Here is a 576,716-nt window from a genome sequence, read left to right as displayed (position 1 = left end):
GCATACCCGCTCTAGCTTTAATCGAGCTAGCATGGCTAAAAAAAAATACTCTGGCGCAGGCTGTACAAGCCTGCCTAGAATCTGTCTGCCAAGCTAGCTAGTTTAAAGCTAGCAGGAATGTACCTACCTGAGCTCCAATATTGCCTCCCCTTGCAAAGTAGATGACCCCTTAGGTACACAGTTGCAACTCTCATTGAAATTCTGTGCCTAAGCACACAGAAATTAGATCGTGGTGTCTAAGGGAAGACTGGTGCACAGGAGATTTATACTTGAGGGGGGTTGAAATTAGAGCTGGTCAAAAAATTTCTGTAAAATGGTATTGCTGGGTTTTGACCAGCTCACAGATTAGCTGAAATTTTTTCAATACTTGAAATTTTGATCATTTAAATTACTCACATTTTTTCTGCATGGATTTTATCCCTAAAATATCTTTTCTACATATGAATCATCTCAACATTTTTTTGAAATTATATTTTTAAGTCTTTCTACCTAGTTGTAAACGTAACAAAAGTTTTTCTAAGAGCTTGATTATGGAACCTTTATTCATATAAAGAAAAGGAGTATTTGTGGCACCTTAGAAACTAACAAATTTATTTATTTGATGCATCCAATGAAGTGAGCTGTAGCTCACAAAAGCTTATGCTCAAATAAATTTGTTAGTCTCTAAGGTGCCACAAGTACTCCTTTTCTTTTCTTGAATACAGACCAACACGGCTGCTACTCTGAAACTTGTCCTTATTCATATAGTCCCCTTGAGGACAATAACTAGATCATTATTCAGAGAAGTCGGGGCCAATGTCCTCCCAGTAGCTCAGACTCGCAAGAAATAAAAATACTTTGAAATTTCACACTTATGCCTTCACATCACACGTATGCTCACAAATCATTGAAATCCTTCTCCAGCATATTTCTACCATGGTTTTGTTTACAAATAGTGATCCTGATTCCGCAGTCTTTATACTGGCAAAGCTCCCATTGAAGTGCCACATGGGGTCTTCTGCTAAGTACTGGTACTGATTGAAGTATGTTTATGAGGTACAAAGCAAGGTCCTAATACTGCAAACATTTAAGCACAGAATTCGACTGCGACCTATTGATTTCAATGGGACTACTTAACTTTACGCACATGAAGTACATCGATAAACGTTTGCAGGATCAGGGCCGTCACTATGTTACCATTGCAAAAACCCTGGGTAAAAGCAACAGCAGTTCTACAGAAAATCTTGGTAAGGATACCTGGGATTGTGCCAAAGCATACAGGGATTTTCAGCTTAATCATGAAAGTGCACAGCATTAGAATTAACAGTGCCATGCATTGTTGCCAGATTACAATATTCCAGAACTTTGTTGCCCAGATTCGATATGTGATTATGTTAATACTTGACTTTCTGATTAAGATCATTGAAAAGGGGATTGAAAATGGCTTTAAAATGCTGTTAAGTGGCAATTAGATATTAATAGCTTATTTCTGTCCCAAAGGTACTGAGCACTCACAACTCCTGTTGAAATCAATGCAGGCTACAAGCACTCAGCACCTTTGAAAAATCAGGGCATAAACACATTTCACTAACAAATGTCTGGAAGGGGAAAGCAATTCCTTATAAAGTAAAACAAATAAAGGGCAGTACAGCCTTGATAATCTGAGTGATGCATGGACATTTTGAATAGAGCTGGATAATTTATGTTGTTTAGTTGTAACCCAAAACTCCAGAAAACTACCAACCAGTAAATAAAAATCAGAGCCCAACAATATCCTACCTCACCCATATATTATCAGCCCTCATCACATCCTTCCTTTCATGAAAGCCTCGTAAAATAAGATGGGCTGTGCAGTTTATTCTGGGCTATTTCAGGCCAGCTGGGACTTCAGATTCTAAAGCTGAGAGCCCCTTGCAGAGAATCCCCCACCAGCAGCCCCCTCTTTGTTAATGTGAGGATGCTCCTACTTGAGCCCCTATGCTGAGTTCAATGGCAACAATGTCACAAAGGAAGAGTGGTGCTCTCTAGGGTAGGCAGGTGCTAAGTCATGAATCCTACAATCAAAGCTAGCACCTAAGGCCTACCAATAGGCAGCCAGATCTAATCAAGGAGCTCTTGTGCAACATGCCCATGGTGAGAGGTCTTAATCAAGAAGGCTGTCGCATTCTATACCAGTTTCAGTGTTCAAATTTATCTGAGGCATAGTTCCACATACTCTGCAGTGGTTCAGTCTAAAGGTAACAAAAGCATGGATGATGGATCCACACACTAGAGGAATGATTGCAACCACCAAGCTAGATGGAGAAAAGCAGTCTTGGCTCCTGCTGCTATTTGGTCATTTTAGGGTATGTCTACACCAGAAATTAAGATATATTTGGAATGTGTTAGACATAACAATGCTATCTTTAATCTAGCTAGTGTGGGTAACAATAGCAGTGAAGACATGGTGCCTAGGACGCCAGCATCGACCAGCAATCTGAGTATATACCCTGACTCCCTGGTGGGCTTGTACTGGGGCAGCTAACCCATGAGGTCACATCATCATTACCACTGTTACCTGCACCAGCTAGATTAAAACTAGTGCAGGTATGCACTTGAAGTACAGATGTACCCTTTAAGAGTAGCTGGGGAATCTAACCAAAACTGCAAACTGAGTTAACGACTGAGAAAAGACAGACACACACTCTCATCACCAGGGCAGCTATAATCCTTACCCTATCCACCGTTTGCTTCCCCAAATCCAAAAGCATCATTTCTGTCATATCTCAAGTAACCATTATACTCCTGGGCAAATTCTGTGCCAGAAAATTAAAAAATTCTGCACACAATATTTTAATATTCTGCATATTTTATTTGTCAAAATAACACAATAAAATCATGCCAATTTCAATTATTTTGGTAATTTATTTCAAAATACTTGTCAGCATATATGTCTGTAACAATACAGATAAAAAGATACAGGGAATGTTTTTTTTGACAAATAGATTCCTTAATAGGCATATTAATACAGAGCTAGCTAGCCCTCATTCATAGTAATGCAGATTGCTATATATTGAAGATCAGACTAGATTATCATAATGGCCCCTTCTGGCCTTAAAATGTATGCATAATCAATAGAAATTCAATATGATTAATAGATCTTGAAGAAATGACACTGATGGGGATAAATGAGATTTGAATATTCAATGCCAAATTGTATTGTAAATATTTCAGTGTTCTTATGGTATATAGTTATGTTCTTCAGTTTTATAAGCTTTGCTGTATTTCTTGCCTGATCCAAAACAAGAGATTAAACCTGTTAAGACAATTCATTTTTCATATTTCCTACAGTTAGAGAACATGTACCAGTAAGAATATTACTCTCATTTTTCAGCTTGATAAAGTGTTTTCCCTGGTGCATTTTGGAGCACTTTAACATTAGTGCTAACTGAATGCACTTGGTAGATTTGAATGCTCCAAAAATTGCATATTTTGTGTGTTCTCATTTCAAGCCCTGCTCATAAAAAGTAAAGAAAACATCAACGTGAAATCTACAGTATTTATACAGCAAGACACCAAATTTATTTGTCATACCTTTATCACTTTGATAAAGTCAGGAATATAATTCTCAAACGGGTTTTGCTGATTTTTTTAAAACACTAAAAAGATTTAGTTTGTGAGGTTTATCTCCCATGTAGTTCAAAATATAGTGAAACCGATGATGACTGTAAATCCAATCATATAGCTTAAAATGCCTACATTTAAATTCCACATTTTCTGCCTTTTATACATATTATAAAATAAAACTTCATTGTTTAGAAGTCATTTCAGTAGGTCAATAAGGGCACCAGTCCTGCATGAACAATAAAAAAGTAATAAGATTCCTGCAACAAGACACACAAAAGTTACACATGAACAATCAGATGCCGATCTATAATAGAACTGGGCTGGGCTTTATATATAGATAGCTATTCTGGTTTGCCTCCCACTTATCTACAGTAATGTATAAACAGCATAAAGATCTGAATCAACAATCACCCTCAGTCAGGCACACTAACTCAAATATTCATGCCAAGACCAATACATTTTTTTAAATTAGTGGTAATTTGCCATAACCTCTTAAGAGGTGGGCGGGTCCAAACTTCCTGGTTCCACCCAGATCCAAGCCAGTACAACCTTCCTAAGATATTTTAAGTAATCTAAGGGTTTCTAACATAAAAGCTCTATTGGTTTTTTAAAGAGACGTGAACAGTAGCTCTTCCTCTCATGAAATGTCCATGGATCAGCTGGCTGAATTCCTTGAATCCTGGCTCCCTGGCAAGGATCTCACAAGCTCTGCATCTGTAACTGTGGAGTCGTATAGGTCTGTAAATCACAGCTCTCTCTTTCCCAGAGAGGACAAATGCCAGGCACACTTCATCTGACTTATACCTTAACTCTCAAAATCTCTCAGGAAAGTAATAAGCATCCACAAAACCACCCACAGAAGTTGTGTGTGAATGTTATGTAAAAATTGGGGCCAGATCCTTGCCTCAATAGAGCCCCTTTGTGCTACTCTAGTGATGCAAAATGGTCGCAAAGTTAGCTTAATCAGCTTCCAGGATAATGCTTGTGTGTAGGGGAATCTCCCAGGTGGCATAAATGGATCGATACATAACATTAAAATGTAGTGTGTGAACAGAGAAGAAAATATTAAACCAACTATCATGGGAGACAGCTTGATTCAGCAGATGAGGTACAGAATCAGGACACCTGGGCTCTCTTCGTGGGTTTGCCACTGAATTGCTATGCAGTCTTGGGCCAGTTACTTAAACTCTCCCTGCCTCTGGTTTCCCATCTGTCCACTCCCTGATTAGCTGCCTTTGTAATACAACTACTTTGTAAGGTCTATGAATTTAAAGGTGCTATATAAGTAATATAGGTAATAATTATTGATGCAAATGAGAAACAAAGACAATCCAACCCAACAATTTATTGTACAAACACCAGCGACTGTCACAATGTTTATTAATAGCTATAAGATGGTTTTTTTCTTCGAATCCACACAAATTGAAAATGTTGACAAGAATCCCTGTGAAGCAAAATTGCTCTATTTCACAGCGCCTTAGCACTGGCTGTATTCTACCAATTAGAGACAAGCCAGCCACAGAACCACAGACTCAAACACCCTTAGTTTGGATTCAAACCCAACTTCTGTAGCAGGCCTTTGCTATTCAGTTCTGTGAGGGAGTTCTCCGAGTGAAGGAGGAGCGATTATGTGATCCTCTGGGAAAGGCTGTTTGTAGTGTGTATGTTTGTGGTGTGCTTGCTGCTTGACTGAAATACACCATGTGGTCTGTTTGGGAGACCATGGGCTGAGCCTAGTGGCCTGCTAGGCAAGGCTGAGAGCTTCTTAATGAGGCTTTGAGCCCTAAGCCCTTTAACACTCATCAACCCTTAACCAGGGGGCAGGGCTACTCAGGAAGACCAGGGCTTTAAAAAGCCCACTCTTAAGTGATCAGAGGAGCTAGCAAATGGGAGTAGGTAACAGAGGAGTTCTGCAAGGGAGTTTGGAGAGGGAGTGTGAGGGGAGGGCTAGATACACTTTATATTTTTAAACTTAAAGCCAAAACCACCCCCTGATAAAAACAAAAACAACAACAAAGGAACAAGCTGCAGGAGTAAAAAGAGAATGCAGGCAGAATTCCAGCAACAGAGTGGGGGCTATCCAGTTTATTGCACCCAATACAGCATGTATGATTACCTGCCCTATGGGCAGGTGGTATAAGTGTGCATTCAGTGCAAGGAGCTCCTGGCCCTCAGAGACCAGGTACAGGCTTTGGAGCCCAGAGTGGCTGAACTGGAGGAGCTAAAGAAGACAGAAAAGTACATAGATAAGACTTTCCGGGACACAGTAAAATGAACCCAACCCTGGTCCAACAGGCTCTGTTCTGTTGAGGAGGATGAACATCTCAGGGAAGGAGAACATCCAACTAGAGCAGGTGGAAACAATCCCATAGTTGGGATCTTCCTTCCAGATGTCGTGGTATCCTCTCGCACTGAGGATACCTCCCCAGGGGAGGGAACTCCAGTTATTAGGAAGAGACAGGTATTAGTAATGGGCGATTCAATTGTTAGAAACACAGATAGCTGGGTTTGCGATGACGAGGAGAACCTCATGGTAACTTGCCTGCCTCGTGCAAAGGTTGCGGATCTCATAAGACATCTAGATAGACTTATGTGTAGTGCTGGAGAGCAGCCAATAGTCATGGTACATGTCGGTAGGAAAGGATTAGAGAGAGGTCCTGGAAGCCAAATTTAGGCTGCTAGGTAAGAGATTGAAGTCCAGGACCTCCATATTAGCATTCTCTGAAATGCTTCCAGTTCCATGCGCAGGGCCACTTAGACAGGCAGACCTGCAGGGTCTCACTGCATAGATGAGAAGATGGTGTAGAGAGGAGGAGTTTACTTTATTAGGAACTGGGGAAAACTTTTGAGAAAGGAGGAGCCTATACAGGAAGGATGGGCTCCACCAAAACCAAAATGGAAACAGATTGCTGGCACTTAAAATTAAAAAGCTCGCTGGGCAGTTTTTAAACTAAGGACTGGGGGAAAGCCAACAGGTGGGGAGGAGCACATGGTTCAGACAGAGACATCCCTTAGGGGAGGATCTATTAATTGAGATCCTCTATGTCCTAGTAAGGAGGAGAGGATGGAAGATAATAAAATAGGGGTAGGATCTGATGGGAAACAGTCAAATGAAAAAGAGTCCCATTCAATTACATCATGTAATTGCAGACAACTAAAAAGTGAAAAGTTTTTAAAGTGCTTACATACAAATGCTAGAAGTCTAAATAATAAGATGGGTGAACTAGAGTGCCTTGTATTAAATGAGGATATTGACATAATAGGCATCACAGAAACTTGGTGGAATGAGGATAATCAGTGGGACACAGTAATACCAGGGTACAAAATATATCGGAAGGACAGAACAGATCGTGCTGGTGGGGGAATAGCACTATATGTAAAAGAAGGAGTAGAATCAAATGAAGTAAAAATCTTAAATGAACCAAACTGTACCATAGAATCTCTATGGATAGTAATTCCATGCTCTAATAATAAGAATATGGCAGTAGGGATAGATTACTGACCAACTGACCAGGATGGTAATAGTGACTGTGAAATGTTTAGGGAGATTAGAGGGGCCATAAAAATAAAAAACTCAATAATAAGGGGGGATTTCAACTATCCCCATATTGACTGGGTACATATCACATCAGGACGGGATGCAGAGATAAAGTTTCTCGACACCTTAAATGAGTGCTTCTTGGAGCAGCTAGTCCTGGAACCAACAAGAGGAGAGGCAATTCTTGATTTAGTCCTAAGCAATGTTCCCTCTAATTTTTGACAGGCCGTGTGCACAAAAAATTTCTTCTGTGCAAATGTTTGTGCTTCTGTGCAAATTTTGTGCGTGCGGTGTTTCGCCGTGTGTGTGGGGTTTAGGATCTGTGTTTATGCACACATGCTCACAGCTTAGAGGGAACAGTGGTCCTAGGTGGAGCACAGGATCTGGTCCAAAGAGGTGAATATAGCTGGACCGCTTGGTAATAGTGACCATAATATAATTAAATTTAACATCTCTGTGGCGGGGAAAACACCACAGCAGCTCAACTTTCTAGTATTTAATTTCAGAAAGGGGAACTATTCAAAAATGAGGAAGTTAGTTAAGCTGAAATTAAAAGGTACAGCACAAAAAGTGAAATCCCTGCAAGCTGCATGGAAACTTTTTAAAGACACCATAATAAAAGCTCAACTTAAATATATACCCCAAATTAAAAAACATAGTAAGAGAACCAAAAAAGTGCCACCCTGGCTAATCAACAAAGTAAAAGAAGCAGTAAGAGACAAAAAGGCATCCTTTAAAAAGTGGAAGTTAAATCCTAGTGAGGAAAGTGGAAAGGTGCATAAATTCTGGCAAATGAAGTGTAAAAATATAATTAGGAAGGCCAAAAAAGAATTTGAAGAACAGCTAGCCAAAGACTCAAAAAGGAATAGCAAAAAAAAAAAAAAAAATTTAAGTACATCAGAAGCAGGAAGCCTCCTAAACAACCAGTGGGGCCACTGGACGATTGAGACGCTAAAGGAGCACTCAAGGACGACAAGGCCATTGTGGAGAAACTAAATTAATTCTTTGCATTGGTCTTCATGGCTGAGGATATCAGAGAGATTCAGAAATCTGAGCCGTTCTTTTTATGTGACAAATCTGAGGAACTGTCCCAGATTGAGGTGTCAATAGAGGAGGTTTTGGAACAAACTGATAAACTAAGCAGTAATAAGTCACCAGGACCAGATGCTATTCACCCAAGAGTTATAAAGGAACTCAAATGTAAAATTGCAGAACTATTAACTGTAGTTTGTAACCTATCATTTAAATCTGCTTCTGTACCAGATGACTAGAGGATAGCTAATGTGACCCAATTTTTAAAAAGGGCTCCAGAGGTGATCCCGGCAATTACAGGCTGGGACACCTAACTTCAGTACCAGGCAAATGGGTTGAAATGATAGTAATGAACAGAATTATTACGATGCATAGTTGAACACAATTTGTTGGGGAAGAGTCAACATGGTTTTTGTAAAGGGAAATCATGCCTCACCAATCTACTATAATTCGTGGGGGCGGGAGAGGGAGAGTCAACAAGCATGTGCACAAGGGAGATCCAGTGGATATAGTGTACTTAGATTTTCAGAAAGCCTTTGACAAGGTCCCTCACCAAAGGCTCTTAAGCAAAGTAAGCTGTCATGGGATAAGAGGGAAGGTCCTCTCATGGATTGGTAACTGGCTGAAAGATAGGAAACAAAGGGTAGGAATAACCTGTCAGTTTTCAGAATGGAGGGAGGTAAATAGTGGTGTCCCCCAGGGGTCTGTACTGGGACCAGTGCTATTCAACATATTAATAAATGATCTAGAAAAAGGGGTAAACAGTGAGGTGGCAAAATTTGCAGATGATACAAAACTACTCAAGATAGTTAAGTACCAATCAGACTGTGAAGAGCTACAAAAGGATCTCACAAAACTGGGTGACTGGGCAACAAAATGGCGGATGAAATTCAATGTTGATAAATGTAAAGCAATGCACATTGGAAAACATAATCCCAATTATACATATAAAATGATCGGGTCTAAATTAGCTGTTACCCTTCAAGAAAGAGATCTTGGAATCATTGTGGATAGTTCTCTGAAAACATCCACTCAATGTGCAGCAGCAGTCAAAAAAGCGATCAGAATATTGGGAATCATTAAGAAAGGGATCGATAATAAGACAGAAAAATATCATATTGCCTCTATGTAAATCCATGATATGCCCACATCTTGAACACTGTGTGCAGGTGTGGTCGCCTCATTTCAAGAAAGATATATTGGAATTGGAAAAGATTCAGAAAAGGGCAACAAAAATGATTAGGGGTATGGAACGGCCACCATATGAGGAAAGATTAATAAAACAGGGACTTTTCAGCTTGGAAAAGAGATAACTAAAGGGGGAATATGATAGAGGTCTATAAAATCATGACTGGTGTGGAGAAAGTAAATAAGGAAGTGTTATTTATGCCTTTTCATAACACAAGAACTAGGGGTCTCCAAATGAAATTAATAGGCAGCAGGTTTAAAACAAACAAAAGGAAGTATTTTTTCACACAACGCACAGTCAATCTGTGGAACTCCTTGCCAGAGGATGTTGTGAAGGCCAAGTCTATAACAGGGTTCAAAAAAGAACTAGATAAATTCATGGAGGATAGGTCCATCAATGGCTATTAGCCAGGATGGGCAGGGATGGTGCCCCTAGCCTCTGTTTGCCAGAAGCTGTGAATGAGCGACAGGGGATGGATCACTTGATGAGTACCTGTTCTGTTCATTCCCTCTGGGGCACCTGGCACTGGCCACTGTCGGAAGACAGGATGCTGGGCTAGATGGAACTTTGGTCTGACCCAAAATGGCCGTTCTTATGAATGGCAAATGAACTTTCTACATAAAAGGGACAGTGTCCTAATTTAATATAAAAACCCATTTAAAGAGATTCAGTGCACACTACTCACCTTGTGTGTCTTATCTCTATTTTTTTAATCCTGTGATTTTTTCTATGTTAGGATCTTAATAACCTACTTCTTAGCTAGCTTAGCTAACCATATTATTTTAAATAACATGCCAATCCCCAGAGTGGCTTACAGGCGCCACTACAACTGCTCGGCTGTTACTGAATAAGCTATTTCACAAAGCAAATACTGAGTCAACAAGTTGTATTTTTGCTTACAGTACTTCCATTCAAAATTTTGTGAAGCTTCTATTCAGCCTAACATTTAGCAGGCCTTTTGTAAGCACAGCAATATTCTCGTTCTGCTTCTAAAAGCTATAGGGCACATAGTACACGTAAAACCACTCAACTGGCATGCAGCCATCACATTTCTTTTACATTTCCCTCAAACGCTCTTTCACAATATCATTGGCATATGGAACAAATAGGAATCTGCAGGACAAGCCACCAAATGCAAAGGATGCCAAGTTAAAAAGCATTTGGCTGAATTGCAAACAAGCTGAGAAGACTATTAAAAAAGTGGAGAACTAAAATGAATCATGTGCCCAAGTCTCCTAGTTTTCCAGGAATGTCCTAGTTTTAGGTCTTCTGACTTTCCAGTAGGGAGAGCAAAAAAGAGTATGTTTTATTTTGTTTTGCAGTTTTTGCTAAACCCTAGCTGGCCTGAGATAATAGTTATTTGCCCACCGTGCCTACCCACTTCCCCTGCCTCCTCTGGCTCTGCTGTCACACAGCTGCCCTCTGAGTGACTGCAGTGCAGCTTCTGCCCTCTGCCAAGGGTTGTCAGCAGGCAGGGAGTGAAGAGCAGATGTGCTGTCAGATAAGCGTCTCCTCATCCCGCTTCCAGGGCCAACTTAAGGCCAACACTTCAAAAGGTATGTGTTTAGGGCCCCAGAGCTCATCTCATCCTGTTATGTTGAGAGGGGCTTGGATCACAAACCTCTGTGAGATTGGGCCAGTGGGAACACACACGTCAATTAACAAGTTAATCAGAAGCCCTCCACAAATAAGACAAAAGGGAGTTGTGACGCCACCCAGGAGCTTGGACTGAGTGGTTGTGTTGAGTATTGTTCTCTGTTTATGTGTTTGAGGGAAGGCAAAAGATTAGAAAAAAGAAAAGGAGTACTTGTGGCACCTTAGAGACTAACCAATTTATTTGAGCATGAGCTTTCGTGAGCTACAGCTCACTTCATCGGATGCATACCGTGGAAACTGCAGAAGACATTATATACACACGAAGACAGAACACACAACAGAGAACAGACAAGAACAGAGAGAGAGAGAGAGAGAGAGGCAGAAAGCAAGAAAGCCAAGCAGCAGCCTGTGAGTACTCTATCACCTTGGTAAAAGACAGAGAGAGAGATTTGGGGCCTGGCCTCTGGTGCTAGTTAAAAAGAGGCTTGAGGCTGTTAGCAAAGAAACTGCTCCTTTTGTTCTTGTTTTTTTCCTGCTTTTGGAGAAGCAGGACTTTGTACATTCCTTGTAAATAAACAAGATTGCATCAATTTCCACTTCCAACTGGCACATTGCCAGGGCCCTGAAATTTGACTAGCTGCTTGGGTTGAAAAGGGGGAACAATACCACCAGTAGGAGATCATCATTCACATGCTTGGAGGCAGTATTGCCATACCCAAGCACTTAAAAGGGCAGACTCCCCAAAAGCATGAGATTATTATTTAAAAAAAAATAAATTTTTAAAGCCAAATTTTGTATTTGCTTCTAGCTTTGGAGACATAGCATGCTTGTCTTCAAACTTTTCTCCACAGCCATGAGCGGTAGAATGTTACTCTTGTTTTAAAATGAAAGTCTCACATACTGACACAGTCTACATGCTTCAAGAACCACCAAATATTGTGAGAGTTACCAGCACTGCAGCAGGGAGCAGACTGTCACCACAAAGCCATCTGCTCCACAAGACAGGCAGAGACAGCAGCTGCAACTTCACCCACAGCTGCTAGAGTAGAGGAGGAGGAAAGAAACTGCCCAGACCAAATACCTCCATGTTGCCCTGCCATATAACACTACAAGCCCTGTCCCAATTAGCCCAATTTGCTAGAGCAAATTGGCCAAACAATCACAGCCAGGCAGAGCTGGGGTAAGGGGCCTCTTACCTATTGTGCCTTTGCTCTTCAAGGAGCTGGTGTGTGTGTGTGTGTGGAGGGAACTGATAAGGCCTCCTCTGCTCAGCTGCTACACAGTGCTTTATTTGTAATGAAACAGGTGCCAGGGCTGATGCAATTTTTTTTTTTTACTTTCATAACTGATGTGGCAAGCCCAGAGGCATGAACTGCCAAGCCAAGGGGTGCTGGGGCTCAGCCCTGGCAAGCCCTAGCACAAATTAAAAACTGCAGCTACAGATTGTCTTTTGGGTAGCAGATGCATGGGCTGGGGCCACCTGACCACCACAGCTGCTCCCGATGGACCATTTGCTTGGACAGCAGGGAGCTTCCAGCTGCTACTGTTGCTCCTGCTCCAGCAGGCAGGCTGGGATTTCTTCCATTCTGGCGCACCAGAGCCAGGGCAACTGCTAGTATTGCTCTGTGGCAAGCTGAGGTGGAGGGTTTGACTTGTGCTGTTCCTGGTCTTTGGGACAAACCCCAGCCCGTGGTGCAGAGGGCTCTGCATGTGGGAGAAGGATCTCCTGGCACCCCAGCAGACAGTTCTGATCACCTGACACCACCGCAGCAGAGCGCTCTCTGAGAAGGGCTTGGTGGGGCATCACTCACAGACTCCTGTGAGGAATGGCAGAGTCTGAGGCTTCCCTTCTCCCAGGCTAGAGACTAGCCAACCTGAAGAAAGGAGAGGGGGCTGAGGAGGAAAGAAACCCCACCAACCTAAAGACCACCAGTGCATGACACCTGCCTGCCACCCCAGCAATAGACGGGTCCTGAGTGGGAGTTTCCAACACATCACACCCCCCACCTCCAGGCAGAGGATACCATGTTTGAAAGAGGTGCTTCTTTCTCTGTTATCCCAGCAACCTCCCCTGCTGGGATGACAGGAACCACCCCCCAAGTCCTCAGTTCTCACTGAACTCAGTGAGAGCTGGGGAGCGAATGCCTTCCAAGGCACACTCATCACTGCACAGGAGAGAACAAAGTGAAATAAAAAGCAGGTTTGAGTTCCTGGTGAAAAAAAATTGTGACTCAGAGTCTCATTCTGGTTTAGGACACACTAAAGATAATTCTAGGCCATTATCAGAAAAATGAATGGTTTGCTATTGAAAGCTTATTTTCTTTTTTCTATTTATTTTTAAGATAGCGATCAGCATTGAAGAATGCTCTTTGCATTCTTATTTCAAGTGAAGTAGTGTTTAACCATGGGCCATCTGCCCACTGAAGATTAGAAAAATGTAAAGACTTGAAGCATAAATTGCAATGTAAAGGGGTATTCTCCTTTTCTGCAAAGTATTGATTGGGAGACTCCTATATTTGGTATAAAGTAGAACAATTTGGCCAGAACGGCAGGCAGTCCAGAGTCAACGACATGAACAAGAAGTCATTGTTATATTAGAATTTGAATTAAAAATGTTTTGTCCTACAGTAGAGCAGTCCGCTTTTGTGATGCGTGTTCTTCTTCTAAGCTGTGCTGCGAGCTTAGATAAAAGTGACCTGTAAACAGATGCAAAGCAATGTCATTATATAAACAGGACAAGGCAAGGCAGTAAATCATTTTACCTGTTTGATTTCCTGTCCTGGAAGACAAGGTATATTTAAAAAAAATCTGCAGAACTGACACATTAATTTGTTTTACAGGTAAATGGATACAAGCACTCATATAATAGATTCAAATAAAAATATGCTGGTGAAGGTGTATATATAATTTAATGAGTTCAAGTCACGTCCTTGATCGCTTTAAATTTGGTAGACTTCACAGCAGCATTGGATAATACAGTCACGGTATTCTTTGACATGATATTTTTGAGACCATAAGCTGCATTTTTAGGGTGAAGCAGATGATACCTTAAATGTCTTCCTGCCGTCCTCAGAATATCTAAAATGTCACAGACATCTATGGCACTATGGGCCTGGTTTTCAAAAGTGCTGAGTGGACATCGGATGAAGTGAGCTGTAGCTCACGAAAGCTTATGCTCAAATAAATTGGTTAGTCTCTAAGGTGCCACAAGTACTCCTTTTCTTTTTGCGAATACAGACTAACACGGCTGCTACTCTGAAACCTGTGTAATTACAGTAGGTGCACATCCTTTGGAGGGTCCCTCTAGCTGTGACAAGTTGAGAGAGACATGAGGGCTTAAAAAAAGCTGCACTTTTTAACACTGTGGTAACTAACACAAACGAGCGATCCTGAGGCAAAAACATAGTGAAGAGCAGGCACTGCAGTTTTACAAGATAAACTCACTGAGGGCAGCCCTATATCCCTCCTTGGGGTTGACCCTGGCAAGCTTACCTCATGGTAAAATTTAAGTGCCCTGAGGTAAAAAACAAAACAAAACAAAACAACCCCAAACACAAAACCCATTTTTCCCTTTTTTAGCAGTGAAACCAAACCTTGAACAGTAACAGCTCAATAACTCTAGGAGCGGAGGTTTAACTTTTTGAATTTCCTTTCTACTTGTTCCAAAGTGATACCGTCAAGCTTGACATTAGTGATATCTTCACTGCAAAAGGTTTGTTTTTACATCAAGCTAGCTACTTTAATGTAAAATCCCAGTGAAGCAAGGCTATGTACTCGTCACCTACGGGTAGCTAGTTAAAATCAATCTTGTAGCTCATACACACACGCTCCTGGGGTTTACCCCATAACTACAACAGGGCCTTGCCTCCGCCGCTGGATTTTACAGTGTGACAGATATCTGGTGAATTACTTATAATAAAGTTTTAAACCAATTTTAGGTGCTACAACTGCCAATGTTAAACGTTTATTGTTCCCTATCCAGGCTTCCCCAGGATCATCCCTTTTTTTAAGCAGCTGTCCCCGGAAATATAGAAGGGTGCTCAGTCCACACTGCCAGCTGTCCAGTTTTCTAGGCTCAAGATCATCCAGGATGGCCTGATTTTTTTGTACCTTAGAGATGGCAACCCTATCCTGAGCGCAGAGACCTCGTGACAGGCATGTTGCATACATTGAACCCATGACAGATCTTGGAGATAGGATATGCTATAGGGCTAGGCAAACTGACCCCAGGCAAACAGAGCCAGCATGGGCTGTTACCTCCTGCTGCCCTGGGTTTGCCTTCTTTATTCTCCTAAGAACAATCCAAATCTCTCCCAGCACAGCTTCAGGGGCTCCAGGGTGCTGAGTTGTAGCCCCAAGGCTGGCCTTGCCCTGTTTGTGCACTCAGGGCTTGCTGCGCTCACTGCCCACAGCTTCTAAACAGGAGTTTGGTGCCAGCTACTTTTTCGCTGTTGAAACAGTTAGAGACTGGAAGGAGGAGTCTAGGCCCCAGACACACGGAAGCACAAACTATTCTCCATCCAGTGCATTACCTACCCCCATCCGCGCTGGGGCTGAGGGCCAGGGCACCCAGTACAACATCTCTCCTCACCCCCAGCCCGTGCTGGGGCTTCAAGCCAGGGCTCTCCATCCTCCTCCCAGCCCAATTCATGCTGAGGCTGGGACTAGGGTGAGGCAGGTATCTGGTTTTTGACCAGAACACCGGGACACAGGGTGGATAAAAATCCATGATTTAAAAAATAATAATAAAAAATAGGATTTTTTTTAAATTTAAATTGGATTTTTTTTTTATAAAATGCTTTTTGAGGGAAAAAACCTATTAAAAGATAGTTTTAATTAAGATACATTATAGCTCAAAGATATCTTATCATGGAATAGGGATTAAAAATTCTAATTCTATAGTATGAGACAATATATTCATGTAATGTTTAAGGAAAGTTTTGTAAATGAGTTCCAATAGTTCATGGATTAGGGACCCAATCTTATGGGATTCCACAGGCTTCTGTAGAAAGATTAACTTAAATAATCTATATCTACCCAATGGGACTCAGTGCTAACTCTAAAAGATAACATCAGAGATGTTTAGTTTTGCAGTTCTCAAACTGTGCATTTGTGTCTCCAGAGCTAACATACTTGTTAACAGCAAAAATGTTTTAAAATAAATACATAAATAATATATAGCGGTGAGAAATAACAGACCTCAGCCCTATTGTCCCTCTGCAAATTTGTGTACATAGAGTCAATCCCTTACCAATCTATAAAAGTGCAAAGTTTCAAAAAGTTCAATGAATAGAAGATTGTTGGGGGCAGAATAAACCTGGACAAGGAGAAGAAGCCTGGAGATGAATGTGAGAAGGGAGGGACAAGAAGTAGAAACAAAAGTGAAACTGTTTTTGAGCAGCATATTCCAGAAGTCTTGAGGTCTTTCTGAGTGTAGCCTTCATTGATTTCATAGAATCATAGAATATCAGGGTTGGAAGGGACCCCAGAAGGTCATCTAGTCCAACCCCCTGCTCGAAGCAGGACCAATTCCCAGTTAAATCATCCCAGCCAGGGCTTTGTCAAGCCTGACCTTAAAAACCTCTAAGGAAGGAGATTCTACCACCTCCCTAGGTAACGCATTCCAGTGTTTCACCACCCTCTTAGTGAAAAAGTTTTTCCTAATATCCAACCTAAACCTCCCCCACTGCAACTTGAGACCATTACTCCTCGTTCTGTCATCTGCTACCATTGAGAACAGTCTAGAGCCATCCTCTTTGGAACCCCCTTTCAGGTAGTTGAAAGCAGCTATCAAATCCCCCCTCATTCTTCTCTTCTGCAGGCTAAACAATCCCAGCTCCCTCAGCCTCTCCTCATAACTCATGTGTTCCAGACCCCTAATCATTTTTGTTGCCCTTCGCTGGACTCTCTCCAATTTATCCACATCCTTCTTGTAGTGTGGGGCCCAAAACTGGACACAGTACTCCAGATGAGGCCTCACCAATGTCGAATAGAGGGGAATGATCACGTCCCTCGATCTGCTCGCTATGCCCCTACTTATACATCCCAAAATGCCATTGGCCTTCTTGGCAACAAGGGCAGACTGCTGACTCATATCCAGCTTCTCGTCCACTGTCACCCCTAGGTCCTTTTCTGCAGAACTGCTGCCTAGCCATTCGGTCCCTAGTCTGTAGCTGTGCATTGGGTTCTTCCGTCCTAAGTGCAGGACCCTGCACTTATCCTTATTGAACCTCATCAGATTTCTTTTGGCCCAATCCTCCAATTTGTCTAGGTCCTTCTGTATCCTATCCCTCCCCTCCAGCGTATCTACCACTCCTCCCAGTTTAGTATCATCCGCAAATTTGCCAAGAGTGCAATCCACACCATCCTCCAGATCATTTATGAAGATATTGAACAAAACCGGCCCCAGGACCGACCCTTGGGGCACTCCACTTGATACCAGCTGCCAACTAGACATGGAGCCATTGATCACTACCCGTTGAGCCCGACAATCTAGCCAGCTTTCTACCCACCTTATAGTGCATTCATCCAGCCCATACTTCCTTAACTTGCTGACAAGAATACTGTGGGAGACCGTGTCAAAAGCTTTTCTAAAGTCAAGAAACAATATATCCACTGCTTTCCCTTCATCCACAGAACCAGTAATCTCATCATAAAAGGCGATTAGATTAGTCAGGCATGACCTTCCCTTGGTGAATCCATGCTGGCTGTTCCTGATCACTTTCCTCTCATGCAAGTGCTTCAGGATTGATTCGAGGACCTGCTCCATGATTTTTCCAGAGACTGAGGTGAGGCTGACTGGCCTGTAGTTCCCAGGATCCTCCTTCTTCCCTTTTTTAAAGATTGGCACTACATTAGCCTTTTTCCAGTCATCTGGGACTTCCCCGGTTCGCCACGAGTTTTCAAAGATAATGGCCAATGGCTCTGCAATCACAGCCGCCAATTCCTTCAGCACTCTCGGATGCAACTCGTCCGGCCCCATGGACTTGTGCACGTCCAGCTTTTCTAAATAGTTCCTAACCACCTCTATCTCCAGAGGGCTGGCCATCTCTTCCCCATTTTGTGATGCCCAGCGCAGCAGTCTGGGAGCTGACCTTGTTAGTGAAAACAGAGGCAAAAAAAGCATTGAGTACATTAGCTTTTTCCACATCCTCTGTCACTAGGTTGCCTCCCTCATTCAGTATGGGGCCCACACTTTCCTTGGCTTTCTTCTTGTTGCCAACATACCTGAAGAAACCCTTCTTGTTACTCTTGACATCTCTGGCTAGCTGCAGCTCCAGGTGCGATTTGGCCCTCCTGATATCATTCCTACATGCCCGAGCAATATTTTTATACTCTTCCCTGCTCATATGTCCAACCTTCCACTTCTTGTAAGCTTCTTTTTTATGTTTAAGATCCACTAGGATTTCACCATTAAGCCAAGCTGGTCGCCTGCCATATTTACTATTCTTTCGACTCATCGGGATGGTTTGTCCCTGTAACCTCAACAGGGATTTGAGGTCTACCATACCATGCTCATTTGATGCACCTTCTAGCCAAAGACTTCAGTGTTCCAGAAATAAAGGCTAATGTTGTTGAACTTGCAAAATACTTCCGTAACAACCACTTTGCAGCAGCTGCTCTGAAAAATGTGAGAGGACCCAAGCTAACTCTCCCACAAGTGCGATGGAACTCAGGAGTGGACTGTTTTGAGCACTAGATCAAGAACTGGCCTAATCTGATGACACCTTGTGAACAAAATTGTGAAAAAACAGATGGCACCATCACAGCCAAAGTTCTCACCACTGGGCTTAAGAGAAATGTTGAACACATGCTGAGTACCCTGAAGCCTATTTCTATAACCTTGAACAAAATGCAGGGAAATAGCTGTTTTATTGCTGACGCTGTTGAAATTTAGAAGGAACTGAGTGAGATCTTAAAAAGAGAAATGTGCAATGATAGAGTTAAATGATAAACATTAAAAAATGAATGGGACAAGCACTTTCTCAATACTCAGTACCGGGGTCAAACCTTAACTGCTGAAGAAGAGGAGTTGGCTATGACATGGACATCCGGCAATCATCCCTCCATAATGCCAACTATAATAAACTTCAGAGCTAAGGGTGAACCATTCAAGAAATAGATGTTTGCTGATGATGTTTTAAAGAAAGTCACACCAGTGAATTGGTGGAAGTCACTTAAGCACTTGGATTCAGAGATCGTTGAAGTGATAATCTCACTTTTAACAGCAGTAGCTTCCCCTGCCAGTATAGAAAGAATATTTTCTTCCTTTGGACTAATTCATTCCAAATTGAGAAATCGTTTGGGACCTGAAAAAGCAGGAAAGCTTGTTTTTTCTTTTCCAGATTATGAACAAACAGGAAAATGAAGGTGAAGATGACTGAGTTAGCTGCAGAAGCCAATATTTAAAGTTTCTCATGTTGACCTGGCTGACATAGTCGATTTAATTTTTGTTGTTTTTTAAAAAATATTTCATTTAACTATTTTAGCTAAAAACAATTTTAACAAAAACAAACCTGATTTAAAAAAAGTTTGAATGTTTAACTAAATTCAAAAATTCATACTTGTTTTGTTAAAATATTATATGTTTGCTGTTGAAGAAAAAAATCCAGAATACATAACGTTATTGTCTTAGTTAAATAAAACAATTTAAATGTCTGTCTGGTGATGTTCTCCTAATACAGCATGGCAAGAAAATCCTCCAAATATTAATGATTAACCTATTGAATTGGAGCTAGTTCACCTCCCAATGACTTCATAAATATCTGCTTCAATTACCTTTAGTAAATGAAATAACCAAACCACCATTCATTTTCTGATATAACTGTAAAACTAATCTGAGAATTTTTTTTTTAAAAAAAAAATCACTTAAAAATGTATAGTGTGTACCTTTGTTGCCGGCACAGAGTGCTCGAGGCAAGCAACAGCAGGGTTTGTTGCCCGGTGTGCGTCACGCCAATGACCACAACAGGGTGGAAAAGCAGAGAGATTTATTTGGAGCTTTAAATGGGGCGCAAGGAGACTGAGCTGTTTTAAATTCTGCAGCAGTGCAGCAGATTTTAGTATATATTTTATATTTTTGTTAATTTTATTATATAAGCTTATGCAATTAATTATTTGTTGCCCTGTATAATATTGTAGCCAATTAGCTAAAGCAGCCAGTTGTGGTTTGTTTTTTTTTTTAAGTAGCATTGCTTGAGCCTTACCTTATTTGGTTTTATTTGTTATTGGTTTTTGTTAAATATTTTTGCTTTATTTATTTGTTTTTTAGGCTGAAGCTGGCTTTGGTTGGCGAGCCGTGTGCAAACCTGTTTGTTTGTGTGCTAGCTTTTTTAGTGTTATGCAGGATTATAGACGGTTTAAGGAGCAAAGGGGCTTTGGTTTATTTGGGCTTAGAGCAGGGCTTTTTTGGTATTTGTGGTTTTTTATTTTTTTGAGTTATTTAGTGTAGTGTTTAGTGTTTTTAATAATTTTTTGGGGAATATTTAATAAGTTTGTAGCTGAATTTTTTTTATATTTTTTGAATAATAAGTGATTTAGCGCTGAGGAGTTAGAATTTTTAACAAGAGGATATAATGGGGTTTTTGTGGAGCGGGAGGCACATATTTTGTATATGACTGCTTTACAACAGGCAAGCAAGAGGAGAATTATAATACACAACACGACACCTGTGAACAGGAGACAAACAATGCTTTTTTTTTTTAGGTTGGGCAGCCATTTTTAGAGTGAGTTAAAGATAGTGGGCTTTTTCTGGGGGGCTTTTTATTGGTTAAGGGCCTGTTTGGCTGACAGGAAGTGCTTGTTAATGTTTTGTGAATTTTTTGGGACATACATATAGCATTTATTTTTAATTAGGGCATACACCTTGCTTTGTGCAGCCAAAAGGTAAATATCTGCTTCAATTACCTTTGGTAAATGAAATAACCAATCAACCATTCATTTTCTGATGTAGCTGTAAAACTAATCTGAAAAGTATATTTTTAAAAAAAATCACTTAAAATGTATAGTGTGTACCTTCTACAAATGAAACCTACATCTATCTCTGAGTTGTGAAGAATATGTATTAAGGGTATACCAACCAACAAGAATGCACTTTTATGTAGAAATCCATGATTAAATCAAATCTTCCTGACTAGTGATTTAAATCAATCATGATTTAAATCAAATCCACCCTGGGACTAATATGTAATGCTTAGGTAATCAAAAAAGGCAAGCATTTTCTACCACATTTCTTATGAACAAGTATAGATCTGTTACAAAATTTCAAGAATCCCATCTTTTCTCTGTATAATTTTAGGTATCCTTCCCAACATCCTTTTTTGACCTAGACACTTGTTTAGCTGAATGTTACTTACAGCCAGTATTCCTGTAATCCTATAATCTTGGCACAATGAGACCGGCTAAGAATCTGATGGGAGAAAATGGAGATTTAACTAATATAGTTTCATCCAAATAAGAAAATCAGCATGTTTGTGAGTCCTTGCTGTAGAAAATTTTTTGCTATTGATTTCCAAGCTCTTTACAATCATTAATCAATGCTCAGCACAATCTCATCATTTTACAGATGTGGAGATTAAGATTTTTAAAGGTATTTGCGTGCCTAAAGATGCAAACAGGCATCTAGTGGGATTTTCATGGGAGTTATGCACTTAAATGAAATCCACCCTCCCAGTCGAAAAGGGATCCTGGCGGCTCTGGTCAGCACAGGGAATGTCTGGTTTGCGGCACGCAGAGTGGGGCTGGCAGGCTGGCCTCCGCTCCGCGGGGCTCCCAAAACGTAGCGGCCAATGGGAGCTGTGAGGGAGGCGCCTGCGGATGGGGCAGCGTGCAGAGCTGCCTGGCCGCACCTCCACGTACAAGCAGGAGGGAGGACAAGTAGCTGCTTCTGGAGCTGATGGAGGTAAGCGCTGCCTGGATCCTGCACCCCTAACCCCCTCCCGTCCTCCGAACCCCTCAATTCCAGCCTGGAGTACCCTCCTGCACCCCAAATCCCTCATCCCCGAGCCCACACCCCCAGCTGGAGTTCTCACTGCCCCCAACCCCCTGCCCCAGCCCTGATTCCCCTCCCACCCTCTAAACCCCTCAGTCCCGGCCCGGAACACCCCACTGCACTCCAAACCCCTCATCCCCCTGCCCCAGCCCAGAGCCCATACCCCCAGCCGGAGTTCTCACTCCCCCCACCCCAACCCCCTGCCCAGCCCTGATCCCCCTCCAAACCCCTCAGTCCCATCCCAGAGACTGGACCCCCATCCCAGCCAGAGTCCTCATCCCCCTGCCCCAGCCCACACCCCCAGCGAGAGTTCTCACCCCCCCCATTGCCCCAACCCCCTGCACCAGCCCTGATCCCCCTCCCACGCTCCAAACCCCTCAGTCCTAGCCCCGAGTGCCCTCCTGCACGCCAAATCCCTCATCCCCACCCCAGAGCCTGGATCCCCGCCCCAGCCGGAGCCCTCATCCCCCCTGTCCCAGCCCAGCAGCGAAAGTGAGTGAGGCTGGGTCGGGGAGAAGGAGCGACAAAGGGAGGGGCATGGAGTGGCGGGCCGAGGGTGTTCCTTTTGTGCCAGGAAAGTTGGCAACCCTAGCTGGGAGGGGAGCCCTTAGGGCTCTCCAGTGCAACATCCTCGCCCCAGTCCCTGCCCGGGCTGAGAGCCGGGATTCCCCAATGCCAGCCCCCGGAGGCTGTGCCGGGGCCCCCCCAGGGCCACACCCGCTCCCCCCCCCCAGGCTGTGCCGGGGCCCCCCCAGGGCCACACCCGCTCCCGCCCCCCCCCAGGCTGTGCCGGGGCCCCTCCCGCCCCCGCCCCCCCCCCAGGCTGTGCCGGGGGCCCCCCCCGGGCCACACCCACTCCCGCCCCCGGGGGCTGTGCCGGGCCCCCCCCCCGGGCCACACCCGCCCCCCCCCCGAGGCTGTGCCGGGGCCCCCCCCGGGCCACACCCGCCCCCCCCGAGGCTGTGCCGGGCCCCCCCCCGGGCCACACCCGCCCCCCCCCGAGGCTGTGCCGGGGCCCCCCCCCGAGCCACACCCGCCCCCCCCCCCGAGGCTGTGCCGGGGCCCCCCCCCGAGCCACACCCGCCCCCCCCCCCGAGGCTGTGCCGGGCCCCCCCCCCCGAGCCACACCCGCCCCCCCCCCGAGGCTGTGCCGGGCCCCCCCCCGGGCCACACCCGCCCCCCCCAGGCTGTGCCGGGGCCCCCCCCCGGGCCACACCCGCCCCCCCCGAGGCTGTGCCGGGGCCCCCCCCCGGGCCACACCCCGCCCAGCAATGCCGGGGGCCCCGCTGCTCCCCGCTCCCGTTCCGGATTTGCAGCGTGGCTCCCCGCCCCAGCTGGGCTCGGGCTGGCCCCGCGGCGCCTGCCAGCGGAAGGGAAGGGAAGGGAAGAAGGGAAGGGAGGCGCCCCCGGCCAGAGCGCGGCGCCATGGAGGCGCTGCTGGCCGCGGCCCACTGGAGCACGCTGCTCGTGTGCACGGTGATCAAGCTGCCGCAGCTGGCGGCCGTGCTGGCGGCCCGCTCCGCGCGCGGCGTCAGCCTGGAGAGCCTGGTGCTGGAGCTGAGCGGGTAAGAGACCGGGGCAGGGGGGCCGTGGCCAGGCCTTGCCTTTGCTCCCGGCCTGGGGCCGCGGGACTTCTTGGCACGGGGAGCTCGCCCCGCTTTGCCCGCTCTCCGTGGGCCCGGCCGGCTTCACACGCGAGCCCAGGGCTGAGGACGAGTTGTTCCCCCGGCTGAAGTTTGCTGAGGGCGGGTCCTGACTGTGAGTGGAAGGAGGGACGCGCGCCCCGCTCCTGAATCCTTATGGAAAAGGCGGCGTCTCCCTGTAGCCCACCGAGAACTTGCAAAGCTCCCGCCAGCTTCAACGTGCAGCAACTTCCCAGCCCCCCTGGGCAGCCAGCCGGGGATTCCCCGCGCTGCATCTTCACCACCACCAGTATCAGCGCAGCGGGGAGACCTGGGCTTTAGTCCAACCGAACAGGCTGGTACCTCATGTACTTTCAGCAAATCTTTTATAAGTTTCTGTCAAGGTTCCTCCCCCACTCTGAACTCTAGGGTACAGATGTGGGGACCTGAAAGACCCCTTAAGCTTATTCTTACCAGCTTAGGTTAAAAACTTCACCAAGGTAGAAACTTTTTGTGTTGACCTTAAACAGTACGCTGCCACCACCAAGCGATTTAAACAAAGAACAGGGAAAGAGCCCACTTGGAGATGTCTTCCCCCAAAACCTCGCCCCAAGTCCTACACCCCCTTTCCTGGGGAAGGCTTGATAACAATCCTCACCAAGTTGTACAGGTGAACACAGACCCAAACCCTGGATCTTCAGAACAATGAAAAATCAATCAGGTTCTTACAAGAAGAATTTTAATTAAAGAAAAGGTAAAAGAATCACCTCTGTAAAATCAGAATAGAAAATACTTTATAGGGTATTTAGATTCAAAACATAGAGGATCCCCTTCTGGGCAAAACCTTAAAGTTACAGAAAACAGGAATAAATATCCCTCTTAACACCAGGAATAGTCACATAAAACAAAAGATAAACTAATCCGCCTTTCCCGGTTTACCTATGCTGGTTGCAATATTGGAGACTTGGATTAGGATGGGTTGGAGAAGATGGATTTCTGTCTGGCTCTCTCAGTCCCAAGAGAGAACAAACACATAAACAAAGAGCACAAACTAAAGCCTCCCCCCCCAAGATTTGAAAGTATCTTGTTCCCTTATTGGTCCTTTGGGTCAGGTGCCAGCCAGGTTAGCTAAGCTTCTTAACCCTTTACAGGTAACAGGATGTTGCTCTGGCCAGGAGGGATTTTATAACACTGTATACAGAAAGGTGGTTACCCTTCCCTTTATACTTATGACAGTTTCCATTCCCCAGAAAGCATGTTTTAAGTGAAATGGGATAATCCTTTACCTTGGTTTCATTCTTAAAGCAGGCCCCAGCCCAGGGGGCTGGCTACGCTAAGCTTGCCTGACTTCAATTGGAAATGGAATGCTGTTTTAAATTAAAAATCCTTACAATTACCCTCTTATGAAATACCCTATTTGCTCTAACAAAGAGATCCTGTAGATGTGTGCTTAAAAGTAAACCCATTTTGGCCCAGGCTCATATGACTTACCTTAAACGTTAGTCAACAGTTAGCGCTCAGGGGCAGTAGTTTTGAACTCCTGGTAATGCCACAATTCCCCAGGGAATGGTAACCAATCAAGGCTTATTTTAAAAAGCCTTGACTTGAAAACCTATTTATTTATGGAGTTAGTCTGTGTAACTTGACCTTCCTACTGTTGTCAGCTTCATCCACTACCCCCCACCCACTCAATTATCTTTCTTGGCAGCTGGTGCATCCTGTCTTAATTTAGACTGTAAATTCTTTGGAGCAGAAACTGTCTTTTTGATTTGTGTTTACACAGCACAATGAGGCCCCCAATCCTGACTGGCACCTCTAGGTGCTACTGTCATACAAATAAGAAGCAGAGAATTGTATGCTCCATTTTTGCAATAAGTTTGCTCAACTTTGTAAAGTGCACGCAACTGCTCTGGTGCTATTCTCATCACAAGCACTTGCAAGAAGTAATAATGATTCCTAAGCTGACAGACTCAGTCAGACAGGTGGTGCTGCGCTTTATTGGCAATGCTTTATATAGAAGGAGCAGATGCACTGATGTTTAAATCTGTTGAACTGGAGTCACAACTTTTGGATTATGTTTGAGAGTAAAGTCATTGGTAAACTGCAACCTACATAAACCTCTGAACCAAGCCTCCACCTTCAATCCAATCACCCTTCTGCTATGAAGCCTACAATAAGCTAATTTATTACTATTATAAAAGTTCGGAGTAGGGCTTGAGTGCTCAGCATCTCTTAAACTGGGGTCTTAAAAAGCTGATTTTATATGTGACTCTGCCCACTGCACCCTATTCTATTTCTGTGGTGTCTGAACTCTGGATTGTGAATTCCTTGTGGCAGGATCTGTCTCTCTCTTATGTGAGGCATCAGCCCCAGCTGCAGTTGCACCACAAATAATAAAGGACATTATTTGCCTCCTTAGCAGTTTAGACCTGTCCACACTGTGGCCTCAATTGTCTCCTGAACTGGCCACTTTGTGTGTCTTAGATAGCACCAATTTGCAGCATCTGTCTCTAAGTGTCTAGCTGAGAATCCCATAATACAATAACTGTTATTTGGATGTAAATTATAAAGACAGCATTCAGTACAATATTTACCAGCAAGTGTAGGCTTGAATGGAAGGATGGTGCAGTTATTAAGACACGAGACCACAGTTCAGTTCATTGCTTTCCCCTTGGCTTCATCTGTAGCTTTTTTGCAACCTAATTTCTCTCCTCAGTTTTCTCATCTAGATCGGGGATAAAATTCCTTACCTACCTCACAGGAGCATGCTCAAGAAGTTTGTAAAGCATCCTTTTAAAGAGTTATATAGAAGGAGCTGAGGGAATGCAAAGTATTATGCAGTTGCAGCTATTAAAACAAAATATAATTAAAAAACTAAAACCCAATTTTAAATATGTTGAATAAAAAGAAACTAACTGGAGTACCACATTTCAAATATTCAAAACACTGGTTTGTACAATGCACACTTTTAGAACTGACAGTGGTATTGTATCCTACCTTGCAGTTGATTAACTAAATGAACCCAACTATAACTAAATGAACCCAAAAAGAAAAGGAGTACTTTTGGCACCTTAGAGACTAACACATTTATTTGAGCATAAGCTTTCGTGAGCTACAGCTCACTTCATCGGATGCATCACGATTGAGCATTGAGCATCACAACAACTTATGCTCAAATAAATTGGTTAGTCTCTAAGGTGCCACAAGTACTCCTTTTCTTTATGTAAAAATGGCATCTTTTCTCGTCACACATCTTGGTCTGTTCAGGGTCGTAGCTGCTGACTGTGGCCCAGTTTTGCAAAGATGTAAGTACACATGGAACTTTATGCACTTGCACAGTCCTTGTTGACTTCATGCTACACCAGGGGTGGGCAAAATTTTTGGCCTGAGGGCTGCATCGGGTTTCTGAAATTGTATGGAGAGCCGGTTAGGGGAGGCTGTGCCACCCCAAACAGTCAGGCGTGGCCCGGCCCCTGACCACTATCTGATCCCCCTGCTTCTCGCCCCCTGATGGCCCTCCTGGGACTCCTGCCACATCCAACACCCCCTCCTTCCCTGATGGCCCCCCGGGCACCCCTGCCCCATCCAGCCCCCCTGCTCCCGGTCCCCTGACCGGCCCTGGACCTCCCGCCGCCCCATCCAACCCCCCCTCCTTCCTGACTGCCCCCCACCCCCAGGACCCCTGCCCCATTCCACCCCCCTGCTCCCTGTCCCCTCACTTCCTTCTCCTAGCATATGACTGAGAGATTGTTTGACCTACAGAATTATTACTTATGCATGAATTATATGGAAATAGCTGCTCCCTGTCCCCTCACTTCCTTCTCCTAGCATATGACTGAGAGATTGTTTGACCTACAGAATTATTACTTATGCATGAATTATATGGAAATAGCCTATCTATCAAGCCCTGGGTGAGTAAGCAGTACTGGCAGTTACAAAATATCATTTATTTGTGAACTGAGCAGATATGATCAGCAAGTCAGAAACACACACAGAGCTACACAATGCCATCTTACAACGTTACTTTTCAGAATAGAACCTTGTATTAGAGGTGTCTATACCAATGAGAAGGTGGTGTCAAAATTTAAGACTTTGTTGATGCATACAAGGAATACCTGATGTTGTGTTTCAGAGTAACAGCCGTGTTAGTCTGTATTCACAAAAAGAAAAGGAGTACTTGTGGCACCTTAGAGACTAACCAATTTATTTGAGCATGAGCTTTCGTGAGTTACAGCTCACTTCATCGGATGCATACCGTGGAAACTGCAGAAGACATTATATACACACAGAGACCATGAAACAATACCTCCTCCCACCCCACTGTCCTGCTGGTAATAGCTTATCTAAAGTGATCATCAAGTTGGGCCATTTCCAGCACAAATCCAGGTTTTCTCACCCCCCCCCCCAAACTCACTCTCCTGCTGGTAATAGCCCATCCAAAGTGACAACTCTCCCTACAATGTGTATGATAATCAAGGTGGGCCATTTCCTGCACAAATCCAGGCTTTCTCACCCCCCCCCCCGCCCCCTTCCCGGACACACACACACAAACTCACTCTCCTGCTGGCAATAGCTCATCCAAACTGACCACTCTCCAAATTTAAACCCAAGTTTAACCAGAACGTCTTGGGGGGGTGGGGGTGTAGGAAAAAACAAGGGGAAATAGGCTACCTTGCATAATGACTTAGCCACTCCCAGTCTCTATTTAAGCCTAAATTAATAGTATCCAATTTGCAAATGAATTCCAATTCAGCAGTTTCTCGCTGGAGTCTGGATTTGAAGTTTTTTTGTTTTAAGATAGCGACCTTCCATGTCTGTGATTGCGTGACCAGAGAGATTGAAGTGTTCTCCGACTGGTTTATGAACGTTATAATTCTTGACATCTGATTTGTGTCCATTTATTCTTTTACGTAGAGACTGTCCAGTCTGACCAATGCAAACGGCAGAGGGGCATCGCCGGCACACGACGGCACACATCACACTGGTGGATGTGCAGGCGAACGAGCCCCCGACAGTGTGGCCGATGTCACCAGGCCCTGCGATGGTGTCTCCCGAACAGACACGTGGGCACAGCTGGCAACGGGCCCCGCTGCAAGGATAAGTTCCTGGGCCAGTGGCCCTGCCATGCGGCACGTGGTTGCCGGTGAGCATCCGCTTCAGGCCGCGGGGCGGTCCGCAGGCAAGGACCGGCCCGCCCCCAAAGACCCGCGAGAGTGCTGGGCCATCCCCCAGGACAGGCTGCAGATCCCCAACAATGCATTGGAGGGGTCCCAGTTGGGGGCCGAAGGTGACGGCCAGTGGCGCTCTGCCACTTCCTTTGCTAGGCCTGTCCTGCAGTAGGCGACCTCCGGGAACTCCTCTGGCTCCACCAGCCTGCCTCTTCACCTCCGCAGGTGGGCACTGCAGTTGCAAGAAAGCTTGACAGAGATCTTGCAGGTGCCTGTCTCCGCCTGAGGGGCCGGAGCAAACGCGGCTGCATCGCAGAGCCCGGCTGCAGACGATGGACCGTGCGGTGCGGCCAGGGTGAAAGCCGGAGGCATGCAGGCAGGAACAGCGGTCAGCAGGCCTCCGGTATAGGGTGGTGTTTATGTGACCATTGTTTATTAGCACTGTAGTGTCCAGGAAGTGGATCTCTTGTGTGGACTGGACCAGGCTGAGGTCGATGGTGGGATGGAAATTGTTGAAATCATGGTGGAATTCCTCAAGGGCTTCCCCTCCATGGGTCCAGATGAAGATGTCATCAATATAGTGCAAGTAGAGCAGGGGCTTTAGGGGACGAGAGCTGAGGAAGCGCTGCCCCAAACCAGCCATAAAAATGTTGGCACACTCTGGGGCCATGCGGGCACCCACAGCAGCGCTGCCGATCCGAAGGTATACATTGTCCCCAAATGTAAAATAGTTATGGGTAAGGACAAAGTCATAAAGTTCACCCACCAGGTTAGCCGTGACATTATCGGGGATAGTGTTCTTGACGGCTTGTAGTCCATCTTTGTGTGGAATGTTGGTGTAGAGGGCTTCTACATCCATAGTGGCCAGGATGGTGTTATCAGGAAGATCACCGATGGATTGAAGTTTCCTCAGGAAGTCAGTGGTGCCTCGAAGGTAGCTGGGAGTGCTGGTAGCGTAGGGCCTGAGGAGGGAGTCTACATAGCCAGACAATCCTGCTGTCAGGGTGCCAATGCCTGAGATGATGGGGCGCCCAGGATTACCAGGTTTATGGATCTTGGGTAGTAGATAGAATATCTCAGGTCGGGGTTCCAGGGGTGTGTCTGTGCGGATTTGATGTTGTGCTTTTTCAGGAAGTTTCTTGAGCAAATGCTGTAGTTGCTTTTGGTAACTCTCAGTGGGATCATAGGGTAATGGCTTGTAGAAAGTGGTGTTGGAGAGCTGCCGAGCAGCCTCTTGTTCATATTCCGACCTATCCAGCACTCCCAGCTACCTTCAAGACATGGACCCATGGAGGGGAAGCCCTTGAGGAATTCAACAATTTCCATCCCACCATCGACCTCAGCCTGGTCCAGTCCACACAAGAGATCCACTTCCTGGACACTACAGTGCTAATAAACAATGGTCACATAAACACCACCCTATACCGGAGGCCTGCTGACCGCTGTTCCTGCCTGCATGCCTCCGGCTTTCACCCTGGCCGCACCGCACGGTCCATCGTCTGCAGCCGGGCTCTGCGATGCAGCCGCGTTTGCTCCGGCCCCTCAGGCGGAGACAGGCACCTGCAAGATCTCTGTCAAGCTTTCTTGCAACTGCAGTGCCCACCTGCGGAGGTGAAGAGGCAGGTTGGTGGAGCCAGAGGAGTTCCCGGAGGTCGCCTACTGCAGGACAGGCCTAGCAAAGGAAGTGGCAGAGCGCCACTGGCCGTCACCTTCGGCCCCCAACTGGGACCCCTCCAATGCATTGTTGGGGATCTGCAGCCTGTCCTGGGGGATGGCCCAGCACTCTCGCGGGTCTTTGGGGGCGGGCCGGTCCTTGCCTGCGGACCGCCCCGCGGCCTGAAGCGGATGCTCACCGGCAACCACGTGCCGCATGGCAGGGCCACTGGCCCAGGAACTTATCCTTGCAGCGGGGCCCGTTGCCAGCTGTGCCCACGTGTCTGTTCGGGAGACACCATCGCAGGGCCTGGTGACATCGGCCACACTGTCGGGGGCTCGTTCGCCTGCACATCCACCAGTGTGATGTGTGCCGTCGTGTGCCGGCGATGCCCCTCTGCCGTTTGCATTGGTCAGACTGGACAGTCTCTACGTAAAAGAATAAATGGACACAAATCAGATGTCAAGAATTATAACGTTCATAAACCAGTCGGAGAACACTTCAATCTCTCTGGTCACGCAATCACAGACATGGAAGGTCGCTATCTTAAAACAAAAAAACTTCAAATCCAGACTCCAGCGAGAAACTGCTGAATTGGAATTCATTTGCAAATTGGATACTATTAATTTAGGCTTAAATAGAGACTGGGAGTGGCTAAGTCATTATGCAAGGTAGCCTATTTCCCCTTGTTTTTTCCTACACCCCCACCCCCCCCAAGACGTTCTGGTTAAACTTGGGTTTAAATTTGGAGAGTGGTCAGTTTGGATGAGCTATTGCCAGCAGGAGAGTGAGTTTGTGTGTGTGTGTCCGGGAAGGGGGCGGGGGGGGGGGGTGAGAAAGCCTGGATTTGTGCAGGAAATGGCCCACCTTGATTATCATACACATTGTAGGGAGAGTTGTCACTTTGGATGGGCTATTACCAGCAGGAGAGTGAGTTTGGGGGGGGGGGGGTGAGAAAACCTGGATTTGTGCTGGAAATGGCCCAACTTGATGATCACTTTAGATAAGCTATTACCAGCAGGACAGTGGGGTGGGAGGAGGTATTGTTTCATGGTCTCTGTGTGTATATAATGTCTTCTGCAGTTTCCACGGTATGCATCCGATGAAATGAGCTGTAACTCACGAAAGCTCATGCTCAAATAAATTGGTTAGTCTCTAAGGTGCCACAAGTACTCCTTTTCTTTCTGATGTTGTGTGGTATTAAGCTTTAATGGACAACATTTGGGATGGGCCTGGGCTTAAGCCACACGTGCAAGTGAGTTCAAACAAATGCCAATACATTTTATACCACGTACCACCACAACATTGCTCCTTCCATGTGTTTTACAGGAAAATTATTTTGGGAATGTTTTAAAGAGTTTTTTATTTTGAAAGTTCATTGGCACTGTTCCTTGTGTCCTTCCACCTGTAAAGTCACCTGATTTAATTACCTTGACTCCAGTTGTACAGAACTCACCTCAGCACTAGAATACTTAGCAGTTCTCAAACTTTAGTAACCCAAGCCCAGATTGATTTCAAAATTTTTGCAGACCCCCAACCCCACCCCTCAATCCCAGACCCTGCCCCCACTCCATCCCTATCCCAAGGGCCTACTTCTTCTCACCCCCACTCCACCTCCTTTTCCCTCCCCTTCCTTCCCAGCACCTCCTGCACACCACTGAACAGCTGTTCCGTGGCATGCAGGAGGCACTGGAAGGGAGGGGGAGGAGTTGATCAGCGGGGCTGGCGGGCCCTGGAGATGATTCTGCCCCCTCCCACAAGTGCGCCCCATCCCTGCACCTCCTGCAAACTGGGGAACAGCTGTTCTGTGGCATTCAGGAGGCACTGAGAGGGAGGGGGAGGAGTTGATGAGTGGGGCCGGCAGCTCTGGCCACGATTCCGTCCCCTCCTGAGCACGTCCCGTCCCTGCTCCTCCCTCTGTCTCTCAGCGCCTCCTCCATGCCATGGAACAGCTGTTCCCCCCCGGCATGCAGAAGGCGCTGGGAGACAGGGAAGAGTTGAGGGAGGGAGGGGGAAGAGTTGATCAGCAGGGCCCACGGACCCCCTGGAGTACACTTGCAGACCCCCAGGGGTCCGCAGACCCCAGTTTGAGATATGCTGCTCTAGCTATATGTGAGGCCTCTCTGTAGACCAGACTCTCTGAGTGCCATATCATGCAAGAAGATAGGACACAAATACTCCAGAAAGTTGCACTAGTGTACATACTGCTACATTTGAGACCAGTAGGTATTTAAGCTGGAGCTCTGTCCTACAGTTCCTCTTAATTCTACATGTGGACTCCTTGCCTATGGCATTTGGTTTCTTCTGGGTGGGCCAGAGCTTAAATTTTTACAGGATGCCAGGGGGTTAATATGATATTTTTTGTGAAAGTTTAACCTGGTGTCGGAAAGCTTTCTGACAAAGATCTGTTATGGTATGGCGTAGTCTCACAAGGGAAGTCGTAGAAGCACTATTGCTTGGGACATTTAAAACTAGATTTTTCACCACACTAGTAAAGATCCACTAGGAAATGAAATGCACAATCCTGCACCCACAGTGGGAGGCTCTGGATGGTTTAGTAGGTATTTTCCACTTCAAGGTACTAGGATTCTGCAATTATTCAGCGTTTTAAAACAATTTTATTACCTCATTTTTAATTTGGAACATCATAGGTAGGATTATTATAATAAATTGAGAAATCAGAATTATTCCCAAGGCAGGTCAAAGAAGATTTCTCATAGGTTATGATTGGGGTTTAAAGACCTGAAAGCTTCTTTTCCTTCTCTTGTAAATAGCAGTTGTTTGAACTAAACCTTTCAGACACTATCACTGAGACCTTTGTGTGGAAGTGATGGCCAATCTGTACAGCTTGTCAGTTCACGTTGTGACAGGGTCGGCCCGGATGGCTACAGGAGAGTAACAGAAGGCAGATATATTAGCCTCAGGTTAAGTAGGTCTTTTCTACCCCCAAATGCTCTCCAAAAAGATGACTATGGGCCAGACTTAATACAGCATTCTGGTTTGGTGTCAGATCAGTGGATATCCTGATCTGCTCCTGCATGTTATTTCCCTGGATCGGGGTCTCTTGGGCCACTACACACGCCTCTCGTTGGTGCCAAGGCTTTAAGAGGTTAATGTGATAAATTTGTTCTTGTTTCCGGCGTCCTGGCTGCCACACCTTGTAGGTTACTTCCCCCACGGGTTCAACCACCTGATAGGGCCCCTGCCATTGGGCCAAAAGCTTGCTTTCTGCCATGGGTACCAACACCATCACCTGATCCCCTGGTTGGAACTGTCGGACTTTAGCCTGGCGATTGTAATGGGTTCGCTGGGCCTCCTGTGCCTTTTCCAAATGTTCCCGTACATTAGGGGTGACCCGGGCTATCCGTTCTTGCATGTGCAACACATGGTCAATTATATTTCTCCTCTCATTGGGTGCCTCTTCCCTCTCAGTGCTCCAACTCTTTGTGGCTTCTGGTGGGCCTTCAGCCCCTCTCTTTTTCTACCTGGGCTCTCCTGGTGGCCCAGTCACCTGCGTTCTAGGGCTTGGTGCTGCTAGTTTAACCCAGGGAACTGGGCAGACCCGTGCTCCCTAATCCACCTTGTGGGGGGGGTCTCACTAACCCCACATATGTACACCAGACCAGTGAAGCTAAATGGGGTAGAGACCACAGCACTGGTCGATTCGGGGAGTGCTATCACGCTTGTCTCGGGGAAGCTCGTGAAGCGTAGTCAGCTGCTGTGGGCTAAGCGTACGGCGATAACATGCGTCCATGGGACAGTTGGTTATTACCCCACCATCCCAGTAAAAATCGAGATTCAGGGGAACACTACTGAGGTAGCAGCAGGTGTAGTCCCTAAACTCCCGTACCCGGTGCTCATAGGGAGGGACTTCCCAGGGTTTGAAGAATTACTCCCAGTAGGGGAATTGGAGAAAGGGGGAAGCCCTGAAAGTAGTGAGGCATCCACAGTAGACTGTCAACTCTCAGCCTTCTACTGTCAACTCTCAGCCTTCTCTGAAATAGCCCCAGATTTGTTCTCCATTCCCAGACAGCATAGAAAGACGAAAAGGGAAAGAAGGGCAGCTAAGGCCTTGGGAACCCGAATACTGGCCCAAAGCCAGAGGTCGCTCTCCTAGGTAGGCAGACCCGAGCAGCTGAAAAGGAGGCCACCCAGGAGGGAGAAGCACCCGAGTCTGACCCTAACGCCTCTGAACCAGTAGAGGCAACAGAGACTGGCCCCCGAGATCTTGGGCAGATTAGCCCCGGGAGAGGAAATTTTGGACGGGATCAGGCCAAAGACCCAAGGTACGACAGCATTAGGAAGGAGGTGACCAAAATAGATGGGGTCCCCGTGGAAGGGAAAACCCAGGGACCAGGATCCTACTTCATAACGAAGAAGAATCTCTTTTATACCGGGTTGCTCCAGTACAGGGGCAGAAGGTACAGCAGATCCTAGTACCTCAAAAACACTGGAATGCAAGGGTGACCAGATGGTTTCTGTCCCTACAACCTTTCCAATTCACCATACAACACTGGGCTGGAAGCCACCACGGCAATGCAGATGGCTTGTCACGAGTACACTGCCTGATGTCCCAAGTTTCCCAACCCCATAGTGTTGAGCAGAGGGGGGGATATGTGACAGGGTCGGGCCAGATGGCTACAGGAGAGTAATTTTTTTTTGAAGCAAAAGATGTTTTTTTTATTTGCATAACACACTTACAAAGTAAAAACAGCAGCATATGCAATGTGTAACACAGCAACCAATCACAATTGTTTTCGCATTAGCTTCAGGGGAGGGAAGTGTTCAAGCTTGCCTGGGCCCAGAGCGGGAGGCTTCCTCGACTCTCGTGGTCTTCCACCCTTCCGAGTTACCTGGTGGCCCAGAGCGAGGGGGCTTCCTCGACTCTCGTGGTCTTCCACCCCCTTGAGTTACCTGGCGCCACGCCCAAGTGTCACCAACAATTCCCTCCTCTGAAAGCACCCAACAAGAGGGGCAGGCTGTGGGGTGGACAAGCGGGGTGGGAGGATGGACAATCGGGGTGGGGGGGTGCACGTGCACCCACGTGTGAAAGGACCCCTCCTAGATGGTGTCCGCAGCAGCAATGGCTGGGGCTGGGGTCCTTTACTCTCTCCCCCAATCAAAGGGTCAAACAAAGGGACCCGGATGGGGACACCGAGCAGAGAACCTCAGACAGCGCCCACCGCTCCTCTAAAGCATCAAGGGAGTCGGTGGACGCTGCCCAGAGGAACTTCACCCGGATACGTGAACGGACAGAGGATCGGAAAACGGCCCCACAGTCAAAGGAAACTCCATCGGCCAACCTCCTCTCTCTGGTTTTATAGGTGGCCATTTTAGCCAAGGCCAGGAGGAGGTTAACTAGGAGATCCCGCGACTTTGTGAGGCCACAGATGGGGAGTGCATAAATAAAAAGGTGAGGGGAAAAATGCAACCAAAAACATAATAGGAGATTTGTGAGGAGCTGGAACAGGGGCTGCAGCCTGGCACACTCCAAATATATGTGCGCCAGGGTTTCCCTCACTCCACAAAAGGGACAAGTATCTGGGACGGGGGTGAACTGCGCCAAGTATGTGCCTGTGCTCACAGCTCCATGAAGGAGCCGCCAACTGATATCCCCGATGGGCCTCGGAACCAAGGTGGACTATAGGCTGGTCCACCGGGGCTGCTCACCCTCCAAAGGTGGCAGAAGGTCTCGCCACTTTGTGTCAGGGCGTGACACTAGGGTGAGGGCGTGAAGGGTGTGGAGCATGAGCGTGTATAGATGTTTCCTTGGCGCGGTTTGGAAGCGTACCGGCTGCAGTTCATGCAGCCGGCTTGCAGTGAAGGGGTGAGGGGGTTGATTGGGTCTGCGGGACAGGGGTCCAATTAAAAGGTCCGGCGGGCCTAGGATAGAGGGTGGGCAGGGCATGCCCTTGAGCAGGACCCGGTCAAGGTAAGCTCAAGCAGCGGGCGGCAAAGCGGCCTTTGCCTCCTGAAGTACGCGCTGGGGGGGCAAGGTCTGGAGAGCCCCATGTGCCGGGCGAGTGTCAGGGGATCCAGCCAGTCTCCCTGGTCGTAGTCCAGGAGGTCTCCGACTCTCGTGACTTCTGCCAGGATTCAGCTCTGGCGTACCGAGAAGGACTCCACCACCTGCACACAGAGCTGGGGGTTGTGTAGAAGGGGCTCCGCGAGGAGATCTACCCCCTCGGCGGCCGCCACAGACCTGGTCATTAAAAACAGTTTCCAAGTCCGGAGGAGGTCCTGGTAGAAGACTGGCAGCCCGGAGAGGTCTCGCGGAAGTCCTCCCGGACGGAGATAAAAGAGCTGCCGGTCATATCGGAGCCCTCGGATGCGGCGCAGGATGGCGTGCGCCAGTGTGCTCCACGCCGAACTGCCTGCACGATAGAGGAGCCTCTGTAGGGCCTGGAGGCGGAAGACACGGACCTGAGTGTATAGACACTTCAGGCCCTGTCCTCCTTCCTTCAGGGGTAGATGAAGAACCCCTACAGGGGCTCAGTGCGTTCCTGACCAAAAAAACCCAGAATCGATGTCCGGAGGTCGGTCAGGAAACCTGGGGCCAGGACCAGAGTGTTGAGCTGGTACCAGAGCATGGACAGGACAAGTTAATTAAGCACCAGCGCTCTCCCTCGGAGGGAGAGACATCAGAGTAATCCCGTCCATTTCCAGAGCTGCTCTATCACCCCGCCCTCTAAATTTTCCCAGTTTTCCGGCGGAGAGGGATGCGTGGTAGAAAGGTAAACGCCGAGGTAGAGCAGCGGACCCGCGCTCCACCGGATGGTCTGAAGTGCGGGTGGGAGGGAGCCCACCTGCCGCCAGTCTCCTACCGCCAAGCCAGAGCTCTTGACCCAGTTGACCCGGGTGGAGGAGGCTGCCGAATAGATGGCCTGGCAAGCCTCCACCCGCATCAAGTTGCCAGGGTCCTGGATCATGAGGAGCACGTCATCTGCATACGCCAACAGGACCAGCTGCAGCTCCAGCTCCCGCAGCACCAACCCTTTCAACCTTCTGTGCAGGAGACAGAGGAAGGGTTCGATCGCCAGAGTGTACAGTTGGCCCGAGAGGGGGCACCCCTGCCGTACTCCTCGCCCGAAGCTGACCGGTTCGGTCAGGGTCCAGTTGAGCTTAACCAGACACTCTGCAGAAGTGTACAGCACCCGGAGAAAACCCACACACTCGGGTCCGAAGCCAAATGCCTGCAGAGTGCTCAGGAGGGTACCCATGGTCCACCCTATTGAACGCCTTCTCCTGATCTAGGGACAGGAGGGCGAACGACAGACCGTCTCTCCGCCCGAGTTCCAAAAGGTCTCGGACTAAAAAGAGGTTGTCAAAAATGCTGCGACCCGGGACAGTATAGGTCTGGTCTGGGTGGATCACGTCCGCCATCACGGACCCTAGCCGCAGCGAGATTGCTTTCGCTACGATTTTATAATCCGTGCTAAGGAGTGAGAGGGGACGCCAGTTTCATAAATCGCGGAGGTCCCCCTTCTTCGGCAGCAAGGCGAGCACCGCTCGCCTGCACGACAGAGGGAGGACCCCGCCCTGCAAGGACTCAGCCCAGACAGTGACTAGGTCTGGGCCAAGGATGTCCCAAAACGCGCGGTAAAACTCCACGGTCAGCCCGTCCATGCCCGGAGATTTATTGGTGGGCATGCGACGGAGGGCTTCCGAGAACTCGGCCAGGGTGAGAGGCAGCTCTAGTCGGTCTCGGTCGCCCACGCTGACCGTGGGGAGTTCCTCCCAGAGCACCTCGCAAGCGTCAGGATCGGTCGGGTCCGGGGAGAAAAGGTTTGCGTAGAAGTCACGGGCCCTCCCACACATCTCCTCCGGACCCGTGAGGGGGGTGCTGTCTTCCGCAAGAAGGCAGGTGACGTGTTTCTTAGCCCCCCTCGTTTTCTCCAGGGCATAGAAGAAGCGGGAGCCGCGATCCATCTCCCGAAGGAGGCGGATGCGGGATCAAACAAAGGCGCCCCGGGCCCGATGGTCCTTGAGGGCCTGGAGCGCCTCCCGCTTCTCCTGGCACGCTCTGCAGAGGAGCGGGTCTTCGGGGCTGGTGGCCAAACGCCTCTCCAGCTCTAAGACCTCCCATTCCAACTGCTCTATCGCCGCATTTCTCCATTGGCTGGTGCCCCGGGTGTAGTCACGGCAGAAAAGCCGGGCGCGCACCTTCCCCAGGTCCCACCATCGCTGCGCCAAGGGAAAGGCACGCCGCTGCCCTCGCCAGGCCAGCCAGAATTCCTGGAAGGATGTCACGAAGCCTTCATCCTCCAACAGGCTGTTAAAATGCCAATAGGCCAGCCCCGGCCTCTCCGTGCAGAGGGAGGCTGTCACGGTGGCTAGGTAATGGTCAGAAAATGGGGCCAGCCGCATGCTGGAGGAATGGGCTCGTGAGAGATGGAAGCGTGATAAATAAATGCGGTCCAACCGGGAGTGGCTCGACCGATGGGCTTCCATCCGGACAAAGGTAAACGTGGAAGTGTCATCCGGGAGGTGGTCACGCCAGATGTCCACTAGGGAGTGATGTTCAACTATCTCCTGGAGGGTGTCCGCGGCGGCCAGGCTCTGCTCGGTCCCCGAGCGGTCTCGCCCCTAGAGGGTGGTAGTAAAATTCCCTCCCAGGACCAGGCACTCGTGAGAATCTAAGGTGCCGAGGAAGGCGGATGCCTGCTGATAAAATTGCAGCCGCTCCGGGCCTGGTGTCGGGGCATAGACGTTAACGAGGTTAACCACGAGCCCCTCTATACGGACCCGGAGATGCAGCAGGCGACCCGGCACTGTCTCGGCGACCCCTAGCACCTCAGGCCGTAGGTCGGGGGAGAACAGGGTCACCACTCCAGCCTGCCGAATCTTGGAATGGCTAAAGTAGACCCTGTCCCCCCACTCCAGCCCCCAACTGTCTTCGGCAGTCGGATCCGTATGGGTCTCCTGCAGGAAAATCACAGAGTAACCTCCCTCCCGAAGGAAGGGGAGTACCTGGGACCTGCAGAGAGCCACCCTACAACCCCGGGTGTTCAACGTTGCGATGGTGAGAGGTGTCATGGGGAGGGCCAGGGGGGATCCTCACTGGCAGGGACGCTCGCATCCCCCAGCGGGCCGCGCAACAGTCCTTGACCCATTCCGTAGGTGAGTAATTGGTCACGGAAGACGCGGACCCGCCAGTAGGCCGTGGCATCCTGCTTCCCCATCCCTTTACCTTCCCCCATGAGGGCCCTTGTGGCCCGGAGGATTTGAAAAAAATCCCCCCATCGCTGGAGAGCAAGCTGTACCTTGTTGCGGGAGCCACGGACATCCTCTAAAAACTTCCGCAGCTCTCCTCGCAGCTCATGGGGGGGTGGGGTTACAGTTTTCCGGTTGTTCCCCAGTGGGGCCCTTGGTGCAGCCCCATGGTCCACTAAAACGGACAAGCAGGGTGCGGACCCCCGACGGGGTGCCTGATGGGCTGGAGCTTCTAGGCCCGCCTCAAGCTCTGGGGCGATAGGGGACGGTGGAGGGAAGATAGCAGCTCCTAATGGGTCCGGGCAGGAGAACACAAAGGCTGCTCCCTGGGGGTCATCAGTTGGGAAAGGGAAGGAGACAGCCCCAGTGGCAGCAATAACATTGCAGGAGGTAAATTGGATAGGGGCAGGGGCGAGATTCTAGGTTTCGGGAGGCAAGCAGCTGGATGGTGGCGCCTCCCGATCAGACTCGAGGGTTAAGGGGGTGGGGAGGGAGCTCTCAGTGATACTGGGCGCGGGCTCTATGGTGGATTTAGCGGCCACAGCATCAGGAGGTGGATTATCTTCTGTTGGGACCCCGCCCGGGAAGGAAATCGATTGCTCTGCACCAACGGGGGTGCCCCTGGCGACTCGTGTCCCGGCCGCGTGGCGCCGGCTGTCACCTGAGCAGGCTCGGTGGTCGTCAGCGGGGCGCCATCAGCGGCCGGGTCGATGGAGGAGTCCAGGGGCTCCTCGGAGGTGGGAGCAGAAGCAGCAGTTGGGGGGGGGGAGCATGGGGAAAAGAGGGGTGGAGTGAGGTCACCCAAATCGAGGTTTGCTGACAAAAGGTCGTCCTCCCCCTGGGCGACCGGGGTCAGATCTAGGGCCTCGATCTCCTCGAAGATGGAGGAGAGGACACTTTCCGTCGCCCCGGGGTTCTCCCCGCTGGCACTCGCCACAACTGTTGCCTCAGGGTTCACGGGGGCGTCGGGTAGTGTCATGACAGAAGGGGCTTCCTCGAGGGTCTCGGAGGGGAGGGTCTCCCGTGGAGGGGAGACACTATCTTCTGGTGCTACCACGTCTTTCCCGGCTGACGCCGGTGGATGTGACGCACTCGTGGGCAGAGCGGAAGGTTCGGCATCAGTGACCCCCTTCCTGGTCTTCCGGGGGGCCTGCGCCTCGGGTAGATGAGGCGGAGCTCGAGCCTTCCGCTTGCCTCGCTTCCCCTGGACTAGGGCCCAGCCCTCTATGGCCTCATCTGGGGGCTGGTTAGCAGGGGTTGTGTCAGGGGGTAAAGGCGATGGCTCAGGGACTTGGGGTGGGGGGGGAAGGTGGGGCAGCATAAGGGAGGGAGGATTCTCCCTGGGGCAGGCTCTCTCCCATGCCTGGTGGTATCTCTGCCACACCCTCCTCCATAGGCCCCGCCAGATGGTCAGCGGAGAGGGCGGGTCTCTCCCGCTCGTCTGGGCGTTGTAGGGGAGGTGCCCCTTGGGCCTGAGCAGGAGAAGTGGTGGTCCGAAGAGGGGGGGGGGGGTGGGTTCGGGTATCGAGCGGCCAGGGGCGTCGGCAATGACGGGGCCGATGTCCTACCGGGTCTCGGGGATCCCAGATGCCCCTCCTTGCTGGGCTAACGGGCAGTCCCTCCGGACATGCCCTGACGCCCGGCAGAGGTAGCACCGAGCTTCCACCGTGGAGAAATACACCCGGTAACGGGCCCCCTGGTGGGGGACTAGGAAGGACCCCTCGAGCACCTCTCCGCATGCGCCACCGACGGCAGTAGAAGCTGCACTTGCCGGCGGAAGGAAAAGATGTGACGGAGGGTGGGGTCCTTGCAGCCCAGCGGGAGAGGGCTGATGACAGAAACAGGTTTCCCCAGCGTGGAAAGGGCAGGTAACAGGGCAGCATTGGGGAGAAAAGGAGGGACAGAGGTCAGGACCAGGCAGACGCCCAGGTCCTCTAGCAGCTCTAGGGGGACAAACACCCCCCCCCCCCCCCACTGCCAGGCCCCTCTCCACCGCCTCCTGGGTGGCAGCCTCCGATGCTGAAAAGAAGACGACCTTCCCATACATTTTGGAGGCCGCCACAATGGCCGAGGGCCCCACCACCCTCGCCAACGCCCGCACGTAGGTCTCCATGTGGGGCGAGGCGGGCACCAGGAGGCATTGGACACCGTGCTTCCTTGTCATGATGGGGAAGGGGCCCCGGCCGCTGTTGATGGTGGCAGAAGCAGTGGGCAGGAGAGATGACGAGGTGGCGGGGGGGGGGGGGCTGCTGCCGCCCAGGCATACATCATGGGGGGTAAGGGAGGGACACCCGCAGAGCTGGTGAAGGGGGCAGCGGGGAGGGACGCCGTGGTCAGTGGCGGGGCCGCAGCAGTGTGGGTAGCCCCTGCCACGGAGGGCCTGGTGGTTTTAGCGGGGCCCTTCCCCTTCTTCTTGCCCTGGCTTTTCCCGCCGGCTGGGGACTCCCCTAGAGTCTGGGGAGATGGTGGGCATGGCCGTGGCAGAGGTCACCCCGGTGCCGTCCATTGCTGATGCTCCAGTGGGGGCGGTGGCAGGTGATTAACAGGAGTTGGGGTCAGGTAAAAAGGGACAGGCTGTGGGATGGGCAGTTCGGGGGGGGGGGGGGCACATGAACCACTGTACACTTGTCCAGAGAGTCCTGTTTGGTTGGCTGGTGCTTCTGGCCCACATGGTGGAATCAGGGTGAGCAGCTAAGTCCAGAGGCAGATGTTAAACAGCCAGCAATGACGATGGAGGAGGCAGTTGTGAAGATGGTAGTGTGGGGGTTGGGAGGACACAGATGGATCGGGGGGGCAGCTCCGTGCCACACCCCCTGTGTCCCTACAAACACAGTTACGACACAGTCAAGGCCTCCCCCCACACAAGAGCACAGTTCGAAAGTTACTCAGTCTTGGGCCCCCTCCACGGCGATTTGTAAGTTCCCTGGGTGGTGTTCCTCTGGTAGATGGCTGTTTCTCTGTCTGTTCCAGGTTTTCTTTTTTGCACTCCAGAAATGCCAGAGCAAGTGATAAGATTCCTTTCAACCAGAGACAGTCCGCAGACAAACAGCAAGCAGCTGGGTCTGGGGGTTGGGTCCTTCCACTCTCCCCCTCCAGGGAAGTGGGCCGGCAGGACCGCCTTTCTCGGGCAGGGGGGGAGGGGGTTCAGCTGGAGCGGCAGCAGCATCCAAGGGTGGGTGGGGGGTGGCTAACAGCCGGCCGGCACTCTGGCAACAACGGAAAAAGAAAAAAAAACAACAAAGGAAATGAAAGGGAGGAGAGCGTCTGGCCCGGGCGGGGGCGGGGGGGGAAGCTGAAAGCAGGGGCAAAAAGCAAGGAAAGCCCAGGCCAGAGGGCAGCAGCAGAAGAGCAGGCTAAGTAGGTCCCTTTTCCCTGGGTAAGGTAACAAGGAAGGTTTCAGAACAATCAGGAACCTTCTGGAGACAAGACAGGCTGATTAGAACACCTGGAGCCAATCAAGAAGCTGCTAGAATCAATTAAGGCAGGCTAATCAGGGCACCTGGGTTTAAAAAGGAGCTCACTTCAGTTTGTGCATTTGAGGAGCTGGGAGCAAGAGGTACTAGGAGCTGAGAGCGCAGATTGTTGGAGGCCTGAGGTGTACAAGCATTATCAGACAACAGGAGGAAGGTCCTGTGGTGAGGATAAAGAAGGGGTTGGGAGGAGGCCATGGGGAAGTAGCCCAGGGAGTTGTAGCTGTCACGCAGCTGTTACAAGAGGCACTCTAGAGAGCTGCATTCCACAGGGCCCTGGGCTGGAACCCGGAGTAGAGGGTGGGCCCGGGTTCCTCCCAACTCCTGGTCAGACACAGGAGGAGTTAACCTGGACTGTGGGTTCACAAAAACGGCCAAACTGAGGGCTGCTGTGAAGCTCCAAGGCGAGCAAATCCGCCAATAAGCGCAAGACCCACCAAGGTAGAGGAGGAACTTTGTCACAACATATATATATTGAAACAGACTGCAAGATCTTCAGGTCTAGGACTTTGTCTTCCTGAATGTACAGTTTGCACAATGGGAGCTGGATTCCGCTTGTGGCGTTTAGGCACTCCCACAACAGACAGGTTTTTAAAATGAAATTGTCAATGAACCTATATTATTATAGTCTCTGTGCGCAAACAAACTGTTCAATTATTTTCTCTTTAGCTTCCTTGTGTTTCTAAGGTACCAGAGTTACTACAGTTACCCCCTAGAGACTTACCTGGAATACCCCATCCTAATTGCACAAGGTAATACTTTTTTCTTGTTTTATATTTTACCTTTTCCCTGATTTCCTATCTGTAATGACTGATCTTTTCTTTCAGATGTCATTCTCCTGCTCTTTCTGCATTACAGTGGCAACATGAAGCAAGCTTTGCCTTACATAGTCATGTATCCTTTGACATCTACTCATTTCCATTTACACAGCACTTCTGGCAGCTCTTTGACAGAAGACTGAGCATTTTATCTCCTAGTACCAGTGAAAACCATATTCAGCCACCTTTTAATGTGCATTTCGTATTTGCATGCAACTTTCTTAGATCCCAATAAAACCCTGTATACAGCAAACCCTATGTCAGTAACTGATTTTACTGGACCCACAACTGAGGAGGAATGGGAGTAATTAATAATTTACATTTGTGTCAGATATGCACAATGGAAAATATGAAGCTTCTTGTAACTCTTTTACACAATTACATCAACTGTGGCTCATACACACAGTGACTTTTTTAGATGCTCCGTTGAAAAGATATACAGCTTTGGGTTTCCATTTGGCACTGGACGCTTTGGAGCGGGGCTTGATAAATTTATCAGACACCAACCAGAGATAATGTGAAAAATGCGGGTGAGGGAACCACCAGCAACATCTGGGGTAGTGACTGCTGAGAAAGTGACCACCCTGCCATTCCTGCTGCTGCTGAAGGGGAGAGGGCTGGGATTTACACCAGCATACTGTCTTTGGGCTCTGTTTTGGGGCTCCATCTTTCCTAACAGCTTCAACCTGCAGGTATGTGTTAAATGTGAAACTCCACCCCCTCTATTTCCTGGAGGGCAGAAAGAGAGGTTGTTGGGTCCTGGGTTTTTATTATCTTCCATGCCAAGAGCTCCAAATCTTCTGGCTGCTGCTGTTGGGGATGCTCTGTAGTACTTCTCCCTCAGAGTCTCCTGGCTCCTGCAGGGCAGTGGGTGGGTGGGTTTCTGCTACCCTGCACCTCCCATCTTCTGTTGTTTGGCTCCTCTTCATACTTGGGTAACCAGTGCTGCCACTTGCTGCTGCTTTAAGGATGGACATTATTCTTGACAATTTCACTACTACTCCTAGGGTTTTGAATAGCAGCAGTAAAACAGTATTGTTAATTTCACTTTGCCACTGCCTGCAGACTTGTGCTATTGCCACATTAGATTAAAATTTGTAATAAATAAATTACAACGCAGTGGGTTGTTAAAATGCTGCTACTGATAGAACATCTTATTTGCAGTTTACAAAACTGCTCTAAAAATATTCAGAATTATGGTCCTGAACCTTAACCAGGTATGTGACTTTATTCACATGAATAGCCCGATTGATTTCAGCAGGCCTACCAATGTGTTTAAAGTTAAGTATGTGCCTAAATGTTTGCAGAATCAAAGTTCCAGGTTTGTGATGGAAGTAATTATTCCAGCATAGAGTGACTTTTATTCCAGAGTAATGTCCACACACACAGCTGTTCTACAATTGCTATTACAGACTAGTTTATTCTTAAATAGCTATTCCAGTCACTTTCCTAGAGTAGACAAGGCCTTGGTGAAAGTCCAGCCCTCAGTTCCAACATCCCCCAGGGAAGGGGAGTGTATGAGGACTGGTCTGTTGTCCCCAGGACCCTGCCACAGGCGTATTAGCCTGTTGTAGTAGCCTCTGGGAGGTACAGTGATTGCTAGTAAAGTGGTGATATGTTTCATACCTCTACTTACTTCTAGAGCCATCCTGGGACCAGTGTTAATCTGATTAAAACTGTTTTGAGTAAAACAAGGTTACAACACATTTTCTCTATAGAAACCGTTTCAGCAAGAGTATTTTCAGTGAGATTAGGAAAACATAACTAATATCCTGACCTACAGATTTTTAAGTGTTCAGGTGCCCACATAACTATGAGCATTATGAAACTTAACCCAAGGGAAGATTTGTGGGAGGATGGTACTTTCTAACTCTGCAGAAATGGATAATAGACCTGGCCATGGTAAGTAGTAACTCTTAAGTTGAAAGTGTCCCCATATAGATGTCATCCCTTTCATAGCTCCATTTATCAGTGAAAAACCATTTTAATCACTTTTTATAACAGTAGAATCATCTTTATCTGAGCCGCCTTTATCCGGCTCTCTATATTAACCAAACCCACCAGTGCACACAGGGGAATATGGGAAATTGACGCTTTAGCCTGGGTGGCAGGGCTCAGGCTGACAGCTTGTTAAAAACTCTCATTGGTTTTCCTGTTAATAAATGAACAAAACATTGTTTGCAAGAAATAAGGGTTTGTGTATTTTGTAAGCAGATAAGATGCTTTTCCCAGAGGGGTCAGCTAGTTTAAAAGCAACTCTGCATCTTAAAAAAAAAAAAAAAAAAAAAAAAAAAGGATAGAAAGCTCTTTGCCCATTCTCCTGATTATCTGTATCTGACCTGGCCCTGGTTCCACTTAGAGGGTAAATGGGGTTTCACTGTATTTTATAACTTATTCTAGAAGGTGTTCTGAAAATGAACTCTTCTGAGCTGTTAATGAGCAGTTTTCAAGTACTGATTTGTCTCTCATCTCTATTAATACAGTCACCAACTGCTGTAATTGTTACAGTTCATGTTTTAGATTTCTCTTAGAGCCTGTACCACAAAACTAGGCCAATTGGTTTCTGGTCAGTTTCACTTTGTTTCATAGTTTCTTAGTAAGATTCTGTAACATTTGGGATGCAACCAATGAAGGAATTTTTTTAAATGTCAAAAGTATTTCTACTTTTAAAAAAATGGCAAAGCATACATTTTAGGCCTACGCTAAATACTTTATTCGAACTAGAAACAGGGTTGTTTTTTTTTGTTTTGGTATCCTTTTCTGCAGAATTTGTGTACGTTAATCAGTGCAGCAAGTAAATTTGCTCAGCTGCGGTATCTGTGGCAGACAAGAGATTCCGGACAAGTGAGCGCCCTGACCTGGAGTATGTCTGCATACACATGTGCAAGTAAGCAACATGCAAAAGCATTGGGTTTTGTATAATAAAGCGACCACCCCAAAGCCATTACTGTTCCTAATGTATCTACAGCAAGAGGCCTTGTCAAACCCATAGTAAATCTGAATCTTCCCCAGGGTAGCTTTCTGTATTATTGTCTAAAAGTAAGGGTGAAATCCTGACCCTGTCGAAGCCAATGGGAGTTTTGCCATTGACTTCAGCCTGTTCAGGACATTGCCCTAAGTTTAATAATTTGACCATATTTGAATGTTTTTCTTTGAGAGCAGGATTTTTTTTATGCATGATATTTCATCTGTTACTTTTATGCAGAAAGGGTCTGTCCTTTATTATTTTTTAAAAAAATAATGAAAATCCAGGCTAGAAAAATAACAAAATTTGCAGCTCTGATGTGCATTGCAACTGTCTTCCTATTTTGTCCTCACAAATTAACATCCTAGGACTTTCCATTAGTTAATTACTATAATACCAGACAATTGACAATATTGGAACATCACTGATCAAACATAATATGGAGCCATATAATCATAGAGCCAAAAATCATATTTTTCTTCATTTAAATAAATGATTTATACATAATTCTGTATTTCATTAGAAAAAAAGCTCTCCTGTCTTAAAGGATCAAATGAAAGGATCTCAAGCCATTTTCCAGCAATAATTTTAAAGACATAGCACTAATTCAGGAAAACTTTTAGAAACATTTGCTAAACATTAAGTCATGTCATGAAAGGAATGAACTTAAGCATGTTCCTAAATCCAGGCAATAACTTGTATAGGGTTCTGGTGTATAGGTTAGTTATCCTTGCCAACTCCTGGTAGCAGTTCATACAAAAGGGCCTGCTACAACTGTTAGTTAGAAATGTCTTGTGCAATTATGTCTTAGCTTCTGATCTTTACACAATTTCTTTTTAAATTACTAAAATGTTTTATAATAGGGATAGTGTCAGATCACTCGCATTGTGAGACATGATCTTGATCCGGAGATTAAGGCCAGAAGGGACCATTATGTTCATCTAGTCTGACCTCAAGCATTATACAGGCCCATGGAATTTCACTCAAATTCCTGCAGTGAAAGGAATTATTCTTGTGTATAGCATAAGTGAGATATATGGGCTTATATAAATTCCCCAATACAGTAAACTGGTGAAATTTTGCTATAGTTTTTAACTGGCAATTTGATATAGAAACTCATAGCCATCTGACAGACTGAGATCAGCCACCAAAAGAGAAGAAAATGGTAAATATGGAAGTAAGAAGCAATAAGCTTTTGCCACGGCTTACCTGGTGGTAAAATTTTTCCATTTGAAAATTTAGGAAAGTTCCAGCTCTATCAGCATTTTGTTTTATTACTTTCAAATGAACTCTTGAAAGAAAGCGAGCTCATGGTTGGGACTTCATTTTTGAGGCTACAATAAGCGGAGGTTACATTTAAGATGTGGATATTTGTATGGGTTGGGTGTGTGTGGTGTGTTTGTTTTTTTTTTTGCTTGATTTTTCTCAACTGCAAAGCAGAAGTTTCATTGTTTTTAGTAGTTGGATGCATCAGCAGATCCTCTCTGGCATACTAATGACAATTCCTTTAATTTACAGCAAGAATAGTTACAACTTTAATGACCACAAATGATCTTATGGGTGAGTAATATATGAAATTGCCTTCATTTCTTCACTGCCTCGCTATCCAAAGAGAACAGCATCCAGTTCTCAATAGAATAAACTATGTAGCTGAGTGGCTTATTCCAGCAAGAGAACTGGATTACTGCTGAGAAAACAGCACAGGGCTATTATTATGGCGAGGCGTTTAACACCCATGGGGAAGACTATGGGAAGAAAAATCTATTTGTGTTCATCATAGGAAATGTTGGCAGTTTAAAAGGCAGCTCTACTCTTAGAGAAAAATAGATTAAAAATTTTGCTTAATTATGGAAAGGCTTGCATAAAGTAAAAACAAAACCCCCTCTTTCTGTTGGAACACATGGTAATTCAGTAGTGACTTTTCCCAAATGGATAAGATGTCAAAAACAGCTGCTTCTCTCTCACTGGTAGACTTGTGTAGTTAAAAAGAAAACACCACCTCTATTCAAGAACTGTAAACATATTGAAATTATTTGTACTAGTTTAAAATGTGAAGGAAGTACATGAATAATGAAACTTACATTTGGCCGAAAGTAACGTAGATTGCTGTGATGCTGTCACCAACAAGTGCAGTGAAGTAAGAGAGAGAGAATAAATTCATTATAAAACTAAGGGATGTTTAAAATCAGCCATTTACTTGGGGTGGGGGCAGGAGGGGGGACAGACAAAATACAGTGCATTTGAGAAAGTGACCCTGCCTATTTTTGGCATTTCAACTGCTCAAACTAGTACAATCAAAAATGTCATTTTTAGTGGAAAATGGCTAAATTTTCACGTGGCAGAAAGCAGTTTTAGACAATGGAAATAAGTCAGTATTTTTGATGTTTTATCAGATGAGCTAAAGAAAACTGCTCCATTGTACTACAGAGAGTAAATTTTAAAAGGACATTAGTACCCATAAACTGCATCAAAATGTAGCACAATGAAAAACAGATGGGAGCAGTGACATTTGGACTTTAAACACAAATGTGGCCTGTCAACTGTTTGAGGGTTGAGAGCTCACACTATTTTCCCCTTCATTGTTCTTGGTTACTCCATGTCTGGTGGTTATGCAGCATAGTGTATTTATAAATATCACCAGCTCTTAGAAAAGTTTGTTTTTGTATATTTCAGTATATTATTTACTTCCTAAAATGGAACAAATGGGATAAAGACACATGTGTAGTGTCAGGTGAACAGAGAAACTGCTTCTTTGATTTTTCAAATAAATTTTGTAGCCTTGCCTAAAAAAAATACACTGAGCAAATCTCATTGTTTCTTTCAAGTTTGTGTCAGATTTTTGCATATTAAACTCTAGCAATTACCAATAAATGTTTACTGTTAGAAAAAACAAACCACCTCACAAGCCTGAACTTAGTAGACAGAGTAATTTAAATAGAACATTACATATGTTTATATACTCCTGTAAGATGCAGGTGATGGAAAAACAGGTATTGTGTGAATTTAAACCAGATTTATTGAACTTGCCATACATGGCAAGTTCATTTTTAATGTCAAAGTGATTCAAAGAAGCAGATTTACATTAAGGAATCTAGATGTATTTATTTTTTAAATAGTTCTGGGTATTACTTAACAAATCACTATTCATCAGGTGAGAATACATCTGCCTAGTTCATTTTTCCCCCCCTCAAACAAAAAATGAATCTGGAAATTATTTTCAGAATTTTTGATGTCTGACATATGGGTTCCTTAACACAGTATTTTGAGGCAGTCCATTAAGGAGTTGTGGAAGGTGAACTGTTCAGAATGTACACTAGTAAAACTTTGTGCACAAGTTATTGTATCCTGTGGAAACGGCAGCAGGTAATGTTAGCATTCATGCTTATAACATTTTATTAATTGAATGTTTTTCTCCTTCTTAGTTCTAGTCCGTTTCATAATCATGCTGGTTCTTAACATATGGGTCACAGCCACAATACTGCATTACAGGAAGACTGAAAAGACTGATTAGATGACAGCTTCTCCCCAGCTTCAACATATATCAAACAGTTTGGACCAAAAAAATACAGTGAAACCTGAACAAGAGATCTCCATGTCCAGGCAGCCTTCTGTATGCCACCTGCCTCATCTTATCCCTTAAAACATTAACTACAATGTTGCCTATGTTTTATTACAATTAATACTACTTAATGAAGCATATTTTATTAGAAGAAAATTTTATTGGTCATTTAAGACAGGTTTCAGTGGTACCTGACATTTTCTCTGCAATTTTTTTTCTTCATATTTTGTACTATGTAGATTCCTTGGTTTTCTTACTCTTGGGGGAATTTTGCACCAAAAATTTAAGTTATGTGCACAATATTTTCAAATTCTGCATATTTTGTTAAAATAACCCGATATAATCATGCCGGGTTCAATTTTTTTGGTAATTTATTTCAAAATACCTGTCAGCAACTATGTCTGTACCAATACAGCTGACAAAAAAGATTCCCCTGGGAGTAGAGAGTTAAAGAAACCCCTGTAACAACCCCGTTTCTGTTTCTCTGCCCCCTCCCCCATCCAGAGCTGAGCCACAGGGCCAGACACCTGTACATCTCTCCCCGGAGTCCAGTCGCAGGGCCCCCAATCCAGAGGGAGAAACAGCTTGATGCTAGGTTCCAGACTCGTACAAGAAACTCCATACACCACCCTTTCTTCAGGGTGTGCTGGGAACTGCAACTGCTAAGAACCCTCCAGCTCTGTCCCTGTCCCTCTGGCAGTGTCTTCTATTTGTGAGCTGGGCTCTGCTGGGTCCAATGGGGCTCTGCGATGATAATTCTGCACAAATTCTGCATTGGCCCAGAATTCCCCTGGAAGAAGTTCTTGTAACACTCCAGTTCTTTTCAGATTAAGGGTCATCTTTTCAGCAGTTTTCTTCATTTATATAGGCACAGTTTTGTACCTCCAAATTATTTTGATTTTTCTTTTGCAACTGTATGACCACAACTCATTAGTAGGTTCCTCTGTCTTTTTTGTAAACAGATCTGTAATTAGATATCTGACTACCTATGGAGTCTGCAAAGAAGGAAGCCAATTGAAAATCTGGCCCTAAATTTGTAATTCAGCTGTAGTATCACAGAACAAGCTAGGTTTGCCGCACCCATAATGAATATATCAAATGCTCCTTTCATCCAATTAAAAAGCTTATATCATACAAAACACCTGTAAGTCAGCTGTTTTGTCTAACCCATCTTTACTGGGATAAAAGCAAAAGTGCACCTATTAACCTTTTAGGGATCTTTCAATCCTACAACTCTAACCCATACCACATCCATTTGGTGGATGTTCAGCTGCCCTCTAGTAATGGCTAGGCCACAGAGAGGTTAATGTGTAAAAAGACAGTTCATCCTGGGATGCCCCCTCATGGCTAGAAGTGGCCCTGAAGGTGCCCCAGCATCAGCTTCTCCATCCTAAGGTTCCTCAAACTCTACCTTCACTCTTTAGTCCAATAATACCCTCATTGTGATCTAATTTATTAGTGTAAATGCTTCAAAATGACCCCCAAAGTCAAAGTACAGTCCATCATAATACAAAAGCCAGGCTGTTCTTTGGCCTCCCTCTTTGATCACAGCAGGGGGTGCTCAGTGTTCTCCCCAGTGTCAACCCTCTTCTTCCCCCCCCCCCCCCCCAAATGAACAGTGTCCACCTGCCCTTGGCTTAATGGAAGTGCAAGATAATTAAGGGCCACCCATCCTGGGCTTAAATTCTGAGTCCCGCCCTGGATTCCCCCAGGATTAGTCCCTTGTATCTTCCTCCTCAGCGACCTCTAAGAGTCAGCAAGCAAACTTCCTTCCACTGCTCTCCTGGCCCAGAGCTTTCCTAGCTCCTTGTCTGGAACACTGGCCTGTCTGGATTTACCTTCTCTCTTGGCTCAAAGTCAGCAGGGTAAACTCTTTTCTGTTGCTCTCTAGCCCTGAGGTTTTTTTCCAGCTCTCTTCCTTCATCAGCTCTCCACGACTGCTTCCGTGGGGAACTCCAGCAGCTCACTCTCACTGCAGGAACCTTCTACCAGATCCCAGCTGCCTCCTATTGCCTTCTTTTCCAAACTTCTGCCAGACCCATTTTATAGGCCAGGTGTCTCCTCTGCATTCCCATTAGAAAGCAGCTACCCAGGCACAGGTGGACTAGGCCTGCTCCCTTTTAAAGGGCAAGTACTCCAGCTCAATGAGCCTGCTACAGTCTTAGCGAGCAAACAGCTCAGGCAGTAGAGGTTTTTGCTTTAAGATCCCAGTGATGCCAGGTTCGCTCTCCACTGCTGATGCCTCACCTCAGTGCAGGACATTACACAGCCACAGGCAAACTCTCTCTCCTATGGGCTCACCTACTTTCTAATAGAATCTGACGTAACTCCTTCTACTATATGGTTCTGCAAGTTCTCTGAGTTGTAAGATGCAAATATGTACTTGAGGTTTTACTTTTACATTCCACTCATAACATGCTTTGTAGTAGAGCAAAATATCAGGTTTATTAAAAGAGATAGGTTTGCATAATTACTAGCAGTGACTTTTGACATTTGTCTGTGGGGAATGAATACTACAATGTTTCCAACCAGCAATTGTTATATATTATTCTGGTGTGTAGCATGCCTTGTTTTCTCCCAGAATTACATTTTTCAAGTAGAAAAGCATCTTCTTTTTAAAAGAGCTTCTATACCGCTATTGATTTAGTCTATTGATCACTAAGGGGTTAAAGTCTGGTCCCATGGCAAAACTGCCATTTAATTCAACAGAATCAGGATTTCAACCCAGTGTGTGAGATCATAGGCACTAATCCAGCAATTAGAGCCACAGAAGTGGACCCTGTGTACCTGTGCAGAGCTCCATTACTTCAATGTGAGCCTAAGGGTCTGCTTGCACAGAAAAGATTGCAGGATCAGGACCTCCAGTACCAGAAATCACAGTAACTTCATAATAAAATATTTTTTGCCAACCGTACAGGTATTTTTAATGCCTTTCATTGTATTTCAAAATCAGTTACTTGGTATTGAATTAATGGAGCGAATGCAAGGGTAGATTTTTAGCTTTAGACAGTCTGTACAAATTTTCAAAAGTTTCTGTATTGGCTGTGCAAAGTGTGACTATTTAAAAAAGCATTTAAAAATATTTTCCTACTGGGTAAAAACTGTATAAAACACACTTAAATGGATAAATCAGCACCAGTTTTTCTGTTCTGTAGTTACACATGAATAATGTCATTTTCAGCTATTTTTGTTAATATATTAGATATCTTACACTGGATTTTTAATAAATCCCATTTCTGCAATAAAAAAAGCAACTTTTATGACATTTGTCTTGATCTTGCCATCATACACAGAGGGAAAACTGAATGTTTATTATACATACATATTTATCTACGTATTTAACACCTTAGTGTTGGAAGCATCATGCTGTTTAATAAACTATAAATAGTTTATTTCTGGAGCATCATCCCTCAACAGTGGTGCATTAGAGAGCTCCCACAATCAGATCTCTTGGAACATCCACCACTAGTTCACTATGATATGGGATGATTTGGGGATTAGAAATGGATTATTTGTAGAGGCATTTGTTTTTCTGGGGAACAACTTCCTCCACCTCCATAATGAAAAAAAGTGTCTCCTAGTTCAGTGTGGGTCACGAGTCCCCCTTAGGGAGCTACAAAGGGTTCATCGAGCCGTGAGTGTTTGGAAGGAAAAATGTAATCAATATGCCTGTTTTTGGTTTTTCTAATTAAAGAGACTACACTAGTCTCTTATCTCTGTGCCCTCCGCTCTCACAGAGGTACCTTCAGCAGAGAGAGAATCCCTGCTATGGAAATCATTCATCAGGAAGTCTCTCAGCTAAGTGGGAGGTAAAGAGGCTCCCAATGTCAGCAGGAGCCCCAGCTCTAGCAGATAGGGGAAAGTGGGTGAGGGAGAGACAGGTGCATCTCATCTTTATAATGGAATGATTTTTACCAAGTGCTAAGCCTATGTTCCAAATAAATATCTCAGCTCGAGAAAATCTTAGAGTTGTGAAGTCATCACATGCCAAAGGCTAAGTCTGCAAATATACCAAACCAGGAATTCTGTTTCTGTTAAAGACATGTATGAAGAACTCCCTGATGAAGCTATGAAAGTGCTGCTTTCATACACTTCCAGTTACCTGGGCAAGTCTGGGTTTTCAGCAATGATTTCTGTGAAAACTAATCACCAAAATGGTTTTAACTTGGAAAATGACTCACATCTGGCACTATCAGAGATTCAGAAACATTGAGCAACTCTGCAGTTCAAAACAGGCCCATTCTGCTCACAAAAATCTTAGGCTGTTTCCAAACATGCCAAAGAATCCATATTTTCAAATTATAGTCTTAAAAACCCAATTTAGATTGGATTATATAATTAAACTCTGTAGATGAACAAGGTCACAAAACCATCCAAACTCTAATGTCCTTGAGCCACAAAATGACTGAAGATGTCTTCTCCTTCCCCAACCACCATGGCAATAGTGACTGCTGAGTACTGAGACTCTTCAAAACGGGGAGATGAGCTCTAAAGATAGAAAAAAGCATTCCAACAGGACAGGCTTTCCGCAGGATATCACAGATTCACATGAGGAATTTCACCTGATAAAACTTACTTATCCACTGTTAAGATAAACTCCTAGGTTCTTTGATACATTACAATCAGTCCAGTATTTGAAAAAGTTCCAGAGCTGGATGTGACCGCAAGTTGAGAGGAGCCTCCATTTAACTAGTCCTCTACACAAGGCGTGATTGCTATCCCCTTCTATCCAGTCACCCTTCCTGCCAAAGCACATGGAGCTAAAGAAAAAAAATGTATTGAAGATTTGGAGCCACTAGACTGAATGTCACTTACTACTTGTGAAGGACCATGAAGATATGGAGGTCAGTGGAAGAGAGGTAGTCTCCCAGCCCCACTGTTATGCTTGCTATGCTGGTGACTGCCATTTTAATTATTTTCTTTGTTACGTGCTGTTCCATCTCCTCCCAGCTTCTTGAGTGCTACATGTAACAACAAATTCCTGTAAATCTAAGCAGGTGAACTGGAATTTGCAGCTTTAATCTCTAAAGTCTTATCTACACGTTGTGGCAGAGCACGCCTGAGGGGTGTTTTTTGTAGAATACTCTAATGTGTTGCCCTAATTACCCAGTGTAGACCACATTATGTTAATGTGAACTAGGTATCTGTTAGAATGCTCCAACTCCCTCATGTAAATCCTGCTAGCGTGCTCTACCTATCACACTCCTCTATAGCACTTTGCTGTACTGTGTAGACAAGCCCTAGCAGGTGACAAACTGTTGATAATCCCCCCACTTTTGTCCCCAGGGACACTGAACTTTCGACTGCAAAGAGGTAGCTCCGAATATATGAAGCACCTCCATAAATTGGACGTATCTAGAGAGTTCACCAAGATAATCAGTGTGACAGGCTGACATTCCTGCAATATACTGAATTAAGTTGCCCTTTATGTATTGCGCTTTAATACTTTTGGGGCTCATTGTATTAAAAATGCAATTGAATATGTGTTATTGTGGAATTTTATGTATTTTAACTTCTATAGGAGACTGACTAATGCAATCTCAGGCAGGTATTAGGAATTTCCAAGGGCGTTTTGAAATAATACATGTGAAGCAGATTTCCTAGGAAAACCTGAGTGTAAGGGAATGTAAATGACCCACTTTGAATCCACTCTTTTGAAACTGTGCCCTGAGGATGAAAATTAATTACCTGGTCCTCGAAACTCCAGATCAAAAGTCTCCTGAACAGTATAAAGGGTGGACAAAACTTATGAGTGTGCTTGTTCTGAGCTGAAGCTGTGATGAACTTGTGATCACAAAAGAAACCCCTTAGGTGAGGTTTGGAAGGACTGCTCCAGCAAGAGCCCATGTTAGGGTGGGGCTGATCTCTGGTAAGAGTAGTAGCATGTCTGTAGGTTCTTTTACTGTGTACTTCGTAGTGCTTTTACCTTAAAGAATCAAATAAAAGTTATTTTGTGGTAATTTATAATTGCTGACAATCTCTCTATCATCAGTCTCAAGAGAAAGCAAGAAGGTGCACTTGGGCAGCCTGCTGGGATTAACACAGTGAAATCCAGGAATGGTGCATCCTAGAAATACCCCAGTCAGAAGGGAGAGACACGCAGGTCTCCACCCAAGAGAGGCAATGACCAGGGTGTTAGGAGCCTGAAAGTGGGTGCGCTTGCTGGACCATTGAGGGAATATACAGGTGCTGTTGCCCTGAATTGTGACAATCAGGACTCCCTGTAATTTGTAGACTGTTGGCCTCCAGTATTTACCCAAGGGCCAAAAGAAACATTTCCAGAAAACCTGCCAATTACTTGCCTCTGCTCAGTCAGGAAGAACAATACCCAGCCCCTGGAGCTCACACAGGGAATCTGAGGATACATATAGACTGCAGTTACTAGGCCTGATTGCAGTTTGAGCCAATGTACCCAAAATAGCTGTAATCTAACTAACCGAGGTCCTGGAGCAGCGAAGCTATAGCAGTACAAACTACAGTGTGGGCTAGCCCTATGAGAAATTACCAGGGTTATAAATGGGTTTGTGGACCCTGCACATACTGCTGCGACTTCACTCTTCTGGGACCTGAACTAGCTAGATTAACATTAGCTCAGCTATGTTGGCTGGAGCTGCAGTCAGACCCTGTGATTACAGTACAGACATACCCTCAGTGGGACTGGGCTTTAATTTCACAGATTACCAAGGTTCTTTTATTCCCAGCGATGTTCTTGAGAGCCTGATGTAGGGGTTCACCAGAAAGAATTTAAACAATGGCAAAACAAACTTTCTAAACAAATAATGTGAACAAATATAACCCTCCATAGCTCTTCTGTACATTATGCCAATGGCAGTAGCCTTTATTAAATTAATAAGAGACTGCTGTATGTTGTGTCTTAATCACTTAATCTTGTTCATAGGGAAATGCTTTTAAAAGTTAAGTTTGCAATGACGGTCAGAATTAGTAGAACAAACAACATGCTCTTGGCAAGTATTTCTGAAACTGACTAAAGAATGAGCTTGCCCAATTCTGAATAAAACAGACCCTACATGGGCTATGGGGAAGTGTGACTGTGAACAGAATGTAATCAGATCAATAGGTTAAGGTAATGTTTTATACAAAGCGAGGTAAATGGGAAGAGCTGAATATGAGGAAAAGGAAGCTGATATGCAGGTATGTCTACAGTGATTGTAATTAAAATCTTGATAATTTTGCATTCCAGATTACCTTTTTAGCAGGCATCCTAGTTTTCCATGATAAAAAACCAAAATCCTCCAATAAGAAAAAACCCCAAATCTATATTTTTTTGCAATTAAAATGAAACGCTGAACTTCAGTTTCCCTAGCCACAATAAATATGGGTAGCAGTTTAACATGTTTTATTGATATACAGTAGAACCCTGTTTATCCAAAACTCCACTACCCACCTGTCCATATTAACCAAATCACCAGCCGCCCGGTGTTGTCAGCCCCTGGTGGTTCTGTTAATACAGAGAGCTGGATAATGGAGGCTTAGATAAATGGAGTTCACTCCGTGTATGTTTTTATATTTTTCACAAAATGTAAAAAATAAAGAGTCTCTGTAAAAATGCAAATTCCACGTTTTTTCGCGGCAAACAGATTTCTAGGATCCCTGATTATTAATGTTATTCCTCAGTACAGGGAATAATTAGGGAGTTCCACAGTAACATTAGTTACTTGCAAGGGCAAAACTAAGTACAATTTACTGTTTGTACAAACACACACACATACATCTCAAAGATGAGGCTGGTAAACACAGTATATTCTCTCTTTGGAGGGTGGATATTTCACAATGATTTTTAAGGTTAAACTTGGTTATAAAAATGCTAGCTATCAGAGGCCATATTATCCCCTCCCATATGAAAAGCCACATGAAGGAACTTCTTATGAGGAAATCCCCAGGATGATTTCTTTGTGGAGATTCCCTGTAACATGATGCTTGGAGTGGGGTGTTTCTTCCACAGAAAAGCCACCCCAAATTTGGCAGATCCCTAGAGATCCTTGGGAGGTTAGGGCCTTCCATGTGGAGACACTGCAGTGGCTCTGGCCCCAAGCAGCTCCTGGGCCTTGCTTACCATGTTGTCATTGGATCTGTGCTGCCAGGGTCCTCCTTCTGGCCTTAGTTAGATTTCTTTACACCTTCCCCTTAAATGACAGATTTCATTTTCACACAATCATGACAATTGCTGCCTTTTATATATAAATATTTCAATTAATTACCAGTTTTGTCAACATCAGGAACTATTTTACCTTACTCAGATAGCTTTTTTTTTTATATATATATATGTATGTATATTCTCCAATTCAGAATAGGATAGAACTTCCCACAATGTAACAAAATATTTTATATAAAATATGCATGCTTTCAGTGAATGGAAACAGTTTTATTGAATACATTTTTAAAATTTTGTTTTGTCTGCAAATAAGCATTACCTAAAACCTGTTTCATTTCAGTAAATCACAACAAGCAGGGAAAGGATACACAGCTTTTACTGTGCATTGGGCCAATACTTGAACCTTTTAGTTTTAAGTTGAAGAATACCCAAACATTTTAGGTTGAGAATGCATAACTATAAAACTGAGCACAGACTGGGAAAGTTACATTGTATTAGCGGTAATAAAATGTAACTATATCCATTTTCAGTACTCCTGTGGTCCTAAGTTCACTCTCCATGATAGTGTTATACAAGTCATGGTCCTATCCTTTAAACATCTCAACACTGTTCCCAAAGAAAAGATCAAGTGAAATGTCTTCCTTCCTTGAAACGTTCAATAATATTTTTAATGATCACACTACCAAAAATTATATAAATATATATATATATATAAAAAAAGAGACCAAGTAGGAGGTTACATTTTTTTTTTTTTTTTTACTGTCGATATGTTTAACATAGCATCCTGTAGTTGTATAAAACATGCATTTTTTGGGGATAATTATGAACACAGCATGAACGAGCCCACATAAATTATATTTTTGTACAAGTCCAAGTTAAAAAAAAAAAAATCAGATTAAGTGCCTCTGAGGCCCTTTATTCCCAGCTATAAGTTCTCAAAACACACTACTGAAATATTTTTCTACGCCTACAGCTATGTGCTAGAGAACTAAATTCAAAAATTTAAAATACATCTACAGTCTGTTTTAGTTTTCTTCAAAGTTTGTGACAGTCCTTTGATATTGTACTGTGAAAATGTAAAAATAGTCAGACTTTTTTTCCAGAAATAAAAACACATCTAGGAGAATACGCAAAACAAGGCAAAATGAAGTTTCATAGCACTTAATAAGGGTAATATAAAGTCAATGACTAATATTGAGGTTTGTAAAAAGGACTGGATGAAAAGTTACATGTACACATGAAAGTTATATTAGTTTCAATACTATCAATTATTGTTTCTGTAACCAAAACTCCCTCCCCACCCCAAAACCAATCAATATACATTCAAAATAGGCTGACATTGATATAATTGTGTGTAAAAATAGTGCACTATTTTTTCTGCCACAAAGCAAATTTGTATCCTAAGAGCTGGTAAACATTCTTTTATCCTTAAATACAGAGAATGGGCATAGACCTTGAAAAAATTAAATTAAGGCATTCAGATAGGTAAAATAGGACTGCCCATTATGAAATAATTGAAATGAGTATGTACTTCAAACGTCTCATTATACTAGCTGCTCAACAATGACATGCAGCTTTTGATAAACATGTATGAATGATATTAACTTCAACATTATGGCTTTACACAAGTGCATAGTTGCAACTGCAGTAAGTAATGGTATCTGATTAATATGCATAAAAAAATAAAGTGGAAAGTTTTTTTAAAACCCTCTTGCAGTATTACAGTACAATATATATACACAGTATAATGGTCACTTCTTAAAGATGCAGTCTATACCACTGTGGTGGATCTTTCCCGCCTACTTTTCTGGCAAACATGCTGGTGGCATCTCTCTATCAAAGTTGAAAGATGGATTTCTTCAGTTTTAATTTTCACTCTTCTCAATTCTTTTGTGAAATGTAGTGTGTGTGTGTCTTGCCAAGATAAACTTTTTTGGAACAAGACTCCAAAAGGTTAGCTAAAGTATCCTTATACTATTACCAACAGTCCTCATTTGATCAGTTACCCCAAGGGATTACAAAACAGCCCTCAGAGATTAGTAATTTATATTGCAGCAAAAATTGTAAACCTCTGATATATATAGTACAGTCTCTCAGGAAAATATATATTTTAATAAATTTTGGGACATCGTGTTTCAGTCTTGTTTTAGTGGGAAGAAAATTATCACCTTGAATAGTGACTGCATTCACAGAAGGCAGTTAGCTGAAAAAGAAGAAAGGTTTGATCAGTAAATGCAATGCACATCCCTCTGCTGAAAAGAGAAATTTGCTCCAATTTTTTATTTTAAATATGCACTTCTGCACTCTTGCAACAAATGCTACTTATTTGCATTAAATAGCATTATGTTATTTTAAAACACTGTATCCTATGCACCACAATTTCAAACTTATTCTGAGATTAAGACAATTATATTTTATTGATACTAATAACTCAGTTCATTGGGCATTCTCCTGAGGGAATTCTGCGCCAAAAAATACAAATTCTGTGCAAAATATTTTAAAATTCTGCACATATTATTTGTCAATAAATAATCATAATCAGCATGGCAGCGGAGAGCGCATGGCAGCAGAGAGCACAGGCCACTGGCTGCATGGAGGTGGGAGGTTGCCCTGCAGCTCCCCTCCCCCTCCAGGACACATTTGGCAGTGAGGCTGCACCTGACCGTTACACAGCACAAGGGCTGGACCTGCTCCAGAAACACCTTGGAGCCCTGCCCCGCCATGCCAGGCACACTAGGTGTGGGCAAGCAGGCTCAGACCAGCAGGATCCAAGTGTGGAGGGGCTTTGTGTGTGTGTGGGGGGGGGAATCAAAGTGTGGAGTTGAGAGGATTTGGTGTGGGGCAATCTAGGTGAGGATGGCTCAATGGTGGGGTCCAGGTACAATCTGAATAAACAGGAGCTCTTTGGGGAGAAGGGTTCCAAGTGCAGGGACAATGGGACTCTGCAGGAGGGGTCCAGGTGAAGGCAGCTGGGGCTCAGCAGGGGGAGTCTGGTGCTCATTGGGAGGGGTCTGGGTGTAGGGAGCTCACTGGGGGGTCTGGGTGTTGAGGGAGTGGAGCTTGGTGGGATGGGGGTCTGGATGGCTCATAGGGATGGTCCAGGTGCATACAGGGTGGGGCTTTCAAGCATGTAGGGCTCAGCAGGGAGTGGTCTGGGTTTAGGGGTGGGGATCTGGATGCACAGGGGTGGGACTTAGTGGGGGAGTCCAGGTGTGTGTGTGTGGAGGATGTGAGGTTCAGAAGGGGGTCTGGGTATAGGGGGGAAGTCCAGATGCATGGGGGTTGGGTGGACAGGGGAGCAGCTCCGTATACAGTGACCCCTCCCTCCATGGTTGAGGAGCAATGGGGGCAGGAAGCAGGGCAGAGGAATGTGCGGAGCCAGGGGAGATTTGCAAACTAATTAGATCATTTTCAGTTAAACTAGTTTTAGTTAATTATAAATAGAACTGCTTTACATTTACAATAGCATTCAAGGAATTCAGCTCACTGCATTAGCAATGCAATTTTACTTAGAATTTTTTCAAGTGCACTGTTAGAAACCCAAAAAGCACAACACTACAGAGAAAAGCCAAGTCATAAATCTGTATTTCATAGCAATATTAGGAAATGCACAATGCAAAGCTCTTGTTTCAAGTTTGCTAGCCATAGACAAGTCACTTTACACTTTAAAAAGGCATTTTTACTGCAAACTGACATATCTTCAGTGTGTCAAATAAAGATTAAAACGTGACAATTTTTATTTTTACATCTCAAAAATGGTTTGTTTATAGAGGTTAGCAGTACTACTGCTATAAGTATATTCTCTGACAGTAGCAGTTATCTCCTTTTCCACTCAACTGGGACAGATAGACATGAATTCTGAACAGAAAACTATAATTAAAATCACATATGTAAAAGGCAAATACTCATTTTTAGTTAAAGTGACTCCTCTGAAAATTGATCTTTTTCAAACTGAATGAAATCTCATTTTGAATGCATAATATTAAAAATGAGATTTCTCATACTTTTTCTGCTTTGAAAAACAAAACCCAACTAGCATGCTCTATTCAAAAGTCAAACAATGCATTCCTCACTACTTTGATTTACCCTTTTACATCTTCAGAAATCAAAAACATCATCATCACCATCAATATCATCAGCAACATCATCAAATGACCAATCCCAGTCTTTAAATGCCAAATCAAGCAATCTGCAATAGGAGGTTTTGATGTTTAAAATGGACTACTCTTTATTAAAATATTCCAAAGTCCAATGTTATTAAAATTATCACTATCTATTACAATACTGCCTTGTGTACACAGTCTTCTGATTTAACATTTCATGACATGTGGCATAACAAAAAGCAGGTTATAAATGAGGATTAATCTTTACATATGTTTTCATTTCTCTATACAAAGTCCATGGCCATGCTAAATGCATATATATAATTTGTTTTAATAAACTAGATGAATTTAGTGCTCATGTAGATCAATATATTTTATACACTGGAAATTTGACACATAAATCACTAAATGTAATGTAGATTCCATTTAACTAATTCATATGACTCTTTCAGACTAAAGTCAGGAATCCTATTTTTGTAACATTTAGTAAAGTTGTTTAAAAAACAACAACTCTAAAGCTTCATAAGGGCTAACTGCCGTCTTGTCTTGATGTTGCAGTTCTTCTTGGCTGAGCTGCAATTTTATGCTCATCTGCTAAACCTTCCATGAAAAAATATGTGAGCCATGAACAATTGTTTCAGCTCATCTAAAGAGCTAATATTTTATGCAAGTTAAGATTAATACATACTAAAGCATCTGAATACTCTAAAGGGGTTGGTCGGTCTGGATTTGCAAACAAATTAATGTAAATTTTACCATCCAGCATTTAGGACTTCATCGGAAGCCCAATAAAGTCAATAGGGGTCTTTCCATTGACTTCAATGGATTTTGCATCAGGCCTTTAAACATGACAAAGCGAGGATGGAGGAAAAACACTGACCTAAATAAAGTGCGTAAATGAACCTCCTCTAGCATAGTGTTTAAAATAAAGCATGTATTTATGATAATTAGTTTACATGTATTAAATATGATGGGCTTTGAGTTTTGTTTTTAATTTCTTTAACTTTCAAAAAATGATGAATCACTGAAGTTTTGATATTTATTTATTCTATGAGCTGTAAGTGTTGTCATTCCTCATACAGTGGTAGCAGATATTAGATATCAAAAGAAGTTGTCATTCATGTGGGGAAGCGAAGGTTAAACTTCTGCCACGATTTAGTGCCGCAATGAAACTGATAATCAGAAACTACACATAGTGTATGTGGAAACTGGTTTGCCTTTTAAATTATTAAAAAGAACAGCTGCGAAAAACTTAAAGAAACAGTCAGGACATTCAAGTCTTATGAGGGAAAATCCTCATTATTAATGAGGTATAGAAAAGAAAAATATACATTCCATATTGTAAACCCTTGCAGTAAGAACCTTTACAGAAACAAGTCAAACACAAACTAGCCATAGCATTCACACTAATTCACAAAAAAATATGTCGACTATTTGATGAACACACCAAAAAAAAATCTTAATTGAATTGATTTGACAAAGAAGCTCGCAATAGTAAGATGGATGTGATGACCTCACAGGCCTTTTCCATCTATAACTCCTATGATTTTACAACATAATTCAATATTAAATACATTAACAAAAAGCCATAATCTGGACAGGTTTCATAGAATCAGCAAAAACAACGAGGAGTCCTTGTGGCACCTTAGAGACTAACAAATTTATCTGGACATAAACTTTCATGGGCTAGAACCCAGTGCAGTTGCAGGAATAAAATGTGTAAAAGCAAAAAGATACAGCAGAATACATTTTTTGTTGTTACTCTGACATACTTCAGATTTCCCACAGTATATTTAATTACAATATCCTGGGGCAAATTCGTCCCCGGTGCAGCTCTGCTGAAGGTAGAGTTGCATCAAGGATTAATCTGAGCTATTATGCAGTTATCTTAGGTGAAAATAGTATCAGACTTTAATTTTTTAACAATCCCATCCGTATTAGGATACAGAAACAGAGTATATGGGTTATGAAGGAGAAAGATTTAAAACAGCAATACACAAGCAATATACAAAATCCAAAAATGACAAATACGTTTAACATACTTATGTGAATTTGTTCTTTTTTTTTCAAAAACTAGATTACTAAATGTGATTGACTGATAGATATAAATATATAACTTTCAAAATATTGTCATTTACAGATTTTAAGTGAGTTCTCATGGTTAGTATGGTCAGCATGCTCACAGGATGAGACACAGGTCCCTATTACTTACTGTTGCTATGGCAAAATATACAGTATAGAAAAAAAATCAGTGAAGAATGATTCGAAGGAGAGGGCCAGAGCTAAAAAAAAATTAGTAATAAAATGTAGAAGTAAATCTTACATGTACTATGTTACATGAACATTTTGTTAAAAAAAATCATGAGGATGAAAGTAGACTGTTACATACAAGGTGAAAATCTTAATTGAAAATTGCTGTTGACAAGTCAGAGTCTATGATTTGCTTCTTCAGAGGTCAGTAATACAGCCTGGAATAAAAAACGGTTACCTACCTTTATCTATTGTTCTTCGAGATGTGTTGCTCATGTCAATTCCAAGACGGTGTGTGTGTGCCGCGTGCATGATCTTTGGAAGGTTTTCTCCTAGTGGTACCCGTCGGGTTGGCTGTGGAGCCCGCTGCATTGGTGCCCTTATGCTGGTATGAATACAGGTCCCTGATGACCTGCTGACCCTTCAGTTTCTTCTTGCTGGATACTCCGACAAAGGAGAGGCGAGTGGGCCTTGGAATGAATATGAGCAACACATCTCAAAGAACAACAGTTACGAAAGGTAGGTAACCGTTTTTTCTTCAAGTGATTGCTCATGTCCATTCCAAGTAGGTGACACTCAAGCAGTACCCTGGAGGAGGGGTCGGAGTTCACCGAGCTGCTGACTGTAGCATGGCTCTACCAAATACAGCATCATTTCTAGCCTGTTGAGTGATGGTGTAGTGCGACGTAAACGTGTGAACAGACGACCCCGTCTCTGCCCTGCAGGTGTCCTGAATGGGGACCTGTACCAGGAATGCTGCAGATGAAGCCTGTGCTCTTGTGGAGTGCACTGTCAATACCGGGGCCAGAATCTTTGCTAGGTCATAGCATGTTCTGATGCTGGCCGTGAAAGAAGAGATTCACTGAGATGAAATAGGGAGACCCTTCATTCTTTTGGCAATAGTGATGAAGAGCTGCGTTGACTTCCTATATGGCTTTGTTCGCTCGATGTAAAAGGCTAATGCCAGTCTAACATCCAGGGAATGGAGCATGCATTCCCTGTCGTTGGTGTACGGCTTAGGATAGAACACCGGCACGTGAAATTGTGAAACTTCCTTTGGGAGGAAAGCTGGGTGCAGCCGCAATTGTACCTTGTCCTTATAAAACATGGTATAAGGGGGCTTGGACGTCAAAGCCTTGAGCTCAGACTGGCTGATGTGATAGTCACTAGGAACACCACCTTTCCAGTACAGGTAGAGAAGGGAGCACGTTGCTAGGAGCTCAAAGAGAGGGCCCATGAGCCTTGAGAGCACCAGATTAAGACCCCATGGAGGGATTGGTTGTTTTATTTGGGGGTACAGTCTGTCCAGCCCTTGAGGAAACGACCCACCATAGGGATAGGAAACACTGAGTGTCCCATTGAGCTGGGATGGGAAAGCAAAGATTGCCACCACATGCACCTTTACTGATGAAAATGCCAGCCCCTGTTGCTTCAGGTGAAGCAAGTAATCCAGGATAAAGGGAATCAAGGACTGCAACAGAGTACCACCTTTCTGGAGGGACCAAATGGAAAATCTCTTACACTTTGCCACATAAGCGGCATGAGTGGAAGTCTTCCTGTTGCTGAGGAGACCCTCTCTAACTGAGTCTGGGCAGGAAGTTCTAGCGGAGTCAGCCATGGAGTTTCCATCCTGTGCGATGGAGAGACTCTAGGTTGGGGTGCTGGAATGGCAGTGGTCCTGTGTGATCAAGTCTGGAACCAAGGGCAAAGTCATGGGCGTATCCACTGACAGGTCCAGCAGTGCTGATGTGGCCATGCTGGTAGGAGGCCTCCAACTGTATTGAGTGCACAGCTTGAGGGCTTCCTGGCACATGGGAGAGGAGCAAGCACCACCTTCTCTGTTTATATAAAACACTGCTGTGGTATTGTCTTTCAGTACGGATACACATCTGCCCTGTAGATGGGTTTGAAACGTCGAGCAAGAGAGGTGAACCGTCCACAGCTCCCTGACGTTGATATGCAGTGGAAGTTCCACCTGAGACCAGAGGCCTTGTGTCCTGAGTTTGTCCAGGTGTGCCCCCCATTCTCTCGCTGATGCATCTGTGACTGGAGACAGCGACGGCTGAGGCATGGAGAATGGCATTTCCACACATACTGCTTGTGGGTTGAGCCACCATGGGAGAGATTTGAGAACCCTAGGAGTAAGAGTGACTAGTCTATGTGGTCTCGGTTTGGCCTGTAAACTCAGGCTAGCCACACCTGAAGAGGATGTAGCTGCAACCTGGCACACTGTACCACATACGTGCAGGCAGCCATATGCCCGAGCAACTTCAGACAAGTTCATGCTGTCATAGTGGGGAAATCTCTTGAGATCCTCTATGATGGCATGCATGGCAAGGAAACAAGCTCCTGGGAGAAAAGCCCTGGCCTAGGTCGAGTCCACGAGGGCTCCGATGAACTCTATCCTCTGTGTAGAGGTTACAGTAGAACTTTTCACGTTTAGAAAGAGACCGAGCCTGAGGAATTCACCAGAATGCACCAGAGTCACATAGTCCTCCACTTGGGCCCAAGATCGACCCTTGATCAGTCAGTTGTCCAGGTACAAGAAAACTTGCACCTGTCACTTTCGCAGGAAGGCCACCACAACTGTCATACATTTGATGAACACCCGAGGGGCTGACAAAAGGCCAAATGGGAGGACCGTGAACTGACAGTGGGTGTCGTTGACCACAAATAAAATGAAACGTCTGTGGGACAGGATTATGGACACATGGAAGTACGCATCCTTCATATCAAGAATGGCTTACCAGTCCCCTGGATCCACAGAGGGAATGATGGAAGCCAAGAAGACCATGCGAAACTTCAGCTTCTTCATGAATCTGTTAAGGTTTCACAGGTCAAGAATAGGCCGGAGCCCACCCTTGGCCTTGGGGATTAGGAAGTAACGGGAATAGAATCCCCTGCCCCTGAACTCCATAGGAACCTCTTTTACTGCCCCGATTTGTAGGAGCATTTGCACCTCCTGCACTAGAAGTTGCTTGTGAGAAGGTTCCCTGAAGAGTGACAGGGAAGGTGGGTCAGAGGATACAGAATTGGAGAGAATATACCAAGCCTACTATGCTCAAGACCTAGACATCTGATGTTATTTGGGCCCAAGCATGGTAGAAATAGGATAGACTGTTCACAAAAGGAGGGGAAATATCAGGGATTGGACTGGTGTGATGCCCCTGGGCGCATCTTCAAAAGTTTTTCTTAGGAGCTGGCAACTGTCTCACTGAGCCATGGCTCCGGGTAGAGGATGACTGCGGAGGCCTTCCCCTAGTATTCCTACCTCGTCTCCTGTTATAGTCTTGTCTCGGCTGAGAGGGGTAGAAGCAAGGCGGTGGCTGAGGCTTAAAATGCTTTCTTTGCGGGGCTGGCGTATGACGCCCCAAGGACTTTAAGGTCGCTCTAGAGTGCTTGAAACTGTGGACCCTAGAGTCCGTCTGCTCAGCAAAGAGACTCGTACCATCGAAGGGCAGGTCCTGAAAAGTCTGTTGGACCTCCAGGGGGAGGTCCAAGACTTGAGCCACAAGCTGCACCGTATTACAATGGCCGTGGACATTGTACGGGTGGCCGAGTCCGCTGAGTCTAATGCAGCCTGCAAGGAAGTCCTTGCAATGGTCTTCCCTTCCTCCAGGGCCACCCCAAAGTCAGAGCAGGAGTCAGATGGAAGCAGCTCCTTAAAGTTGGACAGGTAGTTCCAAGAGTTAAAACTCTAGTGCCTAAGAAACTGCCTATTGATTGGTGATTCGAAGCTGGAACCCCGGTGGAACAGACCTTATGGTCAAAGAGGTCCAGCTTCGTTGCCTCTTTAGACTTTGGACTGGGGCCCTGGTGACCCTGCCTTTCTTTGGCATTGGCTGCATCCATGACTAGCATGCCCGGCTGACGGTGGGTGAAAAGGTATTAGTATTCTTTAGAGGGTACAAAGTACTTCCTTTCCACCCCTTTAGCCGTGGATAAAATGGAAGCAGGAGTGTGCCAGAGGGTCTTGGTAGTATTGTGGATGGTCTTGATCAATGGCAAGGCCATGCTGGAAGGACCTTCTGGTGTCAGAATGTCCACCATAGGGTCAATTTCTTCTGACACCTCCTCCGCTTGCAGGCCCAGATTTTGGGCTACTCTTCTCAGCAGCTCCTGATGGGCTCTATTGTCCAAAGCCGGTAAGGAGGCAGATGAGCCCGCTACTGCTTCGCACAGGGAGGAGGATGAAGAAGCCCTCATAGGCACAGGGTCCTCCTGACCTTCCAACTCACAGAGGTCCTCCCTTGCAGGAGCTTCCTGTGCAGTGGCGGATGTGAATTTGGAGTTGGGTCTGGTGCTGGGCTTGGAACCCCTTGGAGGTTCCCTCACCATGGAGGCAGGTGGAGGTCCCCGTCTGTCAGACGTGACTAAAAGGGACCTGAGGCTTGGCCTCAGGGCTCTATGATATGCCCATTGGGTTCAAAACAGCCACTGAGCAGGTGCCTGCCACTGTGGTGGCCAGAGCATCATTGGAAGTTGCTGCGTCTCGTTATGCCTGGAGTGACGAGACCAGTGCCGGCTGCGTCTGGAAACACCTGACTCCAGCTCTGACTCTGAGCACGAGTCTGATCTTGGGCTCCAAGGCAGTGCCGTGTGGGACGGTACTGGTGATTGGTGCCAAGGTGAGGACGACCGGTGCCGTAGCATGCCCTGTTTGCCCTTAGACAGTCCAGCCACCCTGCGCCATGCTGGAGCTGCTGATGCTGTCGGCTCTGCCAGCTCCGGGGAGTGCTGGGTTGCCATCTCTATGAGGTTCCTAGCAGTCTTGAAAGTGTCAGGAATGGACGGCATGTCCAACTCCCCAGTTTGGCTCTCCCATCCCGGGGAGTCCAACGGGACTGGACTCAACAGTTCCCCCTGGGTGGCCAGAATTAACAGTACCAGCTGTCCCTGAGCAGGAGCTGGGTGTCCCAATGTGGGATGCACTCCATGGGCAACCTTGTGTTCCACTGCTCGGACTGTCAGCGAGCGCCCTTTTTCAGCTCTTCTCCATTTCTTATGCGGCACTTGGAAGTGAGATCGGTGCCAAGAAATCAACAAACTTGTCTTCAGTGCCAGAGCGTCAGTGCTGTAGGTCTCTGGACCCTGAGTTCTTCACAGGCACCACAGCCTCCCTTACTGAGGCCGATGCGTGCTGCACTGAAGCACTGGGCTTGGATCCGGATGCAGTCTGAGCCAGCTGGGGACAGAGATCTGACTCCATAAGGAGAAGCTTAAGTCTAAAGTCTCTCTCCTTCTTCGTCCTTGGGCAGAAGCTCCTGCAGTTCTTGCATTTGTCGGTCTGGTGGGTTTCCCCCAAGCACTTTAAGCATGAGTCATGAGGATGCCCCGGTCCCCAGAGGGAAGTAAGAAAACAGGGAATGGGGAGAACTTCCACCAACAGAAACTTATCTACGAACTAACTAACTAAAACACTAGAAAAAACTACACTAAGTAGAACTATATAAAAGAACAACTGTTCGCTAGAAGAGCTTGCCCGAGGCAAGAGAACAAAGAAGCTCCAACAACCGTCACTGGCGGTAAGAAGGAACTGAAGAGGTGGCGGGTCGGCAGGGACCTATATTCACTGCCATAAGGGCACCACTCCAGGAGGCTCCACAGATCGACCCGACGATCGAGCATGTGGTGCGCATACACCTACTTGGAACTGATATGAGCAATCATTTGAAGAAGAATGTTAACTAGACTGCAATTAATGTGCAAGTGAATGCATCCCACTTTGCTCCTGAACAGTCAGAAGACAGTACTGGCAGGATTCATGATTCAATCTGATTACAAACTTCCGCTTCCTGATTGGTTCAGGATGATTATTTCTTTTTAACTTCTATCTTTGTCTACCATTTAGAATGTAAATTTAAATACCACGGAATTTATTTCATGACTACGATGGAAAGCTTTCTAGATATTCTGAAAGTATGCAAGAATGTAAGGAAATCTTCCTGGGGTGAACATCAAGATTTATTGCCCCTCAAATTATATATCATTTTAAGCTTCACCTGAGTCAATAAAGCTTGATGTTCACTTCAACATAGTCAATATCAGTTTAATAAATTGGGCAAATATGGACTAGACATGACCATCAGAAAGCTACTAAAATGTTCAGGTTTAGTGAAGGATTTTTGAGCATAGTTTTCTGACTGTTAGCTTTAAGGATTTAGGAGGAAAATTCATTTACAAATGTTTTACTAGAGATGTACAAGTATTCAACAGATTATAAATACATGAAAATCCTACTGACGTCCACTTTGGAAAAGCTAGTGCTTTAGCAAAGATATTCTTCCAATAGACTTTTCTCTATTAGGATAATTCCTTAGTGGATGGCTGGCAACTGACTTACTCTGCGTATTTCGCTGATATACTCAACCAGTTTGACTGGCTTTGCAATAATAAATACAAATTTAACTCTGAAATAGGACTACTAGAGCTTACCTTTTGTATCATCACTGATAGGTCTAAAAGGAAATTATTTACAAGTTGTTACCATGGTTACAATTTTGTTGTTTTGGGGTGCAAGAATGGTCCTGGCACCACATTCAGCCAAAGTACTGAGAAGCAAGTCAGTGACCATTCATTTAAAAGAGACAAACTGGTTGAGAGTGGGGGAACTCAGTTACTGCAAGCACAGGTAAGGTTTAATCCTCTGATAGCCATTACCATAAAAGTTTTTTTGGGGACTATAAGACTTTTAACAAATTTTGTCCCTTCTCTTTTTACAAGTATCAATGTCTCTGTCACAAATGCATGTGCTGTATATGGACACACATCATGATTTTCCTCCCCATATTATACAAGTATAATTTAATGTGAACTTTTCATATAAATAATGTATAGCAGAGAGAATCCCATACAACAGGCTACAAGATGGTACACAGAGTTGTCTAGGATTGTAAGGTAAACCCGTGTTTCAGAAATACAGTGTGATCTGTAAATAAAGATCACTGTAGTGCACACACAAAAAAGGGCAGAGTTAAGAGTGAACATTTAACTTTTATATTTCCTGACTTAAGTGTTTTATTTTCAACCTTCTATTCAACCTTAATCTTCTATTAACACAGGAGTTTCGTGTACAGTATTAGATACAAGTCAGTCCCAGAAGCTTTTTCTCCGAATATAATTTGCATATCAGTAATGTAAAGCTGAAGAGAACGAATATGGGTATATCACCCAATCAGACAGGGCAGCTCTCACTCTACTGGCTCCTATCAGAGGACAGTCTGTGTAATTGGGAATTGTTGTTTTCGGAGAAACAAACACTTTTGTTAGTACACATCAAAAATACATCACAATTATTCAACTGTGATGACCGGGAGAACCACATGGTGACTTGCCTGCCTGGAGTGAAGGTTGTGGATGTCTCAAGACATCCAGATAGGCTTATGTGTAGTGCTGGGGAGGAGTCGGTGGTTGTGATATATGTAGGTATCAATGACAAAGGGAAGGATAGGAGGGAAGTCCTGGAGGCCCAATTTAAGCTGCTAGGTAAGAGACTGAAGTCTAGGACCTCCATGATAGCATTCTCTAAAATGCTTCCAGTCCCACGTACAGGGCCAGTTAGCCAGGCAGAACTGCAGGGTCTCAGTGCATGGATGAGATGATGGTGTAGGGAGGAGGGGTTTATATTTACTAGGAACTGGGGGAACTTTTGGGAAAGGGGGAGCCTGTACAACAAAAATGGGCTCCACCTAAACCAAAATGAAACCATATTGCTGGCACTTAAAATTAAAAGGCTTGTTGAGAAGTTTTTAAACTAAGGGCTGGGGAAAAGCTGACAGGTGCGGAGGAGCACATGGTTCAGACATCCCTTAGGAGAGGATCTATAAATGGAGTTTCCCTATGTCCTAATAAGGAGGAGAGGATGGAAGATGATAAAATACAGGTAGGATTTGATGAGAACCAGTCAAATGAAAAAAAGTTCCTTTCAATTACGTCGTGTAATGGCAGGCAGCTAAACAGTGACAAGTTTTTAAAGTGCTTATATACAAATGCTAGAAGTCTAAATAATAAGATGGGTGAACTAGAGTGCCTTGTATTAAATGAGGATATTGACATAATAGGCATCACAGAAACTTGGTGGAATGAGGATAATCAATGGGACACAGTAATACTATGGTACAAAATATATCGGAAGGACAGAACAGATCGTGCTGGTGGGGGAGTGGCACTATATGTGAAAGAAAGCGTAGAATCAAACCAAGTAAAAATCTTAAATGAACCAAATTGTACCACAGAATCTCTATGGATAGTAATTCCATGCTCTAATAGTAAGAATATAGCAGTAGCGATATATTACAGACCACCTGACCAGGATGGTGATAGTGACTGTGAAATGCTCAGGGAAATTAGAGAAGCTATGAAAATAAAAAACTCAGTAATAATGGGGGATTTCAATTACCCCCATATTGACTGGGTACATATCAAATCAGGACAGGATGCAGAGATAAAATTTCTTGACATCTTAAATGACTGCTTCTTGGAGCAGCTAGTCCTGGAACCCACAAGAGGAAAGGCAATTCGTGATTTAGTCCTGGAGCATAGGATCATAGAATCATAGAATATCAGGGTTGGAAGGGACTTCAAGAGGACATCTAGTCCAACCCTCTGTTCAAAGCAGGACCAATCCCCAACTAAATCATCCCAGCCAGGGCTTTGTCAAGTCTGACCTTAAAAACCTCTAAGGAAGGAGATTCCACCACCTCCCTAGGTAACCCATTCTAGTGCTTCACTTCCCTCCTAGTGAAAAAGTTTTTCCTAACATCCAACCTAAACCTCCCCCATTGCAACTTGAGACCATTACTCCTTGTTCTGTCATCTGCTACCACTGAGAACAGTCTAGATCCATCCTCTTTGGAACCCCCTTTCAGGTAGTTGAAAGCAGTTATCAAATCCCTCCTCATTCTTCTCTTCCGCAGACTAAACAATCCCAGTTCCCTCAGCCTCTCCTCAAGTCTTGTGCTCCAGTCCCCTAATCATTTTTGTTGCCCTCCACTGGACTCTTCCCAATTTTTCTACATCCTTCTTGTAGCGTGGAGCCCAAAAACTGGACACAGTACTCCAGATGAGGCCCCACGAATGTCGAATAGAGGGGAATGATCACGTCCCTCGATCTGCTGGCAATGCCCCTACTTATACAGCCCAAAATGCCATTAGCCTTCTTGGCAACAAGAGCACACTGTTGACTCATATCCAGCTTCTCGTCCACTGTAACCCCTAGGTCCTTTTCTGCAGAACTGCTGCCTAGCCATTTGGTCCCTAGGATCTAGTCCAAAAGGTGAATATAGCTGGACCTCTTGGTAATAGTGACCATAATATAATTAAATTTAACATCCCTGTGGCAGGGAAAACACCACAGCAGCCCAACCCTGTAGTATTTAATTTCAGAAAGGGGAACTACACAAAAATGAGAAAGTTAGTTAAACAGAAATTAAAAGGTATAGCACCATAAGTGAAATTCCTGCAAGCTACACAGAAACTGTTTGAAGACAACATAATAGAGGCTCATGTTAAATGTATACTCCAAATTAAGAAACATATAGAACCAAAAAAGAGCCACTTTGGCTAAACAACAAAATGAAAGAAGCAGCGAGAGGCAAAAAGGCATCCTTTAAAAAGTGGAAGTTAAATTCTAACAGGGAAAACAGAAAGGAGCATAAACTCTGGCAAATGAAGTATAAAAATATAATTAGGAAGGCCGAAAAAGTATCTGAACAACAGCTAGCAAAGACTCAAAAAGTAGTAGCAAAAAATGTTTTAAGTACATCAGAAGCAGTGGGGCCACTGGATGATTGAGATGCTAAATGAGCACTCCAGGATAATAAGGCCATTGCGGAGAAACTAAATGAATTCTTTGCATAGGTATTCATGGTTGAGGATATGAGGGAGATTCCCAGACCTGAGCCATTCTTTTTAGGTGACAAATCTGAGGAACTGTCCCAGATTGAGGTGTCACTGGAGGATAGCTAATGTGATACCAATTTTTAAAAAGGGCTCCCTGGCAAATACAGGCCGGTAAGCCTGACTTCAGTACTGGGCAAATGGGTTGCCTACAGTAATTAACAAAACTGTCAGACAATGAATGAATGAATGATGAACATAATTTGTTGGGGAAGAGTCAACATGGTTTTTGTAAAGGGAAATCGTGCCTCATCGATCTACCAGAATTCTTTGAGGAGGTCAACAAGCATGTGGAGGGATCCAGTGGATATAGTGTATTTAGATTTTCAGAAACCCTTTGACAAGGTCCCTCACCAAAGGCTCTTAAGCAAAGTAAGAAGTCATGGGATGAGAAAGAAGGTTCTCTCATGGATTGGTAACTGGCTGAAAGATAGGAAACAAAGGGTAGGAATAACCTGTCAGTTTTCAGAATGGAGAGAGGTAAATAGTGGTGTCCCCCAGGGGTCTGTACTGGGAGTAGTCCTATTCAACATATTCATAAATGATCTGGAAAAAGGGGTAAACAGTGAGGTGGCAAAATTTGCAGAAGATACAAAACTACTCAAGATAGTTAAGTCCCAGACAGACTGTGAAGAGCTACAAAAGGATCTCTCAAAACTGGGTGAATGGGCAACAAATTGGCAGATGAAATTCAATGTTGATAAATGCAAAGTAATGCACATTGGAAAATATAATCCCAATTATACATATAAAATGATGCAGTCTAAATTAGCTGTTACCACTCAAGAAAGATCTTGGAGTCATTGTGGATAGTTCTCTGAAAACATCCACTCAGTGTGCAGTGGCAGTCAAAAAAGCAAAGAAAATGTTGGGAATCATTAAGAAAGGAATAGATATTAAGACAGAAAATATCATATTGCCTCTATATAAATCCATGATATACCCACATCTTGAATACTGCAAGCAGCTGTGGTGGCCCATCTCAAAAAAGATATATTGGAATTGGAAAAGGTTCAGAAAAAGGCAACAAAAATGATTAAGGGTATGGAACGGCTGCCATATGAGGAGAGATTAATAAAACAGGGACTTTTCAGCTTGGAAAAGAGATAACTAAGGGGGGAATATGATAGAGGTCTATAAAACCATGACTGGTGTGGAGAAAGTAAATAAGGAAGTGTTGTTTACTCCTTCTCATAACACAAGAACTAGGGGCCACCAAATGAAATTAATAGGCAGCAGGTTTAAAACCAACAAAAGGAAATACTTTTTCCACACAACACACTGTCAAACTGTGGAACTCCTTGCCAGAGGATGTTGTGAAGGCCAAGACTATAACAGGGTTCAAAAAAAGAACTAGATAAATTCATGGAGGATAGATCCATCAATGGCTATTAGCCAGGATGGGCAGGGATGGTATCCCTAGCCTCTGTTTGCCAGAAGCTGGGAATGGGCAACAGTGGGATGGATCACTTGATGATTACCTGTTCTGTTCATTCCCTCTGGGGTACCTGGCATTGGCCACTGTCAGAAGACAGGATACTGGGCTAGATGGACCTTTGGTCTGACCCAGTATAACCATTCTTATGTTCTTATGCTAGTGAAAAATGGCATTAAAAATTGAATTGTATTAAAATTAACCTATAACCTGATTAGGTTTGAAATCTGAGATAATTTAAAACTGGTATAGCACACAGGGAAAATCAGTCTGTGGTTGATTTGATTTAATTATTTAGCTCTCCCATTCCAGCCCTAAAATTCAAGGGGTTAAATTAAAACAATTATACTGTGTTGTCTCATCACGTTCCAAAATACAATGGGGCCAATTAAAGTTATATATTCGCATTTCATTACCTATCTTCTTAAGGCAATTCTTGCAGTTCTGTATGCTTGCTCAGCTGCTGATTTTACAAGTTACATAGATGATAACACACATCTGAGATAAGAAAAGGGCCCAACAGTTCAGGCTTTCCTTAGTGTTCTGTAACATCTGCTACCAAGCAAAGAGGATTATGGACATTAGAAGTATAATAATTGTATTGTTATTGCATGGCATCACTAAAGGGTAGAGAAGTTAAGGTGGTTTGTGTGCTTGAACTATGTATTTTTATTGTTTAAAATATCTGGATTCCTTTTAAGTGTAACCTTGATGCTGAATTTTGCATTTGTAATGCTTGATTTTGTGATAATTGCAACATCTCTCTAATGTTTTTTACTCTTAAATTACTATATATAATCTCCAACTTTAACTCCATTTTAAACATTTTTTTAAACTGGGAAGAAATGTAAGGCCTGACCCAAAGCCCAATGAAGTAAATGGAAAGATACCAATGGAGCAGCTTCTCTTAAACATGTAATTTACCTACATTTACCTGCAGCCCAGCTCAACACACACAAAATGTTAAGTGTAAGAATTGGGTTTTCAGTAGAAATACCAGACAGGCAGTAAGATGCCTGCACTTTTCTACTAAGTCCTTCAATATTTTGGTACAGCTGAAGTTCTAAATCACATATGATCTAACTATATGAAGTTCCATTTCTAGAAGGTTTGGGGTGGAGTGGAATCTCATCTTCCAAGACAAGTAACTGTACTGCTGGAGCATTCTTTAGTCCAGGAAAACTGCTAATTAGAATGTGATTCTAATAAGCTATTGGATAGCAAAGTAGTCAGTACTTACCTAAAAGAATATTAAAAATGAGATCAGTTTATTGTTTTGCTTTTGGAGTAAATTTATCTTTAGTGTCATTCAGCATTAAAAAGTAAGAGAGACAGAAGGAAATATGGCTTTTCCTGTCTCTACACTGGATTTCAGCAGGTAACTCCTACAAGCTGCAACTAATAGACTTCTCCATCTCCCTCAAAGAAAGATGGGGTAGAGAGAGAAAGCATGTGTACACATTCTTATCTGTTAATCTGGGTGCTTGTGACAGAAACAAAGAGACCAACAGAAAGAGGCTAAAACAACAGTGAAAGAAGAATTGGTACCTAACTTTAGCTACTCCTTTTCTCAGAGTCCCCATTTAAGATTTCAATAGTCTCTCTATTTTAAATCAACCATATTAATCCTGACTTGGCAAAAATGTAAAGAATTAAATGATATATGAGATAGAGAAGGCAACAACTTATACCATCTCTACGTATTAGGTTCTGAAAAGAACCAATTAAATTTAATTGTTTTTTTGTTTCATTTTTGGGGGGAGGGAGGGTGTTTTCTAATTAGCTCTAATATTAGCAAAGTCATCTAGGTTTGTATGCTGGCACACATAATGGAGTATACATGGAGACTCCCTTTCAATAAACTAGCCTGAGTTTTCCCTCCATTAACAACAATCCGACACTGTGAGAGGATGATTTAGGATATCAGAAGAGGAACTTCTCTAAAAAAGTGCTATGATCACTGCTTGGTAGTGACAACTAGCCCATAGTATTGTGCATCATTGAGAACGTTACCCCTCACAACTAAACAATTTCTCTTGATGAAGTTTGAGCAGACATCAGTGTTCTTGCTGATCCTCTCCTCTGACAGACTGCTGCACTAAGCACAACCCTTTCAAAAATATCAATGGTCTAGATAAAGTTAGAGCCCTCTTCTCCTGATTATAAACCAAAGACTAGGCAGAAGTAAGCTAATCATCTAGATAAATTTTCAAGTACATTTTCCTCTGTTTTAAGATAACAGAATCCGCTATCAAGACCTTTGGAAAAAATTGAGGGGAAGAGAAATGAAAACCTGATGTGGAGATGAGAATTAAAAATTGTCTTTGTCAACAGCAAATCTCAAGAATTTCCAGTGGAGATTAGCTATGGGAATATGAAAGACTGAATCTTAAAGGCCTAGGCAGGGACACATGCACCCTGGAGATGAATGTATGGCTGCAAAGATGGTATTGATCAGAGGACGTGGGCTTCCTCAACCATGGGATGCCATTCGGGAGGGAGGACTATTGGTAAGAGACGGAGTCCACCTGACCAAGAAGAGGAGCATCCTTGGACACTGACTAGACAAACTATGAGGAAGGCTTTAAAATAGGTTCAAAGGGAGCAGAAGAAAAATGCCCACAGGTTGGTATATAAAAAAAGTGACCTTCACAAAGGGCGAGATGCTAGGGGGATAGGGGAGGGAAAATGGACAATTACAATAGTTTCAAAGAAGCAATAAGACGGAAAAACTGTGGATGTCTATACACAAATGTAAGGAATATGGGGAATAAACAAGAAGAACTGGAAGAATTAGTACACAACAGTTAAGTCTTAATTTAGGTTATCACTGAAACTTGGTGGGATAAATCTCATGATGGGAGTACAGGTATGGAGGGCTATATCTTATTCAGGAAGGAGAGACAGGGGAAAAAGGGAGGAGGTGTTGTTGTATACATCAAAAATGTATACACTTGTTCTGGACTTGTTTATAGACCTAATGGGGGTCAAAGTGGACTTTCTGTGGTTGACTAATTACCTGAGAAGATAGCAGATGGTAGAGGAATTGGGTTGCTAACTGGACTTCCTTGAATTATCTGTCTGTAAGAAACCAGTCATCAAGCTATGGGAAGACAGTAAACCCATTTCTTCTCATCCAAGCTGCCACCACTGAAAAGACCTTTGTAAAGATCCTGGGTGCCATAGCTAGTCTCAGTGGAAGGATTCTGAATAGTTAATGGTCATGAGCAAGGAGGAACCTGAGGAACCTTCTGTGAGCTGGGTGAATGTCTATATGAAAGTATACGTCTTTCAAGTCTAGAGCCACGAACCACACGGCTTTGTCCAGAGAGGGAATTACTGATACCAATATAAAAAAAAGGAGTACTTGTGGCACCTTAGAGACTAACAAATTTATCTGAGCATAAGCTTTTGTGAGCTACAGCTCACTTCATCAGATGCATGAATAAATGTGTTCGTCTCTAAGGTGCCACAAGTACTTGTTTTCTTTTGGCGGATACAGACTAACACAGCTGCTACTCTGAAACCTGATACCAATATGACCATGCAGAATTTTAATTTTTGTATAAATACATTTAGTCAGTGTAAGCTAAGAATCAATCTCCATTCCCCATTCTTTTTGGGGACTAAGAAGTAAGGGGAATAGAATGCTTTCCTTTGATGTTGAGGTGGAACTCTTTCTATGGCTCTCCAGTGGAGAAATGAGTCCACTTCTTGACACAGAATTTGGTCATGAGATTTGTCCCAGAAAAGGAACCATAAAGAGGTTTTATGGGCTGGGGTTGACAGAAGCTCGATCAAATAGCCATAGTGAATAATTTCCAGCACTCGTTTGTCTGTTGTTAAAGCTCTCCAGTTGTGGGTCTCCAAAAATACTGAGGGGCAATGGGTCTTGACAGTCCCATCAAAAGAAATTCGTTGTCTGTGGGTTAGCGTGAAGTGTGGCAATGGATGTTGCAGGAGCTGTGTACTTAGGCCTTTGTACCTTTTGTTGTTTGAGTGGTGGTTCCTGGAAGCACTGGTGGTAAAATGGTTAAAGAGGTAGTCTTGCTCTGTACTCCTGCTTATGATGTTTTCTCTTAGGAGCAGGAGTATAGATACTCAGAAAACAAAGCATGGTCTTTGAGTCCTTGAAAGAGTGAAGAGAAGCATCCTCTTTTCACAGAGTAATTTAATTGAATCAAAGGGCAGATCTTGAATTGTATTCTGCACCTCTCTAGGAATACCTGAGGATTGTAACCCAGAATCCCCCCTCATGGGAATGGCCATAGCGTGCACAGGATCTACTGCAGTCTGGAGATAGGTTTTGGCCACTAGTTTGCCTTCATAAATTATGGACTGCAACTGAGGTCTATCTTCCTGAGAGAGCTTATCCTTAAAATCCAACAACAAGCATGATTAATGAAGTTGTATTTAGTTAGAAGGGCGGGATAATTTGACATTCCAAATTGGAGAGAGGGGGAAGAGATTTTTCTCCTTAGGAAGCTGAGCTGTTTAACACCCTTGTCCAAGGATATAGTTTTGAGATGTTGCAGTCTGGATCTTTTGGTGGCTGCTTGTACCACCAGAGTTGGGCCGGGTGCAAGAGAATAGAAACTCTGCCCCCTTACATGGAATGAAGTAGCATATCTCAGCTCTCTTTGCATTGGAAGTGCGAGAAGAGGGAGTGTGCCACACTGTTCTAGCTGTATTCATGATGCCCCCATTTATCGTGAAGGCCTCTCAACAGGTACTTGAGGGTTACAAGATGTCCAGAAATCTATGTTAGGGCTCCTGAATCTCTTCAAGCTGTATCTGGAGCTCAGACACCACCCTTTGTAGGAACTCCTGATATTGCTTGTGGTCATCTGGCAGAGATGGTAAAGATGGGGGTAACTGCCTCATTTGGGGAAGATCATGAAATTGCTCCCGAATCATCAGAAATGTCAGATCCAGTTCAACTTCATCTTCCTCATACACTGATGGGGCCAGTTCTTGTTGGCCAGGAGATGGTAAATAAGGCTCACATACTGCTCCCAGGAGCATAAAGTAGGCATCCCAGGGGCCCCAAGGACCCCAGTATGAGGAATCAAGTGGCTGAGAAGGACCCCATGGCACAAGGTGACACCTGTGTCTTGGAAAGTCATATCTGGTTGGAGAATGAAACCCAATCTCTGAGGACCAGTTTCTAAATAATAAGATTAGGGCCCTTCTGGAACTTCTGACTCAACGAATGAAAAAGCCGGATCCTGAACTACCAGTGTGATTGGGTGATTGGGTATTCAGGCTTGTGGGTGGCAGAGGAGAGCAGATTTGTATCCTTGGAATAACTTCCTTCTCTGGAGTAACTATGTCTCTGAATAAAGAGGGACACAAAGGGGGAGGATGATGATAGGGGAGAGCAAAAATATCCTTTGGAAAGACATAGGTCTCGAACCACCCTAGGGTTTGGCGGGAGTTGGTGGAACTGTTGGATCTGATGATTCCCTGGTCACAGTGGAAGTTGGATCCAGCCACAGCTGTGACTGTATCAGTATCAGTCTATCAGTACAGGGTCTGATCTGGATGTCGAAGGGATGTCTGCCTTTCAGTTTACACATTGGAACCAATATCAGAACTTAAGTATCTGTGCTCCTTTGCACCACTTCCTCCTCCTGAGGTGGTTTACTTGGGTCTAAATCTTCAGACCCATGCACAAAGACTCTCCCAACTTTGAAGAATGCAGACAGGGAGGGATCTCTTGTCTTCAGGGAAGCTTTGGAAAAAGATTTGTTTCTATGCTTGTGAAAAGCCCCTTGTTCTCATGAGAAGCCTTCTTCTTAGGCTTGGAAATCTTAGCTTTGACTCCTGAGCTTGTGCTCAGAGGAGCACTCCCTGTTGACTGAGGCCAGTGTACTGGGGTGGGGGTGGGGCAAAGAGGGAGGCATGGTGTGTGTCTCCATGGCCCAGATCTGATCGGGGTCTCATGGTCTTCTCCATCAGATATTTTCTAAACCTTAGCTCTCAACTTTCATGAGTTCTGAGAAGGAAGGAGAGGCCAATACTGTACTTAGATGAGATGTGAATCCCACCTAGGCACTAAAGCCAACGTTGGTGTTCGTCACTCACTGAAAAGGAGTGGCAGCAGAAAATGCAATTCTTGAACCCTGGGACACTGGACATAATCCTAAGTTCCCTGGGAGGATTTCCAGGAGGCAGGTAAAAATAACTAACTACACTAGTAGTTAACGCTAAAAGAATAAAATACCAAAACTATTCACAATATGTTTACAGATTGAAGGAGTCAAGGGAAGAAGCTGGACACAGAAGATTCTGCCTTAGGCCATGCAGTGGTAAGAAGGAACTAGAGAGGTGCCAGTCTGTGCTGCCCCTTATGCCCTCTGTTCAGAACACGAAAAGAACTGCGCATGTGCAGACCAATGGACACAGTTTACTAAAAATCTCCAGACTCAGGTGCATGGTGCACATGTGTACCCACATTTGGAATATACATAGGGACCATTCATTTGAAGAAATACTAATGGGTCTCACAATGTAATTATAAATGGAGAATCATCATCGAGCAGGCGTGTTTCTAGTAGAGTCCCACAAGAATCTCCTTCTTGGCCCTATGCCATTTAACATTTTATCAGTGATCTGGAAAAACAAAATCCTCACTGATGAAGTTTGCAGATAACACAAAAATTGAAGAAGTGGTAAATAATAAAGAGGAGAGATCACTGATACACAGCAATCTGGATCACTTGGTAAACTGGGTACATGCAAACAATATGAGTTTTAATATGCCTAAATATAAATGTATACATCTAGGAACAAAGAACGTAGGCTACACTTACAAGCTAGGGGGACTTTATCCTGGGAAGCAGATTCTGAAGAAGATTTTGGGGTGGAAGATAGTCAGCTGAACATGAGCTCCCAGTACAATACCACAGCCAAAATGGTTTAATGAAATTCTTAGATGCATAAACAGGGGAATCTAGAGTAGGCATAGAGAGGTTATTTTACTTCTGTAATTGGCACTGTTGCAACTGTTGTTGGACCATTGTGTCCAGTTCTGCTGTCCTCAATTCAGACAGAGGTTGATAAACTGAAGATGGTTCAGAGAAGAGTCACGAGAACATGTAAACAATTAGAAAACATATGTTATGGTGACAGACTCAAGGAGTTCAATCTATTTAGCTTAACAAAGAGAAGGTTAAGGGGTGATCTGATCAGTCTATAAGTACGTACAGGGGGAACAAATATTTAACAATGGGCTCTTCAATGTAGCAGAGAAAACATGATTCAATGTTTGGAAGTTGAAGCTAGACAAATTCAGATTGGAAATCATGCTCAACTAATTATTTTGGGGAAGTTCTATTGCCCTGTGTTACCCAGGAGGTCAGAGTAGATCATCACAATGGTCCCTTCTGGCCTATAAATCTATGAACAGTCTTCAAATATATTAAGGCTGTTATAAAGAGAATGGTGATCAATTGTTCTCTATGTCCACTGAAGATAGGACAAAGAGTAATCAGCTTAATCTAAAGCAAGGGAGATTTAGGTTAGATATTAGGAGAAAATTTCTAATTATAAGGATAGTTAAGCACTGGAATATGCTTCTGTGGGAGGTTGTGGAATTTCTGTCATTGGAGGTTTTTAAGAAGAGGTTAGACCAACAACTGTCAGGGATGGTCTAGGCATACTTGATTCCTGCCTCAGCACAGAGGGTTGCACTAGATGACCTCTTGAGGTCCATTTCATAGCTCTATGATTCCATAAGCCATTAGTGACTTTCTGGCATCTGTGTTCTACCATCACTATGCTGCTTAGCAGGGTCTTTTATTCTGAAAAGCACATTTGTTGAAAACACCTCTCTGTTACCTACGTTGGCTATCAATTGATGAAAAAAAGGATGGAGAGTCCTGCTGTTTATCAGAAGTTTATCAGAAACTTTTCTTTGTTACCACAGAGAACTCTGAGAGCTTGGCTGAGTTCTGTGCTCTTTCAGTCAGAAGCATCTTTTATATTTACATCAGCCCTTGTGTTCTGGAGAGGGACAATAAAAGAAAGTACAGTCCCTATTGAAGAGTATGTTCTCTTGTTCTCTGGAAGGAACATTTCTGAAGTGTCAAGACTCCAAGTTTTTCAGCAATTAGACGCTAGAGTGAAAAGACCATCCCTTTAAGTGGGACTCCTTTCTCAGGGCACTGAAGATGCAGGAGACTGGCTCTTGCAGTGCTATATCTGGGGGAGAGGGAACTGTGGTGGGAAACAGCTTGACAGCTCCATTTATTCTGCACTAAGAGTGATATAAAGGCTAAGGAATATAGAAATTTGTCCATGCAACTATCCAATGGATTAGCTGACACAGCGGGTGGGAAATGGACCAACTAGCACCTTTGAATCCTAAAGATTCATTGCCTCCAAACTGTGGCAAAACTTTAGGGTGGTTGGGGGTGGGTGGGTAAGTAAATAGTACTCGTGCCTGGAAACACAGACTGAAAAGTAAGCTAAAGAGAAATATCTTCTGTGTCCTGTATGAAGTTAGGTAAGATTGACACAGAGTTCTGAGGACAGGAATAGTCCTGATGTCAATTTTTCCTCACATGTAGATGGACAATAGAGAAGGTAGAAGTAGCCTATTTACTTAAACACTGGGTGAGCTTTAACAGGAATACCTGACACTTAGACTTTACATGTTCAAAGGGCTCTTGTAATAGTATGTACACATTACTTGCAAACACACACACACAGAACACATTATTAAGGTTGCAACGTCAAGCACCCAAAAGTTAGGCAATTCCGGAATTAAGGTTGCCTTAATTCAGCCCTCTTGTGAATATGCATTATTATAGGGACTTGAATTACACGAATACATGCTCTTTCTTCCACAGAACTCCTGCCTCATTCAGTGCACAGACAATGAATCAGTGTTGTGTAATGAATAAGGTTGTTGTCTGTCAGACACTTACTTCATTTTTTGCAGAAATTGGAATGTGTGTGGTGAATGAGGCAGATGACTGCAAGAAGAGAAAGGATGGTTTCATGGTGAAGGCAGCTGAACGCTGCCCTGGGGAAAATGGATTCTATCCTTGCCTCTGCCACAATGTTCCTACGGGTATATCTATACTACCCGCCGGATTGGCAGGCAGTAATCGATCCAGCGGGGCTCGATTTATCGCATCTAGTCTAGATGCGATAAATCGACCCCCGAGCGCTCTCCCATCGTGTCCTGTACTCCACCGCCGCAAGAGGCGCAGGCAGAGTCGACGGGGGAGCGGCAGCAGTCGACTCACCGCAGAGAAGGCACCACGGTGAGTAGGTCTAAGTACGTCAACTTCAGCTACATTATTCACTAGTGTAGACGAGGCCTATGTGATGGCGGGCAAGTCACTTATACCAAACTTTTCACAGATGATCATTAATTGCGTGTTCCTCATTTTCTAGCTCCCCAACCTGAAACCTTGAGGTATGGTTTGAAGAAGTGCTGACATTGCAACTTTTAAAGTAAGTGTGTCCGTGTGTGTACTGTCCTAGATTTTTCAAAGAAGCGAACTAAAAATATAGAAATTCTATCTGGTGGAATCATATTGACACCCACAAGGGTAATTACCAGAGTTGGAACCTTTAGATCCACTGCACAGATCTCTACCACTTGACCTAACAGACTAACTGATAAGAGTAGTACGTAGTCATCCTCTAGAACTAGAGTACAGGGGGGAGAGAGACTTTTGCCAGTGGGTCTTCACAGATATTTGTAGGCAGCACAGGGATAGTGAGATTCTGAAATCTTGGATTCCATTCCAAGCTCTGCAGAAGAGTGGCTCTAGTGGTCACAGACCCTTCTGCCCCAGTTCCTACTAGCCTCTCTTTGCCCCAGTCTCCTCGCCTTGCCAGTCCCAGTCTCCCCTCCTACTATGCACTGGCATCCCTGTCCCTACCTCTGTTTCCATCCTGGCTCCCAGTGTCTTTCTCTAGCCAGTCCCAGTCTTTCCCACCAGGCTGCCAGTTCGATTTCAGCCCCAGCTATCCCCCATCCTCTTCTTCCCACATAGCTCCTTGCCCTCAGTCTACTCCTTCTACTCCCCCACCTCTCCTCTGAGGTCTGGCTTTTGTCCCCTCTGTATTCAAGTCAGGCTGCTCCTCCTCTACGCTGCCTAGTTTCTGGGTGCCTCCACTGAAGCAATGAGAACACAGAAGAACCACACGGCCTATAGGAGCACCTGCAGGGAAAAAAATCTTACTTAGCATCTGCAGCCCTGAGATGCAGCATGTTCAGTGCACACAGAATCTTCAGACAATTTAGGTGCCAACCGCTAACAAGTCTTTACTGAGCATGTGTGAACTAAGAATTTTCAAAGGTTTGTAAATTTGCCAAATTTGGGTTCCCCCCCGGACAGTAAAAAGCACATTCCGGATACAAAGGCAACCAGCATTGACAGATTTAAATTCCCTGCTCCAAAGCATGGAGGCACTATTACTTCTTAATGAAATACCTGTAAGAAATTTTTAACGTGAGCAAAACAACATATTTTCCCCTAATCTCACGCTCTGAAACAGATGAACTATTTTTGCTGCAATGTTTCCAAGACATTTGGCAGAAGAAATTTCAGCCCAAATGGTTAAAGTTTCACAAAAAGTTATAATCAACTGAAAACAGGATCCTATAATGTGAAGCAAAAAGCACCCTTACACATAGGTGACTGCTACCAGTTCTGCCTATAATATATAACACATACAGTAGATTTAATTCAGAGATAGGCTCATTTAAATAAGGAAATGAAACATGCTTCCTCACACAGCTTTCTTAATATTTTGTATACTGAAATTCACAAACGATGACAGGATGGTCTTGCATTTCATTAGTCACAGTATAAATACAAAAGGAATCAAAACAAAAAAAGATATCTTTGTGAATTGCCCATAACACTTATGTAATGTAATGTATCACAGTGGGAAACTGTTTAAAGTTATTCTTTAATAGCAACTTTTGCGTTACCTTGGTTTGTTTGGAGGAAGCTGTCGGCTTGGCCGTCTCATAGACTGATTTGGCTGTACCTTCATGGAAGTTCTAGGAGAAGATCGAGCAAAGGGGTCAGGTGCTGGAGGCTTTTTTGGAATTTTTTTCACCAATCGGCTCACCCATTTCTGTTGTTCCTCTGTAGAATTAGCTAACAATAGTAGATTCTTTGCAGTTGAAATATCATAATATACTGTAAGAAAAATTTTAAAACAAAATCTCATTATTACATTTTTTACATGAGCTCACCTTAAAGACTAATGGCCAGATCTTTGAGTTCTCATAAATTGCACAGAGTGGAAGTCAAGTGGTGCTATACAAACCCAGTATAAAGCTGTCACTTGGGCTGTTATGATCACAATGCTACTTTGGGTATATAGATTATGCCACAGCACCTTTAACCTTCCCGCCAAAGGAGCCTTTCCAATCTATCCACAGTCTGCACCCTCTTCTGATTTCTTCCATTTGGAGGATAAGGGGATGATTATTCTCCATGTTACTAAGGAAGCAGGTATACAGGGAAACAAACATATGCTGTTACAGCCATCTCATATGCCCATAAGAGATACTGAGCACAGAGAACTGTGGAACTCAGTCCAGAGGGAGCAACTTTTCTGAGTGTCATAATCCTTATTGCCACATACACCGACATCGCTGTCCTATACCAAAATGCGACACAATCCACTGTGTAAGTAGCCTTTTTGGGTAGCCCTTCCCTCGCGATGTTGACAGCACTGAAAGTATGTGGCATACATGCCCCTGTGCTGGCTGAATGTCACTATACTGCAGTGAGCTGATCTTCCCTAACGGAATCCTGATATGCACCCAAGGATCTGTCACTCCAGCAATTACTACCTTGAGCTTATCTGAGATCCCATCATTATGAGAAACCTGTATCTGAATTATTACCTTTAGTTAATTGGCAACCAGGCATTTATTCAATTATTCTCTACTTACCTTTGCAAGGTGCTATAATCTCTTCCTTTTTATCCATGTGATCTTTGTGACATTTGATATGGCAGCGGCGACACTCTAGAGCAGGAGGAGGTTTAAACATGTGCCACAGTGGCTTCATACAAGCCTCACAGTTGGTTGGAAAATGATACAGAGTGGGTATAAACTCATGTCCCTTGTGGCAAATGTAATTTGATTTCTCCCCCATAGGCTCCACAGGAAATTCTGGTTCCTTCTTGCTTTCTCCTTCATTAGCATAAAGAATCTAGAGTTAAAGCAAAATAACCAGAACATTCATACACAATGGGTGTAGGTAAAGGGCAATTATTTAGTTAGCAAAAATTCAGAAATACAAATTAGAGTAGGTTAGAATAGATTTTCTGACAATTTATATGATCTACTTTTCTCACTTGTACTTGTGCCTTCTTTAATAAAAAAGTTAAAATATTTTTGAAGCATCTTGTATTTATTTTCATAAGGAATTTTATCAGTTTGTTTTTCTAAAAAACACTAATTTATAACTACATACCTGGAATATCCTGGGAATCTCTTTGGAATCTGCTCTGTACACATCGGTCTGTGTGACTGGCCGGACATGGAACAATTTGCTGTAGAAGCAGATTTCAAAGAAATAAAATAAAACAAAAAAATACATTTGATATTAGAGTGTTATCTAATTATTAAATGCACTGATTTAAAATATACAATTATGGAATTGTATTGTACCTTAGCTAATAAGGTACATCAGTGTGATGTAAAGTCTGCCAGCAAACAAAATTCTAAATCCACTTTATTCAACTCCTATTTCCAACTCTGCATATCAATCTCCAGCCCTTAAACCACATAGCCACAAGAGCCAAATTAAATCTGAGTATCTGCATTCTGCACTTGTTAAGCAGAATGTTAGGAACCATTAAGAAAGGATTAGATAATAAGACTGAAAATGTCATATCGCCTCTGTATAAATCGACGGTACACCCACACCTAGAATATTGCCCAGTTCTGGTCACCTGGTCTCAAAAAGGATACATTAGAATGGGAAAAGATACTGAGAAGGGCAACAAAAATGATTAGGGGTATGGAACAGTTTCCATATGAGGAGAGATTAAAAACACTGGGACTTTTCAACTTGGAAAAGAGGCGATATGATAGAGGTCTATAAAATCTTGACTGGCATGGAGAAAGAGAATAAGGAAGCGTTATTTACTCCTTCACATTACACAAGAACCAGGGGTCATGCAATGAAACTAATAGGCAGCAGGTTTAAAACAAACAAAAGGAGTATTTCTTCACATAATGCATCCTGTGGAACTCGTTGCCAGCGGATGCGGTGAAGGCCAAAACTATAACAGAGTTCAAAAAAGAAATAGGTAAGTTTATGGAAGATAGGTCCATTAATGGCTATTAGCCAAGATGACCAAGGATGCAACCCTATGCTCGAGTGTTGCTTGCTTCTGTTTGCCAGAAGCTGGGAATGGACAACAAGGGATGGATCAATCACTGATTACCTGTTCTACTCATTCCTTATGAAGCATCTGGCATTGGCCACTGTTGGAAGATAGGATACTGGGCTAGATGGACCATTGGTCTGACCCAGTATGGCCATTCTTATGTTTATGTACTGCACTTGTAACCCACAGCCGAGTGTGTGACACAGTTTCCCCACTCTGTGACAATCTGAGAGGATCTGAGTTGTTACAGCCCCCAGCTATAAAGTTTTGGCTCTTTAGTTCAAGCTATAGCTCCTCAAGCTCCTAGTTCTGGAGGTCTCTAGATCAGTGCCCAGTGTGTCAGCCAAGAGGGCAATCAGACACACACTGACTGACCTCAAACTGTAGTTTAAATAACATATGACAACAGAGTCATTATCAGCTCTCAAAAATATTTTCTAAAGTTGTTTTCTTTTCAAGGTCATCTGCTAATGTTCACCTGAAAGTTAACAAAGTAACGTATACCACAATCTCCTGTAATAATACTTACTCAATATCTAACACCATGTAGGGGTTAGAATGTTCTTTATCTTGTTCACTATCATAGAACAGAATCTTCTTACTGCTTACAATTACATACTGTTAAAAAAGACACAAAGGTATTAACATAGTTCTTGAAATACAGGCTTTATCTCAAGTATTTATTTCTGTCAAGTCAAATACTTTCATAACATTCTTTCATAATTTTATTATTAAATAGTCAATAATAGCATGGTAGTTTGGGTCCACAATTTGAGCACAAAGTAAGTCATACTTTATATCACAATGACATAAAATTATGATAATTTGGTAACAAACGACCTTTATATTTGTAAACATCTATTTTAAAAAAGGTTAAAGAATGGAACCCAATAGAACTGCTAACAGGATACAAAGCTTTTGGTTTCTATGTTACTAGTTTAATTTTGACTCAGATTGGTCCTGTTCACAGTGAACACGCATCCGTCCCCTTCACAAAAATCACCACAGTTAGCACATTTGTTGGTAGTCTCAATAAAGGAGCCAAAGACTGAGTAGATAAGAGAAAACCTCCCACCCTAAAAGTTGTCCAGAATAGGCAGGTTGGTAGACTAGAGGGAGAGAGCTGACACCACCATCACCTATGCTGTAACTGTTCTGTGTTTAAAAAAAAGACATCAGGGAAGCTTGAGATACACCACAGGCTGAAACACCACCAGTTCAGGAAAGACATCCAGTTCTTTATCTCCTACCTATCCTAGTGTGTTGTTGGGTTCAGCACCTAGATGATGAGCAGTTGACTAAAGCTGAACCAAGGCAAAATTGAGGTGATGCTGGTAGGAAGAAGGAAACACCTGAACTCACCTCTTCCTCCCTTATCAAGGGCATCTGCCCTTGGATTATGCCAGTTCACAGACTTAGGATCCTGTTTGGACTCCTCACTGCTAGATAACCAAACAGTAAGCGGCAGGTGCGTAAAAAATGTCTACTCCCATCTGTACCCTAACCTAACAGACTCAGACCTGTCAATGGTGATCTGTGCATGTACTCTCTTCAAGACTGATTAGAGAACTGATTATGTAGGAAAGAAGTCACATCTTTAAAAAGCTGCAACTGATACAAAATCTAGCAAATCTGTTAAGTAGAGGTCAATGATTTATATTTCTCACCTTTTTCACCCATCCAAATTTCTTAGTGTTATTTCGGACAGGTAGTGATAGCCAACCCTCTAATCTTGATTCTGCAAATAAATATTAAAGTAAGTATTTAAACAACACACATCCGAGGCCACCATGCATATGAAATAGCCTTTATTTAGAAAGAATAAGGCAGACATACAAATACCACAATCTGATAAGCAAAATGCCTTGCAACATTTATCACAGCAGATTTTTCAGGGTCAAAAAGCTGTATTGCACAGCCAATACTAGCAAATAATGCCACTCAAAAACTAGTCATTCAGACTAAGAAAAAAGACCCAATGTCTAACTATAAAATTATGCTATCACACATACATTCTCTTTAGTAAAAATAAGACAAAGACATTTATGATTTTAAATGCCTATAATTATTTAACTATCAGCCTCCAGCCACTAAAATTGCTTGTGTGAAGACATTAGTACAGAATACACAACATTCAGTTTTAGGGAAAAAAACACCTTCTAAATATGAATACACATAAGCAAATACATATTTTAAAGCCTGTATATTAAAGTTTATATTTAATGCATACTACATTTATTTATTTATTATACAAGATCAATACATTTCCTCAAATATTAATTTACTGTGGGAGTTGCGGTGGGTTATAAATAAAATTAACTATTTTCCTGAGTAACAGCAATAGCTAAATCACAAGAGTTTTGGCATTATAATTAGAACTCCTTGCTCTACAACCTTTTCCTCAGAACCTGTGTAAATCACCACAGCTTTCTCACCAGTAACAAGAAGTCACCTTTGGCTAACCTTTTTGCCTTTACTGCATTCAGTAAACGCTCACTGAACCACTTAATAAGAAATAGCTTTTGCTGCTAGTTTCACACACTAGGAATATTTTATACCCCCTTTTCTCTGAAGATTTCAAAGTGGCTTCACATACCTTAAGCCTCAACATCTCAACTGTAATTTAATATTTGTTTTGTGGTAGAAGCCAAAGACCAATCAGGATCATGCTCTCACTGTGCTAGGTACTGTATCTACACACAAGATCTCCACGCTCCCGCTTACAAACTACTTGAAGATAAGAATTTACCTCATTTGTGAGGCAAGTAGTATTAGGCAGAACTGCTTACCCATAATAATTGCTTTTTGATTATCTATATCAGAAGAGATCATCATACTCATAGATCTCTGCCGCTGCACAAAAACGCTACATTCAAAGTTCTAACACACTTGATTTTAACAAGAGCATCTTGTTCCAGCAGCCTGTGCGTGGAATGTAACACCCCCTGGCCCTGTCACCACCAGTCCCTTTTAAGCACGTAGTGAAACATTCCTGTGTGTACAAATGGGAATTGAATACAAAGAGATAAACTTTGCAGAACCCTCAACATTGTAGAGAGAAAGGTAGGAGAGAGGTTATCTAGTAGGACGTATACACTATCTTCAGAGTATATTTGTTTGTTTGCAGGTACCCTTAATGAGGATGCACATTTTAATACACACACCAAGTACATGGGCAGCACTGCACATAGATTGTAATGAAACAATTTAAATCTTCATCACAGCATCACATGTGGCTCTTCAGGGTCCAACATATGACTTTTAATGGTCTCAGTGGGTTTGCCTGGAGCTACTCTCACTCTGCCTGATATCAGGCAGAGCAAGAAGAATGCTAATCAAAAGAATGCTCCCCAGTGTGAAAAGAATGTATTCACTAAGAAGAAATATTCACATACTACTCTCCAACCTCTAAGAATTCAGCTTGAGGGGGGACAGAAAGTGAATCCTCCCATTTTACTGCTTCTGGGGGCTATTCTCTACTAAGAGAACAGAAAAAGTGACAGGCAATTGTCCCTTACCTGCTGTCAGTGCAGCTGCATAGTTTAAATACTCTTCATTTGATTTGCTGCTAAAACTGGCTCCACCACAGTAATGGTTAAATGCTCTCCCTCCATAACTTTTCCCACATACAGGGATAAGAGAAAAACCGCTGACGAAAAATATTCAGCCACCTCCAGGAAAAGGAATTGGGAGGAGAAGCTGGGTCCCACGAAGAAATGCTCAAGGGGTTTAAAAAATCTCCGTCAGCGGAGCTGCATACGCATTCACCTGCTTCTGTTGTTGTGTATCCCTATAGCATGTTTCCCAGTATCAGAAATATGAGAATCTAGTCTCTCTCCTCTTAAACTGCATCCTTAGTCTGGGGGCAGGTACAGGATGAGAATCTAGTTTCTCCTCAAACTGCATCCTTAGTCTGGGAGCAGAGACAAGACAGAAGAGAACATATTTCCTAGGAAATCCCCCTCATGGCAGCTTAGATTTGCCTGTATGCTCAATATTGAACCGTGGGGTTTTTTTAATCTCATCAGGGCAATGTCCCAGCCGTGCTTTATTATTGGAAAGGCAACAGATGTGATTCACTGAAGTCAGTATATAATTAAACATTTCTTAAAGACAGCCTAATTTGGCCTGAACTCTGAAAGCCCTACAGATCTAAGAAGGGTCCCAGGATAAAAGTATGGCGGTTATAACAGCAGCTAGAAAGAGAGACCAAAATCTAGTTTGTGTTTCTTTTATAAGGAGCACCAGAACATAAAGAATCTACTTTTTTCCCTACCTCTGTGTGCTGACAATATTCCAAACTTAAATTTATCCCTATGTTGAAAGTTAGTGCATGTTTCAGTTAATCCATAATCAAAGAAATCTTTAGTCAGATATTAGATGTCACTATGGTAAAAAATCCCCTCACTTTAGTACTAGGAGGGTTGATCCATAGAGTATGTGTATATTCACATATAATTAGTTCAAAATACATAATATATGTTTATAAAAAAGAGCTATCTTTCACCACAGCCTTAAATAATTATTTTCTTCTTGCTGCTGGAAAAGTAAATTTTGATAACTTGCTACTGCCTTTTATGCTGACAAGGATCCATAATGAACACACAAATCTTATGTATTAGGGACCAATTTTTCAAAAACAACCTCCAAGTTTTTGGCGTCTTAGTCAGGTAACATCCAACTTTACACAAAGAATTTGGGCAAGCCAAAATTGGATTTGCACAGGCAAGTAGTAGCTGTACTCACAAAAAAAAAAAAAGGAGTACTTGTGGCACCTTAGAGACTAACCAATTTATTTGAGCGTGAGCTTTCGTGAGCTACAGCTCACTTCATCGGATGCATAACCACAGTATGCATCCGATGAAGTGAGCTGTAGCTCACGAAAGCTCACACTCAAATAAATTGGTTAGTCTCTAAGGTGCCACAAGTACTCCTTTTCTTTTTGCGAATACAGACTAACACGGCTGTTACTCTGAAACCTGTACTCACAACGTGAACTGCTAGATATTCAACTGGAGTAGTTAACTGCTCAACCGGAACAAATAGGTAATGTTTTGGATACCCAAAAACTTTGAGGTGCATAAAGTTAGGCACAGACACTGGATAAAGACCACTTTGAACATAGGACAATAAAATCACCTTACAAAAGATTTCTACAAAATGATTGTTTTTAAACTATAGGTCTGATCTGGTTGCAAACACTGAATATTTAGAAAAAAACAGGCCAATTCTTTGTTCATGCAACATTCTCTTTAGTATGTTCTTGATTACAACTCGTACTTCCAGTGCTTTCAAAAATAGCGTATTAATGGTGTTAGTTATAAAAAAGGCCCAAAAGAAAAAGTTAGAACAAAACATAAGTGCACCAAATCGTTTCAGGCATGTCACCTGTGCTGTCAGATTCTGAAGGGATGTGTACACAAGACAATGGTTCTTCCTCTGAGTCAGAATCAGAGTCGAGAAGCATGTGAGAACTGGAAGGCTTAGTGGCAATACTGACAGAGGTAGAAGAACGCTGGTAGGTAAGAGACATGGACTCCATAGTGTGGGATTGAGTGATATGGACTAAACACCCAGCACAAAGGAGGAAAAAGGACAGAAAAGTTAAAACAGAATCACTGAAAAGAGAATATTAGTTTTTACATTTTATCATTTAATACAGTATTTACAAATGAACATATCAATTAAGAGGAAAAATAATTGTTAGTTCGAATGAGATACCGAATGTAATACTTTAATACTTAAACAATTGAAATGAACTTTTTTAAACAACTTCAGAAGAACGAACTACGTATAGTCAAAATAAAGATTGTTTTCAGTTAGTGCATGGATATTAAGTGCTATCAGATTACTGAAAAGGTACAAGGAAGTACAGAAAAAGCAAGGAAGTCATGGAAGCATAAGAATGTCATTTAATGATTTGATGTCCATGATAAAACACTATGACACTGATAAAGATAGGAACATTAATACAAACATCGTACCAGGGAATCCATCATCTGCCTCGGCATCCCCAGGTCCGCTGCCTATGCTGCTGCAGTCTAGGCCAATATGTATTGACTGGAGCTGCGAGCGAAGCTGTTCAATGTCGCTATCCTTGCTGTCAAGCGTCATCTGCAGTTCGATTCGTATCTGGCTCTCCTCTGCTATTTGCTGTGAAAATGATTTGAAAAGGTTTGCCTTTTAGTATTACTGGTGTACTCTATAATTTCTTATTTTTAGTATTTTCTTGGTGGAATGAGGACTTTATAACCAATCTTGAAATATACAACTATTTAATTTCTTTAGCTGAATCATCCCTAAAATATGGAAAATGTACATATAACACATATGACATCTTGGAATAATTTTAAACTCAGATTCAATTTCTTAAACAAATTTAAGAACATTTTTATTGTTATTTATTGCTGCAAATTCACTTCTTACTGCCTGCATTTCATTGATCTCCTTCTGATATTTAATCATCATCTGGGTCAACTTTTCACGTTCAGATTTCAGTTCCATATGCAATTTCCTATTCTCCTTTTCTTTCCTCCGCACATCAGTGTCAGCTCCACGTTTGACTGGATCCTTCCGATTCATGATCTCAGCCAACTTGTTTACAGCCTTAAAACAAAAAACAAAACAAAACACAGAACACATAATAAAGCCCCCATAGGTAAACAATAGATACAAATAATGTCATCTCTCCAACCCATGATTAGCCTCTATTAAAATATTTTACCCATGAATTCAAAAATATTTGTGCATTTCCATCTAAATAAAATGCCAATTTAATTCTGTGGATCAATGAAGTATTGTAAAAATGATAATGACATTTCACTCTGGAACAAAGTACTTTTGTTCTTTTACATACTTTCTTTAGATAGCCCAGTTAGTTGGAAGCCAAATAAAACTTTGAATTGGAATGTCTAATATGCCTCTAGGATGCCCAGAGCACAATGCAGGAGCACAAAATCTGACATGAAGTCTAGTATCCAAACTTTGGCAGAGTTTATTACCAGACGCTTCAGGGAAAGATGAAAACACAGAGGAAGATAATTCAGGGATGCTAACAATATAATTAAATCAAACCATGTCATAAGCAAAATACATGTTAAAACTAGCTTCTCTGAATCAAAATAAAGGATTTACCTGGATTAGGGATTTATACTGGGCTAAATCACACTGGGACAAACTGTTTTATTCAAGTACCATGAATCTACATTACAGGTCTGTACCCAAGATGTGCAAGTTTTCCTTATGTAATCTGGTTTAGTAAAAATCTCTGAGGATATAAAAATTGTGTCCAGGCTTCAATGAGTGCATACAGCTGGTTTAGAACAGAAAGCAATCATTACATTTAAAAATTCTATCTGCTGCCTGAACAATATATTATTCCAATCATCATGATAATCTGCTCATTCTTTTATACTTACCTGGGTTTTCAGTGTTCTCTCAGACAACAACTGCTTCTCAAACTGAGTTTTAATAATTGTTGTATTTGTTTCTTCCTCTTTTAGCCTTGCAATTTCTGCAACAAGGTAATAAGAAATCTGTAATGGCTAATTAGAGCATTAAGTGGTACACTTTTTGAGAACTAAAGCATTTTCAAATCAAATTCAAGTTGTGCAGTGAACACTCACGTTCTTGGACTTCTTTCAGTTTATTATTCAGTTCTTCTTTCTCATTAGCAAGATTAGCCACATCACTAGTTAGTGTCCTATTGGCTTCCTCCAGCTTAAAAAAAAAAAAGTATATATTACCACACAACAAAAAGTAATGCAACAGATTTATCTGATTACTTAAAAGAAGGAAAATACATCAGAATGAGACCAAGGTAAAAGAAAAGAGGATTTGGAGCAGGAAGAGAAATTGGAGGCACAGAGGAGAGAATGACCAAACAAAGATATGTGAGGAACTGGGGGCATGGAGGAGAGAGAGGGGAGCGAAATGAAAAATGTTGTAAAGATTGAGAGATATGGAAAAAAGGAACAGGAAGAGTCTGCCATCAAAATCAAGACACTAACAAGCTCAGGACTTGGCAGAATTCATGAAAAATTACAGCCATCTGGAGGCGATAGACTTCAAAACAGAGAATGTGCAGGTTTAAGTGCTGTATGGAGTTGAGAAAGCTTGGAATTGAAGACAGGGAAAGGAGCTCATTGCAGCAAATATTTAGAATGAAAAGGAACTAAAGGAGAGCCTGCTGAAAGAGAGGGCAGGGATATAAACTGAATCAGAGAAGCACAAGCACAGAGCTGAAGATAATCATATACTGAAGTGAATTTCTTGCAAGACAGAGCAGGCATTCCATAGACAATTGAAGGAAAGGGTTAAGTTTAAGACTGGTAGGGACAGAAGAGCACATGGTTATGAATAATCAGGATTAATTCAGATTTCAGAGATGTGGAGGAGGAGGCAGATTTTAGATAATGATCTGTGAGAGCTGGAGAGAGGTGATAGAACTGAAGTACAGAAGGTTTGTGTAATAAGAAGGGCAGGTGAGGGGAAAAGAGAGACCCACGTGAGGAACACAGTGGAGGTGAAGATCCAGAAGATGTGTGTGGAAGCCAGGGATTGAAAATGAAGAAACATTTCAAGGAAGGAAAAGAGGTAGTGATGCCAGTTAATGATGGAATCAACAGCAGTTGATGGAAAATGCAGACCACATGCCTACTGATTAACAGAGATGAAGTAGGCTCCACATTTTGGGATGTGACTAAGAATTAATGAGACATTGCAAAAAAGTCAGTTCTTAATTGAGAGTGCTGGCAGCTCCAGCTGCTTCTTGCTTTCTAGAGGACCCGAAGGGCAGAGAGGGTGACCTATACCTATATGTTTAGCACATTAGGATCAGTGGATATAGAATTGGCAGGCCTGGATCTTTTCTCTGGAACTAGCTAATAGATCTGAATCCCTCCCAGGCTGTTTACCGCTAAGTTTTAGTCACAGGTATTTTTAGTAAAAGTCATGGACACGTCACAGGCAGTAAACAGAAATTCACAAGTCCATGACTTGTACTATATACCCCTAACAAAAACTTGGACCGGGGGCTGCGGGTGCTCTGGGGGGAAGAGGTGCTGGGGGTAGAGGGAAGGTTGGCGGGGCTGGTAGGCTCCCTTGACCGCTCCAATGGGAGCTGCATGGGCAGTGCCTGCAGGCAGGGGCAGCGCCCCCTGGCCCCTCCACCTAGGAGCTGTAGGGACATGCCGGACGCTTCTGTGGAGCCCTGCCGAGGTAAGCACTGTCCCGCACCCCAACCCCCTGCCACGGTCCTGAGCCCCTCCCACACCCAAACTACTGCTGCTGTGGGGGTGGTGGGAGAGAAACAACACGGTGGCCCAAGAGTGCCCCAGCAGCAGCCCATGCGGCTGGCCCAGGGGCTGTCTGAGCTGCTCAGGCAGCCCTGGAGCTAACCATTGCAGAATCCCTCCAGCCACAAACCCCTTCTAGCCAAAGGAATCAACTCCTAGGATGTCATGTTTCAGAACGACTAGGAATTTTTATGGCCGCACTATACACATCTGAAAAAATATGATTTAGAATGGAAAATGTGACATAACCTTGATTATAGCAACATAAACTATACCATCATACACAGATTTTTATATACAACTGAATATATATACATTCTCAGTTTTGTTTCCATAGATCCAAAGTATGGAAATAACTATTTTTTTCATCCAGATGTGAAAAATATGTAAACAGAAAATGTTTCTCGGTATTTGCAATGATTTCTAAATTTCAATTAAACAATATTAACCATGTAATGGCTTTTAAAATAAGAAATTCATGATCTCATACTGCTTTCCTCTAGTCTACTTTAACAAAAATCCAAAAATCTTTCAAGCTGTGTATTTCTGTAAGCCTCCAAAGGTATCTTTGTTATAATGATTAAAGAACTTATAGCATGCACAAAAATATACCACAGGAGTTATGATGCAGATTACTCACAGATCCTATGGTAGCGTCTTTCTCAGTAAGTTCTTGCTTATGCCTAGCCATCATCTCTTTAATCTCCAATTCTTTCATGATCTTCTCTTTTTCCAAATCAGAGTACTGTTCTTCAGCAATGGAGCGAGCAAGTTGCTCTGAATCAGCTTTTGTCAAAGTTATCTCAAGTTGTGCAGCCAGGGAGTCTCTACAAATTATTGAAAAAATAATTAGTTCAGAAACTATATGAAAACCTTTTCCAACTCAAGTAAATATCCTGATTTTCTGTACATATACAAATAAGCGTCAAACCCTCACCTCTCATCTTGTAACTCCTGTATCTTTTGCTGCATTTCTTTACAAAGTTTGGTCTTTTCTTCACATTCCTCTTTAAGCTCACGAACTTGAGTCTTGTACAAAGTCTAGAATTTGAAACAAAGAAAAGGAAAGAAAAAGGACTTGCATATTCTAGCTGATGGAGTATCTGAATGAAGGAGACAAGACCATGTTAAATCAAAAATCCTTTAATACAGCAAGAGACCAAGCACAACAGTGTCTTGTCTCTTCTAGGCAAGAATACTCCCCAGAACAGTTTCTTTCACCTTCAATGCATGCACCCTCTCAAAGAATCCCCTTCATCTCCACCCTCCTGAAACCCAGCTAGTGGGGAAAAGTGAACCCATTGAAATCCCCTCCAGCCACCCATACATTCCTCCATAAATGTAGTGTGCTGTCCTCACACAATGATTAGAAGTTCGAAAGTATGTATGCAAGTACAATTTATACTCCACACATACACACGTACATGCTTTTTGATGGGTTTTTTTTTTTGTATTGCAACATAACTCATTAAAAATACTTTAGAAATTTGTTTTTAGAGTGATTTGGAAAAAGCAGCCTTTCCAAATCTATAATATTAAGACAGTTCTTCATAAGCTATCACGTCCATTTAACAGAAACATAACTAACAATCAAGAATTATTTATTTGTTCATGTACAAAGTTGATCTCCCACAGAAATACATCTTTTTATAAAGATTATTATTTTAAGCGGGCAAATAAGTCATTGCAAATTAATTACATGACAAATTGAATCCTTTTCTTTCTGTTTATGCATTGCTGTGACAGATCCTGCTTTTGCACAAGTATTTGCAGAGTAGTTTATGAGAACAAATTTCAGACTACATGAACATTTGCAGACTGTTCTTTAAAAAGTATTTGCAAGTCACTATCTGAGATACAACTGTTCATCTAACTTAGATGGTACTGTTTCTGCTCCTTAAAGACTGGATTGGTAAAACAAAAACTACAATACATACTGAGAAATATTGTTCAGCTTCAAGCTGGTCTTGAAGCTCTTTCATTTGTCCATCTGCATCCTGACGTTCTCTGTAAAGTTATAAAACAGTGCTTGTAAGCAAAATTTGTGAAGATATTCCAAACAACTACATAAGCACAGAAGGCTGTGTGCATGCACACACATCTATAAAACTCTCTTATATCTTAGTATCCCCTGATCAAAGTATGGTCATCTATACCAAATCCTGAGGGATCCTCTGTCCCCCAGGTCTCTCCTGTTCTTCCTGGACAGCTACGAATACTGCGCTCTCTTCTGATCCGGAAAGGTTAGTAAACAGCCTTTTAAACTGACAGTACTGTTACATGGACTAGCCAACAAGAGACATTACAAAAGCAAATAGTCATTGGCCTCTTCTCTCATCTCCATGCAGGACATCAATAAAATGACAATCTGAGCTCCAAAACCTCAGGTAGTCAGAGTCGCAAGATGGACCTTGAACATTAATTTACTGCTCTTTATAGTGCAGATTTTTTTAAACACACCCATTATTAAAGCAACTCATTCAATCACTAGTCAGCACTTCTGAATAATAGTAATACTTTGCACTTCTTCCATCAGAGGACCTCAAGAGTGCTTTACCAATGGCAGTGAATTAGACCAGAAGAGCCTCCACAAAACTCATTTTATAGATGGAATAAAAATGAGATCTTTCTAACACCTACATTAGTCTTGACCATTCTTGCTCCAGATAACATACATTGCTAATTACAGAGAGCAACAAATCTCATATGAAACAAACTCCCCTTCCCAATTTGGTTTTTAGAATCATCATAAAAGATTTATTTTAATTAGTGGTAACTGCTTAGTGTTTCAGAGTAACAGCCGTGTTAGTCTGTATTCGCAAAAAGAAAAGGAGGACTTGTGGCACCTTAGAGACTAACCAATTTATTAGAGCATAAGCTTTCGTGAGCTACAGCTCACTTCTTCAGATGCATATCGTGGAAGTGAGCTGTAGCTCACGAAAGCTTATGCTCTAATAAATTGGTTAGTCTCTAAGGTGCCACAAGTCCTCCTTTTCTTTTTGCTTAGTGTTTGTAAGTCACACTGAAGATGAAGTTACTAAGTGCTAAGTCTATTATCTCATTTTTAGCTGCAAATTTAGAGGTGTGCAATCATTTTAGTCTGATTCCAATATAGACTCTTCAGGAAAGCTAATTCTAATCAGCTTGTCATGTCACTCAAATCTTAACATGATCCTTTATGCCTTCACACAATCTATTTTTTGGAAAACAGCATTTCAGAGTAGCTTTCTATTGAATCTACAGGTGTAACTCATGTGGTCAGGAATTTTTTTTCTTTTTTGTAAGCTCTTTGGCGCAGCAACCGTCTCTTAGCATTTGTTTGTACAGAACCTATTACAATAAGGCCCCAATCTCTGCCAGGGCCATTAGATACTACTATAGCATAAACAATGGCAAACAACCATCAGGAGTGTCTATGATATGATTGATTTTTGTATAGTCAGGATTTTATATACATACAGCTCTCAAATTTTGCATAAGTAAGATAAAAATGCAATTGAATTTTTAAAATTAAAGAATTAAATAAAACTGTGATGCAACTCTACTTACTTGCGGAGTTCATTATTTTGCTTTTCCAAACTCAGTTTGATTTCCAGGAGATGGTTATTCTCTTGTTTTAGCTGTTTCTCTGACATTTTCAATGTGTTGACTTGTTGTGTTTGCATCTTCAGGTCATTCTGCGTGAGGCAGCGCTTTTGTGTTTCCTGTTCTATTTTTAATGTCAAGTTTTTAACCTGAAAAACAAATTAATTTTTGTTTTGTTACATCAGAGGAATTTTACAGACCCATACAGTAAGGAACTCTAAAAACAATATTTACACTTGCACTGATTCTCTATTGTTTTTATTGTATTAACTATTGTACAGCTCAAACATGTCTTTTTTGGATATAAAGATTATTCTATAGCTAAAATTATCTCTAAGTAGAATAAGCAAGTTTTTCACCCTAATATTACAGAATTTTACATTCCACATAACAAATTTTTTAAGTCTGTCACAACATTGAAAAACTTCAGAAAATGAAACTTTACACTGTAAGGAAACCTTCCTGCAACCTACAGAAGTGAGTGTGGAGATATACTTACTATTATTTTCATTTGTAAAGATTTACAGATACTGCCCATAATCAGAAAACTTTCATACTTTTAAAACTGGAACAAATTTTACAATATCCAAAAAGTTCCAATTCAGACTACTTATATAATTGCTACTTACATCTTCATTTAGTTTATCCTTTTGTTTAAGGAGCTCATTTATTTTCTGTTGCGACTGTTTGAGATCACAGTCCAACATAGAACACCGCTTTTCAATTTCTAACAAGGAGTTTTCTACTTTTTGCTTTGAAGCTCTCTCCTCCAACAGCTTCTTTTCCATTTCTGTGAAATAAGAGCATTTAAATGTGAAGTCAGTAAGAGTTGTGGGTGCTCAGACCTTCTGAAAATAAGGACACTTATTTAGGTGCCTAGCTGTGGCCAAAATTTTAAACTTGGGTGCCTACAATTTAACATACTTTGGATTCCTGTGGGATGAAAGGTATTAGATGGCATGACAAACTGATGAAAAAATTATGAGACACACAAAGATGAGTGACTTAATATCTTTTACAGGACCAACTTCTGTTGGTGAGAGAGATAAGCTTTTGTGCTTATATGGAGCTCTTCTTCAGGATGTGGGTCTAGGATCCTTAGAAAACAGACAGCCATTTTCCCACCAACAATGCTTCAAAGCCTTGGCAACTTTAACAGAAGGATCCGGAGTTAGAATTGATGAAGAGCTCGACGCCCTGCAACTTTTAGTAAGCAAGCTTCCTGGAGAAAGCCACAGGCACCAAACCTAGTCTCTTAGGCTTTGCATCTGATGGCCACCCAAGAACCAGAGGGTTTAGCAGCTAGAGCTTCCTTAAAGGAAGTACCTGGAGCCTATTCTGCCCATCTTTGAACAGTCTGGGCATGAAAGTCCAGCAAATGAAACACATAGAAGGAGAATGACCTTTCCTCAAGGACTTCAGGCACCTAATATGGTTGCACAACACTGGGAGGACAGATGAGCACAAAGTATGTCTCTTAAATCCAGTTTCTTTTTTTTTTATTCTGCCATAACACGGAATCAAACCTACCAATTCTACAAAACCATCTACACTTATTACTATACTTCAATTACACTACACACTAAAAACAACCACCACAAAAATTACCAAAGGTACGCTCAATGGAGAAAAACCCCTGGATCTGAATGGATCAGAGCAGTTCATTTCCATTTAGCATAGCAGTTGAAAGGAACTGAGGTGGTAGAGGACCCCCAGCATTTCCTTATATGGCCTCGTGCTCAGAATGTTCAAAAACACTGAGGGGAAGTATAGGAGAGGGCGTACAACTGCTCCAATGAATACAGCTTGGAGACGGTTCTACCGTTAGGCACCAACAGGCCTATAAGTGGGAATATGCAGAGTCATTCAAAGAGGTTAATGTACATGACATGGAGTGACTGCCTGTACTAAAATCCTTTTATTTATCCCCAGAATAGCTACCAAGAGGGCAGTGCATGAATCCTTAAATCATTCCACCAATGTACCTTAACCCTAACATGCAGGAGGGTATAATTCAAACAGCATCTGCATTCAAACCCTGACCACTCTTGGGATGGTCAAACAGGGGAGTGCGGGTGGGGGAGAACTATGCCAAATGTAATTACTTTATGTGATCTGAGCAACTCTAGAATTTTTAATTTATATGCAAAACTCTTGAATCAGCTTCCTAACGTGATTCAGAAGTGTATAATCTTATAAATTTCAACTTCACAATTAGCATTATAAAACTTATATTATCTAGATTACATAATTTTAAAATTAAGATTGTATGCATACCTTTCATGGCTTCAGACTTGGCTTCCTCAATAGATTCATAGATTTTATTCTTGTCTGCTAATCGTGCTTTTGTGGCTTTATGTTCAGCTTCTTCTTGTTCCAGGTTCTGCTGCATAACCTTGAGTTTATATGTCATGTCTATTTCCATGTTGCTCTTCTCCTGTTGAAGTTACAGGAAAAAAGGAAATTGACTTATTTGACAAAACAGTTACTCTTGACTGCAAACTAAGGCTAACATAGTTACAAATGGTAGTACTATGAAGCACCACTAAAAGGCAATACACTAACAGAAGAAGACATAGTCCATGCTCCAAGGATCTTACAATTTAAGACATCAGTCCTGCAATTGATTTAGTGTGGGTACAAAGAGGCACTGCATGGTTGCAATGGTACTCCTGTGTGTAGGAAATTATTGGATTGAGGCTTAAAAAGGGAGTACTATGTCAAGTTAAATATGGTTCAAAATTTAGGATTTGTGAAAGCAAGATTTTATAAAACTTAATACCAATAGAAAAGTTTTTCATAGATTTGCTATTAACAGCAGTTTGTTTTCTTTAAAATTTCTGCTTTAAAAGAAATTTGTACGGAACTGTAGCTTTACTTGGCACTTTACAGAGAAAGAAAATAACATGGTTCCTGACTAGCAGACTGTAATCTAAGTGAGAAAAACACAGAACATACACACAGAGAAAAGGTAGCCAATATTAAAGCAAAGAAACGTAGTGCAAATCACTTTCTATAATACAACAAGTAAAAAAGTTCTACACTTCAGCAAGTTCCGATTTTTCAATGGGGACTAAAATAACCTTGTGCACAATACAGCCTACACAATAGAGCATCCCTATAACATCTAATCTGCTATGGGCAATCTTTCAACATGTTGCACAGGGAGCTTTCTAAGCAATCTATGCAACACACCAAGAATAAATTCCTCTAATACACTGGGGTCGGTCCACAGACCATGTCTAAGATTTCCAAAGGGGTCCGCACCTCCATTCAAAAATTTTTAGGGGTCCACAAATGAGAAAAGATTGAAAACCACGGCTCTAAGATATTCCTCTATCTTAAAAATACATTTACTGATTTCCTATACATGCTGAAAATTATTTAAAGAGAAAATTTAGGGAAAAAAGTTACCAATTCATGTAACTACCATGGAGCTTCAATCTGATGCAGTTTAGTTTCTATTAATGCCATCATTTTATATTCTACCTTTTATACTGCAAACCAAGTATATATTCTACTCTAACGTGTGCAGTTACCTTTTCCAAATCTGTGAACCTCTCTTGCAATTGTCGCTTCTCCACTTCTGCTTTGGCTAATGCACTCTTTCCATTTTTTACTTCTTCTTCTAGGCTAGATATTCGACCTAAAAATATTCAAAACAACAACTAGTCAGAAAAAAAACTTAGCAATAAAAAGAAAAAAAAGGTAGCTACAAAAGTTAAAACAAATACATTCACATTTAATAGGTGTTAGCAACATTTTACGTCTACTGATACAATTTTATTAAGGAAAGATACAATTGACTTGGACAATTTATTAAAATTAGTTACAATTCCCAGATCAAATAATTTCACTATACTCTTTTGTATTTCTGAAATGCAAATTAATGTAGACATTTGCTGTAATACCTTGTAGATCGCTGATAATCTCTGACCCATGACTTCGATCTCTTCTTTCAGATTCTAGGGCTGACTGAAGATTGATGAAGTCCTTCTCAAGTTTGAGTTTAGCATTCTCAAGCATGCAGTTTTTATCTTGTAATTCTCGATTATTAGCTTCCAACTGCTGGATTTGCTTTGTACTTTCAGTGTGGTTCTTCCTTAACCTGGCTGCAGTATCAGACTCTGTGCGTAGTAAAGCATTGGCTTCATCCAGCTATTGATTAATAAATGCACATTTTAGACAATTAAAATGAAAAACGACATCTCCATTACAAATTAATCATCAATTTATGGACTGAAGGAAAAGAAAAAATATGGAAATGTTTTCTAACATGACATTAGTAAACCAACATTTCATATTAAAGAGCAACTTCTGTAACTTCTTGCAATTTTCTTCTGCTAAATAGGAAGCCTGAACTTCAGTAGCCCATTATAACAATGGCTTTAAATTAACACTAACACACACACACACACACACACACAGAGAAATACAACTTGCCTGTCTTTGTAGCTGATTGATTTTCTCATTTGATATCTGAGAGTTCTGATTTCTTCTTTTCAAATCTTCCAGCTGGTCTTTCAAACTGTTAACTATAATAAAATAATCATATGTGACCTCCATCACACACTGATTCACAATCTTTAAACAGATCTTACCAACAAAACAACAGTTCTGTTATCTTATGTTAAAATCCCCGTGTACCACGTTTAAGGTTCTGTTCCACATACCATCATTTTCCAAATTGCGTTTTTTATCTGCTTCATGTTCTGCTTTCCGCTGGTATTCTGCATTCTTGTGTTGAAGAAGAGCTTTCTCTCTTTCTAATTGCCTTAATGCAGATTCTACATTCTTCCTTGATGTTACCTGGAGATAATTATAGTTAAGTTCAAATAAAATACACAGAACCATGGTATTACTTTAAAGTTATAAAGGATAGCTCATGGATTCCAATTAACTTACAAATATACAAAAATGTATTCCATCTGCTTGCTGTATACACACACCATAACACTTAACAGCTGTGTTTGTATATAACTGCAGAACAATACACAATTAGCAAATAACTATATAGTTATACAATTCTATTTCTAAGGAATCTGGGTAGTCAGGAGATCAGCAAAGGATGTAAGGCCAGTTCAAATCCACTCCAGACTGGCAGTGCCCTAAAGCTGTTACTGTATGAAGGCTGTTGATAGTCTATGTTAAATGATTGTGCAGGCTTCTGTCTAGTTTCCAGTGAACAAGTATGCAATGAACAAGCAGCATCAGCAAAACTGGCAGACTCAGCAGCAAAACCAATGATTAAATGGGCATGAGAACTAAGCTATATTCATCCCCTCCAGAGGTGGTCCCTGAACATCAGGGTTGAGGCACAAGGATGGGGGCAGTAGAGGGATGCTTGAACTGCTACTACCTGTTACCTGCTCTATGGAGGGAATATTTCAGCCTTCAACAGTATCAACCCTGCATCTTTAACTGGAATTCAATTCACACACGCTATTTCTCTATAAATTATTAACTAAGGCACAGGACATAGTAAACATGATTCTGGAATCAATTAAATAATGCAGGAATCACTCTACCCTTCTCTTGCCAAGATATTGCAATAGTGGCAGCAGATTTATGCTAGGGTATACTGTTAGAACATAAACTCATGTTCTTGTGCCATAGTTCCATTGTTCCTTAAAAGTTAGTGTATCCTGAGAAACGTAAACATACCTAAAACATGTAAGAACACTTAAGCAATAGAAAATACACTGATTTACCTCTTCATCTAGTTCTTTCACAGTCTTCTCTAAACGAGCATTAACAGACCTGAGGAATATGAAAACAATTAGAACAAAAGCAAGCATTGGTTATAATGAAAAACGGAATAACATGGATGTGTCTTGTGAATCCTGCTTTAAGCAACCACATAAGCACCAAGAAAAAAATAATTTGTCCAGTAGAGGTGGTCTTCTCCAAAGACAAAACAAAAAGATGGTCAGGGATGCAACTCCATGCTCCAAGTATCCCTAAACATCCAACTACCAGAAGCTGGGACTGGACTACATGGGATGGATCACTCAATAACTGCCCTCTTTTGTTCCTTACCTCTGAAGCATCTGTCACTGACCACTGTCGGAAGACAGCCTACTGGGCTAGATGGACCACTGGCCATTGACCTGACCCAGTATGGCCACTGTTATGTTCTAAAGGTAGAGGGAATCATATGGGGCTAACAAATTGACTGTTTAAAATGGGATCTCCTTAGTGGAGCTGGGATCCCTTAAGTATGCTTTTAATTGTATTTTAAGTTTTTAAAATGGAAAATTAAAAAAAGTTTGGCATAAATACACCAAATATAAACCGCTAACTCTTACCTGCACTTCTGTTCTAGTTCATCTTTGGCTTGTATTTCATTACTGAGTTGTTCTTCTAACTTGCTCATTTTTTTCTGAAACTGTGCAAACTGTCAGAAAAAGTATGGTCCACATATAAAATACGAACACGTAAAAATGAGTGTAGTTCAGTTAAATAACCAAGACAGATGAGCAATGAAAATCAATATAATCTTACAATTTGATGGGAACAGAACATTATTTCTTAACCAGCCACCACCACTGGATTACTGGGAATTAAAGTTACATCTCTGCAAGATATTAACGCTCATGAAGATTCTTCATGAAGATATCCATAGAAACAAAACTTGTTGCATACAATATTAAAATAAATCTATCCATCACAGTATTATGTGCTGCAGATGGTGAACCACAAAAGCTCCACAGGAATAGAATGTTGTTTTTTGCCCTCTCCTTTATTCTCTCTAACCCCAACTCTTGAGAGCAGATTCTTTGGATTAGTCTCTCCAAAAAAACTATATCGAGCATATGACCAAAATGGATGACATTTTAAGAATGCCTCCGAGCATGCTCAGGTAGAACACATCATGAAAGAAAGTGAGAATTTCTTAGTCTAACACTTGCACAGAACCTAACTTGTCCCCATTACATTTTGGAAAACGCCATATTGCCAATTCCCAACATTCTAAAACCATAAGTCAATACACAAAAATTCATGAGACTGGATTAAAAATCATAAATTTAGGAGTTTTTAATTGCCTTCTGGGCTTCTGAGTCTATAGGGTTCATGTTTTTAAACTTTTTTCTGCAAACATAAGGGGAAGAAACATTTTAAAAAAACCAAAATTTGAGATGGTCACAATTACATGACTATAGGAGCTGGGGCATTAAGAAAAACATGAAATACTGTGATATTCATAATAAAAATGACAAGAGTTGGCAACACAAATATAGCATTTTATCAATCCTTTGTATTTTACTAATCAGAAATATAGAAAAATAGAATATTTGCTATTGAAACATACAATTGAAGGGACTATGTCACATATGCTTGGCTCTAAAACTACTGGAAGAATTCAGCAGACACTGCATGCAATTTTAAAAGGCAATAGCCTTCTTTTAAAGAGCACCACACACTCCTAATCTGCACAGTATGATGGAAAGGCAGTACAGAAGCACAGGGTGTATTTATTTTTATGTTTGCCGATGCATGGCATGAGCTTTTTCCACGGCTGTTTTTAAAGGTTTAAAAATTACCAACCCTCACAATTTTTAATTAATGGAATAATCTCCTTGATTTACTAAGAGAGGGCTAAGATCAATAATGGTTAGTATATTTGTTTATTTTGAGATACACAAAAATCCTATCAGACTTGCTGCCATCTTAGTGAATAAACTCAGTTGGCAAGCCACAAATACTGAATAAACCTTCCTGCTTCAAAACTCACTCATACTGAGGGTCACTTTTATGCTCACAACCATTCCTTCACTAGTACTGTGTGAAAATTTACTTTTCATGCCCTGGACAAATTAGCAATAAATCACTTAGATGTGGAGCCAAAATCTACAACGTTCCCTGGAGCAAAATCTTTTGTGGTGAACAGAGCCTTACACGTTTATTTGCAAAGTAAATTGTGGTTGCCAAATAGGAATTAAAGGTAACTATAGTATAAATCTGAACAAATATTAACCTTATTTCACTTATAACTAACTGTAGGCTCTTTCTTAAAAGCAATTTACAAGTTCTTTTATTCATAAACAAATTAATCTACTGTTAGCAGTTTACTGGGATAAACCCTTAACATCTATTACTTCATGCTGACAAAAACTAACTTAGCTATCTTAATTTCTTTTATGATTCAAAATAATACACCTACCTCTTTGCTGTCCTATAAAAAGAAGAAAACATTTTTTTTAATCATGAGCATTAAAAAGGCAAAGAACAGGAAACATTTCCTACAAATCTTTTTTTTTTTTTTTAAATGGTCTCACCATGCTTAATAAAATTTCAGACTTAGAATATTTTATACTTTGAAGGTCATCTTGGATTCTAATCATGTTTTAATTACAAAATGTTAAAGAATTTACAAATATTTGTTTTATTAGAACTAATATTCTCTACTATAGGGAATACATTTTCAATGGTTGCAGAAATTTATAAAAATGTTAATACACCTTTTTAAATTTCTAAATTAAACTAATACTATATAAACACAATCCTTTCATCTAAAATGTATACTGCACAATTTCATGTAGTAGTTTGACATTTTCATGTTTACAGATGGAATCTGTCAGTAATTATACAGAAATATTCTAACATTAAGCAATACAAATTAACTATTCATAACTGAATATTGTTTAAATCCACTGTGCAAGTCTTAACAGACAGCAAAATAATTTAAACATACATTAATGTTTATTAAAAAAAAGTACTTACCTCATTTTTCCTGGATTGCATGGATTCATTTTCTCTACAAGACTGAGGAGAGTCACTTAGCAACCTGTCGGGAAAAAAAACAACTCTTATTCAAGTTTTCAACAACTCTTTCAACCATGCCAATCAACTCATTTTAATCAATTCTCTCAAGTCTTAACCTCTGCTAGGCTATTCTCCGAATGAAGCCATTTTTATTCAGTATGAGTTTTCATTTGAATGTTCTCTTGGCCAAAGTAAACGTTCAGACTTTTTCAGTTCAACACAAGTTTCTAATGTTTAAATGAATACTTACAATAGTTCTATAATTATTTAGATACAATACACATGACTAATAATGCAAATTCAACATAAATAGTAATGAAAAGAAACAGCCCTAACACAATGTATGTCCTAGTTGTACACTTTTTTCTAAAATTAGCTAATCCAAAAATCCAGTATATATGCTGGAGTACAATATGTAGTAAATTTTATAAATTACTACATAAAAATTAGAAACATCCAAAAATTGGCATATTTTGATAAATCCAATTTAAACTCCACATTTCACATATTCAACAATTTTACAGTGTAAAATTAGATGTGTGTTTAAAGCAAAAGGAGAGGAATGTAATAAAATAATTTTCAACTGTATTTGACAAGATGCACATTAAAATACATCACATACAGATTCTCTCGATAGTAGGTAAATCCTATAAAAGGCAGCTGGTTTCCCACAAAGGCTTTGGGGATTGGAAAGGTTTCCACATCTCCTTTGTCATCCTCAATGTCATCAAAATTACTGCTGTCTATGTCACTGCTAAGCTCAGGTACAACAGGAGCAGCAGCTACAAAGGAAAAAATGGTCAGCTTCATGGTAAGATTCAACATCCTGTTGTGGATATATCAACACACTATATAATGAAAGGTAAATATGGCATACAGTAATTTCATCATTTTATATTATTTATCATATAGCAGATCCATTAATATTTTTGGATTAATAAAATAATTTTCTTTCCACACCCACATCTGACAAAGTAAATGTTTTGAAGTGATCTGTTACCATGCAATACAAAGAAAATCATTTAAATAAATCAGTTTGCCGAAGAAGGCAGTTTTTATTGCATAAAACATACATTTTCTAAAGCATCCAGATTTAGGTCAGATATTTAATCCCAATTTTATCTTAACTATATGAATAAGCTTCAATAAGTGTGTCTGATTACAGAAGTTTTGATCAAATGGTAAACTAAAACAGCTAAATTTTTGCCAGAGGCAATTAAGTTCTATGAACTTAAATGATTCTAAGTGGTAGGTTAGACAGTACTCATACAACTTCAGGAGGTAAGCAAGTTAGGAAAGTACAACTGACTATGTAGCCATTTGTTAAAAAAATAAAAGATCAAACTCTGTTGTTCAAACAAATGCACTCTCTCTATATTTACAGCATGGCAAAAAGAGGAGGGGGGGGATGTTTATGAACCCATAGTGGCATTTCTTTTATTATAAACAAGAACCATAGTAAGAAAAACAGAACTATGTGACACCCCTTGAGACCCAAAAAATTACTGTACAAAACTGTTATGTGAATATTTTAAGTGTTTTACATTTTTAATTCCACACTGTTAAAACAGTAGCTGTTTATGCAAATATTGAACATATTCAAAATATAAACTACAGTTTACTTACTCTCTCGAATGTTATCCCAGTTCCATTGATCACTCTTAAAGAAAGGGTGCTGTTTAATTTCTTCTACACCATTTCTCCCAAGTCGCACCTCTCTAAACATAGTAATTAACCCAATTTCACATTAGAAAAATCAGTACTCCATTTTTGTTAAGTAACTTGTGACTTTGCGCTTAAGTGCACAGAGACTTTAAACAAAATTAAGGTTCAAAGAGTTATGAGCAGTCAATGTAATTCAGGCGAACTTTAATTAAAATCAAATCATCTGTTGTTTCTCATATTAAAAATGCTCCCAGTTTCTTAGCAGGCACTCTCTCTGCACGTACTAAAATGGCTAGAATTCTGAATCTGCCACGTGTGGAGTAAAATATTTTTCCATCTAGATTTTGTGTAGAAAGGGAGCACACAGGCACAAGTTTTAAATAAAAAAAATTAACTGCAAACTTAGAAAGTCTGCCAAACCACATGACAAACCTTAGGACGCAAATGAAAGGAGGTCTGGCTTAGTACACAGAACGGTTATTCAAAATTCCAATGAAATAAATATTTCAAACTTCTATCCTCCTCCCCTGAAAAATAACCCTTACATGCCTTTTGCTTACATTTACAACAAAGACACCATGTGGCAAGTTTTAGATGTGACAACAAACATTCTTTATATAAGACTATCTTTTAACATAGCTCTCAGAACATAAAAATAACTTATGGACTTGAACAGATAAGTCACATGATAGATGCTCATTCCTTCTTGTCACTTTAAGTGCTTCAGTAGTGATTATGTATACAGAAAGAGAGCATCTGTTTTAAATAAATTCCCCAAGCACACATTTAATATAAACAGGAAGATGTACACACGTGGGGGAAGTACTCCTGGACACTTTTATATTATTAAACTCTTCTCATATTTCCTCTCCACCTTTCAGCCATCCTGGGTCTTGAACAAGACAAATCCCTACTAACGCAGCTCTTTCATGAATGGTATTTCTTTAGCTGCATGTAATCTTACTCAACAGACCAGACAGTCCATCTTTGAAATAAAGAACTAGTACATACCACCAGATACATATTTCTTTAAGTTTTTTTAGTTGTTGTTTTTTTTAAATCAATCATTCTACACAGTCAGTTACCGGGCTAGATTCTCTACTGTGGCCAGGCTCTGTTCAGCACTAGGGAGCAGAGGGCACCAGGGAATTAGTTATTCCTCTGATTCTGCACTGTGTAGCTCTTGTGCCCATTGCAGCATCTCCTAGGCTGTGCTAGTGCCTGGCACGGGAGGATAGCAAAACATAGGTGAGAGGGAGGAAGGGAGAGAGAGAGGTGGAGGTGGAGGTGGCTGGGGCAAGAACATGCTACATCAGCTTAATACCAATGAGGAGCTCTATTATACAAGACGAGATCTCATCTAGCAGTTTACATCCAGAATCATTCCTCTTTGTGGGGAAATTAGCTATACTTGTAAATTCTTACCTCAAAAGCAGGTTTTAAAAAGCATATCTAAGAAAATCTCTTCTAAGAAAACTGGAATAACTCTCTGCATAAAATTCTCTATTTTTGATAATGTATCTGTTTTCATTATTATTTACTGGGCGCTGACGACACGCTCAGCGCTAAATGAATGCAAGACAAGTTGGTCCCTGTCTCAAGGAACTCACAATATATTTCAAACATTGTTACTGTATTTTGGACCTTGTTTGCATGGCACTAGGAAAGATTTTCTTTGGGGCAATTTTGAATTCTTAGGAAGAGTGCGGACAATGTAATTATTGCCAGAAGTACTCATGAAAACGTTAGTTTTAGTTAAACATAACATAGAGTTTGCACAACAGCCAGCCACTAGAAAGCAGAAGATACGGTTAATTTCTCACAAAATGAGAATGATTTAGATAGCACAATTAAGGGGAAGGAATCCATTGTTCTAAGATAGAGCAAGTGTGTTTGCACCCACTATAAGAGAGATTGTACAAATGTAGTACACACACGTACCTGTCCGTTAAAAAGTCACAGATGAGGTTCTTTGCATGCTTAGAGATTTCCACATCATCTGGGAAACTTAATGAATTCTTGTGATCCATGATTTTACTATATGTTCCTACCAAGGAGTCTGCATAAAATGGAGTGTCCCCTAAAATAAAACATGCATAAATGTTAAGATTTTTAATTTAAAATTTAAGTATTTTAAGATAAACAGAGAAAAAAGAAAGCAGACCTATAAATTATAAAGTTCAGGCTTATTCTGAAAAGTGGCTCTATAAAAATGGGATTGCTTGATCCATGTTTATTGTATCTCAATTTTTAAAAAAAATCATATGTACTCCGTTTACAACTAAAACTATTTCCCCCCTAAATACCCACACTACAAACTAAGCCTACGCCCAGGGAAATCAAGCTACGATATTTCCACCATCATTACTGAAGTTTCTGCACACCAAAACAGATCTGTCATACTCATACAGTGTCTTTCAATTATGCCCTCAGTAACACCTTTGTAAATCCACTGACTTCAAGGGGCTTGGATAGGAGTAATTGATTGGAACCATTAAACATTTCGGTTGATGCATGTTATGGAATAGAATTCACAATTAACTCTTAGTGGTTTCAGTTCTGCACTTCTAACAAGAACAAACAGCAATCAAAATGTATTTGTCACCAAAGTGATCAGCTAACACTCTGAATATGCAAAAAGAACAGATCCGTTGACCAAGAGGCGGACATTTTTACATAATTCTCTTTCAGAGTTGAAACACACTTTAATGAAAAAAGCCCCTGAGGAATATGTTTACTGACCAAATTACCTATTTTGTCCATCAGAAGGAAAACATTCAGCAGAAAAAGGCATTCTGATTTAACAGATTCGATAAATTATCAGCAATTAGAACATTTTCACCATGTGGAAAGTTTATTAATCTCTACAAACCAATACATAGAAGCCATTTTGCTCTTGAGGAGGATATAAAAGAGAAGAACCAAACACAAATAGGCTCCAAGAAAGAACAAGTTAGCATTTACATTAGTGTCAATTAAACTCCCAGACTCTGCTGTGACCTCCCAACTAGTCCTAGTATGGTTCCTACAGAAATCATCCATTTAGGGTGACCAGACAGCAAGTGTGAAAAATTGGGAGAGGGGGTGGGGGGTAATAGGAGCCTATATAAGAAAAAGACCCAAGAATCGGGACATTTGGTCACCCTACATCCATCAGATGCACAGATTCCATGGTCTACCAATGCTCCCTCCTTCTTCACTCTAAAAGGGTCTTCTCTCCCCTTTTCTCTTCAGCACCATCATAAAAGGCTCCTATCAAAGCCATTCATCACCACCCTAGTATCCCCTCAACTAAGATAATCCCTCTCTTGGCAGCCCAATTCTCTGCTTTCCAACTAATACTTCAGCTTTGTATCTAATGTACAATAAAATGTAATACAATTTCATTCGGTGTAGCACCTTTCATATAAACTGTATCCCAAAATGCTCTACAGCCTTATTTTAAATATAAATTAAAATTGATGAAGTCAGAAGCAGAACTATTAAGAAGTAAAGCCAACAGAGAACAGATATTTTCAGCTGAAATTTGAAATAAGGAAATCAACAAGGCCAAGAAGTTCAACCGCTGTTCCTGACTGCAAGAGCTGCAAAGGATTGTGGTTTTTTTTTTATTAAAAGTGTTCAGAGCTATATTAGCTATATTAGCAGAAGGAATGGAGGGCAATAGAAGGAAGGATTGTTTGAAAAGCTGAAGCAAGTCTACTGCAATGTTCCCTCTAATTTTTCTCACCTATGTGCAGAATTTTGTTATGTGCACCAATATGGAGGTGATGTGTGACACGTCATCTTCATATTGGTGCACATAACATAATTCATATGATAGGGGTGGAGCCGAGGGGTTTGGAGTGTGGGAGGGGGCTCAGGGCTGGGTCTGGGGATAAGAAGCACAGGGCTGGGGCAGAGGGTTGGGGTGCAGGCTCTGGGGTGGAGCCAGGGATGAGGGGTTTGGGGTGTAGGAGAGTGTTCTGGGGCTATGGCAAGGAGAGAGGACTTCCCCCAGCTCTCTCTCCTCCCTGCAGCACCTGGGCTCCCGGAGTGCCTGCACGGCACTAAATAGGCTGCTGCACATCCGCACAGCTTACAGAGAACTTAGGTCTACCAAGGTATTTAAAACTGAAAAGGTAATTTTGAACTGGATCCTAAAATTAATGAGGTGGCATTGGAGTGGTTTTAAGATGGGGATGATATAGCTGAACTTTGTGTGTGTGAGAAGGCAAGCAGCTATAGTCTGCATATCCTTGGTGCATCTAATTAGAAGCATCACAAACAAGATGGGCCATAGGAGAGGAAATGTATACAAACCATGAAGTATCATTAACTCTCCCAAATGAAACCCCAGATTATAGAGAAAACTGAGCTAGTGAGCCCCTCAACGATAAAAACTCAGACTCTCAAAATACTGGTGTTCCCCACATTTGATGATGTACTAGAGGAGAGAAAAGAGGTCCCAACCACAAAACAAAAATGAAAATGAAGCTCTGTCTTGGCACTACAGGACAGACTTCTAACATATTAACTATTAAGGTGCATTGATTAAATTGATCCTGGGATTCAACTTACTAATTAGCCTTCATAAGTCAAATGTGCTTCATCCTCAGAGGCATTAACATTTCAATGACTGCAGACTCGGGAGGAGCTTTCCTGCCCCCAGAACCTTAGAAACGTATCTGTTCCTGCAGTGTTCCCAGAACATGTTGGTATGGATAGTGAGTAATCACGCTCAGTTCCAGACTCCTCACCAATGCTCTGATACTAGACTCTGAGGCTCGTTTACAACCTTGGATGGCTAGGGTCCTCTATAATGGATCTAATATTCATATACATTACATGACCTAATGGTCCAGTGCTTTACATTGGAAAATCCTGACTGGAGAGTACAAGAATTAGCCAAAAGCAGAAGCAGTCACAGGCTGAACTGTCTCGATGCATCCATATGTCTTACTTGTTGCTATATAAGGATAATTGAATCATAAAATATATTTCACTAGGAGAGGGGTGGTGAAGCACTGGAACGGGTTACCTTGGGACCTGGTGGAATCTCCATCCTTAGTGGTTTTAAGGCCCGGCCTGACAAAGCCCTGGCTGGGATTATTTAGTTGGTGTTAGTCCTGCTTTGAGCAGGGGATTGGACTAGATGACCTTCTGAAGTCCCTTCCAACCCCAGTAGTCTATGATTCTATGATAAAAGTTCTTGAATAGAAGTTTCCAGAAGGGGATGGGGGAAAAATTTAATGAACTAAATTATTACTCACCAACAAGCATCTCAAAGAGAAAAACTCCTACGGACCACCAATCACACTCCCGTCCATAGCAGCCATCACCTCCTTGTGACTTCAAGACTTCAGGCGATATGTAGTCAGGCGTTCCAACAGCTGTATCACAGCGCACCATACCAGTCTACGTAATTGCAAAAAATCGCAAGTAATAATCGATTTAATTGAAATAATATAATAAACACAGTGTTTCACCAAAAATAAAATTAACCCATTTATGTTATTTTGAGAAAAACATGTCCCAAAGTAAGTAGTTTGGGAAACATTTAAGGCCTCCAAAAGTTCCTATTCCAGAAGTGGTTTCTGACTGTCATAAATATAAAGGGAAGGGTAAACCACTTTAAAATCCCTCCTGGCCAGAGGAAAAATCCTCTCACCTGTAAAGGGTTAAGAAGCTAAAGGTAACCTCGCTGGCACCTGACCAAAATGACCAATGAGGAGACAAGGTTTCAAAAGCTGGGAGGAGGGAGAGAAACAAAGGGTCTGTGTCTGTCGGTACGCTGCTTTTGCCAGGGATAGACCAGGAATGGAGTCTTAGAACTTTTAGTAAGTAATCTAGCTAGGTATATGTTAGATTATGATTTCTTTAAATGGCTGAGAAAAGAATTGTGCTGAATAGAATGACTATTTCTGTCTGTGTGTCTTTTTTGTAACTTAAGGTTTTGCCTAGAGGGATTCTCTATGTTTTGAAGAGGTATCTACCATCCTGATTTTACAGGGGTGATTCCTTTACTTCTATTTACTTTTATTTCTATTAAAAGTCTTCTTGTAAGAAAACTGAATGCTTTTTCATTGTTCTCAGATCCAAGGGTTTGGGTCTGTGGTCACCTATGCAAATTGGTGAGGATTTTTACCAAACCTCTCCCAGGAAGTGGGGTACAAGGGTTGGGAGGATTTTGGGGGGAAAGACGTGTCCAAACTACGTTTCCCAGTAAACCCAGTTAGAGTTTGGTGATGGCAGTGCATATTCCAAGGACAAAGGATAAAATTAATTTGTACCTTGGGGAAGTTTTAACCTAAGCTGGTAAAAGTAAGCTTAGGAGGTTTTCATGCAGGTCCCCACATCTGTACCCTAGAGTTCAGAGTGGGGGAGGAACCTTGACACTGACAAAATGACTATTCCTGGTAACGCCTCTTATTTCTTTTTTAAAACATATCTTTCGAGATTGAAAAAAAATTAAAAAGGAAATGTGACTTAGCCTAGGTTCCAGTATTAACAAAGCTGAATATGCATACTATGGGCCTGATCCAAAGCGCACTGAAGTCAATGACTCAAATGACTTCAATGGGCTTTGAATTAGGCCCTAAAAGAGCAGACAGATACAGACACAGCTTTTTTTTTTGGTTAGGCACTAAGACCAGTTAGGGGCTGCGTTTTTTGGTCTTGTTTTGTTTTTATTTTAATGCTTGAAAGAACAATTTAAATGAAAGGAAAAGCTATTTTGGAAGAATGGGAAGGTTAAGCTCTACAAGAAAATATAATTTTTAAAGCAAAGCACAGGTTTTATCCTTAAAAACACTTGCTAGTACTTCATTAATTTAGCAACATAAAGGCCCTGACTATCCATACTCCTTGCTCCTAGCTGAACAATCAATAAAAGAAGAGTCAATATCAGGTCTGCTAGCATACTGGTTCAAAGTGATACGAGTTCAACTTCCCTAAATTCAAGCTTCAACTAGGTTTATTCCAGAGAGTCCAGATCGCAACAATGAAAAGAAATCCTGGATAAAGTACAGTATAAGTATCACAAATACTCTTGCACCATTGCTTCTTATCTAATCTCTCCATCCCAAGATACTTGTAAACCACAGAAAGTTTCTCACCTACCTTACCCTCAATTCTGTGAAAGAAAATAAGTAGTAACAGCTGAAAACAGAATTAAAAACAAAACAAAAAACAAAAAACACCAAAACCAAATTTCTGTTTTCTCAAGGAAACGTATTGCTGTCAGAGCTACCATGACAGAGGTCCAGTCTGATATTCTAGACTCCCCATTTAGAGGGTGACTGACAAGTTGTAAAGTAGTATTGGTTTGGTTATCACAAGTAACATAAACCAACATGTGATCTGATTTTTCTTTTAAACCAAAATCACAGACCATAACGATTACAGGGAGAAAATAGGTAAAATTAGGACATGTAAATGGACACTGCAGAGACCCTTAAGGAGCTACAAAAATGACCCCCAGTTAATGCCTGTGCAGTCTACTTCAGAGATTCCATTCTGAATCCGGGGTCCCTAAGAAAAGGCTAACTCTACAATTCCAGGTTGCGGGATAGGCAAGCTACGGCTTTCTGCATTATAAAATAAATAGAGTAGATGATGGCCACTCTGGGATAAGGCAGTAGCTTCTTTTTACAATGGGTGATTAAAAACCCATTGCATTCTCTTCCTTTTAGGACAGGATGAATAAGAAAATGCTATATTTAACTCTACAGAATACCCAGATGCTACAGTATCCATGATTCAAGTGTATATTGTTGATTAGGCATAGGCATGGAATACGTCTTTAAACCTTCTGCCTATGATAGCATTGTGGGCACAGATCTACAGACCTTGTCTGAACTTTGAGTGTCTCTCTCATCCTGATTTTGAACATGAATGAAGTTTCTCCAGTTGAACCTACCTCTCCTGTTTAACGAGGATTGTGGCTGCTAAATAAACTTTGGTATTGTTGGATGCCCCTGGAGGTCTGGAAGCCATACTAGATGGCGGAAATGGGAGACTGCTGAGGGAGATCTGGAGTCTTTGACAGTGATTTGCTGAAGCCACCTGAATTCCTCCCCAAACAAGAATTTTCCTTGAAAGGGGAAAGTTGTCAATCTGGTTTTCAAGGAGTAGTCAGAAGGCCTCGGCTTCAGTCACAGTCTATGCACTCAGACCAGGCTAATCATTGTGATATTTCCCCCCATTCCTTGCACAGCTTTGACTAAAGAAGCCATAAAGTAAGAAGACAGATTCCTAATATTTCTGTAGTATCACACAGTAGAGAGGTCAAACCAAAGTAGGGCAGCGTCTTAGTCAATCTGACTGCTCGTTTCCACAAAATCTCTTGATTTACTTCGTTTTTGCAGTGATCTGATGCTTGCTGAAGGATCTTAGATAATGTAGACTGAAGTTTGCAGAAAAGATCCCAAATATCTCAATGTCCAGCAAATGAAGTTTCCATTTTTCTCTCAAAGGGGATCTTCAGTGCTATTCTGAGCCTTCAGAGGATAGTATTTCTCCTTTTTAACTGGATATAGCTGCATCTTCTCTTGCATTCCACATGAAATTCTCTCAGGAGCAGATCTGAGGACTTTAACATCTCCTTGACGGACTATATACACGAGATTGCTATTTTCCATCATTCATTCGTCAGAGCATGCAAAAAGCTTTGAGGGCTTTGTATGAATATTTAAATACTAGGTACTCTAAGACTAATTGCATCAGCTTTTACACCTCCAATGTTAACATCCGGAAATTAGAAAATGAGGTCCTCTTTATCCCAAGAATAAGGATCAGGAACTCTTTACCAATTCCGTGGATCATCTCCTTCCCAGAGTTAATTGACCTCCATACTCTACTGTCTCAATGGCTGGGTTACAGTGAGATCAGACTGTCAAACAGGACTGCTCCGAAGCTGAAAGCTCAGAGAGCTAAAGGGGGATGTCTTTCTCTGGGCAGAGAGCATCCTATTCTCTTTTCATTAAATCCTAAGCCTGTTTCTCTCTATGTCTCTAGTGCTCTGGCTACCATATTTACCAGAGGAGCTCTGTGACATAATGTCTCTTCTGTTAAGTAAAGGGCCTTTTCTTTCCCTGAGACTGTTATTGCCCTGCTCAGACAGCGCTAGAAGCTTTTCAGAGGTGAAAGATGTAGGAGTTGGGCAGTCTCAGAAGCTGCACCCCGAAAGGAGCTAAGTACTTCCAACTGGGAGGTGAAAGGGTTCCTCCAATAAGATGCAATATGTTTATATCTTAGAAGAATTGGGAACTTTGTGTGCCTTTTCTCTTGGTATCTCACAGAGGTCCCCTATGCTGATCATCTCCCCAAGTCCCTGTGGCTGGGAGTGAGCTGGACTGGCTTCTGCAAATGCTGCAGACAGAATAGTAATAATTATTGAGGTGATGCAGGTCCAGGATGGGGCAAAAGCCAATCTGGGCCTTTGGGATTAGGAAATATCGGGAGTAAAACTTTTTCCCTCTCAATTTTCGAGGTACCTCTTCCACAGCCCCCACCGGTAAGAGGATCTGCAGCTCCTGGACTAGGAGTTGCTTGTGAGAAGGGTCACTGAAGAGGGACGGCGATAAGGGGTGGGAGAGAGGAGTTGCTGAAAACTACAGGATATAACCACCCACCACTGTACTTAGCACCCAGTGGCCCGATGTGATGTGGGACGATGCCGAACTTAAGTGGGAATCAGTCCGAAAACAAACAAAGGATGGCGTTTGTAACCTCTGCCCTTTCGCTTGTACAGGTCCTGTCTCAGTGGTGGAGCCGAGAAGTGGGCTGGCTGTTGAGGCCTGAAGTGCCTCCTTGAAGTGGATGAAGCACAGAGGCCCAGGGATCTGAAGGTAGCCCTTGAGTCCTTCAGGCCATAGTGTGTTGTGTCCATTTGCTCTGAAATAATGAGGAGCCTTTGAAAGGGATGTCCTGGATCGATTGCTGGACCTCCTGAGGTAGCCATGAGGACTGTAGCCAAGAATATCGCCTCATGGACACTGCAGAGGCCATCGTCCTAGCTGCCATGTCAGCAGCATTCAGTGTCGCCTGGAGTGAGGCTCTGACAACATTCTTTCCCCTCCACTAATTGGGCACAGAATTCCTGCCTTGAAGTCCTCAGGCACGGAGACCTTAAAATTGGATAAGGAGTCCTACAAGTTGTAATTATATCTCCCCAGCAGGGTTTGCTGGTTTGAGATTAGTTGTAGACCACCTGTTGAATAAAAACTTTCTTCCCAAACAGATTGAGTTTCCTTGCATCCTTCTGTTTGTGGGTAGCACTTGCTTGGCTCTGTCTACTCCTCTCATTGGCCACCCATACAACTAGGAACCCAGGACGGGGGCTGAGAGTATAGCTACTCATACCCATTGGCTGACACATAATATTTCTTCTCTGCCCTCTTCAAAGTGGGAGGGAGAGAAGACTGGGTCTGCCACAGGGCTCTGACTGGACCCATTACCACCTCGTTAATGGGTAGGGCTGTACGGGGAGATTTCTGCAAACCAGTAAAGTGCCTGATACCACTATTGCTTAAAATTAAAGGCAGCCAAGTCAGCAGACTGCAAATTGGTCATGCAGCAGCCTCACCTTAACAAAGGCAGGAGGGGAGGGGGTTTTGGGTGCCACAAACAGGACAGCTTGACCCCGCGTCCTTCCTGATAAGAATTGTGTTGAAGTTGCTGATACATGCATCTTAGAAGAGCAGGGTGTGCCCTCAGGAATGTGTCTGTTAGAGCCTCAAGACTGCAAACTCTGGGAAAAACTCACACCTGGTTAATCAATAATTAGAAGGAAACCTCTTGCTTGACCGTTGAAACTGCTTGCTTAACAAGTGACATGTCATTGTTTTACTAATGTATAAATAAGGGGGAAAAGTTTGAGGTAGTGGGACTCCTCGGGACTGGACTCTCCTTCTGGATGCAGCTTGTGTTCTCCACTGGCAGACAGGCTGCAGCTGTGCCACTCGAGAGCCACACTCAGCTTCAGTAATTATCGAGGGTTGGGGGTGTTTTACTAACCTGCTGCGGACATGTGTAAGTGCTTGAGACTAAGTAAAGTTTAGCTTTAAGTGAAAGCACTCTTGTGTTGTCCTGTTTGTGCCAGCCATCTATCGGTCGGATGGCCGTGTCTCCCCTGATTTATTTCCTGACACCACCTCGCACAGAGTAAAAGTTACCAAGAGCTTTCGGTTGAAAGAACCCCGGGTATCAGAGCCACCTTAAATGGTGCTGTTGCATCTAGAATGTCAATGAGGGTGAGAGACAATTCCTAGAGCTCCTCAATCTCTAGCTCCAGGTTAACTGCTACCCGCTTCAGAAACTCCTGATGGGCTCTAAAATCACCTTGCGGCAGTGAGCCACTCGGTCCCGAGATGTCCTGGTCTGCGGAGGAGGAAGAAGAGGCCTCTACTGGAAGGTGAGGGCTGTTTTCTCATCTTCAGCTTTAATTACCTCCATGTGGCCCACGTCATGTGCATCAGCACTGGGAGTTGGTGTCCAGTACCGAGCGGAGTGAAGGGGGATGCTGCCCCTCGGAAGCAAACGAGTATGACAGGTGAGAAGACGGACACGGTACTGAGGGAAATGGCATGGGTTCCTGAATGGCCACTGAATAGGCCATTGTCCACCTGACCAGGTACTCGTGGGGCAACCTGCACTGAGGTCCAGCAGCACATAGGACAGTACCAGTGGTGGCTCTTGCACTGGGTGTAGGGCTCCACATAAGATTCAGATGACGAGTCCTCCCGAGGTGACCAAGGGCAGTGGTACTCCTTATTTCCGACGTCTGGTGCCGAAGGTCCAGAGACCAGTGGCTGAAGCAAGAGGAGTTATTCCAGCAACCATCGGGGCGGTAAGAAGGAACTGATTGGGTGTGGGGCCAGTGGCGCACTTTATACCGCCACATGGAGGGTGCTAGAGTCAACCTGATGGATACCACTGAGGGAAAAATCTCCAGCAACAGTCCATGCCATGAGCATGCACCTAACATGGTATGGATATGAGCACGTACTTAAAGAAGAAAAACAAGTTAAGGGTTCATATTAAGCAGATCAAATATTATTTTTACCTTACTTCAATTACAAGTAAAACAAGGCCCATTATCACATTAAGTTTAGTCTCAGACGACTAAACAAATTTGGCTTACAGCAAGCAAAGTGTCAGTCAGGGTTCTGAATATCTATACAGGGAAAGGATCAGAAAATGCGTTCAGAGAATGAGAACCTGGAAAGCCTTATAGAATTTGTACAATGAAAGAAGCAAAGTCTGAAGGCATAAGCCACCTGATATGTAGCCTAATAGTATCAATACAGATAGGGTGGTCCAATCGGACTCTTACAGCTACAAGGTTCACATTATATTTATTTATTTGGATTTAACATTTCAAAGAATACGTATTCAAAAGGACCCTGAAAATAATTAGACTTACAGTAACAACCTGGCAACATATCTATCTAATATAAAAATAAATTAACTCTGCCAGTCAGCAGCCTTGCATAATCAAATTAACTGTACGTAAGCCATGCTGGTCCCAGGATATTAGAGAGATAAGATGGCTGAGGTAATATCTTTTATTGGACCAACTTCAGCAGTTGATCCACTAAAAAGATATTACCTCACTCACTTAACAGAAGTTGGTCCAATAAAAGGTATTACCTCAGCCATCTTGTCTCCCAAATAATCAAATTAAGATAAACAATCTATCTACCTGTGGAACAGAATCACTGTAGCATGAACAAAATGAACTAAATGATGCTAGAAATGAAGGCTATTACATTTCTCAATAAGCTTATAAAATACCATATGAGGAAAAAAAGACATCAGTATTTCAGAGTACATTTGCAATTACTATAAAAGGGTAGTAGTCAAAAATATATTACAAAAAAATACTGGAGAAAAGAAGAAGTGAAATAGGTTGCAAAGGAACAAGAACATATTTTGTATAAGTAATATACACAAATTCTAGCACAACATAGCAGAAGAAAGCACTAAAGTAATATCCTTCAGGCCAAAATATACTCTTAAGTCAAAGCTGACAAAACAAAGGAACACCAATATTAAAATATCAGAAAAACATTTTAAAACTAAAGGTAATCAATGTAACACTTGCACATTCACACAAAGTTCATGATAACTTACGGTGCCTTTGTAGAGTAAAACACAAGGGGTGGGGGAATATGTCTAATTACAGAGTAATTTCACTGTTTACTTTTTACTCCTCACTTAACAAGAACAAAGTGTAAACTGAAAAATACAGAAGATTTTAAAAGTCTGCTTTAAAATGTTGTTAGTAGTCCAAATAAGGCTTTTTTAAAGCCATATGAGTTTATCTTGAAACTAGCACATAAAATGTATTGCCTAATGGACCATGTTCTTTAAATATGTGGGCAATGAAAAAATAGAATATTTTGAATACTAGCAATAAGCAGTCCCAATCAGTGCATCACACTTCATTAGTCACATTACTTTAATCTAAATTTTTAAGTTGAAAACCACTAGGGGGTGCTGTTGGAGCAATTATATATAGTAATGACTATATGGGACTATGTAAATTGTTGCCTCTTCAGTAACAATTTCATTTATACCAAAGTGTTAGCTTATAAACTGCTCCAAGATTACTAATGTTGAAATTAGGAGTTGTCTCATGAGCTGTTCAAACATTTGGCTAAAGAATGAACAAACAGAAATTCATAAACATATATGCTCCCAGAAATAACAAAAAGTAGGTCTCTTTCCTTTGTCGCCATGCCAGAATAGTTTATTATGGACCAATGTTACAAAATACAGAATGTCCCTTCCTCTACTTAAAATTAGACAGGAAGGAATATTCTGCCAATCAAGAAGCTCAATTAGCTGAACATTCCTTTATTCCTTACATCCCTGAGTAATTTACAATAAAATAAAACCTATCTTTGTGGTAGATAAAATATTTAATTGCATACTTACTTCATCCATTTTCATACAGGTGCCAAAATCTGCCAACTTTAGATGCCCATGTTTATCCAAAAGCATATTGTCAGGCTTCACGTCCCTGTGTATCAAGCCCATGGAGTGAATTGCATCCAGAGCAAGGACAACTTCAGCTGTGTAAAACTTGGCCCATTTTTCAGGCACATCATAATTGCTCATAAGGTTTACAAGATCTCCACCCGGCATGTATTCCATTACCATGTACAAGTATCGGTCATCTTGAAAGGCACAAAAGAGCTAAAGCAGAAAAGAAGGAAAATTACTCGAGGGATATTTGAAAAAGCAACCTTCTTTCTATTCTGGTTTCATGAAACTCTGTTCTTAGATAATCAGAGATTTTCAAGATTGTTGTAAGGCAAGTTCAATTTGTTTTTAAAGTTTCGAATAAAGACTTTGGTTAATTTAACAGTAATCTAACATATTCTAAACATTAAAACTACCTTATCTCACAATTTTTAAAAACTACTAATTTCTTATTTATTCCATTTATTAAGTGCATCTCATTCTGTTTCTCAGCATGAAACGGGCATCATTGAAATGTCAGCTCCCTCTGAGATACAAGTACAATTCAGAGTACTGGAAATAGCTAAACAGAGGCTGATGTCTCTGAAATTGCTTTGTAATTTCATTTCTGTATTATGTTATAGCTCCCAAATATTTACATAATTATTATTTGGAACTCATTACTGCTGTTTTCCTCTAACATCACCAAGCAAAAGTAGAAATGATAAATGCAGGTTAATGTGTCTATGAAGTGGAGATGCATGAAGTGATTAACTTTACTAATAATTAAATATAGCTTGGTATATATTACAGTTAATATTTTAGGTTACTGGTCTATTGAAAGTAAGTTCATTTCTTTGCAAATTGTTTTAGAGGGTTTCATTGAATGCACTCCAGGACTTTCACCTCTAGATCCCATCCATTTGAAAACAGCCCAAGTAAGGTCAGGCCATTACTATGTAATTGGTCAGTGGCCAGTATTAAAATGAGATGGCGGTATTTACCTTTTACATACAGAGAATCACATCTACACACTTGAAAATGTTTCAAATTATAACTATTTAATTCTTAAATTACAAGTACCAAGAATTTTTTCCCTGCATTTAGGTTTTCATTGTTACAGATTATTGAGGTACATGGGTGCATAAATAGATACTTTATACTTAAATCCACTTTCCTCCTCCACAATAACACAATGAATTGTTTGTGACCTCATGATTGAGCCATATTACAAACACTAATAAAATTAATCTGGCAGAATAGATTAGTAGAAAAAATTTCAGTTCACTCACATATTTTTGTACTGTAATTGTAATCTGACTCACAATTTTCCCCTCACACAAAAATTATTATAATTTCAAGTAGCGTATTCATTTGAGGCTGTTTTGTAAATTCCATTTCATTTTATACTGCAGCTGAAGTGATCAAGCTAAAAGTTAGCCTATCAATATGGAAAAATATAAACTAACACAAAATCACTGATCCTGATTCATAATTCAGTTACACTGGTGTGACTTCTAAATTGAGATCTGAATCTAACCCATTATTTGAATTTAAATGCATATTCAAAACTGACCCAAAAATTAAATACTTTTAACTTAAATTTAAAAACTAGAGAAAAACACTCCTTACTTGAACCACCCAGGGACTGTTGGCAAAGGCCATGATATCTCTTTCTTCCCAGAAAAAGGCTGAATCCGATCTTTTTATCATTTCAAATTTACTAAGAAGCTTCATTGCATAAACCTTCTGTGATGTTTTATGGCGAACCTGTTGGTTAAGAAGGAGGGAAAAAATTGTGTTTTTAAATAATTATAAAAAACAAAGTAAAACTAATTTCTTACCTGCTAATTGTTTTCTGTGACATGGGAAGTCCCCTACATCAGGTGGTAACCAATCCAGATTTCTATGTCTGCAATTTCTAGGCAGTCAAGAAGTCTGTAACTAGTTGAGAACTTCCAAAGCCAAAAGAAAAAACCTTATAGCTCTACTTAACTTCTAGCCATTCTGCCAGAGTCTGTTAATCAAATAGGGTATTTTAGAGGGTGTCTATACTGGAGTCACTATACGAAAGAAACTAATAGGCAAGAGTAATTTGTTCTTCACTGATATGCTGCCACCTTTATAAACAATGGGTCGGCACAGCAGTGACCTGACCTCACTCAAGAGAGACACTGCCTTTAATGAGACATGCACCAAGCTTGAGATTCAACTGGGAGACTGGCACTGAGAGAGATTTCTTTTGAAACTGCTCCTTGAGTACACAACATCCAAATATTCTAGAGCTCTTAAAAAGAATGGAGACAAGATGGAAGTTAGCGGAAATGCTCCTCCCTCCCAAAAGTCTCACTGGTTAAGGACAGACAACCTCAGGAAGCTGGCATCTAGTCAGATGGATTCCAATGTTAACTGATTGAGACTATCTACTGCAACAAAGCACTTGGAGAGAGGTTCCTGAAATTAGTCTTAGAACTTTGGAATTTCCCAAAATTCAACTGGAACAGTCTATCTACTCTAGCAAGAATGCCTGCTAGCAGGAAAAGGGAATGAAAATGACTGACAGATGACAGAGATATACCCATCATCTATACTAGTGGCAGCCACATCCTTGAATTAGCACTGCACAGATAAAACTTCACAATGCTTTTTGAAAAGGTATCCCGATCTAGAAGAGACTAAAAATAAGATGCAACTACTGAAATATATTTTTACTGCACATTCACACATGTAAATGGTGACAATGAAATAAAGCAATCACTGACGAGCCATTTTCATCCACCCATTTAGAACGCACATGCCCCACACTGAAACAACAAAATAAACCAATATGTGAAAGCCATCAGGGCATGTGGAACAGGGGTAGAGGAAAAACATATTTTTAATCCCTTATACTTTTTTATTCTAACAAGTTTAATTGCAGATTTTAATATTCATAAATGTCTCCTTTTTAATACTATTGAGCTTTTTGTTTCAATAGTACCTGTTGCAGTGAGTTAAAGGCTTAATTATACATTGTTCAAAAAATGTTTTCAGCTGTTTAAAATGTTTTGATTTTTAACTTTATAAGACATCATCTTGTTATTCTCCTACAAGAATAGTAGAAGGTACAAGGTAAATAAGAACACCCAACTGACCTTCTCTATAGGTTTCATTATTTTATATACCCTTATGTCACCGCTTATCTAAACTGTCTCCATATTGCCATGTCTAATCATTTTACATGTCCTTCTAATTCTGCTATATTCTTTTTGAAATGGAACAGCTAGAACAGCATTCAAGCATCTCATCTATCTATAATAGTATGGTAACATTACAGTATTATTCTCTATCCTATTCCTAAAGCAAGCTGGCATTTGTTTGCCCTTTTTTTTTTTTTTTTTAAACCAATGCTGAGGAAATGCTTTCATTGAACTATTCACAGTTACACCCTAAACGTTTTCCTGAGTTGTTGCAACTAATATTTACAAGTAACTCCACTTGTTCCTTCTAGCATGTTACCTTACATTTGTCTACATTTCATTTCACCTACCAGTCTTGCCCAATTGTCTAACTTTGTTAGGATCTTCGGATAGTCTTGACTAGCCTAAAATGTGGCATTTGAAATTTTACTACCTCAATGTTCGCCCTCTTTTCCAGTTCAGTAAAGTATTAAAACAACATGTCTCACTACAAATCCTTCAGGCAATCCACTTTAGCGTCCTTCAATGTTGAAAATTGACCATTTATTCCTATTTGTGTTCCAAATCAGTTCCTCAGTCCATTTAGGCTCTAACTGAATAAATGGTCTAAAACTTGTATGACAGTCTAAATGAGAACTTATATCACAAAATCTGGAGTAGTTCTGGAAAACTCTAAATAGGCAGAGTTTGGACACATAACCCTGTGGAGATATTTGATAATCCCTGTGACATAAAAGACAGACTAACTGGCACTTTAAGGACCCACTAAAGGCTTTTAGTATCCTTGAAGGGATGGGTTCAGACATTATGACAATATAGTATTGAAGTGAAACAAAATTCAAAGGACAGATGTCTGAATTCTCCTAAAGCTTCTTTTGAGGAATAAAACAGATTATGAGTAGAATATGTAATCAGAGGTAAGATACCTGAATCACACAGAAAGAAATTTATTGCATCTCAGATATATGCATGTATCTCCCTTTTTGGTTTTACAAAACGGATTCAGCTTTCTTTTACATAGTAAATAACCTAAATTTGTAAAACCAGAATCAGAAGGTTAGAGGTTTGATTGGTGTATTCCAGGACAGACCATTTAGTAAAATCAACTAGAAAACTATTGCTCAGCTAGCGACCAATTAAGTTATGCAATTAAACGTTTATTTTAAGAATGTATCGATTTGCATAACAGCATATTGTGACAAAGTTCCTCCTCTGCCATGGTGGGTCCTGCGCTTATCGGTGGATTTTCTCGCCTCAGAGGTTCATGGCAGCCCTCAGTTTGGCCACTTTCGTGGCTCAAATCTGCCGTTCACTCAGTTAGCCTCATCACTGGCCAGCATGGGGAAAGGAAGAAGAATAATCCCTGCAGTCTCTGCTGATCCACCTAGTGGATCGGGGAACAGGCCAGAGACCTTCCCCTCTGGTGGAACCCACAGTCCAGTTCAACTCCTCCGGAATCAAGTAGGGGGTTGGGGTGATGGAGGGAACCAGGGCCTGCCCTCTACTCTGGGTTCCAGCCCAAGGCCCTGTAGATTGCAGCTGTCTACAGTGGCTCCTGTAACAGCTGCGTGACAGTTACATCTCCCTGGACTACTTCCCCATGGCTTCCTCCCAACACCTTCTTTATCCTCACCATAGGACCTTCCTCCTGGTGTCTGATAATGCTTGTACACCTCAGTCCTCCAACAGTCCGCGTTCTCACTCTCAGCTCCTAGTGCCTCTTGCTCCCAGCTCCTCACATACACACCACAAACTGAAGTGAGCTCCTTTTTAAAACCCAGGTGCCCTGATTAGCCTGCCTTAATTGATTTTAGCAGCTTCTTGATTGGCTGCAGGTGTTCTAATCAGCCTGTCTGTCTTGTTTCCAGAAAGTTCCTGATTGTTCTGGAACCTTCCCTGTTACCCTACCCAGGGAAAAGGGTCCTACTTAACCTGGGGCTAATATATCTGCCTTCTATCACTCTCCCGTAGCCGTCTGGCCGGACCCTGTCACATGCTCCTATTGATCTCATAGTAAAGTCTTTAAAAATGTGCACAACCTCTTGCCTCCCCTGTAACCATGGAAACCTCAACCAAACACCTCATTCTGAGGAGCTGCCGGCATTACAATTCCTTGAGACAATAAGCACTAGTCGTAGGAGCAGAAAAATAATCAAGGCACAAGATACTTTGGAAAGCAGCCAAAACATGTCTTGAAACATCATTAGGTAGGTGTATACTATGTTCTTGAATACATGAGCTTTGTGCTGCCTAGACAGGTATGCACATTTTAGGGATCAGCCTCTTACACAGCCTGTTACTAGGCTACAACTTTCTAGATGGTTAGTTCATGGGAACTGTAGATTTAAAAAAAATTATCCATATGCTGCAATACCTCTAAAGTATATACAATTTAAGGCATTAAGGAAATGTCCTAACATAAGATTACTTGGAGAACTAATTCCTTTCCTATTCCAATTATCAACATCGTGCACAGAACTGTTGAATACAGTGGAAGCTATATTACATAAACCGGAGCTTCCATAGATCCATTTGCTCAGTTGCAGAAGAAATATTGGCACAGAGGCCCTCAGAGAAAAATCTATTCATCAGAGGCATTGGGATAAAACTGCCTAGGGTCAGCCCTAAGTCATGCCACCAGTTTATGATTCTAAGCGATCAGTCACTACTGGGGGATCAGAGTAGCAGTTTTGGGGTTGGTGTGGCATGCACAGCTGACTTTATGCCAAAGGAAATTTTCCTGCCATTAGAGAAATTCTCCACTGGCCAATTACAGGCAGAAACCAAATCCTATGTAGCACATGTCGAGTGCAAAGCAGTGGGAATGGAGACAAGAATCTGTCCCACTGACTGGGCTGGGGGTGTCAAATTATCAGGTGGCTAAAAACATTTCCTGAGAAAACTACAGGATACATCCACTATCTCGGTCAGCACTGAAAAACAGAAGTACCTCAAGACAAATGAATAACTGTGGCAATGACACATCCACAGATTTGCTCTGTCCTGAGCAGGCCACATGTGTGAAAGGACCTATGGGAGATCTCTCTTGTAGTATCAATATGGCCACCAGTGAAGCAACTAATTTAGAGGCATCTTAGATGGAAGAATTATCAAGCCATTTCCTCAAAGCAGTGTGTATGTGTGAGTGTGTGTATGTATGTATGTTCACTGAGGTGCTAACATTTGTCTAGGCACCCGTGAAATTGTTCTAATGCAGTAAATTGCATCCAACTGCACTGAAAAGAGATGCTGAAGTTGAAAGAAACTTATATCAAAATATAGGGGAAAAATCTGTCAAATTTCCTTCATGTTGCCACCATGCACTAAAGCTAGTTTGATTCATGTATGCTTTCTTAAAGCATCACAGTTACTCTATGGCCTGGTCCCTGCTTCATTAATGAAATGTAAAACAAATTAATGGTGTCTTAAAAGACAAGTCTCCCCAAGACACATTCTGCCACCACATAAGAGGTGCACTGAAGACCCTCCCAATCACTATATCAAAAGGTAATCTGCATATTGAGGAAATGATGCGGCTGTTCTAAATAGTCAGCTTTCTCCATGCATCAAATCTAGTACTGATAATGGTGCCAAGTCTTGTCATGCCAAACTTAAAATCCTAGCACGCAGAAAGGTTTTGAAAATACCTAAAATATCACAAGATGTGCTGCTGATGCAATAAAGAGGTAAACTTAGTTAGGGCTGCTACAGAGATGGAGCCAGAGTTAGTCTCCTAAAGGAGGTGGTTTCAGCTGGTAGAGACAAAAGAAACATCTGCTCCTTTTATATGGGCTAGCATTGAAGCATGCACCCTGTCAGCAGGCAGAGTAGATGCAATAGACAATGCGCTACATGTTTAATGGCAACAATTAAATGGTAGCCCATTTACACACATCTTGACCAGTGTGGTCTTCATGAACTCCATAAGACTGCAGAGATTTAACACTGAAATTGTGTAATACAGATCTCCCAGAGACACTGACTACCCGAAGGTATGGTAAATGGACCTAACACACTCTGCAACTAGGGGTAGGCCTTTCCCTATTGTGTAGGCAGGGAGCTCTTATGGTAAAGGATTATGCTAGTCAGCAATATCACTGGACCATAACCCAGTACTTTGTGATAAGGCACAAGAGAAAAAACACAGGAAACCACTTATATTTGAATTTCAATCAATAAGATTCCCCCCCCCCCCAAGAGAAAACAATATGCAAAACCACATACTGAATACACATTAACCTCCTTCACGTAAACTATTGGCCTTAATCTAAATATACAATATTTGTTTTATGTCTGCCTTAGACACCAGTCACAGCTCCTCACTCAATGCGTAATGAAAGGAATTGGCAGTTGAAGATAGATGCATCCTATTCACCCTCCCACCAGGTGATTTCTACATTCTTAGGTTGCTCATCAGCTATTGGTCTCTCTACACCCAAGGCTAGAATCCAAGAGTGGAGTTTTATTACTTTTGGAGCACCAGAAAATTGTTTTTCCACCAAAGTCAGAGACTGAGCCCAGAGCCAATTGGTCTCCCTCTGCAGGGCTGACATCTGGGGACAGGAGAAGGGTATTTGTTAATCTATGCACAAGACTAAATGCCACAGAATGTGTTGTCCCAAACTGAGTAGGCAGAACACGGAAATCAGGGAAACTAATCTGCATTAGCTCTCCTTTCTTGGGGAGCTGCCACATAGGAGCTGCAAATTTTGGGGGAGCTGGCTTTCACTGCAAGATCACCCTTCCGCTAGATAGGTTAATGTGCCATCTTTTTGGCTTGCTTTAGTGCAGCAATATTTATGATGCAGAACAGTATGCACTGTTCAGAGAAAATGTAAATGTTTTGAATTTTGTTGATTTAATTCAGATCTTCAATCTTATTTTACTCATGGTGGAGAGATTAAAAACACTCTCACTGTTCATCTTGGAAAAGAGATGGCAGAGGGGGAATGAGATAGAGGTCTACAAAATCATGAATGATGTGGAGACAGTGAATAAAGAAGTGTTGTTTACCCCTTCACATAACACAAGAACCAGAAGTCACCCAATGAAATTAATAGGCAACAAGTTTAAAACAAACATAATTTTTCACACAACTCACAGTAAACCTGTGAAACTCATTGACAGGAGATGTTGTGAAGGCCAAAAGTATAACGGAGTTCAAAAAAGAATTAGATAAGTTCATGGAGGACAGGTCCAACAATGGCTATTAGCAAAGATGCTCAGGGATGCAACCCCATGTTCTGGGTGTCCCAAAACCTCTGACTGCTAAAAGCTGGGACTGGATGACAGAACGGATCACTCGATAAACTGCCCTGCTCTGTTTACTCTCTCTGAAGCATCTGGCACAGGCCCCTGTCATAAGACAAGATACTAGACTAGATGAACCACTGGTCTGACCCAGTGTGACCATTCTTATGTTATTATGGTGCCCTCTGTTTTTAGAGCCTGCCAAAGCAAATTCCTATTTTGGTTGTAAACTGAACTATATGTTTTAATTATTGCAAATCATCATCCATGACTGTTTGAAAAGACTTATGATAATATTCTGAATGCAGCAGAAAGTGATAGGGCTTAGAGCTCAACAATTTCAACTTGTATTGAACCTTCTGAAGTCAAAATGTCTATGTATACCCTCATTATGACTAAAGTTAGTACAGCGCCATGAATGGTATTTTTCAGTTCATTGCTATTCTAGATTCAGCAAAATGTTATGGTTTTTATATATTATACAAGGCTAATAACTACAAAATTGAGTGATTTTTAAAAAATTCTATATATAGAATTCATAGAATTTTTGGCAGCTTGTAACACCCTTATAGTAGAGCAAATACTAAGTCTAAATTATATAATTTAAAAATAATTACTTGGGATGTATCATTTTAAGTTGGAATGAAATGTATAAAAAGATCTGTGTAAATCTGAGTGTGTCAAAATTCCCTCCCTCCACCCCCAACAATTATTTTAGGCCTTCTTCTGGTGCATTTGCTGAAACCAATGCCAGGTCAAAAACACATACATTTTAATCTGAACATATTATGAATGTTAACACACATTACAACATTCTTTTCCCTCTTCCTCCTGTCTGATGGAGGAAGGACTGTACTCCACATTAGCCCATTTGCACTCTGGCTTTCTCTGCTAGCCCATGGACCAAGTACATACCTACAGCACCTCTCCTAAGCACTTCCCGTTTCTACGGTCAAGCGAAACAAAAAAAAATCTCTATTAGAAGTATTGCAAAGTAACACTTGATACAGGAATCAGTAGTGGAAGGCGGACAGAAATGAGGCCTACAGGGAAAATTTCCTCCTCACAAAATTATTTGCAGCAGCTCCTCTTCTGTCAAGTGGGGTCCTAAGAAGTAGTTTCTCTTCTTCTACCACTGAGAGCAGACAGATTAAAGATGCACTGTTGGTATTGAGTAAAGCCCTGATGATAGAGAGTAAATCCATGCGATGCCTATATTTTGTGGGCTCTCCGTTAACTCTGCTGCAACCAAGCAAAGCTCACCTAGCGGTACAGTGTGTAAGAGCTGCACTCTTACATTGTCACACAGGGATGACCTTGCCAAAAAATCACTGCTTTTTCACACTGCCCACATGAATCACATCCAAACTTGCAAGTTACTCATGAGTAAGGCTGCGATTTAGTCACGGAGGTTACGGAAGTCACGGAATCCGTGACTTCCAGCAGCCTCCATTACTTCAGCCTGCAGTGGTCAGGAGCTGCAGGGTCCCCCCACCGCCCGCTGGGGCAGGAAGCTGTGGGGTACCCCTCAGCTCCTGGTGGCCGGGAACCCCCATCTCCCTGCCGCCTGGGCCAGCGCAGCGGAGGAATCCCAAGCTCCCAGCAGGTGGCAGCAGGGGAACCCCCGAGCTCCCGGCTGCCAGGTGTGGCAGTGAACCCCAGCCGCCAGAGGTGGCGGACAGCTCTGGGCTGCTGGGGAGGAACCCAAGCTCCTGGCCCCCATGGGTGAGCTCCCAGCCCCTGCGGGCAGCCGGGGATGCCCAGAGCTGCAGGCGACAGGGTACCCTGCAGCTGCCCTGCTTGAAGTAGTGTGAAGATCCGCAGATCCCCATTTTGTCAAGGATATTTTTAGTCAAAGTTAGAGACAGGTCACTGGCTCCGTGAATTTTTCTGTTTTGCCCGTGACCTGTCCATGACTTTTACTAAAAATATCCCTGACAAAACCTTAGCCTTACCCATGAGTCATGCAAATGTTGTTACAGTTGCTATTTTCGGTCTCCCATTTATCTTCCAAACTATTATTTCATTTTGGAAAGCATCTTAGGCATATTTCGCATGTAAGAAACTATCCCAAAAATGTTATTCTATTTAAACTGCGACAATTTTTTTTTGGTTACAGTAATTTTAATGAGGAATCCAGTACCTAATTAAGACAGCAATAAACCTATTACAAAGTATAGGGATAGGGGATGAAAACTTTTTCTAATTATTTTAACTAGGGCAATTTGTATTTACTCGTCAAGACATATCAAATCTACAATATTTCTCTTTGAAAATTAACCCAGCTTGCTGCAGAGGAAACCAGCAATACAAACAACAAAAGTTGTCACGAACCTTATGTGCATGCCCTGTTTTTTCTTCAACATTCTATTTGTTAAAATACTCTGGATAATTTTCTTGGCTCTGTTTTTATTATTTCACCAGCCTTGGGAACTGCTAGCAGTTTTATAAATGGACTATAAGTGTCTAATTTCATTGCAGCTTCTCTAAGTATTTCTACATCCTTTCTTGAAGTGTTATTTTGTAACTACTTACAGCAATGCTTCTTGGCAAAGAGCAAACATTCTTTTTTTCCCCCCTCTTCTTCATAGAAAAAAAACAACTATCACAAAGCTGTGAAATTTATAGGCACTTTCCAACACAGATCCCAGCTGGTCCTACATCTATTATATTTACAACTGTCAAATATAAAGGGAAGGGTAAACCCCTTTGAAATCCCTCCGGGCCAGGGGAAAGCTCCTCTCACCTGTAAAGGGTTAAGAAGCTAAAGGTAACCTCGCTGGCACCTGACCAAAATGACCAATGAGGAGACAAGATACTTTCAAAAGCTGGGAGGAGGGAGAGAAACAAAGGGTCTGTGTGTCTGTCTATATGCTGGTTTTCTGCCGGGGATAGACCAGGAATGGAGTCTTAGAACTTTTAGTAAGTAATCTAGCTAGGCATGTGTTAGATTATGATTTCTTTAAATGGCTGAGAAAAGAATTGTGCTGAATAGAATAACTAATTCTGTCTGTGTATCTTTTTTGTAACTTAAGGTTTTGCCTAGAGGGGTTCTCTATGTTTTTGAATCTAATTACCCTGTAAGATATCTACCATCCTGATTTTACAGGGGGGATTTCTTTTTTCTATTTACTTCTATTTTTATTAAAAGTCTTCTTGTAAGAAAACTGAATGCTTTTTCATTGTTCTCAGATCCAAGGGTTTGGGTCTGTGGTCACCTAGGCAAATTGGTGAGGCTTTTTACCAAACCTTGTCCAGGAAGTGGGGTGCAAGGTTTTGGGAAGTATTTTGGGGGGAAAGACGCGTCCAAACAGCTCTTCCCCAGTAACCAGTATTAGTTTGGTGGTGGTAGCGGCAAGGACAAAGGGTGGAATATTTTGTACCTTGGGGAAGTTTTGACCTAAGCTGGTAAAGATAAGCTTAGGAGGTTTTTCATGCAGGTCCCCACATCTGTACCCTAGAGTTCAGAGTGGGGGAGGAACCTTGACAACAACAAACTTTTAAAATGAGAAGTCGGTGAAAACATATATATAAAATTTAAAGTAGGTATTTTAGAAATATTACACACACACACACTTTTAATTTTAAAATTGTTGATTTATCCTACAACCGCACTTGGGAGCCTTGGACACATCAAAATCAATTGCAAAGGAAACTATGGATGACCCAAATCAGCAGATGGAGTGTTCTCTAATCTCATCTTTATGTAAATTTCTAAATAGGTATTTACATTGGGTAATATACCTTGAAAACAAACTATTTGGATTTTTAAATTAGAAACAAAAATTAAGAAAAGAAATTTGGAATAAAAACCTTGTATGTAAATAGTATTAACTGAATGCATTATAAAACTGTTGTCCCATGTACCAAGAGCAAGAGAGAACTGTGAGGCAAAGCCCTCTTGTTGCACTATTGACACTTTACCAACAAAGGAGGTTTCCTGATACTATTGTGGCCAAGAAAAAAACATACCTGGCACAAGCTAAATACTCTAAAGCTGCCCTAGGTAAGGGAAACAGCTTTTCAGTTCTTTCCCTTGCAACCCACCATTATGGGTAAACTATTTTTGAGGTCTGATTTTATGATCTTCAATACACTACTAAGCTTCAGCACAGGAAAGTGTGTTAAGGATATAATGTGAACATTTAATTCCCTTGGATTTCTTTATGTCACAAAGTTTATATTTAACAAGGAATTTGATACTAAATTACAACAAGCAGAGAATTAAAAAAAATAAATCCATGTTTGAAAATGTGCATACTTTCCATTAAAAGTGTGGCTCTAAGAGTATCTAGTTGGTGCAATAAATCTAGCTGACAAGTAGTAATCAGATGATGAGTAGACATTCTTACCAACTGTACTTCTCCAAAAGCGCCTCTTCCAATCACCTTAACAACATCATAGTCTTCAGCTTTCATTTGTAAAGCTCGAATTTTTTCCACAATTTTCTCATCTAAAACAAGTTTAAAGAATGACGTCATAAAGACAGATCTGTAGCAGTGTGAGAACAGCTCTGGTAATATTTGTCATCCAGACAGTAAAAACAAGCCATTTGAATACAAAAGTTAAAATTTGCAACTAACTCCTACGTTGTTTTTAAACCATTTGCTCAGAATTAAAATCCATAATTGCAGTCTTTTTGGTATTTCTTGGTAAACAGTTGAATGATCATCTCCTCGTAACTGTGAAAACTAATACTATTCTAATTTCAGTTGTAGTCTACCTAATGCCTTAGAAACGTACACTTTTCAAGCCTCCAGACACATTTTAGCCGTTAAGGACCCAACATGACAACCTTGAACTTTTACTCCTCTGCCACCTGCTGTGCTGCCTCCATCCACTAATATTCTTTTGATGAGGGTGTAACGTTAAAGTACCAAGCACATTCAGCAGCATGGCAGGTACAATCTGCCGGGATATACCTGTGAGGTTCAATAGCCATCAAATGGTTAAGCATAATACTGAATATATTTCTTTCACAACAGGACCAGAGAAGAGTCTCTGGTCCAGGAAACATTTGTGGTTCTTTCTTGGGGTTGCCCCTTTCCAGTCCTTCCTTAAGCAGGAATCCCCAGCTTTTCTCTTTAGAATGGGGCTGTACTACTTTCTCCCTACCCAGGAGTCTCCCCAGCTCTCCTCTATGGAGCTGAGTTGTATATTAGCCAACTGGGGGGCCTTTACCAGTTTATGCCCCAGCTAGTCCCCTTTCCTTAATTATCATTCATGTTGCTCAGCAAGGCAGCCTTTCACTGCTGGTATCTCCTGGCATCTGTTCTGCTGTGAGAGGAGGCAACCTTTATGCTAGTCCCTTTCTCCCAGGTCATCCCCAGTTGGTCATGTGAGAGGGGAGCTTTGCCCCACCCTCTCTGCAAAGCTCCCAGCCTTAAGTCCTTAAAGAAACAGTAACGGGATTTCCTTCTGAACGCTTCTTACCCCCAGGACTGCTTCCTCTCTCCCAGTGTCTCCCAAATCCTTGGGTATATAATCAGATCTTTCAATCTCTTAAAGAGCCGTGCCACATAATGGGTTAGGCAGACCATTAGGCCATACTACCCTTAAGGGACAGATAACCAAAGGAATTTTTGCTCCCCAGACCAATGTAAACATTAATGGAATTATGGTTCCTCCTGTTTTTCCCAGGACACTAACATTTGAAAGGAGTGAGTATTCCCTGAATAGTTGCAAATCTCCCCCCCCGCCAAAGTTTGAGTTCTAGTTTAGAAAGCAGTTTTAACTAAGCTAGTTATAAAAACTGCATCAGCTAGCACAGCTTTGTCTATACTGCAGCTCCAATTGGTTTTAAAACAAGACTGAATTTTTGGGAAAATGTTCCTTCCATAGACAACAGCTATGTTTTGAAGTGGTTTAAGAGAGAATCACAGTAAGTTTGTTATTTACATGACAAAGATGCACCTAAAACAAACATTGCAATTAAACAACCATACTTTAAAATCTATTTAAGATGTGGTAGAAGGACTTTTCTGAATTAAAAGTATAGTTTTATTGAAAAATTTACATGACAGTGTATGCCATTTTGAGTAATTACATATTTATTTTCTGCAGATTACAATAGAACCTCACTAACTGCAAGACTTCTGAATTACTGAATTTTGCAATTGGTAGTTAAGCAAAAGATAAAATAAAGTAAGGATAATACATCCTAAAAATACCCATTTGACTAGTACTGTTTTAATTATTGATAATGCTTTAGTATTGATCAGTATACTTTCCAATACATTTGTAAGAGTAATGAAATTTTAGTAATGAAACATCACCATTGCAATGAGATCTCAAGTATCTACTGAGAAGGGAATGCTGTTTTTATAGTGCAAGCTCTGTTTTGTGGTAATTAGCGAAGTACACATAAGTAATGTATAGTATTTCTGCCCATTCAGCTTCCAAGACTGTTATAGTGCAATCATGACAACATCAAGCATATTTAAGTGCAACTTACATCTATTTAAGAAATTATCTATGTTCTTGTTTTTCCTCAGTGCTGGAAAATCCAGATCAAGGACCAAAGAATTCAGGCCATCCTGAAAAGAAATAAAAATAAGTTAATTGTAAACATGTTTCTAGAATTTCAAAATTAACCTCTCTCTTAAAACTATTGTAATAAATATGGTTCTATATTATTCAAGCACAGACTACAATCCCATTATGCAAATACAGTTATCTTAATGAACGAAAAGGATTGCACAGGCGCAAGGGCAGCAACATGTGTTTTAGAATTCTCCCTCACTCAAGGTATCGTTTCACTGGATTTCTGATCTTGAATTCGGACTCCCTAGGACAAGACAAATCAGAACTTCCCTACATCTTAAAACATTTTTGTTCTTTGAGGCACAGTAAGGCAATCCTCATTCTGAAATCAATTGTACAGAATAACTGGTTTCAGTAACTTTTATGAATGGGAAGCAAAGAGCTCCCCAAAAATCTAAGTATAATAAAAGTCCAAAGAATATTTATAGAACGGAAAGAGGCTATTAAAAAAAGTTTAGTTATTGAAAATATTTCTTTCCCTTATCAACACTGAAGGGAAGTGGGACAGGTGAGTGAGAATCTCATCTAGAAAAGGAAAAATGCAAAATTTCTCCTCTAAAGAAAGCATATTAACTGGATTCCTTCTCTTAGAAACCAAAGCTCAAAAGGCTGTCTCCACAAATACATAAATTGTCCAATCATGAAGAAACAAAAACTGTTAAAGGAAGTTTCATGTATTCAGAAGAATCAGAGGTCATCCAAATCCCCCATCCACAGAAGCAGGCTGGAGAGCTGAGGGGAAATACTAATCAGGTGGGAAACAGCCAAAAGGTAGGACCAATATGGTCCTCAAGATGAGCATAATGAAAGACTTTATGTGCGACACATTTGCTACAACAGAGATACAAATACAAAAGAACACATATTCCTTCTCATTAGCATAAATTCACGAGTTAGGCCAGATTTTTGGTCCAGAAAATGTGATTATTAGGGCTGTCAAGTGATTAAAAAATTAATTGTGATTAATCATTGATTAATCATGCTGTTAAACAATAATAGAATACCATTTATTTAAAATACTTTTGGATGTTTTCTACATTTTCAAATATATTGATTTCGCTTACAACACAGAATACAGAGTGCACGGTGCTCACTTTATATTTATTTTTATTACAAATATTTGCACTGTAAAAAACAAAAGAAATAGTATTTTTCAATTCACCTAATACAAGTACTAAAGTGCAATCACTTTATCATGAAAGTTGATCTTACAAATGTAGAATTATGTACAAAATTATGTACACTCCAGAGTAGTGGTGGACAACCTGCGGGCCACACGCGGCCCGTCAGGATAATCCGCTGGCAGGCCACAAGATAGTTTGTTTATATTGACCGTCTGTCTGCAGGCACAGCCGCCTGCAGTTCCCAGTGGTTGTGGTTCGCCACCCACCACTGCTCTGGAGAATACCAGCACCAGAACCACTATCTTGTGGTTAAATGTACTGACGAAAAACTTGTTAAATTCCACAATTTTACCAAACTGGTATTCCTCAAGGAAAAAGGAGTTTGTATACAACCGACCTGCTATGTCAAAAGAACACAGTCAATATAACTCCTTATGCAGGAGATAATGTATTTTTTTTTTCAAAACAAGATAGTTCAGATCATTGGACAGCCTTTATTACATTCATTGTGTTCAATCCTCAATATTGTAAAACATTAATGATACACCCCACCATAGGAAAATACATAGGAAAGTTTAGGCTCTGTGTACGATGATGAATTAGCATCTGTTTAGAAAGGCAAAATGAGTGAAACCTCATGCTGAGGTGCAGACACTGTCAACTCAGGAGGCTAGGATATCACCTTGCAATAATGCGGTACACAATGTTCACTTGGGAACCTCAAATATTCACACACTGCCAATGCAAAGAACTAAGCAGCAGAGGGATTACAAAGCACCTGCGTTTAAGGTTCTCCCACTCCTTAGAAACAAACATCAAGCATTGCAAGAAGCTCACCAAAATACTGTCATACTTCTTAATGCTAATCAACTACTCAGCAAGTCCTTGAAGGCACTAAGAACTGAAGATTTAGAAATGCAGAAATTCAAATAGAGGGATTCAAGTATAGTGGAACAGAGCAAATGTCTGCATGAAACCTTTGAAACATGTAGTCATCCCATAAGGTCTTTTGAAAGGTAGAGACTAATCTCTGGGCTGTTGGATGTCCAGCCTGCAATGCAGCTTCAAGCAGTAGGAATAGCACATTAAGGGTATGTCTACACTGCAAAGATAACCGCAACACTAAGTCTCAAAGCCCAGGTCAACTGACTCGGTCTCACAGGGCTCAGGCTGCATGGCTAAAAATAGCAGTGTAGATGTTCCTGCTCAGGCTGGAGCCCAGGCTCTGAAACTTGGCATGGGTAGAGGGTGAAGAATTGCCTAATCTGTTAATTTGGGTCTTCCTAGATTCTTTTCTACATGCAACATAGGAAAAACTAGACCTGTCACTGGGATCCCAACTAAATCTGTAACAATACTAACAAGATTTCTAAGGCCCAGATCATCCCTCCAATTATGTGTCCACAATTGCCATTGAAGCTAATAGGCATCGCACATACAATTAATTTATCAGCTATGTACATATAAAAGGAATAAAACTTGGATAACAAATTCTATTACTGCGTGCACTATAGACTGAAGTATCTTCCTCTGAAAAGCTGTGTCTGCAGATGAATACATCTATCTTGTACTGTCTGATGATGGTATGAGAGCAAGGCCATATTGCTGCTTGCATCTCTTTTCATAGGAGTCATGAAAATTTTCCACCGACAATGGAACTACTGGCATATTTGATGCTTATATCAGTAGGTTTTTCTTTGCCTTTTGTAAGATTCTAAGATACCTGCCTTAATCCAGTTATCTATGGAGGAATTGGAAGTGTTCTGCATTAGACCGCGTGATGATAATAAGGATCTCGAAGTCCTAAAGTTTTCAGTCTTCTTTTGATAGACATTATGTGTACCACATACATCTAGTTTATGCTAATCTCTCCCTTTGAATTCAAGGCGTTAGATGGAGGAATATAACAATATCATTCTGGTCCATGACTAGGGCTGTCAGGTACTACAGTAATAGTATTTATAGAATTGGGAGTTTTGTTTTGGGATAAAAGGCTAAATCAGCCCTCTGTGGCTCCCCCGACAAATATTCCAACTCTGAAATTCTCTTATGGTCAGATGAGCATTATGAAAAAGGTTGCTGGACACTACACTGGAAAGGAAATATAAATGATACTGAGTTAGGGGTATCAAAAGGAAAGCGATGATACAGCTGAAAATTCCAAGTCCCAGTTGTGACGGGTTCCCCCTGGGGTGCCACTTGGAACTGGGATACCACTGAGCCTTCTGACCCACCAGCCAGGGCTCCCTCTCACACTGTGCTGCTGTGACAAGCTGCAAAGCCCTCCAATCTTGCACTTTCACCAGCATTCACACAGGTAGGGACACACCCAGCTGCAGTTACATACAGGCTCTCTAATCACCAGCCTTCCCAGCCTGGGACCCCAGAGCAGTACCGTCCTGCCCTCGTTAAATCTGGCCAGTATATAGGTTTAACATCCAGTCCGCTTCTCCCTCAGTGTGAAGAGCACCGTGCACACTTCTGATAACCCAGCTGAGATTTTCCCCAGACACCTTAGTCAAATGCACACTGGTCTGGATTAAAAGTGTATTAACTACAAAAGGATAGATTTTAAGTGATTATAAGTGACAGCAACAGATCAAAGCAGATTACCTAGTAAATAAACAAAAACACAAACTGAGTTTAACATACTAGATAGGCAGGATATGAATTAGCAAATTCTCACCCGAGTGATAAACAGGATGGAAGATTCTTAAAGCACAAGCTGCCTTGGCTTTGCAGCATGGGTTTCCCAGGTTTTCATACACAGGCTAGAAATCCCTCTAGCCTGGGACCATCACTTCCCACAGCTGAGTCTTTGTTCCCCGGGTGTTTCCAGGTGTTGTTGTTGTAGGGAGAGTGAGGTACCATCATGATGTAATTTCCCCCTTTTATAACTTCTTCTCACTTGCTAGAAAGCTCTTCTGCTGTGACCTGGGTCAAACAGTTCCCATTGTGTGGTGCTATCTCTGAGAGGTTTCTATCATACATAATTCCTTGTGCTTGTGCGCATTTCCTCAATAAGCCATTAAAGATTTTTTGGCCTTTTTACTGTTGTACCTGAAAGGCTGCTTGTGGGTGTTTTCAACCTCACATGTTTCAGTAACTCATACATAGTCAAACTTCGTAACTTCACATACAATGACAGCACATATAATCCAATGAGATATTAATGTCTGGCAGATCAAGACTTTTAGACTGATACCTCACACGGCATACTTTGTACAAAACATATCCTAATTATATGACAGTGGTGAATAAGGGGGAGCCATGGTGTCACACCAGTATCCCCAAAGGAAGAGGAGAAATAACTCCTGATCCATTTGCTTGCTCGTAACACTGTTTAAAGCTGTCACTGCTAACTTCCAGAAGTTTGACACAATCGTGTACTTTTTGAAGGAACTGCAGACACAACTGAAGCCATAAATATATAATATACCACCACAAACACGCAGATTTCAATTCTGTAATTTCTACCTTTATAAATATGCTACCCTAGGAATTGCTATACCAGATCATACCCATAATACATCTAGTCTAGCATTCTAATAGTGGCCAGTACCAGATGGTTCAAAGGAAGGCACAAGAACCCCTGTAGTTGGCAGCACGTGGAATGTTCACTAAAAATTTAGATAATCCATTTACAGAAGTTTTTCTGAACATTACTGACAAACACCTCACAGACACTATTTGTAATCTGGCACAATAACTCACTTTCTTATATGAATCAACATGAACCATGTACAGAACTATGTGCAATGTAGTTTATAAAACAAACAACCTTAAGCTACTCAGCAAAACAGAAACATAACCAATAAACAGTCAGATTTAAGGCTGTTCAGAATGGGTAATGTGAAAGGGAGACAGGTGAGGTTAAGAAGGGGAACTGATTATCTGAGTGCAGATGGGGACTGTCACTACCATTTAATAGAATCCAGCACAACGGGGCCCCAATTGCAATTGTGTACCACAGTGACTGGCTACTATGGACTACCAACAGTACAAACAATGGGGCTACAATTCCATAAGGTGGTTTTGATGATGCTGGAAACCTCAACTATCATCTGATTTTGTCATTCCTCAAAAGCCCTCAATTGACTATAGATACATAATTGAGCCTGAATTTATCTTAGATACAGATCAGGGATGTTCATTACTAAATGTACCTGCATAGACTCAACAAGAAAACCTGTTCTTTTCCCAAACATCAACAGTCCTCCTAACTCCACTGCTCCCTACATGGACCCATATCTTCTGCTTGCTCTCCATTTATTGTCACTGTCCCAGTTCACCTTAACTGCATTTGTATGTCCCTTCAGTGGCCCACCAAAGGCACCCACTCGCAGGTTTCCACCTCCCCAGTCATTGCCTCTCTTGCGTGGAGATTGGCATCTCATTCCCATTTGACTGGGGTATTCGTAGACTACACTGTTCCCTGACTTCACTGTGTTATTCCCAGCAGAGACAGGCTGGGTTGTCCAAGCCCACCTGCTCACTTTCTCTTCAGAGACAATTAAAACGCTGAATTGCTGTAATTATAAGTTACCGACAAAGCACTTCTTATACAAGCCTATTTTATCCTTAAGGTAAAAGGATGACAGAGAAACAGATCAAGAACAATAAAAGAACCTACACTCATGTTAATAAGCTTACCAGAGAACATCCCAACTCTAACATAGGCTCTGGCAGGAGCAGTCCTTCAAAACTTCACCCAAGGATTTTCCTTTGTGATCACAAGTTCATCACAGCTCCAGCTCAGAACAAGCACACAGTCTTATGCGGCTTCAGTAGCCACAGTCTTTCCATCCTACCCTAAGGATTGGGGCCCTCCGTGGACCAGAGGTCCTGTCCATTTGCTGGATCAGGAAGAAGGCCCTGAGCCACTTTAAAACCAGGCTATTTATCCAAAAATCCTTTCTTTGTCTGTTGGTTCCTGGAGAATGCAGTTTGCACTAGCATATGCGTACCTCTCCAGGGGCTGGCTTCAAAGGGCTGATAACAGAGAAAGTATATTAGCATCCCCCTCCAACTAGAGAAGGTACATATAATTCCATAACATATACACAACTACATTTTTAATACAATGGGCCCCCAAAGATATTAACCCTAATTCAATAAGGTTTAACTTAAGACGTTTCTCTTAATTTGATAAGGTTTATCCAGGATATTGTCAGTCTGTCACAGTCACTGTAATTTGTTTTTTTAAACTACTACTGAGCTGTAGCTCACGAAAGCTTATGCTCAAATAAATTGGTTAGTCTCTAAGGTGCCACAAGTACTCCTTTTCTTTTTACTCCAGAATCTGTACAAGCTGGAAGAGAATTGAAAATTACTTCTGGCTATTTATGACCTGCAAGGTCATTTTGCATTATATTTTGGATGTTTTTTTTTTTTAAATGCATGGATTACTATGTTCAATCTATATCCTAGTTATTGATCCGGGGGGGAAAAGGCATCAAATTATATATTTTAGTGATGCTGTACTAGAGGGTCCATACAATTGTAACAGTTAAATGTAAGTTATCAACATCACACCGTGACATTGTTAAAATGTCTTAGGGTGACGGCGTGTACTAGGCCTTTCAGGTCCTCCAGATGGCCTTGTGCTTCTTCAGCACTCCACCCCAGAAAAAAGGCAGTAGAGCGGGGTCCTCTTCGCTGCCTAAAGAGGTTGCAGGGGAGGCAGCCACTCAGAGCCTAGAAGGCTCAAGGACCCTGTTCCTGACTGAGGAAACCATAGCAGCTGGACAGAGCAGTAGCTGGCTGGGACCAGGAAGAGTGGAAGGCTGGGAGACTCCACAGGTACAGAGACTGCGGAGAAACACTGCCTAAGCAGAGGTAGGACTCTGAAGCTCTCTAGGCACAGAGGCCTGGGAGAAAGAGCCCCGACAAAAAGGGCGAGAAACTTGTTATAAGCTCACCAGGCAAAGGAGCCTGTGAGAAAGAACCCTGAGAGAAGAGGGCAGAGATTGTTACCAACTCTCTAAGCAAGGAGGCCTGGGAGAGACGCTGCTTAAATGAAGAAAAGGCAGAGGACCCAAGAAGCTGATGGGACAGAGTGAGAAGCAACCCAGGCAATGCAGCAATAGACAATAGTGAAGGAAGCACCAGGTGGCTGCTAGTTGTAGGGTCCTAGGGTTGGGACCCAGAGTAATGGGCGGGCCTGGGTCCCCACACAGGCCAAGGAGGCAACAAGTTTTGGTTGGCACTCAAGAAGGGGGCAAGTGCTTAAACAGGCCCAGAGACAGGACTCTGGGGAGGGGCCAACCTTTTGTTGGACTGTGCTACCCTGGAAGGGGTTTGTTTTCCATTTGTTTCACATACAGACTGCGTGTGACTCGGCTGAGTCACTGAAAACCCATCTAAAAAGAGAAACTGCCAGCACAGGGCACCAAAAAAAAAACAAAAAAACCAGGCATGTACCTCGCCAGCAAGAGACGCTCGTGAGTGGCCACACCTTTACACTTATGTCAAGGATCCTTCTCTTCAACCCACCAATTCCTATATTTTATGAAGACTGGAAAATTGTATCACTTTAATTATGCCAAATGTACAATGATTAGCTCTCTCTTCTCCCAGCTTTCCACAAATTCTGTTCATAAAAATTTAAACAGCTTTTACATGTAGCTGCCAATGAACAGTCATAGAAACTGAGATGACAATTATGCCACCTAGATCACTAGAAATCTTCCTAATTTCTGATGTCTATCATCCACAACGTGCAACAACAAAATCAGACCTGGTGAAAACAAGCAGCATTTCGAAGTCTAAAGTTTATCCTTGAAGTTGCATGTTTGTTTTAGGTTATATTTGTAAAAAGTGGGGTTTTTTTCTATAAAAGTAGAAGCTAAAAGCAAACCCAAAGGCCAATATTTCTGTGTTTTTGCTTAATCCTGGGAGAAGTGATAGAAAGTCTTATAAAAATTCTTTCAAAGAAAGCAAATTTTAAGGTTCACAAAAACATTAAACAAATACGAGGCATTTCATATACATGTTAATATTTATTGTATAAAAGACCTCTCTATATTTTAATACTTGACCAACTGATGTTTTAAGCTCTAAACAGTTGCTGAAGGGCATCTTTCACCTAAGAGCATTAAATTTGTATTACATTTATGAACATTGATGAGCATGCCTGGGCCAAAAGATTATACAGTAAAACAGACCATCCAAACTGAAGATAAGTAATCCAGGAAATGACATCCTCTGTTTAGGCCTCATTGATAAGTCATTCCTACCAGGAAATATGTTATTAAAATGATTTCACTGTTCACTTCCTCTTTCTGTTATTACAAAAGGTTTAAAGCCATCAGAACTAAAAATAGCAGGAACCAAACACACACATTGTTGGCAAAAGCAAAGGCAACCCCAGTCCTATCAAAAAAGATCTACTTGTGTAAATTCGCTTAAACACTCTTTATATTGCATTTCTCCAGCGGACAAATCTCAATTAAAAGTTTTTTTCAGCATTCTCCTGAATCAGAAGAGAAGATTTCCCAGAACATAGAATCATAGAATATCAGGGTTGAAAGGGACCCCAGAAGGTCATCTAGTCCAACCCCCTGCTCAAAGCAGGACCAATTCCCAGTTAAATCATCGATCAACAATCAACAATTAGCCACTAGGAATCCACTTTGAAAGTAGCCCTCAATTTTGCCTTCTAAGCAGGCATCCTGTACAGTTTGAAGACCTAAATAAATGGAGGAAAAATTAACTAAGGGAAAGCCTTGGAAACAAGAGAGAGCTAAACGTATGTGTTGTTCACTCTGACAAAGACAACTGGGGAGAAAACAGAAGCCACAAAACAGCCAGTCAAATTCTCTGCTTATATTTCAAGTAATCCCACTGAAATCAGCACAGAATGTGGCCTCACCTGTGTTGGCACTTAATTCTAAAGTTATAATGGCTGGTTGAGTCTGTTTGGGGTTTATGCCTTCATCAACCCTGTTCAGTTGAATGGCCTGGCCTACTCAGATTTAGACCCCGCCATACTATGAGCAAAAATGAGTTGGCAGAATCCAAAACATCTTTTCACAGTACCACCGGGTACAATACCAATTACATTTTTAGTGTTTTCAGTTCATAACTAATCTAGAAAACAAAATCACCTAGGTGATTTAGAAGCACAACTACTGATAATATAAACTCCTAAAAACAGAATATGCACTTTTTAAATGTATGCATACTTGAACTGACAATCCAATGGCTTTTTAACTGATTAAAACATTGTAATATTCCCAGGTATGGATTTACACGAGACCATAACATACCTAAAATACGCTTAAATGGTTTTGGACCTGCTGGAGTGATTACTTCTCTCCATGTTGTTGGAGCTACTATTACTAAATCAGGCTAACAAGCCATATAGCAACAACAGGACAGGAAAGGTGGTTGGATATTTGTGTGAGACCCTGAGCTCTAGAATTAATTTCACAACTTCGCTCACCAAATCCTGACTTTAAATTACTATCAGGACATTTTAGAAGACTCATTTGTTCTTCTAGGACAGGGGTGGGCAAACTATGGCCTGGAGGCTGCATCCGGCCCTTCAGATGTTTTAATCAGGCCCTTGAGCTCCGGCTGGGGAGCGGGGTCAAGGGCTTGCCACGCTGTGCGTGGCTCCCGCAGATCCCATTGGCTGGCAACTGCAGCCAATGGGAGCTGCAGACGCAGCACCTGAGGACAGGACAGTGCGCCGTGCCCCCTGGCTGCGCCTCCGTGTAGGAGCAGGAGGGGGGACATGCCACTGCTTCCAGGAGCTGCTTGAGGTAAGAGCCACCCAGAGCCTGCACCCCCAGCTGGAGCCCTCACCCCCACACCTCAACCCCTGCCCCAGCCCAGAGCCCCCTCCACCACCCTGAACTCCTAATTTCTGGCCCCACTCAAGAGCCCGCACCCCCAGCCGGAGCCCTCACCCCCTCCCGCACCCCAATCCCCAATTTCGTGAGCATTCAGGATCCACCATACAATTTCCATACCCAGATGTGGCCCTCGGGCCAAAAAGTTTGCCCACCCCTGTTCTAAAATGTTCCCAAAGCAAGACAGTAAGTAGAGGTACGTGAAGGAAGTGATGGAGGGGGCTATAATCCCGGCAACATGTACTGTTGGGAGGTTTTATTGTTCTGGAAGACTACTTGAAATTTAATAGTTTTTTTCAGATTACATTATTTGAGTTTAACTGTATGGAATCTCGTAGTTTAGACTTGTGACTAAAAAGAAATGTATTCAAATATATCTGAACGTAGTCGTCATCTACAAGTAAATACATATTTAGACATTTAAACCATGTAACATAGACAATAGGTTTCAGTGAAATGTGGTTCTTCTCACAGATTTTGCACCTGGACAATATTTAAAACAATTTTTCAGGGGTTATTTATTTATTTGACTATTGGGGGGAAAAACATCTTGATTACCATTTATAGTACAGTAGCACATACGGTCACCACTCACATCCTCTTAGGCAGTGTACACAAAGAGATACGGCCTCTGCCCTAAAGAGCTTACAATGTAGTTTAAAATGGAATTTACAGATGAACAAAGTAAACAAACTGGAGGAGAGGGGTGAGAAGAAGGAGCAGCAACAGTATATTCATAACTTACTTGTTGAACACAGGTTTTACAGATAATTCATATTTTCAATATTACAGTGTTATTTAGCAATAAAGACTCTAAAAATATTATATATGGACTTTAGCCAGAAATATTTCAATTAAATATTATTTCCACTTCTATTAAATGTCACCATTTGTCTCCTCCCACAGCTCATCTGCTGCCATTTTTGTCCTTAGATTCCAGCAATATAAAACAAATTCTAGGTCTACTTTTGCTGTGACAGTGCAATCATAGAAGATTCAGTCATCTAGTATAACCTGTCCTGAGCCAAATGTCCCTATATATTTATAAATTCCTTAGTTGGTTTTAATTTTTGATTTGGCATTGCTCTCAAAAGAGCAGACAAGCATAAAAATGCATGGAGTCCTAAATTAAAAATGTTTAATAAATACAGTATTAAGGGTAATTTCTTTCCTGTTAATTTGGCTTCTCCAAGGTTTCCAATAGTGTATTATACAACAGGCTTCAGCAGAAGGACACAGGAAAGCAAAATAATTCCGATTATTACTCTTCCACAAAAGTAACTGGCTGTATCAACTCAGTTGAAGGCTTCCCAAACAACCAAACTGAATTTACACCCAAAAAAAATTAAAACAAAAAATCAAAACTAGAAGTAGAGTTGGAAAAAGAGAAACTAATGTTCAAGGTTCAAGTCATACAAAGTATTCCTTTCCAATGCTGACAAGTCACAAGATATTGATCAAAAATTTTAACTGATCCACCAGTTTAGTAAAGCTTTCTGACAATGGTCCAGAATATAGCAAGTGAATACAGAAAGTTTCAGATCAGACTACAATATAATTTTAATCCCTAGTAATATTGGTCGAACAAGACTAGAGTTTTAAGTGGAACGTTTCTCAGGTAAACGGTATACTTAAGTAAACCATTATGGTCTAAAAAATTAGCTTAGAGTACTATGAATAAATACCCACCAATACATTTTACAAGAAGCGAAAGAGTATAGTTTAAACAAAAGTATATGCTACTACCTGTTTTAAATTAGAAAATTAACAGACTAGCAGCAGCGGGAAATAAAACACACATTTTATTTCTGCACTAACATGGAAGCATTATCAGCTAAGAAGCAGAAAATTCCTTCAATCCTCAGAACTTTACAATAATTATGACACACTTATTGATAGAAACATGCATAAGATTTTGTTTACAAAATTTTAGAAAGGAACTTGGTTTACGAAGTATGTTTTAACAATTCCATTTAAATTAATGTCTCACCTTTTTGGGTAACTTATCAAAAGTAATTACACTGTTCATAAATATAAATCACACTTAATATTTCAAATTTTCTATTTAAAATGGAAACCACATATACCTTGCAAATGTCAAGTGTCAGATTGTAAAAGTGTTTTTTGAAAAGATAAAGTGCATTCACAAAGATTCTCATTTCATACTTAGCATCTACTACATTAGGAATTTAAGAAAAATTAGCTGGGACTACATTACATCCCTCGGTTCAACATGTGTTCAAGAAAGTACCAAACTTCCCTAGGAACCTTAGTACTGCAGTTAGATTCACTGATAATTTTCTCTCCCAAGAAGAAAAAGCATACGTTATTCAAGCACATGCATGTGAATATATGTTTAACAATACATATTCTTATAAATACATATTCAGGCATTTTAAAAAGTTATTTTCTTTTACTAGAGAAGTCTGACAGACATATTTTATATGCCAAACTCTGCTCCAGTTGTAAGTGTAACAGAAACATTCCAGCAGTTGAATCATTCTGACATGTGCTGCAATGTAACATCCTAGGCCTAAGGAACAGAGGAGACCTTCTGCAGAATACTACTCCTGCTCCAGTATGAACGGAGGACACATTTTTGGGGACTGACAATACTGATTCCTGCTTCCTAAGTTAAAACCTGAAGGACTCTGCGAAGAGATAACCTCCAAGGAAGTCAAATTGGCATTTCCAACCGTCAATAGCTTCAGGCAAGGCAATTAAGAGGATACTGGTCCTGACCTTCATCTTCCTGCCTACTGGAATTAGAAATGGAAGAGAACACATCACTTCATATAACAATCCCAATAAAAAAGGGTTCGTTTTCCATGGTCTCCTCTCTGAAGCAAAAAAGATCCAACTTCCTGTTGTTGTTTGAAACAAATCAGTCTGTGGAATCTCCCATTACTGGAACACTGCCTGAGAAGCTCTGCTGTTAAACTCCCACTCCTTCAGAGACAGGATCAGCTATTCATCTTAGACATTAAGTTGCCTTCAATGAGGAAAGCACTGTTAGGGGCCAGTTTTCTACCCAATAAAGGATCCAAAAGGCTGCTTATTCTCAACTGAAAACTGTTCCAGATGCCCTGAGAAGAACTGCTCTCTCTTTATTGTTAAATCTAGTAGAGGAGTGGAATCAACAAAAGAGCTGCTTGCCCTCTATTAATTTCTGTAGGCTTAACTCTGACAACTAGATAAAGCCAGCAGCTTTTCTTTACCCCTTGCTTTAATTATTGCTTTATCCAGTGGCTAACCAAAACTTTTCCCTTTGCATTTGGACGAGTCCATTAGATGCATTGCCCAAAACAGCAGTCAAAGTTGTCTTGAAAATACGGATGTTCCCATACATTTAGCCACAAAGGACAGGGCATGAATGAGACACTGGAAACAAAGGCTGCAGGCAATGGAAGTTAAACATAGGGTAGATTTAAGGTCTTTAACCTTCCCTGAAGGATCCTCCAATTAGAAGCTGGTCCATGCCAAAGAAGTAGAAACCACAGAGGTGCAGAGGGTCACAGAAGATCATTTCTTCTGAGGGAGGCTTCAATTCTTCTATTTGTGGTTGATCTTATAGGGGTGGGTGACCTATTTGTTCACTAAAAAGCCCCAATTTGGAGGAGATTAACAGTCTGCCTTTGACCTGGCTACAGCATAAAACTTCTAGGTTTATTTATTTATTGGGGTGGGGTGGGGTGGGGGTTATGTCTCTTTATAATTGCTGGGTTGCTCCCATTCAGAATTAATTCCATAATTGATCATGGAAGTGGAGAATTTCATATCTTGTCAGATGCATATTTTGCTCAAGATTGTGAAGTTGCTGGAAGTAAAATAGATTTACCTTCTCAAAATCTGCCTCAGGAGAGATTTAGATCCCAGCAGTAGTTATACACCCAACATAACCACAGCAGTGTCAATAGCAAATTATACAGAAGGCACTAATGAGCATTGGTGGAAAGTTTCCTATGAAACACTAAAAGAATTCACAAAGAAGGACAAGAAAAGGAGTGCCAATTAAGGCTGCTTAAGAAAAACCCACAAAAACATAAAAAACAGACTAGAACTTCAAAACACACTTACACACTCACATACCCCTTTCCAATCATAAACTTGAGAGAATTATGTAACCTATAAATAAAAAGTGTATTTGTTCATGCTAAACACATTTGAAACAGTGCTACCTATCCAATCTGGCTTCTGGCTAGCTGCCCTCAATTCTCCTCACACAGGTTGAATCTCCCAACATTCCAATCTGGTTTGGTTGCTACAGTGACTTTGGCCTCTTGCTAAAACATAAAAGAAAACTCCACTCTTTCTGGATAGACCCCAAGTCCAAAACACAAACAAAACAAATGAGTCTTGCACCCCAATGTCAAACTGGGCACAGGCCGTCCCTCCAGACTTGAACTGTGGCTTTGGGAAGGGGGACTGCCTTTTCTATGCTCTTGATGCTCCTTTTGTTGGTGCCCACACAGTATGGAGGAGAAGGAAGCAGCCTGACTCAGATGCAGAGGTGAACCAAGGACAGGCAGGGGGTTAGACACAATAGTGGCCGGGGAGGGGGAGGGGGAGGGAGGGAGAAGAGGAGACAGAAGCAAAAGGGACCGATTGAATGAGAAGAGATATACTACTAAGGGACACGGGCAGAAGATACTCTAACCATTGGAGCATGCTTCCTTCCAGAATATGGACTTGAATTTATGATCACCAAGTGTCAACATTTTTCTGCTAACTATGAAATCATTTGCATAAGTCTCTCTCAACACACAACAGGAACTGATGGAAAGGATAACAGCCTACTGCTGCTATAATTTACTCTGCTAGCTCTAGTTGCAGAGGTCAGAACTGTGGATTTAAGAGTTTCAATGCTACTGATAACCCATGTGAGAGTCAATGTCACTTTACACAACTGAATGTGTTTTTTCAAAGGTTAGGGAAATACATTAAAAATCGTTTAAAAGAACATTAAGGTTTCAAAGTCAGGCACTCAATATTTAGGAAATGACAGATTTAAAGTTTACCTGTGCAATTAAGGAACCCTGTGCATAATGTTTTGTTGTGTAGTCTTTAATTACATGATGTGACAAAGTTCCTCCTCTGCCTTGGTGGGTCCTGCACTTATCAGCGGATTTGCTCGCCTCAGAGATTAATGGCAGCAATCAGTTTGGCCACTTTTGCTAGTGGCTCAAACCTACCGTTCACTCAGCTAACCTCATCACTGGACAGCATGGGGAAAGGGAGGAGAACAATCCCCGCAGTCTCTGCTGACCCACCTAGGCCAGGGACCTTCCCCTCTGGTGGGACTGGGGTGACCAGATGTCCCGATAAAATTGGACTGTCCCGATATTTAACCCTTTGTCCACATCCTGATCAATGTTACGATCAGGACGCCATTTGTCCTGATATTCAGGTAAGGAGGCGAGCAGGAGGGATGTGCTGACCCCGTGGGTGCTCTGGGGCTGGAGCACCCACGGGGAAAAATTGCAGCCAAGCTCCCCACTCCTCGCCTCCTTCTCCCCCCAGCGTGCCGCGTCCCTGCTCCTCCCGCCCAGCGCTTCCCGCCGCCCAACAGCTCCTGGCGGCGCTTAGCGCTTTCCAGGAGGGAGGAGCGGGTACGCGGCAAGTTCAAGGGAGGAGGCGGAGAAGAGGCAGGGCAGGGGCGGGGACTTGGGGAAGGGCGTGGAATGGGGGCGGGGCGAGGGCAGTGCAGAGGCGGGGCATGGGCGAGCTCCATAGGAGTGAGTTGCGGGCCGGTGAAGAGGTGAGTGGCGTGCGAGTAGGCGTTGAGGTGAGCAGTGGGTGGGGGACTGAGGAGGGATGCAGCAAGCCAGCGGCAGGCAGGGGGATGAGGAAGGCTGCGGTGGGAGGGGGGCCAAGTGGGGGCAGAGCCTGGGAGGAGCAGGGGTGGACTGTGGGCAGGGCTGATGGCACCCCAATGTGTTCTGATATTTTAGTGCGGTGATCTGGTCACCCTAGGTGGGACCCACAGTCCAGGTCAACTCCTCTTGTATCAAGTAGGGAGTTGAGGGAGATGGGGCGGAACCCGTGCCTGCCCTCTACTCCGGGTTCCTGTCCAGGGCATTGTGGATCACAGCTGTCAACAGTGTTTCCTGTAACAGCTGCGTGACAACTACAACTCCCTGGGCTACTTCCCCGTGGCCTCCTCCCAATACCTTCTTTATCCTCACTGCAGGACCTTCCTCCTGATGACACTTGTACTCCTCAGTCCTCCAACAGTATGCCTTCTCACTCTCATCTCCTTGCGCACCTCACTAATTGAAGTGAGGTCCTTTTTAAACCAGGTGCCCTCATAAGACTGCCTGTCCTAATTGAGTCTAGTAGCTTCTTAATTGGCTTCAGGTGCTCTAATTAGCGTGCCTGCCATAATTGGTTCCAGCAACTTCCTGATTGTTCTGGAACAGCCCCTTATCTTACTTGGGGAAAGGGACCTGCTTAATCTGGGGCTAATGTATCTACCTTCTATCACTCTCCTGTAGCCCGACCCTGTCACAACGATCAGAAACTGTTCTTTCCACAGCACTCCAGCCTCATTCAGCGCACAGGATAGATAGCGCTCCTCAAATGAATCTGAGTTGTGCAGCAAAATGAGACTGTTGTCTGTTGGATCCCTGCCTTATTTATTGCAGAAACTGAAAGATGCAGTGAATGAGGCAGTCTCATGGTTATCTAGATTCTATTCCTGCCTCTTCCAAAGAGTTCCTGTGTGACACTGGGCAAGTCACTTAAACCAAACTTTTCATGGGACATTCTATGTGAGTTCCTCATTTCTAGATACCACACCAGGGCCTGATTTGAAGATGTGCTGAGCACTCCCAACTGTAACTCAGTGTAAGTCAATGGGAGTTATGCTTTCAACATCTGAAATGCTACATCATGCTAAGTACTTTGACAAAATTAAGCCTTAGACTTCCCAAGCTGGGCACCCAAAATTAACTAACACTTTTTACAGTTTTTGGCCTTAACTCTGGGTCTCAGTTTCTCATCTGTAAAATGGGGGAAATGCCATCATTTTACCTCAGAGGGGTGTTGTGAAATAATTTCATTAATATTCCTGAAATATTCAGATACTATAGTGATAAGCCCCATAGAAAATTCTACGAGGAAATTAATTGTTAGCATCTGATCCCACTTTAGGTTCCTGTAAAATACTGTATGTTGCTGTCCTCTGATATAAAAGACCAGACGAAGACTAATATTTTTACTATGTCAACTTACGTGAACTTTAGGTACCTCATTTAAAAATACTGGGGGTATTTGGATCTAAATTGTTATTATGGAAATAAAACTGCAACTCTACATATGAACCTAGTTGGAGAGAGATTTGTATTGCTCCTTTAATAAGATCACATATAGCAAATGACAGTTAATTATTAACCAGGATCCCTCTGCAATTATCCCCCATTTTTTAAGTGTTAGGTAAACAAATATTTGGTGAACTACTGTTATGACCATTTCAACTTATCATCCCATTGATTTTTTTCTTAAAATGATACCAGCTCAATAAAGTATTGTTTGAGCACAAAAATAATCTTTTAATGAGGCAGAAATGAATAGCAATAAAGACCTTGTAAGTAATGCTGCATTTTTAAGCCAACTGCAATGACTCCAACCTTTATAATATTATACACACAGAAACTCCATTAAAAGAACATTAAGATTGCATACTCAAAATTTAGGAAATGCCAGAATTAAGGTTGCCCATGAAATCGTATTTTGGCCCTCTTGTGCACATGTATTCTGATAGTCTGCAATCATGTAATTAAAGACTATTTTTCCCCATAGGAATCCCCATCCTGTGCTCTGAATGAGGTAGGATGGATGATATCCACTGAAAAAGAGGTTACTTACTTGTATAGTAACTGAAGTTATTCAAGATGCGTTGTCCCTGTATGTATTCCACTGTGGATAAATATGCATTCACTCCATGTACCCAAGAATAGAAGATTTTTGTAAGCGGTGTTCATTGGCCTCGCATGTGCTCTTCTTCTCCTGGTATAAAGGGTAGTGCAGACAGAGACTGGTTCTCCAGTTCCTTCTCTACCATGAACGATGAGTAAAGGATCCAAACCAGAGGAGAAAGAGGAAAGGCAGGGGAATACAGATAGGGATCACACATCTTGAAGAACTCCAGTTACCATACAAGGTAAATAATAAAAAGGAGTACTTGTGGCACCTTAGAAACTAACAAATTTATTTAAGTATAAGCTTTCGTAAGCTACAGCTCACTTCATCGGATGCAGCTCACGAAAGCTTATGCTCAAATAAATTTGTTAGTCTCTCAGGTGCCACAAGTACTCCTTTTCTTTTTGCGACTACAGACTAACATGGCTGCTACTCTGAAAAAAGGTAAATAATGTCTCTTTCTTCTTCATCCCTATGTGAACTCCACCTTGGGTGACGGACAAGCTGTAATCATTGAAGAGGAGGGTGCAAGGACCCAAGCAGTACAGATGAATGAAGGACCACCGATCCAAAAGATGCATCAGTTGCAGAGGCTTGGACCCATGTGCAATGTTTTGTGAATGTACGTACAGAGCTCCACATTGTAGTTTCACAGATGTCAACTAGTGGCATTTCATAAATAGCAGCTACTGAAGCTGCCTTGGCTCTGGTATAATGGTCCTTCACACCTTGCAGAGGAGGGTATCAGCTTACTAATAACAGAGGAGGATACAGCCTGAAATCCAAAGTCTCTGAGCAAAGATTGATTGTCCTTTCATCTGTTCTGCCAATGAAACGTACAGGCTAGTGATTTCCTAAATGACTGTTCTTTGTACGTAGAATGCCAACACTTGGTGAACATCCAGGGAATGGAGTCTCCTCCCCTCATTAGTAGCACATGACTTCAGAAAAAAGACAGGTAGGTATATTGTCTTGTTTATGTGAGAGGCTGAGATTATTTTGGGGGTGAATTTTTGATTTTCTTAAAAAAACCTTATCCTTATGGAAAACTATGTAGGATGGATCACCCATAAGGGCTCCTAGTTATCCAATGCTTCTAGCCAAAGTGACAGTCACTAGAAAGGCGACCTTCACAGACAAATGGAACAGTGAACAGATCACTAACGGTTCACCAAATCATAGAATATCAGGGTTGGAAGGGACCTCAGGAAGTCATCTAGTCCAACCCCTGCTCAAAGCAGGACCAATCCCCAACTAAATCATCCCAGCCAGGGCTTTGTCAAGCCTGACCTTAAAAACCTCAAAGTAAGGAGATTCCACCACCTCCCTAGTAATGCATTCCAGTGCTTCACCACCCTCCTAGTGAAAAAGTTTTTCCTAATAGCCAACCTAAACCTCCCCCACTGCAACTTGAGACCATTATTCCTTGTTCTGTCATCTGCTACCACTGAGATCCATCCTCTTTGGAACCCCCTTTCAGGTAGTTGAAAGCAGCTATCAAATCCCCGTCACTCTTCTCTTCTTCAGACTAAACAATCCCAGTTCCCTCAGCCTCTCCTCATAAGTCATGTGTTCCAGTCCCCTAATCATTTTTGTTGCCCTCCACTGGATGCTTCCCAATTTTTCCACATCCTTCTTGTAGTGTGGGGCCCAAAACTGGACACAGGACTCCAGATGTGGCCTCACCAATGCCAAATAGAGGGGAACGATCACATCCCTCGATCTGCTGGCAATGCCTATACTCATACAAAATGCCATTAGCCTTCTTGGCAACAAGGGCACACTTAACTCATATCCAGCTTCTCATCCACTGTAATCCCTAGGTCCTTTTCTGCAGAACTGCTGCCGAGCCATTCGGTCCCTAGTCTGTAGCAATGCATGGGATTCTTCCGTCCTAACTGTAGGACTCTGCACTTGTCCTTGTTGAACCTCATCAGATTTATTTTGGCCCAATCCTGACTTAGTTAACACTGACAGTACCAAGTTAAGATCCTATGTCAGAGCAGGTTTAGTTACTAGAGAGAAGAGATTCTAACTACACCCTTTAGGAAACATATAGTCACTGGATGGTTGATAATGGAACGGTTGAATAATTGTCAACTGAAGGGTGGAAGATTCTAATCACTTCAATGTGCACTTGTAGGGAGCTACAGGAAAGATCTGCAGTCTTCGAAGTGAATAGAAAGTCTAGAATATAGTGGTAATATTTGACTCTTCTGGGGGCATCTGGAGATGTTGAGCTCAAATAGAAAATCTCTTCCACTTAGCCAAAAAAACAGTTTGTGGTGGATTCCTTCCTACTATTGTTAAGGATGGCTTGAACTACTATTGAATATGTCCACTTTAGATTTGATCCCCATTCAAATACCAAGCTGAGAGGTGGAGGGAGTCAGAATTGGGATGTCTGATCTTGCCCTTTTCCTGTGGTGAGAGGTCTGACAAGACCAGAGATAGATGGATGGATGGGTTGACAGCTGAAGAAGGTTGTAAAATCAAAACTGTCTGGGCCACCTGGGAGCGATGAGGATGATCACCGCCCCATTCTGCTAGATCTTCCTGAGAACTGAAGGTAAGAAAGATATGGGGGGGAAATGCATACAATATTAAGGGTCCCTCCCACAAGATTAGGAGGGCATCCACTTTGGAGTCCTAACAGTGCAATCCTCTGAAGCAGTATATCTTGGAGTTCCTGTTTTCTTGTGATGCAAACAGGTCTCAAGAGGGGAATGCACATTGCCTTTGTATGTTCACGACAGAATCGTGCAGCTCCCATTTGTGGGGAGGGATAGCTCAGTGGTTTGAGTATTGGCCTGCTAAACCCAGGGTTGTGAGTTCAATCCTTGAGGGGGCCATTTAGGAATCTGGGGCAAAAACTAGGGTTTGGTTCTGCTTTGAGCAGAGGGTTGGACTAGATGAGGTCCCTTCCAACCCTTATATTCTAGGTTTGATAATGAAGTGTCTGTTAAGACTGTCCACTAATGTATTGGGTAATCCCAAAATGTGTACTGCTGATAAGGTGACTTTTATGCCTCACTACTAAAAAGTTAAGATTTTTGTCATGGGTATTGTTCGTAAAAGTCACGGACAGGTCGCAGGCAATAAACAAAAAATCATGGAAGCCTGTGACCTTTCTGTGACTTTTATGAAAAATACCTTAGGGGTGAGGGGACATGACTAATAGTGGGAGCCCCGCCAAGGACTGACCACTGGCCCTGGGCCACTTACCCAGCAACAGCGGCCACTGCTTCAGCCCCGGGCCATTGCCCTTGCAATAGGGACTGACCACTGGCCCCGGGCTGCTGCTCTGGCGGTGGAAGACAGGCTGCCTCAGGCTGCCGACAGCTGCTCCAGTTCTACCACTGCAGCAGGCTGAAGCCAAAGAAGTCACAGACATCTGGTAAACTCACAAAATCCGTGACAGATTTGTAACCTTACTCATTATTCTGAATCACTTAAAATCTATCTTTCTGTAGTTATTAAACTTGTTTTATTGTTTTATCTAAACCAGTCTGTGTGTGTGTTTGGGAACCTTCATTTGGGATAACAAGATAGATGTATATCATTTTCTATTAATAAAATGACAAACTTTCTTTGAGCTTGTATTGTCCAGAAGGAAAGAACTGGGCAGTGCAAGACGCACATTTCTGGGACTGAGAATTTGCTGGTGTCACTCTGCAATATAATTCAGGAGTGGTTAGCTAAGAGCACTCATATGCTTGAGGCTGTGTGAGAACAGGCCAGGAGTGGTTGTTCTCACAGTGAAGCAGTGTGAAAGGCACCCAGGTTGAAGAACTGAGGGGACACAGCTGTCCAACAGTCCAGACTGTACCCTGGGTAATGTCACAACAATAGTTACAGGTTGAAGTCAGAGCATCAGCTCTGTGGACACTGGAGGGTCTCAGACCATGTGGCGATAGAAAGTAACTGGAGAGGTCATCGATCTGTACCACCCCTTATGCCCTTGGTCAGGGGCACAAGGTGAGGAGACCAGGTGCAGATCAATGGACACTACTAGTAAAAATTTTCCAGTCTCAGGAACATGGAGTGCATGCATACCCACATTAGAATACACACTGGGACCAGCACTGAAAGAAGAATGGTAATAGCTATACCACGTTATTTTTTTAATCTAAATTGTGTGTGGTACCATGCCTCATTCACTGCAAACAATCCAAACCTTGCACTGAATACAGCATATATTTCTCTTTGGATATTTTGTGAAAGTAGTCCATTTTAGGTAACTCAATGTTCTTGAGCTGATTGAAATCACTGGACGGTGAGCACAAAAACTGCTATCACTGCATTCTCAAATATCATGACGGATCACCAATTTTACATCTGATTAAACCATACTCTCGTTTAAAAAGCTATTTATTGTGATAATACTGTATATAGTAATTCTGAAGCAAAAGTGGGATACTGGATATGTCATTTGCATAACTAATACTCAGGACGCTCTTCCATCCTAATTATTTTTCAGCAGTACTAGGGTCTGAACTCTTGGAACAAATTAAACATTTGGGTGTACTTGTGTATGTACCAAAGTCTTCCCTGTGTGTTTTTAAGCACTGACATTTAAAACAATAGTCGGATAACTGGAGTATTTAATGAAGGTTCAAAATCAAAATAAAATTCCCAGCCTTTTACTGCTCAGGTTGAAAACTGAATAATCTGTTTAACATATTGTTAAAAGAGAAATTCAGACACAAAGAATTGAAATACTCAGTTTCCCTTTTTAAAAATAAAAACATGCACAATACTATTACCTTATCAATTATTATTATTATTAAGGTTAGTTACACAACTTTATCACCTTAGAACTAACTAGCACTGCTTTAGAAGTTTACTAATAAACTCAGATTCTAAATAAGATGGGTCTCTCACCACTTACACAACTTGGACTGTGTTGCTAACATTTATGAAAGCAGAAGTTGTGGGCTGATACCATACTTCTTGCTTCACAGTAAAAAAACATGGTGAAATAGCCTCATACTCAAACCATGTTCCAGAAGCCTCTCCTCCTCCTCCCCCACATGTTGAAAATGAACTGCAAAAAAAGGGGGGGGGAGGGGATTTTCTGTACACACACACACACACACACACACTCTCTCTCTCTCACCCTTCAGCAATATGGGCTGCACGTCCATGTTAAAACCACTTAACTTTTTTCAACAAAAAACAAAAAGAGGGAGAGCGACCACTACGATTTCTGGATCAAACCTGATTTAAAAATATTTTCCCCCATTTGTACTTTTGGGGGAGTAGACATATAAATTTCATCACTTCTTTATTGTCCCAGAAGAAAATCCCAGCTCTTTTATTGCTAACAGCATAAGCAGTAGACTCAGCAGGGGAAGGCTGCTGCAGAAAGCAGCACTCGCTTCCCTCCCGTGACAAATCTGTGACTTAGGAGGTGATGGGGAAATGTTACAGTTTACCTCGAAAGTCACAACCAAAATTTAGAAAAATTTTACCACAGAGCCCACCATTTAAAGATAAAAAGCTAACCTACTACATAGCCAATAAATATAAAGGAGTCATGCCCTACTGTATGCAATAATTCATATTTTGTAAAAGCTTTTTCTAGCTTCTGATATCACCACACTGTCCTACATACTAATGCAATTCTATATTTATGACCACATCTCTTCATCTAGAAAGCCATAACTCTCAGTGGAAATTCTTTTCACTAGATACTCAAAATAGTAGTCATAGAAACATTAATCCATGCTTTAGCTGACTCACTATCTGAAAATACAATTCAAATTTCTTCGAAAGTATACATTTATTTTTCATGCATGCTCAAACACTAGTGTTTCTTAAATCTGTAAAATTAAAAATCCTGACCAAATCAAGGGGTTTTTTTTTAGTAAAAATAATCAAAAATTGTGAACTGATTAAGAATAGTAAGGAATTATATATATTTAAACTTCACTGACCAGAGTGAATCTAATCTCTTATTCTGCCTTCCTTGCAATAGAAATTAATTTATAAACTACAGTACAATCATATTAACTATTGTCATTTCCTTTGCTTCTTGAGAGACTGCGTGATAATCTGGGTTTGATTTGAATAATAAAAGGTCTTTTTAAAAAGGTGTTAAAAATTATGAGAATGCATTACTATTGCCTCTTAACAAAAGGGGTGGGTAAAATAAACCAACAAAACCCTGCTGCAAAAGAGTAAACAAAGGGATTTGATTGGCTGAGAGGAATTACTACTAACCATGCACACAAAACTAGATGGTGTCCAAAGGTAACTCTGAATTTCAGCCAAAGTTCTATGTGAGTAAAACGCTAGCTGTTGGCAGAGTAAACCATTTTGGAGAGTGAAATCCCACAGCAAAGTGCCACCTAAGACCAGGATTTATAGTAAGTGACCAAGGAAAATCAGCTAGAAGAGGAAATGAAAGATGAAAGGACAAAAGGAAAGAGTACGATTAAGTGGGGGAATGCCAAAGGCCACCCCAGAGATGATTTGAGAGAAACTATTATTTGTATTACTATAGTATCTAGGAGCCTTAGTCAAAGACCAGGACCCTGGTAGTGTACAAAGACAGAACTAAAAGATGGTCCTTGCCCCAAATAGTTTAGTCTATGACTACTGTTAACATGGAGATAGATTTGGACTGAGAGATCGGGAAAAACAGAAGCAGCTATCATTTTGATCTTGTATTTTGTGCATCTAACCTAGTCCTCTGGACTTCAGAAAAGCAGACTTTGACTCCCTCAGGGAACTGATGGGCAGGATCCCCAGGGAGAACAACATGAGGGGGAAAGCAGTCCAGGAGAGCTGGCTGTATTTTAAAGAATTCTTATTGAGCTTACAGGGACAAACCATCCTGATGTGTAGAAAGAATAGTAAATATGACATGTGACCAGCTTGGCTTAACAGTGAAATCCTTGCTGACCTTGAACACAAAAAAGAAGCTTACAAGAAGTGGAAGATTCGACAAATGACCAGGGATGAGTATAAAAATATTGCTCGGGCATGCAGGAGTGAAATCAGGAAGGCCAAATCACACTTGGAGTTGCAGCTAGCAAGAGATGAAAAGAGTAACAAGAAGGGTTTCTTCAGGTATGTTAGCAACAAGAAGAAAGTCGAGAAAAGTGTGGGCCCCTCACTGAATGAGGGAGGCAACCTAGTGACAGAGGATGTGGAAAAAGCTAATGTACTCAATGCTTTTTTTGCCTCTGTCTTCACAAACAAGGTCAGCTCCCAGACTACTGCACTGCGCAGCACAGCATGGGGAGGAGGTGACCAGCCCCATGTGGAGAAAGAAGTGGTTCGGGACTATTTAGAAAAGCTGGACGAGCACAAGTCCATGAGGCCGGATGCGTTGCATCCGAGAGTGCTAAAGGAGTTGGCGGATGTGATTGCAGAGCCATTGACCATTATCTTTGAAAACTCATGGCGAACGGGGGAAGTCCCGGATGACTGGAAAAAGGCTAACGTAGTGCCCATCTTTAAAAAAGGAAAGGAGGATCTGGGGAACTACAGGCCAGTCAGCCTCACCTCAGTCCCTGGAAAAATCATGGAGCAGGTCCTCAAGGAATCAATTCTGAAGCACTTAGAGGAGAGGAAAGTTCAGGAACAGTCAGCATGGATTCACCAAGGGCAAGTCATGCCTGACTAATCTAATTGCCTTCTATGACGAGATAACTGGCTCTGTGGATGAGGAGAAAGCAGTGGACGTGTTGTTCCTTGACTTTAGCAAAGCTTTTGACACGGTCTCCCACAGTATTCTTGCCAGCAAGTTAAAGAAGTATGGGCTGGATGAATGGACTATAAGGTGGATAGAAAGTTGGCTAGATTGTTGGGCTCAACAGGTAGTGATCAATGGCTCCATGTTTAGTTGGCAGCCGGTATCAAGTGGAGTGCCCCAAGGGTCAGTCCTCGGGCCGGTTTTGTTCAATATCTTCATAAATGATCAGGAGGATGGTGTGGATTGCACTCTCAGCAAGTTTGCAGAAGACACTAAATTGGGAGGAGAGGTAGATACGCTGGAGGGTAGGGATAGGATACAGAGGGACCTAGACAAATTAGAGGATTGGGCCAAAAGAAATCTGATGAGGTTCAACAAGGACAAGTGCAGAGTCCTGCACTTAGGATGGAAGAATCCCATGCACCGCTACAGACTGGGGACCGAATGGCTCAGCAGCAGTTCTGCAGAAAAGGACCTAGGGGTTACAGTGGACGAGAAGCTGGATATGAGCCAACAGTGTGCCCTTGTTGCCAAGAAGGCCAATGGCATTTTGGGATATATATAGAGGGGCATTGCCAGCAGATCAAGGGATGTGATCATTCTCCTCTAATCGACATTGGTCAGGCCTCATCTGGAGTACTGTGTCCAGTTTTGGGCCCCACGCTACAAGAAGGAGGTGGAAAAATTGGAAAGAGTCCAGCGGAGGGCAACAAAAATTATTAGGGGACTAGAACACATGAGTTATGAGGAGAGGCTGAGGGATTGTTTAGTCTGCAGAAGAGAAGAATGAGGGGGGATTTGATAGCTGCTTTCAACTACCTGAAAGGGGGTTCCAAAGAAGACGGATCTAGACTGTTCTCAGTGGTAGCTGATGACAGAACAAGGAGTAATGGTCTCAAGTTGCAGTGGGGGAGGTTTAGGTTGGATATTAGGAAAAATTTTTTCACTAAGAGTGGTGAAACACTGGAATGCGTTACCTAGGGAGGTGGTGGAATCTCCTTCCTTCGATATTTTTAAGGTCAGGCTTGACAAAGCCCTGGCTGGGATGATTTAGTTGGGGATTGGTCCTGCTTTGAGCAGGGGGTTGGACTAGATGACCTCCTGAGGTCCCTTCCAACCCTGATATTCTATGATTCTATGAAACTTGGGACGCCGCTTGTTCAGGGAAAGCCCCTGGCAGGCCCGGCCAATTTGTCTACCTGCTGCGTCCGCAGGTTCGGCCGATCGCGGCTCCCACTGGCTGCGGTTCACTGGGGGCTGAGGGAAGCAGTGGCCAGTATGTCCCACGCAGCTTCCCGCAGCCCCCATTGGCCAGGCACACTGGGGGGGGGGGGGGGGAAGAGATGGGGCAGGAGTGGGGCCTTGGAGGAAGGGGTGGGGGCAGGGCCTAGGCTTGAACAACTTAAGAAACTAGAAGTCCTTATATGTTAATACCTATGAAAAAGGAATCAGCCTCACTAAGTTTTCAAATCAACAGAAACTACTGTTGAAGTCATTCCAGATTTTTTTAGGACAAATGACTGAGGGTTTTGCTTATTTGGAGAGGAGTCTGATCATGTTAGTTTAGAAATGTGAATTAATTTTTTGAAATTATTTATTTTTTCAGTTTATATATTCATTCAATATAAAACAGTCTATCTTTTGCTCCAGGCATTCCTTGACATTTTAAAAATAGTTATACAAACAACTACTCATGGAGCATAAATCATAACTCAGCAGCTAAATATCTATTTCCAACCCTTATGACCTAGCAACAGAGTCCTACTAGTCTCTCTCAAGTAGGGAAAAGCAAATGTGCTTTGTAGTGTGCTCCAAAAGTCAAAAAGTAGGACTATGTTATATCAGTGGGCTCAAGTTCCAAAACTGAAAATCCAGCAAACAGCACCCCCCACCTACCCCAAACCTTCCCCAATATCCACCCAACCTTAGCTGCCAAAACCAATCAGTGGCCTTTGGTATACATAATTATTTAAAAACAACCAACAACAACAGGATTTTACCAGTCATCAAACAAATACAAGCACAGTCAACATGAAATTTTCTCAATCTTCCACTTGCTGTGTGGCAATAGGTTGAGGAGAAAAGAGAATCTGTCCACCCCTAAGAACTATTGCTACAGTAGTAGTCTACTGTGCTGAATACATGACTAGTTAAAAAAGTGAATTTCTTCATAGTTTTTCATTTCCTGATCATACTTAAACTGAAAAGAGTTACATAAACATTGTCTTCTTATTTTCAGCAGATTATCTGCATCATCCACCCAGTGAGAGCCAGGAACTGTTTTAACATATCCATTATTCTGCAGATATTGTGCAAAATAGAGACCAATACAGACTAATACAATCATCCAGCTGTCTCAGGAAAATTCTTTCTGTCACAGCACTGTCAAAATAGCAAACTACAGGTCAAGAATGGTCAATCTCATGGATTCAAAAAGACCCTTTGTATTGTTGGTACATCATAAACTGTGTTATACAGCCACTTCAGAGTATGATATGAACTTGTGCTTCACCTATAGACCCATCCCCATCATTGGATAGGGAAGTGGGCCAACGCTGATACAATGCGGTTGGGAGGAAGGTGAAAGAAAAAGTGGGATCTGTACCAAAGTACAATTCCCAGGGCTGCTCAGAGGTCAAACAAGGAGTATCCCACTAGCTTATATGAAGGCCATGTGTCCATTGTGCTCCGTTATAAAAAGGAGATTACCAAAATGTTTGAAGTCCACGTGGAAACTTAGCAGTTCCATTCCTTTGTGCTCTCAGGACCTCTAGCTCAACCTCAATATTGAGGTTGCAACATTTTGTATACTTCATTTCAATAATGGCTGCAGAGGATGCAAAGGTCAACAGTGATTAATTTTCATAAACTAAAAGGAGGCAAGAGAATTAATTTATCGTTTATCAAGTAATCAACTCTCTATTGGCTATGGGTTTCAGGCAATAGGTAGATAGCAGGTTACAAGATGGATGGGGAAGAGGCTTCACGCCAGCAGACCTTTCACACCACAATTCAGAGCAATTAATCAGATGGGAGTATCTAAGAAAGTCAACAGAAGTAAAAGTATCAGAAACAATCCAAAACATTCACCAGCCTTGGTTGAAATTTGTCAGCTTAGTCAAGGAGAGAGAGAAAGTTCCTGTGTAGCCTAGATTCATTAGGGACCACAAAACAGAAAATGTCTAAATTTCTTATTCATTAGTATTACATCTATTGCTATGGTAGCTCATTACTTCATTTATAAAAATTAAGATATGGAAATTACATGTTATCTGCAATCGAGGACACACAAAAACTACAGTTACTGGTACTTTTGTTATTAAAGCACTGGAGGCACAAATGTTAGGAATATAACAGGAACTTTCCTAAATTTTAAAAGAACTTGAGCAGGTTCTGATGAATAGCCAAAAAATTTACAGTTTTAGCTGCTGAGCCTCTAAACAGTGACTTTTAAACTAGATCTATTTTGATGCCAGATGAGATCCTGATGTAGAAAGTAAAGGTGGAGAGGAACAGTCCACAGTGGGGATATAGACATGACCACACCCCTGCAAATCTGTGGATATCCGCCGACCATTTTCGCAGCTCGAAGGCAGATACAAGTTTTGTATCTGGGCAGGGCTCTGGAGCACACACTCCCTGAATGAAGCGGCTGTCACCCAGCCATCAGGCTCCAGCTCAGCTTTTTGAATCACATATCAGCGGGCTGTGATATGTGGCAATAGCCCAATGGGCATTCTGGGAGTTGTAGTCCCCCAGGTTGCTCGGATGGAGAAGGTAAACTACAACTCCCATAAGAGAGTAAGCCAAGTGACATTTTGAAAGAGGTGTGGTTATACTTTAAACTAAGGGACAGCACCAGTGGGTTCTGTGAAAAAAGTGGCTGCTGCCGCTGTCTGTCACGGCCAGACGTGTGTGTGGTAGAGCTGCCACGGCTGCTCAGGGGTGTCCGAGCCCCCCACCACTGGGAGGGCAGTGCTGCATAAAAGGACACAGGATTGTAGCCTCCCCACCCAGAGCAGGGAAGGAGGTACGTAGGGATGGAACAGGCGGCGGGGCAGGAGGTCTCTGGGGAGAAGGGGGAGGGAGGGGGGATGGGGGGCTTGTCACAGCCCTGCATCACTGGTGCACAGTGACCTGTGGAGCCGTTAGTAGAGCTTTGCAAATCCGTGGATATCCATGGACAATTTTTGCGGATCACAGATCGGATGCAGATACAAATTTTTGTATCCGTGCAGGTCTAGACATAACTAGAAAACAAAGGAGCCAGTCTCTCCTTGATCAGAAGCCATCTACAATAATGATTTCAACTTGATAGGTCTTTGGTTTTTCTGGGTTACTATAGCCAGGCCCCAGTTCCAGCCCAGTTTGCAAGCCACCAAAGACTCATCTTCAGCACACAAGAGGAAAACCCTTCATCTGCAACAGACTACATTTATTAGGGCGAGACATTTACCTACCTAAATCTAGATAAAGGAGAGACTGGCTGTGTTCTTTCTGTGCTGCCAACTAGACTAAGGAGAAAACCGCTTTGACTTTCAGATGACTGTAAAATCTGCTTCCATTTTTGAATGTGCTTTCAATAGCCAATCATTTAGATATAGTAGAATGCAATTGACCTGAAGCAGACTGATAGTATGAATGCTAAAAACTCCTCCCAGACAAATAATTTTTATAAAGCCTCATCAAATATACTCACTGAAAGACAGATTTAAGAAAGTATTTCTAAAGGAGTAAAAGCCAGATTTTACATTATCTGAACTGAGATGAAAAATAGCATGACTAGGAATTTCAAAAGGAATGCGTGTTATGTTTTTTTGTGTGTCTATGTCAAGATGGAAAAGAAAATTAACTTTTTTCTTTTAAACTTTTTCCTCAATAAACTGGGACCTGGAAAAGCAAAGCAAAGCAATCTGTATTTCAGAATCTGAGCTATAAAGGTTTCAGAGTAACAGCTGTGTTAGTCTGTATTCGCAAAAAGAAAAGGAGTACTAGTGGCACCTTAGAGACTAACCAATTTATTTGTGCATAAGCTTTCATGAGCTACAGCTCACTTCATCGGATGCATACTGTGGAAAGTATAGATCTTTTTATACACACAAAGCATGAAAAAAAATGGGTGTTTACCACTACAAAAGGTTTTCTCTCCCTCCAGCCCACTCTCCTGCCAGTAATAGCTTACCTAAAGTGATCACTCTCCTTACAATGTGTATGATAATCAAGGTGGGCCATTTTCAGCACAAATCCAGGGTTAAACAAGAACGTCTGGGGGAAGGAGGTAGGAAAAAAACAAGGGGAAATAGGTTACCTTTCATAATGACTTAGCCACTCCCAGTCTCTATTCAAGCCTAAGTTAATTGTATCCAATTTGCAAATGAATTCCAATTCAACAGTCTCTCGCTGGAGTCTGGTTTTGAAGTTTTTTTGTTTTAATATCGCAACTTTCATGTCTGTAATTGCGTGACCAGAGAGATTGAAGTGTTCTCCGACTGGTTTATGAATGTTATAATTCTTGACATCTGATTTGTGTCCATTTATTCTTTTACGTAGAGACTGTCCAGTTTGACCAATGTACATGGCAGAGGGGCATTGCTGGCACATGATGGCATATATCACATTGGTTGATGTGCAGGTGAACAAGCCTCTGATAGTGTGGCTGATGTTATTAGGCCCTGTGATGGTGTCCCCTGAATAGATATGTGGGCACAGTTGGCAACGGGCTTTGTTGCAAGGATAGGTTCTTGGGTGCCATCCTGCTAACAACATTAGCCCGAACTGAATAGTTTATGGGACTTAAACACAGTCACCACCATTGATCCAGATAGAGAAAGAATGAGACACATACGGCATAGTTTGGTAAATGGGGAGTCCACAATGTCATTAAAATTATTAACCAATGGGGAACCACTACCCAAACTGCCTGGCAGGGCTGCTCCAGTGTGGATTTCACCAGGGCACCACTGGCCTACGTTCTTCAAACCTGAGGGCATGCATGAGGCAATACCCTCACTACACTCTCAGGCCTGCCCGGGGACCCTGGCTGGATGCCAGAGATCCAACCCATTTCACCATAAGTGCCAACTCCATGGGTGCTCTGGGGCTGGAGCACCCATGGAAAAAAAAAATAGTGAGTGCTCAGCACCCACCAGCCACAGCTGTTCCCTGCTCCTGTTCATCAGCTGATGGAGGGGGCTCTACTGTTTGGTGCCTCAGGGAGGGCGGAGAGCGGCGGGTGGGCAGGGGCCCCAGGAAAGGGGGTGGAGTGGGGGCAGGAAGAGGCGAAGCAAGGGCAGGGCCTTGGGGGAGGGGAACAGAGCAGGGGCAGGAAGAGGCTGAAGGCGGGGCCTGGGGGAAAAGGGCGGAGTTGGGGCAGGGCCTCTGGGCAAACGGGGGCTGAGCACCCCCAGGGAAAAGCAAAAATCAGCACCTGTGCATTCCACTCCTCCACACAGGAGAGATGAGATATGGGGAACTACATACTGCACAAGACAGGGAGGTGCACTCCTCCCCATGCCATATCATACTTAGAGCTCATGCCCAAGCAGGACGCGCAGGGACCTCACACTGGATCCTTTTTAACCCACCAACTATGCTGAAATCCACCACCTTGAGACATGCAATTTAACACCCCCAAAACAGGCCTCTGGGATGCCAGGTGGAAGGTGAATCCTTCCCCATCCCAGTAGTTTGCCAATTCTGGCATATGAGAAAAATCTCTTCCAAATCCCAAACCAAATTTGGCAATTAGCCTAGCCCAACATCATAAGAGATCCAGCATACAACATAAAGTTGGGAAAGGACAGAATTTGGAACAGTTACTCACTAGCAGCCAACAGAAACACTGCCCCCTTGCAGGTGACAGCCAACCATCCTGATGCCTGCTGTTCCATGGCAGCCAAAGTGGGAAGGATAAATGCCAGTACTGTATCTGGATGCCATGAGAGACACCACACCACTTATACAGCATGGGAGGGAGGGAAGAGGAAGACACAAGAAAGCAGCAGCTCCTTCTCCCCATCTCTCTCTCACACACACATACAGAGCAGGCCATTGGCAAGGAAGGGGGAAACCTGGGGGAGTGTGTGTAACTGGTTCAGCCACTCCCACTTGATATATTTCCCTCTCCCTGCTGTGGAGGGGAGGGGTGTCCCCACTGCTCCAAGACCCATCAAATCACACCCTTTGCTAGAGAGGTGAACATTTCCTGAAGTACATGGAAGTTCCTTGGAAATCTTTGTTTGCAAACTCTCCAGGCGTGGAACTATTTCATATGGTTTGAATGGGCCATATAAGGGAGTATTGTGAGGGAGGATTCAATACCCCTAAAGAAAATGGTTACATATCAGATGAATCACTGAATTAAGGGTGTCAAGGTTCCTCCCCCACTCTGAACTCTAGGGTACAGATGTGGGGACCTGCATGAAAACCTCCTAAGTTTACTTTTACCAGCTTAGGTTAAAACTTCCCCAAGGTACAAATTAATTTTATCCATTGTCCTTGGAATAACCACTGCCACCACCAAACGCTAACTGGGTTTACTGGGAAACGTAGTTTGGACATGTCTTTCCCCCAAAAATCCTCCCAACCCTTGCACCCCACTTCCTGGGAAAGGTTTGGTAAAAATCCTCACCAATTTGCATAGGTGACCACAGACCCAAACCCTTGGATCTGAGAACAATGAAAAAGCATTCAGTTTTCTTACAAGAAGACTTTTAATAGAAATAGAAGTAAATAGGAGTAAAGGAATCATAGAATCATAGAATATCAGGGTTGGAAGGGACCCCAGAAGGTCATCTAGTCCAACCCCCTGCTCAAAGCAGGACCAATTCCCAGTTAAATCATCCCAGCCAGGGCTTTGTCAAGCCTGACCTTAAAAACCTCTAAGGAAGGAGATTCTACCACCTCCCTAGGTAACGCATTCCAGTGTTTCACCACCCTCTTAGTGAAAAAGTTTTTCCTAATATCCAATCTAAACCTCCCCCACTGCAACTTGAGACCATTACTCCTCGTTCTGTCATCTGCTACCATTGAGAACAGTCTAGAGCCATCCTCTTTGGAACCCCCTTTCAGGTAGTTGAAAGCAGCTATCAAATCCCCCCTCATTCTTCTCTTCTGCAGGCTAAACAATCCCAGCTCCCTCAGCCTCTCCTCATAACTCATGTGTTCCAGTCCCCTATTCATTTTTGTTGCCCTTCGCTGGACTCTCTCCAATTTATCCACATCCTTCTTGAAGTGTGGGGCCCAAAACTGGACACAGTACTCCAGATGAGGCCTCACCAATGTCGAATAGAGGGGAACGATCACATCCCTCGATCTGCTCACTATGCCCCTACTTATACATCCCAAAATGCCATTGCCATTGGCACACTGCTGACTCATATCCAGCTTCTTGTCCACTGTCACCCCTAGGTCCTTTTCCGCAGAACTGCTGCCTAGCCATTCGGTCCCTAGTCTGTAGCTGTGCATTGGGTTCTTCTGTCCTAAGTGCAGGACCCTGCACTTATCCTTATTGAACCTCATCAGATTTCTTTTGGCCCAATCCTCCAATTTGTCTAGGTCCTTCTGTATCCTATCCCTCCCCTCCAGCGAATCACCCCTGTAAAATCAGGATGGTAGGTACCTTACAGGGTAATTAGATTCAAAACATAGTGAATCCCTCTAGGCAAAACCTTAAGTTACAAAAAAGACACACAGACAGAAATAGTTATTCTATTCAGCACAATTCTTTTCTCAGCCATTTAAAGAAATCATAATCTAACGCATACCTAACTAGATTACTTACTAAAAGTTCTAAGACTCCATTCCTGTTCTATCCCCGGCAAAAGCAGCATATCAACAACACAGACCCTTTGTTTCTCTCCCTCCTCCCAGCTTTTGAAAGTATCTTGTCTCCTCATTGGTCATTTTGGTCAAGTGCCAGCGAGGTTACCTTTAGCTTCTTAACCCTTTACAGGTGAGAGGATTTTTCCTCTGGCCAGGAGGGATTTTAAAGGGGTTTACCCTTCCCTTTACATTTATGACAAAGGGACATAATTAATCTTGTCTCCCTTTGACACTGACACACATGCGTGCACATGCTCATGAAACTTTGCCCACAGTCCTCAACACCTAAGATTACTTTAGCTGGAAGATAAACAGGGAAATTTATCTCTTGCTATATTTTTCAATTTTGACATACTTTTGGCTGTAGTTAGTTTTCCTATTTTCCTCCTGCACAACTAGTAAGCCTCTGATTCAGGAAGGTACCTGATTTTAAAGTATGAGTAGTTCCATTGACTTCCATGGTGTCAAGTATCAGAGGGTAGCCGTGTTAGTCTGTATCCACAAAAACAACAAGGAGTCCAGTGGCACCTTAAAGACTAACAGATTTATTTGGGCATAAGCTTTCGTGGGTAAAAAACCACTTCTTCAGATGGACTCCTTGTTGTTTTCATCAACTTCTATGAAACTGTAAGTGTGCTTACAGTTATGTGCATATGTACTTCCTGAATCACCGTGTAAGTCAATTTCTCCTGTTTGTGTTCCCTAATCTTTCAACAGAGGGAAGAAAACTAAAAAAAAAAAAAAAGTCTCCCCTCAGCCCTCTCCAACAATACGTCCCAAAATCTTCCAACTTTTCCTCCATTCAAAAGAGGACTTGCATAGAAAGTTGCCTTTACCACATCAATAAAATTCTTTCACAGATGCAGAATCCCTACTCTTCTAATATCAAACACAGCCTTGATTTAGGGCTTCGAGAAGAACTGATTTTTCAGTTCCCTGGTAGTTCCAAAAAAAGTAATTGGCTCAGGTTGAAACAAAATTGACATTTTTCACTGAATGAAAAAGTCAGAATTTCATCCCATTTCAAATGAAACTCTTAGTGATCAATCAAAAGACCCTATTGTATTCCTGTGAACTTACTGTCATTTCAAACCATCTCAGTAGCTTAAAAAAATGTTAAAATGGACAATATTAACATCAAGTGTTCGACTGCAATGCTAGATGAAATACATGACTGCAATGCCAAATCAGAGCAGTACACCTCTACAAAATTTTAGCTACGTTATATTAAGTTGACATGTTAGCTTCATTCTATGGAGAGCATCAAATTACATTTTTAATTATCCATGGGTCAGGGTTACCACATTAAGACCATACTCTATTCTTGATCCACATCAGATATCCCGCTGGTTAATATTTTCCCAATATCTTTTTTTTTTTTTTATTAAAGATCACTGGCCTTATTTAGCCAACTGAGCCAACACCCATTTTAGCTATTTTTCACTTTCGTCAATCAACAAAATATCTCAACTTTACTTTCGAAATCTGGTCAGAGAGGCTTGAGGGGGTGAGCGGGAGAATCATCCTTAAAATAAGCATCTTATTTATAGGTTGGTGTCTCTGAAGGTTTTTTTTTTTTTTTTTTAAATAGTTAAGTCTATTTAATGCCTTGGTAATAGGACTGTAACAGTTTTGACAAAGTGCATGATAAACTGGAGAGCCAAACTCTAAAGCAACTTTGTTAATTCTCACATAATGTGCCAGATTTTAAAAATACATTGCTCTGAATGATATTGCTACCTTATTTTGATTTGAAAATATCAAGCTTGTGACGCTAATCTCATTTTCAGTAAGCTTTAAAGACTTTTCTTGTTTCAGTAGCTGAAAAATGAAATTTTTCAAGTAAGCAGCACTGCTGCATGAAATTCAAAGCATAAACACAACTTGCTGAAAGACTCAGTAAATGAATGCATATTTGACAGAAGTTCTATTGAAGACTCTCACAAGGCTCTGCACGTTTGGGGACGGGGAAGAGAAGGGTGCCCCCAGTTGCCCAGGGCAGGGTCGATACACCCTGTCACACAGTCCTTGAGACACTCAGCTGAGCCAGACAATCAGGGACTCTGGCCCCCTAGGCGGGGCAAGGCAGAGCAAACAGTCTATAGGCAGGGTCTCCAGCATGGGGCGGAAGGTAGGGGAATCGGAGTCGACGCTTCTCCACCAGATTCCGACCCAGGAACCTGTGAAGCCAGCAACCCCTTTTTTCGGAATTCGAGTATTGGCTCCCAATACATTCCCTGGGTCACTTACAACTCTTAAGTTCACTTTGGGCCTGTCTTTTCCAGGCAGCAGCCTGGTGTCCCCACAGCCAGTGGGTTCTCCATAGTGTAGTCAGGGATACCCACCTCAGTAGTCTGGAGGGCTGATGGTTCTTCAGCAGGAGCCAGCAGCACACATCCATCCTCCTCCTCAGCCAGCCCAGACTGAGCTGACCCAGCTTCCTTTTATTTGCTCCCTGCACCTGGAGCAGGCGCAGCAGAGACAAAGGGGTAGGGGTTTCTTGGGCCCAAAGTGATTGGTTAACTCCCATTTGCCTGGTGTGGGGTTGATACAGCCCATCTCAAGGATGTTTTACTAACTGTGCTAGATGCCTGTTGGTTAAAAGCTCTTTTACTCTGTTCTTATGGAAACCATGGATATTTGGTGAGCTGAACTGAGAGATGAGATTTTGGAACACTGACGCTTAACAGACGGTGACTGAGCAGCCTTATGTTACATGCAGCTCATTGTGTTTCACTGTTAGTTCCATGGTTTTGGAATTCAGTTCATACGTTGTTTCAGGGATATTTGAATGATTTGGGGGGAGGGGGGAGAGGGAAAAGAGGAGGAGAGAGCCGGGAGGGCCTGGAATTTTATACTGAAAGTTTTATCTGTGTAACTTTGTTTCACCTCTGTAGTTTTTATTTGATAGCATCAGCTCCATACTCAAGGTACCTAGTTATTTTCTTTTAACAAAAGCTTATTTAAAAGATTACATCACTGACATTACTTCTCTGTTATTGCACTCCCTTTTATTGAGAGCTTCAAACTCAAAATACATCCCTCGTGCCTACCCGCACCCATAAAATATTTGGAGCTCCAATACAAACTGCACATAGCACATACTGCACATATTTCAGCTAGACAGGAGGGATAAAATTCGATGATTTTTTTAAAAAAGAATTTCCAGATTTAAATTAAATGTTTTCCTTTTAAAAATAAACCTGTTTAAGAACAAATGGATATCAACTGGTCATCAATAAGTTTAGACAGTAGGGATAAAAAATGGTTTCAAGACTGAAATTGGTAAATTTATGGAGGGGATGATATGATGAGACTGCCTGCAATGACGTGTAATCCATCTGTGACTGCTAGTAGCAAATATCCCCAACAGCTGAAGATGAGACACTAGACAGGGAGGGCACTGAGTTACTACTGAGAATTCTTTCCCAGGTGTCTAATAGGTCTTGCTGACATACTCAGGGTCCAACTGATGGCCATATTTGGGATTAGGAAAGAACTTTCTCCCAGTTCAGATTAGCAGAGACCTTTTTTTGGGGGGGATGGGGGGAGGTTTGCTCTCCTCTGCAGCATGGGTCACTTGCAGGTTTAAACTAGAGTAAATGGTGTAATTTGAAGTCTTTAAAACATGATTTGAGAACTACAGTAACTCAGCCAGAGGAGTGGGTGAGGTTCTGTGGCCTGCAATGTGCACGAGATCAGACTAGCTCATCATGATGGTTCCTTCTGGTCTTAAAGTCTATGAAGCTCTTTAAAATTAAATTTCAAATTAGGACAACCTATAGTAAGGCTTAAAAATTATAATCTATTAAAATCATTTAAATAAAAAAAAAACCAACAACATGCTGAAATTAAGATGAGAAGAATTCAGGACGAGGATAATGAAGTATACCTAAAACTTATAACATGGGTACACAGTGCTCCATTGATGTATCTTTTGGCCACAGACTTAGGCACTCCAGGAATAAAGGACAATGTTGCTGAAATTGCAAAATACTTCAGTAACAACCACTTTTCTTTAGTTTCACTTAAAGAAGGATGATCAAAACTAGTTCTCCCCCAACATATACAACTGAATTCAGTGGCTGATTGTTTTGAGCTATTTATTCAAGACTGGCCTATCCTGATGACAATTTTTGTAGAAAATCATGACAAAATACATGGAATTATCATATCCAAAGCAGTTGACAGTGGACTGAGGAGAAACAGATGACATGCTGAAAATACTGTGACTTATTTCTATAGCTTTGTACAAACTGCAGAAGAAGAAGCTGCTCTACTGCTGATGCTGTTGAAATTTGAAAAGAACCTCAAGAAACACTGGAGAAGTATCCAACGACAAAGTTAAACTGCTGGCAGTGAAGAAGTGGATGGATCAAGCACTTAGTCCACCTCTTTTACTTGTCAATCTTCTCAAAACAAACCACCAGGGTAGACATCTTACTGCTGAAAAGGATACTGTTATGTCATGGACATCAAAACCAAACATCAACCATAATAAATTGCAGGGTTAAAAGGTGAATGATTCAAGCAGGATATGTTTTGCTGCTGAAGTTTTAAAGAAAGTCAAACCATTCAAATGGGGAAAGTCCCTGATTAAGCTCCTGGAACAACTTTTGACAGCAGAAGCCTCTTGTGCAGGTGTTGAGAGAATATTTTCTTCATTTGGACTAGTCTGACATGCTGACACCCCAATACTCAACACCATCATGTTATTAGGATATGTTTTGTACAAAGTATGCCTTGTGAGGTATCAGACTAAAAAAAGACTTGATCTGCTAGACATTAATATCTCATTGGACTGTGTTATCGTCATATGTGAAATTATTAAGTTTGTATGAATGTGTTACTGAAACACATTGCAATGTTGAAAGCACCCACAAGCAGCCTTTTAGGTACATCAGTAAAAAGGCCAAACAATGTTAATGGCATATTGAGGAAATACACACAAGGATTACCCCAGGAACTGTGTACAATAGAAACATCTCAGAGATAACACTACACAATGAGAACTGTTTGACCCAGGTCACAGCAAAAGAGCTTTCCAGCAAGTGGGAAGAAGATATAAAAGGGGGACCTCACTCTCCCTGCAACAACACACCTGGAAACACCAGAGGGGAAAGGACTGAACTGTGGGAAGTGATGGTCCCAGGCTAGAAGGCTATTTAGCCTGTGTATGAAAACCTGGGAAAACCAAGGTAACTTGTGCCTTAAGAGTCTGCCGGCCTGTTTATCACTCGGGGTGAGAATTTGCTAATTTATATCCTACCTATCTAGTGTGTTAAGCTCAGTTTGCAGGTTTTGTTTATTTACTAAGGTAATCTGCTCTGACCTGTTGGCGATCCTTTATAATCTCTTAAAATCTACCTCTGTACTTAATAAACTTGTTTCTGTTTTAAACCCAGTTTTTGTAATTCATAACTGGGGGGCGGGGGAAGCTGTGCATATCTCTCTCCACAGTGAGGGAGAGGGTGAATTTCAATTAGCTTACACTGTACAGTTCTGGTGCAGAGCAAGACCATACAATTTTGTGTTTACTCTCCAGCGGAGGAGTGCTGGGCAATTCCTTAGCTGAAAGCCTTCCTAAGCAGTACTGATTTCAGTGTCTGTCTTTCTGCAGTTGGGTGTATCCCTACCTGTGTGTGCTAGAGGAGGCTTGAGAGCCTGGAACAGCAGGACAGGGTGAGGGAGCCCAGGCTGGTGGAACAGGCAGGCTCAGTGGAACCCCAGTACATCAGGTAGCAGAAACAATTATTTTAATTCATTAACTACAGTTAATAATTCCTTTCTTTTAGAATCTGAATAAATATATGTTAAACTATATAACTACTTAAATGTGTATCCTCTTCATTAACAAGTAGTACCAAATTTATCATAAAGGCTATATTTAGTTACAAATCAACATGTTTAAACAGTTATACCAACCGGTGAGAATGAGTCTCTCCTTTGAAAGATAACTAAGAAGTACAAATGCAAAACAAGGTTAAAATTTATTTAAATAAGATTTCCTTAATGATTTAAATCAATCCACCTTGTAGCTTAAACAGAAAATGATGAGAGGACAGATGGTCTCATCCTTCAAAAAGAGAAGACATTTAAACTTGTCCTTTTGTGAAAAGTCAATTTTTTTTCCTCCTCATGAGAGAATTTTATTTGGATTTAAATGAAGTAGCATAAAACGTTTCTCCCAGGCTCTGGGCACCTTTCCCTTCAATTAAAAAAAGAAAAAAAAAAAGGGCAATACAAAAAAGCCCTACAAAAATCAGAACAGCAGCATATTTTGTCCTCTTCCCTCCTTTCTGCTCTCCCTCCCATCCTGGCAAATGATGACCTGGCCTCAGTTATTCACATCTGTGTCACCTCTTGACTTGTCTACAGCAGTGCAATCTACTTGGAAATGTAGCCTTCAGCTCTTAGGAAACTCCAACTGGTACAGAACATTACAGCACATCTCCTCAGGAATACTAATTACTACTGCAAATACGTCATACTTGTCCTCCACTCCCTACAATGGCTTCTGTCATAAATATAAAGGGAAGGGTAAACCCCTTTGAAATCCCTCCTGGCCAGGGGAAAGCTCCTCTCACCTGTAAAGGGTTAAGAAGCTAAAGGTAACCTCGCTGGCACCTGACCAAAATGACCAATGAGGAGACAAGACACTTTCAAAAGCTGGGAGGAGGGAGAGAAACAAAGGGTCTGTGTCTGTCTGTAGTCGTCTTGGCCGGGGATAGACCAGGAATGGAGTCTTAGAACTTTTAGTAAGTAATCTAGCTAGGTATATGTTAGATGATGATTTCTTTAAATGGCTGAGAAAAGAATTGTGCTGAATAGAATAACTATTTCTGTCTGTGTATCTTTTTTGTAACTTAAGGTTTTGCCTAGAGGGGTTCTCTATGTTTTAGAATCTAATTACCCTGTAAGATATCTACCATCCTGATTTTACAGGGGGGATTTCTTTATTTCTATTTACTTCTATTTTTTATTAAAAGTCTTCTTGTAAAAAACTGAATGCTTTTTATTGTTCTCAGATCCAAGGGTTTGGGTCTGTGGTCACCTATGCAAATTGGTGAGGCTTTTTATCCAACATTTCCCAGGAAAGTGGGGGTGCAAGTGTTGGGAGGATTGTTCATTGTTCTTAAGATCCAAGGGTCTGGGTCTGTAGTCACCTAGGCAAATTGGTGAGGCTTTTTACCAAACCTTGTCCAGGAAGTGGGGTGCAGGGTTTTGGGAAGTATTTTGGGGGGAAAGACGCGTCCAAACAGCTCTTCCCCAGTAACCAGTATTAGTTTGGTGGTGGTAGCGGCCAGTCCAAGGACAACGGGGGGAATATTTTGTACCTTGGGGAAGTTTTGACCTAAGCTGGTAAAGATAAGCTTAGGAGGTTTTTTCATGCAGGTCCCCACATCTGTACCCTAGAGTTCAGAGTGGGGGAGGAACCTTGACAGCTTCTCATAGATTGAATATCAAATCAAGTTGAAGGCCTCAGTCCTCACTTCAAGGTGTTCAATGATCTGAGCCCAGGAAATCTAGGAGATGGACTAAAGCTCCAGGATGAAGACAGTGTTTGACAACTTTGCTCCTCTGGCACAATGGAATTGTCTACACTAAAGGATAAAACTCATCTATGCAGGAGACGGAGCTTTCTCAGGGACAGTCGAAGACTCTGGAACGAACTCCCACAGGAATTAAGGACCACCACAAATGTCACTATCTTTCTCTCCGATGACAAGGCACATTTCTTTGACCTTGCCTTCTCCAACAAAGTTATGGAAACATATTATGAAAGAAAAATTCCTAAATAGGACACTCCACTGCACACCCTTCTCCCATTGGAGACAGGATACGATAACAAGCATGTGATAGCTGGTTGTCACATTGCTTAATGCACTACTCTAGGAGGCACCCAGACAACACAATGATGAGGACAGTATATTAATTTACACAGAACAGAATTCATTGCCCAATATAAAAGGGTGCATCTACCCTTCTGTGCCCCCTGCTGGCCAAACATGGCTCTGCAAAGGCCTGCATTGGTTTCCCCTTCATTCAGGCTCCTCATTAACTTCACAGACACTTGCGTCCAATACCAACATCCCTTTTGGGGGTCCAGCTCGTTAACACAAAATCAACTGAAATATAAAGTCTCTTCTGCCCTGTCTCACACTAGACGCAGCCCCTTATCCATGAGGTCTACCTTTTTAAAGTTCCTTTCATCCCAGTCCCAAGCCGGGCACAGCCCCTCTTCCCTGAGGGTCTGTCTTCCTGTTCTCCCAGCACTTCTTAGAATGGAGTTTGGCCTTGTCTGTTGGCTTCCTTCCTTGCTGGTGTCTTCCCTCTGGTTCACTAAAAAGGCTCCTGCAGGGCCCTGATTCTCTGCGGTATTTGCAAAGCATCTGCCAATACTCAGCACCTTCCATGACTGGGTCACCTGACTCAGTCACATGACTTTCATTCTCCCCACTTGGAGAGGTGAGTTAGCTACGTCATAGGTGGACTGAGGCCCATCTCTTCTTAAGGGGCCAGCTATCCTGGGACACCAAAATTATGAGGTTTGAAAATCTTGATTTTGTGTTCTTTATTTATTTTGTGTTCAAGTTTTCCAGAACACTTACAGAACGTCAACGGGAGTTTGTTGCAATAGGTTACAAGAGGGCAACTTGTCCAGAGTTCCATCTCTACTAGCCAGGCTCTTGAAATGACACCCATTTAGACTGAAGTTTAGTAAAAGGGGGAAAATTAGGAGATTAAAAATTGGTTTTAACTTCAAAATTGACAAACTTTAGGCTTAGATTACTCTTCAAGAACTAGGTTAACCAAAGTAAAGCAGCACAGGTTGAAGCTAGCAAAATGTACACCAAGCTAATTAAAGTATTTTGCTTTCAGAGTTTGATTAAATAAAATGTATCACGTGGAATATTTCTCAACCAATCAAGACTGTGTGCTAAATCTTGCTCAAAATTACTGACTGCAGGAGGAAAGGGATATTATGTCAGGAATACATATACATTACTCTCATTAAGCCTTATTAAATAAAAGTATGAATTACTGTTTTTGGGAAATAAAGTATTAAAAATTGAGGACTAAATCAAAGGGACAGTATTAGTCAAGAGATTACTAATAGAGGTAAAAGACTTTGTAATCTAAATCACCAGTTAGATTCTAGCTGACATCAGCAGTTACCAGAAGTTGTTACTACCAATGCCTCTTCAACGGCCACATACATAAAGGAAGTTTCTGATCAAAATTCAGTTTCCATTGTACAAAATATCCATTTATTTATTTATTTTTAAAAGGCCACAACTTTTATACCAACAAACTCAGAAGAAAGATTAGCAATTAAATGGCATGGCATGGAGATTGACCTATCCCTCTGACTGCTGCAAGTGCTCTTCCAAGAACTGGGTTGAGGCATACGGATGTGGAAGCTTCAATCATCTTTGCCTGCACTGTTCTGATTCTGTGGAAGAAAAGGGTACTTGTCTCCAGTGCACACTTATTACTTTTTTTGTAAAGGGATTATATTTTTAAATGAATTATACTATCCTGCATATATGTGGAGCTCTGATAAATTGATTATTTTAAATCCTAAAGTTGTCACAATAATATTCCACTGTAATATTCTAATTACATTCTAATTCAGATTTCACATCTTGAGTCTGTAAGAAAGTATACAGTACATGCTGGTTATCTGGTGCTGTTTCTGTTTGTCCATTGCAGCCAGTGTATTCTATAAAGCCTAAAACAAGGGCCTCAAACATGTGGCCTGCAGAGATATTTGCTGCGGCCCACCAAGCTCCCCCCCGCGCACACCCCCCCCAGGTTATTTCCTGCAGCCGCCAAGCTTCCCTCCCCCACTGCCCCCCCAGCACGCCTCGTTCCCATTCCTCAACCTACCTCCAGGTGCTTCCCGCCGCCAAACAGCTATTTGGCAGCACTTAGCAGTTTCTAGGAGGGAGGGGGGAGGAGCAGGGAGCCATGTGCTCAGGGGAGGAAGCGAAGAAGAGGCGGGACAGAAGAGGAAATTTGGGAAAGGGATTGGAATAGAGGCAGGGAGGGAGCGGAGTTGGGGTGGGGACTTTGGGGAAGGGGTTGGAATGGGGAAGGGGAAGGGGTGGAGTAGGGGCAAGGCCAGGGACAGCAGGGGGGGCAGTGTCAGTGATGCGGTCCTCGGGCCAATGTATTAGTCTTCATACAGCCCTCCTGGTAATTTGAGTTTGAGATCCCTGGCCTAAAACATGTCTAGTGTAGAACAATTGATTAGCAAATAGAATAGACTATACAATCTAACTGTCACTTTATATTTATTTTGCAAACAAAATAACAGAAGACAGTGTTTTCTGCTGAAAATAAAAGGGAAAGGAATCCTATTAGTATGACTGGAAAATTCACATTTTAAGTGCAAGGCATATAAAAACAAGTGTTATTGCATGACAACGTTTATGTGTAGCTCACGAAAGCTTATGCTCAAATAAATTGGTTAGTCTCTAAGGTGCCACAAGTACTCCTTTTCTTTTTATTTTAAGTACAGCACTGTAATGTATTTCATGTGAAAAAAAACCAGAACAATCCACTTTCTGTACGTGATTTTTCTTTTAGGTCCTTATGGTATCCTAATCTGATCCTTCCTATTCTCCTCAAATCTGCCATTGTCTACATCCCTTCTAGTCTTCCACCTTCTTGTCATTCCTTAACTCTCCCAACCTCATGAAAAATATACTGAATCAGGTAGAAAAGATTAAAGCAATTTGCCTGTTTCTGTTTCCATCCTGCCAGCCAACATACAGCCAACATACTGTCAGAATATCCTCTCTCCATTCTCTAAATGTATCAACATGATAATATGTGAGAGAAGAGATGCTGTCTAGGTAGACCTGTGGTTAGTTGGAACACAGCACCGAAGATAGTTCAATACCTGAATGAAATACCAGAAAACGAGACTTCTGTTACACCAGTGGTGGGCAACCTGCAGCCCACATGCAGCCTGTCAGGGTAATCCACTTGCGGGCCATGAGACAGTTTGTTTACCATTGGCCTTCAACATTGGTTCTCCACTTGTAAGGTAAATTCCCTTCTCTTCATGTGCCAATATATATTTATGCCTGTATCTGTAATTTTCACTCCATGCATCTGAAGAAGTGGGTTTTTTACCCATGAAAGCTTATGCCTAAATAAATTTGTTAGTCTTTAAGGTGTCACCAGACCCCTCACTATTTTTGTGGATACAGACTAACACAGCTACCCCTCTGATATTTGGTACCATGCAAAGCACTGAATTTAGCCGTATGAAGTGGAAATCCATCAACTTCATGAAAAAAACTTTCATAGATACAGACAGACATCATCTTCCTCTCCAAGTGCAAACAGATGGACATCATACCAAATGGACTGAAGGTAAAAAATCCATTGCAATCGACATACTACACTGACTATGGTGAGAGATTGTGCCATACACTCCCAAAGAAACTGAGGAACTACCTGATCAGCATCCTGTACAGCAAAGCAGAGAAGATCAAGAATGAGTTCTCAAAACTGGAGATTCTCATACAAAACCAACCTTCCACACAAACTTCCACATGGCTGGACTTTACAAAAACAAGACAAGCCATTTACAACACACTTTACTTCTCTACAGAGGAAAAAGGACAGTAAACTATCTAAACTCCTACATGCCACAGCGGGCAACAACAGTGGTACCCTTAACTCACCCAACAATATTGTTAATCTATCCAACCACACACTCAGCCCAGCAGAAGAGTCTGTCCTATCTCGGGGACTCTCTTTCTACCCCACCATCCCCATGCACATGACAGTTCTGTGGTGATCTGGAAGCCTACTTTTGCCGTCTCCGACTCAAGGAATATTTTCAACACACCACTGAACAGAGCACTGACCTACAGGAACCCTTCTACCAACACTACAAGAACAAGAATTCTGCATGGACTCCTCCTGATGGTCAAAATGACGGGCTGGACTTCTACATAGAGTGCTTCTGCAGACGTGCACAGGCTGAAACTATGAACAAACAGCATCACTTGTCCCATAATCTCAGCTATACAGAACTTAATGCCATCCACAGCCTCAGAAACAACTCTGACATTATAATCAAAAGGGCTGACAAAGGAGGTGCTGTAGTCATCATGAACAGGTTGGATTATGAACAAGAGGTTGCCAGACAACCCTCCATTACAACATTTCTACAGGCCACTATCCTCTGATCCCACTAAGGAGTACCAAAAGAAACTACACCATCTGCTCAAGAAACTCCCTGCCTCACCACGGGAACAAATCTACACAGACACACCCCTACAGCCCTGACCAGGGGTATTCTATCTGCTACCCAAAAATCCATAAACCTGGAAATCCTGGACACCCCATCATCTCAGGCATTGGCACTCTTACAGCAGGATTGTCTGGCTATTTGGACTCTCGCCTCAGACTCTACGCTACCAGCACTCCTAGCTATCTTCGAGACACCACCAACTTCCTGAGGAAACTACAGTGCATTGGTGATCTTCCTGAAAACACTATTCTGGCCACCATGGATGTAGAGGCTCTTTACACCAATATTCCACATGAGGATGGACTACAAGCTGTCAGAAACAGTATCCCTGATGAGGCCACGGCACACCTGGTGACTGAACTGTGTGACTTTGTCCTCACCCACAACCATTTCAGATTTGGGGACAACTTATACCTTCAAGTCAGCGGCACTGCTATGGGTACCCGCATGGCCCCACAGTATGCCAACATTTTTATGGCTGACTTAGAGCTACACTTCCTCAGCTCTCGTCCCCTAGCGCCCCTCCTCTACTTATGCTACATTGATGACTTCTTCATCGTATGGACTCACAGGAAGGAGGCCCTTGAAGAATTCCACCTGGATTTCAACAATTTCCACCCCCACCGTCAACCTCAGCCTGAACCAGTCCACACAAGAGATCCACTTCCTGGACACTACAGTGCAAATAAGTGATGGTCACATAAACACCACCCTATACCGGAAACCTACTGACTGCAATACTTACCTACATGCCTCCAGCTTCCATCCAGGACACATCACACGATCCATTGTCTACAGCCAAGCTCTACGATACAACCGCATTTGCTCCAATCCCTCAGACAGAGACAAACACTGACAAGATCTCTATCAAGTATTCTTAAAACTAAAATATCCACCTGAGGAAGTGAGGAAACAGACTGACAAAGCAAGACGGATACCAAGAAGTCACCAACTACAGGACAGGCCCAACCAGGAAAATAACAGAACACCACTGGCCATCACGTACAGCCCCCAGCTCAAACCTCTCCAGCACATCATCAACGATCTACAACCTATTCTGTTGTATAGTTGATCCCCCACTCTCACAGCCCTTGGGAGGCAGGCCAATCCTCACTTACAGACAACCCCCCAACCTGAAGCAAATACTCACCAGCAACTACACACCACACCACAGAAACACTAATCAAGGAACCAATCCCTGTAACAAACCCTGTTGCCTTCTCTGTCCCCATATCTACGCTAACACCACCATCATAGGACCCAACCACACCAGCCACACCATCAGAGGCTCATTCACCTGCACCATCAGAGGCTCATTCACCTGTGCAAGCAATGCCGCTCTGCCATGTACGTTGGCCAAACCGGACAGTCTCTACATCAAAGGATAAATGGACACAGATCAGACATCAGGAATGGTAACATAAAAAACCCAGTAGTAGAACACTTCAGTCTCCCATGACACTCACAAGCAGATTTAAAAGTAGCCATTCTTCAACAAAAAACCTTCAAAAACAGACTTCAAAGAGAAACTCCAGAGCTACAATTCATTTGAAAACTTAACACCATCTATTTGGGCTTGAATAGGGACTGGGAGTGGCTGTCTCACTACAAAAGCAATTTTCCCTCTCTTGGTATAGACACCTCCTCATCAATTATTGGGAGTGAACCACATCCACCCTGACTGACTTGGCCTTCAACATTGGCTCTCCACTTGTAAGGTAACTCCCTTCTCTTCATGTGACAATATATATTTATGCCTGTATCTGTAATTTTCACTCCATGCAGAAGTGGGTTTTTTACCCACCAAAGCTTATGCCCAAATAAATCTGTTAGTCTTTAAGGTGCCACCAGACTCCTCATTGTTTTTGTGGATACAGACTAACACAGCTACCCCTCTAATGCTTTGTTTAGCATGACTGTCCACAGGCATGGCTGCCCATAGCAACCAATGGCCATGGCTCACCGTTCCTGGCCAATGGGAGCTGCAGGTGACTGTGCCTACAGACGATCCATATAAACTAACTGTCTCGCGGCCCGCCAGCAGATTACCCTGATGGGCCGCAGATTGCCCACCACTGTGTTACACCCTGGGTCCAGGACATCTGCTCCACCTTTAGTTTTCCCTCACATAGCCTGACATAGATGTACTATAAAGGGATGTAAAAAGTTAAACAGTTAACCGGTAAGCATTAGGTTTACCGTTAACTGGACCTTAACCGTTAACCCTGGCTGGGCTGGCCGGCCAGAGTGACCCCACCCCTGGGCGCGCCCGGCTGGGCAGGCCGGAGCAGCCCCAGCCCCGGTGATACCCCAGCCCCTGCAGCCCCAAGCCAGCGTGCCAGAGGAACCCAAGCCCTAGCCAGGCCAGGCCAGGCCAGGCCAGTTGAAGCGACCTTGGTTAATGGTTAAACAATATAATTTTAATCGTTTAACTGGTTAACTTTTTTAACCGATATTTACATCCCTATACTATATTAATCTTAACTGCAACCAAAAACTGAGAAACAAGGTGAGGAAATCCAGTGAAACAGCACGAATGTTGTCCCAAGGTCTAGAGAAGAAAAATTGTTTATTTCAAAATAGTGATCAGGAAAAGGAGGGATCTGAGAAAACTGACTCTTACACAATTACAAGAAAACAAAATGTCCAAACTTTAAGACCCAAACTTCAGAAAAAACAATTAAAGCATACATACACTTTTATTGGAAAACAGGTCTCAGTTGTTGCTACTCAGCTGTTGCTTAAATTAATCCTTCATACTCTAAAGAGTGGTAAGGAAGATTAAAAAAAACAGAAATTGTATAAAATATCTATTATAAAATGAATAGCTTTTAGAAGTATCACACAAATCAAAAAGATGACATATATCAAAAGGTCACATCTTTGCATATAGTCAACTTTGCCATCAACTGCTGTCTAAATTCCCAATCCTACAAACACACACACAAGCATGTTTCTGACTTTAAGTATATGAGTAGTCCTAATGAAGTAGACAGGACTACTTTCAAGGTTAAAGTTAAGCATATTTGCAAGTGTCTGCAGGATTGGAGCTTAATAAGGATACTTAAACAGGAATTTGTAATGAGAAATATGGTAGAAACCACAGAGAAGCAATGTATGACAGAATGAACCACTTCCTTTTAAAAAAAAAAAAAAAGTTTTTCAAGCTTATATTCTAAAGTGGATAAATAATGGAAGTTTAGGGAAGACACAGAAAGTAGAATAATTTTTATTTTTAATTTGTTCCCATTTTTACATTTATGTTTGTTTTTAAAAGTAACATTTATTAAAAAGATCTTGAACTCCTTGAATTTTCTTAGTATACATATTTCTGAGAATGACTATTTCCTTTGGTATGTCTGACCACAAGATCCTGTATCTATAGACAGTGAAGCTTTGTCATCTCCTGAACTTGAAAAATATTTTGTCTTTGTATTTTTATCTGTGTTTTTTTTTTTTTATTAAAACAGTGCTCAAAATTGCTTAATGCCAAGCTACAAATAGGAAATAAATTAATGTAAAACAGATTGTGGTGAAACTGAAAAAGCTCTCTAATTCCCTCTATACAGCATACTTGACATACTTTTGAAAGATTATTAAAGTGAGGAATTGAGAGTACCAGTTCCACTTTAGCTTTAATAAATGCTTCATTAAATTTCCCACCACCACTGCTTAAAAAGACAAAACATATCACTGAGGTAACCAAGATGTTCCCTTAATAATTTAAATATTCTGTCCACTCAAAATGGACTATTCTTTTACCATCCACAAAAAAGTAATCCAAACACCATATCTAAAAGTGTATTTTCAATAAAACATTGGAAATAGTTATATCAGACTTGGGGTTTTTTGGTATGTGCATCCATCTTTCCCTTTAAGCGCCTAGAAATAGGCTCTCTCATTGTGTCTTTGAATTCTAAATCAGTACTCACTATAATAGCATTGTTGTAGATGGTCCTGAGCTGGCAGGAAGTGGCACTAATACTGGTGCATCCTCGTGCAGTAAAACACCAAAACAAGCTGCAATGGAATTAGCCCTATTTTGTGCTAGTGCAATGTGCCTACATTAGGGGTCTACACTGCTGTAACTGCATCAAGGTAACAACAGTGTGAGCTTCCTTAAGGTAGACTGGGCCTAAGATTAGACACAGCATATCATACAGTGGGGTAGCATTTCAAATTACAATGCCAATGTTTCTACCGTTACTATCATGTTCTTTAAATGTGCACAAGCATCCTTTTTCCATTTCAAATAGACTTTTTACCTGAAACGACTCCATTATTTCCCAACCCACAAATGAAAGACAAATAGTAAGAAGGATGTGTGATGTAAATCCATAGAAGTTGACGGAGATCTTGGGCAAGCAGTAGAGTTTTTTGGGAGATAATGCTGCCCACTTCTTATTTACAATGTCAATGAAAGTGAAAACAGGCTTTCGCATAGCACTTCTGTAGCCAGCATTGCAAGGTATTACATGCCAGCTATGCTAAATATTCGTATGTCCCTTCATGCTTTAGCTTTATGACATTCCAGGGGACATGCTTCCATGCTGATGACACTTATTAAAAAAATAATGCGTTAATTAAATTTGTGACTGAACTTCTTGGGGGAGAATTGTATGTCTCCTGCACTGTGGTTTTACTTGAATTCTGCCATATATTTTGCATTATGGCAGTCTCAGATGACAACCCAGGACATGTTGTTTGATTTAAGAACACTTTCATTATAGTTCTGACGAAAGGCAAAAAAAGTACTAATGTGATATTTCTAAATATAGCTACATCACTCAACCCAAGGTTTAAGAATCTGAAGTGCATTCAAAAATCTGAGAGGGACAAGGTGTGGAACATGCTGTCAGAAGTCTTCAAAGAGCAACACTCCAATGCAGAGACTACATAACCCAAACCACCAAAAAAGAAAATCAACCTTCTGTTGGTGGCATCTGACTCAGATGATGAAAATGAATGTGCATCAGTATGCACTGCTTCAGATTGTTATCGAGCAGAACCCGTCATCAGCATGGAACTATGTCCTCTGGAATGCTGGCCAAAGCATGAAGAGGCATACCTTGTCTGTTTTCAAAGATGTGCGTGCATGACTATACACCCAATCAGATTGACAGTTCTGTTCATCTTCTGGGTTCTATGCCTTTGATTGAATCTATATTGCTTCCTTACGTAGGCTTGGAGATCCTGTGCACACCTTTTTTTTGTATATGACATGGCACATTTTCTGTCCTTCCTAACATGTATTCTTTCCTTTTAGGGTACTGGACATGTTTTAGGACTAGTCCAATTGCTCTCTGTTCCAACTAGTTTATACTGCTTCAGTATTCACTTCTGCTCCACTGTCCCAGAGTCATTTGACACAAGTAAGCTTCTGTCTGCAATTAAACAACCCTTTCTAGTTCTAGGAGTCATCTCTGCAAAAAAGTTTTTATATACTCCTCCACTCTAAGGATGCTCTTAAATCGCATGTTAGTATTTTCATTCATGTCTAGGATCTGGGATAAACTGTTCCAGAGAGATAGCAGGAAATTCTGAAGGTCCTTTGGCTCATATGAAAAGACTGTTATACAAGACAAACATTTTCAGGAACTTCATAAGAAAGTCCACAGGTTTTTCATAGAATTCCAAGGCCAGAAAGGACCATTCTGATTATCTAGTCCAGTAGTTCTGAACCAGTGGCCCACAGGCTGCATGCAACCCAATTAGCACATAGCTGCAGCCCAGCTATGTGTTAAAGGCTGCCGGGCCACGGGGTCCAGGTTCCCGGCTGCCCAGCATGCCTGGCCCAGCTGGGGTCTGGGCTGCCAGCCAGTTCCGCAGGGTCTGGGGCTGCCAGCCAGCCCCACGCAGCGGGATTCCACAGCTGCCAGCTGGCCCCACGGGGTCAAGGTCCGGACTGCCACCCGGCTGCACAACCAGATCCAGGGTCAGGGCTGCTGGCCCCCTGCCCAGGGCTCTGCTCCTGGCCTCACTCTACGGAGGGGTCTCTGGGCAGGAGGCACTGGGCATAGGGGTCTGTGGGGAGAAATGGGGGGAATACACTGTGGTTCTCAACCTGCATCCCACAATGATAAATAGGTTGAGAACCACTGATCTAGTCTGATCTATTGCATAACAAAGGCCATAGTACTTCACCAAAATAATTCCTAGAACATATCTTTTAGAAAAACCATCCCATCTTGATTTTAAAATTCCCAGTGTTGGAGAATCCACCACAACCCTTAGTAAGGTGTTCCAATGGTTAATTACCCTCACGGTTGAAAATTCACACCTTATTTCCAGACTGAATTTGTCTAGCTTCAACTTCCAGCTACTGGATCATTTTACGACTTTGTCTACTATATTGAAGAGCCCACTATCAAATATTTTTACCCCATGTACATACCTACAGATGTGATCATCACCCCTTAAACCTCTTTATTAAGCTAAACAGACTGAGCTTGTTGGAAATGTCCACAATGCAATTAAAAAAAAAACATGGCACTAAGTCTCAGAGACCAGATCAACTGACTTGGGCTCAGGTTGCGGGGCTAAAAATTGTAGTGTACACATTTAGGCTCCAACTGGAGCCTGGGATCTGAGGACCCATCCCCTCATGGGGTTTCAGAGCCCAGGTTCCAGCCCAAACCCAAACATCTACTCTGCAATTTTTAGCCCCACAACTTGAGCTAAAGTCAGCTGACCCAGGCCAGCCACAGCCATGCAATAGGTCTGTTATTGCAGTGTAGATATGGTACTTTGAGTCTATCACTACAAGGCATTTTCTTTAATCCTTTAATCATTTTCATGGCTCATCTCAGAACCCTCTTCAATTTATCAACATCCTTCTTGAATTGTGGACACCAGAACTGGACACAGTATTCAGCACCAGTCACACCAGTGCCAAATACAGAGGTAAAATAACTTTTCTCCTCCTACAGATTCCCCTGTTTATGCATTCAACAATCACATTAACCCTTTTGGCCATAGCATCACTCAGGAAGCTCATGTTCAGCTGATTATCCACCACAATCTTCAAATCTTTTTTCAGAGTCACTGCTTCCCAGGATAAAGTCCCCAATCCTATAAGTATGGCCTACATTCTTTGTTCCTACATCATATACATTTAGCTGTATTAAAATGCATATTGTTTGCTTGCACTCAGTTTACCAAGTGATCCATATCACTCTGTATCAGTGACCTGTCCTCTTCATTATTTACCACTCCCACAATTTTTGGGCCATCTGCAAACTTTATCAGCAATACTTTTATGTTTTCCTAAAGTTCATTGATAAAAACGTTAAACAGCATAGGGCCAAGAACCAATCCCTATGGCATCCCCTTAGAAACAGACCCACTCAGTGATGATTCCCTGTTTACAATTACACATTGAGACCTATCAGTCAACCAACTTTTAATCCATTTAATAAGACATGTTAATTTTATATTGTTCTAGGTTTTTTAATAAAAAAGGCATGCAGTAGCAAGACAAATGCCTTATAGACATCTAACTATATTACATTAACACAATTAACTTTCTCAAACAAACTTGTAATGTCATCAAAAAAGATAGTTGACTGCTATAGTTTAATATATCTTCGATTATCTTTCTTGAGATAAAGATACAACAAAGAGAGGCACTCCAGCACTGCAGGTTGTGAGCTGGGGTGATGTGATTTTTCTTCCATTATAGAACAGAAACAGTTTTGAAGGTTTTAGTACTGGACTGAAGCAACTGTCAACCAAAAGTCATCTTAGTTATTAGATCATTCAGAGAGGGACATGTATGCATGCCTTTAATGGGACACAGTCAAGTTTAAAAAAAAACCAAAATCATACTTCTGTCTAAAATTTACTTTACTTACTGTTATAAGTAATTCCTAAGGTTATCATAACTAAAGGCAAATAAAGAAAACATTTTTTCATTTTGTTTACTTTGTGTTTCTCCCTTCATAGTCAATTTTGTCTGTTGATTTTGTGGGTTTTTCACAAGGAAACAGTAATATAAGGAATATCTATCTTTAAATGGAAAAAAATGTGATTGTAAAAGCAAAAAATAAAAGGCAGGAATGGAGAGACAGATGTAGAACCTGAAACTACTTTAATTGATAAAGAAAAAGGTTTAGATGTCAAGCTGTGTCCCTTTACTTGCAAAATATTAGCATTCCCAGGGAAAAACACAATCACTTCTAAACCTCTTTTCATTTTGGCCATAGCTGCTCCCTAGTAGGCGAAGACTTATTTGCCTGTCCACAGGCAAGCAGTTCCCAAAAGGGCACAGGAATCAATAATTTGTTCAAGTGTGTGGTTGAGTACTAGAGCTCCTATGTTTAAAGAGCAAACTCATTTGCATCAAGTACACTGTGGTTAGTCCATGTGCATCCAACTCGTTATTTAGGGGTATAAGAATGCAGACATGTCTCCTAAAAGAGCACAGCTTAGTCTCCCCTGGACCATCCTTCAGTCCGTCCCAGTTTCTGGGGGGTTTTCCCTCAGCCTCCATTCAGGCTGAGCAACAGGCCAAATCAAGCATACCTGGAGCCCCTTGAAATCATCACTGCTACTATCCCCCTCACCCAATTCCAAGACTCAAAGATTCAGTATGCAACTATCTTTGCTTCACCCACCTCAAAACTTCCCTGTCGTGCCAGAGGTGTGTAAGGTGACCAAAACTGGAGTATTTCTGGAAAGAGTTAAGGCATCAGTGAATGGAGATAACTGGGTTTCCTTTAAAACAAGAGGACACTGTACTCTGTTTCCCCAGAAGACTCAAGTACTGCTACAAAGTTTTCAATTAACTCAAAGGAGCTCATATGCCCATTACAGAGCAATGGAGTATGAGCAGTATCCTAGCATTTCAGGCTCTTCCTGGTGAAGTGATGCCCTCCTTATCTTTGGACTCCCTGCAGATGCATATTCAGCAGCACTGCCTAGCCACCATAGGTTCCTTGTCATAGCAAACAGCAAAAAGCACTATACTACCCTTCATTGACAATGTATACATAATTAGCCAAGTGCACCTCATCATCCCAGGAAGTAGAACTGAGGAGGAATTTAGCAAATAAATAGGACAAGTAGACAATTCATCTTCTTTTCCTTTCATTCAGTGATGCTTCCAAAGTAATTGATATAACAGGCCAGTTCTCAGTTTTGTTTTTGAGACTATGGCTATACTAGAAAGCTTACAATGGTGCAGCTCCAATGTAGCTGCTCTAAGCCGCTGGCAGAGAGCTTTCCCATTGGTTTAACTACTCCAGTCCCCGTGAGCTGCAGTAGCTATGTCAGTGGGAGAAGCTCTCCTGCTGTCATAGCACTGTCCACACCTGCACTTATGTCGGTGTAACTTAAGTTGCTCAGAAGAGCTCTTTATTCACACTCCTGAACAAAATAAGTTATGTCAACATAAGCTGTAGTGTCAGCAAATTTGTCCTCGAGGTAAGGACAAAGAAACCAATTTTATATTTAACCAAAGTAATTCTTTCTGGCAACCAATGAAATGGGGCAATTTGAGGGGTGGGGGTGGTGTCAGATAATAGGAGATCCACACTTAGATTTATTAGGAACTGGGGAAACTTTTGAGAAAGGGGGAGCCTATACAGGAAGGATGGGCTCCATCAAAATCAAAGTGGAACCGGTTTGCTGTCATGTAAAATTAAAAAGGTCGTAGAGCAGTTTTTAAACTAAGGGATGGGCAGGGGGGAAAGCCGACAAGTGCGGAGGAGCAAGTGGTTCAGATAGAGACATCCCTTGGGGAAGATCTATTAATGGAGATTCTCTATATTCTACTAAGGAGGAGAAGATGGAACGTGATAAAATATGGGTAGGATCTGATGAGAAATAGTCAAATGAAAAAGAGTTCCATTCACATAACATTACATATGTTATTACATCACATAATGGCAAACAGCTAAAAAGTGACAATTTTTTATGTGCTTATTATACACAAATGCTAGAAGTTCAAATACTAAGACAGCTGAACCTGAATGCCTCGTATTAAATGAGGATATTGATATTCTAGGCATCACAAAAACTTGGTGGAATGAGGATAATCGATGGGACAGCAAATACCAGGGTACAAAATATATCAGGAGGACAGAATAGGTCATGCTGGTGAAGGAGTGGCACTATATGTGAAAGAAAGCATAGAGTCAAATGAAGTAAAAATCTTAAATGAACCAAACTGTACCACAGAATCTCTATGGATAGTAATGCCATGCTTGAATAGTAAGAATATAGCAGTAGGGATATACTCTCTACCACTTGACCAGGATGGTGATAGTGACTATGAAATGCTCAGAAAGATTAGAGAGGCTATACTAAAAAACACCTTAATAATAATGGGGGATTTCAACTACCCCCATTTTGACTGGGTATATGTCACCTCAGGACGGGATGCAGATAAAGTTTCTTGACACCTTAAATGACTGCTTCTTGGAGCAGTCCCTCTAAGCTGCCCGGCTACACAGCAGGGTTTCAAGGGCCATGCAAGTGGGGAGAGGCACCTCTGCTCCAGAGCTCCCGCAACCGGGGAGAGGTGCCTCTTCCCTGGCCTCGGAGCTTCCCCGGTCCCAAACTGCTGCAGTGAGAGAGGGCTGGGGGGAGTCCTCTCTCCCAGCCACAGCCACTGGATGTTGTGAAGGCCAAGACTACAACAGGGTTAAAAAAAGAAATAGATGAATTCATGGAGGATAGGTCCATCAATGGCTATTAGCCAGGATGGGCAAAGACGCAGAACCATGCTCTGAAGTGTCCCCAGCCTCTGTTTGCCAGAAGCGGGGAAATGGACGACACGTGATGGATCACCTGATGATTGCCTGTTCTGTTTATTCCCTCTGAAGCACCTGGCATTGGCCACTGTCGGAAGACAGGATACTGGGCTAGACATATCATTGGTCTGACCCTGTATGGCCATTCTTATGTTCAGAAATACTTTACATAAAAAGCTTCCTAGTCTTCCTTTTCCGTATCAAAAACTCCTTCTGTTGTCAGGAGATTTCCCTCTCTTTTTTTCAGCCTCTCTCAGCCAGTTAAAACCCAGAAGGTACCATAAGCTAGTTAACTCTTGTTGAAATCCTCTACACTAGCAGTCTGTCAAACTGTGCCATACGTATCACTAGTGGATTGTGAGCTGGCTGAAAGCACAGTATCAGGAGAAGAATCCATCACAATTATACTGATACACCAACTAATTTTGAGTTTTAGACATGGTCCATTAGGTCTTGAACTTTAACAACCACTGTCCTACACTGCAATACATATTTTAAAAACAAAACAAACAAACTCTGGTCCAGACAGCATATTAACATGCATACATATGCATATTAAATCAGCAGAAATCCAGATAAAACAGGTCCACTTCACTGGGATTTTAGGTTGCCTGTTCTTAACTTAAAAATAAACCTCTGGTTCCTATCTCTCTTATACTTATCCACATTCGAACCCACAGCAAAGTCTGGCCTGTTCTGACAGAGCTGATAATCTCATAAAAAACTGACTTAATAGATTGAAAATAAAGCGCAACCCTCCGCTATACCCAAATTGCATTTTTTTTTTAATATTCGAAGACACGTCACTTTCCCCAGTACTTGATATATAATCAACCATATTTTGGAGAGAGAAAAAAAAAAAGTGATCCTCACTGGATCCATCACATACTTCCAATGTCATTGCACGAGGTTCAGTAAAACAATCCCCACAGCATCAAAATTGCTAATGCATTTTCCTCTTCTATAAAACAAACAATGTTAGGGCAGAATCTCCCCAGTATTGTTCAGCTCTAAGAAAAAAAATACAGTAGTAAAAATAATCCTCATTTGATTCTGTACTACAGAAAATTTTCTGTTTCGTATTAAAACACTCAAAGGACAACAGATTTCCCTTGCTCCAAGAAAACAGAGTTGGGGAGAGAGCAATAGCGCACATGAACTTTATTTCTGGATATTTCTGCCCTAGGAATCAGGCTTGGCAGCAAGACAGAAAAAAAATTAGGTGTCACATCCTTGGGTAGAATGCACAAATAAGGCTTTCGGCTTCTCCAATCCTGCACCCCAGCACAGTACTTTATCTTGGAAAGAGTCCAATAGTTCGCATATAATGTAATCTTAAAAGTCAGCATCCTTTCTGTGTAACATGCTGACAGTCAGAAATATAAACTTTATTTGTACATTACTTAATTGGTAGGATGCTCAAGTTTGTTTTTTTTTGTTTTTGTTTTTTAAGTACAGTGGGAACTCACTAATTTGCACTTGTGACTGGAAGACCCATTGTGGATTATCTGATTTCATAAATGAGGATGTTGGAGTGATTTAAATCACTTATTTTAATCATTATTTAAATTAAAGTTTCCTGCTTGCTGATTTAAGTTATCTATTTTAATATTTTGCATTTGTTCTTTTCTGTTGTTTTCCTAAAGAAAGCTTGATTCTCATTGGTTGGTTACCATTAAAACATGTTAATTTGCAACTAAACGTCTACTTTATACTATCTTTGGTTCTTCTTTTTACTAATCAGGGAGATACACTGCCTATATACACATTTATTTAAATCATTATATAGCTTACATACATTTATTGAGATTTTTAATTTCCACATTTTTGTATAAAAAAAATGGTAAATGATGCATACCTTATTTACTAGATAAATTTTTTTACATGTGATGGCAACTGAAATTCAATTTAAAATGCACATAAACAGTATTTTAAAATTGTTCTTTAATTAAATGAAAAATTTTTCTTATGTATCCAGAACATTTCAAAACACGTCTTGCATTTAAAATTATCTGATTTATTAAACAAAAGAAGTATTATCTGTATTTAGAGTATTGAACTGATTGTTTCTGGTCACCATGTCCTGCAAGTTCTTAGAACTAGTATATTTCATTCTCTCCTACCTAGTTTTTATTTCTTTCATTCCTCTTTCAATGTAGGAGTTTAAATAGCAATATGAGTGAACCTGGCTGCTTGGTATTAAGTAAGGATACTGATATAATAGACATCACAGAAACTTGGTGGAACAATGATAATCAATGGGACATGGTAATACCAGGGTACAAAACATACAGGAATGACAGAGTAGGTTGCACTGGTGGCACTATACATGATAGAAAGCATACCGTCAATTACAGTAAAAATCTTAAATGAATCAAAGTGTAACACAATCTCTATGGATAGAAATTTGATGCTTGAATAATAAAAGAGTACAGTAATGGGAATATACTACTGACCACCTGACCAAGATGGTAATGGTGACTGTGAAATCCTCAGGGAGATTAGAAAAGCTACAAAAACAGAAAACTCAATAATAATGGGGGATTTCAACTATCCCCATATTGACTGGGAACATTTCATCTCAGAACAGCATGCAGGGATAATTTCTAGACATCATTAATGACTGATTTTTTGGAGCAACTAGTCTTGGAACCCACAACGGAAGAGGTAATTCTTGATGTAATTATAAGTGGCACACAGGATGGGGTCCAAGAGGTGAATATAGATGAACTGCTCAGTAATAGCTATCATAATGTAATTAAATTTAACATCCTTGCAGGAGGAGAACATACCAAAGAAACTCACCACAGTGGCATTTAACTTCAAAAAGGGGGAAGTGCACAAAAATGAGGAGACTACTTAAATGGAAACTAAAAGGAACAGTTGTCTGAGTGAAATGCCTGCAAACTGCATGGAAGCTATTTAAAAACACCATATAGATGCTCATATTAAAAGTATACCCTAAATTTAAAAAAACCCAGTAGCAGGACCAAAAGAATGCCACCATGACTAAACACTAGAATAAAGGAGACTGTTAGAGGCAAAAAGGCATCTTTTAAAAATTGGAAGTCAAATCTAAAAGGAAAATAGAAAGGAGCATGAATTCTGGCAAGTCAAGTTTATAAGTATAATTATGCAGGCCAAAAAAGCACTGGAAGAGCAATTAGCACAAGATTATAAAAATTAATGTCAGTTTTTGAAATCTAAGTGCATCAGAAGCAGGAAGCCTACTAAACAATCGGGGGGCCACTGGACGACTGAGATGCTAAAAAAAACAACAAGGAGTCCGGTGTTGTTTTTGTGGATACAGACTAACACGGCTACCCTCCTGATACTTGAGATGCTAAAGGAGCTCTCCAAGAAGATAAGGCCATTGTGAAGAAGCTCAATGAATCCTTTGCATCACTCTTCACAGCTGAGTATGTAAGGGAGATTCCCACACTTAAGCCATTCTTTTCAGGTTACAATCTGACTAACTGTCCCATAGTGAGGTGTCAATAGAGGAGCTTTTGGAACAAACTGATGAATTAAACAGTAATAAGTCACCAGGGACCAGATGGTATTCACCCAAGAGTTCTGAAGGAACTCAAATATGAAACTGCAAAACTACTAACTGTGGTATGTAATCTATTAAGTCAGCCGCTGTACCAGATGATTGGAGGATAGCTAATGAGGCACCAATTTTTTAAAAAGGCTCCAGAGGCAATCCTGGCAATTACAAGCCAGTAAGTCTAACTTCAGTACCAGGCAAATTGGCTGAAACTATACTAAAGAATAGAATTGTCAGCCAGATGAACACGTTATGTTGGGGAATAGTCATCATGGCTTTTTTAAAGGGAAATTATGCCTCACCGATCTATTAGAATTCTTTGGGATGAGGGCCTCCAACAAACATGGAGAAGGGTGATCAGGTGAATATAGCATCCTTGGACTTTCCGAAAGCCTTTAACAAGTCCCTCACCAAAGGCTATTATGCAAAGTAGAGAGATAAAGAGGGTGAGGTAATAGCTTTTATTTGACCAACTTCTGTTAGTAAGAGAGAGAAACTTTCGAAGCACACAGAGTTCATCTTCAAGTCTGGGAAAGGAACTCCCAGTGTCACAGCAAAATGAAAGGTGGACACATTGTTTAGCATATTTTAAGGGACCATTCAAGGTACAGTGGCCCATTAACACCCCTGAAGTCATAGGACAAAAAGTGGGGTTAATGGGTTAAAGATTATTGTAATAAACCATAAACTCCAGTATCTCTGTTCCATCCATGATTTTGATATCTAGCAGAATAACAAATTTAACTCCCAGGCTTGTCTTTTTAAAGTACCGTGCAGGTTTCCTTTGAGGATGAGGACTGATAGGTCAGATATAGAGTAATCACCTTGTGATAGAGTGTTTTGTCTTTTATCAATTTCCTGTGTGAGTTTATTCGAGAGAGTAGTTCATTGTAGTCATCAACTGTGATGACTACGTTAAAGAGACAAACCAACAATTCTCTGACACCACCTACTATAAAGAATTCAAAAAATACCCCACATCACAATTTACCCAGTAACTTAAGGATATCATCATATCCTCCCCCAAACCACTCCAAGAGAAAGTCTACAAACTCATCCCCTATGAACCCATCTAAGGACCTCTCTTCATAAGATACATAAACAAGAAAACCCAGGCAGACACATCATATCTGGCCACGGCATTATTAATGAAGAATACTGGGACTCGTAGAAACCATCCTCAAACCACTCACCACACAAACAGCCAGCTTCCTCCAGGACACAAATGATTTCCCTGCCACAAATATAGCAGGTGACAGCTAATATAGACCCCATCATTTTGTATGTCCAGTTGGGATTATGTTTTCCAGTGTGAATTACATTACATTTATCATCTGCCATTCTGTTGCCCAGTCACTCAGTTTTGTGAGACCCCTTTCTAACTCTTTGCAGTGTACTTTGGACTTAATTATCCTGAGTAATTTTGTGTTGCCTGAGAACTTTGCCACCTCACTATTTACACTTTTTTCCAGATTGTTTATGAATATGTTGAACAGCACTGATCTCAGTACAGATCCACAGGAGTTCCTTTCCCAGACCTGAAGAAGCTTAAAAGTTCATCTCTCTCATCAACAGAAGTTGTTCCAATAAAACATTACCTCACCCACCTTTTCTCTCTAATATCCCTAGGAACAACAAGGCTACAACTACTCCGCACTTAAGCAAGCTAAGCACTCATGGGATAAGAGGAAAGGTCCTCTCATGGATCATTAAAAGATAAGAAACAAAGGATAAAAATAAATGATCAGTTTTCACAGTGGAGAGAGGTGAATAGTAAGCTTGGGTTCTGGAAGAAAATTCTGTATGGTTTTTGCAGCAAGTTCAAGGAACGCAGAACACAAAGGCTTTGTGGTTTTACTTTTTCAGGATAATAATTCATAACAATAGTAAATTTAGTCCTGAAGTCTCCTCACAGTAGCACATTGAACCGTTCCTAAGGAGCGGCATGGTAACACTGGCTTTCTAGGAAAATATTATTGGGGTTTGCATATTTTCACTTTGCTAGATAGTAAAGTTCTACCATACAAAAATATGTCATTCTATTTCTAGTTCACCCCCTGGTCTGTTTCAAGTGAATATCACACTGATATGGGCGTTGCTCAAAAATTATTTTTTATAATGGTCTGAGGTTCCAGAGAAGCTATTAACTAAAGAACATTAAAGTTCCACACTAAAGAATTCAAAAGTTTAGACTGTGTATGCAACATTATTCTGCTCCCTTGGATAGAACTGCTATGATATGGTTTTGTATTACACAACCACACATTATTTCTCAGAAATTAGACTTTTAAGAAGCTCAAGTTAAAAGATTATTATTAAAGTTGAAAAGTTAAGCTCTCAAAAGTTAGGGAAAAGGTAAATTTTACATAACATGTACAACTATAACAACCTCATCATCATCATAGGAGGGCGGGTGGAATCCAGCTCTCTTTCCCTCCTGCCAGAGCAGTTGCAGGAGCTCCTTCCCCATGTGGTGCCCCCAGAGATTGGGGGGCGGGGGTGTTCAGGGAAAAGAAGGACCACTAAGGCTATATGCTATGTTTTAGGGGGGGGGAAAGAGTGGTTGGGAAGAGCCTGGCTCAGCTGTCTTCTCCCTTATAGAGAAGATGCCCACTCCCAGGATTCCCATCCCAGTGCAGCGTCTGATGGTGCTGCAGTAGGGGTCCAGGCTTATATTAGAATGTTCACATTCAGTTATTATTCTGGCAACACTACAAGCAACAGAAGAGAAATGGAAATTTTCAGAAGTTTCTCTCTCAGCCAAACCCTGAACAAATTTCAAAGGATTGTTTAAAAAAAAAAAAAAAGGAAATGGTAGAGAATCTCAAATAAAAGTTGCAAGAATCTTTCATAATGGAAAGCATTAGACAACCTAAATATAGTGGGAGCTGGTATTAACCCCCCAAGACTGTCCAAACTGTTTATATTAATGTAGGGTAACTTGAAGATATTGCAATTCTCTGTTTTCCTGTTATGTTAACCAGAGATCATTACACCATCAAGACAACAATAAACTGTCAGTCACCAATTAAACTGGCATAAATCACCTACAAATATATATATATAATAAATATAATAAATTATGTTTTCTGTGTGAAAGAGACACTTGGAGTACAATATAGTAATAGCTATAGCCAAGTCAAAATCAGAATGATTTTCATTTTAGTTACATGCCATTGTATGCAAAAATATTTTGAATGAGTAAACTATTTCTGTAACTGTCACAATAGCACATGAACGTAGAAAGAGTGTGTTAGAGCTGCTCCCAACAAGCACCTGTAATTGAATAAGGCCCTGCCTACACTAGAAAATTTTGTCCAAAATTTCCCAAAATAGCAACAATATTGTTAGTAAAATTGCAGCCATGGTATAAATTGATTAGTGGCCACTGCCATCATTTTAAGCACTGTGTCACATAACCTTGCTCATGGCAGATCTAATAAATATAGTGCTTGGAATAGGGCAAACAGCTGACATCCCATCTACACTAGGACTCCAAACAATGGTGGGAATTTTTTTTTTTTTTTAAACATTTTCCTAGTGTACGGAAGGCCTGACACACAGTACACGTGATTTAGGAACTAAGCACTAACTTCAGTGTTTTGTTTACACAGTTATAGACTAATTAAAAAGGTTTGTTCCTTATAAAGGTTCCCAGAATAAACACAGTACTCTTGTTCTTAACTAAAGCTGTATGCCACTGAAAAAAGTATTTTAAATAAATCAGTTACTAAAAACATTTGGTGGTTTTTGATTACAGCTTAAACAAAGTTTGAGTAGGAATATAAAATTTAATCCATGATTCTTTTTTCTTTATCATGTAATCTATTTCTTAGGACTCAACCATTTACATCCTTAAAATATACAGACAGCTTCTCCATGCAAGTGGTATGGTTACAGTTACTTTCTACAGATGAAACACTGGCAAGCCACAATAGGTATTAAGAGAACAATGGAGATAAGTTTTTTTTTTTAAATGTAAGCAAAGTTTTGAATTTAGTAGATTGGAAACCTTCAGCTAACAATGAGACCAATTATTTATGATACGTATTGTATTAATAATAGGTTAGTAGCTAACAAAAGAATATTCCATTATTCAAAACATGAAGTTATATTTACTATACACAGGTTTTTTTATGAATACATACATTCATCCTCCACTTGGTGGGAGGAAGGTTGAGCATAAGCAAGACACCTTAAATTTATATCAATCTACATTTTTAATATATAAAAAAATGTAGTTAATTCACAGAACTGTATAGTTCATTTTTCCTTAAGGGTGCTAATTAAGGACCCAATCTTGTACACTGATTCATGCTGATCTTTACAGCAGACAGTCCCTGTGCGGAAGTCAATAGGGCTGCACAAGGGCCCACCCACATAGATGAGTTTGCAGCAACAAGACCTAAAGAAGTAGAACTTGTTGGAACGTTTTTGCCAAAATGGAAAGTTTTGTTTCTGTTCCAATGCAGAACAAAAACAGATTTTCAAACCAAGAAAGCTGCAATGAAACAGAATTGTCATCCTCCAGTCAGCTCTACTAGGAAGACTGCCGTTAAGACTGTTTGCAAATGATGAACGAGCAACAAAAGTCAAGCAGTTCTATTGCTATAAAAGCTTATTTTTTTCTGCTACTTTTGCTCCTTAATCAAACTTCTGGAATCATAAAGATTAAAAAAAAAAAGCAGGTGGGGAGGGATTTTGGATCCCTCATGTTGACTAGGGGCTAGTCTACACTAGAAGTGCTACATTAGTGCGACTGCACTGCTGTAGCATGTCTGATGAAGACACTCTATGTAATAATCCACCTCCACAAGAGGCAGTAGAGAGCTTCTCCCGGGGACATAGCACTGTCCACATGGGCACTTAGGTCAGTGTAATTTACGCCGATCGGGGGGGTGGGCTTATTCATACACCTGAGTCATGTAAGTTATACTGAAGTAAGTAGTAGTGTAGACTTGGCCTAATTCTTGCAAGTTCTATTCACTGTCTTACCAAGAACTGCATGAAACAAACGGCCTCTCCACAGACAAACGATTATTTGGTCTTCTCACTAGTTTATTGCCCTAACTCTCCAGATCAGAACTACTGGCATGTTCACTGAGCTCTTCCCGGTGTTTGACTGTGCAAATTAATAAATGATGGACTAATATTACTCATTCAGAATTATGTAGCAGAAAATACATGCCAATCAGACGGCTTTTCTGTTAGAAGAGAAAATGGGAATTGATTCTAAAGTTTTACTTATTAAAGCCCCTCTCCTGCAAACTAATCCATGTGACGCTTATGCATCCGATGAAGTGAGCTGTAGCTCACGAAAGCTTATGCTCAAATAAATAGGTTAGTCTCTAAGGTGCCACAAGTACTCCTTTTCTTTTTGCGAATACAGACTAACACGGCTGCTACTCTGAAACTAAAATATTAGAATGTCATGTGTGCTAAACTGATAGAGTTGAATCAGGGGAGGGACCTAGCTTCAACCCTTCAGTCTACACTGCCTTGTCTGCACTAGATTTTTAGAACATGTTAAGTATTAGCAAACACTTATCAATACACTTTTAAATCCTAATAAAGACAAACCCATTGAGTGATACAACTGTTACATAAATGAAGTGTATAATACTGGCATATAATGAAGCATGAGTTAAACAGATTAAGAACTATCTGACAGATGTAAAAAAGCAGCTATCAATGGGGAATCATCACTGAATAGCGGTATCTCTAGTAGGGTTCTAAAGGGATCAGTACTACACACCTGACACTATTCAACATTTTTATCAATCATCTGGAAGTAAATATATAATCACTTCCAATACATTTGTGAATGACAGACTGACAGAACAGTAAACAATGATGAGACCTACAGAGCAATATGCATCACTTAGTAAGCTGGGCCCATTCAAACAGAACATGTTTTAATACATCCAAACATTAGGTCACGCATCTAAAAGGGAAAAAACGCAGGCCGTACCTATGGAATAGATGACTATGTACTGGGAAACAGTGATTCTGAAAAAGTAGGGGGTCACAGCAGAAAAGCAACTCAACATGAGCTTGCACCTTAAAGACTTATTTATTTCAGCATAAGCTTTCATGGGTAAAAAACCCACTTCTTCAGATTCAGGTTTGTTTACCCACGAAAGCTTATGCTCAAATAAATCCGTTAGTCTTTAAGGTGCAACGGGACTCCTCATTGTTTTTATGTCTGTCTATGGCATCAGTGAGACCAATACTAGAATACTGTGTACATCTCTGGTGTGCATATTTTAAAAAGGACCTTGAAAAATTGGAGAGGGTGCAGACAAGAGGCACAACAATAATTTGATGGCTGGAGAAAATGCCCTAAGCGTGAGACTTAAAGAGCTCAATGTGTTCAGTTTATCATAAAGAAGACAAAGCTGACTTGATTGCAGTATGTAAGTATCTTCACAGGGAAAAAATATAGGGTACTATAGGACTCGTCAGTATTGTAGAGAAAGGCATAACAAAAACCAATGGCTGGAAGCTAAAGCCAGACAAATTAGAAATAAGGCACATTTAACTAACAAAAACAGTGCGGGTGATTAACCATTAGAACAAACTATCAAGGGAAGCGGTGAATTCTCCATCTCTTGATATCTTCAGATCAGACTGGATGTCTTTTTAGAAGATATGCTACCATCAAACAAGATACTGGGCTCAATAAAGAGGTAGCTGGTTGAAATTTAACGGCCTCTGATGTACAGGAGGCCAGACTAGAGGGCCTTAAACGCTATGCATCTACATACTGGGCTCCTTAGGCTCTACTGATCAACATTTAGCCATGTTCCAGACTGCACACTGCAAAAATCTCTTCACTTATAAATTACTGAATAGAATAGCCTGTGCTAAGCAGTGGAACTGATATCTCAAGAAAGATAATCCTTACCTCATCTTTTCAATTCTTTCAAATTTGCACCATGTGCTGCAGATTAAAACTATTATTTTCCCCCTCTCTACAGCTTACAGAAAATAAGATACACACACAAAATGCAGAACAACAGCTGTTTTATGACTTATTAGATGTACAGTATTAGGAAACAGATTCCACTTCAGATTCCATTCTATAGTTTATGTTTTAAACTCTTCCTATTCAGACAATGATCAGTTACCATTTCATCAACCTAAAAATAATGTAACTTTTTTTTTGTAATGTAACTAGTTTCCCCATCCCCAATATCTACCACTGTATTTCCACTTTAAGTACATTTCTACTTTCAGCACAAATCGCCCTAACTAGCTGTTTATAAAGAAACCTTCCTCTCTACTTAAATGTGAGGTTTTCATATGCAGTACATCATATTCAATCTAGGAGAAAACAAGCATGGAACACCAGGCTAACCTTCACAAAGCTACACTATCAAGCTCTAAGAGTAAAAATATCTGTAGGATAATTACTACAGCTTTCACATACTACAACAACAACAACAAAATTCTTTAGTAACTGATTATTTTAGACGTATAAAACAGAGACGATCAAATTTTACTATTTTGCGTATACGCATTATACAATTTTATCCATTGTTATTCATTCCAAACAATATTTAAGTTGTATCTATTCTAGAAAGAGGGAGTGCATGTGACAAAATTATGCCCTTTACTATAAAAAATAAGCACTAATAATCTACTCAATAAACCTCTTACCTTGTTCTGTGATGTCTCATTTATTGCATAAGGTGATCTAACCACAATATACTGGTGTAAGTTTACAAAATGTATAAGCTATGCTAAACTACTGTCAAGCAGACACTGGTCTTAATTTTGCATCATGTGATTTTTATTCAAGATCACATTAACAACTGCACTTTTACAATATCTACCCTCCCAAGCCCAAGGACAAAAAATAATGAGTTTAAAAGCTGAAAATAAAGTGTGAAAAAAAATCAGCCAGCATTAAGTATTAACCTGATGAGTTTTTCAGATCTGCTGTACTATTTTAAACTACTCTTTCTGGCCATAGGTCAAAGTTTTCCGAATGAAATACCGACATGAAAATGCTGGGAGTGAAGCCCAGAGGCAGCTCTCTTTGCTTTGGCCTAGGTTAAACCCTATCAGGGCCCAGCAAAATCAGTAGCACTATTTCCCACCCTCTCCATCAAGTATCACGGGTGACAGTAACCTCTGAGTATCCATGACAGGAATAGCACAACTAGATCCATGAAAAGAACTTAATACACATTACAGGGGATCCCTGCATCCTTCCCCCTCCCCACCCCCCAGCACAGACACACACACACTGTTCAGTCAGTTCCTGCACTTTGGCCAAACAGGACTGAGTCATTTTTGCAAACGACTCCCATGGCCTCTCAGAATAAGTGTCTGCAATGAACAACTCTTGGAACAGAGAAAGAAAAAAAATTCAAACCTTTCACTCAGGCTGCAGGTACTAGGACTTCTCTGCCACAGAACACCGTTCTGACAGAGAAGACCTGATGCCTGGTAAAAGCACTGAGACTCCCCCTACCATCTTTCTAGGGCTTACATCAGAGGTGGGCAAACTCCGGCCCACGGGACCATCCCGCCCGGTCCCTGAGCTCCCAGCCGGGGAAGCTAGCCCCCGGCCCCTCCCCTACTGTTCCCCCTCCCGCACAGCCTCTGCACGACGCCACTCTTGCCAGGCAGTGCAGTGGTGTGGCTGGCTCCGGCATGGTAAGGGGGTGGGCAGTCCTGGGGGGCAGTCAGGGGACAGGGAGCAAGGGGTGGTTGGATAGGGCGGAGGTTTGGGGGGGCAGTTAGGGGACAGGGGACCAGTTGGATAGGCTCGGGAGTCCCAGGAGGCCTGTCAGAGGCAGAGGTGTGGATAGGGGTCAGAGCAGTCAGAGGACAGGAGGGGTTGGATAGGGGTGGGGGGTTCCAGGGGGCGGTTAGGGGTGGGGGGGGTCACGGAAGGGGGCGGTCAGGGCACAAGGAGCAGGGGTGTTGGATGGGTAGGGGGTTCAGAGATGGGCAGTCAGGGGGTGAGAAGTGGGAGAGGGTGGATAGGGGGCAGGGGCCAGGTTGTTTGGGGAGGTACAACCTTCCCTACCCGGCCCTCCATACAATTTTACAACCCCAACGTGGCCCTCAGGCCAAAAAGTTTGCCGACCCCTGGCTTCCATGTTTCAGATGAGGAGATCACACTCCCTTTCCACTCCTTCTTGGAGGCATGGGTTTCCCCGGAAAGAAAACAGCACTTCATACTCAAACAGGAAAAAAATGCTATATTACAAAAGGCAGAGAGAAATCTCTTCACCCCAAGAGGAAATAAGTGTCCCTGTTATATCCCCAAGATACATTTATTTCCTAGACATGTTCTTTTCCTGCAGCGTTTCTACATCATGCTCCGGGCCACAAGTCTCATCTTTAACTTCACAGTAATTGAGTGTGGTTTAATTTGGGGGCCCCAAGAAGGAGGTGGCACACACCTGGACTCTACATAGGAGAAAAACGTATTTGCTTCCAATTCTCAAAATAATCTTAGAGTCCATGCTTGGTAGGAGATTAAGTAAATTAAGTGCAAATAAAGCTAAGGGAAAGGAGCTCTCTGCCCACATCCAAAGGCATTTCCCTCATCATCCAAGAAAGAAGCCCTCTCAGCCAGTCAAGCAGGAAGCACTCCACAGCCCCCCACCCCCAACACAAACACACAAAGTTCACTGGGGGGCGGGTGAGAGTTGTTCTCTACCATCCCGCTCCTGCCCAACGCCAGCCATCAAGAAGAGCACATTTTCACCATCATGGCCTTCCCTCATTATCCCAAAGGGGGATCGCACCAACACCCTCCCAAATTCATTCACAGGGAGAACACTCACCATCCCTTTCAAAGTCATCAAGCGAGAGCTCCCCCCAACCCACCCATCGGGAAGTACTCTCTCTCTCTCTTTTCCCATTCCTTCCCCCACCCACGTACCCACCCACCCACAGAGACACAACCCCTCAGCCAAGGGGGCTGTAGGTATGCACCCGCTGAGGGGGACATCTACCAAAAACCCATCCACGTCTGAGTGAACCGTTGCCCTCCGAACAAGCCAAGGGGAGCGCTGTTTATCACCCCGCCCAGCCAGTCCGTCCGTCCGTCCATCGATCGATCCAGCCCTGGGAGGGGGAAGCTCCAAAGGCCCCTATTGTGCCCGGGGTGGGTCTAACTCACCAGCAAACTTTCCACATTGACTGGGGACCGAGGGTCTCGGATCATGGACTCCAGCTTCCTCTGGCGGCTCGTGGTCACCCCCTCCCCGGGCTCCAGAGGCGCAGGCGGGGGGAGAGCGGACATCTTCGCCGTCTGAAGCTGGCTCATCCTCCCCCTCCCCGCGGGGCTGTGGAGCTGCCGGGCAGGAGGAGATCACTCTGTAGCCGGCCCCGGTGTCCGCTCCGGGGCCTAGCGCTGCGGAGAAGCCGGGGGCTCCCGGCCGGGCCTGGGCCCTGTCTCAGGAGCAGAGGGGACGCTCCCCGACTGGGCGCTGCGGAGGCTGCTCCGCCCCTGGGCACCGCTCAGCTGCAAACGCATGAACAGCCCGGAGCGGCAGCCGGGGCTGGGGGGAGAGAGATTCCCGGGGCGGCCCCGACTCCCCCCCCGCTCAGGGCGGCTCTGGACGGGCACCGAGTCACTGCCGGGTCCCGGGCACCAGCCTGGCCATTGCACCAGCCAAACACCCGCCGCGGCGGAGGGAAAGCGGCGGGCGGCGCTGGAGGCCGGCTCCCCTCCTCCTCCGGCGGCGGCTGGGCGGGAGAAGCGGCTCCCAGCGGCGGCGGGAGGCTCGCTGCTGCCCCTCTCTCGCCGTGTCACTCAGTCCATGGGGCGGCCGCCGCCCGCAGCGAGTCACTGTCCCTGCCGCTGCCTCCCGCCGCCCCCATTCTCCGCTCCCGCCCCTCAGCCTGACACCCAGCAGCCGGCCTCCCTTACCCACAAGCCTCCGCTCCGAGCTGCCGGACACGCCGCCCCGCGCCCTGGGCGCATAGCTCCGCGCTCGCTCATTGCCTAACTATACCCCTCAGCGCAGCTGGCGGGGCGGGGAGTGGCGCCGAGCGGCGGCCCGGGGACCGCGCTGTGTCACCCCCCCCCCCTCCCGGCTGCTGCAGGGACACGCCGTCACCCCCCAAAGCGGGCACTGAGCAGCTTGCCCCGCCGCCTCCGGCTGCCCTCAGCCCGGCCAAAATAGCAGGGTGACCCGCCCTGTCGTTATCGCCTCCTCCTGAGTCAGCGCGTGAAGGAGAGCGGCGAACCCAGCACGTGGAGGGGTCTGTGAGGGGGGCACAAGCTTCCCATCCTCAGTGTTGTATGTATGTATGTACCAACTGGTCCTATAAAGCCCTAGACATGTTGTATAATAATTGGGTGGTGACTCCAAACCAGCCCCCCCCCTTCACTGCAACCCAAGGTGCAGCTCTAGAACCCCCTGTGCACCTGGGGGTTGACCTGGAGCTGAGGGCTTCCAAACTGCATGGATGTTAAGAACCCAAGAGCTGCTGTAGTGGGTTGGACCAAGGGTCCATCTAGCCCAGTATCCTGTTTTCCTACAGTGGCCGGTATCAGATGCTTAAGAGGGGATGAACAGAACAGGCAATCATCAGGTGATCCATCCTCTGTCACCCACTTCCAGTTCCTAGCAAACAGGCTAGGGACACTCAGAGCATGTGGTTGTATCCCTGACCACCTTGACCAGTAACCATTGATGGACCTATCTTCTGTGAACTTATCTGATTCTGTTTCAAACCCATACTTTTGGCCTTCACAGTATCCCATTGTAGCAAGTTCCACAGGCTGACCATGTGTTGTGTGAAGAAGTACTTCCTTGTGTTTGTTTTAAACCTGTTGTCTATTAATTTCATCAGGTGAGCCTTAGTTCTTGTGTTATGTGAAGAGATAAATAATTCTTCCCTATGAATTTGTTCATACCAGTCATGATTTTATAGACCTCTCTCATATCCCCCCTTAGTCATCTCTTTTCTAAGAGCTCTCCCGTCAGCTTAATTACTCCAGTCCCCACAAGTGGCAGTAGCTATGTTGGTGGGAAAAGCTGTCCTGCCAACATAGTGCTGTCCGCACCGGTGCTTAAGTCAGCGTAAGGTATGTCACTCAGTGGGGTGGCTAAGTCACACCCCTGAGCGATATAATTTATCTCGACTTAAGCTGTAGTGTAGCCATAGCCTAAGAGTAAATCTCTTCCATGTCAGAGACAGAACCTTCTCCACAGGTAATCTGAGACTGTGGAATGAACTTCCCTCGGAACTAAGAACTATCACAAACCTCACCACTTTCCACTTCCGTGTGCAAGGCACATTTCTTTTACTTTGCCTTCTCTATTATAAACTCCGAGCAACAGGTATATGTAACCAAAACAAAACAAAACCTTATCAAAACAAGATACTCCTCTCCATACACTTCTTCCACCAGGGAAGGATAAGAGAACAAATGCGACAGATGTGTAATCATGTTGCTTAATGCAGTATTTAAAGGTTCTTACAATAATGAGCATAGTATAAAAATCTAAAGAGAATGTGAGTAGGCTGAGCCAGAATGTGCTGGGAACTGAACAACCACAAACTGGGGGGAAGTTTGGGACTGCTGGCCTACTATTTATTTGTATTGTGTTAGCATCTTGAGGCCACAAATCGAGGATTGTCCCCATTGCACTAGGTAGGCACTGCATACACATAAAATGACAGTCCATGCCCCTGAGAACTTATAATCTATGTATAAGATGAGAGAAAACAGAGAGGGGAGCACAAGATAATAGTAAGATGATTGTGATCAATCATATAAGCAGTGGTCACAGCAGACCAGGTGCCTAATCATTGTCAAATATTTTGTAGTCATCATGGTATAGGTGGGTTTTAAAAGCGGTTGTGGCCTTGCAGATTTTTACAGAGTGCTTCTCCCCATGTATAAGAGTGAGTGTGGGAGAAAGCACGAAGGTGTTCATTGGGAAATTTGACAGATGGGCACTCTGGGTTGGCATCCTGGACATAGCAAAGGCAGGAGTTGTTGTTTCCACAGTGTGTTAGATAAGAGAGTAAAGTAAGGGATGGAATAGTTGGTGAAGAACCTTAAAATTGAAGACCAGTAGCTTGTGTACTATAAGGGGAGGCAATGGATGAGTTCAAAGAGGGGGGTGATGTGGCAAGTGAGAAAGATGATTTTTGCAGCAGCATTTTGTATGAATTTAAGATGGCATTAGACGAGAAAAGAAGAGGTTATAGTCAGGAAGCAAGATAATGAGGGCCTGGCAAAGAGTTTTAGCTATGTGGGTAGAAAGGAAATACTGGATCTTACAGATGATGTGTAGGAAGAAGTGGCAAGATTTAGACGCAGCCTGGATGCATTAGATCTAGAGGAAGGGACAAAATAAAGACTAAACTGATATTACTGTCATGAGTGTCAGTGGTCACAGTGACTGAGAAAGGTCGAAGAACTTAGTGGGGAAAGATCAAAAGTCTAGTTTTGGTCATGCTGAGCTTGGGTTGACAGCTGGGTATCCATGAAATGATGTCAGAAAGACAGGCTAATATTTTAATTTAGACAGGAGACAGGTCCAGAGTGGACGAGTAGATCTGTGAGTCGCTTGCATGGTTTTGAATAAGATCACCCCATACAATATTCTAAGTCAGAGCCCTGGAGCCAAACAATCCCAGATTATGCGGAAGTTCAGATCTGAATTTCACAGCTAGACTCTATAGTAAACTGATCAAAACCCTGAATCTGACACGCACAAAAACCTCTGAACTTTGTGGAAGACCAAAATCCAAATTACATGGTTGAAGCCTGTATGTAATTGTAACACCTTTATAATATTGTGAAAGAGTTCCTTGAGGAAGTGTGTGAAAAAATATTTATTGAAATATGTATTATTATTTTATTATTAATAATATTTTATTATTTAATGATATATTGGAGTAATGCCCACTCCGCATTACCATTGTTCTGGGTACTGTTCAGAAACACGTGAGAAGATATAGACTCTACCTCAAAGAGCTTTAAATCTAATTTGAGACAAGACACAACCAGTAGGTGTGACAAGTAGGACTGAAGGGGTTGGAGGAATAATGGGGTAACTATAATAAGTTACCTAGGTTTAGCTGTTCAATAGCTTGATAGTTCTAAATCACCTGAAAGATTTTTTTAATAAATAAATCGGCTATTCCCAACTACTACACAGCCTAGTCATAATTGGTTGGCTGATTTCCGGTACATCGTATCAGATTTCCATCACATCAGAAATGTATTTTAAGAAGGGATTTAACATTAGTTGAACAAAAGACTAAAAATGTATTGTAGGGAACAAGTCTGTAATAGTTAGTATAGAGCATCAGAAGCCTGATCCAGTGCCCATTAAACTCAATGGGAATATTTCTGTTGACTTCAGTGGCCTTTGAATCATGCCCCAGACTGAGAGTCAAGACCCTGGACTCTCTTCTGAGCATTCATAGGGTATGTCTACACAGCAAGCTGCAGCCCACAGCAGTGAGTCTTAGAGCCTGGGTCTACAGACTCAGGCTTGCAGGGCACACATTATGGCACTAAAAATAACTGTGCACCTGTTCAAGCTCAGGTTGGTTTTTGAAGCCTAACCCCCTTGCTAGGCTTCAGGACCCAAGCCCAAATATCTACACAGATATTTTTAGCCCGTAGTGTCAGCCCAAGTCTGTAGACCCAGGCTGTGAGACTCGCTGCCACAGGCTGCTGCTTGCTATGTAGACATACCCACCTTGACTTCGGGCAAGTTGCATATCTGTGCCTCTGTTTCCTTACACTTATTAATTTTTGTAAAGAACTTTGAGATCTATAGATGAAAAGCACTTTACAAATGCTAAGTCTTCTTATTTTTCACTTTCTCTAACTTTTATGATTCTGTCACATTTAAGGTAACATTTAAACTCATCATAACAAAGAAATTCTTGGCCAAGCATGACAAAGCCTGTTTTGAATATCGTTTAGTTATAGTCTGAAAAGTGACTGTGTAGAAACGGTACCTTCTTGAAGTTCTTACTCAATACATCTGTTCCATCTGCGTTCAGGTCATATCTGTTTACTGACAAAGTAAATTTTACTACCGTTAGAATTGAAGAGTCAGTATAGCAATGGTAGAGTGATCTGAAATCTCTTCTGGCTTATGAATAATCAACAAAAGCATCACCTAAGTTCCAACTGCAGAATCTTTACTGTTGGTTATAAGTGACAGAAAGGACATATTTCAGAGTGGGAGTCATGTTAGTCTGTATCAGCAAAAACAACGAGGAGTCCTTGTGGCACCTTAGAGACTAACAAATTTATTTGGGCATAAGCATTTGTGGGCTAAAACCCACTTTGTCGGATGAAGTCCTGTTCATCAGGACATAGTTTGACTGTCAGATCCCAGCATGAGTTCGCAGGGCTGGCAATCAGAAAAATTTTCTTTAGACATGTAAGTGGAGTAAATTTTATATGAATATAATTAAGAAAAAAGTATATTCTGTTTTTCTACTTTTCTAACTAAAATAATAAGACTTATTAGGTACATAGTGCTTTTCAGCCATAGATCTCAAAATACTTTACAAAGGAGGTAAGTATTATCCCCATTTTAGAGATGGGGAAACTGAGGCACAAGGAGGCAAAGTGACTTGATCACCCAGGTGACAGAGTTGGAAATAGAACCTAGGTTTTCTAAGTTCCAGTCCAGTGCTCTATCCCATTTTAAAAGGACACAGAGGAAAATAATTTGGCCTAACATTTAGATTTTATAAAAACTGACTTTACAAATACTGTAGATACGTTTGTCATGAAACATTTTTTCAAATAGTTAAAAACATTCACCTGCAGTGCTTGAAACCCAAACATTGCAGCACTGAGAAACTGAAAGTGAAACTAGTTGTAACAAAATTGAAACAGACTTCACTAATTTTCATTGTTCACACTAAAATAAATATGAAAAAGTAAACAAAGAGCATAGGGTTAAGTAAATAGACTTTTAAAAGTTATTTTACTTTTACTAATCATAGGTGTTATTAGTAAACTGGAAAAAGATATTTATTTACAATACATTACAAGTCAACAGTGTCCTTTTTAAGTATAGCAACTTATGCAGTCTTGTCATGTCCCACAAAACTGAGTCAATATAGAAACTATATTTTTAATTAATAGTTTGCAATGCATTTTACATAGATACAAAATTATATAAATAATTAAAGAAGAGGGAATGCATCTTCCCAGAACGAAAGAAAGGGAGGGGAAGAAACTGGCAGTGAGAAGAAGAAAGAAGAAGTGAAGGAGAAAGGTGATCCATAGTGTGTTCAGCAAATGCAGAGCATGTAAAGTGGAAGTATGATACAGACATGAATTAGTTATAAAGATGTTATTGTATGATCACGATCTATAATTTCAATTTTTCTCGGCTAGCCGTTCTCAGCATTCCCAACCTAGAATCCCCATGGACACGCACACTGAGCCGCCCATGGAAACAATACATCCACTGCTAACAAAGCCAGGCCTTGTGCTCACTATGCCCTTTCCAATAAGCATGCATACACCTAGCCCTGATTTCCTTAATTTGAGGGCTCAGAAAGGATGGTGTTAAGTGCAGTAATGAATCAGATACCCCTGTGAGTGGAGATACCTAGAGGATCAAATTTTCAGCACTGTTGATAACATTGAGATTAAAAGTGGATTCCACTGGTGTGACAAGTGATGCTGCAGATTTGAACACAGGTTAAGAGAGAGAACATTCTCTGGTCAAAGCTGGAGTCAAGGCTATATGCTAATACCCATATCTTGAGAAATATGCCTGGTCAGAGCCTATGTTTTATCTTTCTTACAAAAATTAACACTTTCAGTGATACAGTGCCCTAAACATCAACTGAATACTCTACTTGCGCTATATTGATGACATCTTCATCATCTGGACCCATGGAAAAGAAGCCCTTGAGGAATTCCACCATGATTTCAACAACTTCCATCCCACCATCAACCTCAGCCTGGTCCAGTCCACACAAGAGATCCACTTCCTGGACACTACAGTGCTAATAAACAATGGTCACATAAACACCACCCTATACCGGAAACCTACTGACTGCTATTCCTACCTACATGCCTCCAGCTTTCACCCTGACCATACCACACGATCCATCGTCTACAGCCAAGCTCTGCGATACAACCGCATTTGCTCCAACCCCTCAGACAGAGACAAACACCTACAAGATCTCTGTCAAGCTTTCTTACAACTACAATACCCACCTGCGGAAGTGAAGAAACAGATTGATAGAGCCAGAAGAGTTCCCAGAAGTTACCTACTACAGGACAGGTCTAACAAAGAAAACAACAGAACGCCACTAGCCGTCACCTTCAGCCCCCAACTGAAACCCCTCCAACGCATTATTAAGGATCTACAACCTATCCTAAAGGATGACCCAACACTCTCACAAATCTTGGGAGACAGGCCAGTCCTTGCCTACAGACAGCCCCGCAACCTGAAGCAAATACTCACCAACAACCACATACCACACAACAGAACCACTAACCCAGGAACTTATCCTTGCAACAAAGCCCGTTGCCAACTGTGCCCACATATCTATTCAGGGGACACCATCACAGGGCCTAATAACATCAGCCACACTATCAGAGGCTCGTTCACCTGCACATCCACCAATGTGATATATGCCATCATGTGCCAGCAATGCCCCTCTGCCATTTACATTGGTCAAACTGGACAGTCTCTACGTAAAAGAATAAATGGACACAAATCAGATGTCAAGAATTATAACATTCATAAACCAGTCGGAGAACACTTCAATCTCTCTGGTCACGCAATCACAGACATGAAGGTCGCTATCTTACAACAAAAAAACTTCAAATCCAGACTCCAGCGAGAAACTGCTGAATTGGAATTCATTTGCAAATTGGATACTATTAATTTAGGCTTAAATAGAGACTGGGAGTGGCTAAGTCATTATGCAAGGTAGCCTATTTCCCCTTGTTTTTTCCTAGCGCCCCCCCCCCCCCAGACGTTCTGGTTAAACTTGGATTTAAACTTGGAGAGTGGTCAGTTTGGATGAGCTATTGCCAGCAGGAGAGTGAGTTTGTGTGTGTGTGTGTGTCCCCGGGAAAAAAAGGGGGGGGTGAGAAAGCCTGGATTTGTGCTGGACATGGCCCACCTTGATTACCATGCACATTGTAGGGAGAGTGGTCACTTTGGATGAGCTATTACCAGCAGGAGAGTGAGTTTGTGTGTGTATGGGGGTGGGGGGTGAGAAAACCTGGATTTGTGCTGGAAATGGCCCACCTTGATTATCATGCACATTGTGTAGAGAGTTGTCACTTTGGATGGGCTATTACCAGCAGGAGAGTGAGTTTGTGTGTGTGTGTGTGGGGGGGAAGGTTGAGAAAACCTGGATTTGTGCTGGAAATGGCCCAACTTGATGATCACTTTAGATAAGCTATTACCAGCAGGACAGTGGGGTGGGAGGAGGTATTGTTTTATGATCTCTGTGTGTATATAAAGTCTGCTGCAGTTTCCACGGTATGCATCCGATGAAGTGAGCTGCAGCTCACGAAAGCTCATGCTCAAATAAATTGGTTAGTCTCTAAGGTGCCACAAGTACTCCTTTTCTTTTTGCGAATACAGACTAACACGGCTGTTACTCTGAAACCTCTCCTTGACCTGTGTCTTAGGTTTTATTGAGGCTGCAAACAATAAAACAATCTTTGCAAGTAATTTGCTTGAGATTTAGAAGAAACATTATTGTTAGTATGAAGTAGAGAATGAACTTTTAACTCTGAAGCCCAGATAGTCAATTTTTTCCATGCAATTTTAAATATTTTTGCAATAGTTTTATTGCAAAATTATATATACATATTATTTGTTTGTTTACATTGATAATACATTGGTAAGGGGGTAGGTAGCCAATCCTTAGCTCAGTAGGGCTTCTTATGTGCATATTTGCAAGATCAGGATCTAAATATGCAGTTGGCAGAACATAGGTTTTTTTATTAGCATACTGCAATTTAATATTGTCAGGTTTCAATCAGTATTATCACACCTCTGTTTTAATTTAATTTTTGCCTAATTGGCAGCTGGTTTTCTCTTTTCTATATAGATCATTAATCAAGTAGCAGTGATCTGTGAATAATTACTGGGAGGTAACCATCTAGGAAAGAACAATTCTGGTGTTATCCTGTGTCTGGCAGTTTTGGAGTCTGATTCACTGCAATTATAGATTAGTTCATTCTTATCACTTTTTGTAGGGTGAAATCCCAGGATTTCAAAGTTCTTTGAAAACATGAATGAATTAAGCTTCACAATACCTCTATGTCGTAGTATTACTATATTTATTTACTATATGGGGAAAACGAGGCACAGAAATGTTAAGTGAGTTGCCCAACATCACAGAGGAAGTCTGAATTAAGACTCCATCCAACACTGAAAAATGAGTAATGGCAATAAATCAAGCACAAACAAGAAAACAAAAAGCTAAACCAAATAAATATTCTTTGTATTATGCCTTGAAAGCTGCCGAACTCAATTCATGTTGGACTACCAAGGCTAATGAAGTCCAAAGCTGAGGGCCCCCTACGCTCCTGGAGAGTTCAGTCCGAGGAACTGACAGCTCTTAAATGCTGTGATGGAGAATAGGGTAAGAGGTGGTTTCTCAGATAACCGGATCCCAGACCATTCGGGGGTTTAAAGATTATTACCAACACTCTATCCAGAAATAAATCATTTAAATTTATTTCATTAGCATAACAGATTATTTTTATTTTTAGATACATAAATACTAAATGTGGAAAAATCAGAAATAACGGTTTGTTTCTTATTTTCCCTTTGTCATATGTTGGTATTTTAATTCATTCTCATGGTTAATGAGTTGCCTTTTCCAAATCTATTTTACACATGCCAGGTAATAAAACCACAAACACATAAAGGAAGGAATATGCTATGGGCCTCCATAGTCTGGATGGTAATAAGGAGCTCAGTATGTTATAATGATTAAGTTAAAAAATCAGCCAAAGTCATAGTAATTGGTCATTTTCCTATTCCAGTGTTAGTTGATTGAATGTTACAGCTGGGTAGGATTTAAAGAAACAATTTCTTGATGCTGTATCATTTCATTAATTTATACAGCATCTGTTGCTTTGCAACAAGGTGCATTAAATACAACATAATTTTCAAAACCCATATATTTCCAAAGCAACCCTCAGTAAGAGTGCCACTACCATATCAATCACTAACACAGGGCAGATATAAAAATATTAAACTACCCAAATCAAAGATGTAATTAAATACAAACCAAAACAACCAACCAAATGTTAAACAAAATAAATTAGCTTTATACTTCAACTATATAGATAAAAGATGACATTGACCTCCAGGATCTGGAACAGGTCCTTTTCTCAGACAGGTATGATGTATTATTATTTCTTCTTACTGTTTCTAGTAGCACCCAAAATACGCTATATGATGTATACATACATATAGGAGGGTACAGTCCCTGCTATGCAAAAGTTTACAGTCTATAAAAGACAAATGCCAAAGGATAGATGAAAGGAGGTACAACACACAAAGTGGTGTAGGTGATGACTGGACATTTCTTGATAATGCAAGGCTTGTTCTGTCTGTGCATTTGATTAGATATATATAATATCCCCCTCAACACTGCCACTGCTGGCTTCTTGGGGGCACTGGGAAGGTAGCAAAAATGTATAATCTGGGTTACTTGAAAACGATCCATGGTGCTAGTCAGTGGCGGATTTAGAGTTAGTGGGGTCCTGTGCATAGCTTCATTTTTGGGCCCCCCCTCGGGACCCACCCAAAAAAAAAGAATATTTTCTCTTATCTGCCCCCCTTTTTCATTCTTTTTTTCTTCATCCTCCTCCTATATAATAAGTAATGGGAAGTAAATGAAAATAAAGTGAGGTACCTTGATTGAGGCAGGGGATTGGGGTGCAGGAGGGAGTGCGGGTGGCAGGCTTTTGGCTGGGGCAGGGGGTTGGAGTGTGCGAGGGGGTGAGGTGTGTGATTTCTGGGAGGAAGTTTGGGTGCGGGGTGCAGGCTTTGGGCTGGGTCAGGAGGTGGCACTTACCTCAGGCGGCAAGGCTCCCAAAGCGACCAGCATATACACCCCTCCAGCAGTGGCTCCTAGATGGGGGGGGGCGGGCAGGGGGTCTCTGCACGCCGCTACCCACAAGCACCACCCCTGCAGCTCCCATTGGCCACAGTTCCCAGCCAATGGGAGCTGCGGAGTCAGCGCTCAGGACGTGAACAGCACGCAGAGACACACACACACACGCACACACACCCAGGGGTCGCAGGGACATGCCGGCTGCTTCCAGGAGTGAAGTGGTGCAGAGGGAGGGAGGCAGAGCTGTCAGGGAGCCGCCTTAGCCCTGCTGCTGGCATGTCTTTGCACACCTCTTGGGGAGCGGGGGGCAGCAGGTCTCCATGTGCGGAGCCACCTCCCCACCACCACCAGGGGCGCACAGAGACGTGCCAGCAGCCAGCCGCTTCCGGGAGCGGCATGGGGCCACCAGCCATGGCATGCAGGCAGCCTGCCTGCCTGAGCCCTGCTGTGCTGCTGGCCAGGACTCGGGGACAGGTTGTCAGATATTTGTCCTGCATTTTGGGGCCCCCCTGTCAGTTTGTTTCATGGTAAATCTGCTCCTGGTACTGGTGTGCCAGATTCTGTGCTGCACCTCTCAGGAGGAAGGCACATCCTGGAGAGTGGGGGCAGGGATAGCTTTAAGTCCTCTTTGCTTCTCCCAGCTTCTAGGACCTATGGAGGTGTGGCATACTATAAAGCTATTCCAGGAGCTGCTCTCATTACAGTAGCTTCCCCACACGTAGGAAGCTTCACAGCCCAGAACAGTTAGAACATAGAGTGCTCCAGCCACTCCAACTCTTGTCCTCACCATGCTCCCTCCCTCTCCTTGGCATGACCCTTTGCCAAGGCTGCACGGGTAGAGGTTAAGAACAACATAAGGCTGCCTATGCCATGACTATGCTATCCTTGTGCTGGGGCCATTTTCTGGAAGCTCTGCCGTCAGCACACTGATGTGTTATCATCTCTTCCAGTTAAGACACACACATGAATGCAATAAACTTCTACTTCATTTAGGAGGTGGCTGCTCTGGACTTAGTCTTGTGTGATATACCGTCACTGGTTTAGAAGGTGAGTATAGGCAAACTACTGGACACCAGTGATCACAGCACAATTAGGTTTGAAATGCCCATAGCAGCTGACTCTCCACAGGGCAATGTAACTAAAGATCTTTATTCCTGCAGTTCTGGCTGCAACTTCAAATCCCCACACCACAATACAGAAATACATCAGAACTAACAGTATCATCCCACATCAAAGGCTGAGTCTTCCCTAGTGTTGTTGGGAAAGCTCAAGCTGGTCTAGCCAACCCAGTGGTATAAACAACCACTTCTCTTATAGCTGCCACTGAGGAAGCTGCAGCGGTGGTGGAACAGGAGAGAGTTCCTGAGAAGTTTGAGTGTTGACATGGCTTTAGAGATAAGAATTTACTCACTGCAGGGAATGATGTCATTTATATTTAAACAGACCAGTCAGACTGCAATTCAAACATTGGACAGAGAGAGAGAGAGAGAGAGAGATGGAATAACCAAGATCCTATTTTTCTTTTTAGGTGGATTTCTGAGTCTGATTTTTTTTTTCAGTTCTCGCTTTCTCTAGTTTTAGAGCTTTCTTTGTTTTGCCTCTTTCTTCCTTCAGAACACTTACGTTTCCCTTACACTGTTCCTATGGTCACAGCCTGAACAATCAATTTTGACAATTGTTACTAAATATGACTGTCAGGAATTTTCTGGCTGAATAGTTTTTGTCAGAAAATGAGAATTCACCTTAAGCTAAATGTTTCACAGAAACATATTGATTTCTATGAACTTCCACTAAACCAAGGGAAGGTTTTCTGCCTGATTTCTTGCCAGCTGGCTGGATGAGCTGTTGGGGATCCCAGGCTTCCAGGCAGCTCTATCATAGCCTTGGCTTTCAGGATCTATGTCCCTGGGGCAATCCCACAATACAGACTGCTCCAGGGTTAGAGCTCTTGGTTCACCATAGTCTGCTAGCCACATCTTAGCTATGAGCCTTGGAGCTTGGGTTCCCAGACTCAATTTCATTTTAAAATTTTGGAAATGAAATGTTTTGATTATTTTGAAATGAAATTATTCAGATTTTCCCTTCCATAGGAAATGTCAAAATTTAGACTTTTCATTCTGAAATGGTACTTTTTTTTTCCTTCAGAATTTTAGAATTTCTCCTGGAACAGAAATTCCAACTTTCAACCAGGTTAAAAAGCTGTTCTTCATCTGAGGTTTCTGGGGGAGAGGGCTGTCTAACCTAAATCATATGTGTTAATCTGTTTGACCCATTAATGTGGGTTTGACCCATCTATGCAGCTGGAACAAACTGTTAAAAACTGTTTAATAAACTCTGCTGTTTTGACTGTATTCACAAGGTCTGTTTTCCCACCCATGATTGATTCCTATTTCCTCCTCAGTGAAGTGCCCCTGCAGCAACCACACCTTTCTCCTGCTCTTTTCAACTGCCTAATTCCAACTGCTTCTCCAAAATGAAACTGAATCTTTCAGGATCTTCTGATTCCAACATTCCTGGCAGCAAATTTAAAACTGATAAAATAAATACTCTTGTCACTCAGTGTATAGTTAACCTGTGGAACTCGCTGCCACAATATATAATTGAGACCAAAAGCTTAGTAGGATTCAGTAAAAGGATTAGACATAGTAGTGTATAGGAATTGGATAATGTCCCTCTAAGTCATTTGTGACCTCTCTGGATACTATCTTCTACGTTTTAAAAGCCACTGGAATCCTGCCAGAGTCCAATGTGTATTTGGACCCAACGGTTTCTTCATATTACATATGTTGTGTAAAGAGCAAAAGACACAACCTATATGTGGTCCTGCCTCAGCACAGGGGACTGGACTTGATGCCTTCCTGAGAAACACTTCCAGCCCTACATTTCTATGATAATCAGAAGAGTTATATTAGATAAGATAGATTTACATGCCTTACAAAACATGTTAAGGATATAAGCCAACCACTAGATAATGGAGGCTAGGAAGAAATTTTTCCAATGGACAATTCATTCTATAATTGTCGACTGCAAGGGTTACTTTCTTCTTAAGTATCAAGTACTATCTGCTAGCAGAAAAAATACTGGTCTAGATGGACCAGTGATCCCATACATGTGGCAATTCCTATGTTCCATAAGGGCACCAAACCAAAATATATATCCAGGACAATACACAAAATGAAGATATCGGGCTAGTTTACAGCAGTGATCAGAAAAGCAAAGAGGAAGTAAATTATATGAAAAGTCTTACAATACAGTATTGTACAAAACAATGGTATGCCCTCATCTGCAGGAATGAGATCATCTTGCCACAAGAAAGATGTACTGGAGCTTCAGAGAAGGGAAGGGAAACTGGTTAGAGCTAATCAAGGTTTACATATAACCAGAGATTATTTAGCCTGGTGAGGAGGAGACAATTTTGAGATTGTTCAAATTATGAGAGTTATACTGAAAATGAATCAGATGCTGCATTGTTCCGGTCTCATATAAGAATGGGGGTCATGAAATGAAACTAAGATAATCAATGTAAAATAAAAAAAAATACATATGTACACAACCTTTGGAATTCACTGCTGCCTAAGGCTATCAACACAAATACTGAAACAGGATTTTTAAAAAACTGAATTACTTTATTAGACAAGGTAATGTCTTTTATTGGACCAACTTCTGTTGGTGAGAGACAAGCTTTGAAACTTACACAGAGCTCTTCTTCACATCTGAGAAACTAACTCAGAGTGTTTGACGTGGAACAAATTGTTTAGCATAAGTATTAACACATATTTCTCTCAATATATAAGTTCCCATTAATAATATCTACAGCTTTGCAAGTTAATTTGGCCAGTCAGGTCTTATGCTTCAAGACATAAGGTATCAGCCACTGCTAGAAGCTTGTTACTCTTTTCTTTGTACCACTGGTCTGTCTTGTGTGCAAGTTCTTACTTTGTACTGTACTTATTATGTTCTAATGTAGTGCTAGTAAAAGACTGAAAAATGGGAGATTGAACTCACTCTTTGTCCAGACAGTGGGCATTGCATAGGCAGCCAAGAAATCTTTCCGGCACTACATATGGCATATCTGCCACTACCTGACCTGAAAGAAGTTCAGAAATTATTTCCAGGGAAAGTAGATGAGGTTTCAGGTTCCTCCACTTACTGGCTTTTCAAATGAGATTGCAAACAAAGATACTAATTTGAATGGTGATTTTTGCGTTTGTTGCACTGGACTTAGATCCCTGGTTCATTTGTTATAGGATGCCATGCACTTGCCAGATGGTAACGATAAGTGAAGACAATAAGGGCTGGTATATGGTCAATCAACACTCTTGGGAGCATTTCAGGTGGTTCCTTGAACAGAATTCTTTCCCTGGGGACCTTGACACCACTCCCAGGCAGACTTGTCATTCCATGGCAGTCTTTTCTTGGGTAGAAATGCACTAATATGCCATCCACCATAGCATTGCCTTCAGGGAGCACACTTGTCATAAATATAAAGGGAAGGGTAAACCCCTTTGAAATCCCTCCTGGCCAGGGGAAAGCTCCTCTCACCTGTAAAGGGTTAAAAAGCTAAAGGTAACCTCGCTGGCACCTGACCAAAATGACCAGTGAGGAGACAAGATACTTTCAAAAGCTGGGAGGAGGGAGAGAAACAAAGGGTCTCTGTCTGTCTGTATGCTGTTTCTGCTGGGGATAGACCAGGAATAGAGTCTTAGAACTTTTAGTAAGTAATCTAGCTAGGTATGCGTTAGATTATGATTTCTTTAAATGGCTGAGAAAAGAATTGTGCTGAATAGAGTAACTATTTCTGTCTGTGTATCTTTTTTGTAACTTAAGGTTTTGCCTAGAGGGGTTCTCTATGTTTTGAATCTAATTACCCTGTAAGGTATCTACCATCCTGATTTTACAGAGGTGATTTCTTTACTTCTATTTCTATTAAAAGTCTTCTTGTAAGAAAACTGAATGCTTTTTCATTGTTCTCAGATCCAAGGGTTTGAGTCTGTGGTCACCTATGCAAATTGGTGAGGCTTTTTATCCAACATTTCCCAGGAAAGGGGGGGTGCAAGTGTTGGGAGGATTGTTCATTGTTCTTAAGATCCAAGGGTCTGGGTCTGTAGTCACCTAGGCAAATTGGTCAGGCTTTTTACCAAACCTTGTCCAGGAAGTGGGGTGCAAGGTTTTGGGAAGTATTTTGGGGGGAAAGGCGTTTCCAAACAGCTCTTCCCCAGTAACCAGTATTTGTTTGGTGGTGGTAGCGGCCAATCCAAGGACAAAGGGTGGAATATTTTGTACCTTGGGGAAGTTTTGACCTAAGCTGGTAAAGATAAGCTTAGGAGGTTTTTCATGCAGGTCCCCACATCTGTACCCTAGCGTTCAGAGTGGGGAAGGAACCTTGACAACACTATTGGGAGTTCTTATACCAGCAGATTCACTTCTGGGAGTCAGGCATAGTACTCTCTCCCCACTTAAAATCACCTTCAGAGGACCCAACACTGGGCTTCCTCTCTAAATGGAGTTGGACTACCTGAACTTTCCTATTCTGGTAACGGAACTGTGAATCTCAGTCTACTCACCACGTTATACAATACCTCCATCATAATTGTATTGCTATTAGCACTTCACCAGAACTCTTTACTGCACGAGAGACAAGACTTTACTGCCCCAAGACAAGACACTAGAGAAAACAAACTCTGTACCAACCGATTTCCAAGTGCCACTCCTAATTCTCCAAATGCCCCTTTCAAATGCCACCCTACTCTTGTTATTCTCAGTACCAATTGCCATTATGATTCAGGCATGCTGCTGAACAGTTATTTCTGATTTAATATTTGGGTTTAGTGAAAGAACATCACTTTTACTGAAACTGAGATAAAAAATATTAATTAAATGCAAACCAGATAACTTGCCCAGCTTGTGATATGAGAGGTTGAAAAAGATGATTTGCTGTTTTATCACATTTTCTTTCGAAAACGTGAAGATAGCTCTGCAGATTTCCCCTCCTTATCCCACATAAATTGCTCCTGCTTTTCAGTGTTAGGCGTAGGGTCTGTTAATTGCTGATGCAGAAGTAGAAGAGGGAGCATAAATGCATGCAGTATTTTCAGCCCAGTCCTATGTAAACAGTTATTGTGGTCTTGTTTTTATTTCCAGGCAACAGATTTCAGAAAAATATATATAGAATATGGAGCACATAAGGACAGCCCCTTTCTCCCATCCTTCAAGATTCTAATAATTTTAAGACACAACAGCATAAATTTGGAGTCTAGACTTTCTCCATATACAATGGTACAGTATTTATAACACTGGACATGAACATTTATTTGGAAGCCTCCAGTAAGTGACCATTTTAATTTTGTGAAATTTTATACATCCACCCACCCACCCACTTTTATAAATCAGAGAAGTGAAATGTTTCAGGAGACTGAATATGCAGTAAATCTCCAATAAAGCATGGGAGACCTTCATAATGGGGGAAACAAAAATATATAATCACTGTTCATTTTTCTTACTTGAAATGTTCTGTACTATTTATTATTTATGCAAGGCCATTGGTGTTCCTGGCACCTTACCGACAAATCAAAAATAGGCCCATGTACTGAGGAGCTTACTACTTAAAGTCCAAATTGGGCAAAGTACAAAGTGCCTTCAGTACCTAATCCTGTTCCACTGAAGTCAATAGGCATTATGGGAATCAAGGTGGTAATTGAAGTCAAAGCCTGGAGGGCACACATCTTGCAGGAGCAGACCCCCAACTTAAATGAAGGGAAGGAAGGGAGGACAAAAAGTCTGATCCTAAGAGGTGTTTTACACCTGTAACTCCCATTGACCTAGGACCAAAATGGGGGTGGGATGGGGAAGGAGGCTGCATTGGAAGGATAAGAATACTGAACTGTATATCCTTTGTAGTTACTGTTGTTTGAATTGGAGTTTAGCACAGTATATCCCTTTGCTGGATACTCAAAGAACAGAGGGAGAACATGTGCTAGTCAGTAGAAGTTATCTGAGTTAATCATAGAGCACAAAGGTACAGAATATTGCATTGTAAAGTCATTACAGAATAGGTTCACGGTTTCATAGATTCCAAAGCCAGAAGGGACCATTGTGATCATCTACCTCCTGCATAACACAGGCCATAGAACTTGCCCAGAAAATTTCCTAGACCATATCTTTTAGAAGAACTTCCGATCTTGATTTAAAAATTCCCAGTGCCAGAGAATCCACCACAACCCTTTTTAAATTATTTTAAAAACTAATTACTCTTACTGTTAAAAAAATTACACATTATTTCTAGTCTGAATTTGTCTAGCTTCAACTTCCAGCCATGGGGACTTGTTATACATTTCTCTGCTACACTGAAGAGCCCATTATCAAACAGTAGTTCCCCCTCTAGGTACTTATAGACAGTAATTAAGTCACCCCTTAATTTTCTCTTTATTAAACTAAATAGATAGATTCGAAGAACTCAATCACTAAGGCATGGTTTATAATTGTTTAATCATCCTCATGGCTCTTCTGTGAACCCGCTCCAGTTTATCAACATCCTTCTTGAATTGTGAGCATCAGAACTGGACACAGTATTCCAGCAGCTGTTGCACCAGTGCCAAATAACCTCTCTAGTCCTACTCTAGCTTCCCTATTTATGCATCCCAGGATTGCATTAGCTCTTTTTGCAACAGTATTACACTGGGAGCTCATGTTCAATTGATTATCCACCACAACAGTCAAATATTTTTTAGAGTCACTGCTTCTGAGGATAGAGTCCCCCATTCCGTAACTGTGGCCTACATTGTGTGTTCCTAGATGTATACATTTCCATTTAGCAGTATTAAACACATATTGTTTGCTTGTACCCAGTTTACCAAGCAATCCAGATTGCTGTGAATCAGTGTTCTGTCCTCTTCAATATTTACAACTTTCCCAATTTTTGTATCATCTGCAAACTTTATCATTTATGATTTTATGTTTTCTTCCAGGTCATTGATATAAATGTTAAATAACATGACCAAGAACTGATCTTGTGGGACACTATGGCAACACACCCGCTTGATAATGAGTCCTTGTTTACCATTACATTTTGAGGTCTATCTTTAATGTGTGCCATGTTAACTTTATATTCTATTTTTTTAGACAAAAAGTACTAAGTCAAATGCCTTTCAGAAGTCACTTACCTCTATCAACCAAACTTGCAATCTCATCAAAAAGATATCAAGTTAGTTTAACAGGCTCCATTTTCCATAAACCCATTTTGATACACAATTATACTACCCTCCTTTAATTCTTTGAGTCCTGTATCAGCTGCTTCATTATCTTGCCCAGGATGGATGTCAGGCTGATGACCTGAGTAATTATAGGTTATCCCATTTACCTTTTTAAAAAAAAAAATTGGCATAAAACCAGCTTTCTTCCAGGCTTCTAGAATTTCCTTAGTGCTCCAAGACTTACTGGAAATCAACGTTAATGGTCTATCCTCTGCCAACTCTTTTAAAACTCTTGGATAAAAGTTATCTGGACCTACTGATTTAAAAATTACTAACTTTAGTAGTTTCTGTTAAACATCCTCCAGAGATACTAATGGAATGGAAAGGGTTATCTTTGCCATGTAGAGACTATATCCTCTTTCCCCTCCTTTCCAAATACAGAACAAATATTAATTGAATACTGCTTCCTTTTCTGCATTACTATTGATAATTCTATGTTTCCCTCTAGTAATGAACCATTACCAGGATTTTTTGTTGATAATATATTAATAAAGTAGATCAGAGCTTCAAACTAAATCATTCTCGTTGTTATAAACTTTCTAATCTAGTCACAGTAAACAATTTATTAGGATTGAGCCTGCCATCCTTAGTAAGATAAACCTCCTGTTGACTTTGAGGGGGATTTTCCTCACCTAGGAACTGCTGGAGTGGGATCATTTTGTTTTACTTCAGAAGTGCTTGTTATAACTTCAGTTGTGCTAAGAATGCACATCTTCAGCTCCAGTAATTTCTCACTTTGAGCACGTTGTATACTTATTCCTGTAGTGAAGCCACAATCGTTTAATGGTTTGAGACATCAGGCACTTGCCTCAAAAGCAATCTCCCGCAGTTGAATGGAGAAACCATGACAGATACGCAGTTTCAGTAGAAATACACCATTATTCCTGTAATTCACAGCTTCAAGGTCAAATCACTGTCAGGCTTATGGAATCTTGCTGCAAATAATTTATTTCTCAGCATGCTTTATTACCACCATTAATTGCAGAGAATTTAACTTGGCATATAGCAATTGTGGTGACTGGCATCAGTGTAAAACTCTAAAATAGAAAGAAAAAAAAAGTCTCTCAGGCTTTAGTTCTATGCATGCTTCTTCAGCAAAGTGGATGGAACTACAGCATGGCTGTTGCAATTTTCTTTTGGTATTGCCTGGAGGCCCACAAAGAGGAAGCGCTGCTAAAACTGATGACTAATGGAAATTTTGGTTCAAGCCTTGAGACTGAGACCTCATGCTGACAGCCAGTTCAATGGTTTGTACAGTGCCTAACACTGTAAACGAGTACTGTCATGGCTTCTGAATGATCAGGAAAGTTTAGTGGAGCATTCCCTTATTGGGAAGTAAATATAAAGAAAAAAATATCCAAAGTCAACTCATTTGCAATATTTACCTGACACTTTTGAATAGATATTAGAAAACAAAGCTAGAGTACAGCTTACAACTCTCAGAACCAGAATTTCAGAAAATAACTGTTTATAGCACAACAGTTCATGTGTCTAACACTAAAACCACTGGTTTTTACATCCCCATCTCTTTCTTAACCCAACGCATTAAATCCTTCTTCATGTCCAGATGCCATTGAAAAATCTCTCTCACTTTTCCAGGATTTGCATGCGTCTAGTAAGATGGTTTATCTTCCAAGGGCTAGAACAGCTCTTTGTATGTGTGTTCTTGGGCTAAAGCTCGCCATATAAGTGAGGAAGGTAGAAGCTAAGGCCCAGATCCTCAAAGATGTTTAGGCTCCTAACTTCCATTGAAGTTAGGAGCCTAAATACCCTTGAGAATCCAGGCCTAAATGCCTACAAAGAAAAGCATTAATACTGTTGCAAATAGCTAACATTTGCCTTTTGCTGGGGCTTTCAGATCCAGGGTTCTTCTGTTCAACTTCTAGTTGCATCTTGGCTGTGCTGGGCCTCAACCAAAACCGCGGATCTTCAGGGAAGTGTATTATGATGTATACTACATTGAAATTTAATAAATAAAAACAAAAATACATTTTGAGTTTAAGCAATACATTTAAATGCTTCCATATCCCAGTTTTCAGTACCTATCCTCACTCACCAGTATTCAAGTGCAACTGAGACCCCACCCACTTAAATATTTAAAGACCCAAATTTCTTCTCTTTTACATAAATGGTTCTTTAAAAAAAAGTATTGAACTATGCCATTTCAGTTTTATTTTCAAAAGGATGTAGCTATTTTTCTCCTGTAAGTTAAAAGTGACAAATATAATTACCTCACTTCAATGCCTTGCAAGTAAAGGGACCTCCTGTTCCATATTTTGATAGTATACACAGTTGAAGGGAGGATTTCTCTTAGAAAGAAGTTTAGAAAAATATGTACACAACATAGAAACTACAGAAAAGTACAGTATCTATACCAAATTGTGTCATTTAGGCCTCAACATATTTTAAAATATATGTATATTATTGTCAGAGACATCAGATGCAAGACCAAAAAGAATAGCAGATCATGGCTTAGGTAACAGTAAATACCTTTTTAACAGCGTCAGATCTGGGCACCTTCATTTCAGATGTAAACAGTTTAAACCTGATTCAAACTACTAAGAAACTGAGACCTTGTTAATACTCAGGATTAGCCACAAATCAACATTTGGCAACTGGCACCCAGCATAACTACACCACTGTAAACTGCAAGTGTAGACTAAGCCATGATTTATACCAGTTGACCTCAACCCTGCTTGTAAATAAACTCCTTGCAAACACAGCTTATTCAAAACGTAGAGCTTGTATCCTTAAAGGGACCTTCCAAAACTCTCTCTCTCCCTACCAAGTCCTATTGGTTTCAACACTTATTCACATTCAAAACTCTGCAGTAGTTATCTTCTCTCTCATTATGCCAAATAAGGTCTGAATTGGCCAGTTATGTGGCTTGCTCTAATTATGGAGTCAGAAGCAGGGCATTTTATAATAATGTGTTCTGGTTATGGCTATCACTGACTAATGCAATTAGAGATGCTCAATCATTCTAATGTAGGCAAGAGTAAAAAAAAATTCATACCTGTTCCTAATGTATTGAAAGCAGAATACCTGGAGACAGTTGAGGGAGGAATATTATACAGGCACACGTTGCAAAATGGTTTATTTTTATATAAAAACAAGAAATTTCAATAACCACTTTACACAAAAAAAAAATCAAATAGATGCACTGTATCATATATACTCACATGAGTAAAGTCTTATCTCCTCTATTAAGGTATCCCATCACATTCACCTTTTATGACAGTTTCTAATACTCAAGCTGAGCATAATTCAACATCTATTCCTACACTGTCAAGTCTAAGCTTATTTAACTAGCTGGCTACTTCCATGATCATCTGAAATATGTTAAGGTCTTCCATTAGCACAACTAGATAAGGTTACAAAGATTCAAGTAACAAAAAGGTACTGCTTAACCATGAATAGAGGGTAGAGTGCACATTTTAAAATATTTAATATGCATTATTAAAGTCAGTATACAGGGATAAGTCTAGTCCATTGTAAAAACAAATTAAGAGTAGTTTCATATTTATATCTGGCCCCAGGCTTCCCTCACAATTTTGTCATTTTACCACTTTTTTTTATGTTTAAATGTTTTTCTCCATCTGTTTCTGTGTGAAAGACCCACACTAAAAGGTGAAAAGAGGAAACTATTTACAAAATGCTGTTAAATGCATGACAAAGAAAAAACTTCCTCAACTTCCCTTTAATAGTGATCTTCAGTGTTACTTGTAACAGGTAAATATATTGACAAGCGTGTTTAAGATGGAGTCCCTTTAATATATGCTATAGCTCATTATTCCACGTTACATGGCTGCACAGTTCAAGACCCTATCCTAATGCACAAAATGTAGGTTTCCTCACTCTTGTGCTAATGAAATCTTAAGTGTTCATTTCACAGTAAACAGTCTATTGTCCAAACTGTTGAAATGATCCTATAAAAGGCTAATTAAATGATTACTGCTTATTCCGTCCAAAAGCAAACAACTCTGCCACCTAGAGGGAGATATGTTTTGTCAGACAGACTAAGGTCTTGCAACTCAGACAATTTAAACTAAGGTCTACTGATCAGGTTCTCGAGAAAGCATGTCTTCCTCCAATGATCTTTCTACTCACAGATGCTTTAGGATTTCTTGCTTGCTCCGGACCCTTTACAAGCTTCTTCCCAGTCCATATTATAACCAAGCCAGCAAGTGTACCTTCATTTTTTCCTAAACTTTAGATGAATCCTAAGTAATGCTTCTATTGAAGCCCATGGTACAGTTCACTGTTCTGAAGGAAGCCAAAGTAGGAAAGATAAGGAGATTCCAATAATGCTGAAGTCCCATTTGGAATTCACTAAGCCATCTCCCTAGATCTGGAAGTTGTTAGATCACATACAAAACATCTGAGTGCTGCTTGAAACAAGTACTGGTCTGCTTAATACTTTGTCCAGTGGGCAAACTATATATAATTGGATTAATTTGGGGTCTTCATTTAGTTGCACTGAAGCTATTTAGAGTCCACTACCCTCTGCTGTTTGTTAACAAAATAAAAGCAGACTTGTTTTAAACAACAGCTGTATAAAACATCAGTATTTAAAAATTCTGATTATCTGAAGTCTCCAATAAGCATTGGCTTTAATGGACTTAACTACAGGAAAGTATTTCAGCAGTTAGAACGTAGTGGTAGTTCTATTTTTGACCTTCCTGTGAATTGAGAAAGTGATTACACTAAGTCTGTCACAGTTGGAAGTTTAAAATTATGCCTGGGTAAATTAAAGAAAAATCTTGATAAGCATACAATCTATACTATAGCAAAACAATAGGGAGTCCCACACTTAAGTTGTTGATATCCCAGATGAACTAACTCATTTGGAAAACTAGTCCCAGAGGGACAGTAGTGTAAAACACTTTGTATCTTGCTAAATATTTTAGAAAAAAAGGGAAACTGCAGCTACAGCTGAGAGAACAGTTCCAAATTAGGCAACTTTTTGCATGGTAAAAATTATGAAAAGGCAGCTCTACTATTTCGAAGCACTGCGTTACAGTTAAGTTCAAGACATATGCAGCAACCATTAATAACAGATTTACACATCAATCACTGGGTATGTAGCACTGTCAAGATGCCTCAATACTACAATGACATACCATCTAATTATAGAAGTTAGTGAGCCGGTACAATACAATGTTTCAATTAGGGCTGGCAAGCGATTAAAAAAAAAAATCACACGATTAATTGCACTGTTAAATAATAGAATACCATTTATTTAAATATTTTTGGATGTGTTCTACATTTTCAAATTTATTGATTTCAAGTGCAACATAGAATACAAAGTGTACAGTACTCGCTTTATAATTTATTTTTGATTACAAAGTATTTGCACTGTAAAAACCAAAAATAGTATTTTTCAATTCACCTAATGCAAGTACTGTAGTGCAATCTCTTTATCATGAAAGTTGAACTTACAAATGTAGAATTATGTAAAAAGAAAACTACATTCATAAATAAAACCATGTAAAATTTTGAAGCTTGCAAGTCCACTCAGTCCTACTTCTTGTTCAGCCAGTCGTCTGTTTACATTTGCAGGAGATAATGCTGCCTGCTTCTTGTTTACAATGTCACCTGAAAGTGAAAACAGGTCTTCTCAAGGCACTGTTGTAACCGGCATTGCAAGATATTTACCTGCCATATGGGCTAAAGATTCATATGTCCCTTCATGCTTCAACCCCCATTCCAGAGGATGCGTGTCCATACGGATGACAGATTCTGCTCGATAACAATCCAAAGCAGTGCAGACAGTCACATGTTCATTTTCATTATCTGAGTCAGATGCCACCAGCAGAAGGTTGATTTTCTTTTTTGCTGGTTTGGGTTCTGTAGTTTCCGCATTGGAGTATTGCTCTTTTAAGACTTCTGAAAGCATGCTCTACACCTCATCCCTCTCAGATTTTGGAAGGCACTTCAGATTCTTAAACCTTGGGTCAAGTACTGTAGCTATCTTTAGAAATCTCACATTGGTATCTTGTGTTTTGTCAAATCTGCAGTGAAAGTGTTCTTAAAACGAACATGTGCTGAGCCATCATCCGAGACTGCTATAACATGAAATATATGGCAGATGCGGGCAAAACAGAGCAGGGGACATACAATTCTCCCCCAAGGAGTTCAGTCACAAATTTAATTAATGCAGTATTTTTTTTAACTAGCATCAGGAGCATGGAAGCATGTCCTCTGGAATGGTGGCCAAAGCATGAAGGGGCATACGAATGTTTAGCATATCTGGTATGTAAAGACTTTGCAATGCTGGCTACAGAAGTGCCATGCGAACACCTGTTCTTACTTTCTGATGACATTGTAAAGAAGAGGACAGGATTATCTCCTCTAAATGTAAACAAACTGGTTTGTCTTAGCGATTGGCTGAACAAATAGGACAGAGTGGACTTGTAGCATCTAAAGTTTTAGATTGTTTTGTTTTTGAGTGCAGTTATGTACAAAAAAAATCTACATTTGTAAGTTGCACTTTCACAACAAAGACTGCACTACAGTACTTGTATGAGGTGAATTGAAAAATAGTATTTCTTTTGTTTATTATTTTTACAGTGCAAATATTTGTAATAAAAGTATACTTTGATTTCAATTACACCACAGAATACAATATATATGAAAATGTAGACATCCAAAATATTTAATAAATTTCAATTGGTATTCTATTGTTTAACAGTGCAATTAAAAACTGCGATGAATCGTGATTATATTCACATAATGAATTTCTACTCTTTAAAGAGAAAGCCAAGATGAAGTTCAACTAAACACCGTTAGACTGACTTTTTATATTTACAGGTTTATTTCAGTTTTTGCTGTACAAAGGCAAAAGTGCAATTCATTTGGTCAATCTCCAGTAGTGACTATCTAAACATGATACAGATATATACACACACATAAGCCATGCCTTTAACTTCATTGTTCGCACTGTGCGGAGTTAGATGCAAACCACATCCACACAGTGCAAGGCATAGCTTCAATTTTTCATGATGTTTACTTGTCATATTCCTTATGGGTAAGAAAAGCCTTCCAATGCTCCAGTTCTCGATTCTTACATTATATTTAACAATCCTGTTTAGTGACAGTGCAGTTTCAGAATTAAAAGTGCTTCTTTATTATCTGTAGTCTTGCAGGACCATATTTTGGTCCAGATGTGGCTTTAAAGAATATTCATTTTTGAAGTAATTTCTTGTCCATATTTATCATCATTCAAATTATTTAATAAAAACGGTAAAAACAAGGCCATTTCCCCCAAACGCTGCAGATTACGCACAAGTGTAGAAACAAAGCTCCTAAAAATGGTTCCTTGAATTACCTTCTTTTAGACTGAAGCAATTGAAGATAATTGCGTGAAAGCACTCAACAACTGAATTATTCCCATTTTAAGTTTGAAAAACATATTCATAGTTCCAAGTAACTCAGGGAATTCTGCAGTGCAGATATTCATGATAATCTGCACCGGACTTGGTGTTCTAATGGTTCTTCACCCTTCATGTTGATTTAGAAGATCTCACTCTAGAAGGGAAGTGAAAAAAGATTACCAAAACATGTATTCTTTTTCAGGGAACATTCATATTTATGAAAGCTGAGGTATGGTAGAATTAAAAAAAAGTACTGCATCTACATGTGATCTTATTGTGCTATACACGGATTTAGAAACTTTACATATATGCCCTTTAAAAATTCAGGTGTAAGAATTCTAGGGTAACAAACGACACTATAAAATGGTTCTATCGCCCCTCACCGTTAAGATCATTCCGCTGATACTGCGAAACAAAAGGGCGGGGAGGTGCTAAGACAGTACCACTTAAACCAGTGAAATTAAAAAAAAAATTAAAAAAAAAAAAAGATATGGTCACGTGACATGAAAGGGAATGTAAATCTTGATAGGCACAAAAACAAGGAAGCGGGGGAAAAACAAACTAGGCAGATACAAGAAGTGTTGTTATTCTTTAAAGCTTATCCTACATTTGAACGGTTTATAGAGACAAGCAGTAGTTACACAAGAAGTGCTAACATGAAGCATGACTGCTTATGCAAGTAAAATAATGAACTAATTCATTATGTGCTTTATAGCTTAAACTGCTAATAGAGGTTTCCCAAACTTTACTGAGATAAATGCTTGACACAGAAAAGAATTTAATATGTCTTATTCAAAGATTTCAAAATATTTAGTCTCATCACCCCAGTTATTATACTCATTTTGCAAGACAGATAAATGGAGGTAGAGATTACATGATTTGCCCAACTTCACATTGAATGTGCAGCAGAGGAGGGAATTAAACCCAGAAATCCTTATTGCTAGTCTTTTTGTTCTAATAGGACAAGTTGCTAAGTATTGCCATGGTTGAAAGCAGAAATGTACTTTAGAATCCTGACTACCTCACTTAAAAAAAATTGGAATGGCTGATTGTTAATAATTTAAGTTACCTTGTAACAGAAATACTCCCCAATTCCTCTTTTCCTTGGCACTCAAAGAAGAAATCCAAGACTAATTTATGTAGGAAGGTACAAGACATGAGAATTCTGAGGGAAGTTAGTGATTTTATTGAGCATTGCTGTGGCAAGTAAACAGGAACAGGTCATCCACAGTTTTATACCCATATTAATGACAGAAATACTGGGCTCCGTTATTTTAAAAAAAATATTTCCACTCCCTATGGAAGACAATTAACATTCTATAACTACATACTGTAAGCTACAAATCTCAGACCTCTTTACACTGACTTTTGCAAAGGGTTAACTCCTCAGTCCTCTAGAATTAGTGCCACTAAACACAGGAGATACTTTATAAGGAAAAACTATTGCGTTAGGATTATGTTAACACAAAGACTGTTGGAAACGGACCAATCACATCACCATGTTGCTATTCCACAAGTGGCACAAAAACAAAAATCTTAGTGGACACCGGGGGAAGGTGTTTCAAATAGCATTGCTGAAAATAAGTCACCTTAACTACTCCCCCCACCTTCCCATCAAACTACGTATCCTGCTTTGTTTACTTCCAGACAGCAGTAACCTGCATATATGACTGGTTATCTTGCATCTCTATTGATGAAAACAGACACATCCGCTCTCACTTGAAGTGAGCTATTGAGTTAGTTGTCAAGTTTTCCTGTTTTGCAAACTCTAAGATTCTGTAGCAAGGTATTATACATCTAATCACAGAACAGCAGGGCACCAGATTATATTATACAATAGTGTTACACAAATCAAAATATGTATAGGTAACAAGTAGAGCAGAGCAAATAACTGATTTTTTCAGTTCACACAGAGTTCTGTAAAAAAAAAAAAATTAGTTTGAGTCAAAATGAATCTAAAGATCCTAAAATGTTTCAGCGAAACAAGAAGTCCGTTCCTGGATGAATAAAACATGTTTGATCCGAAATGCTTTGTTTCCAGCATTATTAAAGGGCTAGATTCACTAAACAACAAGAAGAGGAGGAGCCTTCCTTATAACTTTTAGCCCAGTAGTTAGGGGATTCACACCACCAGGCTATGTTCACTCTCACTCTCTCTCTCCGGCTCAAGTACTTTCTCCTCCTGTTGAAGCTGTTCCACTTTGTATAGAGACTTGACCCAGAACACACCATAGCTTGGTGGTTAGGGGATGATCCTGTGAAGTAGAAGACCCAATCCAAATCCTTGCCCTGTATAAAGAAATGGAGATAACGGAACCCAGGCCTTCCACATCCCTGGTGAGTGCCCTATGCATTGGGCTAAAAGTTATAAGGAGGAACCCACTGCCAGCTGTTTTCTGAATGGGACCTATGTTCCCTTGCAAATCTAGCCCAAAAACTTTTTTTTGGACTAAATTATTCAATTAATGTGTGTCAAATCTGAAAACAGTTTCATGTCAACAAAAACCACATTTTTCAACAAATAAACTATTTATCCAAAAGATTTTGCCCAGCTCTAGTAACAAGGGCTAAAGTTGATTTTGAAATATTTTTCATATGCTGAAAATTTAGCCCACTTTAAAAATTATACAAGTTTCAGGGGGATTAGAAGTGTTTATCATTCTGACAAACCGAGTTGGATACAATACATATTTCATAGTAGTTTGTCTCATGTTGATAAATACCTTTCTTCCATTTAAATTTCTCACATACCTTCATCAAGAGGTACTGGTGATTTAGTTTCTGACGTCAGAGTATCCATATCTTCAAAAGTTTTGGCACCTGGGTTATCTTGCTCCACTTCACATAAATATACATCAATGGGTCCCTTTGTGCTCTTTATACGTACTTCTATACAATCCTGTAAAACAGATTTTATATACACAGAATCAGAAGAAATTTATAGATTAAGCCAAACTAATTTTTACTTCAAGTATTTTGCATCTATTTTAACACAAATAGACATACAAGAACAGGTCCAGATATAGGAGGGACATATTAACTTCAACAGACTTTAATTAAGCCAATTTAAAGGTTCTTTAGTTCTTGGTAAATTGGTAGGGTTACCTATGAACCTGCCATATTGAATGACATCTATTAAATAATGTAATTAAGCAACTGAACACTTCTGTGTGCTAGAAGGGTTTTATTTTGATGAGGGTCCATCCAATGTGAAGAACTACTTTCTTTCGTTGCTCATTTTCAACAGGCCATGTTGATAAATGACTGAATTTTATTACACTGTTATAAACAGAGGTAGCAAAAGTGATGAGTTTAGGGTCAATGTGACAACTGAATAGCTCAAAACAATCAGTGTTGGCACAAATTTTACTGCTAGCACAATCAGTAAGGCAGGACAAATTTAATAAATTGCTATGTCAACACCCCCACTAGATAATATCAGCAATGTAATGGGCTTTCAAGAACCAAAGGCAGAGGACACGAAATTACCCCAAGACATTAATCAAAAAACTGATTTAGGTGTAAACATTATAGGGAAACAAGTTCTAGAACTATTTTTTCCCCAAAGAGACGAATGCATTGTAATAGAAAAAAAATCAAATATGCATGAAAATTTTACAGAATGTTGTACTAGCTTTCTAAACAATTACAGTCAGGGCTGGTAGCACCTCTTAGTAAGGTTGCTTGAAACTATTATAAGCCTCTGTTTTCAGTTGCTTATAAAACTGTGCCTAACCAACCAATTGGGCTGAAAATTTCCATGTTAGGCATCTACCCGAGGAGGAATCATTTCGGAAAATTTAAGTCAGGCAGTTTACAGCTGTTTCCAAGAATGAAAGTATGGAAACCCACTGCCAGAATTTTTTTACTATAGCCAAAGCAATATGTAATTTGAGAAGCTGTCGCTCCCTGATGCTAAGCAAGTTAGCGAAACCAAGCTTGTCAGAGATCATCACTAATTGTGTGTTTTTCTTTTTTGATTGCCTGACTTGACACCCTGGGATCTGATTTGCTTAAGTGCTGCACACTCACAGCTGCAACCGAAGCCAACAGGAGCTGTGCTTTGAACATATAAAGATCTATATAGGGCTAAGTACTCTGAAAAGTCAGGTCTAGGAGTCTCAAATTGGGTAGTAGTGTATGCTTGTAAACTAAGCCCTGATCTACATGGGGGAGAGGGGGGCATCTAAGTTACGCAACTTCAGCTATGTTAATAACGTAGCTGAAGTCGATGTACTTAGACCTACTCACCGCGGTGTCTTCACCATGGTGAGTCGACTGCTGCCGCTCCCCCATTGACTCTGCCTCGCGGCGGTGGAGTACAGGAGTCGACGGGAGAGTGCTCGGGGATCAATTTATTGCATCTAGACTGGACGCGATAAATCAACCCCCGCTGGATCGATTGCTGCCCATGTAGACGTACCCTTAATCTCTGTGCCTCAGTTCTCCATCTTTAAAATGGGGGATGTTAATCATACCGCCTCATCTCAAGGTGTGGTTTTAAATTATATTAATTTGTGAAGCATTCAGGTACTTTAGCAATGAGCACCTTAGCTAAAACACTGTCCCCACACACTTTTACACCAAACATTATTGCAGGTATCTTTGTTTTATGAAAAGTATCAGATAAGAACACCAATATTATATCATACCAATATTAATTTCTGTATGTGAAAAATGAATTGCTCTTCTTGCAAACTCGAATTCTAAAAATGCAGTTGCCTTAGAGTAATGAAAAGCAATACTTACTTCTTTAGGAGCTGGTATTTCTAGTTTTGTTTCTTCTGGAGCTTTGATTGCCATAACAATCTGTTCTTGAAAGGCCTTAATGCTATGAATATCTTGATATGTCACATAAGCTAGTGTACACATAAGTCAAGGATTCTATAAGGAAATCTGTTAACTGTTTTAAGAAAAAGGGACGGCTGTTACTGTGTTATATAATTACTTTCTGATCTCTTTCAAGGAACGGACAAGTTTCACTGGTCATTGTCTGAAAATGAATTTATTTAAGTACCAGACTTTCTTCTAGTTAGCCTTCAGCCTAGAGGCAAGCATAGAATGAGGAATCTTAGGTGATATTCCCAATTTTCATGTTTGGTGTTTAACTCATCTCAATTACAAAACGACTTTTCATTTGTCAAAGCTTGCCTATGAGATAGGACTACTAAATGTAAATATTCATAATTACTTCAGTGATAGTGTTCCTTTAAGACCACACCTTCAACTTTTACCTTCTGCTGTTTATTCTATATAGACACATACCTGCACATATAAGTTTATTTGGGACCAGTAATTCCAAGTACTACTTGCCCTGTACTAAAGCATGAGAAGGAAGGCAATGAATTCCACCTCTTACGCGCTATACTAAATTTCCATCACTAAATGCTTGGTGCCAGTAGCCAAAATAACTGATCCAGCAGTTAAAAGGGTATTTTGTGTTTTCTTTGTCATCCGTTAATTCAAACAACTGGTGAGCACAGTCCTTAATTAATTCATCCAGAGCTTCTTCCATTGCTGATAAATCAGAAAGTTCATCTCTAAGCTTTTGCTGTTCTGATGCCTTTCCAGCAACCTGATCGAGATCAGATCCTCTAAAAGAATATGAAAGTTATCAAGAATATTATTTAAAGCTTATATTTATAAATAAATTCTGTAGTGCAATACAGAACACTTAAACATTTTTTAACTTTTAAAAAAGTGTAGTTAAAATGTTGAAAGCTTTTTGGTCATAAACTATTATTTTTAGTTTCTTGTGGTCAGTTAAAAAAAAAATCTTCACAATTGCTTCATTTCCTGATACTAGAAAGTTAAAAGCATCTTATAATTAGAGACTGTATTAATTACACAGTGTGATTTAAGAGGCTGTACCATCTCATTTATGAAAGTTACTGCAAAACACAAAAGAAGCTAAAACACGTTTTCACAATTAAGTCAAAGTTAGGTCAAACTACATTACACAAAATATCTGTATTATTTTTGCAAATGTAAGTTAGAAATTTCAAAGCCAACTCACACCCACTGGATAAGATTCTTAGATCTTTTCTGAATCAGGTGGATTCCATCCAATACATTGGTGATGTCATATACTCTTCGTTTTCGTACCCCCAGAGTTGTTGCTACTTCATTCAAATCAAGAACACCATCTTGTGCAGTTTTGACAAGATCCATGAATTTTCGGGTCAGGTAAACCAGGGATGCATCAAAACGAGGCTTTGTGACTTTCAGGGTTTCTGTAAAGGTTTGACATTGCATCATTTAGTATTAATCCATGCAGCTCTGTTCAAAGCATTGTCATAATTTTCCAATATACAATGCTTATGAAAAGTGTTATTAGAACAGGAGGTTGAAGTTTTGTTCTATATCAGTACAAGTCATAAAGAAAGCTGTCCATCCAATATGCCTTAATTAATTTGTAGAAGTTACATCTAGAAAGCTAAAAGGTATCTCCATGCCTTTTAAATTCTTGACATTAGACTTCCAACAAGGATATCAACTGTGATATGAACATATGTATAAGCAATTTTACAAACTGGTAGGCTACTAAACAGCCATGATGATATCTTGTGTTTAAAATAGTCCTGTTGCCAATTACAAGCCTGAAACCAAGAAGTAAAAGACTGTCTGAATGCCACCTACCTATGCCATCTGGTCCCTCACTTAAATAACATAAAATTAAAAGTTACTTATTATGTCTGCACATAACTTGTTAAATGGCTTCTAACAAAAGAAAAAGTAAACTAGACCACCCAGTTTTCAAACAGCTGTAATTATAGGAGTATCAATTACCACAATTTACTTCCATTAAATTAAATCACTGGCTAATTTGCTCCTCCATTTCATTTAATCAAAACATCAAGAACAAAATCTTTTTTAAGAACTCCAGCTGCCTTTTGATCTTTCAGAAAGAAGAGAATAATTCAGACGCTGACCACAGGAAACTAATCAACAGAAAGTTTTCTTTATTTTTCTCCCTTGCATTACAACTAATAAAAGGTGCTAATAACTTGTAAGGGGAAGGTACCCCTTTGGGAGAAAGGCAGCATAAAAATACCTCTTCCAGATTTTTTTTTTTTTAGGGGAAGTGGAATTAATTTGGAAATGTTTAGCTTCTGACTGTGAGAAAGGCTGTCTAAACTAAGGTTATGTCTACACTGCAGATGACTATCAGCACAGCTATATTGGTTAGGGATCACACTTCTGACTGACATAGCTATGCCAGCAGAAGTCTGTAGCGTAGATGCAGCCATTCCAGCAAAACTGCACTTTACCAATAAGTAGCACAGCTTTGCTTGTATAGCTGTGTCCACACTAGGAGTGCTTTGCTGGTACAGTATATTAGTACTTCTATACCAGTGAACCACTCCCAGTGTACACCCAGCTTACATAAACTATTAAGATGATTTCTGATACTTGGATAAAGTTTATGGTTTAAAAATAATTCAGTTATTAATCACATAAATGTTTCCGAGCAGTACTTTATTTTACCCTTAAAGTTTTGTTTAGACATCAAAGGTGCAGAGCTCGAGGATATTGCACATGCAGCTATCAAAAGTTTTGAAGACTGACACAGAGAAACTGCTTGGTACCCTTATACTTGGGCCATTTTTCTGCCTTTAATTCCTGAAATTTAACCTGGAAATGTTTTATTCGAACGTGAAATATTAGAGTACATATTCAGTTCAAATACTGCATGTTTTCAACCTCAGGATACATAACACCTTACAAGACAGTGAGAACCAGACAACCAAGGAATCCCAGCCGAAAGCTTGCTATGCTCATCAGAACCGTTCTAATAAACTAAATCCCCAATCCTGTAATTGCATCCATGCAAGAAGACTCTTACTGAGCTCAACAAGAGACACTACAGGTCCAAGAGTCATTTGAGAGTATATGGAATCAAGACCTACCTCTGTCTATCTGTAAAACATTGAAGGTGCTCCACAGGCCTAAGAGGCTCTCATACTGGTTCTCTCTATGGCTCAGAAGTTTCAAATTTTGTACCACTATAGGGTGCACTCCAGTCCAGGTTTTACAATCCAAGAGCACCTGAAATTTGATTTAAAAACACCTATGGGCCAAGTTCTCCACAGCCCACTAACTTCAACTGAGTTGCATGGCATGTAACTCATAGCAAAATTTGTCCCATATATTCCTTAATTTGTACTATTAAACTACCAATTTCTGTCCCTGATTCTGTTAAGACTATGCCTGCTCCAGGTTTGACTTAATAAATCTTAAGATTTTTTTAATTGAAATTTTCCAGTATTAATGAGACACGTGTCCTTAGTTTGCATGACATCTTCACAGTATGTTATTTATTCCATTCCTGTAAGGTTGTGTACTTTATATATCAGAACGGCAGAGATCCAATCACCACATCAAATTAAATACTAACAGCAAATTTTTTTTTTAAGTACACCAGAAGCAGGAAGCCTGCCACACAACCAGGGACTCAAGGGACTCAAGGAAGATAAGGCCATTGTGGAGAAACTAAATGAATTCTTTGCATCAGTCTTCACTGCAGAGGATGTAAGGGAGATTCCCACACTTTCTTTTTAGGTGACAAATCTGAGGAACTGTCCCAGGCTGATGTGTCAACAGAGGAGGTTCTGGAACAAATTGATAAATTAAATGGTAGTAAGCCACCAGGTCCAGATGGCATTCACATAAGAGTTTTGAAGGAACTCAAATCCGGAACTGCAGAACTACTAACTGTGGTATGTAACCTATCACTTAAATCAGCTTCTGCACATGACTGGAGGATAGCTAATGTGACACCAATTTTTAGAAAAGGCTCCAGAGTCAATCCTTGCAATTATAGGCAACTTCAGTACCAGGCAAATTGGTTGAAACTATAGTAAAGAACAGAATGAGGCACATGGACGAACATGATTTGTTGGGGGAAGAGTCAACATGGCTTTGTAAAGGGAAATCACACCTCACCAATCTATTATAATTCTTTGAGGGGAGGTCAACAAACATGTGGACTAGTGTACTTGGACTTTCACAAAGCCTTTGACAAAGTCCCCCACTAAAGGGTCTTAAGGAAATTAAGCAGTCATGGAATAAGAGGGAAGGTCCTCTCATGGATCAGTAACTGGTTAAAAGATAGGAAACAAAGGGTAGGAATAAATGGTCAGTTTTCACAATGAAAACAGGTAGTGGTGTGCACCGGGGATCTGTCTGGGACCAGTCCTGTTCAACATATTCATAAATGATCTGGAAAAAGGAGTAAACAGTGAGGTGGCAAATTTGACAGACAAAATTACTTAAGACAGTTAAGTCCAAAGCAGACTGCAAAGAGTGACAAAGGAATCTCACAAAACTGGGTGACGGGGCAACAAAATGGCAGATGAAATTCAGTGTTGATAAATGCAAAGTAATGCACATTGGAAAACAATCTCAACAATACATACAAAGTGTTACAAGGTTATTGAGGGGGGGAGGGGCATCCACAGTACAGCCACCCTTATTTCTGAGCTGGGCAACCGGAGAGTGACAGCTGTTGGCCAGGCACCCAGCTGTGAAGGCAGCGGCCCGCAAGCAGCAGCACAGAAGTAAGGCTGGCAATACCATACCGTGCCACCCTTACTTCTGTGCTGGTGCCTTCAGAGCTGGGTGGCCAGAAAGTGGGCAGACTGAGGACCCAGCTCTGCAGGCTGCAGCGCAGAGGTAAAGGTGGAAATACCATACCATGCCATGCTTACTTCTACACTGCTGCTGGTGGCGACTGCTTTCAGAGCTGGACTCCCAGCCAGCAGCCACCACTCTCTAGCTACCCAGCTTTGAAGGCAGCACCACCACCAGCAGCAGCGCAGAAGTAGGGTTCAGTACTGCTACCCCTCCCACAATAACCTCGTGATCCCCCCACTACTCCTTTTTGGGTCAGGGCCCCTACAATTACAACACCATGAAATTTCAGATTTAAGTAGCTAAAATCATGAAATTTACGATTTTTAAAATCCTAGGATATTGAAATTAAACAAAATGGACCAGGAATTTGCTAGGGCCCTACTAATAGCCTATCACTATAATGAGATGGAAAGTGAAAAACAAAATGGTCAGTGATGGGCTGATTATTACTGCTTGCTCAACTGCTTGATTTCGCTCTATGCCATCCTTCCCTCTGTTTTATACAGATTATAAACAAATAAGGAGGCAAATATGTATACAGTGCCTGGCATTCTTTGGGTAAATACGTGAACTAAGTTTGTGAAGAGAGCAGCAGTTTATTCAAACTCCTCATCTAACTGCATAAACCTTGAGAAAAAGAAACATCTCTAAATTTGAAGTTCAGAAACTTACTTCTCATTGTCACAAACTGGACCTCATCTTCCATATTAAGGTTGATTTTTGGTGGCTAAAAAAACAAAACAAAACACAAAAAAGGTGAGTTTAGGACATGAAATATACATATGGCAAACAGGAAGCTTTCCTGCATGAAGATTAGCTCCCTTTCTGTAGAATGGAGGCTTTTGTTAAATAAGTTGTCTTAAGTCTTCAGACAGCTTCAGTGTTTTTTCTACTGTTCATAGCTTTGCGTAAGTGTAACCAAGGGAAAATTTAACCGTCTGGTTAGTTTTCACTGCTGGGATTGAAAACTCTGTAGGATGAAACTGAGAACTGAGCTAGTTTTCACTGTGCTCTGGCTCAAACCTTTCCCAACCAGTAGCAGATACAGGCACTTGAGCCAGGAAGGATTAATATAAAGGCTTGTGGAAGGGGTGAATAGCGAAGACACCCCCCCAAACTCAACTTCTATCACAACTGCAGAAATCAGGAGTAATGAAGGACTGGTGATCCACCCAGGTGATTGCTATGAGGCACTCAGGTGGGGGAAAGAATGTTCCTGCTTAGCTGGGCAAGAGGTTCACTCCTCACATAGGCATTGCACAGAAAGCATTAAAGGATGCCTTGATCATCTCTTCCTTCACTTCTTGAAGGCCCATTACATAGATTATATAATTTAGAACACAGGTCGCTATAACTACAATGCAAATAGTTTGACTTCAACTCAAGGGTGTTTTCTGAGCAATAGAATTGCAACAACGATCCTAGAAGGCCTCCCTCTTTTTCTTGCTACTTCTTTTGAAGTAATGCCATGAAACAAGACCGTTTATCAAAGTTTCCAGCTACCAACCCATGAAAAATTCAGAAAAGAAAGGTATCAAGTCAAAATTAGCCCAAGTTTTAGGATTTGTAAAAATACGCTTTAAGAAAATCCACAGCAGTAGAAACAGACCCGGGAACAAAAAAAGCGTCTGAACAGATCCTGTTTTTAAATCACGCTCCCGGGTAACCCACTGCATCGTCGGCGCAGCGGAGCCGGAGAGCGAAGCCGGAGAGAAAGAAGCGGTTTATCCGCAGCAGCGGCCAAGGCGCCCGGAGAGCGGAGCCGCCGTTACATCATTTAACCGCACACCGAAGAAAAGTCTCTTTTCGGGCAACTCTGATGTTTAACGCCGCCACGCCACATCCTTCCTTTCCCAGGGGGGAGGGGCCGGGTCGGGTCACTGGCGGCGCGTGGAGCGAGCCTGCCAGGGCCCCCCTCTCAGGGGCCCCCCTCGCTCTCTGCGCTGCTCAGAGGGTCCGGGGAGCGGGAGAGCGACTGGGCCGGGGCGCCGCGCAGCCACCAGCCGCTTCCCGCCCTCACTCACCCGCAGCGTGTCCGGGTGCAGCGGCCGCAGGCTCTTCCCCTGGGCGGGGGTGGCCATGTTAGCTCGGCTCCCCGCCCAGCGGCCGGCGCCAGGCCTCTCGCGGCCCGGGACGCTGCTCACAGGCCGCCGCCCACCTGGAGCGGCGAGTCCATGTCCGGGCGAGCGCCGCCCCCCGTCACACCTCCGGGAGGAGCGGGCAGGGCCCGGCCGCGTTGCGATCCGCTCCCCAGGCCGGCGGCCGCTGGGCAGGGAAAGCGACTCCCGGCGGCGACAGCGTGAGGCTCGGGCCGTCGCTCCCCAGCCCCTCCCCGCGGCCAGCCGCCCTCACCCACAAGCCTCCGCGAGCGGGTGACAGGCTGCCCCGCCCCCTGGCTGCACAAACCCCGCCCCTTCCGGGCGCCGCTCGAGAGGGGCGGGCCGGCCGGCCGGCCTCGCCCGCCCGGCGGTGGAGACGGTGCCCTGCGGCCGGGGGACGTTACGCGTCCCGCTCCCGTCCTCTGCGCGGTACAGGGCTGGGCCGACGCCCTCGTGAATCTCGGGCCGTTTTCTTAGCTGAAGGGTGAGAGGAGGCAATGGAGGAAAACACCCGTAGCCCAAATCCCCGTCCCGCCCGGGCTAAACCCGGCGGGGTCCATCCCATGGGGGCGCCCTGCAGCCCGACTCCAGCGGTAGAAGCAATTGAAACCGGAGAGGGGTTCTCGAGGCCCCAGGAGCTGTGCTGTGCTCCTCCTCCCCCCCCATCTCACTAAACCTCTGGGCCTGGAGAAAGCCCCTTCCCAGGTGCCACCATTGCCCCTCTATGTGCGAGGCCAAATAAAACCCTTTTCTGTGGGGGCACCATCACCTTCCCTCAGATATTGCCCCCCCATGATTCAGCAGAAAGAGATCTGTGGGGGGATAGGTGGTCGCAGCTCTGACGGCTGAGGCCCAGGAGACTTCCTGTCCCTGGCAAGAGTCCGCAGGTGGTTTCCAGTATGGGTGGTAAGGAGCTCAGCAGGCTCAGAACCATGGAATCATACAAACGTAGGCCCGGAAGGGATCTCGGTAGGTCAGCTAGTCCAGTTCCCTGCACGGAGGCAGGACTAAGTGTTCTCTAGGCCAGTGGTGCCCAACCTTATTACGTAAGAGGGTCACATAAACGTAAGCACAACCTTGTGTGAGCCAAACAGATTCTAGATATTTTAATAAGATTTAAAGTCACATGTATTGATGTATATTTTAACTTCAGCTTGTTTCGTATGTATTTAAATAGGTTTTTTCCTATGTACAGTATTGTCTGTTTACACACTTGTGTAAAGTAAAGTGATGTAAAAGTGATGACAAAGTGCGAATGAATCAGCTGTTAGTATATTGTGTTGAAGTATATGAGCCTTATGAAATGCTCTCATGGGCTGTTCATGGCTTGCAAGCTGTAAGTTGGGCACCCCGATCTAGACCAACCTGGACAGATATTTGTCTAACCTGTTCTTAAAAACCACAAATGAGGGAGATTCTACAACCTCCCCAGGTAATTTTTTCCAGTGCTTAACTACCTTTACAGTTAGGAAGTTTTTCCTAATGTCTACTGTAAATCTCCCTGCTGTAATTTAAGCCCATTACTTCTTGACCTGTCCTCAATGGATAAGGAGCTCAATTTATCACCCTACTATTTATGACAACCTTTTATGCACTTGAAGATTATGTCCCTTCCCACAGTCTTCTCTTCTCCAGACCAAACAAACCTATTTTTTTCAATCTTTCCTTGTAGGTCAGGTTTTCTAGAACTTTAATAATTTTTGTTGCTCTCTTCTGGACTTTCTCCAATTGTCCACATTTTTTCTGAAGTGTGGTGTCCTGAACTGAACACAATACTCCAGCTGAGGCTGAGTAGAGTGGAAGAATTACTTCTTATGCATTCGCAAAAAGAAAAGGAGTACTTGTGGCACCTTAGAGACTAACCAATTTATTTGAGCATGAGCTTTCGTGAGCTACAGCTCACTTCATCAGATGTTTACCGTGGAAACTGCAGCAGACTTTATATACACACAGAAATCATGAAACAATACCTCCTCCCACCCCACTGTCCTGCTGGTAATAGCTTATCTAAAGTGATCAACAGGTGGGCCATTTCCAGCACAAATCCAGGTTTTCTCACCCTCCACCCCCCCACACAAATTCACTCTCCTGCTGGTGCTAGCCCATCCAAAGTGACAACTCTTTACATAATCAAGTCGGGCTATTTCCTGCATAGATCAAGGTTTTCTCACATCCCCCCCACCCCCATACACACACAAACTCACTCTCCTGCTGGTAATAGCTCATCTAAACTGACCATTCTCCAGGTTTAAATCCAAGTTAAACCAGAACATCTGGGGGGGGGGGGTAGGAAAAAACAAGAGGAAACAGGCTACCTTGCATAATGACTTAGCCACTCCCAGTCTCTATTTAAGCCTAAATTAATAGTATCCAATTTGCAAATGAATTCCAATTCAGCAGTTTCTCGCTGGAGTCTGGATTTGAAGTTTTTTTGTTTTAAGATAGCGACCTTCATGTCTGTGATTGCGTGACCAGAGAGATTGAAGTGTTCTCCGACTGGTTTATGAATGTTATAATTCTTGACATCTGATTTGTGTCCATTTATTCTTTTACGTAGAGACTGTCCAGTTTGACCAATGTACATGGCAGAGGGGCATTGCTGGCACATGATGGCATAGATCACATTGGTGGATGTGCAGGTGCGCATTATTAAGGATCTACAACCTATCCTAAAGGATGACCCAACACTCTCACAAGTCTTGGGAGACAGGCCAGTCCTTGCCTACAGACAGCCCCGCAACCTGAAGCAAATACTCACCAACAACCACATACCACACAACAGAACCACTAACCCAGGAACTTATCCTTGCAACAAAGCCCGTTGCCAATTGTGCCCACATATCTATTCAGGGGACACCATCACAGGGCCTAATAACATCAGCCACACTATCAGAGGCTCGTTCACCTGCACATCCACCAATGTGATCTATGCCATCATGTGCCAGCAATGCCCCTCTGCCATGTACATTGGTCAAACTGGACAGTCTCTACGTAAAAGAATAAATGGACACAAATCAGATGTCAAGAATTATAACATTCATAAACCAGTCGGAGAACACTTCAATCTCTCTGGTCACGCAATCACAGACATGAAGGTCGCTATCTTAAAACAAAAAAACTTCAAATCCAGACTCCAGCGAGAAACTGCTGAATTGGAATTCATTTGCAAATTGGATACTATTAATTTAGGCTTAAATAGAGACTGGGAGTGGCTAAGTCATTATGCAAGGTAGCCTGTTTCCTCTTGTTTTTTCCTACCCCCCCCCCCCCAGATGTTCTGGTTTAACTTGGATTTAAACCTGGAGAATGGTCAGTTTAGATGAGCTATTACCAGCAGGAGAGTGAGTTTGTGTGTGTATGGGGGTGGGGGGGATGTGAGAAAACCTTGATCTATGCAGGAAATAGCCCGACTTGATTATGTAAAGAGTTGTCACTTTGGATGGGCTAGCACCAGCAGGAGAGTGAATTTGTGTGGGGGGGTGGAGGGTGAGAAAACCTGGATTTGTGCTGGAAATGGCCCACCTGTTGATCACTTTAGATAAGCTATTACCAGCAGGACAGTGGGGTGGGAGGAGGTATTGTTTCATGATTTCTGTGTGTATATAAAGTCTGCTGCAGTTTCCACGGTAAACATCTGATGAAGTGAGCTGTAGCTCACGAAAGCTCATGCTCAAATAAATTGGTTAGTCTCTAAGGTGCCACAAGTACTCCTTTTCTTTTTGCGAATACAGACTAACACGGCTGTTCCTCTGAAACCTGTTCTTATGCATTGTTTACAACATTCACTCTAAGACATCCCAGAATGATATTTGCTTTTTTTTGCAACAGTGTTGGCCCATATTTGGTTTGTCATCTACTATCCTTTTCTGCAATACTCCCTCCTAGGCAGTCCTTTCCCATTTTGTATTTGTGCAGTTGAGCATTCCTTCCTAAGTGGAGTACTTTGCATTTGTCATTACTGAAAAGCCTCTCTCCCTGTTCCTGAGGTGTGAGTGGGAGGCCCTCCAACAACAGCAGCTTGTGCAGCCTGCCTGTACCTTCCCCACCTACTACAAGAGCTCCTGCCTTTCCTCCCAATCATTTCCCCTCTCATAGCTCCTTTCTCCCATCCCGTTCATCTGACTACTACCATGGGCACTAGCCTGTTTGCACATCTCTTTGCTTTAGCAGGGCCCTCAAAAGGAAAAGTTCAGAGTCACTTCCTGCAATCGAAATGTAAAGTCAAAATATGCCTACTAACTTTTAAATGATGTATAGCTAAAATGCTTATTCATCAGTTAAAATCATTCTGTTCATACTAACTATTTCTGTTGATTGTCACCGCAAGCTTTAAGATAAGGCCACTGATAGGTAATTTGTGGTTGGGTTTCTCTGCACCTCTGAAGTTTCTTCCCTGTATTGGGTCCTGTATGCATTGTGGATAAAATTCATGTTTCTTTCTTTGTGCTGGTATTGTACATAAGTCAGTTTCATCCTGTGTTGTGGTTTGTTTTTTGAACTGCAATGGGCTATAACGGAATATAGCATGAAGGATCAAGTGCTGTTGTTGGGCATGAAGGCCATTCCTCATATTTGATATGCCTTGCCATTCAGGTCAAATAACACTGTTAGACTGATATTTTATTCATTCTTAGTTGTGTTCCGTATCTCTGTAGGAAAGTTAGATGTTCCCTCACAGGAACCTCTGGCACCACTACTTGCTGTACCAGATCTCCTGGTAGATGGTGGCATTTTCTGCATAGCAACCTATTGTTTAGTGTTATACTCTTCAGAGTTTAGATAAAGCTGGTGACCCCTCTCAAGGTACATGGAATTGAGCTAGGCTGTTTTTATGTCCTAATCAATTTACAGCAGTATCATACAAAAGTTCACTGTGAGGCAGCTCTTTCAAGGCCTGATTTTCATGTTACAGCAGATGTGCAAATTTAAGTGTTGGTCATTTGAGGATGCTGACATTGTAGATGCTTGTCTGTGCTCCACATGGCTGCTTCAGACAATTGTGCAGCTGCAGGAGGCTCTCAAGTCCTGGTACACCAGCCCATCAAGGACAGTTTGAAGTATTAGTGACATTTGCTACCTAGATTCATTACTGTGTGGTGCAGTGTGTCACCATAGAATCATAGAATCATAGAATATCAGGGTTGGAAGGGACCCCAGAAGGTCATCTAGTCCAACCCCCTGCTCAAAGCAGGACCAATTCCCAGTTAAATCATCCCAGTCAGGGCTTTGTCAAGCCTGACCTTAAAAACCTCTAAGGAAGGAGATTCTACCACCTCCCTAGGTAACGCATTCCAGTGTTTCACCACCCTCTTAGTGAAAAAGTTTTTCCTAATATCCAATCTAAACCTCCCCCACTGCAACTTGAGACCATTACTCCTCGTTCTGTCATCTGCTACCATTGAGAAGAGTCTAGAGCCATCCTCTTTGGAACCCCCTTTCAGGTTGTTGAAAGCAGCTATCAAATCCCCCCTCATTCTTCTCTTCTGCAGGCTAAACAATCCCAGCTCCCTCAGCCTCTCCTCATAACTCATGTGTTCCAGTCCCCTAATCATTTTTGTTGCCCTTCGCTGGACTCTCTCCAATTTATCCACATCCTTCTTGAAGTGTGGGGCCCAAAACTGGACACAGTACTCCAGATGAGGCCTCACCAATGTCGAATAGAGGGGAACGATCACGTCCCTCGATCTGCTCGCTATGCCCCTACTTATACATCCCAAAATGCCATTGGCCTTCTTGGCAACAAGGGCACACTGCTGACTCATATCCAGCTTCTCGTCCACTGTCACCCCTAGGTCCTTTTCTGCAGAACTGCTGCCTAGCCATTCGGTCCCTAGTCTGTAGCTGTGCATTGGGTTCTTCCGTCCTAAGTGCAGGACCCTGCACTTATCCTTATTGAACCTCATCAGATTCCTTTTGGCCCAATCTTCCAATTGGTCTAGGTCCTTCTGTATCCTATCCCTCCCCTCCAGCGTATCTACCACTCCTCCCAGTTTAGTATCATCCGCAAGTGGGTCACAGCTGAGAATACCAAATTCAGGACAGTCGGCTGAGAAACAGGGCAAATATACCCCAGACTGGTGCCTATTCTATCGTTCGATTTTACCAACCAGTAACACAAGTGAACATCTGTATTACCAAACTAGTTAACAAGAAGTCATAAATGCAGTCTCTTTAGGCATTCCAGCCCCTAGCTCACCACACAGACAACTGGACTTTATAATTAGGAGATTACTGAAAACTAGATCAATCATATGTAAAGTTCTTCCAAACCCAAAGGACCAGCCATTTCACCAGATCACTATATAATTCAGATCTTACCCAAAAAAAATCACACTTGGAGCCAATCCTTTAGTAACTAAAGATTTAATAATATAAAAAGAAAAAAGTTATTGAATGGTTAAAAGACCATATACATTACAGTTGATTTTCAGAGATTGCAGGTAAGGATCGTAACAGCGATGTAAATCTGCTAGCTTGTAAAAGTGCCTCTCTGGATTGCTCAGACTGGTTGTGGGGTCATTCAGTCCCTTTGTTCAAAGCTTCCTTATTAGAAATGCAGTCCACAGATGTGAAGCAGATGATGAAGACAAAGAAGTGATGTCACAGTCTCCCCTTATACCTTCAGCCCAGGTGCATGGAAGGACTCTTAGGTCCCATATCCTCTTCATGTGTCCTTACATGCCATGATGAGTCACTGGGCCTGAGTGCTTTGTGAAACATCTCCTGGCTGTGCACCAGGAAAAGCTCATTGGATGTATTTATTATCTTCGATGGCCCATCAACTCATGGCTGTCTACTCCTGATGTAAATCTGTTTGGTGGTATCACCCAGGAACACAAAACACCTGTTTGAGATACAAATACATAGCTAATTTTCATAACTTCAGATACAAAGATGATGATGCATATAAATAGGATCATCATACTTAGCAAATCATAACTAAGGCTATGAGTTAGTCACAGAGGTCATGGCAGTCATGGATTCTGTGACTTTACCAGACCTCCGTGACTTCTTTGGCTTCAGCTGTCAGCGGCTGAAGCCAGGGCTGGAGGCGGGACAGTGCACCCCTGTCCCACAGCTGGGGCTGGAACCAGACCATGTGTCCTTGCCCTGCAGCTTGTGGCGGGGGCTGCAGCGGGGCCCTGTGCCCCTGCTCCGCAGCTTCCAAGGGCTGTGCCCCCCGGCTGCGGCCAGGGCTGTGCACCTGTGGCTAGGGTTGGAGTCAGGACTGTGTGCCCTTTGCCCTGCAGCTGTGGCCAGTTCCAGAGTGGGAGCTGTGCTCACCCCCAGGGCGGGGGTGGAGGTGAGGGGGCTCGACCTGTAAGTCCACCTCATGGGATCCCAGCTGTCATTCCTCCCCCACATCTAGCCCTGAACCCCAAGTTATTTTTAGTGAAAGTCACAGACCAGTCATAGGCTCCCGTGAATTTTTGTTTATTGCCCAGACCTGTCTGTGACTTTTACTAAAAATAACCATGACAAAATCTTAACCTTAATTATAACTTTTCTGTTGATACTTAGTGCAATTGTGCCATAATGATGATACATTAGCGATTGTAATGGTAGTGATACATTAGTGATTATACATTAGTGTATAGCTGGTGTCATAAATATAAAGGGAAGGGTAAACCCCTTTGAAATCCCTCCTGGCCAGGGGAAAGCTCCTCTCACCTGTAAAGGGTTAAGAAGCTAAAGGTAACCTCGCTGGCACCTGACCAAAATGACCAATGAGGAGACAAGATACTTTCAAAAGCTGGGAGGAGGGAGAGAAACAAAGGGTCTCTGTCTGTCTGTATGCTGCTCTTGCCAGGGACAGAACAGGAATGGAGTCTTAGAACTTTTAGTAAGTAATCTAGCTAGGTATGTGTTAGATTATGATTTCTTTAAATGGCTGAGAAAAGAATTGTGCTGAATAGAATAACTATTTCTGTCTGTGTATCTTTTTTGTAACTTAAGGTTTTGCCTAGAGGGGTTCTCTATGTTTTTGAATCTAATTACCCTGTAAGATATCTACCATCCTGATTTTACAGGGGGGATTTCTTTATTTCTATTTACTTCTATTTTTTATTAAAAGTCTTCTTGTAAAAAACTGAATGCTTTTTCATTGTTCTCAGATCCAAGGGTTTGGGTCTGTGGTCACCTATGCAAATTGGTGAGGCTTTTTATCCAACATTTCCCAGGAAAGGGGGGGTGCAAGTGTTGGGAGGATTGTTCATTGTTCTTAAGATCCAAGGGTCTGGGTCTGTAGTCACCTAGGCAAATTGGTCAGGCTTTTTACCAAACCTTGTCCAGGAAGTGGGGTGCAGGGTTTTGCGAAGTATTTTGGGGGGAAAGACGCGTCCAAACAGCTCTTCCCCAGTAACCAGTATTAGTTTGGTGGTGGTAGCAGCCAGTCCAAGGACAACGGGGGGAATATTTTGTACCTTGGGGAAGTTTTGACCTAAGCTGGTAAAGATAAGCTTAGGAGGTTTTTTCATGCAGGTCCCCACATCTGTACCCTAGAGTTCAGAGTGGGGGAGGAACTTTGACAGCTGGTTATCATGCCTTCTATACAGCATCACACAGTGCATGAGCTGCTTTAGGCTGATCGAGCTATGTGGTGATACCCTTATTCCCTAGCATTCTTCAGTTAGCTCCCTGTCTGCCACAACTTAGCTAGGGAACACCAAAAGATACTTTTTTCCTTTAACACCAAAACCTCTATCCTCTCCTCCTTTAAATACCTCCGTAAACATGCTTGCACACTCCTGCCAGAATGGGACTGACACTCTCCAACTGGGGTAGATGGCTGGGGCACACTAAATGTTGGGGCATTATAGGTGAATGCCCAATAGAAGGGCTTTGCATGTTTGTTTGTTTGTTTGTTTTAAAAATAGAGCTGAGATACTGAGGGGACACCATTAGATTGACTGGCAGGCAGACATTCATAATTTCATAGGTTATCATCTAGTCTAACCTGAATGACACAGGCCGTAGGACTACCCTGAGTTAGAGACTTAGAGTTAGAAGGGACACCAACGGTCATTTAGTCTACCCCCTGCCAAGATACAGGATTTGTTGTGTCTAAACCATCCAAGAAAGATGGCTATCCAGCCTCGTTTTGAAAATCTCCAGTGAAGAAGTTTCCACAACTTCCTGAGGCAGTCTGTTCCATTGTCCTATTCTTCGTACAGTTTTTCCTGAGATTTAATGTAAATCTGCTATGCTGTAGTTTGAACTCATTGCCTCTTGTCCTGCCCTTTGTGGCAAAAGAGAACAACTTTGTTGTCTGAACTAGAGCATTTCTTTTAGAAAAATATCCAATCTTGATTTTAAAATTTCCAATGATGGAGAACCGACAACAACCCTTGGAAAGTTGTTCCTATGGCTAATTATGGTTAATTACCCTCACAGTTTAAAATGTGTGCCTTATTTCTACTCTGAATTTGTCTAGCTTCAGCTTCCGGCTATTGAATCCTGTCATATCTTTGTCTCATAGACTGATGAGCTGTCTTATCAAATTTCTGTTCCCCATGTAGATACTTACATGTCACCCCTTAACCTTCTCTTTGTTAAGCTAAAGAGATTGAACTCCTTGAGTCCATCACTATGAGGCTTGTTTTCCAATTCTTTAATCGTGCTCATGACTGTTCTCTGAACCTCTCCAATTTTTCAAGATCCTTCTTGTTTTGTGGACACCAGAATTGGACAGAGGATTGCACCAGTAGTGGTTGCACAAGAACCAAATACAGAGATAATATAACCTCCTACTCCTATTTAAGGTTTCAGAGTAGCAGCCGTGTTAGTCTGTATTCGCAAAAAGAAAAGGAGTACTTGTGGCACCTTAGAAACTAAATTGGTTAGTCTCTAAGGTGCCACAAGTACTCCTTTTCAAGATTCCCCAGTTTATACATCCAAACATAGCATTAGCCCTTTGGGCCACAGCATCACACCGAGAGCTCATGTTCAGCTGATTATCCACCAGGAACCCCGAAGTCTTTTTCAGAATCACCAGGAAAGAGTCTCCTGTCCTGTAAGTATGGCCTACATTCATTGTTCCTAGATGTATGACTTTACATTTGGAAGTATTTAAACGTTTTTTATTTGCTTGTGCCAGGTTCACTAAGAGATTGCCCTGTATCAGTGACCTGTCCTCTTTATTATTTGCCACTTTCCCAGTCTTTGGGTCATCTGCAAACTTCATCAACTATGATTTTATGTTTTCTTCCAGGTCATTGATAAAGGCATTAAATTGCATAGGACCAAGTACTGACTCCTGTGAGGCCCCCGCTAGAAAACACCCCTACTCAGTGATGATTCCCTGTTAAAAGTTACATTTTGAGATTTACCAGTTAGCAAGTTTTTAATCCATTCAGTGTGTGCCATGTTGATTTTATAGCATTCCAGTTTCTTAATCAAAATGTCATGTGATACCAAGTCAAATGCCTTACAGAAATCAAAATATATTTGTGATGAGGTGTAGTAGGCATTTGCTGCTTCCTGCTGTCTTGGCACACCCTACCTAAAGGTGGTATCCTTTTGGGGGAAAAAGCAGTGAGTTTAGTCTTCCAAGAGCTACCTAGAAAGATCACCCAGGATCAGCTGTGGGCAGAGCCAAGAAGAATTGATCTTCCAGCTGCTAGAAGGGCTAGAAGCAAGCAGAAACCAATCAGGCTCAAGCAGGCAAGGTAACAAGGGCTGGCTGCTTCTTCCAGGATCATGTTTAGGTAAAGCTGGGACAGGGGAGGAATGATTTCCCCGTCTTAATCCAGGAAATCTGGCCTGGTCAGGGGCTTAACTCTGACACATCTTTTGGTTGAACTAGCAAAGGAATGTTAGGGATTTTAAAGCCCAGGTGGCCATCTTGAGTTAAATGTTACCTTAATTTTTCAGCAATAAATTAAGTTTACTTAATGAGATGGTCCTTTGACTCAGAGGAGCCTGTGATAATATTACATCTACTTTTGTACCTTTATCAACCAAACTTGTAATCCCATCAGAAAAAGGTATCAGGACAAATACATTCTACAGCTTCTAAAAGTACCCCAAAACCCTGGCAATACCAGCCATTTGTCCTAAAGCGAGTGGTTTGCTTATATACTTTGAGTCCTTGACTCTCTCCACCAGGGGGCAGTCATTCCATTTAAAAAGTATGATCTGTTAGAATAAATGTATTTTAAAGCAGTAATTTCATCCAATGTTCTTTAAAGGAAATATATCAAAATTAAAATATATTGTACCCAAACTCCCCTCACTTGTATAACTTGTGTGCTTTTAGATTATCAAAACAAATCTTACGTTTTACTATGTTCTATGTTTACTGTTGGATTAGATTCCATGCTTCTCTTAGTTTGGACAATGAAATTAACCTGTTTTGTATAATGTTGTTTTCACTATTGGTTCTAATGCAGTAGTACAATGCTGCAGTGCTTAGGTTGCATGTACTACAGGAGAATGTTTACATTTAAAATGGCTGTATTAACATGTTAAAAGAACTATATTAAAAGCTGTTATGCTGATGTGTTATACTGTTTTAGATTCTTACTAGCATTTATTAGCCATCTAAACCTAAATGTTGGTCTTAAATCACTTGGTCTTCCTTTAAATGCCATTTATTTATTTTACTTATTTGCATTCCAGTAGTTCCATGAGGCCACAATCAAGATCAAAGCCCCATTAAACTCAGAATTGTACAAATATAAGACATTTTGTAGCTAATACGGTCTTCTATTTTATGGCCTTGATCCTGCAACTAGATCCTTGCAGATGAACACTTGTGCCATTGTGGGCTCCGGGTCAGTGCAAAGTTCTGCCTGCAAGGACATGAAAGCAGAATCTGAGCCAATAAAAGTATAGAAGACATTAGCTACAAAATATCTTATAGGAGCTAAAAAATATATTTTTTCAATTGTATGTGCCTAGTCCTGTGAGGTTCTGAGCCTCCCTCAACTCCCATTCAAGGTTTTCAGTACCTCAGTTTGGGCCCAACAACATTAGTATTTAGAAATGTAACACCATTGTGCAACTTTTTCACACTTAATAAGTAATGAATTTGTGTCCTGTATGGCTGTGATGCTCTGCTGAAAGCCACATCATCACTGGAGAAATTTGATACTGCACAGTCACACTGTTCAAGAAACTATGCACTTTCTATGTCCTTGATTTTGTTCTTATTAAATTATGTGCTGAGTTTTAGGACAAGTCATAGTACTAAGAGGGCTCTCTAATAGGAGCAGATTCTGGTAAATTATTTGTAGATTTGAATGATACTTTTAATACAGTTTCTTTTTCGAGCAGTAAAAATTTGTTATATTATTTAGTGCAATATTACCAAGTCCAAGTATTACTTTTTTTGATAAAATAAATGAACCAAATCCTGCAGCCCTTATGCAGCCTTTACTCAGACAAATCTTCTGTTGATGTCACTGGGAATATTGCTTAAGTGAGGCGTGCTGGATTTGACTCTATATATGTAACTCCAAAAAATCAGACTCCAGGCAGTGAGGCTCGGGTTTTGGCTTTGTCCCTGGGTCTCAGCAAGTCTAACGCCAGCCCTGGCAACCCCAACCCACAGTTTGAGACCTGCAGGTCTAGTTGCATGTGGAAGTGAAGCTGCCCTTAATAAAAGTTTGCTGCCACCTCCCACTGTTTTCAGTGAGATTGAAGCCAGGTCAACAGGCAAAGTGGCTGCCATTCTATGGTTCAGGAGGCTAGATGGGACAGTGAGGAGCAGCAGGGACATTGTGAAAAATGGATAGAGAAAGTGAGGGGGAGCAGGAGGCAGAGGTGTTGTAGGAGGATGGGGTGTGGGAGGGAGGTGCAGAGGACAGTGATGGGGCTTTTTGGGGTGGGAGATGGAGGGGATAGAATGGCAGCTCCCTCAGCCAGTAATGGGTAAGGGGAGCCTTCTCTGAGCAGCCAGGGGAAGGTAGTGTTACTAACTCTTTCAAATTGATGGCACGTCATGGGATTTGGCATCTGCAGGAGAAGTTCCTCTGATACTGCAATTTTCAAAGTGGGCGGAGCTCGTGTGAGAGCCTCAGGGCTAAGGAAATAGACCTGCTCTGACTCTGAGCCCTGCCTTCAATATATGGTCCAGCAGAGAGGGTCCTGAGGCAGTAGGGGGAGGATCTGGGGTAAAGCTACTGTTGTCTCCAGGGCCCCGAACGTAGCAGCAATGTTTTCCTCCTCCAGCTGCCTTGGGATTTCTCCACTGGGGATCCAGGCAGAAGACAAAGTGAACTCAGAGTGGAAGTTGGGAAGGTGGTGCTGCTGGGTCCAGGGAAAGGGAGAAGCCCTCAGGGGCACCAGAAGGTGGGGAGGGGGTGTAATCAGGGAGGTGCTCCTGATAGGTCCAGGCAAGGGGAGAATCTTAAGGGAAGAAAGTTGGTGGGAAGGAAGGGGAGTCAAACAGTAATAGGAAATGAATGGCAGTTCCCGTCTTAGGGAGTGAGGAGAGGTAAATGCCAGAGAGAGGCATGCATTGTGTGCATTAAAGGTTGACTTTTCAACCTGAAATTGTCACACAGACATTGGCAGAGGCGCAGAGGGGAGTTAAAAAGTAAAGAGACTGATTAAAAACAATGTTTTGATTATTTTAAAATGTCATGATTTTGGGGGGATCTGACTCATTTTTGATATTGTGAGGTGGTCCAACTTATCATTTTTGATCTCTAGAAGTTAGCAAAACGGATCCTTTTACTGTGCTCAAACATTATATGTGATCAACATTGATCGTCTGTGACCACTCCAAGTTCTTTCTTTCATTCATTATATCCTTAGGTTCCTGGAAAGAGAGTAAAGACTTTTAAATACTGAGAAATCTTGGAGCTGACATGGTACCACCGGTTGGGCACTTACAATCTGCAACAGATTCATCCCACATAAGGCTATTAATATCAGCTGTTAAAGTCTCTAACAGGTTCCCTTGATATTGTCACCAGGAGAGCTATAGCTGTCTATACGGTCAAATGTAGTAATTTTCACCATAGCAGGGAATGTTCAAAGAGATCATGCAGCATCTAGACATAATAAACTGGACAAAGTTTTTGTGAATACTAGCATTTCTATTCAAGATAGTCATTTCTTTCCTCTGATGGCTGGGACAGTCACATGTTTTAAATGGGTGGACATGTGGTTTCTTGTATGGTACATATAGTAATAATGAGTAGTGGTTAGGTTTCATAGACTGTGTATTCCCTGAGACTTCAGTATCTAGTGACTTCTAATATTTAGGATACCAGCGGTTACTTAACTTCAGCTCACCTAGAGCCTGATTCAGCGTCCACTGACATCAGCAAGAGCCTGTCTACTGGCAGGCCCCCTAAAGGAACATTCAAAACAGTTGTTTACTCATTTTGGAATACAGACTTCAGATGTTTGTCATTTTCAGCACATATTTAAATAACCTGATCTTTGCTCTCTCATCATTTTGTTCTGCCAAAATTTCTCTATTTTTGGAAGACACTCAATCATCTTCATTTTTCCACTGTGAAGGATTTGTTGACTAATGTTTCCCACTGCAATCATAGAATTGTAGGTTTGGAAGGGACCTAGAGAGGTCATCTAGTCCAGTTTCCTACACTCATGGCAGGACTAAGTATTATCTGGACCATCCCTAACAGGTATTTGTCTAACCTGCTCTTAAAAATCTCCAATGATGCTGTAGCGAGGCGATGACTCACCGCTGCAGCGCCTCCTGCTGGTCGTCCCAGAAATTAGCTCTTTCCAGCCTTTGGAGCACCCTCTCCAGGCCAGTGTCCCTCCTGCACCCCAGTGCCCTTTACCCTGGGGTTCTACCCCCCAGGGAAACCCCCAACCCTCTAAACCCACTTTGCCTCAGTGGCTACTGCCAGTCATCATCTAACCCCCGCTCACTGGGGCAGACTGCAATGTAATGGACACTCATCATTGGCAAGGTTAGGTTAGGGTTAGGACCAGCTGCCTCTGCCTATTCCCAGGCTGCCCCTCTGCAGCCCCAGTACCTTTCTGGGCTTTTACCAAGGCCTGCAGTCTAGGGGTTTACCAGGCCTGTGCTGTGCTGTGCTCACTCCAGGGCTAGAGTGAGACTCCTCTTTTCCTGGCCTCCAGCCCTCTTATAAGGGCCAGCTGGGCCCTGATTGAGCTGGCCACAGCTGTGGCTGGTACTCCAATCAGCCTAGCTTGGCTGTTTTAACTCCTTTTCCCCAGCCGCAGCCCTCTGCAGGGCTGCTTTAACCCCTTCAGGGCCGAAGCGGGTCTTTAACCCCTTCAGGGCCGCTACAGATACAGATTGCACAACCTCCCTAGGCAATTTATTCCAGTGCTTAACTACGAAAAACTTCTTAACTGTCAGGGTAATGTCCAACCTAAATTACCCTTGCTGCAATTTAAGCCCATTGCTTGTTCTATCCTTAGAGGTTGAGGAGAACAGTTTTTCTTCCTCCTCCTTGTAACAATCTTTTATGTACTTGAAAACTGTGATCATATCCCCTCTCAGTCTTCTCTTCTCCAGACTAAACAAACCCAATTTTTTCAATCTTCCCTCATAGGTCATGTTTTCTAGACTTTTAATAATTTTTGTTGCTCTTCTCTGGACTTTCTCCAATTTGTCCACATCTTTCCTGAAATGTGGCGCCTAGAACTGGACACAATACTCCAGTAGAGTCCATATCAGTGCGGAGTAAAGTGGAAGAATTACTTCTCGTGTCTTGCTTACATCACTCCTGCTTACACATCTGAGAATGATGTTTGCTTTCTTTGCAACAGTGTTACACTGTTGACTCATATTTAGCTTGCGATCCACTATGATCCCCAGATTCCTTTCTGCAGTACTCCTTCCTAGGCAGTTATTTCCCATTTTTAAGTATGCAATTGATTGTTCCTTCCTAAGTGTAGTACTTTGCATTTGTCCTTATTGAATTTCATCCTGTTTACTTCAGACCATTTCTCCAGTTTGTCCAGATCATTTTGAATTTTAATCCTATCTTCCGAAGCACTTGCAAACCCTCCCAGCTTGGTATCGTCTGCAAACTTTACAAGTGTACTCTCTATGCCATTATCAAAACCATTGATGAAGATATCGAACAGAACCAGAACTGATCCCAGCGGGACCCACTTGATATTCCCTTCCAGCTTGATTGTGAACCACTGATAACGATTCTCTGAGAACGGTTTTCCACGTAGTTATGCAGCCAGCTTATGGTAGCTCCATCTAGGTTGTATTTCCCTAGTTTGTTTATGAGAAGGTCATGTGAGACGGTATCAAAACCCTTACTAAAGCCAAGATATACAACATCTACTGCTTCCCCCCTACCCTCAAGGCTTGTTATCCTATCAAAGAAAGCTATTAGGTTTGACATGATTTGTTCTTGATAAATACATGCTGACTGTTACTTATCACCTTATTATCTTCTAGGTATTTGTAAATTGCTTAATTATTTGCTCCATTATCTTTCTGGGTACTGAAGTTAAGATGACTGGTCTGTAATTCCCCGGATTGTCCTTATTTCCCTTTTTTTAGATTGGCACTATATTTTCCCTTTTCTAGTCCTCTGGAATCTCTCCAGTCTTCAATGACTTTCCAAAGATAATTGCTAATGGCTCAGGTATCTCCTCAGTCACTTCCTTGAGTATTCTAGGATGTATTTCATCAGGCACTGGTGACTTGAAGACATATAACTTGTCTAAGTAATTTTTAACTTGTTCTTTCCCTATTTTAGCCTCTGATCCTACCTCATTTTTACTGGCATTCACTATGTTAGACGTTCAGCCGCTACTAACCTTTTTGGTTAAAACTGAAACAAAAAACACATCTAGCACTTCTGCTATTTCCACATTTTCTGTTATTGTTTTTCCCTCCTCGCTGAGTAAAAGGTCTACCCTGTCCTTGGTCTTCCTCTTGCTCCTAATGTATTTGTATATGTTTTTTCTTGTTACCTTTTATGTCTCTAGCTAGTTTAATCTCATTTTGTACATTGGCCTTTCTAATTAAAACATACTTATTTTATTTGTTTATATTCATCCTTTGTAATTTGACCTAGTTTCCACTTTCTGTAGGACTCTCTTTTTGTGTTTCAGATCATTGAAGATTTCCTGGGTAAGCCAGAGTGGTTTCTTGCCACATTTCCTATCTTTCCTACACACTGGAATAGTTTGCTCTTGTACCCTTAATAATGTGTCTCTGAAAAACCGCCAACTCTTTTGAACAGTTTTCCCCTTTAGACTTGCTTCCCAGGGGATCTTACCTACCAGCTCCCTGATTTTGCTGAAGTCTGCCTTCTTACTGTGCTATTTTCCCTCCTACCATTCCTTTGAATTATGAACTCTACCACTTCATGATCACTTTCACCTAAGCTGCCTTCTACTTTCAAATTCTCAACCAGTTCCTCCCTATTTGTCAAAATCAAATGTAGAACAGCCTCTCTCCTAGTAGTTTTCTCCACCTTCTGAAATAAAAAATTGTCTCCAATACATTCCAATAACTTGTTGGATAATCTGTGCCCTGCTGTGTTGTTTTCCCAACAGATGTCTGGGTAGTTGAGTCCTCCATCATCAAGTCCTGTGGTTTGGATGATTTTGTTAGTTGTTTAAAAAAAGCCTCAGCTACTTCTTCCTGCAATCTGTTGATTATATAAATTTATACTACTTCAACCCATGTTTGTAATCTGAATGATATATAGTTCTCTAACTGGTTTATTAAGAGGATTAGGAAATTAAAGGCAATCCCATAAAACTGCAAAACAGATGAAAGGCATTTGGGCTGATTGTTCACTATCAATAATGGAAAATACTGATTCATATAAGAATAGATTAAAAAAAGGCAAGATTTCCCTGTTACTCCAACATTTGAAGCACATGAAAAAATATACATGAACTTTTAGAAAAAAACTGCCCTATCTCTGGGATAGGGCAGGATAGGACTGTGAAGTAGGGAGGCTTTAGACTTGATAAATTATCCTATTCTAACGCTGATGTCTTAGCTGTGTTGCTCAGGTTCCCTGCTGGTGCTGGAGCTGTCAAGGCTAATTGTTCATACAGATGATGATTCATTTGGATTGGCTCAGAATTTCATGGCTGCCATGACAACCAGGGGGCTGTCTTAGGTGGCTGCAAACTCCACTCATAAGCCTGGCACACTTTAGTTCTACTGCTTGAGTTGGGAATGGAAATTACCCCTTCGTCATAGGGTGACCATTGTCATTGTCAGTTTGGGTTTGGGATGTACTTATTCTGATGGGATTTGGAACCCATCTTGATGATCTGACATTGGAAGTTGACAGATCCAACAGGCTTTCAGACAGCCTTGAGGTAAAGTATTATTCATCCCGCTGACAAATCTGTTGATGGTTTGATAGGACTTTTTAATGATCTTTTGTCTTCTACTTTTGATTTGGTGCCCCTCTAAACGTCATATCTATTTGCTATATCCTTGCAAGTCAATATGGTTTACAAATGACCTACAAACAGGTGTTTGCATGGGACTTTTGAAGCCAGCATTGCAAGATATTTACGTGCCAGATATGCTAAACATTCATATGCCCCTTCATGCTTTGGCCACCATTCCAGAGGATATGCTTCCATGTTGATGACGCTCGTTAAAAAAAAATGCATTAATTAAATTTGTGACTGAACTCCTTGGGGGAGAATTATATGACTCTGGTTCTGTTTTACCACATTCTGCCATATATTTCATGTTATAGTAGTCTCGGATGATGACTCAGCACATGTTCATTTTAAGAACACTTTCAAGGCAGATTTGACAAAACACAAAGAAGGTACCAATGTGAGATTTCTAAAGATAGCTACAGCACTTGATTCAAGATTTAAGAATCTGAAGTGCCTTCCAAAATCTGAGAGGGACGAGGTATGGAGCATGCTTTCAAAAGTCTTAAAAGAGCAACACTCCGATGTGGAAATTACAAAACCCAAGATAGCAAAAAAGAAAATCACCCTTCTCCTGGTGGCATCTCACTCAGATGATCTAAATGAACATGTGGTGTTCCGCAGTACTTTGGATTGTTATCAAGCAGAACCCATCATGTCCTCTGGAATGGTGGTTGAAGCATCAAGGGACATATGAATCTTTAGCGCATCTGGCATGTAAATATCTTGCGACGCCAGCTACAACAGTGCCATGAGAACACCTGTTCTCACTTTCAGGTGACACTGTGAACAAGAAGAGGGTAGCATTATCTCCTGCAAATGTAAACAAACTTGTTTGTTTGAGTGATCGGCTGAACAAGAAATAGTACTGAGTGGACTTGTAGGTTCTAAAGTTTTACATTATTTTATTTTTGAATGCAGTTATTTTTTGTACATAATTCTATATTTGTAAGTTCAGCTTTCATGGTAAAGAGATTGCACCACAGTACTTGTATTAAGTGAATTGAAAAATACTATTTATTTTGGTTTTTTTACAGTGCAAATATTTGTAATAAAAATAAATATAAAGTGAGCATTGTACACTTTGTATTCTGTGTTATAATTGAAATCAATATATTTGAAACTGTAGAAAACATCCAAAAATATTTAAATAAATGGTATTCTTCTATTGTTTAACACTGCGATTAATCATGATTAATTTTTTTAATTGCTTGACAGTCCTAATATTAGTGATGTATCCTTCAGGAGGACAGGATACCAGAGGCTTGTAAAGAAGCTACTGCAAGGCCACAGCTGAAGAAACCAACCCTTGAGGCTATCAGATTAGTTACTCGATATCCAGTCTCCCATTTCTGGGGGAAATCATTGAGACAGCTATGATAGGGCAACTGTGGCCATTTCTTCAACTCTGATTTCCTTGACTTTAGTCAATCAGGTTATAGGCCTCAGTATAGAGTAAAAAGTACACTGTTTGTATTAGTTGATGATCTGTTGCCAGCACTGAATGAAGATAAAGAGTTCATGCTGATTTTTTTTTTAAATCTGTCAACAAATTTATGATCTATTTGATAGACTTTATAGACTTGCTCAGAGAGGTGGATGTTGCTATGGCAGGGTGGATGGACTCTCTCTAGAGCGACTCTGGTGTATATTTCTGTGAGGACCCAGAAGGTAGCTGTGAACAATTTTCTCTGCCCCAAGGGCTGTCTTCTGCAGTATGCCATAGAGAGCTCTTCTGTTCAACATGTATATGAGGCCAATGAGAGAGTTATTCAGGAAACATGAGATATCTTCAGTAGTCTGATGACGCATAACTCTACATCTTCATCATGTCTGACTGGAGCAAAGCAGTGAAGGAAATAACCCAATGTTTTTATCCAGATTTTTTTGTAAACCTCACACTGGTCACTTGAAGTAGCTGCCACACATTGAAACTGGGGAAAATGACAACAGGCTGAGAGAGCACATATTCAATGTAGGGACAAGAAATTAGAGGACTTATTACTGCGTTTTCTGGACCTTAAAGCTAGTGCTGAGTGTCAGTAAGAGGACTGTGAATAACTTGTTTCAGAGTAACAGTCGTGTTAGTCTGTATTCGCAAAAAGAAAAGGAGTACTTGTGGCACTTTAGAGATGAACACATTTATTTGAGCATAAGCTTTCGTGAGCTAGAGCTCACTTCATCGGATGCTGTAGCTCACGAAAGCTTATGCTCAAATAAATTTGTTAGTCTCTAAAGTGTCACAAGTACTCCTTTTCTTTTTGTGAATAACTTATGATCTTTAGGAGAAAAAATGAATAACAGGTTTTTAATCTTAGGGAGTTGTTTGCATCCTCAGTTTATATTGGTTTAGATTTTCAAGTCTATCTTTGCAATGAAAAAGGTTAGTAACTTTTTTCAAAAATGGCAAAGGTAAACATACAGCATAAATAATATACAAATTGGATTTGTGTGAAACTAGACGTCCACAGCTCTCGCTCTAAATAGATACCATTTGTATAGAAGTTTGAAAATAATTTCCAAGTGACAAGTTTTGTCTAGTGTGAATGGGATAGATCGCTCTCTCTCTCTCTCTTTCTCTCTCTCTCTCTCTCTCTCACACACACACACACACACACACACACACACACACACACACACACACACACAAATCAGGTCAGAACAAAGGCTGCCAGTTCTTCAGAAGATTTTCTCAAGTCTCTGTTTTCTCTTGCACACCTTCTCCCCCTCATAATTCTTTGCTTCCTGCAGCTGCTAAAATTGCCCAGATCCTAAATCTAAATAAGGCAGGACGAGTTGGGAAGATACCATATGCAGTGGGAAGCAGGGGTGAGGATGCAAGGCACTGGGGAGGGAAGGGGGCTGGCTTGTGCTCTTGAGCCCCAGGGTAGCTGATGGTGAGAGATGGCTTGTTGAGTTGGAGTGCATACAGAGCTTGAGTTTGTGGATGGGAAGGAGGGGGCAGCAGCAGGAGGAGGAGGAGGCTGAGACTGGGAGGGGAGGGGAGGGAAGGGGGGGAGAGAGCAGCATCTCTATCTTTCTCTCCAGTCTACGTTGCTAACAGCAAGGAGAGGCTCAGACTTCCCTAATATCCATCATCCCCTGCTCCCAACGTGGTCACAGAACAGGCAGAGCAACAAAGAAGGTCTCAGAGGTAAGGTCCCCTTCAACTTGCAAATCTTGTACAGTCTGCTCAACAGAAGGGAAAGCAGCAGTAGCAGCACAGGGAAGAGACTAACAGCACCTAGGAATAAGGGTGCAGGGGAGAGTAGCTGGGAGCTCCCTAACAAGAGGAGTGAGGAAGTGTGGGCAGCAGTAACAGAGTAAAGGGGGAGAGGGATTCAGGTAATAAATTAGCAGGAGCTGGGAATATCCAGGATTGAGGACCTTGTCCCAGCCCCCCAAATAGGAGGAGGAGAGATGGTGGGGACAGTTGCACTGTTAGGGCAAATGCTATCTCACCTGAAATACAAGGGACAAATTCGTAAAGCAGGAACCTGAGCTATTGTCAGCTTCTTTGTAGACGGGGCTTGGATGAAGGCAGTGGAAATAAGAGTACCTACATATGGGAGACCTTGTTCCCATTTCCCTTATGCTCTGCCTTGCTTTTTGTTTTGCTTTTTTTCTGGGTGTAAGGCTAAGCTCTTCAGGCAGAGACCATCACTTGTTTGGTGTTTGTACAGAACCTATCACATTGTGGACACTGCTGGAAGCAAGTAATAATAATGTAGGAGTTTGTACAGAAATGTCCTGAATCCTATCAGGAACTAGGCAGTTGCAAGGGAGTCCAGCATTGTTTTGTGTCTTATGAATAAGGTTATTTGGGGATTTTATTTCCATTTTCATTATGAAACACTGCAGTCAGAATAAAAAGGTAGTGAATCTGGAATCTTTGTGCCCCTTGATAGTTCCTCTGCCCCCTCCTCACTCCAAGGTTTTAGGGGAAGGTTGACCAACAAGTGGCCTCATTTTGTAACCCAGGAATGGGAGAAATGTGGCAATTAAAAGGTGGCATAACTGTAGTAGGTTGACTTAGATGCGAGTCTAGGATGATGGAGTCATCACTTTCCCTTGTCTTGCGAAACCTTGGGAGGGTGGTACTGATTCTGATTTCACTTACAGCAATGTAAATCCATTGATAACTGTGTAAGTATAAGTTTCAGGCTTGATGTTGCTTTGTTTCACTGTCAGATCTTTCCTGTAATCTGTGAACACAGAGGCCGGGAGAAAAGACAAGACACATAATTCACAACAATGGGGCTTTTCTTTCACAAGCTTTTATGACTATTAATTGTTATTTCAGGACTCAAAGTTTTATTATCCCTTTAAAACAATAAATATGTGGATGACTTTGGGCTTGATCCTGCTTCATTGAAGTCCGTGGGAGTTTTGCCATTGATTTCACTTGGAGAACAAGATCAGGTCTTTTTTTAAGATACACCTTTTTTTGTTTTTTTGTTTAAAGCCCTCTCTTGTTTTGTGAACAACATTCTGCCTCTTTTCCAGTGTCCAAACCCTTATTAAATAATTTTTTGGAGGTTTAAAAAAGGTGAACTGCTTTTCTAACAAAATAAAAATTGCTGTATACAAAATTGCTTTTAAGTTGATTGCCAGTTAACTACAGCTTGGATTTTTTTAGAAATTGAGTGTCCTGACTTTTGAAGGGTATAACTGTGATACATGCGTAAAAAATGCTAAGATTACATTAAGGACATGTCTTAAACCCGCAACCAACACGTAAGTTCTATCTGTTTTGACTTGGACTTAATGTGACATTACCTAGTTAGACTCAGTTAGCTGTGCAAATTGGCTTTGTGGGAACAGTGCTCCACAAAGATGATTTTATTGATGTTGCAACTCAGATGGACCTGATCCAAAGCTCCTGGAAGTCAGTGGAAGTCATTCCATTGGCTTGGTGTGTTTCAGATCAGGCCTGTGGTAATGAAATCAACCTCTGATGGGAAAGTCCATAAATACGTAAGCAGAATAGAATGCGTTAAGGATGGAATTTTACTCATTTCTCTGGACTTCCTTGCTTTGTGGATTTCAGCTGGAGACAATGTTACCATATGGGTTCATTTGTTTTGCTGTTGTTCAGTTATAAATGCCTGTATTCCATTTATTGTGTAAAGAGTACATACCCTTCTGAAGATTTTTTTTCTTTTAACTTGACCTTAGATCTATTGTCTATTTGTGTGTTTAACGTCTCATTAAGGAAGTTAATTTTTTGACATTCATAATCTTTGAGATATTACAATATTTCATAACAATAAATAATCTTGACTTAATTTTAACACTAGTCATATAATACTATGTGAAAAGTCACCTCTGCTTATTAATTAGCCATTTAAAATTCTTTTGGTGCTGTTGGGTTTCTTTTAAAAATCGGAACATATTCCATAATAGAGGCTAATGGCATAAAAAGGTTTTCATTAAGAAAAGTTTCCAATTATTAGTGCCAAAACACTTCCAAAAACTAGTAAATTACATTTAATTAAATGTTGTTGTTGTTTGCTGTGTGCATGTTTGTGTATGCATACAGTTTAAATACAACCATTTGAAATCCTGAACAGAAAAAAACCTTAGAAAAAAGACTACTGGGATTTTGATATCCCATTTTAGTCCAGAGCAAACTTATCACTGAGTGATGAACTCCCAAAAATGATGCATTCTTATAAAGGAAATACTGAAAAATCCATAAATATAGTAGTGATAGTGAGCATACTTATTTTGGGGGTGGGGGAAAATTCTTTAATTTCTATTGTTTGTGATTCTTCTAGTGAACACAAGTCTGAACAGTGAATGGTATGTGATCTGTCACTCCTTTGTTACCTTAATACAAAATAAAGCATTTGCTTGTTTTTCAGTTGTGCTGTTATTTCCTGTGAATAATCATCACCATCAATATTCATAAAAAGCCTTAGTGTGTGTATATATGTATGTATATATAAAAAAGAATCACAAATTTTACTCAAAATAAAAATTCCTTGCTTTGTCTGTCTTAGATTGTGTTAGACTGTTGCTAACTATTCAAAGCTTCTACTACAAATATTTATTGCGAAATATAGGCTTTTAAAATCTGAAACTGGGTTGGGAGATGCAACCCTTTGCAAAAGAAACTCAAATCTTTGTTAGCCAAAAGTCAGATTTTGCAGTGACCACAGTTCCTATCTACTAACATCCAGAGAAGTTCTGACAAATGTATCTTTTTTTCTTTTTGCTTTGTGTAAACACTGTTCTTCTACCATAAGCATAATACTGTCTTATTGTTTCCATGTTTGTGTTCATGTGCTGAATAAAGAAAGTTAGCAATCTATTTAAGTAGTAACATTACCAATGGCATGTTTTTTTCAAAAAATAATAAGGGGGAACTGGCATTTGGACATGGAGTGTCTTACAGAAAATGTAATATTTAAAAAAAAAACATGAATACTGGCAGAATTTTATATGGTGGCAATACTTTAACCTCTTCAAACTGTATTAACAGTTGTAAAAGCAATCTATGGCAATGTTAGATGCTTTGTGTAATTATACAGTATGTGTAAATGAAGGAAAAATTATATTTATAGACAATATTTGAATGCGTGTTCATAAAACAATGAGTAGTAAGGGAGAATTGTCATCAAGAAGGCCTTCAAAGGTACCAAAGAGTAATTTGAACGTTTTCCTTAAGGAGTTCATCCTTATATTAAAATTCACTTTTAAAAATGGCTACCAGTAAAGTGGCAGATTGTTTTTTATGTTATCCCTGTTGATTTCTAAAGCCCTTTAATAAGAAGATCCTGGTTCTAGGCCAATGCTCTTCCTCTGTTTTGACAAAGAGAGGGGAGCGAAATGTGTGGATTCTGGGTTTTGTGGGAGAAAAAGGAAGTATCAGCTCCACAGCATTTCCCTCCTTTCCCCCTGTGCCTGCAGAACCTCCACGCTCCTAAAGTACGTTTGTCAATAAGAATAATAGGCCAGATTCTGCCATGACGTACATTATGTGCAGATTCAGTGTCTTTAAAGAAGCAGTTAAGTTACAGTCTAGTTTCTATTATACATGTTACTGAACACACCATAATTTATGATTTATTGATATAGTGTCTGATTCAAGGAGTATTCCCATCAACTTCAATGGGATTTGGATGAGGCTCACAGAGAGAGTTTAGAGAGCTGAATCTGACTCTGTCAACTGGAAATCTAGTCTATTTAAAAATAAGTTTAAAGTATCATTTTTGTGATTTGGTGAACATTTTCCTGTGTTATTTTTAAATGTCTCTCCTCCCCCTCTTGCTGTGCACAAAATAAAGGTTAAACTGACCATACACAAAGTGCTATCATATGCATAAGTAAACAATCTGGATAAAAATAAAAATAGATTTAATCTTACATGTTACTTAGGTGTCTTAATCCTAATCATTTTAGGTGTTACTTATAATAACAGCAAATAAAACATTTTCATACATAAGTGTGACTTTAAAATTAAGTTACCTTTGTATTACTGTTGTTTTCACTTGTAGAGACAATGGAAATGTTGTTTATTGTGATTAAAATATGATGTGTGCCCAGCCTTATTTCCAAAGAAAATGTTTGTGGCTAATAAACTGTTTTGAGAAAGATATTTTCATAAAAGGCCTGATCCAAAGCCCACTGATATATTTCTGTTGATGTCACTGGGCTTTGGTTCAGGCCATAAGTGTTTAGATATCACAGAGATGAGTGTTCTTGTGAAGACAGGTAGAGAGACAGATGTAACATGAGGTGTGGTCAGTGCTCCTGCCACCTCTGCAAAGCTACTCACTGTTGCTCCCTCTTGAGGGGACAATGCAGCAAAAATTCTGCAAGTTCAAAAATGCTAAACTCTCCCCAGACTCATTTCTGGTCATTGCTTTTTACAAAATAAAAACAACCACCACCACCAACAAAGGCATATATTGCTATTGCATGGCCTTTCACTGTTGTATCCCTCATTCTGCCATATTCCTATTCTTCGTTTATCATTATTACTTGCTGTGTAAAAGCAGAACATGGTGTTCTCCTTGGCGGGAATTGTGTCCCCAGATCTATATGCAGATCTCCTGTTGTTCCATGGAGACTTGAATGGTGAGAGACTGAGCGAGAAGGTGACAAGCCCAGGAAGGATGTGTGTCATGGTCTGTGAAAATGGATTCAGAGGGACCATGTTTCCTGGAGGGAGTGCTATGGGTGGGACACTGAGATAATAAGTGCAGTTAGGCTGGAACCAGCTCAGGCATGTGGACAGAGCAGTCCACGGGGTTTAATAAAGTTTCACTTGCTCAGCTTAACATGCATTCAGCTTCACTCATTGTGAATGAAATGTGGTGGCAGTACATGAGTTGTGAGTTCTCTGATGTGCAGCAGCTGGCAGTGTGAAGCCATGGATTTGGTCTGAAGCCCCAGATTTTGCACAAACCTAGCCCAACAATGGACCTGGTGGAAGGAGGAGTGTGAGTGTATAGCTCCTGGCCATGCAGGAGGATGACAACTGCAGGAAAGTTAAAACTATTATTTTATCTTATTGGGTACAAAGCAGAGAGGTCTGCACCATTCTAAAGCTCACCACTGCCTCAAGCCCCACAGCAGTCCTAGGACCTGTTGCTCCTAAAAAGCAGAACAAAACTGTGGAACAGTTTTTACTAGATACCAGTCTGAAGGGGAGAGAGATACCCTTGTGTTTCTGCTTATGCACACTGGCTGCTACTTTGGGGACTTGAGAGGGACTATGGGACTTTGGGGACTATGTGCAACTTTGGGGACTTGAGAGACTGCCTAATTTGGAACAGAAACTTATGTAGACTCAACACCCAGCAAGGACCTACAGAGATCCTCACTGAACGGAGAGACAGAACCATCTGGAGGCCAACCCCACAGGAAGGGAGGAGACTTCACAGAGAGACAGTTTGCTAGATTCAGGAGACAGGGAGACAGAGAGTGGTCACTCCCAGTGTGGTTGCCTGTTGAGACCAAACTATCTCAAAGAGAGGCTAGGTAACAGGCTAAGTCAGTGGTAAAGACGAGCCTCCAACTTGACTATGTGCAAGCAACTCTGGCTGAAGGGACGTAGAGTGGACATCTGGTTGTCAATTATTTGTTTTTAATGTTTGTTTGTAAAATTGGGAAGATGTATCGTGATCAATGGAAGTGGAGTCAGCAGGCCTATATTCCCTGGAGGGATTGTTATTGATGGGACACCAAAAAAGCAGGGAATGCAGGGTGTTAGGTTGGAAGTAACCCAGCCACATAGACAGAGCAGTGCACAGAGTTTAATAAAGTTTGTCTTATTTAACTTAACCTGCATTCAGCTTCATTCGTAAATGAAACAGGATACACATTATGCCTCCTGTATCCAATGTAGCGTACAAAGGAAAGGCTCTCCAATAGAGCCCTCTCCTTGAAGAGGCAACCTCAGTGTAGCTGCAGCCATGTGTGAGCCCCTGATAGTGCAGCTTCTTTGAAGACAGGGACTAGGGTCACAGTTTCTGAAGCATGAGGCACAGCACCCATATAGTGCCGTGGTCTTCCACTGATCCCACAGCCTATTCTGTGAGGGCAAACCAGCCCCCATAGTGAACAACCACAGTGGAACTCCATGAGGAAATCAGGCCCATTGTTACCACCATGATTGTAGCTGGAATCAGACTACAAGGTTTGGTGGGCTGGCTGCTTTGGTCTTTATCGTGCTCTTTCTTTAAAATGATACCTAAGGTACTGTTCCTGCAAACAAGCACATCAGTAACTGATCACACAGCTGGCCTTATTGAGTTCAATGGGATTGCTGTATGGGTAAAGTTACTCACGTGTAAGTTTTTGCAGGATCAGGCCCTAAGATTTAGTCATTTTGATAGTTGGATGATATTTTTGCTGCTGGGTTACTGGGGGGCAGGGGGAGAACTTGCTGTGATTGATTAATATGGCTGAATATATGTTAATGCGCTTCCTCCAGATATTAGCTGTTTAGTTTTGTTTATGAACAGGTTCTATGTTTGATCTGAATCTAATGCTGGTTAAGTAGTTCTTGCCCAAATTTTTACAAAATATTAGATATATGACAATTGTACAGTACAGTAACTTGTCTCAGTATGTCATTTATAGAATCTCCAAGCAAAATGATCTCAAACAGAATTTCCACAAACCAAGGACTTGATTCTACAAACCTCGCTCTTGTCTGCAATCTCTTTGAGTTAAATGTGTTTTCTTGTGTGAGTAAAGGTTACTCGCATGAATTAGGATTGCAGCAATGGGCTGTTTGGTCTCAGTCCTACAAAGCTTTATGAACATGCTTAATCTGTGTGCTGGACTTCAGTTGACTTACAGATAAGCATATGCCTAAAACCACAATCTGGGCCCATATAAGTAACTTCATTTACAAGAAGACTAGATACATCAAGCTAAAAAAAAACCCAAAAAACCTTTCCTATCTCATATTTTTTTGATTCGTTGAAGCAAAATTCCATTTTAATATTATTTATACATTTCCATTTTGTATACTTTATGATCCTGATCCTACAACCATTATGGATCTAATTCATTTTGAATTGTATCTTGCTCCATGAATATTCCCACTCCAGTCATTAGAGTGTTTTATGGAGTAAAGTGTTACTTAGTGTGAGTATGGGTTTCAGAATCTGGCTCTTCTTGAATAAAGGTTGTAGGATTGGTCTTTTATGTTTCGTTTTCCCTTTTACTCTGATTATTTTTTATTCTCCCTCTCACACATTGAGGCTTGTGTAGCCATTGAACTGTTTCTGATACTTTCCATTCTAATCGGTAATTGTAACTCCACGTGACCATACCAGCCAGTAGCAAGGGAAAGTTACAAAAACAACTCTGATGGGAAAATCAAAATGTAGTCTTTCCTTCTTGAGTGAAAGTTCATCAGTGCAAGGAATTCTGGCATAGTTTATCTTTCATGAATTAATTCAGGTAATCTCTAGTTATGACTGATAAGATGGCTTCCTTAAATTTGAGATGAATTGATTACACTGTCTGCCAACTGGCTATTTGTTCCTTATCCCAAGACTGTTGTAGGCTTCCATGTCAGTTTTAATATTCAACCTCTGTCCTGATTCTTCTCCCATCTGTGGCCATAGGAATTAAGCTAAGTTTAAGGATGAGGAAGGGTTAGAGAGCTACTCTGGGTAAAAATCTTGTTCCCTGTTTAGTTTCATTTGTTTGTTTGGAGGCAGAATTGGGAGGAAGAGTTATAATCTTCATTATATCACAATTGCCCCAGTGCAAACATAAATCCTCAGCTTGTGTAAATTGTCATATCTCCATTTGAAGTCACTGGAGCTATGACAGTTTACATCAGCTGAGGAGCTGCTGCCCTTCCCCACCATGACAATATTAGACTCCTCCTTTGTTATTGAACCACCTTCTTTGATGCAGATATATTTTCACAATTTAAAAAACAGAATATTCTTTATATTTAGCAAAGTGCACTAATATTAGTCCACTAGTATTAGTAGAGTGGAAGCATTAACAACTTTGAAATAAAATGTACATACATGAACACACATAAGTCACATCCATGTCAGCATCTAAAGGGCAACAGAAATCACTTTATAAATATACATTATCCTAAATTAAAAATGAAACAACCAACTAGAGATCACTAGTGAAATGAAAATATTTTCATTTCATTAGTAAAATAACTTTTAAAGCACTTTATATACATTAGTGAAGGAAGTCCCATGAAACCCCTCTGAAGAACTGTGTTAAGTACTGTCTGCAGTTTGCATATTGGAACATAAGACTGGAAGGGACCTCCTTGGTCACTGACTCCAGTGCCCTGCTTTTGCAGGCAGCCTGACTGGCAAACTGAGACCTTGTCTGTGCAGGAAAGTCCCCACCTCCCCACTTACCTTCTGAATTATTACATCCACACAGCTTTTTCAAAATAAACACACAGCATTCTGGGCAGGTATCCCAAGGTGTAGTGTTCTGCCACTAGGCTCAACACATTATGGGTTATGGTGCATTGTGGGATACCAACTGGAATTCTGTGATTTGGGGTCAATGATTCCTTCCAAAGTATCCCATAATTTGTCTGACTTTTGCTGTCCAGAATAATTTTCAAACTGTTCCAGTTTCAAACAAATGTTTAACAGCTGTCAGGCAGTAGAGAGGAAGAACTACTGAGCACCATGATCCTGGCCATTATTAATATGAATAGAGTGCTCCAGAGGCATTGGAATCAGGCAGGCAAGTGACTATGGAGGAGATGGAAGTTCACTATCATGACCCCACACAGATTCTGCTGTAGGAGAATGAAACCAGTTATTTCTGCATGACTGTTTCCTGGACCAGCTTGACTTAGTGGTGTGCCACTTTTTGATGCAGCAAAGCAGCTCCAACTGGTAGGACAGGATAATGATGCAGACCTGGGATGACCAGCATTGTCTGCAGAACTTTGGGATGTGGAAGGACACTTTCTGGAAACCTGCAGAGAGCTCACCTGGAGGTGTAGCACCACACCACTAACATGAGAGTCCCCCTCAATATGGAGAAGTGTGTGGCTATCACTCTCTGGAAGTTGTCCACCCCGACTGCTGCCAGGCAATAGCTAACCAGTTTGTAAAACAATTGTCAGGGTTGTTGTCATGGAGGTGTGTGCTGCTGTTGAGAGGGTGCTAATGCTCCGGATCATAAAACCTGACAATGAGCAGAAGGTTGCTGATGGCTTTGAATGCTTGGGGTTCCTAAATTGTACAGGAGCCAGTGATGGGACCCGTGTGCCTATTATTTGTCCCCCCCACCCACCAGGGCTTGGTGTACATCAACAAAAATGGGTATTTCTGCATGGTTATGTAAGGCCTGATTGATCACCATGGCAGGTTTATTAATGTGGGGTGATCAGGAAAGGTCTGTGTGGCCAGAATCTTTATAAACTCACATCTGTTTTCTGCAATGAAAAATGGAACTTTTACTCCCCAAACCACTGTGAACATTATTGGTGGTATGGTTTCAACTGCTATTCTGGGAGATCCATCCTAGCTGTTGATTTCCTGGCTTCTGAAGCTTTGTTATAGGGCAGTTGGATAAGGGAAAAGAGCTATTTAAGTGTACCCTGAATAGCTGCAGAAGGAGTGTGCATTTGAAAGATTGAAAGGAAGGTAGAAGTGTCTCATAACAAGACTGGAGGCTTTTGAAGGATATCTGCCTCACGTTATGGCTGTTTGCTGTGTTTTGCACAATATTTGTGAGAGTAAGGCAGACAGCTTCACTAATTGTTGGGAGGCAGAGGTAGAGACACCTTAATGCATATACCTTGAATTGATCTTATTAGGAAAGGATGTTATTAGGGAGAGCTGGACCTTAATGAGTGTAGCTGTAAATAATAAACTTTGATTTGATACACGAGACAGTGCAAATTTGTAAACTAAAACAGTGCTGAAATAGCCAAAGTACAGGCTGACCACACTTTTGTGCAGACAGAATCACCAAAATGTGTGTGTGGGATTGTAGCTGTTTTCTTAATCTGCAAACAAAATGGCAGATGAAATTTAATGTTGATAAATGCAAAGTAATGCCCATTGGAAAACATAATCCCAACTATACATACAAAATGATGGGGACTAAATTAGCTCTTACCACTCAAGAAAGAGATCTTGGAGTCACTATGGATAGCTCTCTGAAAATATCCACTCAATGTGCAGCAGCAGCCATATAAGTGAATAAAATGTTAGGAACCATTAGGAAAGGGATAGATAATAAGACAGAAAATATCATAATTGCTACTGTATAACATAATAATATATCATAATTGCTACTGTATAAGGTACACCATACCTTTAATATTGCATGCAGTTCTGGTGACCCCATCTCAAAAAGGATAATAATAATATCATAATTGCTACTGTATAAGGTACACCATACCTTCAATATTGCATGCAGTTCTGGTGACCCCATCTCAAAAAGGATTTATTAGAATTAGAAAAGGTACAGAGAAGGCCAGCAAAAATGATTAAGGATATGGAACAGCTTCCATATGAGGAGTGATTAAAAAGATTAGGACATTTCAGCTTGGAAAAGAGATGACTAAGAGGTGATACGATAAAATCATGGCTAGTGTGGAGAAAGTGAATAAGGAAGTATTATTTATTCCTTCACATAACACAAGAGCCAGGGGTCACCCAGTAAAATTAATAGGTATCAGGTTTAAAACAAACAAAAGGAAGTACTTCTTCACACAACACACAGTCAATCTGTGGAACTCATTGCCAGGGGATGATGTGAAAGCCAAAACTATAACATTGTTCAAAAAAGAATTAGATAACTTCATGGAGGATAGGTCCATCAGCAGCTATTAGCCAAGATTTTCAGGGTTGTAACCCCAGGCTCTGGGTGTCCCTAGTATCTGATTGCTAGAAGCTGAGAGTGGATGATGGGATGAATCACTTGATGATTGCCTGTTCTGTTCATTCCCTCTGAAGCACCTGGCATGGCCACTGTCAGAAGACAGGATACTGAGCTAAATGGACCATTGGTCTGACCCAATATGGCCATTTTTATGCTCTTTGCCTTGGAGGGTGGAATGGCATGAGAACTCTGTTGCTTGCAATTGGGGAAGTGAAAGGGGTCTGCCCACATCCTGTGTTCTCAATAGACTGCAAGACAGGGGTTAGGTTGGGGTGTTACACATGAGCACAGTGCAAGAATGTTCTGCTAACTTGTCTGCTTTAGCATCGTGTCCAACATTTCTGCATCTCCCTTTCTGTGTCCAGCTGGTCTATACACACTCATTACAGCTTCTTGGCATATTCCTTGTTTTGCAACATGATTCCTTCCCTCTCTTCCTCTGTTGGGAGCCATTCATGAGGTCAGCAAACCTCCCTTGACCTTTCTCCCAGCTCACCCCTCTGTGAACCATACCATGTGCTAGGAGAACAGAGAAGTCAAAGAAGTAGTTACCCTACCAGTATTATAGCCACCATGGAATAATGCAACTATGTCCCTGTTGTATACCGCATAGATAACTTGCTTCAGCTGGGGAAAACAAAGCTGCAAGTAGCAGGCCAAATCTTTCTGATTCTGGCCAGCATGGACTCTCAAGCAACCTCAGCGATATTAACCATAATTAAAAAACTTTGGACATTGGCCTATCCTTGAAAATCCTTCAGCTGGATGTTGAAGGCCTCTGAGCTGCTAAACCTTCCATTCTTCAGTCCCTAGCCTCCAAATATAACATGGATGTAATGTGCCTTCAAGAGACACATGCCAGCTTCCTTTCTGCCAGTTACCTTAACATCAAGGTTATGACCCTGTGAGTTGCTCTCTGCATAGAAAACATGGCTTTTCTACTTATGTTAGAGGAGATCTTGCTGACACAAAACCTCTGCCATCTAATTCAAACTTCTGTGATATGTCTGTGTCTACACTACAAAGTTAAGTCAACTTCCTGTAAGTTGACATCAAGCTTCCGATTTAAGCAGTTCGATCTTGCGTGTCCACACAACACTCATTGTGTCAGCATAATGCATCCTCACTAGCAGCGCTTGCATTGACTCACAGAGCACTGCACTGTGGGTAGCTATGCCACAGTGCACGTAGCCAAATGGAATTTTGGGTAGGGCTTGCAATGCCTTAAGGGATCATAACATTGGCGCGGCTGGTTATAGGAACATGGCATTAGCCTCCCATGATGCACTTAACTTACTTCCTCCCTCCCTGAAATGAACATCAAACAAACCAAGACTTTTTTTGTGTGACTTTTTTTCGAAAGCCTGGGTTAGCCGTGCAGACCCCATAGCACAACAAGCATGGACCCCGCTCAGCTGTCCACTCTTCTGAGCATTACAAACATCTTGTGCCTTATCCTGCAGTATTTCCACAGCCGAGATAGGAGCCACCGTGAAGAGCAATGCAATGTCATGCAAGCAGCCCTGCTGCAAGCCATAGAGTGAAACAATTCGCAGTTGCTGGCGACAGTCATGCATTACCTGAACGTGGTTGAGTGCCGTTTCTGGTCCCAGGAAACAAACACTGACTGGTGGGACTGGACTGTTATGCAGCTATGGGATGACAAGCAGTGGCTGCAGAACTTTCAAATGTGTAAGGCCACTTTCCAGGAATTGTGTGCAGAGCTTTCCCCAGCTCTGAAGCGCAGCAATACTAAAGTGAGAACTGCTCTGACAGTGGAGAAATGAGTGGCGATAGCTCTGTGGAAGCTTGCAACACTAGACTGCTACTGGTCAGTGAGGCATCAATTTGGAGTGGGTAGATCTACTGTGGGATCTGTTGTGATCCAAGTTTGCAGGGCTATTAACAGACTTCTGCCAAGAAGGGTAGTGACTCTGGACAATGTGCAGGACATAGGGATGGTTTTGCCACGATAGGGTTCTCTAACTGTGGTGGGGCAATAGACAGAACGCATATCTCTATCTTGACACCAGATCACCTTGCCAAAGAGTACAGAAACCGAAAGGGATACTTTTCAATGGTGTTGCAAGTGCTGGTGGATCACAGGGGCCGTTTCACTGATATCAACGTGGGATAGTCAGGAAAGGTGCATGATGTGTGCATCTCTAGGAACACAGGTCTGCTCAATAACCTGCAAGCAGGGACTTTTTTTCCAGAACGCAAAATAACCTTTGATGATGTTGATATGCCAATCGTGATCCTGGGAGATCCAGCCTACCCTTGCTCCCATGGCTCATGAAGCCATACACCAGCAGACTGGACAACAGTAAGGACCAGTTCAGCCATAGGCTGAGCAAGTGCAGAATGGTGGTGGAATGTGCCTTTGGACGTTTAAAAGGTCGCTGGCAGTGTTTGCTTACTACGTTAGACCTCAGTGAAAGCAATATCCCCATTGTTATTATTGCTGCCTGCTATGTGCTCCATAATATCTGTGAAACAAAGGGAGAAAAGTTTCTGCTGGGGTGGGGGGTTGAGGCAGATCGCCTGGCAGCCAATTTTGAGCAGCCAGATACTAGCACAATAAGAAGTACTGACAGGCTCTGAGTCTCCGTGAGGCTTTGAAAACCAGTTTCAGCAATGAGCAAGAGTAACGTGACACTTGTCTGTGTTGTTCCTTACCAAACTATCCTCTCCATTGCATTTTCTCCCCTATAAACTCCACCCCCACCAGCCACTGTGTGTGGAATGAATAAAGAACCTTTTCTCCTCAGTACATTTTGTTTTATTATGCTCACAAACACACACAGACTGCAAAGAAAAACAAGATAGCGGTGTGAGGGGAGAAACAAGGACAGCTTGCTTACAGATGCACTGCAATAACAGTCAAAGGTCTAGGAACGGGTATCTTCTGTTCTTTCTAACCTCCCCTAGTGTTGAGTGCAAGGGATACTGAACTCTCCTCTCCCCTGCCTCATAGGACATTTGGGGAAGGACGATTGAGAACTGGGCGATGATGGTAGCAAGGCTGTAGAGGGAGTCTACCACCCAGCTGCCTTTCTTGAAGATCAACCAGACACCCCTACATGTCTGATTGCTCCTTCAGAGTCTGCAGCATTTCATCCTATGTGGCACGCTCCTGTTCCCTGCATGTTCTCCTGACCTCCCTGTCCATGGCCAGGTTCTCGGACAGTGAAATCCTACATGCTCTGAGCTCCGTCTTTTCAGTTTCAGAGACATGCATTAACTCATTGAACATGTCCTCCCTAGTCTTCTTTTTCTGCCTTCTAATCAGGAAAGTCTCTGTCCTGGTGTGGAGGATGCGCTAACAGGCAAGTTTCGGCTGCAAGGAATGCAAAGCACGAGGGTACCATTGACTGTGCATACATTGTTTCTGGTGTAAGGTTGATTTTTTTATTAAAAAAAACAAACCCTTAATACACTTCAATGTAAGCCACAACATAATCACAACTGCTGGCTATTGCAAGGGTCAGTTTGCTGCTCCAGCCATGGTGAGTAAGGTCACGAGGCATAGGCAAGAGGTCTTGTGCTGCTGCTTTTGTGAAGACATCCTTGGGAGCACAGTTTGGCACTTGAGAAATGCCCTCTTTCTCCTAGCAACCTGGATGGTGCTTGAGGACAGGCCCTAGTATAAAGCCCCCAAATAGATTGTTTTTTACAAAGGCGGCACCAGGTTGTGGGGAAGGGAGACAAACAGGAAGCCGTCTCCCCTTTTTTCAATGCTGCTTCTAACCACAGCAATGGCATGTTAGGGAAAGCGTGGCTGTGTGATCCAGATTTCACCAAAGGGGGGCAGATTGTTGAATTGTTTGCGGTTTAAGGGCTAGCATTGAAAACTTCCCCCGTTTCCCCTAGGTGACCCTATGAGATATCACTCTCCTGAGGGTAACAGAGGGGGCAAAGGAGCAGATGCTGCAAGTGTCTGAGTACAGACCTGGTCCTTATGCTGCTATGCTCTGTGCTGCAATGTGGCCAGCAGAGTTAATAGTGGAGGCACAGGAAAGTGTCCTACTGTGGTAGAAGAAATAAGGCAGCCTTTCCCTGGAACCTTCTGCAAAGGATTGCAGAGTACCTCCATGAAAGATCTCTATGGAGGATTCCTGGGCCATCCCTGTGCACATAAACAGTCTTTTTTGGGGAGCACCCTCTGCGTAGCTGGAGCGGCCACCGACACCCACGACATCTTTTTTGTTCAGATTAAACATAAAAAATAACATGTAACCCCTACAGTTATTTGGAAATGTGTACTCACTAGAGGTGCCTTCCCCGGCATCATGCTCGGCTGCCAACTGGTCCTGTGAAGGGATTGGACCAAAGGTTAAGGAGAATAGATCCTTCGCTTGCCTGCCTCCCATTCTCATCCTCCTTGTCAACAATGTCCTCCTTGTTGTTGCCCAAGGTCACCCAGGATTCCTGGGTGGTATCCATGCTGTGTTTTGGGGCAATGGTGGGGTTGCCACCAACAATCGCATGCAGCTCATAAAAGCGGCATGGCTCTGGGGCAGAACCAGAACGACTGTTCACCTCCCTTGCCTTCTGGTACACTTGATGAAGCTCCTTTATTTTCACGTGGCACTGCTGCATGTCCCTGGTGTAGCCCTTCTCCCCCATTTCTCGCGTGATCTTGGTATAGATGTGAACGTTTCTTCTGCTGGATCGGAGCTGTGCCTGCACAGACTCTTCTCCCCACACTGCAATAAAATCCACCACCTCCTGTGTACTCCATGCTGGAGTACGTTTGCAGCCTTGAGTCTCCATGATCAGCTGTGCTGGCGAGCTGTTCACATTGATCAAACAGGAAATGAAAATTCAAAAGTTCCCAGGGCTTTAACAGGGGAGTGGCTGTTTCCTGTGTACCTGGTTGACATGCAGTGGAGTTGAAAGTGCTCTCCAGAGCAGTCATAGCAGAGCACTGTGGGACACCTCCTGGAGGCCAATTCATTTGAATTACACAACACAGTGTCTACACTACCCCCATGTCAACCCATGGATGTGGAATCAAGCGCTTCGCCTCTCACAGAGGTGGAATACAGGCGACGTAGGTCAGCGGAAGGGACTCTGTAGTGTATTTGCATACATTATTACATTGACTTAATGTGGGTTCCATTGACTTAAGTTTGTAGAGTAGACCAGCCCTGAGAGTCAGTCATTTCAGTGTGGCAAATGTGTACAAACCCTCAACCAACCCTAGCCTATCCCAAATATTTTTCCGCAAATATTTTTCCGCAAAGCTCCCACAATCTGCCATCTATGTTGGAGATTTTAACAGCTACCACACCACCAGTGGATACAGAGAGCCAGGTGAAAATGGAGTTGGGCTTTTGAAATGGGCCTTACTCTATGATCTTTATCTCATCCATGACCCAAAACAAAGGGGTACTTTTCATCCTGCCAGATGGAAGCAAGACTACTCCCCTGACTTCACATAGACCACCGGCATGGGAAATCATCCACTTCAAGCTATAAACAGTGTATTGGAAAACTTCCTAAATAGTCCATATTGTCTGATCTCTACCAAAGATGGAGTAACCATAGCTATTGTGAGTATCAATAAAAATCCTCACTGGAATGATAAGAAAATAAATCGGCCCAGCTTTACACAATTCAAAGACCCCTGTATTATTTGTATCCTCCACAGTATCTCCATGTTTATATGTGGGTCACAAAAGCCATCCACAAAGGTGCCATGAAATCAATTTCAAGAGGTTGTTATAAGATCTGCGTTTCCTGTCCTGATGAGGAACGTGCAGAACCCCTCAAGCAATTTGAAGGAAGTACATTGCCATGCATATTTTAAGACAACTTGAACAGAAGAGCAAGATGGGAGCAGGCCACCGTGGAACTAAACACAGCAGGCTATCACTGAACTAAACACATTAGGATCCACCCAAAAAGCCTGGTGCTAATCAGAAAACTTGCTGCTGCTCAGCCACCTTCAGCACAGCACCATTACCCAGTTTCTCCAAATAGCATTGCTACCCACCTGATATATGTCACAAAGGCAGATAAGGACAAAGAGTTTGAAGGAGAAGTGCAGAAAAAAAATGGTGTGTTGATACAAAGGGTGCATACTGAAACTTAAGAGGATCTCCAGCCTTTCACCACAGTTGAAATAAAAAGGGCAATTAAAACACTGAAAACAGGTAAAGCCTATGGGTTTGATAATCTCTCCCAAATTCCTGAAGAACCTGGGATAAATTAGCAGACAATGTCTAGCTAGAGTCATCAAGGAGAATAAAATACCTAAGATCTGGTGAGGATCAAAAGTAATACCCTTGCTAAACCCTGAGAGAGACTGTGAACAAGTGACCACTCTATCTTTTTGCTGGGCTGCATGTAGAAATTACTCAAAATGCTTCTCTCTCAAAGAATTCCCCCCACTGTTGATGATATTGTGAGTGTAGATCAAGCAGGTTTTAGACCAAACCGCAGCACCTGTGATCAAGTGCTGGCACTCACTACTGGCATTGAGAATGGGTTCCAGATCAGGTAGAAGACAGGTGCAGTATTTTATTGCTGCGTATGATGCAATCTTGCATACAGGTGTACTGTACAAATTGTCAATGGTCCTACCGAAGTGGGTAGTAATGGCTGTGGAACTGTTAAGAGGCTGCTGGTTCCAAGTTTCACTTGGATGAAAAACCAGCTCCCCTATGTCTCAAAACAATGGTTTACTTCAAGGCTTAGTTCTAGCACCAACGCTTTTCAACCTCTTCACAAATGATCTTCCCAACACCTCTGCCAGGCACTTTATCTATGCAGATGGCATCTATCTGGCAGTACATGACCAGGATTTCAGTCACCTAGAAGAACTCCTGAATGGCAACACAAAATAGATGCAAAAGATGCATGACTTAAACCTAGTACCAAAAAGATAATTTCCAAATAAATATACCTGTTCACCACACAGGCCAACAAATAGCACAGTGTCTTTCTGAGTAGGCATAGGCTGAGCCACAACCCAAAGCCTGTGTGCCTAGGTGTTACACTGGACTGTACTTTCACTTTCAAGGAACACGTTACCAAGACTTTACTGAAAAAAACAAGAAGCAACCAGATCAGCAAACTAGCTGGTTATACTTGGGGAGCTAATGCTCAGGCACTAAGAAACTCTGGGTTTGCCTAGATCTATTCTGCAGCAGAGTACTGCCCCCTTATGTGATTCAGCTCTTCTCACACAGGACTAGTAGACACTCACCTGACTGAAACCACGTGTATAACAGGTACCATGAGACTTGACCAATCAGGCCTGGCTGCCAGTTCTGTCCAACATTACCTCTCCTGACATCAGGCTACAAGTTACCTTGCAGAATCTGCTCCTTAAAGAGCAAGACATGCACCATCTACCGATTTAAATATGTTTTTAATCCACTGAGACACCATATCAGCTCAAGGCATCCAGTTTGAACAATTCCCTTAAGGAACCTCAATACCACCTCCAGGTGGTGTACTAGATGGCAAGAAGAAGCTTCAAACATAGCTGATCCCTATCTCATGACAGATCCAACAGTGCAGCATTCTGGTTATGACCTTCCATGCCATCTTTGGGTATAGCTCAGTCACTTCACATGTCTTGCTAATGACTATAAGTGGGACCTTTTTGACTGGTGTACCTCTTGCAGTAAAACTGCCTCAGATGCAATGTGTTTGTCTTAATTTTATTTCTCAGCCACCTGGCAATCGTGCTTAGTGCTGCATACGTGGGGGGCAGGGAATGGAAACATCAAGCAATTTGGAAGTATTGGGGGGAGTGCTGGGTTTTGGTGTCTGGGCATGGGATTTTTTTTATTAAGGTTTCCAAATCCACCATAAAAGGCATGAGTGGGACAGAATTGAAATGTAGCTCGTAATACATATGATCTAGTCAGGCAAGATGCAGCTCATATTGGTCTGGTTATTAATCTGGATAAATCTATGTCCCTGGCCATTACCATTGAGCTGCCTCCAGCTTTAGATTACAACCAGCTCAGTGTCAACCTGTCTGGAAGGGACATCACACTGGTGGCAAATGTAAATATTTGGGCAGTTTCATAGACAGTGCTGGAGGATGTTTGAAAGATGTGGACACTTGTATAGCAGGAATTGCTTCCATGTTGCAGGTCCTTCAGCAGCCTCTGTGGGGAAGTCAGGACACCAAGTTAACTATGAAGTGGCAGATCTATAGAACTGAGATTATACCAATTCTGATGTATGGCAGTGAAACATGGGCACTAAAAAAGGCTGAAGAGTGGTGGCTGATTGATGTTTTTGATTCTCAGCATCTTCATCAGCTGCTCCAGGACACAATCAGAAATTAGGATATTTGTAGCTGCACCCAGCAACCCCTCTATCAGTTGTGGATGAGTTTTGGCGGCTTTCTTACTATGAACATATTATTAGAATTGAAGATCAAATTAAGAAGCCTGTGTACCAAGGAATGTTGCAACATATCCAGCCATCACATTGTTACCGAAAGCTTCAGTGGTGTGATTTAAAACTGCCAGTTTAAGTTAACTTAAGGTTAAGATGGTCAATTTAAGATTAAGATGTACCTAACAGTAATGGGGGACTTCAACTACCAAGACATTTGTTGGAAAAGTAATACGGCCAAACACAGAATGTTCAAAAAGTTCTTGAAATTGGACATAACTTTTTGTTTCAGAAGGTGGAGGAAGTAACCAGGGGGACAGCCATTTTAGACTTGATTCTAACAGGGAACAATACACAGGGTGACCATATTTCCTAAAGTAAAAACGGGATCGCTGGAGCTTTCCTGAGCCCGAGACGCCCTCAACTCCCAGGGCTTGCCAGAGCCACCCCTCCCCATCGCCCACAGCTGGGGCTAGGGCTGAGCGCCCAAGCCCTGTGCTACCTCTGGCTGGGGCTGACACCCCCTGAGATCTGCTGGAGCTGAGCCCCAGGCCGCCTGAGGCGAGAGCTGATCCCCTGCTGCCTGGCACCTTGCGTTGCCACCCCCCCCAGTGTTCCTCTGCACCCCCCATGGGGGGGCGAACCTAACTTTTTTGGTATGTATAAATGGGATTATGTTTTCCAATGTGTATTACTTTGCATTTATCAACATGGAATAACATCTGCTATTTTGTTGTCCAGTTTTGTGAGATCCCTTTGTAACTCTTCACAGTCAGTTTTGGACTTAACTATCTTGAATAATTTTGTATCCTCTGTAAACTTTGCCACCTCACTGTTTACCCCTTTTTCCAAATCATTTATGAATATATTGAACATCACTGCTCCTAGTACAGATCCTTGGGGGACACCACTATTTACTCCTCTCCATTCTGAAAACTGACAATTTATTCCAACCCTTTGCTTCCTATCTTTTAACCAGTTACCAATCTGTGAGAGGACCTTCCCTCTCATCCCATGACAGCTTTCTTTGCTTATGAGCTTTTGGTGAGAGATCTTGTCAAAGGCCTTGAGAAAGTCCAAGTACACTATATCAGTTGGATCATCCTTGTCCTCGTTTTTGCTGACACCCTGAAAGAATTCTAATGGATTGGTGAGGCATGATTTCCCTTTACAGCCCCCAGCCTGTGTCCTTGCCTCCTGGGCTCCCCACCCGGGCCAGGGCAGGTGGAGGTCCATGACTCCCTATCAGCTTAACACAGCTGCCCGCATGGATCTTATCATGGCTGGGCTGCGGCTCCAAGGCCCCACCCTCCAGCTGGAGGTGGGTCGGGGAGAGTGCATGGGCAGCTGTGGGAAGCCTGGGTTCCTTCACCGGCCCTAGGCAAAAGGTCCGGGGCGGGGCGTGGGGACACAGGGGCTCCCTGGCCCCACCCTAGCTTCCAGCTTGGCTGGAGGTGGGGCCTCTGGGGGAAAAGGTGGAGTGGGGCCCCCCACTTTTGGGAAGGCTTTAACGTAGTTGCCTAGCGAGGAATGCATTGTTGCCCATGGCTGGTGGAGTTGGGGAGCTGACCCGTGGCAGACTTCCTTATGCTAAGGGCAGGTGATAGAGAGATGCCTCACAACTCTGTGTACAACCCAGGAAGTGTCACAATGCCCAGTGAAGGTAGCACAAGAAGTAATTGGCTTCATCTGCAACAAAGAGAGATTTAGCTTTATATTTGGAAAAACTTCCTATAAGGATAGTTAAACTCTGGAATAGGCTTCCAAGAGAGGTTGTGGAATCCCCATCATTGGTGGTTTTTAAGAACAGATTAGACAAAGTGCTTTCAGCGATGGTCAAGGTTTAGCTGGTCCTCTCTTAGTGCAGGGGACTGGACTAGATAACCTCTTGAGGTTCTTCCAGTCCTACATTTCTATGCTATAAACTGAATATCCAGCCAGACCACCTTAAGGATCTCACTAGAGATCACAGAATATCAGGGTTGGAAGGGACCTCAGGAGGTCATCTAGTCCAAGCCCCTGCTCAAAGCAGGACCAATCCCCAATTTTGGCCCCAGACCCCTAAATGGATCCCTCAAGGATTGAACTCACAACCCTGAGTTTAGAAGGCCAATGCTCAAACCACTGAGCTATCCCTCCCCCCATTCGATAGTGCAGCATCACAGCACTTCTCTGGGATTTGCCACAGTGATGATTTAATACTTTCCATCTGAGTCCCCTCTGCAGCTTTGATATTGTTTCTCCAGCTGGATTTTCAATAGCATCTCTGATTAGGTCTCCAGTGGCATCTCCAGCTGGGATCCTGGCTTGTTTGTAAGGTGTGCTGAAGAGATCTTGGTTGTTTAGGGCAAGGGTTCTCAAACTTAATTGCACCCCGACCCCCTTTGGACAACAAAAATTACTACATGACCCCAGGATGGGGGACTGAAGCCTGAGTCCACCAGATTCCCACTGCCCTGGGGTGGGGGAGCCAAAGCCCGAACCACACTGCCCTGGGCAGGGAAGAGGTCAAAGTCGAAGCCCAAGGGCTTCAGTCCCAGCCAGGGGGCCTGTAACCTGAGCCCCGCTGCCCAAGGCTGAATCCCTCAGGCTTTGGCTTCAGCTCCAGGCAGTAGGCCTCGGGCTTCATTCCCGAGCCCCAGCAAGTCTAAGCCAGTCCTGGGGACCCACTTTGAGAACTGCTAGTTTAGGGAGTAGGGGAGGTCTTTAAAGGGCTCAGTGCAACTCCTATTAAAGATTACCTTTGACTTCAAGGGAGTTGGATCAGACCCTCAGTGATGTGCAGGTTTCACTGTGTAACTTGGAACAATGGAGCATAGGTCTTGCCTAAACAAGAAAGTTGCACTGATATAACTTGAATTGCTTTGAAACAGATAGAATTAAACTGATGCAAGAGCATGTGGGCCCACCTATTTTGATATAAGAATTTTGTTTTAGTTTGGTTCCAAATTGACTTAAGCTAAACCAAAATAAGTCATTTTTATACTGAAATGAGTGTCCGCGTGACCTTTTTTGCACCAGTTTAACTATATTGATTTACATTTACATTGGTGCAACTAGAAAAGGAGTACTTGTGGCACCTTAGAGACTAACAAATTTATTTGAGCATAAGCTTTCATGAGCTACAGCTCACTTCATCGGACATCCGATGAAGTGAGCTGTAGCTCATGAAAGCTTATGCTCAAATAAATTTGTTAGTCTCTAAGGTGCCACAAGTACTCCTTTTCTTTTTGCGGATACAGACTAACACGGCTGCTACTCTGAAACCTGTCATTGGTGCAACTGTATCTTGTAGACAAGCTGTGACAGGATTGCTCCTGGACTCACAATAATCCACTGTTGTGTCTCGAGTTAGATGTAGATAGGTCACGACCTGCTGCAGTCTTAATCAGCAACTATAGGTAAGTCACTGGAAGTAAATCAGAATGACTATCCCATGTCAGGCCTACCTTTAGCAATCTCTAGTCAATTCCTGGCCCTAGCCAGGCTCTTTTCTGAGCAAGAGCTGGAGGTCTGCTCTCCCAGTTGTGCTGGGGTTGCCCCTTGTGATTCCTCTGTCCATGCCTGACACCTGTTGCAGTTGTAACAGGCAGGGCTGATTGGGCCAGAGCAGCTCATTAACTCTTTCCTGGCCCATACAGGGTATGTAGATCCCATCACACAATCTCTCAAAGTACCATTCTGATTCAGAGTCCACTGCTATGTGGATGTGTGTGGGCTTGGGGTCTGATTCAAAGCACACTGAAGACAATGGAGTCTTTTCACTGACTCTAATGGGCCCTTGTCTTGCTTTCATCAACACAAAACCCTTCAAAGCAAATGAAAAAACAACCATAGCAGCAAGTCTCGGAAGCCAGGTCAACTGACTCAGGTTTGTGGGGCTCAGTCTTTGGGGCTAAAAATAGCAGTGTAGATGTTTTGCCTCAGGATGGAGCCTGAGTTCCAAGACCCTCCCCCCTCACTGGGTTTCAGAGCCCAAATGTCTAGAGTGCTATTTTTAGCCTCACTGTGTGAGCATGAGTCAGTTGACCTGGACTCTGAGATTTGTTGCCATGGGTATTTTTTGTGGTGTAGACATACCCATGGTGTCTGAGCACCCTATAAGGTCAAAGGTTTTAAAAATAAAGATCTGTTTCCTCCCTTTCCCCGCCCCACTGTTTGGTAGCTTTTGCTTCATTTCTGTTGTGGGAAAGTGAAGAAGTGAAAGTGTCTGAAGGTGATGAAGTTCACAGTCATTCAAATCACACTCCCTTCTTCTTGTGAATTGAGTCGCATTATTATCAGATAAACATCTAAATTATGTGGACACTGTGTGAGACTGAGTAGATAATATGTTTGTTTGGATCGGCTTTAAAGCATGCAGTATAAGCAAAACTACTTTTTAGAGTATAAAATATAAATGTGATGCTGGCAGACCCGTTGCCAGCTCATGCCAAGGCCCCCAGGCCTCACTGAACACTGAGAAATGCATCACTGGAAACCAGTCTGGCTTACCTTTGTGTTAACATTGTCAAAATAGATCTTAAGGTTTATAAGAATGTGTTTAGTGTTTGGACTTTATGAAATACTTGTTCTGCATGCATTAATCTCACTTATAATATCCGTATCTCATGTTATAAGGTAATATTTAAATGTTTGCTTTGTAACTATAAAAGTGTTTGCTATGAAACCAGAAACCCCCACAGTAAGGAGAGAAGCATTACCAAGTTGAAATATTAGTTTACTGTAACAAGTGTCATCTCCTGACCAACAAATGAAGGCCTATAGACACCTGATGAATATTGTGGAATATCAATGGACAAAAGACTTTATTGATTGTTCCCCCCCATACCCACAAAGAGGGGATGTGACAAACCCTTGTCCCATCACAGTTTGAACTCTGGGAGAAGGGAATAAAAATCCCTGATAAAAAGGAACTCTGTCATTATGCTGCTTGGAATTTGGAGATGGCAATGTTTCTAAGCATAAGCAAGGGATCCCCAGCTGCTTAGCTTTGATTAGTCCTAAAGGACATATAGACCTTGCATATTACAGCAGCTTCTATTACTTTTTGGAACCTAAGACTGTAACTTATTTGTGTGTGTGTATATTTGCCTGCTTTAACCTTGTAAATAACTTGTTTCCTTTTCTTAGCTAATAAATCTTTAGTTAGTTTATTACAGGATTCACTACAAGCATTGTCTTGGTTTGTGATCTGAGGTGCAGCTGACCTGGAGTAAGTGACTGGTCCTTTGGGACTGACAGTAACCTGAATATTATTGTGATTTTTTTTTTTGGGTCTAAGGAGCCATCTATCACAAAGGCAGGTGTGCCTGGATATCAAGATAGACTGGAGTGGCCCAGGGGCACTGTCTGACTCCGTGTTAAGGCTGGTATAATGCTTGAGGAATTCACACTTGATACTTGGTTGGTAAAATCTAATTATAGAACACAACCAATTTGGGGTTTATACCCTGGTTTGTAACAGTCTTCCCTGAGATTGGCATCACATTCATGAGCCCCTCCAGACAGCTTGATTGTCGGAAGTTATTTTTAAAATGTTGGGGAAGGGGGAATTTATAAAGGCATTAAGTTGCGCTGTCATTAACATGTAATTTATGTATAAAATAAGATTTGAAAAAATGCTGATTTGAAAAAATATCCATGCAACATCTTTTGATAGGGTAGCATCCTGTTTGAGGATAATTTATTTATTTTAAAGTTTATTTAAAATGTTTTAAACTTTTTAATCCATCAAACTATGGGTCAGTTCTGTCTTCAGTCAAAGCCATGGAACCTGATTGAAGATGAAGTTCAGGGATGTATGATGAGGATAGCCTGAGTGGGAGAAAAGATACCACTACTGTAGCTTAACTTCTTCCCAGTATATATACATATATATATATATACACACACACACACAAAACCTCAGCATGTTTATCTTGTTGTGAGAATGGCTTTATTGTTACTGTTTATGATTTAAATTACAGTACACCTAGACAAAGTTTTTGGATAGGGCTGGGACTGTGCTTCCCACCATGATGCAAGGTACAGAAAAGAGTTTCTGCAGGTGTCTGGCTGGCTGATTTCCTGTTGATATGGTTACTTTAATGCTGATGGGATTTTATTGTATTAAGGATTTTGTTCAATATCTTCATAAATGATCTGGAGGATGGTGTGGATTGCACTCTCAGCAAATTTGCAGATGATACTAAACTGGGAGGAGTGGTAGATATGCTGGAGGGGAGGGATAGGATACAGAAGGACCTAGACAAATTGGAGGATTGGGCCAAAAGAAATCTGATGAGGTTCAATAAGGATAAGTGCAGGGTCCTGCACTTAGGACGGAAGAACCCAATGCACAGCTACAGACTAGGGACTGAATGGCTAGGCAGCAGTTCTGCGGAAAAGGACCTAGGGGTGACAGTGGACGAGAAGCTGGATATGAGTCAGCAGTGTGCCCTTGTTGCCAAGAAGGCCAATGGCATTTTGGGATGTATAGGTAGGGGCATAGCGAGCAGATCGAGGGACGTGATCGTTCCCCTCTATTCGACATTGGTGAGGCCTCATCTGGAGTACTGTGTCCAGTTTTGGGCCCCACACTTCAAGAAGGATGTGGATAAATTGGAGAGAGTCCAGCGAAGGGCAACAAAAATGATTAGGGGTCTGGAACACATGAGTTATGAGGAGAGGCTGAGGGAGCTGGGATTGTTTAGCCTGCAGAAGAGAAGAATGAGGGGGGATTTGATAGCTGCTTTCAACTACCTGAAAGGGGGTTCCAAAGAGGATGGCTCTAGACTGTTCTCAATGGTAGCAGATGACAGAACAAGGAGTAATGGTCTCAAGTTGCAGTGGGGGAGGTTTAGATTGGATATTAGGAAAAACTTTTTCACTAAGAGGGTGGTGAAACACTGGAATGCGTTACCTAGGGAGGTGGTAGAATCTCCTTCCTTAGAGGTTTTTAAGGTCAGGCTTGACAAAGCCCTGGCTGGGATGATTTAACTGGGAATTGGTCCTGCTTCGAGCAGGGGGTTGGACTAGATGACCTTCTGGGGTCCCTTCCAACCCTGATATTCTATGATTCTATGATGTTAGGGTGCCTAGAGCCTTGGATGGTTGTCATTTTTATTGTTTTTAATACAAATAAATATATAGATACATACTTGCTTTGCATGACCAGTAACTGGCTCCACATCTGTGGTACCCTGAAGTACACTTTGGTAGTTTGGAGATCATTGTTCTAACACTGCCAAACTGATTCCATTGACATTGCACTATCTGACATTGCCAAAATACTTTTCCTAACTTCAGATTAGAAATGGTTGATGCACATGAAGTCTTGAAGTCTAAGGTCCTCACGAAAACTAAAGCTTCAAACATAATTATTGTGTGCATTGTTTATAGTTTATTTTTTCCTAATTTGTTATCTTGTTTACATTTATTGCTTAGTTTAGATATTTTAGAATTGGCTTATCTTGTGGTGTAAATTTGATTTTCCTTGAAACTGTGCAACATACACATCTCTCTGATTCATGCGTTACATGTTTTGGTTTTATGGAATCTAACTCTTCCAAGGGTCATGAACAGTTCACATGACTTACATGCCTGACATTGAGCCCAAAGTGGGACCAATCTTACCAGATGCTGAGCTCCTCCTGAAAGGTGGTGCATACCTCAATGGGTAGTATCAATGGCTCCATGTCTAGTTGGCAGCCGGTATCAAGCAGAGTGCCCCAGGGGTCAGTCTTAGAGCCGTTTTTGTTCAACAACTTCTTTAATGATCTGAATGATGGGATGGATTGCACCCTTAGCAAGTTTGCGGATGTCACTAAGCTGGGGGGAGAGGTAGATACGCTGGAGGGTAGGGAGGTAGGCACTTAGGAAAGAAGACTCCCATGCACCGCTACTGGCTGGGGACTGACTGGCTAAGCAGAAGTTCTGCAGAAAAGGACCTGGGGATTACAGTGGATGAGGAGCTGGATCTGAGTCATCAGTGTGCCCTTGTTGCCAAGAAGGCCAATGGCATATTGAGCTATATTAGTAGGAGCATTGCTAGCAGATCGAGGGAAGTGATTATTCCTCTCTATTTGGCATTTGGTGCGGTCACATCTGGAGTATTGTGTCCAGTTTTGGGGAGGTTTAGATTGGATATTAGGAAAAACTTTTTCACTAAGAGGGTGGTGAAACACTGGAATGCGTTACCTAGGGAGGTGGTAGAATCTCCTTCCTTAGAGGTTTTTAAGGTCAGGCTTGACAAAGCCCTGGTTGGGATGATTTAACTGGGAATTGGTCCTGCTTCGAGCAGGGGGTTGGACTAGATGACCTTCTGGGGTCCCTTCCAACCCTGATATTCTATGATTCTATGATTCTATGATTCTATGATTCCTCCCACTATAGAAGGGATGTGGACAAATTGGAGAGAGTCCAGCAGAGGGCAATGGAAATTATTAGGGGTCTGGGGCACATGACTTATGAGGAGAAGCTCAGGGAACTGAGGTTATTTAGTCTGCAGAAGAGAAGAGTGAGGGGGGATTTGATAGCTGCTTTCAACTACCTGAATGGGGGTTCCAAAGAGGATGGAGCTAGGCTCTTCTCAGTGGTGGCAGATGATAGAACAAGAAGCAATGGTCTCAAGTTGCAGTGGGAAAGTCTAGGTTAGATATTAGGAAAAGCTATTTCACTAGGAGGGTGGTGAAGCACTGGAATGGGTTACCTAGAGCGGTGGTGTAATCTCCATCCTCAGAGGTTTTTAAGGTCTAGCTTGACAAAGTCCTGGCTGGGATGATTTAGCTGGGGTTGGTCCTGCTTTGAGCAGGGGGTTGGACTAGATGACCTCCTGAGGTCTTTTCAACCCTAATCTTCTATAATTCTAATTCTATGATAAATCCGGGCCCTATTGAAGTCAATGTGAGTTTTGCCACTGATTTCAGTGGGGCCAGGATTTCACCTTCTATTATTGAGATAATGTCCTATAACTTGCAAAATTCACTTCATAATCCCAAATATAGGTAGTTACCTGAAGAACTTACAAAAAACAGTGTAAGACCAGACCCCGCCCCCCCAAATTTTACCCCCTTATGGCCTGATCCAATGTTCACTGAAGTCAATAGAAAAACTCTACTGACTTCAGTGGGAGCTGGATAAGTCCCCTACTTGACTTTGTTAGGACTACTTATATGTGTAAGGGTTTGCAAAAATGAGACCTTAATTATTTGTTGTTTTTTGTGAACTTCATTATTTTTTCCATTTGTTTTTCCCCACAAGTATTTACAGTCTGCAGGGTAACTTAAAAGGTGCCTTACAAATCCCAGGACTTTTATAAGTATAACAGGTGACATCTGCCAATTTGACTGACTCATTATTAATTACTGGGGAAAATAAAATAGACTGCAAAAGAATTATGAACTGAAGGAAGGCTTTAGTGACTGTCTGTGTCTGCAAGAAGGAAATAATTACTCTTGCATAAATTAATTTAGAATGGTGGCTTCAAGAATAAAGCTGGATTTTTGAGAATGGTTTCTTAAAACAAGTTCTCCCCTTTGTTTCCCCCTCTTTTTATAAATTAGATTCATTCCAGCTGGTACATTAGAACACAAAGGTATTATGGAAAACGAAAGAAATCCCTAGCTTATTGGCTGAATTTGGAGAGAATTTTTGATGTGGCTGACCATCCTTCAAATGAGATCTTTGTGTCTGAGTGCAGAGGTCAGAGTATAGAAGCCTTGGGAAATCAAAAGGTGGTGAGAAGAATGGCTGGGATTTCCAGCAGCCTGAGTGCTCTTTTGTTTTCATTAGTCAGTTGTTGGGGATGATGCCTTTGGACATCAAAGAAATGTCTAAACAGTGTTATCTAGCCCTGTCCTTTGCCCCCTGCCATGTAATGGGCCTCTTTTCAGGAAAACATTGAAAAAGCTAAGAAAGCGAGTTGGCCAATACTAGTGCTATTAATTCAGCAAGAGAGCAGATCAATTACATTTGCATTAGCCAGTATAACAATCTGTTAGTTTCTAGAAATGTAAATTGATCAAACCCATACATTATACATCATACATTCAAGAAGCAGCTTTCATGTTTGTTGATCACATTTTTTGCAAAAACAGAGGGAAGATCTTATTCTTTAAAGAATTTAATTTTTGCCTGTTGTAGGGTATTTGGAAGAACTGTTTCTTGAGAAATAAAACAAGGGACTAGGACGTTCCTTTTAATGCTCCCATAAAGTCTGTCACACTTAAGTATGGGATGTACCTAGATCTTTATTAAAAAGGGGGGGGGGGCAGCAGGCGCTGGTATTTGATGCATTTCAGGCTTGAGCCATTCCCTTGAATGTTTGAAGGAACTTTGCCATTGTTTCCCAGGGGACTATGCTTCCCATGGAAACTAATGGCAGTACAAAAGCAAACCGTGCCAGACATATTCCAGCTATTTCTTATTCACGCTTCTGTTACGCTGATTAAAGAGTAACCATTGTTAACTGTTCCTTTGTGCTAAAATGTTGATTTTTAAAGTAAACATTTTTGGTGAATAAACAATATTGTTAAAATAGTCAGCTGTAATATGCTTTTTGAAAGCTTTGCCCTGAAAACATGAAAAAAGATAAAAGCTGACTATTCTGATATTCTGATCCTTTTCTGATCTGTTTGGTCTGCATCTGTACATTGGACTTTGCTATATTTTGTTTACTCCCTAGGTCTTCTGTATTTCTTCCCTGAGCAGTACTATTTAAAGACCCAATCCTGCAAAGTCTGATGTTCATGGTCTTGATCCATCCCCAGTGAACTCAGGGGAAGTCCCTCCATTTACTTCAATGGATGTTGGATCTGGCTCATGCATATCTTTATGCACAGTCAATAGTTCCATTAAATTCAATACTCAAAGTTAAGCATATGCTAAGCCTTTGCAGGACCAAGGCCTAAAGCAATAGAATTTATGGTTGTGGATCTGTCCCTTGGAAGGTTTTAAAATTATTGCACATCACAGATAGACAGTTATTACCAAAGGATACTGCCACATTTTTTGTGTCAAACAATTAACAGCTAGCATTGAACAATAACTGAGTAATAACTTGTCAGGCTGCAAGTATATTTTTCAATGGGTGTAAAATTCAAAATGGGAATCACAAAGTTACAAAAATATAGCTTAGGATAATTTATGTTTAAAGTAATTTAGGGATCATTTACAGAATAGCACTATTGCTTATAGACATTCTGTAATAGAGCTGAGTTGTCAGATACATTTTTTAAGTCATTTAGGCACTTTTGAAAGTTGTACTTGTCATTTTTTACACCGGTATCATGATAGACTTAGAGCAAGATTGAGAACTTTGAGGATAAATTTGGTCACATATCAAAGAATAGCCATGTTGTTGTAATCTCAAAAGCATTCAGAGAAGACAGTAATGCAAATATACAGTAAACCTAATTTGAACTCAGTGTGCATTACTTATTTATCTAAGCCAAGAAATAATTTAAATTTATAAAAGTAAAGCTAAACTATGTTTAATTTAAACTGCTTAACAAAAAAGTGCAGTGTTAATCCTCCGTGAAATGGATGACTGACAAAGCTGCATTTTGTTTGAGTAAAGCTAAGAAATTTAAGGGTAAGCATCTGAAATAAAACAATTTTATGTGTACATTTTTTCTTGTTGTAAGAACTTTTATTCCAAGTTTCAGCCCCAAAGTAATTTTGGAATTGTGAAGAGAAAGCTTTGAAATGTAGGTATGAGTGAACTTGCACTAAAACAATACATGAGCCTAATATCACTATTGTAGGTTAAAAAATTAAACTTAAATTCAGTTTTATATAACAAAATCCTCAGTAGCAGTGTGCTGAGGTAACATTACTCGCTTGGATTGAGGTGTAAATTGAAAATAATGTTTTGGATTGATACACAATTCACCATTAATCATTTATATCCTAGGCTAGTAAAGCAAGAGTGAAGAGCCTGAGAGATGCTAACATGCATGAGTGATCAAAGGGAAGTTAGAATGTTTGTGTTGTTTCTTTAGTGCTACAGTAACATTCCAAAGTAACTACTTGTTCACCACTTTGCCAGAATGTGTCATTTGGGAGGAAAGGTGCCAAGCTCATGAATACCAGTAGGTGTCTGTCTATATCTCTCTCTATAAAATATATATTGTACAGGATACTTTCAGAAAAAGTTGGGGAAAATGGAGTTGCATGTTATTTAGTATTCTACTTTATCTTCTGCTCATTTTCTCCTGTTGTAGCACTTCGTTCTCAGTTGGATCTGTGTCCTGCAAACATGAATATGTTTAGATTTACACAAGAGAATAGTCCTATTGAATGGAGTGGCATTAATCGTGTGCATAAAATGAAGCATGTGTCTAAGCATTTGTAGGACTTGGGCCTTTACCTTGTGTCAGCTGATGCTTAAATAGGCAGGATTCAAATTTTCATCAGAGGTGACACAAATATCATGTCTGATCTATGGATTGCTCTTTTAGTAGTTCCTCAGCAGAATACAGAATATGTGTGTCATGAATACACATTTTATGTGGGAGTGGGGGAGAAAATCAATAAACAGGAAAATCCAGACTTTCCCTGTGAAGACTCCCAGAGCATCATGGCAAACATGGGAGCCTGGCTTACAAAAGCCTGGTCTTGGCAATGCCTCTACCTTTGATTATCTCAGCCGGACACTCCTTCAGAATTTTATACCCTAGGATTTTAGGCTTAGTCCTTTCCCTTCAGCCCCATCACCTATTACTATCTTGCAATCTTACTTGGAAAAACATCCAAACACCTAAACTAAACAAAGATGCTGTTGTTCTGCTAGCACCATCTTCTCTAAAACTTCTGCCAAAAACTGGAAACATTCTTCCTTTAAAAGGTGGGCATCATGTTTTGTTTTGCTTAAGTTACTGGTCTGGAAGGAGAGCCTCACTCTGTGTGGAGGCCCTCCCATGATAACTGTGTTCTAATCTCAACCTTGAGATGCAGAATGATCTAATGAATAAGGCCCTGGGAATCAAGAACCTCAGTTTTTACTCCTGGCTCTGACAGGTCTATCCCTGTTGCAATATATGCTCTCCAGGATGAGTCAGAGGAGCAGAGTCAGAGCTCTGCCTATTTCCCACCCTTCCCATTCACTCAGGTGAGGTGGGTTATGAACATAGGACTCTGCAGAGCCTGCTTCCCTCAGCCTTATGCCCCCATACTCTCTTGAGCTGGCACTCAGGCTGAGCCACAATCTAGCCCACAGATAGGTGTTTCCTTTAATTATTTAAGCTATTTGTCAATTGGGTAATTGTGTTTATCCCTCATTATCGATCTAAAGGTCCTTTCGGAATTATTTTTTCCAGTTAATGCAGAGGATAGGAAATTGCATTGTCCTTTATTGTGTAGCACATTAAAGATTGCATGATAAGGTTTTCTGTAGATGGCAAAGTATCAACATTAACATCACAGTAACTTGTTGCGTATGGAGGCAAGAGGATGCCTGAAACAGGAGAGCATAATGTGTGACTAGTGTGATGCTCTAACCCATAGATGTATTGTTTTTATTCATGTATGGGCTAAGTTTTCATTAATGACACTTACTCCTAATAGATGCTTTGTTGACCATCCTGTCTGCAATAATATATCCTATCTACAGAGACTCATGTCCCTGGGCTCAGATTTGTAGATGTTTTGAGATGATGATAATGATATTTGTTAAACTAAGGAAAAATGCCTCACATTACCAGCCCCAGTTCAGCAAGGTATTTAAGTATGTGCCTAATTTTAAGTATATGAGTAGGCCCATTGACTTTATGTGCTTAAGTACCTTGCTGAATTGGGGTCATACTCCTTACTTTGAATATCAGCAGCATTAAAATAGAGCTTAATGAATATGATAAAACAATATATTTTTGTAAATCAGGCCATGATAGACCCTGACAAGTGTGATATGCTTCATTTTCGGGGACATACGAACTCTTTAGTACTAACACATACTATTCCACAATCCATAGTTTTATTACGTACTGTGTACACAGAACTATTAGAATTTAGTCATGTGGTTTTTAATTTGGATATTATCTCTTTGCATTTGCTTTAACAGTACTTCAGACTGAATATTACTGATACTTGTACATACAGAGAGAGGTTGCTTTGCAAAACAGTTTTCTGAGACAATCTTTGTTTTCTAAGATCAGCTAGATTAAGGGCCTTATGGGAGAAAGGTGGTATTATGGCTAAGGAACTGGATTGGATCTGAGTTCAGTACTGAGCTCTGCCACACTGAGCAGATCCTGCATATTTCCCTATACCTCCACTCCCCATCTATAAAATAAGGATAATTATTTTCTCCCACGCAGGAGTATTTTGAGGATGATTGATATTTGTGAGGTTCAGATACCACAAAGATGTCGCCATGTGGGTACCTAGATAGAAATGGCTCACATTCTTCAAGGAATGCTATAAAAATGCCTTCAAACTGATTACAGAATGGATCAGGTGTGGCATAAACTGTCTTCAAAATGGTATTAAAAGTATAGCTATGTTAGCGTGCTATGCGATTCCTCCTCTTACATGCTTATCAGGTTTTCACATTTGACTCCCCATGACTCTTCACATCACTTCATTGCTACACAAATGCATATTAATTATCAGTGTGTACTGATGAACTAAAACCCACTGCTGGACTCTACCATCTGTAGAAAATGGCTGCTTTAGATGGTGTGGTTAGAAGAAACTAAGCTTGGATTTGAAAATACCAGCTAAAATTATACCTTCTCTCCTTTTCAAAAGGTTTGTTTTTCCCAACAGTCTAAGAAGAAACCTTTGAGGAAAACCTGAGGTCCAAGCTAAAGATCTTAAATTCCAACCAAATCTGCCAGAAGGCACAACGGACCTTTCCTTCAGTATGGAGGAGCTCATAGAAAATAGGATAATCTCCAAAGAGAGAGGGTGAAAAGCAAAAGATTCTGGACTACATAAACCTACAGCTAGGTGGGGTTGCAACCTGATGTCAACTGAAAATCCTACAGCAGAACTGCATAAACTCTCCAGCTCTGTGACACAAGGGATACTTAACTTTAAATTAGTTTTTTTTCCTATTGAGGTTTGTTATTACTTAAATGGCCAGATGCTTGAGAGATCAATGTAAATTAAAGCAAAGTGATCTTCAAATAACTTGTTTAATAATCTAGGAAAAAATCCTGAGAGCAGGTTTGAAAGAATTATAGTAAGAGAAGCTTATCAAGGCATTTTGTGACTATAGAGGCTCTTATCTTGTTTAGAAGTTAGATGTGCGCTGAATCTCGAGGCTGAATTGCCTTGTACAATTAACAGCTAGCATTGAACAAACATTGGTGATTTAACTAAGGCAGATGTGTCAGAGGTTCAGCCAGCTGATGTATTTATTTAGCTTACATCACATATTCATAGGGCTCTACCAAATTCACAGTCCATTTGGGTCAATTTCATAGTCATAGAATTTAAAAATAGTAAATTTCATGATTTCAGCTATTTAAGTCTGAAATGTCATTGTTGTCATTTTAGGGGTCCTGACCCAAAATGGAGTTGTGGGGGTGTCGCAAAATTATAGCAGGGGGGTTGTGGTACTGCTACCCTTACTTCTGCACTGCTGCAGGCAGTGACACTGCCTTCAGAGCTGGCTCGCTGGAGTAGGGTTGCCAACTGTCTAATCACACAAACCCACATATCCTTGACCAGCCCCTGCCCTGCCTCTTCCCCGAGGCCCCACCCTACTCACTCCATCCCCTCTCCTTCCCTCCCTCGCTCGTTCGCTCTCCTCCACCCTCACTCACTTTCACTCTGCTGGGGCAGTGGGTTGGGGTGGGGGATGAGCCTGGGGCAAGGGGGTTGGGGGGGAGGGTGAAAGCTCTGGGAGGGAGTTTGGATGCTGGAGGGGACTCAGGGCTGGGACAAGGGATTGGGGTGCAGGAAGGGGTGAAGGCTCTGGGAGGGAGTTTGGGTGCAGCAGAGGGCTCCGGGCTAGAGTAGGGGGTTGGGGCGCAGGCTCTGGGAGGGAGTTTGGGTGCAGGAGAGGGCTCTGGGCTGGGGTAGGGAGTTGGGGTGCAGGAAGGGATGCAGGATCTGGTGGGAGGCACTTACCTCGGGTGGCTCCCAGTCGGCGGCACAGCAGGGCTAAGGCAGGCTTCCTGCCTGCCCTGGCCCTGTGCCGCTCCTGGAAGTAGCTGGCATGTCCTTGCCGGGAACTGGGTAGAAGGGGGCTCTGCGCTGCCAGTGCCTGCAAGTGTAGCTCCCATTGGCTGCAGTTCCCGGTCAATGGGAGCTGCAGAGTTGGCGCTCAGGGTGGGGGCTGTGCGCAGAGACCCCCTGCCCCCCCATCCCCCCAGGGGCCACAGGGACATGCTGGCTGCTGCCGGGAGTGACGCGGGGCCAGGGCAGGCAGGGAGCCTGCCTTAGCCATGCTGCACCGCCGGACTTGTAGCACCTAAAATCTCCCAGTTTGGCTTCAGTAGCGTCCGGAAGATAGGGCCTGATTCCAGAAGACTCCCAGCAAAACCGGAAGAGTTGGCAACCCTAAGCTGGAGAGCGGTGGCTACTGTCTGGGAGCCCAGCTCTGAAGGCAGAGCCACCATCATCATTAGCACAGAAGTAAGGATGGCATGGTTTGGTATTGCCACCAGAGCTGGGCCCTCAGTCAGCAGCCACCACTCTCCAGCCACCCAGCTCTGAACGCAGCAGTGCAGAAGTAAGGGTGGCAATACCACAATCCCTCCTAAAATAACCTGTGACCCCCTGTAACTCCCTTTTGGGTCAGGAGGACCCCCAATTTGAGAAACTCTGGTCTCCCCTGTGAAATTGGTATAGTATAGGGTAAAAGCACACAAAAGACCAGATTTCACAAGGGGACACCAGATTTAACGGTCTGTGATGCGTTTTTCATGGCTGTGAATTTGGTAGGGCCCTACATATTCAGAATCTGTGTTTTCATTTAAAAATAAAACTAAGTTTCTAGTCTTCATAGCTGCCCAAATAACTTTCCATAACTGAAGTGAATATATAACCAATGCAGTACTGTATTTCTGAGCGTGCAGCTAGCCTGGAAAAATAACTTTCCCCCCCCCGACCTCATTAATCTCATTGTGGTACTAGTGCTAAAGCCTAATGATGACTAAATATCACCATTAACCATTTCACTGCTGCTCATTTCAGCATATGGAATGAGGAAGAAGTGGGGAGTGAAGCTCATGAGGAGAATTGCGGTGGGAAAGGAAATGTATTCGGACGAGACACACAAAGAGAAAGGAGGATGGTGAATAGAGACAGAGGGCAAAACCTGTGGTGGACCTATAGGGCCTATGTACACTGCCGCTGGGAGGTTTGGTTCCTAGCTCAGGGAGACAGATTAGCGCTAGCTCTTCTTGAGCTAGCACACTAATAATAGCAGTGTGGACATGGTTGCATGGGCGGAGGCTCAGGCTAATCTCCTGAACTCGGACCTAGGGGGTCAGGCAGCCTTGGACTTGCTTGGCTAGCCCAAGTCGCTACCCCATTGCAGCAACATCTTCGCTGCGATTTTTAGTGAGCTAGCTCAAGCTAGGTAGCATGCGTCTGTCTACCCTGGCTGGGAGTCAGACCTCCCAAATGCAGCACAGACATACTCAAAGGGACCAGTTTCCTACTTCATGAAGCTGAATGCATCAATAAAGTCCGAACAAATAAGAAATAGGAATGACTAAAAGTTCAGGAGCTGCATAAAGGCCATATTTCACCCTTGATCTCTGTGCAAACTTCTTATCACTAGGGGGAATTTTGCTGTGCATTGAGAGTGGCTCCTAAATTTATATTGGGGGCCCACAGGTTGTCATTAAAAAGGAATCTGGCCCTTTTTGTAAAATGGGTTTGATGCTACAATACTAAGGCAATGTTACCTGTTAAATTGGCTATTTATTAGTAAATAGTTTTTCTTTTTCCTTGTTTCAATAAATAGAGACAATTTCTTAGGGTCATTTGTCTGACCTTGCACCTAGAGCATCGAATATTAATCACTGAAACATTGGTCCCTATATAAACATGTATCATATTGTCCCGTGATATTTGATCAATAGCTCCAGCACACAAGTGTGTGTATAATATATACACACACAGAAAATCTGACATCTGAGGAAAGGTTTAAAACCTGTTTGTTTAGTATTAAGAAATGAAGACTGAGGGGGGACCTGACCACAGTCTTCAAATATGCGAAGAGCAGTTATATAGAGGATGGTGATCAATTGTTCTCCATCTCCCCTGAAGGTAGGACAAGAAGTAATGGGCTTTAAACTGCAGCAGGGGAGATTTAGGTTAGGCCCCGTCTACACTTTCAAGTTTCTGCGCAATAAAGAAGCTTTCTGCGCTGTAACTCTCAAGGTGTACACACTGCCAAGCCACTTAGGGCGCTGAAACTGCACAGTTGTACTGCTTTAAAAAAAACACCCTGACGAGAGGCGTACAGTTTTCTGCGCCAGGGCTACAGTGCTCTGGTGCCACTGTAGACACTGTGGTCGATTACAGCACTGCGACTGGCCTCCGGGAAATGTCCCACAATGCCTGTTCTCACCTCTCTGGTCATCAGTTTGAACTCTACTGCCCTGCCCTCAGGTGACCAACCATCAGCCCCACCCACCCCATAAATTCCTTTGGAATTTTGAAAGTTCCCTTCCTGTTTGCTCGGTGATGCATGCAGTGGTCTCAGTGGATCTTTCCAGGTGGCCACGCCTGCTCCACACCAGGTGCTCCCTTGCTTGGAGCAATGCCGAGCTGCTGGACCTCATCAGCATTTGGGGAGAGGAGGCTGTCCAGTCCCAGCTGCGCTCCAGCCGTAGGAATTATGATACCTATGGACAGATTTTTTGATGCATGACAGAAAGGGGCCATGACCAGGACACACTGCAGTGCAGGGTCAAAGTGAAGGAGCTGTGGAACACCTACCACAAGGTGCAGGAGGCAAACCACCGCTCTGGTGCTGCACCCACGAAAGAGAAAGAGGTGCTCTGTGGGCTAGCTGCCGAGAGTGCGCTGCTCCGAATACCGCTGCAAGTGCCGCAAGTGTGAACACGCTATTGCGCAGGCAGCTGACAGCGTGAACACACCACAGCGGTTTCCCTTCAGCGCTCTCTGAGTGGTGCTGTAACTGCCTGTGCTGTAACTCTGCCAGTGTAGACATGCCCTTAGATATTAGAAAAACCTTTCTAACTAGAAGGATAATTAAGAACTGGAATAGGCTTCCAAGGGACGTTGTGGAGCCCCCATCACTGGAGGTTTTTAAGGACAGGTTAGACAAACACTATCAGGGACAGTCTAGGTTTACTTGGTCCTGCCTCAGCACAGGTGTGGGTGTGTGCGCCCTCTTGTGTGCTAGATGACCTTGGTAGGCCTGTTCCAGCCACACATTCCTGAGTCTTATAGCTGTAGCTGTATATTCCAATGAAAGTCACACAGACACTGTGTGTTGCTCCCCAAGACAGGAAACAAGACTCGTTGACTCAGGAGACGTGGGTTCTATTGCCAGTTCTGCCACAGGCCTGCTAGGTGACCTTGGGCTAGTCACTACAACTCCCTGTGCTGCAGTTTCACTATCTGTAAAAATGGGGATAATGATACTGACCTGCTTTGTAAAGTGCTTTGAGATCCACTGATGAAAATTGCTGTTTAACAACCTGGTATTACGATTTTATTATTTACCATCTTCCATTTCTTATCACTCACAACAGTGTGACAATCCTATGGCACTTTTTTGGGCAAAAGTTAAGTGTGTTTGCTCTGGTGTTTTTGCTAAACTTCAACTGGGATATTAAATTATTCCAGCTACTTTAACTGGATTGGCATCTGCCCTATTCCACACTACAAGTGGCTGACCTTAGGTAGTGGCCAAAGGGATTTCTACTGTATGTTTGCAAAGTGAGGAAGACTTTGATTGGAAGCCAGGTCCCTGGTCTCCCACCCCACATTTGCAGTAGCAGTGACAGGGGCTTCATCCCACAGTGGTCTAGATCCTCATTCCATTTCTGTTTCTTTTGCATTGCCTGATTTTAATCTGGCTAGTTAAAAAATCCCCCAAAGGAGAAGGAGTTCACAAGTGGGGTAAAACTACCAGAGCCAGCTCCTAGCCTAACCTTCCCCTCCTCCTGCCATAGTGGATGTGATGGGGTCAGCCGTGATCTGCTCCCCCACGACAATTCTCAGCTGATCTATGGTCCATTAAGTTAGGACCACAGCCAACTGTCACAAGTAGAGAGCGTCCATGGCTGGGGCAGCTTAAGAATCAAGTTGCTGTAACCAGCTCCTTGGTAGCTGCCATCTTTGTCCTGCACTGAGTGGATTTTGGCACAGGAGAGAATCTGGCCCACAGTTTCAGACATTGCTGTCCTTGAAAGGAAGTAAGATGGGTACTTTGTGGTGCCAGGGTTTACCTCATACTTTGGTGTGGCCAAAGTTAATGTGGTACTAAATAGGGTATAGACAGAGACCAGCTCTAGTGATTATGCTCACTACTGCACTCTTCAATAGGTTTCGCTACATAGCAGAACTTTTTTGAGAGAATAATCATGTAGTGTGGTATAGCTGTATGATCCATGTAATCCACACACTTTGGGCACACTTAAGGCATTTTATCCATGTCCTTCCAAAACGAAGCTTTAATTTGGAGTTGTTTCTTGAAGGCCATCACTAATAGTATTTCATATTTGTATAGCAGGTTTCAGGTCCAAAGTCTTTTCAAGCACTGGGCCAAAACCATTTCTGTGTGACTTCCATGGAGTTTGCAATAGCCTAGGCAAATAAGTATCACTACTTATATTTTATGTTGGGAGATGCTAAAGAGGACAGATGTAGTTACAGAAGGTAAATAATCACTTTCAGAGCTGGAATTAGAATTCCACATTTCCCTCTTTCCAATCTTGTGCTTAAACCTCTGGACACACAGCTCTGCTTTTCCCATTACACCAAAGAGTTGGAAAATTTCCCCTGAAAGGTTCTGCACAAAATAATGTGTAGCAAAAACCTAGAATAATCTTTTATAAATCTTTTAGTGAAACTGAATAAGTGACTTGTGTATTAGGTTGGGGGTACTTCAGATATAGCATGCACATTTGCATGATAAATAAATGTTGGCAGATGTGGGATAGTTATCCCTTTTCAGAAAAGGATTTTGCTCCTGTTAAAAACCTGATTCCTCTGGTTATTACTGTTCCTAACATGGGAGTCATACAAGATGTGGAGCTGTGGTATCAAGCTGCAACATGCTGTACTGTACATGCTGTCTGTCCAGTAATGCTGTTCCATTCTATAATCTGATTGCAAGAACTATGCTCTTCTTAAAAATCTTCCTTCTTGTTCCTAAGAGACAGTTCTCCTGTAATGAGGACATACTGCTGAGTGTTAAAAATGTAATAGCATGAAAACTTGCCTAGCTTAGTACAAAAATGTAACAGAACTAAGCAACTGAATGTAGTAATGGAATAAAAAATCACATTGTAAATAATGAGATACTGTGCCACATCCTCACCTGGGGTACAATGTCATAACTCCATTGCCCATAGCGCATTTTTAACGATGGTATATTCGATCTGAAAGAGCCCTACCATTGTAAACCCATCATTAATGCAATACATTTATCATTTTCTTTTTTATTTTTGGGCTGAATTTCTTATGCTCGGTGTACGCCCAAATGTGGTGGGTTTTTTTTTGTTTTTAAATCTGTTTAGATTGTTTTAGTTATCTGAGCATCAGAAGATATCTATTCTGCTTTTAAAAATAGCTGTCTGGACTTTTTTGTGTGCATTATTTCAAAATTTTACATGGTACATGTACTTAGTTTGCAGAGACTAATGCTTGCTATGTTTGGTAAAAACTTCATTAAGGAATAATAATTCACTTAGAGGAAATTTGAAGTTACACACTTTGTGAGTGCATCATTTTCCTTAATAAAATAGGAGCCTGATCCTGCAGCTTCTCAGTCACTTGAGTAGCTCAACTAAAGAAACAGAAGTCTGTGTATACTTTCAGAAGTAGTTTAAAAATAGGACAAGACTAACCATTTGGGCTTTGCTGGAGTGGCTTTGCTTGATCTGGATCTTGCACTGGACTGTCTTCTGCTCAGTCTACTCTGTCCCTTCTCATAATAATGTCTGAATGACTGATCATTAAGTTCCACAGTTGTTTTATTTTTCCTGTATGTAACAGCATAAACAATAACCCAAAATACTCTAAACCTTTTGTTTAATGTAGCTGATCGAATGTTGCTGTGGGGCCTTAGCCTTTTCATTGCCTGACCTTTTGCATGTTTGGATTGCCAAACACAACAGTCCTTCAAAGCATACATTTTGTTATGGTGAGGCTGCTTTCCACTGTGCTCCTCCTTGTGGTTAAACCAGCCCCACTATGGCAAATCTACTGCTAAACCATGAAAACAATAGCCCTCAACAAAAGCCATTATTCCCTCAGCCCCAGACTTGCTTCCTCCACTCCACTACCCATCATTCTGGTTTAAAGCCATATGCACCCTTGATTGGCTGCCCTCTTGGGAATCTGTGGTATCCGCTGAGGCCTTGTCTACATAAAAACTTGCACCAGTTTAACTAAAAGTGTGTTTTTCAAACCAATTGAGTTAAAGTGGTCCAAATTCAGGTGTAGATATTTTTATTTTGGATCAGGTTGTTACTATTAATTATTTGTATTACTGTAGCTCATAGGCGCTCTAGTCAAATGTGACATATTTTGATTTAGATGTACCTTTTTTAAGGATTAAGCTAAATTGAAATAAGCCACTCTTCACATAGATTCCAAGGCCAGAACGGAACGTTATGATCATCTAGTCTGACTGCCTGTATAATGCAGGCCAGAGAACTTTTCTTAAATAATTCCTAGAGCAGATCTTTTAGAAAAACATCCTTTCTTGATCTAAAACTTGTCAGTGATAGAGAATCCATCATGACCCTTGGGAAATTGTTCCAATGGTTAATTACACTCATTGTTAAAAATGTATGTGTTATTTCCAGTTTGAATTTGTCTAACTTCAACTTCCAGCCATTGGATCTTGTTATACCTTTCTTTGATAGATTGAAGAGCCCATTATTAAATATTTGTTCCTTTTGTAGATACTTATAGACTGTGACCAGGACACCCCTTAACCTTCTCTTTGTTAAGCTAAATTGTTTGAGTTCTTCAAGTCTACTGCTATAAGGCATGTTTTCTAATCCTTTAATCATTCTTAAAAAGAAAAGGAGGACTTGTGGCACCTTAGAGACTAACCAATTTATTAGAGCATAAGCTTTCGTGAGCTACAGCTCACTTCCTCAGATGCATATTGTGGAAACTGCAGCAGGCTTTATATATACACAGAGAATATGAAACAATACCTATTCCCACCCCACTGTCCTGCTGGTAATAGCTTATCTAAAGTGATTTCCAGCACAAATCCAGGTTTTCTCACCCTCCACCCCCCCACACAAATTCACTCTCCTGCTGGTGATAGCCCATCCAAAGTGACAACTCTTTACACAATGTGCATGACAATCAAGCTGGGCTATTTCCTGCACAAATCCAGGTTCTCACATCCCCCCCACCCCCATACACACACAAACTCACTCTCCTGCTGGTAATAGCTCATCCAAACTGACCACTCTTCAAGTTAAAATCCAAGTTAAACCAGAACATCTGGGGGGGGGTAGGAAAAAACAAGAGGAAACAGGCTACCTTGCATAATGACTTAGCCACTCCAAGTCTCTATTTAAGCCTAAATTAATAGTATCCAATTTGCAAATGAATTCCAATTCAGCAGTTTCTCGCTGGAGTCTGGATTTGAAGTTTTTTTGTTGTAAGATAGCGACCTTCATGTCTGTGATTGCGTGACCAGAGAGATTGAAGTGTTCTCCGACTGGTTTATGAATGTTATAATTCTTGACATCTGATTTGTGTCCATTTATTCTTTTACGTAGAGACTGTCCAGTTTGACCAATGTACATGGCAGAGGGGCATTGCTGGCACATGATGGCATATATCACATTGGTGGATGTGCAGGTGAACGAGCCTCTGATAGTGTGGCTGATGTTATTAGGCCCTGTGATGGTGTCCCCTGAATAGATATGTGGGCACAGTTGGCAACGGGCTTTGTTGCAAGGATAAGTTCCTGGGTTAGTGGTTCTGTTGTGTGGTATGTGGTTGTTGGTGAGTATTTGCTTCAGGTTGCGGGGCTGTCTGTAGGCAAGGACTGGCCTGTCTCCCAAGATTTGTGAGAGTGTTGGGTCATCCTTTAGGATAGGTTGTAGATCCTTAATAATGCGTTGGAGGGGTTTTAGTTGGGGGCTGAAGGTGACGGCTAGTGGCGTTCTGTTATTTTCTTTGTTAGGCCTGTCCTGTAGTAGGTAACTTCTGGGAACTCTTCTGGCTCTATCAATCTGTTTCTTTACTTCTGCAGGTGGGTATTGTAGTTGTAAGAAAGCTTGACAGAGATCTTGTAGGTGTTTGTCTCTGTCTGAGGGGTTGGAGCAAGTGCGGTTGTATCGCAGAGCTTGGCTGTAGACGATGGATCGTGTGGTGTGGTCAGGGTGAAAGCTGGAGGCATGCAGGTAGGAATAGCGGTCAGTAGGTTTCCGGTATAGGGTGGTGTTTATGTGACCATTGTTTATTAGCACTGTAGTGTCCAGGAAGTGGATCTCTTGTGTGGACTGGACCAGGCTGAGGTTGGTGGTGGGATGGAAATTGTTGAAATCATGGTGGAATTCCTCAAGGGCTTCTTTTCCATGGGTCCAGATGATGAAGATGTCATCAATATAGCGCAAGTAGAGTAGGGGCTTTAGGGGACGAGAGCTGAGGAAGCGTTGTTCTAAATCAGCCATAAAAATGTTGGCATACTGTGGGGCCATGCGGGTACCCATAGCAGTGCCGCTGATCTGAAGGTATACATTGTCCCCAAATGTGAAGTAGTTATGGGTAAGGACAAAGTCACAAAGTTCAGCCACCAGGTTAGCCGTGACATTATCGGGGATAGTGTTCTTGACGGCTTGTAGTCCATCTTTGTGTGGAATGTTGGTGTAGAGGGCTTCTACATCCATAGTGGCCAGGATGGTGTTATCAGGAAGATCACCGATGGATTGTAGTTTCCTCAGGAAGTCAGTGGTGTCTCGAAGGTAGCTGGGAGTGCTGGTAGCATAGGGCCTGAGGAGGGAGTCTACATAGCCAGACAATCCTGCTGTCAGGGTGCCAATGCCTGAGATGATGGGGCGCCCAGGATTTCCAGGTTTATGGATCTTGGGTAGTAGATAGAATATCCCAGGTCGGGGTTCCAGGGGTGTGTCTGTGCGGATTTGATCTTGTGCTTTTTTAGGAAGTTTCTTGAGCAAATGCTGTAGTTGCTTTTGGTAACTCTCAGTGGGATCAGAGGGTAATGGCTTGTAGAAACTCGTGTTGGAGAGCTGCCGAGCAGCCTCTTGTTCATATTCCGACCTATTCATGACGACAACAGCACCTCCTTTGTCAGCCTTTTTGATTATGATGTCAGAGTTGTTTCTGAGGCTGTGGATGGCATTGCGTTCCGCATGGCTGAGGTTATGGGGCAAGTGATGCTGCTTTTCCACAATTTCAGCCCGTGCACGTCGGCGGAAGCACTCTATGTAGAAGTCCAGTCTGCTGTTTCGACCTTCAGGAGGAGTCCACCTAGAATCCCTCTTTCTGTAGTGTTGGTAGGGAGACCTCTGTGGATTAGTATGCTTCTTGTGACTCTTCTCTAAACCCTCTCCAATCCATCAACATCCTTCTTAAATTGTGATCACCAGAACTGGACACAGTATTCCAGCAATGGTCGAATGAGTGCCAGGTATAGAGGTAAAATAACCTGTGTGCTCCTACTTGAGATTCCCCTATTTATGCAATGGGATTTTCTCATTTTCTTCAAACCAGAACAAGAGCACTGTGCTACATGTAGGAAGGAATAATCAATTGCTCAAATACAAAATGGGAAATGACTGCCTAGGAAGGAGTACTGCAGAAAAGGATCTGGGGGTTATAGTGGATTATAAATTAAATATGAGTTAACAATGTAATACTGTTGCAAAAAAAGTGAACATCATTCTAAGATGTCTTAGCAGGAGTGTTGTAAGCAAGAAATGAGAAGTAATTCTTCCACTCTGCTCAGCACTGATAAGGCCTCAGCTGGTGTACTGTTTTTGGTTCTGGGCACCGCACTTCAGGATAGATGTGGACAAACTGGAGAAAATCCAGAGGAGAGTAACACAAAAGATTAAAGGTCTAGAAAACATGTCCCAGTGAGGAAAGATTGGGGAAAAAAATGGGTTTGTTTAGTCTGGAGAAGAGAATACTGAGGGTGGACATGATAACAGTCTTCTACTATGTAAAACTTTGTTATAAAGAGGAGTGTGTTCAACTGTTCTCTTTATACACTGAGAACAGGACAAGAAATAACGGGCTTAAATTGCAGCAAGGGAAACTTAGGTTTGACATTAGGAAAAACTTCTTAACTGTAATGGTGGTTAAGCACTGAAACAAACTGGGCAGTTGGTGGCATCTTTGTCATTGGAGGATTTTAAGAATGGGTTAGACAAACACCTGCCAGGGATAGTTAGATAATACTTAGTCCTGACTCAGTACAGGGGACTACTGAGGTCCCTTCCAGTCCTACACTTCTATGATTCTATAAGAGAGAATTTCAAAAGGGGGAAAATGTCATAATAGTGAGAGTAAATGATATTTTATTTCTCTCCAGCTGTTTTCCTGCCATGAAATTGGAAAAAATATTAGAACTTATTTTTCAGAAAGTCATAATTCAGGAACTTCTTGTCCAATTCACTTTTAATTGTTCCAATTTTGTATCTGAAATCCATTTTTTTGGTGAAATTTGAGATGAAGGGGTAAAATTGTGCTTATGTCATCTTATAGTTAATGTGTGTGCATATTTATGTTACTTTTCTGTTTTCTCTTCAAAAGTCCATTTTGACAGATATGGCTGCCATGGTCCTATAGCACTAAATTTTGGATGTGCAAAATACCAAGCTAAAAATAGACTTCACATACCACTTTGCAAAAACTGTGCCTCCACATTTTGGCACTCAATCTTTGTGAAAAGTGAAATTTTGAGGATTCAAACTGCATAGAGGAAAATGACATGAAAATGTTTTCACTTAGTTGGCAGTGTTTTTGCTCTGTTGAGTTTTTACTTGATAAGTACAGTGAAAAAGGCATGTAGGGAAACTGTTCATCATGTAATATTTTTATTTTGTATTTGAGTCATTTTGATTTTTAGAGTAGATATCCAGGTCAAAGTGGCTGTATTAATTGTTGCAACCTCAGGAGGAGAAAGTAAGAAAAAGAATCTAAAGTTTACCAATGTCCATTGTTCTTCCAACTAAATGCCTTGTGTATACATTTTAGTGTGTAATGAATACACACAGAGTCAGATTCTCCGGTCTAGTAAGAGCATTTTATGCCATTTGTAAGCTGTGTAAATAGCAAAATGCCCTTAAACCAGCCAAATATTCCCAGCAGAGACACCCCCACATGTAAAAGAAACAATATTGTCACCCCCAATCTTTCAACAATCATGAGTCAGGCCTCCTAAAATTGTGATAGGCTCAACAATTATGAGGTTTTAAAAATAATAAATTTGGGGTCTTTTTGTCTTATGTTTTTTACCCTTTTAGTGTTCGTGTTTTCAAACTTTTCTGCAGTGACAAGGGCAAGAAACTTTCTTTTTAAATGAAAGCTGAGACACTCCCATAATCACGCGACTCCAGGAGTTGGGACTTTATGAAAAACAACAAATATAATGAAACCCATGATAAAATCATGAGAGTTGACAACACTGTGAGAATCTCTGCTGGCATAGTTGTTTCCTATGCCATCTGCACTTACCCTACCCTGTTGAAAGGGCAGGGGCAGGGGAGTTGAGCTTAGGTAGGCATGATCCTTCGCCAGAACTAGCAACATTAAACCAGGCTCCTCCTGCCCTAACTTACTCCAGGTCCAGGCATCTCTGAACCAGGCCACAACTGGCTCCCTACAGTTACCTCTCTCCACTGCCTCTGAACCAATGTGTAAGGGTGGAGTAAGTGGTCATATTACACTCTGCAAATAAATGTTTGGTCTTCTTTGTTCTTGAAGGAAATCAGCTAAAAAAGAGAAATCCCACTGCTTGCTTCAGGGTCTGATTCTGAGAGGTGCTGTTGTGCTAAGTGTTTGCAACTCCCATTGAAAGCATAAGAATGGCCACACTGGGTCAGACCAATGCTCCATCTATCCCATCTATCTTCCAACCGTGGCCAGTGCCAGATGCTTCAGAGGGAATGAACCGCACAGGGCAATTTATCGAGTGATCCATTTCCTGTCATCCCGTGGCAGTTTCTGGCAGTCAGAAGTTTAGAGACACCCAGAGAATCAGGCTATGTCTCTGACCATCTTTGCTTATAAGCCACTGATGTACCTATCCTCCATGAACTTATCTAATTCTTTTTTTAACTTAATTATCCTGTTGGCTTTCACAACAGCCCCTGGCAGTGAGTTCCACAACTGGAGTTATGATTGTTTAGTACCTCCCAGAATTAGGCTCACAAGTCACTGCCCTGCAGTTAGTCAGTGTGTGGATATCTAGCTCAGTTTTTCCCCTTTGCTAAGAGTACTACAGATGCCATGTGCTCAGCACACTGGAAAAGGGAGTACTTTAAGTTAAATTCTTCTGGCTGATGCTTACCACTGTGTGGAAGGAGGGTCAGATGGACTTTTTTCCACCTTCCTCTGCAGAACTGGTTGCAGGTTTCTTGCTAGGTTCATCTGGTATATCTCATGAAATCAATTTCCTGCCATTGCAGGGGTCTCAGGCTTTGATGCACCTCGGTCCCTCTTATTCTCTGCCTTATTCACAATAGTTTAGTCTCTGGAGGACTGTAATACTGTAGTCTAATCCAGATTATTGGATTCAATGCATATGTTAATTGGATGGGGTTTAGTGGCTTGTGATGTGCAGGAGGTGACACTAGATAATCTGGTGGTCCCTTTTGACCTTAAACTTGATGGCTGTATGACAATGCAGGAACTGTAAAGAGAGTAGGAATAGAGGGAAGAAGGAGAGACTAAAACCAGGTAATTAGGGTCCAAGCTCGTGGTTCCCTTTCCTGTCCTAGTGTCTTGCTTTCCAGGCTGAGAAAAACTGGGAGGTTTACAGAGCCCTCAGTTTCTAAGGATGAAGCAGCATGGGTCTAAGGTAATGTCTATCCTAGAAGCACTACAGTGGCACAGATTTAGCCCTAAAGCTGTACCAGGGTAATGTAGATGCTTCTTATATTGATGGAACGGGTTTTCCATTCAATGTAGTTAATCCACCTCTCCAAAAGGTGGTGGTAGCTTAACTGGGGGAAGAATTCTTCCATTGACCTAGCTGTGTCTAGACTGGGGATTAGGTTGACCTAGTTATGGTGCTCAGGGCACAACATTTTTCACAGTGCTGAGCAATGTAGTTAGGTTTATCCAAGTCTTAAGTTTAGACCAGGCCTGCACCTCTCAGACTTTATGAGCAGAGGGAGCCTCAGCGGAGGCACAAATATTCGGTCACATTCTGCTGTCAGTTCTGCTGGTGCAAATCCAGGATGATTCTGTTGACCATTGAAGGTCCACCAACTTAGCTACCGCCTTTTGGAGAGGTGGATTAACTGCATTGCATAAAAAGCCCCTTCCATCGATATAAGAAGCATCTACACTACACTGGTGAAGCTGTCGTGCTGCAGTTGTGCCACTGTAGTGCTTGTAGAGTAGACATAACCTTAGTAAATCAGGCCTTAAGTGGCTTCCCAGTGCTCTTGCATTAGACCCCTGACCAGCTAATCAGACAGAACCATTTTAACTGTACACAAATGTCAGAACAAAACATTGAATCAAAATTTAGTAACGTGGCACCCAATGAGTTAAAAAATATTTTAAGGGGATGAAAAGTCAACAATAAAACAGTAGGAAAAAATGGGAAACTAACATATATTTAGATCCCAATCACACAATGAATTCTCTGCAGAGGATCCCTGTGAGATAGACCCCTGTGGCAGCTTGGGTTTACCCGTGTGGATTCAGTTGCGGGATCGGGGTCTTGGCCTGTGAGAAAATATTCCTCTAAAACACTGTAAAAGACATCTGAGTTCACATAATACACTGGTGTGTGTAATGGCCATAGATAGTGCATGGATGGCTAAGCACATTCTAGAATGCTTTGGCCATTTGTAATGCAGTTGTAAAAAGTAGACAAAAACAACATTTAAAGGAGCAGGCTCTTTTGCTTTTAATTTTCTAAAGGACAAAATAATGTCAAGCCACTGGTTATTTCTTTCTTTGTCAAACAGCAGGAGCACATTTTTCCCCCTGGAGATTTTTGGTGGAAGAGAGAGGTGGAATTTCATTCCCTCAAACATTTTTCAACCGTCCCCCCCGCCCTTTGGCTTCTTTCTGTAGCTTTTCTCATACAATGGAACTCTTTAATGAATCATGATTCAGAACCAAGGCAGCTGGGGTTTGAAACTTTGACCTGGCAGCTTCCTGATGCACCACATATTCTGCTTTGAAAACCCTCACCCTACCCCTTGAGAACTCCTCTCTTACAGGACACAGCACAGGCCCTTCAAAAGAAGTATTCATATTCTTCTTCCTATTGGGGAATTTGTGGAGACAGCATAACCCGGGGCAGACAGGAAGTGTAACAAGTCAGAGTAATGCTTCCTCCCCAAACCCAGTCATTGCACAAAGACTCCTTCCCTACAGGAGTTTTGAGCATCCTTTCTGAGCTGCCTCCTGCTGGTTTAGGGTCTGATCCAACCCTTGTTGAAGTCAACAGAAGTTAAATTGGGTCTGTATGAGTGAAAGACCAATAATAGAATTCAGACTTGGATACCTGCATGAAAGAGCTTTGACTGCAGGTAGATTCTTTGAAAGGGTGATACAAGAAATTCTCTTGAGAATGGTGAGTTTCAGCCCCAAGGAAGTTTATTTTTTCCTTCTTTTTATTTTAGTCAAGGTGTAGATTTATAAATAACCCTCTGAACAAATTGTTTTAACTGTGAAGAACAGAGAATCAGTAGCGCTACAGTGCAACAAAATAGGCATTACCCTAGCTAATTTTATTATCGTGCTTTAAAATGTACTAATTCTCTTAGGGAAATAGCTTCCTGATAGCATCATAAATCATTATTTAGTGGGCTCCAGTGCCAGCTTTTAGAGTTAAAGTTGAGCTAAAATAAAATACAGACATCAGAAGGCTGGAGGCAGTAGAGATGAGAGTTCTTCGCAAGTTGGCAGATAAAAAGTGGTATGATTTTAAGACAAATGAAGACATTAGAAAGAGAGAAGGATGTGAAATCAGCATACAGGATTGACTGCATTAGAAAAGATTATGATGTTGGGGACCCTGCAGAAGACAAACAGATGATAGGATGAAAAAAACCAAACCAATGCACGCACAACCAAGGTCAGTCAGACCTAGCGACTGATCACCAACTAGATGGCGGCACATGGTATGTGGGGACTTGATCAGGCTGGTTTTAATGGAGGAACAAGCCACGGACAAGAATGAATGGTGATGCTGTACTGCTCCTTGTGTCCGCAAAAATGCTTTGAGATGAGAAGAAAATAAGCAAACAAATCGGGTTTGTGCATTGTTGATTCCTTTGCTGTATCTAAGGGGACTGTTGCCCCCTTACTAACATTCAGTGAGGGTGTTTTAGTTGCTAGCTCCCAGTACTAAAAAGGGGGAAGGGTCGATGGGGAATCAGGACCCTGAAACTGATAGTCCCCAGGAACAATGGGGAGAGGCCAATGCTCCAGGTCAGCCTGAATGACAGGGTGGGCAGGCTAATCAGGGAGTCAGGAGATCAGGGAGGTCCCGTCCTCCATGTGAGCTGGATTTGCCTGGGTCAGACAGAGTGGGGCCGAGCTAACGAGAAAGCAGGGGCCTAAGCTGAGCTGGGGAGCAGAGCTGTGCCAGATCCAGAGGGACCAGAAAAGCAGCCCAGAGAGAGCAGACCCTGTCCTGGGAGCAGAGCTGCAACCCCAAAGCCAGAGGCACAGCCCAGAGAGAGCAAACTTACCCTGGGAGCAGAGCCAGAGGGGCCAGAAAAGCAGCCCACAAAGCAGGTCGGCGCTGGGAGCAGAGTCACAGAGCAGACCTGTCCCGGGAGGAGAGCTGCAGCAACCAGAGCCAGAGGGGCCAAAGAAGCAGCCCAGGGAGCTGGAGGCAGAGCAGCAGCAGCAGTGCAGAGACCGAGTGCAGAGCTGGGGCTGGAGCAGTCCGGAGCTGGGTGTGGTGAGCAGCTGGGGAGAGCGAGGGGGACCCTGGGCAGCGGGCCCAGCACAGGGAGACGCCTCAGCCAAGAGGCTCTGCAGGCCAGGCTTGGATCGTAACCCCGACAGGGCGGGGGCGACACTGGGCAGAAGGGTCCTACCACTTAGAGCCTGAGAGCGTGTGGCCACCACCAGAGCAAGTGTCCAACCCACAGCATCCCTGCAGCACAGCCAGGGCCTGAGAAGGAGGCCTGGGCCTTACAAGGAACAGACAGTGAACTGCCCTGACATTCCAGAGACACTGTTTGTGATGGTCCCTGCCACAGAGCAGGTTGATGTGTTTCGTTTAACCTTTCCCATTTTTCCTTATTCTTTTTAAAATTAATTGTTGATTAAATAACTTGAATTTGCTTTAAATTGTATGTAATGGTCAGTGGGTCAGAGAAGTGCCCAGTGCAGAGAGAGTCCCCTAAAGTGGGGACACCCTAGCCCCTGTCCTAGGTGACCACAGCAGGGTTGGGGGTCGAGCCCACCAGGAATCCTGGGCCCAGCCTTGCTGGGGTTATGAGGACTCTGCCAAACAGGAGAGTGGAAGGGGAGCCCTCAAGGGCAGGGAGGCCACTGGGTAAAGGAAGTGGGAGCGAGGACTCAGATCCTTTCGCTAGCCCACTTCACCGGGGTAGTGCAGAAGCCAGGAAAGTTCCCCACAAAAGCGGGACTATTCCCCCGCTTACATATACAAAGAAGGCATAACTTTTTAAAGTTTGTTTTTTCCTGTTTGCTGATAGTTCTAAAGTTAAAACAATGTTAGGTCTGATGTTCCTTGGTTTTTTTTCGGTTGGAAGTCTCAGATGTGGATTCGGAGCTTTTTCAGCCCATATGTGAAAGGGAGTAGGTGGGGGAATCTTTCAAAAAAAAAAAATGGAGCATTTTGAGTGAAATGGAAGTGAACAAAAGCAAACTGTTTTGAACAATCTGAATAAAAAACGACTACCTCTTTCACTTAATCAGCTTCCATTGCATGAGATCTCTGATGTCATAATCCCACTAATGCTGCGGTTGTCCATAGAATCTTCCAGGAAAAACAGCTGGATGAGACCTACATTTCTATTGCAGACAGCAAGGAGGAAGCTTCCTCCCCCACATCCCTTCTAGGACTTTACAAATCAAACAGAAGAAAGAAAGGACACAAATCTCCTGTTGTCCTTTTTTCCTAAAAAAATTAATAAAAAAATAGAGAGAATTTAAAAGTCTCTCCATTAAGGACCACCAGGCCGTGAGCCCTTTACTCTCACTGAGTTGTCCTTGGTTCAGGAATGGCCTTGTTGATTTAAATAAGGAGTAAGATACTGTTTTCTCTGCGTGTGTCTGTGCCCTCAAAATCTGGCCCTTAAATCTGGTAGCAATTCAGTTTCCAGTTTACTCCCTTGTGTTCATGTCCTTCCAGCTTTCCAAAGCATTCACCTGGAGCACTGAAATCTCCCATGTTCGAATTTATAAACTGTACAGTTTTTAAAATGGGATAACTTTTAAAAACAAAATTCTCCTTATGTGGGCTTCCTGAATCCTGTGTCCCTCCCCTCCCTCTTAGCCTTCCACATGCCAATGGAGCTGTGTCAGTTCTGCTGCTTTCCCAGCAGGTACTTGGGGCGGCATTCGGTGTCCCGCGGCATCAATTCGGCGGCAGCCCCGCTGCTCTTCCGGGCGCAGTGGCAATTTGGTGGCCGCTCCGCCACTGTTGCGGCGGTGGCAATTTGGCGGCGACTGCTTGGGGCGGGAAAATTGGTAGAGCCGCCCCTGCTTTCAGGGCCTTCCTTGCATGTAGAGGAGGATGTGTCATTTAATCCTTTGAGTGAGGCGCAATGGCACTGATATTTTCAAGGGTCCACTCTTATCCTATCTACTTGCTTCACCTGTTTATCTATAACCCTGCCCTGTGCTTATAACTGCCTTCATATTGGTCTGGTCATTTTTATTCTGACAAAGCTTTGGGGGTTTTATTTTTTGATTATATGTAATACTGTAAACACTTAGATATATGAGTAATCCCACGTTTAAGCATTTGTAGGATCAAGGCCTATACTTGCATCAGCCTGGGGAACCCCAACTGATAACTAAGAGTTTGGCAGACTAGAAGAATGAGTACCCATTATGTAGCAACTATGAAGGGGATTGTAGAGGAGATTCTTGTCTTACATTTTTATTATGCATGTATTATACTTTAACTGAAAAGTATTATGTAAATGTTATTTTAATTAATGAAAATAGGTAGGAATGCCAGCAAAAAAATGAAGTAATTCATAAAAGGGTTGGCATCATCAAGAGGTTTGACCCCAAAGCCCATGGAGATCAAGGGGAAGGCTCCCACTGACTTCAGTAGGATCTGACCATTAGGAACTATGCATATTGAAAATTAATTAGGAAATGGTAAATGTAAATGGCGGGAGAACAGGAAGCTGATTTCAATCAACTTTGTTGCTTGTGGAATATATCTTGTGAAAGCCTTTTGGCTGAAACATTGTTATTTTGTGAACACAGCCTCATTTAATAAATATATGTTTAATTCTCCTTAATGGATTCATCTGTATTTGGAGCTCACTGTAATTTAGGAACTGTGAGTGAAATCCACTGAGGTTGATGGGTGTGTTGGCAATATATTTAAATGGGGCCAAGATTTCCCCCTGTGTCCATTGGAAGTGTAATGGTGTTGCCCAGCTACTGCAGTTTGTGGGTAGAGCTGAATGAAGATTTTCTGTCAGATTTTTTTTTGGTGGTCCAATATTTGTTTTCAAATAGGGCACGGGAAGGTTGGTATTTTTTCAACAAAACCACAGTCATTTCAATTAAATTGGCATTTAAAATATTTAACATAAAATTTACCCAGAGGAAGGATGGTCCAGTGGTTAGTGCATTAGCCTGGGAGTCGGGAGATCTGCGTTTCATTCTCTACGTTGCTGCAGACTTCCTATGTGACATTGGGCAAATTATTTAGCGTCTTTGTGCCCACATTCCCCATCTGTAAAATGGGAGTAACAGCTCTTGCCTACCTTACAAAGGTGTTTTGAAGATAAACACATTAAAGACTGTGAGGTGCTCAGATACTGTGGTAAGTGGGCCATGTAAGTACCTCAGATTAGGATGGAAGGTGTTTAAATTTTTGGCACCCAACCTGAGACACATTAAAGAGGCCTGGTTTGCAGAAAGTGCTGAGCTCCTACTTCTGAAAATCAGGCCCTGGTGAGGTGTTTCAGTTTCAGTACCCAAAATCACTAGTCACTTTTAGGTTTCAGAGTAGCAGCTGTGTCAGTCTGTATTCGCAAAAAGAAAAGGAGTACTTGTGGCACCTTAGCGACTAACAAATTTATTTGAGCATAAGCTTTTGTGAGCTACAGCATGCATCCGATGAAGTGAACTGTAGCTCACGAAAGCTTATGTTCAAATAAATTTGTTAGTCTCTAAGATGCCACAAGTACTCCTTTTCTTTCAGTCACTTTTAAAAAGTTAAGCACTTAAATTTTTGAATATAATTGGCCAAATATCAGAAAATGAATTGAAGAAAAATGTGATTTTAAAAAAGATAAATGAAGGAGATTAAAAACTATGTTCAGGTGTGAAAGAAACCCCTATCTGTTAAAAAGAGGAAAGTAGTTTTAATACCCTAAATCAATTTGGATTAGAATCTGTGACACTTATGCCTCCACTCCTTAGTTGAGCTTCTTGGTGCATGAAAAAGAAGCCTCAGTTTCCCATCAGTGGGAATGGAGAGATATTACCTCACTTCATAGGGGAGTTGTGAGGATAAATACATTAAAGATTGTGAAGTGCTCAGTTTATTACAGTAATAAGTACTTATTACTTTGCAAGTACTTATAATAGATAAGAGTGGGATGTTAGCAACACTATACTTAGTAAGAACATAAGAATGGCCATACTGTGTCAGACCAATGCTCTATCTAGCCAAGTATCTTGTCCTCTGACAATGGCTGGTGCCAAATGCTTCAGAGGGAATGAACAGAACAGGGCAATTTATCGAGTGATCCATCCCGTCATCCAGTCCCAGTTTCTGGCAGTCAGAGGTCTAGGGACACCCAGAGCATAGGGTTGCATCCCTGATCATTGCAGCTAATAGCCATTGATGGAGCTATCCTCCATGAACTCATCTAATTCTTTTGTGAACCAGTTATGCTTTTGGCCTTCACAACATCTCCTGGCAATGAGTTCCACAGGCTGGCTGTATGTTATGTAAAGAAATACTTCCTTTTGTTTGTTTTAAACCTTCTGCCCATTCATTTCATTGGGTGAGCCCTGGTTTGTGTGTTATGTGAAGGAGTAAATAACAGTTTCATTATCTGCTTTCTCCACACCATTCATGATTTTATAGACCCCTATCATAGCTCAGTCATGTCTTCCCTAAGCTGAACAGTCCCAGTCATTTTAATCGCTCCTCATATGGAAGCTGGTGCACACCCTTAATCATTTCTGTTGCCCTTCTCAGTTTTTTCCCCCCAGTTCTAATATATGTATATTTTGCGATGGGGCAAGCAGTATTCCAGGTGTGGGCATACCCTGGATTTATATAATGGCATCATATTTACTGTCTTATTATCTATCCCTTTTCTAATGGTTCCTAACATTCATGGTTAAAGTTGAGACTAGCTTCCTGCCTAACAGTTGGTTTTTGCTGAAACAGATACTAAAATAAATGGGAGGTTCCCGTTTTTGCGGGGAATAACACAGAAGAGAGACAAAGGAAATTCACTTTCCAGAAAACTTGGTGGGACAAAGTCAGAACCATTAACTGCTATAAGAATATTGATAATTCTGCAGACCTTTTTTTTTTTTTTTTTTTAATGTGCTGTTTGGGCATTTACATTAGTTTTGATTTCTGTATTTATTTGCCTGTGCACAGTATGACTGAAAAAGCTTTGATTTTTTTGGTTTGTTTTAATGATTTAGAGCAAGGGTTCTCAAACTTCATTGCACCATGACCCCCTTCTGACAAAATTGCCACATAACCCTGGGGGGGGGGAGACCGAAGCCTGAGCCTGCCGAGGCCCTGGGCAGGGGGACCAAAGCCCCAAGGGCTTCATCCCCAGGTTGGGGGCCTGTAACCAGAGCCCCACCACCTCGGACTACAGCTTCAGCCCCAGGCCCCAGCAAGTCAAACGCCAGCCCTGATGACCCCATTAAAACAGTGTCGCGGCCCACTTTAGGGGCCCGGCCCACATTTTGAGAACTGCTGATTTAGAGTATTAACAGAAGTCGCTTCATGTAATATTGGTAGTGGAAAAAAATGATTGTTACTATTTCAAGTGGCCCAATATTGTATGGAAAAATGAATTTTTTTTCCTTTCCTTTTTTTCCTCGTTGAAACAGTTATAAAACAATGTGTCTGATTAATAATGCATTCTATTGAAAAGGAATAGGAGGTTTGCTTAAGTATGATTCACCATTGTCTGGTACAATAATTATAAGTCTTTTGGTTGCTTTTAGGTCAGAATGACCCTGTTTGTTATAATTTTTTCAATGTTGGAATCCTATGCAGTGGGTGTTTAAAGAGTTTTGCAACAGATACCAGTTTATTGGCTTCACTGTTTTTTAGTAAGTATGTAACAACCCGTATTTACTTTGTGCCCTTTTTCATGTGGCACTGGAGTGCCAAATTGCTTTATAAAACCTATATATATATATATATATATATATATATATATATATATATATATATATATAATTTTTTATTACAAATATCTATGATGAGATTTCACAAAATTTTAATAAAGTCCTTCTTACTTGTCAGTAGTCTGGAGAAATGGAGTGCTTGCATCATGCATCTGTCCTGACCCACAAAGATTGGGGTGCAGCTAACACTGTCAGGTGGTTTAAATACAGAAAAGTAATACACTCTTACTGTGAGAATGTACTATGTGGCTTTATAATATACTTTCATAGGGTCTCCAATCGCTTTACAAATAGTGATTCACAACATTCATATGAGGTCACTAAGTGTTTTTTTTATTCCCATTTTGCAGAAACTACAGACCAAAGAAGTTGAATAACTGTCTGAAGGTCACACAGCAATTCAGTGGCCCAGCTCGGACTAGAGCTCCTGACTCCTGGGCCTGTACTCTAATTTTGTGTGGGAGGAGGGTTGCCTAATAGTTAGTGTTCATCCATAACCTGATTAGAAATTTAGATTTGATAGATTCAGTTCCCTATTTTCTATGCCCTCCAGTATCGTAGTGTCTGAAGCATGACATGATCTTTAACATAGTTATTCTCACTGCACCCCTGTGAGGTAGGAAAGTACAATTTCCCCCATTTTACAGCTGGGTAACTGGATTGGATGGATTTGATAGAATGCGTACCTCGATTTTTACCAATGACCCATCACCAATATGCACATGTATGCACTCAGACTCACACTTTATCAGCCATATTCTAAAGGGAGAAAAATGATGATACAATGTGAAAGCAATTTGTCCTATATGCTAAAATAGAATAAAATTAAAGTCTACAATATTTTGATCCCAGTATAGGCTTTGGGCAGTATTGTATATAGTGTAACCAAGCAGTAACTTTAAAATATAGATATCACATTCTCCTTTATGTGCAAAAGTCAGCTATCTATCTAGAAATATACTTTGGCCCAAAACCAACATATTGTATAATAAATGATCTTGGCAACAAGTACCGATAATTATAAATAGCTGGAAGGTAATAGCTATATTATAACAGGAGAGTATTATTTCTTACTTGGATGGTATCTTTGGTTGTGTTGTTGAATTACAGGAGTAATATAGGAGAGCCATGTTATAGAAGTTAAATGGAGACTCTCACTGGACAATTTGTGGTGGTTTTGAAAGTTCTAAAAATAAAGGTGGGGCTTCTGATTAGAACTTGGCTTCTAAGGGACAGAAAACATATCTGATACTATTAACTTGCATAAAGCTCTTCTGAAGGTATACATGGAGTCCATTATCAAGTACCATTTTTTGTGGGGGTAACACAAATGGTAAAAATACAGCATAAAATTTTTATGGTACTGTTTGCATTAAGGTCCTGATTCAATAAAACACTTGCACACATGCTTAACTTTAAATGTGTGCTAAAGTCCATCTCTATTCAGCAAAGCACTTAACTATGTGTTTAAGTCCCAGCGGCACTTAAGCATGTGCTTAAATGCTTTGCTGAATTGGACTACTTGCTTTGGTGGATCAGGCCCTGATGTTCAGCACGTTAGAGGAAGGAGCCCCAGGTCAGGACACACAGATAATAATGGGTTGATCTGATTGTGCTTCTACTGGTATCAAGAAGTTTTCACATCAGAAATGGCCAGTAAAATCACTATATATTTGTCTTCATGAATATGATGTTCATATCCAAGGACTTGCTGGTGCAGGGACTCGCCTTGTGCAGAATCAAAATGTGATTGAAACACAATAAACATTAAAGGGAAAAACAGTGCTGAGGTGCTTGAGAAACTTCAGGTGTTAAAAAGAGGCATCTCTAATAGCAAGCTGTGTTATGATAACCTAAATCTGTTTGGATTAGAAGCTATGGCATTTATCCCTCCTCTTGCTACTTGAGGTTCTAGGTGTATAAAAGAGAAGAATCTCAGAAGAGGTGACTTGACTAAAACAGAGGAAACTTAGGAACAAGCTGAACTTTTGCAGGCATAATAGAGGCCATATTCTGTCCTTGATTATATCCATTTAACCTATTGACTTAACTGAGGTTTCATGGCCATAAACATGGCCAGAAGTTGACTTTAAGATCTTGATCTTTTTGCTTGACTTTAACAAAGCCTTCAGTTTTATGCCCAAAAACAATTTCAAGCACATTTTATGTATGGTAGAATTTCTATTTTATGAACTAATTGGGGATTGAGGAGTTAATAAAATCAAAAGGCTCATAAAAATGAGCGTTTAAAAATTACAGTAGGTTCAAAGCATAAATGAGTCTGGTGCACTGCATCACTTTTTTTTTGTCCTTCACACCACTGCAAAGCAACGTCTAATGCATTGAAGGCATTGGATCGTGAGGGAATACTGATTTGTTCTTCATCAATATCCTTTAGTTATGTGATTTTTGTTTTGTTTTGTTTTTCTCCTCCCTTTCTCCCTAATCATCCTGTTGGGGGAAAAATGGTTTGCATAATTGGTCATTCATAAGGGTGGTGTTCATAAAAATGGAGGTTTTACTGTAATTTAGATATCTAAATATTTGATTTGTAGGTGAAATAGTTACTTAGATGTCCAAATATTCAGTGTATAACAACTTAATAACTTTATGTAACAATAATTGTATGTAACAATTTAATATATCTAAATACCTGATTTGTAGGTGAAATTGAATATCTAAGTAACTGTGTGTAACGATTTCAAGAGATGTTATCAGGCTAAAAGTTAAGGGCTTTATTGTGCCTTTTAGGCACTGATGTGCATCAGAATAGTATGAGGTTGTACTGCCCCACCAGAAACTCTGGGGCAAGGCACTATGCCTTCCGGAGAGGCCCAGTGTAGAAAGGACAAGTCCCCTGTGCTACACCCCTTTTGGATGTAGCATGATGGGGGTAAGTGCAAGGAGGGCAGTTATCTCATGGAAAATGTATTATTGTGCCCCATGTAACCACACCAATCTGGCCCCACCATTTTAAAGTACAGATTTCCTCACTTGTGTTACTGTTAGCAGCTTAGATTATTAGAAGTGAATATTTCAAAACTGAATTTTCCTTTTGGTACTTATGCTGTTTGTTTACTTTTTTGGATTTCTGTCAACTTGAACAACTAACAGCCTATTCAGTGTCATCAGGTTACCTTTATCTTTTCAGTTTCACTTTTATATTCTCATATTTTAGCACAGTGCAGGTGATTGAGCCTAAAATTTTTGGACCCAAGTCAAAGCTTGGGGGCCTCGGGATGTTTCTGGTGGGAATAGAAAAAGATGATGGAGCTTACAAGGATTGTACCAAGTCCTCCTTCTCTGAATACAGGGGGAACCAATGGCAAAAGGAGTAGTCTCTTATCTTACAGGCCCAAGCTCCTTTTCAGCCAGCACCTCCAACCCAGAACCTCTCTCTAGGTTTCTCTCAGACTCACACCATGCTTACAAGCTTCTACTTTGCTTTTTCAGGCTGTCTGTGGTTCTGTCTTCTGCCTTCACGCACTCCCGTATCCCCTTACACAAAACAATACACAGCAGAAATCCCTCTGCCCATACAGTCCAAAGCTCCTGGACAGGTGCACATAACCCTTTTGTCTTAGGTGAGAGGTTATGACTAACTTATTCTTACAGTTCATTTCCATCAAAATCAAGGTTTTAACTCAACCCTTAACAAGGTTTCCACTAGCTCCTAACAGTATTTTACAAATATTAAGTACAACAGAAAAGATGTTCCATTTTTTAAAAATTCCAGTGGAAATCTCTTTATTTTTTTCACACAAACATATGTATATACCTCCTAAAGATTCGCTTCTGGTCTTTACAAACCAAATATTGCAGTATTGTTTTTGTCTATGAGAACCTGAATATGAAGCTGAATAGAAATGGACTATAAACAAAAATGACACCATCTAATCTGTTGTCATTGTTCAGTGTAGGAGAAATGCAAAAACTAAAGTTTGCAGAGGTACAATTCACGTAAGCATGTACTAAGTCCTATTGACTTCAGTTAGGGTCACTGTTTTCAATGGGACTTAAACAGGAATAAAATTAAGCATATGCTTAAGTACTTCATTAAACTGAAGCCATAGGGGGAAATAAAGTTAGATTTTTAAAACAGCTTCAGTTTTGATCATCTTTGGTGATATATTACAAGTAATGTAAGTCAATATTTCAGAAATATGATTTTCACCCTGACAAGTGGTCCCTTTAAATGTAATACTGTAGTTGCTTCTTTGTGCATCCAGCAATATGGTGAACATAAAAGGTTTTCCATATACCTATGTACTGTTTAATTTCCTATCCATTTTATTTAGAAGACACAGAGACAATGTAGCAACATATTTAACTTTCATTCTCCTGTTAATCTTTCCTTTTGTTAACATAATAGAGACCTGTACAAACAGAAATCTTTTGTTCTCTTCAAGTGTTTTTCTATCTGCATAATGCAAAAGGACGTTCCTATTTCTTTAAAAAAAAATCTGTTGATGTTAATATTGCTTTAGGCCGACAGATTGATATGTACCTGGCTGGGAGCAACATGACCTAGCAAAATACTTCAGTGTTAATAAGACATAAAGTCATACCATTTATCATCTAGCACAGAGGGCACACAAATTATAGAACAGCTTGATAGGTTGTATGAGAGTCTGATTATTTTGTTTTTGTCGTAACTACAGAGCAGATAGCTTTGAAACCTTCCTGTGTTCTACTGGGACAGAAGAATGTTCATGTCATGACGACCTGACTGAATGTTCAGTTGCGCACTGCACTGACTCAGAAGCCTTAAGTGCTCCTAACCTATACTCCAAAGCAGCAGATTCTCCTAAATCAAAGGAAAGAAAACTCCATGAAGAAAAGGAAAGGAAAGGTTATAAATCTCCCCACCGTATTTTCCACAGTATGCATCCGATGAAGTGAGCTGTAGCTCACGAAAGCTTATGCTCAAATAAATTGGTTAGTCTCTAAGGTGCCACAAGTACTCCTTTTCTTTTTGCGAATACAGACTAACACGGCTGCTACTCTGAATTCATGAAGAAAGTTACTAGCAGTTACCACAGGTGTAAATCCTCTAGGATTGCAATCAAAATGTGAAATTTTGGGATTAACTCACTGGGTGTAATCAGGAAGCATAACTTTCTTTAAGGTACAGTGCATTTTGCTATGTGCAAACTTATTTATTTTTATGTGTATCAGTAATATTTTCATGATGAGCATTTTGTGATGCTATAGGGATTCCATCAAAATATTAATTTTACAGCTATTAATATTATTATTCACACTTCTATGTCATTTTGTGTTACAAATAGCATTTTAAAATGCTGTACTTGAAAGAGTTTAAAAATTGTCCATGTCTCAGGATTTTTGTTTTTTTTAACTTTATGCATTTGTCTGCACTATGTGTGTTCTCTGTGTCGGTCAGTTTCTCTTGTTGGGTAAGTGTCTCTTTCCCACAGAAACAAGGTTGACGTTTAAATAAAGTAGAAAATGATTATTTTAAATCTATAAAAGCTGGGTTTAAAACAGGGAACTTGGACAGATGCCTAAAACTACTTTCAACTTGTTTGTGAAAAGACTGAGGTTTCATCTTAGTGGTGTACCTTTAACCAAAGATGCACTGTTCAAAACACTGTGATTACGTGTTTTTTTTCTGATGTAGTACAGTTTTAAAATAAATAAAATAAATAATTATAATTAGAAATTATTTTGTAAATGAATCGGTGCCTTGATGGTGGTGGATTTTATCTTGCAATGAAATAATATCTAGAGATTTTACTATTTGTTATCACTCCTTCATTACAAACAGGATCCAAGATCTTTTAGACTCTCTTCTTCTCGAACTTTTAACATGTATTGAGTCTTCTCCATGTAGGCTCAGACTGAGGAAATCTCTGAGGCTGTCCACATGGAGTTTTCTAGTATCGCGCTGTGAAACACGGTGCCAGGGTGTGTAGGCAGCACTCTGCAGGAAAGATAGTATATCCCAGGCTGTGTTACCTTTTCCTAAGAATCTCCACGGGGCTGGATGGGGGACAGTGTGCACCCCAAGTTTGCCCACTTCTCTGTGGCCTGCCCAGTCACCAGTGCCTCCTCAGACCTTTGAAGTATCCTCTGTGAAGCCCAGAATAGGTGTGTTTGGGGCAGTACCTAGAGGCAGCTGAGCTCCTCTTTTATCCAGGAGCAAGACGATCCATGCACATCGGGTCCACTATGTGCAAGGAGCTGGGAGAGGTATGATCCGGGCCAGTATTATCATGGGAACATTTTCCACTCAGCTCCTACTTGCTACTTCTCTCCTAGCCCTGGTTCGTTCCTTCCTGCTTCTCAACCAACTCAATGTGTTCTTATACATGTAATTCTTTTTAAGGGAGTTTAAAAGTGGTCTCTGAAAGAGCTGCTGTAATCAAAAACCAAAAGCTGATCAAAGCAACACTGAAAAGTCGAACTAGGGACAGAGCAGAGCTGCTTGACTGGCAACAGGGTCCGGGATCTAGGCTGGGATAGGAGTAAAGCATGTCAATTGAACTACAGTTGAAACTGCTGATTAGTGATTTTTTTTTGTCTCCAGTGTAACACCTGCAAAGTTTATGAGATCCTGCAGGAAAATCAAATTTGCATTAGAATACATTGTTTCCTGCAGGGAGGAATGTCAAAGCATCTACAGGATGCAATGCTATTGCCTAAATGTATTTATTGCCATATCATATATTAGGCGTAGTCTGCAGTATTATTGCAATGCTAGACTGTCCTCCAGGTCTACATATACATAGGCTAGCACGGGATTAAAGAATGAAATATAGGGTTGGCTATACATTCCTAGACAAAAAACAAAAACAAACCCTTAAACCAGAGTTAGGACTGAGAGTAGGTTTCCAGTGAAAACTAACAATGTTGTCAGAAGGTTATAGTTAAGAAACAAACAGAAATTAAATACCCAAACATCAATAAATGTTCAGTTAAGGTCCCCTAAAATCTTTTTACTGGCCTAGATCTTCTTCCTCCATTTTATACCTTCCCTCAAATTATGCAACACCTTAATTAAAGAGTCTTGTAACTGCTGTGAGAACCACTGTCAAGACGCATATAATTCAGACTTGGCTAATGAGCTTCCCCCTTCTGTGATATGTAAAATGTGAGATTTAGAGAGGTTATGAGCATGGTTCTTCTGGAGACTGACTTCCACAAATTCAGCTGAATTTATAACTTTTCCCAGACATCTAAAATTAATTATAATCCCCCCGACAGAGTTCCCCATGAGGATTTTTGAATAACTTTTATATTTAGAAAGTAAACTTTGTGAAAGTAGTTGAATATATGAGATCTAAGTAAAGATTTGTGATTAAAACCCATTTGAACTTTGTATGGTAAGATTTATTACAAACTAGAAGAGGCCAAAAACATAACTTTTTTTTTCAAAACTGAATAAATATCAAAATTTCCAAACATCGTAACTCAAAATGATTTGTATTTCTAGCTTCAAATTTTTCAAATAAATTTCAGCTCTGGCTGGGGTCTAGCCAGGAGGAACTTCAAGCTCAAAGCAGTTTGTTCCTTACTTTATAAAGTAAGTTTTAAAAAGGGCCAAAACTAAGTCCTAAAAGGGGAACTGTTGTTCATGCTTAATTAATGAAAGCAGTCTGGTTGTAAATGGGAGTTCTCTGTTTCTCCACAGAAGTAGAACACCACAAGCTGTAGCCCTGCCAATTTCTCTGCACGGAACTGCCAATAATGCCTCAGGCTGGACCACCGAAACTAATCCATAATCATATTCTTTCACTGATTTATTGCTTGGTGGATTTGTGCACTGTCTCAGTTGAGCTTTTTGAATTGGTTGTCTGTAGTGCTGGTCAGGAAATGGTGGTTCGTTCCTGTAGAAAATGTAGATGAAACATTTTTCGTTTTTATCAAAACTTCCTGCAGGAATTTTGTGGGTTACAGTGAAAAATTAGCCCCTTTCAAACAACTGATTTTTTTTCCAGCTGAAAAATTTTCAGCCAAAGCCCAAAATATTTTGATTTTTGGGCTGAAATTTTTCCTGTTTCAGTGGCCAAAAATGAAAAAGAAAATTGCTAGTATGGCACAAAATGAGCCCTTTGTCTCTTGTGAATTGTTTGACATGTTGTCTGTCTGAGAGTGGCAGCATTGCTTTCCTAGCAGGTTTTCCACTTTGGTATGGATCTTTTGGGGTGATTTTCAAAGGCACAGAGGGCAGTTAGGCAACAATGAGCAGATAAATTTTTCATTAGTAAAACCCTAGCAGGAACAGTTATATATTTATAGAAAAAGTATGTATATTAATCTCTGTGAAGGGTGCCAATGTTAAAGAAAAAAACTCCTTATTTTTCTCACCCTGGGCAAGGACACTAATTTCAAAGACTGGATTTGAAATAGTTTTATTTTTAATACAAAATTGCCAGAAAGCCTGGTGGTCCTCTTCCTCCTTTTGAGCTCTTCTGCATGGTATACTTGAAAGCTTGGCAAATCGCATTCTGAATTCTTACTCAGGGATTCTGTTGCCTGGAAACATGAGTCAGCAGAGGAAATCATTATCGGATCACTTTCAGTGCAGAAGAAATCCAGTCTTCATATTGAACTAGTTTTCAGGATCAAAATAACAAATGAGATAAAAATAAAAAGAACAGCAAAGAAAGTGGCAGCTCAGAGATCAGACCAGTCCTCTTACAGTATATATCTTTTTATGGAAACAGAAGCAGAACTGTTTTTGGCTGGATAGAGGGGTAGGATTATTTTCTGTTTCCTGCCATCAGCCTTAATCATCAACCTCTGTGTTCAGTGATGAGATACTTTCCAAATTGGTACTATTAGGAAGCAATTTCTGATCTAATTCCATTGGAGAGGTATGAATTCTAAGATATGATTACAGAAAAGGGTACAGTACTGTGGGAGTTCTAGCTAGGATAACTGTGTTTGAAGTTAAAGCTTTAATGTTGCTTTTAAAATTGTAATGCTGAGGTGGGGCTTAGCAAATTGCCATAACCTGACTCCTAAGTGAAAAAGGAGATCTTTTCGTGGTGAGATTCCATTAGCCTTTTGGAGCAAGTTGCTACATTTAGAGATTTGGGTTTAAGCCTGCATAATATGTGACTACAATTAGCACTATAGTTTCTTTGTATAGATTACAGCTGACCAGGGTGTGACAACTCCGTCTGCTGACAACCTTCACAGTTTTAAAATTTGTTTTCATTCTGCAATGGAATGAAAAGAAAACATTTTGAATGGTTTTGTGAAAAGGATGAGGCTGGGTTAGGGCATTAGCCTAGCTTGTGGGAGAGTCAGGTTCAAGTCCCTGCTCTGCCTGATTCAGAGCAGAGGTTTGCATCCCAGATAACTGCAAATCAGGCTGAGTCTCCCACACCCTAAGCCAGTACCCTGTCCACCTGGCTTCCCTCTCTGTAAAAACATTCCTGACAAAAGTTTCACCAAAACTGATACAACTTCATTGAACCAGCATATTTTGCCAAAATTTCACTTTGGCAGAAATGTTCTCGCCAGTTCTACTATAGATGTGCATAGCCCTATATAAGCAACTAAAACCATACCATAGAGCAGTACAGTGAATGACAATTTTGTGGTACGCCAGTGACAGCTTCCTTTTCTCTGAAGAGAACTGATATGGTTTTGTACATGGCTGTAGTATTTCTAGTCATATGAATATAATTTTATCAGCACGTAATCTTTAATGTGAGGTTTGTTAAATCAACGTGCCTATGCAGCTCACACCAGAATTTTGCTTAACAACCAAAGTCTAGTTCTGTTCTTTTCAACTCCTTTTTCTTCCCTTGTGTGTAACTCTGTGCTCATGAAAGGTGCTGATGGGCATGCCCAGAGAACAGCTCCCATCATTTATCCATGGGACAAGTACAGCAAAGGGAGTGGACATAGAGCTTCCTCACACTGGCCTGCCATTGTGTCTCAGTCCTGACTTAAAGGACAGCCTCTGGGAGTGAAAGTGCCCACTTTGGTGTCATTGAGAGTCAAACGGGAACCAATTAGAACCATTTGTAGGGTTTTTTTTAGTGATGTGGATGGCTAGCCACAGTTGGGCTAACTCAGTTATTTTGCATAAGCAAACCAATACCTATCAGATGTAGTGTTGTAACTAATGGGTCTGTTAGATGTTCATATTTGTTTTCCAGAATAGAAAGGGTGTGAAATGAAAAAACATTTCTAGACACTGTCCCTCTCTCTCTAATTTATTAAATTTATTGGGATTAACTGTGGCAGTATTATAGAACTGCAGTCCATGGGTAAACTTCCTGAGTGCATAAGTGTGTTTTAAAATGACAGTGTCAATTATGGTTGGCAGATTTTAATTTTTTTTCTCTCATTTGTATAATTCTTAAATACCAAAATACCATTTCTCTCCTGACTGTTTCTTTTATTTGCCATTTGGTAACCACATATTTTCCCCTTTCCCTTCCATATTTCTTGGGAACGTCTGGTTCTACTTAAATAGATGCAGACTCCACTGGCCTTTTTTCCACAACCCCACTTTCTCCAGTCAGTAGGCCCCAGATCCACCAAAGGACTTAGGCGCCTAACTCCCACTTTAGGCTCTGAAATCCCAAATTCTCAAAACCCCTGCTGAGCTGACACCTAAAGTCCTTCAGCACCTACATTTACTACATTAGGTACCTAGGCAATTTGAAGTTTCTGCCTCTGTGCATGAGCACAGCTGCTTAGGTCTGACAGCTAGCACCTCTCTCATGCAAAAGCTTCAATGGGGTACTTGTGGCACCTTAGAGACTAACCCATTTATTAGAGCATAAGCTTTCGTGAGCTACAGCTAATATAGTTAGCGAATGGGGGAGACTGGGTATAGTGGGAAGGTAGAAGGTGGGGAGAGACTGCTTCTACTTGGTTGTCCTGGGACCTGTGGACCTGTTAGAACCAAAAAGCTCATGCATATATTCCTGTCCAAGAGATCCACTATTGTGGTAATACACTTTTGAACCTAATCTTCCCAAAATAGAATTAATATATTTGTTCATAAATTCAGAGCTTAAGGCCCTAAGGGACCATTGGATCATCAACTCTGACCACCTGTGCATCACAGGCCATTACATTTCACTATGTTAACGCTGTATTGACCCCAATAACCTGTGTTGCACTAAAGCACCGCTTCCAGAAAGGTATCCAGTGTTAATGTGAAGACTCAGAGCCAGTGTTAGTTTGAAGGTATCCACAGCTAACTCTTTTAGGACTCTTGAGTGCAAGTAATCTAGGCCTGCTGATTTAAAAATGTTTATCCCTAGTAGGTTTCAGAGTAGCAGCCGTGTTAGTCTGTATTCACAAAAAGAAAAGGAGTACTTGTGGCACCTTAGACTAACCAATTTATTTGAGCATAAGCTTTCGTGAGCTACAGCTCACTTCATCGGATCCCTAGTAGATGTTGTTTAACAATCTCCTTAGTTACTAATTGACTCATCATCCTCGTGATATGAATACATCATCCTGTTTCTTTCAAAATACAGAATAAATATTTGTTGAACACTTCTGCCTTTTTTACATCATTATTATAATTTTACCATCTCTACTAATGGGCCTGTACCATTGTTCGGATGTCTTTTGTTTCTAATATACTTAAAATCCTCCTCCTTATTGTCCTTAGCCCTGCTACCCATAATTTTTCCTTGATGTCTTTAGTTTCCCTTTTCAGTTTTGTGTCGTTCATAATTTCTAATTTATATTGACTGTCTCCTTCTCAATAATAGCTGCATTTACTGTACTATACGAATTCTAGTAAATATACATTTCTTGGCCCAGGCCTGGCACTGTACCTTCTTTCCTAAAGTCCTTATTCCAAGATCTCCAAATAGAAGGAATAGAAATAATGTAGAAATATTTACGTTGTGGTAGTACATTATGGTAGAATTGGAGCCCCGTAATGCTGGATGCTATACAAACTTGCAGCCAATTTCTGTGTGAGGTTTGCACTTTGGTTGATCTTATTAAACGCGGGAGTTCTAGCTGAATCCTTTTACTTTGACTGGATCTCCTTTTGCTATAGCTTCCCCCCTATTCTACCATGATTGATCCCCTGGCTTCCTGGCTGAGAAGGAACTGACTTTGCAACCCTGGGGAAAGGGCCACTGCAGAGTAATGCAAGTGGCTTCATTTTTCAAGGTCTGGGTGGAAAGACCAAACCTGGCAATTGAACTTGACCTTGTTACACTAGAATAGTAATCCTCAGTCAAAGTGGCCATCCTTCTCGTTCCATATTGCACAAACACCCCTTGCTGTAGGAATTTTGCTTATTCTGTGGTTGGAGGTTGAGTGCTGATCTCTCTGGATTCACACAGACCTCTCGCTACCACTTTCCATTTTTAGGATGGCTCTTTTCTTGTTTACTGTGCCAGATATCTTTACACGTGCAAGGCAGCATTTTCTGAGAGATCCCAGTATATTGCCCTAAACTGCTTTGTTGGAGGCGACATCTACTGCTTAATGCTGATGCGTCTGCGTGATCCTAGTCTCCTGTTTATCATGGATTTAAGCAGCTGTGGATGGTATTTTTCCTCTGTATCCTCTCCATGGTGACTGACAGTGTGATAAATCAAAGAGAAACTCTTTATCAGTAGCCAGGATATTGGGCTATCCTGCTGCTGCACTAGCCCTCTCAATTGATCTGGTCACTGTCTCCGATTGTTGCTTGGAATTTCACAGGCATTTGAAACTTCTGCCTGTGCCACCCACTTGTAGCCAAGAGAGAGAGACATAAATCTGGGCTGTAAATGCCAAGTCCAGTGGACCAGGAAAATAGGCTCACTGTGATCAGTGCCTGGAGCCAGGGGCCAGCATTTGACAACTCAGGTACCACATTCTGGGTGGGTGGGGTACAGCCTCCCAAGTTTAAAAGAAATGGCTGGTCTTGATGGTTGGGAGGAATGTCAGTCATCCTACAGCTAGTAGGAAACAGCCCTTCCATAGCTTGCTTATATTGGCATTAAAAGCCCTCTCTCAAGCAGCTGGGAGAATTGATGGAGGGCTCATTCTGCTGAAATGGCAGGTTTAGTGTTGGCGTGAAAGCTTCTGCAACAGTGTTTGATGTTGGGAAGTGGGTAGAAAAGCAAGTCCATTCCTACTGCTGGTAGCTTACACAGTGTGTGCTCCACGTCCTGAATCTATAACTGCATTTGACCAAACAGCATTCAAGGACTCCCCAGCTCTATCTACCTGCAGCAACCCATGAATGCCACATGTAGAAAAGCTGAATGCTGCTATGAAATCTGAGGTAGTGTCATTTTGATTCCAGGGTCAAATTCCTGTGGAACAGAGCCTCACAATATAGGGTCAGTGGTATAAGCTTTCAGAACATGTTATTTGAGGATTGTGAGTTTGGGTCTGGGTGCCAGGGAACCCCAAAGAGTATGTGATCAAGGTAGGGTTGCCAACTTTCTACTCCCACAAAACCAAACACCCTTGCCCCACCCCCTGCCCCACCCCTCCTCTGGGGCCCCAGCCCTGTCACACCTCTCCTCTGAGGCCACCCCCCCCTGCTCACTCCATCCCCCCTCCCTCTGGTGCTTGCTCTCCCCACCCTCACTCACTTGCTCATTTTCACTGGGCTGGCTCAGGGGATTGGGGTACGGGCTCCAGGGTGGGGCCAGAAATGAGGAGTTCAGGGTGCGGGAGGGGGTTCTGGGCTGAGGCAGTGGGTTGGGATGCGAGAGGGGGTGAAGACTTTGGTTGGAGATGCAAGCTCTGGGGTGGGGCCAGGGATGAGGGGTTTGGGGTGCAGGAGGGGGCTCCAGGCTGGGACTGAGGGGTTTGGAGTGCAGAAGGGGGCTCTGGGCTGGGGCAGGGGGTTGGGGCATAGAGGGGGTGAGGGCTCTGACTGGGGGTGTGGGCTCTGGGCTGGGGCTGGGGATGAGGGGTCTGGGGTGCAGGAGGGTGCTCCGGGCTGGGATCAAGGGGTTCAGAGGGCAGGAGGGGGATCAGGGGCATGTGTTGGGGCTCAGGAAGGGGTCAGGGGTGCAAGCTCCGGGCGGCACTTACCTCAAGCAGCTCCCGGAAGCAGTGGCATGTCTCCCTCCGGCTCCTACATGGAGGTGCGGCCAGGAGGCTCCAGGTGCTGCCCTGTCTGCAGGTGCCGCCCCGTCCGCAGGTGCAGCCCCTGCAGCTCCCATTGGCCATGATTCCCAGCCAATGGGAGCTGCAGAGCCACTGCTTGGGGCGGAGGCAGCGTGTGGCACCCCCTGACTGCCCCTATGCGTAGGAGCAGAGGCAGGGACATACCACTGCTTCCGGGAGCCACATGGAGCCATGGCAGGCAGGGAGCCTGCCTTAGTTCTGCTGTGCTGCTGACCAGAGCTGCCAGGGTCCCTTTTCGACCAGGCATTCTGGTCGAAAATTGGACACCTGGCAACCCTAGATCAAAGCTCTGATTTTAATCTGTGTTTGAGTAGGCAGATATTCAGAGACTTAGTAGTAGCATACTGCAAATGGTAACCTTACCAATATCGATATGGTTCAGTTGATAAGTTACAGGGTTGGGAATCAGGAGACCTGAGTTCTAGTCCTGTCACTGTCCTGCTGTGCCACCTTGAGCATGTCACTTTACCTCTTTGAGCTCTCACTTTCACCATCTATAAAATTGAGTTAGATTTACAATGGAGAATAAGGATCACTATCTAATGGGGTCATATGGCCCCCATCACCAGAACATCTTAGCACTTAGATTTTGAGTGTGAAGTATTATTATTTCTTATATACTTTTGAAAATCCCCTCATTATGGCCCTAACCAATAGAATATTTTTACTACTAATCATTAACCAATGCAATGTTAGAAAGAGCTTACTTTTTTAAATGGCCCTTTCCTAGGGGCTTCCCATTTTTTGCATTTGAAACCTGTTAACTGATATAAAAATTCAGACCAGCCAGTTAAGACCATGTGTCCTAATTTTCATATTTGGAATGTGAGATATTAACAAAGGACAAGGTCCTTCCTTAGGAATGAAATTGTCAGTGACTGGTACCACAAAGAAGTGTTTTGGGCTTAGGTGGAATGTGAGTGGCTGAAGGTTCTTTCAGGAATACTCAAGCTAAAAATCACTGTTAATGGAGAAAAATAATGCTTGATTCTTTTCTCACCTATACCAGGTTTACTTTGATGTAACTCATTGACTTTTTTGGAGCTAGGCTTGATTTACATAAATATAAATGAGAGGAGAACCCATAACCCAACAGAGTAAAATGGCTTCACTTTCCCTGATCACTTAATTTACTTGTGTCTGTGATGGTGGTATCTGAAATATTCACAGACCTGGAGATGGAATTTCTGCTCTTTCCATTGGCTGACTTGCTATGAACACATATTTTTACATTCCACTTAACAATACACATATTTCTATTCCAAAGAAAGAAAAGATAATAGAGTAACAGGTATTTTTTGAGTGGGGCAGAGTTTATAAACTGGAAGAACCTTTACAATTTCCTATAGAATGTGTTCCCACCTATAAGAACTAGATGCAAATATCACTGAAGCATATGATGCTGTAAAACCATAAAATTTAGATGACAGTGTGTCCTTAAAAACAAACAAAACATGGGTATAGAGTCACACAAGGAGGTACAGACCCTCAGTAAAGCAAACAGCCCTTTGTTCCTCTTTGTTTAGGACATTTCTGGGGCAGATAGGTAACATTCCAGTATTGCGTTTGAATTGTATCTACACGTTACATTTCTAGGTCATTCTTATACAGTGGGGGTCTTGTAAGGGATTTCATGTGAATTCAAAACCTTCTTATGTTTCACATGTTTTAAATAGGATTTCCCAGAGGTAAAAGAATTTGTAGGTCCTTGATCCATCTAGTCATGATGGGTGTTTCTGCAGTAAAGCAATTCATCTCTTTCTAATACTGCAGTATATGGGCACCTTTAGCTTTGTGCTCTTTCATTGTGCTCTGTCAGACATGTAAAGGCAGAAAATAGCCTCTGGGGAGCCCTCCACCTGAACAACAGGATCCTGTCAGTGGGTGGGAATAAACTGAGCAGGCTCTGGTCTGTTCGGGTTAGACTGTGTTTCTGCTCTTAGCCCTCAGTAAGGGGGCTGCATGTGCTGGTCTCAAAGGGACACAATTCTTCCCTCTTTCCATGCTTGCTTTGGGTAGGGGGAGGAGTAATTTATTGAAGTGCAGCATATTTCCCGCAGCATGCCCAGCCAGCTCGGCTGATGAGCATGTGGGTGGGAGGGTCAGAGTCAAGACTTCACCCGCTCCCCAGCCCTGTTTGCACTTACTCTCAGGGAGCAGCATCCAGAGCAAAGCCCTGAACTCAGGACAGGGCACAAAGCCAAGATCAAGGTAGCTCTAAAGCCCAACATGGCCACATTGTAGGTAGTCACAATCTAGCCCTTCCTGAGAAAGTGTCACTCCTGCTCCCACTCTAGACAAGGACTCTCTATTAGTCACTTCAGTGGGAGCAGGACTGAGCTGTGTATCAATAACATTTTCCTATGTGGACATGATCAGGTCTTACGGATCTTGGAATTTAAATGTAAAGGTCTCATTTATTAACTAACACTTTCTATAGAAAAAATGTTTATAAAATGGATGATTGCTGAATGGCATTTAACTTCCTGATGGTGGCTAAATGTTGGGAGCAAGCCGGCTGACCACAACTTTTTCCAGAAGAAAGCATTTGTTATGCAGGATTGTGGGAGTGCTACCATCAGTCATATAGCATTCAAATGGTGCCTGCCCTTTCACCATGAAAAGAGGCCCTACCCAGAAATGTTTATAATTTAGTCAGAGAATATTTTGCTTCTGGATGTGGGAGTGGGGTTCAGCACACGAGCAAAGTGATAACGTTGTTAGCAGGTGTTTCATTATTTCCATGTTGGTTTTTTAAGTGTGTTATGTAGATGTATGTAACTACACCTACAACTATGAGGCTTGGGGGATGGACTGGAATTAGCATTCGTCTTTTGGTAGCTTCATTAATGACAGCTGTCTTATACCTTTAAGTAGTAAATGTTTAATACAATTCATTTTATGAATCCACGTTAGTTTCCTTTTGTACTCCTGTGGTTTGAGATAACATCAGGACAACATTGGCAATGGCAGTGTTTCCTCACTGTCTGCAGTTGTGTTTGGTGTAGCCCGAGCTTAAAATAGCTTGCAACAGGAGAGAGTACTCTCATTGCATGAGTCCAGCAGGAAAGGGAGGCCTGGGGATGCGGGGGGAATGGAGGCCTGGGGAGAACACTGTCTACTCAAGCTGGGAGTTGGCCTTCTGCTTTTAGCAGAGGAAGGGGGATGTGCCCGATCCTTATTTAAGTCCTCAACATAGTCTGGAAGCTCTGCAGCTTACCTGATATCATTGTGTCTTTGTGAAGCCTCACAACAAATTGAAGTCTCCTGTCTTTAGTTCTGTTTTCATCTGATAATGTCAGTGAGTGTACTTAAGGGATGTGTGTGAGAGAGATGTTGGCACTGTTTGTTTTCTGTGTACCGCATGCTTATGTTACATGTTAAACACTTTCCTTATTGGTTCTTTGTGCTTGCCTAATTGTTGTATATAGTTTTACTGGGGTGGGCAATATAAATATACAATAAAGTATATAATATCACACTGTGCCATGTACTGTACTGTCACAGACAGCAGCTCACTAAAGACACATTTTTGTTTAGAAAGAGAGTGGTAGGTGGCTTAGCTTGTTCAAAGTAATTTTTCTCTTGATTGAGTGATTCCTGGAGGCTACTTCCCAACGGGCTTATTTCCCAAGCAGTATCCAGTGTGGGGATGGGACTGTTCAGTGGTTAGGAATTACTGTCACAGACAGGAAGCATTTCATGCTTTCAGTTCACAGTTACTTGAGGAGGGAAAGTTCGTGGGGCCCAGGGCAAGAGCTACTTTGTAGTAGAAAAAAAAAAGCTGACATGGCTTTGCGTTAGAACAATTCATTGTGTTCACAGTGGAAAGCAGGCAGTAAGTGAGTATGTGGAAAGTAAACTACTAGAATATTCCACTGGATTAGACTATTATGGTTCAGTAAACTACAAAATGAACAAATCATGTGGCTTTACTAATAATAAATGCAATTAAATACCGAATCAAATGGATAACTTGTCTGACTCTTGTTCTAAAAACACTTGTGCTTGTTTAGAGGGAAATATATTGTCTCAATGTATTAATAAATCTCCTGTTATTGGGGAAAAGATGCCAACGACACTTTTAGCCATCCTTTTAGACTGGATTTTAGTTATAAGCAACACGATTTTGCTTGGAGAGAACACTTCTAAAAGAATAGTTAAACTGCTCTAACCATGAATTTTAGGCATGTGTTATGATGGGCCATTGAGTTGTCAATACACATATACATAACTGTTATCCACAAGACCCTTTAAAGTGCATTCTGTTTGAGATATAGGAAACACAAAGATTGTTTGACAGATGAGATTACTGACTATTGCAATGCATCTCCTGAATTGCTGTACAGTTTGTTAAATTAGGGAATTACAAGAATCAGATTTCTAGCAACATCTTCAAAAAGGTGTCAGACCTTGCTGCCTTTCTGTTGAATTACAGAATGCTGTTATTTAGATAACTTCCTGTAATTTACCAGCAGGATCTGTTTAGTGGGCTGCTGCTGTCAGTTTTCTTTTTTTCTGCCTTTCAGTGTAGACAATGCAGTGCTACTCTCTCATGAGAAATGTTGTGGTTTGCCTTCCACACAATGTGATCTCCTAGCTCTGTGAACTAAAATTGAAACGTGGTTTATTTCTTCTTTTTTTGAATAAGAAGATGGGAAATTCTTACGCCGGGCAGCTCAAGACAACCAGGTTCGAAGAAATATTGCATAATTCTATTGAGGCCTCTCTCCGCTCAAACAGCTTAGTCCCCAGACCAATCTTTTCTCAGCTGTATTTGGAAGCCGAGCAGCAACTTTCATCACTAGAAGGTAGGAAATCTTGGCATTTATATTTCTGTTCACATAGAACTATGAATCCATTCCTTGTTCATCCAGTGATCATCATGAAAGTTTCAAATTAAATATAGAGAGATGCAAAAGTATTGTTTGGCTGCTTTATGTTCTGTGCAACCTCCTCCTTCCCCCAAATCTAATGCAAATTTGAAAAAAGAACTATTTGAAGCGAATAATTATGGAATGCTCCTTGTTTTTACAAAGTAAGGCTCTATTTTTGCAAACACTTATGGACATACATAACTGAAAGCACTATGAGTTCAACCACTAAACACAGGCAGAAATCTTTGGAGGATCAGAGCTTTATCTGGTAGTTTACCTTTATAGAATAGAAAATTCTACTATGTTACACAGTTGCAAAAATACAACAGATTTACAAATGAGAGATGATAAAAATAATTTTGATTATGAATGAAAGCAGCAAAAATATTTGCAGCCTTCCTATTAAGTATGCTAAGAAGATTTTATGATTAATTTTGGCGTGACGGTGTTTTTAACTTGATCTCCATTTTTCAAGGTATTGGCTTAAGCTGTTACCTAGTGTTCTATGGTAAATCCTGCTCACGGCCTCTGGACTGATGTTTAATGTCTTGGATTTCTCTGATTTATTCATATCTTTGCTGAGCTGCTATGTTGGTCTCTCTTTTACTCATGTTTACAATGTTGCTGCACCTGTGATGGTCCCAGGATAGTAGAGAAACAAAGTGGGTGAGGTAATATCTTTTATTGGACCAACTTCTCTTGGGGAAAGAGACACGCTTTCAGGCTACGCAGAGGTCTGTGGTCTAATAAAAAATATTACTTCACCCGCCTTGTCTCTTTCTTCTATTCATTCATTTTTCTCTCTGGAGGTGGAATAGTTTAGATGAATGTGTAGATCTGACAACCAAATTAATTAGAAAAACAAGTCAGCTAATATGTAACATCAAGTCTACTTAGGAGCTAAATTGTGTTTGTTCTCAGTGGGTCTGACAATGTGCAGGCAACATTATCCTGCTGGCACACATATTTCCTCTCTTTCAACTAACTACTGGAGTAATGTTGCATTTGTTTCCTGCGTGTGTGTTCTTTCGTAGCCTGCAAAAGATGATGTAGGCACATATGGACTGCAAAATGTGTAAAGTATAATATAGTTTGTAATAAGTATTCTAAAAAAATCAATCCAGCCACTGAAAACAAATGAAACCATTTTGAAAAGATTAAACACTTGCCAATATCTCACTGAAAATGTTGAAAAACATTCTGTTTAGAAACGGATCTGCTTATATCTCATACATGTTTATCTCCCTCCTTTCTTTACTGCTAACTAAGGACCAGGGCCGGCTCTAGGTTTTTTGCCACCCCAAGCAAAAAATTGGCCGCCCCAAGCTCAGAGAACGCAATTGCCCAAGCCAGAAAAAAGAAAAAAGGATGGCCGGAATGCCACCCCTGGAATTGTGCCACCCCAAGCACATGCTTGCTTTGCTGGTGCCTAGAGCCGGTCCTGCTAAGGATATTTGCATGAAAATATAATCTCTGAGTGTCCATCTGCTCCTGCTGCGTATTCCCCACATGAAGTGATGATCTTCTATTGGCAAAAAGAAAAAGAGTACTTGTGGCACCTTAGAGACTAACCAATTTATTTGAGCATAAGCTTTCGTGAGCTAGAGCTCACTTCATCGGATGCATCTTCTATTGGGAATTTCATAAATGTTTCCATGGCAACTAACTGTGATGTCACAAAGTGGATTATGACATCAGCTGGGAAAGATGCTTCAAGAGCAGATGCATTGTTCAGGGACAAAGGTGTAGTTTTCACACTTCTGTAGCTCCTTTCATTCAAGGTTCTCAAAGGACTTTACAGACCTTCCTAGCCTGATCGTTTTTTTTTTCCAGTCAATGTGAACAGAATCAGGCCTCAATTAATTAAACCTCACAAATCTTTGCCTAGAGCATTCCCTTTCATGAAAAGATCAGAGGATGGAAACTCTATTAGGCAATCCATACAGAGCTTTTTCTGGGTTGTTGCATGAAATGGTTGAGGTTGCAATCTCACATCTTACATCCTGCTCCAGCCTCACCCCCAGAACAAACAGGAGTTTCCTCCTCTAGGAACCATGAAGCCCTAAGGTCTGAGGGGTGGACGGCAATAACCTTGAAGCAATGGGCCATCCTTGTGGTGGCACTGTCTACGACACCAGCTCTTGGCCCCCCTACTATCTGTATCCTCCCTATTCCCTGACTCCTTGACACAGTGGGTCTGTTGTGGTGCAGTTTATTTGTGGTCCTAGCGTTTCCCGCCCTCGCCCCCCAAGCCAGTGTTTTCAAAGTGTAACCCATGCCTACTTGGTGTGGGGCTCTGTCCTCCTCTTGTGGCACCTAGACCATCTAGAGATTGATGAGTCTGCTACAGCCTTGGCTAAGTGCCATGTGACTTTTAGCTCATGCGGTAGAGCACTGTTTCCCAAACTATGGGGCACGGCCCCCTAGGGGGGCATGGAGGAATGTCTGGGGGGTGGTGTGGCAGGGCCTGGGCCAGCCCCCACTAGGGAGGTGGGGAGGAAGCACCACCCAGCTCCATTCTGCCCCCAGCTCCACTCCAGCCTGGCCCCAGCCCCTGGCTGCAGCTGTGGCCCTGGTTCAGTTCCCGGCCCAGCCGCGTACCTGCTTGCAGACATGGCTCAGCCATCGGCGCCCGCTCTTGGCCCCAGGACCCACTCCAGCCACAGCTCGGCTCCTGGCCCCGGCTATGGCTCTGCTCCCAGCCTGGGCAGGGGAGGGGCACAGACACATTCTATTACTGGTAAGGGGGGTCATGAGAGAAAAGTTTGGGGATCACTGCAGTAGAGGCTCATACACTAAGCTTCAGAGGTCCCAGGCTCGATCCTGCCTGCTGACGACCGGGGTCTGTCAGCATTATACAAGCTTGGAGGGAACCATGCGTTAAGTGATTCACACAAGGTAATACAGTGAGTGGCAGAACAAGGAATAGAACCCAAGAGTTCTGACTCAACATTCTCTGCACTGCCAGCTAAGTCGTGTAGGCACAAAATGACAAAAATACAGCTGCAGAATTGTCTCTAAACAGAATGGCTCTGGTATCCTGTTAGGCACTAATGGCCTCACAAGTTGCTATTGCTTCTTGCCATATTTGAAGAGTGTTTTTCTGAAGTTATCTTGCAGCTCACAGTTTGCATTTTTTTGGTGTTACTTTGCCCTGTTCACCATACCACTTGGCAGCAAACCAACCACCTTGACATCAGTCAGGTTTTTTGTTCCTGCTGCTGTTGTTCTTATTTTAAAATTGTTAATTTATAAGGGACACTGTGAACTTGAAATATAGTTAATTTAAAAATAAATGAGTTGAAAGTAATTTCAGGTTCTACTCCTACCCCTAATTCCCACAAACCGATTTTTGTGGTTCACATAATTTTCCTATTTAAAATGTTTTTCTCTCCCCTGTTGCTGTGTGAAAGACCTTCACAAATAATAGGGCAAAGTGCCTACACAGTAAAACTAGACTAGTGTTATTACAATTTATGATTATATATTACAATTTACACCTAAAATCCTATAAATGTGAAAGAGATTATAGCCTGTTTTATGCGGGAAATCAAACTGAATGATCATAATGGTCCCTTCTGAACTTAAAAGTCTGTGCCAAATATGCACAAAGTAAACCAGCTAAAATTAAGGTCTCTTTTCAACCTGTAGATTTTTAAACTATCTTTTCAAATATCGCTATGTCTAAATTACAACTTTTTTAATTCCAGTTTTTGCAGATCATTTTGATAACACAAGATAGAACAGGGGATAACCCCTTGTTACTATTACAATACTGTGTTATTCAGAAAAACAGTTGCTTTTAAAACATTTTTTCTGTATCCTAAAACTTTGTTTAGACATTCTCTAGACAACTGTTGTCTTAGTTTGCTGCTGTTACTGTTTTATATAGATCCGTTTGCCTTCCTTAGTCATCATATCCATAATCATTTTGATGACTATATATTAAATAAACTAAAAGCTCCATGGGTCCACCACACTGTTTGTCAATCTTTTTTATCTTTGCCCACTTAGTGATGGATTCTCTCTCTTCTCCTATATTGGCTCATTCAGCTTTTGAAATGGCCTGAAAATATTCTTTAAATACTGATTCTCTTCAAATGATCCTGCTGTCAGCTTGCTGGGTTGTCAGAAAGCCTAGAGAGTCTGATGTGACCTCTCACCTTTAATCTTGCCTTTCTAATGACTAGCTTTTAAAGTTTTCTTCTTTTTGTGGCTTTTGGAGCTTGGAGAACCCTCCTCCAAATGTTTAGTAAAGTGACATACAGGGACTTCCTAGGATGGCTTGATGGCTGTAGTAGATACGGATGGTGTTTGGCTGGTGCTAGTTTAGATTTCTTGTAGGCTCTGCCCTGACTATTGGGGGCATTTTTGAGCTGTAGCTAGTCTGTGTCTGTTAGAGTATGGATATGCTTCTCTGTTAAAAGATTGGGGGCCAGATTCTCTGCAGTGTAAATCTGTATGGGCTCATTGAAGGCAGCAGAGTTGTGCCATTTTACAGCAGCTGATGATCTAGCCCTGTATATTTTTTTCCATTTTGAGATTGGTGGGGATGATCTTATGAACTCTTCCTTTCTCATTAATGCCTTCTGTCTGTGGATGTGGGACATGTGGCCTCACCTTGAGGTGGCTCAACTGGCATTAGAGCTTTTGCTGCCTTTTACTGGAGATGTCTAGGGTACTGTGTGTCTCAAAAGGCAAAATCAACTTAGTTCCTAAGATGCACAGGAGAGGGTCTTGTGCCTGCAGCCTACTTAAGGTGTACAGGAGAAGGGCCCCAGCAGACAGCCCCCATAAGGTGTGTGGGTTAAGGATTTCTAGCAGTATCTAGTCAAGTGATCCCAAATTGCAAAATGTATTTTTAATCCTTTCTTCTTTAAAAACAACTAAAACTCGATAAAGAACTACGGGCTGGTAAAAACTGGCATAATTCCATTGACCTGCACTGATTTGCAGCAGGGGAGCATCTGGCTATATGCTGATTGAATGTTAAGGTAAAGTGTACAGCTGAGCACTCAGTAGTCAAAAAACTGATACTGTTAAGGCTGCAAGAGCAATCTTTACTCTGCCCCTTAGTGTGGATACAGGGCCTGATTCTCCATTCTGATGTGATAGCATTTCATGCCCACTTTGCAGGGGTGGAAATGACTGCATGCGGTGCACGGGAGGGGAGAATCAGATTCACAGTCTGTAATTCTATGCTTACATACTGTTTCTCAAATAATATACTATTTCATACATTTTTTTCTGCAGCTGTACATACACATGTGGGGCATCTTCTAGTGCTATGTGCTACTCTGCGTATGCCCACACAGGCAGAGCCCATTAAAGTAATTCATTTTGAAAGTGTACAGGAAACATGTCTTGTACATCATATGCAGCAGTGCAAGTAGAGTGGTCCGGTCTGGTACGACGTACCAGCAAGATATTTATAGCTGGTATGGGTTACCGGAAAGAGGAGGAGCAGAATGTGGGGCCACTAGGTGGCCCCATGCTGGCAGCTCCCTTGGCGCAGCTGTACCGCTCCCAGGCCCTGTCCTCCAGTGGGGCTGCTGTACAGATGGAGGAGACCCTATGTGGAAGGGCTGGGGAGGTAGAGCATGGGGGCCCCAGGCTGGGAGGAGTCACATGAGGAGGTCACGTGCCCCCCCCCCCGCGGGGGGAGGGGCGTGAACTGGTAAAAAATGGATTCCACTTGCACCACTGATCATATGACATGTTAGCTTCTGAATCCTGCACATCGACATCAATGGCAGTTGATCTCAGTGGGAGTAGGACTGGGACTTAAGCGCAATAAAATAGTAATGGTAAAATTAATTGGCATATACAGACCATCCAAGGGGGGTCAGGAGTATGATGCCCTTGCTCACATTGACTAGTACCCCACTTGATGTCAGTGGGACTGTTTGTGGAGTAAGGTGCTATTCAACATTAATAAGGGTATCACAGTCTGGATCTAGGTTTGCAGCTAAATTATCTTTGCAGTTAACTAGCACCTAAGGAAGTCTATGTTGCTGGCTGAAAATAAGTGTTATGGCTATTGATTTAAGCCTTGATCCCAATGACTTGCACACGTACATTACATTACTCATGAGTAGAATTACACACATGTTTAAGTGTTTGCAGGATTGGGGCTTAAATTATTTTTTTAAAAGAATACTTAGCAAGAGGAGAATCTACCATGTAAAATTTCAGTCAATAAAGATGCACTGGATCACAATGACTGAAAATAATGTAAGCGGAAAATACTGAAAAATGCAATGAGGCTGTGGAAAGAATTCTATAAAAGTGGTAGCAATAACAGTCTGATACACTGCACTCGTTGTGAAATATTATCTGATCATGTAATTCAGCTGGTGTCAATCAGTATAGCTCTGTTGACGTAATGGAGCTATGCTAGTTTACATCAGCCAAAGATGCTGGCCCTGTAACACACAAGGGGTAGAGCTAACGTTATGTCCACTGGTAGCATTGTCATTTCCTAACTTACAAGTGCTTCACTGTGCAACTTTCACCTTCTGTAGACTATTTTGTAAAAAAAATGGAATTATATTGTATAGACTGCAGATACTCAAAATGTACAGTTTTTTATAATGCTGACAACTGTGTGTGAGGGTAGACCATTAAAGTCTCCTGCACTCTGTATGGGAGATGTCTACACTGCAACAAAAGATCCAAGGCACCCAATCTCAGAGCTCAGATGAACTGACTCTGGCTTCTGGGGTTTGGGCTGCGGGGCTAAAAATAGCAGTGCAGGCATTTTGTCTCAGGTTGGAGTCCTGGCTCTGAGACCCTTCCCACTTGCCAGTTCTCAGAGCCAGGACTCCAACCTGAGCCCAAATGCCTACACTGCTATTTTTAGCCCTGCAGCCCAAGCCCTAGAAGCCCAAGTCAAATGAGCCGGGCTCTGAGACACAGTGCTGCGGGTTTTTCTTTGTAGTATAGACATACCGTAAGAGCTTATCCACATAAACATGGGGCTTACTGTGGGAAGCAGTTTTTTTTACACTCATTTAAAATTGGATTTTGACTCATAACAATGATTTGCAATATGCTTGAAAATAAAGACCAAACCCCTGAACTATGCCTGTTAGTGCAAAATGGAGCTGTCACTCATGTTGTACAGCTGCACGTTTGCTTTTGGATTCCTTTCATTCTTAATCTGAAAGCCTGCACAGCTCTCCCCTGCCTAAATCTCTGCTCCCGCGTTTTGTTACTCCTGTCTCTGCATTCCAGTGACAAAGGCTGCTTCACTTCTCCCTTTGTCCCCTCTTTACCTCTTGTCTTTGTGCCTTCTCCCATGTTATTCGCTGTGCGTACCACTCTGCCTTTATTCCAGTTCACCAGGGATCAATCTTGCTATTCATGTGAGTAAAGGTAAGCATATACTTAAATACTTTGTTGTCTTGAGGCCAGAGTGCTTGGCACCTTTCAGGATCAAGCTTGCAACACCTAACCTCTCCTCTTTCAGATCCCTCCTTAAAACTCACTTATTCTGCAAAACTCACAAATGCCAACCCTGGAGTCATTATTTAAGGAGGGGACAAAGTGGGGGAGGAGGGTCACGGAGAAAACCCCTCTGTGGCTGACCTCTCCCATGGGATTTCCAGGGCCTTATCCAAAAGTCCACTGAAATCAGTGGAATGACTCTCATTGACTTTGAGCTTTGGAACAGACATTCCTTCCTCATCCCAGTGGGTTTTGTATTGTCCATCTATTTAAGATCTTTGGGGCACGGAACTATTTTTTGTTCTGTTTCTTGTACAGCATCAAGTATATAGTCAGCACTTAACTATTAATAATCTGCATTTGATCTGTTGCTTTGTGAGAGCATCTCAAAGCAATTAGATGTATGGATTTCTTTTGGTGTAAATATTAAAAGCAAAGGTCAAGGGAACTTTTATGAGGACAGAGTTCTATTATTGACAAGGGTTCAAATGTCATGAGTCAGGCTGCCCAAAATCATGAGACTGACTTCAAAATCATAAGATTTTAAAAACAAAAATCTGGGGGTTTGTTTTTATTTGCCTTCCGTTTTCTGAGATTTAAGTGCACTCAGGTCACCTTTTAAAGCTTTTCTCCACAATCACAATTGCCAAACTTTTTTTTTTTTAAATAAAAGTTGAAATTCTCATATAACAGGACCTGCAGTTTTAAGAAAAACACCAAACATTGTGAGACTTGGCAACACTGCAGTTCCTTGCAAAGACAAGGGAATCCTACTTTTCTGTAGTGCTTGCTGTAACTGGGACACTGCTCATTCCCAGGATCAGCTATTGCCACAGCTGTCTATTCTCTAAATGTAATTTGTCCTGTGATACTTTTGTAGCAGGCAGCAGAGTGGATAATGAGGAGGAAGAGGAGGAAGAGGAAGAAGAAAGTTCAGAATCAAGTAGCCCTCCTCTCTCTTATCAGATGAAGCCTCCTCCTGAAGGCTGCTGCACTACTGACGGTAAGAAATTCACAAGACTCAAAGTTTGGCAACTGATCCAATGGCCTATTCAGGCAAAGCTCCCATTGGTATCAGTGGAAACTGGGGTCTTAGTAAAAAGTGCAGGATGAGTCCAAACATCATACAAAGCACCTTCCAAGTGGCTCATCAAAGTTAGGTATATAGAAATTGTGGGGCTATCACAGTTTGTTACCTCTTAGACAAAACTAGAAACTTGGTTGATCATTCGCTTTTGTGTGCCTTTGCCTGAATCTTTCAAAGGAGCACTTCTATGTCAGGATAAAGGAGGGGACTAGCCAGCAACTTGAAATCTAACCAGATTTAAAAAACCTCGAGTTTAAAGTAGTTTCAGATATTACACCTGCTGCTGAGTGCTCTGACAACTTTTGTGGTTTTATCACCATATTTTCCCATTTAAAACAAAATTCTTCTGCCCTCTCCTGTGGTTGGGAGAAAGACCCATACAAACAAGAGGGAAAAGACTGTATAAAAACTGTAAAACTGCCCAGACACCAAGTGCTAATGTCTCTTGTTAAACGTACAGCTTAATATAATCTTTTTTATGTTGTTAAATATATACAGTTCCATAAAATATATATGTTGTGCAACAGTGTTTCTGTTGCTGCAGAAAACTTTATTTTTACATTTCCAAATTTTTATTTATTCATTGTATTTCTAGCTTTTGTTTATAGCTCGCCCAGTAGCCGGAAAAATATTGACACTGAAGTGAAACTTGACGTGGTTTACATTTTTTTTTAAATAAAAAGAAAATTTGGAGTTTGTTCAATAAGGAAACTGTGAAGAATTAAGCAAAATGACCTTTGATCTCAGAAATGTGTTGCATTTGTTTTTTCTAGGTTTCTGCCAGGCTGGTAAAGATTTGAGGCTGGTGTCCATTTCCAATGATCAAATTGAGGTGCCTTCAGGGTTTTTACTTGTTGGTGCTAAATCGCCAAATCTGCCTGATCATCTTTTAGTGTGTGCCGTAGATAAAAGATTCTTGCCAGATGACAATGGGCGTAATGCCCTGTTAGGTAAGTGTCCTTGCTCACACTAAGTAGATGCTGTTTTGGACTAGAGTCATATTTACTCTTGTTGCAAAGTGAATGTGGTAGATCTTATTTCCATCACTTGTAGACAATAGTCCTCCCTCATTGCTCACAGCAAGATAACCTTTTAGAGCTGGCTGTGTTTGCACTGGAAAGAGTACAGTGTGAGCTGCTCCAGTACAAATGCTGCATCTCCTTTTATCCTGAGAGAATGCTATGCCTTCAGCTGAAGGTTAAAGTCATTGTCAGGCCAGTTTGAATTACAGTTGCCTGAACTACACCTTCAATAAATGAGCTATTTCTGTGCTGCTGCCTGTCTGCTACCTTTCTAAACACTGATATGTACCACTCCCCTTCTCAGATGCAATTATTCTTAGTGAACCATTGTGGCAGCTACCTGGAGTGAATCATAAGATTCTGCAGTGCAATTGCTGTTGGTCGTTTGGGCCACAGAAATTCGTAACTCTTTTTTAGATTGTGATCCCTTTTGGGTAGGGATCAAGTCTTCAAATGTATTTGGACAGTCCCCAGCACAACAGGGCTCTTCTGTTCCCAGCTGAGGACTTTGGATGCTACTGCAGTATGTATGTATGTACACATAAAAATGAGAGTTAGAAGTCAAAGTTTTGATTTGACACATAAGCAGACAATATTGTGTGTCTGTCCTTGGTCTTAAAATAGAAAATATTTCATGACAAGGATAGTGGGGAAAACACAGGAATTTTGTTATTCATCAGTTCAGGTGTTTGGCCCCTGAACTGTAATTAGGTTCTGGTATACGGTTGGTAGTGGTCACAGCCCTTCTGATAAGTTATGGGCCTGATTCAAAGCCCACTGAAGTCAATGGGAGTCTTTCCTTTGGCTCAGGCCCAGTATTACTGTTGACAGTAGTATTGAAAAGCCTCTAACATCTGAAATCATATGGATGAATGAGCTAATTATGAACATGATAAAAACTGAAGTAGTTTGTGTAATTAGGTGCAGTGATTTTAAATCTACAAGAAAATTCTGGGTTTTGTTGGTCATGCATTTTGAAGTTTGATATGTAGCATTTTATCTCAAATGGTGCTATGCCTCTTCTGTGCAACACTGAGCTTTAATTATTAAAAGAAAGAAAGAAAGAAAGAAAGAAAGAAAGAAAGAAAGAAAGAAAGAAAAAGAAAGTTAGTTGTTGCTGGGTTTGTTAGCCTTTTTGTTGATCTAGAAATAATCCTCGCAATTTCACTTTTACTAACGCCAAAGGTTCTGATGTGAACTCGGTTGCTGTCTCAATTTGAATAAGACTGAAAGGCATTTGGGATAACAGCATAGTGTGAAGGTGCATAATGTAACTCCATGTACAGTAACGTCTTTTGGCATGGGATCTTACTGACTTGGATTGGCCACAATACAATTGAACAGTGATTGTAAAGGAATTAAGGGGGTTGTAAATCAGCCAAGTGTTGTCATTTTAAAGATACAGACAGGAATGCTGTACCACTCAATTCATTCACTGCTACCACTATTAACAACTTAAATTCCCTAGGCTGTAAGCACAGAGGAAGTAGTATATTTGTTAATTGCATGCTAAACAAGAACAGAAAAGGACAATAAGGAGTATTTGATATTTACTCACCATTTTTTGTGCTACTTGTGTCCTCAGTTTGCACATTCCATGCTATATTAGTTGCCTGTAAGCTATTTATAGGCTTATTTTTGATAATTTTATCACACATGAAAACCAATGAAGCAAACACTTTGCTTTTGTGAAACATTTTAGCAAAGCTGTAGAATTACCCCTGGAAAGTCTGGAATAAACTTCAACCAAAAAGAAGCTACATATTTAAGATCCTGATTCAGGCCACAGAATTTGCAAACAAAGGAACACTCCTGAGTCCTATAGTCTGATAAAGAATAGGGTGCAGTTTATTGTCAGCAGGGTAGCACGGTGGTGGAACAACAGTCCATTGACCATATTTAGGTAAATAAAGATTGCTTGGTTCTGTTCTCACTAGCTATGTCTTCATTGCCACTGGGAGTGAGCCTGCCAGCCTGGGTAGACAGCCTTGCCTGTCAGGATTCAAGCTAGCATGCGTCTTGGGCTGCAGCGTGGGCTCTCAAGCATAGGGGGTCAGGTGGACTTGAGAGCCCAAGCTCCAGCGTCCACACTGCTATTTTTAGCACGCTAGCTCGAGTTCTGCTAGCAAGAGTATATCTAGGCTTGCTCCCAGCTGCTGTGTAAACATACCTATATATGCTGGTGTAAATCAGGATTAACTCTGTTGCAGTTAATGGAATTATACCAGGGTCAGTGAAATTAGAATCCGGCACACAGTCTCACAAGCCAAACCATTTTATTGACAAATAAAAGGTATTGTCTGTGACAACTGAGCTTGTCTTCAATTCATTGTTTGCTGGACTAAGATGGTTACCACTTCGTCTTGCACTAAATTCAAGCTGACAACTGCAAAGGACTTTATTGAAAGGAACATAAGAACAGTCATACGGGGTCAGACCAATGGTCCATCTAGTCCAGAATCCTGTCTTCTGACAGTGGGCAAAGCCAGGTGCTTCAGAGGGAGTGAACAGAACAGGTAATCATCAAGTGATCCACCCCCTCTTTTTATTTGATGGCTCTGAAAGAAGGGAACAGTTTAATTATTCCCGAAAGTCTGGGTTTGAGACCATTTTCCTTTGCAAAACTGTGGGTGTGTGTATTTATAAACAAAATGGAAAATGGTGTCCCAAAATCTTTAGTAACTGTAGAGGTAACAGGCTCGATTTTCCAAAATGCAGAGTACTTACTGAGAGTCTATTGGAACTGAGGGCATCTGGCACTTTCCAAGAGGTGCTGAGCACCTTACAGGATCAGGTGCAATGTCTGTAACCCATGAGACACCCCATTTTCTTTCCTAAGTCAGTGGTGTTTGTGTCAAGGGGGAGGGTATTGTTCTCTATTGTAGATTATCCAAAAGTAATTTATTTATAAGGAAAACACACCCAAGAAATGTCTTTGTGGTTTCCAGGCTATTCTTGAGCTGGCTCCATATCAGTTTGTGGATATGCCTGTGGGGCATTTGTAGGCTCAGAAGGAAAATATACCCGAGGAGCATCTCATAGTTTCCTGACGTTATCTTTTGACTCCTAGTCTTGTCTCCATGACAGGCTGTTGACATGCCTCTGGGGCATGTATAGGGTTGGTTTATTGATTATGGTAAAAGGTTGTATTACTCTCCTAGATAGCTGTTCCTGTGATTCGTGTGCCATTCGTATTTGAGAATGAATTACATCTAATATTCCAATGGAAAGGCCCCCTTCCTGGAAACGTGTGGGTGTCTGCTTCAAGCACAACCATTTGTGTGTAATAGCACAGGAGCCTTAATTCGTATCCTGAGAAGTGCCTAGTCATTGCACCAGCTTATCTTTATTAATCAGAATTAGATTCCTTGCCTCACAGCCCTGCAAGGAACTCAGTGTTTTGCCATTAAGAAGCCTTTTCCTTGTGCCTGGAGATCTGCTAGAAACCAATGGAGAAGGCAGTGTTGTGATTGGGATCATTGTTTCCCAAACAAATGCAGCTCATACATTCCTCTGCCCCCCCCCCCCCCACAAAAAAGGTTTTTCTGTTTATTTTCCCCACTTTTCATGCCTTGAAGTGAGACTGTGAGGACAAACTATGCAGCTAGTGTCTCCTACCATCTTCTTCCCAGAGACAGAAAACAGTTGCACAGATCATCCCCACTTCCATTGCTAGGAGTAAGAAGTCGTTTAGTCACTGGCTGGGGACAGAATAATATAGCAGAAAAGATTAATTTGCGTATTGTTTGTAAGCCTGGTTGTGGATGAAAAGTTCCAGTGTGAAGTATTGTATTGTTACTACTATCATTGGATGAAATGCAAAGGGTGTATACCAAGCTCATTATAATACCAAGCAGGACCGAGCACTCTTGCCTGGTCTTATAAAAACAAACCTTGCTTCAGACTTTAGATGAAATTGAACTGAAAGCCCCTCCACACTGGGCTGGGATTAGGATTGCGGTGCTGGGGTAGAGTGTGCATACAGGGAATGGTGGGTCTCAGACAAAAAGACACAATGCAGTTGGTGGGTCACCTTATGAAAAGGTTTGGGAACCACTGCTCTATTTAACCACTGAGCAGGGGCAGCCTAATCAGGGTCAGTGGAAACAAACTTTTCCAAACTGTCCTACTAATGAGCCTCAGTCCTGACCCAGAGAGTCAGTAATTATACAGTAAGAAGACAGGTTAGTCTTCATGCTCTGTCAGTCCTTTGCCTCTCTACTTTAACTAACTGACAACTGAGTGTACTTGTCTGCTAGGTTGTGGACAGATTCATCCAAATCCATTTCATATAGACTGCTGAAGATTTTTCAGATGGTAACAACCTTCAGTCACTATTGATGTAGGTGGATTTGAACTGCTGACCTGGAGGTGAAAAGCTTTTATCCCCTATACTCTATGAATTGATCTCTTGTTCTCTTGTGAAATCAACCTTATGACATAGATAAATTAGGACAGCTGCCCTGAATCCCCTGACCTTTGTCCTTTCTATAATGTATGGAAGCCTATTTGATTTAGTTTATTTATGAAACTACCTGTCTTTCCTATAAATTGCTGCTTCCAGACATTGGCATGTAAATGTAGCATGTGAAGAGGAAGGGAATAGTGAAATGTCTGAGTTCTCATCCTGCAGAATCCCTGTTGCCATATATTGGGTCATGAATAAGGTCAGAATGATGCTTTTTAAACCTGTGAATTAGCCATATGATGATGATATAAGTGCTGGATGGCATCTTTATTTCACCATGATCTGAGCACAATATCAACTCTTGAAAACAAAATGAGATCCTCTTAGGATCTCTTATCAGTCAGATAAGGGCTCCCAGTTAGTTGAATGTTCTCAGCTCCACTACGACCCTCTTCTAATCCATATCTGACTGATAAAGGATTTTTTAGGTGCTCTTAGTAGTTGACATAAAGTCATGCTGTGTTGTAGTTCTCAAGTTATAGCTGGCTGTCAATGAAAGTAGAGTAACAATAGGGGGACATAATATGGATAGCTGTGTTGGGGGGAACTTGAAGCAGGGAGATCTCAGGAGAGTGCAGAGAAGCTGGTGGGTGGTAGTGAAAGGAGACAGTTTTGATTTTTAAAAGGCTTTTCAAATAAAAGAAGTTTTAAAATGTGCAGCCTCCAAGTCCCTTTCAAAGCGAGTGGTCAATATTAGATGTATCTGAGACACTGATCAGCTCTCTCATGCATACTGAAATGATTAGTGTCGACAACATTAGGTGATGTTATATTACCTTAGCATTAAGTTGTTGTCTTGTATGTTACTATGTGGTGTTATGTGATCTGAGGGGTTTAGGAGGAAATCAGGTCCTGCCTATGTGTGCTGGAGTTGTTACTTGCAATGTTCCAATAAATCCCTGTGACTATTACAGCTAATAGCAGCAGCTGGAAAACCACAATGCTCTGGGCAGGGACTTAGGAGCTGAAATAAGTCTGATCTATGGTGAACATCCAGTCTTGAAAGGGAAGAAGATTTGTACTGCAGGGGTTAAACTGATGACTATTAATCATCAGCCACTGCAGACAACAGGAGATTGGTATGCTGCCCTCCATTTTCAGGACACATACTTCCACATGACAATACATCCTGGCTGCAGAAAGTACCTTTGCTTTATAGCAAGAGACATCCACTACCCGTACATGGTGCACCCCTTTGGTCTGTCACTGGCCTCAAAGGTCTTCACAAAATGCAAGGTGGTAGTAGTGGCCCACTTGTGCCACTTAGGTGTCCAAATTTTCCTTTAGCTACATATTTGGCTAGTAGGTGGAGCTCAAGCATCCAAGTCAACAGCAGCATCCTCATTATCAGACAGCTATTCTCTCATCTGACCCTGAAACTAAGTTTAGACAAATCAAAGTTGAAGCAGATAGAGTGTATAACATTCATAGGAGCAGACCTCAATGCCATACCTGTGATGGCCTGTCTTCTGGTAGTCAGGTTTCAGTCCACTTTGTCTGAAAGCCTAAAATCCAACACAGTTACAGCAGTGCATTCCTGTCTACAACTGCTGGGCCACATGGCCTTGTACGCATATGTAACTCTGCATGCCAGACTTCACCTTCATTGTCTATGGGCCTGCCTTCATTTGGTTGATCTTCTGACTAGGCATCCTCTGGACATGCTTGTTTATAGGGCTGCAACGAGTGCTTGAAACCCTGGACTGGTGGCTGGACCCTCACAATGTGTGCAAAGAGTTGCTTTTTCTGTCTCCTGAGCCAGCTTTGACTCTGGTTACAAATGTGTCTACCAAAGACTGGGGGGCCCACCTTGGTTGACTTTGTGCGCAAGATCTGTAGTCACCCGTGGAGGTGTCTCTACACATATATGTGCTGGAGCCCTGTGTGATTCATTGGGCCTAAGAAACATTTATGTCTACCATTAAAAACCATGGTCACCTGTACATATCTTTTGTAGACATTATGCCATCACTCAGGCCTTTTGGGACGATGGTAGCTTGGACAAGTAGGAATTGCAGTCTCTATTCAGATCATCCAAAGTCCCTGCATCAGTAAGGGAGCAGCTACGGCATCACCTGCAATAGAATATATATGTTCACAATCACTTCAAGAAGAAAAATGGGCTACTTACCTAGAGTAGCTTGTTTTTTGAGATCTGTTGTGCACATATGCATTCAATGGCTGCCCCACCTTCTCTGCTACTTCTGACAATAATTTCACTAGTAGCAAGAAGGAACGGAGAGGGAGGTGGCAGACATGCCCTTTTATGGCCCTGGCTCAGCACACCAGGAGAGCTGGGGCGCATGTGTTGCCCAATGGTACCGCTGGCAAAACTCTCTGACTCAAGTGCATTGGGCGCACATTACTCCTGCAGAGGAACGTATATGCAGTTGAATGTATATGTGTACAATGCATCTCAAAGAATAAAAGTTACTATTGGTAAGTAACCATTTTATTTACTGAAGGACACCTAGACTGGGGAAATCTTTGCAGTTCAGGAACGATTATCCATTGATCCAGGTACCAACTTGTTAGTGTATGATGGTAACAGGATTGTTTTTCTAGCAAGCTTACAGAGAACGATACTAGATCATCTGGGGTATGAAAAGACACTGAGCTGTGTATCTGACAGATATTTTGGCTGAGTGTGGCTGCAGATGTTAAGGACTAGGTACTTTCCCGCTTTACCTGTCAGGAAAGGAAAGCGCCTGCAAGAAGAGGCAGAATTCCTTTAGGAGCACACCAACCCACCAAGCCCTAGGTGTTCATACAGACTGAATTGGAAAGGCCCTCTGTCAGAAACACCAGCTGGAAATTGGTATTTGCTGGTAGTGTCTGACACCTTCTCAAAGTATGCTGTGGCATGACCACTGAAGGATAAAAGGACTGAGACTGTTACTGATGAATGGATGAAACATGTAGTGTTGCAGTTTGGCCCACCAAACTGCATCTAAAGTGATCAGGGGAAGGAATTTGAATCATGGTTGTCACAGGAGGTGTTCTGGCAACTCCAGATAACCAAGGTGAGGACTGGTGTTGCCCACCCTGCAAGTAAAGGGAGTGTGGAGAGAGTGCACCACTGGTAGTTTGTCAGCAAAGACCAACGAGGCTGGGATACTAAGTCACCTTTTGTTATCTTTGCACAGAACATAAGCATGCACTCACCTATCCATCACTCTCCTATGAGGTCATTCTGCACACTCATGCTTCCCTGTGACTTGATGTTCAGGCTGCAAGAACTGACAAGACCCCCTGCTACTACGCAGGTGGGTGATGTGGCGGAGTCTTATATCAGTGACTCGAGGACAGCATTCCCGAAGGTGGAGGAACAGATTAGTTGGAAGCGAGCGTGTCAAACACAAGATGCCAGGAAAAAGGAAAATTATGTGCCCACCCAAAAAGGAGAGAAGGTGTAGCTCCGCAACTGGAAAAAACAGTCTGGAAAAAATCTTCAAAGTACTCCTTTTTGGAGGGGATGTTACACAGTGATTAAGAAACTAAACAGCTTATCTTTACTGATACAAAACAGCAAGACTGTGCCACTTTGCATCAAAAACTGGTGCACACATTCACTGAAAGAAAGGGGAAGGAAAACACTGAGGATACCCAACAATTATTCCAGAAGGATGCAGAACAGGATTTGGAGGTACCCCCAGCAGGTTCTTGTGGCTCATAATGGGAGGCCAGTTGTGTAGGAGGAATTGCTGGGATATTCTTGGGACCTCAGCACATGCTGTCTTCAGCAGGCGGGGTGTGTACAACAAATAGAGGACATGAACCCTGCGGTCACTGATAATCTAGATCCAACTATGAATGAGGTGTCAGTGACGGAATAAAGGCCTCTAGTGGGCAGACCAACACAGAAACCTGCATGGATGGCAGACTCCCTGGGTTCCTAGGAGTTACTGATTTTTAAACTCTTATTTAACTAGAGGGGGAAAAGTTGTAATGGTTAGTGTAGACAGCAACTCCACCAGTGTATGGTGTAGACAGTGCTACGTAGACAAAGGAATTCTTCCGTCGACCTAGCTACTTCCTCTTGGGAAGGTGATGGGAGAATCGCTCCTGCAGGCATAGGTAGTCTCTACGCTGAAGCACTACAGCGGTGCAACTGCACAGCTGCAGCTGCGCCGCTGTAGCATTTAAGTGTAGACGAGCCCTAAGTGAAGATTAGGGTTCCTAATTAATCTCACATGGCTAAATGATATTGCTCAGGGGGCCCTTAAAGGCTATGGAACCTTTCAGGGCAGTCTCTGCTAGTTTGAGTCTGGTCCAGGTTGTGGTCACTGATCTAAGTGAGTCACTTAGGAAGCTTAGTAGGAAGCTGGTCATGGAGCACGAAATCTTTTCAAGCGTACCACAGAGCAGGCACTGTATTGTGGAAACTGATCCAAGTGGCTCTGTAGTGCACGGGAAAAGATTTCGTGCTCCATGACCTGCTTCTTCCTGGACAGCTGTTTCTATCACCAGTTTTGGCGACCTGGTAGTCGGTCTCAGCAAATAGATAAATTCTAGAACAGGCACAGACAACACTGTCTTGCCATAGGAAGTGGTTTCTTCTATGGTCAGGCTTAAAAAAACCATTTGGGTAGGTGTCAGTGTAGGGAAAAGTTCACTGCTGCTGGCCACGCTTTCTGTGTTCTGTGGATGAACAGGAATTTCATTCTCCAGTTTATGCCCCTTTCATGAACTCTGAATCTGGTTAGAACACATGTAACACTGTACAGCTTTAAGAAAAGGAGTAGTTGTGGTACCTTAGAGACTAACAGACTCTAAGGTGCCACAAGTACTCCTTTTCTTTTTGCGAATACAGACTAACACGGCTGCTACTCTGAAACCTGTACAGCTTTAATCACTAGGTTTTATTTTTGGTTCCTTTTACTGTTGCTTTAATTACTGAGGTAACTGAAGGTTTTCTTCTGTTACTGTTGATATTTGTGTGATGTTAGACAGATGGTTTTGTGATACCTGGTTTAACATGGAGGCTTATGCAGAGTGCTAATTTGTCCTAGTGTTATAAGTCATAGTGACCTTTACTAACCCGTATACCAGAACCTGAGATGTAACAGTCATATTTCAATACACTCCAACATATCCCCAGCAAAAAGACCTAGTACCCTTAGATACCAGACCAACAAAGGATGAATTCTGGCCTTTAATACATTCTGCGGAGCCATTACGAGGCTAATGAGGAGGGTAATCAGATTTGTAAGCAGAGCGAACAATACTTTTCCTTGTATTCTCCTTCTGAACAGGTGTTTTTAGAGCATTATATTTCAGTGGTTTGCTTTTAGTTTTCCTTATCTCAGTAAAACAAAAATGTTGGCAGCTAATTTGAAAACTTAGTTTGTGTGAAAGATGTGACTTTAAATATTAACATAACCTTCCCTATTATCACCTACTGAACAGGGAGCCTTGTCTTGCATTGAAGCCAAGGAGAGTTTTGCTATTGACTTCAGTGGGTTTAGGATCAGGCAAAATTGTAGCCTTGTAAGGAGAGTTGGTGCAGTGCTGTGCCACTCCACAAGGGGCTGCAGGAGTGGTTGTCTCTTAAACTCCTCCCTGAACCTCTTAACAGACAGGATGGGTGAGTAAGAAAGATATGGGCTGACTTCTGGACAGCTCTGAAGGCCCCTTCTCAATGGGCAGCAGTGGCCAAAAAATGTGGAGATCTATAAAGACTGGGGTAGAAAATAATACTGAAAATATTATCATGCTGCTATATAAATTGATGGTACATCCTCATCTGGAATAATGGGTTCATATGTGGGCACCTACCTCAACATAAATAAAGCAGAAACCGAAGGAGTTCAGAAGTGGGCCAAGAAAATCATTATAGGCATCAAAGACTTCAGTATAGAGAGAATTTAGCAAGATTGTGACTCTTTAATTTAGAGGAGAGGTGAATAAGATGGAAATGATAGGAGGATTCAAAATAACAAATGGTGGAAAGTAAAACCATTCTTATATACTCTCCTATAACCCAGAAAACAAGGACATTCAGTGACACTGAAGAGTAACAAATTTAAAACTGATAAAAGAAAGTAGTTTTAACATATGAGTAATGGATCTGTGGAATTCATTGCAGCAATATATTGGACCATGAACATTTCAATACTAAACCAGACCTGGGCTCCATGTAGTTCACTATCCTGTCTCCAACAGTGGCCAGTACCAGATGTTTGAGAGGAAGGTACACGCAACCTCATATTAGACAGATGTGGAATAATCTGCTCCCTACATTAGGTGTCTTCCGAACCCTGATAGGTAGGGTTTGGCTTAAGCCTTGAAGTATGAGGTTTAATATCCTTTCCAAAATGTGCTAGCGTTAACTATGATAATTCTGAATATTCTTGTTATCTATATAAATGTCCAGCCCCCTTTTTTGAATCTTGCTTTAAAGATGTGCTTAATACACATTTAAAGTTAAGCACTTGCTCAGTTTTCAGAGTAGCAGCCGTGTTAGTCTGTATTCGCAAAAAGAAAAGGAGTACTTGTGGCACCTTAGAGACTAACCAATTTATTTGAGCATAAACTTTCGTGAGCTACAGCTCACTTCATCGGGTGCATACCGTGGAAAGTACAGAAGATCTTTTTATACACATAAAGCATGAAAAAATACCTCCCCCCACCTCACTCTCCTGCTGGTAATAGCTTATCTAAAGTGATCACTCTCCTTACAATGTGTATGATAATCAAGTTGGGCCATTTCCAGCACAAATCCAGGTTTTCTCACCTCCCCCCCCCACACAAACCCACTCTCCTACTGGTAATAGCTCAGTGTTGTCTTGCATAGGGATAGATTTAAACACATGCTTAAGTGCTTTCTAGTCAGGGCCTTAATAGTCTAAGGCTTTGTCTACACTGCCAATTGAACTACAAAACTTTTGTCATTCATAGGTGCTTTAAAAAGCCCCTCCCCCCCGAAAGACAGAAGTTTTGCCACAGCAAGTGGCACTGTAAACGGTTTGTTGTTGGCAGGAGCGCTCTTCTGTTGACAATGCGAACCCCGCTCATAGGGGGTGGAAGCATTTTGTCAGCAAAAGTGCCCTCAAACAGCGTTTACGCTGCCTGACTTTTAGCGATACGGCCATGTTGCTAAAAGGTGTGTAGTGTAGACCAACCTTAGAATGCCTGTTTTCATTCCTATGACCTGGGTATGAAGGGATCTGGAATTTTTTGAACGTGGTCTGAAATGAAAAATATAACCATAGGCAATGAAAACAAGGTATGTATTTACTAACTGTGAAGCTTAATTTAGGAAACCTGATGGCCAAGTGCAATTTGGAGGGTTTGACATAATTTTTTTAGTAAGAAAATGTTTGTATCAGATCAGGGGTGGTCAACCTGAGCCTGAGAAGGAGCCAGAAGTTACCAATGTACATTGCCAAAGAGCCACAGTAATACATCAGCAGCCCTGCATCAGCTCCCCTGCCGCTCCCAGCACCCCCCACCCACCGGCAACCCCACCGATCGGCTTAGGGCCTGTGGCAGAGCCAGGGGTTGAGCAGTGAGCACCCCCAGCATGTTGGAAAGTTGGTGCCTGTAGCTCCAGCCCCAGAGTCGCAAGGAGCCGCGTATTAACTTCTGAAGAGCCGCATGTGGCTCCGGAGCCACCGGTTGGCCACCCTATATCAGATGAATTATTTACAACAAATGCTCACCATCCCATGGGAAGGGATGTGTCTACATGTCACTGACACCTATCTTACCAGATCTTTTGTATTGTTTATTTTATCAGGTTTCTCTGGCAATTGTGTTGGCTGTGGCAAGAAGGGGTTCTGCTACTTTACTGAATTTTCCAATCACATCAATCTTAAACTGACCACTCAGCCCAAGAAACAGAAACACTTAAAGTATTATCTGGTCAGGAATGCACAAGGAGCTCTTACCAAAGGATCTGTAATCTGCTGGAAAGGGGCAGGTGAGATAATGAAGCTGTCTTGTTGGAGCTCTGGTTCTTGTCTGCAGAGCTTAGATAGCACAGAGATTGGCGTCTGAGAAAAACCTGAGATAGACAGATAAACGAAGGAGTCTTTAAAGCTAGGTGATTACTAAAGAGCAGCTGTAGAAAGAAATTGATTAATAAAAAGTTGGCATGTTTGACAAACTGTTAGTGCCCGCTTTCCAAATGTCATAACAACTGATTCAAATTAGTTCATGTTTTAAACTCTCAATTTAAATTTGCAAAGATAAAGCTCTTGTATCGCGTCTCAGTGGAAGGGTCTTGTTTTCGTAGAGTTCAGAGGCCGACAGGCTTCATCCGGTCCTTGTTCAAGCACTTTGTTCCAACCGCCAGAGAGTTCGGGCCCCACGCTAACCACCACAAGTGAGCTTGTTCCAGCACCAAACCCAAATGCTCCGGCTGGGACACAACAAACAGGTAACTTGGAGAAGAGAAACCCTTTGGGTTACTAAATATTCTTATTTGTGTGTGTGGGTAAATGGAAACACATAGCACAAAATGAATAAAATGCGGATGTCTGGGTTAACTAAATCAAGTAACTGGTATAATAATGTCATCGCTCTGAAAAAAGAAAGTTAATGGTTCTTTGAAGGCTTTTTCATCACAAGCGGTTTTTCAAAGTAATTAATGAAGAGTTGACAAATAGCTTAATGTTCAGAAAATGTTTCTCTTCTGGAATCAGTGAGCTTCATAGCTAGGACAAGCCAAATCTTTGAGATCCATCTGTTGTAAGGTGGTGAAAGTGGGCTTTACCATTTTGCAGCTGTTGCTTATCTAGCCACAAATGCTTTGGAAATTAGTTTGTTTATTTCAGTTTTTTTCCTGTTTATTTCAGTGATTTCCTCTGATCCAGTCTATTTTATGATATGAGTGGAAATCCTCTTTATTGCAGAGATTATATGGAAGTTAGGTTGAAAGCTTCTGTTTTTTTCTTTTGCTAGTAAAGACATTGGTTTATTTTTTATATTTCAGACAAATTAAGGCCAGGTTTTCATATTTTTTAAAAAATAACCATTATCTTTTATGGTTAAAAATATTTTCTTTCTGAAGGTTTTGCTTTTCCATTTCCTGGTGTGAATAGGTAGGTGTTTACTGATGAAAGGTGAAATGATCTCTCTGAATTTCCTCCTAATGAAATCAGCTGTCCAGTGTCTTGTGAGTGTGATGGGTATTTGTATTTTGAGAACTTCAGCAACTCCACTGACATTTTTATTATCTCTATCAGAGAGGAGCCTGAACTCCAAATATATTAAACAGCTGAGATTTGGAAACCTGGTGTCTATTGAGAACAAACCATTAATCCCCCTAGGACATCACTGATGTATATATATTTTCAAAAGATGAATGTAGAAAAAGTAAAAGTAATTATAAACAGAGTTAGGGTTAGTCAAATCTACCTATTTATTAATGTGACACTGTCAACTCCTGATAAATAAAAAGATGTTTGGAAAAAAATGTAAACTCAAAATTTTGCTTGATACAATTGATACAATGCTAGATTCTTTTCATTAAGGCCCGTTCCTGCAATGAGCTTCCCATGGAAGCAGGTGTCTTCATGCTATTGGGCTGAACATGTGGATCTGATTGCAGGATTGGGGCCTCATCCACATGTAAACCCCAAGTAACTCCAGTGAAGTCGGTGGAGTTCCACTAGTGTAAAACTGATATGAGATCCAAATTGGCCCACTGTGTTCAGTGCTGTAAACACAATGAGGGGTTCCTCAGCTGATGTAAATTCTCCTACCTCCATTGAAATCAGAGACCAATTGATCAGTTCATTACACCATCTGAGGAAATGCCTCTCTAATAATTTATTTAAAATAACTTCTTTTTTTGTGGCAGGCATAATATCTGATCATCTCCCATCAACAGCAGCATTAGGTTCAACTGTTTACAATGGCAAAGATTCTCCCAAACAACAGCTGGTGAAAAATAACCTGACAGCTCTGACAAGACCATCAGTCTTAGGTACCTTTGAACTTTGTGTTTAACCGATCTAAATTGTATATTCTGATTTGGTTACCTGAGGAGAAATCGAAGTATTCTATTTGGCATAAATTCATCTGTTCCTGGATCAGAATATTCCCCTAAGAGTCATTGTGTTAATAAAATCTCTTGTTCCTTATTAACTTTCAAGGTGTGTTGTATGTATTTTCTGACACGGCTTCTGTAGAAGTCAGAACAGTAATTTATTATTTTTTTTACTTCATTTTACTCTTATTTTAGTTTGAAAAGAAAGCAGCCTTTATTCAGCATCCAGACTCTTGGAAGGATTTGTCTGTGTCGGTTTCTTATAGTCACTCCAGAACAGGTTTTATACATCAATTCAATGATCCAGGAAAGCTTTATTCTGACCATTCAGAAGCTACTTATCAAAGGATGCAGTCCACACTGGGAAATACCAGATTTTAAGACACTGTTCACATTACTCTTTGTTTAAATATTGTTTTTAAATGGTTCTCCAGGATGGTTCTGTCTGATCTGTGATTTCCAACCTTTTCTTCACGAGCACCATGGAGCCGCTGTTTGGGCAGGAAAACTCTGAATAGCCATATCATAGCCAAAGTCAGGTTATAGGTTAATTTTAGGTAATCTTCACTGAATTGCACTGGCAGTATGCCTCATCCTGGTTCAGTTTCTGTGCCCACTCAGTCCTTGACCACTTTGCCTCTCTAAGTGGATGGGCACTTGCTTATTAGAAAATGGACTGATCTCACCTTCTCATTTCACAAAGAAAACCATCAGATGTCAGTGAATTACATAATCCATGTGAGACCTGGCAGGATTTGGGGATTTGCAAAAAATAAATACATTATATTGATTTGCTCTTCTTGAAATTGTGCCTTCTGCTGTGGATTATGCTGGAAAGATAAGTAATTGAAAGTAGAACAAATGGCCATATATTGCCCTCATGTGGGGAAAATATAAAGGACAAAAGGCTATCTAGCTCTATGATGACTCTTCAAGTGAATAATTTTATTCCAGATCTGAAGGCATGCTAGTTCTGCACATATATTGTTTATTTTTGTATAGTATCTTTTACAAAGAAAATATAACCTTTCTTAATCTATAAGACTCAAACTCAGGTTTTGAAGTGTACATGGGAATAACCATTCTGTTGTCAAGATAGCCTTGACAGTGCAAATAGATGTACTGGTACCTTTGCATATTAAGGTAGGGCGAGATTAAGAGCTCAGTCCTGCAAGGTTCTGAGCAGAACCTAGAAAACTCTTAACACCCACTGGTCAGAAATACCAATTGGTAACAGTGCAAATTCACCATTCTGGAAAATTGCAGAAATGCCCAGGAAAACACAAGAAATCAAAGACCAGGAACTTCAGCAGAAATGTGGCTCAGCATGGTAATTGGTAGTACAAACCAAGGTGCAGGAGCCAGCTGTTGAGTCTCTTCAGCTGCCAACCTTGAATATCAGAGAAATAAAGCTGATAGCCAGTGTGGGGTGGCAAAAATAATGATGGTGGGTAATGTTTTCAACAGCTCCTAAGTACCATTATGTTTCAATGGGATTTAGATTCCTAACTCCCCGAATGTACTTTGGTAAATTTTATCCAATGTCTCCTAATTGCTAAATCTGCTCATTTTGAGTCTCGTATCTGGACATACAAGGAATAAAACTTATATGTTCTTGGCTTGCAGGGTAAGAACATATTAGTCAGTGCTATACTAGTACCATTTTCCCAGAACTCACAGTGCTGTAAAATAGATGAACTATGCTACAATAAAAACAAGGAGGACTTGTGGCACCTTAGAGACTTACAAATTTATTTGGACGTAAGCTTTCATAGGCTAAAACCCACTTCATCGGATGCAGTGAATCACAGGTCCCTGCTCTGGAGAGTTGAAATTATTAAGGTGTAACATAGCACAGTAAAATAAAGGTCATATACAGACTAGTGAGTCTGTGTGCATGTCTGATGCAATCTAGTAGAATAATTATAGGGCTGGTCTATGAAAAATCATATTGGGCTGTAATACGTGTGATTTAACAAGTTAAAATATTTCTCCATTTGCATATTAATAATTTTCTCATGTATTAATATTACCCAGGCACTTTAACAAATTCAGGGCCTCCTAAAAAGCGCCACAAAGGATGGTCTCCAGAGTCGCCATCATCTACTGAAACTTGGAACTTGCAGCCCAACCTGCAGACTCCAAATAGAAATAAAAATGGTAAATTGGCTGAATTGTTTTGTCTGAAAGATAATGAGTGAGGGGTGAGATTTCACAAGGTATTTAGGATCCTAAAGATCCACCGAGGTGCCTCAGATGATTTTCAAAAGTGCCTCAGCATCTAACTGCTCTTGAAATCAGTCTTGTAATCTACTAGCTTTCCTTAAAATAGTCTTTTTACCTCCTGTTGTGTGGAGTATGATTGCTGTCAAAAATGGGACACTGAAAAAAATGATACATTTTGGTGAATTTTAATTTCCCTCTCAATACCTAGATAGCAAGAACATTCCCCTGGAATCAGAATATCTGAATATGTTACTATAGTGGAAAAATGCAGATCATACATGTTTGCTGTTGATAAAGCCACGCCTGTCCATATTATTGAATTTGTGCCAGCATGTTGTTTTTCATGCTCATTTTGCAATCTTTAGACACGTGTGATACTCAAGGGCTTGGAAATGTAATTATTACTTCGAGGAAGCTAACATAATAAATATAGGCTTTATTAGGATTTCATGAGTCATTTGTTTTGTAATTGTAAAACGAATGGAACATTGATCTTGAATGCAGATGCTGGTTGGTGTTTAATACTCTTCATCAAGAAAAACAATGTTGTGAATTTATTTGCATCAATATGATTATTACTTGATTGTATTAACATTATGAATTAATTCTTAGATGTGGCAGGCCTATCGTGTTTGACACATTCTACTCTGGTGGGACCAGTCTCTTCTCCAATGGTGGGCTCTGGAGAACCAGTTTCTGTTCCTGATAACTTGCTGAAAATATGTAAAGCAAAACCAGTTATATTTAAAGGTACAAAACCTATCCATGTGTGTAAGAGACATGCAAAGATATGGGCCTGCTTTTAGAATTCAGGGAAGAAACTTTAAACACACTGGACACAGGCTTAAAGGCAATTTAATGTATTTGGAGAGCAAACTTATATAGCATTTTATATGTGCAAACATTAACTAATTAACTTGATAATTATAAGAAATAACCCAAAAACCCAACAAGTCACCCTCCCCCCCAAAACCCCTAAAACAAACGAACAAACAAACAAACAAACAAAAGCAAAGCTCCAAAGAGCTCAAGGTTGTAATCCTGCTGCCATGCAAATCAAATGCTTAATTCCCATTTACTACTATAGGAACAAGATTGGTCAACAATTAAGGAGTGTAAGGCCGTAAATTAGTGCATTGGCCTTTGTAGATTTAAATTTGTGATGGGTCCTCAGTGTTTACATCTCAGTCTAGACTAAAGTAGACCTTATCTACATCACAGTTCTATCAGGTACTTTAGGAACACCTGTAGTCTTTGTCTGGGTTGGGATGGGGGAAGTATTAGAAAGCATTGCAGCTTTGGTGCATTGTGAGGGACAGATATAAAGCTTGCACAGTGTGTTCATGTAAAACGCTGGCTAAGTAGTAGGGTATTATCTTTTTTGTAGAGCAGCCATGATACACCTAGGGCACATCTATACTGGAATAAAAGACTCATAGCATGGTAATGGCTGGCCCAGGTCAACTGACTTGGGCTTGTGCGGCTTGGGCTGCAGGACTAAAAATTATTGTGTAGATGTTCGGGCTTGGGCTGGAACCCGGGCTCTGGGACCTTACCCCCTTGCAGGGTCCCAGAGTTTGGGCTGCAGCGGGAGCCTGAATGTTTACATTGCAGTTAAACAGTCCCGTAGCTAGAGCCAGCTGACATGGGCCAGCTGCAGGTGTTTAATTGCTGTGTAGACATAGCCATAGAGCTAGGACACACCAGCTGGGATGCAAAATCTAGCACGCACCAGTGTGTCACACACTAACTGTCCATGTAGACCCAGCTGGCACACACTGAAAGTTCCCTAGTGTGCATTGATGCAATACTGTTTGAAATGGGACTACATCAGCACACACTGAGTGTGTGCAAGGGTCTGCACAGTAAGTGCACACTAGTGTGTTGCACACCCGCACTGTGTAGACAAGCCCTAAGTCAATGTGCAATACTCTTCTTCTCTCAGGGGCAGCTCATTCTGAGCATCTGAAATCAGCAGGAGTTCTGTTCTACATATGGAACTTCACTTTGTAACAACTCTGCTTCCGTGAGTAGGGCTAGAACCTAGGACTTTCAGCCTCTAAAATACGGGCGTCTACCACTTGAGCTACCTCCATTAGCTGGTAATCACCTTCATTTCTTATTCTCTATGTGGAACATTCTCAGTCCTTATATTTAAGGTGCTCAGTGGCTTGTGCCCAGCATATCTAGAAGATCGCCTAAAGTTCTGGGATGAAGACCTCTGCTCATCTGGTACAGGGGAACTAGGGTAAAGCTCATCTGTGCAGGTGATAGAGCTTTGTTGGAGGCTGATCTGAGACTGTGGAACGAACTCCCACAGGAACTAAGGACCATCACAAACCTCACCACATTCTGCTCCAAGTGCAAGGTGCACTTTGACTGGCCTTCTCTAACTAAACACAAAACAACATGTACCAAAAAACACGACAACCCCTCCCCCAGCAAAAACCAACCAAAGAGAAAACCGTACCAAAACAAACCACTCCACACACAGTTGTTCCCCTGGGATGAGGATGAGAGAATGAACCACAGCACACGTGACCGATGTTATTTACATTGCTTAGTGTGCTCCTGCAAGGCACTTGGCTTCTGTGGTGATGAGTGCAGTCTAGCAGCAATCTAGAATAGAAATAGTCATTATGGGTACACAACACAGGGAGCCAGGGTGTTACACATGACTTCACCTACTGCTTTTAATCTCTTTTGCTGACTCCCCCGAGCACTGAAATATTATTCAAGCTGTTACCATTTAAAGTGTTAGTAACCTGTTTGATGGCTGCATAGTGAATTATTCAATTAAGTTTATCTGACAAGTGCAAATATTGTTTATATTACAGGTCATGGGAACTTCCCTTATCTTTGTGGGAACCTTAATGACATTATAATCAGCCCTCTTTTGTACACCTGCTACAGAAATTCACAGTCCATATCTAGGGCTTATGAACAATATGGTGCCTCTACAATACAGCCTATTTCAGAGGAAATGCAGCTTTTACTAACCGTCTATTACCTTGTTCAACTAGGTGAGTTTTTTTTCACCTGTGTAGAATCTTGGACTAGAATTATTACATTTTGCCATTGGTGAGTAAAGACTAAGATTTCTTAGATGAGGTGCTTTTTAGATTAACTAAAGGAGCTCCTGCTGTAGTGAAAGAGCTGATTGCTGGGTCTTAAAAAATATAGGGCCAAATACTGAGGCGTGCTGAAATGAACCAGACCTCTGCTCTGTGTAGGAACCAAGGATGGAACAAAAGTGGCTATATGGCAGATTTGCTCATGCTGACTGTTAGGGCTGCTGGGGCCTGACTTTAAACTACGCTGAGGGTTGCTTTAACCTACACTGAGCATAACGTCTCTCCAACACTAGCCATGCCCTCCCTTCCCCACCAAGCCATGCTTTGATACACCCCGTACACTGGTGGGACTCTGGAAGAGTGAAGTGTAGAGTCGGCAGAGAGTGCTCTTAGTCAATTAGGGATTCCCCAGTGCTGAGGGAATGTTCTGCTCCCAGTTAGGGAAGCTTTACACGGTGATACAAAGGGCCTGCATTGTGGGACCAGAATCTGGTCCTAAATCTTTCATATGGGCAAAGGGCCTGATTCTGCTATAAACCATGTGTAACACCTGTGAAGACAGTGGAGTTGTGTGTGTAAAACCAGAGCAAAATCAGTTCTCAAAGGATTTTAATTTGCTATATTTTTCAGAGGGGAGGGGCTTTATTTTTAGGTCGACATCATTTGCAAGTGATTTATAATGGGCCTATAATGTTGATGTTTCTTTAGCTCCAGATCAGGTCCCTTTGATTGAGGATTTGGAACAGATATTCATGCGCTCGTGGCGGGAGTCGCACCTCTCTGAAATCCGTCAGTATCAACAGGCCATTCCACAGGGTTTCCCTCCGGTTCCCAGCCAGATTGCACCAATGACATCGGCCCAGCTTCCCTGGCTAGCTGGGCTGGCAGCCAGCTCTTGCAATGACAGCGTCCATATCATCGAGTGCAGTTACTCTCTGGCAGAGGGACTTTCAGAAATGTTTAAGCTGCTCATTGAAGGGAAGCTAGTGAAGACGAACTATGTGGTGATCATATGTGCTTGCAGAAACAGAGCATTAGATTCCTGCATTGCGGTAACAGGTGAGATCCCTAGCAAAAAATCTTGAGACAAACCTGGAAAACTCCATCATTTTCTGTTCTGAAAAGTTAGTTGGGTTAACTTGCTTGCATGCCCTTGCACACCCTTGCTTGTGTATGGGTGCCCTTACCCATGCTACTTGCTAACATGCGTTGCCTGTTGGTGGATGCAAAGGAGGGTTTTGTGCATGCACACCAGTGCATATGCAAATTTTGAGGTTGGGTCGAAGCCACATAGAAAATGTAGTTATGCAGTCCAGCTTCTGTGTTTGACTGGAATATCTCCACTAAAGAGAGGTTTGAGCATGTTCTCAGTTTCACAAGGATGTTCTTTCTTTGTGTTCTCCCAAAGACAGCTAAGTTCTATATAGGCTATGCTGATAATATTGGCAAGAATTCTTGGCACTCTACAGCTTTACTCAGAATAATGGGTTTGAATGTCTATGCAATAACTAAGATCTAAGGGTTCATTTTGAAAGCAGTATGGCTCGGATGAATGACCAGTCCAAGACTGTTTTCGTACAGTCTTTTCCATATATTGCTTTGGAAACATACTTCCCGAGACAAAAGACAAATAGAGGGGGAGCATAAGACTGTTTGGGGAGGTGGGAGAGAAAGATGCTGATTTCTGTTACTTTTGTTTTGGGGGAATATGCCTTTCGATAGGTATTGTTAGGGTTATTTTATAAATTAAGTAGAGAATTTTTATTTTAATTTGAACGGAATTCAAAATTGAAATTCAAATTAAAAAGAGCTTATTTTTTGTCTTTTAGGGAAGTACCAGGCACGAGTACTGTCTGAGAGCATGCTTACCCCAGCAGAGTATCAGAAAGAAGTTAACTATCAACTAGTTACTGGGAAAGTGGAAACATTGGGCTCTTTTTTTAGCACCCTTTGTCCAGGTACATAACATGCCATAAATAGACACAGTTCTAAGAGCCTGATCCTTGTAAGTCAGTGGGAATTGCAGGAGTTCATCACTTTTCAGGAACAGCGTATATAATAAGAATACGTACAAATGAGACAAGGAAGATCTGGGAAAGCACATTTGGTCTCTCCTTAAGAAATTCTCCTGGAATACGTCAGTTTATAAATGCCTATATTTGACTAAAAATGCATAAATGTATAGTTGTGTTCTATTTCTGACTGCGCAGGACAGACACATTGATGGGTGAATGTGTTTGATGCATGCACATAATTTCCGTTGATACCAATGAACATGCTCAGATTAAGAGGAGAATTTGAGTACTCCCCTTCCACACCTCAGCATGCACTCAATCCTGAGCCCTCTAAAATGAGAGAGAGAGTAGTACTGAGCCACCAGTAGGGCTGCTGATCATGGCTCCTTTCCACTTGCAATCCAGCAAGGTGAAGTAAACAGAGGGGTGCTGGTGCTGCAGGCCGGGGAGCTGGCAAGAACAGTGTGCCCAGCATACATCATGAGCAGAGCTGAGTGAATGCACTATAAGGTGGGTAGAAAGCTGGCTAGATTGTCGGGCTCAACGGGTAGTGATCAATGGCTCCATGTCTAGTTGGCAGCCGGTATCAAGTGGAGTGCCCCAAGGGTCGGTCCTGGGGCCGGTTTTGTTCAATATCTTCATAAATGATCTGGAGGATGGTGTGGATTGCACTCTCAGCAAATTTGCAGATGATACTAAACTGGGAGGAGTGGTAGATACGCTGGAGGGGAGGGATAGGATACAGAAGGACCTAGACAAATTGGAGGATTGGGCCAAAAGAAATCTGATGAGGTTCAATAAGGATAAGTGCAGGGTCCTGCACTTAGGACGGAAGAACCCAATGCACAGCTACAGACTAGGGACCGAATGGCTAGGCAGCAATTCTGCGGAAAAGGACCTAGGGGTGACAGTGGACGAGAAGCTGGATATGAGTCAGCAGTGTGCCCTTGTTGCCAAGAAGGCCAATGGCATTTTGGGATGTATAAGTAGGGGCATAGCGAGCAGATGGAGGGACGTGATCGTTCCCCTCTATTCGACATTGGTGAGGCCTCATCTGGAGTACTGTGTCCAGTTTTGGGCCCCACACTTCAAGAAGGATGTGGATAAATTGGAGAGAGTCCAGCGAAGGGCAACAAAAATGATTAGGGGACTGGAACACATGAGTTATGAGGAGAGGCTGAGGGAGCTGGGATTGTTTAGCCTGCAGAAGAGAAGAATGAGGGGGGATTTGATAGCTGCTTTCAACTACCTGAAAGGGGGTTCCAAAGAGGATGGCTCTAGACTGTTCTCCATGGTAGCAGATGACAGAACGAGGAGTAATGGTCTCAAGTTGCAGTGGGGGAGGTTTAGGTTGGATATTAGGAAAAACTTTTTCACTAGGAGGGTGTTGAAGCACTGGAATGCGTTACCTAGGGAGGTGGTAGAATCTACTTCCTTAGAGGTTTTTAAGGTCAGGCTTGACAAAGCCCTGGCTGGGATGATTTAACTGGGAATTGGTCCTGCTTCGAGCAGGGGGTTGGACTAGATGACCTTCTGGGGTCCCTTCCAACCCTGATATTCTATGATTCTATGAATGAGGGGTTTTGGTTTGGGGGTCTAACCAAAAAAAAAAAAGAAAAAAGGGTTTGAAATGAATTATTTTGGGTTTTGTCACTGAAACAAAAACCAAAAAAATAGCCAAACAAGCAAAACATAATTTTGGATTGAAAAACACTCAAAATGAAAAAAAAAACAACCCAAAATAAAATGGAATGGTTTTGGTTTTTCCTTTTGTTTCATTTTTGGAGGTTTTTCTCCTTTTTCTTTTTAAAAAATAAATATAGCTAAATTTCAAAATGTCATTTTGAAAGAAAAAGTCAAATATGTTTTGTTTCGAAATGTGTCAGAATGAACTGTTTTGACTTTTTTAAAAAAAGGGGGTTTTTTTGTTTGTTTTTTTTTTGGTCAAAACTATTTGCCAAATTTGACCTGAATTTGTGAATAGTTTCAGTGCCCAGAAAAATGCATTTTTTAGCAAATTTACTCTTTGCCAAAAAAGTTTCACCTAGTTCTAGTCATAAGCCATCAACTAACCATTTGAGAGTGATTATGTTTTCTTAGAACCATCGGACGCATTTCTATGTCGGTTGCTGCCTCTGCTCCCATTTTCTATTAAGTATGACTCTCACAAGCACTCAGGTGCTTCTTTTCCTTGGGCAGTAAGAGTAACTGAAAATCCTCCGAATAGCAGCCATGCACATCATGTTCACTCACTAGATTGCAGTTAAGAATCTAGAGCCTGATGCTGCTCAGTTCACTCCGGGTGTACTAATGTGTCTCTGCACAAGTGCTGAGCAAACTGAGCACTCAGTGCTAACGCTGTGTCCTGTATATCTTTCAACAAGACCGAACAGGTTGTAAGGAGGATCCTTATGTGGCTGGATATACCATGATATACAGTGGCACTATTCAGTAAAATATGTGTCTGTTTTCTGCATTATGCATTGCTAGAGAAGCCCATATTGCAGGCTTACATGGGCTGCAGAACTTGTTTCGTAAACATCACTTACTGGGATTTAGAAATCAAACTAAGTCTGCAGTGACTGAACTAAAAGTTTCAGAGTAACAGCCGTGTTAGTCTGTATTCGCAAAAAGAAAAGGAGTACTAGTGGCACCTTAGAGACTAACCAATTTATTTGAGCATGAGCTTCCGATGAAGTGAGCTGTAGCTCACGAAAGCTCATGCTCAAATAAATTGGTTAGTCTCTAAGGTGCCACAAGTACTCCTTTTCTTTGAACTAAAAGTAAGGTTTTATAAGCAATTCAGGTTTGCATTATATTTTATTTTATTTAACAAATAAATTACAATGCTATAAAAAGAGACCATATTTTAAGACATAAATCCAAGATGGCAGAGTTAAGATTGAGTGTACAACCTTACTTCTCTTGTGCTCCCTCGTTTCTGAGTATTCCATTTTTTAGTTTACTATGACTCTCTATCCAGTTGGCTACACTGCCTAAATAGGGAGGAAGGATGGACTATGGATAAAGCTCTAGACTGGGACTTTTAAGACCTGGGTTCTATTTCCAGTTGTGCTGCTGGATAACCTTGGACAAGTCACTTCACCACTCCCTGCCTCAGTTTCCCCATCTGTAAAGTGGGTTTAATGATACTGACACCCTTTGTTAAGCACATTCATATCTTCAGATGAAAAACACTGTATAAAAGAGCTAGGGATTGTCTGATTTTTTAAATTTAACATTGTATTAAGTCTTGTGCTTTGCAGGGAATCTTATCTAATTACATTCTTTTATTTTTAAACTTATCCCTTACACTATGGTTGGGACCTGCCTATCCCTTTCCTGTGGGATGATACAGATATATATTTGACCTGGGTTCTATTAACATAGGGCCTGGTTCTCTTGTCTCTTACATCCATTTTCTATTGGTGTAATTCCATTGACTTCAATGAGGTTAGTCCTGATTTACAATGATACAAGTGAGAGGAGAAACTGGCCCATAGTTTCTTTGCCCTGGGTGTTGGTTTGGTTCTGTTATGACTATGGGAACCATTCAGAGAAGAGTTTAATTGTGTACCATGGATACTAATATCCACTGTCCTTTCAATGTGGTAGATGGTGACATTGAGGTTCTGCTGGACAAGTTTTATCAAGAAAACCAAGGCCAGAGGTCTTCATCTCTTTCTACTTCAGTGAATAAGCCAACAGCATTGGATATAACTGGAGCAGCTGTGTGCACAAGTAAGTAATGAAGGTGTCTGAAGATGTAGCAGAGCAGAGTGTCTCTCCTTCAAGACAAACTAAGGCCATGATCCTGCAGTTGGATCTGTGTGGGCAGAGCCGTATCCCTTTGCAGAGTCCCAAACTCAGGTTAATAGAAACTCGTCTTGCTTTGGTCCTCCAGGTTTGCATGGATGGAAGTTCCACTTCCTTCCTGTGGATCTCCTAGTCTCTGGACGTTAAGGTCTGGACCTTAAACTGCAGCAGCTGAGCTTCAGCCCTGAGTAGTTTGAGATTCATAGGATTAAAAGAGGATGGTCCACAATTATGCAAATACCCAATTTCACAAAGGTTTCTTGGATGCCCCTTTAGTTTTCCTGAAAGCAGAGTCCTAACTCAATAAGCAAGCTACTTCAAAGACTGCCAGACTTTAGGGAGAGTTTGTATAAGATTAGACTGCAGTCATTCAGCTGAACAGATTTTTCCCTCTTTCCAGGTTATAATGTTGAGCGGCATCAGATTCGTCCATTCCAGCTAGCGGTGGCTCAGAAATTGCTGTCTCACGTTTGCTCAATTGCTGACTCCAGCACTCAAAATCTTGATTTGGGTTCCTTTGAGAAAGTTGATTTTCTGATTTGTGTTCCTCCATCTGAAGTCACCTATCAGCAGACACTGTTTCACCTCTGGCATTCAGGTGCTCATTATTAGCTAGCTTTATTTTATATATGTACAGGAAATTGTTAGCTGCATTTGGGTTTGGAAGGACTGACCCCTGTTCCATTTCTTTAGGTGTTTTATTAGAACTTGGCTTAGAAAAGGAGCAGCTTACAAAGCAGAGGATGGAACAGTATGTTGTGAAGCTGGATGCCGAGGCACAGACTAAATTTAAAGTCTTTTTGCAAAACTCTATGCAGAATCCACATACACTGTTTGTACTAATCCATGATCATGCACACTGGGATCTTGTGAGGTAAGAACAGCTTCATTCTTAGGCCATTTTTAGAGAGATTATTATTAATTATTGTTATTGTTTGTATTCTTGGATCATTGCTTCATCTATGTCACCCCCCCGTATGCATCCCTCCAGTGGCTTCCCCTTTCTATGCATCAAACATAAATGCTTCCTTTTAAGGCCCTTGGTGATCTAGCTGCACCCTGCCTATCATCTCTTATGCTTTATTGAGTCATCAATGCCAGCCTTCATTGTCCATCAGTTACATTTTCCCACAAGTACCTTCATGCATTCTTTCAGGCTATCCCTTATGTATTGGAGGAGCTCTGTGTAAATATGTGCAAAGGTACCACAATATCCACCTTCACATCTCTCCTTCAAATGCCCCTCTGCTGCAGTGCTGCAGAAACTCCACAGTGGCTGGGCAGTTGGTATGATGTGCTAGCTGCTTATTACTAGAGCAAGTTGGAAACTTTTCTGATGGCATGTTTTTTTCAGTTTAAAAATGCCAATTTTGTCAAAATCAAAATGTTCTGTGGTTTCTGCCAGGTCACCCACCCACACCCCCAGCTCCTGGGAGAACCCGGGCTCCCAGCTCTTCAGCAACATGCCTGGAGGGGGGCCTTGAGAATCAGGGGGCATATTGCATTTGAGAAACACCAGAATGCTCTTACTGCAGGAATGTGTCGGTGTTTCTAAAATAAAAAAGATGGCATTTCACTTCTGGAAGGAATGTCAAGGTTTTGACAGTTTGTCCTGATTCAGGATGAACATTTTTCCAAAACATTGAAATTTTTCACAAAAGTGAAATTCAGTTTCCCTACCAGCTTATTATACCAATCATAATTTATTGGAGGATGGATGAGATCCCAGAGGACTAGAGGAAGGAAGACATAGCACTTACCTTTAAAAGGGGGAACAAAGATGATCCTGGGAATTATAGACCAGTCAGTCTAATGTTGATACCTGGAAAGATACTGGAGCAAATTATTAAACAAGCAATTTGTATGCACCTAAAGGATAATAGGGTCATAAGTAAGAGCCAATATGGATTTGTCAAGAACAAATGCATCACGAAAGGGTCTTCCTGGTGGCATTATATGGTTGTCACATTTGTTCTGTTTTATCGACACCTCCCATGTATTTGTTGACAGGGTTACTGGCTTAGTGGATGGGGGGAAGCTGTAGACTTGATATATCTTAATTTTAGTAAGGCTTTTGACACAATCCCACATGACATTCTTATAGGTAAACTAGGGAAATGGGCCTAGATGAAATTACTGTAAGATTGAAGTGCAAGTTGTTGAAAAACTATATTCAAAGAACAGTTATCAATGATTTGCTGTCAAATTGGGAGGACCTATATAGTGGGGTTCCCCAGAGGTCTGTCCTGAGTCCAGTACTAGTCAATATTTTGATGAATGACTTAGATAATGGAGTGGAGAGTATGCTTATAAAATTTTCAGATGACACCAAGCTGGTAGGGGTTGCAAGCACTTACAAGGACAGGTTTAGAATTCAAAATGATCTTGACAAATTGGAAAATTGGTCTGAAATCATCAGAATGAAATTTAATAAAAGCAAGTACAAACTACTTCACATAAGAAGGAAAAATCAAATTGAAAATAACTGGGTAGGCAGTAGTACCGCTGAAAAGGAACTGGAGGTTTATAGTGAATCACAAATTGAATATGAGTCAACAATGTGAAGCAGTTGCAAAAAGGGCAAATACCACCCTTGGGCATATAACAGGAGTGTCATATATAAGACATAGGAGGTAACTGTCCTGCTGTACTCAGCACTGGTGAGGCCTCAGATGGAGCATCGTGTCCAGTTTTGGGTGCCACACTTGAGAAAGATGTGGACAAAAGATGTGGACAAAAATAATTAAAAGTTTAGAAAACCTGGATTTTGAGGAAAGGTTAAAAAAACTGGACATGTTTAGCCTTGAGAAAAGGAGACTAGGTGGGACCTGATAGGTTTTCAAGGTCTTTAAACACATTAAGGGCTGTTATAAAGAGGACGGCACCTGACCACAGTCCCCAGAGGACCACATGGCTGTTGGCAATTGCTGTGGTGCCAGCCCCTTCTCAATCTCCTCGTGCAGTACGCTAGGGGCTGAGGGAAGTCTGCGATCACATCCCCTAGCCTGCAGTGTAATCCACCGTGCCAGGGAGTTTCCAGCTGAGGAGATATGAAGTTTGCTTCCCCCTTCCTTTGTGTCACTGGAGTGGTGTGCAAAGAGAGCAGAGTAAGCCCAAAGAATCCAGTCCCAAATTTCTTGTGGGTGGTTCACTGTGCTTTCGTGTCCAGGTTTGAGATGATGACATGCATGAATTTGTCACAAGTGTACATTTATACAAATCACTTTGGAGAGTTTGGCGTTTCTTTTTGCAGTGCTGTTCACAGCCTTTATCCTCAGGCGGAACCATCTGTGGGACTTGTTGATAGATTGTTGAACTGCAGAGAGGTGAAAGAAGCTCCCAACATTTTGACACTCCATGTGACTTCCTTCCCCTATGCTCTGCAGACACAGCATACTCACATCAGCCCGTACAATGAAATCCACTGGCCTTCGTCATATAGCAATGTAAGATGGATGTTTTCAGGATTTTGGGTTCATTCAGTAGCTATTTTACGTTTACATGTTCTGAAAAACACTGGAGACCACGTGCTTTTGTAAGCGAAATGATGAATAATGATGTCTGCGTCACTCCTCTCTCTCCTCTTCCTCATTCAGTCTGTAGATGTGTCTCTCTTATTCTTCCATCTCTTTTGTTCCCCTTCTGCCACTCACCTTCCTTCCATTTCTCCCCTTCCTTTCCCCAGTATCTATCAGTCCCTTTTCAGTCTATCCCCCATGCCTTTTCTCTTCCATACAGTCTGTCCCCTTCCAGTCCTCACCTCACTGTTTCTCCCTCCCAGTCTCCTTACCCTCCACCACAGGTTTTGATAGCTCGTGGAAGGAGCAGCCTGAAGAGAAGCACTGGTTCAGGAGCTGCTTAAAGAAGAGCCCTTGATATCCTTCCCCTACTGTCTGGCCCTTTTTCTTTCCTCCTCTCAGGGGAAACCTATTTCTATCTGCTCCCAATGAGAGGTGGTTGGCAGGACAGAACAGGGTAAGCTACCTGAAATGGCATGTGTGGCATTGCTATGCTGCATTGCAGCATGGCACAGCTATGGGAGACAGATGACCCTGAGGCGACCAGATGTCCTAGGAATCCAATGAAATTTGTTGAAGCCTCCAGTTTCAATAAAACCACTCAGGACATCTGGTAACTGTAAATGTATGTGGCGTTGGATCCTTAGCTACTGAGAATGGGGGGGGGGCTGTGCTTTTTGTAGTGATCCAAATTTTCTTCCCCACCCCCACTCTTTTTTGGTGAGCTACTCACACCACTAAGGTATGTCACATCTTCATACCTCACTTGCCTATGCCTAAAAGAAATGAAGGTGTTTATTTGCAGACCGGATCTTGAGGAGCATTTTGTTCCATCTCCATGAGCACTAATGTCATCATCCAGGTCTCTGGGCCATGCCTTTCTCTCTGGAGGGCTTCAATACCTTATTGGGTGGAAGAAGTCCTACGGTGTCATTCTGATGTCTAGTCTATTTAGGACAGAACTGATGTAACTGCCAGCTGTATTAAGCATCCATAAACTTTATGTAAATATTTGTTAACAATAATAAGTGGATTATAATATTGGGAGTGTGTGATCCTGAGTGCTCAGAGGAAGCTGCAAAGACCATGACTGCTCCCTCCACTGAAGGCATCTGCCTGCTTCTTACAAAGTGGTACTTACAATCATAGGTTCTAATCTTCATTGTTTTTGAATTCTGAGAAAGCAGGAGGCTCCTAAAAGTTTTTTTTATTAAATCTTCACCTTACCAAGAGATCATTGCATTTCCTCTCATGTATACATCTCACTGCGGTTTTCCATGCTTTTGGTACCTCTATCTTAGGCTTCATTTATATTCTCTACATGGGAATAACCAGAATGCGGTTCGTGTGTGCAAGGTGGACCAGTGAGAGTGCATTATACTAACTATCAGAAAAGTTCCCTAGCTGTTTTTCTGACATTTTTTTCAAGATTTTTTTCTTAAGACTTTTTTTTTTGGCTCATACTTTTACTGATGCTTGGAAAGATGATGTGTCAAGTAGTTCAGAACTGTGCAGTCTTTCTACTGTGCGCAAGATAAAAATACATATAAATCTACCCAGATCCTCAGCTTGAGTTAATTGTAAGTAAGCTTCACTGAAGTCATTGGAATGACACCAATTTAAACCTTCTGAGAATGACCTATTGTAAGTATGAATGTGTGTGTGCATGTATGTGGATTTTAGTGTGTGTATGTGTACGAGATATAAAGAATGTCTATATGTTGGTGATGGTAGATTGATGAATTATTTATAATTTATATATGTTTTTATCCTTAAATTGCCTGTTGCCTTATTTACTTTAGGGAATAGATCTATACCATGAAAACAAGAAATATTTTGGGTTGTCAGAATTCATTGAATCCACCCTTTCTGGACACAGCCTTCCGTTGCTTCGATATGACAGCTCTTTTGAAGCTATGGTCATGGCTTTAGGAAAAAGGTACAGTACATTCTTTGGTTTCAAGCATTATGAAATATGAGAGGTAGCATGGTCCAGTGGGTGAGATACTGGGCTGCAAGTCAGGAGACCTGGGTTCTTTCTGTTCCTAGCTTTGCCACCGACCCGTTGTGCGTCCTAGGGCAAATCACGTTACCTCTCTTTGCCTCCTTTTCTGCTTCTACCCTTTGTAAGTTGTTGTTATTTAGACTGGAAGCTATTCAGGACAGGGGCACTCTCTTGCTATGTGCACGCCTTCTAGCACAGTGAGACCCGGGTCTTGGTTGGGGCCTATAGGTGCTACAGAAATAATATTACAAGCAAATCTTGTGTTCAAAGTGAAATGTTAGAAATTAACTAACCCCCAGCCAATATTTTTTGACTGCTTCCCTGCTCTTACAGTAACTAACTTCATTAGCTTAATTAGTTTTATGTGTGAACTAACAGACCAAAATGTATGGGAATATCTGAAATATAGTACAACTGCCTTAATGGTCAAAAGTCGTGGGTTTAAACGCCTGCGTTGTAACCATCAGGAGTTTGCGTTCTGAGTTGCAGTATAATTTCTGTGCTTAGGCTCAGGTGTTATTCAGTCAATATTGGGAGTGTGATTCCATTCTGAATTTGGCTGGCTATCAAAAAACTGATTTTAACATAAAACATTTGTAAATATTTTAGTCAGACCACAAAGAGCAGGTGAGATTTCACTTTGGCTCATGGGGTTAAATCAATGAAAGACTCAGTTAGGGAGAATGCTGTAGAACATCATCAGAGCTTGAAAAAATGATGCCAGCTAGTTGATTTGCTCCATGTGGAGGGAGTCAGATTAAAAATGTGGTTACTCCAAGTATATAGCAATTGTTATTTAGGTATATTTTTGCTTGCACAAAAGTCCAGTAGGACTCCTTGGAGATGTTGGGGTGTGCAAGGAATAAAAGATTGAGAAAGCAGAACTTTGCAAAATTGTACTAATGACTGGGAGAATCTGTTTGTATTAGGGCTCAATCCAGCTCTTTCTATTGATTTTAGTAGTAGTTGAGTCAGATCTTTCATGAGTAAAGTGAGTAAAAAGCAGGGATAATGCACTATGAGGAGTACTTTGTTCATTTATATGGCAAGTGCATTTTAGTTTTGGTTAATACATAGTACTCTAGCAAATATCCAGTAGTATGTTTTGCAAATGTGATGAAGTCTTAATAATAACATGAGATAATATATACATCTATACTGAGAAGTGGAGAGATTGCACTATTGGTCTTGGAATTACAGGATCTGCAGATTAGCAGTGGGTCAATGAGGTTCTACTGTGTATTGGACATGATTTTTCACCTGGATTAAATTTTGAGTTTTAATAATTTTTACAAGGGTAGCATTCTCACTTTAATTTTAGGATTCTAATGCTTCACAATTTATTTCAGATTTCCCAGATTACACAGTGCAGTGATAAGGACATTTGTCCTTGTACAACATTACTCTGCAGCTATGATGGCAGTAAGTGGTCTGTCTCAGATGAAGAATTACACCTCAGTTGAAACTCTGGAAATCACCCAAAACCTTATAAACTCTTCAAGGCAATGCCCCAGTGGTCATGGCTTCATGGTGGTGTTAAGAATTCCTTGCATTCCATTGGCTGCTGTGGCGTATGAACGACTTTATCACGTAAGGGAAAGACTATCCCTCACAGATAATTTTGAAATCATCTTGGGAAATCCTAATTCTGGAATCACCATAGGGAAGCACTTTGTGGAGCAACTAAAGGTAACTTGCAGAATGACATTGCCTAAAAAGAATCTCTGAGGAGCAGTGCTTTCAGTGATGGGTGGTGATATAAAGGTTTTATTGGTATGAGATTTGGATGTTAGTGATGGAGATGGCTATTTCCCAGCAAAATTAAAATACCCTAAAGAGCCTGACTCCTATCTATCAGACACATCCATCTGTCATTCCTATAGCCAGCTTCTGATGGCTGCACAGGAGGGCCTTTACAAACGTGAATAGAACTCCCAACCACCAACAGCGTCAGCCCCAATCAGCTTCATTGCACTGGACTGGGGCATCAATGAATCAGAGTGGTGGTAAAAGACCAAGTGAAAATGAAAGCTACTTTTGGTTTGGAAAAACCGTTACCAGAGCAGTGAGGTTTCCCCTTGTGAGCAAACCTCAGTGACCAGTTTGGAATTGAATTGCACAGCCTACCATGCATAAAGGCTTTGAATCAGTACACCTACCCACAGGTTTCTGATTGGTCCAGGTTTTCCAAGCATGGTGCCTAATGTTTTCTGGACCTTATGTGATTTTGTGATGAAAATGCTGGAAATAATAGATTAATAGATTTTTAAGGTGAGAAAGGACCAGTATAATCACATAGTCTGACCTCAAGCATAACACAAGTTGAAGTCCACAGACACTACCCCACTGAGTACAAATGCTATCACCACATATTAAAACAAAAATATGTGTATTCTCTAAGTTAGGACTGTTCTTACATTCTGAGTCTGATTCCTGTTGTCTATCTACTTAGCTCAACCAAGCTGAGGAAGAGGGCCTGATTTTGAACTCATTCTGTTATAAATCAGGAATAACTCCATACTGCAAAGCTGATATAAGTGAATTCAGAATCACATGCCATGTTGTCTTAGGTGTCTTGTGCAGCACTGCATATCCTGTTGGTGCTTAATGAATAAATAAGGACCAGATAGTAATACCCTTGCTCCCACTGAGTAGTACCTTACTCATCAAGAAATCTCATCAACTAGGTACTAAACAGTGTGAATAAAGGTATCATCCAGTGGGCATGATTATCAAAGGGAAACTGACAGCTGTGGTTAGAAGACTGGACCAACAAAGGAAAACCTTTAGAGTGAGTAACTCTGCTTTCTGTCTTTGAAGATCAAGCTATACATCTTCACAATGGTTTCTCATGTTTCCTGGTGGAGCATTTGGATCTATATTTAGCCACTTATGGTAACAATTCATTAGAGTTCTGAGATATAGTCATATTATGGGGCTGTTTATTATTGATATAAAACTTCTGAAAGAAGATAAAACCATTTTGCAACTCAGGACCTTTCAATTTCGGGCCTGATCCTGCAATGACTTCTCTTGTGGAATATCTGCAGAATTAGGTCCATACAATAGACAATAAATCATTAGTTTCTTCATTCTTAATTGTGGCATATAAATATGCCCACCAATGTTTTTATATTCTGTGACAGATATGGCAGAAAATTGAAGATGTGGAGTGGAGGCCACAGACCTATTTGGAATTAGAAGGTCTGCCTTGCATATTAATATTTAGTGGAATGGACCCTCAAGGGGAAGCCTTGCCAAGGTAGGAAGGAAATACTGACAAATATTTCCACGATATTTGTTCATTCCCAATGGTTCACAACTTCGTTTTTCTCTGCACCCTTCAAATGGCTGAAAAATCATTCTGTGACCTGCTGTGTCCCATAATCCTTTGCGGGTGCAAAGGCGGGTGAAATTTGAGTGACAGGATGATTTTTGATAGTTTCTATATCAAAAAAGTGGAACATTTGTGGTGTAGTAGGATGGTGGTAATGGTTGTGAGGCTGAGCTGTGGGGTGCAGTCTTTCATTTTCATAACATTCCCAATTATTCCTGTTTTATAGATGAGGAAACCAAGACACAAAAAGATCCCACTAACCCTTGATGTAGGTAGGTGCAACTCCCATTAACATCGGTGTTGTGCCTGCTTATGAATTAGTCCAAAGAGGTTAAGTGACATCCCTAGAGTAGAGAGGAAGTAAGTGTCAGAGCCAGGATTAGAACTCTGAAGAATCTGTCTCCTAAATGTATGCCTAATGCATTAGATTATACTGCTTCAAGTAATAATAATGAAACAATATAGTGCTGAATTTACTGAAAGACAGTGACCACTTCATATCATTTTGTTCTATCTCACACATCAGTTAAGTAGGCAATAACAAAATTCCTCATTGACTGTGTTTGCAAAAGAAATAAAGGTGTGGAATACATTAAATTTTCATAGTATCTTTTGGTTTCGTTCCAGATCACTGAGATATTGTGACCTACGTTTAATAAATTCCTCTTGCTTAGTAAGGACAGCTTTGGAGCAAGAGCTTGGCTTGGCAGCATACTTTGTTAGCTCTGAAATCCACATGGAGAAGGTGGTCGTGAATGATGTGTTGGAGAGTGATCCAGAGAAACTGAGCAGTACTGATAATGAAGATGAAGAAATAGTGACAGAAGGTAAATGAACCTGTGTAGTGCCAGTTCTCTTAAAATGTATTCAAACAGCAATTGTGTATTAAATACTAATACCATAAATTTCAGCTAGTGGGATGTACATTAGCCTTTAAGAGTGCAAAGCAAACTGTCAAAAGGAAGGGAACAGTAAATACATGAGTATACAGCGATTAGTAGCACAGGGTGCTGTAAAAGACTGGGAGACATTATTTGAATTTACAGTGGTGGTTTGTGTACTTTTGGAATTAAACTTATCAAATAATGTTAATTGTACTTACTATATATTGTGTCTTACAGCTGAGGAATGCAAAGAATTTTATTAACATTAATTAGTTGAACTTCAGAACCCTTGAAAAGTCATTATTTTACCCATTTTACAGATGGGAGCACTGAAGCACAGAGAGGAAAAGTGATTGCTCAAGGTCACATTGAAGGGACTGCTCAGCTGAATAAGGGTGGCAGAATAGGGGCCAAAATTAACAGAAAGATGTACTGTGACCAGCAGCTTTGAGAGGGGGATGAAATTATATTGTTATCAAAGGAAAAGGTACAGTCTGATCCTGAAGCTGGTTTCGCATCCCATTTTAAGGGTGGTCACCTGGTAGTACTAACATAGGGGCTACTGTGTCACACATCCTCCATGCTGCTGGGATAGCAAAGAAGAGGAGGCATGACTAGCAAAGAGGGAATGGGGCTGAGATACCTCTGCACTATGCCAGCTCTTGGCTGCATTTCTGACTCTCAGAGGCTGTTGCAACTCAGCCAAAGTTAAAACAGCCCTTAGGCTGCTCCACCATAGCCTAGGAAGAATGGCCACACTCAGAACAGCACCTGAATCCAGGCACCTAGATGACTTTTAAGCCACTTTTGCCCAGCATCCCTTCACTTTATGCACTTTGGCCATAGCCGAGAATTGGTCTTTAGAATTTTAATTCTCCTCCATCCTCCCTCTTATGAAACAGGCTCCACTTCAGAAAAGAGAAGTCCTGTCAAAAGAGAGAGATCACACTCCCATGACTCTGCATCTTCATCTCTCTCTTCAAAAGCTTCAAGTAAGACTTTATGATAATCTTTCTCAAGTGGTATTTAGGATGTAAAAGCAGCAATTCATTTAGCCTGGCAAATGAAGAATAAAAGACACAAATCATTAGGTTTTTGGCAAAACCTGTTTTAATGAACTTGCTAACGATTAAATTAAAAAAAAATCTGAGCTTTCAAGAATCGTACCTCTGAGATCAAAAATAAAGAGATTGCCTCATGCTTGCTCCATGAACGCATAGGCCATTGTACTTATCTCTGAGTGGGGTCACTGTATTATACAATAGTACCATATCAACAGAAATGTTCTTTAATATTTTTATGACAGGTACCAGATGCAGAGCCTCAGCTGGTGCAAATTGTCAGAGCTCCATTTGAAATCAGTGGACTCATGACAACTCACACCAGCTGAGGACCTGCCTCTGTATTTTCAAAGGACCTTCCTAAATTTTGCCTGAAAAAATGTTCATGAACTTTTTTGGGGGGGGCACTAGAATGTGTGCTCACAAATTTTAGAGTGTAGAGTGTTTCTTTTAGAAATGTTTGTGTTTTGTCAATACTTTGCCCTGTACATTGAATATGTATTATTTCTTCCTAATCTGAAATTTGTTTAAGAACAGACCATTAAAGTTTTACTTCTGGGGAATTCTGCAACAAAAATATTAAAAATTCTGCACACGATATTTTAAAATTCTGTATAATTTATTTGTCAATATAGTCATGCCAGTTTCAATTATTTTGGTACTTTATTTCAAAATACCTGTCAGAAAGTGTGTTTGTAACCATACAGGCAAAATAAGATTCAGGAAATGTTTCTTGAAAATAGATTCCTTACTAGGCATATTAACACAGAACTTTGAGTCATAATTAATTTAAACTATAGTATAGAAATGTATTTCCCACGCCACTCAGAAACAGTGCAAAGGCTTGGGGGAGTCAGGGGTAATGGAGGAGCTGAGGGAAAGGGAATTAATTTCTGGCAGTCTGGGAGTGAACCTGGAGGGTTGTTGGATGTGAATGGGAGAAGTATGGAAGTTTTTTTTGCAGGGGTGAGGGTGGGGAAAGGGATTGTTAGGGAGTTGGGGACCATCTCCCATGCAGACCCTGGCTGACCCCTAGCCTTTCCCATTCATTCAGGCATATCTGCCCTGTCCCTGTCTTTCCCTGCACCCTGCTTCCCGCAGTCCACATGTGTCCCTACAGCGGCAGCCCACTCCCATTTGGTCCCTGGCTCAGTGCTGTCACCCCACTAGCTCTTGTGCCCCTACCCTAGTCTGTCCCTCCCAATAGCTCTTCTGAACCCCAGGTATGTCGCTGTGAGAAAATCAGCCTCTGCCCTCAACCTCTCTGTGGCTGGCTGTTCTGGCTCATGAGCTGTCTGCCCTCTGTTCTGATGCCACAACAGCCCCTGGTGGGCGAAAGGTGTAATTGCAGTGGCTCCCTGGCAGAATGTTTTACGGTATTCTGTGGCGAGAAAAAACGCTGTGGGGGAACATGAATTTGGCATGTGTGCAGTGGTGCAGAATTCCCCCAGGAGTAAAAGTTTTTGAAGCAATGTCAGGAGGTACTAAAAAATTTAAATTTGTATGATGATTTTTTTTATGGGCAGAGACTAATGGAACAGAACAAAAATGTGCAATATGCATTGTATCATACTTCAGTAAAAATATATAAATGTTTATGTAGAGGGTCACAATTTCATAGAATGTCACAAAACATGTTATGTTGCATTAGCTGTAAAATTAAATGTTCCAAGTTATTTCCAAATAATTATTGTTCACACCACAGCTATGAGTATTCTGACTGTGAATTCTTTTGCCACAAGGCACAGTTGCCATTACAAATGGAAAAGCACCAAAAGGTTTGGATAAGCCCCCCCCTGAACATTTTTACTTTTTGACATGTATACTGTTCTTCAAAGTCAGGTTGCTGATCTCTTCTGCGCTGCCCTAGGATGACACTTGTGGCTTTGTTGGCCTGAATCTGTTTGCTAAAGAAAATCTCTTTGGCCAGTTCTTGCACGTGGATATGGGTCTTTGGCATGTTGTCACAGTAGTACTAAGTCCAAAATGTATTCACATTGTTGGTGACATTTTTATCGTTGTTATTCTGATATTGGTTGCTTTGGAGTATGCAGTTGGGCTGTCTCTTCCTGTTTCATGGTGACAGAGCAGGTGAGCATCCCTCATATGTGTTTGTGGAAAAATAGAAAGTCAAGAAAGGAACCACAGTATGTAACTATTGCACATCACTTTTGGATCTCCCAGAAACTATGGAGTTCACACTTAGCAGGTCCCCCATAGCTAGTCATGACAGAGGGTGTTGTGGAGTAGGGTCTGGTGTAAGGGAGCATGATCTGTGAATTTTATTGTGAACACTCCCCAACTTTGTTGATCCATGTCTCATGGAGATTGCATCTATCTTTGATAGGCATAATCTGTGGAGTTCCTGCATGATGTCATAGGCATCTAGGCAGTGGGTTTATGGGAACTCTGGTTTTGGAGTGTGAATTGTATAACAGCTTTCTTGGAAATTGGTGCATGCCCTGAATTAGATGGTTGAAGTCTACTTGACTTTATGAGATTGTTTGTTTATATCAGTGCTGACAATCATTTTTTTCTTTTCTTTTTTTTTTGTTGCTTGCGGGGAGAGTCCAATAAGTGCTATGGAGATCAGTGCCTCAGCAAACTGGCTATTTTGAAAGGCTGATCTGAGAACTGCTGATCATTTGCATCTCCCTTTTGAAATCTTTGAGAGTTGCAGGTGCTCAGCAACTCTTAGAATCAGGGCCTCACCTTCCAGGATGCTGATAAGTGTAATGTTAATGGGATTCCGGTAGAACATTTAGGATCAAAATCATGCCTACATTAAAACTGTTATAGTTGTATGTATGGTGGGGGAAATAACCTGTGACAAATAAATTTAAAAAAAAAAAATTTTTAAACATTTCTCGAAGAAATGGAAAATTTAACAACCATAAGGCTCAGTGCTGAAATTAGTGGGAACTTTGCCATGGATTTTAGTATTCCAAATTCGCATGGGCTTATTCACACAAATACTCCCATTAGTTTCAATAAGGCTACCTGTGTGAGTTAGGTGAACACAATTTGGCCCAACAGGAGCAGGCCTGGACTCACAGCTTTTGATGTCTGCATTATATCTTGTTTACTGTGGTTTGACAATGAAAAGTGTAATAGAAATGTTGTGGTTCAAGGTAGTTGCTGAAGAATCACATTACCTCATGTTGAAATACAGATTTTGTTTTTAGGTGCAGCATTCTGCATGGAATCATCTCCTCCTTTAGCAACACCAGGAGACATAGCAAAGTCACCCCACCTAGTCCTAAGCAGCAGTACTGAAGAGAACACACAGAACTGTGAAAGGCAAAGGCAGAAGGTAGAAAAGGGGGCGCAAACAGTGATCAGCAAGCACTTGCCAGTTGCAGCTGAACAGCTGGATTCAAAACAGAACATAAAAAGTGCCCAAATTTCCATCAACTCATCATCATCACCTTTCTCCTCTTCTTCCTCTTCCTCTGCACCTACTCACAACTCCTTCATCATGCAGACATCTCAGTGCTCCATGACTAAAGCATCAAAACAGCCCCCCATTGTTTTCCTGCCTAAGCTGGTGTATGACATTATTACTTCTACTGACAGCAGCGGACTTCCCAAGTCCTCTTCCCTCTTGCCTTATCATTCTGTGATGTGGGCGAGTTCTTTCCGCCCTGTCATGAGTAAAATGATGACCTGCACGGAACAGTCTCTATACTATCGCCAGTGGACAGTTCCCAAGCCAATCCATATGGACTACAATAATAGAAATGAGGGCAGAATGGACACCTTTCACCCAAGGAGGCTGCTGCTGAGTGGGCCACCTCAGGTGTGTAATAAGAATAGGGTATTATTATTGTTTTATTTTGATTAATTTTGTCTTCATCTCATTAAGCGCTAGGTTAATGAGATTATTATTCATACCTAATTGATTTTTTTCACTGGTGAAAAATAACCTCTCTTCTATGTTTTTATTACTGTATCCACCTTAGTTAAATAATCTTCCTCTCCTCACTGTTAACTTGAGGCAAGGACAATTAAGTTGTAGTGATATCTTTTTTTGTTGTCAATCTTTATACAATTAGTGTTGTGTTTTAAGGAAATGATGGTCTTTTTTTCTTTGAAAATACATTTTACACACCGCGCTGTCCCTTGCAGCTTGTTACAGACTAATAGGAGTTACATTTTAAATAAAGTTTGAATAGCCACACAGGGTCTATTTCTTATGGTCAAGCTGATTAGGGTGTGAAGTTGGCAGATTCAGCCACTTCCATCATGGTTTGCAGAGAAATAGAAGTTGTTGCAAATACAAGAGGGACTGATCCACTTCAACAGAGACAGCTGAACTTCTGGCCCAAGTTTTCAAATGACTTTGTAAGGACACTTGGAAGTAGGTAAAGACCTCAGGGAGCCTTTTTCCTCTTAAGTGCCTGAAAAATATTTAGCATGAGCATGGTGTCTCTTCAATTCAATGCACATACTAGATACTAAATGTTCTGATGTTCCACTGAAGTTTTATGCAACATGCCAGGCATGGGGGAAACACCACAGCCGCAGAGAGAATATTGCATACAGCCCTCAGAAATTAGAAATAAATCCAAACTAAGGCAAAGACTTAGATTTCCAGTTTTTGTAACATTCACCCACTGACTAAAACCGGAGAAAGCCAGAGTTCAATCTTCCACTCACTCTTCTGTACGTGTGTATTGCAGAGGTCTCAGTATAGAAAAGACCACATTCTGCTCCCAGTTTAATAAGTGCAATGCATTGAAATAGATGGTGTCACACTGGGGTAAGTAAGAGTACAAATTGACTCTATCTATTTGCGTATGTAGGCACTTGCAAGTGCTGCTATAAATGTATAGAGGGTATCAGATAGATCACTGAAGAACATCTCTTCACTGCTCTCCATCTCCATGATCAAAACTCTCAGTGTTTGCTGTGGATTAAGATATAAGTGTTCAAAAGAGATGAATGTGTGGTAAACACAGACAAGGTGAAAACTGATATATTGTGCAACAGATAGCTAGTATGTTTCCACATCCAAGAAAAACATACATTGATGTAATTTTGGTTGGAATTTTGCATGCCTAAAAATCAAGAAGTTCAAAGTTATGGTTCCCAAAGCTACAATAAGGGTACAAAATAACCCATATGTAGTAGTTCATATTACTATGGCATTAATTTGGCCGTACGATAACTGATTTCTGCCCACAGACGTATGCTTGTGGTTCTCAACAAAGTCAATGGGAGTCCTGTATTCATCTGAGGACAGAACTTGGTCCTTAACACACATATGCTATGTGTCATTGGCCAAGTATATGCAGAAAATATAGTCTGCTTATTTATTCATTTGTCTGCTTCTTGGGGCAGGAGTGCAAGCCTGATTTTGAGGGATTAAGTGGTACATAGGACTCAGGTTGACCCTCAGCACAGAGGTGAATTTCACCTCAGAAGAACACTGTCTGTTCTACAACTCCATCTCTTCTCTGACTGTCTCCAGAACAAAGGTTCTGACCTACAATTTCCAATTGAATTTAATGAGAGTTGGATCAGGTCCTAAAAATATTCTCAATGCATGTATTTATTGCATACTCACCAGTTCTTCCTGATTACACACCTGTTTCATACTGAATGTTTTATGGAGGAAATCAGGAATTAAATGTTTCATTTTATTAAATGTTTCATTTTTAGGGGTATATTCTCATTTTAGTATGTTGGGGAACATGGCTGGGCTGCTTAGCTCCATTTAATGTCTAAACCCCAAACATATTAAAGGGAATATATTCTAAAAAACCCCAAAACAGTTAAAGTATGTTGGTTGTTTTGGGCTTAATGTACGGTAGTATGTTGTCTATTCTAATGGAAAGGTGAAAGAAAACATATAGCAAATGTGAGCTCCTGTCTCACTTTAGAAATAAAGAGTTTTCTTTCCAGAAGTGTGTTCCGCTCATGGGCTTGTTTCATAACCATTGCACTATATGTGGAGTTATGCTACCTACTGCATTAAGAGGAATCAGTAGAAGATTTTGGCACCATAATGTCTTGTCTGAGCTCTTCAGAGACAAATCCAAACTAAGTCAAAGACTTAGATTTCCAGTTTTTGTAACATTAACCCACTGACTAAAACCACAGAAAGCCAGAGTTCATACTAGCCGATAGAGATCAGCTATTAGACATGCCATTCTAAGCGTATCCTTTCAGACACTAGAAAGTTGTTATCTTATCATACAACATAAAAAGACAATTTAAGAAAAATTAAGCACTCTAGTGAACCAAAACTATAAGTATCACTGCCGAAATGTTTAGCATTCAGGAATTCTCCTCCTTCCCCTCATATACATAACACGTCCACGGTTGACTAAAATGTCTTTTATATGGTTACTTTCCAGTCAAGGTATGTACACCCCTAGCACTATGTATGAAGCTCCAATCTCCACTGCGGCCTTTGGGTGATACCACAATACCAATAATAAACTAATGATAAAAACTGCATGTAAGGACATCAACCAGTGGTCTGAATACATACACAGGAATAAAAGGGGCAAAAGAGACTTGCCATTAGCTAACTCCAATACTTATTTTTCTCAGCAGCCTTTTATTTTGCTTCTTTTGAATGAAATATGGGGAGAAATTCTCTCACCCTATCTGGCGAACCCAAATCCTTAGTGAATGCAGGATGCCTCTGCATTTCTTAGCGTTACTGCCTTATATCCAGAAAGACAAATCTAAGCATAAAAGGAAGGAGAGAAGGTGCTTCAAGTTCCAAACCTACTAAATATGAAACACTCACCCCATTCTATGGAACCACTGGACCATTACTTTTAAAAGGTCTCCAGAGTACTATTCCTGACACTTCCTACTGGTTTCTAAGAAGTCTTGTTTCCTACCCATCACCCACCTTAGATTCTCAGCCTTTGGCACTCAGAAAACTCACTGAAGTTTTGTTTCATTAATACATCCTTTTGCACCATTTTTTTAGCTCTGAGGTAAGAAGACCCTCTAGCATGTGGTCCTGAAGGCTGCATGCTTCTATGACATGCCACAGTCAGACCTTAGTATGGATTCTTCCCAAGGTCTGTGGTTGGTGACCTGCACCTCTAGATTGTCCTTATTCAATTTTATCTTTGCCCCAAAGGGTTTTCAACAAGCTATTTATAGTCTTTTGATTCCACTTGAATGCATTCTTGGATAGCATTCTGGGTTGGACGGTCTCAAGATTTATTTGTAGGTTAATAGCATAAAGTCTTGTGTAAATTGGAAATTATATACGCTGACTGCCTTTCAGATCCCCTGGGAATGGTTTTGGAAATTAATGAGGGAAAGAAGTCAACTTGCCCTAGAAATTTTGTTTATCTTCATGTCCATTGTCAAGAGTTCCTTTCATGTGAAAGGAGTTGGTAGACTCATACCGTTTTTCAGTAGACAAGTGTCCACATTAAGAAACCCACTGAAACAATTATCTATCTTGTTAGGAGTCTTAGCAGAGGGCAAAGAGTGATAAAGCATGGAGATAGTATTGCTGCTTCATCCCTGGGGTGAGCTCTCTAGAACAATATTAAGACACTGTTTGGGCAGTATGGATAAATATGCACGGCTGTGAAAAAGTTTACCAGTTCTGTGCATATAAATTCATCATCCAGGGTGCTCAAATTTAATACCATCCATGACCACCAAATTCACTGAAATTTGGGGTGTTGTTTTTTTTGAAGAGATAAGTTTCTTTTATGTTCCCAAATTACATGCAAGAGGTTTGGTGCTATTGCTGGGTTTCTTTGCTGTGTTTTTGTACCCTGAAAACAGCACTTTCTATAAGTGTGGAAGCAGTCTAAGTCCTGTGAATGACTCTCTGAGATACAGGGTTCTCAGATGCTTTTGTTGTGTGAACCACAGCCTAAAAGAAAGGTTTCAGAGTAGCAGCCATGTTAGTCTGTATTCGCAAAAAGAAAAGGAGTACTTGTGGCACCTTAGGGACTAACAAATTTATTTGAGCATAAGCTTTCGGAATGCATCCGATGAAGTGAGCTGTAGCTCACGAAAGCTTATGCTCAAATAAATTTGTTAGCCTAAAGGAAAGATTGTCTTCAGGGCAACCTCCCATCCATGACATCTTACACCACCTGCCCTACCACCCACAGATAACATCTCAGATTTCTAGAGCTTGTTGCTCACGTGCAAAAATAATATTAGGAAAGTATTTAATGTATCTATTGTTAGATGTCTTTTAGTGCAACGTAACAGGTGGAAACAAGAAGAGCCAGCACCATCTGTGGACCATCAGCGTGTTTTCTGTGAACCACAAGTGTTTCACAGACCACAATTTGAGAACCACTCTTGTGGTCTGTTCAGAACTCTCTCACCTGGAAACTGGATTAGAAAAAAATATAGAAGTGTTTTTTCCATTTGCCATATTTTTTCGAATGTGAAGATTTGGAAGCACATTTTTAGTAGTAGAGATGATAAGAAAGTGGTCAATCAGATGGCTTGTACCACAGGAGTTGGTATCTGAGAGCCATTCCTGTCAATCATCCTGCTGTGCAGTGTCTGAAACCAGTGGAAAAAGGGGAGCCCTTTATGGTACATGTTATAACAGCACTTTGAATGTCTCTTCTACAAATCAACATGGTAGCGCTTAAACCATTTTGCTGACTGGAATCTCACCCTCTGATTGCTGGACAGAAGGACCACCTGCTTTCAGTTTACCATAGATATCCATGGAAAGAATAATATCCTGGCTAAGATCTCAGGACTGCCTTTCCCCTTAAGCAGGTATTGTACTTTATAAATGTGTCTCTTTAGTACACAGAAATTGAATCCTCCCACCATTGAGCATCTTGTAAGGAAAACCTCAACTCAGATTCATTCCTAAATGTTGTCATCATAAGTAGTAAATACTGTCACATGGCATTCTGATTAAAAGGTTGGAATATAAATGTATCCCTAGTTTTTCATGCCCCAAATCATGGCAAATGTTAAGCAGAAATCAGACTAGTGAACGATTGCTGGTGCCACACATCTCAGTTTTCATAAATGATCTAAAAGCTTGAGATTTTTGCTTCTTCCCTTCTTGAGCCTTTTTCTTCCAAGACCTTGTCTGTTCTGTCTGCATCAGACTGCACTCCTCCTACTTTGTGTAGACAGAAAAAGAAACAGAGTGAGTGTTCTACATCAAGGTGGATAAAAGATTGCCTGGAACCCAAAACATCTCTTCTAACAAGGCACTGGGCACTGCCACATTTTGGCAGTTATTGATAGTTATACAATACCTCTGCTTTCTTGTCGGCAAAGTTACCCCATCTGGTATTTTATTTACTTAGATTGATAGGGAGGCTAGATGTAAAAACTAAAGGTATCAGCAACAAGTGTTGCGGGCAGCTCCATTTACTGAGAAGGTCATGTTGCAAATCCATTCGCTCTAAAATTTTGCTTTCGGGAGCTGACAGTTGCCTTAATGAATGGAAAGCTGTTTTCCTGTTAAGGAAGTTTGTGTTCTATCAAAAGGAACTTGGTAACGAGATCTTGCCTATTTCAGCTATGAGGGGCATACATCGGAGCTACAGAGTCACCTTATTACAGTCAAACTGTCTATAAAATTATTCTCAAACTGGGACTCTGTCAAATTCACCCAATTTTGACAGATTACTGATGATCTTAATGGAAATCCAAGTGTCACTTCAGATGAAATGAAAGCTCTGATAAAGACACGCAGAAGTAATCCCAAACATGGGAGACAATGTAGGTACTATACTCTTCTGGAACTAAGCACAATCAATTATACATTTGCATGAAATATTAGATGAGGGATCATTTCCAAGATATGAAATTTTTGTTTAGTTGATTCACAAATAATTGGACCCAGGTAGTCACTATAATATAACTATTACTTTCAGCTGTAGGGTCCTGATCTAAAACTCACTGAAGTCAATAAAAAAATTCCCATTGAATTCAATGGCCTTTGGATCAGTTCCTAGGTTAACAACTGAGAGTTCTGAGAGAAATCTGATTTAGTAGGAAGTGCTGGTACCAGTTTGCTGTTTGTCATCTTTAAAGAGAACAAATGTTACTTTTGTCTTGTTTCAGCTTCAAAGCCTCCTTCTTTCAAATGTAAAGTGAAATGAACGTTTATTCCATAAACTGTTTAAAATAATACAACTCTCATTAGACTCAATCCTACATTTCTGACATTCCTCAAATCTCCAGTATAGTTGTTTCACGGCAACTGGATTCTTGGGTACATCAGGAAAGCAGGATCCGCACTGCTGTCAGTTTATTGTCAGGCCTCATGAAATAAACTGTACAGTTTCAATAGAAGCAGGATCAGGATTATAATTAATTTCTTAGCCTGAGCACTGAAGAGGCAACTCTTTATGATTATCAAGTTGTCTTCAGTGTAATTTTTAATGTTGAATTACAAAGAAAGAAGGCAAAGTGCAAATAGAATTTGTAAAAGCTGCTCTATCCCTGCAAGATGGACATTTCTTCCTGAATTAATGTCAAGGGCCCAGTGTTTGTCAATCACCGTGTTTAGGTGCTTGCTTGCTTGCTTATTTATTCATTTATTTATTTAAGTAACATTGTGTCCAGTAAAGTTCACATGCAAGATGATAGGACAATTCATTGTTTAAACTATCTGCTGCCTGAGAGTAATTGGCCCATCCCTTTGTAAAATCAAGTGCAAAAGTAAATTGTACAAAAGCACAGCAATGCATGTCTGCATAGTGGAGAGACGAACTATATCTTCTCTGGTTTGGGTTAAAAAAAAATAAAAGGGTTAGATCTCTGAAATAATTTAAATAACAGATCACATAAGCACAGGGAAAATAACCGTTTTTAGCCTGGGAGGTGAAATACTACATTATTTTGCATATCATATCTAATTGAAAAGAGAAACTACGAGGGTATGATGCACTCTGTCCTATGGACCTGTTTCAACTCATTCTTCAGTATAGAAAGTTGCCTCAATATGTCAATCAATGAATGCACAGGCTTGGAAGGGATGAGGTAAAGCTTTAGTGTTATTGTGCTTTTCCCTGGCAGATTTTCATGTAATGTACTTGTTTGGTTTATTAAAAATGTGTTTTCCTGCCCATTGTAGGGAGTATAGTTCAGGGGAGAGAAGTTGCTTGTGGTGAGTTTTTTTTTTTTATTTGTATGCCTATATCCCGAAGGTATTACGTAAGGTATATTTTGAATGTTAATTTCCTGCATAAAAGTTGCATTACTGTGTAAGATGAGTCATTAATTATCCCATATAAACTTGTGAATGTACAGGAATAGGAATGTACATGCAAGAGAACTTAAGAGTTGGACTTTGACCTACTTTTAAATTAGATTACAGTAGTCATTCCAATTCCAAGTTTCCAAATAATGAAAGAATGGCATTCATGATAAACATCTGTTTAGTTTCTGATTTATGTTTGTTACAGATAGGAAAAACGGGAGCCTATCTTCAGTTCCTCAGTATCTTGTCCAGAATGCTGATTAGACTGACGGAAGTGGATGTTTATGATGAGGAGGAAATCAATATTAGTAAGTTGTTGATGAAGAGACATTTGCTTCTGGGGATTTTTTTATATCACATTGTTAATTGGACCAATTGTTGACGAGTTTATCATGTGCTTTTCACCTTCACGTTGTAGTTTATTTACATTACTGCAATCCATTTAAAGTTCTTAAATTAAGTAGTTAAGGATTTTAACTTCTAATTTGGAATCCTGTAATTAGCTAATTTCTCTCTATTTAGAGCTCACTCCTTCTCTTAGCACATCTCTGTTTTTCTTAGAAAGTTGGCAGCAGCATTTATGTATGTTAAAAATAGTTCATCTCATGCTGAGAAACAATATACTGACTTTAAGCCTTGAATGATTATTTTTTGGTCAAATGCAAAAAAGGAGGTTAGTTGGAAACGTTGACAGATTTATAACCATCAGCAATACTGTCACTATATTATCCATTTTAGGTAAACAAGACATCATATGAATGAGAAAAGCACATACATACATTCCTGCTTTCCAGTAGTTGATCCTATTCTCAATTTCCAGTTTTTTCAGCATATTCCTCATTCCCCTCTTTCTCCAGATGTAATTCTAGACGTCTCCGAGGCTCTGCTATTTACTTTGATCAGTCACTTTCTACAGTGGTTTATTTGATGTTTTTTTTACTCTGGGGGGTAAAATTCTCCCCTGTGCAGAGAAGCAGTACAAAAGCTTTTGCCTCACGTAAGTCTCATTTAAATTCTTGTTTTGAGTGCTTACATAGAATCGAAGAGGATCATACATTGTATGCTGGCTAGCCCCCTGCATGGGGAAGAATTTCATCCTGTGTGAATAGCTCTGCTTGAGTTTCCTATTCCCTTCTAGTTTCCAAGCAGCAGATCCTCAGCTGGTGTAAATGATTATAGCTCCAGTCACTTCTGTGGAACTATGACAGTGCAACAGCTTAGGGTCTGCTCCCAAACACCTTGGAGTCCTTACTAGTGCAGGAGAGTACAAACCAAATTCCCTTAACTGAAAACTCCATCTCCAAAGTGTATTGAAGTCAGCGGAGAGACACCTGCTGACTGGTCCATTTTACCAGTAAAATCCTTGCTGTGGTGCTTTTATTATCTCTGCATATATGATTCCAGATGGCTTCTGACAGGTGCTTTTGCTCTGTTTTGGCAGAATTGCATTGAGAGATGAGGAATGTTGAGTAATTGATCAGGTGTTCACTAGTTTTTCTGCGGAAAACAGCTTCACAGATATTGTTGCCTTAAAATAGTAAAAGAAATAATAGTACAATAATAATAATTAATAACCTCCTAAACTATATGAATAGCATAGACTTGCTCTAGGTTGGGGTATCTTTCTATGCAATCATCTGAACCTTTCAGTTGATTTCACACATCTCTTAAAAAAAGCATTCTGTAAAACTGGAGACATCATTCAATTTATTGTAAACTGCATGTTTTGGGTTTGGTATTTTTACTATTCTAGAACTCCAAGAAGAATCAGATCAATGTTATCACCAGCCAGGAGACATGTGGCCTGATTTGGAGACATTTAAGAAGATACCTTTTGACTACACTATTCATGATCCGAAATATGAAGATGCAAGTCTGATTTGTACAAGGCTTCAGAATATGAACAGTGACGGTCAGAATTTAAAATATAACAGAGAGAGATGCATGTATTTATTTATTTATTTGCACCCACTATAGACAGTATGGATGGAATCCTGGCCCTATTGAAGCAAATGACAAGTCTCCCCGTGATTCCAATGGGGCCAGGATTTCGTCGATATGTAATTACAATTTACAGAGCTATATTGTTTATAGTTTTAACATGAGGTTTGAATTGAAAAAGGATTAAAAGTTTGCCAGATAAGGAACAACACATAAGGATGAGCAGTGTGAGTGTTTTGTGGTATGGAAGTTATGTAGCCTTTCACTAGTAAGGCCCTGATCTTATAAGCATGTATGTATCTGAGTAAATTTACTCACTTGAGTTGTCCCATTATGTTTCAATAAGACTACACATGTGTGCAAGGCTGGTTCTAGGAGTGGGCAAGCAGGGCAGTTGCCCGGGCACCAACTTCTGGGGTGCCAAACTGGTGTGGCGCTCGGCTCGTTTTTTCCCTCTACTCCTGATTGGCCGGCTTTTTTTTTTTTTTTTTGGTTGTTCCACTGCTAGGGGAGTGGGCCCAAAAACATGTTCTGCCCTGGCTAAGGTTAGGATTGGACTGTGGGCCACCAGTTTGAATGTGGTCCAGTGAAGTAGTGATCCATTTGATGGCTGCTTAGTGGGCTGTGTGGAACAAGGTGGTGTCTCAGTTCAGGACCCAATAGATGAAAGTCTACTTCACAGTGTCACTGGACACACTCCTCATTTGGTTCTGACATCAATCACATGATAGCGACTGCCTGTCCTGGCAAACCTGAGCTGGATTGAAAGCTGTGAGTGAGAGGTGAAAGGTTCTCTCTTATTTTTATTGAATTGACAGGCTTTCCTATCGGCCCAACCCACATAACAACTGTGGATTGTACATGCTTGTGCTAATTAATTTACCTCCCTGACACCTGTGTGGTAATTTCATTGTCCCCATGTTGCTGATGTGGAGCTGAGGCACAGAGGGCCAGATTTTCAAAGATAATTTTATGCCCAAAGATGCAGATAGGCACCGAGTGGGATTTACAAAAGTGCTTAAGTGGGCTAGCCACCTGACTCCGACTGACATTTTTACATCTCACAAGGTATCTATATGCATCTGTACATGTCTTAACACCTTTGTAAATCTGCCCCAGAGATATTAGCACCAACATTTCCAAAAATGGCCTTTGATTTTTAGGTGCCTCTATTTTGAGGCACGTTGGGCCTGAGTTTCAGCTGGAGCTGTGGGTGCTCAGCACAGTTTGGGCATCTAAAAACTAGAGCACTTGAAGGTGACTTGCCCAGAGTCTCACAATAAGTGTGTGACAGTGCCAGAAACAGAACCCAAGCCCCAGTCCATTGCATTAACCACAAGAGTGTCCTTCCACTTGATATCCCATTACTAATCCCGCCCATCATCCAGTCCCTGAACAGTTACATGCTAGAACATGTTCTTAAAAATGTCACATAAAAGAAATAAGTTGCAGAGCACATTTTAAACTGTTCTCTGTGAAAGCGGAGATGGTGTCTTCCTCTCTGTTTTTTCTGTGCCCAGCACAAGTCAGCATACAGCAAATAGTAGTCATAATAATAATAATAATTTTGCTTTACCTGCACCTCTGCGTTATTATAAATGAGCACAAACTACCATGACTTAAATCTAGTTATTTTCTCTCCCCTTCGATACACACCTAATAAAATCTTCTACGCTCAGGCTGAATATCTATTTTGTTTGGTGTTACCACTGTCCCTGCAGGCTTATGACGATTACATGAGCAGTTTATTCACCACAGGGGGATATAATAGGCCCTAGAATATACTTAAAATGAATACAGTCCATTTTTTAAAATTTACAGACAGATCAATGGGCAGAAAACAGGAGGACATGTATATGCGCCGTCAGACAACTCGAATGAGATTATCTAAGTACGCAGCATACAATACATACCATCACTGTGAACAGTGCCATCAATATATGGGCTTCAATCCCAGGTATCAGGTAAGTCGTGCCTAATTTGTATTTAGGATAATAAATCTGTAGCGGATCTGTAAATTACTTTAAAATACTGTAAAATGCTTTCTAGTATCAGTACTGGTACCCAAGCTGCATATTTGCTCTATAAGCATTTCCATAGAGAACTTATGGATCGATTCTGGGCCCTGATACTGCAGTTGGATCTTTGCACTTGCACTGAGCACCAGCGAAGTCAGTGGAGCCCTGCCCAGGCACAGGGATCTGCGTGAGGGGATTGGATTGCAGGTTTGGGATCTTTGTCGAGACAAAATGTTTTATCTTAGTGATAATTAATTTTTGATAGTGGCAGCAGTGCAGGACAAAAGCACATTGTGAATATCTTCTGGTATTCTTTGAGTACCCAAATTCATAGCTGGTGGGGTCAGCAAAGGTCATGAAGGTCAACAGTTTCACTCTGTGGACTTTGCACAACTGTTCCTTGGATCATTCCAACTGACCTATGAAAGGCCATAGTCACGATTCTACAGTAACCGCTATAAATGATCATTGATTTGCCAGCAAACCTTCCCCGAGGGTTTATTAACACTTGCTCGGGGGCAGAGCAGTTGCTGAGGGTAGTAAGTTGACTGCTGCAGGGAGCATTTTATACACATCATGTGGACTCTGATTATTCAGACAAACCCTCCAGTTCGCTGCTCATTAGAATGGCCGAAAAAGGCATCAGCGATGCAAGTGCTGCAGCTGTTGTATAGCACATGGCGTTACTGAGGGTGGCCCACAAGCCTTGCCACCTTTGATGAGACAAAGAGCAAATTGATGGCTTCAGGCCAGGAATCTGGGTAAATTGTTTGTTTAGTGAATATGTTGGGCTTGAGCCAAATGTCACTGATTCGTATTAATATGAGTTGTGAGTTAAAAAGTACCCCAGTGCCCTGTGTGGTTTCCTTCTGATTTGGTGCTGACTTAGTGATGTCCATGAACTGTTCTGTGCTCTCTTGGGAAGCCAAGTTAGAATCTAATAATCAGATTTGTCCTTTTGTCCCCCTCAGCTTTATGAGTCCACCCTGCATGCTTTTGCCTTTTCCTATTCCATGCTTGGAGAGGAAATCCAGCTGCATTTTATCATCCCCAAGTCAAAGGAGCACCATTTTGTCTTTAGTCAACCAGGAAGACAGCTGGAAAGCATGAGGTTACCGCTTGTCACAGATAAGGTAGATGGATAATTATATTTATACTCACATATGGGGCATAGACGGGGCTGATCTAAAGATCTGTAAGGTCAGATCATACTTTGGCTTCAGTACTGGTCCTGCTGGCAGGAGATGGTGAGAATGGTTTGGCAGTGAGTTGTTTCCTTCTCCTTGCGTACCCTTGCTGGAGAGGGAGACAAGCTCCAGAAATGGCTTGGAATGCAAGGTCCCAATCAAATACTTGCTTTGCTCATAATTAAGACTATGATTTTGTCATGGATATTTTTAGTAAAAGTCAGGGACAGCTCACGGACAATAAACAAAATCATGGAAGACATGACCTGTCCCTGACTTTTACTAAAAACATCTCTGACAAAATAGGGAGGGAGGAGGATCCAGCACTCTGTCCCCTCTGCAGTGGCTGGGAGCTACAGGGACCCCATTGCCCAGTGGCTGGAAGAGGTCCCCCTGCCGTCCTGTGGGGCTAGAGCTGGACAGGTCCACCCACTGCCCTGCAGGGCTGGGAGTTGTGGGGGGCCCCTTCCAGCGGCAGAGGCTGCCCCCGGCCACTGAGCAGTTCCGGGGTACCTCTGCCACCGCTGCCCATGACCAGGAGCTGCAGGAAGGACCTCACCGCTCACGGCCACTGAGCAGCTCTGGGGTCCCTCTGCCACCGTCCCCGGTGGCTGGGAGCTGCGGTGGCGGAGGGTGGGGGGGCAGCTGCTCACAGCAGTTGAATCACTACAGGAGGGACTCCTGCCAGCGATAGAGGGCAGCTCAGGGGTTGCTGCCACCGGCGGCGAACAGTCAGTTGCAGGAGGACCTGTCACCCACAGCTGCTGGGCAGCTGTGGGAGGGTCCCCCGCCCCACATTGAGGCTGGGTTGCTGCAGGGTCCCTCACTGCTGGCAGCGGCTGGTCAGCTGTGGGGGGTCCCCAATGTCACAGAGGTCGCTGGAAGTCACGGTTTCCATGATTTCCGCAATCTCCATGACATAATCATAGCCTTACTCATAATCAAGGCTGGTCCTTGGCAGACACTGTTTGTGAGCTGGGACTATGACAATTGGAGATTGTTGTGCAGTGGCTCAGAAGATCTCAGGGTTCTGGATAAAGACACTGAAGAGAGGATGGTCTCAGCTTTGAGAATAAAATGTACATGTTTTTGTTTAGCCTATGGCTAAGTAAGAGGAAGCAATTTATCACTGGCTTGCCTGTCCTGTCCTGCATAAGTGGTTCCACCAGATGACATAGGAGAGTTTTGAAAGAATCTCTCTAGTGACTGTGCAGCGACTCATGGTAGCTTCAGGGAAGACAGCTGCAGAGGTTACCAATCTGACAAGTCTGTCTTGTCTCTGATATGAGCCTTTACAATGACCCCTGCAAGCCCTGAACAATCTCTGCTGATTCAATGAGGTATAGTCTTTAGACTACTGGAGCAATTTGTGGAATGGTAGTAGCAGCCGAGATTTTATGGTGCAAAAGGTAAGCTGTCCACAAACAACACTGATTGATCCACACTGCATCCTTCACTTTTGGCAGCTTATGACTAGATAGGTAGAAGCATATTTTTAATATACATCTGCTAGCCTGTAATCAAACTTGAAGTTACGCAACACCTTTTATCTGAGAGAGAGAGTTGTGTTTTTCAGCTTATGAGAATACAAAATTATCCCAATTTACTGTGTGCCACCAGAAGCATCCTCAATTTACTAGTGGTTATTTCATTGGAACTAGGTGTCAAGTCTCCACAGATTCTATTCCCATCCCTGTCTCTGATCTGCCCTGAGACCTTTGGCAAATCACTTAATTTCTCTTTTTTTTTTTTCATCTGTAAAAATTATATAATACTTACCTACTTTATAGGGTGTGCTGCTGTAAGACTTAATGCATGTTTGCAAAGCGCTATGAGATCATTGGATGTAGGTCACTATAGCTGTGTGAAGTTTTATCTTAGTCTTTTTCTCATTATTCTTTCACTTCTCTTAATGTTTGATTGCTTTCTGTTCTTCTATTCTTTACTTTCTTTTTCCTTCCTCAGGGCCTATCAAGCCACCGAGGATCCTATATCCCTGGTAGATCAAGATTTAGCAATCCCATCTGGGGCTATATGTATCTATCCCTCCCTTACCAGCCAATCAAGTGATCAAGGCCCTTTTCTTTGTCACTTGACAGAAGTTGTTCTCTTCCAACTCTTATAAAAATTCCAATTTCTCTTTTATTTAGATATTAGGCCAGTTTCTCATCTGGTGTAAATCAGCAAAGCTCCATTGAAGTCACTGACTTATACCATCTGAGGATCTGGCCTTCTTTGTTTAAATAATATTCAGCATAGTACAGAGACTCATCCTTCATTTTTGTATTTACTTTACAGAGTCAGGATTACATAAAAAGCCCCACTTTTACTCCCACAACTGGGCGTCATGAACATGGACTTTTCAACCTGTATCATGCAATGGATGGTGCCAGCCATTTGCATGTTCTAGTTGTCAAGGAGTATGAAATGGCCGTATATAAAAAATACTGGCCGAACCACATCATGCTAGTGCTGCCGAGTATTTTCAACAGTGCTGGAGTAGGTAGGTACTAGGAGGGGAAAAAGAAGGTAAAACACATATGTTATTGCACAGAAACCCTCACCGAGAGGTTTGTCATAAGTGATCTCTTGCAACACAATATATCTCACCATCCATATTGTGCGTCAGAAACCACACCCTCCTTCTTTACTGTGATAGGTGGTTCTCTGTATTGTACCCCACGTAAATGCAAAATCAATTAACACCTGATAAGTCATTCATACTTAACCCTATAATGCTAACATTAGTGAAGTAGACATGTGACTCTGGGGCATTTTCTCAGCAGAAGATCCTTGGCCATGGGACATTTGTCCATGGGAGGAACTGCAGCATCTCAAGGCAGTGGAACTTGAGCAGGACCTATAGCTGACTACCATAGCCCTAAGTGAGTTTGGTGCTGGCCAGGGATGAGGAGTGGATGTGGTGCCTAATAAGGCACCGATCCTGTGCATTTCTTAGGTAGCGTCTGCCAGAAGAGTTTCTATAGAGCACCCAGAGTCTGCTCTGGTGGGACCCCCAAGGTGGAAAGACAGAGGAAATTATGGCTGTCGTCACTTAGGTGGGTCCATCCCCATGTGCAGTGGCTGGTGCCAGGAGGTGTCAGTGGAGGTAAATCTGTCCCTCGTAGTTTAAAGGCATCACATAAATTCCCACCACAGAAATCAAACTCATCTCATTAGTTTCCTCAGTGGTGTCCCATGTGGCCTTAGCAGCCTGATGCAACACCCACACCTGTCAGCTCAGTTGCATTTGGTATGGGATGGTGACAAATTGACTCTGGAACGCTTTAATCACCAATGTTCAGAGTGAGCGAGCCACACTGTGCTCCATGAACATTTGAAAGGTTGTCACTTATCAACAAACAACTCCCGCCCCTGCCACCGCTACCTCCCATCCCAGAATTTTCCTCTTGTTTATGCTGTTTTTGGTTTCAGGTGCTGCGCATTTTCTAATAAAAGAACTGTCTTATCATAATCTGGAACTAGAACGAAATCGGCAAGAAGAACTGGGGATTAAACCCCAGGATATCTGGCCTTTCATTGTCATTTCGGATGATTCCTGTGTTATGTGGAATGCAGTAGAAATCGATTGTTCAGGAGACAGAAAGAGGTAAAACAGCATAATTAAGGAACATGATTTTTTTCAGTTGATCACTTTAAACTCTCATTACGTATGACTGAGCACATCTTGTTGAAATGACATCATGGAGACAGCAAGGCTTTTACTCTTTGTAACAAGCAGGGTATAATATTTGCCTGGGGACAGAGAAGTATTTCTTTATATATTTGTCTGCATGTAACCCAAAGGGTAGTGCCCATCTGTGCCCAGTCTACAGCTTCAGCCATACAGCTCGGCACTTCAGTTCAAGCTGGAGTGACCCATGCTTTTGGCTCTGGAGTTCTGTGGTTCAGACGCAGTTGTGTTGGCCAAGAGAGGTGGCAGTCACATGTACAGTTGATCCGGATACAGTGGTGCAATGACTGCAGACACACATGGATGGATTTTAAGCAGCAGGCTAGAACTTTTATTTTGCTTTACCACAGGGGAGGGGCACTACCTGCCCATCATCCACACTCTCCTATACCAGGCATTAAGTGGTTCCAGTGCAGGGGTTACAGGGCTCCTACCATAAAACCCATCATTGAGGTTAGGCTCTCCTCAACTACCCCCGCCCAGGACTCAGCTCTCTCTGAGTCCTACCCCTTCCCCCACCCATGAGGGGGACAGAGGATGCAAAAGGGTGGAGATGTCGGGCCTCATCCCACAAGGGTTACAAGATCTCCCCCTATCCCATGAGCCCACGGCCCATCAGGAAAATCCAAGATCTTTTACCTCTGGGAACCGTGCGCTGTATCCTTTTAACCACACTGGAAACTGGCCACAAGTTGAGACAAATTAACAGTGCAACCCAGTACCTCAGTTAGGGACTAAGCACATTCCTACTTAATAGGGCTGTCGATTAATCGTAGTTAACTCACGTGATTAACTTAAAAAAATGAATCACGATTAATCACAGTTTTAATCACACTGTTAAACAATAGAATACCAATAGAAATGTATTAAATATTTTGGATATTTTTCTAAATGTTCATATATATTGTATTCTGTGTTATAATTGAAATCAAAATGTATATTATTTTTATTACAAATATTTGCGCTGTAAAAATGATAAGCAAAAGAAATAGAATTTTTCTATTCACCTCATACAAGTACTGTAATGCAATCTCTTTGTAGTGAAAGTGCAACTTACAAATGTTGATTTTTTTTTTGGTTACATAACTGCTCTCTAAAACAAAACAATCTAAAACTTCATAGCCTACAAGTCCACTCAGTCCTACTTCTTGTTCAGCCAATCACTAAGACAAACAAGTCTGTTTACATTTACAGGAGATAGTGCTGCCCTTTTCTTATTTACAGTGTCACCAGAAAGTGAGAACAGGCATTTGCATGGCACTCTTGTAACCAGCATTACAAGGTATTTATGTGCCAGATATGCTAAACATTCATATGCCTCTTCATGCTTCGGCCACCATTCCAGAGGACATGCTTCCATGCTGATGACGCTTATTAAAAAAATAATGCATTAATTAAATTTGTGACTGAAGTCCTTGGAGAATTATATGTCCCCTGCTCTGTTTTACCTGCATTCTGCCATATATTTCATGTTATAGCAGTCTCGAATGATGATTCAGCACATGTTGTTCATTTTAAGAACACTTTCACTGCAGATTTGACAAAACGCAAAGAAGGTTCCAATGTGAGATTTCTAAAGATTGCTACAGCACTTGACCCAAGGTTTAAGAATCTGAAGTGCCTTCCAAAATCTGAGAGGGATGAGGTGGGGAGCATGCTTTCAGAAGTCTTAAAAGAGCAACACTCTGATGCGGAAACTATGGAACCCAAATCACCAGAAAAGAAAATCAACCTTCTGCTGGTGGCATCTGACTCAGACGGTGAAAGTGAATATGCGTCAGTCCGCACTACTTTGGATTGTTATCGAACAGAATCCATCATCAGCATGGATGCACCTCCCCTGGGCTGGTGGTTGAAGCATGAAGGGACATATGAATTTTTAGCACATCTGGCACGTAAATATCTTGCGACGCCAGCTACAGCAGTGCCATGAGAATGCCTGTTCTCACTTTCAGGTAACATTGTAAACAATAGGTGGGAGCATTATCTCCTGCAAATGTAAACAAACTTGTTTGCCTGAGCGATTGGCTAAACTAGAATTAGGACTGAATGGACTTGCAGGATCTAAAATTTTACATTGTTTTATTTTTGAATGCAGTTTTTTTGTACGTAATTCTACGTTTGTAAGTTCAATTTTCACGATAAAGAGATTGCACTATAGTACTTGTATTAGGTGAATTGAAAAATATGATTTCTTTTGTTTTTTTACAGTGCAAATACTTGTAATCAAAAGTACATATAAAGTGAGCACTGTAAACGTTGTATTCTGTGTTGTAATTCAAATCAATATATTTGGAAATGTAGAAAACATCCAACAATATTTAAATAAATGATATTCTATTATTGTTTAACAGTGCAATTAATCGTGTGACTAATTTTTTTAATCGTTTGACAGCCCTAGTATTTAACCTACTGTGGCTCAAAGGTGCCAAGAAGATGAAAAACTCCCTTGCCCTCTGCGAATTGGCCCTATGGGAGAAAAAATCCTTTCTTATACCCAATGGCCGAAAGGCTAGACCCACAGCATCTGCTGGCCGGATTCCTGTTCCTAGTTCTGGGTGGGTAGGGTGGAACAGGGCCAAAAGAGACACCACATGGTGCTGGAGCTGGGGGATGCAGGCTGCTCAGCATCCCTCCTCCTGACTGGCCAATTGGTGCCAGAGACTACCAGGAGGGAGGACCTACTGAGTGTGTCTCAGCAAGGATCTCCCTCCCTTGCTGCCGGGTCTGTCCCATTTGCTGCTACACTCATCAAGGTCACGTAGCCATAGATGCACATGGGTGGCATTCTGGGTAAGGCTTTTGAAGGAACTAAGGGAGTTAATTGAAATTCTGGGGAAGCTGGCCACCTACCTCACTTTGGCTCCTTTGCTGGTCCCAGCCTATGTGACTTCTACTTTATTTCGCTTTGCAAATGATAAAACAAGTCTCTTAGCTTTTTAAAACAGTACTTGATTGGGCCAGTTTTATTTATTACCAGAGCTGTGCTAAAATCAGCAGCTTTGGTGTGCAGGGATTTGGAGAAGTCTTTTTTTCTGTTTCAATTTGTATGCTTAATTTTATGTCAAATCCCAAAACAAAAGCGAAGCTCAATCAAAACTGAGAAGTTCCATGTGGTTTTGTAATGGGCAAATGGTAAACAAATCTTCCCAGGATCACTTGGAGCAAGAGTCAGGTTAACATTAAACATTTACAAACCTTAATGAACATATTGAGAAATCCAGGCTGAGTTTCAAACCTATAATATCAACCCAAGCTAAATGAACTTTAGGTAGTTTCAGATTGTGATTAGAACTGAAGATGAAGAGGTAGGTCTAGCATCACTGCTGCCTGGTTAATATGCTCATATTTATAACTATTGTAAGATACTGCTCAGATGAACTGGATGCTGATTATTTTTTATACACTTTGAATTTGAAACATTTTTTCCAACCTACTGTAGTGAATATACATGGACTGAAAGGAACGTTTCCTTGAAGCAAATTCTGCAACACATTGAAGCAACCCCTAATGTCACTCACTACGCCTTGATTGGTATGAGGAAATGGTCTAGTAAAACAAATAGTGGTGAGATCAGGGAACCATTCTCCTGTTGCCATGTACATGACTTCGTCATGCTGAATGTGGATCTGACTCAGAATGTCCAATATAACCAGAACAGGTGAGTGAATCCATAGGCACCTCCAATGTAGAGCAAGGACCAAATCATGCAGCCTTCACTCTGGCTGAGCTCTCTCTCACTCGAGCTGGATTTCTCAGGAGACTGCTAATAGAATAGAGATAAAGTTTACATATAAGTTGCTGGTTCAAACCCAGCCTAGGTAAGAAGTGGCTAAAAAGGACTGTTCTCTCTCTCCAGATAAGCTAGGCATACTCTTTAATTAAATACAATAACTTTAATGGGATGAGAACAATAATAAGAAAAACAACAAAAACAAATCCCTCTAACATTGATGGAGGGCCTTTAGGGAGAAGCTGCATCCAGCCCACTCCATTCTTGGGTTCAATCTCCAACCCACCTTCTGCCCCATTTTTTTTTAACTGGGCCACACAGAATGTTCCAGACCTTAAAGGTGCCAAGCAGAGTCACTGTGGTTCTTAAAGCTCCATTCACTACAGATACTACTTGACAGCTGTTCATTAACCCATATGAAATAGTGAACTTAGTCCAGTTCCTAGAGGACAAGTGTTCACATCTCAAAATCACCAGCACATTTGCCACTAATTGTCAAAGGCACAGGGCTGAATAGGATAAGAGACTGTCACCTCTAGAAGTGATCTTTCCAAATCTAGATTGAGGCATATTTGTGGAGAAGCATCTCTGCTTTAACTATTCTATGGATAAACAGGTGACTTAAATCTTCAAGTCTGTCACTGGCACTTTTCAAGAGCACTAGAAACTTATCCACATGTATCTCCTGGTATACAGTTGTGTTATCAGGCTGTTTAGCCTGTGAGGGCATAGTACATTTTCACACAGAGTGTTACCATTTGAGGCAGTTTTTGAATGGAAAGCTGAGTGCTAATCTAAGAAAACAATAATCATAGGATTGAATAAATGTAGAGCTGGAAGGGACCTCAAGAAGTCATCTAGTCCAGCCCCACCTGAGACAGGACCAAGTAAACCTAGACCATCCCTGATAGGGGTTCTTAAAAACCTCCAGTGATGGGAATTCCACAACCTCCCTTGGAAGCCTATTCCGGAGCTTAACTACTCTTATAGTTAGAACATTTCCCCTAATATCTAACCTAAATCTCCCTTGCTGCTGATTAAGCCCATTATTTCTTGTCCTACTTTCTTTGGACATAGAGAATAATTGATCATGTCCTCTTTATAACAGCCCTTAACATATTTGAAGACTGTTATCAGGCCTCCCCTCAGTCTTTGTTTCTCAAAACTAAACATGCCAATTTTTTTTAACCCTTCCTCATAGATGAGTGTCTCTAAACCTTTTATCATTTCTTGCTGCTTTCCTCTGGATTTTCTTCAGTTTATCCACATCTTTCCTCAAGTGTAGGGCCCAGAATTGGACACAGTACTCCAACTGAGGCCTCACCAGTGCTGAGTAGAGTGGGATAATTACCTCCCTTGTCTTCCGTAAGACACTCCTATTAATACACCCCAGAATGATATTAGTAATTGCATCACATTGTTGGTTCATATTCAATTTATGAACTCCAGATCCTTTTCAGCAGTATTACCAGCTAGCCACTTTCTCCCCATTTTGTAGTTGTGCATTTGATTTTTCCTTCCTAAGTGTTAGTACTTTCATGCTTGTCTTTATTGAATTTTATCTTGTTGATTTCAGACCAATTATTTAATTTGTCAAGGTTGTTTTGAATTCTAATCCTGTTTTACAAAGTGCTTTCAACGTCCCTCAGCTCGGTGTTATCTGCTCTTCATTATCTATGTCGTTAATTAAAATGTTGAATAGTACCGGACCCAACAATGCAATAAAGCAGAGTAATATTAATGTATAGAGTGATGCAAAAATGTCAAGAATAAGGTTTTATGCTAGTTTACACTAGCAATACTTAATCTGTGGGTGTTTAATCACTGGTGACTCACTGGAGTTCTTCATGAAGCTGTCTGTTAAGGTTTGGGCAATATTGTGTGACATTCCAAGGATGAATTGGTAGTGAGAAAACATGGCATTTTGAATCAAAAAGAGACACAGTCATCCAGAGATAGCAGAGACACATGTGAGTATCAATCAACAGAGTATGTATCAACAGAGCCATAATTTTAAAAACTGATAGCTTTAAATGGCAGATTACTCACTGAGCTGTAAATAGAACCAGTCCTCCTGTAATCTTTATTTTGCTGTTTTGGTGAATGCAAAAACAACGAGGAGTCCTTGTGGCACCTTAGAGACTAACAAATTTATTTGGGCATAAGCTTTCATGGGCTAGAACCCACTTCATTAGATGAAGTCCATGGAAACCTTTACACTGACCTTATTTGTATAAATACATGAAAAAATGTGAATTGCCTTACCAAACATGAGCTTAGTCTAACAAGACAATTTAACTGACAGCAGGATACCAAGGGAAGAAAAATAACTTTTGAAGTGGTAATGAGAGTGGCCCATTTCAGACAGTTGACAAGAAGGCGTGAGTAACAGTAGGGGGAAATTAGTATTGGGGAAATTATGCAGTAAATCTATTTTACAAAATGCCTGTTACATAGGGATTTTCTGACTTCTGAGAAGCGATGTGTGAAACAAAAACACAGATCCAAATCCTGGATCAGATCCTCATACTTCTAAAAGTCATTCCAGTTCTCTTGTAGAACATGTGTATTTACAATCGGAAACAGAATCCAGATTACCCAAAGATGAGGGTACTTGGGTGTGGCCCATTTTAGAAGCTTGAGCTGCTAACTCTGGTCTGAATTCAGACCAGGATTGATAGTTTCCATTTGGTTCCATCTCTAATTTGAAATGGGCCAAATCCAACATAATGAAATCTTAAGACATAGATGAATTTGGCCCATATTGCTTAACTGTGGCTCTTTGCAATGCTGTTGGATGAAGAAGTGATTCTGTGGCTTTTAAATGCTTGATCTCACTGATGTAGACTGATAGCATTTCTATCAGAGGGATGCTGAAAATTTCAACAGTTACATGCTCCTTGTTACAGAGGAGAAATATATGGTCAGAGACCTGTACCTCTGTGTGTCTCATCTGGGGCCTAATCCATGTCCTTTGAAGTCCATGGAAACCTTTACACTGACGTTATTTGTGGTGGGATCATCCTCCTTTCTGCTTGTACAACCTGCCTCACTGTAGTATCTGAGTGCCTATATGTCTGCTAATGTTCAATAACAAGCAGTGTTTATTAATAGCTCTGATTTCCACTCCTGCTAGATTTATGTGCGATGATGTTGATTTCAACCTGCGTGCCCACAGTGCCGGTCTTCTGATCTGTCGGTTCAATCGCTTCAGTATTATGAAGAAGCAAATTGCAGTAGGAGGACATAGGTCCTTCCATATTAAGTCTAAGGTAAAAGTTGAGAATTACGTTTCGTTGTTGTTAGTTATTTGTTTGTGCTGTCATTAACCTTTAATTTAGAGAGCTGAGGTTTGTTGATGTACATTCCATTGCCAGAAATGGGACATGTGTGCCATTAGATTTTTTTTTTAACATGAAACTCTTGGAACCTATAATTCCCACAGCATAAATGTACCCTAATCTCTAGTCAGTCATCTTCCTGTGTAACGTCTTAAACCACCTTTTTTTTTTCAAACAAGAAAGCCTTTCACTATGAATTTGATGTAGAGCGGTTGTAAAGTATTACTTAATAACTCCTCCTTACACCATTTCATGTTCAGGAAGAACTTTTTGAGTCAAAGCAGAATCCAAAAAGCTATTCAAATATAATTAAACTCCAATTTTCCATGGATATCTGAAACCTTTGGGTAACAGGAGTTTTGGATAACCAATTTTTGGTCGCTGTATGCATTTTGGATTTTTGGGACAGAGATGCATTTTGTACAACCCAAAATTCAGATGATTGGGTTTGGCTGATCAGGATTTATCAATATCACAATGTTTTTCCATGTAGGTATCTGAAACTCCAGTTTCAACCGCACCTGCTCAGTACATCTGTGCTCCTGACAGCAAGCACACCTTCCTGGCAGCACCTGCTCAACTGCTGCTTGAAAAATATCTCCAGTACTACAGCCATCGCTTCTTTCCTCTTTCACTGAAGAATTATAGCCATCCAGTGCTATCTGTGGATTGTTACCTTAACTTAGGACCGCAGGTACTGAACAAAATGATCTTCAAGTAGCTCTGCAGTTTAGGCCAGCCCATATTTAACCCAAGTGTTGTCCTAGTTCTCTGATATATTCCTTTGGGATTTTTACATGGCTTCTGAACAGTATAATATTAGATCGTTGTGATATTTAAAAAAATCAATTTGTAAGTTACAAAAAAGAAAATGAATGATTAGAAGCTATGAATGAATATGCACATTAAAATAAAGTGCACAGAGAACAATCCTACAGTTGTAGTAAGGAATAGTTATAGAAATTTAGTCTGTGCTTTCTATTCAGGTCTCAATTACCAGTGCCTCAGAATTGTTTTTTCTATCAGTGTTTCCTCAACTTAATATAATAACTTGGCCATTTATATAGCTCTTCCCGCCTACAAAGCATATTACAAAATTGACCAGTCCTCAGAACATCCCTGTAAGCTACTGTGCACATTTTGTTAGCTCTAGTTTATTAATGGGGAAACTGAAGCCAAGAAGTGAATGCTCCACACAAGAGCTCAGATTAGAACTGAGGAGTTCCTGGCTCCCAGTCCTGTGCTCGGACTGTGCCCCTCTCTAAAACCAAGATACATATTTGGACTCAAATGCAAATCAAGTATGAATGATGCTAGCAGGTTTTTTGGTAGTGTTTTGGGTTATTTGTTTTTGCCTTCCCATCCAACTGGAAAACTACATGAAGTTCAAACTTGGTAGACCTGCCAATTCATCTTCCTCTCCGAGTCAGCTGTATAACAGACTTCAGAACTCGCTCCACCCCCAAATGCTCCAAGTCCTTAAAGTTCCTTTCTGGCTGACTTGTGATAAGCTGAAGTACCCTGGACACAAAGTCCTATGTGGAAAATTTCTTTATTGGGGGAGAGCGACAAACCTGTAAACATCTCAGTGAATCTCCAGGGTTCTTAACTGGCCTGAGAAGTCTGAGTGAGCAGAGAGTTTTGGAAAGCGAGAGGCTCCCAGTCTCTAGGGAAAACCTTAGGACTTAATCCTGTATATACTTATGGACATACATAACTTTACTCACATAAGTAGTTTCATTGACACTTGAGTAAAATTATGAACCTCCAAAAGTGTTTGCTGTATTGGACCATACAGGGGTGTGTGTGTGTGTACAAATGTGCAAGGCATGTCTCAGATTTGTTTTTAAGGGGAGAGACAGTTGTTGAGGCATGTAAATCCTGCCAGGTCTACCTAGCTCTTTATACAGAACTTTTTTTTTTCAGCAGAGGGATTTTTATTTGGGGGCAGTGGGGATGCTCACAAATGGTTGATCACAAAGACCATTCCTATAATTAGGAAGGATTGCTAAATTTTAAACTGTTGCAGACATTCACACCTCTGTGCAAAGCCCTAAGAAGCAACACTACTTTGAAGTCCGAGGAAAATTAATTTCTGCTTCCTCTTTCCTCCAATCAGATTGCAGTTTGCTACGTGAGTTCCCGACCTCACTCTCTGAACATCAGTTGCTCTGGTTTGATGTTTAGTGGACTCCTGCTTTACCTCTGTGACTCCTTCGTTGTAGCTAGCTTTTTGAAAAAGTTTCATTTCCTGAAAGGTGAGCTGCAGAATGATTGTTACAAATTGCAGTATTTGTCTGGTTTGGGGTTGCCAAATCCACCATTGGGCAGAAAGTAAATGATGTTTTGCCTTTGTACATCAACCAGGTCCAACTCTCCCCATTTGGGATCACACCAATCCAGCACTACAGCAGATTAATACCTACATCCTCATACAAGTATTATTAGTTCTATAGATTTTTGAAATTAGGCAGGTACTGGTGCGTCCATACCATTGAATTACCTAATGTATATTCATAGATACTCAGTGCATGTTCACAGATTGGGTACTTGTGTGTATGCAATCGGCATGCAACACTGTATGCTTACAGTTGTGACCCTCTAATTTTCAAAATCTTACCCATAAGATTCTACTCAGTATATCATGGGGGGAAAGGATGGGTTGTTTAATATTAATAATAAATAATAACCAAACGAATCAATTTAGTCTTCAGGGTTCCAGACTGACGGCACTGGAGACTGATGTCCTCTATCTACAAACAGTTTTCAGAGTAACAGCCGTGTTAGTCTGTATTCGCAAAAAGAAAAGGAGGACTTGTGGCACCTTAGAGACTAACCAATTTATTTGAGCATAAGCTTTCGTGAGCTACAGCTCACTTCATCGGATGCATTCCGATGTAACTCACGAAAGCTTATGCTCAAATAAATTGGTTAGTCTCTAAGGTGCCACAAGTACTCCTTTTCTATCTACAAACAAGCAGTTTTATTGCCAGCATCTCCCATGCTACGCTGCCACTGTGTTGTAGGCCTTATCTACTCCGGGGATTTGTCCCAGTTGCAGCCATCATTGGCCAGCCACTGGTGCTGCTGCATTGTTGCAGATCTGTGGACAGGCAAAGCTGTTATAAACTACCATTTGGATCAGTACAGCTTAACCCAGTTTCAAGCAGGGGTATGCTAGACTGATACAAGTGATGGAGTATCGTGGTTTCGCCTTGGCAATGGTGGTTGGCTACTGAAGACTGAATTCTGCAGCATGGACAAGGCCTTAATCTTGACCTGGAGGAACAGGGCTAGAGATGGAAACTTTAGGAGTGAAGGTCAGTTAAGTTTCCACCTCCAGCCCTTCTGGTAGGAAGATCCAATGTTCACAGAATCAGAGTGCTGTCCCCTTTTTCCCTTAAGTGATAGATAACTAAGGGGTTCACTCTCCTTCATTTTATAGTCCAGTAAACCTTAGAAATGTATCATTCTGAAGAGTATCCCCCGATAAAGTCCTTCTCCCCTGCTGTTTGTCCTTTCTTGTTGACATCCTTTTCCTCTGCTGGCTTGTGTATAAGTGTAACTTTCATTGTCTCTGGCCTCACCTTGCTCAACTGACATTGGAGACACACACAAAACAACGTTCCTTTGTCTAGGACATTCCTTTTATCATGTCAGCCCCCAAAACATATTCTAGTAATGTATTTCCAGCACACATATATAACTGTTTACACACCATCCGCACACAGATCATGACCAGCGTTTCACTAGCTTTCGTTTGAGATTTTAGTCAATATACTTCTATAATACAGTAATATTTTATAGAATCCATTGATTCAGTTACTTATTCTTTGGGGTTTAGACCTTTTCCCCCCAGGGTGTCTGGACCATTCCTGCAGAGCATAGCACTTAAGCACATGCTTAAGTATCCAGCCACCTCAATCTCTTTTAAGATTTAGGTGCTTTGCTGAATTAGGACCCTGTAGACCCACTGCAATAGGTAAGGTACTTCTTAGTGTGAATAAGGGTATCAAAATCTGGCCCATGGAACTGTCACAAATGTAAAGGCTTGTCTTCACTACGGGAGTAAGTTGACCTAAGTTACGCTACTCCAGCTGCATAAATAACATAGCTGGAGTCAACGTAGCTTAGGTCCACTAATCCTGATGTCTTCACTGTGCTGCATTGATGGAGACGCTCTTCGGTCGACTTCCCTTACTCTTCTTAGAGAGCTGGAGTACCAGAGAGTCGACCAGAGAGCACTCTGCCATTGATTTATCAGGTCTTCACTAGACCCGCTAAATCAATCCCTGCTGCATCGCTTGCAGTAGCGTCAATCTCCCTGCTGTGAAGGCCCTAAGGCTGGATCATGATCTATCTGAAGTACTAGATGGATCCCATTATCATAATGTCTAAGCACCTTACAGTCTTTAATGTATTTATCCTCACAACTTCCCTGTGAGGTACAGAAGTATTGTTATTGCCATCTGAAAGATGGGGAACTGAGAGGCCAAGTAAGTCGCCTGAGGTTGCACAGAAAGTCTCTGACAGAGCAAGGAATTAAACGTGGGTTTCCTAAATCCCAGACTAGCACCCTAAGCACTGAAACATCCTTCCTCTCTCTTCCAGGCATAGAACTCCCACTGAAGACAATTAAGAGCTTGCAGGACCAGGTTGATGATTTAGAGAATAAAACAAAACACTCATAATTGTTTGTTTTAACCATTCATGTAGGTGCCACCTTGTGTGTTATTTGCCAAGACCGCAATTCTCTTCGCCAGACTGTTGTCCGGCTAGAACTAGAAGACGAATGGCAGTTCCGACTGAGGGATGAATTCCAAACTGCCAACGCCAAAGAGGACAGACCACTTTTCTTTCTGACTGGACGACATATCTGATAGAAAATGAGCAGGCTTCCTGAACTGTCTAATGAGAAGAGGTAGTACGAGAGGCTGAGTTCTCAGTGCTCCCAAAAAAAAAAAAAAGCCATTTGAGAGGCTCTGTGCTCTGAAACATTCAAGCATATGTTTCCTGAGGAGCCATCAGCTGAGCAATTTTGAAATATTTTTATTAAAATTATATTTAATCAACTAATGTGTGTTTTTATCACCAAGAATTGGAAGTGACTCTTCTAATTTAATTACCCAGTAGAAGTAATTCCTGATACCTGGGAAAGAGGTACCGACTTACTACTTTACATGGTGGAAACATTTCTGGATAAGAAGAGAGATCACATTTCTGTCAAAACAGAAGGCACACAAAATGTTTCAAAATTAAGATGTTTAGAAACAGTTTTGTACAATTAGGGAATGTAAATTTAGAGAAATAGGGAATGTACATTTAGAAGTAGACTTCGTTCTTTTTAAGTCTTATTTATCTAGAAGTCAGCACAAGACATCAGACCAAATTTTGGATTTTACAGGAAATTTTACATTCTGGTAATAGATCGCTACTGATGGATACAAAGAGGCTTTTTATACCTAAAGGTGTAAAATATATTTTTTATGCAATGGGAACTGGTTGTGACCATAACTATGGTGTCAGTGTCACACTGAATAATTTTATCATACAGGATTGGGGTGGGGGGGAGAGGTGTAATTAAGGTACCTGTGTTTGGTTGGTCAAGAAAGAGCACTTTGAAGTAGACTTACGAAAGAAGGAGATGTGAACATTTATTCCAGAACACTTGAGTATCTGGGACAAAGTCTAAGATAGCTGAAGAGGATTAAGGGAAAGATTAGCAGCAACCAAACTTTGAGATAAATAATTTTGAGCTAAATGAACTGGTGCTTTTAGTTACAGATGAATTTGTTGCACTGGCTTAAGACTTCAAAGCAGGCCACGAGGCAATTCAGACAGGAGATGCGTATAGCACTGAAGTCCAAATTCCAAATACCCTCCTAGAATGCTCTCTTGCTAAGGCACTTCAAAAGAGCTGGGCAGTCAGGTGGCATCTTTGCTGAGTATATGTAGAAATCTAAGAGGATGTTTAGAAAATGCATCATGCAGTTTAGTATTTAGCACCCTGGTGTGTTAAAATGTAGAGTGCATGCTGAAAAAACCTGGTTATATTTATAGACATACTCCCCAAAGCTGCAATCCCAGAACTTCATGTTATCCTTATGGAGTCAGTGGCTCTGATCCTTGGCTTGGCCTAGATACTCTATGCCAAGTGTAGGCATGAAAGGTGGCACAAATGTCACCAGAAAACCCTTTATAATATGTTAATCCTCTCTTGACTGGCTACGCCAACTATAGGACCATTTTGTGCTCGTTGAGTAGCATTAAGTGGCTATAACGCATTTGAGGGATTGTAACTAAGACACTAATAATCTGTGCCAAAGAGCTGACTTAGATTTATTTTCAGGGAATAAAAATAAATTAAGCGATTGTGAGAGATTTAGGATAATGTTTACACAATTGTTTTGGTAGAAAGTGATATGCTTGTATATTTCATTGTGCTTCTTTTGGAGTAAGAACTTTCTTTTTAGTTTTGTTTTATTCTGTGTAAATAGTATTTCCTGTGCAGTTCCCTCCATTTGATTAGTTAATTTAAACTTTTTAAAGGGTTGTAATATTCAGGTCTTACTCATCCTTTATAAATAAAATATGTACTGCATGGACAGGTGTCTGGGTGATGTGTGGCCACTGTCAAATGCTCACACTCACAGGGGAAAATTGCATTGGCAAAAGGAAGCTAATAAGATTTAGGATTGCCCTGCATGCGTCAAGAGGAAACGTTGTGCTGTTTACAAGCTTTCAACAGTTCAGGACTTTTGGGATAGATCCAGGATTATGGATGCAGGGAACTCATGACATACAAACGTAAAACAAGTTTTGAAAACAGTTCAAAAATATGAATCAAAATCAACTTTCTGTAAATGCAATCTCTGTATCTTGGGTTTTTAGTTATAAAATCTACTTCACAAGTCTTCCAAACCTGCATTTTCTCCAAATGATGATATTAAATATGCAGTGATACCATGCATAATGTGAAAAGAGGCCATTAAGTACTAGCTACATTGGAATAAAAAGTTTTTCAGCTCTGTGTTTTCATAAGGGCTTGCATTATATATTCAGTTTTCCTTGTATAGTTGACCATCTGTTTGGCGTTTCCTGCCATGAATATACTGGGCAGAGTCTTTAAAAACAAAGGTTATAAAGAAATGCAATAGTGTTTAGCAAATCCCTAAATGATTTTTCTTTCTTTCTTTCTTTCTTTCTTACACTAGCAATAGTCAAACCTTTTGATCTGACCCTGAACGCAGACATTTCAACAAATATCTGTGAGACAGAAAAGTACAATACAGCCTCTAAATAAAGCAAACTTAAAACTGGTTGCCTGCACATGTAGGTTATGCCTGGTTGGTGTTGTATGCTGTATACTTGGCATGGTACAATCAGTTCTGTCCAAGCAAAGCCCATCTAAGTGCTAATCATCTGTGCTTAGTAGTCAGCCTTTGCTCTTCTCTGAGTGCTAGTCCCTATGGGTATTCTCTGTGGGTGTGAATTTTCTCCATGAGTCCAGGATTGGAAGATTTTCAATAGGAGTGTAGATCTGGTGAGCTCTTTCCCAGAATGGACAGAAGGAGGCGCTATAACTGCCGTGAATAGAGCATCCCGTCATAGGAGGGAGCTGGTGAGTCCATTCAGAGATGCTGAGATAAAAGAACTAGGTGCAGCCTGTGGAAATTTTGTGCTGAGTGCTTTCTATTTGGTGCAATACCTAAGCTTACAGGCACCTCCAGCCTTTCTGCTATGGGTTGCTGTCCCTTTAAGGCCAGGGAGTCTGGGAGTCATTGTCCCCAGGTGGCGCACATAACTGACATGGCCTTGTGACTTCCCACTGGGATATAAAGCATCAGCCTTCTTTCAGCAAGGGTAAAGTGAAAGGCGAGCAGGGGCTGTCTGAGCGGGCCAACTTAGTGGCTCTGGGAAAGAAGCTACTAAGGCCATGGCTACACTACGAAAGTACTCTGATTATACAGCAGTCGATTTTTGGGAAAAGATTGTATAAAGTCGCGTGCATGCGTCCACAGTAAGCACATTAATTCGGCGGTGTGCGTCCACAGTACCGTGGCAAGCGTCGACATTCCGAGTGGTGCACTGTGGGTAGCTATCCCACAGTTCCTGCAGTCCCCGCTGCCCACTGGAATTCTGGGCTGAGCTCCCAAAGCCTGATGGGGCCAAAAATTTGTTGCAGGTGGTTATGGGTAAATATCATCAGTCAACCCTCCCTCCCTCCGTGAAAGCAACGTCAGACAATCATTTCGCGCCCTTTTCCCTGGATTGCCCGAGCAGATGCCATAGCATGGCAAGCATGGAGCCCGTTCAGCTCACCACAGCAGTTATGACCATTGTAAACACCTCTCACATTATCATGCAGTTTATGCAGAACGAGCACCTGAAAAACCAGGTGAGGAGGCGATGGCAGCGCGGTGACAAGAGTGTAGAGGACATGAACACAGATTTCTCTAAAACCGTGGTCCCTGGCAATTTGGAGATCATGGTGTTAATGGGGCAGGCTCATGCCATGGAATGCCAATTCTGGGCCTGGGAAAAAAGCACAAGGTGTTGGGACTGCATAGTGTTGCAGGTTTGGGATGATTTCCAGTGGCTCCTAAACTTTCGCATGCGTAAGGGCACTTTCATGGAATTTTGTGACTTGCTTTCCCCTGCCCTGAGGCGCAAGAATACCAAGATGAGAGCAGCCCTCACAGTTCACAAGCGAGTGGCAATAGCACTGTGGAAGCTTGCAAAGCCAGACAGCTACCGGTCAGTTGGTAATCAATTTGGAGTGGGCAAATCTACCATGGGGGTTGCTGTGATGCAAGTAGCCAACGCAATCATTGAGCATGATTGCTCATGATTGCTCAATCAAAGGTAGTGATTCTTGGAAATTTGCAGGTCATAGTAGATGGCTTTCCTGCAGTGGGATTCCCTAGCTGTGGTGGGGCTATAGACAGACCGCATATCCCTATCTTGGGACCGGACCACCTTGGCAGCCAGTACATAAACCACAAGGGGTAATTTTAAATAGTGCTGCAAGCACTGGTGGATCACAAGGGACGTTTCACTAACATCAATGTGGGATGGCCAGGAAAGGTTCATGATGCTCACGTCTTCAGGAACTCTGGTCTGTTTAAACGGCTGCAGGAAGGGATTTACTTCCCAGACCAACAAATAACTGTTGGGGATGTTGAAATGTCTATAGTTATCCTTGGGGACCCAGCCTACCCCTTAATGCCATGGCTCATGAAGCCGTACACAGGCACCTTGGACAGGAGTAAGGAGCTGTTCAACTATAGTCTGAGCAAGTGCAGAATGGTGGCAGAGTGTGCCTTTGGACGTTTAAAGGGTCGGTGGCGCAGTTTACTGACTCGCTTAGACCTCAGTGAAACCAATATTCCCATTGTTATTGCTGCTTGCTGTGTGCTCCACAATTTCTGTGAGAGTAAGGGGGAGACTTTTATGGTGGGGTGGGAGGTTTAGGCAAATCACCTAGCCACTGAATACGCGCAGCCAGACACCAGGGCAATTAGAAGCACAGCAGGAAGCACTGCGCATTAGAGAAGCTTTGAAAATCAGTTTCATGACTGGCCAGGGTACCGTGTGACACTTCTGTTTGTTTCTCCTTGATGAAAACCCGCCTCCTTGGTTACCTCTAAATTCCCTGTAAGCCACCCGCCCTCCCTCCTTCAATCACAGCTTGCTTGCAAAGGAAATAAAGTCACTATCATTTAAAAACCATGTATTTAATTGATTATAAAAATAGGGAGATAACTCACAAGGTAGCCCAGGTGGGGTGTGGGAGGAGGGTAGGAGGGAAGGAAAAGGCCACTTCAAAACTTGTTGAATGACAGCCTTCTGTTGCTTGGGCTGTCCACTAGGGTGGAGTGGTTGGGTGCCCGGAGCTTCCCCCGGCGTTCTTGTGCGTCTGGGTGAGGAGGCTATGGAACTTGGGGAGGAGGGAGGGCAGTTAAACAGGGGCTGCAGTGGCAGTCTGTGATCCTGCTGCCGTTCCTGAACCTCCACCAGACGTCGGAGCATGTCCGTTTGATCCCACAGTAGCCACAGCGTTGCCTCATGCCTCCTCTGATCTTCCTGCCACCACGTCTCCTCATGTTCATCGGCCGCTTTCCTGTACTCTGCTATTGAGTCCCTCCACACTGTCTGCTGAGCTCTGTCAGTGCCAGATGACTGCATGAACTCAGAGAACATTTCATCGCGCGTGCGTTTTTTTTGCCGCCTTATCTGGGATAGCCTTTGGGGCAGAGAAGGGAGACTTGAAACATTTGCAGCTGCTGGAGGAAAAAAAGGGAGTGAAGTATTTAAAAAGCTACATTTTACAGAACAATGGCTATACTCTTTCACGGTGAACAACACTATTCACATTACATAGCACAGGTGTTTTTAGTACAAGGTCGCATTTTGCATCTTATATTGAGTGCCTGTGGCTATGGTGTTAGAGATCACACATGCAGTGCCGGGCAACAGAATTCAGCTTGCAGGCGGCCATGGTAAACCATAGTCTTTCAGCTTCTGCAACCTTCATAATAGCAGCGCCCTCCTTTCCCATACCAAGCAAAGCTCGTTGAGTTGGCCATTTAGTGCTGCGGTTTTCGTGTTAACATGTAGCAGCAGAAACCAAACTAACCCTCCACCATCCAATTCTCTGGGATGATTGCTTTACCCCTCCCCCCACCATGTGGCTGGTATCAGGGAAGATCCCTGCTAGCCAAACGCTAACAGTGCCAATGCTCCCCCCACCACACGTGGCTAACTGCAGGGAGGATTTCTTTTCAGCCACAGGCAAACAGCCCAGTAGGAACGACCACCTCTGAATGTCCCCTTAATTAAATTCCCGTATTTCAACTAGGTTACCATGAATGATATCACTCTCCTGAGGATAACACAGAGAGATAAAGAACGGATGTTGCTTGAATGCCAGCAAACACCGGGACCATACGCTGCCAGGCTTTGTCATGCAGTGATACCAGATTACTTGCTACTAGCATGGCGTGGTAAAGTGTCCTACCATGGAGGACGGAATAAGGCTGCTCTCCCCAGAAACCTTCCGAAAAGGCTTTTAGAGTACCTCCAGGAGAGCTTCATGGAAATGTCTCTGGAGGATTTCCGCTCCATCCCCAGACATCTTAACAGACTTTTCCAGTAGATGTACTGGCCACGAATGCATCCCAAGTCCTCAGGGCTCAATACTCATTAAAAAATGCTTGCTTTTATAACATGTATTATATTTAAAAAGGTACACTCACCAGAGGTCCCTTCTCCGGCTTCGTTGGGTTGGAAGGGTATTTCAGTCAGGGTGATAAAAAGATCCTGGCTGTCGGGGAGAACGGTGTGCTGTGTGCTCTCCTCAAGCTCGTCCTCGTCCTCCTCATCTTCCCTGTCCGCAAAATCCTCAGGCATGGCGGAGAGTACCCCATCTTCAGAGTCCATAGACAGGGGTGGGGTAGTGGTGGCGGCCCCTCCTAGAATTGCACGCAGCTCAGCGTAGAAGCTGCATGTCTGGGGCTCTGTCCTGGAGAGTCCGTTTGATTCTTTGGTTTTCTGGTACAATTGTCTGAGCTCCTTAAGTTTCATGCGGCACTGCTGTAGCCTCTGTCCCTCATGGCCTCGGAGATTTTTTGAAATGTTTTGGCATTTCGTCTTTTGGAATGTAGTTCTGATAGCACGGATTCCTCTCCCCATACAGCGATCAGATCCAGTACCTCCCGTTCGGTCCATGCTGGAGCTCTTTTTCGATTTTGGGACTGCATGGTTACCTGTGCTGATGAGCTCTGCATGGTCACCTGTGCTGATGAGCTCACCTGGCCAAACAGGAAATGAGATTCAAAAGTTCCCGCGGCTTTTCCTGTACACCTGGCCAGTGCATCAGAGTTCAGAGTGCTGTCCAGAGTGGTCACAATGGTGCACTGTGGGATAGCTTCTGGAGGCCAATACCTTCGAATTGCGTCCACACTAGCCCTAATTTGAAACGGTGATGTCGATTTCAGTGCTAATCCCCTCGTCGGGGAGGAGTACAGAAATAGTATTTAAGAGCCCTTTATGTTGAAAAAAAAATGGCTTTGTTGTGTGGATGGGTGCAGGGTTAATTTGATTGAACTCTGCTAGATTCAACACAAACTCGTAGTGCCCAGAAACTGGGAAAAACTTGAAGAGTCCAGCAGAAACCTGGAAAAAGGACCTGAGAAAGAGGATATGCAGAAGCACCTGGGCAAACAGTGGTGTGGACTAATGGAGCTAATGGTTGCTCTGCTGTGTGGCCTGGACACTGGAGGGGTCAGGTTCCCCTACACCTCATTTGGGCCCCTTGGGTGGCATCAGCTCTCTGCATTAGGAGGAAATGCCTATTGAAAGCCCCTGCAGAAAGAAAGAAAGGGGCGAGACCCTGAAAAGAGGGCAGGAGCCCATGAAGGACAGGATTGTTTGGCCTCTGTGATGAAGAGGAAGTTTATGGTGTTCCTGTATCTGATCACTATGGGTGAGATTCCCCAGGGGATAATAGGTGCTTCAATACGCCGTGTTTCTATGCCTAACTTTAGGTGTCCTGCTGCCCAATGGAATCCACAGCTCTGAGTTAGGCCCCCAGGCTCTCTGCGCAATGCTTGGGGCAAGTTAGACACCTAAGAATGGGATCCAGAAAAGCTAGCATGCTTCGTCACTGGAGCAATGGGTCTGGAACACTGGGTTAGTGCAGTAATGGGCTGGCTGCAGACTCATTCACTCTCTAGCCCAATGGACAGTATTTAAACCCAGTGGAACAGCTTCAGCTTGAGAAACTGAGACTACCCTAGTGGTTAGGGCAACCTCCTAGGCAGGGAGACCCAAGTTCAAATACCTGCTTGACATTAGCCATTCTCCTACCCACTGTTGTTTCTTTCTCCATTGCTCTCTTGATTTTTCTCCTACTCAGTGTTAGAATCAGGGGTGGTGGTTACATGAGCATCTCCCAACCGTCTCCCCCGAGTTCCTAGTTTAAAACTCTTTTAATCAGCTCTTCTCCATCACAGACGGCTGTTTTCCTCCCTACTCAGGTGGAGGCCACCCCATGAGAACTGTCCTCTGTCCATGAATGCCTCCCAGTGGTCCAACATCCCAAAGCCTTCCTTATAGCACCAGAGCCTGAGCCATTTGTTGGTCATCATAATCTTGTCTCGCCTTCATTCTCCCTGTGTAGGGACAGGTAGAACCCACTGAAGATCATCTGAGTCTCCATTTCCTTAAGCATCTTCCCCAGCCTGGCATAGTCTCCCTTGATATGTTCCAGAGAGAATCTAGCTGTATCATTTGTTCCGACATGAAGGCCAATCAGTAGATTATTTCGTGCTCCTGTTAGGATCCTCTTCAGCCTCAAGTCCACATCCCATATTTTAGCTCCCAGACCCTTCTGTTCGCCAGATCAGCTCTTGTGACAGGCCTGTCTGTGCTTCTTAGTGGGGAGTCACCAATCACACAGATCTGCCTTTTCTCCTGGTGTCGGTGTGATTCTCTGGCCTTCCTCTTGTTCTTTCTGGCTGCAAGACCTCTAGTCTTTTGTTCTCCTTTACCATCTCCTGAGAGTCATTCTGCATTCTCCTGGGGCTCTGAACTCTGGGTACCTCCACTGACTCTTCCCCTCTTCTTAAGGACTAGCTGCTCTTCTCTCTTTCCCTCCCACCTTCAGGTACTGCCTGCTGTGCCCCTCCTTCATTTTCAGCAAACCTGTTCCTGAGTTCTTTCTCCTTCACTAGCCAATCTTTTCCTCTGCCTGGTTCTCGTAGTCAGATGCGTCTACTGGCCACTTTCCTCACCCAGCAGTTTCCCCTCTGAGTTCTTCAGTCCAGCTTCCATCTGAAAGTCTTGACTTTTTCCTTCAGCTTCCTCTTCCCTTCCCTCCATGATCAGCTCAAATCCCCTTTGAAACTCAATCATAGTTTCCACTTGCATCTCCAAACCTCAGATCTTCTCTTCCATCCGCTCCATCAGGCGGCACTTCATCCAAATGAAGTTCTTTTCAGGTTCCACATCCAGTCATCTTCATTGTCCCTTCCATTCCTTGGTTCACTACCACTGCTGCCTTGGTATCTGTCATAGCCTTTCCATCTACACTAGCAAGCAAAACCAAAACCAAACAAACACCAGAACACCACACACACATGTCTCCCTCAAACTCCCTGTTTTCAGCTCTGTTTGCTGGCTCCTGTGCCGCTGCTCCTGATTTATTATTGAAGGGAACACTTCAGGAGATTACGCAGCATACCTATTTACACATAACCAGGTACACAGTCTTGCCAACACAGCAAATGCCATAGAAACAAAAGATTTATGCATAAAGGTTAACAATTAGAGGGTAGAGCCTGATGCTTTGGACTGTCCTTTGGAACATGGAACTAAAGCTGGTGTAGACTGTAATAATGGTGTCTTGTACAGGCAGGCACTAGGTGTATGCTGAGTACCCCCCCATCCCTTTAACGTAGTGAGGGAGGGATCACTGCATGTATGGTCTGTGAGGCAGTGTGGTCTGGTGACCTAGGTTTTATTCCTGACTCTACCATTGATGTGCTCTATCACTTTGAGCAAGTCACTTCACCCCACTTCCTTTTCCACCCTTTGTCTGTCTTATTGACTTAGATTGTGGTAGGGACTGTGTGCAACGAGAGCACAATGAGACCCTAGTTTCAGCTGGGGACTCTCAGTACTACCACTATGCAAATAGCGTGTCCCAGGCCTGGATGAAGTTTTTCAGGATGGTGTTGGGTACCAGAGCAGTCCACACTAGCGAGGAGGGCACAGACTGTACCACTGTGTCTTTCTCCCATTGTGAAAGCCACAGGGGGAGGGCTAAGCCCAGAGAGGACAGCCAGAACAGCCTTTTGGTCCTCTTTCTAGACATGATATTCCTGGTCCAAATGGGACAGTAGATGGACAGTATCTCTCATAGTTCAGGCTGGCAGTGTTCAGCATTTGGCATAGGAACAGATGTCCTGGAGAAAATGGCAGACCAGGTCTCTGTAAACCCAGGGTAGTGGACACAGAGTTGTAGAGCAGTGTGGCCCTGCAGACCCTCAGCAGGAGGATATTGGACAGCTGACCAGGTGGTAGTTCATGGTGCCCTGCAGGAGGCTCTTCAGCACCTGTGGATGGACAGCGGACTGTCTCAGCGGGAAGACCAGGGCGTAGGACATTGGAGGAAAGGTGGGTATCTGCCCCCTACTGATCTTCCAGGGTGATGGGCAAAGTGGGGAGGGCTGCAGCAGAGGGACTCAGGTTGGGTCAGCTTGTATCTTGTTGGTCCTCCTTGTGAAAGTAAAACAAATTATGTTTAAATTATAATTCATTAAAGAAATGCTGCTTGAAGAGTTTGTTGAAATATAGTTGTCAGGAAGAGAAACATTAAGGAGTGTGAGACAATGGGTTCTCAGACTAATTAACTTAGAGCTCCTACTGAGCTAGGAGATTGGTAAACGTTAGTATGCAAATAAGATATGTATGTATATTTGTCAGTTTCTGCTTCCTTTTGTCTCCTATGTTAAATTGGCTTTGGCTTATCTGTATAAATAAGTTAGCTTGAGCTTTTGCAGGAGGCTCACATATATCTGGATGCATTGGCAAAGCACTCTGCTAATAAACAGAGTGGTCTGACAAATTCAGTGAGTCTTGAATCTGACTTTGACATCCTCAAGGGTTGGATCTTACAAGAACTCTTTGGAGGTGGAATCCACTCCTTTGGACGCTCTCTTGAGCAAAACCCAAGCAACAGTCACAGAGCGTATTTGGTTAGTGAAAAGAGCTACCTCACCCTAGGGCTATAATCTACAGAGAAGTGCTTGCTATGGAGACGTTGGGAAGTTTTGTGCCTCCTCCATACAGGGAGCTGAGGCTGTCATTGCATTTAGCATTTCCCTGGTGGTGCCGGTAGTTTGTTCATAATTGATTCTAAGAGTATCTTGTAATAGCTTGCTATAAATAGCAAGTGAAGTTATACAACTGAATGGAAAGATAAATGAAGTAGCCAATGCATAGATCCTGGGCTCAGTTAATTCAATCACGATTTTATTTCAACACTTTATACAGTGACATTAATAAAGCTCAAACCAGAAGGGGTCAGACTGGCAGATTTAAAAGCAACCCTCATGACATACCGGAAAATCATCTTAGCATACTTCACTGAACAGACAGCCACTGAGCCTGTGAGACAAGGAATTCCAGCTGTCACTGTGTCGAATAAACGTAAAGGGCCAAGAGACTGATCCTGTTCCTATTGAAGTCAGTGGCAGAACTGCCCTTTATTTCAATGGGAGTAGGTTAGCTTTGGCCTCTAGTCACCCATACATAGGTAATATCTCCCTGAAATCTTGGAGAATTTTGTCTTAAGTTAGACAGGCTGAGTCTGATAGTCATTTATCTAGGTCACACTTAAAGATATCTATGAAGGAACAACAATGGATTTGCAATATTTATAAATTCATGTATAAAGAAGAACTAAATATAGCCCCTTCCCCCCAACCCCGTTAGTTTTTAATATTAGGAATTCAGGCCTTGACTATGCTGATTTTCCTGATAAAAAGGGCCCTGCTCTTTTCCAGCTCTGAACAGTGGGTACAAAATGGTATCAAATCAGAATGGAAGTATACTGTATCCCTCTTCACAAATGCAAATGATAACCCAAGGTACAAGGGAGCAGAAAATGAGGCTCTATATTGGGAACTAGTAGTTTTAAAACATCAGAGACATCAAACAAGTGAAACGTAATTAAGAGTGTAAATTATTTTTATTCAAACTGCTGAACTTTGTTTTTAACAGCTATTTATCTCAAACCTCTGAAACTCTTGAGAGAAACATTGTGTTTGCTAAAGATTAGAAACACCATTGCATCTTCAATTAAGAAAGCTCACAATCAACACTCAGAGCACCAGCAAAACTTGAAGTGACATTCCTGATATTTCTCAAGTAAAGAGCAAACAGGAAAAAACTTTCTTTGGAGAAAATCCTTGTAGGCCTTTTTTAAACACAGAATATAATAGAAATGCAAGAGTGTAATCTGAACAATGTGATTCTAGGGTCTGATATTATGAATCACCAAAGCTAGGAAAAGCTGCTGTACTTGAAGTACTTATGTCCTTCTTATTACTACTTCTATAGCTGAGAAAATTGAGTTTAACATTTTTCTACTCCTGATTGGTTTTGTGCTTCTACAATAGAAGCTTAGTGCTTGGTTCAGTGGTTGCATACTGTAGTTGAAAGATATTTTTATAAATTACACTGAAAGTATTGGCATGAAACTAGGAGAGATCTTTAATTTGCTATCAAGTTTCTGACTGGTAGGACTTGCAAAAGAGTTCAGCTGCTGGACTGGAAGTAGCAGAGTTTGAAGCTTTAAGCCAGGAGAAAGGCTATCTGGATTCAAAAGGAGGACTACATTAAGTGTTTGTGAAACTGCACACTCCCCAGCTGGGCATACTCAAAACCAGCATTTTAAGAAGTTGTATTTCTCTTTAAACTTAGCTCTGACAAAGAAACACTTGTGCATCCACACTACAAAATCAAATAGACAGGCATGCATTAAGGGCCAAAATCTATCTTCAGTTACACCCATGTAACCACATTTAAACTGTGGAGTTCCGGGGTTGTGTAGGAGAGCATGACTGGGTTATGACAGTAAGAGCCAATTTAAAAGACATGTCTAAAGCATTAAAATGCCTGCAGAATGCAAATTGCATGGAGTTTTGTTCACAGTTAGAGGAGCTCAGCAAATTGCCTGCCCAGAAAAAACCCTTTCAAAATAAGAAAAAAACCATCCAGCTGGAAGGTGTTTTGTGTCTGTAAAGCCGCCTTCGTTCCACTGAAGCTTGTGACTTAATTGGAATACTTGAGGAGTCAGTTGAAAGGAAAATGTGCACTAGCTTATTGGGCTCATGTTTCTTGCTCTGGCTGCGGTTCCAAGAACTTGAGCAGGTAAAATTAGCAAGCAAACATGAGCACTGAGAAATTATTTTCTCTGGATCTTTGTTGTCAACAACTATTACTTGAACGCAGCATTTTTGTTTACGACCAAAGCAAATCCCAGTTTTAGCATTCCTGGGTAAAGAATTCCCTGGGAATGGAGGAAAATTATCTCAAGATGTCGTCCAGAGACGCAGGACACAGAGGAACCCCTGCAGAATCTTCCTGGTCTTGGGTAAGGCCTTATGATCTAAGTCTACATACACAACATTTTAAAGCAGTAGAAGAGTTTTACTAACTATGATATAAAACCCCATATATCAGACAGAGTAGAATGAGCATCTACTCCACTTTTCTACAGCAGTGTAAGTGTTTAACTGATGATTTGATTTTCATTTCTATTTCCACCTACAGACATTTACAAATATATTTGAAAAGGGGGGAGGGTGTGTTACTTAATCATGCTGCGGATCCACACATTGGAGACTTCAGGGCAAGCAATGCTGTGCATGTACTGTTCACTTTGAGAACCTGTGGGCTGAATAAAGCATTGCTGGTTGTTGTATACTTAGAAGATGGTCAATGCTCTAACGTCAGTTTCAACTTTTTTGTAGAAACATAACTCTGAATTTCCAGATTTTAAAGAAGGGTTAATTTTGTTAATCTTTAAATTTAAAAATGTCCTGGCTTTTAATTTTAATGTATAACACCAATGTTCTACCAAGGCTGATTTCTTAAATGGTATGTATTTACAAACTTAACTTAAGATAAAGTTATTATCTTGGAATTTCCTTAGCATTTTTTTAATTGTCAAGGAAAAATATCACAAATATTACTACACGGAACTGTTTATTCTGCACCGAGTTGACAACTGTGCATATTTTGAACTTCTGCTTGCAACAGATGCACTATAGTTCATTCAAAGGAACTACTGTTGCCTTCTTGAAGTTCTTAAACCTGAAGTTCTACTGAGAACTTTAAAGAGTGTGGGAATTTTGCCTCCACTAACTTATTGAAGTGCTTACACTCAGTAGGAGTATGGTGACTAGTTCAACTGTAGAGATCTCTTAGGAGATGCAGAAGACTATAGAGACCTTAGCATCCATAAGAGAACTCATGTATTTGAAAGATTCAGAAGTCCACAGTAAATAACTCCATGATCAAACCTTCCCCCAAATATTGAAAGATGCTCATTCTAACAGAAGAGAGAATAATAATGCACATTTGGTGTGTCTAGGACAAGCTATTTTTTATTTTGAAATATGGTATTTTATAAAAATAATCTCCCAAAAGTGAAAATTCTCTCACTTTTAGAAATACCCTCAAAAATGCTTCCTCTGATTCACTGCAGAGACCACACACATAAAATTTCATGCAAAAGGATTATTTTTACTTGAGGAATGTTGAGAGAGGTCACACATAATTTTCCTTTTCAGGGAGAGGAATGGAGAAATAATCTCATAAAACAGAGACAAATTATGTCACTTAATGCATCACTGGAAGGACAGCATGTAACATGTCTCTGAGCATGGTCTAGGAATTTAAATAGAACCATCATTCAGTTTTATAATGGAAATCTAGTTAAGAGCTTAACAAACCACCATTGTTGTTCAGTAATAGGATAAGTAGGAAGGATGGACTATGGATTAGAATCTTGCATAACTAGTTCTGTCTCTTTGCCCTCTTTGATTATTTTCTATCAGTTACAACAAACATTGTTTCAGGAGAAAATTCTAAATGATGTTTACCTTTATGCTAATGTATTTTATGGGCCCCCGGATTATTCAAGGACCCCTGCTTTCAAACTGCTCAAATTCAGATTCAGTGGCAATAGAACTAGAAGACTAAGTTGCAACACAATTATTCAGCCTATGATTCTGGCATATCTTACATTTTTTTTTTAAAACCCCAGGTAAGTCCAACAGCTGTGTTTACATGGCCATTAACAGGTCTTTGGATTTGGGTTTATAATGCAGCAGATGATGATATGTTGAACTGCAAAATGAGCACAGTGTAGAGAGAGGGAAAAAACTGATATAGGGTCAATCATTCCCATCCTCCTGTGGGCAGGGGAGGAAATCATTACAAGGTCCCTAATGGTGTCTGCTGACATCCTTCCCACTGCCCTCAACTCCTGACCATAAGGAAGGATTTGCTGCAGCTGTGCTACTAGAGTACTACACAATCTTTTCTTCTGAATTGGGTGGAAACTCTCATGGGAATGATGCCAGACAGATGGCAGTAGGGACTGAAATTCTCTATCTATCTGCAGTATGGACAGAACATGGGGAAGGGCAGTGTAAGATTCCTACACTTCCCAGGTGTCTAGGTTAGTTAATCTCTACACCCAGTCAATAGCTAGCCTCTTGTCTATTCTATTTAGGATTTTTATAATATGATCTTTTCTATGGTATCTGAGCAGCTGTTGAAATTGGCCTCAAGGGTGTTGGGAATTTGTCTACCTGGGGAAGCTATTGGGACTTAAGCTAGGCTGTGAATGTAAAGCTCAGTAAAGGTACTCCGGACATTCTTATTCTGCATTAACAGTGTCCATATGAGGAGCTAGTGTGGAATAGCTATGCAGCAATTGCTATTTTGGGATACTTCCCCACGTAGACAAGCCCTTAGTGCCAATTGGTGGTCTTTTCCGTGATGTGGGCACCTGACCACACTTGCAAACTGGAAGGATACCACACCTCTCTCACTCCAGTGAACAGCCACCATATTACCGTTTTTGATCATTATTGATTTGGTTTGGTTTTAACCTGTGACAAGTAATATTTACTTGTCTGGTCAGCATCTCCCATTGGCTAGATTAGGTGGCTCCCTGCCTGGCATGCTGTGTTTGTGTTCGTAGTTGAAGGCACCTATCTCTCCCCATTCATTGGATAGGAGCCTAGACACTGAATTCAGGCTTTGTAGATCTCTGTGTTGTCCCTGTGATTTTCTTGGGCTGCGTTATAGGAAACGTTATAAAATATATTGCAAATGAAGATGCAAGCTGTGGAAAAATGAATTGCTTGGCTGAGAAGTGATCAAACACTTGAATAGGAAAAGAGGGAACTGCAAGGGGATGGAAATGTACCAGGTTTTTTCTTACAAAAAATCACTGTAATCTGCAAGCATCTTGGAGGTAAAGAAGGCGTCTTTTGCAAGGCACTGAATGTCACAAGTGCCTTCAGTGCAACATGAACCTCCTGGCCAGTTTCTGAAACTCCAAGGACATGAACAGTTGTCACATTTGAGAGTTCTGCTCAAAACATGAAGTGTTAAAAGCCTAGATTCGTCAGAGGGATTTTGATAGCAACAACCAATCTTCAGAAGTGAATTGCCTACAACTTTTGTGAAGATCCGCCATATAATGCTTACGGGTGCAGGTGTGAAAGAAATGCACGTAGAAAATTTTCTCTTTCATTTAATGTAACCGTTTGCATATCTTTGAAAATTGAAGCAATTCATTTCCATTTCCTACGGAATGCGAACCTTAATGTAATTCTCTGACTGTCTCAGGGCAGGTCTACATTTAAAATGGTGCCTCAGTGAAGCTGCACCAATGCAGCTGTGCCACGGCAGTGTATAAGTGAAGATGCACCTATCATGAGAGGAAAGCCTCCCCCGTCAGCATGGTTAATCACCTGCAGGAGAAGCAGTAGTTGTGTCGATGGGAGAAGCTCTCCCATTGACATAATGCTCTCTACACCAGGGGTTCGATCGGTCTCACTGTGTCGCTCACGGGGGTGGATTTTTCATACCCACGAGCGATGTAGTTCTATCGATATAAGTGTGTAGGGTACATCTGGTTTCACGGTTTTATCCTGTTGCCCATCATCGTAGTATCTGAGCACCCTGCACATAAAATCAACAGCACGGTCCCTAGTGGATGTCCCAGAGTCTCTGGCTCTTTGCATTGACGGGTAAAAGCTCTGTTTGGGGGTGAGGCAGTGGGGTTGGTTTTGTTTTTACATTTTATTCGTATTTTCTTTGTTTGGCTCCTAAGGTGTTGGGGCAGAAGGGATGTCGAAGTTGTGTCAGTCTCTTTCATAATACTTTCAGAATACTTTACTAAAGAACCCAGTTACCACACTTTGAATCATCACTGCGTAACAAACTGCGTAACAAACTGCAGCTTTATCTGTACAGCCACCTTGGCTGGCAGTGGTGCAAGAATGTTCAAGTACCAAACCACAGGTCTTTATCCCTTGAGCTAATGGAGAACCCTTGCAGTGGTCACTGAGTAGCAGGAGGTTATAGTCACTGTGGCTGGGCACTGGAGGTAGATTTGATCACTAGCAATAACTGAGTATACCACACAAGCATTTTACAAGCACAGTCTCAGGACTCTGTGAGGAAGGCAAGGAAGTATTTTATAGATGCATTTATTTAGATGTTTATAGAGACACCTGCTTTCAGGAAGGTCTTGCAACCTGATGTTTTAATCAGTATTTATAGAGCACCAAAACTTTGTACGCTGCTTTAGGGTCTTTTCCACATTGTGATCAATGCAATGGTTTCCATTGGATTGGGATTTTACAGGGATACAAATAGATCTGTTCTCTGTCTCAAAGAGCTTACAGTCTACATGCAACACATCTACAAATTGAAGAAAGGAGAAAGGAAGTGGCAGGGATTCGACACACTCCTTCTGAGAGGCATATCTGTTACCCTTGTCAATTTTCCCCTGGCACTTTTTTCCAACATATCATTGAAACTTTTAGAGAATCGGAGAAAGTTTTATCTCTGTAAGCAGGGAATGAATTTTTCCCTGACAGCTAGCTGAGAGAGAGAGAGAGACTTTGGGTGTGTTTATGTAAATACAGTTTGCTCCTGCTCTGCTTAAATATCCAGCAAATAGAGTGTTTTGCTCAAAGTAATCAACTTTGGCTGGTGCTGGGTTACAAATCACTTTAGTACTGAATGCAGGGGTAATGAAATGCTGTTACCAAAATGTTGTAATTATTGTAGGAATACAAGGAAGCAAGACTGTGCTTAACCTGTTCCAAATGAGGGGGTGACACTTTCAGCTGAAAAGACCTGGTTAAGACAGTGAAGGTAAGAGGGGTGGGGACAGGTGTTCCAGCCAGGAGGATTGCAAACCCTCTCCAAGGGTACCCCTGGTCTGGTTTAATCTGTTCCTCCTTAATGCTCAAAGAAAGAGCTAAATAGGCTTCATTAGGAGCTTCTTTTGTTGTTTTAAATGCTCAATCAGAGCTGAAATCACTTGAGATGGGGTAGTGTTTCAGCCTGCAAAGAGCTGAGCTGTAAATCACTAAGAGACTGACGTACAGAGGTCACAGCAGTGGCTGGAGAGGCTCAGGGAGTGGCCAGCAGGGTGGCTGGTGGAGAGGCACAGCGAGTGGCCTGCAGTCGAGTGCCTGATCAGTGGAGCAAGTAAGGTGCCTCCTTACCTCTACCCAGGGTGGGAGGTGAACTCTGCAGGTGCACCTCTTAACTCTGGGTCTGCACTGACCAAGGACAGCAATTATGCAGGGTGTAGAGAAGGGACGGGTACATTAAAGGGACTTTTGGGTTGCTGAACTTAAGAACCTGAGGGAAAAGGGCACTGCCCAACTTACTTGGGATTCAGAGTAACAGCCGTGTTAGTCTGTATTCGCAAAAAGAAAAGGAGGACTTGTGGCACCTTAGAGACTAACCAATTTATCTGAGCATGAGCTTTCGTGAGCACGAAAGCTCATGCTCAAATAAATTGGTTAGTCTCTAAGGTGCCACAAGTACTCCTTTTCTTTTTACTTGGGATTGCGTTTTTGCTCATGGTTTATGTTTATGAACTCTGTTTGTGGGTTTTTCCAAATTAACGCTGAGTTACTTCCCTCCTTCTATTAAAAGTTTCTTTTCTACACTCAGACTCTATGCTTGTGAGTGGGGACGTATTGCCTCTCAGAGGTGCCCAGGGGTGGTGTGTAATTTTCCCAGGTTACTGGGGGGGGGCTTAAGCCGGTTCTGTTTTGTATCGGTGGAAAGGTATTGAACCCGGCCCTGTTGCTGCTAGCTCCGCCTGGCGGAAAGGTTACATCTGGATTTTAACTTTATTTCCCCATTAATATTATTTCCTGACACACACCATAAACTCCTCATCAGTGTGATGGGACAGCAACAGTGACTTGTACCACGGCTTATTATTTAATATTATTTCATGTAATTAGTGGCTTATTTTGTAAAACACCATACAAGAATTAATCCCAATCCTATTGAGCACTAGCCCTTACTGAGTGGGGAGCCAATGCTAATGAGGCCAATTCAATCATGGTAGATGTGGCCCATTCCCAACAGTTGACAAGAAGATGTGAGTATTAACAGAGGGAAAATTACTTTTTGTAGTGACCCAGCCACTCCCAGTCATCTACCAATGCGATATATGCCATCATGTGCCAGCAATACCCCTCTGCCATGTACATTGGACAAGCCAGACAGTCTCTACACAAACAAATAAATGGACACAAATCAGACATCAAGAATTGTAACATTCAAAAACCAGTAGGAGAGCACTTCTATCTCCTTCGACACTTAATAAGAGACTTAAAAGTGGCCATTCTTCAGTAAAAAAACTTCAAAAACAGACTTCAACAAGAAACTGCAGGACTGGAATTAATTTGCAAACTTGACACCATCAAATTAGGTCTGAATAAAGCCTGGGAGTGGCTGGGTCACTACAAAAGTAATTTTCCCTCTGCTGATATTCTCCCCTTCTTGTCAACTATTGGAAATGGGCCACTTCCACCCTAACTAAATTGGCCTCCACTGACCTCCCACGCGGAAAGGCAACTCCCATCTTTTCAGGTGCTGTGTATTTATACCTGATAGGGCACAGCTTAATGCATGGAGGTATTCAGTGGCAGAGGCCAGGAAAGAATTAAGCGAGCATGAAGAGCAGAGGCAGGATGCGATGCTGAGGCTAATGGGGGAGCAAACGGACATGATGAAGCGTCTGTTGGAGCGCAGGAAAGCCAACGAGAGCACAGACCCACCTCTGCATCCGCTATATAACTGCCTACCCTCCTCCCCAGGTTCCATAGCCTCCTCACCCAGATGTTCAAGAATGCGGTGGGGAGGAGGAGGGCTCCGGGCACCCAGCCACTCCACTCCAGAGGATGGCCCAAGCAACAGAAGGCTGTCATTCAAACAATTTGATTTGTAGTGTGGCTACAACAAGCAATGTGGCCTTGTCCTTCCTTCCTCCCCCACCCCACCCGGGCTACCTTGTCAGTTATCTCCCTTTTTTTTCAATTAATAAAGAAAGAATGCCTGGTTTCAAAACAATAGTTACTTTATTTCAAAGGGGGGAGGGTGGTTGGCTTACAGGGAATTAAAATCAACAAAAGGGGTGGGTTTGCATCAAGGAGAAACACACACAACTGTCACACTGAAGCCTGGCCAGTCATGAAACTTGTTTTCAAAGCTTCTCTGATGCGCAGCGCGCCTTGCTGTGCTCTTCTAATCGCCCTGGTGTCTGGCTGCTCGAAATCGGACGCCAGGTGATTTGCCTCAGCCTCCCACCCCACCACAAACGTCTCCCCCTTACTCTCACAGATATTATGGAGCACGCAGCAAGCAGCGAAACAATGGGAATGTTGGTTGCGCTGAGGTCTGACCTAGTCAGCAAACAGCACCAGTGAGCTTTTAAACGTCCAAAGGCACATTCTGCCACCATTCTGCACTTGCTCAGCCTATAGCTGAACTGCTCCTTACTACTGTCCAGGCTTCATGAGCCATGGGAGCAAGGGGTAGGCTGGGGTAGGTGCAACCACGCTGTGCTGCCAGCTGGAAGAGCAGCCTGAGGCAGAAGCCTCCAGCTCGCATGATATTCCAGGCAGGACTGAATCTCCATGAGATGAAACTTAAAGAAGAGAATGACCTGGAGTCTCTGGCTCCCATTCGGTGCTCCAAGAGGACGATAGCCATGTCTGTCCAAGCGCCCTTGATCGACCTCACTGAGGTCTGCCAGGAGCACCCAGGAGACATATGATGGCTATCAGTCCTACTGCACCATCTTCCGAGAAGGCAAGGAGCTGCTGCTGTGTAGCAATGCAGTACCGTGTCTGCCAGCAGCACCCAGGAGTCGTACGATGATGGTGAGCTAAGCAGGCTACATGTTTGCCGTGGTATGGCGTCTACATGGGTAACCAAGGAAAAAAGGCGCAAAATGATTGTCTGCAGTTGCTTTCACGGAGGGAGAGAGGGAGAGGGGCCTGACAACATGTACCCAAAACCACCCGTGACAATGTTTTTGCCCCATCAGGCATTGGGAGCTTAACCCAGAATTCCAATGGGCAGCAGAAACTGCAGGAACTGTGGGATAGCTGCCCACAGTACACCACTCTGTAAGTCGATGCTAGCCACGGTAGTGAGGACGCACTCCGCCGACTTAATGCGCTTAGTGTGGACATACGAAATCGACTGTATAAAATTCTAAAAAGTGACTTCTATAAAATCGATCTAATTTCATAGTATAGACAAGGCCTAAGTCTCTAAGATGCCACAAGGGCCCCTTGTTTTAATTTTTTTGTAGTGGAGATATTTTTTATTCATGAGGTCCTGAATAAATAAAAATCAAAGGAGAGAAAACTAACCAAATGGTAGCGACTGGTCCAGCAGAACTTTACTCATGTGAGTAATCTCCTTGAAGTCAATTACACTCATCACATGAATAATGACTACTGGTAGGGGTATGATTTTGCAGGATCTGACTCTTATTTTGGTATACACTGTATTACTGTTTTACTTTTTCTCCTCTCTTCCTCATTTGCAGCATCAGTCTTGCACTTGTAGCCTTTGAGTTAAATGGTAGATGTGCGTACAGTATTTGATGCACAAACCAAGCATGAGATTTTAATATTTTGTTAATGATTTTCAATAATGATCCACTTCCACGAAAAGCACATACCAATTTTTACATAGATTCATTTTCACTCTAAACCAGTGGTTTTCAACCTGTGGTCCCCAGACCCCTGGGGGTCTGCAGATTATGTGTAAGGGATCTGCAAAAGGTTGTTGTTACCATAAAACAGTGGCTTTCAAAGTGTGGTCCATGGACTCCTCTAGGAGTCTGCGGACTTCTAAAGGTGTCCACACCTCCATTTGACATTTTTAGGGGGTCCGCAAATGAAAAAAAGTTGAAAACCACTTATCTAAACTGTTCCTATGTTTGAATTTAAAATATGATTTATTAATTTTTTAAATTTCAAAATGGCTTTCAAGCAAAAATAAATTTATGTTTCAAACCTCTGAAATCTGGAATGGTTTTGATGAAAATAGCCTTTTTATAAAAATGGTTCACAAGAAACCAAATGTGTGGGTCACAAAATGGCCTGGAATTAAATGAACATTGCCTGATAAAGTTCCATATGCACCCTTCTGACTTTTTAATACTCTTTTGATAGACCAAGTGCTCTAAAGCTCAATATAGCTGAAACAAAAGTGACCTCCAGTGGCTACATGTATTATTTCTCGCTGATGTCAATTTATCTTCTTTTTTGTTAGTACAGTGGTTTTCAACCTTTTTTCATTTGCGGACCCTAAACATTTTTGAATGGAGGTGCAGACACCTTTGGAAATCTTAGACAAAGTCTGCAGACCCGCCCAGGGATCCATGGAGCACAGGCTGAAAACCACTATGTTAGAAGAAAGAGTAGAATCCCAGTGATGTTTTGGGATATGAGTGTTTCATTCATAGTAAAAACACTGAGGGTACAAAACAATCTTACAAAGTCTTAATATCAGTGTCTCTATATAACAGATATACAACTTCCACACTTGAGCTCTGACCCTGTTAGGTGAATTATGGGGGCAGACCCTTGACCAGACACAGAGCCACACTGAAATCAGTGGAACTCTGCACAGATGCCAGGTTCCCTCTACACGGTTCTCTTTGCGGGATTGAGGCCTAGTTTGCTAACTCTGTGTAGTAAAACCTTGCACTGCTGAAGCTATGCAAGTAGCAAGCTACTACAGTTGTGAAATACCCTGTTAAGTCATAATTTCTGAGAAGTTATCCTGTCAAGAATCAGATGCAGGGTTCTAAAGGTGAATTTGTACACACAAATTCAAGCTCCAATTGTGGATTTTTGTCAAAACAGTAATAAAACTATAAAATGAAAGTATTGCCACTTTTTCTGCCTTCTCCTGTATATTTAATTTTATTAAAACCTTATTATTTATTACTAATATCTTATTATTATTTGGGAAAATTCTCTGCAGGAACTAATAGTCACTTAGGGTAAGATTTTTAAAGGTCCCTAGACAACTAAATATGTAGCTAGCCACCTAGTGGGATTTTCAAATCATCTAAGCTGGTTGGGCAACTAAACTAGCCTTGATTTCAATTAGAATTAGGTGTCAAAATACCTTTGTGAATCCCTCCTATGGGTCTTTGAAAGTCTGCCCTTAGTCTCTCTGTACAGCAGTTCCTCATCTGTAAAACGGAATAATAGCACTTCTCTACCTCACAGGTGTGTGGTGCAGATAAGCACATTAAAAATTGTGAGACGCTTGATGCAACAGTGATGGGAGCCATGTTAGTAGCTAAGATAGCTAGCTAGACAGTGAGGGGCTCTCACTTCAGGGTAAATTTTTAACTCACTCTTGCTCTGCCAACTTCTGCTTTCAAGTCATCCTGTCTTGAGGATGTCCGCCTGGATCTTTCCTGGAAAGTCAGTTCTACTTGTTATTCATGGAACATTTTTGTGTGGACAAAAAATGGCCGAGCACTTACAAAGTCCTTCTTTTAAAGCTTTTCATTTGTGTGTATATTAGAGAGATGCTTTTCAGGTACCACAGACACGTAAACAATAGCAATGTGGCCTAGTGAGCATCATGCTGGACTGGGTTTCAGAAGACCTGGGTTTTATTCTGGTTCAACCATTGGTCGAACTTGGTCAGGTCAGCCATCTCTCTTGCCTCGGTTTCCCCATCTGTACAATGGGGATAATGATGCTGCCCTCCTTTGTAAAGTGCTTTGAGACCTACTGATGCAAAGAGCTATATAAGAGCTAGGGATGATGATGATGATTAAATATACTGTATATTGCAAAATAACTCCCATCCCCTATGGAAAAGTATAAAAACTAACATTAGGATAAAGCAACAGGAAGAGTGAAAAAGAAATTATATTATTTTCAAATTCACTGCCCACTCTGCTTTCATCCAGCACTCCTGTGTTAGATTTGTGATGTAGGAGCACTCCAGCTGATAGAATAGAACCTGAAGAGATGTCCACAAAGCATCTCTACAGCAGCACGCACGTGCTCCTGTGTGTGTGTGTACTGCATGCTTTACTCATTTGTGAGTCTGTTTTCAAGTTGTGTGTGTGCGTACACGTGCGTACTGCATGCTTTACTCATTTGCGAGACTAACTGCTCTCAAGTTCAATGTGGAGCTGGGGACTCACTGAGAAGGTTATTGGTGCTGAGACTTGGTGAGCGGTGACAGGAGTGAAAAGGGACAACTTGATTACTCTGTTTTTGAAGTCTCTCCTTGAGAGTACTTGGAAGATTAAAAGGAGAGCACGGAACATTCTCGCACATAGAGTTTGAAAGAAACCTAGAAGAAATTTCCAGAGGGTTCTAAGTTTCTGTGAGATGTAGGTTAGTCTTTTTATAATAGCTGACTTAGATTAGGAATTATTTGGTTAACAATTTACTGTTGATGTATTTTTCCTGTAATATACACAGTCATCTTCTTTCTGTTGTTGTGTGTACATAGGTCAATTCCTGTTGATGTCAAATCTTACGATGTTTTTGCTTGTTTGTACATATTCTGCCCACAGCATTACATTTCAAAGGAGCTTGATCCTGTAACACTCATGTGAGTAATGCCATTGATTTCAACATTCCTCCTCCTCTGATGTATACTGGCTTAGAGAGTGGGTATGATGGACACATTTCAATAGATTAGGAGCTAGCAGAGTGTTGAAAGCAGTCCCTGAGAATCTGTGAAGTACAAACAAGAGGGAAGAGGAGGAGGAGGGGACTGGCCTTTTATCATAGAATAACCCAGTGGCAGAGAGAGAGAGGTGATTTATTAATAGAAGTTTGGCAGACATACTGTACCAATATTTACGATTGCAAGAACAAGACTAGATCATGTTTCTAATTTCTGGCTGGCACCACTTGCCCAATGGGTGATAGGTTAACAGAGAAGGGGAACAAAATAGTCAATTTTAGATATTTAGTGTTTTATGCATGGTGGCAGCTTTAGGAGAAAGGAACATTTTTATAGGCACATTGAGCCTGGTCAGGTTTGTGGACTGAGGACCCAGTTTAACAAAGTATTTAAGCAAGTGTTTGATTCTGAGACTGTTGGTAATCCCGCTGGAGTCAATGGGACAACTCACATGTTTAAAGGTGAGCTCGTGCTTTGCTGAATAGGAGCCTAACTGTGTTTCTGGGAGAAAGGCTGTGTTAAAGATGGAGGCTTCGGACAGAGGGTAGAGTCTGAGAGAAGGTATAGGAGGAAATGGAGGCAGGGACAGTGTAGAATAGAGGCTTAAAAAGTGATGATGGGGACCTTGAATCTGAGGCAGAAAAGAAGAAGCCAGTGAGTGGATTTGAGGGTGGGTGGGGTGACAGATCAGAGAACATGTCGTTAAGGGCCCAGATAAGATCCGTGAAACATTTGCCTCCCAATTAAGCCCTCAAAATGCAATTGAGAAGCACTTAACTAGTGCATTGGCCTTGCGCTAGTCCTCTGCAGAGGGATGAATGTGTACACTCCCATGGAAAGCGTAGCCTGGTATGGACAGGGAAAGGTGGACATGTGGTCATGGCCTACTCAGGAAAGAATTTCATAGCTGTCATAAATATAAAGGGAAGGGTAAACCCCTTTAAAATCTCTCCTGGCCAGAGGAAAAATCCTCACACCTGTAAAGGGTTAAGAAGCTAAAGGTAACCTCGCTGGCACCTGACCAAAATGACCAATGAGGAGACAAGATACTTTCAAAAGCTGGGAAGAGGGAGAGAAACAAAGGGTCTGTGTCTGTCGGTATGCTGCTTTTGCCGGGGATAGACCAGGAATGGAGTCTTAGAACTTTAGTAAGTAATCTAGCTAGGTATGTGTTAGATTATGATTTCTTTAAATGGCTGAGAAAAGAATTGTGCTGAATAGAATGATTATTCCTGTCTGTGTGTCTTTTTTGTAACTTAAGGTTTTGCCTAGAGGGATTCTCTATGTTTTGAATCTAATTACCCTGTAAGGTATCTACCATCCTGATTTTACAGAGGTGATTCCTTTATTTCTATTTACTTCTACTTTTATTAAGAAAACTGAATGCTTTTTTATTGTTCTCAGATCCAAGGGTTTGGATCTGTGGTCACCTATGCAAATTGGTGAGGATTTTTACCAAACCTTTCCCAGGAAGTGGGGTGCAAGGGTTGGGAGGATTTTGGGGGGAAAGACGTGTCCAAACTACGTTTCCCAGTAAACCCAGTTAGAGTTTGGTGGTGGCAGTGGATATTCCAAGGACAAAGGATAAAATTAATTTGTACCTTGGGGAAGTTTTAACCTAAGCTGGTAAAAGTAAGCTTAGGAGGTTTTCATGCAGGTCCCCACATCTGAACCCTAGAGTTCAGAGTGAGGGAGGAACCTTGACAATAGCAGTGCTGGTGAATGAGATAAATTTACAAATGAAAAGGCTTGGAGCAGTTTGTGTGCGTGGAGAGGCAAATCCTGGTCCCATTAATGCCAAAGAGTGTTTTTATATTTTCCTGTTTTTCTTTATTTTTTTTCGGAAAGGGGAGAGAAAAGCAGGTTACAAATATACAGAAAAGAACTAGTAAATTCTGCAGTCCTTACACAGTACATGATTCAGTGACTTGAGTCTTAATTCAGCAAACACTTAAGCATCTGCTTACCTTTTAAGCATCTGAGTAGGCCTGTTCAAGTCAATGGGACTGCTCACATGCTTAAAGTTAAGCACATGCTAAATTGCTTTGCTAGATCGGGGCCCAAGTCATTTAATCACATACCGTTATGCAATAGTCATATTTCTAGCACATTTTCTGGGTTTGGTCATACAGTACATTGGCCACTTGTTCATAAGAGGGTTTCTTTCTGTTCTCCAATTAGATTCATGATCTAGAATGTTTAGGTTGCTGGGAAAGGTCACAATCTGCTATTCGATTATTTGTTTCTGTTCTGTCGTGGTGTACCAGCCACGCACCATATCATGCATCTCAGCTGTCATAAAGCCCTGCGGTAGCGTGAAACTGGTAAAGCCCATTAAGAATCTGGTAAATCAGGTTTTGATATGTTTCCCAATTTGTATTTATTTTCGGTGGCTTGGTGGTGGGACTGGGTGCATGGAACTTGGTTGGGAGTTCTGGGTGCAAAGAGGTGTGCTTTAGGGGGATGCACAGGAGTTAGGCAGATGGGGAGGGTGGGTCTGAACTGGCATCGGCCGGGGCATCCCCATCCCCCCACCAGTGATTTACCTCTCTGCCAGCTGCTCTGGGTGCCCAAAACTACACACCCGTACTGCTGGGGAGGGGTGTGTGACTGTTCTTGAAGTTCCCTTTGCTCCCCCCTCAGAAAGAGGACATGATTTCTGTGTGTGTGCAGTGGTGTAGAATTCCCCCAGGAGTACTTTGACTATGGGCACACTATGTTAGTAATGTCACTTACTGTTCCTACACATCACCTCCGTTCTCCAAAGGATCATGTTTCATGCTGGCTATGGCATGCTGAGGTTGGCTGGGCAACTTGAAAAAAGCGGAAAAGGGTTTGTAGGTGACATGTTCCTTTAGCCTGGCTTTTGTCAGAAGTGGAATGCTGCTGTGTCCCGGAAACCTGTGGATCTGAAGATTCACAGATTTCAAGGCCAGTAGGGACCATTGTAATTATCTGGTCTGACCTCCAGTGTAACACAGGCCATAGGACTCCCACACACCTCCGCACCCCCCACCAAAATTCCTAGAACAGATCTTTTAAAATTGTTAGTGATGGAAAATCCATCATGACCCTCGATAAATTATTCCAATGGTTAATTACACTCACTGTTAAAAATTATGCCTTATTCCCAGTCTGAATTTGTCTAGCTTCAAGTTCCAGTCATTGTATCACGTTATACCTTTTCCTGCTAATTGAATAGCCCATTATCAAGTATATGTTCCCCATGTAGGTACGTATAGTCTGCAATCAAGTCCCCTGTTAACCTTCTCCCGGTTAAACTATCTAGATTGACCTCCTTGAATCAATCACTATAAAGCACGTTTTCTAACCCTTTAATCCTTCGCATGGCTCTTCTCTGAATCCACTCCAATTTATCAACATCACTGTTGAATTGTGGACATCAGAACTGGACACAGTATTCCAGTAGTGATTGCACCAATCTCCAAATACAGCGATATATAACCTTTCTACTCCTACTCAAGCTTCCCCTGCTGATGCATCCCAGGATGGCATTACCTTTTTTGGCCACCGTGTTGCACTGGGAGCTCATGTTCAGCTGATTATCCACCATGGCCCTCAAATAATTTTCTGAGTCATTGCTTGCCGCATCTTATAAATATGGCCTATGTGCTGTGTTCCCAGATGTATACATTTACAGTTCACCATATTACAATGCCCAGCTTTTGCTTGCACCCAGTTTATCAAGAGATCCAGATTGCTCTGTGTCAGTGACCTGTCCTCTTCATTATTTACCACTCCCCCAATTTTTGTGTCATTTGCAAACTTTATCAGTGATCTGCCAAAGGTCAGAGACAGGCCCTGATGCCTGGCTCACGTGGCAGCTTGGGTCTGGAAAGAGCCATTCTCCCCTGCTTCCCCCAGCTGTGGTTAGTCCTGGTGATCTCTTGTAAGGGGCCTGATCCAACTCCTATTCAAACCAATGTGAATTGGATAGGGCCCTAAATGGGTTTTTTATGATGCAGTTGGGGAAATGGAATAAGTTAAGCTGGTGAAGCCAGTTCTAACTGAAATCAGTTATCAGTATATCCCCGAGGAGTTGCGGAAGTTGATACAGTCAATGCAGCCATCCCAATGTACCAAGTCCCCAACCACAGAGGCCAATATCTAGTCTACTCTATTATTCAGATATTGCACTTGTTATTGTGGTGGTTTCTGTGGGATTTAGAGTAAGGCCTTGTCTACACTACAAAGTTTTGCTGGCAAAAGTTATGCCACTTTAATTAAAGCGCTTTAATAAAAACCGCTATTGCATGTCCACACTAGCTCCTTGTGTTGGCAGAGCGCATCCACACTAGCAGCTCTTGCAGCAACACGGAGAACAGTGCACTGTGGTAGCTATTCCACTATGCAACTGGCCTCAGGGTGCTTTGGGAAGGGTTTGCAATGCCTCATGGGGCAGGTACAGGGTCACATGATGCAGGTTTCTCAATCCCATCGTTCCAGGGGCATCCTAGTAGATTGACAGCTGCTTTTTTTAACTCAAGTGTGTGAGGGAGAGGAGAGTGGTGTGTCTGGTTCTGGGGAGACAGCAGGTTGACTGACCTATCCTGAGGCACATCAGCCCCCAGCTCTGCTTGGCACAGCAGTCTTTCCCAAAGCAGCCTACTCTGCCTGCCTGCCTATGGTTCTGTGATTCCCTGCGAGTTCTCCCACAGCCTCCTCAGCTGTGGGGAGCAGCTCTGAGCTCTCCATGCTGAGGAATGTCAAAGCAGCACACAGTGTCATCCCCCACCCACTCCTACACGCACACGCTGCTCCTTGCAGCGGCAGCCTGCCTGCCCCTGTGTCCCTAGTGTAGGGCAGAACAGGAGCATTCCAATGATTTGCTCTTTGTTCTCCAAACGGAACAGCATGCTCAGCTGTCAGACACTTCCCCGGGCTTTGATAGGGAGGGGCGCATGCTTGCAGGGCAGCAGAGATCAAAACAGTGAGCAGAGTGGTCATGGCGGGCATTGTGGGATACTGGCGAAAGCCAGTTCCACTGACAAAACAAACAGCAGTGTTTCTAAACTGACGCTTTGTCGCTTTAACTTTATGCCTCTCATTGAGGTGGCTTTATTTTGTCGGTAAAACAGCTGAGTTTTGCCACTAAAAGTAGCTTTCTAGTGTGTACAGTTTTGCCATGTAGACAAGGCCTAAGACAGTAGCATGCGCCTAGATCCACTGCTTTTGTGCTCCTGTTTGCTGAGGAAACAGAAGGGAGTACTTGCTCTCACATACCTACCCCTACCCTTGCAAAATAGCTTTTTATCATCCCCTTTGCTATGCTCTATTCAGCTGTACTGTGCATGTCTGATTTTCTGTAAATCATTTGTCATGTTTATCAGCTTTAGTAATGGGTCTGATCTTTGGCCTGATCATCCTTTCATGCCAATCCTAAATGGGCAGCTGGGGCTTCTCCTGGCATGGAGAAATCCATGAGTGACACAAAGCTGGCTAAGCTGGCTCTTTGCTAAACCTGCCCAAACCTCCCAGGCATAAGGGAGGTGTTGCAGGCAGATGGAGGTGTCTGGAGTACACTTGCTGTGCTCCGGAGAACCCTGCCAGCATAATGGCTCCTCGGGGGCCGTTACAAGCCAGTGTAATTTAGAAGATTCCTGAGGATGCTCTAAGGTGTGCCCTGGACTGAACCATCTCCTGATAGTTGTAGGAACTGGGGGGCAGAAAGGTGATGGAAAGCCACATCTTTTTTTCCACCAAAGCTGTGCTGCACTATCCCAGGGCACCCCTTGTTCTCGCCCAATGAGTTTAATGATGACCCCCTTCCCCATCCCCTCATTTTTTGTCAACACCAAGGCATCTATTTTAACCTTCTGAAGCAGCATCATGTGCTATTAAAGTGGCACCAGCTGCCCGGGCACTAAATGAAGTTAACTCATTAGGAACCCTATTGCAATGTTCTTACGCATCAGTGGAGCTGTTACTCTCTTTAAACTGATGATGTCAGTTTATAACTATTGGGAAACACAGACACGACTTGCTCAGTAATGTGGGTGGTATGTTTTCTGTTTTTGAAGGTGGACTTATTTTCCCATTTGAATCAGCCTGAGTGTAACCAGAACCCACCCAGTGCCAGTGAGCACATGTCACCTGACGGCTTCACTGACTCACTGCAAAGGGACAGTACATTCCAGGCATGAACTCACGGGATCAAGTGAACTTTTCAACTTCAGCACTCTACGTATCTCAGGGGTCAGGCTGCGTACCTGAATGACTGCCCAATTCTTGTCACACCAGGGATCCCTGGAATTGGCTAGTAAAACTGCTGACTCAGTGTGGCCAGGGAATCGCTTGACCAGCAGCAGTCATTTGCGTGCTAACCCTTGTACATCTCTCAGTGTGTCTGTCCAGCTTCCTTGGACAGTGGGAACCACACACTTACACAGAAGGAAGATCTAGGGACAGTCTCTTTGTTCTGCGTTTGCACTGTGCCTATCCCACTGGGGTCCTGGCCCCTGACTGGGGCTCGTAGGAGCTACGGTAATACAAATAATACATAACAATAAAATAGAACATAAGCCTCACTGGTTGTTTTTTTCTTCTGTAAGCAACACACTGATGATGAGCTCTAATAATTAGGATAAAACCAACTGCATTTTGACTATCTGCACTGACTTTCATGTTGTGTTTGCCCGGTTTGTCACCTTCACGCCACTCCATGCTGTAGTGCTATTCAGAGGGGGCCGGCTCGGTGTCATACGGGCAGCACTCCCACACCTGGGGAGAGTGCTTTGGCCTACGGGCAAGGAGGAGACATGCAGAGCAGGAAAATGAAAAGGGGACATAACTTCCGGAAAAGGAAGTAGTGGGATATTACAGAAAACACGTCACAAGCTGGGCCAGAAGTACGTCTGTCACAGGTTGCCCAGGCAGTGTTATGGGTGGCACCGGTATTCATGTAATAGTGTATAAATCCCCATTCTGATTCACTTAATCCCGCCACACCTCCAGAGGCCTGGAAGAGCCTGCCCTGACCTGAGGGGAAATGTAGGGACCCTTCATGGAAGGACACCCCACCTCTAGGGGCTAAGGGACCCTGAATACAACTGTGAAGGGAGGACTGAGGGAGGGAGAAGCTGAGCTGGTTGATCCAAGACTGAGGCTGACACCTCATGCCCCCACAGGGCTTGGGTGGGTGGATACAGTGGCAATGGGGACGACTGGTGCTCTGAGGCTGTTGTGAGGATTGAGTATTCTGCCTTCTTGAACCCTGGGAGACCACTTCGGGCAAAGCCTCATCAGATGTTCCACAATCAGTGTTTCTACCCATCTCTACTGCAGCGTAGTCTTCGGTGGTTCCTTCATTGGCCAAAGCACTGAAGCCAATCTCCAGCTCTGATGCTCTGCTCACTTACACCACTTTTACTCCAGTGTCATTCCGTTGCCTGTAATGGAGTTACTTCTGCTTAAACTCTGCTTCAGCAAGATGCTTAAACATGTGCCTGACTTTAAGCACATGAACAACAAGGAGTCCGGTGACACCTTGAAGACTGACAGATTTATTTGGGCATAAGCTTTCATGGGTAAAAAAGCCACTTCTTTAGATGCATCCAAAGAAGTGGTTTATTACCCACGAAAGCTTATGCCCAAATAAATCTGTCAGTCTTTAAGGTGCCACCAGACTCCTTGTTGTTTTTGTGGATACAGACTAACATGGCTACCCCCGATACTTTAAGCATATGAATACCCCTGCTGAAGTTAATAGAACTACCAATATAGTTAAAGTTGGGCACCTCACTGAATTGGGGCTGTACACTGGTAGAAGCAGAGAAACAAGCTCTTTATGTTCAATTCTTTACAAGAATACATTGGATATTTTGTATTATGAGCACTAGTGACATTGTGAATAGTCAGACTTGTTTCAACAATAACAAATTTCAGCACAGTTGAAACATTTTGTCCATTTCCACTGAATTGATAGCACTTTTGGTCAACATCATGAAATCTTTGGCATCATCATCATAATAAGGGGTGCAAAAGTATGGTCCTCTTTGGTCAGCTGGAAATAAAGCATGAGCCACTCGATCTCTGTGTTTGCCTTCTGCGGGAATTTCTTCACATAAGGAGGATTATATTACAGGTATTACACAAAGAAAGAGCAAAATGAGAACAAATATGCTACAGCTTGGGTTAAGCAAATATTTTTGCTGTCACTGTGCAGGCTCTTTTTTAAGCCTCTTGGTCCTCTGAGCTAGTTTTAAAATAGATCATATTTGCATGGAGTATGAGGAAGTGTTTGTTTTTTCACTGAGCTGTTTACTCCTGTATTCCTCTGAGAATGGGTGTTCCCTTAAATTGCAAATCCCTGAATGAAAGCTGATTCAGAAGGAGTCCTGAAGACCATTGTGACTTCATTATGCATGCAAACCTCCTCTCTTTCTCCACCCACACCCACAGTGGAGGCTGTGGCAGTATCCTCTGGCAAAGAAGGTAGGTCTCTGGTCTTGTCATCAAAGCCACTTCACCGGTAGCTACAGTAGGCTTGTAGTTCAGGAGTCCAGACCTTTCATTTCCATGGTGCAGCCAAGCCTAGGGAATGAAAAGCCCAAAGACATTCCTAAAGCCAGATATCCCATGTGACACAATTTGGCCTTAAGTACACCAACTATTTAAACTCTGGCACTGTTTCACCAACTTTGTCGTGGCTCAATCAGCAACAGGAGCACTAGAGTAGACAAGGTACCACTCAGCGTTGTGTTTTGTTTTGTTTCTTATTACTACTAAGCCCACATTGAGCAGCTGTAGGTAGCAAGGTGGTAGAAATACCAAATTGTCAATGCTGCTGTTCTCAAAATCTCCTGCTGGCGTGACCACCTGTGGAGCTGCACCCCTGATAAATCAATGGTGGGATATTTCCCCAAAGACAAGTGTGGACACAACACTAGATGGTGATTGATGTCAAAGATGGATACCAGTGTAAGTGATATGGACCGACCAATGACCCATGATGCAGGGGACTCAGGTTACTGAAGGAAAATATTGGGCTGGAAAGTGTGGAATAGCCTGACAAGAGAAATGATAGGAGGTCGACCATGTAAAATAGACTAGACTAGGCACTTGAATAACAAGTAAAACTCTATGGGCTCGTCTACACTGCCCGACAGTTCAGACTACAGGGGGTGTAAATAGCAGTGTACACCAAAGTGCTGTTCTGTAACTCCCCATGTGGACAATGAGGGAGTCAACTAAAAGTGTCTTAATTTGTGGCACCATAGTCCTCTTCAAGTAGAACTATATTGACAGGAACTAGGAATCTTTTAGTTCACGCCTGCAATGTCCACACCTGGGAGTTACAGACAAGCATTTTGGTGTGCACTGCTTTCCAAACCCCCATGCTCTATCCTGGAGTGCAGTGTAGACGTAGCCTGTTTTCTGGGTTTTTTTTGCCTAATTTACAATTAGATTTTTTTGTACACACACACACACAAGCAAGTAAAGACCACAGAATTTGCACCTGTTTTTCTTTTGCTTCACTTACTATATTCTTCCCCAAACAGTCATTTTATTGACATGTCTTTAAAGATTTCCAAAACATATTCATGTATGCAGATTTGTGTCACCACTCTTCAATGAGCTGAAATACTGTTGGCTGAGAACTTTAGCAAACGAGGGCAGAGGTCCTCCTGTTGTTGTGAATGTATGTTTTAATAGTCAGCAGAGCTGTACTGTATTTTGATTGGTTCATATCGATCACCTTCCTTTTCTCAGAAATAGTATTGCATAGTGCACAACTGTAGTGAGAGAAATACATTACATGAGCTGGAACTCTCATTAGACTGTGGGCTTCCTCCTCCTCCTTGCTTCCCAGATTTTGGCTCGGCTTATTTTCAAGTTTTTAAGTTTTCCCAGGTTCTCACCCGATATTTTTTTATAATTTTTGTACTTTCCTTTTTCAAAAATGTTGAGATTTGGTTTTAATCATCTAGTATTATTTATACAGTATTTAAATAATAAACAATACTTACATCTCTATAGTACCTTCCATCCAAGGAACTCAAAGCTCCTTGCAAACATTAATAAACTCATTTTAATGCTACCACTCTGATTTGATACTTTCACTTGTCTAAAATTTTTTTGTTTCCCTCTAGCTCCAAAAATGGCTTGTTACTACCCTTCCAAACTTTCCACACAGTCAAGTTCTAAACACTTCTGGACATACTCTATTGCAGGAAAATAGGATTAATTAAGCAAAGTAATTAACAATTATTGTATCTATTTACAGCAGTTATACTGTACTTTTAAGCAGTTTGCCTTCTGGTGTCTAGTCGCAGCATAGTGAGAACATAAGAGTCCTAAACTTCACCATTGTGACAGATGGTTTTTCTTAGCTCTACACTATGTAGAGGATTTTAAGTCCAAATTTGCATGTTTGTTTGATTTATTCAGTTATTCTGCCTGTGTTTGTAGCAATGGATTTTTCTCAGAATGGCACCTCAACTGCGATTTTTTCAGAAAAGTCTGAAGAAAATTGTTCAAGCTGATTTTGAGTTATAGAGCAATAAAAATTACCCTGAATATGGACCACTCAATAATAATTCCATAGTTAAGTTTGCTCCCAGAGTTCCAGTAAAAGCCCTATATTCATTACCATGATAACTTTGCATGGAATAGGTATTTTTGTGATTACTTTCAAGGTATACTAAACATCTGGGGGACAGAGGGCATTGGAAAGTTTGAAGGCAATTGATCAAATAATTTTTAGCCACAGTTGCTTAAATATGACATTTAAATTGTGCAAAGTGGGTAATATTTTAAATTTCTCTAATTACCAAAAGCTTGATTGTAAAACTTGAGACCTTCAATACAGTTAAATAGCTCAGAAATCAAAAGCTAGTGAAACAAACAGGTTAATTCAAAATGAAAAAAGATATTAACAAAAATTAGGCTTGCGGTTTGATGCAGTGGCAAGTGCTTTACAATGCTTGCATCACCCAACAGATGGTTGAGAAAGCTCTTCATGACATGGCAAAACAAATTAAAATCTGCACTAAAAGCAGGGAACTACTAGTAGCGTGTAGCTTCTTGCCTGATGTTTCCTGAAAATATGCATCCGTTTCCTGAGTTCTTCTGAATCTAACAGTCTGTGAATAAGGGGTTGCCTGGGAAAGGGAATGGAGGTGGGAGTGAAAGAAGGAAAGGAAGGTTGTCCCAGATGGCATCAATGGAAAAGCAGAAGGACTTGGGGGCCGCACCCTTTGTTCCTAAATAAATAGGGAGGGATTAATTATTAGCACAGTTTTAAATGACCTGATTACTTCATGAATGAATCATTTTGTTTATTGCATCTATTGTCAGAAAAGTACTGAATTACTCAGTGTCAGTGTCCAGACGACATCATACAGTCACTACATTGCACTGATGTCTGAAACAGTTGAATCAGAAATTAGGGCTGAAAAGGCCTATTAGGTCATTTAGCCCATCCCTTGGCTAGTGCAGCATTATTTCCTACAGTATATGTACATACTTTCTCTAGTCTAATTTTAAATGTTTTAGCTGATAGGGTTTTCACCACATCTCCCAAAGAATATTTCTCAGTCTGAGATTTCCTAGTCTGAGATTTTATTAAGAAAAAAAAATCATGTATGTTTCCTTACAAAATATTGCTCCCTAGCTCCAAACTACATCCGCTCATGCTACCCTCAGTAAATATTCGCCTTCTTTTACACACTTCACTAGATCACCAAGTCACACTCAGAACCAGATGATGGGGTCCTTGTACACCTCTCTATAACGTGTAGGAAAAGAAGCTTCATGATCAAGGGGAATTTATATCTGAGTGACATAGGCTGGTGGTCTCATGCTGCCAGCACTAAAACATCCTTGGAATTTCTAAATATTGTAGATGAGAATTTCCCCACTCAGAAGGTGTTGCATCCAAATTGGGGGAATTTTATATTATATCTTGTCGCAACAGATAAAGAGGAACCGATTACAGAACTAAAAAATAATGGCTTGAGTCTTGATCACATTTATAATGTGCAAACATAATAAAGTCCATACAAGTTACATACATACTCGGTGTTTTAAAAAGGGGCCACTTTCACAAAGCTGAAAATAATTGTGAGCCAAATCAAATGGGAAGAAGAATTTAACCAGAAAAATGTGAATGATCATTGGGAATTGTTTAACACTTTGACATTTGGTTTCTTGGCTAGATTCTAATTTGGGTAGCTACATTCTGTGGTCTCAAAATCCCTCATGCAGTTTTGTGTGGCAGAGGACTGCAGTGTGGCTGGATAGCTTATGTGAACCACTGTCCTCTACTGGATGGAACAAACTATGGTCAGTTGAGAAATACATACCCTATAAATGGTTTGTTGGAAACATGAAGACGATAAACTGCAATTAGGATACCAAGTAGGGATTTTCTGTAGTCTTGGGAGAAACAGAACAAGAGTGTGAGATACATGGGAACACTGATAAGGGTCGATAGACAGGCCAGGAGGGAAGGGACATGGCCAGGATGTCTACAACCTAAGATCTACTGGATTCATTCCCTGGTTGGGAGGCGGGGAGGCATAAGAAACTGTGGTTACTAATATACCGTATGAACTGTCATATCTGGGGCCAGCTAAACAGGTGCTCTACTGACAGGCCAGAGGGAACATCACTACCAGACCAAAGTGAATAGGAAAACTGTCTTTTTAAAATTCTACCAGCAACCAGACAAAGTGTTCCAGCAGCTTGTCCCACCCCCATTATTCCTAGCTCAAATCTGGCCCATTACCTCATACGTGCCTCCAGCACGTTTATACAGCACTATGGAAACAGGTGCAATCGACAAAACGACAAAGGGCTCCATTCACAAAATTAAAGGCTTGTTCACGTTTCCCTTGTGTGAAACAAAGCCTCCTGCTGTTTCGCTCCTGATCCCATGCACAGACTCAGCAAGTGCTAAAACCCGTGCCCAGATTCACATGAAAAACAGATGAATATAGAGAAATGCCCCTTTTCTTATTTTACATGCCCCAGCAAGCTTCCATAAGGCATTTGTGCTTTGCCTATGATAAAATTTACTAGAGACTGAATATATAAACAAACAGTGCACTGTGTTATTTCAGAGAACAGTACAACTAAGTATCGGCATTACAGTGATGAATTCTTTTGTTACATCAGGATGCTATGGTGCTTGGGGATGTCACAAACCTCTCAAGCTTGTAAACATAAACACGGATCTAGGTTTAGCTCAGCTGTTTGGCCTGTTTGACCAGAGTGTATGTCCCTAAGTCACCTGATATTTCTCAAGATGTCTTGTTTTTCCTTCTACAATCTTAAAGGCACTGGCTCAAAATCACCCCCTGGTGTAACTGCACTGATGCCAAGGGAATTGCAGCAGGGATGAATTTGGTCCACACTGTTTATAAAATAGCACAGGGAAAATAAATGTATTCTCCAGATTGGCTACATAAGGCCAGATCCTCTGCTGGTGTAAATTGATATGGTTCTGTTGACTTCAGTAGTATTACACCAGCTTACACCTGTGGAGGTTCTAGTCCAGAACCTGTATATAAAAGGTTTGACGATTACTGTGTTTAGAAACAGCCCGGTTCACTTATTTGCACCAACTGACTTGAAGAAAATAACCTTTTCTGAGATGATCTGTTTCATGTAGTTATTTGTCATTTTCACCCTACTCCACCTCACCAAGGTCACTTTGTCCCCCTTCCTCAGATCGGCTCTGCTGTGGGAGTTCTTCCTGCCTTCCACTGGCTAATCCTCACTCTTGCCAGTGGCTCTGCAGCTCTTTCTTCTCTGTACTCCCCAAAGTTTCCAGGAAGGGATAGCTGCATTTTGTGTGTATGTGTGTGAATGGAGGCGTATGAGTGTGTGCATGTTGGGGGATGGGGGAGGGGCGGGGGGCGGGGAAGGATCCCTGAGAGCTGGAAAGCTGTAAAATTGTTTTTAAAGTTATTGACAGACAGGTGAGCCATGGGCAAAAGGTTTATAAAGATTTTAAATGCTATAGTACCAGGTACGCGTACAGTACATCCGGCTCACTCATTTCCTGTGCTGCCCTGTATACCTGGTATGTAGTAGCATTCTATTGACGCCACTGTTTAAAATGGTAGCCAAGAAACAAGCAGATGGATGTAGCAGGGAAGGTGTTAAGCCTGACAATTTAGCTGCATCTTCAAAATCACTGTATAACCAAAATGGTTTGGGGAGGATGAGGAAATGCTGACTATCACACGCGAATAGATGTGTCATTCACAGACGTTTTAGTGAGCCATTTGAGCATTTTCTATCTGAGTGACTAATGCAGTGTCATGAAAGAGGAGGAAGGTTGACAAAATGAATTAAAATCTGGCCTAAGGGCAGGGAACTACTAGTAGATGGACACATTTCAAAGAACTAGGTATCTGATTTTATTGCTATGAAAATATGTAGGGATGTATTAAATATTGGTAGTTTCCTGCATGCTATATGGCATAAGCAGGACATCACCTATGTTACATATAGCATCCTTCCTACTCTTATTTTCCCCCACCTATAACACTCTTCTGATATAAATCTGCTTTGAAAACAATGACTAGAGGGAATGTTGTTGGATCCCCATGGAAGAACAGAGGTCAAGGGTTCCTGCCCCACACCACCATATCTGCCTATCTGTAGACTTTCCTTTTGAACAAGGACTGCACTACAGTTATCCTTGACTTTGTCACCTGGAGATTGGATTACTGCAATATTCTTTACATAGGACTAGGTGTTAAAGCCATTCAGCTGCACCATTGTAGTGGATGGCAGGATGAGGGCCACCAGGACAAATTCTGCTTTGTCACACCTCTAGTACTCCACAGAGTATTTATAGATTTCTCTCATGTCCATTAATCAATTTATCCTCACAACATACCAGTTGACAGGGGAGAGTTATTGCCTTTTCACAGGTCGGGAACTGAAAGATGGAGAGATCATGGCAAGCCCCTGGTCACAGAGGAATTCAGAGGAGGAGCTGGAAACAGAACCCTGATCTCTTGTGTCCCATTTTGCTGCCTTAAGCACAAAATCACTCTTCTTTGTCTGAAATCAAGAGAATTACCATGGATTTACTCTGGTGTAGCTGAAGACAGAATCTGATGCATCATATCTTCTTTAAAATCATTCTTATTTCTATCTATTTCATTTTCTCAGCCTATTGAAAGCTAGGTGGTGGGTTTATATCTTGACAAAGAGGGGAGCCAACAAGATTCCACTTGGCAGATGCGAAATTTCCCCACTAGTGGCGGTGCTGAATAATAATAATAATAATAAAATCTTTGCTTTAGTGTTGCTTTTGAAATGTAAGCTGGCTGGGATATAAGCCAAGCATTTTTTATGTTTGATTAAATCTTTGGACCTAGATATCAAATAATACTCAACCACAATATTAAGCTACATGATTTTCGTATCTGAAAGTTACATTATTTGCTTGGACTTTTAAACGGATTGTCAACTGGTATTGAACTGTGCCCTTAAACTAGAGGCGGGGATCCCAGACTGCCACGTGATTGATACATCTGTATACACAGAATGTTTTCAGGACTGTGCCTACTTCATGTTTTTCATAGGATTTGAATTGGAAGGCAGTTGGTACTATTGTATGTACTATGTTGTACTCACTTGATTGCAACATACTGTTGACTTCTACTAATGAACAATTATGTTTGCCAGTGGCAATTCCTGCTACAGGGGTTCTGAAATGTGTTTACTTCATGGCTTGTCTAACTTATTAAGAACATTTTTTTTTAACATTACTGCTGGTAAAAAGCACTAACCCATTAATAAGTACAGACATTTTTTTATTTTAAAAATAATTAAACTCAACTGAACAGTGTTTTTAAGCTATTTAGGCCCCAGACTAGTCCAGTAGGTTCAGGGCAGAGAAAGAGGACAGTAGGGGTGGATAAATATGCATGATTCAGGAACCACCCCTTGTATACTTGGTCCTGGGTTCTGGGTCACGAAGCAGGCAGCCCCGTGCAAGCCACCGGCCTTCCCTCCCTGGTCCCACCCGAGCCCCTAATGCACTCAGACATGCAAGCAACTTCTCTGGAATGGGCTACATGTGGAGGTGGCAATCTGCCACCCCAAAATTTCTCAGCTTTTGCAGAACTCAGTTCAGTGGCATGAGCCTTGTAGCCTAGCCCTATGGAGGCACAAACTGATCCACCACTTCACACAGCATGTAACCTTCTGGAGAATGGGGAAATAGGGCAGGGAGAGCTACGAAACAAGAGTGAAAAGAAAGTAACACCCCGAGATCACTTAAAAAAACCCAGAGAAGAAAAAGCTTGAGAAGGAAAAAAGAACTGTAGCAAAGGGGAGGGAAAGAAAATCAAGAGAGATGGCAGAAACTTTGTCCAGAAAAGGCAGTAGAAGGACACAGGGCATGGCCTCCCTGCCAATGCCTCTCAAACAGGGACAGGGCTCCACTAGACCAAGTCTGAACTCCCCCTCTCACAGGGGGCAATTATGAAGTTCACTAAGGTTTCAGAGTAACAGCCGTGTTAGTCTGTATTCGCAAAAAGAAAAGGAGTACTTGTGGCACCTTAGAGACTAACCAATTTATCTGAGCATAAGCTTTTGTGAGCTATAGCTCACGTCATCCAATGAAGTGAACTGTAGCTCACGAAAGCTTATGCTCAGATAAATTGGTTAGTCTCTAAGGTGCCACAAGTACTCCTTTTCTTTTTGCGAAGTTCACTAAAATTACTTATATTAGTATTCTCCATTCATTCAAAAGCATCATCAGCCAAATCAAGAATGGGTTTTATAGCTTCATCTTCTTTTGTCTATAATACATGTTTTTTTTAATTCCCTGATTTTTGTATTAGATGCTGAGCTGGGTCTTTTAATCTTTACATGCTGTTTAAAAAAACCTTCTCTTTCCTATCATCTTGTATAGTGTTTACACAGCATCAGGAGGAGAAGGCAGGCTTTATAGTTAAGGTGCAGGGACTGGTTGTTGAGAGATCTGCTTCTACTTCTGAAACAGACTTTCTGTGTAGCCTCGGGTAAATTATTTAATCTCTCTGTGCTTCAGTTTCATCACGTGGAAAATGAGGTTAATGAGGTTAATACTACTTACTGACCTCACATGGATGTTCTGGGGTTCAGTACATTGATGCGAGAACATCATGTTGTAATCCTTAAATAGACGATTCCTCTGGAAGTGCAAGGTAGTATTATACACACCAAAGAGCTATTTGCCGAGCCACCACCTTCTCATCACTCAGATCCCTTCTAAAACTCACTTTCTATGTGGAGCAGGGTTCACTTGGAGGCCAGCAGGTCTAGTGGGCAGGCTGCGGCTTGTCTTTCTACCCACAAAGTCCTGGGATGGACTTGCCTGATGGTCAGTGGGCCCAGCAGTCAAACTGCAGTCCGTTGTTCCCCAAATGGAGGGGGAGGGGAAGGAAGAGGGACCCAGACTCTACCATTCCACCAGGTCCCAGCTCAAGGCCCAAGGGGGAGAGGGCATGGAGTGTCTCAGACGCCTCTTTCTGGTGCACCTGACCAGCTCTCCCTGGGCCACTTCCTATCCGCCGCCCTCCGCCTTCAGTTTGGGGCGTTGTTGTAGCCGTCATCCCTCACAACAGGGAGTGTGGGAGGGGAAAGTGTCAGGCCCCCTACTCTCCTGGTTGGGATCTTACCCACAGCCCAAACCCTTCCCCTGTGCTCACTGTCCCCAGAAGCTGCAAATGGACTACCTCCCTTCCAACAGCTTCTCCTTCACTTTCCCTGCTCCCGGTCACCCACAGGCTGTGTTATCCAAATATATGTATCTATCTATAATGTGTTTGTAATACCCATACATGTTTAATGGAATCTTTAAGAATGGCACCTACCCAGAATTGGGTGAACTTTTACTGTGACTCTTGTTCTTCTGTCTCTGATTCCCCCTATTGTTGTTTTTACTTGCGTAGGCATGTCCAAATTAGGTTCTTTAGGACAGGAATCATGTCATGCCTTTTTATTTGCTCTGGAAGGTTCCTAGCACACTTTTGGGCGTTGTATAACGAAATAATGTTATTAAAGGGTAATATTAATTTTTTTGAAAGCATTCATGCGTCAGAAGCTTGCGAATTTGAATGTTTGCAGAACACACAAAGGCTGCAAACTCGGCTATGTTTGATTTTGAATTAATATTGATGGAAAAATGTTGTAAAGGATTTGCTCAGCTTCAGTTAACACCACATTTATGGATCCCATATGATTAGTGCCTTTCCTTCCAGTCCCTTTTCCCTTCTTTTTTTAGTGGATTCCCTCATTTCTATTAATCTCTTTCAAAGTGGGAGGCTTTTAAATATTTTGATTACGTTTTAATTCATTGTATCATGTTTTGCTGTAGTGTGCTTTATACATGAAATGATTATTTTCTACACTAATTTAAAAATATTACTCCTGCAGAAGAAGTCCAAGCTACAGATGCTGTTTGCAACCCTAAGACTCTGAGTCTGCAAATGCTAACATATCTGCTTAAGTTTACACAGTATGAGACGTACCATCATAGTTTTGCCACTGCCACCAATGGGGTCAGGATTTCACCTACAGTCCATAAAGTTAAGTGAATACATCAATCCTTGTAGGATCAGGGGCTAAGTTTATTGAACCACACTAATGCTTACGCTGATCAAAGCCCTGAAGGACTAAATGTGAGTTCTTTCCTTGTTTTTTGTTTTTTTTTTTATTACGTGTGCCAACCTACCAAGACAATGAAGAGTGGACCAAGACAGGGAGAAAACTATGAACTGTGGAATAAGCAGCAATCCAACACATCAGCTGAATAAACATTAACAACATTTTTGCATTTGATCTTTAGGACATGTAGGGCTAAATGCCATGGATGGATGCCTAGATGATGGGGGGGGGGCGGTGAGCTAGGGTGCCAGGAACCTTTCCCACTCTCTTGTATTCCTGTGCTGGGGCTAGACACAGTCCTCGGGTTCAATTCTGTGCTGCACCTCCTGGAGGCACAGAACACAAGGTGCAACCCTGGGGGATGAGGGGCAGAGATGGCTTTACATCACCTTTGCACCCTCTGGTTTCTGGGCTGCTCCAAGGGGACTGAAATACCTATGGCAGTCCTATGCTGTGCCTGCTTTGGGGGAATTCTTCCTTGCCCCCTTGGGGTGCATTAGTGGCCCCTATATTCTGCCAGAGCAGTGAATGTGGGCTGGGTTGGAGGAACGAATCTGTTCCCTATTGTCCTCAAATGGGATGCAAAAGCAAAGCATGTGGGTTCACAGCTTGGCCTCTACCCTTTGCACTGGCCAGAGCACCCTACAAAAGAGTAGGGTGTCTGATTAGGCCAGAGGTCCAGTGCTCCCAGGTACTCTGACTTGTGTGGCACATTGCCATTGTACACTGGTTGCGAAAATGGACTTCTAGAGCTAGGGAAAAAAGCAGAAGTTTTTGAAACTTGTTTTCAATGTAGCTAAAAGGTTATAATGGACACGATGGCAACATAAGTGTCTTACACCCCATGAAAGATGCAGGAGGAGACGTGTATTACAGCAGAGAGACTCCAAAGAGAGTTCGTTGATGCACGGATGTGCCAACCCATTTTAATTGCTAAGTTTTATTTCTCACCATTTCTCTTTGTTTATTTTCTTTTAGATTCCACTGATGAGGGATCCTGGCTGGATCCGAAACGTTTGGACTCGTAACTTGAACGTGAGTGTGATTTCAATTGTTACCGCTATTTATTTTAACTGTAGTACCTACAGGTGGGGCTGGTGCTGGGCCTTGTGTGGCTCAGTCTGCAGTAAGATGCACAGGCCCACATTCAGCTCCTGCCCCAGCTTCCATTATCCCAACACCCCATATCCCAACATAGCTGTCTGCATGAGATACCAACACCGCCATACTGGTTGGTGAGGCTGTGCAAAAACGGGTGACCCCCTAATGTGGTTGTCACTAGCAGGGGAGGGGAAAATGGCAGCAGCAGGGAAACTTTGAAGAACTTGCCCTGAGAGAGGAGAATAGAATCAGACACGAGAACCATTGAACAGGGATGATGTGGGGAGAGTTCCACTTCACAGGCGTGGTCAGGGCCACCATTGCATTGCCATTACAAGGAGCGATCCGTTAAAACAGGAAGATCGAGGCAACAACGGAAGAATTCTGTCAGTGTCTTTCGAATATATTTCTTAAGAAAAATAAAATGCTGCTGGGAAATACTCTCACTGTGGTTGAGGGGCAGGAAGCTTAGAGGCAGGACTGTCTGAAATCTGGTATGGGAAGTCCATGACCCAGAGCTACTAGGGAACAACTCTGCTCTCGGGTGTTGTGGCTGACTCATCTTTGTCTCACGATGCCCCTTCTGTGCAGGCCAGATGGCTTGTACAGCCCAGCAGCCTTTTTGTTTAGACAGGACAGATTGGGGTCAGGATTTCAATTTACACCAGTTGATGATTTAGCCCTATATGTTTAATCTGGGATTGACAATGGAATGAAGATGCTGTGGACAGGTGGATGACTGGAATAGACAGAAAGAAAGCTTAAGGTGGACCAGAGCTGGAATGGGTTAGATTTGGACCTTCATCTCAGTGGATGAGCTAGGTAAACAAAGCAATGACCTGGGAATCCAAAACTCCTGCAGAACAAGTCAGGAAAAGAGCTCAGATGCTAGAGAGAAGCTCAGACGATACTGTAGCTTCTGGAAATCAGATTACTGGTAACTAAAGAAAGTCTGAATCAATGCTCCAGATCTAACCTCTTCACCCCAAAAGTGAAGTAAGTTTCTGGAAAAATGTGGATCTGCAGCCAGATGAGATTCCAAACCTTCCAACACAATCTCACCTGCACTTGTGATATGCACCCATATTCAGTGGTGAGCTGGAGCCGGTTCGCACCGGTTCGCATGAACCAGTTGTTAAATTTTGAAGCTGGTTTAGAACCAGTTGTTAAAGGGGTGGGCAAACTCCAGCCCGCAGGACTGTCCTGTCCGGCCTGCCTGAGCTCTCAGCTGGGGAGGCTCCCCTGAGAATCCCTTTTTAATTTTTACTCAACTGGCGGCACTCCGGGTCTTTGGTGGCTGGTTCTTCACTCGCTCCAGGTCTTTGGCGGCACTTCGGCGGCGGGTCCTTCAGTACTGCCGAAGAGCCGGAGCGACTGAAAGACCTGCCGCCGAAGTGCCGCCGAAGACCCAGAGTGACTGAAGGAACCAGTTCTTCAGCTTTTGGCAGCTCATCACTGCCCATATTTGTTTGGTCTATAAGAATGGAGAATTTATTTCTGCTATTCTGCACACTGAAATACTGTACTCCAAGTGTAGTTATCAATGGTTTGCTGTCAAACTGGGAGAGAATATCTAGTGAGGTCCCACAAGGGTCAGTCCAGTACTATTCAATATTTTAATTATTGACTTGGATAATGGAGTGCAAAGCATAAAATTTGCAGATGATATAAAGCTGGGAGGGGTTGCAAGCACTTTGCAGGACAGGATTAGAATTAAAAATGACCCTGGTAAATTGGAGAATTGGTCTGAATTCAACAAGATGAAATTCAATCAAGACAAATGCAAAGTACTTTACTTAGGAAGGAAAAATCAAATGCAACTACAAAATAGGGGATAACTGGCTAGTTTGTAGTACCGCAGAAAAGGATCTGGGGGTTATAGTGGATCACAAATTGAAGATCAGTCAACAATATGATGCTTTTGCAAAAACGGCTATCATCATTCTGGAGTGTATTAACAGAGTGTTGTAGGTAAGACACAGGAGGGAATTGTCCTGCTCTACTCGGCACTGGTGAGGCCTCAACTGGAGTACTGTGTTCAGTTCTGGGCACCACACTTAAAGATGTGGACAAACTGGAGAGGAGAGCTACAAAAATGATAAAAGGTTAAAAAATCCTGGGCATGTTTAGTCTTGAGAAAAGAAGACTGCAGGCGGGCATACCTGATAACAGTCTTCAAATATGCGAAGGGCTGATTAATTGTTCTCCATGTCCACTGTAGGTAGTCTAGGAAGTAATGGGCTTAATCTGCAGCAAGGGAGATTTGGTTAGAAAAACTTCCTAACTATAAATGTAGATAAGCTCCAGAATAGGCTTCCAAGGGAGATTGTAGAATCCTCGTCATTGGAGGTGTTTAAGAATAGGCTGGACAAACATCTGTCAGGGATGGTCAAAGTTTACTTGTTCCTGCCTTAGCACAGGGGGCTGGACTTGATGACTTCTCGAGGTCTGTTCCAGCCCTACGTTTCTATAATTATGTAGTATTGGAATACATTATGAATGTATGTTTTGTCTGAGTTAGATTTTGATTTCCTCTTTCTTTGGTATCATTGTTGTTCCATATAGCTAGACTCCTCACCTTTTGTCCTGTGTACTACTGGAATGTTATATATAGCAAAATGGAACAGAAGGGGAGAAGTGGTCTTTTAAGAATAGCTGCCTTCTAAATGTTGCATTGAAATGAAATAATAGGAGATTAGGAAACCCCACTCTGCTCTAGGAAACAGAGGATCTCAAAACATTTGACACACAAAAAATCACTCTGTACACTAAAGTGCACCTGATCCTGGAATGAGACATGTCATCTGCTTAAAAGCACACCACGACGCTACCCAATGTCTTGGAACAGGAAGGGAAGAACACAATATACAATTGGATTCACAAGGGGAGTTAAGGTAAACAGAATTAAATGAGTCAAATTGTAATTTGGCCCAGGCCCCTGTGCAGTCATTGGATTACATGATTCCATCCACACCGGAGAATATTTCAATGAAAATTCTGAGAAGGAGCTGGGCTGTCATCTATGGTTGTAGGGGACTGACATCTGCTATCACCATTCTGAGTACTTAGGAAGCTTTGTTTTGTTATGACCATATAGCAGAATGTGAGTGTGATGGGGAAAACCTGGATGTCCAAAAAGTGTAGCTCAGAGGCAGTCATGTATGCTGTCATGACTCTGAGCTATCTGTGGATAAGATTTTGTTTGTTTATTCTATTAATTTTATTTTCTTTCTGTTTTCTGAGAAGGCCTTTGTGTTATTCTGGTGCTCTAGAGGTAGATACTTCTGCATCTGTTTCTTGTTTTTCTATTGTTTTATCAATGTGGTGTTAAATACAGAAACATGCATTTTTAAAGTAACTTGTACAAAATATTCAAAATAGTGGGCCAGATCCTCAGCTGATGTAAATCAGCAGAACTTGACTTGTGTCAGTGGAGCTATGCTGATTTGCATGAACTAAGAATCTGGCTCAAACATTTTTAGATTGTTAGCTCTTCAGCATAGAGACTATCTTTATTTATATGTGATGTAGAGTGCTGATCATACTGGCAGCGCTAAGCAAGTAATATTAAAACAAGCTTATCTTCTATAACTAAAATCAAGTTCTTAAGGACAAAGAGTTGTTCCTAGCTGGTAGATTTACATGGGAACCAAGGGAAGTGCAGCAGGAATGGAAACAAGTCTCTGATAAGCTTCCAATTATTTCATAGTGTAAATGAGGGGTGGCCAACCTAAGCCTGAGAAGGAGCCAGAATTTACCAATGTAATATGTCAGCAGCTCTCCATCAGCTCCCCCACTCTGCTCCCAGTGCCTCCCGCCCACTGGCAGCCCCGCCTATCAGTGCCTCCCCCTCCTTCCCCGCGCCTCCGATTAGCTGTTTTGTGGCATGGAGAGGGCTCTGGGGGGGAAGGGGAAGAGTGAGGGCATAGCAGGTTCAGGGAATGGGGTGGGAAGGGGTGGAGTGGGGTTAGGCCTTGTGGCAGAGCCAGGGGTTGAGCAGTGAGCACCCCCAGCACATTGGAAAATGGGCCCCTGTAGTTCCAGCCCCGCAGTTGGTACCTATACAAGGAGCTGCATATTAACTTCTGAAGAGCCACACGTGGCTCCAGAGCCACACGTTGGCCACCCCTGGTTTAAATGAATCATGTAAAATGGATCAAACTGAACGTTTGTTGCATAGAGAGAGCCAAAGCCTTCCCTGGCATAGTTCCACTAAAGAAAATGATTCCAGTGTTGTCATAAATATAAAGGGAAGGGTAAACCCCTTTGAAATCCCTCCTGGCCAGGGGAAAGCTCCTCTCACCTGTAAAGGGTTAAGAAGCTAAAGGTAACCTCGCTGGCACCTGACCAAAATGACCAATGAGGAGACAAGATACTTTCAAAAGCTGGGAGGAGGGAGAGAAACAAAGGGTCTGTGTCTGTCTATATGCTGGTCTTTGCCGGGGATAGACCAGGAATGGAGTCTTAGAACTTTTAGTAAGTAATCTAGCTAGGTATGTGTTAGATGATGATTTCTTTAAATGGCTGAGAAAAGAATTGTGCTGAATAGAATAACTATTTCTGTCTGTGTATCTTTTTTGTAACTTAAGGTTTTGCCTAGAGGGGTTCTCTATGTTTTTGAATCTAATTACCCTGTAAGATATCTACCATCCTGATTTTACAGGGGGGATTTCTTTATTTCTATTTACTTCTATTTTTTATTAAAAGTCTTCTTGTAAAAAACTGAATGCTTTTTCATTGTTCTCAGATCCAAGGGTTTGGGTCTGTGGTCACCTATGCAAATTGGTGAGGCTTTTTATCCAACATTTCCCAGGAAAGGGGGGGTGCAAGTGTTGGGAGGATTGTTCATTGTTCTTAAGATCCAAGGGTCTGGGTCTGTAGTCACCTAGGCAAATTGGTCAGGCTTTTTACCAAACCTTGTCCAGGAAGTGGGGTGCAAGGTTTTGGGAAGTATTTTGGGGGGAAGGACGCGTCCAAACAGCTCTTCCCCAGTAACCAGTATTAGTTTGGTGGTGGTAGCGTCCAGTCCAAGGACAACGGGTGGAATATTTTGTACCTTGGGGAAGTTTTGACCTAAGCTGGTAAAGATAAGCTTAGGAGGTTTTTCATGCAGGTCCCCACATCTGTACCCTAGAGTTCAGAGTGGGGGAGGAACCTTGACAAGTGTACTTTCTGAGAAAAATGCTTGCACATCAGAATAAACACCCTCAAACTCATTGGCATCAGTGGTAAATATTTTCCCATTCCTCACTAAGAATGTTGACATCCATATTCTTTATTTTTGTGTCTACGTGCAAGTGCTTGCAATTACTTTTTAATTATGTACTGAATTAAATAGACCCAGAGCCAATTATGCCTGACCCTTGTGGGGAAGCTTTTTCCTCATTGCATAGCCTTTTTCTTTATTGCACAGCAGGCAGAATTGCAGTTCTTGGAAAATTCCTAGGGGGTCCTGGAGGGTAAAATGGGGAGAAAATGGGGACATGTTCCCCCCCAGACCAGCCCTCTGTAGTCCTCTCCCTGGATCAGAGTCACTGCACACTGCCCCTTTACTATGGACTATCTTCTCCAGAAGATGTTGTGGTGATGAGGAGGTTTAAAGACCAATGAGCTGCCACCTATAGGTCTTCTAAATTAATACACTGTGGGATTGAGAGCCTGAGTCCTCTTCCACTCTTTTCTCCCATCATAACCCGGAGACAAGGTCTCTGGGCGGGGCTCTCTTTTCTTTCTTCCTCTCTCCCTCAGGATGTGTCCCCAGCTGTGAAGGCCTCTTCTTCCCTCTCACCTGAGGAGATGGGGTCCTCTAAGAGAGGTTTCTCTTCTCCCATTCTGACTTTGAAGACTCTGGACAGGGCTCTAGGAAGTTGGGGGCCTGAGAGCCAGCTGGATGAGTGGGGAATTATTTGTTGTGAGACAGAGAAAAGATCAAGAGGCCCTCTTGGCAAGAGGTGATATGTTCTTAATAGTTGCCAGATGAAGGAGCAGATTTGCTGTTTATGCCAATGAACTAGAGGGGACAGGAGCTTGCTGAGGAGAGAAGAAGGATCTGTTATGGAGCACGTTGGAGATGTGGATGAAGGGCTGCAGGGCTTAGTGGGGTAATTGTCTAAAGTTTATCCACATCAAAGCAACTGAGCTTCCCCAAACACTCTGCCTGTTTAGAATGCTGGTGCTGGTTTACTGCCAGCTGTTACTGAGTTGTTTGCAATATTGATCTTAGGGTTCTGGGTGCAGTTATGTCTTTGTCTGTGGTGAGTGTGGTTGGCTCTTTGCTCTCAAAGGCATAGTCAGAAGGTGAATGATGGGGCTTATGTGTTTTTAGTCTTATTTTTATCACGTTCCTAGGAGATGGGCAAGTATTACAAAGAGGAGGTATTGTATCAGTATTATGATCACAAATAGAGCTGGTTGGGAATTTTCCATTAGAATTATTTTTTGATGGAAAATGCAGTTTCTCTGCAAAATTGAAATTTTTTATGCAAAAAATTGTATGTTGCAGATTTTTTAAAAAATTTCCCCTGGGAAAACTGATATAGCATATTTTGTTTTGGGTCAGTTTGACCTAATTGAAATATTTCAGTTTGCTGAACTGACCCAAAACATTTCACTTAGAATCTGTTCAACATTAAAACGCATTTCTCTATGGTGGCACATTGCCTTATAGGAGTTGTTTGAATATATGATGGCCCTTTCTTTCCTGTGGGCCAGGCTTCGTGGCCAGATTACATTTCCTATGGTGCAACACAGTCTCCCACCCCGACCTAGAGACATAGTGCATCAAATATTTCCAAATTAAAATTTTTCTGAAAGTTTTGTTCTGTGAAAAAAAACTTGATATTTCAACTTTGTCCCAATTCAAATGCTGAAATTCTGGAATTTCCAGTGGTATGAAAATTCTGATTTTTTTTGCTCAATTCTAGTCACATGTGAGCAAGAAAAGCTAGGAAAGGGTAAAGTTCTCTATATTCCTATAACCTGTGGGTTTAGCATCAACAGTTGGATTTCTAAAATCAAAACATGACAATGGGGTTTCTGCAATAACAAAGCCAAGTCTGGCTTGCCCCACCTCTGCTTTTTAGACTAGATAGAATTGGTAGACAGTGTCCCAGTACATTCTATCCAATCACCTTTTCTCCAGTTGCTGAACTGCATAGATAAATTCAGGGAACTCTGTGCTGCAGATATAACCTGAAGTCACCAGTGACTGTTAGAAACTAAGCAAGTCTCCAAGCTAAAGCGGGAGATTGAACATGTCTGGACAAGAACAAATTAGAAAAGGTCTTTAGTTGTCTTTTAGTTGATTCCTCAGAATTAGTGAAGAGCTGTTGACTCCACCTATTGTTCCATGTCTGAGATTTGGATGACCTAATTCTGTGTCTGAACCATGTGTAGACTTGTTTCTAGGAGTGCAGCATAATTCTGATAATTATCTTATTCAATAATCATAGGTTTTCTAAAACATATGACCTCAGGAACAGTAGGATGAAGCTAGCTTTGATCTCAGGCAGGACCAAAAAGAAAAGACCAGATATTTAGGCCTAAGATCCTTTTTCATGCGAATACGTTTTCACAAAATGGATAAATAGCCTGTAGAACACACTGCTGCCGGATTTCACTGAGGCAAATTACAGAGGAATCTTGATTTTACGGACGCAAGTTTTACGAACAACCAGTTATATGAACCATTTTTCCCAATTGGGAAAAAATGATCACACAATGAAAGTGAGATTGATAAAGAAGAAGTCAATATAACTACGCATTCTGATACCCTCAATGCTTTGGAAATTGCTTGGCAATGGTTTGAAGGACAAAAAGAAAGCAATGATGTTCACCATCTGGCAATGTATGCACCAGACCTGCTGTAATTTTGAGATGTTCAGCATTGTGAAATTTTTGATTTTTATGAACTCCTCAAACCCCAATTAGTTTGTAAAATAAGGGTTCTACGGTATCCCTAAACTCCCTAATGCAGGGTTTCTTGCACCAGTGTCTGAAACATCTGGTTCTGACACTGTCAATGACAAGATATTGGACTAGATCAACTTCTAATCTATATCCAGCTGCAAAAGCCAGTTATGACAGCTCAGTAGAACCTCCGTATCATCCCTGGGCTTAGGGGAGGAGTATGGGAATGATGTCAGACTACAGGAGATTTGGGGTAGGAAAGACTGTGGCCAGAGCAGACCTGCAACCTGGATATTCCGTGCCTCTGCAAACCCCCACTGAAGCAAGGGTGAGGATTGCTCTAGCCTACACCAGTGGGTGCATTGATCCCCACATCCAGTGAAGAAGGAAGCTTCAAGCTACCTAATCTTTCCCCCTGTGCTGGGGCAGGGATGAAGCAGACTTTTCTTTGGAGTTGAAATCTCTCATATTTAGTCTCATGCCCTGAGGGGTGTGCGCGGTTATTTATTTATTTTCGATTGAGCAAAATTTCTTAAGATGTTTTTGTGTGAGGGAAAGGTGAAACCATGCACAACTGACAGAGGGCCAGACTGCCCCCACTCTCACAGTAAAAGTCATAAAAGAGGGCTGAGGATGAGGAAAGCTGTATGAAAGTCACATCTCCGAATTCTTCCCTGGACAAGGGTTTGTCATCCCTCCTTCAGGTCTCTTCACAAACCCAAGGAATCTTCAAGAGGCCCAGTAATCCTGCTATCCTTTCCTACCCCCTTAGACGGCAGGATGGTAAAAGCACCTGTGTCCTGTCTATACTACCGATCCTACCACTAGTGGCACACGTGCAATATACCTGACAAGCTCATTAGATGTCTGTTGTAGAAGAAGAAAGCCTGCTTCGCCCAGACATGGGCAAGCAATGGACAGAGCTAAGTCACTCTCCTAGATACTACTACACTTAGCATGCATGTCTGTGTACTCGACTGTATTAAGAAGCTAAGGAATGCTAGTGTTAGAGCAAAAGGCAAAAAAGGCTGGGAGTCTTACATTGTAAAACTCAGGGACGTCATTTGAAAGTCCCATTGGAGTTTTACCATTGACTTCAGTGGGAGCACTACTAGATCCTTAACAATGCACAGCCGATTACAATAGAAGAAAAGGTTGAATATACAAAAGACCTACGTGTTATCTTAAATTGGCTACTGCTGTTAAACTCTTGCCTACTACTAAAACGTGTTGAAAAGGGATATTGTTTTACATAATGATGATTTAAAACAGTGAACAAACCATGCACAGGTGACAGAAACTATTTGTCAGTCAGCTAAACAAAATATTAGAAGCAGCTGGGTAGGCTAATTCAGTGCCAGCAGCAGAACTGCCCAGTGAAATTGAGGGCATGAGAGAGATAAAAGCAGCAAGGTTCTCAGGGGAGTCAGTTATCAAATGTTACTTGCCCTCCAGCATTAAACCCACTATTCAAGAGGTGGGAGTAGACATGGGAAGAGTAAAGCAAATATTATACTCCTTGAAGTATAGTGTCTCTTTGTCTAACCCTGAAGGCCCACAAACAAAGGTTTGTACTGTTTTCTTGTAGCTTGTTTAATGAACAGTATAAATGTTGTTTTACTTTTGATTTGCTATGCTGTGCTTTCAAAATGTAGTATATCCAGGCATATGCTTCACTTTTCATGCATGGGATTAACACCTGTGAAAGAAACTTCCTTCACTTTGTTTGGCCAGAACAGCATTTGTGGAAGATGCCACATTGTTTCCTAAAAGAGGACTGAGATGACATTGCTAGATATGTACCCAATGGCTCTGATCTTGCATTCTTGAAAACCTCTATAGATGTCAATAGGTGTTTTGTCTGAGCGGGCACACCACTGGACTTATGAGCTCAGGAATATTGAGCTATGGTTGAAGAGAACAAACCAGAGCAATGCAATGCTTTGACTTTTATCAAGTCTCAGAAAGCGTTTGTAAGCATTCAGCTGCCACTTGTGTAACTTGGGCATTATTACTTACAGTGCTGAGACTCAGTTCATCCGTGGTGCAACTCCACTGATGCAAGTGGAATTACATCAGTGTTGATTTTTCATCTCTAATTTAAACATTCCTGTCAAGGTTCCTCCCCCACTCTGAACTCTAGGGTACAGATGTGGGGACCTGCATGAAAAACCTCCTAAGCTTATCTTTACCAGCTTAGGTCAAAACTTCCCCAAGGCACAAAATATTCCACCCGTTGTCCTTGGATTGGCCGCTACCACCACCAAACTAATACTGGTTACTGGGGAAGAGCTGTTTGGACGCATCCTTCCCCCCAAAATACTTCCCAAAACCTTGCACCCCACTTCCTGGACAAGGTTTGGTAAAAAGCCTCACCAATTTGCCTAGGTGATTACAGACCCAGACCCTTGGATCTTAAGAACAATGAACAATCCTCCCAACACTTGCACCCCCCCTTTCCTGGGAAATGTTGGATAAAAAGCCTCACCAATTTGCATAGGTGACCACAGACCCAAACCCTTGGATCTGAGAACAATGAAAAAGCATTCAGTTTTTTACAAGAAGACTTTTAATAAAAATAGAAGTAAATAGAAATAAAGAAATCCCCCCTGTAAAATCAGGATGGTAGATATCTTACAGGGTAATTAGTTTCAAAAACATAGAGAACCCCTCTAGGCAAAACCTTAAGTTACAAAAAAAGATACACAGACAGAAATAGTTATTCTATTCAGCACAGCTATTTTCTCAGCCATTTAAAGAAATCATAATCTAACACATACCTAGCTAGATTACTTACTAAAAGTTCTAAGACTCCATTCCTGGTCTATCCCCGGCAGAAAACCAGCATATAGACAGACACACAGACCCTTTGTTTCTCTCCCTCCTCCCAGCTTTTGAAAGTATCTTGTGTCCTCATTGGTCATGTGCCAGGGAGGTTACCTTTAGCTTCTTAACCCTTTACAGGTGAGAGGAGCTTTCCCCTGGCCAGGAGGGATTTCAAAGGGGTTTACCCTTCCCTTTATATTTATGACAATTTCCTTTGGTCATTTGTGGACCACAGAAGTAAAAATTTGACTATGTTTTCCTGTTCCAGCAATCAAATATGCTGGAGCACGATGTTTTTAAAGACATTTCTTGGTGTGAAACCTCTTTAAGGATGCTAGAGATAAATGATTCAATGAGGTTTGCATGACATTCTAAGCTGAGTGGCAGAGCTGGGGGAAGATTCAGAATCTTTCCTTTGAGAACCCGTAGCTTCAAGTCATGTAACTTTCTGAGCAGGTAACTTCTCAAGTGGCCCATTAGCTTCCTTATAGATAATTTTTGTGGAACTATTTTGCAAGGGCAAAAAAAGGAAAGGAAAATCCCTCATCATACAGTGCAAAATCTAATCTGGTTATCCTAGATTCTAAGGCCAGAAGACCACTGTGACTGTCTAGCCTGACCTCCTGTGTAACACAAGCCACAGAACTTCCTTGAAATAATTCCTCTTTGAACTACAACATATCTTTTAGAAATACATCCAATCTTAATTTAAAAATTATTAGTGATACAGAATCCACCACAACCGTGGGTAATTTTTTCCAATGATTAATTACCTGCACTGTTAAAATATATACCGTAGTTCCGATCTGAATTTGTTTAGCTTCAACTTGCAGTCACTGGATCTTGTTACACTTTTATCTGCCAGATTGAAAAAACCCATTATCAAATATTTGTTTTCTATATAGGTAATTTTAAACTGTGATCAACTCATCCCTTAACATTCTCTTGGTTAAGCCACATAGATTGAACTCCTTGAGTCTATCACTATAAAGCATGTTTTCTAATCCTTTACCACTCCCGTGACTCTTCTCCCAACCATCTCCAATTTTTCAACATATTTCTTGAATTGTGGACTTCAGAACTGGACATAATATGACAGCAGTTGTAGCACCAGTGCCAAATACAAATACCCTCTACTCAAGATTCCCCACTTTATGGTATCCACGGTTTGCATTAGTCCTTTTGGTCACAGCATCACACTGGGAGTTCATGTTCAGCTGATTATCCACCACGACTCCCAAATCTTTTTTAAAGTCACTGTTTCCCAGGATAACGTCCCCCATCCTCTCTATACGGGCTACATTCTCTGTTCCTAGATGTATGACTTTACATTTGACTGTGCTAAAACACATATTGTTCTGAAATATGAGCCACATGGGAGTGAAATAAGTTTAGTATGACTGTAGGGGAGCATTTTGTTTTGTACACATTATCTTGCTCTGGTCCTGTGGCTAACTCCAATTTTAACAGCTCCTGGGAAAGTAACTATAATTTTTAATTTGATAAAATGTTCTTCTCTTGTTCCCTTTTTATCTTGGCTCTTCTCCTCCACCCCCTTTCACTCTGACTTACAATATTTCTGACGATGATATGGTCCCCCTGAGGGTGATGTCACAATCACTCCTCTCAACAATGAGCTCTTCATAGGACATAGGGACGATATGGGGAACCAAAGAAGTGAGGGAAACAAGGAAGAGAAGAGAGGGTGACAGAAGAGCCTGGTCTAATACGTCTGCTATGAAGCAGGCTATGAGACTACAATGTACAATGTAAGAAATGTCTCTATATGAAAAACAAAGTCAAAAAGCTAAAATTCATGGAGTGCCCGGATCTCAAACAAAGACAAAGCAGATCTGGAGTGGTTGGTTTAGCCTGTTTAGTATTTGACAATTTAGACACAACACAGAAGACCAGATGGTTTCCTATGGAATAAGGTAAAAAGATAATACTGTATTAAGATGGGGCAGGGCTAATGTTTTTTATATATTTTTCTAAAAGCAAGCTGTTTACTATTTAGGGCTCCAGCCAGCTGAAATTGGAATCCATGGGAGTAGGATTGGGTCCACAAAGCAATGTTTTTTTAAGGATAGGGGATGAAAATTGATAACAAGGCACTAAAGAAAAGAGGGAAAAACATTTTAGAAGCCTGCAAAATTAAATAGCTTTTACTGAAACATGTTTCTAAGCAGTCCTCAAATAAATAAGACATTTGAGAAGCAGATTAAATGCCAAGATTCACATACTGCAGCGACAGGTGCTGCCGTGACCTAAATCAAATGAGGGATAAAATCTGATATTAGACAACTGCTCTTGAACCTATCCGAGTTAGACTAGCTGTTCCTTTTTTTCAATTGATGGAGCATTTATCTAGGAAATCTGCAGTCCAGGGCCCAATTCTTCTTGCATGCTTACATCAACGTAAAACTAGAGCAACCATATACATTGACATCAGCTTCGCTACTTTGGATTTATATACTGGTCTGAGTAAGAGAGAAGGTTAGCCGCAGATTCTAGTTCCATCTTTGGCTATGAATTCATTATAAATTTACTGAAGGCCAAGCATCCCTGTGTAGTGAATGAAAATATTAATGCATGTGCAGTATGCATATTAAAAGTGTAACATCTGGAAATCCATGAATAGCTAGAAACTTGTGAACTGAAAGGCAAGCTCTGGCTTTAGAGGGGAGGAATGCTGGGAATTATCGATTATAAAAATTAAAGAGTCTTTTAGTTTGAGTTGGGATTTTGCTCACCTTCCAGGAAAGTATAGTGACCCAGGTTTGGATCCAAATTTTTGACATCTCCCTGTAAATGAATATGTTTATTGCCATGTAGGAATCTGTGACTGAGTGTTCTTAACCTTCTTGTGCCCTTAAAAATTGTAACAGTTTTATTGTCAGAACAAGAGATGGGCCAACATCAGTATCTTTAATGTGAACCGCCTTTTAATGTTGTGGTAGGGGGAATTCAGATTCAAATCCTGGGACACAAACCCGTGTCACTACCACTCTTACCACCTTCAACAATAAATCTTGGGGAACAGCAGCGTTACAGAGCCAATTATGTGTTGATTTACAGTCTGGCAATGGATTGTGTGTGGTCTAAGAGCCAGATTCATATACTCTCACTCAAACAGGTAGCAAAATAGCTTACTACTCATGAAATCTTATTGAAACTAGTAGGACTACTTGTTCAATAATGTATTGTGCAACATGAGTAAGGGCATCAGAATCTGACGCTCAGTTACTGGAGAATTTGTCCCATGGGTGTAGCCTGAAAAGTCCAGAACAACCAGGACAAAGGGACTGCCAAAAAGAACAGAAAACAGTAGGTTGAAGAACCAGGATGCTGTTCTGCTGTTAATGTAAATTTAGAGATGCTTTGCAAGCACGTGGCTGTCTCTGCAGTATTATATTTGCATCAGGACTATATTTTTTCTAAAGAGTAGGAAGTGCAAATATTAACAAAGCACATCATCATAATGGTGTAATGGTTGGACTGTGTTTAAAAAATGTGGAAGTCACAGTCAGGTTATCCCAGTCCAAGCAGCATATGGCTAGACATGTTAAATATTTGAGCACATAACTCCATAATTCCCAAAGCTAGAATTCCAGAAATTAAAGAGAAGTAGATCATGAGGAAGCGAGAGAGCACAGAGTAAGGAAGAGATAGAGGATAAGAGGTCAAACAGAGACAACGAGGAGAGTAAAAATGGTGTGTAGCAAAAGATAGCAGAGAAGAAGGAGAAAGGAGCAGTGAATTGAGATCATGGAAGGACAGAAGTTTTGCTGCACTACATCCCTGTGGAAGCTATAGGATTGGAAGACTAGCAGGAATCCTGGCCTCTGAGGCACAGAGGAGTTACATGATGTCCATCCTCTCAAAGGACAGGCCAATAATGGATTAGATTCTAAATGCTGATACAGCAGAGTGCAGACCAAAATCTAATCACATCTATGTCAGTGCTGGAATTATGTACTGGTATGTCTCAAGGCCTGGGATGACTACTGTCTATTGGTAAAGGATTGGATAAGAGTGGGAAACAAAACCAAAAGGACTAAGAGTTAACTTCAGAGAACAGTAAGATATTGTTAGGGCTTTTTCCTTGAATGTTACATTGAATGAATAAGCTTTTTAGCTATTCCTTTGTGTGAATCGTGATTCATTTTGGTTTTTAACAAAGATATAACCAATGGCATAGTTTTAATTTGGGAAGTGCAGGAGCAGGAAATAAACAAGAGTTTGAGGGAGTCTGGAAGGCTGCACAGGGTCCAGTGACATCCAGCAATTAAGTTTTGGTGGTGAGCTGTCTGAGCACTAGCATCACGGCTCCCTCAGGATTAGCAAAGGTGGGGAAGGGATTAGTGGAAAGAAAAAGACGTGCTGCCAGAGATGATGAGTCTGATGGACGGATTAGAATTTGAAACCTTTAGGAGGAGGGGTTAGGGGAGAGAGCAGGCAGGTGCTTTCCCAACGTAACTGAAAAACTAAGAAAAACTTGAAATGTTACTGAGTAGTTATTTGAAGGCGAACTTTGCACATGCCTGGATTCTGTGCTTGCAAAGGGAGTTGCACATATAAAATAGTAGCTTTGAAATCTGGCCCTAGAATACCAAAGGTAATGTGACCCTCTTGTTCCTCAAACCTAAAGTTGTCTCTCCTTTACAAAATGTCCATATGTGTGTGATGTGCGGACAGTGCCTCTAACCCTTCTCTTCAGTTTAATGTCTTCCCCAACACTGTTTTTCTCTTCCTCTTTTCTCCTTCTTCTCTGCTATCATTTGCTACGCACCATTGTTTACTCTCCTCATTGTCTCTGTATAAACTGTTATAGTCTATCTTCTCCTTACTTTCTGGACACTCTCTCATCCTCATTGCTCCATTTCCCCTTTAATTTCTCCTTTGCATACTATCACAGCCAGCTCACCATAACAGACCTTCAGTATTTGGGATTCTTCCTAAAACCTCATTTAAATGTGTTTACCATGGTTAGCAACCCCCTACTTTGAATGTATAAGTAATTCAGCATAAAGGGCTCTCTCACACTTTCTCTCTGTTATATATTACAATAGTGGGTTAATGAGATGGAATCACTATTAGGCTAAAACCTTCTACTTTATATTCCATTACAAATAAGGATGGTAAATCATCAGATTAGCGTGGGGTGGAATTGAAAGGAGTGTTGCCTAGTGGACAGAACACTGGAGTGGAACTCAAGACTGGGTTCTCTTCTCAGTTCTGCCAGCAGTCTGCTAAATTACTTTGGGCAAATAACTTCATCTCTCTGTGCTTCCGTTTTCTCTGTCTATAATATGAGGATAAGAATACTGATGTCCTTTGTAAAGTGCTTTGGAATCTATTGTTGAAAAGCCCTATATAAGAACTAGATATTGTTAAATTATTATTATTACTATTCCTAACTCTCAAAACTATAGGCTAAGCAAAAAAGAACAATAGATATTATACATGGAAAAATTTATGAAAAATAACCTGATTTGATGCATGGACTGTTTTTGTATATATCCCCACAACTTCTCAACCACACTACAATCTTCTCATAGTGTGTCTGCTCAGACAGTGTGAATACTAATGATCACCTTTAAGGACGACTAGCTTGGCTGACCTGCGCTCTTGGAACCGACTCCCTTCCGGTGGTATCACAGGAAGATTTATGCATGTTAGGATTCCATACCTTTCCCCCTAGAATATCAATGATGTGGTCCACTGGTGGCCCACATAGAGTTGGCTGGTCACGTGGTGATGCTGATTCTCTTCCTCATTTCCAACTGATAAACTGTATTACAAAAAGCCTACAATACATTAATCTTTTCCCTGATATTACTTCTTCGTGTAAGCAATTGCTGTCATTGCCACAGAGATGTTATTTGATCATGAATGGGAAGGAAAGTCCCTTGCATGGTCATAAATAGAAGATCCATGAGGTCATCTCTGAATGTTGTCTAAACTTGATAAAACTTTGAGAACCTCATTCCTCGAGGCCTTCTAAGACTTCTGAGTTCTTCCAGTTCAAAATTCTTCCCCCCCCCCCTTCAATCTCATTAAGGTAAGATTATAAATAACACTCTGAAGTTATCTTGCTTTCTCTCCAAGGATCTTGGAGCACTTTGTAAACACTAATGAATTAAGCCTCACCACACTTCTCTGAACCAACAATTAGTAATATTCCCATTCCACGGATGGGAAAATGGAGACACAGAGAAGTGTAAGTGCCTTGGTGATAGTAACAGAGAAGTCTGTGGCTGTTGCAGGAATAGAACACAGATTGCTGACACTCTCTCCTGTGCTTAAGCCACAAGGCTCCTTCCCCTCAAAAGACAACTTTGGAAGTTTGATTCCTGAGGTCCTTGGTGATGCGAAGAGTCTGTATTTGGTACACAGAGAAGAACGCTGCAACTTCTATCCTGTGTTCCTCTGCTGACTGCCAGTTCCTTCTCCTCTCTCTGTCCCCATCTTCCTTTTCCTTTCCTCTGCTCTCAATCTCCTTCGTGACTCTTCACCCCCGCCTCTGCCCAATCCTGTCTGGTTGGCTCCCCCGCAGCCTAGCAACTTGTGGCTCGCCCCTTGCATGATTTGCATCTTCGTATCACAGAACTATGAAGATGCACTTAGCAGAGGTGACGAAGGCGCACACCCGCGGGGTGTCCGCAGCTCTCGCACTGGATAGCTAGGATAGATGCACGTGTCTAGCTGGGCTCGTCCTGGGAAACCGGGAAAGGACCTGGCCACGGTTTAATTACTGAGTGCTGCTGGGGTGAGAGAGATCAGTGTGTCACAGAGCATGGATCTGCAAAGGACCCCCCCACACACACACTCACACAAACAACCCCACTGAAGCACTCAGAACTTGTGCACAATACTTTTACTCTACGGCTAAATCACGCCACTGGCTGCAACTTCGGGTTTGAGCTCTGCCCCCCCCCAATGGTTATATAACACCCCCATCCGCTCGGGAACAGTCCGTTTACACGACATAGCCCCGCCGCAAAAAAAACCAAACCAAACCAAACAACCCCCTCCTGCAAACAACATGCCAAGCCAGCCCCCTACTCCCGGCGCCGGCCAGCTGACGCCGATTTGCCACCTCCCACCCAGTTGCGTTGGGCTGAGCCCAGGCAGGCTCCTGATTGGCCGGCGGGATCACCTCAGCTCTCCGCCTCCTAGCTCTGAGTCACAATACGAGAGGCGGAGGCAAGCCTGGGCGGCGAGGGCCCCGCCAGGGGGACTCCAGACGGCGGCCGCCGGGAGCCTTGGGGGTGTGAGAGCAGCGCGGGTGACGTGCTACGTGACGCTGCTTCCCCCCGAAAGGAAGCCCCTTGGTAGTTCTTGGTGGAGAAAGGAGTCAGGGTAGCCCGTTTAGAGGCTGCACCCTCCTGCACAGACGTGCCCTGATTCCCAGAACAGCGCGGTGCGACTCCAGACCGTGTGGCTCTCACTAACAGAAGCTGGTCCAGTCACAGACATGATCTCCCACCCTGTCTCTTGTGATTCCCAGGGCTAGTCCTGTGGGTGGAAAACTAGCAGGGTTGGGCCCTTAATCTGGTCGCTTTGGCAGGGGCGCCATATGATGAGCAACTGCACTTGCAAAAGGCGAACGCCCCAGGTTTCTGATACAGAGGGGTTCCCCCCCTTTAGTTAATGCCCCGGCCTGTTGGCTTGCTGGCTGCTTTTTTTTTTTTTTGGCTGGTCCCCCCAGGACTGTCAGTTGAGGGTGAACTGTAATTTGGGGTTTTTCTCTCCTGAGCTCTTCATTTTTTATGTCTGGGCAATGTATAAAATTAGGTCCCGCATTTGCTCCCCCCTCCCCCGCGGTGTTTGCACAGAATGTAACTTTTAGTATAACCCCTTTTGGTATATTTGGCCAAAGACGTCCCTGATATAATCCCACTGATAGGATTTCAGCGTCATGCCTGTAGACCTCTGTTTAATTTCTAATGAACCCTGTTGAATTCATCCCATTACATTCTGTAGGACTTTTCCAGCAGGGGAGGCAGATTTGAAATGCACCCCACACACCAAAATCTGTCTGCCCTGAATTGTGAGATTAAAAAAACAAAAACAAAAACGAGTGAACATTAAAAACCCATGGAGTCAGTTTCCTTACCTAGGGCCTGATCCAAAACCCATTAAGTCAACGAGAAGAGTCACTGACTTCAGGGAGCTTTGGATCAGCCCCCAAATGCCTTATCTGGTGGGATGCTGAGTCCCTACTATTAGATGCTGGGCTGCTTTAATTCCTACTGATGTCAGTGGGTGTTTGGGAGACCAGGTGAGTAAGGGAGTATCTTTTATTGGACCAACTTCTGTCAGTCAGAGAGACAAGCTTTCGAGCCACGCAGAGCTCTGTGTCTTGTCTCTTTAATATCTTGGGGCCCACACTACACTGCATCTACACTGCATGCAGCAGTGGGTGTCCGGGACATTCACAGGATCAGGCCCCAAGCGACTGACACGTGATAGGTCTGCTGCGGTGTAGGCTGAAGGCTGCTTTTCTGAGGCTTTCCTGATTCCCCTTTCGCCCCCCCCCCCCCCCACCTATCCATGTCTGTATCCTGTGGGTCCCTCCTCTAGGGCGGGCACTAGCCAGCCAGTGAGGTCAATTGACATCTCTGCAGCAAGCTGTTTGCACACAAAGGACAGTCCCAGGACAAGGCAGTAAGTAACTGAGCTTCCTCTTGGAGCGATAATATCAGTTATTGGACTAACTTCTGTTGATGAGAGACAAGCTTTGGAGCTACTCAGTGCTTTGTCTTGATATTCTTCCCTACCTCCTTCTTTGCCCTAAAGGAGAATAAGGGGTGAGGGTGGGGTGTTGTGTATGTGTGATGTGTTTTTGCCTTCCTGTGGTCCTGGGAGCTGTTGATGCTTTCTGTTTGGGGGGGGGGGGGAAGGTGCGGCGAATCGATGATAAAAGGAGGAATTGGGGAGTTTATAAAACACAAGGAGGATTTGGGGTGGGGCAATGGGAAAGACAGAGCTGGGTTTTTAACTGCTTTGGGGTATTGAAATCCTGAGCTTTAAGCTAGCATCACCAGGCAGGCTTTTCATCCTCCTCTGGCATGTGGTGCCATGACCTTGGGGGTCCCTTCTCTCACCTGCTTGGATTCAGATCCGTGCCTTGGATGGTCTGAACTGCCTTGGGGGAGGTTTAGATTGGATATTAGGAAAAACTTTTTCACTAAGAGGGTGGTGAAACACTGGAATGCGTTACCTAGGGAGGTGGTAGAATCTCCTTCCTTAGAGGTTTTTAAGGTCAGGCTTGACAAAGCCCTGGCTGGGATGATTTAACTGGGAATTGGTCCTGCTTTGAGCAGGGGGTTGGACTAGATGACCTTCTGGGGTCCCTTCCAACCCTGATATTCTATGATTCTATGATTCTATGCCTGGAGCACTAGCTTTTTCTCTTAATTCTGGGTCTGGTTTTAGTAACAATTTTAGTGAAAATAATAATTCTTGTGAAGAAATGATATAGCTTACTTTCCTCCAGCTAAATTCTGTTTTCAGGTTCATCTGAATGTTTAATTTTAAATTGGCTTGCTGGAACCATCAATGTTAGGCTTTAGAAAGTGCTCCACCAGATCCCCAAAAGGCTAGGATGAGAAATCCTCTTTCCCTGTCTGCCTCAGTCAAAAAATGAGTGGAGAGGAGAGAGCTGGGTTTCTCTCTTTAGTTGTTTATTCTCGGCAAAGTGTACCCGACTCCCCTATAGGCAACTGTGAGCTGAGCAGGGAGTTAGGAAACGTGGAGTCTGTTCCCAGCTCTGCTACTGACTAACTGTGTGACCTTGGGCAAGTCACTTCACCCGTCCGTGCTTCACTTTTCCCATATGTCTTTACCTGCCTTTGAGATCTACTGAAGAAACATGCTACATTAATGTCACTAGACTACATCCCAGCTTTAGCTGAGAGGGGAAAAGGAAAGGGGGATAACCAGGCCAGGTGAGGCATAGATTTAAGGTAAGTAAAAGCTGGTTTGAGGGTAGTGGAATTTGTGTAGTGGAATGTGTAAAACTGAACTTCAATTTTTGTTTTGTGGTGTTTTCCTTCTGTAACAACTAGCAGTTGTTTTGAGCGATAGATCCTCTTTGTCCTTTAAGAAGAGGGATTTAAACTTTCATTATGTACTTTATTATAAGGTTTTATATGAATGTCATTATATTCACCCTCATTTTTGAGACTGTGCTACGTGAGAAGAATTTGTGTTGTGTTTTGAAGAAATGCTATATTTTGTGCGAATTATGTTTTTATTATAAGACAAGAGTGTGCTTCACTACTATGTAGTAGCCTGTCTAATAATACTTAGATAACCAAGATGATGTTTTCACCACTGATATGTGATAAACCTTAACTACTATGCTTTGGAGTTGATTTTCTCTTTCATATGTAAACTCATTGGCCTACCAACAGACCCCTTAAACTCCACTTTGTTCTGTTTTGTTGTTTCTTTGCTTGTTTTCATTACCATGGCAGAAAATATATATGTCAGCAACTTTTAAATAGCTGTAGATAAGGATTTGTCATTGTCAGCATTTCAATTATAAAGTCAGATGGAAATTTCTGCTTGCTTTAAAAGTGGCATAAATTCTTGGAGTGAATTTAAAAATGAAAATCAAGTAAAAAATAATCCCCTGCAAAATTATTTGACAATCTCAAGAGTAAGGGTGCGAAACATAAGAGCAGTGGAACACTAATGGATCTCTGATGCTCCTAGATCTCTAATAGCTTTGTTTTTAAACTAAAATCTTCATGTTATTAGCCCAGGATGTGAACTGCATGCCAATATCTGCTTTCTTGACTCATGTGAGTACCCCATTCACTTCAGTGTGACATTGGGTTGTCAGGAAGATGAACAGGATTTGATACTAGGCTTTTTTTCATACATCATATGTGTATGCTGTGTAGGTATGTGTGTGTATATGCACACACACAAAATGATGACCAGAACAACTCAAAATATAATAAGGGTTTGATCTGAAACTCTTTAAATCCAGAAAATATAGAGTCAAAGGCTAAGAGACAAATCTTACTTTGTATTATTATAAACCATACAACTTAATTGAAAGAAAGGGACACTAGGCCACAGAGAGGTCCCAGCTCAGAGTTGAATATGCTCTATTCTTGGATCACCAGACCACATTCTGCATTGATTTACCTTTCTAAAACTCCTGTGACTTCAGTGGAATAGCCTGGATCAGCACCAGAATATAGCCTGCTGTATTTTCTCCAGTTATTTTAAAAGTTTCTAAATCTCATGTACTAATTTGTACTTTGCTGTCTATCTGTTGCATTTATTTTGACCCCGTTGGTAAAGTATGTGAGCACCTCAGAATCTTTACTGTATTTATCCCAATAACAGCCCCGAGAGAAAGAGAAATATCCACATTGATCCTCATTTTACAGATAGGAAACTGAGGCACTGAGAGACTAAGTGCCTAAGGCCTCTGTGGTAAAGGAGGCAGTTGAACCTGGGTCACTCCACTCCCAGGCTAACATGCTAACCACTGACCCTCCTTCCTGTCTTTGCACACGAGGTTTCATCACTAGCAAACTTCCACTCTCCAATTTGATTGAGCTCGCTTTTTTGGTTTAAAGTGCTTTTATAAACATAGTACTGCACTAACATAGTACTGCATTTTTTATTTAACTAAACATAGTACTGCACTAACATAGTACTACATTTTTTATATAACATCAACATTTTCAAACTGAAGGACTTCTTGGGCTTTTGGAATGACCGATGTTGAAAATGATGGCAACTCCATACAAGCTAAAGGACATTATTACAATGAACGATTGCCGTGGTTCTTCAACTTCATTGCAATGTGACCCCTTTCTGACAACAAAAATTACTACATGACCCCAGGAGGAGACCGGAGACCGAGCCCAAGGGCTCTGCTGTAGGTGGGGGGCATGTAACCTTAGCCATGGGTGGTGGGGCTTGGGCTTGGGACTTGCTGGGGCCCTTGGCCAATACTAGCCTTGGCAACCCCATTAAAATGGGGTTGCAACCCACTTTTGGGTCTTGATCCACAGTTTGCGTAAGATAAAGAAATACAAGTATTTGCACAAAGGCATTCTTGTTTGATATGTGCTTGTGTAACATCAGCAGACCCTGGTTTTTGGCAGGCAGGCTTGAACCTGGGACCTCAGTGTATGAGCCTCTACAGCATGAGCTAAAGGCCAACTGGCTGTTAGCAAAGGCTGTAGAGCAGACTCATTAATTTCTTTCTCTCTCTTTCTCTCTCTCTAAGTCAGAGGTGGGCAAACTACGGCCCGCGGGCCACGTCCGGCCCATGGGACCATCCTGCCCAGCCCCTGAGCTCCTGGCCTGGGAGGCTTGCCCCCAGCCCCTCCCCTGCTGTTCCCCCTCCCCTGCAGCTACGCCGCTGTGCGGGCAGCGGGGCTGCGAGCTCCTGCTGCTCTGAGCAGCATGGTAAGGGGGTGGCGGCGGCGCACACACGCGGTGGTAAAGGGGTTGGGTAGGGGGTCCCAGGGGGCAGTCAGGGGACAGGGAGCAGGGGGTGGTTAGGGGCGAAGGTTCTGGGGTGGTCAAGGGTTGGGGAACAGGAAGGGTTGGATAGGGTCTGGGAGACCTGGGGGGGCCTGTCAGGGGGTGGGGGTGTGGATAGGTCGGGGCAGTCAGGGGACAGGGAGCTGGGGGGGAGGTTGGATAGGGGGTAGGATCCTGGGGGGGGGCAGTTTGGGGCGGGGAGGAGTTCCAGGAGGGGGCAGTCAGGGGAAAAGGGGGGGGAGGGTTGGATGGGTCGGGGGTTCTGAGGGGGACAATCAGGGGCAGGAAGTGGGAGGGGGCGAATAGAAGGCGGGGGCTAGGCTGTTCGGGGAGGCACAGCCTTCCCTACCTGCCCTCCATACAGTTTCGCAGCCTGATGTGGCCCTCGGGCCAAAAAGTTTGGCCACCCCTGCTCTAAGTGGTCTCAGTGCCACTAGATGGGACAGAACACCACACCCAGAAGGTGTGTGGGTTACACTTGCATTTCAAACATGGAAATGCAGAAGTGAACTAGGGAACTTTATTTACTAGGGTTGAACTGCAGAATATTTCTGATATTTGAAAAATAATGGTTGGGCCTAATACATTAACAGAGGGCAGATTACTAGGCACCGGTAGACAAACACAACAGAAGTGTGTGGGTGTGGTAGGGGCATGTTTCAGCAGCTAGGAAGTTGGTGGGCCTGATTTTTCTCCTAGGCTGTTGCCCCTGGACCATGCTGGGGAGGCCTTTGGTACTGGCTTTGGCTAATAGGTATGTGATTAAAATATGTTATGATTAAGCCGTATTTTTAATATCCCAGCCTTTCTTGTTGCTTTTCTTGCTTAATCTTATTTACAGAATAGTCTAAAGCAAACTTCTTTTATCTGTCATGCTGGCAATGAGATATTAATTTTTAAAGCCAGGCATACCATACTTGGAGCTTATAAAGTCATGTCATCATGGCCTACATAGTGTATTTCTGAATAGGTGAGTGAGTGATCCATACTTCAAACAGGTGGAGTTTCCTCCTTATTCTTCACTTGAGTGGGTGGCAGCAGGATTTTTCCTCTTCTTCCTTGTGGTGATACCAGGAAGTTTACTCCAGTCCCCGCCCCCAAATGAGCATATCGCTTGTCATCTATGGAGGCCAAAGCTGTTGTTTGGGAGAACCTGTGTATCTGCACTGGTATTTAACCTACCCCAACTCTCCATTTAAAAACCGATAGGAGAACACTTCAACCTCTGTGGCCACTCAGTAAAAGATTTAAGGGTGGCAATTTTGCAAAAGAAAAGCTTCAAAAACAGACTCCAAGGAGAAACTGCTGAGCTTGAATTGATATGCAAGCTAGATACCATTAACTTGGGTTTGAATAGAGACTGGGAGTGGCTGGGTCATTACACATATTGAATCTATTTCCCCATGTTAAGTATCCTCACACCTTCTTGTCAAGTGTCTAAATGGGTCATCTTGATTATCACTACAAAAGTTTTTTCTCCTGCTGATAATAGCTCATCTTAATTAATTAGCCTCTCACAGTTTGTATGGTAACTTCCAACTTATCTGTATGTGTACATATATATATATATATTCCATTCTATGCATCCGATGAAGTGAGCTGTAGTTTTTACATCCTTACAACTGAGACCAGTGGGGCAGATCCTTAGCTGGAATTGTCACAGCTCCGGTGACTTTAATGGAGCTATGACGATTTACATCAGCTGAGGATTTGTCCTCAGGTTTTGGCCCCTTCCAGCATTGCACTGGTTTAGTGAAAAGTTCCTACTTATTAAAGGGATAGTATACGTTATTATTAACGGTTGTTTATTATTCATACTGTTATAGTTTCTAGGGACCCTATTCATGGGTGACGGTCCACTGTGCTAGGTGTTGTACAGATATAGCAAAAAGACATCTCTGTAGATGTGTGGTTTTTTTTTTTTTATTGAGCTTTTGGTTTGCTTTGCATTTTAACGTGCTACAGATCATCTTCTAACAGCCTGCCAGACAACTCTGAGTGCAACATATTTCTGACTCAAGAACTTGTTAATGGCAACAGGGAGCGCAGAGGGGTTATAGGAATCTCCTGATTCTGCTTTGTATATTCTGGTTCATCAATATCATTGTGAAATGTATGTGCAGATACTATGTAAGGAGTTATGTATGTATACTGAGAATATGTTACTGAAGTCTATTTCAAGGCATTAGTCACCAGAAAATAGGTTTTCTGTCAGACAAGAGATGTTTAGCCATTGTGACAGACCCAGATGAGTGGGGTACAGGAGTCTGGTAGGAGGCAAATATACTGGCCACTGGATGAATAGTTTTCTGTTCCCTGAGTGACCAGAGCAGGGGCTGCCCTAGAGCAATCAGGAACCTGCTAGAACCAATTAAGACAGGAAAGCTAATCAAGACACCTGGAGCCAATTAAGAACTTTCTAGACTCAATTATGGCAGTCAGGCTAATCAGGACACCTGGTTTAAAAAGGAACTCCCATCAGTTAGTAGGGGGCGCGCAAGGAGCAGGGAGTGAGAAGGCATGCTGCGGCAGGACTGAAGAGTTCAAGCGTGATCAGGCTTCAGGAGGAAGATCCTGCAGTGAGGATAAAGAAGGTGCTGGGGGAAGGCCATGGGGAAGTAGCCCAGGGAGTTGTAGCTGTCACGCAGCTGATACAGGGAACACTGTGGACAGCTGCTATCCACAGGGCCCTGGGCTGGAACCTGGTGTAGAGGTTGGGCCTGGGTTTCCCCCATCCCCCCAACTCCTGATTGGACACAGAAGGAGTTGACCTGGTCTGTGAGAAACACCAGAAGGGAAGGTCTAAATTGGAAAGGGATCTGGCCTGTTCTCGACCCACTAGGTGGGACACAGAGACTGCAGGGACTGTTCTCCATTTTCCCTATGCTGGCCAGTGATGAGGTTAGCTGAGTGGACAGCAAGTTGGACCCACTAGAAAAAGTGGCCGAACTGAGGGCTGCCGAGAATCTCTGAGGCAAGCAAATCCACCAATAAGCGCAGGACCCACCAAGGCAAAGGAGGAACTTTGTCACACCATCTATCTATTGTGACAGGGTCGGGCCAGATGGCTACAGGAGAGTGATTTTTTTTGTTTTTTGCTAAATGGTACTTTATTGTCTTTAAAACTAGCAGTTAAAATATCTAAAACAAAAAGAAAAGTTGTCAAGAAATAAAAGATGAACTGTTGAGATCCCACTAATTTTTGTTACTGCTGTGGCTCCATTACATTTTATTCCTTGTTTTTCAGCCTTCATTCTTCAGATTCTCCTAGCCTATGAATATCATCAATCTTTAGAATCATTCTAACCATCTGAGTAGCCAGAGCAATCTGTTGCTTTTTACTAATTAAGGTTTCTATGATATGCTGTTTCTTCGTACAGGAGAGTGATAGAAGGCAGAAATATTAGCCCCAGGTTAAATAGGTCCCTTTTCCCTGGGTAAGGTAACAGGGAAGGTTCCAGAACAATCAGGAACTTTCTGGAAACAATTAAGGCAGACAGGCTGATTAGAACACCTGCAGCCAATCAAGAAGCTGCTAGAATCAATTAAGGCAGGCTAATCAGGGTACCTGGGTTTAAAAAGGAGCTCACTTCAGTTTGTGGTGCGTGCAAGGAGCTGGGAAGAAGAGGCACAAAAAGCTGAGAGTGAGAAGGCGTACTATTGGAAGACTGAGAAGAACAAGTATTATCCGACATCAGGAGGAAGGTCCTGTGATGAGAATAAAGAAGGTGTTGGGAGGAGGCCATGGGGAAGTAGCCCAGCGAGTTGTAGCTGTCACACAGCTGTTACAGGAGCCACTGTAGACAGCTGCAATCCACAGGGCTCTGGGCTGGAACCTGGAGTAGAGGGCGGGCCCAGGTTCCCACCATCCCTCCAACTCCCTACTTGATACCGGAGGAGTTGAACTGGACTGTGGGTTCCACCAGAGGGGATGGTCTCTGGCCTGTTCTCCGATCCACTAGGTGGATCAGCAGAGACTGTGGGGATTGTTCTTCTTCCTTTCCCCATGCTGGCCGGTGATGAGGCTAACTGAGTGAACTGCAGATTTGAGCCACAAAAGTGGCCAATCTGAGGGCTGGCGAGAAAATCCGCTAATAAGCGCAGGATCCACCAAGGCAGAGGAGGAACTCTGTCACAACTGGTGAAAGAAGTGGCATTTAGTGTGCACAGCGTGGCGGAAGAAGGAGGGCGTTATTATTATTAAAAAAAGAAAAAAAGGAGGTTTTTTTCCACCACAGTGGACGAGGTAGTGCGGGCACTGATACAAGCCATGGCTGCCCAGCAGGAGGCTACCTGTGTCCAGGCAGCAGGATGCAGTGTGGCTGCAGCAAGAGACTAATCGCCTGCTGATGGACCAGGCTGCTCAAGACTGGGCTATGTTGCGGGAACTGGTAAATCAAGTGAAGGCCCTTACAGAGATGAATCACGGCCATGATGGGATGCCGGATCATATGGGCCAGCAATTGCCTGCAGAAAATGACAGGGGAAGATGACACAGAGGCATATCTCCTGGCCTGGCCTCAAGATCAGTGGTCTGGCATCCTTGCCCCATTCCTGTGTGGGGAGGCCCAGAAGGCCTGCTATGATCTGCCTGAAGAAGCTGCAGCAGACTACCCCCAGCTGAAAGCAGAGATCCTGGCCAGATCTGGGGTAACGACCGCAATGCAGGCCCAGTGGTATCACGAGTGGAGGTACCAGGAAAACAAAACCCCGTGGTCCCAATTGTTTGACCTCATCCATCTCTCACGAAAGTTGTTGCGAACTGAGTCCCGGAATCCAGAGGAGATACTTGAGGTTCTGGTCATCAACTGGCACATGAGAGGACTACCACCAGACTTTCGTGCCTGGGTAAGCCAGAACGAACCCTCCACCTACGACGAGGTTGTCGCACTGGTAGAGAGGCGAAGGACGGTGAGGGAGCTGACCCTTCCAGTTGAGGAAGAAGCACCCCGGGTTAAACTAGCAGCACCAAGCCCTAGAGCTCGGGTGACTGGGCCACCAGGAGAGCTCAGGTGGAAAAAGAGAGGGGCTGAAGGCCCACCAGAATCCACAAAGAGTCGGAGCACTGAGGGGGAAGAGGGTCATGATGTTAGACTGCCCAAACCGAGAGACCGGGGAATGTCTAGGGCACCATACGGATGTTACGCCTGCGGGGAGTGGGGACACATAGCTGCACAGTGTCCCAATGCTGAGGAGCCTATGCAGTATAACCTGGGGAACTGGGCAGACACATGCTCCCTAATCCACCTTGTGGGGGTCTCACTAACCCCACATATGTACACCAGACCAGTGAAGCTAAATGGGGTAGCGACCACAGCACTGGTAGATTTGGGGAGTGCTATCATGCTTGTCTTGGGGAAGCTCGTGAAGCGTAATCTGCTGCTGTGGGCTAAGCGTATGGGGATAACATGCGTCCCTGGGACAGTTGGTTATTACCCCACCATCCCAGTAAAAATCGAGATTCAGGGGAACACTACTGAGGTAGCAGCAGGTGTAGTCACTAAACTCCCGTACCCGGTGCTCATAGGGAGGGACTTCCCAGGGTTTGGAGACTTACTCCCGGTAGGGGAATTGGAGAAAGGGGGAAACCCTGAAGTCAGTGAGGCATCCACAGTAGACTGTCAACCCCCAATCTTCTTTGAAATATCCCCAGATCTGTTCTCCACTCCCAGACAGGGTAGAAAGTCAAAAAGGGAAAGGATGGCAGCTGAGGCCTTGGGAACCCGAATACTGACCCAAAGCCAGAGGGTCGCTCTTGTAGGTAGGTGGACCTGAGCAGCTGAAAAGGAGGCCACCCAGGAGGGAGAAGCACCCGAGTCTGTCCCACACCTTAATGCCTCTGAACCAGTAGAGGCAACAGAGACTGGCCCCCTAGAACTTGGGCAGATTAGCCCTGGGAGAGGAAATTTTGGATGGGACCAGGTTGAAGACCCGAGGTACGACAACATTAGGAAGAAGGTGACCAAAATAGATGGGGTCCCCGTGGAAGGGAAAACCCAGGGACCACGACCCTACTTCATAACAAAGAAGAATCTCTTATACCACGTTGCACCAGTACAGAGGCAGAAGGTACAGCAGATCCTAGTACCTCAAAAACGCCAGAATGCAGTATTAAGTCTTGCCCATAGTCCTCTTTTTGGGGGGCATTTGGGGGTAGAGAAGACCCTGGCATGTGTCCTGCGATGATTCTTCTGGCCCGGAGTATATGACGAAGTGCGGAGGTACTGTGCTTCCTGCCCAGAGTGCCAGCTGCACAGTCTCCATCCCCACTTGAGAGCACCTTTAGTACCCTTCCCATCATAGAGGTCCCCTTTGAGCGAATAGCCATGGACCTAGTGGGACCCCTGGAGAAGACAGCTCGGGGCCACCAATATATACTTGTTGTTCTGGATTATGCTACTCGCTATCCAGAAGCCGTCCCCCTGCGGAACGCAGCCTCTAAAATGATGGCTAAAGAGTTAAGTTGGTGGGGATCTTTACCCGAGTGGGGCTACCAAAGGAGATATTAACAGACCAAGGTACCCCATTTATGTCGAAGCTAATGAAGGACCTCTGTACGCTGCTCCATATCCCCTCCCTGAGAACTTCAGTCTATCATCCGCAGACCGATGGGCTGGTAGAAAGTTTTAACCGAACCCTCAAGGCAGTGATAAGGAAAGTGGTAAGTCGGGATGGGAAGGATTGGGACACCCTACTACCCTACCTTATGTTCGCAATCCGGGAGGTACCTCAGGCCTCAACTGGGTTTTCCCCCTTTTGAGTTATTATACAGATGCCACCCCCGTGGCATACTAGATATCGCAAAAGAAATCTGGTAAGAGGAACCCAATGAGGGGAGAAATATAATTGACCACGTGTTGCAGATGTGAGAACGTATAGCCCAGGTCACCCCTTTTGTACGGGAACATCTGGAAAAGGCGCAGGAGGTCCAGCGAACCCATTACAATCGCCAGGCAAAAGTCTGACAGTTCCAACGAGGGGATCAGGTAATGGTGTTGGTATCCACGGCAGAAAGCAAGCTTTTGGCCCAATGGCAGGGGCCCTATGAAGTGGTTGAACCCATGGGGGAAGTAACCTACAAGGTGTGGCAGCCAGGACGCCGGAAACAAGAACAAATTTATCACATTAACCTCTTAAAGCCAACAAGAGGCGTGTGTAGTGGCCCAAGAGACCCCAATCCAGGGAAATAACATGCAGGGGCAGATCAGGATATCCACTGATCTGACACCAAACCAGAAGAAGGATGTAACTGAGATGATCAACCGATACTAGGATGTGTTTTCAACCAAACCAGGTCGGACCACCGAAGCATATCACCACATTATCACAGACCCTGGGGCAAAGGTAATTTTAAGGCCCTATTGGGTCCCAGCGGCAAAAAGGGAGGAGATCAAGGCAGAGGTAAAAAGGATGTTGGAGCTGAGAGTCATCGAAGAGTCCCACAGTCAGTGGTCAAGCCCGATTGTGTTGGTGCCCAAACTGGATGGCACCACTAGGTTTTGTAATGACTTTCGTTGGCTGAATGAGATATCCAAATTCAATGCATACCCCATGCCCCGTACTGATGAGTTAGTTGACCACCTGGGCAATGCCCAATTTTTGACCACCCTTGATTTAACAAAGGGATACCGGCAGATTCCCCTTGCCAAAGATGCGAAAGAAAAGATGGCATTCTCTACCCTAGAGGGTCTGTTTCAATATACTGTTCTTCCTTTTGGACTGCATGGGGCACCTGCCACTTTGTCTTATGGACAAGCTCCTATGGCCCCATACCAGTTATGCAGCGGCATACCTGGATGATGTGATTATTCATACCCCTGACTGAGAAACTCACTTGGAAAAGGTGGAAGTGGTTCTGGACACATTAAGACGGGCTGGCCTCACAGCCAACCCAGCCAAGTGTACTATAGGGCTAGCTGAGACTAAATACCTCGGGGCATGGTCAAGCCCAAAGAGCCATGGTCAAGGGGCATGGTCAAGCCCAAACTAAACAAACTAGAGGCTATCCAAAATTGGCCCTGGCCATGTCAGAAAAAGCAAATCCACGCATTCCTGGGTGTGGTGGGGTACTACCAATGATTTATTCCCCATTTTGCTACCAGATCGAGTCCCCTGACAGACCTGATAAAAGTCTGGGGTCCAGACATGGTGAAGTGGACAGATGCCGCAGAGAAAGCATTCATGTATCTACGGACAGCCCTCTACAGAAACTCCGTGCTTATAGCCCCAGAGTTCAACAAAGAATTAATTTTACAGACAGATGCATCTGAAGTAGGATTGGGAGCTGTCCTATCGAAGATGAAGAACACCCAATCCTCTACCTCAGCAGGAAACTCCTCCCGAGAGAGCAGAAGTATGCCGTGGTTGAAAGAGAGTGCCTAGCTGTGAAATGGGCCATGGAAACACTACGTTATTACCTTCTGGGACAACAGTTTACCCTTGTGACCGACCATGCACCCCTCCAGTGGATGCACTGGATGCAGTGGATAGCCTCTAGTTGGTTTAGTTTGCATTCTTCACTATGTATACATTGACTATTGCCCCATTCACAATTGGTCCCTTACCACCAATCTGAAATGAATGCAAATGAAGAATTAAACTAACAGGAAGAGGAACACAGCAGGGGAAGAGAACCTTATCTTGAGGTGCATATAAAAGGTTTGCTTGAGTATATTTGGGGATACAAAGGAGATGCCTGGGCATTCCTTACGTAGGAAGTAAATGGATGGCAGACTTGCTTCGTGAAAAAGTGGTCTCAACTAGAGTTAGCTAAAAACGGTGAAAAGAACTTTGGGTGAGATAAGCTTCTTTAGAGAGGAGGTTAACCTGTTAGCTAAGTTTAGTCTCTAGAAAGCATGTTATGATTGTGTTTTTATATATAACCATTTGTTCCCAATATTCTTATTCACTGAATCTCTGTTTTTTGATAAACTTATCCTTGTGCTCACTATAAATATAGCTTAAGTGCTTTGGTGTTAAGCAAATTACTGGTCAGGAGTTGACTCTTACAAGCTGGTGTATACTGTTCCTTTGGGAACAGCAGGCCTGATAATTCTATGAGTGTTCATTAGATAAGGGGCTGGACACTACAGGGAACACCCAGAGGACTTGGTGTGTGCCTATCCCTACTTGTACAGAGAGAGTGAGGTCTGTGGAGGCCTGGAAGGTAGTGCTTGTGCTGCCAGAGGTTATTAGTTTCGGGGAGCTAATCCACAGCCTGCATAGATAAAACTACTTTGCGCTAAGTACAGGTGGTGGTAAGAGCCTCAGAACCCTGGGTACCGGCACAATCTTATCAAAGTTATTATTGCATGGGATTTTCAGAAAGCACCAAGTGACTTAGGAGCACAACTCCCATTGAAAGTTAATGGGACTAGTATTCCTAAGTGATTTGTGTGCTTTTGAAAAATCCCATCCATTATTTGAGACCAGCTGAAGATGTGCTAGGCCCCTTACAGAAGGAACAGAAGTCCTGCTCAAAAGACTTTACAATCTACATTTTGATGTGACCTAATGAGTGAGGGTGAAGAACAGTATGGTGGGGAATTGGGGTCACAGAAAGGATACAGAAACATGGTTATAAAGTAATTCAGTTAAAAGTATGTGGACATTATGGTGGCTCCTTTTAAAGGTTTCATTTTATAGTTATAGTTATATATAAAACGGAGAAAAAAGATTTAAGACAGTGAACTTAGTTATTGTGGGCATGTGGGAGAAGTGAACTTTTAGAAGAGATTTAAATGAGGAGGTGGTGGTGGTGGCTTACGTAGATCAGCCTGGTGTAGGTTACTAAAATATTTAATATGACAGCTAACCATTTGATTTTGACCTATTCATCTACCAGAAAAAGTGTCTTCATTGGGATCCCAGTTTTGCAATGCAAAATGCTGAATGTGCCTTACAGTCAAAGCGAGATGACAATGCTCAGCAGCTTTCAGAATTAGGCTCATGTTTCTTCAGGTTGAAAATGATACCAGGTAGTTGGAAAAGTTGGCTAAGTGCTTTTATTTTCATTGTAGCTACATGTTGTTGTCCCAAGGTACAGATCTGCCAGTACATTCTAGTTCAGTACAAAGAACAAAATGACAGAAATTGGGAAATTCTAACAGAAGCAGTGCAGATAGTCAGCATAATTTCTCTTTGATTTTTTTAATGAGCTTGGAGCGGAATGGCTTTATATTTTCCCAGTAGCAACAATATTTTCATATGGTATGACATCCACTACCATACAGAGAAAGATTATGTCTTTGTACAGTGTGTTCTTATGGAGGTCAGAGGGCCACTAAATTCAGTGTGAGGAATACTAAGGGTTATATCCCCTGAGCTTGAAGTTGTTTGTTCTTGGAACTGCTGCCTGGATAGCGAGTAAAAGACTTCTTGGAGCAACTGGAGTAAAACACATGGTCAAGCCCACATGCAGCCTCCTTGGGAATTGAGGAATGTTTCCTGGAATGCTGACATTCTCTGGAACTGACCCTGGTCCCAGACTATAACTCTTGGTTGTATTGCTCTTTAAAAATTAAATGTGGTTGGGAATCTCAGTCAGAATTCTGAATTACTTCATGCTGTAAATAGCCTTGTGCCCCTTTCATGCCCTGAATGTACAACCACTACAGCATTTGTTAGAAGTTTGAAACAATCCCAAAACTTTTCCATAGTTTTCATCAGCTCTAGCTGGTGGCCAGCAGTTTAAAAAGTATCAGATCCAGTTTGCCTGGACTTCATTTTGGAAATGAATGAGGATGTATGAAAATACACATAAAGATGGAAGAGGATTTCCTCATGGTCAGAGAATGTTATACATCAGGGGTGTCCAACCTGAGCCTGCAAAGGAGCCAGAATTTACCAATGTACATTGCCAAAGAGCCACAGTAATACGCCAGCAGCCCCCCATCAGTTCCTCATCCCCACTCCCAGCGCCTCCCACCCACTGGCAGCCCTGCTGATCAGCACCTCCCCCTCCCTTCCTGCACCTCCTAATCAGCTGTTTTGTGGTGTGCAGAAGGCTCTGGGGGGTAGTGGGAGGAGCGAGGGCATGGCAGGCTCAGGGGAGGGGATGGGAAGCCATTTCCAAGAATGAAGTTAGTGAAAAATACACAGTTTTGCCCATGTTAAAAATGCTGACAACCTCTCCTTTGAAAAGCTGTAGTATCCACATTCTTTGGAACAGGGACTTGAAATTTGGCAAGTTGGTGACCTTTTTGTTAGGGATTTGCCTTTTGCTGTCCCTGTGATATCCACCAAAATTTGATCAAGTTATAATCCTCTGAAAAATCTCAATTTGCACATGCTGTGGAGGAGATCTCTGATGACCTGAAAATCTAAAAGGAATCATACAAAACATGGAGACATGGACAGATTGCTAAGGATGAGTATAAAGAATAGCACAAGCATACAGAGACAAAATTAGAAAGGCGAAGGCACAGGGCGAAGGCACAAAATGTGTTTCACCTAGCAAGGGAAATAAAGGGCAATAAAAAGAGGTTCTATAAATATATTAGGTGTAAGAGAAAGAGGAAGGAAATCTAGGTCTATTATTTAATGGGGAAGGAGAGCAAATAACAGGTGATGCAGAGAAGGCTGAGATGTTTAATGCCTTTTTTGCTTCAGTCTTCGCTAGAAAGGTTAAATGTGACCAGATGCTTAAGACAATTAGTATTAACACAAGGGGGAAGATTCTTGGGCCAGAATAGGGAAAAACAGGTTAAAGGATATTTAGATAAGTTAGGTGTATTTAAGTAAGAAGGGCCAGATGAAATTCACCCTCCAGTTCTCAAGGAACTAGCTGAAGTAATCCATGAATCATTAGTGATTATCTTCAAGAATGGTTGGAGGGCAAGTGAGGTCCCAGAGGACTAGGGAAGAGCACAAACAGTACTATTTTCAAAAAAAGAGGACCCAGAAATTGTAGACCAGTCCACCTAACTTTGATACCTGGAACGTAAGGCTTTTGACACAGTCCCACATGATGCTCTCATAAGAAATTAGGGGTGCTGTTTCGATGAAAATACCTTAAAGTGGGTGCATAACAGGCTGGGCCCCCCTAGTATGTGTGCATTATGATATAGTGTTTAATTCATATTTCAAAGTCAGAAGGGACCATTGTGATCATCTAGTCTGACCTCGTGTATAACGCAGGGCAAAGAACGTCCCCAAAATAATTGCTAGAGCAGATCTTTTAGAAAAACATCCAATTACATGATCACATACTATTTTTTTGACAGGAAAAGTCTTATGAAGTTTCTCTCTCTCCCTTTGTACTGGAGTGGGAGATTTGCTCTTGACTTAAATGGTGGTGGGAGAAATGGACCAGCTGAGGGGCAACCCACTTGCCCAGACCAACTATACAGGCAAGGCATACTCGATATTGAAAACGAAAGAAAGTGATGTTGTGGAGGAGGGATATGGAACAAAAAAAGCTTGTCAATTTAGATACAGTTGGAGCAATATTTGGGAGTTGCAGAGTCTCAAGGTCTGACTGTGGTTTAGAACACAGCTGTTCTCTGGAGTTTTGGAAGTAGTTATAACTCTGAGCTGTACTTTGTTTTTTAGTGTCTGTTCAAAAGTACAGCCACTGTAAATAAATTAGACTGGGTATTCTCATTCTGTGTGAAATCATTTCTTTTCTAACATGAAAATAATCCATTGCTGGAATGTAAAGGTTTCTGGATTGTTCAGAAGTCTTGACAATACCATAGATTTTGTTGACTACACGTATCTTCTGTATGCTTCTTTCCAGGCACAAACCATGAATTACGTTGGGCAGTTAGCAGGCCAAGTATTTGTTACTGTGAAGGAGCTCTACAAGGGATTAAATCCTGCCACGCTATCTGGATGTATTGATATAATTGTTGTACGTCAGCCAGATGGAAATCTTCAGTGTTCCCCTTTCCATGTGCGCTTTGGGAAAATGGGGGTTCTGCGTTCTAGAGAGAAAGTGGTAAGAAAACAGAAATCTTGTTACTTTTCTCTTGTTTTCTCAGTGTGTGAACTCATTGCATGTAGGTACAGAAGATGTTACAATGTAGCAGTCAAAGCTTTCATTAAATGGTCTTTATAAAGAGCCTAAATTGTATTTTCAAGGTTCAGTTAAAGTGGTTGATACTGATAACGTTATTTTAATGCATAATGTGTAGACAGTTGATCATAATAACTGCGAACCAAACTACAGTTAGGCAAATTTATTGACTGAAAATACAGTTTCCATGTCTACATTTAGACTTTTACTTGGAATGATATTTATAGGATAGTGTTGGAATCTTGACAAATATTTTAATTCAGGTACATCTCAAGATTCCTCTCATTATAGCTAAATTTTAAAGTTTTGCTGTAGTTTCTGTTAAATAATAATCTATACATGCTCATGATGAATGCTTTCCATAATTGTTGCAAAATTCCTTTTCAATATGGCAAAAGGTTGACAGTACAGACCTATGTTAACATTAAGTTCTCATGGTTTTACACTAGGGCCTTGTTGTTCATCATGTTTATTAATGACCTGGAAAAAGGTGTGAATGGTGAGGTAGTAAAATTTGTAGATGACAAAATTATTTAGGTTATTCAAAGCTAGAGAAGACTGTCAGGGACTTCAGAGGAACCTACAAAGCTAGGAGAACTGGCAGCCTCATGTCAAATGAAAGCCACTGGTGTCAAATGCATGATGATTTGGCAGAATAATCTGTACTACTTATACACATTTTGGGTTCTAAGTTAACTGAAATCACTAAGGAAACAGACCTGAGTGTCATTGTGGATAGCTGAGTGAAAACTATTGCTCACTACTTTTCTGAGTCAAAAGGGAAAATGTGTATAAAGAGTGGATAGAAAATAATATTGGATAATGCCTTTATGTAAATCAGTTGGGTGCCCTGGCCTGAAATACTGTGTTCAGTTATGGTCACCCTAATCTCAAAAATGATATAACAAATAGAATGGGTAACTGAAATGATTAGAGGCATAGAGATACTTCTGGCATGGAGGAGAGATTGAAAAGATTGGGGTTATTTAGAAAGGGGATATGACAGTGATTGAACAACAATGAATGGTATGGAGATGGCAAATCAGGTTTTCCTATTTCTCCTTTATCATAGTGGCAGGACAGGGCGCATTTAATGAACTTGAAAGGCAATACATTTACAACTGATAAAAGGAAATACATTTTCACTTAATGTACAATTTGTCTGTGATACTTTTTGATGACAAGATATCACTGAGGTCAAGAGCTCAGTAGGATTTAAAAGAGATTAGAAATTTATGTGGCTAATGAAACATCTACAGTTACATTAGATAAAATACAGAATTTTTTTAATATGGGATAAAAACCTTCATGATTCAGGGTGCAAGTCAACCATTAACTAACAGAGGTTAGCAAGATACTACCCCAATAGGCAGCTTTCCCCATAATTATTTACTGTAGGTTTCTTTCACCTTCCTCTGAAGCATCTGACCAATGTCCGGGACAGGCTAGAGCAATAGATGGACTTGATATGGCAGTTCCTCTGTACCTATGATTACTTTATTTTTATTGTTTTGTTTTTTCCCCCAAGGTTGACATAGAAATTAATGGAGAATCTGTAGATTTGCACATGAAACTAGGGGACAACGGAGAGGCATTTTTTGTACAGGAAATGGATAATGATCAGGTAATGTCCAAAGATAATTTTCATTTGTCAAAATTCTGATGCATACACTGTGGCAGCGATTTTGAATTTAGGGCTTTTGTTTAAAAATATGCCTCTATCTAGTGTATGTGTAACTGTATCATTCTGATAGAAAAATGCACAGCAACTCATAGAGGAGTTTGGTACTGGATTAAATTAGCATTTCAGGTTTAAATTTTGACAGCTTGGCATAGCCCATTGTCAAATAATAAGTATGGCCCAAATATATATGTGTGTGTGTGTGTGTGTATGCTCACACAGGTACAAAAATACACCCACTTTAACACACTCCAAATATCTGCAAATACATTGCCTAATGCACACTTGTAAATCAGTGATTTACACTGCCTAGGCCTATGCTTGCACAAATCTCTGATTTGTGTGTGTGTGTGTGTGTGCACTGAGCATTGTCCTTATGCAAAAGTGCATGTGTTCTTTTAAACATTTGGTCTTAAAGTGTTCGTTACTCATTAAAGGTATGATTCTGCACCCATTACTCGCACTGAATACTACTTAAATTAGAACTCCTGTTGTGAGACTCTGTGATTAACTGCTATGCAGTTTAAATGAGGCCCACACTAATGTTGATGACACTTCCCACAAGGTAGAGAAGGGGTAACCTTTTAAAGGTATTTGCTTTAGGAGTATGCAACAATTGTTTTGATTCTCCAGCATGAGAAAAATTTTAAACCCTGATGCACCAGTTCAGTCCCATTAACTTCAGTTAAGAATTGCATCCATGAACATTCTTTCTCCCCATGTCTTTACATCTAAATATGTTAGATGGTAGCAATCATTTCCAGATAAAGAAGATTGCTAGGAAACTTTCCAAATGTGTTTTAGATAAAATACAGAATAAACTGGGGTGTGTATATTATATTATTTAGTGTATATAACCACCTCATAAACAGAATCTTTGGGAAATTTCTGGTCTCCATGAAATCTTGACATTGTGTGATTCAAGTCATACCTGTCACTGATGCAGAGGTTACTAGCCTACTGTTTCCTGAGAGTGGTGTGATCTATACGCAGATCACGGGGGCATGACCAGGACATAAGTTATGAATCTTCACTTAAGAAATAGTGGTTCCATCACTTAATAAGCACTGAATTCTGCCCTGGGATGTGCACAGTGCCTGCGAAGCTCCCATTCAATTGGAACCTAAGCAGTCACCTACTTTATGTTCAAGTTGTGTGAAAAGCGAAAGGAACAATTGTGTTACAAGGCAGAGCCCTAACTGAGTGTGGAAGTGAATGTACCTTCCAAGGTGCAGCATATGCTCCGCTGTGCACCTGGGTAGTTCCATGAGCCTTTTGTTGGGTGGGTGTGGCTCTGCCTCCTCCCTTCCTGCCCTCCTTTAGCCCTGCAGGGAGACTACAGCTTGTTGGGGCACACGGCAGAAACAGTCTCTGTGTTCCAGGAGTGTAGGGACAGTAATTGTGCCTCTGGGTGGGACAGTGTGGGGAGGCTTCTCAGGCCTCTCCTTGCATCCATGCTGAGGCCTGGCACAGTCTAGCCCAATGTCTCTATTCTGATGTGTTAACATTTGAGATGGGCCTGAACCACAAGCTTTGGGTATGGATCCAGAGCAGAGTCTGTGGAGGTTTGGATCTAGGATTCTGGTTCAGGTCCATTAGAGAGACAGAGGGTGCTGAGCCATTAAGCCATTACTCCAAAATTCTATGTTGTTTGGACCCAGTCTTCTGGTTCTGGCCTATATCTAGTATCAACTGGCTAGAGACTAGAGCTACTGATGGGCCAGTATTAGCTATATAGAAGAACCCCTTAGTGCAGGTACCCTCCCTTGCTTCCTCTAGGAGCTGCCACCCTGAAAACAGTTCCCCCTGGCTTGAAGCCTAGAGAGCCCACATGGAGAAGGGGCACTCTGGGCCTGAGTTGTTTTGATAGTCAGTTGGGTTAATGGACAGACCATTCGGCTCAGATGCTAGACCTATATTTTTGACTGGGGGGGGAATAATATATCCCCTGTTTTTGATTTCTTTGTCTTCAGGAGGTAATTCCTTACCACCTCGCTACATCCCCCATTCTATCAGAAGGAGCTGCTCTGATGGAATCACAGCTGAAGAGGAACTTGATAGACAGGGTGAGGAATCTGGAATCCACTGGATCCTCACAGGTATCAATCCCCAGTCTTGCTTCCCAGTCTGCTATAGAAAGCGCCTCGATTTGTGTCTCTGTGAAGAAAAGAAGGAAGAGGAGGAGGAAATCTACCCATAAACTTGACAGTTTAAAAAGAGAAGACACGTCAGAAGATGAAGAAATGTTTTCTATACAGATTAGTTCAGAGGAAGAGAATGAGCCCGTGGACAATATGAGGTATCATTTATAATGCAGATCTAATGCCAGATTGAAAGGATTAAATGTTTCTTGCATGTATTGCACAGAGAGGGGACTCAGGTGTTTTTTGGATGTGTGTGTAAAGATGTCCTTCTGAATTAATAACCAAGCCCTCAAAACTAGTTATGAAATCCAAGAGACTTCTGATCTGAAACCAACATGGAGAAAACCCGTTTTTAGTTTGGTTATTACTCCCTGGTAATGTATAGGTACAGGAGTCTAATAGATACCCAGGACCAGAGCCTCAGCTAGTGTAAATTAGCATTTCTCCTCTGCATTGATATATACCAGCAGAGAATTTGACCTATATTTTGTGTCCATACAGTGGATAAAAAACATTCTGATGATTAATCCAGAATATCCAGATCCACTAATTACTGGAGCTATCATTGGGCTAACCCCATAGATCCTGGAGTTACAAGCATGGAGAGCCAAACTCTCTGTGGGTCCTCTCTTGGTCCCCTTTGTTCAGCTCTGCAGTTAGCTCTCCCTTGTTTTCCTCTCCCTACCTGTGTTTTAGAGCAACAGTAGCTCATGGGTGCATTTCTGCTTTGAAATCTGGCAGAATAGGAGGGAAGCTTGTGACGTACAGTGATTGCTGCTTCGGATTTGTCCCCTCCTACTGTACGCACTTCCCATCCCCCATGCATCTACTCTGAACCAGAGAAGCCCCATTTCCACAGTCTGTACAGAAGGGATGTTGAGGATTCAGGGGGCAAGAGTAGCATGTAGCAGAGTCATTGCTTCCCCCTTCCACTTCTTCAGATTTCAGCTCCCCCCCTCCACCCCCCCCGCCCCAGCAGCACACATGGCTGAAGAGCATCTGGTCCTGAGAATGAGTTTTAACCTAGGAAATTGACAGCAAAGTGACGAGAAGAATGATATCTGTGGAACTACAGGGTATGAGTGAGACTGTGGTTTTCTCCCACTATTTGATTTTGTACCAACATCTGCATGTCTTCTTACTAGAACATGTCTCCGTTATTCTATTAACTGAGATATGAGGAAAATTAATATTCAGGCATTATTTTAACTTCCAGTTTGTTTGTTTTTGTGCTCAGGATATCTGTTACGGATATGTTTAGTGAAGAAGTGTCTGAGATAAATGCTTCTGCAATCAGTATGCTTTCGCAGTCTGTACCATACACCCATTCAGATGGAGAGTGGTCACCCCTTCAGAGGTACAGTATATAGAAGTAGAATATATAGGTTTTTTTTTAAACAATCTCCCCTTCCTCACTTAGAGCTTGTCTAAACTGGCACTTTACAGCGCTGCAACTTCCTTGCTCAGGGGTGTGAAAAAACACCCCCCCCCAAGTGCTGCAAGTTTCAGCCCTGTAACATGCCAGTATAGACAGTGCACCAGCGCTGGGAGCCGTGCTCCCAGCTCTGGGAGCGTTTCCCCTCATGGAGATGGGCTGCGACTACACAAGCCATGTTCAATGTTGCCAGTGAAGATGTGCCCTTAGTCCTACTTGCTGCCTTCTCAAGTCTTGTTGAGTCAAGCATTATCACTATCAACTACTAGATGAATACCTTCTGCAGTTGAATATGTGGTATAGTTGTAGCCATGTCAGTCCCATGATATTTGAGAGACAAGGTGGGTGAGGTAATATCTTTTATTGAACCAACTTCTGTTAGTGAGAGAGACAAGGTTTTGAGCAACACAGAGCTCTTTTTCAGGTCTGGGAAAGGTACTCCCAATGTCACATTTGCATTTAGCTGTGACGCTGGGAGAACCTTTCCCAGACCTGAAGAAGAGCTCTGTGTGGCTTGAAAGCTTGTCTCTGTCACCAACAGAAGTTGGTCCAATAAAAGATATTACCTCACCCACCTTGTCTCTCTACATTTGAATTCAGACAGTATGCAACAGCTTTAGGGCAACTCTGCTCTCACTTCCAGTCTTCAAATGTGGAATATGCTGTGTGGAATATTTGTTGCCTTAATCTGATCACATGCCCAGTGCTGATCTTTGAAGTTGGGAATCATGCTGCCCTAAACCAAAAATTCATTTGTCCAGAAACAATGATCTAATCCTGCAGCACTTACTCACATGTGCAGTAATATTGATGTCAATGGGTTTGTATAATTACCATATAGAGGGCTGAACATTCAGTGGAAGTTGAATCCATGCTACACAGAAAGACTTTAGTGAATTTAGTCATGAGTCTATTTTCATAGAATCATAGAATATCAGGGTTGGAAGGGACCTGAGGAGGTCATCTAGTCCAACCCCCTGCTCAGAGCAGGACCAATCCCCAATTTTTGCCCCACATCCCTAGATGGCCCCCTCAAGGATTGAACTCACACCCTGGGTTTAGCAGGCCAACGCTCAAACTGTATTTTTTTTACTTTGGGCCTGATCCTTCCAAGACTTGCAAGATTGGGCCCTAATATATAAAAAACCAAGATTCTTTATGATTCAAGAAAATAAGCTTCCTATGTCTATTTCAAAAAACTATTTCTTTAGTGACAAAGGTGACTGTAACATGGAATGTTCATTATAGATAATACACATATACATACAGCATATTATATACATATATTCCTTATGCATTTCTTGTTTAATACTCTTTGTGTACACACAGTGTGGGTGTGCATACATTAGAATCAAAGTGTGTCAATTTGGACTGCATTTTTTCCTCCTGAGGAACAGCCTCAAAGCTGTTCAGTTGATGTCAGACAAGTCCTCTTTCCACAGGTCACAGTGAGGTTCCAATGAAGTCTATTTCTGTGTGGAGACTTGGTGGCTAGTTTGAACTGTATGCTACCTTTGTGCTTCTAGACTGCAATGCTTAGATTTTGAAAACTTGAGATGTACAGTCCTGTTTTCAAATGGCTTTTGAGTGCCTGAAGAGCTTGTGTTAATTAGCACCTATTTTGAATAATGACACCCAGTTTTTCTCTCTTTCAATATATCGTGCTATCCAGTAAGCCTTTTGATTGCGCAGGGCCATCCTCCCATCTCACTGTTCCAGCAGATGGAGGCCTATCTAGTTCTTGTCCTCATCAATCCTCTCACTTCCCTGCTATAGACAGGTAGAGGAGTTATTCTTCCCCTTTTGGGGTGTGTGATTAATCCTTTAATGCATTAACAATATGCAAATTTTGCCTAACTTACAAAGCTGCTTATTACTAACCTAGACACTTGGGAGGAAAATGCAAGATAGCAGAATTGCCTTTACTTACCTCCTACCTGGGCTTTGAATGTAGGTAAGTTGCACAGAGAAGCCCTGCATTACACTATGATGGGTAATATAACATCAGTATAATGAGAAAAAGGATTAGAAAAATGGAAAAAAAGACCAAGGAAACATCCAAGGACAAATGATCCAGCTCCTCGGCTGGTGTCAATTGCTGTAGTTCTATTGAAATTAATACAGATATTTCCTTTCGGGCTTTCTGTAGCTTAAAAACAAAAATCATTTCCACTTCACAGAACACAGGGCCTTCCTGCAGAGTTTGCTTTCCCTCTGTGATACCAGAGTATTTTAAAATGAAAAATCTAAAACCCCGCACAAGATGATGCTTAATCAGACAAAAGAGGGGGTGGCGTGAGTGAGGAAGCCTTTTTCTCTTGTCCTCTGATCTTCATTCTTTGGGTCGGGGGTGGAAGCTCTTCTGTACTTTGGACTGTTTGGGAGAGAGCATCTAGAGAGAGGAAGGATGATCCAGTGCATAGGACAATAGCAGAGGACATAGGAGACCTAGATTGAAGTCTCTACTGTGCTACATCCTTCTTATGTAACTATGGGCAAGTCACTTACCCTCTCTGCACCACCATTCCCCATCTGTAAAATGGGAATAATAGCACCTCCTTACCTCACGGAGACGTTGGGGACCATGTATCTGAGCACCTCACAATCTTCAGTGCATTTACCCTCCTATCACCACAGTAAGTATCTACGATAGATTGCATAACATTCAAGGGATATGGCATTTGAGTAGTATCTGCTGACTCTAGTGACTAAAAGATGACTTGTGAAAGCTTTTCCTGCTACACTTAGTAGCTAGTGAGATACCCCTTTGGCTGTTGCGGTCGCCCTTTTCACTTTCAATGTTATACAGAGTGATGATGTTTGCATCATGCATCTCTTGTGGTACCTCACCCTCTTTCCAGCATTTAAATAACAGCTGATGAAGATGTGTAGCAGGCTGTCTTTCCCGCACTTGAGGATTTCCGCCGGGGTGCCGTCTTCTCCAGGAGCCTGGCCGCTGGACAGCAGATCAGTGGCCTTGCTTCGCTCCCCTACCGTGGGCTCCGCACCTAGCTCTGGCGGGACCTGTGGAGCTGGTATTTGGCCCAGCGATTCGCTGGTGATGTTTCTTCCTTGTGTGTATAAGCTCTGACTTCCAAAAGTTATCCTATTGCGCCTACAGCAGCCGGCGAATCGTGCCTACCCTGAATCACAGTGCGGATTCAGGGCTGGAAGATCAACTATAGACATATTTTCTCTGAGTCAACTCCAAGGGCAAAACTGACCATTGTACATGGCCTTTGTGGACCTAACCAAAGCAGTCGACACAGTCAGCAGAGCAGGTCTATTTGCAACACTAGAAAAGACAGGATGCCCACCAGCCCTGTCATGTCTTATATGTTCATTCCACAGCAACATGAGAGCAACTGTCCAGTTTGACGGGTCCACTTCAGACAGCTTTGAGATGGAAAGCGGAGTGAAGCAAGGATGTGTTCTTGCCCCTACACTCTTTGGAATCTTCTTCTCAGTACTTTTGAACTGTGCATTTAAGTACGTGAAAGATGGAGTGTATCTCCACACAAGATCGGATGGGAAACTCTTCAATCTATCATGACTTAACTCAAAGACCAACGTCAAAAAGGTGCTAATAAGGGAACTTCTATTCACTGATGATGCTGCCCGCATGGCCCATGATGAAGATCTACTACGGGAAATCATGGGCCACCTTTCAAGTGCTTATCAGGCATTTACTCTCACCATCACTATTAAGAAAACTGTTGTATTAGGACAGGTAGCTCCACAAGATCCTTCCATCACCTTAAATGCAAACCAGCTAGAAGTAGTCCAAAAGTCCAGCTGTTTAGGTTCTACAGTGACCACCAACCTCTTACTGGATGAAGAACTAAATGTTCGCATTGGAGAGGCTGCCATCACCTTTGGCAGACTAACTAAGAGCGTGGAACAACTCAAAGCTTATGATCAAGACCAAAATGCTAGTGTACCAAGCTTGTATCCTCAGCATTCTCATGTATGGTGGGGAAACATGGACAACTTATGCTCATTAGGAGAAAAGGTTAAACAGTTTCCACCTATTCTGTTTACGCCGCATACTCAGCACCAAATGGCAGGATAAAGTCACCAACACAGAGGTTCTTCAAAGGGCAAATTTACCAGCTGTGACAGCCCTACTCAAGCAAAGATGACTGCGCTGGCTGGGCCATCTGAGTAGGTTGGAAGACGGATGCATACCCAAGGACATGATATATGGAGAGCTATCAGAGGGAACAAGAACAACAGGACATCCCAAGCTTCACTACGAAGACAAATGCAAGTGAGAGATAAAGGAATTTGGGATTGATCCTGACCAATGGGAAATCTTGGCAAGTGATCATAAAAAGTGGCACCATCGTCTCCATCAGGGTATCAAAGTCCATGACAGAAGCTGGCTCCTACAGCTTGAAGACAAAAGAGCCTGTAAGAAGCAAGCAGCTCCCAATCAAGATACATACATTTGCAATAACTGCCAAAGATCATGCAAATCTTGGATTGGACTATTCAGTCACATGAGACATTGCAAACCATCTACATCATAGACGGCAATTCCCACTGTCTCTTGTAGACGAAAGGATGCTGACATGACAGTGACTAAAGTAAGGTTTCCATTCCTTCTTGTGTAACATCAACAGAATGCTGGATATGATTCAATCATGGTTTAATCTGTAATAACTAATTGAAGACAATGGAATTTCACAAGTCTCACCAAGGGCTTAATTGGAAAACAGTGGGGTTGCCCAGTGATAACAGGGCCTAATTCAACCTATAGAACTTTTATTACTGATGTTGATTTGAGAGAAGGAAAGAGCCTGGTTTGAATCTCAGATCTCAGGCAGTCTTTGCCGGGTTGGTGGTTATAAAGATGGAAGCTCTCAATGCCGTTTTACAGTGTCGTTTTTCCAAGCACAACACCACTTTAAATAACCAAAAACACCTCCCTCCTGTGCTCAAATGCATCTTTTCTGTGTCAGCGAGAAACAGATAGATAGCTCCTTTTAGCATTTGATCAGCCAGCTTGTGTGCTGTGAATGCTGCTTATTCCCTTGTACACAACCATCACACTGTTTCCTTGTGGTCTCTCCATCTGTTTGTTATATCCCCCACCTCTTATCACAGCTTAGATTGTAAGAGCTTCAGGCCGAGACTCTATTTTGATATCTGTTAGCACAGCACCTAGCATGATAGGGTCCTGCCTTCATGCCGCTACTGCAGTGCACATAACAAATGTCAAAGATAATAATAATTTCACTAGGGTTTATTGTATGCCAGAGGAATTTCCCACGTTTGCTATACTGCCTGACCTGTCAGTGCACATCACCTTGCTGTGATGGTAAGTGGACTATTTTGAGAACTCTCAGTCTTCTCCAAATATTTACTCCGTTAATGAAGTTCAGATCATACTATATGGTTCCCTTTGCCTGAAAGAGCATAGTATTTTTTACATAGATTCTGTAACAGTTTCTTCTGGCTAAATTCAGTCTGTTTTGTGGGATTATAATTTATCCCCCCCATAGTCTACAACATCATTCTCTAATCTCCGCCCCTCTCCCACTGACATCCCACCCTTCCATTTATTTATTTCCCTTCTGACGTATACCTCCTAGCCTTGAGGTTCATGTCATGATCACCATTTTTTAAAACATGATCGGGATTCCTTTGGGAGCCATTAATATTCTTGAGGCTACTGACTGATGCAAGACATGCCTTCCTCAGGAGTTTAGTACATTACCTGAAGAATATTCCCGACCCCTTCAAAGCCACAGAGCAAGAAATTAGAAGTGGGAAATGAATCTAGAAGGTCTCCTACATGGCAGAACACAATCACTAGATTACCAGTCTTACATGGTCTTGATCTTGAATAAGTCCCGCTCATCCCTGATTGAAGCATGCAAAACTCTTCCATTGCTCTGGCACGTAATTTGTCCCAACTCAGTAAAAAACAAAACAAAAATCTTTGAAGACAATGTGCAATGTGATCATGAGCTTTGTTAGTTCTTTATCAAAATTGATTTTGACCGTAGCTATGTGCAGTGAACACTGTCTTAAGCAGCCACAGCATGGCAGAAATATACATGAGGTGTGAAGGCAGAAGTATATGCATATGAGCTCATAAACATAGCTAGTGCCTTCATTAATAAACCATGGGTCAGAGAGGTGTTGGTCAGTGGGAGGAGCGGTTTAACATTATTAAGGGAACATCGTATGTAAAGAAAAAAGTCCTTGAGTTTCTCATTGTAAGCCCAGGGGAAGCGCTGAGGCAGGAGGAGTCCCACATCACAGATCAGGGTATTTAAATTCCTGGTGATTTTTCATAGAATTCTGCCAGGCTCAATCCCTACCCATGGGGGGAAGAGTTCTCTCTTCAGTTGAGTAACCTTATGGCCCAAAAAAGACTATGCACATCCATGGAAGAGAAAATCCTTTCCAAGCAGAGCAGTAGTAGTATGCTGCAAAGAGACAGTGCATTTGCATTATTTGCTCACGTTCTTTCTCAGCCTTGGAGTCTCCTAAAGTCTTTTTTTGCGATGGCTCCAAAGGCACGGTGTGTTGCAGAGCTGCACTATGTAGCTTTTTGCTTCCCAGTGCATGGTAGTTTTGGGACTTCTGTGGGCAGGAAGAGGGTCAGAAGATTTCACTCTAAGGAAATGACAGCTCACCTCGGAATGGTAAGAACACCAACCCTAGCTCGCTATTTGTAGATGGCATGGGAAACTAACCTTTGCATCATGTTCCAAGCAATCTAAGTAGTAGGATAGTAGGAATGCTTTAATATCTTTTTTTTTTTTTTTTTTTTTTGCAAATGCAATTTTTCTTCTCCTTTGCCTCCTGGTGCATGTTTATGTTTCTGATTTGATATTACAGCACTTAATTTAAGAGGCCCAGACATTCCAAACATTCTAATTATAATTCTTATGCACTTCTTAAAGTGACATTAGTGTTTGTGTGTTAATCTACAAGGGGAGCTCTATAGAAAAGAATTTCGGAATGTGGACATCTTTTGCCTTCTACATTTTTAAGTTTTATTATATCTAAATTGCATTTAAGCAAAGCCAGACATTTACAAAACAAAATACTGAATATATATATGTAGATACAATATGCATTCTTGGTTTTTTGGGTGGGGGACAAAGGTGGATTAGTAGGATTGCTGGTTCAAGTCCTAACCCAGCTACTGATTTACTGTGTTCCCTTGGGCAAGTCACTTAGGGACAGATTTTCAAAGGTAGTTAGGTGCCTAAAGATGCAGATAGACACCTGGGCCTTAATCAATGGAAGCTAGGAGCCTAAATACCTTTGTGGATGTGGGCCCCAGTGGGATTTTCAAAAGTACATAGGTGCATAACTCCCATGAAAATCCCACTAGATGCCTGTTTGCATCTTTAGGCACCTAAATATCTTTAAAAATCTTAATCTCCCCATCTGTAAAATGATGAGATTGTGGTGAGCATTGATTAATGATTGTAAAGAGCTTGGAAATCAATAGGAAATTTTTTTTCTACAGCAAGGACCCACAAATGTGCTGATTTTCTTAAATAACTAATTACTTGTAGCTGGAGGAACTTAGCATTTGCAGTGTTTAAGGTATTTCCTATAGCAAGCACAGGAAACTGTAATGGCAAAATGCAGATAATTAGGTAACCTTGTCTATTTATCAGAGGAAAAACTGTCAAGTTTTAAGATCTGCCATTGTGTTAGTGCAAAGTAATTGTTATCTGAAAACAGTCAGACTAAAGAAGCTGCATCTATTTAGTTGATCTAAGAAAAGGTTAAGAAATGTCATAGTCATGACAAATTCAGATTGGAAGTAAAAAGCACATTTTTAATAGTGAGGGTAATTAACTGTGGGAACAGCTTTCCCAGGGATGTGGTAGATTCTCCATTACTTGAAGTCTTTAAATCAAGATTGGATGTGTATTTAAAATATATGCTTTAGCTCAACCTGAAGTTACAGGCTTGATGCAGGAATTCAGGATGAAATTTGAGGGGCTTGTGCTATGAAGGAGGTCAGACTAGATGATCAGAGTCATCCCTTCTGGCTTTAGAGTCTATGAACCGTCACTGATTAGTGGCTGATTTGACCATTTGTACTATTGACGACTGACTTTATTGCATTAAACAAAGATGATTGGTGGTGCCACAGAGTAGTAATTTACTAATTATCACTATTTCTTCCATGTGTTTTTATGCATGGGATGCCCTCCCTGAACTAGTCTGTACCCCCACCACCTTCAAATTCCTCCTCAAGACCCCGATGCCTATCAAAACCTGACAGCTATTAATGGGTGCACAGAGAGCCAGTCTGAGATAGTTATTTTGAAATGGTTTGTCGTTCTTCCACATCTTTGATTTGCTGCTAAGCTCCTTAGATTTTTGAACTCTTTGGGTCAGTGACTGTTTGGAAGGTGCCTAGCATATTGTGGTGACATTTGTAATACAGATACTATACAACAAGAATGCTGCATAATGCAGCTTGGCCTATGCTTTGCTTTTACTTAGCTGTTTAATAAGTACCATTTTGTTTTGTTTTGTTTTCCAGTCCCTCAAGTTCACGCCCTCCCACTCCTAAGAGCGATTCAGAATTAGTCAGTAAATCCTTGGACAGGGGGATGCAGAAGAATAACCCACAAATGCACTGGGCCTGGGGAGAACTACCTCAAGCTGCAAAGGTATCAAACATCACTCCTGTTTCATTCCTTCCAATATCTACTGTGTATTGTTAATAGGGCACATGTACATGCAGGTGCAGTATTTCACATAGCTGATATATGTGTTTGATTTTAGGCTTTTACTTCATACAGGCAAATCAAAGTCAGGATTAAGAGCTGAATTATGTTGAGTCTTGAAAGATGAGGACAAGAAATTAATATCTAATGAGATAGAGAAGGGGGAGCCAGTGAGGAATTCAAAAGGGGATGGTGATGCGATTTGATGGATGGGCTAGGAAGATTGCTTTAGAGGCTGCAGTTGGGATGGGCTGGAGAGGGCATTGTGGACTTTTGGAATGAATGTCCAAGAGGATGAGGTTGCACTGATTGATATGGGAGATGATGACAACTTGGACAAGAGTTTAGCTGTTGGAACAGAGTAGAAGGGTTGGATCTTTAAAGTATTGCAGGGGAAGAAATGGCAAGTTAGGGGCTTGGCCTAGACAGGAAATATTTATGTAGGCAAACATTTCTGCTAAATGAGGAAGACTTTGCATGTAAACACTTTGTGCACAGAATTAAAGGTACTTAATGTTGTTCATATTTGTTACTGACTGAAATAGAGAACATTCCTGGCCAAGTTTTCATGAAAAAAGTGACTAGGTATTTTGGGTGCCCATCTTGAAGTATGTTAAAGGGAGCTGATTTTCAGAAAGTTCTGGGCACCCACCTTCTGACAGTCAGGCCCTTTCAAGGGGTCTGCAGATGGGCACCCAAAGTCACCAGTTGATTTTGAAATTCATAGCCCCACCTGTAACTGGTTATAGATAGCGAGAGACATCAGTGACTGAAACAACCAGGTACAAAAATGCTATGTCCCACAATTGCCCTATGGACAGATGATGTAGAATAAAATTTTCAAAAGTGCCTAAGTGACTTAGGAGCCTACATCCCATTGAAAGTCAATGAGACTTAGGTTCCAAAGTCACTTAAGAGGTTTTTGAAAATGTTACCCATATATCCAACTAAGAGGCATCTTTACTATGGCTTTGTAAGCATATGGATCACAACTATTAATTTTATGTAAAGTATTAGAGCTGCATAACAGTGAGTGAGCGCTGAAGTAAATGCAGCGTTTGGCACTCGGGGTATGGCAGCGGATGGTGCATGTCTAGCTGTTGCATATTCTAACCAATAGGCTGACTCTGACATGACAGCCTTGCGGTGTGTATGCCTTGAACGTTATCATAATCAAGACTCAAACTAAGATCCGGGTGATCTGTTGGCAGCTGCTCTACTAAGCAGCAGCGCTACCAAGTAAAGAAAAACGGGGCTTAGCTCCTGGGCAGGCTAATAGGAGTTGTTCTGAGCATGGCTTCTCAGAGAATCACTAGGAGCCACCATTTTTATTAGAAGTGTTTGTTCACTAAAGTCCTAGGGTTGTAACCACTGAGTGCAGCTCCCCTTCTGAAATCAACAGGAGTTCTGCAGACAGAGCATCTATTTAATTGGGCTGTTAAGAATGAGTGATTCAACTAACTGAGATTTCCAGCTGTAGCTGGTTTACTTGAGAATCAGGTTTTAGTGGGCATGGAAATGATAAGTGTTACGGGCCCTATTCCGCTTCCTAGGAGATGCAGAATGCCTTCACCTCCCATTGAAATCAAAACCATACAGGGCAGCGGAAAGTAGAGCTTTGTGTGAATAGACCAGGCTAAACTCTGACTATTTTGTGTCCGATGAAGTGAGCTATAGCTCACGAAAGCTTATGCTCAAATAAATTTGTTAGACTCTAAGGTGCCACAAGTACTCCTTTTCTTTTTGTGAATATAGACTAACACGGCTACTACTCTGAAACCTGTATTTTGTGTCTGGTTCTCTCTTTTTCTCAAGGGCTTTCATTATACTGATCTGTTCATTTTTTCTCCTAGTCCACTTCTCTACTCAAGGCAAAGGAATCCAGCATGGTGAATGTAAATCCTTCGGAAAGCACTCATTTTCGGGTAATTCAAAGTGAGTCTGCAGAGGAGATAAGCAGCTTGACTGCTTTACCTACCATTGGACAGGCAGCTGTTGCGACTTCCGATGAAAATGACTCCCAGCCAGCGCCAGCCGAGATAAATGAACCAGAGATAGAGGCTCTAGGAGCAGCTGCACCATCACTGCCTGCAAATGAAGAAATCAAACAAGCTGCAGCTTGCTTAGTCCAGCAAGCAAGCAAAATAGATTCCCCTTCTAGAAAGAAAGGTAAAGCAGTTGCTCCTGCAAATCCATGCACATGATATTGCACCAAGATCCCACAGTGATTAGGCACTTTGTAGCCAGATGAACTAATCCATAAGATCAGAGCATTTCTGGAGAGCCTGAAATGAGAGCAATATGCCTTTTAACATAAACAACAGTTGAGCATATATGTGTGGAGTGGGTTTTTTCAAAGAGAGCTGGAATGACAGCGAGAGAAATAATTTTCTTCCTTGGTTATTGTACTTAGCAGATCTGTGCAGATAAGCAGCGCTGCAAAACTTGTAGTAAATTCTTCCCTATTTTACAAACCCACGGGTTGCAGAATTTTGTGGTCTGAGCTACAGGTTTCCTTTTCAACTGTACCAGTAGTCTGCCCTACAGCTAAACCGTGCCACTGCTAGCTTGTGGAATGTCTCAGCCGCAAAACAAAGTTGCAACATGTCCTTTGCTTAAACATCACACATACCACAAAGCAGAATGGTCCAGTCACACACAAGGAATTTCTGTTGTGTTCAGAAGACACATCATCTTCAATTGGAATATAACTGTGTCCATTTTATTCCTCTCTAATTTCCAAAGATGATGCTAGATTGTTTTCTGATAAGGGATATAATCTCCACGTGAAGTTTACACATTCATAATATGTATTTTGGTAGATCCCAAATTCTCCAGGGTGCTGGAGTCTTTACATGAGCAGACATTATTACAGATACATTTCTCAACCAGTTCCCCAGGGGTTCCGTGTCTGTGAAGGTAAGATTGAGGTGTTCCATCTAGTATGCAATCATTTGTGGTCCTTCACTTGCCTTCCTTTGATTAGTCGTCAGAAATTCAGGGAGTGAATTGTGTGTTTTGAGTGAAGGATGCAAACTGGAGGTCACAGCTCTGAGTAAGACTCTCAGGATTTCACCCTCTGTGCAGTCACTCTTATAGAAGTGGCTACAGCAGGAAAGCAAAGATGGTTCAGTGGCCATGTCACTGACCTAGGACTTGGGAGACCTGTGTTCCAGTCCCTGCCCTTTGTCACGAGGAACAAGTCACTTAGCAGCTCCGTGCCACAGTTTCCCATCTGAAAAATGTGAACAATAGCACTTCTACCTGGACAGATATGTTCCGAGTCTAAATATATTAGAGTGTGTAACATGCTCAGATAACATGGTGTTGGGGGCCATATAAGTACCTAAGATAGACTGTTAGAATTTAAGGCTAGAAGGGACGATCGTGATCATCTGGTCTAGCCTCCTGCACATTGCAGATCACAGAACTTCATCCATCCACTCTTGTAATAGACTCATAACAGAGAATCCACCATTTACACTAGTTTAAACCAGTAAGTGACCCGTGTCCCATGCTGCAGAAGAAGGTACAAGGAGCCCTCTAGGGTCTCTGCCATTCTGACCTGGGGGAAAATTCCTTCCCTCTCCAAATATGGTGATCAGTTAGACCCTGAGCATGTCAGCTAGACACACCAGCCAGGGAAAAAATTCTCTGTAGGAACGCAGAGCCCTCCTCATCTAGTATCCCATCTCCAGCCGTTGGAGATATTTGCTATTAGCAGTCACAGATGAGACACAGGCCATTGTAAGCAACCTCACCATTCCATCCCCTCCATAATCTTATCAAGCTCGGTCTTGAAGCCAGTTAGATTTTTTTGCGTCCCCTGTCCTCCTTGTAAGGTTGCTCCAGACCTTCATTCCTCTGATGGTTAGAAACCTTAATCTAATTTCAAGCCTAAACTTGTTGATGTCCAGTTTGTATCCATTTGTCCTTGTGTCAACATTGGTGCTTAACTTAAATAATTCCTCTTCCAGCAAAACCACACCATTGTAAAGTTTCTTTTGGTCCCTCACCTGTTAGGTATCAAAAAGAGGTATCCAGGTTAGGTATCCCAATGAGACATCACGTGTAGCCGGCATTGACTTCAGTTGGAATTGTGGGTGCTCAGCACCTCTGAAAATCAGCCTTTTGGTGTTTCACTAAGGCATAGAAAATCAGTGGCCAGTTGTGAAACTATTGGCCTTGCAGTTTTGTCTCATTGTAAATAATCCTTTTTTCTTTTAACTATGAATTGTGTGCACATACTTTATGTGCTTTATAGCTCCTTAAGATGTAAGGTTTTTTTTAATTCTTGTTGTGTATTTTGAAGACACCAATTTATTATTTATTTACTCTGTGTTTGACAGATAAACGAAGCCGGCATCTTGGTGCTGATGGTGTCTATTTAGATGACCTCACCGACATGGATCCAGCAGCTGCTGCTCTTTATTTCCCCAAAAAGTATAACTATTTATTTGGATTAGACTATATTAGTTAAATCTCCATCTTCTCCCATCAGATTCTTAGCAGGTCTCGTGCCAAGATTATAGGAATACCGGCTGTAAGTAACATTCAGCTAAATGAGAGTCTAGGTCAAAAAAGGATGTTGGGAAGGATACCTAAAATTATGCAGAGAAAAGATGGGATTCTTGAAACTTTGTAACAGATCTATACTTGTTCATAAGAAATGTGATAGAAAATGCGAAGCATTATATATTAGTCTCAGACTGCTGTGCAATTTCCGTTAACGTTATTGGGTGTTATACTGCCCTTGATCCATGAATATATGGCTCTTAGCATAAAAGATATATACACAATATGCTTTTCACCTTGTTTGTTACCTGAAATCACCTAAAGTTTAGTATTATTAATATCGTTATATTACTCTAACTGTACTATAGTGATTGACCACCTAGAAATACAAATGATAGAAAATTATTTTTGGATGACACATATGATGCCTTTATTTATGACAATGTGTTTTCTCCCCAGATATATCATTATCATTTTGGTTTAATTTCCATTAGAGTTTCTTTTAACATTTGTATGATCCTCTTCCCAGATCATACTATAGTGTGTTTACAGTTTGGGTTTGGGCTTGTGAAGGGAGAGAATTTGGGAATGATACAGATCAGAAAACAATGAGGACTGAAAGACTGTTCTCCCCCTCCTCATCCCTACAGCGGTGATAATATTGCACACGGAAAGAATGCAAATGAAAATGGACCACGGTCAGCCAATCAGTCCCCTCACTCTGGTGGAAGTTCAGGTGTTGACAGTGGTGTTGAAGGCATCTCAGATGGAATAAGAGACTTGCCTTCAATTGCCATTTCACTCTGTGGAGGTCTTAGCGACAACAAAGAGATAACAAAAGGTACAGAATGATCCTATACCTTATGATTACATGTTGTTAGTCAACTCTCAACTCCTGTTAAAAAGGAAACAGTACCCTCTTGTGGCTAGAGGTAGGAATTTAAGGCTGAGGGAGTATGTAGCTCTTCTCCTTTGCATAAAAATGTCAAGTTCTGGGGTTATTAATACTATATTACTGATTTTAACTTAATGTAATATATTTTGGAAATTACTGTATTTACAGGTTCACTTCATGCAACTGTAATAAAAGGGTGCATTTGCCATTTATTATGCCTATTACTGTGGTGTATAATTGATGATAAATTCACAGTTGTCACTACCATGGACAGGTAGAATGGCCCAATGGTTAGGGTGCTAGCTTGGGCCTCAGAAGGCGTTGGTTCCATTTTCAGCTTCGGCACAGACTTCCTGTGTGATCTTGGAAAAGTCATTAGTTTCTCTGCACTTTGGTTCCCCGTCTGTAAAATGGATATAACACCTCTTCCCTACCTCTTAGGAGTGTTGTGTGGATAAATACATCAAAGACCTTGAGGTGCTCAGATACGAGTCCTGGGAGCCATTGAAATATTTAAGACTGACACTGCTCTGAAACTAGAAGTTTTTTTAGAAACTAGAAACTATTTAGAAACTAGAAGTTAAAATATTCCATACAGAGGGTAATTTATGATAAAGTAGTTCTATTTATTATATTGTTAATAATCCAAATAATTGTGATTCTTGAAGGCAAGGAGGGGAAGGGGGTGTTTGTCCAGGAAGGTGAATTTTCATTTTCCTCCAGGCCCTGCAAGTATTGATCAGGTTTCTGGCTGGGGCTGTAGTTCTGCATCGAGTCCATCAACACCTGTTCCCTAATTAGCCAGAGAAGGTCACGGAAGAGGTACATCCTTTCCCAGGAGTGAAAAGCCTGATCCTGCAATGTGCTGATCACCGTAGCTTTCATTGAGCACCTCCTGTGAGGAGTTAAGGGCACTGAGCAGCTCACAGGAAATACTAAGCACTTGCAAGATTGGAGATCTAAGCCCTGTCTCCATAGTACTGCTAGTCTCTGCCACCCGTGTCGTGAAGGACTGATCCTGAGCCTGCAGCTTAGCTCTTCAGGATGTTTTAATGCTAATTATGGGGGGTAGGTTGTCCCGTTGCAAATACTGTATTTATGGGAGTATGTTTTAAATATTTCCAACAGATCAGTTCTTAGAACAAGCAGTAACGTATCAGAAGTTTGTGGACAATCCTGCTATCATTGACGACCCCAACCTTGTGGTTAAGATTGGAAATAAGTAAGTACATTTCAGCAGGCAAAAGTCTGGAATGTGGAAAAAGCACTTGCAAATTTTTAGTGCTACCCTAGGGCTTACACCAGCTGCACCATTGCTGAACAAATGGGTACTCATTTTCCTACTGTAGATTAACCCTGAGAGATTCAAAGCCAGTTATAGTTAATTAAGTAACTAATTTGGATTTCAAAGAGCTAGTATTGAATGCTGACAGTGTTCATACTCAATACCTAGAGTAAAAATAAAATGGACTATAAACCTTGCTAAGACATTCATTCAGTACAACTGAATGATGAATACTTATGGGGAAATCATGATCGGCCTGTGGCCATTCTATATGCAGAGAAAGAACCTACATTCACTGAATATATTATTCCCTCATCTCTCTGCTGACTCATTTTGTGATTTTGGACAAGTTGCTTAATTTCTTGCCTTGATTTCCTGATCTGTAAAATGGGGATAATACCACTTACCTACCTCACAAGGGTGTAGTGAGAAGAGGACTAATTAGGGAAGTTCTGATTAGGTAAGATGCTGGAGACCTCGAGTGTGATGCTGTGCAGACCTCACTCTCATGGGTAGTTGGGCAGCACCACTGAGGATTTAGCTTCCTAAGTGCCATAGGAGTTGCAAGCCCTCAGCACACCACTGAAGAAAGTCAGCACCTCACAGAACTCAAACCTGAACATTTGTACAGTGCCTTGAAGGGGCAAAGAGCAACACAGGTGTCTTGTAGAAAATGTAGGTCCCTGAGCTATGGTGCAGATATGAGGAATGGATGAGAAATACAGTTTCTGTTTGGGGCTTAGCTTTTCTTTCATGATCTCCTATGTGTCTTCTCCTCCTGTGGAATTGTGGTATAGTAAATATGCACTGTCCTTGTACTGGAAAAGCTTTCACACTAGGTACGTACACAACGGAAGCGCCAAGGTGAGGATAGATATTTGGGAATTTGGTCACCCTTTATACCAATTCAGAGGAGGAGGATTCCCCAGCCAGCAAGCCAGAGTCTTTAACCAGGTTCTTTGAATATTAACCTCATCCTGAATAAGTAAAGTATGATGTTAACATTTTACTGGAACTTTGCCTTAATAAGTAGACACAACCAAAGTAGTCTAAGTAGGACATAAATTTGCAGATCCAAATCTGAACTTCATGGCTTTATTCTTTAGTTTAAATAAACTCCATTGCTTTAACTAACTGTGCAATTACTGTTAGGCTGTGGATGGGGATCGATGGTATTACAAAATGTAACAGTACACAAACTTTTTTGATTTCCAGGTACTACAACTGGACCACAGCTGCTCCACTTCTACTGGCAATGCAAGCATTCCAGAAACCTTTGCCAAAGGTGAGATTGAACATGAAAGTCAGTTGGGAAAGCATGAGCTGTGGCGTTTTTTCATTTAATGAAAAATTGAAATTAATAGGCAGCAGGTTTAAAACAAACGGAAGTATTTTTTCACACAACGCACAGTCAACCTGTGGAACTCCTTGCCAGAGGATGTTGTGAAGGCCAAGACTATAACAGGGCTCAAAAAAGAACTAGATAAATTCATGGAGGATAGGTCCATCAATGGCTATTAGCCAGGATGGGCAGGGATGGTGTCCCTAGCCTCTGTTTGCCAGAAGCTGTGAATGGGTGATGGGATGGATCACTTGATGATTACCTGTTCTGTTCATTCCCTCTGGGGCACCTGGCATTGGCCACTGTTGGTAGTCAGGAGACTGGGCTAGATGGACCTTTGGTCTGACCCAGTATGGCCATTCTTATGTTCTTATGCATTTTAGATGCAACAGTAAAGGGGAGCCTTTGAAAAACCTAATATATTTAGAGAGAGAGAGAGAGATGGATGCTGTAGCTGAACTCTGCTTCTCATCTTTCTAACCACTAATAGAACTTAGATTTGATTGTGGTTTGTCTTATAATATCCCTTATCACCTGCACAATTTTGCACTGATCTTTGGAGAGGAGGGGCAAAATCAGGCTTACAGTGGAAAGCTGGTTGCAACCTTAAATGAGGAGAGGCCATCATATATTTCCATAAAAATGTCTTTCTCCCTTAGTAGTCCTATAGGCAGGTTGCAAAACACCACTGACACCCTTGTAGTTTTAGTGGAGAGGCCAAGGGCTCATGGGTGTGCAAACGAAATCCTTTCACCCTTGGAAATGATCACTCCAAATCATGGATCAGACACGTTGGGTGTTGAGTTATTGAAGGGAAGTATGCGCTGTTGCCCTCCACACTATATCTCTGGATAAATAACTGTTGGGTCTAGTCCTTGTCAATCCAGCATGTGTCATCTCTAAATTCCTATAAAAATAGTAACCCCACTACTCCCCACAAAGGGATGATAAATTTTTTACAAATGTTAGTTTTATTTTAGAGAGAGTAACCCACCATCTTTCCCTTTAGTTTGTAGCCTTTGCACCTGAGACCTCTTCCAAAAGCTGATCACCTGTTTTTTTTATATTTTTTGTAACTTACAATTTTCATTAAACAACCTCAAATCAGACGATTATTTACCCATGCTAGACATTATACTAATGCCATTTTATGCTTTCTTTTTCTTTTTTGGTTTGACCTCCTTTTCTTTTTCCTTTAAAAACTCCTCAAGTATTCGTGCTTCAGTTACTTCAGTGCAGTTCTGGATGCCATTAGGTTTTGCTTTTATAAAATTTATGGCCCACAGACAGTATGTTTCCTTTTCTTCTGTTTATCCTTGGTTGAAATTGTGTTCCTCATTTTCCTTTGTTTGCATGTGTCAGGTTGTCCCTTTCTTTTGTTCCATTATTTATGTTACCATCCATTTATCACAGGCCACTGTGGAATCTATTATGAGGGATAAGATGCCCAAGAAAGGCGGAAGATGGTGGTTTTCATGGCGAGGAAGGAATAGCACTGTCAAAGAGGTAAGTTTAAAAAGCAGATGGAGGTAGTTTTTGTCAGAGGTTTGAATCTCATGTAGCTTACATATGCATCCTCTAGAGGTTGTGCTTCTACAGACAGGACACACACAAGAAAGGCATTTAATCCATTTAATCCAAAACCCATAAGTCAATAGAAAGACTCCTATTGACTTCAGTGGATAAGGCCCTTAGCTAAAACATTTGTCTATTTCACTTCTACATTTGTATTCACTGCATCTACCTTTGGCAGCATAATCTGATAGATTAGTCAGGGACATGGGGACCAAGAACTGCTGAGTTCTTATCCTGGCTGTGCGATTAACTTAATGTATGTCATTGGGCAAGTTGCTCACCCTTTCTACAGTTCTGCTTCCACATTTGAAGGATAATAATATTTATTACTAGACTTGTTGGAAAATTACAGCAAAAGCTAAATTTGGATGAAAAAATAAAAGAAATGTGTTTCCTCACTTTTTGTTAATCCCTCAACAGCCCATTTTTCAACAATCTCTGGGGACTGGGTGCTTTAATTATATCTTCAAAGCTGTTTATGAACATTGAAGCACTGTGTAAGTGCTATAATAACCACTGTTCTCTTGCCCATTCAACATATTTAATCTCTAAAACTTCTGATAATCTGTCTTCATTTAATTTTTAAAAAGTTGAAATATCTGATACTTGAGTTTTCTAAGTTTACATAAAATAGACACTCTTGTGAACTTTAGTTATGAGCTTCATATAATTTTTTTTTCTTGCCATATTCTTCTGCAACTTACTGAATTCTATGACTGCCTTCTTGGAAGTGTTCCCTTGTAAACTGAGCTGTGACAGCTGCAATTAGATAGAAAAAGCTTTAGTTATTGCTGTGCATTTGTTTCCATGATAGCCTCGTGTAACTTTCATCATTTGAGATGAAATTGTCAGAGCTAAGTCTGCCCAAAATAGGTTTGGTTAGCAGATTTTGTTAATGGAGTTTCTGAGCAGTGAGTGTCTACTGGTCCCACAATTGCCACCAATTCTTGCCATTTGAAATCCGCCCTCTCTCTGTATCTGCCAAAGAAAAACAAATTTCAGTTTCTGCTGTGGTTGATACTTGCGAGTATGATAGTGCTCTGTGCAAAAATTTTCGTACAGTAAACCCTTGATTTTTTTTTAATCATATACATGCACAGAACCAAGTCCTGCTTGCCTTTCTCACATTTATAGTCTTGGGGAAAGCAATAGGAATACCTGCATGAGTGAAGCAAGCAGGATTTAGCCAAAAAGATTATTTCCTTTAAATATTTCCTCTTTCTGTCTACTATGGAATTCACAACTTCTCATAACTGTGTTTTAGGAAACCAAGCCAACACAAGATTTGAGTGGGAATGTGCTTACTACAGAAGAGGAGTTATCACAAATGAGCATTGCAGAAAGGTGCGCAAAAAGAGGGTTGTAGCCAAAGTAACTCTGGATCATTTAAAAATGAAAGCAGGATACTTCAAGTTTTTCAATGGCAGAGCAGGGGAAATAATGAGATCTGGTTGAGATTTGTAATCTGTTATGCTATCCTATCTCTATATTTGATCCCTTAATGTTGGTGAAATTCACCCATGGTAAAATCCACTTCACCTCCATAAAGCCTAAGCCGATGAAGTGTGGGGGATTCTATCTAGGGCCAGGTTGTGGGTCTGCAGTACTTTAATGAGCCTTTTCCAAACTTAAGTCTGTAAAACTGGACTTTCTTGTTCTGGCATCTCCATGACTACTCTCTCTCTCCTTATATGTTAGCCCTTCTGTTTTCAATCCTAGCCATATGCAGGAAGTTTAGAAGCACCTACAAATAAATAAAAATTGGGTGGATGTTTCCAAAGCTTTTTGCACCTCACTGAAATCAAAATGTCCTAGATCCTTGTAATATCCCCTGATTTATGAAGATTTGCAGTCTGACATCTCGCTGTTTGCTTCTACATACCTGAGGAGGCTCAGGAGCATAAGTTGTTCCTTTCAGAGGGATTCTTATTCCATCTCTGTCATGCAGGGGACAGGAAACTCCACAGCTTTCTATTACTTCTTCCAGGGAGAAGCAGAAGAAGGGTTTTCAAAGCCAGAAGATCCTCCTAATTTATGCGGCTCTTGTAGTATTTCTTGCTGGCCCCTGAATCTCCACTTAGGGAGGATTCTGCAGGGCCAGCATTAAGTTACCTGCTGAAGTCCCATGGGGATGAAGTAGCAGACAGTAGCTGTCTCCTGCCTGGTCTCCTTTTTGCACAGCCCAAATCCCATGGACGTACAACCGAGTGGCTTACCATGAACACAGCAGTGCCTGCTTCCGTGCTGTCCTCACTCAGATCTGCCAGAGCTGGAGAGGGGGTAGTAAGATCCAGATTCAGTTATAGCTTACACATGCCAAATTAGCTTGAGGTTTTTTGGAGGCTGACATTGCAATCCAGGAGAACTAGCTGGAATGAGGAGCCACCAGTGGTTAGTTTGTGCCAGGGCAGTACCCCAGCACCTCTAGGTTTGGCAGTTCACAGCTCCAGCACCTTTGCTGCATCAGTTATTAATGTAAAAAAAATTGATTGAGCCCCAGCACCTCTTTCATTACAAATTAAGCACTGGGAGCCACCTTTTGTTTTGGAGACCAGAGACTGGCAGGTTAAATGTGTGGCACATACACTGCTGCCTCAATAGCATACATTATCCCAAAACTGCAAGATCCATGAGTGGACCTGAGAGGACACATTCCTCATCAGTAATGTTTGGTTCTTTGTCCCTTACATGTTTGTTTAGAGACCCAGCCTTGAAGCAATATCGGAACTTCAATCACACTTCACTCTTTAATTACTGTTTCGTATTTGAGTTTTAACGACTTCAGAAACAGATCAGGAAGGATTTGTCGCTGAAAACCATTCTATGGTAAATAGAATATTGAGTAGCAAGCAGTTTTTAGGCCAGATATAGCAACCACAGAGTCAGGCGGGCTACAGCATTAAATGCTGCCCATCACAACATGCAGTATTTATGACACCAGGGTCAGGACTTCCCAACAACACGCAGACCCAGCTGTGACAGAAAACAATGTGAACGGTGATATATTAAAGATCACATTGGCAGTATGTTAAGAATATTTGAAACTACCACCTAATATGACAGTTCTGTTTACCATTAAAATTCTTTCTTATGTGAAAAATTTTCCTTGACAGGTTTTTAAAAACAATTATGGTAGGAAAAATAGTTTTATAATGATGCATACGTAAACTAATATAATGCGCAGGAACAAAAAGTTGTTGGCATTTCATTTTAACATTTTGAGTAGGGCAATCCTGCCAGAGTTGTCAGTAAAAATATAATCCCATTGGCAAAAATTGCGGCTTTCACAAAGAATGGATGGTGCAGGTTATTTTCCATTAGAAAGTTGCATTAATCATGTTCTGGGTTTATTCTCTAATTGCTGAACTCTTCATAGATTAAATATATTCTTTTCTTTTCTCTTTTATTTCCTTAGAATGAAACTTCTTTGTAGTTGCTCACATTAGCTAACCGATTTTATACCTTGTTTGAGTTTTTTAATGAGTCAACATGGACTGTAATTTAAGTCTGTTAACTTAAAGTGACAATACTAGCATACAGACAAATGAATAGCTCGAAGAACCCAAATATGAATAATGGAAGACATGCGTGAATGAGAATTCAGTACTTCATTGATATATTTCTAAAGTCATGTTGTAAATAACCTCCCAAGAGACAGTACTTAGAAGCAGAGAATCAATTGACTTATTCAGTGTCAGTGCTAATGTATTTTTAATGGCTACCCAAATGCATTTACTGAGAGATGATAGCATCGTTTTCTGTCTGTGTGATGTTCCAGACTAAAGGATGAATCTTCTTCAAGTGATGAAGACCCGAGAGCTGCAAAACCAAACATTGGGTCATTACAAACAAACTCAAGTCATCTCTCATTATTATCAGGAATCAGTTACAAAAAGACCCTTCGACTCACTTCTGACCAGCTTGTGAGTTATTTTTACATATTCCTTCCGAAATGTCATTTCTAGCTCAACAGGCACAATGCAGTTATTCAGGCTAGCACAGGGTTAACAAACTCTTAGTATTTGTGCTAACTACAAGGCCTTATGAAATTTTAAAAAATGTCTTAATGTTTGAAGTAAATCTCATGCTTAATGGAAAAGGTGTTGTATTGACAAATCAGGAGATTGAGGTCTTCCAAAATGCAGCCTACAGTTAAACTCTGAAGTCTGCATTAAGACACCAAAATAAGGGACCTGGTTTGCTTAGCACCCAACAGTTCCCATTGCACCTGTCAGAAGTCTGTGAATCTTCTGTGTCATGGATGAAATTCTGTATCTCTAGGAGGCGTGGCACAGAACTGGCAGCCCAGGTGTGGATGTGAGTGGTTTTAAGGGACCTTTGTACCCTCTCTATCGGGTCTGCCTTTGGGATTGAAGAGGCCCTGGGAATAATTTAGACAGTGCTGGGGGACTGTCTAAGTTAGGGCAGCGTCCCTGAACTGCTTGACGGCCTGCAGTGCTGCCAGGAATTAGCACAGTGATGTGTGCTATGGTCCTTTCCCTGACAGTCCATCTGACTCTACTCCTGTCCCCAGCATGCCCCCATGCCAAGTTTTGTAAGGGAGTTCTCAGAGGACAGCCTTATGGCTGTTGTGTACAAGAAGAATCCTCCACCAACTGGAAATGAGGCGTTTAAGCCTCCTTTATGCTGCTCCAGCTCTTTTACCTGGCTTAAAGGGGCCAGGCGCTCTGTGTGTGTGTGTGTGTGTATTTTTCTCTCTCTCTCTCCCTCCCCCCTCACACATGCACACACACAGAAGACAGCAGCTTCTAAAAGAGCTGTTTATGAATTTAGTGTGACCAGGACCATATTAATTTCAGTTCCTCTGCACAGAGGTATTGTGACTAATGCTGATAAATGCTGCTGTTGCTGTTCAAGCCCAGGGTATTAATATTTGATTTGGAAAATATGGCTATTTAGGAAAATGCATTTTCTCACATCCACACACACAGCTAATTAATTTTCAGAAGTAAACATACTTGTGGAATACAACATTAGGCAGCCCACCACTCCCATGTGGCTAAGTGAGAGTGTTCTCTGTAGATGGCAAGAGGTCCAGAATTTGCCTTAAGAGACAGATATGGTTTATTGGTCATATTCTGTAACAAATTGAGAGCAGGGATATATAAATTGAGAGCAGGGGTATACAAAGCTTGTGGGGGCTTATTTTTCAGATGCAGTCGTTTTGCAGGGGCTTTAAGCCAGTCTTTTTTTGCTGCCATGATCACTTCAGGCCGTACTGTGACACTGATTGCAAAGCAGAACTCCTTATTGTTTTTAATTCAGCTTATGAATCAAGGGCACAGCATGGCCCTTGCAGCCAAACTCTGCTTCCATTATTCAGTAGATAGTCCCATGACAGGAAGGAGATTAACACATGCCTAAGGCAATTAGCATTCTCCCATTTGTGTTTATACTATTCTGTCCATTTCACCTGCACAATTTGATCTTGCTAATAACATTTCACAGAAAAGTCTAAAGCTCAAGAATGGCCCTAATGATGTGATCTTTAGTGTTACGACACAATATCAAGGCACGTGCCGCTGTGAAGGCACCATCTACCTATGGAATTGGGATGACAAGGTTATTATTTCTGACATCGATGGAACTATCACAAGGTAAGATGACAAACGAGGCAAGTTTTTACCTACCAGGCAATATCTCTTTCAGGCTCAAAAAATCGTTATTGACGTAGGGTTGGGGCAAGGGACCATTGTGTTCAGGCTTTGAATTTTCATGTTTAACCTGCTTTTCCATTGAAGCAAAAAACAATCCTGTTACATTGACTGGATTGTTAAAGGCTGGTATGTGCCATACTGTTGATCTGTTTGTTACTTATAGGCTTTTCTGTGGTGCTTATCACAGTAGTATCTGTGCACCTCACACATTAATGAGTTCATTGTCACGTCCCATCTGTGAGACACGCTGGAGTGATGTTCATTCTGGTGTTAGAGATATGACAAATTTCAGAGCTAATCCAGTGGGACAAGGCAGTGTGATCTAGTGGACAGGACACCAGAATAGGAGTCAGGGGATCTGGGGTCTATATCTGCTACTGAGCTGATTGGGTATTGACTATGTCACTTCACCGTTTTGTGCCTCTGTTTTCCATCCCACCACCATGGTACACTCTGTCTGTCTTTTCTCTTTGGATTGTGAGCTTGTCAAGACAGGGACTGTCTGATTGTATCTGTGCAATGCCTTTCACAATGGACCCCTCTGTCTTGGTTGGGGCCTCTGTGTGCTACATAACATAAATAGTAATACTAAATTCATTATACTTACAACGGGGAATGTCACTGGAACCAGTAAAGCTATTTCCCTTATTTTCTAGATGGTGAACTGAGGCCCAGATCCTCAAAGGAATGTAGGTGCCCTAACTCCCAGTGAAATCAATGGGCGCTAGATGCCTTTGAGGATCTGGACCAAAGGGATTAAGCTATTTGTCAAGGTCACACAAAAGATCTGTGCCATATCTTGGACTAAAACCCTGATCTCTTGAATCTCAGGCCAAAAGACTATCAGCCTGCTCTGCTAGCCAATGAATGCTTAGGAGGGCATGAATCAGTACCACCTTTTCCTTAAAAAAAATTTGAAGTTGCCTCTGCCTGTTCTTTGGAAGTTATTTCTTGCAGTGCATTTGCTCTGTTTTTCCCCATCTTTATTCAGGTCAGATACTTTAGGCCATATTTTGCCCACTCTTGGCAAGGATTGGACGCACCAAGGGATTGCAAAGTTGTATCATAAAGTGAGCCAGTAAGTATTCAGCAAATATTTGTGTTAATTTCTCTCAATTTAAATGCAAAACCAGATTCCTGTTCACAGCTCCAGGTGTCCAGCAACTATTTACAAGAATAGTGAATATAGGAAATGTGTAAATTACACTCACAACAGGAAATTGGACAGGATGAGTAGGATCAGGCTAAATGGTGAAGGACCTTAAAAGAGAGGACAAGAAGCTTGTGCTCGATGCAGTGATGAAGGGAGAACCTGTAGAGGGATGCAAAGAGCTGATGGGGGTTGGGGAGGAGGGAAGGTTGATGGCATCAGTGTCAGAGATAGGATTATGGTAGTCAAAATGCAAGATAAGGGCCTTTGCTATGACAAAGCCCCACAGGTGGGTTCCATTTAAAGTAAGGTTGATGCAACATTGTTGCTGGATGCATAATGTCTCTTCTTAAGAGGACTCATTTCAGTAAATGGTGAGGGATGTGATGCAAATACACAGAGCCAGATTTTATGTGGGGGCCATACAAATCTCTGATATAGATTTTCCTCTTCTGGTATAAATCAGTGAATTCATTGGAGCTGTGCAGATTTTTGCTGTCTGGCTTGTAATGTTTTTACTTCTTAGTAATAATTTGTGAGTTCTTATGGTTGAAAGAGGTTAAAGATCTGAATCTCTAATAGTCATGGCTTATGTCCTAGGCAAATAAAATATCACACAATTGTGAAAATGTCCAGCTTATTATTTAAAGTAATTTCTTCCTCGTTTGTTTGTGTAATAGAAATGGGTACAAGTTTCTGTATTGCTCGGCACGTGCTATAGGAATGGCAGACATGACGAGAGGATATTTGCACTGGGTCAACGAACGAGGAACAGTGCTACCTCAAGGACCTGTGTTGTTAAGTCCAAGCAGCTTGTTCTCAGCCTTTCACAGGTATCATTAGGTAGTAGCTTATACCCAATACAAAATTCACCTCTTATGTGACCACTTTAAATTATTCTCAAAGTTTCCAATAGGAGTTGGTGCAGCCTTTCGTTGAAGACCAACCTCTAGTAGGCAACCAAAGTTTGCTAGTATCTTAGATGGTTACTTAAGACAGGTCTCATTTTACAGTGGTAGCCATTAAAAAAATCAGCATTTGCCAACAGATACCACCTGTTCACTACACAGTTACCATGGATATTTCTAGTTATCGGTACTTTCATGAATGCTGACTTTTTAATGGCAATCAATGTGCAATGTCTGTCAGACAGTGTACATGTTTTATGTGAATTGTTTTTTACAGAAGACTTTGGATCAATTCCAGTGGTTTTTGACGAGCTGCTTAACAAAAATGTCACATTCAGTTTCATGTGGAAATGCATATTTTACTCAGCCGTATCACAGAATATTATAAAGAGAATGTGGTTCTTTCTGATTGTGAAACTAAACTGTGTGGACACGGAAATCAAATATAATAAGTTTTTAAACACATAGCTTAACATGTCACACAGATAGTGAAACTAATATCTACTTCTACTTCAATGAAGCTTGTTAAGTGACTACTGAAAATATTGTGGGTTATTAAGTGCTGCTATGAAAAGGTTTATTTCACTAAAATTGTTAATGGGATGTTCTTTGAAATGTTCTACTGACAATCTGCTATGTGTCAGTCAGTATCACTCAGTGTACTCTAAATATGGGAAACCTTGGATATGTTGTAGCTAGGGATAATAAAAGAGTAGCTTTCCTTGCCTTCCACTCTCCATCTCAGATATCTTCAAATGTTATTGCTTTCTGCATATATTTTAGAAAGTTGGCCAAAGGGTATCCCATCTATCTCCCCACATAAATGCTTTTAGTATCAGTGACATATAGGCTGTCACAAAATAACTGCATGTGAGTCATTCATAGAATCATAGAATAGAATCATAGAATATCAGGGTTGGAAGGGACCTCAGGAGGTCATCTAGTCCAACCCCCTGCTCCAAGCAGGACCGATCCCCAATTAAATCATCCCAGCCAGGGCTTTGTCAAGCCTGACCTTAAAAACTTCTAAGGAAGGAGATTCTACCACCTCCCTAGGTAACGCATTCCAGTGTTTCACCACCCTCTTAGTGAAAAAGATTTTCCTAATATCCAACCTAAATCTCCCCCACTGCAACTTGAGACCATTACTCCTTGTTCTGTCATCTGCTACCACTGAGAACAGTCTAGAGCCATCCTCTTTGGAACCCCCTTTCAGGTTGAAAGCAGCTATCAAATCCCCCCTCATTCTTCTCTTCCGTAGAATAAACATCCCCAGTTCCCTCAGCCTCTCCTCATAAGTCATGTGTTCCAGTCCCCTAATCATTTTTGTTGCCCTCCACTGGACTCTTTCCAATTTTTCCACATCCTTCTTGTAGTGTGGGGCCCAAAACTGGACACAGTACTCCAGATGAGGCCTCACCAATGTCGAATAGAGGGGAACGATCACGTCCCTCGATCTGCTGGCAATGCCCCTACTTCTACAGCCCCAAATGCCATTGGCCTTCTTGGCAACAAGGGCACACTGTTGACTCATATCCAGCTTCTCGTCCACTGTAACCCCTAGGTCCTTTTCTGCAGAACTGCTGCTGAGCCATTCGGTCCCTAGTCTGTAGCGGTGCATGAGATTCTTCTGTCCTAACTGCAGAACTCTGCACTTGTCCTTGTTGAACCTCATCAGATTTCTTTTGGCCCAATCCTCCAATTTGTCTAGGGCCCTCTGTATCCTATCCCTACCCTCCAGCGTATCTACCTCTCCTCCCAGTTTAGTGTCATCTGCAAACTTGCTGAGGGTGCAATCCACACCATCCTCCAAATCATTTATGACGATATTGAACAAAACCGGCCCCAGGACCGACCCTTGGAGCACTCCAATTGATACTGGCTGCCAACTAGACATGGAGCCATTGATAACGACCCGTTGAGCCTGACAATCTAGCCAGCTTTCTATCCACCTTATGGTCCATTCATCCAGCCCATACTTCTTTAACTTGCTGGCAAGAATACTGTGGGAGACAGTGTCAAAAGCTTTGCTAAAGTCAAGGAACAACACGTCCACTGCTTTCCTTTCATCCACAGAACCAGTTATCTCATCATAGAAGGCAATTAGATTAGTCAGGCATGACTTGCCCTTGGTGAATCCATGCTGACTGTTCCTGATCACTTTCCTCTCCTCTAAGTGCTTCAGAATTGATTCCTTGAGGACCTGCTCCATGATTTTTCCAGGGACTGAGGTGAGGCTGACTGGCCTGTAGTTCCCCGGATCCTCCTTCTTCCCTTTTTTAAAGATAGGCACTACATTAGCCTTTTTCCAGTCATCTGGGACCTCCCCCGATCACCATGAGTTTTCAAAGATAATGGCCAATGGCTCTGCAATCACGTCCGCCAACTCCTTTAGCACTCTCGGATGCAACGCATCCGGCCCCATGGACTTGTGCACGTCCAGCTTTTCTAAATAGTCCCAAACCACTTCTTTCTCCACAGAGGGCTGGTCACCTCCTCCGGCTGTGCTGCCCAGTGCAGTAGTCTGGGAGCTGACCTTGTTCGTGAAGACAGAGGCAAAAAAAGCATTGATTACATTAGTTTTTTCCACACCCTCTGTCACTAGGTTGCCTTCCTCATTCAGTAAAGGGCCCACACTTTCCTTGACTTTCTTCTTCTTGCTAACATACCTGAAGAAACCCTTCTTGTTACTCTTAACATCTCTTACTAGCTGCAACTCCAGGTGTGATTTGGCCTTCCTGATATCACTCCTGCATGCCCGAGCAATATTTTTATACTCATCCCTGGTCATTTGTCCAATCTTCCACTTCTTGTAAGCTTCTTTTTTGTATTTAAGATCAGCAAGGATTTCACTGTTAAGCCAAGCTGGTCGCCTGCCATATTTACTATTCTTTCTACACATCGGGATGGTTTGTCCCTGTAAGCTCAATAAGAATTCTTTAAAATACAGCCAGCTCTCCTGGACTCCTTTCCCCCTCATGTTATTCTCCCAGGGGATCTTGCCCATCAGTTCCCTGAGGGAGTCAAAGTCTGCTTTTCTGAAGTCCAGGGTCCGTATTCTGCTGCTTTCCTTTCTTCCTTGTGTCAGGATCCTGAACTTGACCATCTCATGGTCACTGCCTCCCAGGTTCCCATCCACTTTAGCTTCCCTTACTAATTCTTCCCGGTTTGTGAGCAGCAGGTCAAGAAGAGCTCTGCCCCAGTTGGTTCCTCCAGCACTTGCACCAGGAAATTGTCCCCTACCCTTTCCAAAAACTTCCTGGATTGTCTGTGCACTGCTGTATTGCTCTCCCAGCATATATTAGGGTGATTGAAGTTTCCCGTGAGAACCAGGGCGTGCGATCTAGTAACTTCTGTGAGTTGCCGGAAGAAAGCCTCGTCCACCTCATCCCCCTGGTCTGGTGGTCTATAGTAGACTCCCACCACGACATCACCCTTGTTGCTCACACTTCTAAACTTAATCCATTCTTAGTGATAGATTTAACCAGCATGGCTTTTGGGGAGTTCTGGCTCAGGGTTTGTGTGGGTTGGGGAAAGGTGGCTTTCCTCCCACCTTTGTGCCTCCTTGATCCCTGAGTCATCTGGGTAGCTGCTTCAACTCCTGATACAATTTAGAGCTACCTGAAGGTTGGCCTAGCTTGTACTTGGCTGCCTGTTGCTCCGCCCATACAACTGCCAATAGCCAGAGTCCAACAGCACTCCAGCCATGCCTCAGTTTCCCTGGTAGCATTCCATAGGTGTGCTCCTGGGCTGGGATCTGCTATGTGGAATGATGCAGGGCCAGCTACACCAACTCTGCATGTGCAGGATTCTCTCTCTCTCTCTCTAATGGGAATTCGCTCGGGGACAACTCTGTCACCTGTTTGGTCCCATTTTGCCAAGAAAGGCAGTTGTGAAAGGGCTGCAGCCCAGAGATGAACTGGCTCCTCTATTCATTGTTCCGTAATGAAGCACTAAAGAGAATTAGAAGATGCATTTGTCTTTACTTACCTCTAATTGTCATTGATGGATGACCTTGCCAGTGGAAGTAGCTTAATTGGAGGTAGTCCTTTGGATCTGGTACATGGTGAAATTTAAATCCCAGAGAGAGCGTAGAGAAGCTATACAAAGGGAAGGCCATTATAATCTATAGACCCATTCTGTAGTTTTCAGTAAGGCAGTTTATATCATTATATTACATATACCATACATCTTTATTTAGAAATTGCTGTTGTCATAAATATAAAGGGAAGAGTAAACCCCTTAGTTAAAGGTAACCTCGCTGGCACCTGACCAAAATGACCAACGAGGAGACAAGATACTTTCAAAAGCTGGGAGGAGGGAGAAAAAAAAAAGGGTTTGTGTCTGTCTGTATGCTGCTTTTGCCGGGGACAGAACAGGAATGGAGTCTTAGAACTTTTAGTAAGTAATCTAGCTAGGTATGTGTTAGATTATGATTTCTTTAAATGGCTGAGAAAATAGCTGTGCTGAATAGAATGAATATTCCTGTCTGTGTGTCTTTTTTGTAACTTAAGGTTTTACCTAGAGGGATTCTCTATGTTTTGAAACTAATTACCCTGTAAGGTATTCACCATCCTGATTTTACAGAGGTGATTCTTTTCTTTTTACTTCTATTAAAAGTCTTCTTGTAAGGAAACTGAATGCTTTTTCATTGTTCTAAGATCCAAGTGTTTGGGTCTGTGGTCACCTATGCAAATTGGTGAGGATTTTTACCAAACCTTCCCCAGGAAGTGGGGTGCAAGGGTTGGGAGGATTTTTGGGGGAAAGACGTGTCCAAACTCCGTTTTTTCAGGAACCCACATAAAGTTTGGTGGTGGCAGTGGAAATCCAAGGGCAAAGGGTAAAATAATTTGTACCTTTGGGAAGTTTTAATCTAAGCTGGTAAAAGTAAGCTTAGGAGGTTTTCATGCAGGTCCCCACATCTGTACCCTAGAGTTCAGAGTGAGGAAGAAACCTTGACAGCTGTCTATATTTCATTACCCTTGTTTAGTAGCCACATCTTTACCACACTGTTTTTAATAAAAGTACCTTTGTTTAGGAGGCTTGTTTTTACTGTGAACTTTATCTGTGCAAACATCTACATTTAATAGGAGCCCTGGCTTTAAATGAAGTTGTATGGACGTTTTCAGTGCTAGAATCTGACTAGATGAAATATATTACATAAAATAAAAATAAAATAGGGGATGTATTTATGAAATACCTCCTTTTTTATTTTAGGGAAGTGATAGAAAAGAAGCCAGAAAAATTTAAAGTTCAGTGTCTGACAGACATCAAGCATTTGTTTCATCCGAACACAGAACCCTTTTATGCTGCCTTTGGAAACAGACCTGCCGTAAGTAATAGCTGCAATTATTTTTGACTATGAAATGGAAAAGTGCTGTTGTTGTTATTCAGTATTTCTTTTGTGGTAATGCCTCAGGACTTCAAATAGGAATTAAGGCCACATTTTATTAGGCCCTGTAAAAACGAATAATGTAAAGTCAGTATCTCTCTGTCAGAGACTTCACAGTTTAGGATGTGGATGATATTCAATAGGTGAATAAAGAGACAAACATGGAGGGCAAGGTAGCAGTAGAGACATATGTATTTGCATAAGTTAGCAGTCCCAGCAATCCCAGGTCATTGACAGCCTAACTGTATTTAAAATCTGTAAAGTTGTTTGAAAACACTGAGAACAATGCTTTTCTTCGGCGCTGTTAGAAATGTGTGTCCAAATTCCACTCCCATTCACACAGCACAACCCCAGTGAGCAACGTGTGGTTGGTGTAGTATAAACCAAGGCAAAATTTGGCAGGTGAAAGTCAGGGGGACTTAGACTCCAAAGTTACTTAGCCAGTTTTGAAAATTGTACCCCTGTGTCTGTTTAATCTCCTCTAGTAATTATGATAACTTGGGGCTTGTCTACAGAATACATAAACGCACAGCAGTGGGGAGTAAATTCTAATCTGCACTAGTGTGTAGCATGCTAACAGGCCCATCTGGATCTTGCTGCCCTACACTAAAAGTTCCCTAGTGCACATTAACAGAAACCATTTTACAAACAGCACTATGTTAATGTGCACTAGGGAACTTGTCGTACATGCCAGCAGGGTCCACATGGGCCACTAAATGTATGACATGCTGGACAAGAATTTACACTTCCCTGGTGCACACTAATGCACCATGTAGACAAGCTCTTAGTTCCTATAGATTTTGTTAGGCTTAGTTAATGTTAGTAACATGCTATGAGAGCTTCTGATGCAGGATAACACGTATATTCAGTACCAATACTTTGCACTTCAGTATTCTTTATATATTATTCTGCACTATATATTCTATAAAGAATAAAATGTATTGTGCAAAGGCAGAAGTATGGTTTAATTTTTTTTAAGTTTAAGTTTTTTCTTTTTTGCCAGGACGTTTATTCCTACAAGCAAGTGGGGGTCTCTTTAAACAGAATATTCACAGTTAATCCCAAAGGAGAACTTATACAAGAGCATGCAAAAACCAACATCTCATCGTAAGTAGTACTTCATGGGCCAAATTCATCACCCAGTTGACGATGAGAGTTAAACCAAGAATTTATTTGGCTCTATTTTAGCAAAGGTTTCCTCGAAATGTTTAAAATGAAATATTTGGATTGATATAACAGTTGATTACTTTAATACCAAGTCTCCACTTGACATTATTTGAACTAACAAGAAAGATACTCACTGAGCCAGCAAATAAAATAAAATCTTTTTTTTTTTATTTGCTTATAGGGATGCTGTCCGCTTCTAGTGCAGTCAGTTTAAAAAATAAGTTAAATGTAGTTTTCCGAGTCCCTCTGCCATGTTTTGTGATCTTTAAATAATTCTTTCTTTAAAGTTTCCCCTTGTCAGGGTTTCTATGCAAAAGACTTGGGCAAACAAAAGCTGAAACTAACTATACAGTGGGCACAGCTAAAAGTGGCTATACACAAATCCCTGTCCAACTGAAGTTAATGGGAATTTTCCAGAGTTTAAACGAACTGAAGGCTTGATTTTGGAAGCACTTGCACACACTAGACATCCCATTACAGTCAACAGAACTACTCACATGAGCAGGGTTCTACAATCAGGCCCTGAACAAATATAAATAACTATATTTTTCTCTTTCAGTTATAGGAACCTAAGGGTAAACTGGTAACAATAGTGGATAGAAAAAAAATCAGACAAATGTAGATTTAAATGTGTGTGTCCCTTTAATTCTCTTAGTGTCTATGAGCCAGAATGTGAACCTCTTATTCATACTGGTGGACAGTTATTCACAAGAGCATTCCCATTGACTCAGTAACACTACTTGTGTGAGTAACTGCTCACTAGTATGAGTGAGGTTCGTACTCCTTATATCTGAGAGGTACACAGAATGTTCACAGCAGGTTACAAAGACATTTTTAAAAAATCATTTTATAGAGTTACAGGTAGAGGGGGGGAAAAAAAGAAATAGTGCATATAGTTATCACGCTACAGTCACTGCACGTGAGCAATCCTGGAACAGTAGCAGGATTGTTACAATGTGGTGGTCTGATAAATGTCAGGATGCTGCAGTGAGTCAGCCAGGTGGAAAGAATATGGTTTGAGACACTGAAACCTCATAAACATTTTAGTCCAAATTTTCAACAGTGACTAATGATTTTTGGGTGCCTGCAATCCTGGGTTCTCCACTTGAGACACCTGAAAGGGGCCAGATTGTCAGAGAGTGAGTACTCAGCTCTTTTGGAAAAAAATGAAGCCTCTTTAGGATGTCTCAAGTTGGGGACCCAGAAAAGGAGAAACCCCAAATTTCTAGTCACTTCTGAAAATCTGGGCCTTAATGGTTGGGTTTTTTTTAATAAATAATTCTTCTATGTGGGCTTCACCACCTAACCATTTCCAAAATAAGCTGTGATAAACTCTGCTTTCCAACACATAACCCTTTGAACATCACTGCTCAAAATGAATGCCGATGAAGGGGTGGAAGCCAGCTGGTTGGACTGATCATTTCATGCAGATGAGCTTTAAATTGTATTGGTAACATGCATTAGGGTTCCTAGAGCCTTAGGTGGGCATCTTTATTTTTAAATCAAAATAAATAAACAATCTGAGATGATTTAAACAGTAATTTTTCCCCCCCAGTTACGTCAGACTCTGTGAGGTGGTTGATCACCTGTTTCCTTTGCTGAAAAGAAGCCATTCTTCAGACTTCCCTTGTTCTGATACCTACAGTCAGTTCACGTACTGGAGGGAACCACTACCACCTTTTGAAAACCAGGATATTCTTCCATCCTCATCTTAAATTCACCTACAGCCTCTTGGCCTCAGTTCAAAGGACTGGTCATCTTGTATTTAAAGGACACAGCTTGGTTTTTGCCTTGGACAGATCAGCTGGAATATGTGCTATTGTGAGCATTGTATTCATTTGTTAAAAGCAAATTTGGAACTGTGTTTCCATGCTTAAAGTCACCTTTCCAATGATTAGGAATGGGAGTGGTGGTTCCAACTTCTCAGCCAACATGCTCAAAATGTGCAACAGTCTTCTTAAAAAAAAAGATCAATTACAAGTGCAATGATACTGGTTTTCAGTTAAAAATACGATAAGATTTAGTTAAAAAACCCCACCAGTGGTTCTCAACCTTTTCCACACCATGTCTGCCATGAGCCACCTTCCCATTGAGCCACAACCCCCTTCCATTTAGCAGGATGGGAAGGGCAGGGTTTCAACACCCTGACACCAGTTTGTATGTCTGTCTGTACAGGTTGCAACCTCTGTCAAATTAAAAATCCCTCATTTAAAAGAACGGACAGTAATCCCCTCCCAAACAAGCATAGGATTGTATAAAGTTATTGGGACAAAACTTTAGCTGGTTTAAATTGGCTTTTTTTTTTCTGGGAAATAAATAATGCACACTGTGAATTGAAAGTAAGGGAAATAAAAACATGTTATCTGATTCTGTCATCCCTACTCACCTTGAGCAGTACCTTAATCCAAAAGCATTTGGATTAAGGCAAAGTGTAAGTATACAAGTGGAAGAATTCGACCCATTAGGTGAAATCTTGGCCTGGTTGAAGTAAATGGCAAAACTCCTGTTGCCATCAGTAAGGTCAAGATTTTACCCATTGATTGCACTGAGTTGCACTTTGCTGGAGCTGACAGCTTCAAGGGATTTGTCAAAACTGAAAAGTATTTTGTGAAGCATTTTCTATGGCTAAAATGTGAACTTGCTGCTGGTTAAGGATGCATCTCATGATTTCAGTTGTGTGTGCTTTGCAGTACATCTGGCCATCTTTGGCATCAATGAAATCTTCCTTTTTGTTTTCAGTTCTGTACCTGAAAAGTTCTTTTCTCATTTGCACAGACACTGGTTGTAGGTACTGCTCTTTTATGTTACTTACTTTTCAATGCCTTAAATTTTACCTGTGTGCATTGGAGTCAATATTGCAGATCATTTGAGAGCATTTTTCAAATAATGTACTGCAGTACTTTGCTTTAAATTGTAACTGCAACTGGCCATGTGCCAAATGATCAAAACATTTGTGTTTGGAGATAAATAATAAAATGATTATCTTTTTTTATTTTTAAAGATATTTGGCTGGGGGTATGTCCAAAGCATAATTGCTTTCTGAAAATGGTATCATGGGATTCCATATTTAGTGTATTTCAGTTTCTCCCGTGTTAAATTTGCTCAGTGTAAAAGGAAAGGCTAGACCCTGCTCCTGATTTAACTCAATGGAAGTTTTGCCACTGGCAGTGGGAAATAGATTGGTGCCCCAAAATATGGATTTTTCTAACTGCTGGCCCTGCATACTGACTCATTTTGGATGTTAAAGTCAAGGGGCCAATTCACATTGCTCTGCATCTTGAGAAATCATTTACACAAGTGCCCAAAGACTTTCCTTCTTGTGCAGCATCACTGGATCTCTCACCCACGAAAAGAATATTTCAGGTGCATGTATGCTGTACTTAAGTCAGAATTAGTGCACAAGGAGGAAAAACACATTTTGACTTTCAGTTCGTAGGTCAAGTGTGCTGGGCTGGCAGTTTTAAACAAAAACAAATATCTTTTTTATTGTAAACTGAACAAATTTGGTACTGAGTCCCTGAGACACCATCAATGTGGGCCTCAGGGTGCCAATTTTAGAGAGTCAGTCTCTAAGTACAACCACACTGTAATTTATATGATGTGACTCTTGGCTGTATAAGCAAGGGATTAGGAGTAGTGATGTGATTTTCTCTGTATAAAGCCTCAATGAGACCATTGCTACAATATGTCATACAGGTTTTGATGACCACATTTTAAAAAGATGTTGAAAAATGGGGAAGGGTTCAGAAAAGAGTTACAAAAATGATTCAGGGAATGGAGAAAATGCCTGAGAGTGAGGGACTTAAAGGGCTTAGTCTGTTTAGTTTAGCAAAAAGAAGATTGAGAGGTGATTTAATTGCAGCATATGAGGAGGAGAAAATCTAGCAGAGAAAGGAAAACAGGAACCAACAGCAGGAAACTGAAGCCAGACAAATTCAAATTGGAAATAAGGCACCATTTTTTAACATGGGAGTGTGGGTTCTCCATCTCTTGATATCTTGAAATCAGGGCTGGATGCCTTTCTAAAAGATATGTTTTAGCCAAATACAAGTTATTAGGCTCTGTAGCAAAGCGAGACACACCGGTGTGGCACCACCTGCTGGTCGTCTTGGGAATTAGCTCGATTCCAGCCCAGAGCGCCCTCTGCAGGCTGGTGGCTCACCTGCCTCAGGCCTCGTGTCCCTCCTGGACCCCGGTGCCCCTTGACCTCCAGGTTCTGCCCCGGCAGTACCCCCTCCCAGGGAAACCCCCCACCCTCTAAACCCACCTTGCCTCAGTGGCTACTGCCAGTCATCATCTAGTCCCCGCTCACTGGGGCAAACTGCAGTCTGTCATGGCCACTCATTGGCAAGGAGTTGGACCAGCTGCCTCTGACTATCCCTGGGCTGCACCTCTGCAACCCCAGTACCTGCTCTGGCTTTTAGCAAGGCCCACAGCCTGGGGATTTGCCAGGCTGGAGCTCCCCAGCTCCTCTTGCCTTTCCCCAGCACTGCCCTGCTTCAGATACCGTCCTCTCAGGCAGCTAGCCTTTCCCACTCCAGGGCTAGAGTGAGACCCCCCCCAATTCCTGGTCCCCGGCCCTCTTATAAGCTGGCCACACTTGTTGTCAGCTACTCCCTCAGCTTCCCCCAGCTGTTCTCACTCCATTTCCCAGCTGCAGCCAGGGCTGCTTTTAACCGCCGTTCTGCGAGAGTGGGGAGATGACCCACTACAGGCTCAATACAGGGGTATAAAATTTAATCGCCTGTGATATACAGGAAGTCAGGATGGATGATCTAATGACCCCTGCTGTCCTTAAGCTGTATGAAACTATGAAATATTCTTTGTAGATATTATTTATGACCCCCCTGTCATTAACTCTTGAGTTACCGGATGAACATATTAGCCATAGCCTGTCTGTATTTATTTTGCTAATGGCCTGTTGTAGTGCACTTATGATATAAAAAATTCCCAGCCACTTGATAAGATGCACTCAGTTCAGTTACCCTCCTGCAGTACTTAGGGCCTAACTTTCAGAGCTGAGCAACTGGAACTCCCATTGATCTCACCCATAGTGAAACGCATCTGAAAGGCAGGTCCATAACATTTATTTGCTGATGTGCCAATAAGTAGTGAATCCAGTTTTAATCACTTTTTGGTATTGGAAACAAAATGGCAATGTAGATGAGTAGCTGATCTAAACCATTTCAGTTTGAAGACCCTACTACACTAGGGGACATTGTGCTCTGTCGAAGTTTGACTGTAGCCGTCTAAACACCCAAAGGTATATATTACTCTTAGCTAATATTTATTAAATTGGCTCATGGGGAGAACAGTTTGGAAAATCAAAAGCTTGTTCTGTTAGTAACAAAAGATTTTGCTCCATTTTATAATATTTTTTAAGTGTACGCTATAGTTTGCTTTGGCTGTCAGGCAGTTGTCTGCCTACATCTTTAAATTGGATTATTCATTCATAAAGAACAAAGTGGAATGGTTAAAGGAATTCTTACTCTTTCCGTGAAAGAAAAATGGTGCCTGCTTTCAGTGTAATGGTGGTTTCTGTTACAGAAAGAATACTTTTTGCTAACATAGTGCAAATGCAAACACCCAAACCACAATGTGCTCTATTTCTACAATAGACATATTATAAACTAGACTGTGGGGTGGTGACTATTGTTTATTTTCATGAATCTGATGACTGTCCCACTCAACACGGGTGGTCGTAGGAGGGGGAGGATAATATACGCATCTTATCAGTTATATCAAAGCCAAAATTTATTGACAGCTTTCGGGGTTGGGGGAATGTTTTATTTTATATTTTGGTTTGGCTCATCATTTCTATTTCTATTTATATACAGGATTTGCTCTGTCTAATGCACTGATGGAAATCATTGTACCACCTCATTTTGATGTGCTGAATGCAAAGACGTTAAAGATATATTGTAATAAATGCAAACAGCTGAAAAATAATTTTCTGCCATTTCAGTTCTTTGACATCTTAAAAATGGTCAGCTGTGGCCTTGTGTCTTTTGGCCAACTTGAAAGAATATTGTGTTGTGTGATAATTGTGTCCATTAGTAATGGCTTGTCTTTTTTCAGGGTTACCTGCTGTCACATCCAGCATTTGTAGTATTCACCCTGTGGCATTGCAGAGAGCCCGGGAGCCAAAGCTAATGGCATTGAAGGTGGCCTGGCCAGAGTGCCTCTGTTCTCCCACTAGTCCTGGCTGTCAAAAAGCACTTTAGTGTCTGGAACAGCCAGGCAGACATTAGAGCAGTGGTTCTCAAACTTTTGTACTGGTGACCCCTTTCACGTAGCAAGCCTCTGAGTGCGACCCCCCATTATAAATCAAAAACACTTTTTTATATATTTAACACCATTATAAATGCTGGAGGCAAAGTGGTGTTTGGGGTGGAGGCTGACAGCTTGCAACCCTCCCACGTAATAACCTCGTGACCCCCTGCGGGGTCCCAACCCCCAGTTTGAGAACTCCTGCATTAGAGCAACCCTGATGCTAACTTATTGCAGGGACCAAAAAGGCCTCCAGGGCTTGATCCAAAATTACAGAGCTGCAAAGGCCTAAAGCCAGATCTTTGGCTCCTCTACCCCGATCCATCCCGCCTGTCCTCAAGTCCTGGCCTGAGCACAGCTCAAAATCTGGGCCTGGGTGTCTAACTCACATCCTTCAAGTTTGACTGAGACCCTGGATACATAAGGGTCTGGTTATGTCCCAGTGAAGGCAATAGGAGTACTGTCATTGGCTGCAATGGGAGCAGGACTGCACAGTAAGGGTTGTTTTGTTTTCTGTTCCAGTGCTGAGAAATAGACAAGAAAACTAATTGCTGTTATTTATGAGAACACAAAAAATGCATTGCGCTTCCTCTGCTGGATTTGCTGAAAAAATAATGACCAATCAGTTCTCCATGCTGCCAGGCTGGCATTAGTTGATGATTAAAAAATAAAAATGTTTGGAGTTAAGAAGGTTCTACAGCAGCTGAAGTTCAGTTCAAAATTGTGAAAAAAGCCAGGTTTGGACAGTCCACACGCATGGCAGCACCAGGCCTCTCTGTTGTCTGTGAAGCTCTGACCTGTGTAAAAGTTTACCCTAAAGTTCTGGAGATGGGTTTGAAACAAGGGTGCTTTTCAAATTAATAATCACAGAAATGACACCTTCGCCTTTACAAAGCAGACTTTGTAAGGACCTATTTATTGCTCCTGGGATATCCTGTGAACAAAGGATGCATAAAAAGTTTGAGGTAACAAACTTTCAGAGGAGCTGTGCACTTAAAACTGCCTCCTGGTGTTACAATGGAAGAAGGAACATTTCCCTTTAAATATACAGGTCTAGACAATTGGAGTGTTTAATGTGTTTTGCAAATGGCACCAAATACCTTGGGAGAGATTTTTGCAAGATGTAAAACCAAATACAAGAAACTACTTTGTTCAATATTCAGGACCAAATATAAGCACTTGGAAATATGAGGCCTTCAACTCACCCTCTTGTGTACACCCAAGCTGGGCACCATTTTAAAAGACCTTCTCTGTGTGTATCCACAGTAAAGATATGGCATTGAAAATGCACATGAATGATGCTGACGTCTAATACAGCAGACTACAGCCCGTTCAGTTTTGGAGGAAAATCCAGGCTTTCCTTGGCTTTCCTTCCTTCAACTATGCAAGGGAAGGGCTGAGTGTAGGTGATCACCCAGGAAATTGCCCCTTTCCTTCTCCCCACCCCTCCAGTTTTGTTGTGGCTCCCACTGTGACAGCACACAGGGAATGGTGCTGCAAGATCCTCTTGTCCTGCCTGGGAGGGGGCTACAGAAGGGCCTGCAAAGGCTACTTTAGCCATTCAAGTCTAGCATGAGAACAATGGGCGCAGGAGCAAGGAGAGGAATGGGGGCAAGGAGAGGGGAAAAAAACAGAGCTTGGGGAGCAGAGACAAATTCAGTAGTTTAGCATTGTCTCCATGAAGTGCCTGTATGACTGCTCTGGGGCCTAAGAGGTAGAATCTTCCCTTCTCATCACTGCACATTGGTTCAGTGCTGAGCCCGGCTTTTCGAGTCAGGCACTGGGCTCAGGCTTTGGCCTGAAAGCATTTTGCCTGAAACCGTGCCAGGCTTTGCTTTGAGAGCATTGCATGAGAGAGGTGAACAGGCCCTTTCTGGCTGGTTTGCCAAGTAGGAGAGGATAAAACTGGTCAAGGACAAATCTGTTTTTCAAGAGTCTAAGAGGGTATTGCAAGCAGCTGAGGAAAGTTGCAGGTGCCGTTACATTTAAATCTTAATTAAGTACAATACCCTCCTAATTTGTCCATAGAATTAGAAAACCATATAGCAGCTCACCACTCTGAAGTAGGGTATACAGCTCCATAATGCCACATGAATCTATTTTCAAAAAAGGCTTGGCTAGGCATTGTGACTCTAATTCAGCAAAGAATTTAATGACATACTTAAGTCCCATGGACTTCATCAGAACCTAAGAACATGCCTAAATGCTTTACTGAACTGGGGCCTGGAGAGTTACTAACTGATCTCAGTTTTCTAATGGCTACACTTTCATATGGTTTCCAAGCCTGTAGCAATGTCAGGTGTTCAGTGTACTGCCAGCACTCTATTTATTGATACAGGAAATCCATTTTGCCTTGCCTTGCTTTTAATGAGTTTTGCAAGCAAGTCACCCCTTCCTGTGACTCATTTTGTGTTTTCTGTATGGGTTTTGTGGGTTAAAGTTTCACAGTTGTAAAGTAATCACGATGTCTGCTTTTCTTTGTCGACTGGAATCTTAACAGGGAGAATACATTTTGGAACAAAGAAATGTAAATGGAGTAGAACAGTTCACATTTCTTTACAAAATTATATAAACAGCCTTTTCCGAGACAGTTAAAAGAAACATGCAAACTGAAACTAGGTCACGTTTTCAAACTGATTTGTTTAACAAATAGGTTTGTTTTAGAACATCACTTTTAACACAGAAAAGACAGTTTCATTGATTTTGTCTCAATATTTATTGTTTGTCTTTTGATTTATAACCAATAAGTATTCCAAAAATAAACACCAAAGGCCTTACTCTGATGTCAGTTACAGCAGAGCAGCTCCGTCAAGGTTACCACTCAGCTTCACACAACTGTAACTGAGAACTACATTTTCAGTCCTAAACATTGAACTATCCTAAAGGAGCCTTTAATTCAGCGACTGATCCTGTAATTGCATGATTTTTAATCTTTTTAGATAGTTTTTGAATTTAATGCACCAGGTGAGGAACTGGGAGGATTACTTCTGCTTTTGTTTTAGTCTTTTAGAAGAGGTATGGCAGAGGAGGGTGAGAATCCTATTTAAATTGGTACCATTAACATGGGATTCATCGATTCCTAGCCCAGAAGACACCATTGTGATCATCCAGTCTGATCTGCATAACACAGGCCATAGAACTTCCCCAAAATAATTTCTAGAGCACACCCGTTAGAAAAGTATCCAATCTTGATTTAAAAATTGTCAGTCATGGAAAATCCACCACAACCCTTTGGTCAATTGTTTCAATGGTTAATTCCTCTCACCATTAAAAAGTTGTACATTATTTCCGATCTGAATTTGTATAGCTTCAACTTCCAGCCATTGGATTGTGTTGTACCTTTTTCTTCCAGATTGAAGAGTCTATTATTAAATATTTGTTCCCCACGTAGGTACTTCTAGATTGTAATCAAGGCACCCTTAAAGCTTCTTTCTGTTAAACTAAATAGATGGAGTCTATCACTATAAGCCATGTTTTCTAGTCCTTTAATCATTCTCACAGCTCTGCTCTGAACCCTCTTCAATTTATCAACATCCTTCTTGAACTGTGGGCACCAGAACCTCACACAGTATTCCAGCAGCACCAGTGCCAAATGCAGAGGTAAAATAACCTCAAGATTCCCCTGATTACGCATCTCAGGATTGCATTAGCTCTTTTGGCCACAGCACCACACTGTGAGCTCATGTTCAGCTGATTATCCACGATTAACCTAAAAATCTTTCTGAGTCACTGCTTCCCATCCTATAGTCCCCAATCCTGTAAATATGGCCTACATTCTTAGACGGATGTATTTACATTTAGCAGTATTAAAACACATCTTTTTTTGCCTGGTCCCAGTTTATCAAATGATCCAAATTGCTCTGAATCAGTGACCTGTCCTCTTCACTATTTACCACTCCCCCAATTTTTGTGTCACCTGCAAACTTTGTGCTGATTTTATATTTTCTTCCAGATCATTAATAAAAATATTAAATAGTGGAGAGCCAAGAACCAATCCTGTGGGACCCCACTGAAAACAAACCCAATTGACGCTAAATTCCCCATGTATCGTTACATATTGAGCCCTATTAGTCAGTCAGTTTTTAATCTATTTAATGTGTGCCATCTTAATTTTATATCATTCTTGTTTTTCAGTCAAAATATCAATGGTCAAATGCCTTACAGAAGTCTAAATATATTACATAAACATTATAACCTTTGCCAACCAAATGCATTATCTCATCAAAAAGAGACAGTTGACAGGACCTATTTTCTCTAAACCCATGTCGAGTTCCATTAATTACATTACCCTCCTTGAGTCCTGCTGCTCCATTAGCTAGGCCAGGGTTAATATCAGGTTGACAGGCCTATAATTACTTGGTACATCCTTGTTTACCCTTTTTAAAAATTGGTACATTAGCTTTCTTCCAATTTCCTGGAACTTCTCCAGTGCTCCAAGACTCCATGTTAATGGGCCAGCATGCTCCTGAGCCAGCTCTTTTAAAAAATCTTGGATGCATGTTATCTGAACCTGCTGCTTTAAAAATATCCAACTTTTATAGCTTCTGTTTAACATCCTCCAGAGATATTAGCAGAATGGAAAGAGCATTCTCATCACCATATGAAGAGACCATATCATCTGTTTTTCCCCAATATAGAGCAGAAATATTTATTGAACACGTCTGCCTTTTCAATCTACTAATGAAGCAACATCATTGTCAGGATTCTTTTTGTTCCTAATATATTATAAAAATTCCTGATTGTCCTTAACACTGCTGGCCATACATTTCTCCTTGTGTCCCTAGGTTTCCCCTATGAATTTTCTGCAGTTTTCTACAATTCCTAACTTGCTTCCACTTTCCCTATTAAAGCACCAACTATATCTCTCTATCTATCAATCGTCTAACTGGTCTGGACTTTTTTTTTTTTTGCTTGCACATTATAAATGTGATCAAGTCATGATTAAGGGTATGATTTTGTCATGGACATTTTTAGAAGTCATGGACAGGTTCACGGCCAAGTAACAAAAATTCACAGAAGCCATGACCTGTCCCTGACTTATATTAAAAATGTCCATGACAAAATGGGGAGGAAGGAGGGTTGAGCACCCGGCCCAATTGTGGCTGGGAGCTGTGGCTTCTGTCCCGAGGCTAGGAGCTGGGAGGGACCCCCACCTGTGGCAGCTGGGGAGCTGTGAGGGATCCCACTGACTGGGGAGGGGGATTCCTGCCCCCAGGCAGGGGAGTTGTGAGGGTTCCCCACATCCGCGGGGACTGGGGAGTTGTGGTGGATCCCCCATGGCAGCTGGGGAGCTGCTGGGTATCCCCCACTGCCTGCGGGGACTGGGGAGCTCTGGGGGATTTCCCCACTGGCAGCAGCAGCTGAGGAGCTGTCAGGGATCCTCCGCCGCCCGCAGGGACTGGGGAGCTGCAGGGGATTCCCCTGTCACTGGTGGTGGCACGGCTGAGGAGCTGCTAGGGATCCCCTGCCAGCTGTGGGGACTGGAGAGCTCTGGGGACCCCCTGCACCCGCAGCGGCTGGGGAGCTGCGGAGGACCCCTGTGACTGCAGGCTTCCCCCACAGCTCCTGGCCACCATGGGAGGTGGGGGTACCCTGCAGCTCCCAGCCACTGTGGGCTGAAGTCACGGAGGTCTGCGGAAGTCACGGATTTTGTGACTTCTGCGACCTCTGTGACCAAATAGTAGCCTTAGTCATGAAAACTTGTAGCTAAGTTACCATTAATTTTTAGTTCTGTGATCAGTTCCTCTTTATCTGTTAGGACAAGATCTAATAAAGAATTCCCCCATGTTGGCTGCAACACTTTTTGAGTTAGGAACTTGTCATCTATAATGTTTAGACATTCCAAGGATGTTTTAGTACTGGCAACATGTCACGCAGATTGAAGTTCCCCCATGATCACACAGCTTTTTTCCCACACATTATATATGGGTGCTTAAGGAGCTGGTCATCCTTATCCCTAGTGTGATTTGGTAGTCTACAGCAGGCACCAACAAGTACCCCATCTATAAGGACATTGATCCATAAGATCATTTTCATCCACATTATCAGTGATTCAGAACAGGTAATGCTGTTTTTGACACATTTTGACACATTTGCAATTTTTCCCATCCCCTTTTGCCCACTTGACCCTTCCTAAATAGATTATAACCATTGATTTTAACATTCTAATAGTGTGAATCATCTCACTTGAGTCAAGTAATACCAGCTAGATAGAATTTATGCTGATAAAGGAGCAAATCCAATTCTTCTTTTTTGTTACCCAGGCTCCTAACATTGGTGTAGAGGCAGTTCAAGAATTTCTTCTCTTCATGTCCTTTGGCTTTGGGTCCTTGGTTGTTCTTACCATCTTGCTTTTGTGCTGAGTGTTCTTATCTTCCTTCTTTTTACTCTTCCCTTTTGCTATTAGTTTAACCCCTTCCTGACTACTCTACTCAGCCTGTCCTGGAGGAGACTGGCCCCTCTTTTACTGAGATAGAGGCCATCCAAACTATACAACCCCCTGTCACCACAGAAGATAGACCCAAGTTCCACAAAAACAAACCCTACACCAATTACCTATCCAGTGATTCACTTCCAGAATCTTCTGCTTTCTGTCTTCATTTGCTTGTGGGACAGGAAGAATCTCAGACAAGATCACTTAGACATTCTTCTTCAGCACACTTCTGAGTTCGCTGAAGTCATCCACTATCTGTGAGATCCTGCAATGCAATGTCATTAGTGCCAATATGAACAACCACCCAGTGGATCCTTGCCCATCCAATCTTAGAGTAACATTTCATGCGTTGGCTCTGGGAAGGCAGCACAGCATCCTGTCATCCACCTGTCCATGCAGAATGTTCTTTCAATTCTTTTGAGTATTCAATCTCCAAAAATGATCTGTCTTCCTTGGATGGTTGGAGACCTCTTTGCAGGCAAGCTTGATTTTCTAATAGGTTGGGCCAAGTTGCCATCCACGTGTGTCCCATATATCTCTCCATTCCCTTGGACTTGCTGCATCTTCAGAAGCATCTTCCATAGTTCCCACATTGAGGCCTGGTATCAATTTGAAACTTCTATCTGTGTGGAATTCCTCTTAGTCCTGTTCTCTCTGGTGGCCACAGCCTGCTCATCCTCATCTTTCTCCTGCCATATAGAATGTACTGTTACCTCTTGCCTCTGATGGTTTTGAACCGCCAGGCCTCCTCTCTGAGTTCCTCTCTGTGTGATTCTTTGGTGGCCAGTTCCATTCTTCCTTGAATTTGGAGTACGGGTATTTTTCCAAATGGTATTTAGCCATCTAGGAACTCACCATTTCCCCTGATTCTCCGTAGCATCTCAGGTTGCCCCTCCAATCCGAGAATCTTTTCCTCTAGCACAGCCACCAACTTGCACTTCCTACATGTGAAATCCCTTCTGGCTTCAGGTAGGAAAGAGAACATGGCACACCCACTATAGGTCACCACCACAGTTCTATTGCTGGCCACACATAGGGCTGAACCTGGAAGAAAAGCATCTCACACTGAATTTCCAAACTCTCTGAAACTCCAGTGTTGTCTGCCTCTGTTCACATCTTTCATGTTCACCTAGCAAGTGACTTTTTATACAGTCTTCCTGCTTAGCTCACCTCAGCCATGCCCCTCGCTAACAGGGAGCAATTAACAACTCAGAGACTTCAAACAGCTGGACTGATCAAAACTCCAAGAACTAAAGCCTCCTAGCCTTTAACAGGGCATCCTGCTTACTCAGGGGGATATGCTATCTTTTCCAGTAACCGGCAGTATTAAGGTACTATGTGGAAGTAAGGATCATTTTAACAGTTCCATAAAAGGTCAGGTAGGTCTAACAGGTCTAAGTGCAGGGTGGTTACAGACAAAGAAGTGAGAATGGAGAGCCCAACGACATTTAAAAAGCAGCACTTAAGTGCAAATAAAGCCAATAGGGTTGCCGAGGTGTAACTGAGGGCAGAATCTGACCCACAGAATCATTATCGCTGCACTCACCAGCTTGACTTTCAAATTCTAGGATGAGGTTGCAGGGCTATCAGTTAGAAAAAAACATCTTTGTAATCAGAAACTGAGCCAGCTGAATCTGGCAATTGTTGAGAAGAAACAAACATAGACCCCAAGATGCTATTTTACATTCACTCTTCTGAGAGGATCCATGCTTTCAGTAAATGTGTTTCTGTTTCATGGACCACAAGACTGGGTCAGCAACAGACTGAGAGGAAACAAATCCCAGATCAGGAAACATCTGTAAAAGAAGGAGAATGATCCAGGGGTCAGGGCACTAGCCTAAAAGGGGGAAGGCCTGGGTCTAAGTCCCTGGACCGCCAGAGACTTCCTGTATGAGTCTGGGCAAGTCAATCAATTTACCTTGTGTCTCAGTTCCCCATCTGCAAAACAGCATGCTAGTACTGTTTATCATTACCTCAGGAGAATAACACCTTCTGGGGTGTTGTGAGGATAAAATCATCAGTGTTTGTGATATGTTGAGATATTACAGTGAGGAGGGCAATTTAGGTACCTATCTATTAATCTCCGGTATTTATATTGCTCCCACAATAAGGATAAGGAACTAAGGCACAAGGTAGACTAAGTGACTTGCCACGTTCATGCAGGAAACATGAGCACAGTTGTAAATTAAACCCAGGCCTCCGTCAAGACCCAGCTCAGTGCCCTTGCCCACAGACCACCCTTCCTAACCCCAGAACGAAGATACATCAGAATGAGGAGCACAGGGACAAAGGTCATGTCTATATTTACAGCTAAATCATCACTGCTGCGATCAATGCAGCGGTGTCGGTTTGGCTGGTCGGGTGAAGACCCACTATGTCAATGGCAGAGCGCTCTCCTGTTGACTTCTGTACTTCCGCTCCCAGAGAAGAATAAGGCAAGTCGTGGGAGAGCATCTCCCATCAACACAGCGTGGTGTAGACACAGCAAAAGCCAACCTAAGTCGATGTCAGTTACGTAACTTACATAACTGAAGTAGTGTAACTTAAGTCGACTTACAGCTTTAGTGTAGACCAGCCCAAAGTCCTAATATGTCAAACAAAAAGCCAGCTTCACTGGACTTCAAGCTTAAAAGGTAGAACATAAAGACAATCTATTTATGATTTGTATTACAGCAGCACCTGGGAACCCTAGCTGTAGACTGGGTCCCCATTGTGCTAGGCGCTGTTCAGAGAGACCAAAATATACGTCCTGTCATAAAGAGCTTACACTCTGAGTATAAGATAAGAGATATGGGTGGTTAGACAAACAGACAGCTGAGGGAACACAAGGAAACAATCTTGGTCAGCAAGATAGCCTATATAGGTAAGCCAAGTTTCTGCATTGCTGAATAAGTTCAAGTGGTTTGGGATATTTGAACTTGAGGTATTGTGTAATATTTAATACATGGTCAGCCAGCCATTAAACACAAAAGTGTTTGCTAACTGGTTACATCCCTAGCTATTCTTATGACCTGGTTCCAAGTCTACAATAGAGCAAGCAGTATGTCATTTAAGCATGTGTAGATTTAACTCTTGTTGCTTACAGCCTCTGTCTACCAGTTTACATAGGCTGTCTCTGGTTTCTATAAGGATCACTTGATTTGATTGATTGATTGATATGCAAAACAGGAAGATAGGATGTTTCTATGTGGAATGGTATTAACTGCGAGATAGCATCTAAAGAGAGAGGTAGTCACAGGGTTACACAAGCAGGCCATCAATTATAGGAGACTAAGGTTAAGGCCAGCTGGCTGTTTGAAACACCAGGTGTTAGCAAAGGCAAATTTCCTGTGTTGCAACACAGGAGCAGAGCAGCAAGCAAGACACAGCCCACCAGTGTGATGCAGGGAGCAGAGCCTGTCATTTTCATTTTTAGCGATGTCTTGTGGGGAAAAAAAGAAATATGTGTAGAGCCTGGCACACCTGTGCTCACTGTTCAATACCTACTGGCCCTGCCAACGTAGTGTTCAGCTGTAGGTCTGAGATGTCTGGGGCCGTGGGTGGAAGCATGTATCCTGCTGGGTGCACTTGCTTTGCAATAGGAGGCCTTTTAAAAAGAAAAACAACTAAGAGATTGAATTAGAGAAACACCATGAACTTTCAACTGTTTAACTTGCAGAGGCAAAGATTAGGGTACCCTGATATTTATTTTCGATGGTCAGTGCAACAGGGAGATATTTAAAGACTGTAACTATATGAGTATAGTTAAAATGGTATAACCTCTTAGTGCTTATATACTGATATAGTTTATTCCTCTATGGGAAGGGAATAAGCCACACTCGTATAACTGTGTCCACATTTTGTGTTGTACTGGTATAAGTATATCAGTAAAACATCACATCCCTAGCTGAAATAGTTATACTGGTATAAAATGAGTGTGTAGACCAGGCCTTAATTTAACTCCACGAACATCCTAGGCCATAGATGCTTATTCTGGGTGCACTGTGGATAGAACACTAGGCACGCACTGCACTTACCAGGCCACACAGATAAGGAGGAAAAAAACATTGTCAAACATAACCTCAAGGAATCAGAAGAAAACCTTCAATGAGATTCTCTCAAAATCTGTTCTGTCTGTTAGAAATAGCCCAAATGGCTGGGGGTTTGGTTTAGTTAAAACCATAATTGTTGTATTTTATCTTTCTAAGAGTTTGGTTTGGTTTGGGATTTGCAGCTTATATGAATTCCTAAAACAAAAATCTTCATTTACCAAAAACAGCTAAGATTGTTAGGTGACATCAGTGTACTTACCTATCCTTAGCTCTTAAAAGCATGGAAATAAATATATAACACCACTGTCATTTTTTTAAAATGCTCATATATTAAAAAAAAAACAATCTGATGATCATTTTCACTCTTGGGTTGTTAAGGTTGGGTACTTAAATCCATTTTAGACACCTAAATAAAAAGAAGCAGATTTTCTGATGTGTTTATATTTTATATCTTGAGTTACTGATGAAAAGAATACATTCATTTTAAGTGATCTGAGAGAGAAGTAAATCAGCCCCAGGTCCTCAAAGGTATGTAGGTGGCTACTTCCCACTGAAATCAAGACACCTAAATATCTTTGAGAAACTGTGCCATAGGTTTCAGAGTAGCAGCCATGTTAGTCTGTATTCGCAAAAAGAAAAGGAGTACTTGTGGCACCTTAGAGACTAACAAATTTATTTGAGCATAAGCTTTCGTGTGCTATAGGCTTTGTCTACACTGGTAAATGAAAGACAAAACTTTTGTCCTTCAGAGGTGTTACCCCCCGAAAGGCAAAAGTGTTGTTGACGACAAGCGCTGGTGTGAACACTGCTTTGTTAGCAGGAGCACTCTCCTGCCGACAAAGCTAACGCTGCTCGTTGGGGGTGGAAGGTTTTGTCGAGGGGAGAGCTCTCTCCTGCTGACAAACAGTGGCTACACTGTGCTCCTTTTAGCGGCATGGCTGTCGCAGCACAGCTGTGTCGCTAAAAGCTGCGTAGTGTAGACATAGCCTTGGAGTCCCTAAATAATAATTTTTTAACGAATTTTTATTTTACTGGGGAATTTGCCAAGGAAAGGTTTTAGGCAGTTTATTTTATTTTTTAATATGTTCCATTATTCCTCATTTGTGTAGGTAAATTTAAATGCATTTTTACAAACTGAATATAAAAGGGATGGATGGGTAGCCAGTTTATTGAATGAAATTAATAGAGCTAGCCAAACTAAAAATGGCTGTAAGCAAACATCCAGGCTTTCTTAATAGGTTGGAAACGGAGGTGGAAAGAACCTGACAGTTAAAATGCACTGTCTACAGACAATACACTTGAGGTGTTGGAAGGATTTGTTGGTGTTGTGGTGGCCGTCCAACATCCTGACAGATGAAAGGAGATGCGACAAAGTCGGTCCGTCAGTGGTGGTTAGCAATGGTATGGGAAAAGAACCTGATGTGCGACTGGCAAACCTTCCCACCGTGGCTACAGGTCCACTCTCCAGATGGAAGTTAAAGCATACTCTGCTTTCTGGCTCACCTGTGAGCCTCAGGCTGGGCTTTCTGAAGGCTCTCCATGGTGACTGCACCAGTCTTAACTTGGCTTCTCCAAACTGAACAATTGTAGGCAGGATTTTCCCAGTTGTCAGTGGGAATGCTGAATTTTTTGAGGCCTTGCTTGACCTTGTTGCTGTATTAGAGCTTTGGCCTTTCTCTGTGTTGCAGGCAGTTCTTCAGCTGTTAGCGGCTGTGTATATCTTCTGCCTGCCTTTTCTTTTCTTTTCTTTTTTTCTTTTTTTTTTTTTGGTCAACTTCAATGATGGTGAATTGTATCTGGTTTTCAAATCACGGCGATTTTTCAAACATTTTATTATTGCAGTCCTTGAAAACTGCTTCTTGTGTGCGCCAATGTCAGAATCCACCTATCTTTCAAATTTGAAGTGTGATATGATTTTATTAGGCAGGCACAAAACACAAAGAAATGTTAGACCCTCTGTCTTGATCCTGCAAATGCTTAACTATTTGCATAACTTTACTCATGCATTTAGTTCCATTAAAATCAATGGGGCTGTGCATGTGAATAAAGTTATGCATGTTTGTAGAATTAAGGCCCTTCATAAGGATTTCACAAATGAGCTATTTTTCAAACCTTTTATGAACATATAACTTGCCAGATTGGTTCAGGCCTGACGTCTGTCTAGTCCAATATCCTATTTCCCACAGTGGCCACTACCAGATACTCCAGAGGAAGCTGTAAGGAATCCCATCATAGGCAATTTTAGGGTAATCTTGGATGTCTCCTCCCCTAACCCATAAAAGGTAGAGATTGGTTTAAGACCAGCACGGGAGTTTATATAATGTTAATCTCAAAAAGTACTCGCTTTGTTGTTTTAAAATGTTCAGCACGGGTGCTGTTTGTCAACAAGATTTAACCCTACACAACTGAAAGCAGGAAGAATTTGGTTTTCTTTTCTTTTTGAAGACCAAGGGGGACAATATAAGCCATCACCATCACAATAAACTGCACACCTGTAGACCTAGGTATACACAGCTAGTCCTACAGTTCAAAAAACCACATGCCTCTACCACTTGAGCTAACGGAAGGTCTTTGTTACTGGTCAGTTTTCAAAGCATCCTCATGTTCTTTTTAAGCTGCAGCCGGCCAGTAGAGGGCAATATGTTCTCACAAACATGGAGAACTCAAACCTTGCCCCACTGAACTGCAAATCACTCCACTGACATGGCTGAGATCAGGATTCCAGTAGGGGCAGGTTTAGGCCCCAAACTGTCAGCAGAATCATTAATAACATTACTTAAACATGACCTGTTATCTCCACGCATAGACCATAAAATAGTTGAATAGATAGTTGGAAGGGATACTAACAAGCCATTTTTGAGCAAGACCGAGATGGAGAACTTCAGACAAAAGTTGACATTGTTTCATTACTTGAAGCTTAAAACTTTGACCAGTTTTCTCAAAACTTTCCAGATACTGTCTCCTTTGCCTTCAGAGTAAATCTACTCATTTTTAGGACCCATCATTTTTTCAATTCAAAGGTATAAAGGTGGTAAAAATAAGGCTTTGAAATGGAAGTTGGTTACAACCTTTAAATATGATTTACAATGGATATTATAAAAACTGGCCAAGCTGCTTTTTCAGCTTCTATGCAATGGAGGAAGAAGGCCTGAATGGTTGTTTGAACTCCTGGCTTGTTTTTCACCTTAGGGCTTGTCTACACACAAAAGTTGTCCCAGTTTAGTTAAAGGTGTATGCACCCCCCGCCCCACAGTGTGCATACAGTTATGCTAGTATACATTTGCTTATCCCAGGGTAGCTTATTTGTATGCAGGAAAGGGAATGAGTTACACTGATATAATCATATCCATACTAGGAGCTGTACCAGTAACACTGTATCTGTTAAAAAAAAATCACACCCCTGCATGACATAGCTATACTTGTACAACAAAAAAGGTGTGGACCAGGCCTTAGAAATATCAGGAATGTAAAATCTGCCCCTGCCTGTTTCAGTGCAGGATCTTGGGAGGTCTCAAAGGTGTTTATTGTGCACTTTTAACTCCTCATTCAAAGGGTGAGGATGTTAAATCTTGAGCAAAAGCTTTCATCAAAATATTACTCATTGATGTTAAGTAGGTGTTAACAACAAGAAACAAAACCAAAGCATTTTAAGCACAGTCTGGCCTGGTCTACGCAATTGAGTTAGGTTGACATGAGGCTGCTTGCGTTGACCTAACTCAGTAAGTGTCCCACTACACTGACAATAACTCACCTCTGAGAGAGGTATAGCACTTAGGTTGATGTAGTTAAGGTGACTCAGTGTCTCTGTAGACACTACATTACTTATATTACCTGTTAGCTGTCAGCCCTGTGTGGGGCTCAAAGCTGGAGCACCGGCCCCCTCTCCCCCCATGATGGACAACCTGAGCTATCAACCCCACATGAAGCTCACAGCTGGAGCCCTACATGGGCAAGGTGTCAGTCCCAGGGAGGGGTGGGGGATACAGCTGCCAGTGCCCCACAATGCCCCACAGTTAAGTTGGTGGAAGTGCTCCTGGTGAGGACGTGCACTGCCGACAGAAGGAGCTTAGTGTGGACACGAAACACTGCTTTAATTACTGTGGTGGCTGTAGGTTGGCTCCTTCCCCACTCTGAACTCTGGGGTACAGATGTGGGAACCCACATGTAAGACCCCCTAAGTTTATTTTTACCAGCTTAGGTTAAAAACTTTCCCAAGGCACAAATTCCACCTTGTCCTTGAACACTGGGATAATTACTGTGGTGGCTGTACATTGAATTAATTTAAGTTGACTTAATTTTGTAGTGCAAACATGCCCTCTGTTGAAATATCCCATTGTACTTCTCAGCCACAATTTCCCCCTCAGCCCCCCTCCCCCGCTCCCCTTTTGCTTTGAGAGGTTGGAAATTGCTGCTGGTTTCTACCAGCAGCACATTATAGTGACTTTACTGTCATATTGGCTCAGTAAAGCTAATCAGAGGAATTGAAACCAACATGTGAAATGAAATAAAGACAACATTATCCCTTGTCAACCATTAAATAAATTCTCAAGGATGATATTTAGGCAACAAAGGCATCATCCTATGTTCTTTGCACACTCAAACCTCCCAGTATCTGCAGTGAGAATTCCAAGTGTCAGGAATGCAGGCTCAAAAACTTCGGGATACATTTGCTTTAAATGGACTCTTTTGCTATGATGATCTTTCTACACTGACTGAGCTGTTTAATGAGTGGCTCAATAGGGCTCCGTTTAAGATTATAACACATTGTTTACCTACTTTGAGATCTGCTGATGAAAAGTGCTATTTGAAAGCAAGGTATTCTTATTTATTATTTATCCAATATGAATACAACTCATTACAATCACCTTGTAATTTGACACATTTACGGGTTTTATAATATTTTGTTGTGCTTTTACAAGATTAGATACAAAAGTGGTTACCTCATTGGATGTTTTATGTATTACTCTCTGCCAAGATTTTCAAAAGTGACTCATGATTTTGGGTGCCTCAACTTTTCAGTGCCCAACCTAAGATGTCTTGGAAGAGGCCTGATGTGCAGAAATGCTGAGTGCCTACCCTGTTAAAATCAGGCCTCAAGTTTGACTCCCCAAAACTTTTGAAAATTTGGTAGATATCAAGATACATTTCTAAAAAGCCATTCGACACCCTCTTTTCCATGTCCCTTCAATAACAGAATGTTAAAAAATGCCAATTATATTGGAAGCAAATAGCTTTGATTTTATTGCTAAGGCAGCAATAATGTTTGTATTTAATTACTATGGTGTGATACTCCTGCTTGCCTGATAAATCTTGTTAATATCCATAACCTGGACCTTGAGGTGTGTATTGCAGGTTTCTGGGCCAGATTCTCAGCACAGGTCAGTACAGCTCTACTGAAGTAATTGAAACTATTCTCATTTACACCCACTGAGGATATAGCCCTATAAAGAGTTCGCTGCATTTCAGTGGTGGGTAAAATGACTCTGGTCGTAGTTGTAGTGCGTGCAAAGCACTTTGGGCTACATCAGAACGAAAGGCACTATAGAAATGCCAGACAGTCTTTATTTCATACATATCTAGGGCACTGAACTACTGCTACAGCTAATAATTACTCTACTAGTACGGACATTCAATTGCATTAACCTTGACAAAACACATACTGAGTCAGATCCTCAGTTGATATGAATTGGCACAAATTGCCATCAATGAAGTGAAGCTGTTTTACATCAGCTGAGGAGCTGGCCCAATATTTCATTAAATATGTGCCATGAGGTTAATTCTTATCTTAGATAACTGGAGTACTAGTTCTGATTGTCTCAGAAAAATTAGCTACTGCAGAGCCATCAGGAACAAAGGATTTTATTCTCTATTTTAAATGACTGTAACTGCAATTTTTTCTCTATCTAGCAAGGCTGTTCTCCATATCTTAGACTAGAGATGGCCTTTCAGTGCTTACCCACTGGTTTGCTTGGATTATCTTGCCATTTTCCAATAAACACTGCTTGCCCTCTTCAGGCTACTTTTGGATATGGGTGATTATTGTGGTGTGGCCCATTCCCAGACACTCTGGTGAGTGACAGAGTTGGGGTCACATGCTCCAAGATTTGGGGCTCCAGGGTGAATATTCCCAGAAGGTGCTGCCAATAAGCAGGCTGCTGTCAGTAAGGGGCATGGGAAAAACCCAGTGACCACAATGAGTGGCAGGGACAGGAGACCTAAGGTTACAGCTGTACTGTGAGAAATGAAGCAGACTTTGGTTTTATAAAAGTCAGAGTGAAAAACCCAAATGCTTTTCCACAGAAATATTTTCCATTGGACTGGGCTTTAGCCTGGTTCAGTGAACACAAAGCTACAAATATTGGAGCCATGCTGCTCGCTGCTCTATTGTTAAAGCTGTAGCCACACACTTTTTCTGAACTGCCCACTATGAAATGGCTTTGGTAAAATAGCCCTGAAAAAATCTGTTCCAGGTGTCAAAAATTATTATTATGGAGTGAGGGCATAGGGATGAGTTGTTCATTAAATTAACCTCTTGCTGTCTCTGTCTTTCTTTTATGAAGAGGGTGACAAATCTGTTATTTCCTCCTAGTGAATTATTCATGGACCTTGCAGTCTTGAAAACTAGGTTCTAATCCCGCGATGACTTGCTGTGTAACTCTGGATAAATCTCATCACCCCTGTTTTCCAGTTAGCAGAAGAACAATGTATTTCCCACAACCTCACAAGGGTGATTATGTAAAAAGCTATATGAGGATTGTTATTTTCAGGGGCACCCCAGAGTTTGGAAGAGTAGCGCTGAAGAGGGGAGAATAAACCCAACTCCACCGTATGTTACAGGAGAAGTCAGCCTTGTGTTGACTTAAGGTAAGTCTAACTGCAATTAGACCCCCGCAGCTGGCCTGTGCCAGTTGACTGAGGCTCATGGGGCTGCGGCTATGGACTGTTTGGGGCTTGAGATGAAGCCCAAGTTTTGGAACCATCCCACTGTTCAGGATCCTAGAGTTGGGCCCACAGCCTGACCCTGACTGTCTGCACTGCAATTAAACAGCCTCTTAGCCTGAGCCCCACTAGCCCTGAGTCAGCTGGCAAGGGCCAGCCATGGGTTTTTAATTGCAGCATAGACATACCCTTAGTTACATGACCAACCTTTACAAGGCAAAGAGTGCACATCATCTTTATCTTTCCCTACTGTTTGTGGGCCAGATTGTGCCTACAAAGCCTAGGCCTGTGTCGGGGACAATGCAGAGCCAGGCCCCCTTAAGGGTCTGCCTGCAGACATGTATTTCAGGGACACTCTGGAAGAGGTTCTCTGATGCTTTGCACCTTGTGCAGTGCAAAGTGCTATCACTGACTTGGCAAATGACTAAACAAGGTCAGGGAGAATCAGACCCAAATTCTCCTGGAGCTCCACGGCAAACAATAGAAAAGAACATTGCACCAGCCCTTAGGCAATGCATCAGGCTGTGACCTTCACGGGTCTGGTGGCTGTTGCAGCAGGGGGAGAGACCTAGGGCCCTGTCCATTTTTAGGAGGTTTGTATCCCGGGGCACTCACAGGGACACTATCCATGCTCTGGAGTGTGTAGGGTTTGCAGCTGTGCACAGAGGATGCTGGCGGGTTGAGGTGGAGAAGTGGCAGATTTTACTTAATTGACGTGATCAGAGACTAAAACTGGGATTATTTTCAAAGGAGCCTAAGGAAGTTGGGTGTCCAGCTCCCTTCGGCTCCTTTGAAAATCCAAGCTTAAATCACCTAGAGAAGTTTGCCACACACTAGATCTGAGCTACAGACCCCTTCAAGTAGTAAAGTACAAAGGATGCTGGAATGTACCTTGATCATTTGATAATGTGTTTCCTCTCTTGCCATCCATCTACCCATGACTCTATACTATGCTTATCACCATGGTATCTCTCTCTGCATTACCCTCTTCCAGCTCCATTATAGCCACCCTCCATTTTAACATCCCTTTCTGACACGCAAAATACTTGACATTTGTGTTGAATTGAAACAGCGACTGCTTTATTTGAGCCTTGAAAACCTTTCTCTGAAGCATTTTCAAAGGGATGGCACATCATTTTCAAAAACACCATCAGACTGGCCAAAGCCATGCAAGAAACTGCTGAGCCATTCTATGCACTCTCCAGAAGATGGTGCCCTGCTGCTAGAAAACAATACTGCAAGCAGCAGTCATTCCAGTTCACTGGCAGAATGTCATACAAAATGCTTTGTGTCTGTCAGCACATTCCAGGAAGGTCACAGTGAATGATGAATGCTCCTGTGTAGGAGCTGCAGATTTTTTTTTCCCATGAATTGCATCACTTGGCAGACTCTTGGCTTCATTCATTTGACTCCTGTGGTTACAAACCTTTCCCAATTGTTGTGAGCCTGCTTCCTCCACAGGCCCTCTGTGGCCAAGGCAGGATATTCATGACTGACTGGCCTGGGGAAGCTGGATTGTTTCCAGCTACTTTCCACAGCAGCGTTGCTCACTTCCCTCCCCCAGAGGTCCGAAATATCCTGTGGTTCTGGTTAGCTTTCTCTCCGGATGCATAGCCACTAGCATATGCATCACCAGGAGATAACCAAGGTTGTTTCAGCATAGCTAATTATGAGAGAGGCTTTATTTAGACCCTGTGTCTATAAAGACAAATAAAACAGTCCTATGTTAAGTCAGGTGGTTATTTGATTTTATCCTAAATGAAAAGCTGATTTTCACGGGCACTTAGTACTGAAAATTCTCCATTGAGTATGGATATATGTCTAAAGTGTTTAAATAATTCTAATAAACTATGATGTCATCTTTGCAGCTTAGTTGCTATTTTCTATTACTTGGTTCATAATCCACCCTCCCCCCTCGCAGCTTACTAAAGGTTCATGAAGTTTGTGCAAATGAATAGAACTGTTCTCATTTTTTGTCTTAATGCACAGAACAAAGAACTATTACTTTTCATTGGGAAGAAACAGGCACAGTCAAATGCAGCAGTATTTTCTCACTGAGAATTTTATCAGTGAAAGGGCTACAGTACTGGGCTGCTCAATTCCTAGGCATTAATATCACTTGTCAGATGTGAACATTTTTGGTCAGACATATAAAACTTCAGTTTCCTGGTGTCTGAAGGCAGTATATATGGCGGAGGGATATGAACTTGTACTGTTGGATTTTAGGCCCAATCCTGCAATGAGCTCTGAATGGGCAGGCCCACATGTTTGCATACAGGCAGTGCACAAGACTCTGAAGACCCGGGGGTCAACATGCAGGGCCCTAGCTTATAGTGTGAGAGTGTGTGTGTGTGTGTTGGGGAGAGCACTACAAAAAGAAATGGGAGGAAAACAGCTAGTCACTTCCATTATGTTCTTTTTTAGCATAAATGTAGGCCAAATACAATACACCTGGATTTCTCATGGACAAAACCATGAGAAAGCACTCAGCATTGCTCCTCAGTCCAAACTTGTGAGGGAATAATCACTTTTCACTGCTGAAATTTCAAGGTGTTTGGAAATGGAAATATTTTGCAAGTTACTGCAAAGATGACTGAAGTGCAAACTGCCATCAAATAATGGGTACATTTTGCAAAATGTGGGATGAGGGGGAAAATCTGTGAAATTTAAAGAAATTTCACACTTACACACACACAACTTCAAGATATCTTTCATGTTCTACAAGAAATGTCAGAAAGTGGAAAACTGCTGGTTACGTACAAGTCTATTGTGACTTTTAAAAATACTGGATTCAAAGAAAGAAATTGTTTGATGATTTTTCTTAAATTACATTTAATTATTTGCTGCTATAAATTCACCAAGAACCAAGTCTGCACCCACTTGAAAACCAAATCAAATACATTCTTCTCTCCTGTCTGCTCCAGTACACTCTAGGTGGCTATGTCAAGGAGCATGACTAATGGCAAATGCACTTTTGACCCCACAGAAAACCAAGCCACAGAAGACCAAGCCAGAATTCTGGCTGACAGCGCAAATTCCCCTTGGTGCTCTGTTGGAGTGTAAGCTGCTGTGGCAACATAGCGAACCTTATGGGTGCAGTATGCGCCCTGTTCTAATGTCCAATAAGCTCTGCTGACTGGGGAGGAGGAAGGGAGGGGTCCTGGTCTTGTCCATAATCTATCCCAATTCCCTCTGCACCCCAATTTGGGGATGGGGACAATGGCTAGCCTGGAATTACTCTGCTCCCCAGACACACTGTGCATGGCCCCTATGTAGAGATGAAAAGACTCCTTAGGTTGTCTTCATCCATTTTCACACCCATGCATGGTCAGCCACAATCTGGTCCATATCTTGGGCAATTCTCAAAGTTCCACCCATGCTCTTTTTGAAACCCATGAAAGGAAGAAGCTATGGCAGCACTGGGATTTTTGCCAACATTTTCAAATACTGGTGCCCTGAAACTTGGTACTTAAATCTGGATTTATGGCCAGATCCAATGCCCATTGAAGTCAATGGGAAGCTTTAAAATGACACCAGGGGTTTTGGTTTCAAGATCTAGCACCTTAATTTTCTTTAAATGTCTAAATATGGCTTTAGGTGCCTTAAATTTAGGGACCTAAATTTGTTTTAGTAATTTCTTGTGCATCCCTTAAGATTAGGGGGTAAAAACATATACCCGTGACTTGGGCTGATTTGGTGGGGTGGAGAAAGAGAGGGACGAAAATAGATTAGGGAGAGTAAAAATAAAACAAAGTTTTATTTTTCTGCTTTATTGGAAATATTTCTAGGATGTTATAAATTTATTACCTGAGATAAAAGACTTAATCATTACTAAACTCTTTGGCACTTGTTTTAATAACATTAATCATGATGAGCTCATTTGGTGTTAATGGGGATGTTTTAAGTACTTTTATAGGATTTTCACTGAATTCAAAATTAAATAATTGGGCCATTATTCTAAAGCATTTCCATCATCCCTCAGGGAAGTCCCAATCTATTGGTTTGTATCCGCTCACAGTTTTATTTCTTCTCAAGCATTAATTCTGATCACCCTCAGTAATTTCAGTGCATCTTATTCCCTTTATTATTTTGACCCTTCTAGGGGCAGACTCTAGTTGGTTGCCCTGGGTAATCCATACTGTCAATGGAGACATGTCTGGGAAAGATTTAAAATGTCACCAAATGAATGGGGTGATGGGCAATGAGATAGGAATGATGATGACAATGACTGTATACTATGAGGAAGCCAACAAATCTAGTGACTTTTCACGACAGCCAGACTGGATTAGCTGTTGATTGGTCAGACAAATAGCATGCTAAAGTCAGAACAAAATGTTTCCTTAAACATACCTAACACTTAAGGGCTTTGGCAGCCATCTATGTCTAAAGAATAATATAACCCATCAATAAACTAACCTTGCTACTTCATGAAAATATGCACAATTTTTTTTGTAATAGTCAACCAGCTTTGTTAGCAGTATTCAGGTTTCTCTCAGAACCGCTTCTAGTGTGGGACTTCATCATGATTACTTTAAAAGGTACATTTCTGACTATAAATTAACGCTGGGGGGAAAAAAACAGAAATGTGTTCCCTCTTAACACCTCATCTGGAAGATCAGATCTGAGTTGTCTTTGTTTAAACAGATTAATCTTTCTCAGTGCAAAGGTCTTTATCCAAATCATTGTATCAAATACAGTAAACAATCTATACTACACATGACTAAACATTAGCTTTATTGGTTCCATTCTTCAAGGCACTGTACAATAATGAAAAGCATATTGTGGAACCAAAGAATGTGTAAATTTCAAAATTGACACTTTGTTTGTATTTTTAATTACTTGTAAATTACTCCATACCTCAAATAGATTTAACAATTGCTATTATTCATTCAAGAAAAAAGTTCAACCACTACATCATCTATAATTGTTAATATAGATGTTTTTAGGATGGCTTTACAATTATGTTTGACTTTGCAATAAGTGGGATTGTTAGCATATGTTATCTTTTTACCACAGGTTCTAAGTGTCTCTATTTTTGTAAGCTTCAGCTTCAATACATGCGTCTCAGTGCCTAACATACATCGGACACGGCTCACAGCTACACTCCACCAAATATAATGTGCCCAAGACCTAAATAAAAACATATGACATGTATCCTGTTTACATTTGCACGATTATAATAATTTCATACTCTACAAAAGAATTACAGAATCGCTTTTCCATTTTAAGACTTTCAAATCTATCCACGCAGATACTGTACGTCAGCCGTTATTATTCACTCTGTTGCTATTGCAGTCTATAAGTGACAAGCACACCATATGTTTCTCCACTACAGATATAACTTGACTTGCTGATTACATACTGTGATGACCCAGGGTTTTGCACAACCCTGGGTTTCCTTCCCTGGATATCTGTGGCCACCACCAAACTTCTCATTTGGAAATTTTACCTCAGGACCCCTGTCCCACTGCTTCCTTGTTACAAGGACCCATCTCCAGGAGCAGGAATCCCCTTATAGGTATGGTAGGTGTTCTTTGAAGGCTGCTGCTGAAATCTCCATTCACCACAGCTCCGCTTTGAACTGAATTAACCAACATGCAACTTGTTATTTACAATTAACAATTACTTTCACTAACAAGGTCAGCTCCCAGACTGCTGCGCTGGGCATCACAAAATGCGGAAGAGATGGCCAGCCCTCTGTGGAGATAGAGGCGGTTAGGGACTATTTAGAAAAGCTGGACGTGCACAAGTCCATGGGGCCGGACGAGTTGCATCCGAGAGTGCTGAAGGAATTGGCGGCTGTGATTGCAGAGCCACTGGCCATTATCTTTGAAAACTCGTGGCGAACCGGGGAAGTCCCGGATGACTGGAAAAAGGCTAATGTAGTGCCAATCTTTAAAAAAGGGAAGAAGGAAGATCCTGGGAACTACAGGCCAGTCAGTCTCACCTCAGTCCCTGGAAAAATCATGGAGCAGGTCCTCAAAGAATCAATCCTGAAGCACTTGCATGAGAGGAAAGTGATCAGGAACAGCCAGCATGGATTCACCAAGGGAAGGTCATGCCTGACTAATCTAATCGCCTTTTATGATGAGATTACTGGTTCTGTGGATGAAGGGAAAGCAGTGGATGTGTTGTTTCTTGACTTTAGCAAAGCTTTTGACACGGTCTCCCATAGTATTCTTGTCAGCAAGTTAAGGAAGTATGGGCTGGATGAATGCACTATAAGGTGGGTAGAAAGCTGGCTAAATTGTCGGGCTCAACGGGTAGTGATCAATGGCTCCATGTCTAGTTGGCAGCCGGTATCAAGTGGAGTGCCCCAAGGGTCGGTCCTGGGGCCGGTTTTATTCAATATCTTCATAAATGATCTGGAGGATGGTGTGGATTGCACTCTCAGCAAATTTGCGGATGATACTAAACTGGGAGGAGTGGTAGATATGCTGGAGGGGAGGGATAGGATACAGAAGGACCTAGACCAATTGGAAGATTGGGCCAAAAGGAATCTGATGAGGTTCAATAAGGATAAGTGCAGGGTCCTGCACTTAGGACGGAAGAACCCAATGCACAGCTACAGACTAGGGACCGAATGGCTAGGCAGCAGTTCTGCAGAAAAGGACCTAGGGGTGACAGTGGACGAGAAGCTGGATATGAGTCAGCAGTGTGCCCTTGTTGCCAAGAAGGCCAATGGCATTTTGGGATGTATAAGTAGGGGCATAGCGAGCAGATGGAGGGACGTGATCGTTCCCCTCTATTCGACATTGGTGAGGCCTCATCTGGAGTACTGTGTCCAGTTTTGGGCCCCACACTTCAAGAAGGATGTGGATAAATTGGAGAGAGTCCAGCGAAGGGCAACAAAAATGATTAGGGGACTGGAACACATGAGTTATGAGGAGAGGCTGAGGGAGCTGGGATTGTTTAGTCTGCAGAAGAGAAGAATGAGGGGGGATTTGATAGCTGCTTTCAACTACCTGAAAGGGGGTTCCAAAGAGGATGGCTCTAGACTGTTCTCAATGGTAGCAGATGACAGAACGAGG

General features: G+C 42.0%; 5 protein-coding genes across 23 annotated transcripts; 3 read left to right on the top strand and 2 right to left on the bottom strand.

Annotated features, from left to right (window-relative positions):
- Nucleotides 1-23,251: 23,251 nt before the first annotated feature.
- SLC66A3 (solute carrier family 66 member 3) lies at nt 23,252-51,170 on the top strand. Its single transcript, XM_073336012.1, has 7 exons — nt 23,252-23,495; nt 43,727-43,809; nt 43,885-43,951; nt 45,720-45,777; nt 46,642-46,762; nt 48,359-48,400; nt 50,263-51,170. The coding sequence occupies exons 1-7, from the start codon at nt 23,356-23,358 to the stop codon at nt 50,349-50,351; spliced, it is 600 nt and encodes a 199-aa protein (XP_073192113.1). The 5' UTR covers nt 23,252-23,355; the 3' UTR covers nt 50,352-51,170.
- Nucleotides 51,171-51,994: 824 nt separating this feature from the next.
- ROCK2 (Rho associated coiled-coil containing protein kinase 2) lies at nt 51,995-213,790 on the bottom strand. 3 transcript variants are annotated; one of them, XM_073336011.1, is made up of 33 exons: nt 213,732-213,790; nt 141,729-141,810; nt 139,627-139,727; nt 128,478-128,615; nt 126,819-127,079; nt 118,148-118,292; nt 114,837-114,975; nt 112,857-112,948; nt 111,853-112,012; nt 111,189-111,252; nt 110,629-110,640; nt 108,773-108,861; nt 108,176-108,224; nt 107,138-107,273; nt 106,908-106,999; nt 106,376-106,622; nt 106,004-106,110; nt 104,742-104,901; nt 103,094-103,254; nt 102,429-102,613; nt 100,817-100,886; nt 99,817-99,920; nt 99,520-99,706; nt 97,209-97,302; nt 97,002-97,096; nt 96,010-96,189; nt 95,568-95,736; nt 91,251-91,321; nt 90,113-90,201; nt 88,662-88,740; nt 88,136-88,397; nt 87,158-87,371; nt 51,995-60,715 (listed from the first exon to the last, which is right to left on the bottom strand). In XM_073336011.1, the coding sequence occupies exons 1-33, from the start codon at nt 213,783-213,785 to the stop codon at nt 60,712-60,714; spliced, it is 4,092 nt and encodes a 1,363-aa protein (XP_073192112.1). In that variant the 5' UTR covers nt 213,786-213,790; the 3' UTR covers nt 51,995-60,711. The 3 variants fall into 3 exon arrangements, with proteins under 3 accessions (XP_073192112.1, XP_073192110.1, XP_073192111.1); XM_073336009.1 differs by lacking the exon at nt 213,732-213,790 and adding an exon at nt 212,979-213,716; XM_073336010.1 differs by lacking the exons at nt 110,629-110,640; nt 213,732-213,790 and adding an exon at nt 212,979-213,716.
- A 25,172-nt stretch (nt 213,791-238,962) lies between these two features.
- Nucleotides 238,963-251,536, bottom strand: E2F6 (E2F transcription factor 6). Of its 3 annotated transcripts, none has more exons than XM_073336006.1 (7): nt 251,201-251,536; nt 249,849-249,903; nt 245,557-245,773; nt 244,976-245,134; nt 244,290-244,404; nt 242,292-242,439; nt 238,963-239,694 (listed from the first exon to the last, which is right to left on the bottom strand). In XM_073336006.1, the coding sequence occupies exons 1-7, from the start codon at nt 251,255-251,257 to the stop codon at nt 239,690-239,692; spliced, it is 756 nt and encodes a 251-aa protein (XP_073192107.1). In that variant the 5' UTR covers nt 251,258-251,536; the 3' UTR covers nt 238,963-239,689. The 3 variants fall into 3 exon arrangements, with proteins under 3 accessions (XP_073192107.1, XP_073192108.1, XP_073192109.1); XM_073336007.1 differs by having other exon boundaries at nt 245,563-245,773; XM_073336008.1 differs by having other exon boundaries at nt 251,335-251,536.
- Nucleotides 251,537-251,646: 110 nt separating this feature from the next.
- Nucleotides 251,647-427,354, top strand: GREB1 (growth regulating estrogen receptor binding 1). Of its 10 annotated transcripts, none has more exons than XM_073335998.1 (34): nt 272,645-272,771; nt 334,906-335,372; nt 348,996-349,152; nt 357,548-357,670; nt 358,528-358,704; nt 370,986-371,168; nt 371,484-371,627; nt 373,053-373,178; nt 375,279-375,401; nt 376,080-376,217; nt 378,305-378,490; nt 379,250-379,600; nt 380,371-380,499; nt 384,172-384,297; nt 384,773-384,970; nt 385,066-385,246; nt 387,626-387,818; nt 389,693-389,829; nt 391,245-391,584; nt 393,042-393,157; nt 393,860-394,059; nt 395,019-395,108; nt 398,363-398,976; nt 406,574-406,676; nt 408,122-408,280; nt 410,131-410,273; nt 411,299-411,460; nt 413,813-414,017; nt 414,950-415,124; nt 418,651-418,869; nt 422,078-422,213; nt 422,776-422,976; nt 424,402-424,540; nt 426,999-427,354. In XM_073335998.1, the coding sequence occupies exons 3-34, from the start codon at nt 348,996-348,998 to the stop codon at nt 427,160-427,162; spliced, it is 5,838 nt and encodes a 1,945-aa protein (XP_073192099.1). In that variant the 5' UTR covers nt 272,645-272,771; nt 334,906-335,372; the 3' UTR covers nt 427,163-427,354. The 10 variants fall into 10 exon arrangements, with proteins under 10 accessions (XP_073192097.1, XP_073192099.1, XP_073192098.1 ...); XM_073335997.1 differs by having other exon boundaries at nt 348,993-349,152; XM_073335996.1 differs by lacking the exons at nt 272,645-272,771; nt 334,906-335,372 and adding an exon at nt 251,647-251,759.
- A 25,083-nt stretch (nt 427,355-452,437) lies between these two features.
- Nucleotides 452,438-551,961, top strand: LPIN1 (lipin 1). 6 transcript variants are annotated; one of them, XM_073335988.1, is made up of 22 exons: nt 452,438-452,566; nt 471,726-471,782; nt 507,850-508,050; nt 509,657-509,752; nt 511,783-512,108; nt 513,191-513,310; nt 515,061-515,168; nt 521,919-522,048; nt 523,959-524,274; nt 526,455-526,548; nt 527,271-527,461; nt 528,644-528,737; nt 530,016-530,085; nt 531,556-531,648; nt 532,982-533,061; nt 535,496-535,640; nt 537,187-537,335; nt 538,387-538,473; nt 539,226-539,378; nt 544,671-544,785; nt 545,849-545,952; nt 547,568-551,961. In XM_073335988.1, exons 1-22 carry the CDS (start codon nt 452,543-452,545, stop codon nt 547,725-547,727), a joined length of 2,913 nt encoding a protein of 970 aa, XP_073192089.1. In that variant the 5' UTR covers nt 452,438-452,542; the 3' UTR covers nt 547,728-551,961. The 6 variants fall into 6 exon arrangements, 5 of the variants coding, with proteins under 5 accessions (XP_073192089.1, XP_073192091.1, XP_073192094.1 ...); XR_012157923.1 differs by lacking the exon at nt 452,438-452,566 and having other exon boundaries at nt 547,568-547,833; nt 551,850-551,961; XM_073335992.1 differs by lacking the exons at nt 452,438-452,566; nt 471,726-471,782 and adding exons at nt 491,226-491,255; nt 507,335-507,460.
- Nucleotides 551,962-576,716: the final 24,755 nt, after the last annotated feature.

The sequence above is a fragment of the Lepidochelys kempii genome, chromosome 3 (genome assembly GCF_965140265.1).
Source record: "Lepidochelys kempii isolate rLepKem1 chromosome 3, rLepKem1.hap2, whole genome shotgun sequence".
Classification (NCBI taxonomy): Eukaryota; Metazoa; Chordata; order Testudines; family Cheloniidae; genus Lepidochelys; species Lepidochelys kempii.
This window is presented reverse-complemented; position numbering and strand designations above follow the sequence as displayed.

Coding starts and splice junctions, on each gene's coding strand:
- ROCK2 (XM_073336009.1), bottom strand. CDS start 213,125: ATGAGCCAGCTTCAGACGGCGAAGATGTCCGCTCTCCCCCCGCCTGCG. Junction 106,623..106,907: donor TCAATCAGCTACAAAGACAG/GCAAGTTGTATT, acceptor ATTAATCAATAG/CTGGATGAAGCCAATGCTTT. Junction 100,887..102,428: donor CAAAATAATGAACTCCGCAA/GTAAGTAGAGTT, acceptor ATAACTTTACAG/AGAACGTCAGGATGCAGATG.
- SLC66A3 (XM_073336012.1), top strand. CDS start 23,356: ATGGAGGCGCTGCTGGCCGCGGCCCACTGGAGCACGCTGCTCGTGTGC. Junction 43,810..43,884: donor CCCCATCCTAATTGCACAAG/GTAATACTTTTT, acceptor CTTTTCTTTCAG/ATGTCATTCTCCTGCTCTTT. Junction 46,763..48,358: donor GTCTGCATACACATGTGCAA/GTAAGCAACATG, acceptor TTTAATTTACAG/CAAGAATAGTTACAACTTTA.
- LPIN1 (XM_073335988.1), top strand. CDS start 452,543: ATGGGACAACTCACATGTTTAAAG. Junction 539,379..544,670: donor TTGTTCTCAGCCTTTCACAG/GTATCATTAGGT, acceptor TTTTTATTTTAG/GGAAGTGATAGAAAAGAAGC. Junction 544,786..545,848: donor CCTTTGGAAACAGACCTGCC/GTAAGTAATAGC, acceptor CTTTTTTGCCAG/GACGTTTATTCCTACAAGCA.
- E2F6 (XM_073336006.1), bottom strand. CDS start 251,257: ATGGCCACCCCCGCCCAGGGGAAGAGCCTGCGGCCGCTGCACCCGGAC. Junction 245,135..245,556: donor AAGAATCTTATCCAGTGGGT/GTGAGTTGGCTT, acceptor ATATTCTTTTAG/AGGATCTGATCTCGATCAGG. Junction 242,440..244,289: donor AAATACCAGCTCCTAAAGAA/GTAAGTATTGCT, acceptor TCTGTTTTACAG/GATTGTATAGAAGTACGTAT.
- GREB1 (XM_073335996.1), top strand. CDS start 348,996: ATGGGAAATTCTTACGCCGGGCAGCTCAAGACAACCAGGTTCGAAGAA. Junction 358,705..370,985: donor TGGGCGTAATGCCCTGTTAG/GTAAGTGTCCTT, acceptor TTATTTTATCAG/GTTTCTCTGGCAATTGTGTT. Junction 395,109..398,362: donor TCTCTCTTCAAAAGCTTCAA/GTAAGACTTTAT, acceptor TTTTGTTTTTAG/GTGCAGCATTCTGCATGGAA.